This window comes from Bubalus bubalis, chromosome X (genome assembly GCF_019923935.1).
Source record: "Bubalus bubalis isolate 160015118507 breed Murrah chromosome X, NDDB_SH_1, whole genome shotgun sequence".
NCBI classification, from domain to species: Eukaryota; Metazoa; Chordata; class Mammalia; order Artiodactyla; family Bovidae; genus Bubalus; species Bubalus bubalis.
Window position 1 is genome coordinate 6406090 of NC_059181.1, and position 524145 is coordinate 6930234.

Sequence of the window (524145 nt, forward strand, 5' to 3'; positions counted from 1 at the left end):
CCCAACTTCTGGTATCTGTGAAAGTGATCTTATTTGGAAATAGGCAGGGTCTTTGTGGGCTTCTCTCAGTGGCTCAGCAGTAAAGAATCCATCTGCAATGCAAGGGCCACAGGAGACTCGGGTTTGATCCCTGGGTCAGGAAGATCCCCTGGAGAAGGAAATGGCAACTCACTCCAATATTCTTGCCTGGAGAATCCCACGGACAGAGGAGCCTGGAGGGCTACGGTCCATGGGGCCGTAAAGAGTCGGACACGACTAAGCAACTTTCAGTTTCATACTGAATTAGGGTAGTCCTAAATCCAGTGACTGGTGTTCTTCAAAGAAAAAGGGAAGGAGGTTTATTTATTTATTTTTAATATTTTTGGCTGTGCCACACGGCATGGGGGATCTTAGTTCCCCAATCAGGGATTGAACCCACAACCCCACCCTGCACTGGAACCATGGAGTCTTCATCACCAGGAAAGCCCCTGAGAGGGAGGTTTAGACACACACAGCCACATGAAGATGCGGTCAGGGATTGGACATGATACAGCTCCAAACCAAGGGAACAGTAAGGATTCCAAAAGCTGGAACAGACTGAAAAAGAAGCATTTCTTTTTCCCCCCTAGAGCCTTCCATGGCAACCTGTTCCCCCCAGTACCTCGAGTTTGCACTTCTGGCCTCCAGGAAAAAAAAAAAACCACATAAACTTGTATGGTTTTAAGTCCCTGTGGTATAGGGTTTGTTACAGCTGCTGCTGCCTAGGAAATAGACACAGTGTCTGATTGAATCACCGCCAACCGTGTGAAGATGTGTGAGGTTAATACATCAAAAGACCATGACACCTGCCTCCCCTTCTTATCTGTCTATCCTAACCTTCTGCTCCTCCATGGAGCTCTTATCCTAGTTGGGGAAAACCCAACAAAAACATAAACATTGACATGTTGGCTCATGAGAGAGAGAGACAGAGAGATTGATGGGGGGAGGGGGGAGGGTTCCCTCATCCCAGCAGAGAGCCTAAAGTACGCTGAGGGTCCCTGGTTGCCAAGGAAACATATGGGATTTGGGGGTGGGGCTTGGGGGGAGAGGGGGGAGGGGGAAGGGGCAAGCTGAGAGCATTTAGGAACCAGTTCGGGCTGGGGTGGGGGTGGGGAGGAGGCTTGAACCAAGTAGGTGTGGGGAAAGTGAAAAAAAAAAAAAAAACAGAGCATCCAGCCTCTTACTAATTTTCATTTGTCTTTTTTTTTTAATTTTATTTTATTTTTAAACTTTACATAATTGTATTAGTTTTGCCAAATATCAAAATGAATCCGCCACAGGTGTACATGTGTTCCCCATCCTGAACCCTCCTCCCTCCTCCCTCCCCATTCCATCCCTCTGGGTCGTCCCAGTGCACCAGCCCCAAGCATCCAGTATCGTGCATTGAACCTGGACTGGCAACTCGTTTCATACATGATATTTTACATGTTTCAATGCCATTCTCCCAAATCTTCCCACCCTCTCCCTCTCCCACAGAGTCCATAAGACTGTTCTATACATCAGTGTCTCTTTTGCTGTCTCGTACACAGGGTTATTGTTACCATCTTTCTAAATTCCATATATATGCGTTAGTATACTGTATTGGTGTTTTTCTTTCTGGCTTACTTCACTCTGTATAATAGGCTCCAGTTTCATCCACCTCATTAGAACTGATTCAAATGTATTCTTTTTAATGGCTGAGTAATACTCCATTGTGTATATGTACCACGGCTTTCTTATCCATTCATCTGCTGATGGACATCTAGGTTGGTTCCATGTCCTGGCTATTATAAACATTTGTCTTTAAAGACACAAGAACTGGGCCTTCTGGCAGCTCAGACAGTAAAGCATCTGCCTGCGATGCAGAAGACAGTGGGTTCAGTCACTGGGTGGGGAAGATCCCCTGGAGGAGAACTCGGCAACCCGTTCCAATATGCTTGCCTGGAGAATCCCCAGCGACGGAGGAGCCTGGTGGGCTACAGTCCCTGGGGTAACACACACCACAGCTACAGGCCTATGGGTCCCCTCTTGTCCGTATGTCTTGATACTTTTATATAAAATGTATTTTCTTGTCTCCTCTCCAGGGGCCTGTTTCACTTTCTTCAAAATGGGATTGTGTCTGTGTGTACAAGCTCAAGTGCTTTATATTTTCAAAATAGTTGTCTCCACTGAAACAGACCGTTCTGAGTTGCTTAAGCAAGCTTCTGACATTTTAGAATAGTCACAGAGGCACACACAGTTAGGGCTGAGACTCTCATCTGCCCCTCACCTGGATCCCCTCTACGTATGGATGGGCTTTGTCACAGCGAACAAATTGACCTGGGTCCATGACGATGACTGGACTCCAGACCGTTTGTGGATTTCCCCAGTTCTTCCGCTGAGATTCTTTCTGCCCTGGAATAGAGTTCAGGCATCTGCTTGGGTGCCTCAGGGCTGGGCGAGGGTCTCCATCCTTCCTTGATTTTGATGACCTTGTCAGTTTTGAGCAATGTTAGGCGGGTATTTTATAGAATGTCCTTCAGTTTGAGTTTGTGTCCCCTTTTTCTCATGATTTGACTGGGATTGTGGGATTTGGGAGATGCCCAAGGTTTTCCTGGCACTTCTTTGCTTATAATGTTTGAACAGACATGGCATGCCTGTGTGCTAGACCCGTTTGACTCTTTGCAACCCCGTGGACTGATGCCCGCCGGGCTCCTTGGTCCATGGGATTTCTAGGCAAGAAAACTGCAGTGGGTTGCCATTTTCTTCTCCAGCGGAATCTTCCCGACCCAGGGATCAAACCTAGGTCTCCTGCATCTCCTGAATTGGCAGGTAGATTCTTTACCGCTGAGCTACCTGGGAAGCCTCCGCAGACATCAGTATATCCTAAACAAGAATCATACTTAAACTAGGAATCATGTGTTTAGCAGCTGTGATCATTTATTTACAATCATTTACTTAGTAGCTGTAATCTTTGTCCTCTTTCCTTAAGAATACAGAAAGCTATGGGAGATGCAGCCACCATTTGGTATTCTTAGCTCCTTATGTGAAACCTTTCCATCTTCAAATTCTGCCGTTCTGGGAAGAACTGTAACATTTAAAACTTCAAACCTCTTTGGAATTATCTAGTCATTTGAAAAAGTTATTTTTGTCATGCAAGGGGGATCTATGCAAAGGCAAACTACCCCCCTTTTGGATCTTATTTCTAGTTTCCCTGCCCCAGAAATCATCTCAGATCATTCCCGTGCTTTTAGCCACTGTTCAGGCTGTGCCTTGGAAACCCGCTGACTGCTCCACATTCGAGTGACAGGACGGCAGTGTGTGGCCATGGGTTTCCATGGCTGCGGAGAGTCACCAGAAGCAGTCATTTCCAGAAATGTGACCTATTCTAAAAAATACATTAAAACGTTCTTTCCCTTCCTCCCTCCCTTAGGGACATTTTAAGAACTGTAGATAACATATATCTCACCTCAGTAAATGGCTTCAGTCAAGTGACCATAGCAACAAACGGGAAGAGTTTCTCACACACGTACTAGGGAGAAGCCCTGTGTTCCAATTCCTTTGAGTTTTATGGTGCTTTCCTGAATCTGCTGAGTTTTCTGTTTTTTTGAAGTCAAGTTTCAGTTCAGTTCAGTTGCTCAGTTGTGTCAGACTCTTTGTGACCCCATGGACTGTAGCACACCAGGCCTCCCTGTCCATCACAAACTCCTGGAGCTGGCTCAAACTCATGTCCATCAAGTTGGTGATGCCATCCAACCATCTCATCCTCTGTTGTCCCCTTCTCCTCCTGCCTTCAATCTTTCCCAGCGTCAGGGTCTTTTCCAGTGAGTCAGTTCTTCCCAACAGGTGGCCAGAGTATTGGAGTTTCAGCTTCAGCATCAGTCCTTCCAATGAATATTCAGGACTGAGTTCCTTTAGGATGGACTGGTTGGATCTCCTTGCAGTCCAACAGACTCTCAAGAGTCTTCTCCAACACCACAATTCAAAAGCATCAATTCTCTGGCGCTCAGCCTTCTTTATGGTCCAACTTTCACATCCATACATGACTACTGGAAAAACCATAGCTTTGACTAGATGGACCTTTGTTGGCAAAGTAATGTCTCTGCTTTTTAATATGCTGTCTAGGTTGGTCCTAACTTTTCTTCCAAGGAGCAAGTGTCTTTTAATTTCATGGCTGCAGTCACCATCTGCAGTGATTTTGGAGCCCAAGAAAAGAAAATCTGTAACTGTTTCTGTTGTTTACTGAGATGTAATTTACAAGCTTTCCTGGTGCCTCAGATGGTAAAGAATCTGCCTGTAATGCGGGAGACCTGGGTTTGATCCCTGGGTTGGGAAGATTCCCTGGAGGAGGGCATGGCAACCCGTTCCAGTATTCTTTCCTGGAAAGTCCCATGGATAGAGGAGCCTGGAAGGCTATAGTCCATGGGGCTGCAGAGTTGGACATGAGTGAGCAGTTAAGCAGACTTCCTAAAAAAAGAGCTATAGTGGGCTTCTCTGGTGGCTCAGTGATAAAGACTCTGTCTGTAGTGCAAGATTGGAAGTAGACCCAGGTTCGATCCCTGGGTTAGGAAGATCCCCTGGAGAAGGGAATGGCAACCCACTTCAGTATTCTTGTCTGGAGAATCCCATGGACAGAGGAGCCTGGTGGGCTAGAGTCCAGAGGGTTGCAAAGAGTCAGACACGACTGAAGCTCCTTAGCACACACGCACGTAGAGTGACAACATGCGTGTACTGCAGTGAGTTTGTCCCTTCCCTTGCTGAAGGACATCTGGGTTGTTTCCAGGATTGGACATCTATGAGCCAATCTACAAGTGTGCAGCCTTTTGTGTGAACCTACATTTTCACTCTCTTAGGTGACTTAAGTAGGAGGCAACGGCTGGGTTGTGTGTGCCCATCTGATCTTATCAGGTGGCTGTTCATTTCATAAAAACATCAGAAAGGCCTTCTGATAAAGGCAGCGGAGGGAAAAAAAATGCAAATATTCCACCTCCATGTACTTTCACCTGTGCTTTTTTTTTTCTTGCAGCTGCTGAATGTTCTTTGTCAATGTAGTGTTGAGCTTGACTATGTGGGAGATGATTTTTGTGCAGCGACTATTTATAAAATCTTCTCGTCTCCCAGGCTCCTTCTCCACGGTGACTTTTAAACACTAAATGCAGAAGTGGAAACAAACGGAGGGGGAAAAAAATAAAAAACACATAATGTCTTATAATGAAATATGGTTACCAAAATAGAGAGGGAGGAGGAACAGCCTTTTGACAATTACAGTCTCCTGTTATTTTGTAACTGTAACAGCCATGTACTTTGAGTAAACCCAGGCAGCTCCTTGGTTGCCTTTCTGCTTGTTGCTGGGTGGGTGGGCTTGGAAATTGTTCGCTGATCCAGCAGCAATGTGGTTTGTGCTTAGGAGGGCTGTAGGATTTGGAACTCCAGTAGATGGGCCACTTTGGAAAGTAGAATATGAATATTGGGGCTTCCCTGGTGGTTCAGATGGTAAAGAATCTGCCTGCAATGCGGAAGACCCCGGTTCCATCCCTGGATCGGGAAGATGCCCTGGAGGAGGGTGTGGCAACCCACTCCAGCAATCTTGCCTGGAGCATCCCATGGACAGAGGAGCCTGGCAGGGCTACAGTCCATGGGGGTCGCAAAGACTTGCACATGACTGAGCCACTGATACCCAAGAAAACAGGTCTATACTTGAATGTCCTGAAACCTGTATGTCGAGGCCACCTTCTCTGGCAAAAGGGGACTTTGCAGACGTGGCTCAATTTAGAGCTTTGCGATGGAAAATTTATCGTGGGTTATACAGTTTGGGCTAATCGAATCACCAGGATCAGGCAGGATGGGGTTGTGCACTGGGAGAAGGACACGACCAAAGGGAGGTCACATGTCCAGGCCTTTGGGATCGAGACACTGGAAAAGGCAAAAGGAGCCAGATTCTCGCCTGGAATCTCTGAAAGAACCAGCCTGCCAACAACTCAATGTTAATTAGCCCAGTGAGACCCGCAGGGACCTTTGGCCTCCAGAATGGTCAGATAACAAGTTTGGCTTATTATTATCATTAATTTATTTGTGGCCGCACTGGGGCTTCATTGCTGCGTGGGCTTCTCTCTAGTTGTGGTGAGCAGGGAGTTACTCTCTAGATGCGATATGCAGACTTCTCACTGTGGGGGCTTCTCTGGTTGTGGAACTTGGGCTCCATAGTTGTGGCCCATGGGCTTAGCTGCCCTCGTGGCACGTGGAATCTTCCCAGATCAGGGATCGAATCCACGTTCCCCTCTGAACTGGCAGGGGGATTCCTAACCCCTGATCACCAGGGAAGTCCAGATAATAAGTTTTATTTATGTATTTTTTATTTTAATTTAAGCCATTAAGTGTGCAGTAATTCATTGCAGCAACAAAAGGAAACTGATAGAGCCCTTAACCTCTGTGAGACTGAACTTTCCTCCCCTGTGAAAAGAATATAGGATCCCTACTGTATCTCCCCAGCCACGTCATAGGTTGCTATGGCAACGGATGAAGTCGTCTTTGAAAACTGTTTAGGAAACCATCGGGAACCGAGGCTAGGAGAAGCCTCGGTTCTGCCTTTGCCCACCTGAGTCTGCTCCTGTCAAGAAAGGTTTAATTTCCCCGAGTCCGCCAAATGGCCTCCACCCTCTCTGAGTGGGTGGCTGTCCCCAGGCATTTCTGCACCTTTTTAGGACCCATCCCCACAAACAGAACACTATTGTGTTCCTTCTGCCTTTTCTTCAATATTAAAAAAAAGGGGTTCCTTCATACAACGTTTTATGAAAAGCGTTTTCTTTGTAGTTATTTTCGCTGTGTTGAGTCTTGGTTGCAGCATGTGAGCTCGCCAGTTGTGGAGTGCGGAGACCTCACTCTAGATTCAATGTGCGGGCTTATCATTGAGGTCACTTCTCTCATTGTGGGTCGCAGGCTTACTTTCCCTGTGCCACGTGGGATCTTAGTCTCCTCACTGAGGATCGAACCCAAGAAGACAGATTCTTAATCACTGAACTGCCAGGAAAGTCCCTCTGAACACTTTTTGAAAACACACTATAAAAAGAGAAAAGAATTTCCTAGGAAGAGGTCGGCAAGTTACACGAAGAACCTTGAGTCCTTCAGTTCAGTTCAGTTCAGTTGCTCAGTTGTGTTGGACTCTTTGCGACCCCATGGACTGCAGCATGCCAGGCTTCCCTGTCCATCACCAACTCCCGGAGCTCACTCAAACTCATGTCCATTGAGTTGGTGATGCCATCCAAACATCTCATCTTCTCTCCTCCCCTTCTCCTCCCACCTACGATCTTTTCCAACATCCGGGTCTTTTCCAATGAGTCAGTTCTTCGCATCAGGTGGCCAAAGAATTAGAGCTTCAGCTTCAGGATCAGTCCTTCCAGTGAATATTCAGGACTGATTTCCTTTAGGATAGACTGGTCCTTTAGGATGGACTGAGTCCTTCAATCGCCTAGAAACTTGGGTTTCTAGGCCAAGTAGTCAGTATTATTCACGTTTCACTGGGTCACTGACCTCTGCTTTTATAGTGCTGTGAGCTGAAAAGGAATGGACACGCGTGTGTTGCAATAAAGATTTATTGATGGACACTGAAATCCAAGTGTGACCTAACTTCCAGGTCACAAAGTATCACTGTTTTTTGGATTTTTTTCCCCCCAATCTTTTAAAAATTATTTATTTTTGGCTGTGCTGGGTCTTCATTGCTTCATGGCTTTTCTCTAGTTGTGGTGAGTGGGAGGCTAGTTTCTGGGTGTGGTGTGCCGGCTTCTCATCGCCTGTGGCTTCTGTTGTTGCAGAGCATGGGCTCTAGTGGGCTTCAGTAGTTGCTGCAGGTGGGCTCCTGGGCTCCAGAGCACAGGCTCAGCAGTTGTGATGCACGGGTTTAGTTGCTCTGCAGCAGGTGGGCTCTTCCCACACCGGGGATTGAACCCGCGTCTCCTGCGTTGCAGGTGGATTCCCCAGGGAAGCCCAGTGTTTCCCTGAGTCTTTAAACAATGTATCCTTCGCTTGCAGGTTGTGCAAAAAACCAGGTGTTAGAGCCGTCCACTGCCAGCGCCTGTCCTAGCACAGAAGCTCCATCAGGGCAAGGAATTTTGCCTGACTTGTTCATTACAGGTTCCCCCCGAACCTGTGTTTTATAACACCTTTTGATATTTTTTTTTTTTATCATGGAGGCATCTTTTCGGTGTTAATTCAGTGTTTAAAAATATGGATTAGGTTGATGAGTTAAGTTCTTGGCTCCCCCTTAAAGTCATCTCGACCTAGGGTCCTGGCTCATGAACCATGGGAGGGTATTCCATGCTGGTGACATGGATTAGTCCTGCTAAGGCCGCAGGGCCGTGGACAACCATCATACTTTCTCCCTCGGTAGACAGATTAAAGGGAGTCCATGAACTTGGGTGGGAAGAACCCCTGCAGTGAACCCAAACGTAGCATTTCCGAAAACTGTGACTATAGACGAGATGAAAGTTAATAGTACCTTTCATTTGCCACCAAGCTGTCACCAACAGAAGTCTGATGTATTTTCAGAGCAGGTTACAGTTGAATCATATTTTGTTTACATGCACCGCTGCTTTGAAATGATGGAAGTTATTAGTCCCACCTCTAGAGCTTATGATTGGAAGGACTGAGAAAGAAGGGTATGTATCATGACATTGGAAGGCCTGAATAAAAGTTTAACTGCATCTTAACAGACTTGCGTTTCTTTGTCATCTTATGTGTATTATGTATGTATGCATTTGGAATCAATATAATCACTAAATTGCCAGAGAAGGTCTGGGGCATGGAAATGGTTACAGAGCCTTTTCCTCAATCCTTTAACTTCTTGAAAGTGTTGCGACCCCACAGACTGTAACCTGCCAGGCTCTTCTGTCTATGGAATTCTCCAGGCCAGAATACTGGAGTGGGTAGCCTATCCCTTCTCCGGGGGATCTTTCTGACCCAGGAATCGAACTGGGGTCTCTTACGTTGCAGGCGGATTCTTTACCAGCTGAGTGACTTGTGGGTCCAGTCTTTCCCTCTGAACCCTGGAGATAAAAAATCCCTGCCCTCCAGTATTACGGGGAGGATCATATTGGATATTGTTGTACCAGCTCCCCCACACCAAGTGCAAGGTGTTTTCAGTATTCAAAGGATGCAAACTGAAGGTGACATTTGAAATAGAAGGAAACAGCCATGACTCACATGAATTACTCTGCACGTGCCGCCATAACAAAGCACCGCAGATTGGGTGGTTTAAGGAAGAGAAATTGATGGGGGCTTCCTGGGTGGTCCAGCCTTAAGACTCTGCACTACCAATGCAGGGGGTGAGGGTAAACTGGTTCTATCTATCCCTGACGAGGGAACTAAGATCCCACCCGCAGTGCGGGGAAAGTTTATAAAAAAAAAAATGTATTTTCTCACCATCTTGGAGGCTGGAAGTCCGGGTCAGGATGTTGGCTGGGTGGAGTTCTCCAAAGATCTCCCTTCTTGCTGTGTCCTTACACGGTCATCCCTTGGGGCGTGTTTGTGTCCCCATAGTCTATTCTTAGAAGGACACCAGTCAGATTGGATAAGGAATGGTCGCCGTAATGACTGCCTCTGATTTATTTATTACTTTATAAGCCCGCTTTCCAAAAGCAGTTGCTTTCTGTGTGCTGCCGTCCATGGGGTCGCTAAGAGTCAGACACCACTGACTAACCGAACTGAGCGGAAGGTATTAGGGCTTAGGACTTGAACACAGGGGTTTGAGAGGAGGGACACAATTCACCCCACCTTGAACGAGAAATGAGGGACTTTCTCGGTGGTCCAGTGGTTAAGAAGGTGCAAGGGCACGTGGGTTAGATTCCTGGTCAGGAACTAAGATTCCGCATACCTCAGAGCAATAAAGCCCACTTTACTGTTGGGTTGTCTTTATCTACAGTTAAACACGACAGTGAAAATCCTGTGTGTTGCAACCATGACCCGATGCAGGCAAAAATAAATAAATAAAAATATGCTGTTGGCCCAGCTGGGAAAGAATCCACCTACAACGTGGGAGACCTGGGTTGGATCCCTGGGTTGGGAAGATCCCCTGGAGAAGGGAACGGTTACCCACTCCAGTGTTCTGGCCTGGAGAATTCCATGGACAGAGGAGCCTGGTGGGCTACAGTCCATGGGCTTTGCAGAGAGTCGGATATGACTGAGCGACTTTCACTTTTCTAAAAAATAAAAGAGAGAGATTTGATGTCTCCCCAGCTCAAGAGAAGAAGAAAGGGTACCACCTACCTCATCTTGCCTCTGTGTCAGATGATGGATCTCTCTCTCTGTCCTCACCCCTGTTTACTTCTCCAGGGATGTTCGCACTTGTAAAACCAGCCCGTTTTATAGTTTCCATTCCCGTCTCCCTAAGGAAAATTAAAAGCAAGCACCCAAAGCAAATGGGCTTCCCTGATGGCTCAGCTGTAAAGAATCTGCCTGCAATGTGGGAGACCGGGGTTCGATTCCTGGGCTGGGAATATCCCCTGGAGAAGAGGTAGGCTACCTACTCTAGTATTCCTGGGCTTCCCTGGTGGCTCAGCTGGTAAAGAATCCACTTGCAATGCGGGAGACCTGGGTTCTATCCCTGCGTTGGAAAGAGCCCCTGGAGGAGGGCATGGCAACCCAATGCAGTATTCTTGCCTGGAGAATCCCCCTGGACAGAGGAGCCTGGAGGACTACATGGTCAAAGGGATCGCAAGAGTCAGATACGATTTAGTGAGTAAACAACAGCAACCCTAAAGCAAACATTGGCCAGAGGTTTGTAAGTGAGGTTGGTGAGCACTCACCCATTATTCATTTCATAAGGGAAGCTTGTGGTAGGTAGATGCTTCCTCAAAAGTGAGACATCCTCTGTGACCATCACCGAGGCATGGAGCACAGCAATCCTGGAACCTTGGTCCTTTCTGAGATTTGCAAACAAATATTGGCCTATGTGGGCTTCCCAGGTGGCTCAGATGGTAAAGTGCCTGCCTGCAATTCGGGAGACCTGGGTTCCATCCCTGGGTCGGGAAGATCCCCTGCAGAAGGAAATGGCAAAGCCATTCCAGGACCCTTGCCTGGAAAATTTCAGGGACGGAGGAGCCTGGCGGGCTACAGTGCATGGGGTCGCTAGGAGTCGGACACAACTGAGCTGGGCCTCGGTGAAATTAGATATTGGATTCAGTGAAAACTAGGCAGTAATTCTCGAGAGAAGCTTAATGCCTCTTCCTACTGTCTCTCTTTTTTAAAAAAAATAATATTAATAGACTGTTTTTTAAAGAACAGTTTTAGATGTACAGAACAATTTAGCATACAGTACAGAGAGTTCCATTTTCTCACCTCCTACACGGCATTTCCAGTGTGAGCATTTTTTGTGTGAGAGTGGTACATTTATTACCACTCTTTATTGAATCAATATCGATAAAATTCACAGTTGATATTCGAGGTCTTTGGACAAATACAGAATGTCATGCACCCACCACTCCAGTTTCATACAAAATGGGTTCACTGCCCTGAAAAGTCCCTTGGGAGGCCCATGTTCAGCCCTTCTTTCTCATCCTCAGAGCCCCCAGGCAACCACTGACCTTTCCAGTTTGGTGTTTTCTAGAACGTCATAGATGCTTACTCCTTGGAAGAAAAGTTATGACCAACCTAGGCAGCATATTAAAAAGCAGAGATGTTACTTTGCCAACAAAGGTCCGTCTAGTCAAGGCTGTGGTTTTTCTAGTAGTTGTGTATGGATGTGAGAGTTGGACCATGAAGAAAGCTGAGTGCTGAAGAATGGATGCTTTTGAACTGTGGTGTTGGAGAAGACTCTTGAGAGTCCCTTGGACTGCAAGGAGATCCAACCAGTCCATCCTAAAGGAACTCAGTCCTGAATATTCATTGGGAGGACTGATGTTGAAGCTGAAACTCCAATCCTTTGGCCACCCGATGTGAAGAACTGACTCATTGGAAAAGACCCTGATGCTGGGAAAGACTGAGGGCTGGAGAAGAAGGGGACGACAGAGGATGAGATAGCTGGATGGCATCACCGACTTGATGGACGTGAATTTGACCAAGCTCCAGGAGTTGGTGATGGACAGGGAGGCCTGGTGTGCTGCAGTCCATGGTGTCACAAAGAGTCGGACACGACTGAGCGACTGAACTGAGCTGAACTGAGAATGTCATAGAGTAGGACTCATACAGGATGTAGCCTTTTCAGATTGGCTTCTTTCACTTGCTGACATACATTTAAAGTTCCTCCATGTCTTTCCGTGGTTGGATATCTCATTTATTTTCATTGCAGAATAATATTCTACCATATGGATGTGTCCCAGCTTGCTTATCTGTCCACCTACCAACTAACATTGTTGCTGCCTTCAGCGTTGGCTGAGTAAAGCTGCTAGACATCACTGTGCGGGTTTTTCTGCAGACAAGTTTTCAACTTAGCTGGGTTAAAAACCCAGGAACATAGTTGTATGTTTCTGCTTTATAAGAAGGCTTCCCTGGTGGCTCAGAGGATAAAGCGTCTGCCTGCAATGCAGGAGACCCGGGTTCAATCCCTGGGTTGGGAAGATCCCCTGGAGAAGGAAATGGTGACCCACTCCAGTATTCTTGCTGGGAGAATCCCATGGACAGAGGAGCTTTAACTGACCAACTGCCTTCCGAAGCGGTCTTAAGTTTCACATTCCCATCAGCACAGGCATTCAGGGTTCCTGTTTGTCTGCATCCTGTTAGCATTTGATTTTTTTATTTTTCTTTTTTTTTGCCCTGCTTACATTCTCTTGGTCCCCAGACCTGGAACAGAACCCGGGGGCCTCTGAAGTCAAAGTACCCGGTCCCTAACCACTGGCCTGCCAGGGAGTTCTCTGTACTTTGTCTCAATGTGATATTTCCCTGTGATATATAATATTCCACAACTTTTCATGTGCTTGCTTGACGTCTGTCTATCTCTTTGGGGAGATTTTGTTTCCAGACCTTTTGCCCATTTTTATTTTGGATTTTTGTCTTAGTGTCCAGTTTTGAGAATTTTTTTGGCCTATTTTGGGTTCAGTCCTTTATCAGATATGGAGTTTTTGCAAATATGATCTCCCAGTCTGTAGCCTGTATTTTCATTCTCTTAACAGTCTCCTTCCTAGAACGTTAAGTTTTAAATTTTAATAAGTCCAACTCATCAATTTTTTTTAAACAGGGATCATGTTATTGATATTTTATGTGAAAACTCATTGCTAAGCCCAAAGCCATCTAGATTTTTCTCTTATGTTTTCTTCTAGGAGTTTTGTGTTTTTTTGCCTTTTGCGTTTAGGCCAATGATCCATTTTAAGTTAGTTTCTGTGAAAAGCCTAAGGTTTGGGCTAGATCAATGGTTTTCTTTGTTTTGTAAACGGATGTCCCTTGTTTCAGCACCATTTGTTGAAAAGGATATTCTTTCTCCACTGAAATACCTTTGGTCTTTCGTCAAAAATTGACTGTATTTGTGTGGGTTCCGGCTGCCCTTTTATTACAAATTTGGCTGCTGTTTAGGGGGAATATTGATAGCAATATTTGTTGCAAGCAGATTCTTGTATTCCAGCTCTTTCCATCAACAACCAAAAATAATTGTTTGGAGTACAGATATTGTGCAGTGGATAACTGGAAATCATTGCTGCTGAAGCCTCCATAGTAGCCTTTATATCCTTGTCAGATGCACTAGCTCCTTTCCTGCTCGACTTTAATATGATTTTTTTCTTCCACCATTTGAAAAATCTGAAAGCCAGATTAAATATAATAGTCTAATTTCACACCTACCTACCACCCATCTAGCATTCAGAAAGTGGGATTTCAGTGTTATTATGGAAAATGTATGGGTAACCTTTCCTATCTGAGGTCTTACAAAGTCCCTGGGTGCTCCTAGGACTCTCTGACTAAGGTACTCCAGTCTTGTAAGAAAACCCCTGGGATTGTTGGGAGCCGATCAAACAGGAAAGATGGATCACAAGCTCCCTTGCATTGTTACAAGGATGTGAAAATCGCTCAGTCCTGTCCGACTCTTTGCGACCCCATGGACTACAGTCCATGGATTTCTCCAGGCCAGAAGACTGGAGTGGGTAGCCTTTCCCTTTCTCCAGGCGACCTTCCCAACCCAGGGATCGAACCCAGGTCTCCCGCATTGCAGGCGGATTCTTTACCAGCTGAGCCAGACCAGCTGCAAAAACCCGCCACGCTGGGGCGTAGGAGGGAGCGAGGATTTCCACCACTTTTCCATACTTTAAAAATGACTGGCATCTGCCAAGCCATCAAAACATACAAAAGAAGCCTTTTTCCTCGTCCCGTTCGGTTCGGAATTTCCAAGCAGCTCCCGACGAGCAGCTAGCGATGGCAAGCCAGAGAGGGCCAGGTTTGGCTGCGCGGCTACTCGAGAGTGTGCGGTAGCCGAGGGCCGACGTCCCCGCAAAGCCGAGCGCGGTAATGATGTCAACTTGTTATTTACTTTCCAAATCTGAATGACTGAGCAAGGCGAAAGGAGAAATCAATCAACCGCAATGTGACCCTACAGGCGGAAAAAACGCAGCGCTCCCACCAGCGGGCGGTGGGGGGAGGGGAAGCACGTGTAACCGGGGCAGAGTTGCATCAGGCGCGCTTGCCTGCCCGGGTTTTCTGTTGCATAGCTTTTTTTTTTTTTTTTCCCGATTGCATGAAAAGACCTCAGCCTCAGTCCTCACAAGCCCTAGGAGCCCGGGAGCCAGGCCGGGCAGGCTGGAGGCAAGGCCCCGCCACGTCCTTGTGTGTGTGTGTGTGTGTGTGTGTCTGTGTGTGTGGTGGGACGTGGGGAGAGGCTTGAATGGTAACCGGTAGAAAAGGGCAAAATCTATTCTGCTGATTCACAATTATGGAGACCGTGTAAGTGTCTTTTTTTTTTTTTATTGCTGTGCTCGAATAATGGTGCAGTCACCGTCGTTTTAAATCATTGACGTTTTACAGCAATATTCGGCAACGTCATTTTGAGGCCGCCTTTTGGAATGGAGGATCAGCCCCTTAAAAAAAAAAAGAAGTCACCTCGCCTCCCCTCCCCACACGGTCAGGAACAACAAACGGCTCAGTGTCCCAGAAAGGAGCAAGCGAGGTTACAGTGCAAAATGCTGAGTGTCCTGGGCTCTTTAGGGCAAAAAACCAAACCAAAAAACCCTCGTTAGGCACTAAAGGGAGGGGCCGGCTTCCTTGAAAATATTCGCCAAAGCAGACATCCAAGGTGCTGGGGTGCGTGTGCAGCGCGCGCGTGTTTGTTTCAGCGAATTCAGGTCACGGGTGGTGGGCAGTTGTCACCAACCCGGAGGGGCGAAAGCAACCTGGGGCCTTGGGTTCACCAGGTCTGGGCCGAGTCAGCAAACAGCTTTGCATATGTCCTAGGTTCTGCAGCCTGCGGCTGGAGGTGGGGGTAGGGACGGGCGAGAAGGCCCCAGGGCCCCGGTTCCACCACCACGCTCCCCGCTAAACCCCGGCCTGGAGCCCCCCCACCCTAGCTCCTGGCGTCCACCCCAGTACGTCTTGAGTTTCTTTTTCCCCAAGCGCCTTCCCTGCTAGGGGTTTTTGCAAAGGTGGAGGCTTCACTGGAGCCCCCACTTTTGGGGGGAAGGGGAAGAGACCGCGCGGGGGGGGGGGCGGAATGGCCTCTCGGCCGGCGACTTGGAGGGGGCTGGCACCCTCAGGCAGGTTCGGGGAGGGGGGTTCATCTTTGAGCTGGGGGAGGGTAACACAGCACTGGTCCTGTCTCCCTGCCCGGAGACCACGGGGGTGGCGACCCGGTTCCTTTCCCCTCCTGGATAATGGGTTTGGGACTGGGTGGGGGGGTACGTCCGAATTTTCTGATGCGCAGCCCACCCCCACCCCCCGATGGAGGCTTCGGGGTTGGGACAAGGTTCGCAGAGAGGAGGGAAGAGGCCCGGGTTCCCCTCACCCACCCCAGGCGTGGCGGGGAGGCGGGAGCTGGGGGAGGGGGGGTGAGGGACAGGGTAGGGTCGGAGGGTCCCCCTCCGCGGGGGAGGGGCTGGATTGGGAAGCAGGTCTCCCGCCCCCCCAGAGGCCATGGGGGAGGGGCCCGGGCTCTTACCGCCTGCACCGTGGGGGAAGGGCAGGCCGGGATGTGTGGGGGAGGGGGCAGGCTGGAGGCCGTGGGGGAGGGGTGCTGGCCTGGGACGCGGCCCCTTTGGGCGTGGGGGAGGGTTTGGGGGTGGGGAGGGGGGGACGCGGGTTGGGGGAGGTTGCAGGGGACCCGGGCTCCCCTCCCCCGGCGGTGGGGGAGGGGGCGGGCTGGGGGGTCCTGGGGGAGGGGCTGGCCTGGGACGAGGCCTCTTTGGGGGTGGGTGAGGGCGGTGGGAAGGACCAGGGTGGGGGAGGGTGCAGGGGCGCCGGGGTCCCCTTTCCCTGCGGCGGGGTCGGGCGCAGGCTGGGGGCCGTGGGGGTGGGCGATGGGGAGGCCCCGGGTCGGGGAACGCGCAGGGGCCCCGGGCGGTGGGGGAGGGCGCAGGCTGGGGGCTGTGGAGGGTGATGGGAGGAGGGCGATGGGGGGGGTCCCGGGTCGGGGAGCGCGCTGGGGTCCCGGGCTCCCCTCCCCCGGCGGCGGCGGCGGCGGCGGCGGGGGCGGGCGCAGGCTGGGGGCGGCGCCCAGGGCCGTCCTCCCGGCCGGGGTCGGCGTTCCGGCGGCCGCTCCCCAGCGGAGGTCACTGGCCGCGCCGGTCCCTCCCGCGTCCCGCCCTCTCCCGCCGCCGCCGTTTTCGCCCCCTCCCCGCCCTCCCCGTCCTCCGCACTCGGGAGCGAGGAGCCGCCCGCGCCCCCGCCCCGCCGCCGCCGCCGCCGCAGCGCCCTCGCCGCCATTCGGCACCCGAAACTTTCCAGCGCCCGCGCGTCTAGGGGACTCGGCGGCGGCGGGGGACGCGGGCGCGGGGCGGGGGTGGCCCGGGGGGGGCGGCGCGCGGCGGCTCCGGGCGCCGGGCCCTCGGCTGCCGCGGCGCGGCCCGGGCTCGGCGGCGGCGGCGGCCGGCGGGGCGCAGGCTTGGAGCGGCGGCGCCGGACACAAGTTGCGCGGCTCAGGGCGAGGTAAGTGTGCGCGCGGGGCTCGGCCCGGGCCGGGCGCGCTGCGGAAACTTCTCTCGCTCAGGGTAGGGGTGAGGCCCGGGCCCGGCTCATTCCCGCCCTCCGAGGGGATCAGGCCGGCCGTCTGGCCGCCCGCCCGGGGACCCCCGTCTCTGGTAGGGGGACGGGGGTGCGGTGGAGGGGGGAGGCCCAGCTTCCCCAAGTGTCCCCCGGGGCTCGGGCTGGGGTGTTGCGCGCGCTCCCTGCAGGCTGAACAATACCCCGATGGGGCCGCTCCCCCAAAGTGGTGCCGGCGCGTCGGGGGTTGGAGCGGCGGGTGGAGACTGGAGCGGGGGGTTAAGGGGAGGCTTCTTTGTTTTGGGGAGGGGGAGGTGATCGGTAAGTTTTGGCGAGGAGGGTGGGGGTAGGGAGCGCTCCGTTGGTCCCTCCCGGTGCCGCTTTTGTCTTCCGGGCCCGGGGCTGGCCGGGCGAACCTGCGCGGCCGCGGGGACCCCCTCTCATGGGGGAGGGGGGTCCCATTCATCGCCTCCCCCGGGGGGGCGCGGGCCGGGACCCCGGGGGGCCCGCCGCGGCGGCGCGCGCAGGGCGCAGAGTGGCGGGCGAGGCGGCGCGGGCCCGCGGCGGTTCAGTTTCTGCGGCGCGGAAACTGTCAGGAAGTGGGGAGCTACCCCCAACTTGCGCCCCCACCCTCCCAGCCCGGCCCGTAGCGAGGAAAACAGGGTGGGGACCACTTGGGTGGGTGGGTGGGTGGGGGTGGGCGTCCCTGGGCGATCTACAGAGCGCGCCCTGGGGGGGGGGGCGGCTGTAGACCTGTTGCGCCCGGTCTAGGGGGAGGGGTGCCCCGAGATCCGCGTGCCAGGCGGTGCTTCCTTCTCCCCACCCCCTACCCCGCCACCCTCCCGAGGGGACCTCGCCTACTGCGGTGGGGGTGGCCAGTGCTCGGAATGGAGTGGGGCGCGCCATCGTTTGGTCGGGGGCCACCGGAGGTCGCCGGGGATTGTGACACTTGGGGGTCGCTAGAGGGCCTCCCCCCCCCCCCCCCCCCCCCCCCGGGCGCTGGGACTTCACGTGCGTTGACCGTGCGCGGCAAGGCCCGCGACCGGGATGGTTTTAAGGCACGGCTTGGCCTTCCTCCAAGTCCACTGCAAATTCCACGAAGTTAAAAAGTCCGAGGTGTGTTGTTGTTGATTTTTTCCCCCTCCTGTCGCCGATGTTGTAGCGTGGAACCGCCAAGGAAATAGAAATCCGTCTCCTCTATTCCTTTTGCCGCGGTTTGGGTTCTTGCTTGGCTTTATCACATACGGCTTGAGCCGACTTCTTGAACGTTTTTCTATCCAGACGCGCCGCCTGAGCCCCTGGGTTAACCTGGAAGGCGAGGGGCGGGACTCCAGCCTGGGTGGGGGAGCGAGGGGGTGGTGATGGCGGGGGACGCTCTGGTTAAGTCCAGCCTAATCGGTGGCCTCGGGGGTAGCAGATGGTGGAAGGTCTTCTGGGAAGTTTAGTCATTCCTAGAAAAGACGCGATCGGGTGGGGTGGGGGAGATGGTGAGTATGGAAACCATTTATACTTGAAGACGCTTTTCACGTGAAAGGGATGTTCAGATATCTCAGATGTACTGCAGATTGCTTGGAAAACCACCCAGCTGGATAACGAATCCGGAAATGAAAGCTGGAAGTCCCATCCCTTGACCCAGGTCTTAAAATGGCCCCTGAAGGATCATTCCGTGTGAAGTTCCTTAAGTGAACACACACCTGTGGAACAGCCCGTGAAGACTCCAAGGTGTTTTTTATTTGGTGCTGTGCAAAGCAAGGGGGTTGGCTCTGCTTTTATTCCAGGGCTTAGTCACTCCAGGTATTATCAGCACCACCCCCCCATCATTGAAATTTCACTCCTGGAGCCTGAGTCTCGCCCTTCCTGCAAGTTGGGGTGTTTTAGTTAAAGTGCCTGCAGTCAACCCCCTTTGAACCAGAGGAGCCTCAGTGTTCTCACTGGTGACGACTTCCTGAATGTACCTGGGTGGGAGCTTTGTAGGTTTCAGTGCTAGGCGGCCAAAGACGGGTATAGAGCTCGAGTGCAGCTGCGTGGGGACATGTAAAACTGCTTTTGCTGGAAGAGCAACCTTTGTCCCCGTCTGGCCTGAACTAGTCAAACAGCCCACCCTGACGTCCTGCTCCGCCATTGACCTTGAAGTCCTGGCAGCTTTCCGAGCGTCATTTGCTATATGTGCAAAAATAAAAACGGGAACCGAGATCACGGTAGTCATTGGATGGTGCAGGGGCACAGAGAAGGAACCGTTATGTGTAAGTTTTTTTGAAAACGTCGAGTTCGCCTGTAAATTTTCACTGTTGCTCCGGCGCAGATAGATTCATCGTCCTTTGGTTACTCAAATGCTACGCGCTGAGGATTTTACAGGCACTTAACGCCCTGTGTGCAGCAATTATTATTTCCATTCAGCTGCAGAAGACACTGACTTTGCTCATCCATGGTGGAGGGAAGATTGATTCTGGAAACGCAGATCTGAAGCTTGGTGTTATTTTGTCTTCCTTTGTTGACATGGGGTGAATGTTCCCATTTGGAGACAAACTTGTTCAATTACAGAGACACACCCTTTTTGTCCCCCACACAGAATCTTACATTGAACTCTCTCTCTATATATAAACCCTAGATTTCTCAACAGAAATCATGAAAGGTCAATCACAGTGGCAGCATTGTTTTGCTCATAGCTGAATTATCTGGGGTGGTAACCACTGCCCACCTGGGCATATTTAGATTCCAGTTGATTAAAATTCATTTAATAGTGGTGTTGTTACTAAAATGCCCAGTACTGTTGTTTCAGGGTTCTGTCCATAATTCAGATACTCAATAGATGTGTTTAACTGGGGGTCACCATATTGCAACAATACAGAACTTGAAGAAAGTCCAGTTTGGGAGCGGTGCTCTGTAGTTGGGCTTCCTTGGTGGCTCAGTGGTAAAGAATCCGCGTGGAATGCAGGAGACTGGAGTTCCATCCCTGAGTTGGGAATATCCCCTGGGGGAGGAAATGGCAACCCACTCCAGTATTCTTGCCTGGAGAATCGCGTGGTCAGAGGAGCCTGGCAGGCTACAGTCCACGGGGTCGCAAGGAGTTGGACATGACTGAAGTGATTTAACACACACACACTCTATATTTACTACAGGTAAGGATCTGTAAAGAAAACAGTAAAGAGTTAGCCTGCTCCTTGTGGAAGGAGGGGAGAGGCTGTAAGAGTTTTAGACAGTTTACTGGTTAGTCAGTTCAGTTGCTCAGTCGTGTCCGACTCTTTGCGACCCCATAAACCGTAGCACGCCAGGCCTCTCTGTCCATCACCAACTCCCGAAGTTCACCCAAACCCATGTACATCGAGTCGGTGATGCCATCCAACCATCTCAACTTCTGTAGTCCCCTTCTCCTGGCCTCAATCTTTCCCAGCATCAGGGTCTTTTCCAATGAGTCAGTTCTCCGCATCAGGTGGCCAAAGTAGACCTTAAAAAACATTGCAGCTAGCGCGTCACCTGGAAAAGTGATTTCAGTGAGATCGACAGCTGCGGTTTTAAGGTTGAGGTGGCGTGGATCATTTCTGAATTAGAAAACCGGGACTCCAAGCTGGAGTTTTCGTGAGGATTCAACTTTGGAAAAAGGATGTGCATCTGTTTCCCTTTCTAGAAAAAAGCCAGTCCCCACGTTGCTGGCCCGAGTCTGTTGTGGCCAACATCCCTTGGGGTCTCAAGGTGGTAACAGTGTGGCCCCATGTAGCTGATTGAGAGAACAAATCTGATACGCCCCCTCTTCTCCTCCACCTCAAGCCAAGTTTATGTTCTAAGTTTTAATGGCCTGAGGGCAAAATCTTCTGTATCAAGAAGGCCGACAAGGAATCCTCCCTACAGATGGGACTTCACAACGGTCAGCATGTTTTTAACAAGTGGCTGAATGGTGCCCGTTTCCTGTACACCGGTCTCTGCACAGGATGTTAAATTCCTTAGTTGATGTGTTCTTTGCATAATCTTTTGCCTTTTTTTTTTTTTAATAGCCACGGATTAGAAATTGCATTTGTAAATCAGGAGGGGGGCGGGGAAACCCAGTTTTGCTTCTGGGAGAGGGTGACTTCCCAGATGGCCCCTTTGTGCCGTTTGTCTTTAGTCTTGCTTTCATCTCAAGAGCTGTCAGCCTTTGAGACACGTCAAATCTTTGGTGACTTTGGGATAGTCAGGATTATTTCGCTTGCAGAGTGGCGAAATGGGTTTCAGCAGGGGGAAGCCAGACCCAGAGAAGGCATCTCCCCTAGGTCCTGAGCATCAGGAATTCACAGCCTCCCTCAGTGACATATTGGGAAGGAGGGCTCCTCATGCCAACTCTGGGGATGCCCCCTCGCCTAGCTCTTGTCCAGGAGCATTGCCAGGTCTGACCGGCGCCAGGGACCAGCCCGATTGCACTGCCCTGTGAAATGAGGCCCCCCAGGTGTGGTCTCTCCACACCTCCCCGTTGCCTCCTGTTTCTCCTTTAGAAAAGTACGTGACCTGCAGTAATAAGCTGTTCCTCTTTCAGCACCTGAGACACTTAAAAAATAGTGTTCAATCGGGAGGCAAGACTCAAGTCTTTTTGTAAACATGCTTAAGTTGAAAAGATGATAAACCTTTTTTTTTTCCCATAACTATTTTTAGCATGAAGGAAGTAACTGGACACCAGTTGTCCCCTCGGGGCTGGTCTTCTGTGGCCCTCTCCCCCCATCCATCCTTCCCATGGAGCTGGACCAAACGGATGGGCCTGGCCACACCACCAGTCAAACCAAAAGAAAAGCTGGATGTGTGAGGGGAGAGACGGACAGAGTCCACTTGTTTTTTTAAAGGGAAAGGGAGAAAGCAAGTTTAAAACCTTGGGGCGGGGGGTGGCGGGAAATGCAGGTGGTCACGAATGTGCTCCCCAAAAACTTGATCCAGGGTGGTTGTAAGCTCGCAGAAGGGATGGCCTCCTGCAAGCCCTCTTGTGTGTGATCGTCGCCATCAAATATTTCTGGGGAATCTTCTGCCAGACGGAAGGATGCAGGTGTGAAGTGGAAGCCATTGAAAACAATTTACTTGGAGCAAACATACACTTGGAAACAGAGGGGAGATTATTTCTGTCTTAACATCGAAAGTTGGGTACCACTTCCATGGGTCTGGTTAGCTCTTGGTGGGCGGAAAGGAGCCATGAAGCATTGGCTCGCAGGTTGAAGACAAAGAGAAACAGAGGGAAGACTATTTCCATCTTCCGCAGGAAGTTGGGTACCACTTCCATGGGTCTGGTTTGCTCTTGGTGGGCGGAAAGGAGCCATGAAGCATTGGCTCACAGGTTGAAGACAAAGAGAAGCAGAGGGAAGACTATTTCTATCTTCCGCAGGAAGTTGGGTACCACTTCCGTGGGTCTGGTTAGCTCTTGGTGGGTGGAAAGGAGCCAGGAAGCTTTGGCTCGCAGGTTGAAGAGAAACAGAAGTTTTAGCAGGTGAAGGGAGAGGAGATGGTTGCATATGGAAACAGTGTCTTCAGCATTTGAACGCAGGAAGCTCATCTTCCACTCGTAGTCCTCAGTTCAGGCACTTTCGTCCCTTACAGTGTTTGGCAGCGTATGGAGACATCTGTGGTGGTCATGTGTCGGGGGGTGAGGGGACAGTGGTCTCCCTGGTGGGCCCACGGATGTTGAGTCCCCTCTCATGGTGTTCCATGGTACAGAGCCACCCCCAAAGAAGGACCCAGCGCTGTGAGTCCTGAGTCCTGTTTTGGTCCGGGGGCCAATGGGCTGGCGGGACAAGGTAGGCATCAGGTGCTGTGGTCCTCACAGGCCGTTTTAGGATGCTTTAGAAGGAAGGGAAGACAAGGGAACAGGAGGAGGTGGCCAGCTGGATGGCCTTTGGGGACCACAGAAACTGGAGGGGCTCAGGGGGCTAGGATGTGTTTACCCCCAGTTCAGCCCCGGCTCTGTCTTCAACCCCAGGCTTTTCAGAGCCCTCGAGGCTTTGCACCCCTGCGCTGGGCTCCTTCCTGTGGGTTTTGCTGATGTCACTGCAGATTTGCCCAGGTCTCACTCTCAGTCAGCTTCTGGGCACTTCGGGCATTTATTGGGGCCGGGGGGAACCTAACACCTGTCTGCTGATTTCAGACCCTCACAGGGCCCAGGGCCGTGTGGGTTAACCTGGACTGCGGGGGGAGGCTGACCTCCACCGCTGGGGGTGCTCCGGAGGGCAGGGGGATGGGGTCCCCTACTTGCGGGATTCAGGCTGGGTCCCCACCTGTGACTAGTGGATTAGTGGACAAGGGCTGGGGAGCTGCAGGGCTGTGGACCTGCAGTGGGTGGGTGGGGGTCACCCCTGGCACCCAGAGTCTGGTCCCTGTGTGCACTGGGGTCCCCCGGAGCCAGCCTGAAGCATCTTCCTCTGGGAGCCCCAGGGGAGCGCCAGGTACACCCAGGTTGGGGGCCTTGTGAGGTCCTGGGGGTCCTGGGGGTCTTGGGGGTCTTGGGGCAGGGCTCTGAAGAAAATCGGGTTTGAGGCCAGCTCACCATGCACTGATGTCGCCTTTGGGCATATCAGTGACCTCCCCTGGCCTTAGTTTTCTCATGGCGAGAGAGAGAGAGACAGAGAGAAAATCAGATTTATTTCTCAGGCTTGTTGTGTTAAAGGACAGGGTTATCATCGTGCTTGGAGCCTGGTGTGCTTATGTCTTATTCTCTGAAGTTGGGAGTGCTTGGGGATGCATCCAATAATAACAAGAGTACTATGTCTTTCTTGGTTCCGGTGGTCTCCAGCAATTGCCTGCTTGCTTTCCTTGTCTTTTTCTCTCCTCTTGAGTTAAATTTCAGGGCTGGCATATGCTCGTGCACACACACACACAGATACATGCTATATATAGACACATATATACTCTGTGTGTGTTTCCCAGATTTACTATATGATGGAGTTTGAATTTCTGCCTGCTGAAATGTCTGTAACCAGCACCAGAATCAGGGTGAAAAGTGAAAGGGAAGTTGCTCAGTTGTGTCGGACTCTCTGCGACCCCATGGACTGCAGCACACCAGGCCTCCCTGTCCAACATCAACTCCCGGAGATTACTCAGACTCGTGTCCATCGAGTTGGTGATGCCATCCAACCATCTCATCTTCTGTCGTCCCCTTTTCCTCCCGCCTTCAATCATTCTTTCCCAACATCAGGGTCTTTTCACATGAGTCAGTTCTTCGCACAAGGTGGTCAAAGTATTGGAATTTCAGCTTCAACATCAGTCCTTCCAATGAACACTCAGGACTGATCTCCTTTAGGATGGACTGGTTGGATCTCCTTGCAGTCCAAGGGACTCGCAAGAGTCTTCTCCTACATCACAGTTCAAAAGTATCAATTCTTCGGCGCTCAGCCTTCTTCACAGTCCAACTCTCACATCCATACATGACCACAGGAAAAACCATAACCTTGACTAGACGGACCTTTGTGGGCAAAGTAATGTCTCTGCTCTTGAATATGCTATCTAGGTTGGTCATAACTTTCCTTCCAAGGAGTACATCATGCTAAATTCTGGGCTGGATAAAACACAAAGTGAAATAAAGATTGCCAGAGAAATATCAATAACCTCACGTGACACCACCTTTATGGCAGAAAGCAAAGAGGAAGTGAAGACCCTCTTGATGAAAGTGAAAGAGGATATTGAAAAAGCTGGTTTAAAACTCAGCCTTCAGAAAACTAGGATCATGGCATCACTTCATGGCAAATAGATTGGGAAACAGTAGAAACAGTGGCAGACTTTATTTTTTGGGCTCCAAAATCATTGCAGATGGTGACTGCACCATGATATTAGAAGATGCTTGTTCCTTGGAAGAAAAGCTCTGACCAACCTAGACAGAGTATTAAAAAGCAGAGACATTACTTTGTTGACAAACGTTCATCTAGTCAAAGCTGTGGTTTTCCCAGTAATCATGTATGGATGTGAGAGTTGGACCATAAAGAGAGCTGAGTGCCTAAGAATTGATGCCTTTGAACTGTGGTGTTGGAGAAGACTCTTGAGAGTCCCTTGGACTGCAAGGAGATCCAACCAGTCCATCCTAAAGGAGATCAGTCCTGAATATTCATCAGAAGGACTGATGCTGAAGCTGAAACTGCAATACCTTGGCTACCTCATGTGAAGAGCTGACTCCTTGGAAAACATCCTGATGCTGGGAAGGATTGAAGGTGGGAGGAGAAGGGGATGACAGAGGATGAGATGGTTGGATGGCCTCACTGACTCGATGGACACGAGTTTGAGCAAGCTCCAGGAGTTGGTGATGGACAGGGAGGCGTGGCGTGCTGCAGTCGATGGGATCGCAAAGAGTCAGATGGATGTGACTGAGCTAGTTAACTGAACACTTGGGCCTGCGTGTTTTCTGAGAATCATTCTGCACCGTGCATATCATCAAAAGCAAGGGAAAACCACACTTAGAGCTTCTTAATACTTGGACGAGATCATAGTGAAAAAACGTTAGGTGTCTTGTGGTCTTCGTTGACTAAGATTTAGTCTCTTCCTATGCCGGGCAGTCCTTGCTGCGAGGTCAGTTGAGGTGGGACATTTTTTGGGGGGCCGCGTTCAGACTTTCTCCAGCAGTCCCGAGGAGAGACATTGAATAGGTCCTGTATATTCGTAGCTCATGTCTTGAGTTTCAAAAACTGGACTTGCCTTTTCGAGGCAGTGGTTTTTCCCAGTGGGTTAATACCGGGGCCATAAGGCAGGCTAAAAATACCCACTTGTGCTGGCATCCGCTTGTCGTAGCAATAAAATCCCTACAGCTGTGTTTCTCTGTGGTTGCTGACCTACATTCTACTTTGGGTCTTCATTTCACTGTCTGTGATCAAGTGAGACATGGCGTGTTCTCTTAGGACAAGCCTTCGCCTGACGTTTTGGCCAGGTGAGTCCTGCCTTGGGCTCGTGTTGAAGTCATTGACCCTGTGTGTGTCCTCACGTGTAGCGTTGAAGGCGTTAAGGAGCTAGCCGTGAAGCCTCTCCCACGTCTCGTGTGTGCAGATGCTAATATGGAAAAGGAAGCCTGCTTCACTGTTGACGATAGCTTTTTTTTTTTTTTTAATTGATTGCAGTTTTTTTGGCTGTGATGGGTCTTTGTTGCTTCGTGCGGGCTTTCTCTTGTTCCGGCGAGCAGGGTCTAATCTTCACGGCAGTGCTTAAGTTTCTTGTTGCGGTGGCGTCTCTTGTGGCAGAGTATGGGCTCTATGGTGCTTGGGTGTCAGCAGTTGCAGGTCAGGGGCTCAGCACTTGTAGCTCAGGGGCTCAGCACTTTGTAATCCTCAGGCTTAGTTGCACTGTGGCCTGGGGGATCTTCCCTGGCCAGAGATCGAACCCGTTTCCCTTCCATCGCAAGGCAGATTCTTAACCATTGGTCCACCAGGGAAGCTCCTGTCTTTTTTTTTTTTTTTTTTAAACACTGTAGGTTAAGGTTTCAGTTCAGTTCAGTTCCTCAGTCGTGTCCGACTCTTTGCGACCCCATGGACTGCAGCACGCCAGGCCTCACTGTCCATCACCTACTCCCGGAGTGCACCCAAACCCATGTCTGTTGAGTCGGTGATGCCATCCAACCATCTCACCCTCTGTCGTCCCCTTCTCCTGCCCTCAATCTTTTCCAGCATCAGGGTCTTTTCCAATGAGTCAGTTCTTCCCATCAGGTGGCCGGAGTATTGGAGCTTAATCGTCAGTCCTTCCAATGAATATTCAGGACTGATTTCCTTTAGGATGGACTGGTTGGATCTCCTTGCAGTCCAAGGGACTCTCAAGAGTCTTCTCCAACACCACAGTTCAAAAGCATCAATTCTTCGGCACTCAGCTTTCTTTATGGTTCAACCCTCACATCCATACATGACTGCTGGAAAAATCATAGCTTTGACTAGATGGACCTTTGTTGGCAAAGTGATGTCTCTGCTTTTTAACATGCTGTCTAGGTTGGTCATAGGAGCAAGTGTCTTTTAATTTCATGGCTGCAGTCACCATCTGCAGTGATGTTGGAGCCTGCGAAAACAAAGTCTGTCACTGCTTCCATTGTTTCCCCATCTATTTGCCATGAAGTGATGGGACTGGATGCCATGATCTTTGTGTTTTGAACGTTGAGTTTACGGTGGTTTAAATCAACTAGCAGTTTGGGAGAACTGTGTGTCATGCTTTGTCATGTTTTGCATGATTGAAATAGGCAGTCCTCAACATTGCTAAGTCAGTTGCTTACTTAGAAAAAAAAAAAAAAAGCCCTGTAGCATTTCAGAGGACACGTTGGGCTGTGAGTTGCCTCCAAATAATTCTTAGGCGTGTTGTTGTCTTCTAATCTGGCGAGACCCTGTGAAAGACGCAGAAATGATGCTCAGGACGAAATTCACAGTGTTTATTCTTGTGAAGAGTGTCTCTTGCCTGGAATTCCTGTCATTTATTCCTGTCGTGGTGTGTGTAGCTGGAATGCTAAAAAGGAAGCATGAGAGATCTCTTTATTTACTTCTCTTGAGCCCAAAGATGACCCCGAATAGCCATCCCCTGCTGCTGCTGCTGCTAAGTCGCTTCAGTCGTGTCCGACTCTGTGCGACCCCATAGACGGCAGCCCACCAGGCTTCCCGTCCCTGGGATTCTCCAGGCAAGAACACTGGAGTGGGTTGCCATTTCCTTCTCCAATGCATGAAAGTGAAAAGTGAAAGTGAAGTCGCTCAGTTGTATCCGACTCTTCGCAACCCCATGGACTGCAGCCTACCAGGCTCCTCCGCCCATGGGATTTTCCAGGCAAGAGTACTGGAGTGGGGTGCCATTGTCTTCTCCAAGCTATCCCCTAGCACTTTGCTTTCTGGAACAATTGCCACCAACCTGCCCCATCCATCCCGCCCCCCACCCTCGGTTCCCCGCCGCCCCGCACCTCGTCCACCAACGTGATCAGCCTCCCTGTTTTTCTCCAAGACGTTGAAGACTTTTGTGACCCAGAGAGTCTGCCTCGTCCATGTTGGAGCAATCCATGTACAGAGACGGCCGTTCTTATCTTGGAGAGCTGGACTCGTAACTGTTACAGACTTGCCCCTTGTCATCCGGCTCTAAGGTGTCTGTGAACATCCATTATCCACTTTGCAATCATTTCTGTTAGTTTAAACTTTCTGGGAGATGGAAATGTGGGCAAAAGAAGTTTGTGTGATGCCATATTGTTTCTTAAATCAGGAATAGCAAATACTTTGATATGGGAAAGACCTGGTAAGTTATGATGGAGAACTGGAGAAAATCCTGTGTCACTGAGCAGAGATTTTTGTTTCTGGTGTGTCATGAGTGATTCTTCAGTTCAGTGGCTCAGTTGTGTCTGACTCTTTGCAACCCCATGGGCTGCAGCATGCCAGGGTTCCCTGTCCATCACCAACTCCTGGAGCTTGCTCAAACTCATGTCCATCAAGTCAGTGATGGCCATCCAACCATCTCATCTTCTGTTGTTCCCTTCTGCCCTCAATCTTTCCCAGCATTAGGGTCTTTTCCAATGAGTCAGCCCTTCACATCAGGTGGCCAAAGTATTGGACTTAGCCAGGTCAACTCTGCCTTTCCAGGTTCCCTTGTTATTTTAACATGCGTCTGAAGATGAGAACCGGGAAAGTAGCGTCTGCTTCATGTCTGTAGTGCTGGTTATGCAAACGTAATTCTCAGCATCTATAAAGTTAGCCAGGTGGTTGCCGAGTTTTATGTTGAATTTCAGAAAAGCAAGTGAGCAGAGAATTGATTCACTTAGGAGACAGGTTCAAGTTGGGTCCTTGCCGAGGTGGTTTTTCCAAACAGAATCTTATTGGGCATTTTAATCCCTTGAAACTTAACTGCCAACTCAGTGTTGGTTAAAGACTCAGGTATTCACGGTTATCAACGTCAGAACCACGGTTGCTCGTTTCTGACAGTTGCAGGTCATTCTTGGGAGACATGCTTTGGTTTAGCTCCTAATGTGATCATGGAAAAAGTAATTGTTAGGTTTGTGTTCCTAAGACGCACGATAATTCTGTGCCAATTTCAACAGTTTCCAGGGATCTGAAGTGTAATTCTTCAAAAAGCTTTGCCAGGAGAGAGAGTGGTGGAGGGGCACCCGGCCCAGAAGTTGGTGACAATGAGAATTAATGATGTCGCATGTCCAGGGCGTGACAAGAGATGGTTGTAGACCGGCTGAGAACAAGTGGAGGAGTTTATGGAAATGGAACTCGCCTGTTAAATTTCATGGGCCTCTGACTAGGTTTCCTTGAAACCCAGAGTCTCCACATTTAGTTGGGGCCGAGGGGGACACAGATGCCTTGTTTCCGCTTTTAATTCCCTAAGTGGACTCCTGAGAAGTGAATTTCATCTCTGGTAGGTGCTCCGTGAGATTTACTGGAGTGCAGGAAGAAACTTAAGTTGTCTGTTTTTTTTTTTTCTTTTTTTAATAGTTACAAAATGTCTGTGGTCTGTGAAAAATGCGTACAATGTTAGTTGAGTCTTATCTCTAGTTAATACTTAACAGGAGTTGGGGTTAATGCTTCAGTGGTTTTCACTGAGCGGTATATGGTGAAAAAGTGTCTTAGAGATCCCTGGTGAGGTCCTTAGAGGTGATGAAGGAAAGAAACTGAAGTCCCTGAGTAAAGGGGGGCACAGATGTATTCTGTGTGTGTGCGTGCGTGTGTACACACAAGCGTTGCAGTTGCATGGGGAAACGTTGCAATCGTGCTATGCTTTTTAAAGCATTTCTTAATGCCGTGGTGTTTTCATAATCACTTAATTCTGTCTGTAAATCGGCTGCTCTCATTGACGGATGCCCTCGGGGCTCCCAAGAACCAGCCCTTTTTTTTTTTTTTTTTTTTTTGTGGAAGACGTGATTTCAACTGCACAAGATGTGAGATAGCGCTGGAACAGGCTTGTGATACAAGCCTTTGTGTGCCTTCAGTCTGGCTGTTTATATTGTATTTTTTTTTTTTTCCCAAAAGACATATTTCATCCATCGTGGTTGTTTTTATATATATATATATATATTTTTTTTTTTTTTTGCATATCACTTGAGAGGTTTTTTAATAGAGAAAAGTGTCATTATGGTTGATGCTTGTTGGGAGCGTTGCAGAGAGTAAATAAATAACAGAAGTTATATTCACAACCCAGACCACGCTGTGGGCTGCCGAGGTGAGACCTGGGACTCACCTTCACACTTCAGGTCTTTGCCTGAGCTTCAGGTCGTTTGCGGAGAACGGCTGAAGCTTCGGTTTGCAGGCACGGAATGCCGACCGCAAGTAGTTCCTGGGTTTCCACAGCAGCCGTTGTGTTTGTTTAGCTTGAAGTGACTGAGGTGTCAGCTTCGGGTTTTGTGTGTGAGTTGTGGTGTTTGAGTCTTGTGTCTCTTTTTGTGACTCCTGAGTTTGCAGTGTAGCTTTTGTGAGTCCAGGAAATCAGAGAACCAGCCCTGTGCACACAAGACGCCTGCAGCTGACGACGCTCTTGTTCTATACGATTCAGGCTCATCAGGATCCACTCAAGACATTCATTTGTGCTTGGGTAAACCGATCAAACCAGTCCATACTAAAGGAAATCAACGGAATATTCAATGGATATTCAATGGAAGGACTGACGCTGAAGCTCCAATACTTTGGCTACCAAAGAGCTGACTCATTGGGAAAGACCCTGGTGCTGGGAAAGGTTGAAGGCGAGAGGAGAAGGGGACGACAGAGGACGAGATGGCTGGATGGCATCACCGACTCCATGGACATAAGTTTGAGTAAACTCCAGGAGTTGGTGATGGACAGGGAGGCCTGTCGTGCTGCGGTCCATGGGGTCACAAAGAGTCGGACACGACTGAGCAACTGCACAACAACAAAACTGATCCATTTAATCTGCTAATAAAGAAAACAGAAGATAGTTTCTTTTATGGTAATATTCAGAAGACACCGACTATAAAGACAGAGAAGAAACAGGAAGTAGATTTTTTTTGTCCTTTTTTTTTGTTTTAATTGAACCTTGTATCTTGCAGGATCTTAACCCCCCTAACCAGGAATAGAATGCAGGCCCTTGGCACTGAAAGCTTGGAATCTCAGCCAGTAGATCTCCGGGGAAATCCCGGGAAGTAGAATTTTTGATATCTATATTATGCCCCTTTGTCTCTGCTCTCCAGAGATCAGTGCTTGAAGCTCCTGTAACAAATGTGATTTGATGAAAGTCTTTGGGAATGTACTCTTGTCTGCCCCGTCCCTGATCATCTAAGAGGCGAGAGATACTTACACAAAGTATTTTGCTTTTAACTGGATGCCTTAAGCCTTGCCTGCGTCCTGACCCTCCCCCAGGAGGGGTCTTAGTTTCAGCAGGAGGGGTCTTTGTTGTAATCCCCAGACACTCGAGCTGTGGCACACGGGTTTTGTTGCTCCACAGGGTGTGGGAGCTTACTTCCCTGACCAGGGATTGAACCCCTTGTCCCCTGCATTGGAAGGTGGATTCTCAACCACTGGACAGTCAGGGAAGTCCTGGCGACGCAACGGCTTGTTGCAGACCGGTCAGCTCAGCACCGATAAATCGCTTTGGCTTTGGACAGGAATTGATTTTCTGTTTTTGTTGTTGATAACTCTCTAATAATTATTTGTTTGGTTATTTGTGAGCCAAATCACGCTAAATAATATTCAGAGATGTATCGGAGAATAACCATATCCTGAGATTGCTCGAAGAAACGGGTACAAAAGTTGTTTTTATTTCCTAAATGTGTGCCGCAGGTATCCAAGAAGTGCAGAGATCTGTGCACATGTGCTCGTCTCTAAGCCGTGTCCGACTCTTTGCGATCCCATGGACCATAGCCTGCCATGCTCCTCTGTCCATGCAATTTTCCAGGCAAGAATACTGGAGTGGGTTGCCATGCTCTCCTCCAGGGCATCTTCCCCACCCAGGAATTGAACCTGAGTTTCCTGCATTGGCAGACAGAGTGTTTATAACACTGCGCCACCAGGGAAGCCCAGGATCGATCTATGTATACTCCCGGGGCATTACAGTCACCGGTGTGGGAAGCAGGAATATAGAGAAATAGAAGGGACAAATGGTAAGAGCCAGCAGTATGTGGAATATCTAGATAATGCTAACCTTTGAGGGAAGATGTAAACACATCTGTAGTGTTGTGAATTACCATCCACGAAATTTCTATCAAGGAAGGCTGTTACTTCTAGGGACTCTTGGGTTATGAAAATGAACTATTTTCATTTTCCCACAGAAACAAAAATCCATTGCAGTTCAAATAATTGTATGTGAAGCTTTATGATTGGAAATCTGAATTTAGCAACATTATATAACCCCGGTTAATTACATTAGTATATTCAAACTAAATATTTATAGAATAAGATTAGCTCATGGAAGTGTTTCTTTTTTTCTCCGTACAGCTCGTATCCACCCAATCGTTAATAGGTTCTAATTGCCTTGTGTTTTTTTTCTTTTTGATCATCCTGTATGTGTTTTCAGAGAAGTTAGTTGAATAAAACCAGAGACGGTCTGTTTTCACGACTTCCCAGTTCATATTTAAACCTGAAATGGTCCACAGAAGCAGCTGTCCCTCGTGAAGTTTAATTTCGTCAGTTCCTGGCCCAAGAGAAGAGGTCAGCTTGGGTCCCTTTTGTCTGGGTGGCGTTTGCTTTAAGGGAAGTTTTGGGTTTGATTCATTGTTTGCTGTCTACAAGTAAATGTTCAACCTCCTTGAATTTCCTGTGGTGTTTGCTTTTCCATTGAATGTTCTATATTTGGACCGCAAATGTGTGTTTTCTGTATGGGTCTCTGATGGCCCAGATGTTCGTCAGAGTGAAATTTCTCTCTGTACACACTGCTGGCGTCGGGCACTTCACTTGTTGGGTCGTCCCTAGAACTGAGTTGGGCACATTGTAGATTCAGGTTGGGCTTGTCATTGCCTCTGCGGGCTTTGTTCACGCTTGCCATCGGTGTTTGCTTTGCCTCTGGGTGACTGTCGATGGCTGCTTGCGCTGATTCAGTTAACGCAGAGCTCTAAATCCCATTTAAGACCACATTGGTTTTCTGCAGCAGTGTTGTTGAGGGGACTCATAACTTTGCTGTTCGGTCACTCAGTCGTGTCTACCTCTTTGCGACCCCGTGGACTTCAGCACGCCAGGCTGAGTTCACTCAAACTCAGGTCCATCGAGTCGGTGATGCCATCCAACCATCTCGTCCTCTGTCACCTCTTTCTCCTCTTGCCTTCTGTCTTTCCCATCAATCGGGGTCTTTTCCAGTGAGTCATTGGACTGAGAACTGTTGCTTTTTTGCACAGTCATCTCCCTGCGTTTGGTCAGAACCCCAAGTCTTCCCACCTGGCGCCCTAGTCCTTTCCATAAACCACCTCGGGTCACAGTTACTGACCTCTGCTCGTGCGTTTCAGAATCTTGACGGTGGATTCAGTCAGTGCGCAGGATTCCAGGCTTGTTAAGTCAACTCACCTCCTTAGGATGGTTCATTTTTTTTTTTTAAGTTTGCAATGTCTCGTAATCATTGGCTAATATCCTCTGGGTTGTTTCTTCTTCCTTCTCCTTCTCTGTCTTTTTTATTATTTTTAAAAAATATGACAGCTCTATTGAGCTAGAACTCACCTACCATGCGAGTGTCTCATTCATTCAAAGTGTATAACTCACTGCTTTCCTGGTATTTTTATGAAGTTATGCAGCCATCACCGCTGTTTGAGTTCAAGAGCATTTTTGTCACTCCAGAGAAAACCCCACGTGCGTGAAACGTCTGTCCGTCCCCCCCTCTCCACCCAGTCCCTGGCAGCCACCAGGTGTGGTCTCTGTCTCTGTGCATCGGCCTGTTCTGGAAACTTCCTATCAGGGGGATCATGCAGTACGCAGCCTTTGCTACCTAGCCTTTTTCACTTGGCGTCATGTATCAGCGTCTTGTCCCAGCTTCTTGGTGAGCCTTTCGTGGCGTCTCTGGGTGATGGAGCGGGGCTTGGGGGTGGCGGCGGGGAATTCGGGTGGACACAGCATTGTAGGGCTGGGTCAGCGGCTCCTCCGGCCCTTCTCGGATGATGCTGAGATGCAAACTGCTTCAGCAGTGACAAATGTTTACAAAACCCTTTCCAGGTCAGCTTCCACTCCGGCGGAAACCATAACCTGCTTTCTCTTTCTCTTTGTTTATTCCATTTCTTCCCCTAAAGATGGGTGGAGGAAAACAGTTGTGTTCAATTCAAGCTGCACCTGCTGACTGTCTTTTTTCAGTTTCAATGGTTTGGGAGAGATTTTGTATGTGTGTGTGTGTGTGTGTGTGTGTCATTTTTTTTTTTAATTGGAGGACACTTGCTCTTCGATATTGTGTGGTACGTCAACGTGAATCAGACACAAGTTTTCACGTATCCCCGACCTCTGGGACCTCCTTCCCTGTCCTGCATCCCAGGCCTCTAGGTCATCCCACAGCACTGAGCTGAGCTCCTTGTGCTGTATAGTAGCTTCCCATTAGCTATTTACACCTGGTCGTGCTTTTGTCTCAGTGTGTGTCTCTCTCAATTCGCCCCGCCCTCTCTTTCCCCTGCTGTGTCCCCCAAGTCTGTCCTCTGTTTTTGCCCCTCCGTTTTTGCCCTGCATTAAATAGGATCATCAGTAGCATCCTTCTAGATTGCACACACACATGCATTCATATACCCTTCTTCTGTGCTGCGTTTTTGGGTGGAGTTTTACAGCGTCCCTGCCAAGACATTGGAAGCCTGTATTTACCACGAGGCTGGTGTGAACCTGCTCTGGGGTCACGGGGTTCCAACCAGCTAGGTGGTTTCTGAGGGCTCCCCGAAGCCACAGTGTCGGCTTAGACTGAAAGAGAGTAGCAGAGTTGTTGCTTTAAAGAATTTATAAACTTTCTGTGAGGGGCCAGAATTTCCACTCTGGGGTCAGGTGGGAGAATCTGGAGGCTGATTTTTTCTCAAATTATCCATGGGCGCAACTTTCTAGGGTGTCTGTATCTCTAACGAAGGGCTTACTCTTAGGAACTAAAGTGAAGTGAAAGTCGCCCAGTCGTGTCCGACTCTCTGCAACCCCGTGGACTATACAGTCCATGGAATTCTCCAGGTCAGAATACTGGAGTGGGTAGCCTTTCTCTTCTCCAGGAGATCTTCCTAACCCAGGAATCGAACTCATGTCTCCCACATTGCAGGCGGATTCTTTACCAGCTCAGCCACCAGGGAAGCCCAAGAATGCTGGAGTGGGTAGCCTATCCCTTCTCCAGGGGATCTTCCCGACCCAGGAAATCGAACCAGGGTCTCCGCATCGCAGGCGGATTCTATACCAACTGAGCTACCAGGACCTGAAGGTCGTGTATTTTCTCAGTTGATCTTGTAATTGACTGTGCTAATCTCCTGTCACTCTTGGGACAAATGACCCTAGACTTCCTGGCTTGAACAACTCAACTTTATCATCTTATGCTTCCAGAGGTCACAAGTTCAAGATTAGTCTCAAGTGTGTCAAGGAGGGCCATGTGCTTTTCCAGAGGCTTTCGGGAAGAATGCACTCCTTGCCTTCTCCAGCTTCTAGAGGCCCCCTGCATTCCTTGGCTCAGGGCCCCTTCCTTGTATTCAAAGCCCACAGCGCACCACCTTTCTGATCACTCTTGCGTGGTCACATGTCTTCAACTGCAGCCTGGAGAGATTGCTCACTTCGTGCGGGGCTCACGTGCCCCCGCCGCCCAAGATCTTTAACTTCGGTGCTTCTCCAAAGTCCTTTTTGCCATACACAGTCGTGTTGTCACAGGGCCCAGGTATTACGGCATGGGACTCTCAGAGAGACTGTTATTCTTATTCCATTGACAGTCTTTCCATTCAGTTCAGTCGCTTAGTCGTGTCTGACTCTTTGCCACCCCATGGACCGCAGCAGGCCAGGCCTCCCTGTCCATCACCTACTCCCGGAGTTTACTCAGACTCATGTCCATTGAGTCAGTGATGCCATCCAGCCATCTCATCCTCTGTCACCCCCTTCTCCCACCTTGAATTTTTCCCAGCATCAGGGTCTTTTCCAGTTAGTCAGTTCTTCGCATTAGGTGGCCAAAGTATTGGAGTTTCAGCTTCAACATCAGTTCTTCCAGTGAATATTCAGGACTGGTTTCCTTTTGGATGGACTGGTTGGATCTCCTTGCAGTCCAAGGGACCCTCAAGAGTCTTCTCCAACACCACATTTCAAAAGCATCCATTCTTTGGCGCTCACCTTTCTTTATAGTCCAGCTCTCACATCCATACATGACTACTGGAAAAACCGTAGCTTTGAGTAGACGGACTTTTGTTGGCAAAGTAATGTCTCTGCTTTTTAGTGTGCTGTCTAGGTTGGTCATCGATTTTCTTCCAAGGAGTAAGCGTCTTTTAATTTCATGGCTGCAGCCACCATCTGCAGTGATTTTTGGAGCCCCCAAAAATAAAGTCTCTCAGTTGTTTCCACTGTTTCCCCATCTATTTGCCATGAAGTGATGGGACCGAATGCCAGGATCTTAGTTCTCTGAACGTTGACTGGGGATGGGGTGGTTGGCGGTGGGGTGATGGGGTAGAGGTGAGCAGTCATGTCTCCACCACCCACTTCTACCAGGGACATTCAGCAAGGTTTGGAGACTTCAGGGGATCTCATGGGCAGACGCCACGGATAGTGCTCAGCCCCTAAGAATGCATGAGTTAACCCCCCACAAGGAGTTACCTGGCCTGGGGTCTACACATGCCCAGCCTGAAGAACCCTGCTGCTGCTAAGTCGCTTCAGTTGTGCCCGACTCTGTGTGACCCATAGACGGCAGCCCACCAGTCTCCTCTGTCCCTGGGATTCTCCAGGCAAGAACACTGGAGTGGGTTGCCATTTCCTTCTCCAATGCATGAAAGTGAAAAGTGAAAGGGAAGTCGCTCAGTCGTGTCTGACTCTTTGCGACCCCACGTACTGCAGCCCCCCAGGCTCCTCCGCCCTGCACAAATGTAATTTCCAGGTGACTCTCATGCACTTTGCATTTGAAGCACCCTGCCTTGCAGTATTAAGTCAGCACTGGGAACCGCGGTTGGCAGTCCTTTCCACATAAAGACATACAGCCCTCCCCAGGCAAAGGGGGTCGTTTAATAGTCTCAGAGAAGGCTGTATGCAGGCAAGTGGAAACCTGAAGATCTTGACTGGGTCTCTGTGATTTCTGGGACTTATTATTCTCACTGCCTTCGTACTGCATTCATCCTTTCAGTCTTATTACATTTCTTTCTTTTTCTGCTGCCCAATCTATCTAATACATGGACCATTTATTTGGTGTTGAAAAATCTGTTTTTTATTAGGAGATTTCTATTATGAACTTAGTTTTTTTTTTCCCCTCCAAGTGGCCTTTTGCCAACTGTTTCTCTTACGCGTGTGTTCTCTTTATCCTTGGCAGTGTGATTGCAAGTCCTTGACAGCAAAGATCATGCCTTTTGGGATTGCTTTCTGGTGTGCAGCACGTCAAGCATATGGTTGGTAATGTCAGTTACTAGCCATGTCCGTTGAAATGCGCATTGTGTCTTGTGGTTAAGGCTCATGTACCAGACCAGCCTTTTATATCTTGCTGTCGATTCCGGTTCGAGTCTTTGGGGGTTGAGGGGTTTGCCTGTTGATGTTCAGGTGCTAAGTGGCAAAAAGAAGCCTTGGACCCCATTTGAGGAAGGGAAAGGCTGACAGCCTCATTGCTTCTCCTACGCAGGTGTTGTTTTATTTGGGTGATTGAAGCGTTGGAGGTGTGAAAAAAAATGAAATGAAATCGGCTTATGTGGCTTGCTGGCAGGACAAGCAGAGGACAGAGAGTGAGTTGATGTCTCCCTGGACCGCATGTGCCTTGCACACCGGGCCGATGGAAGAGTTCTTCTAAGAAGCCAGCTGGGGAAGCATTTGCCTCCGAAGGTGCTGAGTCACCTCGAATTTGCAATCCTCACGGTGATCCTGAGTCAAGCATCACTGTTTGGGGCTACCAGCAAGTTTTAGGAAAAGAACTTTGTTGTGGAAAACTTTCTTTTTTTTTTTTTTCTCGGTCGAGTGATGTTTCATTGCACTGGTTCTTGTTGAATGTGTCTTTGGGACAGTAGTTTTAAGAGGAAGGCTGTGTGTTCTTCCTGATTCCCCGTGTGAGGCACGACATTTCCTGACTTGGGCGATGGGGAGAGGGTCAGAACCCACAGAGACAGTTCCAGCCTTCAGCTGTCCTTGTTTTTTTTTTTTATTTTTTGACTGTGCTGGGTGTTCATTGTGTACCACATGGGCTGTTCATTGCTCCACACCGGATTTCTTTAACTGTAGCGCAGGCTCTGTGGTTGTGACTCATCTCACGGGGGCTCTTGGCAGACCAGGGAGCCAGACCCGTGTCCCCTGCATTGGCAGGCGGATTCTTAACCACCGGACCACCGGGGGTGTCCCCAGCTGTCCTTTTTTAATTTTCATTTTGTAAAAAGTGAGGTGTAATTTGATATGTAATCTTGTATCTGGGCTTCCCTGGTGGCTCAGCTGGTAAAGAATCCACCTGCAATGTGGGAGACCTGGGTTTGATCCCTGGCTTGGGAAGATCCCCTGGAGAAGGAAATGGCAACCCACTTCAGTCTTGTCTGGAGAGTCCCCGTGGACAGAGGAGCCTGGTGGGCTACAGTCCACGAAAGAGTCAGACACGACTCAGTGACTAAACGCACATTGTATGAGCTTAAGGTGTGCGACGTAACGATTTGATGTATGTAAACGTGCAAAGATCGCAGTGGGTTCAGTAAACCATCACCACACTTATTTACTTTTTTCCTCATAGTGAGAACTTTTAAGATTTATTCTCTTAGTAGTGTTTACATACAGACTCCAGTGTTTACTACAGTCATGTATTTGTTTTTTTCTCACGATGAGAACTTTTAAGATCTATTCTCTTAGCAGTGTTCAGACACAGACTCCAGCATTATTAACTGGAATCAAGTATTGCATCAAATCCCCAGGATTTATTATTCACTTGGCTGTGCTTGGTCTTAGTATTAGCATTTGGTATTCCACGCTTCTTGATGGCCTTAGGGGGGTCTTAGTCCCCTGCCCAGCAATTGAACCCGGGGCCCCCAGCAGCAGAAGTGCAGAGTCGCAGCCACTGGCCCACCAGGGCAGCCCCAGGACTGACTTTACGTCTGGAAGTGTGCACCTTTGATGCGTGTGTGACCAACGTCCCCTCTCCTCACCTCCTCTGCTCTGTTCTCTGTGACTTTGAGGAGTCTCTGCTTCTTAGGAAACCAACCACCCTGTCTGACCTGACTTCCCCCTAAGAGGCACCCGGGATGTCTCTTGTCCTGGACACGTTGCGCTTAGGAGGGAATAGACCTTCCCTTTCTGTTTGCCATGCCTGCATCAAGGCGATCTGAGCCCCCGCGTCCTGTCCCGAGAGCAGAAGACAGTTCGTGTGATTGTCTCTAGAATGTGCAGTGGAAGTGTTAGTCCCTCAGTCCTTTCCAACTCTGCGATCCCAGGTACTGTAGCCCCACCAGGCTCCTCTGTCTGTGGGATTCTCCAGGCCAGAATACTGGAGTGGGGTTGCCACTTCCCTTCTCCAGGGCGTCTTCCCGGCCCAGGGGATCAAACCCGGGTCTCCCACAGTGGCAGGTAGGTTCTTTGCCATCTGACCCATGGAGAAGAGAAAGTTGTTGAGATTAGGGATGGGTGTGGCTGTAGGTGCATGTTTGTGTGTGAGAGAGTGTGTAAAGAGGTGAGAGGGACAGTCTGATGAAACCGCCTGGAATGCAGGGAACATGTGAGGAGATGTGCTTTCGAGGACAGCCGGCAAACCTTTGCCAGCGGGCTGGGTGTGTGACCTGTGACTCAGAGTGATGAGGGAGATCCCAGGGGTCATTTCCTCCCAGCCTTCTTGTCGAAGGCACGGGGCAGTGTCTCCGTTCACATCTCCAGAACACTCTCTAGGAACTCTTGATGGTCGATGGAGGCGATGTTCCTCCGCTTGCCTCACGGTGTTCTACAGGGCTGGCATCATCAGATGAGCAGTCCCCGTGTTCCTTTGATGACTGGGTCATTTGTCAGAGGTGGGTTGCACCCTGATCTTCCTGGAAGCTTTGACTTCTCACGGGGTAAATTCTTCCCTTCCTGTCCACATGCAGAAGCAGGCACATAGGAAGCAAATACTTTCAGAAATAAGGTGGATTCTCCCGTTGGGAAACTGGGGTTATTTGAGCCAAGGCAAGTTTCTGACCTTATCCAAGATTTGCTGGATGAAATCAAAGGAGAGCCATGTAACTGGAGATTATAATTTTTTTTTCATTTTTGCGATAACCAAGACTTTTGAGAGTCCCTTGTTCTGCAAGGAGGTCAAACCACAGTCTGTCCTAAAGGAAATCAACCCTGCATGTTTCTTTGGAAGTGCTGATGCTGAAAGCTGAAACTCCAGTAATTTGGCCATCTGATCGGAAGAGCTGACTCATTGGAAAAGACCCTGATGCTGGGAAAGATTGAAGGCAAGAGAAGAAGGGGACAACAGAGCATGAGATGGGTGGATGGCATCATTGACTCGATGGACAGGAGTTTGAGTAAACTCCGGGAGCTGGTGATGGACAAGGAGGCCTGGCTTGCTGCGGTCCATGGGGACTCAAGGAGTCGGACAATGGCTGAGCGACTGGACAATATCACGACTGATATTCACCTGGAAGGAACCCTTAAATGGGAGCCGCTTATTGAGTTTTAGGCCTAATGCTCTCAGTAACCGCCCATGTGACCACTCACTGGCCCCAGGGGAATAAACAAATCATCCTGTTTCTTTGGTTTGCTGGGCCCTTGCGCTCCATGCTCACCGAAGGTCCCAGCTCACAGTACAGTTGCTCCATCTTCAAGACTGTTCACATTGACCTGCCCGGGCGGTCCTGTGGTTAAGCATGCGCCTTGCAATGCAAGGGACGTGGCTTCAGCCCTTGAAAGGCTTCGTTTCAGACCAAAACGAAGGTCCCGAGTGCCACACCAAGACCCAGTACAGCCAAATAATTTTTTTTTTTAGAAGGGGAACTCTTGACAGCCTGTAGTTAGAGTTACTGGAATTATGGCGGGGGGCTAGCTTTGTCACTCGCAGAGGTAAATGTTACGTGTGGTGAAACCTGGTGGCCAGCACTCTGTCTTTGGAATATTCTCTTGTTACCCTTTAGGGAATGCTCTATGCTCATTCTGTTCCCTGGAAGTTATTAATGACACCACTGCCTTGAACAGGAACCGGGAAAAGGACCCACCTTCCAGCAGTTTGCATCCTGGAGGGCTTGTCTTAGAGTGAGACCTGAGAGCCTTTCTTATCTAGCCAGCTGGACGTGGTATAATTAAAGGCCTGTTTGGACCACCCTCCCATCTTGGCAACCGCAGGCCTGTTTTCTGCGGTCTTGAGTCTGTTTTGTAGATAAAGTTTGTTTGTGTCATATTTTAGAGTCCGCCTCTAAGTGATATCATGTGAGGTTTGCCTGTCTCTTTCTTAGTGTGATTGTCTCTACGTCCATCCACGTAGCTGCAGACGGCATCACTCCATCCTTTTTCACGGCTGAGTAATATTCCACCGCATATACTACGTACCTCGTCTTCCTTATCCATTCCTCCATCAATGGGCATTAATGTTGGCTCCCTGTCTTGGCTATCGTGGCTCGTGCTGCTGTGAACATAGGGATGCGTGTATCTTTTCAAAATCTTAGTTTTCTTTGGGTATATACCCAGGAGTGGGATTGCAGGGTCCATATTGGCAACTCTTGTTTTTAGGTTTTTTTTTTTTAATGAAGCCCCAATTTATATTCCCACTGATGGTATGCGAGAGTTCCCTTTTCTCCACACCCTTTGCGGCTTGTATTATTTGTAGACTTCCTGATGATGGCCATTCTGACCAGTATGAGGTGGTCCCTCGTTGTGGTTTGGACGCGGCATTTCTCTGATGTTAGCGATTAGCCGCGTTGAGCATCTGTTCTCGTGCCCGTTGGCCATCTCTGTGCCGAGACTCATTCTTTACAAGGAATTTGCCCTTCATGTGCATTCCTAGGTACAGAGTCCTTCAGTCGGTCGTGTACAGGGACTGCACCAAGCCATCGTTAAGACCTGTTTGTTGACTTGTTGGCGTCGAGGGAACCCTGGGACATCTCAGTCACGGAGTGCTAGAAAGACTGTCAACGATTTAGGTTTCCATGTTTTCAGGACGCGGCTCCCTCTCTGAGGTTAGCGTTCTCCGAATTGTTTATGTTGCAACTCGAGAACAGCAGAGCCTGGCTGTGAATGCCGGGCTGCCTTTTTGGTTAATACATATTTGATTGCGAGACTAGACGGGTGATTAATTGGCTGGGTCTCTGCTGCTTGTTGATCGCTCATGCACTCAAACAACTGGACGCGGTCCTGGCCTCACCGGCGAAGCTTTCGATGCTGATGGAAGGCCTCTGTTAACTCCTGCGGATCCTGACCGTGAGCACGACCCAGGACTGTGGAAAGCCAGTCTCAGTGGAGGTGGAGGTGTAAAGATGACACTTTTTTGTGCTTTCTGTTTGGGAGTTTTGGCTGTAGTCTTTTTGATGCTTTTGTGAATGATGTCTTCTTAATTTCATTTTCAGATTGTTGATTAGTACTTGCAGGATATTACATTTTCATGCAATAGGAGAACTTTTTTTTCTTCCTAGTTACAGGAAGAGATCTTTTTTTTTTTTCTCCTGGTTCACTGCCTGTGTTTGTGGCAGTGAGTTTGTATTGACTTGAAAGACCTTCTGAGGGCTTGTTTGCACCCTTTGGTTAGCCTCCAGTTTTTAGTTCCTCAGAGCATCAGTAAAAGAGGCTACTAGATTAAAAAAAAAATTATTTAGAGAATTTTCATTGAAGATGATTTACTTTGGTTGGTTATAAACCACAGCAAGTTCCAGAAATAGTGCCGAGAGGTCCTGTGTACCGCCTCCTCCAACGGTGCCGTTGTTACATAACTTGAGATCAACAGCCAAAGCAGGAAATCGGCATGGCATAACATAGTCACTTTGTCCATGGCTCCTGCTGGGAGTGCACCAGTTTCTGCTTGCACTCATTGGTGAGTTACACGTTTTTAAAGATAAGCATACGTAATATCTCGTCTCGCAGACCTTGAGTGGAGGATAAATGGAACAAAAGGGGATGGAATGAGTTAGGGCTTTTAAACAGGCACCCGTTAAAAGATTCCCTTGACTTTCCTTGGCAGCCGAAGTGGATGGGACAGGTGGCAGCCCACCCCGGAAGGCACGGGTCGCTTTGGGTGGTTAAAAACCCAGACGTGTGCAGTGCCCGAGCTCCCATCGCGGGTGTGCTCCTTTGGTTTTCAACGCTCAGATAATACAAGCAAGTTTCCAGGTCCGGCAGGGGCATGGGTGAACGCAGTGTGGAAGAGAAATCGCGCCCCCCCCCCCCCAACTTGTCTATTGCAACCCGAAATCACCGAGTCTGGCTTCATGTCCTTAATGAGTTGCCACGGCCCTTCTTCAGTAAATGGATGCAACAGCCTCTTCTGTTCCCGTTTGGTGATGGTTTGCGATTATTCCACGCCATCGAGATCCCTCTTTGGAATTTCTTCCCTCTCTTCCTTTTGGATGATGGTGTACCACGCGTCTGGCTGGGACAGTGGAGATGCTATTAATAAACTGATACGTAAAATGGACATGACTGTCCCACCCCATGGAATGTGGTAGAATGGTTTTCTCCCCCTCCGCCCCCCACTCCTCTTGGCTTGGTCAGTGATAGTCACAAGACAGCCCGGAGATGCGTGGCTCTCTGTGGGGTCGCAGGAGTGGGACAGCATCTCTTATCTCGAGAGCCACCCCGTGTGCACAACGCCCGGGGGAGCATCCCAGACGAGCCACTCAGGAGCTCACTCAGGACCGTAGGTGTCACTCTGGCATTGAGAAGCGCCCCAGCCCCCAGTGTGTGTGAGGTGTCCGATGCAGTTGCAGGAGCTGCTGCTGTGGCTTGAGCCCCTGAGACGTGATGATAAAACTGGGAAGTTGGTCGGGAAGGTCACTGACACAGGGGAGGCTGTCAGATTCTTACAGAGGCTTGCGGGCTGAACCAGGAAGGGCCTGGTGGGCAGAAAGGAGATGATGAGATGACTGTTGCCTGGGACTGGGGAGCTGGGTGTCGCAGCTCGTGAGTGCCGAGGGAGGGGGTTCAGGACTGCTACTAGGGTTCCTGGAAATGCTCTCTTGAATGAGCTGATGACCATTGCACGAGTCTGAATCTACTGAAAGCTCTTCACTTGCACACCTTCCACTGGGTGAATTGTCTTGGTACGTGCTTTCTAGCTCAGTAACGCTATTTTGGAAAAGACCCTGATGCTGGGAAAGATTGAAGGCAAAGGGAGAAGGGAGTGGCAGAGGATAAGATGGTCAGAGGGCATCACCGACTCATGGATGTGAGTCTGAGCAAGCCCCGGGAGTTGGTGATGGACAGCGAAGCCTGGCATGCTGCAGTCCATGGGGTCGCAAAGATGTGGACGTGACTGAGCGGCTGAACGACAACCACATTATGTAGGGGGATCGTTCATCGTGCATTTGGCAGAAAGTACTTAGCTCTCCTTTGTGACACTGGAGAGTCACGGGAGCCAGAGTCAGACACGACTTAGCGACTCAACAACAGGAGCTGTTTTAAAACAGATTCGGAACCGCTTTCATACTTTGTGCCCTGAACATCCGTCCCGTGATCACGTGTGATGGTCAGAGGCGCTCCCCGCTCCCCCATCTGTGAGGACAGGGTGTGACTTCGCGTTTGGGGAGAGCAGATTCAGAGATTTCGGCTCCGGAAAACATATCCCGGTCTGTTATCTCCGCTCCAGCCCCAGTTAGGAACCGGGCGTCCACAGTGAGTGGGCAGACAGTGGCTGTTATCAGAGGAAGTGGGGCGGTGTCCTCTCTATGTGTACATTTTCCCTTTGCTCAGCCCCCTTTGACTCCTCTCTTCCAGCAAACAGACAGCCAAGAGAAAGCGTGAGATTAGGGAGGGGGGCGGGGGCGTGGCATGCTGCTTTCATTTAGAACAAAATACACATCTGGGAGGGAAGACAAAGCTTCCCACCCTTCCAACACAGAGATGAAGATGGAGACATCAAAGGGGGAGACTTGGAAAGCGTCCTTCTGAATATTGAGGGGTAGGAAAAATTTTGAACACGGGTACCTCAAGTCACCCTCATCACCTTTCGTGAAATTGACATCAGTTCAGTTCCGTGTAGTTGTGTCCGACTCTTTGTGACCCCATGGACCGCAGCATGCCAGGCTTCCCTGTCCTTCACCAACTCCCGGAGCTTAATCAAACTCATGTCTATTGAGTCAGTGATGCCATCCAACCATCTCATCCTCTGTCGCCCCCTTCTCCTCCCGTCTTCCATCTTTCGCAACATCAGCGTCTTTTCTAGTGAGTTGGTTCTTCGAATCAGGTGGCCAAAGTATTGGAGTTTCAGCTTCAGCATCAGTCCTTCCGATGAAGATTCAGGGTTGTTCCTTTCCCCGCCGTGGAGGGGAAGTGCTTGACGCACGTGTGTGTTCGTGTGCGTGACCCCCAGTTCTATGGTTTGCTCTCCAGTGAATCTCGCTTGGAAATGATTACAAGTTTATCCTTCGAAGTCATGTGAACTATTTCTCCATTCATAAGCAGAGCTCTGTTTTAAAAAAAAAGCACATCCAGGTGGTCATTTCATTTTCCTAACACTCAGCGATTTTTGCCGTGAGCTTTGTACAGTTGGCCTCGTGCTTAAGCTAATCAGGGAATGACTGAAATTAACCGTCGGGGGCGACGGAGCCGAGATGAGAGTGAGGGAAGACATGGAGTTTGTGTCTCTCTAGGAACTTAGCAGGCATTAGTGGGGGGCCTTGCGATTCATGGGGTCACAAAGAGTCGGATACTGAACTGAACTTGGGTGGAAGGCAGACAAGACAGCTCCAGGGGTTGTTATTTTTTATTCTTTGTTCTGGTTATTTTTATTTGTTTTTCATCTCTCTTTTTTTTAATCTTTTTTTTTTTTTTTTCTCTTTGTATTCCCTCCGAAATCCCACTGCTTGTGGGATCATGGTTCATGGGCCAGGGATCAGTCCTGAGCCCCTGAGTCTGGAAATGCTGAAATAACAGAGACTCCCCAGGCCCCAAGGAATAGTAATCAGAGTGAGGTCTCCATCTCAACACCAAGACCCAGCTCCAGTCAACTGCCCACAAACTCCGCCACTGGCAACCTCAGGCCAAACAACTAGTGAGATGGGCACAGTTTCCAACCCATCAAAAAAAAAAAATTCCCCGTCAGGTTTAAAAAAACATCAGCACTTAGTCTCCTAAGAAATGTTGTCTGCTGCTGCTGCTAAGTTGCTTCAGTCGTGTCCGACTCTGTGCCACCCCATAGACGGCAGCCCACCAGGCTCCCCCGTCCCTGGGATTCTCCAGGCAAGAACACTGGTGTGGGTTGCCATTTCCTTCTCCAATGCATGAAAGTGAAAAGTGAAAGTGAAGTCGCTCAGTCGTGTCTGACTCCTAGCGACCCCATGGACTGCATGCAGCCTACCAGGCTCCTCCGTCCATGGGATTTTCCAGGCAAGAGTACTACCACTGTCTAAACAGCTGTCTGGTTTTTTTTTTCCTGATTGGGGTGTTGGTTGGAGCTCTCGTTGGGGGATTGGTAGAGCTTGCGGGATCTTGTTTCCTGAGCAGGGATCAAACCCAGGCCCCCTGCGTGGAGTTTGCAGTCTGCACTGCTGGGGAGCCAGGGAGGTCCCTGAAGAGTTACCCGTTGCTACTTTGTTGCAGCACATGAGTCACATGTCTTCCTTGTAAGCAGGTGTGGACTCAACATAGCAGTGTGGACCGGCAGAAGAGGCAGGCTGGGGATTGAAATTGCTGAGTGAGGAAGTGTCTCAAGGCCGAGGGGAGGAGGGACCACCCCACCTTGCCCCAGTGGGACCAGTGCTCCTTTGCGAGTTTCATCTGCAGGCAGAGGATTTCTTGGTGTGACTTCCTGCGTGTTGCAACCCGAGCAGCCTGTCCCGCCTCTGACCTCTGCTGTGTGGACTCCAGCCTTATTCCCGGGTACCCGGTGCGTTCTCAGTGGCCAGGGTCACGTCCCCAGCTTGGCACCTGAACCTGGACTTTGGGGCTGGAGTTAGCCGTGTGGCCGAGGTGGGGAGGGAAGGATAAACGTCATCGGTGATGGACATGTGGTTTTTTTGGGTGCCCGCTATCCGCAGGCGGGAACGTCTGTCCTCCCTGAGCCTGCACGAGGCATCCGCATCTGTGGAAAGGCTCTTCCTTGTTTGGCAAGCGGGGCAACCAAACTGAGGGTAGTGACGTGCCAGGCCGCCAAGACAGAACGTGGACTTCAGGGTCCATGCTCTCTGCAGGGCAGCGCTCTGGTTCTCAACCGCCGGAGGTTTATTCACCCCGAGTTCATGGCACTGATTGCTCTCAGGATTCCACAGGGACCTCGGGACTCGGGGTGGGGTCATGGGCCGGGAAGCTGGAGGCCTGGGCTGGGTGCATGGGAGCCCTGGAAAAATTGGACGGTGTCCGGTTCCAAAAACCATCTCTTGGCGTGAGACAGGCTTCCTTGAAGGCAGAGGCCAGACTTGGCCTGCCACCTGTTTTGGTACAGCCTGCGAGCTCAGAATGGTTTTGTATTTTTAAACGGCTGGAAAAAGCCTCCTATTCCGTGACACGTGAAAATGCTATGAAATTCCCAGTTTTGCTGGAACCCAGCCATACCTGCTCGTTCAGATAGCGTCTGGGGTTGGTTGCCTTCTCCCTCCAAAGGGAGAGTTTCCCTCGGGCCCCTGGAATCTTCCTGTGTTGACTCTCTGGCCCTTTCAGAACCAGCCTGAAAGGGGATCTGAAACGGTGGGATCCCTGCCTGTCCGACTCTTTGCCACCCGGTGGACTTGTAGCCTGCCAGGCTTCTCTGTCCATGGGGATTCTCCAGGCAAGAATGCTGGAGTGGGTTACCATGACCTCTTCCAGGGGATCTTCCCGACCCAGGGGTCAAATCCACGTCTCATGCATTGCAGGCAGATTCTTTACCAGGTGAGAAACTTGGGAACCTGGTATTCCACAATTAGAGAGTCACGTGTTTGACATGAAACTGTGTCCCAGTTAAGATGTGATGGTCCCAGGAAAGGTAGAGTGCATTAAACCGGGTGTATGTGCACATGTGTGTGTAAAGTCGCTCACTCCTGTCCGACTCTTTGTGATCCCGTGGACTGGAGCCTCTCCAGGCTCCTCTGGCCGTGGAATTTTCCAGGCAAGAATACTGCAGTGGGTTGCCATGCCTTCCTCCAGGGGATCTTCCCGGCCCAGGGATGGAACCCGGGTCTCATATTGCAGGCAGATTCCTCGCTTTGTGAGCCATCGGGGAAGCCCACATTCAGCTGTGTCAGCCATGTATATGGCAGGGTTGCAGTGGATGGGTTGCTGGCTTCATCAGAGCAGATCAGGGCCGGTGCATAAAAAGAGGGGTACAGGGTGCCCCTGTGCTCGGTGGTGAAAGATTGTCGCTAGGAGCCGTGAAAGATGCCACGATTCTTGGGCCTCCGAAGGACAGGAATTCGTTCTGGGGCCTGTGATGAAGCTTCATGGCTCAGAGCTTGTGTGTAATAAAGTTTTAGTAAAGTATAAAAGAGATGGAGAAAGCTTCTGACATAGACACCAGAAGTGGGCAGAAAGAGTGCCCCCCCACCCTGCTGATTTTTAGCAAGAAGTTATTTTACCTATTAGCAAGCTGCTAAATTAGAGGAAGGAAATGTCTCAAAATTCAGAGACTGGCACCAGGCCCCTCACCCACAACATGCATTCTGAGATAACATTGGCACCAGGCGAGTCATCCAGGGCCATAAAACGACTGAAGAAAGGCAGGTTTCCGAGCAAATGCATGGTTTCATTAATATCGCTTTAGAGGACATTAGGAGAGAGAGAAAAAAATGACACTTTGCAGCCTGTTTCCTCCACTTGGGGACCCGTGGCCTTCCAGCCCGTTACCCTCTCAGTGGGAGAAGAGAGGAAGTTGGGTCATCAAGAAGAGACCTTTATCAGAAATTCTCTGGTGTCCAGTGGCTAAGACTGCCCTCCCAATGCAGGGCGGGCCCAGGTTCGATTCCCGCCCAGGGAGCTAGATTATGCATGTTGTGGCTAAAGACCCTGCATGCTTAACAGCTAAGGCCAGGCACCGCCAAACAAATAGAAACTCCCCCTAAAGAGACCTTTGTTTGTCTCTCTTTGGGAGAGAAAGAGAAACTCCTATTTTTTCTTCATACCCGTCTCAGAGTTGCTGGTGGATAAAGGCCACTGCTTAGCTCCCATCTCCAGAGGATGAGATGGTTGGGTGGCATCACCGACGCGATGGACATGAGTTTGAGCAAGCTCCGGGAGTTGGTGATGGATGGGGAGGCCTGGCGTGCTGCAGTCCACGGGGTCGCAGAGTCAGACACGAACGACTGAGCGACTGAACTGAACTGAAGCTCCTCTCCTTGGAGGAAGATGTTCTGCTCGCTGTAGGTCTTGGGGGACAGCCCAGTGCCATTGGTACTCAACACAATTGAAAGGCAGGGCCCACCGCTGGGAGGTGGTACAGCTAGGATTTGGCGTGCAGTCTTCTTCCTGGGTGCTGACTACATTCTAGCACCTTCTGTGGAAGGCTTGGCTTAACGTACTGATGGTGGTGATCCATTTCTTGCTTTTCTACCCATTTTTTTTTTTTTTTTTTTTGATATGGACAAATTTTTTAAAGTCTTCATTGACTTCGATACAATATTGCTTCTGTTTTCTGTTTTGGGATTTTTGGCCTTCAGGCAGTGTGAGATTTTAGCTCCCCGATCAGGGGGTGGACCCTGTACCTTTTGCATTGGAAGGCGGAATTCTTAGCCACTAGACCACCCGGGAAGTCCTTTACCCACTGTTATTTTTCTGGGTTGCTTCTCCTGAAGGCTGGAGTTTTCCAGGTGGAGCTAGTGGTAAAGAACCCACCTGGACAAGCAAGGAGATCTGAGAGACCCGGGTTCTAGCCCTGGGTCGGGAAGATCCCCGGAGGAGGAAATGGCAACCCACTCCAGTGTTCTTGCCTGGAAAATCCCACGGACAGAGGAGCCTGGCACGCTATCATACACAGGGTCACAGAGTCAGACACTCCTGAACAATTGACAGACACACACACACACACAGCCCAGATCTTTTTCACTATTAACCTACATTGAAAGCTGTTAGAAGAATCGTAGTCTGGAAACTTCTCTGCTTTCTCCTGTGCTCCTCTGACAAGATCTACAAATAACTTCAGGGAGAGCTGGGCACATGGCTCTTTGGTCTCCTTGGCCTGGGAGGTATCAGGGTAGGAACTGAGGCTCCCAAGGGCCTTGGTGTTCTTTGGGAGATGGTGGGTGGAGCCAGCTATTCTGTTCTTCCTGGACCCACCTCTGCCTGCAACTTCTTGTCCCTTTAAATATGCTCTGTCCACACCTTCCCTTCCTGTCCCAGGAGCTGGAACACGTGTGCAGGAGCGCAGAACAGGACGGATCACGGTGCTCTCAGGAGCTGGTCGGACTGGGATGCTCAGCTGTTTTAAGTATGAAGTAGAAGAGCCTTTGGAGAAGGCAATGGCACCCCACTCCAGCATTCTTGCCTGGAAAATCCCATGGATGGAGGAGCCTGGTGGGCCGCAGTCCATGGGGTCTCTAAGAGTCGGACAAGACTCAGCGACTTCACTTTCAGTTTTCACTTTCATGCATTGGAGAAGGAAATGGCAACCCACTCCAGTGTTATTGCCTGGAGAATCCCAGGGACAGGGGGGCCTCGTGGGCTGCCGTCTCTGGGGTCACACAGACTGAAGTGACTTAGCAGCAGCAGCAGAAGAGCCTTTAAGAAGGGCCTCCTGTTCTAGATGAACAAGTGTATGACTCTAAGGCCCTGTGCTTTAGTTGGACAGTGAGGTGGTGGAGGGGTTGGGTTGCATCTGTAGCAGAGGGTGTCACGGGTGCCCTGAAGCTTCGATGTGGCGATTGCCTCAGCGGAGAGTGGGTGAAGTGCCCTGGAGCTCTGGGATGGGGGAGCATGCAGCAATGAAGCGGGGCAGGTCTAGAGAGGAGAGCCATGAAGGAGCATGTCCACAGGAACGCAGGGAGCTGGGGGAGGTGGGAGGGAGCAGCCAGAGAAGCAGGGGCTCTCGGGCCTGCAGAGGTGGTTCAACACCTAGAGGTTGGGAACCTCCTGTGAGAAGCTAAGGGTGGTTTTCGGTGTTGGGGAGCAGCTGCTGGAGACGGGGTGACGGGCGAGAGGCTGGAGGTGGCTGGGCGCGTGCATCTTCTGGGAGGTCCAGCCCTGAAGGTCAGCAGAGAAGTACAACAGCCTTTGGGCTTCCCTGATGGCTCAGTAGGTCAAGAGTCTGCCTGCACCGCTGGAGACCTGGGTTCGATCCCTGGGTGGGGAAAGATTTCCCTGCAGAAGGGAACAACAACCCACTCCAGTATTGCCTGTAGAATCCCCATGGACAGAGAGTAGACTGGCGGGCTACAGTCCATGGGGTTGCAAAGAGCGGGACACGACTGAGCACGACGAAGCACACACCAAAGCCTTTGGGAAGGAAGCTAATGTGCAGAGAGCGGTTTTAGTGTGGGGGAAGACCACGTGATTGGGTGGACGCTAATAGGAGGTGAGGCTTCCCTGGCTGCTCAGACCAGAAAGAATCCACGTGCAATGCAGGAGATGTGGATTCCATCCCTTGGTTGTGAAGATTCCCCTGGAGAAGGGCATGGCAACCCACTCCAGTATCCTTGACTGGAGAATCCCATTGACAGAGGAGCCTGGCGGGCTACAGTCCGTGGAGTCCCAAAAGAGTCGGACATGACTGAGCGATTAGTACTTTTTTTTTTTTTAACAGGAGGTGAGAGGTAGGAGTTGACATACAGGATGCGGGCTGTATTTCCCTCCCTTGGAAAAGGAGAGGTGGGTACATTTCTTCTGAGACGCGTGGGAAGGTGGTGAGGGTGTAGACTTTCAGAGGGACGGATTCGAAAACGATTTCTCTTTAAAAACTTTACCAAAAGATGACCAAATATGAACGTCTCGGTTTTGTAAGAGAGCCAAGGGTCCTAACTCAAGGAAAGCCAGACGTTTTGGGACCAGCTGGTGCAGGAGACGAATTAGGCTTTCAGACTGTGCTTCGGAACAGAGGCTGTAAGCTTGGTGTAGAGAGCTTGGCGATGTCTCTCCTTCCTTCCTGCCCTTGTCTGCGATCACTGGCCGTACTTGGAATCAGAAGAGTCCTGTTCTATCTACCCTAGATAAGACTTTCTGTTTAACAGGCTGTTTGAGCTCACTGCTTGGGTTTTTAAAAATCAATGGATTGGGACTTCTCTGGTGGTCCCATGGTGAAAGATTCCACACTCCAGTGCAGGGGACCTGAATTGTACAGTCAGGTCCCACATGCTGCAACTAAGACCCAGGTGGTGGTTTAGTCGCTAAGGCGTGTTTGACTCTGTGTGAGTCCCCATGGACTGTAAGCCCACCAGGCTCCTCTGTCCATGGGATTCTCCAGGCCATTCCCTTCTCCAGGGGATCTTTCCAACCCCAGGGATGGAACCTGGATCTCCTGCATTGCAGGCAGATTCTTTACCAACTGAGCCACTGGACGGGGTGTGTGTGTGTGTGTGTGTGTGTGCGTGCGCGTGTGCGCGCTTTCCTGGTGCCTCAGTTGGTAAAGACCCGCTGCATCCACGTAAATAATTTTAATTTTTTTTAAAGCCACCCACTGTTGGTGGTGTGTGTATGGGCTTCCCTGGTGGCTCAGTTGGTAAAGACCCAGTGCATCAAGTAAATAGTTAAAGAGGAAAAAAAAAAAAAAAAAGGCTTGAAGCATAAACCAGGGCAGACTGAAAAGGATTGAGCGAAGATGGTCTCATTGAGCAAATATTCTCCAGCAGGGCTTTTTCCGCCATGATGACGCGTATCTGTATCCTTGCTGTCTGGTGTGGGAGCCGCTGGCCACTTGGTGGGTGTGAATTTACGGGGCGTCTCGTGAGCCAGCAGGATAAGGCCTTCTGTAATGTCCTATCAGCAGAGCCTCGAGGGGCCAGGGCTTGGGGAAGCTGAAAGTAGCTGGGAGGAAAATGGCCTGGGTGGGGTGAACGCAGAGGATTGGGAGGGGAGAAAGTCTGCGTGCTCGTGGCCCCTGCGAACCAAAGCTGGGCTAGCTATATTTTCCTCTCTTCTTGCTTCTGTTTGTTTCTTTATATTTATTTTTTATCTTTGGCTGTGCCGGATCTCTGTTGCTATGTGCAGGCTCTCTCTGGCTACGTGCAGGCTTTCTCTAGTTGTAGTGACTGGGGGGGCCACTGTTCTTTGCTCGGGTTTCTTCTGTTGCAGACCTCAGGCTCTGCATCAGGCATCCACAGTGTCGGCACTTGGGTTCAGTACTTGCGGCTCCCAGGCCCTGCAGAGTACAGGCTTAGTAATTAGGGCACTTCGGCTTAGATGCTCCGACTTTGAGGATCAGGGATCCCACCTTCCCTAAATCAGCAGGCAGATTCTCACCCATGGCGCCCCCAGGGAAGTCCCAGCTTCTGTTTCTTCTTACTCATTGCTTTTGTCGTTCACTCGCTCAGTCTTGTCCTACTCTCTGCGACCCCATGGACTGCAGCACACCAGGCCTCCCTGTCCTTCACCAACTCCTGGAGTTTGCGTAAACTCCTGTCCGTCGAGTCGGTGGTGCCATCCAGCCATCTCATCCTCTGTCGCCCCTCTCTCTTCCTGTCTTCAATCTTTCTCAATATCAGGGTCTTTTCCAGTGAGTCAGTTCTTTGCATCAGGTGGCCAGAGGATTGGAGTTTCAGCTTCAGCATCAGTTCTTCCAGTGAACACCCAGGACTGATCTCCTTTAGGATGGACTGGTTGGATCTCCTTGCAGTCCAAGGCACTCTCAAGAATCTTCTGCAACACCACAGTTCAAAAGCATCCATTCTTTGGCACTCAGCCTTCTTTATCATCCAACTCTCTCACATCTGTACATAATTACTGAGAAAACCATAGCTTTGATTGTATGGACATTTGATGGCAAAATGATGTCTCTGCGTAGGTTTGTGATAGCTTTCCGTCCAAGGAGGAAGCGTCTTTTAATTTTCTACTTATTTTCTTACAATTTAAGAGGAGAAGGGGATGACAGAGGATGGGATGGTTGGATGGCATCACCGACTCGATGGACATGGGTTTGGGTGGACTCCGGGAGTTGGTAATGGACAGGGAGGCCTGGCGTGCTGCAGTCCATGAGGTTGCAACGAGTCGGACACGACTGAGTGCTTGAACTGAACTGAAACTATAGGAAGCTTGGAATTACCAGGTTTCTCTGCTCAGCTTAGGGAACTGATCAGTACCCAGGGCCCTTTGCTAATTCGTTGTTAATGGATCATTGCCGGCCGTCTCTGATGACGGCAGGGAGGAGGAGGTGAACGTACTCTTCTTGGGTTCGGGGAGGGTGGGAGAACGCCACAGCACGCACATCTCCATTTCCTGCCCCTGCTCAGCAGCCCCCATCTTTAAATATCAACTCTTGTCAAGCCGTCCACCCTCTCTGTGGACATTGCAGCCTTGAGAAAGGAAAAGATCATCTGGAACTTTCCATCTGCGCGCCAAGGGGTCGGAGCCCATTGAAAGCGTGGGCTCAGTTGTGTGAGCGCCATCAAGCAGTCACGTGATTTGGGGAATCTTGTTAAAAACCCGTCGGTTTTGTTGGGAGAGAAAAACAATCTTGCAGCTGCGTCTTCTGCAGCCTCCTCAAGGCCTTTTAGTCTAGCGCTTCAAGTGCAAGCCGGGCGTCATAAAAAAGGAAAAAATTAGCAGAACCCGTTGCTTAGCCGGGAGCTCCTTGCTCTATTTGTGTCTTTCCCCACTCATCGCCCTTCTGCAGAGAACACTTCCCCAGTCCCCTGCCTTCCCCTCTCCGCAAAGCAGCCCTGCACCACGTGCCGTCTGCCGTCTGCCCCCCTCCCCCGCTTGGCAGAAGCGCCATCCGAGTTGCTGTGAATGCCACATTGTGGGGGGACCCCCCTCGCCTCACCCCAGCTGCTCTAGCGCCCTCTGCTTCTACCAGGCCTGCTTGTCCTGGGACTCGGGTTTGTCCTCTGCCCGAGGGGCTCCCCAGAAACCCCCATGCAGGCAGCAGCAGCATCTCGGGGTGGGGGGCATTGCAGCATGTCCCCGCTTGGTTATCCAGACTTCAGAGTCCAGTGCCCACGGCTCTGAACAGCTTGCTCATTTGACCCTTTCGCTTCCCTCGTGGCTCGGATGCTAAAGAATCTGCCTGCGGTGCAGGAGACCCAGGTTGGATCCCTTGGGTCGGAAAGATCCCCTGGAGAAGGCAGTGGCAACCTGCTCCAGTATTCTTGCCTGGAGAATCCCCATGGACACAGGAGCCTGGTGGGCTAAAGTCCATGGGGTCGCAAAGAGTCAGACACGACTGAGCACACACACACACACACACACACACACACACACACACACACACACACGTCACTATCCATCCACACCACGTATTCATCTTCCCAGACTGAAAGTCTGTCCCCATTAAATACCAACTCCCCGTCCCCCCACCGTCAGCTCCTGGCCCCCAATACTTTGTCTTTATGCATCTGAGTATATTGTGGGTGCTTACAAATGCTGGAATCACACAGCATTTGTCCTGTGCCAGTTTCTTTTTCTTGATATCATGTCCTCAAGGTTCACCCCTGTTGTAGCAGGTATCAGAATTTGCTGCCCTTTTTTTTTTTTTTTTTTTAACTGCTGAATCCTATGTCATTGTATGGAGAGACCTCATTGTATTTATCCACTCATCTGTGGATGGGTATTGTGGTCCCTTCTGCTGGAAGAGGGATGTTCCCCAATCTCTGGGCTGCAGACCAGTACCTCTGTCTGATCAGCGGTGGCATTAGATTAGAAATAAAGTGAGTAATAAACGTCATGCATGTGAATCTTCCCCAAACTACCCCCCACACCCCTATCCTACCCCCTTCCCGGTCTCTGGAACAACTGTCTTCCGTGAAACCGGTCCCTGGTGCCAAAAAGGTGGGGGATCACGGCTTTATATACTTCTTTTATGCTGTTGGGACTGCTCTCCATCTGAGTGTACAAACATCTCTTTGAGATCCACTTTCGGTTCTGAACACGATCAGTTGAGTCGCTTCGTCATGTCCAACTCTTTACGACCCCGTGGACCACAGCACACCAGGCCTCCCTGTCCATCACCAACTCCCGGAGTTTACTCAAACTCAGGTTCATTGAGTCGGTGATGCCATCCAACCATCGCATCCCCTGTCGTCCCCTTCTCCCGCCTTCAATCTTTCCCAGCATCAGGGTCTTTTCCAACGATTCAGTTGTTCGCATCAGGTGGCCAAAGTATTGGAGTTTCAGCTTCAACATCAGTCCTTCCAGTGAATATTCAGAGCACGACCTAGCAATGGCTATAACGACCGCCATCATTTCAAAGTAGCCGTGGGTGCCAGTGGTATTTTTTAAAGTATCTGAGACATCTGAAAGCTGATCCGAAAACGCCTACAGGGTCCTACCGGTTAGAATCTCAGGCTGTGCAGTTTTCACAAGGGCCCGTTGCCCACGTTTCTAATGCAGTTACCAATAGAGTTATGCAAAAGGTGAAAGAAAATAAAGTTCTTGCTTCTCCCCAGCCCCCATCCAAGTTCATGGACGCCCTTGACCTGTGGCCTGCGGGTCCATTCCAGTGTGGTCTGCAGACCAGGTTTCCCAGGACGCACGAGGGACCTGCCTCCTCTGTTCACTGCGGGGACTGGTACCTCTGCCCTGGTAGCTCCAGCTGGTATCCCAGCTACGGAAAATGCTTGCTCAGCTGTGGGGCAAGCTTCCCTCTCCCCAGCTTATGAGTTCATTCATCCCACAAATAGCTGGGCCTGTGCTGTGTGCTTCCCTGGGTGCTTGGGGTGCCTGGTGGTGACCCGACAGGGGAGGGATGAGCAAGCGTCCCTCCTGAGATTGACTGGATCTCAACAGTGATGAGAGTCACAGGGAAACGCAGGCGGCCGTGAAGAAAGTCTCTCTCCTCCTTAGTCACGCTGAGAGGGAGCATCTTAAGGTAGGACCGGAAGAAGGACTGGGGTGAGAACACATGCCTGGCCAAGGAGCAGCTTGTGCAAAGGCCCTGAGGTTGCCTGGAGCAGAGGCGGCCAGGGAGAGAGGGGAGGGACTGGCCCCTTTGCCGGGTGTCTGGAGACCTGACTTAGAAGTTAGTTCTATCCTGGGAGTATTGAGCAGTAGCTCGGAGGGGAATGCCAGGCTGATGTCTGCTGCTTCTCAGTGGAGAGAGACCTGGAGGAAGTCAGGAAGGGAAGTACGTTGAGCAACACTGCCTGCTAGAATATTTCGCAGGAGTGGTTCCTTGGCCAGGGGCAGGTGGCCAGGACACAGGGAAGGGAGGGGGTCGGTTAGAGACAAGACTTTGGAAGTTTGTTAGATGTCTTAGGTAGGCTCAGTTGGTTAAAGAAGCCCCCTGCCAAGCAGGAGACTCAAGTTCGATCCCTGGACCGGGAAGATCCCTTGGAGGAGGGCATGGCAGCCCGCTCCAGTGTTCTCACCTGGAGAATCCCATGGACAGAGGAGCCTGGTGGGCTACAGTCCATGAGGTCGCAAAGAGTCAGAGACGACTGAGGATAGCATTTTGATTTCTGCTGCCTTTCTCCTCCCTTTCGTTTTCCTGCCATGGAAACCCATGACGACACAATCCTTCTTAATGCGTTTATATTCCTGTCTTACGGTGTATTCCTTTTAAATCTCTTTGAGACTTGAGGGCAGAGCCTTAGCTTTCCTGGCTTTGAGTGTTTAAGATCCAACCCATATTTTACTGAACGTAATGGAACGTTCTTTTCTTTTTCTGGGTCCTGCATTCCTTGGTGTTTGCACACGTTTCCTGATGAGAACAGTGCAAGCATCAGTCTAACTTGTAAGAGAGGACGTTGTGGGGACCCTCTGAGCTGGAGCATCTGTTCCTGGGCTTTCCCTGGAGTCTCTAGACTCATGGGAGGGGGGTAATCATTGCTATATAAGAAAGCGTTCTCACTATTTGCATTTATAGAGTTTGCTTTTTTAAAAAGAAACTCTCTGGATTTTCGTGGAAAACTATCTTGATTTTCTTGGAAAAATTATATAGTCTCCCTAGTGGTGGTTTGCCTTTGCTTCTGTTCAAAGAGCTGGTTGTGAACAGGAGGAAATAACCTATCTTGTCTGTAATGTAAATGTGTTGGTCTTTATAGCATATATGGCACGGAAAACGGTACCAACCGGGTCGCCGTGTCAGTGGTTATGTACATCCGCTGTTTTGGAAATCAAATGTTTTGGTGTTCATGCACTCTGTATTTTTCCTTATTTGTTGAGGGGGTGCTATCACTGGTATATAAGGAGACCTTCTCACTATTTGCTTTTAAAGAGCTTGCTTTTTAAAAAAGAAATTATCTGGAGTTTTCGTGGAAAAATTACATAGTCTCCCGAGTGGTGTTTTGCCTTTGGTTCTGTTCTAGGAGCTGGTTGTCAACAGGAGGACACAACCCATCTCGTCTGTAACGTAAGTGTGTTGGTCTTCATGGTATATATGACAGATGAAGCAGTACCAACCGGGCCGCTGTGCCAGTCTTGGAAATCAAATATTTTTGGTGTGCATGCACTTTCTGTATTTTTCCTTAATTTGTTTGCACGGGGAAAATTATTTTTTTTTCCCCTAGAGAGATTTTGAGTGTAAACAAGTCCCGATCCTGTTTGAAGTGCAGGCTGTCTTGGCTTTTTTTCCCCCCTCTTTTTTCTGCCCGAGAGCGTTGAAGACTTAAGCACGGGGCGATGTGAGTGCACAAGGCAACGGTCCTGCCTTATTTTTCCTTCTAGTCCTGTTTCCTGTGGAAGAAGTAAGAGGAATGAGTGCAGCTGCGGAAAATGAAGGGGTGTGAGAGAGAGTGTGTGTGTGTGTGTGTGTGTGTGTGTGTGTGTGTGTGAGAGAGAGAGAGAGAGACACTCAGAGAGAGAGGAAAGATACAGTCTCTCTTTGTATAGCCCAGCCAGCTCTGTGCAGAGGTCTGGCTCAGGGAACTTTCCTGAACTTCTCTGGCCATGCATTTTGGGGTAAGAGGTTAGAGGTGAGTTCAAAGTAAGCAAACAGAGATGGCAGAAGAGACCATGTGCTGTTAGAGATGACACCTGTGTCTTCCCGCATTCCGTGTCTGGGTGCTCTGTGACTGGTAGGTTTCAGAATCGGTCAGGGTATTTATTAACTGGGAGAGAAACATGGGTGACTGTCTGGTCCGGTCTATTCTGGGCTCAGATGTGGAGCTTGGGGAGGGTGAGGCTGCCTCCTGGGTCCCTCACAGGCAGCACTGGGGCCCTGTGTGGCCCCGGGATCCTGTCTTTGGGGGTGGTTGACTTCTGTCTGTGGAGGGCCAGGTTGTACCTGTTTCGGCCGTGGAAGTCCCCATGGTCTGTGTTGCCTTCTGTCTGGAGTGGGGACACAGCCCTAGACCCATGTGATGAACTGAATGTGGCTGTACCTAGTCAAATTCCATTGACCTCCAACTTACTGCAAATGGCAAGGTTCCATGCTTTTTTACGGCTGTATAATATTCCACTGGGCATACATGACATCTCCTTTATCCATTCATCTGTTGATGGACATTCAGCTTGTTCCCCAGTCTTGGGTTTTGTGAGTAGTGTTGCTCTGAACACTGGGGTGCGTGTATCTTTTCAAATTACAGTTTTTGAGTTTTTTGGAGATACACCAGGAGTGGAATTGCTGGGTGTCGTATGTGAGTTGCAGAGGTTGGGCTTTTGAAGAATGAGTGTAGCTGAGAAACACACCAGCCATCACCTCTGAAGAGGTTGTGTGTTCTTCTTTCTCAGATACCGTGGTCTATGTTTAATGTCAGAGAGGAAAGAAGGACTGGAGACACGTTCGTTGTACGAGGCCCTTTGAGAAAAACAGCTGTTCACATCTTGTGTGTGCATGGCTAAGTCGCTTCACACGTGTCCGACTGTGTGACGCTATGGACTGAAGCCCACCAAGCTCCTCTGTGCGTGGGGTTCTCCAGGCAAGAATACTGCAGTGGGTTGCCATTCTCTTCTCCAAGGGATCTTCCCAACCCAGGGATCGAACCTGTGTCTCTTACGTCTCATGCATTGGCAGCTGTGTTCTTGACCACTAGCTCCACCTGGGAAGCCCAGTTCACATCTCATCGCTGCTTTATTAACTGCAGTGTGACTTAAATAAGTCACCATACTCCATTTAGCCTGTATTAGTCGCTAACCCTACACTTGCAGTAAAGCAGTTTTGGGTGGAAGTATTTCGGTTCATTTTTGTCATCAGCAAAATTTTCTGTAACAGGCTGGATGGTAGATATTTGGGGATTTTTAGATGGTATGGTATCTGGATGTCGTGTGGCAAAAAGTGGCCATTGGTTGTATAGACAGATGATGGGCAGCCAGTCACTTTCCCCTCCCAGGAGTAAGCTCTGTGCCCAGTAAGCAGCAGCTTCCCCCTCCCCTCCAACCAGCCCCCCAAAACCTCTGTCCTGCTGACTGCATATGTGACTTGGACCACGCCAGAACGTCACTGTGTCTGTCCATTCGCGACGGCCTTTTTTTTTTCAGCAAACATCACGTCCTCAAGGTTCAGCTGTTATGTAGCATCTGAAACTCTTTCCTTCTTTATGGCTGAGTAATACTCCACCGTACTGTGTACCAGTAAGTGCGTTACTGGAAGTAGATTTTCTCTGGTTACTTAGAGTCACTTTAGCTCAGCACAGTTCCCTAGGAATCATCCTAATGGAAGGAAGGCTTAGGAACACAGTCTTTCCCATTTGAAGGTCAAGGAGGTCTAGAGAGGCCCTGGAACTCACCTGCCTATGAGAGTACATGTTGCATGGTGTTGGGAGTCCTGAATCGGGGAAAATGTCTGTGAAATAGAAGATAGGAGGGGTCATCAAGAATGCATTTCAGTCACTCAGTCATGTCCAACTCTTTGCAACCCCATGGACTACAGCAGGCTAGACTTCCCTATCCTTCACTATGTCCCTGGGTTTACTCAAACTCATGTGCATCGAGTCAGTGATGCCATCCAACCATCTCATCCTCTGTCGTCTCCTTTTCCTCCTGCCTTCAGTCTTTCCCAGCATCAGAGTCTTTTCCAATGAGTCAGTTCTTTGCATCAGGTGGCCAAAGTATTGGAGCTTCAGCTTCAGCATCAGTCCTTCCAATGAATATTCAGGACTGATTTCCTTTAGGATGGACTGGTTGGATCTCCTTGCAGTCCAAGGGACTCTCGAGTCTTCTCCAACACCACAGTTCAAAGCATCAGTTCTTTGGTGCTCTGCCTTCTTTATGGTCCAGTTTTCACATCCGTCCATGACCACTGGAAAAACCATAGCTTTGACTCTATGGTCCTTTGTCGGCAAAGGGATGTCTCTACTTTTTAATGCATTGTCTAGCTTTGTCATAGCTTTTCTTCCAAGAATGATAACCTGTATTGACCAGGCTCTCCTCATTTGCTCACTGGGGAATTTTATGACCCCCTGAGAAGGTGACCCCACTTCTGCAGATTGGGTCTCCTGGGAAGCCGACTCTGGGTGGGGCGTTGGGTATGAGAAGTTCCGGCTGGGGGTGGGACCCTCTTCGGGATCGGCAGCTGTGGGTGGGAGAAGAGGAGGAGGACGAGGCCAGTTTCAGAGGAAGGGGTAGCTGGGCATGATGAAGCCACATGGCCTCAGGTGACCCCGGGTGCCAGCACCACCCACTCCTGTCAAGAGGCCTTGGCAGCTGTTGCCTGCCCACCGACCGTTATTCACTGGGGGCATGCCTTGAGGTCAGGGCCACTCCTGACCTCAAGGCAGTTGGGGGATTCTTGGCAGCAGTGATTGCCTCTGTTATACCAATTAAGTATGTTGTTGGCCTTTGCCTAGAAGCCGTCATCAAAAAATACCGAATCCAGAAGTTCTTGGATGGTTTTGCTTTTTGTTTCTCCTGTGTGTGTGCACGTGTGTGCTAAGTCGCTTCAGTCGTGTCCGACGCTTTGCAACCCCATGGACTGTAGCCCGCCAGGCTCCTCTGTCCATGGGATTGTCCAGGCAAGGATACTGGCGTGGACTGTCCTGCCCTCCCGGACCCAGAGATCAAAACCTGCATCTTCTGTGTCTCCTCCATCGGCAGGCAGGTTCTTTACCACGGGCACCACCTGGGAAGCCCACATATGACTTGCTGAAATTCAGTCATGAAGGAAGTGCCGGGAGCTAGATTCTGGTCAGGCTGTGTGTCAGGGGAAGGTCCTTCCAGTGGCCCATTTTGAAAACCAATTTTTATTGGGACACTTGGCCGCATCCATTGTTTATCCTGAGACTTTCTTCCCTGGGGGCAGAGCCGCGCAGCAGCAACAGAGACTGTCCGGACCATGATGTTGAGAATATTTATCATCTGTTAGGAGACACAGGCCACCACTGCTGTGAGCAGCGTGTACAGCTTTCTGGGACGCAGAAGGCAAAGGCGGTCTTTATGTTGTTCTTGTGAGAGGTCATTGACATACGGCACTGTATAAGTTTAAGGCGTGTAGTTTAACGGTTTGATTTCTATACATCATTTAATCATGACCACAAGAAGTTCAGTGAAGCTCCATCATCTATAATTGATACAAAGGTTTCCCTGATGGTTCAGTGGGTAAAGAATCCGTCTGCAATGTGGGAGAGCTGGCTTCGATCCCTGGTTTGGGAAGATCCCCTGGAGAACGGCATGGCAACCCACTCCAGTATTCTTGCCTGGAGAATTCTGTGGACAGAGGAGCCTGGCGGGCTACAGTCCAGGGGCTCGCAAAGAGTGAGACTGAGCTGCTAAACATGCAATAGATACCCACCCCCCCCCAAAAGAAAAGAAAAATATTTTTTCCTTGTGATGAGAACTCTGATTTGCTCTCTTAACTTTCATGTGTAACATATAAGCAGTGTTAATTACAGTCACCATGGTGTAGGTCACATTCCTAGCACTTATGTATAAAAACTGGGAGTTCGCACTTGATGACCGCCTTCATTCACTTCCCTCTGCCCACCCAGCACTCGTCTCTGGTAACCAGAAATTTGATCTCTTTTCTTGTGACTTTGATCGTCTGTCTGATTGCTTTTGAAGTTGTAACTGACCTGTAGTGCCAGGTCTTTCCCAGGCACAGAACATAGGGATTCAGTATTTCTGTACATTTGAAAACGATCCCTGGGGTCAGTCTGTAGTTACCGGCTGTCTCCATACAAAGACGTGACCTTGTTACTGACTGTAATCCCCGTGCTGTACGTTGTTCATGCCCGTGACCCACTTACTTTGTGACGAAGATGTATACCTCTTCAAGACCATCCCGAAGAAAAAGAGATGCAGAAAAGGCAAAATGGTTTTCTGAGAGGGCCTTACAAATAGCTGAGAAAAGAAGAGAAGCTAAAAGCAAAGGAGAAAAGGAAAGATATACTCATTTGAATGCAGAGTTCCAAAGAATAACAAGGAGGGATAAGAAAGGCTTCCTCAGTAACCAATGCAAAGACATAGAGGAAAACAATAGAATGGGAGAGACTAGGGATCTCTTCAAGAAAATTAAAAGATACCAAGGGAACATTTCATGCAAAGATGGGCTCAAGAAAGGACAGACATGGTATGGACCTAACAGAAGCAGAAGATACTAAGAAGAGGTGGCAAGAATACACAGAAGAACTATTCAAAAAAGATCTTTATGACCCAGATAATCACGATGGTGTGAACACTCACCTAGAGCCAGACATCCTGGAATGTGAAGTCAAGTGGGCCTTAGGAAGCATCACTACGAATAAAGCTAGTGCAGGTGATGGAATTCCATTTCAAATCCTAAAAGATGATGCTGTGAAAGTGCTGCACTCAATATGCCAGCAAATCTGGAAATCTCAGCAGTGGCCACAGGACTGGAAAAGGTGTTTTCATTCTAATCCCAAAGAAAGACAATGCCAAAGAATGCTCAAACTACCACACATTTGCACTCATCTCACACACTAGTAAAGTAATGCTCAAAATTCTCCAAGCCAGACTTAAACAGTACTTGCTAACATCTGTTGGATCATCACAAAAGCAAGAGAGTTCCAGAAAAACATCTATTTTTGCTTTATTGACTACCCCAAAGCCTTTGACTGTGGGGATCACCACAAACTGGAGTATTCTTCAAGAGATGGAAATACCAGACCACCTGATCTGCTTCTTGAGAAATCTGTATGCAGGTCGGGAAGCAACAGTTAGAACTGGACATGGAACAGCAGACTAGTTCCAAATAGGAAAAGGAGGACGTCAAGGTTGTATATTGTTACTGTGCTTATTTAACTTATATGCAGAGTACATCATGAGAAACGCTGGGCTGGATGAAGCACAAGCTGGAATCAAGATTGCCAGGAGAAATATCAGTAACCTCAGATATGCAGATGACATCACCCTTATGGCAGAAAGCAAAGGACTAAAGAGCCTCTTGAGGAAGGTGAAAGAGGGGAGTGAAAAAGTTGGCTTAAAGCTCAACATTCAGAAAACTAAGATGATGGCATTCCGTCCCATCACTTCATGGCGAATAGATGGGGAAACAGTGGCTGACTTTATTTTTCTGGGCTCCAAAATCACTGAAGATGGTGACTGCAGCCATGAAATTAAAAGACACTTGCTCCTTGGAAGAAAAGCTTTGACCAACCTCAGTTCAGTTCAGTCGCTTAGTCGTGTCCAACTCTTTGTGACCCCATGAATGGCAGCACACCAGACCTCCCTGTCCATCATCCTAGACAGCATATTAAAAGGCCAAGACGTTACTTTGCCAACAAAGGTCCATCTAGTCAAAGCTGTGGTTTTTTCCACTAGTCATGTATGGATGTGAGCGTTGGACTGTGAAGAAAGCTGAGTGCTGAAGAATTGATGCTTTTGAACTGTGGTGTTGGAGAAGACTCTTGAGAGTCCCTTGGACAGCAAGGAGGTCCAGCCATTTGCAAGGCTGAATTTCTAACTGGTTGAAGGAAGGTCCCCCTGAAGGTGTGATACTTCCAGATTCCTGTAGGAGCGGGTACTGGGAGTCTGCTGTTGTGTTCCACACTCTGCCCAAGACAGTCAGAGCCACACTGGTTCCAGGGCTCAGACACCCCGCCCTTGGGGCGGGATACGCACTGCGTATCCTCAGCCGAACCAGACGGTAGCATGAAGGGCTTGGGAGACTCTGGGTGGTAACCTGTAGGAAACCTCGATTCCAGAAGCTTTTCCTGTTCCACGCGTGGGTGGAGAGGTTAATGTCTAGCAAAACAGAGGATTAAAAACACGACCCAGGACAGAATAGGAAAAGCTCATCAATGTGGGGAAAGCATTTATGAATTCCTCCCCTCTTAGGAGACTTAAAAAGCCTTAAAAGGGTGATTCTGAGAAAACCAGCACCAGAAGGATCCCGTTTATAGTTGTCTGTGCAATGAATGTGTGTTTATAAGCCAGATGTTTTTCTTAATGGAATGAGGTGGTCTTTCCTCCCCTCCTCCTCCGTTTCTTTTGTTACATAAATAGCTTCTGGGTCTGCTTGACACTGTGGGTTCACCAAGTCAAGCAAGATTTGTTTTATTACCTAATGATTTTTATTGTGTGTTCCAGCTTGCCTGCTTCTAATAAATTGGCAGAAATTAAGAGTTTCCTTAAATTTTGCCAGCAGGATTTAAAAGCAATTAAAGCAAATTCAGTTATTACATTCAAAATTATCGTCTGGGTAAATTATAGTTTAAAATTCAATTTATACTAAATCCTACACTTTAATGAACAGACCACATCACACATTTTTTATGTTCTTACATTATCCATGGCTTTAAAGCAGTAGAACAGTACTCTTTTTTTTTTTTTTTTTTAAAGTGCTATGTTTTTCCTTCCCGTATCCTTTCAAAAGTATTTACGCTTTTCTTTCAATATAGAGTGAGAAAATCCTACTGGCTTCTCAGTTTTAAGGAACAATAGTTTGCCTTTCCGTCACAAATATGCGTGTTTCTGGCTTGACTTTGGCTCATGAAATCTTAACATGAAACTGGAGGAGAACGTCTCTGGAAGTGTTCCCAAATGTGTCTATTTTGGAATGGTACATTTTTGTCTTTCAAGCTCATTCGTACCTTCTCGTCACATTTTTAGATGTATTCAATTATAGAAATAGCTCCCCTTCTCGAAGGGCCTCCCAGTGGTTCAGTGGTAAAGAATCTGCCTACCAATGCAGGAGACACGGGTTCCATCCCTGGATTGGGAAGATCCCCTGGAGAAGGACATGGCAACCCACTGCAGTACTCTTTCCTGGAGAATCCCATGGACAGAGGACCCTGGCAGGCTACAGTCCATGAGGTCACAGAGAGTCGGACACGACTGAATACCTAACAGCAGAGGCAGGTTGAACTGGCCCAGATGCAGCCCAGTTTTAAGAATGATAGTGTGTGTTGAAAATGAAATTAAAAGACGCTTGCTCCTTGGAAGAGAAGCTGTGACCAACCTAGACAGCGTATTAAGAAGCAGAGACCTTACTTTGCCAGCAAAGATCTGTATGGTCAAGGCTATGGTTTTTTCCAGCAGGCATGCATGGGTGTGAGAGTTGGATCATAAAGAAGGCTGAGCCCCAAAGAACTGATGCTTCTGAACTGTGGTGCTTGAGAAGACTCTTGAGAGTCACTTGGACTGCAAGGAGATCCAACCAGTCCATCCTAAAGGAAATCAGTCCTGAATATTCATTGGAAGGACTGACGCTGAAGCTAAAACTCTGATACTTTCGCCACCTGATGAGAAGAACCGAGTCATTGGAAAAGACCCTGATGGTGGGAAAGACTGAAGGCGGGAGGAGAAGGGGATGACAGAGGATGAGATGGTTGGATGGCATCCCCGACTTGGTGGCCGTGAGTTTGAGCAAACCTCGGGGACTTGGTGATGGACAGGGAGGCCTGGCATGCTGCAGTCCCCGGGGTCACAAAGATTCGGACAGAAAGGAGTGACTGAACAATCAAACTGTGTATTGAGCACTTGGGAGGTCTGAGAAGTTTGGTGGCTACTGCGTATTCCTTCTCTCGGGGGATCCTAATAACAACCTTCCTGTTACGATCCCATTATACACGTGAGAAAAGAGAGGCTTAGAGGAGCGGTCTTCCACCCAAACACATCCGTTGTTCTTATTTATAAGGGACAGGCGGCCTGGGCCCAGACGGGTCCTGAATTTCCTTCCCTACTGCTTTTTTTTTTTGTCCACGTGTTGGAGCGGTGCAGAGCCTGGTAGAGCGGGTGTTAGTCGGCTCTGCCCTAACTAAGGGCTGCACGCTGGGCTTCTTGAAGACATTGAGTACTCGGTGTCCTGCAGGCTGGAGTCAAGAGATCCAGGTGTCCTCGGGGCTGGTTTCCCTCCAGGCTCCTCCCCTTGGCGTGTGGATCCTGTGTCCTCCCTGTGTGCTCACGTGGTATTTATTTCCTCTGTGTGTGCATATCTGCGTCCTGATCAGTTTTCACTCTTAACAAGGACACCACTCATACGGGAGCCGTGCCCACCCTGATGATGTCGTTTAACTGAATCACCTCCTTTTTTTTTTTTAAACACCCGTCTTCACCTCCAGCCACATTCTCAGGTCCTGGGAGGTAGGGGTGTCATCATCTGAGTTTTGGGGGAAGACACCATTCAGTCCCACCGGGGTCAACAGTTGACCCAGGTGTCTTGGCTGGGTGAGTACCTGTTTCCTTTCTGTGTTCTTCGGGATAGTTCTCTCTCTTCCTTATTTCATATCCATGCGTTCTTCTCCCACTGCCCTTTGGGTTTTTTTTTCCCTTAAAGTTTTTCTTTAGTTGGAGGATATTGCTTTACAATGTTGTGTTGGTTTCTTCCGTAAAACAGTGTGACTCAGTCATAACTCTGTATATACCCCTCCCTCTTGAGCCTCCGTCCCTACACAGCGTTTCTTAAGTAGCAGTTTTATAGACAAAACGTCTTTTCCATTTTTTAAATGAAGATATAATTGACATATGACTAGGCACATTTTCTGATTATTATTTAATAACTTTAAAAATAAATTAGTAAAAGGTGAAGAAAAAAATTTACCTAAGAATTAAGAAAGATGTACGTAGACAATCTTGGGCTTAAGGAGACAAATCCAAAGGGAAATTTTTATTGCTTTAAAGCAATAAAGAGGAAATCAGATCAGATCAGATCAGTCTCTCAGTCGTGTCCGACTCTTTGCGACCCCATGAATCACAGCACGCCAGGCCTCCCTGTCCATCACCGACTCCCAGAGTTCACTCAGACTCATGTCCATCGAGTCAGTGATGCCATCCAGCCATCTCATCCTCTGTCGTCCCCTTCTCCTCCTGCCCCCAATCCCTCCCAGCATCAGAGTCTTTTCCAATGAGTCAACTCTTTGCATGAGGTGGCCAAAGTACTGGAGTTTCAGCTTTAGCATCATTCCCTCCAAAGAAATCCCAGGGCTGATCTCCTTCAGAATGGACTGGTTGGATCTCCTTGCAGTCCAAGGGACTCTCAAGAGTCTTCTCCAACACCACAGTTCAAAAGCATCAATTCTTTGGCACTCAGGCTTCTTCACAGTCCAACTCTCACATCCATACATGACCACTGGAAGAACCATAGCCTTGACTAGCCGGACCTTTGTTGACCTATTACAATTCTCTTTTAATTGGAGAAATAAGGCTAAAAATAAGTGAACAAAGGATTTATCTTAAAGAACTAGTGAAATGACAGTAAAACCAACCAACCAAACAAAAAACCCCTGTAGTGTGTGTGTGTTACTAGCTCGGTCGTATCTGACTCTCTGTGACCCCATGGGTTGTAGCTGCCAGACTCTTCTAACCAAGGGATTTTGCAGGCACGGATACTGGAGTGGGTTGTTCTTTCCTTCGCCAAATGGAATCTCCCTAGCCCAGGGATCGAACCTGCCTCTCCTGCACTGGCAGGCAGGTTCTTTGACCAGTCTTGCCCCGACTGGTGTTTACACGAAATTTCAGAAAAGTGTTCTGATGTTAGGGAGCTAGATTAGGAAAACAGTTGTGCAAACACTTTGCTTTCCTTCTGAGTGAAAATCTTCAATGAGAAGACGTGCTTCCCCTTTTCAGGTGTTGAGAACATGCAGTTTTCAGGTTCTGACCCCCAGAGAAGAGCGTCCACGTGCTCTGAATTCCTCCCTGGACATTCCAGATGCTCGTTCAGTGACCCTCAGGTCAGGACAATTTCCAAGGCATAAATGGACTCCCTTGCACACAGTTAGACCAAGAGTAAGGACGTGGTGACGGTTTGGTATTTATGCGGTATTTTGAGAACATGAAGGTTGGGGGGGGTGTTGAATTAGCAGCCCAGAAGGATCGGGTTGCCAGGAATTCAGACAGCGTCTCTGCCCCTGGCTGTCATACTTGGGGGGCTACGGTTGAGTTCAGCTGACAGTGCCTCATGTGTTAACTTGTTTAGAAATCAGTTGTTGTTTAGCCTCTTTGTCATGTGCAACTCTTTTGCAACCCCGTGGACGGCAGCCCACGAGTCTCCCCAGTCCATGGGATTCCCCAGGCAAGAGTGCTGGTGTGGGTTGCCATTCCCTTCTCCAGGGAATCTTCCCCACCCAGCGATCGAACCTGCGTCTCTAGCATTGGTGGGTGCCATGAGCAACCAGGGAAGCCCCTTAGAAATCAGTAGACCACTGTTAATGCCTAATGCTTAGTACTAATGAAAACATGCTTTATGTTCTTCCTGTTTGGATATAAATAAGTTGTTGTTGTTGCTCAGTTGCTCAGTCATGTCCGATTCTTTGCGATCCCATGGAGTACACCACGCCAGGTTTCTCTGTCCTTCACCATCTCCCAGAGTTGGCTCAAACTCATATCCATTGAGTCGGTGATGCCATCTAACTATCTCATCCTCTGTCGTCCCCTTCTCCTCTTGCCTTCAGTTTTCCCCAATCTATATAAATGTGCCTGTGTAGTCAGTTGCTAAATTGTGGACTCATTGTGACCCTATGGACTATCACCCGCCGGGTCCCTCTGTCCATGGGATTTCCCAAACAAGAATACTGGAGAGGGTTGCTGTTTCCTCCTCCAGGGAATCTTCCCGACCCAGGGATCAAACTCGGGTTTTCTGCATTGGCAGGCCGGATTCTTGACCACTGAGCCATCTGGGAAGCTCGGTCTATATAAATAAGTACATCTGTATGAATAAGTCTCTGTATAAACTCTATATCTAGGTGCACCTATACATTACTACTGTGAAAAGAGTATTTACAGGGAGCTGCTGCTGCTGCTTCAGTCTATTTTATTGTAATTATGGGCATGGGAGGTTTTAAAGTGATGTAAATTTAACAGGCCAGCAATAGCATGTTGATGAGAAAGACGGGTAACATTGGGATCTGGAGGCATGAATCTTCAAGGTCCTATGGTTTATTCCCCAAGAGTTTTTGAATGATTCATTTTTTACACGGGTTGCCATTTTCTGCTCCAGGGGATCTTCCCGACCCAGAGATCGAACCTGGGTCTCGCACATTGTAGGCAGACGCTTTACCGTCTGAGCCACCAGGGAAGTCACTCTTTAACACTAGAATGACTTGAAATTGATTGGCCTGGATTAGCCAGTACATACCTCAGGACTCGTGTATACCAGTGAGATACCCGATTGTGGCATGATTGTTAAGGGACTCTTGACAACCTGAAGTGCTCAGTAATAGGTGTTCTTATCCCGTGAGATGGTTGGATGGCATCACTGACTCGAGCGACATGAGTTTGAGCAAGCTCTGGGACTTGGCGATGGACAGGGAGGCCTGGCGTGCTGCAGTCCACGGGGATTGCAAAGAGTTGGACACGACTGAGCAATTGCACCAAACTGAACTGATCCTGTGATGGGTCCAGGAGTGTCCTCTCTGTTTGAAGAGTACCATCTGCGTGAGGTATTACAATGGTTATTGTGTGGCCATGACATAACACTTGTCACATTCTAAGTGTATCGGGCAGCCCTTGTCTGGCCAAGCGTGGGAATCGAGCACTCTTGATCTCGCGGTGTTGGTGTCCTGTTGCCAATAACCACAGCAAGTTAAGTAAGCCCCGTTCAGCACACACAGGTAACAATTATGAAATAATTTGCAAGGAACCCGAGCATACACATTGACCCAGCAGCGTGGTTCACGTCGCCATGAAAGCGAAGGGCAGCTTGCCCACCATCGTAGTTCATTTAACCTCGCCGAGAAGCAAGCATAGCTGCATGCTGAAACGACGTGCAGGTCACAGGCTGCTCGTTGAAATTCACCATAAAGACCCTTTCCGGCTATCACACGGAGGCAATGACTTTAATTTCTCTTCTGCTTGAAGGATGAAAGCCATCTCCCTTGGAACAGAAAACTCAAGTGCAAAAAAAAACCTGTTCGCAGATGTCTTTCTCTTAGGTTGATTCTTCCTGGAGTGGTTTTGAGCTTCTCCTCTGCCGCTCTTTCCTTTTCAGTCTTGACGTAATTAATTGCTCAAAGGTCAGTCCGCTGATGCCTTCCAGAGTTACCAAAGGCCTTTGAGGCGATCCTTGGGAACTCGTTTCAGTATGGGGGTTCAAAGCGCTGACTCTGAGCAGAGGTCAGTGTGGGGGCCTGGCGAGGGTGGGGGGAGTCTCAGGGATCTTGGACCTTCCATCGGTTGAGACACGTACCATCTTGCCTGATCTGTGTGTGCTGGGGCCAGAAATGCCCTGCTGTCTCTGTTGCGGGCTGTGGAAGATGTTGCTGTCGGGGGTAATTTTGCTTTCGATTGTACCTCACTTTCCAGCAGTGTGTCGTGGCGGTGGTTGGTGGTGGTTTAGTCGCTAAGTCGTGTCCAACTCTTGGGACCCCATGGACTGCAGCCCACCAGGCTCCTCGTCCATGGGATTCTCCAGGCAAGAATACTGGAGTGGGTTTCCATTTTCTTCTCCATGGGACCTTCCCGACCCAGGGTCTCCTGCACTGCAGGCAGATGGCTTTACCGACTGAGCTATGAGGGAAGGCATACAGTAGGTACTTACTAAGTCCCTGGGGAGTGACTGGAAGGATGACCTTGACTGGCCTGCATTGGGCACTGTGTTGTGAGAGGATTCAGCTGTGTTGAGGACCATTAACCCTAGATCTTTGTTAATTTAATTTTTTGTTTTCAATTTAAGAAAATATTTTAATTTTGACTGCACCATGTGGTATGGCGGGGTGACGGGTGTCTTAGTTCCCCGACCAGGGGTTGACGCCTCCGCAGCCCTTGCATAGAAGCATGGAATCCTAATCGCTGGACCGCCAACCCGGGAAGTCCTTGACCGTTGTTAGTTGATGCTGCTCCTGAGCTTGAGGGCTGACTACCCGGAAACCTGAGACCTTTGAATCTGTTCAGGGTGCTTTGCCTTAGTCCCTTTGTCCTGCTGTGATGGAGTCTTAATACCATAAGCTTATTGCTGTTGTTGGGTCCCCGCAGAGCACTCAGGAGAGTTCTCTGTGCTGTGTACAAGGTTCTCATTAGCTGTCTATTTTATACACGGAATCAGTAGCGTGCAGCTGTCAATTTCAGTGTCCCAGTTCCTCCCACTCCCATTCTTGGAGTTTTGGTTTCCTTTGCCTGTCTTTTCCTTTGTTGTTGTTGAGTTACTAAAGTGTATCTGACTCTTTGCCACCCCATGGAGTGCAGCACACCAGGCTTCCCTGTCCCTCACGATCCTGTCCTCCACAATCTCTCAAAGTTTGCTCACACTCATGTCCATCGAGTCGGTGATGCCATCCAAACCATCTCATCCTCTGTCGCCCCCTTCTCCTCCCGCCTTCAGTCTTTCCCAGCATCAGGGTCTTTTCCAATGAGTCGGATCTTTGCATCAGGTGGCCAAAGTATTGGAGCTTCAGCTTCAGCATCAGTCCTTCCAGTGAATATTCAGGACTGATCTCCTTTAGAATGGACTGGTGTTACCTCCTTGCAGTCCAAGGGACTCTCAAGAGTCTTCTCCAACACCACAGTTCAAAAGCATCAGTTCTTCGGCACTCAGCCTTCTTTATGGTCCAGCTCTCACATCCACACATGCCTGCTGGAAACAACATGTGTGCTAAGTTGTCTCAGTCGTGTCCGACTCTTTGCGACCCCATGGACTGTAGCCCACCAGGCTCCTCTGTCCATGGGATTCTCCAGGCAAGAATACCGGAGTGGGTTCACATGCCCCTCATCCGGGGCGGGGGCGGGGGGGGGGGGGGGGTGGGTCTTCGTGACCCAGGGATCGAACCTGTGTCTCTTATGTCTACCTGTGTTGCCAGGTAGACATAAGAGACATAGTGGGTTCTTTACCACTAGTTCCAACTTCTTCGTGGAGAAAGACATGGCAACCCACTCCAGTATTTTTTTGCCTGGAGAATTCCATGGACAGAGGAGCCTGGTGGGCTACAGTCAGTCCCTGGGATCACAAAGAGTCGGACGCAACTGAGTGACTAACACACAGCAACCTTCTTTGACTATGCAGCCTGTTGGGCTGCAGTCCATGGGGTTGCAAAACAGTTGGACACTGAGCGGCGAAATACCATAAACCGGCTGCCTTATAAGACAACAGAAACATCTTTTTCATGGTCGTGTTGCAGGAGCATTTGTTGCCTGGTGAGAGCCTACTTGCTGGTTCGTAACACGATCGTTTCCTTGCTCTGTTGTCAGTGCTGGAAGGGCCGATGGAGCTCAGTGGGATCTTACTCATAAGGGCACTCCTGCCCTTCTTGAGGACCCCGATTTCAAGTCCTATCACCTCCCACAGGCCCCACCTCCCAAGTTGAATCATCACCTTGGTGGGGTGGGTTTCCACGCACGGGTTTTGGGGGAAACACAAGCGTTCAGTCGTGGCAGGGATCAAATAGGCAAGAGACGTCTTTGATGATGGCTGTCTCATGAGGGACACGCCCAGTCGACAGATGAATGGAACCTGTTAATTATGCAGCAGAACCGGTTCCCCGATTCACAGGTCGGGCGAGGAGTTGTGCAACCTTGCCGTGCTGGTGCTGCATGGTGATCAGGGTGAGAACAGCTCTTGAATTCAACTTTGGATAGCCTCGTAGAAACGAGAGTTCTCATTCTTTATTTTTTTTGGAAGCAGGGTGGGGGGGTGTTGCATTTTATTAAATTTTTTTTTTAAAATTGAGGTAGTGTTGATGGACAGTACTATGTAAGCTGAGAGTTCTTCTTTTAAAAAAGACAAGGGTATCGGGAACAGCTCCTTCTTGCTGTCTTGGGGAGATCACCCAGCAGATGAGGGACGTGTGCCTTGGTGATAGTGCTGGAAGGTCGCTGGAACTGGAGACGGTGATGTGTGTGAGTGTGGTGGTGTTTGCTCAGCGCTCCGCACGTGTGAGACATTTCAGTGAGGACCACCGGTCGGGGTGGACGCAGGTCCAAGGCAGGATGGAGCAGGCAGGACAAAGTGGGGCCATTTGGGTGGTGCTCGGAGGTGTTTAAAGGGGAGCGGGGAGCTTGGACTTTGAGGGGTGACTTTCATGGGGTCTTCAAGACCCATGCTTGGAGAATGGAACGTACTGTATAGAAAGAGGGGAGACCACCAAATGTTGTTGTTGTTGTTTTCCATAGAGAAACGGGCACAGCAAAAGCTGTACCTAAAATACATACAGTGGAATATCACTCAGCATAAAAAAGAGTGAAGTAAAGCCATTTGCAGCAACATGAACCGACCTAGGGACTGTCATACAGTGAAGTAAGTCATTCAGAGAGGGAGAAATCCGACATGACATCCTTTATATGAGGAATCTAAAAAGAAATGATACAAATGAACTTATTTACAGAACAGAAAGAGACTCTCAGATTTAGAGAATGAACTTATGGTTACCAGGGGGAAGGATGGGGAAAGGGATAGTTAGGGAGTTTGGGATGGACATGGACACACTGCTGTATTTAACATGGAGAACCAACAAGGACCTGCTGTCCAGCACAGGGAACTCTGCTCAGTACTCTGTAATAACCTTATGGCTCCCAGGGGGAAGGATGGGGAAGGGATAGTTAGGGAGTCTGGGATGGACATGGACACACTGCTATATGTAACATGGAGAACCAGCAAGGACCTGCTGTCCAGCACAGGGGACTCTGCTCAATGTCATGTGGCAGCCTGGATGGGAGGGGAGTTTGGGGGAGAAGGGATACATGTATATCCATGTATCCATGGATGAGTCCCTTCGCTGTCCACCTGAAACCATCACATCATTGTTAATTGGCTATACTGCCATATAAAATAAAAAGTTAAAAAAAGATAACTGTTCATGAGGAAAAAATGATCTGAGAGTAACGTGTACATCGAGTTGGTGCCTGTGTTTTCATGGGCTGAGTCCATGTACCCCTATCGTTCCCTAAGCTAAGCATGATTTTACATGTTGAACAGCCGTGGAAGAGGAGCAAACAGCCACACGTAACACAGTCCGTGTGTGATCCCTAAAGCCTGCGGTACTTGTTATGCACGCTCGGGGCCTTCACTCAAGTAGTTGCCAAGCCCTGCTGGGTTGGAGGAGAAGGCAATGGCACCCCACTCCAGTACTCTTGCCTGGAGAATCCCATGGGTGGAGGAGCCTGGTAGGCTGCAGTCCATGGGGTCGCCAAGAGTCAGACACGACTGAAGCGACTTAGCAGCAGCAGCAGCAGTTGGGTTGGAAAGGACAGGACAACCTGTTTTTTCCTATAATAAGAGGAGGTTGAGCTCGTGTGTAGTTAGCTAAGGGCAGGGGTCCTTTGGAACTAGAGAAATGAGGCTGGAGACTGGCCCAGGACAGGCAGGGGAGGGTGCAATCAAGAAGCTATTTTGCAGGGAGCCACTCTGGGAAAGTGTTAGTCTCTCAGTCGTGTATGACTCCCTGCAGTTCCATGGACTGTAGCCCGCCAGACTCCTCTGTCCATGGGATTCTTCAGGCAAGAATACCTGAGTGGGTTGGTGTTCCGTTCTCCAGGGGATCTTCCTGACCTAGGGATCGAACCCGAGTCTCCTGCATTGCAGGAGGCAAATTGTTCACCGTCAGAGCCATCAGGGAAGGCTGATTCTTTGTCTCAAAGTGAGTGGGAAGACTCCCTGTAGAAGGTGAGCTTTGGGGTGTAGAAGATGGCAGTGGAGACTCTGTGCATCACACCAAGGGCGCAGGGTGAAGGGACCTGGCCTTGTAGCAGCATGGAGCTTTCTGCAACCTGTGCTGTGAAGAGCAAAGTCCCGAGGCAAGTGGCATCTGTGTATGTGGGTGAAATGTCATAGGTTTTTCACTTGGTGACTTCTCTGTAAAACCGCGTGTTCCTTTGTCATCCTGGGAGATATTCAGCAGTCCAGGACGTCTTGATGATTTTTGTTTATGAGCGTTTGGAGCAAGTACCTGGCATCAGGTGAACGGGTGCTGCGTAACGCTTGTTGAAGGAACGAATGAATGGGTCCCAGATGGCACAGCGGGCCAGTTAAATATGGGGAGCATCCCTTTTCAGTCGCGGCGGTTCCTCAGGTCAGGGCAGTTCCTCAGTCAAGTAGCCACTAACCAGAGTCAGCCAAGAACTTTGTGCAGGGGGTGGAAGCCTTCAGTCATCTGTGCCCAGCCAAGCCGTTCCGGCCAGGCCAGTGAACTCCTGAGATGGGCCTTGCCGGACGGAAGGACTGAATTGTAAATTTTGTTTATGCCTTTTTCTGGGTAACAAAGATAGCAAACATCAGTATTTGAAGCATTGTAAGATGTTGAGTTCTGTGGCTTTCAGTTCAGTTCCCAGCCTTTACCATCATTTGTTTCCAGAAGCTTTGCAACTGCCCACACCAAAACTGTGTCCCCATGAAGCACTAGCTGCCCAGCCTCCCTGTCTCCCAGAGCCTGATCATGCCTGTTCTACTTTCTGTCTCTCTGGATTTGACTGTTCTGTGATGAGTGGAATCAGACAGGATGTATCCTTTAGTGATAAGCTTACGTTCACTTGAGGCTCATTTCATGTTGGAGCAGACTTCCTTCCTCTTGAGGCTGAAATCACATTCCATTGTCTTTCCAACACTTTCCAACTGTGGTGTTGGAGAAGACTCTTGAGAGCTCCTTGGACTGCAGTGAGATCCAACCAGTCCATCAATAAAGGAAACCAGTCCTGAATATTCACTGGAAGGACTGATGCTGAAGCTCCAATACTTTGGCCACCTGATAGGAAGACCCAACTTGCTGGAAAAAGAGCCTGATGCTGGGAAAGATTGAAGGCAGGAGGAGAAGCGGGTGACAGAGGATGAGGTGGTTGGATGGCATCATTGACTCAATGGATATGAGTTTGAGCAAGCTCCGGGAGTTGGTGATGGACAAGGAGGCCTGGTGTGCTGCAGTCCATGGGGTTGCAAAGAGTCGGAGACGACTGAGCGACTGAACAACAGCACCAGTATTCCATCATGGGTATATGTCACATTTTTTCTACCTACTCACCCATCGATAGATGCGTGGCTCGTCTCTGCCTTTTGGCTATTATGAATAATGCTGCTATGAACGTTAAGTGAGTTTATGCTTTAGCTTACAGAGGCACTGGGGTGTGTGGGGGGCTGCTCACGGGAGTGGTGGGTGGCATGGTGGAACCTGGAAGATTGAAGGCTTTGGAAGGGGTGTGTGTCTTTGTGATCACGAGCAGCCCCAAGCTAGGAGTGTTTGAGATGCTGGGAGTGCGTCTGTGATCAGGTCATGAGCGTTGAGGGCCATGGAGGGGTTGAGACTCAGACTCGGGAGCCCAAGTGTTAACCAAATGGGTGTCTGTGCCGTGTGTCTGAGGATTCAGTTCATTGTTGAAACGTTAATGATTTATGGAGACCGGAGATTAGGTTTACTTTGTCTGGCTTGTGTTCTGTTTTTTTTTTTTTTTTTCTTATTCCCTCAAAGGTGAGACAGTCTTGCTGCTCTTCCTGTTTTGATGGTTTCCATCTGGTTTATGGAACTTTTCTTGCAGTAAAGAGATGGGTTTTGAAAAGAATTATTAAAACAATTTTTTAAAAATTTAGGGCTTCCCTGCTGGCTCAGGTGGTAAAGAATCGTCCTGCAATGTGGGAGACCTGGGTTCGATCCCTGGGTCGAGGAGATCCCCCTGGAGAAGGGAATGGTGACCCACTCCAGTATCCTTGCCTGGAAAATTCCATGGGCAGAGGAGCCTGGCATGTGACCGTCCATGGGATCCATGGCCTTTGTGGCAGTCACACTGCTGTTCTAGTTTTGATCATTTCTGTCTGGTTTATGGGACTTTTCTTGGCCGTAAAGAGATGGATTTTGAAAATAATTTTTAAAATTTCTGTTTGGCCAGTGCTGGGTCTTCACGGCTGTTTGTGGCTTTTGATCTAATGGCGATGGCGGGGACTCTTCATTGATGATGAAGTCATTCAGAATGACTGCTCTTCATGGTGGTGGGCGGTAGCTTCTCTTGTTCTTGGAACACAGACCCTAGAGCTCAGGCTCAATAGTTAGGGTGCACGGGCTTACTTACCCTGAGGCGTGTGGAATCTTGCCGGACCTGGGATTGAACCCGTGTTCCATGCATTGGCAGAACATTCCTAACCACTTGGACCCCTGGGGAAGGGTCCCCATTGAAAAGGGTGGATGGGAGGTTTCTGTCTCTTGTCCTGTAGCAGTTTCTTCAGTGGCATTTGCTCTTTTTTATTGTTTGTTGTTCGGGAAGGGGTGTCAAGCGTCCAGACCCTGGAGCGTGTTCGGTTGTCTGTGGATGGCCATTTGGGAGGAACAGGTGGCCGGGGGAAGGTTGAATGCTTGAGTGCTGCGGTGTGTGTGCCTCTGGGAGAAGCAGACCTGGGGCTGTACCAGCCAGACCATCTGTAGCAGGGTGGAGGGAGGCGGGTGCATGGAGTGTGTGTAGTCCAGAAACTGCAGGGCACGTGGTGCTCAAAAAGGAGGGCTGTGGAGGGGTCAGGTTAGGGTTAAAAGTAGGGGAGACGCTGATAAGAAGGAATTAGAACGTTGATGTCCATGAGAGCTCAGCTGGTAGAGAATCTGCCTGCAATGCAGGAGACCCTGGTTCGATTCCTGGGTCGGGAAGATCCCCTGGAGGAGGGACGGGCTACCCACTCCAGTCTTCTTGGGCTTACCTCGTGGCTCAGCTGGTAAAGAATCTGCCTGTAATGCAGGAGACCTGGGTTCAATCCCTGGGTTGGGAAGATCTCCTGGAGAAGGGAAAACCTCCCCAACTCCAGGATTCTGGTCTGGAGAATTCCACGGACTGTATAGTCCATGGGGTCGCAAAGAGTCGTACATGACTGACCAACTTTCACTTTTTCCTTACCCTTCCGAAGATTTTATTAGAGTGGCCGCAAAGAGGAAAAGGATAGATGCTGGGTTGGGGGCGGCGGGGACGGTGAAAAGGAATGTCTGGACACATGTGTACTCGCTCCAATGCACAGAGCCCTTCTTGTGACCTTCATCACAGCACTGAGACACGGAGGTCCCACGGAGGTCGTGGGTGTCCTAGAAATGGCATGGTCTTGCCTGGAAGGTGACTTGGGCCTGGGTGGATCGAAGCTCCTCCGTTGCATAGCTTTGGTGCCCGGTCAGGGTCACCCCTTCCTGCCTTGGCTTTTAAATCAGGAGAAGGGAGTTGGCAATGTTTATTTCCTAAGGTGGTTGTGTGAGTTGAGTGAGGTGCCCCAGGTGCCCATCTGGGTGCGTGGACACTTGGGAAAGGTTGGTTTCTGTTAGACACAAGGGTCATCTTCTTGTGGTCCCTACACCCTGTTTCTTTGTCGTGACTGATTTAGGTTATTCTGGAGAACTGGGCTCTGGTGTCACCTTCTCCCCGGGGCGTCTCTCTCTCTCTGCCACCCAGATTGCACTTTCTGCCCTTTGTTTTGTAATTCGCCGCGGGCAGTCTGTTATGGCACTCCTGTGTTGTCTTTTGATGATCTGTAGGTATATCCCTCACTCTTTTCCCACGACACTGCCCTCTGTGTTACAGCCAGGGCTCTAGCACATAGATCGTGCAGTCCCACCCCTCGAACAGAGCCTGGCACGCCGCGTGTACCCAGCCAAGCAGGTGAAGGCCACGTGGTGGAATCGTCTCCTCCCAACCCTTGATATCAAATCAAACGGAAGGGCATGTCGCAGCGATCGCAGGTGATCCTCGCAGGCTGTAGGCGGAGAGTTAGAGCTAGCCTGACCCGGTGGGCTCCCGAAGGGTGCCCAGGGCGGGATAGATTTGGTTCTGGGCAGAATCCTAGAAGACCTCCATCACTGGCAGCGGAACAGGGTTTGTGCATGTCGGATGGCTGGTCCTGGTAGCTCAGGGAGGAAGCAAGAATCGAAGCCGTGGGCCCTGTGGACTGAGATCGCACGGTCTATTATCAGCATCATCGTGATCCCAGTGTCAGGAGCTCACACGTGCCTAGTGCTCACTTAAGGGCCAGGCAGGGGGTTGGTGATGGACAGGGAGGCCTGGCGTGCTGCGGTCCGTGGGGTCACAAAGAGTCGGACACGACGGAGCGACTGAACTGAAAACTCAGGGTTTGGGTTCCAAAGGGTTAAGTGTCCTAGATGGGTTATCAGGACAAAGAATAAGGCCCAGAGCACAAGTTACAAAGAAACGACTCTTGGGCAGCTCCTGAGTCATGGGACCCAGACCTGCTGAAGCCTGATGAGCACGTTTCAGAGAACGTGGTCACAGCCAGGCGGGCAGCCCGGACTTCCCAGTGCCCTAATTAAGGGCTGTTGAAACTTGTTCTGTTTACAGGAGAGACCAGGTCATCGGACCCGTGGAATCAGAGCGAATCTGTGAACCGGAAAGGCCCGTTTCTGGCAGTGTGACTCCTTCATTGAAGATGAAATCTTCTGGCTGTGTGTTTTTTTCCTCCTTAGAAAGTTCATGAGGGTTAAATTAAATCCTTTGAGGGAAGTGAGGCCCAAAGTAATTCCCTGTATGTTGCGGATTTAGCAGAGAAAAACAAAAGCAAAAAAAAGTTTTATGGTAACAGGTGAGAAAGGACAGTTAATTACAGACACATCGAAATTCAGTGGGTTGGGCAGCATTTCTTTTCCCCATAATTTTTATTAAGGATGAAACCGAGAAAGAGGCTGCTTCTGCATTCACGACTGCTTGCCGTATTGTTTAGAAAACCCTCCAGTTTCAGAGACAAGTCCCAGGGACTGTTACTTTTAGTTGGGCCTAACGCATCGTTCACGTATCCCTCTCTCATTGTTTTTCTAAAGGATGTTAAAAAAGGCTTTTTCTATCAATCTAATCAAGTATGAATGCAGCATTGGTTTTCTCCTACTTTCTAACTTTGCTTCTCCTGTGGACATAAAGGCAGAATGTCCTTTCTGTATAAGGTGTAAGCATAATAGCAAATGGAGAGAGAATGTCACTCGCCAGGATAAAGAAGGACCTGGGGAATCAAGCAATATAAGAACCAAGCCAAACCAAAAAAAAAGAAGGAAGGACGTGTTTGGTGGAATTGAACTATAATTAGCTGTGCTAATTCTGTTCTGTAGACGCGGATGATTGTAAGGCCATTATGATGCAACTCAAGTCATTCTTGAATTTTTTTAATGTATTAAACATGCAGCACCTAATGTGGAAATCTTGATAGAGTGGGCCTGAGCTCCTAAGGCTAGATTTGGCAATTCAGTTCTCTCTCAGAGAAAAGAGGTTTCTCTCTTGCTTCTTGGAACACCGCATGGCCAGATTTAATTTGGCCCAGAGACGGGGATGAGCCTCAGGGTAGATATTGTCAGAGAGAGCTGCCTTAGAAAGAAGTGGGGAGAAAGATTGCAAAGGAGATTTAGCAATTCTCGTGGGTGAGAGTTTATTCTCTGGGTTTAGCCCTCCTTTTTGCTTCGTATGTATGGGTTATAGTAATGCTGTTTGGGAAGAGTGTGTGTGCGCTCAGTCATGTCCGACTCTTTTGAGACCGCATGGACTGTAAGCCCACTAGGCTCCTCTGTCCATGGGATTTCCCAGGCTGCAATACTGGAGTGGGTTGCCATTTCCTCCTCCAGGGGATCTTGTCAACCCAGGGATCGAACCTGGGTCTCCTGCATTGCAGGCAGATTTTTTACCACTGAGCCACCCAGGGAAGCCAAAAGACCCTCCTTTTAGTTTTGAATGTATTGGTTATAGTCATGCTGTTTAGTTAACTTAAAAATTTTAAATTTCACAGTCCTGAGGGTGCGTGTGTTAGACACAAAAGCAGTCTCTCCGTCATAATCTCACTTTCCAGAGTAACCATCGTCGATAGTTTTCTTGAGTATCTTTCCCGATGTTTTGCAAGCGGTTATAAGCGTGTATGTTGTGTGTACTTTATGTACAGCTTGGTTTTGAACAAAAACAAACCTGTCAATAAAATACGCACACATACTCATACATATGGACTTCCCTGATGGCTCAATGGGTAAAGAAAGTGAAAGTGAAAGTTGCTCAGTCGTGTCCGACTCTTTGCGACCCCCATGGACTATACAGTCCGTGGGATTCTCCAGGCCAGAATCCTGGAATGGGTAGCCTTTCCCTTCTCCAGGGGAACTTCCCCATACAGGGATCAAACCCCGGTTTCCCGCGGGTAAACAATCCACCTGAATTCAGGAGACACAGGAGTCGGGGGCTCGATCCCCGGGTCGGGAAGATCCCCCGGAAGAGGAGATGGCAACCCACTGCAGTATTCTTGCCTGGAGAATCCCATGGACAGAGGAGCCTGGTGGGCTACAGTCCATGGGGTCGGCAAAGAGTCAGACGTGACTGAAGTGACTAACACATGCACACGTGTGTTGGACGTGTTGGTATACCAGTGACATACATCCCTTTGTAGATCAAGCAAGTGTCCGGCAGCGTTCCTAATTTTAAACAACTGAATCAGTTCCTGCCTAAGGTAAGCCTGACTCATAGGAACTGAAGAAGGTCAATGAAACCACTCTCAGGAGCAGCAGGAATGAAGGACTCTCTGCAGAATCGACAGTTTTCACCCCGGCAGGAACTCTGTGGCCTGAATATCATCACGCCAGTGTAACCAAGAGGAAAAGGAAGTCCAGATATGTCTCTGTTCTTGAGTCGGCCCCTCAGGATTCAGTGGATGTGTGTTTATGCATGTGGGTGAGTGCCTTTATGCACGTCTGACTCTTTGCTGACCCCATGGACTGTAGCCCACCAGGCTCCTCTGTCCATGGGGTTCTCCAGGCAAGAATACTGCAGTGTATTTCACTGGCTGAACCAGAGTCATGTGCCATCCCTAGGCTAGACCACGGCCCTCGGTCGAGCCAGCCAGTGGCACGTAACTATTTTTGGCTTCTGAAGTTTGGAAAAGTCTCTAATAATTTGGTGTGATAAATGGTAAACATTTGACAAACGATTTTGTACGTGAGAAAAATTCTGTGAAAGAACTTTCCGTGGGCTAGTAGCTTGTGGCTTTGATAGGTTCCATCTTTGTTTCTCCTCTGCCTTCATGGTATTTTCAGTTCAGTCACTCAGTCATGTCTGGGTCTTTGCGACCTCATGGACTGCAGCACGCCAGGCTTCCCTGTCCATCACCATCACCCAGAGCTTGCTGAAACTTATGTCTGTCGAGTCGCTGATGCTGTCCAACCATCTTGTCTTCTGGAGTTTCAGCTTTAGCATCAGTCCTTTCAGTGAATATCCAGGGTTGATTTGCTTTAGGATTGACTGGTTTGATCTCTGCTTTCCAAGGGGTTCTCAAGAATTTTCTCTAGCCCCACAGTTTGAAAGCATCAATAGCCTTCTTTATGGTCCAACTCCCATATCCATGCATGACTACTGGAAAAAACCATAGCTTTGACTATATGGATGGACCTTTGTCAGCAAAGAGGTGTCTCTGCTTTTTAATATATTGTCTAGGTTTGTCATAGCTTTTCTTCCAAGGAGCAAGCGTCTTTTAATTTCATGGCTGCAGTCACCATCTGCAGTGATTTTGGAGCCGAAGAAAATAACATCTATCACTGTTTCCACTGTTTCCCCATCTATTTGCTATGAAGTGATGGAATCGGATGCCATGATCGTAGTTTTTTCTGAATGTTGAGTTTTAAGCCAGCTTTTTCACTTTTCCTCTTTTACCTTCATCAAGAGGGTCTTTAGTTCCTCTTCTTTTTATGCAATGAGAATGGTATCACCTGCATATCTGAGGTCATTGATATTTCTCCTGGCAGTCTTGATTCCAGCTTGTGTTCCATCCAGCCCAGCTTTTCTCATGATGTACTCTGTATATAAGTTAAATAAGCAGGACAATAATATAGCCTTCACGTACTCCTTTCCCAATTTTGAAGCGGTCCGTTATTCCTTGTCCGTGACATTTTGAATTTTGTCAGTGACAGTTTGGGAGAAATCTGTTTTCTCTCTTGTTATATATAATCTCTCTGTCCCATTCTCTGTTTCACCCATTGGCTCACCAATCCTGTCTGGCCCTTTCGAGAAAGATGCACTGGCCCCAGATGTACAGAATCAGGTGTTGGGCACTGTACAGACCTGTCTGTTATAAAAGCCACACACGTTCTTATGCTTTATGACTAGAAGTCAGAGGAGTGGTCCACTTCCTTCTGCAACAGACAGATGGCTCGCGGACAGGAGTTCTGTTGTTCCCTACACTTTGTGATGCTTTCGGCTACCTGTGGTTTCTGAGCATGGACTCTGTATGTGTGTGTGTGTGTGTGTGTGTGTGTGTGTGTGTGTAGGGGGGTGGTCCATCGTGACTTGCACACCTCAGGGTCTGGACCTACTTTTGTGCAGCCATTCTTTCCCTCTGGAACTTTGGAGAAGAAGATGATGAGTTTGACCCCTCTCTGCTCGGGTCCTGAAATCAGCACTTTTTCCAGCTTCCAACATGGAGTGGGAAGCCTGGAGGGGTGGTTGGAACAGATCGAACAGCGCTCTGAGGATTCGGGGCAGGGTGGTGGGCAGACAAGGCCCGTTCCCCACCTCTGTTCGAAGCTGGAGAGGTCTGTCTTAGAAATCGCGAGAACCCTTTCTCTTCTGACCACGGTAGTTTTCAAGAGGAACCGTGGGGGCCTGAGATCTCAGAAATGCTCCTTTCTGACCGTGCCCAAGACTCCATGCCATTAGTGAGGGACAGGGGCGGGGTGGGGGGGGGCGGAGGAAGAAGTAGATGGAAGCATGCAAATTCGTATGGGTGTTCCAGATAAAGAGAAAGGACTGGTTTTTATGTAGACTCTGTTCCCCAGCAGTCCATTTCATTCTGTCTCCGCCAGTTGGAGGAAGATAAAACAGTCGTTCCAAGGTAATATTTTTGCAGCCTACAAAAATCTCGGTCAGGTGAGGGAAAGACGGAATCTGGGTTAATATGACCGTCTCCCGAGTTCTCTCCCTGATTGCAGGCTTTGGTGTGAAACTAATGAAAGAAGACGATTTTGATTTGTGTTAGACTCTTCAAAGTCATCTCAGTAAAATAGTCTTTTTTATTTTTGCATGACAAAATGACTTCTAAAGCTTTCCTTTGTAAGAACTTATATCCTCGTCTTTTTAACTGAATGTCACTCAACACAATGTTGGGCAGAATTTATTGCACTTTTAAGACTCTCCCAAAGGAAAATAATCTTAAAGGAAATCAATCCTGAATATTTATCGGAAGGACTGATGCTGAAGCTGCAATACTTTGGCCACCTGATGCAAAAAGCTGACTCATTGGAAAAAACCCTGATGCTGGGAAAGGTTGAAGGCAGGAGGAGAAGGGGGACAGAGGATGAGATGGTTGGATGGCATCACCGACTCAGTGGACATGAGTTTGAGTAAACTCCGGGAGTTGATGACGGACAGGGAGGCCTGGTGTGCTGTAGTCCATGGGGTTGCACAGAGTCAGACAGTACTGAGAGACGGAAGAACAAAAGGAAGATAATTCTGATGGTAATCCATAACAATCTGGGAAAGTAGATTGCTTTGGGTTCGAGGACCGTGAATGCTCTAAGTACAGGCCACACCCATCCTGGGGACCTTTCTGTAGCTGAGAGCTGTGGTTCTTAGCCTGTGGCAACTTGCGTTCCCCAGGGCTCATCTGGCCGTGTCTGAAGACTTCGTCCCAGCTGGGGTTTAGGAGCAGTGTTCTTGAGTTCTGGTGGGTGCAGGCCAGGATGCTGCTTGACAAAGCCTCAGTGCCGACAAGAGCTCTCACTACCGAGACTCTGTGTGTGTGTGTGTGTGTGTGTGTGTGTCTGCACACATGTGCGTGTGCTCAGTCATTCAGTCATGTCCGACTCTGCAACTTCATGGACTGTAGCCCACCAAGCTCCTCTGTCCGTGGGATTCTCCAGGCAAGAACACTGGAGTGGGTTGCCATGCCCTCCTCCAGAGGATCTTCCTGACTCAGGGACTGAACCCATGTCTCCCACATTGGCAGGTGGATTCTTGACCACGGAAGCCACCTGGAAAGCACCTCGAATGTTAATAGTGCTCATCTTGAGAAACTGGCACGCAGAGTATTTCGGAGCCTCACTTCATGGCTTTTGAAGCATGACTTTTTAAACGTTAAAGTTTCATGCATGCATGGACACATATGTGCTTACTCAGGTGTGTGCAGTCACGCCTCCGCGTGGGCACACATAAAGGAGCCCGTCACCATGCCCAGGGCGTGTGTCGTGGGACTGGACCCCGACACCTGGTTTTAATGCCCAGCATCTTCCCCAGGTGACTGTAACTTCCTGTGCCTGCCGCCCGCATCTGGTTGATGATGTGTGTGTCAGTGATATGAAGACCGGTCACAGGACCTCGTGTCGTCTTCTGCTCAGGAGTCCAAAGTAGAGTTGCTCTCATGTTTTGAAAGTGTAGTTGGTGCAAGATTTAATTTTTACTGAGGCAGGTTTCAACATGGTTTTCTTTTGCACGCGTGAGTGGGTTATGTTGTATGGTCTCCTGTACACCTTCCTGCTTCAGAAGCGGAGATGGTTAGCCAGAGGGGGTCGAATGGAAACATACAACCCCCTACAAATACGGAGACAGAACGCTCCTGGTGCGTGAAATAGATAGTCTTTCGAAATGCTTGTGTTCCAACATGTATGTGGAGAGAACGTGGGCTATTTCCCCACGCTTAACTTTGACCATGGAGGTTAAGAGTGTGGGTTTGGGTGAACAGCAGAGGGACTCATTCACACATATACGTGTCTATCCGCTCTCTCCCAAACTCCTCTTCCGTGCATACTGCCACATACCACTGAGCAGAGTTCTCTGTGCTGTTGTTTTTGGCTGTACCCCCCAATACAAAATGGTTTTGGTGTTTAAAAAAAAAAACAAAAAAGGGGAATTAAAAAGAAGTATGGATTTGGGACTTCCCTGCCACTCCAGTGGCCAAGACTCTGTGATCTTGAAGCAGAGGGCCCAGGTTTGATTCCTGGTCAGGGAACTAGAGCCTTCTAGAGCTGCAACTGAGACCCAGGGCAACCAAATAAATAAATAGTTTTTTTTTTTTTTTTTTTTTAAGGAAAGAAAAAGAATGTGGATTCAAGGTGCTAGCATTTCATAGCACATGCTGTGGCTGCTGCTCAGTGGCTGGGAAGAAGCCTTTAGCTCAGCTGGCAAACTTTTAACTGTTTGGAGAGACAGGCAAGGTGCCAGCCACCCCCATTGCAGGGGGCAGGGCTGGGATGAAAGTGTGGGTGTTGCCCGTTGACCTGAAAAGGACCCACGGGACTCCTTGGGCCCTGAGCGGGTAGGGCCGCCTCCAGAGCTGGGCTCAGCTTGCCCAGGGCGGCCTTGACTGGGCTTCCTGTTTGGGTCTGGGAACGTCGTGGTTCCATTTCTTTTGACCTTTGAGGTCACATGCTTCCGGTTTGGGTGTTTTAGGGGGAAAAGATGGTGCAGGCATTGTGGGGGTGAGGACTGGGCTGACCCCCTAGCCTCAGAGGAAGGCGGACGCCGTGGCCTTTCTGGGATTGCTGAGGGAGTGGAGGGGTCGGACTCTGAGATGACATGTGTCCTGAGAGGCAGAGGTTGGGAGTGAAGGGGGGCCTGTGGGCCAAAGAAGACGGGTGGCTTCCAAAAGCTGCATGAAATTGGGACCCCGTATTCTTCCCCTGGAGCCTGTAGACAGAGCACAGCCCTGTGACCCCTGTAGACCCTCAGCCCGAGACGAAACAGATCAGTCCGTGTTGCTTAAGAGAGCTGAGTGTGTGTTAAGCGGCTGTGGGAGACTTAAGATGGGTGCACACCTGTCCAGGTGTTACGGTCAGGAGTGTTACATGCTGGGATGACGGCCTTCAGTTACCAATGGGTGTGAGGTCATGCTCCAGGACTTTGCAGCGAGCAGTACAGCCTGGCTATGTTCGATTGTGTCCCTTTTTGCTAATCCTTATTCTGCCCGGTGCTTGACAAGTGCTGCTAAGATGGGCCAGGTTTGACAGCGTTCTTTGGCATGACCTGGCGAAATGACAGTCCTACAGAAATCCAATTCTGTAATGAGGATGCTTACTCCTTGGAAGGAAAGTTAAAACCAACCTAGACCGCATATTCAAAAGCAGAGACGTTACTTTGCCAACAAAGGTCCGTCTAGTCAAAGCTACAGTTTTTCCAGTGGTCATGTATGGATGTGAGAGTTGGACTATCAAGAAAGCTGAGCGCCGAAGAATTGATGCTTTTGAACTGTGGTGTTGGAGAAGACTCTTGAGAGTCTCTTGGACTGCAAGGAGATCCAACCAGTCTATCTTAAAGGAAATTAATCCTGAATGTTCATTGGAAGGACTGATGCTGACGCTGAAACTCCAATACTTTGGCCACCTGATGCAAAGAGCTGACTCCTTGAAAAAGACCCTGATGCTGGGAAAGATTGAAGGCAGGAGGAGAAGGGGACGACAGAAGATGAGATGGTTGGATCGCATTGCCAACTCAATGGACATGAGTTTGAGTAAACTCTGGGAGGTGGTGATGGACAGGGAGGCCTGGCATGCTGCAGTCCCTGGGGTCGCAAAGAGTTGGACACGACTGAGCGATTGAGCTGATCTGAACTGAATGAGGATGCAGTCCAAAATAGAAGGGCCCTTCCACAGAAGTGAGCTAACACTACAGTGCGTGAGCTCCATACATCTTTTCAGCAGTGCCGAACTTGACGCCGTGCGTGAAGAGTCCCTGCAACAGGTCGATTAGCTGCTGGGCAGTTTTAAAAGATGTATTTCCCTGTCATTCCTGAAGATTTTGTCATGTGTCACAAGAGAAAATTGAATTTCTTAATCCACTTATATCAAATTTGAAATTCACTTTAACTGGGGCTTCAGGTGTTGGGATTCCGGCGTCCTCATAAGCAGATTTTCTGGTGAGTTTCCGCTTCTGGATTCTGTTGTGACTACGCCAAGAAATGGTTCCCCCGTTCAGTTTTCATGTCAGATGGGCTGAAAGTCATGTTATGTGTAAATATGATTCGACTCAAGAGCGTTTACTGTTCAGGTGTAATATGAATCAGAAAGCCTATCTATAGGCCTCTTCCCAACTAAAATTGTGCAGTTATGCATTTCACATTAGAGGCAGCGCACTTGTTTAACTCCTTTGTACCAGAGCAAATGAGTTTCATTTTTTTAAAAAAAGGTGGAACTTGTCTTTGGATTTTTCATTGTGTGATGACCACGTAACTATGGTTTGTTGAACATTCATGCACATATACACAGATGATCTTTGCTTTAAGAGTCAGAGGTGTTTTTTAAAAAAGCCAAAAAAAAAAAGCAAAGCAAATTTCTGAGACATACTTGACCTATCAGAATTCATCTATTGTCAGTGTTCAATTCAATGATTTTTAGCAAATTTACAGAGCTGTGTGGAGTAGGAGCCCCTGGTGGCTCACTTGGTAAAGAATCTGCCTGCAATGCGGGAGACCTGGGTTCAGTTCCTGGGTCGGGAAGATCTCCTGGAGGAGGGCACGGCAACCCACTCCAGTGTTCTTGCCTGGAGAATCCCATGGACAGAGGAGCATGGCGGGCTGCAGTCCGTGGGGTCGCAAAGAGTGGGACAGGACTGAGAATGTGCACACGTCACACACACAGAGTTGTGCACTGAATGCAACAGTATCGTTTTTAAAATACTCCCATTTTTGTTTTTAAATTTACTTTTATTTTTTGGCTGCCGCTTGCAGCGTGTGGGATCTTACCTCCAAGGCCAGGGCTTGAACCTGTGCCCCCTGCATTGGAAGTGCAGCATCTTCACCACTGGACCACCAGGGAAGTCCCCACATACAGTTTTTAGAACACTTACCACCTAAAACGAATCCCTGTGCCAGTTGGTACTACTACGCCTCCCGCCATGAAGCCTCTGGGAACCACTCCTCTGTTATGTGTCTCTCTGAATTTGCCTGTTCTTGGCATTTCAAACAGGTGGAATCGTACAGTATGTGTCTTTCGGGTCTGGCCTTCCGGTATAATGTTTACAGAGGTCATCCGTGTTGCAGCATGAATCAGTATTTCACTCCTTTTTTTAAATTGCTGACTGCTGTTCTGTTGAGAAACCTACATGCAGGTCAGGAAGCAACAGTTAGATCTGGACATGGAAAAACAGACGGGTTCCAAATAGGAAAAGGAGGACGTCAAGGCTGTATATTGTCACCCTACTTATTTAACTTTTATGCAGAGTACATCACGAGAAACGCTGGGCTGGAAGAAGCACAAGCTGGAATCAAGACTGCCGGGAGAAATATCAATAACCTCAGATATGCAGATGACACCACCCTTATGGCAGAAAGTGAAGAGGAACTAAAAAGCCTCTTGATGAAGGTGAAAGAGGAGAGTGAAAAAGTTGGCTTAAAGCTCAACATTCAGAAAACAAAGATCATGGCATCTGGTTCCATCACTTCATGGGAAATAGATGGGGAAACAGTGGAAACAGCATCAGAGTTTATTCTTTTGGGTTCCAAAATCACTGCAGATGGTGACTCCAGCCATAAAATTAAAAGACGCTTACTCCTTAGAAGGAAAGTTGTGACCAACCTAGATAGCATATTGAAAAGCAGAGACATTACTTTGCCAACAAAGGTCCGTCTAGTCAAGGCTATGGTTTTTCCAGTGGTCATGTATGGATGTGAGAGTTGGACTGTGAAGGAAGCTGAGTGCCGAAGAATTGATGCTTTTGAACTGTGATTGGTGTTGGAGAAGACTCTTGAGAATCCCTTGGACTGCAAGGAGATCCAAGCAGTCCATTCTAAAGGAGATCAGCCCTGGGTGTTCATTGGAAGGACTGACGCTAAAGCTGAAACTCCAGTACTTTGGCCACCTCATGCCGAGAGTTGACTCCTTGGAAAAGACTGATGCTGGGAGGGATTGGGGGCAGGAGGAGAAGGGGACGACAGAGGATGAGATGGCTGGATGGCATCACTGACTCGATGGACGTGAGTCTGAGTGAATTCTGGGAGTTGGTGATGGACAGGGAGGCCTGGCGTGCTGCGATTCATGGGGTCGCAAAGAGTCGGACACGACTGAGCGACTGAACTGAACTGATTCTGTTGTGAGTGACTCTAGCACATTGTGCTTACCCGTTCCTCAGTTGCTGGACATGTGGGCTTTTCACACTATTTGGCTGTTATGAACAAGCTGCTATGGGATTTCCCTAGTGGCTCAGATGATAAAAGAATCTGCCTGGCGATGCAGGAGACCTGGGTTTGGGAAGATCCTTTGGGGAAGGGCATGGCAACCCACTCCAGTACTTTTGCCTGGGAAATCCCATGGACAGAGGAGCCTGGTGGGCTACAGTCCTTGGGGTTGCACAGAGTCGGATGCGACTGAGCGACTTTCACTTTCACATAAGCCGCTCTGAATATAGTGTGCAGGCTTCAGTGTAGACAAGCCTTTTTGTTTCTGTTGGGTTTACTCCTCAGGGTGGAACTGCGAGACTGTCTGTGTGTGTGTGTAACTTTCTAAGAAACCGCCAGAGTGTTCTCCAGAGTGGCTGTGTGGTTTTGTGTTCCTATCCAGGACCCGTGAGCGTTTCAGTCTCTCCACATCCTCCCCAGCATTCCTCATCTTCTCTCTAAGAACGTCTTAATCTCTGTTTATAAGGCCCAGAGTGTCGCTTGTCGAGTAGGGATTTAGGGGATGTTCATCACCTACTTGATGAAAGACCGTGCGTTCCTTGAAGCAATAAACCGAGCAAATCATCTCGGTCTGTCTTTTTGAGTTTTTGCAGTGTGATGAGCGTGGTCTGAGTGGATGGGAGAATTGGTGAAGGATTCTGAATAGAGGAAGGCAGGGTGGGCAATCCCGGCCCTCAAGGGCCCGCAGAGACTCAGGGCTCGGGCACAGACTGTGAGTCAGGACTCCGGGCTTGTTCTGTGCAGTTTTTCCCGAGACCCTAAATTTCCAGATGGAGCACCACTCTTTATGAGTCTCTGCTCTTCTCTGTGCATTCCAAAAGCCCCTGCGAGAAGATGGCCCTGGACTTTTAACTCCCCTCTCATTTATGAGAGTCGACTCATTGGAAAAGATCCTGATGCTGGGAAAGATTGAAGGCGGGAGGAGAAGGGGACGACAGAGGATGACATGGTTGGATGGCCATGAGTTTGAGCAAGCTCCGGGAGTTGGTGATGGACAGGGAGGCCTGGTGTGCTGCAGTCCGTGGGGTGGCAAAGAGTTGGGATGCTGCAGTCCATGGAGTTGGACACGACTTAATGACTGAACGACAAACTCTTCTTTATGCAGAAACCCACGTCTGAGACCCTGACATCCTTACTTCGTTGTCCCAGAACCTAGTACATCTTGGTTGTTGACTTGTCTCTCATATCTCAGTGGCCATATGATTTGTCTCTCCAAATTGGGACTGTTCTGAGAGAGAAAAGGCCTTTCCTGATAGCTCAGCTAGTAAAGAATCTGCATGCAACGTGGGAGACCCCGGATCGATTCCTGGGTCCGGAAGATCCCATGGAGAAGGGCTAGGCTACCCACTCCAGTCTTCTTGGTCTGCCCTGGTGGCTCAGCTGGTATCCAGCCCTTGTAATCATTACCTTGAGGCAGTAAGGATCAACTCGGATCATCTCAAGCAAAAAGCAAAAAGGATTTGTTGCTCTCCTGAAATAAAGGTTGTAAATAGCTCTGGATGTTTTTCCTGAAATTCTCAACTCAAATTTGCAGAAGGTCTTTTTTTTTTTTAATTTTTTTAATCATTCATTTATTTATCTAGCTGTATTGGGTCTTAGTTGCATCACTTGTGATCTTTGTCACATCATATGCCATCTTTCATTGTAGTGCAGAGACTCTCTAGTTGAGATACGTGGGATCTCTGGTTGTAGCCCTCGGGCTTAGTAGAGCCACGGCACGTGGGAATCCCGGTTCCCAACCTGTGTCCCCTGGCCTGCAAGGCAGATTCTTAACCACCCGACCACCAGAGAAGTCCCTGGAAAACTTTCAGCGCCAAGTGTTATGTAATTGTTTCTCAGGAAACCAGGAAATTTGTTCAGACACACACCCACACACACACACCCATACACCACCCCCACCCCACCCCACCCCCGGTGTGGTTCCCATGTCGTGCTGCTATTCTATTTCACCGGCAGACCCCATGTATTGTGATGAATACAAACAGAAATAATTACAAAGGCTTCCTGAAATTTACGGCCATGGGTAATCTTGCCTTTAGGACTTTTTCCCTTGAACAGTAGGTAATAAAAATGTAGCTTTCTTTTTCTAGGGTAGGTGGTTTTGCAAGGTTTTTGACACTTAAGAAAGATCGTTCTGTTCGTGTTACTGGGGCATCGCTTACGATCGCAAGGAATTGTTCGCAGCAGTGGAACTCCCAGTGTGATCTCACCCATACCGTGGGTTACTAGGCAACCGTTAGAAGCAATACTGGCGAAGCGGTGTATTTATTGGCTCTGAAATGTGTTTACGATAAACAGTGATGTGTTTCTGTGACCTCCCCCCGCCTCACAAGAGACCTGCAGCCCAGTTGGGACTTTGAGCACTTGTGAGACGTACCCCTGGAGTAAACGAGGCCATGGGGCGGTGTGCAGGCTGCTGCCATATTCAACTTAATTTACTTAGCTGTGCTTTGGTGCTGGACGGTTATCTGACACCAAGGGTTATTTTAAGAAGTGGCCCAGTCATCTGCTGGACCACACTTAGGAGGTTCTAGGCGTCCGTAGTCTCCCCTCTAGGACCCAGGGGAGAAGTTTTGCATGTGTGTCAAACTCTAGAAAGCTCTGTGTTTTGGATCCTTGTATGTTCTTCATCTTGTGCATACTGTGAATCAGGCATCTATCTAATCATATTGGTTTCTTTGAAGAGACATCTAGGAAACTGAGAATCTTCCAGTTGATGTAAAGTTGTGTCTGATGGCTGACTTAAGCTACTGTGCTGACCTTTTAGCTTTATCTCATTTTTCGTGACACTATCTTCTGTTGGGCCTGATTTTTCCCCAGTTAGGGCTTCCCTGGTGGCTCAGTGGGTAAAGAAATCTATCTGCCTGCCGTGCAGGGTTTGATCCCTGGGTTGGGAAGATCCCCTGGAGGAGGAAATGATAACCCACTCCAGTAGTCTTGACTGGAGAATCCCCATGGACAGAGGAGCCTGGTGGGCTACAGTCTATGGGGTTGCAAAGAGTCAGACTTGACTAAGCACACACTCAGGGAATTATTTTACTCTTGCTATGTGTGTGTGTGTGTGTGTGTGTGTGGGACCTACCTGAAATCTTTTTCTCCTTCTCTTTTCCCAGGTGGAAAATTCTTAGGTATTTTCGTGAATGAGAGAGCGCGGTGGCTTCTTGGAAGTTCTGTTGACTTACGGTGGCTTTTGAATTCTGATGCGCTGGTGGCATCTTATTTTAATCTGGAAGCTTCCTGATGAAGTCCGTCAGGGCAAAGTGTGTGTCTGAATTTAGGATGATGAGGGCAGTGTCAAAAGCAGCTTGTGAGCAGACCCTGGTTAAACTTTCTAGGGCCTTGTAAGCCTGAAAATTAAAGTTCTTTGAAAGCAGTCTATGAAAGGAAGATTTGTAACAATTAACAAAGGTCCTGAATCGTTTAAATTTACTGGGCCGGGGCAGAGGGCGGGAAGAAACCCATTAAGAAATGAATTCTTGGGCTTAAAGGTACATTGAATGAAGCGGAAATTCTTTTTCTGTCTCCATCAGTGTGGCTGGGCAGTAGCCTCTAAACTCCACTGAATACTGGGCTTCAGAGCCTTGAATATGCATCATCCCTTGAGTTGAAAAGCAGGAAATGAAATCAAGATTATGGAAGTAGAAGAGTTCACACTGATCTCGCCGTAAGCAAGTGTAAAGGAGTTGGTGCAGGAAGCATAGCTGTTTCTCCACTTAGGAGGAGGAAAGATTTGGAATGACTTTCTGGATTACTTCAGGGCCTCAGCGTCTCCCTGTCGATAAGAGCCTCTGATTTAATAAGTTTGATGGGCCAGGAGCTGTTCTGTGTATTTTTACTTCCTGGGTCTCTGTTTTTCCCCACCGCCGCGTAACGGGCTTTGTCCCATTTTTACAGGGAGAGGGAACTGAGGTTCACAGATGTCTTGTCTGCGGTCAGAAGTATCCTTGGTGAGCAGGCTGTGAGCTGATTCCAGAATGAATGGACGGCATTGATGAAACTGATTTTATCCAATGACTTGTGTGGCGTTTCGGGCTTCCTGGGTGGGCACTCGTGGTAAACAACAAAGAGACGCGGGTTCCATCCCTGGGTTGGGAAGATCCCCCGGAGGAAAGCATGGCAAGCCACTCCGGTATCCTTGCCTGGAGACTCGCACGGACAGAGAAGACTGGCGGGCTGCAGTCCGTGAGGTTGCACAGAGTTGGACACACACGCCACGTGGTCCATAGGCAGGGTTGTGCATACAGTGAGTTCTCCCAGTTCGTTTCCCCAAGGTCAGTTAGATTTCTGTCACTTGGTCACCTGTCCCCCTTTGGACAGGGCTCCCTTGGTGGGCTTACTGGTAAAGAAAGAATCAATGTGCCTGCCGGTGCTGGAGATGTGGGTTCAATCCCCAAGTCAGGAAGATGGCGACCCGCTCCAGTGTTCTTGCCTGGAAAATCGCATGGATGGAGGAGCCTGGCGGGCTGCAGTCCGTGGGGTCACCAAAGAGTCAGGCACAACTTAGAGACTCAGTAGCAACAACCCTTTTCATGAAGAGATGAGGGGTTGGAGGCATGAGGAATCCTGGCCCTGGGGTGTGTATGACCGGCAAGGGGTGGATTGTCCCAGAGCTTCTGGCCCGAGCATGCACACTCCTGGTCACCAGGTCAAATGCATCCCGGATAGAATAACGGGGGATGTCCACGTCTCATGCCAGCTGTCTCGTCTTCTCACTTTCATTATGAGACCTCAGGAGTGTGCCTGGAGGAACTGCCCCTGGTGGCAAAAATGTGGCTTCAGCGGGGAGCTTGCAGACAGGGTGAGACGTGGCAGGAGGCTTGAAGACGCTCCTGGGTTGGACTCATGGGTTCTCTCAAGGGTGTGAGGCTGGGGGATGCGAAACCAGCAAGGGGAGCTTGTGGGGAAGGAGATGGGCTTGGGATGTGGCTGGGCCGGACAGAGTGTGGGCTGTGTGCGTGAGCCAGGTGTGGACAGATGGCAGGTGTGTGTGCTCCGTGACCTGTCAGCGCTTGCTGGTGGTGAGAAGCCCTCGGTTTCAGCCCCACTTGTGGCAACCTGGAATGTCTCCAGTCTAGAGCAGCATGTTAAAAAGCAGAGACATCACTGCTGACAAAGGTCCATCTAGTCAAGGCTGTGGTTTTTCCAGTGGTCATGTATGGATGTGAGAGTTGGGCCATGAAGAAAGCTGAGTGCTGAAGAATTGATGCTTTTGAACTGTGGTGTTGGAGAAGACTCTTGAGAGTCCCTGGGATTGCAAGGAGATCCAACCAGTCCATCCTAAATGAAATCAGTCTTGAAAATTCATTGGAAGGACTGATGCTGAAGCTGAAACTCCGATCCTTTGGCCACCTGATGCAAAGAACTGACTCATTGGAAAAGACCCTGATGCTGGGAAAGATTGAAGGCAGGAGGAGAAGGGGACAACAGAGGAGATGGTTGGATGGCTCCATGGACATGAGTCTGAGTGAACTCTGGAAGTTGGTGGTGGACAGGGAGGCCTGGCGTGCTGCGATTCATGGGGTGGCAAAGAGTCAGATACGACTGAGCAACTAAACTGAACTGATACATATATCCCTTCCCTCTGGAACCTGCTTCCACTCTCCTATCCTAACTCTCCAGGTCATCGCAGAGTCCTTGGTGGACTCCCCCGTGTTATACAGCAGTTCCTCATCAGCGATCCATTCTACACATGGTAGCATATATGCTACTTTATCCATGCATTACTTGGGATAACTTTCTGATGTCCTAAATATGGAGGCGACATTTGCAGAAGAACTTCGATCTGTGAATCGGAAGGTGTGTGTGCGTGCCTGCGTTTTCAGATTCTGTTCTTGAATGAGCTGATCGTTGCCATTGGTGTCCTGGATTCTGAGGTGTTTATGTAAGCACAGAGTCGAATTAAATCGTCTTCCCAAAGGGATGATATTAGAGGTGTGTCGTTAAACGGAATTGAGGACCATACCGTTTAGCTTTCCAGGTGAGGCGGGGAGGGAGTAGGAAGTGTTTGCAGATGACAGAAACGTCAACGCCGATGCCATATGCTGCTCAGAAACGTGTATGACGATTTCAGCCAGTAGGTAACATGTCTTGTGCTTGACAATTACATTTAAGAGGACTGCTTAGACACGAAACCTGAAGCAAGAAGCAATGTGGTAACAAATTCAATCAAGGCTTAAAAATGGTCCACATCAAAAAAAAAAAAGAAAGTTCTCTTAATGGCTCATTGCAAAATGTGGAGAGGGTGCTTTGGGAGATGAGGAGAAGATTAACTAGGATTGTTTTGTACCGTGTGGTGCACTCACAGTGTCATCTGTAAACCAGAAACCGATGTCTCACCTGAAGGTTATTTTTACCGTTTCGTGCGGTCTCTGTGTAGAGATCGTAGTGGCTGTTGATGGACAGTTTGCTGAACACAAAAAAGGTCGTGTTATCCTGATGCTTTAATATATCCTCTTTAAGTGCTGTGATTCGTTTTCTCTTGTTAAATAAAATTTCACGCCACCAAATAAAATTGCCTGCCAACATATTCTGTGCGACTGGTAGATAGCTTATTAAAGTTTGTCATGGGCCTGTTTTTTTTTTTTTCTGTTGATAGTAGCTCTGGATGGTTACAGAATTAGAAGGCTAGTTGGGTCATGTTCTGTTACCTATCTCGTACCATATTTTCAGGTGACAAGTCCTGTCTTAGTCTCTCCGTGTGAAATTTATGTGGCCTATCGTGTGAGTTGGGAAAGCACTTTTCATTTGTCACGTGTGATGTGTGTATGGTTCAGCCTGCTGTCGTGGTCAGGTGGTGGTTTAGTCTCCAAGTCGTGTCCAACTCTTTGGACCCCTTGGACTGCAGCACGCCAGGCTTCCCTGTCCTTCACTATCTCTTGGACTTTGCTTAACCTCATGTCCATCGAATCGGTCATGCTATCCAACCATCTCATCCTCTGTCGTCCCCTTCTCCTCCTGCCTTCAGTCTTTCCCAGCATCAGGGTCTTTTCCAGTGAGTCAGCTCTTCGCATCAAGTGGCCAAAGTATTGGGGCTTCGGCTTCAGCGTCAGTCCTTCCAGTGAGGTAAATGATGCATGTGTCTATATATCAATATATGTGTGCTCATACACGCCAGTACAGGCTCGCAGGCATTGATTTTGCCAGTTCTACAAAGCATGAAATACTTGTTATTAGTGTCATAATGCGCTGAGCAAGAAATCATGTTTATATAAATGTCTTGGTTAGTGTCTGTATTTGAATAACTCATACTTTTAACGCTGAGCTTGTAAAAAAATCTACAAGCATAATAAAATGTCACTTTGCAGGACGGAGTGCATATTAAATGACTTACCAGAAGAGTAGAAGAAGAAAATATGTTTCCCTGTTGATCCTTAAATTTAAAATGAGCCGTGTTTCCTGAATTTTTATTTCCCTATACCTGGGGTGCCAGTGCTCACTAGTGTTAAAGCTACAAGGGCTTCCCTTGTAGCTCAGTCAGTAAAGAGTCTGCCTGCAATGCAGGAGACTTGGGTTCAATCCCTGGGTCTGGAAGATTCCCCTGGAGAAGGAAATGACAACCCACCCCAGTATTCTTGCCTGGAGAATCCCATGGACAGAGGAGCTTGGCGGGTACAGTCCATGGGATCGCAAAGAGTCAGACGCGACTGAGTGACTTTGACTTCACTTCGCTGGAATGCTAGTATGGTTGGGTTTCTTCAGAGTTGAAATAAGAGGAGTGACTTTTTTTGCATGGCGATCCTACTCTTTGTTGTAAATGCACAGCTGTGGCGTGTGCCGGCTGTGTTCTGTTCTGCACTTTCGTAAAAGGTTCCCAGTGGTTCTGATCAAACAAGACTCTGGGCAGCTTGGTGGCGGGCTGTCCGGTTTGATTTTCCTCTGTTTTCTGATCATAGATGGATGCCAGTTTGTGACGATTGTTGAATGAGTGAATGAACGAACGCACAGAGAAGGCCTTTGCCAGCTGCTGTAGTTTCTGTCCCCTGGAGCACCCATCACGAAGCAGCAGTGTTTTTTGCTAGAACACGTGTAGAGAACCGTGTTCTCTTGCCAAGTGTGCTGAGATCAGGGCTTCATGACAGCCGTCAAGGGTGGCGTTTGAAGAAGTTGCCATCTGCAGCTTACCTGTTATCTCTCCCTTGTGTTTTATTATTTTTAACGTTTCGCTTCTACTTTATGTTGTGATGCTGTGAGTACGATACGGATTTCTCTTTTCTGAGAAATACGGAGGTGACCTGGGCTTTCCTCGTGGCTCAGACGGTAAAGAATCTGCCTACAATGTGGGAAACCTGGGTTCGATCCCTGGTCTGGGAAGATCTCCTGGAGAAAGGAAAGGCTACCCACTGCAGTCTTCTTGCCTGGAGGATCCCATGGACAGAGGAGCCTGGCGGGGCTACAGTCCATGGGGTCACAAAGAGTTGGACATGACTGAGTGACTTTCATTTCCTGTCTCCCCCCTCAGGAGAGAGAGGACCCTTGGCTGCCCTGTTTACACACCAAGTATAATAAAACATCATCTTAGGAGCAGACAGTTGCTTCTGCTTGTCTGACGTCATGCCAAAAGGTCCTCCAACTCTTCCGAGGAAGGAGACCCCTAAGGAATTACATCCTGGGACCTCATGCTGAAAATAGTAAACAAGGGGATTTAGAAATTGCTCGCACTCTTTTCTTCCGTGTTTAATATCATCTAGGGTCAATGCTAAAGGCATTGACCTTCCTTGGTTGCCTTCTTTTCCTCTTGGTCGTCATCTTTAGGTTTGTGTCACACATGGTAGCCCCCGGCCATGTATGACTCTTTAAACTTAAATTAATGAAAAGCAAACTCCATTTAAAGTCAACGCCTCAGTTGTACTGTCCACTTCTCCACTGCTCAGTAGTCACACGTGGCTAAATGAATCCCCGTACTTGTGTTCATGCTCTGCTGTGTCTGACTCTTTGCGAGCCTGTGGACTGTAGCCCGCCAGCCTCCTCTGCCCATGGAATTTTCCAGGCAAGAATATGGGAATGGGTTGGCATTTCCTATGTCAGAGGATCTTCCCGAACCTAGGTCTCTTTCATCTGCTGCACTGATAGGCAGGTTCTGTACTACCTGGGAAGCCCTTACTTCCCAGTGGAAGTCACTCAGTTGTGTCCGACTCTTTGTGACCCCATGGACTATACAGTCCATGGAATTCTCCAGGCTAGAATACTGGAGTGGGATTCCCAACCCAGGGATCGAACCCAGGTCATTACGCATTGCAGATGGATTCTTTACCAGCTGAGCCACCAGGGAAGCCCAAGAATACTGGAGTGGGTAGCCTATCCCTTCTCCAGGGGAACCTCCCGACCCAGGAGTAGAACCGGGGTCTCCTGCATTGCAGGTGGATTCTTTACCAGCTGAGCTAGTGGGGAAGCCCTTCACTTTTCAGATAGGACGTAAATGAATACCTTACTGGGCAAAAGAGATACAGTGCAGGAAATATTGTCAGACAGATGAGAGATGGTTATTCAGATTTTGCCTAATAAGTATTCCAGGAAAACAGAGGGGAGGGGGGCAGAGGGAAGGAGGGGAATCTCCAATCTGAAGAAGACAGAAATTTCAAACCAAATAGAAGAGAGAATAGAAATTGAGCATATCAAAAATTACTACTTGAAATCTCATCAGCATTTCATTGTAGAAAATCAAGGATAAAGGCAGCGTCTAAGCACTTTTTTTTGTTTGTTTTTTTGGATGGAAAAGAGTCATAGGAAGGGCCTGGAATCAGAATGACATCATATTTCTTAAGTCAGAAAACAGACTGAGCTTAGAATTCTATGACAATTTATTTTCACTCAGATTTTTGCGTTCATTCCCTCATGGGTTGTTACTTCAGAGTAGCATAAAGAGATTTGTCCATACTCAGGATTATCAGCAGGCTTTTAGGTTTCATACTTCACTTTTCTCAGGAAGCTGCTGGAGAATGTGTTCCATCAAAAGGAGACAATAAACCAAGAAAGGGGGGAGAGTTGGGGTCTCTGAAACAGAAAGAGGCGGAAGGAATTGTTACGATGCTGGTGGTGTGATCTTGGGCCATCTGGTCTCAGCAGATCTCACTCTGACAAGTAGAGACTGGAGCAGAGTCCAGAAATTTCAGGAGGAAGGTCTGGTGTGTGTATATATTTGGGGGATCAGGAGAGCAGTGGTTGGGGTGAACTTAGAATTGCCAGGTTATCTGAGTGAAAAATTGAAAGACGGTGGAGGGTTGTTGGAGGAATTATCAAAGAAAAACAAAGGCAACCAAATCATCCCAGGAAAATTAAAGAGTTAGACCGAAGAAAGGCATCATAACCCTACCGCTTGCTTGCCTGAAAGTGCCTGTTCCATTGTCAAAATAGCGCATGTAGAGTTTATATGTAACCAAAACATGTTACACTGTTGGAAAAATGTGGAAGGGTAAGCCAGGATGGGTGGTGGGAAGTTCAGTTGCTTAGTCGTGTCCAACTCTTTGTGACCCCATGGACTGCAGCACACCAGGCCTCCCTGTCCATCACCCACTCCCGGAGCTTACTCAAACTCATGTCCATCCAGTCGGTGATGCCATCCAGCCATCTCATCCTCTGTCATCCCCTTCTCCTCCTGCCTTCAATCATTCCCAGCATCAGGGTCTCTTCAAATGAGTCAGCTCTTTGCATCAGGTGGCCAAAGGATTGGAGTTTCAGCTTCAGCATCAGTCCTTCCAATGAATATTCAGGACTGATTTCCTTTAGGATGGACTGGTTGGATCTCCATGCAGTCCAAGGGACTCTCAAGAGTCTTCTCCAACACCACAGTTCCAAAGCATCAATTCTTATGTGCTCAGCTTTCTTTATAGTCCAACTCTCACATCCATGCACGACTACTGGAAAAACCATAGTCTTGGCTAGATGGACCTTTGTCGGCAAAGTAATGTCTCTGCTTTTCAATATGCTGTCTAGGTTCGTCATAACTTTTCTTCCAGGGAGTAAGCGGAATTTACAAAACAAAATCTTCATCTGTATGTGAGAAAACCAAGTAAGTGATCTCTAAAGTTGATAGGGTATATTGTACAGCAGCTTATTTAGAATCATGTGAGTCCATGCCAGGGAATATTGCCAACCGTAGAAACAGTTCTATGATTCGAATGTGGTTGCTTTGGAGAGCAGAATTGGGGAAAGATGATGCTGGAAAGGTTGCAGCTGAGATGAGAAGTCTTGCTTCATCTGTAGTGTACGTATTCTGTTACTTTGAAAAGAATAAACATGATACACAGTATATACCTTCTGCAGAACTATAGCGATGTTAGTATGGGGACTTCCTCAGTGGTCCAGTGGCTAAGACTCCTCCTTCCTAGTGCAGGGAGCCCTGGGTTAAATCTCCCTTCAGGAACTAGATCCCACATGCCTGCATGCCACGACTAAGACCCGGCACCACTAAATAAATAATTTTTTTTTTTTTTTAATTTTTAGTATGGTTCAAATGAGGATTTCTCAGCCGTGGCGATACTGACATTTGAGACAGATATTACTAGCTGTTTATGAAGGGAGATGTTCTATGTGCTGTAGGAGGTTTAGCAGCCTCTCTGGCCTCACTCGATGCCAGTAACATTCTTCCCGGAGTCCCGAGGACCGAAAATGTTTCCAGACATGGCCCCGTGTCCAGTCACGGCGGCTGGGGGAGGGGAGGGCAGGGGACACAATTAGCCCCATTGGAGAAAGCACAAATTTAAAGGATTAACCGTCTAGTAGGTTCTAGTGACTCGATGGACGTGAGTTTGAGTGAGCCCCAGGACTTGGTGATGGACAGGGAAGCCTGGTGTGCTGCGGTCCACGGGGTCACCAAGAGTCAGACACGCCCGAGCGACTGAACTGAGCTCATGTTTCTAGTGAGGTGGCTGAACCTAGAGTGTGTTATTCAGAGGAAAGTCAGTCAGAAAGAGAAAACCGAATGTCATGTATTAAGGCGTGTGTATGGAACCGAGGGCTTCCCTGGTGGCTCAGATGGTAAAGAAAGCATCTGCCTGCAATGCGGGAGACCCAGGTTCCATCCCTGGCTCGGGAAGATCCCCTGGGGAAGGAAATGGCAACCCACTCCAGTACTCTTGCCTGGGAAATCCCATGGATGGAGGAGCCTGGTAGGAATCTAGGAAAGTGGTACCGATGAACCTATTTCCAAGGCAGGAATAGAGACAGACTTGTGGACACAGCGGGTGAAGGAGAGGGTGGGGTGACCTGAGACAGTGGCACTGATATATACACAATTACCACCATGTGTCACCCGGGTAGCTCAGCTGGTAAGGAACCTGCCTGCGATGTGGGAGAGCCCGGTTTGATTCCTGGATCAGGAAGATCCCCTGGAGAAGGGAAAGGCTACCCACTCCAGTATTCTGGCCTGGAGAAGTCCACTGGACTCTACAAGTCCATGGGGTCGCAAAGAGTCAGACACGGCTGAGCGAGTTTCCCTTTTCACTTTCACGGGTGAAATAACTAGCCTTCTGGGAAGCTGCCTGTATAGCACAGGAGACCCAGCTCTCTGTTCTGTGATAACCTAGAGGGTTGGGGTGGGGTACGGGGATGAGAAGAAGGTTTAAGAGGGAAGGGACATACATATACTAGGGTTGACTCTTGTTGTTGTACAGCAGAAACTAACACAGCGTTGTAAAGCAATTATCCTCCAATTAAATTAAAAAAAAATCTAATATGGACTGAATCATCCAAATATATAAAAAGCACTGGGTGAAATTGATAGTGCAGGAAACAACAGTTTCATCATACAGAACCTGAACTCTGCAAGTATGTAGCAAATGAAGCGGTTAGAATTCTCTGGCGTTGAGACCCCTCCCACCAGAATGTATCTGAGCTGCTGGGGCTCAGCCAGGTTAAATCGAGCTCTCTTAAAAAAAAAAAAGAAGAAGAGGACTTGGAAGGAAACTGCAGCTCCTGTGTCATGTTTCGTGGTTTCGGAAAACATATTTTACATTTTTCGCATTTTTTTTTCATGATGGTACAACTCGAGTTTCTCCAGGGTGAACATGTTCATCATTATGGCAACTTCAGAAGAGGGGAAAAAAAATTGCTTTGGATGTATTTCTGTGTTCAGGTGGCTATGGAACACAGATGAATTACTCTTCACACCCGTCTGCCGCCCACCCCCCTCTCTCTACCAAGTCCTCCCAAAGCAATCCCTTTGCAAATTCTTGGTTCAGTTCCCTGCAAGGTATTTTCTCTTAGAATTTACCAAGGAAGTCAACAGGAAAATGGTTCCTCCGATTTTCCTTTTTGATGTGGGTGAAACCTTATAAATAATTTAATACCCTCATTTCACAGCTGAGGAGTCTCTGGTCCGGAGAGAGTTTCTTATAATTAATTAGGAGCAAAGTGAGGCTTGTAACTCTGTTTCTCTCTCTCTCTCTTTTTTTTAAAAAAACTTTTTCTTTTTTTAAAACTGAATATATGTTCATAGCAGTTTGGTGGAAGGAAGATAGAATGGAGCAGTGGAGTTGACTGTGCATGGGGCACCTTTTGTCAGCCTTTTGATAGAGTTATCCCTTGGACTGCAAGGAGATCCAACCAGTCTATCCTAAAGGAGATCAATCCTGGGTGTTCACTGTAAGGACTGATGTTGAAGCTGAAACTCCAGTATTTTGGCCACTTGATGTGAAGAGCTGACTCATTGGAAAAGACCATGGTGTTGGGAATGGTTGAGGGCAGGAAGAGAAGGGGACTCCCGACAGAGGATGAGATGGTTGGACAGCATCACTGACTCAATGGACATGAGTTTGGGTGGACTCCGGGAGTTGGTGATGGACAGGGAGGCCTGGCGTGCTGCAGTCCATGGGGTCACAAAGAGTTGGACACGATTGAGCGACCTACCTGAAACTGATAAGAGTTAAAGGGTTCTGAGCACTGTCTGCCAAGAGGGTGGGCCCTTCCTTGTAAGCTTAGACAACACTTGGTGGGGGGGTGGTAAAAAAGAGAGCAAGACTGGAAGTTCATGAGGTGCCCTTTAACCCCAATTCCTGGTGGTCTAGATGTGTTCCTTCGAGGGGTAGGGGGATTCGGGATGGTTTGGGAGCAAGTCAGAAAACAGCTTGGCTCTGGTCCTCTGCTGAAGCTCCAGTACTTTGGCCACCCGATGTGAAGAACTGACTCATTGGAAAAGCCCCTGATGCTGGGAAAGATGGAAGGCTGGAGGAGAAGGGATGACAGAGGATGAGATACTTGGATGGCCTCACCAGCTGGGTGGACAGGAGCTTGAGCAAGCTCCAGGAGTTGGGGATGGACAGGGAAGCCTGGCGTGTTGCAGTCCACAGGGTCGGCAAAGAGGCGGGCACAACTGAGCAACTGAACTGAACTGGTCCCCTGCTCTCCCGGCTGTGGTCGTGGGGCGGCCCTGGAGCCAGCTGTTCTTAACGCTGGGTGGCCCCAAGACTGAGGTTGGTCTACGCTGATCGGGCGGTGGGGGAGAGGGGGTCTGTTTCCTGTGCTGTGTGGGGCAGCCCTTTCTCCCCCACCAACCAGCCCTCCCGTACTCTGGTGTCGGCATCCTCTTTTCCGAGCACCCGCCCTCTGACATTTTGGGAAACTTCCATGCCCTCTGCTTGCGCCCACCCGTTGACCTCCAGTACCGCTCACGTGGCAGCCGCTTTACCTTCCTCTTCCCCTGACTTCTTGTGGCAAGGGATGCTGCCACCTCCATGAAGTCTTCCTAGGTTTCTTCCGTGCAGGGAGCAGATGCAGAGAAGACAGTATGTGTTTGTCCTTATCATCCTATCAGCCACGGGTTCCCCACTCCAGTCCTCCGTCTCAGCAGCGGTCACTTGCTAGTCTTCCCCCAGTAATCTGAGTGGCGGCTGTCACTAGAAGCCAGGAACACCGAACTGTCTGCGGTTTTCATCCCGCATTGCTGCGCTCTTGTTTCTCTGTCTCACTGGCCAGATCTTCCTCCTCTGGGTTCGGTGGTGGCCTTTACATTTGTAGGAATACCGTCGAATCTATTCTTTATCAGATTCTTTCTCATGATAGGTTATGAGAAAGATACTGTAATTCCCCGTGCTGTGCAATTAATTTAGTTATGTATCCACTTTATATATATTCATAGTAGTGTGTATATCTTAATCCCAAATTCCTCATTTATCCCAACCCTTCTTCCCCCTTTAGTAAGCATCTGTTTGTTTTCTGTGTCTGTGAGTCTGTTTCTGTTCTGTAAAGAAGTTCATTTGTATCATTTATTTGTCCTTTTTTTTTTTTATTGTTTATTAATTTTCTGTGCTGCACAGCTTGTGAGATCTTAGTTTCCCCCCTGACCAGGGATTGATCTGGGCCCTGGGTAGTGAGAGGTCAGAGTCCTAACCAGTAACCGCTAGACTGCCAGGGTATTACATTTTTTTTTTTTTTTTTAGATTCCACGTAAAAGTGATGTCATATGATATCACTTAACTTCAGTCGTGTCTGACTCTCTGCAACCCCATGGACTGTAGCCCCCCCGGCTCATCTGTCCATGGGATTCTCCAGGCAGGAATACTGGCATGGGTGACCATGCCCTCTTCCAGGGGATTTTCCTGACCCAGGGACGAAACCCAGGTCTCGTGCATCTCCTGCAGGCAGATTCTTTACCACTGGCGCCACTTGGGAAGCCTTAGTGTGGTAATCTTGAGATAATCTCAGTGGGGTGACCGTGCTGTCCAGGGGACACTGGGCAGCGAGGGTCAGTTTGGTTGTCACACCCTGGGTGGATGGCAGGATTCCTATGGTGTCGAGTGGATAGGGCCTGAAATACTGTTCAGAGTCCTCTCACAAGGAGCACAGCCCCCCATCCCCACCCCAGAGAATGCGTGCGTGCCTGCTGAGTTGCTTCATTGTGTCCGACTCATTGCAACCCCATAGACTGTAGCCCACTGGGCTCCTCTGTCCATGGGATTTCTCCAGGCAAGAATACTGGAGTGGGTTACCATGCCCTCCCCCAGGGCATGTTCCCGACCCAGGAATCGAAACTGCATCTCTTAATGTCCAGTGTGTTGGCTGGTGGCTTTACCACGAGCGCCACCTGGGAAGCCCACTGCGTAGAGTGATCTGGTCCCAATGCCAGTACTGCTGAGGAGGAGAAATCCCACCCCAGGTGCGTCCCAGCCAGGCCCACAGCTCCAGGGGTCACGGTTGAAGTGAAGTGAAACGAAGTCACTCACTCATATCTGAGTCTTAGCGACCCCACAGACTGTAGCCCACCAGGCTCCTCTGTGCATGGGATTTTCCTGGCAAGGATACTGGAGTGGATTGCCATTTCCTTCTCCGGGGGAATCTTCCTGACCCAGGGGTCGAACCCAGGTCTCCCAAATTGTAGGCAAATGCTTTACCGTCTGAGCCACCAGGGAAATCCATTGGTTACACAGACTTAACTCTGGGACTGTGACCTCTGCCTCCCGCTCAGACATGTGAGATCACCTACTTAAGAATCCGCTCAGAGAGTGGGAGAGCCAACAGGGGTTTCAGGAAAAGTTCACACCTTCAAAAGCTTTTGCTCTGTCCTCCACTCCGACTTCCCAAACATCCCACCTTTTGCTCAAGCTGTGAACCTGGAAGGCATCCTTACTGCTTCTGCCCCCGACCCCAGCACACATGCGCTGACCCGTGCATCCCCCGCGTCTCATCTCCAGGACACCGCGGACTCCGTGCGTCTTCTCTCCACCTCCGTGTTCCCCTCCGGTCCTTTGCGAGTTCACCTGTGTTCCTCTGCTGGGCGAGAGCTTCTCTAAGCCTTTTGTCCTGAGAATGATGGGAGCCCTGAAGGGTTTTATTTTAAGTGGGGGGATGGTCAGATTTTCTTTTCTCGTTCAGCCTGGTGCCGGGTGAAGAGAGACCGAGGAGGAGGAGTCAGGCTCCTTTCTGAGGCTGGCAGAGTCCTCCGTGGCCCGGGATCCACTGTCGCTCGCTTCTGCAGCACCGTCACCCGGCCCCTCCTCCCTGTGTCCCCGTTACCCAGGTCGCTATCGCCACTGGACGTGTGCGCTCGTGGGCTGGTTGCATGTGCATTCAAGGGCTCCCTTCTCACGGTGCCCTGTCTCGGCCCCCAGTGTGAGCTCAGTTCTGTGGCCAACGGTGACTTCTCCCCCACTACCAGTTCGAGCGTCGTCACTTCTCTTACATGGTCTTGGGCGTTTTCTTACTGGTTTGTTGCCAATGTTGTGTTCTTGCTGAGATCCCCCCTTCTCACCGTCCAGATACTTAAGTGTCCCACGACCGCAGACATCAAGTGTTCCCTGATGCCCAACAGCAGCATCGCTGAGCGGCGTCTGCTCTTCCCACACGTCTGGATGCCGGATTCTCAGTGAGAATGTGCCAAGTTGCATCGAATCGAGCGAGAAATAACCTGTGTTTTTCATTTAGTGTATTTTAGGGTGCTTAGAGAACAGTGAGAGCTGGCTAGATGCTCTAGCTGGCTACATGACCGCTCTTTGAATCTCTTACTTCTGGAGCCCTGTGGAGTGTGCAGAGATAAGTGAGATGTGTCTCGTGTTTAGGGGTGACTGGAATATCTAGTGAGGTGATCATAACTAGTTTGAGATTGAGAGTTTTGAACAGATTTCACGTGAACAGGCTCACTGTATGCGTAGAGACAAAAGACTAAATTTCACTGATGGTGGTTGCCCACCATCTGACACTGTTAATGTTTCAGCTTCCTAAGACCCCCCCTGCTTCAGAAATCTGCGTTAAGTCTTTGAACGGTCGAGAATGTAGTTGAGATGTTTTTGTTGACTTTTTTTGTTTTTGAACGGCCACAAGGGAGATCTGGCAATTTTTATTGAATTCACCAGGATCTATTTTCCAGATTGTATTGTAATATTTACTGCATTAAAAAAAAAGATGTTAAAAAATACTCGGTGTGATAAAGGGCAATTTGTTGTTGTTGAGTCACTAAGTCATGTCCAACTCTTTTGAGACCCCAGGGGCTGTAACCCACCAGGCTCCTCTGTCCATGGGGTTTCCCAAGCGAGAATACTGGAGTGGGTTTCGTTGACTTCTTTTTTTGCCTGATTTTGGATGTATTTTTGTTGACAGGTAACCGAAGACAGAAAACAGGCCTAAAAATAAATCCCAGAAGGAAGACGAGATTTGCCTACATTTGTCTCTGAGTAAGTAAAATTGTAAAATGGATTTCTTTCTTATTCTATAATGAAGTATCCTGTCAACTGGTCCATGTATTTAAAAAAATTTACTATTACTTATTGGCTGTATGTACCAGAAACAGTAATTTCTCAAGATGTTTTGTAATAGTTGATTTGGTAACCAAAACATGCTGTGTATCTGTCTGTGTTGGCATTTCGTGATAAACTCCTGTTTCATGGAGCTTTTGGAAAGTCAGAAATTTTAGGAAAGAGAGATGGAGATGGTTATTGTTTGCTTTTGCAAGAAACATCATTTCTTTCATGGTCTCTCATTCCTGAGAACATTGCAGGTACTTATTTTCCCTCGGATGGCTGATTTATGAGAAACAGAGGTGTGTTTTTTTTGTTTTTTTTTGATGCTTGTCTTGTATGTGTTTGGAAACGACAGACATCCACGGCCTAGTCTGTGGTCCAGACAGAACTTTCCATAAACACCTTGTTGGACAGCATCGTGAGGCCACGTGGCCTGTGCTGGGGGCACCTGGGGAGGCGTTTTCCTTCCGTCCGAGCCCCATGTGCACTGTCGTGAGAACACAGAGAACCCAGGCAGGGTTCTTAGGACGGGGATCTCTGGGGTCTGGAGCCATCATCTTGGCTGCTGTATTTCACCCAGCTTGCAGCAAGGCCCGGGTCTCACCCAGATCAAGAACTTCCTTTTCAAGACCCCCCTTTTATGAAAGTCTTCTGTTTCTGGGGTGACTGTTCTCTGAATCTCTTACTTCTGGAGCATTGTGGAGTGTGTGGAGATTAAGTGAGATGTGTCTCGTGTTTTTGGGGAAGGCGTGACAGGTCTTAGAAAGCCGTGGCATGGATGGGTGTCCCATGGACGGTGCAGACGTCTCCTGCTGTGGGAATTCCCAGGAAGGATCTACTAACCTGCCTTGCAGCCGCTGAGGAAGGCTGGACCTTCGTCTTGAAGGGGAGACTTGGACTGGTTTTGGTGGCGTTTGGGATCTCAATGCATAGTGAAGATATGCATTCTAGATGGGGGGTTCTATGGGCAAAGGCGAGAAATGAGCAATAAGATTTTCTTTTTCCTCTTTAAAGGGAAAAGTTGATAAGCCAGCCTGGTGGAATGCAGGGAAGTGATGGGGGTAATTGTTGTTTAGTTGCTCAGTCGTGTCTGACCCTTTGCAATCCCGTGGGCTGTAGCACGCCAGGCTTCCCTAAGGAAAAGGCAAGGGCCCTGATGTTAACCCTGCCTGCACAGTGCCCAAAGGAGTCTGATTCTGATTCTCTTAGCATCAGAGCTGCTATCTCCCTTTATCTAGACACGCCTGGGGTCACATACCCGTCAATAACAGATGGGCTGCATGTAATTTGAAACAATATCATAGGTGACCTTTTGAACCAACCACCCCCAGCCCCCTGGGGTGAAGAAAGAACAGTAAATCATGGCAAGATACTTACATAACTCGTCTGCCAGCCACGGCCATATGGTATTAACAACTTGATCACTGTTGTTATTCACATAGCCGACAATTCGCCCATTCAGAGTATATATACACTTCGGTGGTTTTTAGAATATTCACAGAGTTCTGCACCCATCGCCACAACTGATTCTAAACCATTTCCTCGCTCCCCAAAGAACCCCATGGACCCATGAGAGCTCACTCCTTGTTCGGGCCTCCCCCAGTCCCCAGCCACCGCCCGTTGATGGTCAGCATCTCTGGATTTGTTCATTCTGGATGTTTCGTGTAAATGGCAATCACGCAGAGTGTGTGCGCTTCCTGGACGGTTGGTTTTTCACTCGGTGGAACGTTTCCAAGGTTCAATGGTGTTGTTGCATTCCATTTGATTACCAGACCCCATTCCACTGGGTGAATAGCCCACGTTTGGTGTATCCATTCGTGAGTGAGACACTGTTACTTTTGACGATTTCTATTTTGAAATAATACCAGGCTCACAAGACCTGGCAAAAATATGTGTGTGCATGGTCTGGTGCTCCAGTTGTGTCCCACTCTTTGCGACGCCATGAGATGTATAGCCCGCCAGGCTTCTCTGTCCATGGGATTCTCACTGAAGGGAATTGCCCACGCCCTCCTCCAGGGGATCTTCCCAACCCAGGGACTGAAACCACAGTCTCTTACATCTCCTGTACTAGCGCCATCCGGGAAGCAAAAAAAAAAAATAGCAAATTGAGGTCTAGGGTACCTTCCCCCGCCTTCCCTGGTCTTTCGTGAAGATACTATGTCATCAAAAGTAGGAAACTGACATCTGCAGTTGTGCACTGATGCAGCCCTGGTCTACATTTTAGCAGTTTTGGGGTGTGTGCCTGCCTGCGTATGGACAGTGTGTGAGCTATAATCATGTGGAGCTTTAAGTAATCCCCACCATAATCCAACACAGAAACCGTTCCATTGGCACAGGAAAACCCCTGCGTGTCCCCACTGCATGGTCACCCTCTGTGGCTCCTGGCAGCCACTGACTTCTCCGGCTCTGTAATTTTGTCCTTTCAAGAATGATCTTTCTGCCATTAGGGTGGTATCATCTGCATGTCTGAGGTTGTTGATATTTCTCCCGGCAATCTTGATTCCAGCTTGTGGATATTTCTGCCTGCAATCTTTATTCCAGCTTGTGCTTCATCCAGCGTGGCATTTCGCGTGATGATGATGATGTTCAGTTGCTTGGTCATGTCCAACTCTTTGAGACCCCATGGACTCCAGGCTTCCCTATCCTTCACCATCTCCCAGAACTTGCTCAAACTCATGTCCATCAAGTCGGTGATGCCATCCAACCATCTCGTCTTCTGTCGTCACCTTCTCTTTTCAATCTTTCCCAGCATCAGGGTCTTTTCTAAGGAGTCAGTTCTTTGCATCAGGTGGCCAGTGTTGGAGCTTCAGCTTCAGCATCAGTCTTTCCAATGGATATTCAGGACTGATTTCCTTTAGGATGAACTGATTTCCTTTAGGATGAACTCCTTGCAGTGCAGTCCAAGGGACTCTCAAGAGCCTTCTCCAACACCGCAGTTCAAAAGCATTAGTTCTTCAGTGCTCAACTTGCTTTGTAGTTCAATTTTCACATCCATATATGATTACTGGAAAAACCATAGCCTTGACTAGACAGACCTTTGTTGGCAAAGTAATGTCTCTGCTTTTTAATATGCTGTTTAGGTTGATCACAACTTTGGCTGTACTCTGCATATAAGTTAAATAAGCAGGATGACAATTAACAGCCTTGATGTAATCCTTTCCCAGTTTTGAAACTGGTCCTTTGGGGTGAGGTGTGGCCTAGTATAAGGGGATGGGTGGCCCGTTCTCACCAACTCTTTTCTGTTCATAAAGTCCTAAAAGGGCTCAAAGGACTGCATTTAGAATTAGCCGTGATGCTGAGACAGGTGATTACCTGGAGCCTGGAGACATTCCCGGTAGAATTGTTGATGGTTAGAACCAGACACTGTAGCAGGGGCAACACAGCGTGTTCTGTGAATCTCATCTGGACCGTCCGCTGTGTTACAGACCAACCTGGTTGCGGGGCTTTTTCATACTAAGGTATGGTACAGGCAGTGGCATGGGTTGGAACATGGGTATTGTTCGGCAGGCGTGGGGTGCCGTGGGCTAGACGTAGGGTGTTGCTCATTTGTCTTATCAGAAACCATAAAGCATCCAGGTGCCCTGGCAACCATAACTAGTTGATTGGAAGACATGAATTGCACATGGATAATGATGTAGTGCAGTTTCATTTTCTGAGGTCTCCCGCTGATGATCTCCTGCGTGATGAGATGCTGTTCTGACAGCGTGATTCAGCCCTTGCTTCCGATCTTCGCTTGAGGTTTATTCAGTGTTCTTTTCGTCCAAACAACCTTTGCCTTCTTGAATCCCCAGGACACAGAGGTAGAGCCCACAGACATGCCCTCTCTCCAGGTTTTCAGGAAAAAACCCACTGTCTCTTGAGAAACCACTTCTTTCCTCTCGAACCCACAAAAACTCATGCTGTTGGCAGGGGCATTCCCTCAACTGATGGATCGGGAGTCTAGTAAGTCTCTTCTTCGTGAACTTGATGCAAATGGACATTGTGCTGTGCTAAGTCGCTTCAGTCGTGTCCAGCTCTGTGTGACCCCGTGGACTGTAGCCCACCAGGCTCCTCTGTCCATGGGGATTCTCCAGGCAAGTATACTGGAGTGGGTCTATTCTCATTCCCTCCCTTCTCCAGGGGATCTTACCAACCCAGGGATCAAACCCTTGTTTCTTATGTCTTCTGCATTGGCAGGCTTGTTCTTTACTGCTTAGCACCACCTGGGAAGGTATAAATGGACATTGAATTCCGATTAATTAAAATTCAAGAATAAGCTCTTGCTTGAAATTGGCTGTAGCTTCTGGTTGTAAAATGACCTGAAGGTGATGGCAGGTTTCTTTTCATTTCTGACATCTGTTACTACTTCTGACTCTTAGAGCAAATCAGAGAGTGTAATTTTTCTTAGTGTTACCTTTTGGTTTTCTTTGTAAATATGGGCGGTTCCTGAAGATCTCTTTCTTGAGGACAGGGGTTCTCCACTGGGGGCAGTCTTTTAACCACCGCCCCCGCCCCGCCACCCTGCCTCACCCCGGGACACTTGGCAAAGTCTCGATACGTGTTTGGTTGTCATATATGATTGATTTGATGGGAAGGAGTGATCCTGGCATCTGAGAATGCTGCCAAACACCCCACCATGGACAGGACAGCCTCTCCCACCTTCTCACACACCAAAGAATTATCTGACCCCAAATGGGCTTCCCTGATAGCTCAGTTGGTAAAGAATCCACCTGCAATGCAGGAGACCCCGGTTCGATTCCTGGGTCAGGAACATCTGCTGGAGAAGGGATAGGCTATCCACTCCAGTATTCTTGGGTCCCTGGTGGCTCAGCTGGTAAAGAATCTGCCTGCAATGCCAGAGATGTGGGTTCCATCCCTGGGTTGGGAAGATCCCCCAGAGAAGGGAAAGGCTACCCACTCCAGTATTCTGGCCTGGAGAATCGCATGGACTGTACAGTCCATGGGGTTGCAAAGAGTCGGACGCGACTAAATGGCTTTCACTTTCACTTTCAAATGTCAGTAGTATGAGCTTGGCTGGTTTAGGATTTGCCCCCAAACTTGGCATATATTGAATATTGCCCTTCATCATGTTTCACAGTAGGTTAGTGACTATTGGCATTGGCTCTGAAGCTCTGTGGTAAGGAGTAATACCCTTTGAGTCTTCCTATGATGACTCTGGGGCTTCCCAGGTGGCTCAGTGATAACGAATCTGCCAAGTGGGAGACGTGGGATTAATCCATAAGTCAGGAAGATCCCCTAGAGAAGGACATGGCAACCCACTCCAGTATTCTTGCCTGGAGAATCCCATGGACAGCGAGGAGGCTGGTGGGCTGCAGTCCATGGGGTCGCAGAGTTGGACTCGACTGAGCACTTATGCAAACACACTCACATGATGACCCCAATACTCAACATGACTAGACTTTTACAAAGGAATATACTTGGGTTTCTGTTCCTAAATGTTGTTTTTCGTCACAGGAAGAACGACATTTTTGACAATGTGATCATATGGATAAATTCATAAGCCTCAGTTGGATTCATTGTGATTTATAGTCTGTTAAAAAGTTTGTGTAATTTTCTTAATGGTCAGTATTTCTAAATCTTATTGCTTTGAATACGTGTGGGAAGTTCCCCAGTGGTCCAGGTGGTTAGGACTTGGTCTTTTCACTTCCAGGGACGCAGGTTTGACCCCTGCTTGGGAAGTAGATTCCACAATGTGTGCCGTGAGTCCACCAGGGGAAAAAAAAATTGTGAAATCCTCCACGTTTGTACTTTTATGAGACACCCCTATGCACAATTAGCAAATTTTTAACGGAATCCTAAGATGAATCTACAGTCCAGAAAGCTCTGTCTGAAAGGTCATGCCTTCACTTAATGCCTATTTAAGTCAGATTTACAAAGTATTGTGTTTTACAGTGATAAAATATGCATAACATATGATATACCATGCTAACCATTTTTCCCCAGTGGGTTACAGCTTTATTTCCTGTCTTAACCATTTTCAGATGCATAGTTCACTATCATTGGGCTTCCCTTGTGGCTCAGACGGTAAAGAATCCGCCTGCAATGAGGGACACCTAGGTTCGATCCCTGGGTTGGGAACATCCCCTGGAGAAGGGAATGGCAACCCACTCCAGTATTCTTGCCTGGAGAATCCCCACGGACAGAGGCGCCAACGGAGTCACAGAGAGTCAGACACGACTGAGCGGCTTTCACTTTCACTAAAGTCATTAAGTCCGTTTGCCTTGTTATACACCCTTCACCACCATCCACGTGTAGAACTTTTTCCATCTTTCCAAGCTAACATTACACACACATTTCAACAACTCTCTATTCCCCTCCCCCAGCGCCTGGCTCCCACGGTTCCGCTTTATATTAGTATCTCTGCAGTTGAGACTTCTAAGCACCGCACGTAAATGGGATCACATGAGATTCGTCCTTTTGAGCCTGTTTAAGTTGAAATGTCTTTGCGGTTTAATGATGGGGTAGCTTGTGTTTTCCCTCTTGTGGCTAGATAATGTTCCATCGTGTGTGTGTGTGTGTGTGTGTGTGTGTGTGTGTGTGTATGGTGGTTTGTTTACCCCACGGATGGATAGTTGAGTGATCTGTGAAGAAATCTTTTAAAGCTGGGTCCCGTAACTTCTCTGCTGGTCCTGTGGCTAAGACTCCACGGTCCCAAGGCAGGGAGGGGTACAATCCCCAGTCGGGGAGCTATATCGCATGCCGCAAGGAAGGCCCAACACAGCCCATGCAATAATACATCAATTTTGAAAAAAGAAATAAAGAAGGGGGGGTCCTTTTATATCTGGCCTGTGGCCACTCTTTCGACCTAGAAAGCAATTCCAGGAGGCGTGTGGGGTCCATGGTATGGTACTCACACGGAAAAACTCCAGAATCTTCTTTTATTCTTCCTCAAGTGCCTTAACGCACTCTTCTGCTGATTTAGGAACTGTCTTCTGAGATGAGTTTCTATTCATTCATCCCACCTGCCTCGTTCCAATCGGCCTCCACAGGAAAGAGCCGTAGAAGAAACATTTGGATGCGTAGCAGGCGTGTTCAGAACCGGGCCCTCTGCCGGCCGACGTCTCCCGTGCTGTTTTCCAGTGAGATGGCTTCCTCCTGAGCTGTCTTTAAAAATATACATAATTTTACTTATTCATTTATTGTTTAACTCTGCTGGGTCTTCCATTGGGCTTCCGTGGTGGCTCAGCTGGTAAAGAATCCTCTTACACACTGTTTACAATAGCCAGGACATGGAAGCAACCTAGATGTCCATGGGCAGATGAATGGATAAGAAAGCCGTGGTACATATACACAAGGGAACGTTACTCAGCCGTTAAAAAGAATACATTTGAATCAGTTCTAAGGAGGTGGATGAAACTGGAGCCTATTATACAGAGCAAAGTAAGTCAGAAAGAAAAACACCAATACAGTATACTAACACATATATATGGAAATTAGAAAGATGGTAACGATGACCCTGTATGTGAGACAGCAGAAGAGACACAGATGTAAAGAACAGACTGTTGGGAGTCTGTGGGAGAAGGCGAGGGTGGGATGATCTGAGAGAACAGAATGGAAACATGTGTATTATCATATGTGAAACAGGATGCCAGTCCAGGTTGGTTGCATGAGACAGGGTGCTCAGGGCTGGTGCAGTGGGATGACCCTGAGGGATGGGATGGGGAAGGGGTGGGGGGAGGGTCAGGATGGGGAACGCATGTACACCCGTGGCTGATTCATGTCAATGAATGGCAAACCCACTACAGTATTGTAAAGTAAGTAGCCTCCAATTAAAGAAAAAAGAAAAAAGAAATACAAAAATGTGATAATACCAAAAAACAAAAAAGGAATCTGTCTGCAGTGTGGGGGACCTGGGTTCGATCCCCGAGTTGGGAAGATTCCCCGTGGAGAAGGGAAGGCCGACTCACTCCAGTACCGTTGCTGTTTGGGCTTGCTTTCCAGCTGCGGAGGTCGGGGCCTCCTCTCTGTAAAGCTGCAGTGCACGGGCTTGTCACTGCGGTGGCTTCTGTTGTTGCAGAGCTCAGGCTCTAGAGTGTTGGGTCTTCAGTAGTTTTGGAGCACTGGCTGTCAGGGGCATGGGCTTCAGAAGTTGGGGTGCAGAGTCTTAGTTGGTCCATGGCATGTGGGATCTTCCAGGGCCAGGGATCAAACCCATGTCTCCTGCATTGGTAGGCGGATTCTTCACCACTGAGCCACCAGGGAAACCACCTCCTTAGGAGTTGACCACAGCCCCAGAGAGGGATGGGTGGATGTCCCCTACTGCCCCCTGACTCTGCCTTCCTGTTACCACCTCCTTTGCCTTCTCTGCGAAACTGTCAACTCCGGCGCTGTGTGTATACACTTTAGAGACACTTTGCAATCAACGTGATGAAGTGTTTATGTGAGAGGGTTCTTGATGATTCCGAAACGGGTCTATAACTCAAGCATCATCTACAAAAAAATAAAAATCAGTGCTCTATATTGGGATCTGATTTTGTCCTGACATGGTTATTGCAATACTAAAATCCTCAAGCAGTTGCTGTTTGCTGACGGGTACACAGCAATGCCTTTCAGCTCGGATGAGCTTAGCACTTCACACAGAGCAGTTGAAATGAATTTCTTTTGACACTTGGTTGCCGAGGAGGAACCCAGAATGGATGTTGAGGTTATCTGTTCGGCTGTCGCAGGTAAGGAGGGCATTCGAGTGCTGCATGCTAGGATTGGAGCAGGATACTGGTTTGCCAGGGGTGCCACACAGATATTTGATCTGAGTTTTGGTTTAGGGTGGAAATTGTAGGGTGCAGACTTGGAGTCTTGACAGAAGTCATTGGAATAGTTGAAAATCTGTTAAATAATTTATATTCTGTCTGGCAAGTTACCTTGTTCAACGAAGTCCTGTGGTAGCATCTTTGGGTCTTTTAAAACACACAGCTATCTTTTATTAATTTTTTTTTTTTTCAAACTAAATAAGGCACTGCGGTCGGCTTTTTATTTTGTAAACCTGAAGTAAAGCTTCGTCGGTAAGGCAGATCCTCACTGCTGCGGGATTTTCTGATTTATGTGGCTGATTAATTTGAAGCATGATTCACAGTTTAACATGGTTTCTGTGTTAAATTAATGACATTACTGGGTTCGCATTTTGTCTTTATTTTAGTGTTGCTGATTAATTTTAAGTGTGATTCACATTTTAGCCTACAGTTTCTTTGTTAAATTAATTACGTTATTGGGTACTTTATTCTTTGGTTTACAGACCTTCTAATTGGAGGCATTGCATTTCAAAGTGATAAAGGGCTGGGTATTTCCTGACCTTAAAAATTTTTTCTGTTCACTTTAAAGACATTTTTCTGTGTGGCCACGTAGTTTGGTTTACAAAATATCAGTTCAGTTCAGTCGCTCAGTGGTGTCCGGCTCTTTGCGACCCCATGGACCGCAGAACACCAGGCCTCCCTGTCCATCACCAACTCCCAGAGCTTGCTCAAACTCGCGTCCATCAAGTTGGTGATGCCATCCAACCATCTCATCCCCTGTCGTACCCTTCTCCTCCTGCCTTCAATCTTTCCCAGCATCAGGGTCTTTTCCATTGAGTCAGTTCTTCACATCAGGTGGCCAAGTATTGGAGTTTCAGCTTCAGCATCAGTCCTTCCAATGAATATTCAGGACTGATTTCCTTTAAGATTGACTGGTTGGATCTCCTTGCAGTCCAAGGGACTCTCAAGAGTCTTCTCCAACACCACAGTTCAAAAGCATCAGTTCTTTGGTGCTCAGCTTTACGGTCCAACTCTCACATCCATACATGACTGCTGGAAAAACCATAGTTTTGACTAGACGGACCTTTGTCAGCAAGGTAATATCTCTGCTTTTCAATACGCTGTCTAGGATGGTCATAGCTTTTCTTTCAAGGAGCAAGCGTCTTTTCAATTTCATGGCTGCAGTCACCATCTGCAGCGATTTTGGAGCCCAGGAAAATAAAGTCAGCCACTGTTTCCATTGCTTCCCCATCTATTTGCCATGAAGTGGTGGGACTGGACGCCATGATCTTCGTTTTTTGAATGTTGAGTTTTAAGCCAAAATATACATTCCTCTAAAACACAGAAGTTAAGCTGCAGATACGTTTTCAACCGAGTCTTTTCTCAGTGTTTACTTACATAGAATACTGTCACTTTGCGTTCTGGAGCTGTTTGTCTTTGCCTAGCGTGGGATGTAGGTAGAATATTAATTTCGTGTGAAACTCAAGATAAGCCGGGAGCAGATGGATTTACGGCTCTCGAAACCTGTGAAATCTGCCACGACGGAGAGTTCTTGAATACGAATCAAGAAATTCTGGACTGTGGCTAGCCAGGGCTGGCGTGACCTGATTTGCCACAAAATGCATCATCCTGCCGGGGATCCATTTCCTGCGACGTGCTTCCTCGGCTTTGGTCCTGACTCTCTGACGCTGCTGCATTTGGACTCCCTTTGAGAGGATGAGACGGCTCCTTCATGTAGGAGCCTGGGGCGTGGGGGTCAGGCTTGCTCCATAACCCCTGGGGGGAATTCCAGGTCCCAGGAGCTGCAGCAAGTTCTCAGGTGTGTTCAGTCACTGGAGGTTGAGGAGCATCTGCACCCCTGACTCTTTGTAGCCATGTAGGGTGCAGAAGGCACTTCCCAGGTGGCTCAGTGGTAAAGAACCCGCCTGCCCATACAGGAGACGGGGGTTCGATCCCTAGGTCGGGAACATTCCCCTGGAGGAGGAAATGGCAACCCACTCCAGGATTCTTGCCTGGAGAATCCCACAGACGGAGGAGCCTGGCAGGGCTACAGTCCAGGGGATCACAAAAGAGTTGGACACGACTGAGCAGCAAGAACAGGTACGCACATAGCTGTACGGTCATCGCCACAATTTATTTTTAGTGTATTTTCAGTACCCCCCGCAAAGAAACCTCATCCCCCAGAGCCGTCACTCCCTACATTTTTCTTGCTCTCCTCAGCGCCACCCCCGCCACCCCACCCCCGCAGCTGAAGACCTGTTGTGTATCTCTGTGGATTTGCCTGTATTGGGCGTTTCCCGTAAATCATATGTTATACGGCCTTTCGTGACTTGGTTTCTCTCACTTTTCACATAGGACATAGGCTGTGTCCATGGCTTCCTTCCTTTTTATAGCCAAATAGTACTATTTCCTGGTTCAGTTCAGTCGCTCAGTTGTGTCTGACTCTTTGCGGACCCCATGGACTGCAGCACGCCAGGCTCCTCTGTCCAGGGGATTCTCCAGGCAAGAATCCTGGAGTGGGTTGCCATGCCCTCCTCCAGGGGAATCGTCCCGACCCAGGGATCGAACCCACGTCTTCTGCATTGGCAGGCTGTTTCTTTGCCGCCGAACCGCCTGGGAAGAAGCCCCGGGGTATTGGCAGTATCGGGGCCCCAGATCCTCTGGGTAAAACTGCAGAGGAAGGTCCACTGCTCGCTAAGGCTGTGATGAGATGCTCAAGACTCTTGGCTGAGTACAGTAAACCTTCCCCACCCGCCTGCCACCCACATACCCCAAGTGGAGGTGGTAACCCGCCCCTCTGGCTTCCCTGCATCCTCGCCTCTAAAGTAAAATGCTTCAGTGGGAGGTGGCCCTGGAGCTGACAACGATGGGGTGTCACTAGGAACGCGCCACACCTGTGAGCGTCGAAGCCCAGCGGTATGTCACGCCCAGCTGGAGGATGGAACAGAAGGGAGCCCTGGAAATGCGGGGCTGAAAAGGACTCTCTTGGCGGTGTCACAAGCGATGTCCTGTGTCCTCCGTGGTCCCCCAGCGGCAGGATGCGCGGGCGTGTTTGGCACTGAGACCAAGCTGGCAAGCAAGGCGGCCTTGGTTGGGGGGTGGCGGGAAACTGAATCGGCCGTTTCTTTTAAGGATACTGCAAATTGTTGCAGCCTCGGGCGTCCCAAGGAAGCTTGGGAAAGCTTGCCAGACAGATAGCATGGATAATAAATAACAGAAAGAAAAAGAAAAGAAATGAAACCATGATGCTTTCTTTTCCGTGAAAGTCATTTTTATCCTGTTTGCAAAAAACCATCGATTGTACCAAAGACGGTTATCCTAGGAGTTAGATTGAAATCATTCACAGAAGTAAGCTCTCTGGCAAACTGAAAACCCCAGGGGAGGGGATTTTGCATCTTTATTTAATGTAAAAATTCCTCGAAGCAAAGACAGGCAGGCATTATGTTGTGGTTCCAAGTAGTTTATTGGTTTTTTAAATTTAATTTTCCCTTAAATATTTGCGAATGTGTGAATTACTCTGTGTGCCAACTGTGGAAAATAAAGCCACAGAGAGACGGGAGGAGGGAGGTGTCAGATAAATTCCTCTTCAGCAGAGAATTGAAGCGTACTGTTATAACAGAATCCGTCTCCACAACAACGGGATGCAAGAAAGCTGTAACAGATTTGAAACTTGCAACTGTGTGTCCACCACCGGGGCCTTGGGAAGCCCTCCCAGGCACCGTTGCAAGCTCCCGTCTGAAATTTTCGCTGTCATGGGGCTTTGGGACCCCTGCCTTTGGGGTGGCGAAGAAGGCATAACTTTATTTTTTAGCCTCTTGTAGGGAATGCCCTTGACCTGTCTTGTGTCAATGCTTACTGATAGAATTGGAAATTGGAGCCAGAATAATTAGATTGACTTGCCAGATTTCACGTGTGAGCTGAGAAAGGAGTCGAACGCACACCCTGTTTGCTCTTGCAGGGACTGAGGGAGGAAATGATTGGGAGATGATTGAGCTGGTTGTTGCTTTCCTTTACTTGCATGGAGTTGCAGTTGGGGATTCCAGATCCCCATACAGCCACGCCCGGGGGGAAAGTTCTTTGTTTTCCTGAGCCCCATGGGAGACAGAGGCACATAGTGACATGAAGAGAAACCAGAAGCGAGCATCGTGGGGCTGCGAGCTGGTTTAAACCCCTGCCCCGTCTCTGCACGTCAGCTCAGTGATTCTTCTTTCCCTGGAAGCCAGCAAGAGATGGAGTACACAGCCACTTTGCATGGTGGGTGTGAGCTCTCTTCAGCCACTGGGAGTGGCAAAAAGTCGAACAAGGGAACAGGGGAAGGTGGAGATGACCAGGAGAACCTTTTTCATGGGTTCATGAAAGTAAAGGGAGCCACACTGGTACCAGCTTTTTTTTTTTTTCTTTTTGTGACTGCACCACCAGGGAATTCCTTGGTACCAGTGTTGATACAGGATGAGATGGTTGGATGGCATCACCGACTCGATGGACAGGAATTTGAACAAGCCGTGAGAGTTGGATGGACAGGGAAGCCTGGCGTGCTGCAGTCAATGGGGTTACAAAGAGGCAGACACGACTGAGCGACTGAATTCACAACAGGCTGAGCAGTGCTTTGCTGATGTTCCCATGGCAACCTGATTCCCAAGCTGGTAGTCTTAGCAAGGGTCATGTGTCTGACATGTTGATTCCTTTACTTAGTTCTGTTCGAGCGCTATGAGCCTAGCGCCTGGGAACAAGAATTCCTTGTGTTGGTGTGTGTGTGTGCGCACACGTGCGTGTGAGTGCGCGTCCTTAGCCGCTCAGTCATGTTTGACTCTGCAACCTCCTGGACTGTAGCTGTCCAGTTTCCTCTGTCCCTGGGATTCTCCAGGCAAGAATCCAAATAAATAAATAAATATCAAGTGTATATTTACTTACAAACATATAGTAGATGTTAAATGTATTTATGTGGTTGTTCAGCTGCTAAGTTGTGTCCAACTCTTTGCAACCCCATGGACTGCAGCCGGCCAGGCCTCCCTCCCTGTCCATCACCACATCCTTCCTAGAGTTTGTTTGCTCAGACTTGAACTCATATCTGGGATAGGTGTGAAGGGGAGGGAAACAATCCTAAGGAATTCGCTTGTTATCAAGTGGTCGGTCTAATACCAAGAACTATATATTTATATTTATGAATGCATTTATTTATAATCATAATGTAAATATAATTATACATTATATTTATGTTATACTATATATTAATATTTACTATAATATAATATATGCTATTAATATATATTAATACATACTATGATGTAATCTATATTATACAACTTTAATTAATATAGTATAATATAAATACAATTAATATAAATATGTATATTATATAAATATATATAACATATTAATGTATAAATATATTCATATAACATATTAATGTATAATATAATGTACAACTTATATGTTATATTATAATTGTGTGCTATATATTAACATGTATTATAATATATATACTAATAATATATTAATATATATTAATAATATATAATATAATATATATTATAAATATAATTGATATATTAACATAATATAAATACAGTGTAAATGTTTCTTTATTTGGCTGCACCACATCTCAACCGCAACACCCAGAATCTTTAGTTACGGCACATGGGACCTCTTAGCTGTAGCACGTGGGATCCATCTCCCCAACCGAGGATCGAACCCACCTGCCTCCCTACCTGTCCACTGGGACCACAGAGCCCCGGCCACAGGACCCCCCCCCCTCCCAGGGAAGTCCCAAGAATTCTTAATTTTTATCCAGTGCACCTAAATCCTTTGTTCTTGTGATACTAAGTATGTGAATTAAGCATTACAGGGAGATGAGGTTTATGAATCGAAGGTTTATTTCCAAGAAATTCAGGTGGAATACGGCTCCCCTTTAATCGTCCCTGCATGATGGCCGTTCTAATGAATGGGATTCCCATGGCTTTGCTGCTGTTTCTGTTTGAAAGAGGGTAGTGAGTAAGATTGGATATTGAAGTGGATAGCATCGGTTAAGAGGAGGGCATGGCAACCCACTACAGTATTCTTGCCTGGAGAATCCCCATGGACAGAGGAGCCTTGGCGGGATACGGTCCATGGGGGGTCGCAAAGAGTCAGACACAAGTGAGCAGCTGATCATGCAGCACAGCATCGGTTATGGGTTGTGGGACAGACGTTCTAACTATAGTTTAGACGCTATATGTCTGCTGGCATCTGATGTGTATACTCTTAGCTTGTTAACATAAACTCAGAGAGTTGCGGGGGTGAACCCCCCAACCCAAGTCATGATGGGGTTTGGGGAGCTTATGGGGGGAAAGAATCATGGAAAAGGGTGGTTGAGCACAGAAACCGCCTGGCAGGGAAGACCCAGTACGGATCCCAGAGATGGAGCTATCATTTCTTGGGTTCTGCCATCCCAGCTAGCGAGGGCTCCTGTTTACTCCCTGTGCCCTTCAGCAAAAGCTCTGAGGTTTAAGCCTCACTTTTGGTGCCCTGCAGAAGAACGATACCTTTGCCTTCGTGTGTGCATTAAACACAGCTGTCCACGGAAAACACTTAGCACAATGTCGGGCCCTTCAGCAGCCACTCGGGCAGTGCAATGCGTTTCGTCAGCATTTTGCAGCAGAAGAGATGCCGGGGTTGTACATCCTCCTGTCTGTCTTCTCTCAGATGCCACGTTTCATATCCCAGGTCACTGCTCTCCCATGTCCCAGCTGATTTAAGTTCTTTTTTCTCTTTTATTGCTTCCCGGGTGGCTCAGCTGCTAAAGAATCCACCTGCAATGCGGGCGACCTGGGTTCAAGCCCTGGGTTGGGAAGATGCCCCCTGGAGAAGAGAAAAAGGCTACCCACTGCAGTATTCTGACCCGGAGATTTCCATGGACCGTGCAGTCCATGGGGTCGCAAAGAGTAGGACACGACTGAGTGACTTTCACCCTCACCCTTGTTCAGTCGCGTGGTAAGGGGGGTAGTTTGCAGTTTCACGATGTCCTTGGCTCAGCTCTGTCCTCTTCCCTCTGTCTTTATCTTGCCTTCTCAAGAAGTTGTTAAGACTTTTTCATTGCAGATAAGAGAGGTTGAATAATCTGTTTCTGTGTATCCCATCTCGTACCTTTTACAACCGTTGTTTGCTGTTTTCTCTTCTGCATGAAAACAGCCATGAAAAAAAAAATCGCTTTCAGTGTGATTCATCACCACCATTTGTAACTGATTTCCAAACAGGGTTTTTTTTGTTTTTTTTTTAATGGTTCTTGGATCATTGCAATTCAATCTACATAAGTACTCTCTACTTGAAGGGGAAAATCAATGAGTGAGTCTGGGGTGAGAGTGGAAGGGCATCTTTGGGAGGTGCTTCTGAGTGTCTGGAGCTTTCACAGATCCTGGTGTTTACATACCACTGGAAACTTAGGATGTGAAAGCGGTGAAGAGTCGCACTGCGGTTCTCCTGTGTTCCGTATGGTAGAGAACTCTGGCCGATTTTCACGCCTGATAACGGTGACTGAACAGGAGACGTGATGGCCAGTGAAGGCTCGGCCACCACCCTCCCGAGAACAAAATGTTCTTCCTGTCCACATGCCTCCCTGGGTCCTGCTTAGCTACCGGAAACCCAGCCTGCTCTGGGGAGCCCGTGGGTGTCTCCTGGGGGTGGACAGCTTAGCCTGGCTCCCTGCCCACCCTACAGCCCAGTGTGTGGAGGCCCCCCATCAAACCCCACGTCTGCTCACTCAGATCCTGCCTGCCTGTCCAGGGTCTGGGGTGCTGGAGGGCTGACGAGTGACAATGCTCACCTGTTTGGAGTGTCATCCAGGTTGGAGAATCCCCGGGGAAGGTCATTTAGAATCTGGGGGCCTCCTCCAGCCCCCAGTGTCCGCCACTTGCAGGCACTGCCCAAATCTAGCGTGGGGAGGTAATGCGGACTGGTGGAGGGGTGGGGTTGATCTGAGGGTGTGGCTTTGCTCTTCCCCCAGCTAGAGGGCTCCCTGACCTTCTCCCCTCACCCTCCCCAGGGCCCTTTGGCTGGAATACCTGCCAGCATTCACTCCCCAGCCCACACCCAGCTCGGCCCCACCCCTCCCCAACCCAGCACCCCCCACCCTTTCCTCCCACCATCGACCCTAAGCCAGCCCTCACCTCCCCGCCCCACCCCACCATCACCTCCCCTCTCTCCCTGACTTAACACACCCCCACCTGATACTCCCCGAGCTCCCCGCCACGGACTAAACCACCCACCTGAGACCCCAGAGAACTGCCAACAGGAATTGCTTAGGAAAAGTGAAGTCACTCAGTTGTGTCCGACTCTCTGCGACCCCATGGACTGTAGCCCGCCAGGCTCCTCCGTCCATGGGATTCTCCAGGCCAGAATACTGGGGTGGGTTGCCCCTCCCTTCTCCAGGGGATCTTCCCAACCCAGGGATCAAACCTGGGTCTCCTGAATTGTAGACAGATGCTTTACCGTCTGAGCCACCAGGGAAGATTTTCTTGGGAAGGAGCAGCATTTATAGAGCAGGGTGAACTTGTTTGAGATTCCTGAGAAAGCACCTCCAAGAATTTTTTATATCCGTGCATATGTTACTGTAATAACCTCCCCGCTTTTATGTATCTGTGTTCTAAAAGGGGGCTTCTCTGGTAGCTCAGCTGGTAAAGAATCCTCCTGCAATGTGTGGGGGAGACCTGGGTTCGATCCCTGGGTTGGAAAGATTCCCCTGGAGAAGGAAAAGGCTACCCACTCCAGTATTCTGGCCTGGAGAATCCTGTGGACGGAGGAGCCTCTTGGGCTACAGTCCATGGAATTACAGAGTCAGACACAACTGAGCGACTGAACCTGCATTTTTGCGGTGCCTTGCCTAGAGAGGGGAGAATTATCTCGGAGCTTAACTTCTCAAGAAGCCACAGGAAATACATTTTTAGCCTTGAGGGATCCTTGTATTGTCCTTGGAGATTAGAGACATGTTCAAACAAAACTTTTTTTTTTTTTAAGAGCCGTGGATTAGAATCACCATGTTGTACCTCGGTGGGTTTATTTTGTTTTCTTGTCTCCAGTTTATTAGCATATACCTGTATTCTTGCGGGCTTCCCCAACTCTGCCTACAGCACAGCTTGCATTTCCTCTGTCCGAGGCACACTGCTTTAAGAGCATCTTGAAATTTCAGAACTTGCATTTCTTTGTCACCTTGGTGTCAGCTAACCGAGTGGAGATGTCATACTATCAGAGGTTTCCAGAGCAGTGTGTGCGTGTGTACTCAGTCACTTCAGTCGTGTCCGACTCTCTGCAACCCCATGGACTGCAGCGCACCAGGCTCCTCTGTCCAGGGGATTCTCCAGGCAAGAACGCTGGAGTGGGTTGCCGTTTCCTCCTCCAGGGGATCGTCCCAGCCCAGGGATCGAACCCATGTCTCTTCTGATTCCTGCACTGGCAGGCAGCTTCTTGACCACGGAGCCACCTGGGAAGCCCCGCTCCAGAGCAGAGTTTCGGTTGAACCAAGTATAAGTTCCATGATATTAAGATGTAGACACATCCAAACAGACTGGGACAGACCTGGCCAGGTGCCTGCCCTGCCTTTGCAAAAGCCTCTCACCTCCGTGGTGTTTTCCTTTCTCACCTGTGTGTTTGCACAGCTGTGCTTTTCTTCTAGTGAGGTTATAGAAATTAGACTTTGCAGGGAGTGGAGCTTTGGCATCCTGGTGAATGGGGAGGGGACTTCAGAATGTCCAAGTGAGGGGGGCAAACCCATGTCCTGAGCCTGTGCGTGGTCTGGCCCCTCTGCCTTGTAATATACACGGTGGTTCTTAGACCCCCGTCTGACACTCAGACTCGCTCAGGGGGCTCGCTCAGCGGGAAGGAATCCGCCTGGCTCATGCAGGAGACTCAGATTTGATCTCTGAGTCAGGAAGATCCCCTGGAGAAGGAAATGGCAACCCACTCCAGTACTCTTGTGTGGAGAATCCCACGGACAGAGGAGTCTGGAGGGCTAGAGTCCATGGGGTCGCAGAGTCAGACACGACTGAGCACCCAAGGCCCCGGTCAGCTAGATAATGGTCCAACACATGAGAATCCTGAAGGTTTTGTTGCCAATAATAAGACTAGATGGGCGTATCACGTTCTATTTCCCTTTGCTGGCAGCAAAGGGGCTTAACAGCTTTGTTGATAAGAGGGTGCTCAATATTCCGTGTTTGAAATGTAAATACCTTTTTGCCCAAATGTTAACCTGGCTTCAGGGTTTCGATGTAGAGCGTTCATATAATAAATAATTCCCTTGATTGAATTGCTGGCTGCATGGCTCCTAGGTGCCGCCACCTTTCAGACGCCCTCCTTGCCCACGTCTTGCTGGCTTTTAGGGAGAGGTCGGCAAACGTGAAAAGGAATCCGGAACCGTGGTTTGAATCCCTGGGACATTGGAAGAGTTGAACGCTAGCAGGGGAACCAAGCAGAGCTTATAAATTGAGGTGCTGTTTTCTTTTTCATGTGTCTGCACCCCGGGTGGGTTTGGTCACCAGCCTGAGTTGAACACAGTGCCAGATTCAGCTAACATCTGGTAACAGTATCCCTCCAGTCCGCTACACATGGAGCAGTTTGCCATGAAATCAACAAACTGTTGGGAACAGAACTTCCTGAAGGTTTAGGCAATTCTGTTTCAATGTCATCATTTACATACAGTCCGTTCTCCCAGACTTCAGGAGGGCTGAACATCAAGTACACAGGAAGCCAGTCGACTATCCGTGGGTTATTTGTTTATTTTTGCAGTCTGCACTTGGAGACCTCTCAGGTTCACCTGCACTCTGCACAGTTGATTTTGTAAATAAAATCACAGGGAGACTGTTTAGGGAGGGAGCAGACGGCCGCACTCACGACTGGGAGGACGTTGGAGGCGGACGCGTGGCTTCATTAGTGAAGAGTGGATGTGAAGTGTTTCGCAAGTACTTTGAAGATGCTGAGCCAGGATAGTTAGATGTGGCGCTCGTCAAGCTGCTTACGGCTCCTAGGGAAGATGAGAAGTGCTTATTATTATTTCTCACGCCAGCCAGCCCTCTAAAGTCTTGACTGTCTGTCGTAAGCACGGGTCAGCAAAGTCGGCCTTCACCAGGGCAGTTTTGCCTCCAATCAGGGCCATCAGGCAGGGTCTGGAGATACTCGGGGGTTATTAACAACTCGGGTAAGAGTGCTCCGGGTTTTTCTCGTGGTTGGAGGCGGGTGGGCAGGCCAGCGCCCCCCGCCACGAGGAGTCAACATCATCCCCCAGCATCCGTGTCTACCCGGGACAGCCCACAACATCTGCGGACAGGGTCCCATCTCCTGGGTGGGCATCACCGCCCTTGTTGGGACCTCCCACGCTGCCATCTCTGAGGTTCTGAAGCCACGCATTAAATGCCCTTCCCTCTCCGTGTGGTCTCTTCTGTTCAGGGGGAGTTAAGTGGCGCCCTGGATCTGGCTCAGTATCTTGTAGGGGCAGAAGGGGAACCCCAGGTCCTCACTCCCCACTGTCTAGAGTGCCGCCCACTGACACGGCCCCCCTCTTCCGTTGTAGTCTCTGGAAACACACATGTCAGCATCTCGCGTCACCCTCTCTGGGATGCATGAGTTTCATCTTGTTTTAGATTTCGCTTTAAATCCATTCAACCAGGCTTCTTCCCTGGTGGCTCAGACGGTAAAGAATCTGCCTGCCAATGCAGGAGACCCTGGGCTCGATCCCCCGGGTCGGGACAGTCCCCTGGAGGAGGGAATGGAAACCCACTGCAGTACTCTTGCCTGGAGATTTCCACAGACAGAGGAGCCTGATGGGCTGCTGTCCATGGGGTCGCAAAGAGCTGGACAGGACTGAGTAGCTAACGCTTTCGCTTTTCCCTTTCAATTTGTTCATGGAGGCTGGTGAGTGTGTGTGGGGGTCTTTGCTGGACACGTGCGAGAGGATGGGAGGTCATCACAGGGCTTTCAGCCGTGAATCCGAGAGTGGACGACGTTTGTCGCCAGGGTATACACAGGAGTCCTTAATGTGCCCAGGATCATCCTGTAGCGGTCTTTTTTGTCGCATAAAGGCAGACAATTCACTTGACTGACTCAATGAAAGGGTGCAGGGCAGTTGGGCTTCCTAGGTGGCTCAGTGGTAGAGAATCCACGAGCCGATGCTCCAGGAGACCTGGGTTCAATTCCCTGGGTGGGGAAGATGCCCTGGAGGAGGGCGTGGCAACCCACTCCAGTATTCTGGCCTGGAGAATCCCAGGACAGAGAAGCCTGATGGGCTACAGTCCATGGGGTCGCAGAGAGCTGGACACGACTGAGCGGCTAAACATCAACAACACAGAGGCGCAGGAGGTGGTGTCCAGCCCGAGCGGGAAGAGCCGTGTCCTGGTGGAGGGGGCTTGCAGTGTTGCCCAGCCTTCTTGGGGAACCCCAAGGAGTAAGCTGGTGGGGGATCCTGGACGCCCACATCACGGCTTAACTTAACATCCATCACACCTGGAGCCTCTCGTTATGCATAATCAGGTGGCGGCTTTATATAATTGACACTGAGGCTCAAACATTCATGAAGAAAAACCTCATAAATGAGACTAATCATTAAGGGAGAGACTTAAGTCCTTGGTGGATACAAGGATCCAGGGTAAAGCAAATTAGAAATAATAGATTCAACGCTGATAGAAACGGAGATGGGTGTTTAAAATCTTCAGGCTTGAAGCTGAGCCAAAGAATTGATGCTTTTGAACTGTGGTGTTGGAGAAGATTCTTGAGAGTCCCTTGGACTGCAAGGAGATCCAACCAGTCCATCCTAAAGGAGATCAACCCTGAATATTGATTGGAAGGACTGATGCTGAAGCTGAAACTCCAATACTTTGGCTACCTGATGCGAAGAACTGACTTATTGGAAAAGATCCTGATGCTGGGAAAGACTGAAGGCAGAAGGAGAACGACAGAGGATGGGATGGTTGGATGGTGTCACAGACTTTATGGACGTGAGTTTGAGCAAACTTCAGGAGATCATGAAGGACAGGGAAGCCTGGTGTGCTGCAGTCCGTGGGGTCACAAAGAGTCAGACATGACTGAGCGACTGAACAGCAAGGAAGACTTGGAGCATATCTGCTGCTTTACTTTAGAATGTGAGCTTTGTTGTCACGCCAGAGGACTCAACTGCCCCGACAGTGGACCCTATAGAATTCTTCGCCTTTTCATTTATTTCATGAAATTCTGGGGGCATTTTTCCTCCCAGAGATATTAATTGGGAACAACAGTGAATGCCCACTCTGTCACGGTTTTCTAACCCACACACATACTCAGCCACCCACTGGTCAGAATATATTCTAAATGCCGAAAGTCACTGGGCGTGATAGACACTGATAGAATGCTGTTTTTTTTTTAAAAGAAAGAAATGCATGATATGCCCAAAATTTATGGGAAATGTTTAGGTCAAGCAGCCCTCGAGTCCAGAGTGTGTGTCCTTTGGAAGTTGCACCGTGGGACGGCCCTTGGCCTGGTCCAGCCCCCGCTGCTGAACGCTCAGATGTTTTATTGAAGCAAAAACCTGAGCAAGGAATTCTGAGCCCACCCTGGTCTTGTCTTTAGTCAGTGTTCTCCTTCAGGGGGCTCTAGTGATGACGAACCTGACTTGAGACTTGGGTTTGATCCCTGGGTCGGGAAGATCCCCTGGAGAAGGGAATGGCAACCCACTCCAGTATTCTTGCCTGGAGAATCCCATGGACAGAGGAGCCTGGCGGGCTACAGTCCATGGGGTTGCAAAGAATCCGACACAAATGAAGTGACTTCACACACACATACACACATCTTGATCTCAGAGTCAACTACATCGCATATTAGAACTCAAGGAGAAAGGGGGTTTCCTTGTTGCTGTTATCTCGATCTTTATCGTGATATCTGAATGTGGCAGTAACACCGATCCATAGTGAATGGCCAAGCTTAAAATCTTGCGTAAATAAGTTGGCGCGGGATACGAGCGGATTCTGGATGGGAGGCATAATAAACATCTGTGTCCTGAGATGGGTGATATCTGAGCACTCACAGACGTTAAGAGGTGGGAGAGAAGCAGAGACGCTGACAAGTACCCAGGGTCCTGTTGGGCCAGGGCTGGCCGTGAGCTTCCAAGAGATCTGTGGGTTCTGCCAGGCAGGCTGCCCCTGGGAAACTCTTCCCTGCACTTGGACGTGAGACCCACCCCCAGCTGGGGCTCCCTGGTGGAGACAGAAAAGAGTCAAAGCTCTCCTGGGTTCACAGGAGAGCTGTAGCGGTGATGAGAAATGTACATGTGTTTCTCCAGCCAGGCTCCGGTTGTTGGGAGTCGACTCGGTCTTGGTGAGGATGAGGAATTAGATGGTAGAGCCCAGGTTTTTTTGAGGGTTTTTTTTTTTTTTGCAGCATCTTGAAGCACAATACAGGATGGGCCCGTGCCACTTTGCAAGTTTTCAAGTAGCTACAGGCGCCGTGGTTCCTTTAATGAAAGATCATGAACGTGGTGTGTGGGTGAGAGAAGGGTTTGGGGGAGGGTGGACACATGGATAGTGTACCTGAGTCCCTTTGCTGTCCTCCTGAAACTCACAGCATTGCTAACTGGCTATTCCCCAATACAAAGTAAAAAGTTAAAAAAAAATAGAATGTAGCAAAGTTTGAACAAAGTTGGCATTTAAAAAAAATTTTTTTTAGCTATTTTACTTAAATGCCCTGAACCTAAAAGTATCTAATGTATGACTCTTTGAGACCCCATGGACTATAGCCTGCCAGGCTCCTCTGTCCATGGGATTCTCCAGGCAAGAAACTTGGAGTGCATTGCCATTTCCTCCTCCAGGGCATCTTCCCGACCCAGGGATCGAACCCACATCTCCTGCACTGGCAGGCTGATTCTTTCCCCCTGGGAAGCCTCGGAAGCCCTATAGGTGCATGCCAAATATTTGGTCAATAAATGAATGGATTAGTAAATGGCTTTAAATGCTATCTCTATTTTTTTTTAAAAAAGATCATGAACATTGGGCTTCTCTAGAGTATTCCTGACACTTCCCGTTTGGGGAGATCTTTATAAAATGGGAAGGTGCTCTGCCTTCGGAATGTCAGTCATTTCTGAACCCCACAAAAGCCTGGGAGAGACTGGGAGACCCAATGAGAACACCTGTCCGGTCTGCGGTTGTCTGCTATCATACGGATGTAGTCAACCTGCATCCTTGATGGGAAATCACTCTTTGGCACTGCTGTGTGTCTCAACTGGATCGATAAAGCTCCCTAGGTCTTTATTTGCTCTTAACTGCCTGTGATGGAAACCCAGCAGATCCTCACAGCTTGGAGAAAACCCTAGAGAGCAACATTCCTTCATAAGAGAGAAGACTCCTGACCCCTCCACTTAGGTAATATTGCTAAGCATCGCTGACCCCCGTTGGAAATGCTTGTTGGCAGGAGCTTGAGTCATAAAAGCTTACCTGTGCTCTCCTGTGATCTGCACAAAGCCATGCTTCATCATATAGTGTTTTCATAATATTATATCTGAATTTAATTCAGGGCAGCCAACCCTTGCTGAGTGGTTTTGTGTGAATCGAGCATTATGCTGGATACAGGAGGTACAGCGATAAATAAAACTTCTTTTTTTTATCATCAGATTGGACTGGGACATGGCCAGACCCCTCAGTCACAGGGGAGCAGAGCAACGAGTCTTCTTTCTTGGTAGAGGGAAGAAAGACCAGTCAGGATGTGTGGACTGAGCTACAGGCACTTAGGGGACCACTCCGCAGTTGGTTGAATGGAGAATGAAGTAATAAGTCTGTGTTCTAGGGCATTAACCTTTTTTTTTTTTTTGCGAAGAGATAGTTAATGACCAACGGTGGTATTCTGTGCCATGTGCCATCTTGCAGAACCATCTGTAACATCTCATGGCGCTGTGGAAGCTCAGTGCGGGGAGCGCAAGCAGTCAGTGATCATTAAGGACACAATTGTCTTCAAGTTCCTCTCCTTCCCTTGAAGACTGGGAGTGTTGGATTTCAGCTTTCCTCGCCACCAATTTTCATCAAGAGGCTCTTTAGTTCTTCTTCACTTTCTGCCACAAGGGTGGTGTCATCTGCATATCTGAGGTTATTGATAGTTGTCCCGGCAATCTCGATTCCAGCTTGTGCATCTTCCAGCCCAGCGTTTCTCATGATGTACTCTGCATATAAGTTAAATAAGCAGGGCGACAATATACAGCCTTGACGTACTCCTTTTCCTATTTCGAACCAGTCTGTTGCTCCACGTCCAGTTCTAACTGTTGCTTCCTGACCTGCATACAGGTTTCTCAAGAGGCAGGTCAGGTGGTCTGGTATTCCCATCTCTTTCAGAATTTTTCACAGTTTATTGTGATCCACACAGTCAAAGGCCTTGGCATAGTCCATAAAGCAGAAATAGATGTTTTTCTGGAACTCTCTTGCTTTTTCAGTAATCCCAACGGATGTTGGCAATTTGATCTCTGGTTTCTCTGCCTTTTCTAAAGGCATGTTTCTTTGCAACCCCATGGTCTATATACTCCATGGAATTCTCCAGGCCAGATTGCTGGAGTCAGTAGCCTTTCCCTTCTCCAGGAGATCTTCCCAACCCAGGAATTGAAGCAGGGTCTCCTGCCTTGCAGGCAGATTCTTTACTGAGCTATCAGGGAAGCCCCCTCTTATAAGATAGACGCTATTTACTAAATGGTGATAGACTGTGTCTTTTTGCTTTTACAAATATCAGGAAAGCCTCAAGCTGGTGTCCTTTGTTCTTTCTAATAATTGGTCTTGGTTGACTGCTCATGGAATAACAGAATCCACGAGTTCAAAAGGTAGATTTTTTTTTAATTGGATTATAATTGATTTGCAATGTTGTGTTAGTTTCAGGTGTAAAGCAAAGTGAGTCAGTTATACATACACATATATCCACTCTTTTTCAGATTCTTTTCCCATGTAAGCCATTGCAGAGTATTGGGTAGAGTTCTCTGTGCTATACAGTAGGTCCTTGTTAGTTACCTATTTAATATCTAGTGGTGGAGAAGGCAATGGCACCCCACTCCAGTACTCTTGCCTGGAAAATCCCATGGACGCAGGAGCCTGGTGGGCTGCAGTCCTGGGGGTTGCGAAGAGTCGGACACAACTGTGCGACTTCCCTTTCACTTTTCCCTTTCATGCATTGGAGAAGGAAGTGGCAACCCACTCCAGTGTTCTTGCCTGGAGAATCCCAGGGACGGGGGAGCCTGGTGGGCTGCCGTCTATGGGGTTGCACAGAGTTGGACACGACTGAAGCGACTTAGCAGCAGCAGCAGTGTGTATGTTAATTTCAGTCTCCCAGTTTTTCTCCCCACCCCAGCTCCTGGTAACCATAAGTTCGTTTTGTACATCTGTGACTCTCTTTTATTTTGTAAATACATTCATTTGTACCGGTTTTTTTTTATTTTTAAAGCTTCTGCATATAAATGATATCATATGGTATTTGTCTTTCTTTGTCTGAGACACTTCACTCAGTACGACCTTCTTTGGGTCCATAGTGTTGTAAATGGCTTTATTTTGTTCTTTTTTATGGCTGACTAAGCAGACTTAGCCCCTAATCACATGTGGAACTTAATCTGCATGAAGTCGGCATTCTTGTCAGTCCTATTTAAACGAGAAGTGTGATGCGTTGCCTGATAACACTGGAGAACTCCTGGAGTACATGAAGATCCCTTGACTTTGCAGACATCCTAAAACGTGAGTGGTAAAGGTGGGTGACTAAGCACACCCACCGATATGAGCTAGTTTCTTCTGCCCCCCTCAAGAAGCCCGCCTTTCTGCTTTCAGAGAAGCCATGTCAGAATTTTTAATTAATTCTTCAAAAGGGCTCATTACCGGGAGGAATAGAGAGATTCTCATTATGGTGATGGTGTCTCATCCATGCTGAGATTTAATGTATGGACCCTGGGGGCCTGGCTGAACTGGAGTTCGGGGGCCTCTCCTGTTGGTCTCAAACCCACACGCCACCTTGGTTTTTAGAATAATTATCTTGATGTTAAACACAGTAGAAATTATTAAAGATTTTTAAATGCATGCGTGGACACGCATGTAGATACCAGTCATGTAAACAAACTATGCTTTTGATCTGTGCATTTGTGGGCAGCATTTTTCAGCCCTGAAAATGTCAACGCGGTAATGTGGAATCTTGTACCTCGTCCCACTCTATCCCCACCTGAACCCCAGTTTCCTCCCAGGATGTTGAGGGGACACGGTGGAGGCCTGGGTGATTGAGGTTGAATGTTGGGTGGCCACCTGGGTGAAGGTCTGAAGTTCCAAACTAGCACCAAAGCCGACCAGAGGGACCTTTTCCTTACGTGCAGATTCCCTGACAGTCTGTGAGGAAATTCCTTTTATTTGATTTTATTTTTTTCTCTTTTAATGAAATGAATGTCTTCTCTTATGAAAAGTGCTGTTACATTATATTCGGAAATAGCATTTTAATAAACACTTGTCTTGATTATAAAGCAGGTTAAAAGCTATGCTTCTTAGTGGTCATAGCAGGTTCCTAGGGCAGCCCTAACAAAATTCCACAAGCCACGTGACTTACAACACCAGGAGTCCATTCTCTCAAATTCCTGGAGGCCAGAAGTCTCAGATCGAGATGTCACCAGGCTGGCCCTCTGCTGAAGGCTCTGGGTGGGCTCCTTTCTTGCCCATCTCCTAGCTTCTGTGGTTTCCAGCAACCCTGGATGTTCCCTAGACTTACAGATACGTCATCCTAGTCTTTGCCTTGTCTGTGTATCTATGTTAACATGGCCATTTTCCTACGTGGAGACCATCATAGTGGGTTGAGAGCCCGCCCTGCTCCAGTGTGACCTCATTTGATGAATTCTGTATGTGTGATTGGATGTATTTTTTTTTTCTTTTTTATTGACATATGATTGACCTACAGTGAGCCCTGAAAAGAGTGAAAATATTAGTCATTCAGTCGTGTTTGACCCTGCGACTTCATGGACTGTAGCCCGCCAGGCTCCTCTGTCCATGGGATTCTCCAGGCAAGAACACTGGAGTGGGTTACCTGTCCTTCTCCAGTGGATCTTCCCAACCCAGGGATTGAACCCAGGTTGATTCTTTTACCACCTGAGCCACCAGGAAAGCGCAAATTGACCCTCAGCACTATGTTGATTCTGGGTGCATGACTGATGACTCGATCTTTGTATACGTTACAGAATGATCCCCACGACAAGTCTAGTTAACATCTGTCGCCATACAAGCATATGACACTATTATTGACTGTATTCCCCAGGCTCTCTGTTTTATCCCCTTGGCTCATTTTGTAGCTGGAAGTTTCTCCCTCTTGCTGCTGCTGCTAAGTCGCTTCAGTCGTGTCCAACTCTGTGCGACCCCATAAACGGCAGCCCACCAGGCTCCCCTGTCCCTGGGATTCTCAAGGCAGGAACACTGGAGTGGGTTGCCATTTCCTTCTCCAATGCATGAAAGTGAAAAGTGAAAGTGAAGTTGTGTCTGACTCTTAGCGACCCCACAGACTGCAGCCCACCAGGCTCCTGCGTCCATGGGATTTTCCAGGCAAGAGTACTGGAGTGGGGTGCCATTGCCTTCTCCCTTTTAGGCTCCCTTATATATTTCACTCACCTTCACCTCCTGCCCCCTGCCTACTACCTCTTTCTCTGAGTCTGTTTCTGTTTTGTTGTGTTTCTTCATTTGTTTCAATTTTTAGATTCTATGTCTAAGTGCAATCATGCAGTATTTCTCTTTGATTTGTTGAGTTTCATGTAATACCCTCACTGACTCAATGGACACGAGTTTGGGGTAAACTCCAGGAGTTGGTGATGGCCAGGGAAGCCTGGCGTGCTGCGGTCCATGGGGTCACAGAGAGTCGGACACGACTGAGTGACTGAACTGAATAGCCTGTGGGTCCATCCCTGTGGTCACAGATGGCAAGGTTTCGTTCTGTTTTTATGGCTGAGCCATTTTCCTCTGTGTGTGTGTGTGTGTGTGTGTGTGTGTGTGTGACGTCTTCTTTATCCGTTCATCTCTCGATGGACGCTGAGGTTGCTTCCAGATCGTGGCTATTCTAAATAATTCTGCAGTGAACATAGGGGCATGTATATCTCTTCAACTTCGTGCTTTCGTCTTCTTCAGGAAAATGCCTAGAAGTGGCGTCGGCTAGGTCGTGCGGTCGTTCTGTTTGTAATGTTCTGGAGAAGCCCCATTCTATTTTCCGTAGTAGCTGCACCAGTCGACATTCTTACCGTCACTGCATCGTACGGGTTCCCTTTTCTTTCCATCCTTGGAGACACTTGTTATTTGTTGTCTGTCTGGCTGAGCCCACGCTCAACAATCTGACAGGTGTCAGGTGGGTATCTCATTGTTTTTTCAGTTGGCGTTTCATCTTGATGAATTCTATCTGTGACCAACCTATTTCCAAACGAGGTCGCACTCTAAGGTGTCCAGGGTATTGGGACCACAAGATATCATTTTTAGAGGGGGGCCCAGTTCAACCCATAGTAGTGGCGATGTCCCTTTACCCTTGGCCATTTACAGGGCGGGTGAAGAAGTCCAAACTGGTATAAATTCTTTGTCTTTAATCAAATGAACGAGCTGGCAGAACAGAGCTGCAGGTGTGGCCACCTGCCACCCACCAGGCCTGCTGTTTCGGGGCCTGGGTGACCATCATACCCACAAGCCCCAGGGGACTGTGTCTTTCCTGACATTTCTGGGAGGTCTGGGAGCTCTCGTGGCCTGTCCGTCAGGAGGGGGTTTTTTCCTGAGCCACAGTTCATGGAGGTGTGGGTGGCTTTGCTGGTTTGTGGAGCCCGTTCTCGGTCACAGGCGAGTAGGAGGTGGTGGGCTTTGCCTTGAGACCGGCCTGGGGGGCTGCTGCTTATGAGGATGGCGTTCAGGGGGTAAAGTGGACAAAGTGGAAACTGTGAGCCCACTTAACCTGATCCCTGGAATATTCCGTCATGCAACCATGTGATGTTGACCGTGTGGAGCCCCCAGCCGCCAGGGGAGGCTCTAGAATCCACGATCTGTAGTGCAGCCCCCTTCCATTTCCCAGCAGAGGTGATAGAGGGTAGAACCAGTTGTGCCTGTGAGTGGTTTTGATGCCTGGAATCCCCAGGCCCTTCCATGGAGTTTCTTGTCCAGGTTCTTGTGAAAGAAATTGCACCGTGGAAGACTCGTTGGTGCCAAAGTGAAAGGGACTCAGTTGTGTCCGACCCTTTGCAGCCCCATGGAGGCTATACAGTCTCCAGGAATTCTCCAGGCCAGAACACCGGACTGGGTAGCTGTTTCCGTCTCCAGGGGACCTTCCCAACCCAGGGGTTGAACCCAGATCTTCAGCATTGCAGGCGGATTCTTTCCCAGCTGAGCCACCAGGGGAGCCCAAGACTGTTGGAATGGGTCTGGCACATATTTCAAGGCTTCCTGGCGCTTTTCAGGGAAACGTGTTAAACAGACATGTCAGAAACACTCCGAACTTGAAAGTCTCAGAGTGCAGTAGGTGAAACCTTGACCTTGGGTTCGCCTCTCTTGGCGATGGTGGCTTCATGTGGTAAGCAGCAGGTCACCTGGGTGCCCCATCACCGTGTTCAGCCCTCGGGGAGGGCCCTTGGGGCCTTGGACGATCAGCTTCCAGGAGCAGTTTGGACAACGGGGAATACGATTTCCCATCATAATTACAACCCCTGAGCCTGATCCAGCTCCAAAATTAGGGCCCCAGTTAGAATATGTGCACATCCACTGTTTCTGAGCGCTGCTGTGAGAAAGCCTGCTAAACAGAAACGGGAATTCTGCATATGAGAAAAATAATCCAGAATAGCTGAAAGCCATAAGTGGGGACTCTTTTCTTTCAGGTCAGTCGACACTTTAACGACCTAGACAGCATATTAAAAAGCAGAGCCATTGATGTACCAACAGAGGTCTGTCTCGTCAAGGCTACGGTTTAACCAGTAGTCATGTATGGATGTGAGAGTCGGACTATAAAGAAAGCTGAGCACCGAAGAATGGATGCTTTTGAACTGTGGTGTTGGAGAAGAATCTTGAGAGTCCCTTGGACTGCAAAGAGATGCAACCAGTCCATCTTAAAGGAGTTCTGTCCTGAGCGTTCATTGGAAGGACTGATGTTGAAGCTGAAATGCCAGTACTTTGGCCACCTGATGTAAAGAACTGACTCATTGGAACAGACCCTGATGCTGGGAAGGATTGAGGGTGGGAGGAGAAGGGGACGACAGAGGATGAGATGGTTGAATGGCATCACTGGCTGAATGGACATGAGTTTGGGTAAACTCCAGGAGTTGGTGATGGACAGGGAAGCCTGGTGTGCTGCAGTCCATGGGGTCGCAAAGAGTCAGACACGACTGAGCCACTGGACTGAACTCTTTAACAATGATGGAACATACAGCACAGCATCTCAAGACCTTATGTGAAGAATTTGCTAAAATAAGGCAGACACGTTTAGGATTCATCTCATTCTGAATCAAGAACTTTACACTTGACTGGAAAGAACTTTTCTTCTAATCTAATGGAAAATGGTGGGTCATGGCTAAAGAACCCACAGGCCAATGCAAGAGACACGAGTTCCATCTCTGGGTCTGGAAGATCCCCTGGAGAAGGGAATGGCAACCCACTCCAGTATTCTTGCCTGGAGAGTCCCATGGACAGAGGAGCCTGGCAGGCTACAGTCCATGAGGTTTCAAAAGAGCTGGACACGACTGAGCGACTAAACAACAAACAACAACAATGGAAAGATGCCACTTTTGTACCATTCGGACATGGAAGTGCCTAGCTGAGGGGAGCAAGTGATTGCTGGGGATTTAGGGGTGAAAATGTCAGTGTGGTTTCTAAGTGTGCGTGGTTTACCTGGTAGACCTGGTTTTACTGAAAGAGAGCTATGTGATGGGGTCAAGATAGATGTGTGTAGTTTTCTGGGTCTTACGTTTGCAGCTGTTTGTGTGTTTGCATGCTTGGTTGAAGGCAAACAAATGGAATTAGATACTAATTGGCTTGGAGGGGTTGGCGAGTTGTGGGGAGTGAATGAATGGGGTTAGTTTCTGTGCCAGTGTTCTCTGACGTCCACCAGTGTGTTCCCAGTTCCAGCCCCTGTGTTGTTTATCCACTGGGGTGTGAGAGATCACCCCAGCACTCCCAACTGAACACTGCAGACACATCACCTCCCGTGCGTTCTGAGACTCAGAAATCCAAGCATGGATGAGCCGGAGTATTCCCGCTCGAGGTCTCCCGTGAGTTGCAGTCAGCGCGTTGGCCCCAAGACCGCAGTCTCTTGAGCCTAGTGCCGGGCTGGAGGCTCAGCCCCAAGCCCGTTCACGAATGTGGCAGTTGGCGGGAGGCTTCTGTCCCCCCCCGTCTCTGCAGGGCTGCCTGTGACCTGGCTACTCCAGAGTGCCTGATTGAGAGAGAGAGATAGCAGAGGAGGGGAAACAGAGTCCAGGAGAAAGAGAGAGAGAAGGACGGTGCTGGGAACTTCCCTGGTGGAGCAGTGATTAAGAGTCTAATCTCCCAGTGCAAGGAGATCTGCCAGCCTTGGATGGGGAACTAAAGCTCTCATATGCCTCATGGCACAGCCAAAAATAAATAAATTAACAATAGAATAACTTAAAAAAAAATTAAAAAGAAAGTGCTGGAAGCCACATGTTTTCACAACCTGATCTAGAGGGGACATGCTATTCCATCTGCCGTGTTCTGTCGGTCGCATAGACCAATCCTGGTCAGTGTGGGTTGAGGTGGTTCCTGGGTGCAGATACCAGTGGGGTGGGGCTCCTTGGATTTCATCTCAGAGGCTGCCTGGGGCCTTCTCTGGCATCTAGTGGTTAGGACTCCATCCTTAAGCTGCACGGGTTCGAGCCCTGGTCGGGGAGCTGAGATTCCACATGCTACATGGTGGGGCCACATAAATGAGATAACAAATAACAAATAAAAAATGCATGTGAGGAGGCTGCGTACCACAGCCTTTTATTTTCTGTACCCGTAAGTTTTGCCATCTTGGTTAGAGAATTACTCACTTGAGTACATAGTCAACTGTCAGAAAGTGGGGGGAAATTTCTGTAGCTGTGTCTGTGCCCTGACTTTTGGATAGAATAGAATCTGCATGTAACGACTGTCACTTTACTGTGTGTGTGTGTGTGTGTGTGTGTGTGTGTGCGTGCTTAGTTGTGTCTAACTCTTCTTGACCCCATGGACTGTGTAGCCCACCAGGCTCCTCTGTCCATGAGATTCTCCAGGGCAAGAATACTGGAGTGGGTTGCTGTTTTCCTTCTCCAGGGGAATCTTCCCAATCCAGGGATCGAGCCCGAGTCTCTTGCATCTCCTGCACTGGTGGGCAGATTCTTTCCCACGAGCAGCATCTCAGAAGCCCGCCGCTTTACTACCTAGCTAAATAAAATATGATGCACTAGTTTTGTGCTCTCCACGATATTCTTGGACAGAAAATCAGTTTCCCTCCCGGGAAAGGAAACATCCATTGAGCCCTCCACTGGTGGATGTGGCCAGTCAGCTCTCCTCCCATTTCCTCCTTAAACTCAGGTAAATAAATCTTCAGTGACTGCCTGAGTTATTGCTGCCCCTGCATGTGTACCTTCTGCCCCAAGGCATTTAGGAAAGGTTGCCCTTGCCTTTTCTAAATAATGAATTGCCTTTTTTTTTTTTTTTTTTTTTTTTGTCTTCTAGGCAAAGTTAATGCGGAAAAAAAAATGAATGAGAATTTTTTTCCCCGCCCCCCGAGCTCTTTCTAACAGTTTCGAAGATGATAACATCTTTATTGCATTTCAGTGTCTGCGCTAACATCATTCATTCATTCCGCAGATAACCTCCGTGTGCCGGTGAGGCTGTAAAAGTACAGAAGTCGAGTGTAAGCTCAAATGACCTCTTCACAGTAATTTAAAGGCACATCAGGAGAAGGCCACGGCAACCCACTCCAGTACTCTTGCCTGGAAAATCCCATGGACGGAGGAGCCTGGTAGGCTGTAGTCCATGAGGTCGCGAAGAGTCGGACACGACTGAGCGACTTCCGTTTCACTTTCACGCATTGGAGAAGGAAATGGCAACCCACTCCAGTGTTCTTGCCTGGAGAATCCCAGGGACGGGGGAGCCTGGTGGGCTGCCGTCTATGGGGTCGCACAGAGTCGGACACGACTGAAGCGACTTAGCAGCAGCAGCAGAAGATAGAAGAAAGGGCTTCCCTGGTAGCTGAGACTGTAAAGAACCTGCCTGTCAGTGCGGAAGATCCAGGTTCCATCCCTGGGTCAGGAAGATTCCCCTTGGAGGAGGGCATGGCAACCCACTGCAGTATCCTTGCCTGGAGAATCCCAGGGACAGAGGAGCCCGGTGGGGGCTACATGGTCCACAGGGTGGGTCACAGAGAGTCAGACAGGACTGAGCACAGACAGAAGAAATGAACCCCTGTGGGTAGGGAACTGAATTTTGTGAATTCTCCACCCGCAGGTTGACTTAATGAACATTTCGGAGGATCCTCAGAGTCAGGATTCTCTTATCGTTTGCGTTTTCTAGAAAGGCAACTGCTGTGCAGAGAGAGGAGTGGGTTTCCGGGATAGGGAACCGGACCTGGCCCAAGGTGGACCCCAAAGGGTCTGATCCCCAGACCGGCTGCGTCAGCAACCTTCATGTACAGAAGAAGCCTTTGCATGTGGAAAGGCTGCACGGGGAGTCCTTGACTTGCCCTAAATGCCACTGGTCTGTTTGGCACAAGGTTGGAGATACTGCCACCTTCACAGCTAGTGGCCATCACGCCGCTGTCCAGGGATTTGCCAGTATCCTTCCCCCCAACCCCAACTTTAATTTTTGTCCCATGGACACTCATCTTCCCTGCCTTTTCAAGTTCAGCTAAGGCAGATAGCCAAAATTCCTAAGGGAGGAAAAGCAGAAAGTCAAAGAGAAATGAAAGAAAATGGCATTTTGAAGGACAGAAATGCAACTTGATAGGATCGTGTGTGTGTGTGTGTGCGCGTGCACGTATGTTTCCTCCAGGGTTGCCAAGAGCGAGGACTGCTAATGCGTCCAAAGATTTGGAGTGAGGCTCGCTCATAACCGTGAGGGAATTATTGGTGGTTTGGCACAGTAACAGCTGTTGACCCAGAGCGGGGTGGGATTGGGAACCTGTGTGTGTGTGCGGATTTGCTACCCAGAGACATGGACCTTGATGTAGGTGGCAGGTACAGACACTCCTGCACAGATTTCTTAACCATGATGGTTGAGCCGTGTTCGCAGGAAGAATGAGGCCCCTCTCTGGGCATTTCATCAGAAAGCAGCCATTAAAAAGAATGCATTTGAATCACTTCTAATGAGGTGGGTGAAACTGGAGCCTATTATACAGAGTGAAGTAAGCCAGAAAGAAAAACACCAATGCAGTATACTAACACATATATATGGAATTTAGAAAGATGGTAACAATGACCCTATATGTGAGACAGCAAAAGAGACACAGATGTACAGAACAGTCTTTTGAACTCTGTGGGAGAAGGCGAAGGTGGGATGATCTGAGAGAATAGCATTGAAACATGTGTATTATCATATGTGAAACAGATCACCAGTCCAGGTTCGATGCATGAGACAGGGTGCTTGGGGCTGGTGCACTGGGATGACCCAGAGGGATGGGATGGGGAGGGAGGTGGGAGGGGGATTCAGGATGGGGAACAGATGTACACCCATGGCAGATTCATGTCAAGTATGGCAAAAACCACTACAGCATTGTAAAGTAATTAGCCTCCAATTAAAATAAATCAATTAGAAAAAAAGAAATGAAACACCTATACATGATTTTAAAAAATTTTGTCCACTGTATATCTCATTATTTTTCACGTTTAACCTTTTCTCGATACATGTCCTTTTTTTCTCTCAGAATTCCCATCCCCATCACACTGAACTCAGTTGTCCTGTCTCCATCTTTCCTTTGGGCCAGGGCAGCGTCTCGGACTTTGTTTGGTTTGGGTGGCTCTGTTTTGAGGGATACCGGCCGTGACTTTCGTAGAACGTCTCCCACTTTGGGCTTGGCAGGTGTGTGCCCCATGCTGAGGCTGGGCTTATGAGTTTGGGGGACACAGACCGCAGAGACAGGCCCTGCGATCACGTTGACTCCAGGGCGGGGACTCTCAACGTGACTTAACGCTGATGAGCTTGCAGAGCTTGCCCTCTGCTCAGGGTTTGCGTTTGCAGAGTCTCTTCACTGTCGAGTTACCGCTTTCCCCTCTTTTGTCTGTCCACACTTCTTTCAAAGCCCAGGCTCACTGGTGTAGGGGGAGCAAGGTAAGCTTCACCTCCTGGAGACTTAAGGTTAAGCTGTTTGAATGCTAGGCTTCCCTAGTGGCTCAGCGATAAAGAAACAGCGTGCCAAGGCAAGAGATGCTGGTTCGATCCCTGGGTCGGGAAGATCCCCTGGAGAAGGAAATGGCAACCCACTCCAGTATTTTTTTTTTTTTTTAACTTTTGGGGGCTGCACTATGAGGCTCGTGGGATCTTATTTCCCCCACCAAGGATCGAACCCATGCCCCCTGCATGGGAAGCATGGATTCTGCACCACTGGATCGCCAGGGCAGTCCCCCGATGCTGTAATCTTGCCTGCAAAATCCCATGAACAGAGGGAGCCTGGCGGGCTTTATAGTCCACAGGGTTGCGAAAGAGTGGCATACGACAGTGTCTAAACAGCAGCAAATTTAAATGCAGGTTTCTTCACTCATTGCTTGATGGAAGGTAATTCAGCCTTGTCTTGGAATATGGGTCCAGTAATTCTAGTTTGGGGTCGTGTCTCCGTAATAAACTGTACCCGTGATGCACCCTCTGCCGTTTCCAGGGTTGAGTCCTGTGAAGCGCAGTGGTTCCCGAAAGAAACCATCTCCACACAGAATCCATCTGCATGTTCAGTGCCTTCTCTGAGATCTCTTCACTCTTGTCCACGCTGCCAGCGTTTTCATGATAACTTTTTTTTTTTTTTTTTTAATTTTGGGCTGCACTCTGTACCATGCACACAGCATGTGTGATCTGAGTTTCCCCGACAGGAGGTCAAACCCACACCCCTGCGGTGGACACTCACTCGAGTCTTAACCACCGGACCTTCCAGAAGCCCCTCATGGTACATTTTTGTCTGATGACGTGTCTGTTAGTCTGTAACAAAGCATCGAAAGTAGTTTTGGTAGGGGGAAGAAAAGACTGTCTTCCTAGCTGATAAGCTTATGTAATATTTCGTTACATTTCATCGATGGAGTAAGATGCCCCATCGCATAAGCAGGTTTGGGGCCCCATCGACACTGGGGTATGAAGGCCCAGGGTACCTGGCTCAGGTGAAAAGGGCCCCCGGGGCTGGGGGGGGTCCACTGGATTAAGAAGGAGACATTGGCCTACGGATTTCCAGGGCCTGTGGGTGGCTGTCAGCGCGTTTACAGAATCAGCAGCCTTGGTGATTTCAGCGAGAAGGTCAACGGGAGGCCTTGTTAAGAGACCTTCTCCTCCACGTTATTTTTAGAAGCAGCAAATATCAACCGTAAATATTTAATGTTGTGTTTATAGACTCTGGCATCATAAAACTTCACAAGGTGACTCAGAGGAGGCTGATCACTGTGAACCCCCGAGGAGAAGGAATCTCCGCCCCGCCCCCCCGCGCCGGCACACCGCACCGTGTGAGGAAAACCATCGTTGACGTTCTTGGGAAAGAGGTGAACAGGTACATCGCTGTCTTAATTGATCTTCTTCATCCTTGGCAGATGAGGAATTTAGTCATTACTCTTTGCTGGCCAGGATTTTCGGTCCCTCTTTTCTGATTTTTAAAAGCAACGTGCTGCATAGAATGAGAAATTTGGGGAAAAAAACAAAGAATGGAATCTGGAAACAAAATAAACACCTCTGAGCCCACCCACGCCAGTTCCCCCATCAGACTGTTGGTACATCTCCTCCCAGCTGCCTGTATTCCTGTGCATGAAACGTCAGGAAGGTTCAGCTTTGTGACCCGGATCTCCCAACTTAACCTTACAGAGTGAGCCTTGTGATCATCGCCGACGTTCATTGAAAACATTTTTCAGGCATCCGTCCCGTCGAGTTTGTGTGCCATAATTGATTTAACACTTGTTGCCGGAGCTTCAGATTGCTTCCAGTTTTTTTTTTTTTTTTTGCTTTAGGAGAGAGAGCTGGGAATGGAGCTGTAGGGCTCTTGAGACCGATTACCAAATTGCTTTCCTTGAAAGTTTGTGCCGGTTGTTCCCTGTTGCCAGGGAGCCCAGGGTGGGGTGGGCTGGGGTGGGGGGTGGGGCCCCGCCTCTCAGACAGCTCAGGACATTGTGGTCAACTGAGACGGGAACGCGGGCACTTTTTTGTTTTGTTTTTGCATTTCTTTGATTTAAAAAAAAAATTGAGGTGGACTATTTCATCCTGTTCGCCAGTCTTTTGCATTGTTTTTTTTTTTTTTTTCTGTGGCTTGGACGTAAGTTGCTTTGCAAGCAATGGCTCGGGTTCTGTTTGGGGTTACGCTCTCTGGGTTCCACGTGAATGCCAGCTGTTTTAATAAAGACTGCACTGTCAGAGTTTCAGCTACACGGGCCGTTTCTGGCGTTTGCCGGGAAGTTGAGTCTCCCGACTGGAGCCAGACTGAGAGTCTGTATATTGGGGCTGCGTCTTAAACAGGAGTTGAGTCCAGAAAGCAGGAAGGCGGGTCAGCATATGAGCTTATTACTGAGATTATACCAAAATACGTTCTTTGCTCATTAACTCTTTGACCCCTCTCCTTAAAGCCGTTGGCGGGGAGGAGGGGGGATGTGCGCTGTGACTGCTCGTGGGTGAGAATTGATGCCTTTGAATATCACTGCTCTACGTGGATTCAGCTCATCTCACGATTCCTACTGTGTTTATCAGAAGACGATGTTTTTACAGAATGACATCTGTAGGAAAAGCGCAGATTCTTGGGTTAGCCTGCAAAGGATCTTAAAATATTTATAATTATCAATAGGCCAGCTTGCACTTCGTGTCTACTTGTCATTAGCCCAAGTTTGTTTCCCAAGGCTGTGTGTCTAGGTGTGGATGAATGTGTACGGGTAACATATGTTTTGCTGTGCAAATGAACTGATCGAATGTCTCTGCTGTGTCTTTGAAGCACGGTGCTGTTTCACGGCACACCAGGGAGAGGGAGGGGATTGTTTGTTTTCTGTGTTGCTCTGAAGTCATCAGTGAGACGTCTCTGCGTTTGCTGTTACTTCTCTCTCCTTTCGCTGTTGTGTAACATCACACATTTGGAAAGCTTTGCAAAGATCTATTTCAGTTCCTCCTTTTAGAGTGTTTAAGTATTTCTTTTTTTTTTTTTTTCCATTTCCAAACCGGGAAAGGAAATGAATGAAAGGCGAGGAAAAAGATGATACAGCAATGATCGGTAGAAGGACTCCCCTGACGATCAGGTGGTTAAGATTCGGCACTTCCACGGCAGGGGTTGCTGGTTTGATTCCTGGTTAGGGTACTATAAAATCCTGCATGCCTCTTGATGTGCCCGCAAAAAAAAAAAAAGAAAAAATTCATCGATAGATTATTAAAAACAAATGTTGTAATAATGATTTTGGGATATGATTCTTGTCGCCTTGTAGCCTAACGGCTTTCGCTTCTCAATGATGTGTGAATGTTTTTGCTCTAGATTATGTTCAATAGGTGAGAGTCTAGCCATGAATCATTTCCTGCCAAGTTTCAATCGATGAGGTAATACGTGGAAAAATGGCCTTATTTCTATAGTAACATGCACCTTCTCAGGTCTCAGGGTTCTTTTTCCTCTCAGTATGTTACTGCTACACACTAGGAGTTTCCTTGTTTCTACACTCTGCGATTACACACAGAAATGAGGAATGGGGAGAGGACTCACTCCCAGGTTCCTTTCCCCACGGTGACTCAAGGTGAGAGATGCTCAGTTTGAACTCCGTTTCCCAGGGCGTGTGGGTAACACAGATAGGTGCAGGGTACCAGTTCCAACTGTGGGCAAACGGAAGCCATATTCCCTCTGCCCAAGTAGTAAAAGTAGAAAGCTCTCCTATACTATCGTACCATTGTTGCAAAATAAACTCCTTCTCCTTAACCCCAACCTGGGCTTGCCTGGTGGCTCAGCAGTAAAGGATCGGCCTGCCAATGCAGGAGATTCGGCTGCCAATGCAGGAGACTCGGCTTTGATCTCTGGGTCAGGAAGATACCCCTGGAGAAAGAAATGGAAACTCCCTCTAGTGTTCTTGCCTGGAGAATCCCGTGGACAGAGGAGTCTGGTGGGCTACAGTCTTTTGAGGTTGCAAAAGAGTGGAACACGACTCAGGAGACTCAGTGGCTAGAAAACAACTCAGTGGCTAGGCAACTCAACCAATCCATCTCTGAATGGTGTATTTTTTTTTTTTTTATTGTTAGTTCAAAGTAGACCTCAAAGTGACAATAAAGGGCCTCTTGCAAAAGGAGGCCTTCGAATGTTCAGTTTGTCCTCATTGATGAGATGCACACAGCTCCCTGTGCTGGGAACCTAAGCATCTCTAGCTGTGGGTTCTCCAGTGCTTTGAGTAGGCGAGGCTTAATTAAACTTTAAAAATGATAGCCGACAGTGTAAGGGGCAGGAAACCTTGTCTAACAGGAGGTTTAATATAACAATAACGGCAAGAAAAACTGTCTGTAGTCCTGGCTAAAATATCTGTTCAGCAGCACCCTATCTTAAACAGAATGTGTGCCAGCTCAGTCATGTCTGACTCTTTGCAACCCTTTGGATTGTAGCCCGCCAGGCTCCTCTGCCCATGGGATTCTCCAGGCAAGAATACTGGAGTGGGTTGCCATCTCCTGGTCCCGATCCAGGGAATTGAACCCGCATCTCCTGTGTCTCCTGCGTTTGCAGGCGGATTCTTTACCCGCTGAGCCATCAGGGAAGCCCATCTTAAACACGGTCGCACTGAAATTTGAGCTGTACTGTTGACTGTGGTATAGAGTCCATTGTAGCATCATCACCCTTGGCTCCCATGGCAACCTGCTAGGAAGAGGGGTGCGGCTCTGGTGACGTCACCCCCCAGGTTATAGACGGGACAGGCTCAGCCAGACGCGGTCCACACCCAGTGCTCTGCAGTGAGCCCTGGAGTTCACAGCGCACCTTGCTGTCTGCTGGGCCAAGTGGCTCTGAAACTGGAAGGTGTAACAATACACACCCAGGTGAGAGGTCAGTGTTTGCCCACAAAGCGAGCAACCTGCCAATGACCGTGGCTTTTTTGAGACCCACAACCCTTTCAGGCGTCTTAACAGAACTTGTGATAAGTCCCTATATTAAAAAATCCTCAAACTGAAAATTGTTTTTTTTTTTTTTTACTAGAGAAAGGTGGTCTGCATTTAGAACAATATGTGATTATTAATCTGTCTTGAATTGGTCACGGAATAAAAAAATGATGCAATGGGCATCTAATTAAAATTTTGCAGTGGACACAAAAGAAGCCTTGGAAAAATGCTATGGTTTCATCTAGCTGACTATTAGCAACACATTTTAGAGCCTGCAGGCACCATAGAAACTGTCTGGGTTTTTGCACTTTCCAAATAGAAGTAGAATGCAAACCATAAATTTAAATACAAGGTTTTCTAGTAGCCACAGTAGAGAAGTAAAAAATCATTAATTATTTTTGCAATATATATCTAAATATATGCTGCTGCTGCTAAGTCACTTCAGTCATGTCTGACTCTGTGCGACCCCCTAGACGGCAGTCCACCAGGCTTCTCTGTCCCTGGGATTCTCCAGGCAAGAATACTGGAGTGGGTTGCTATTTCCTTCTCCAAAATATATGCTCGATTAATATTATTTGCAACATTGAAAAAAAAAAATCAGTCAGTCATGTCCCAACTCTTTGGGACACTGTGGACTGTAGCCTGCCAGACTTCTCTGTCCATGGGATTGTCCAGGCAAGAATACTGGAGTGGGTTGCCATTCCATTCTCCAGGGGATCTTTCCAGACCAGGGATCAAACCCAGGTCTCTTGCATTGCAGGCAAATCTAACCGGTTGAGCCATCAGGGAAGCCCATTATTTGCAACATATGTATTAATGTAATCAACTCACTATCCAAAATAGTATCATGTCGACAAGTTACCCATATTTAAAAAATCATCCAAGATATATCTTATGTTCTTTCCATTTCTGTACTAAGTCTGCAAAATCCAGCGTGGAATTTAAACCTACAGCACTTCTTTCTTTGGACTCGTTGCCTTGGTCAGTCCAGTCTGAGCCCCCAAATTCCAGTGTCTATGTAAAAATATGAAAATAAATGTGCATTATGAAAACTAATTTTCTAGCAGGAAGTTACACTATTTTGAGAAAGTTTAAAAGTTGGGTGGCTTGTTCGGTTTTCTTTTTAATCTATTTGAAATTTGTCGAGGGGAAAAAAAAATGCTATGGGTGCATAATTTAAGAATTTGCATGTGGACCAATTACAGAGGAATCGTATGGCCTGGAATGTCCCCAGGTCCTTCTGTCCTGCAGACCACAATCATCGAATTTTCGCTGCTGCAGGCTTCTTAGCAGCCATGCTGACCTGCACCAGCCCATATAGGGGCCACAAGCCTTGTAGACCCAAGGAGCACCCTCAAATATAGCTAGGGTTACTGAGGATCAGATTTAGACATTTTATTTCTTTATTGATTTAAATTTCGATCCTTGGTTCAGCTGCTCCATAAGTTTTATGTTGCGAGTCACATGGGTATGTGTATCTGTGTTTTCAGTGTACGGAATACACCTTCTGAACTCTAATAGCAGTGGTCTATTTCCTTTGAAAATTCCGTTTCCTAATTAAGATGTGGCGCAAGTGGAAAATACATAGACTTGGGGAATTTTAGAGATTTTGTAGGTAAAAGGAATGTCGAAGATCTTAATAATTTTTTAAAAAACCAGTGTGAACTACAGTTGAAATGATGCTATTCGGGATATGCTGGGTTAAGTTTAAATATGTTGTGAAAATTAGTTTGTGTTTAAACATTCTTTAATTAGATGTAAGCTCACCTCGCGTTTCCGTTGGACCATCCACATCGCATTTCTGTTGGACCATCCACATCGCATTTTTGTTGGACTATCCACATCGCATTTCTGTTGGACCATCCACATTAAACATTCTTTAATTAGACGTAAGCTCACCTCGCATTTCCGTTGGACCATCCACATTGCATTTCCATTGGACCATCCACATCGCATTTCCGTTGGACCATCCACATTGCATTTCTGTTGGACCATCCGCATCACATTTCTGTTGGCCCATCCACGTCGCATTTCCGTTGGCCCATCCACGTCGCATTTCTGTTGGACCATCCACGTCGCATTTCTGTTGGACCATTCACATCTCCCATCAGAGCTCTCACACCACAAAGGAAAGAAGCAGTGCCTGAGATCACAGGTGGTGGGTTGGTTGTGACATCCGCGTCTTAACACGGGCCCTGCTTTCACTGTCGGCCTTACTAAAGCGTTCTGTATACCCAGGTGAGTCAGCATGAGGATTTGTTTGCCTCGCTGTGAGCCGTGTTCATGCGTGGCCACCTCCCCTTACCTCTGCCGGATGTATGGGTTCTTGGCCACAAAAGGCGGTGCTGACGTGGAAGGGAATGAGGTCCTCAGTCTACACTGTTTTTCTGACCCCTTGGCATCCCCCGTGAGATAAAGGTGGTTGGTTCTTCCCGCTGTGCACTTAAAAAAAGGTCTCAGAGGTTGAATTGGGCTTCCCAGGTGATGCTAGTGATAAAGAACCCACCTGCCGTTGCAGGAAATGCCAGTTCGATCCCTGGCTCGGGAAGATCCTTGGAAAAGGATCTGGCAAGCTGCTCCAGTATTCTTGCATTCTTGGAGAATCCCACAGACAGAAGAGCCTGGCAGCCTATAAGTTCAGGGGTCCCCATGTGCACACGCTTTGAAACTCATACAGGTTCAGAGCCAGAAAGTCATGAGCTCAGGGCTGCCTCTAACTGATGCCTCCTCTGATGAAAGGGATTTTCTTCAGGCTTTGTTTATGTGGTAAAACACCCTAGGGTGCCCATGAATTAACACTGGTTCCAAAACACACCGTGAAGTCTTAGGTTTCTGACCGGGAAATCATTAGTAGCTGTAGTTTTTAATTTCTTCACTTCCTCTTCCCTGTTGATGAATGTCTCTGTTGTTATAAGAGGCCAGGAAGCAGCTTCTAACCTTTCTGCAAGGTAATTTGGCAGTGACGGGGTGAGTCATTTACGTCAGCTGAGATGTAACTTTCTGTAGCTTTGGAAGTGGGGTGGTGGACCTCTCGTTCCATAAAGCACTGCCTCACAGTGGGAGCCCCAAAGTTCTGTCCTCCTCTGTGTCTGAAATGGCTGCCCCAGCTCCTGCCCTCACAATCACGTCCCTGAGTAGGAGTGAGGAGGGGGATTTCATTGCCTTTAAGAGCACAGACTAGAGATTTCATATTTGACTTCTGCTCGTAGCCGTTGGCCAGAACTGGGTTACGGGGAAAGCTTGTCCTTTTGAGAGGGGTGTGACCATGTGCCCACACAGAATCCAGGTCTCCTGTTCTCAAAGGGTGAGGGATGGAAGTGGATAATGGTAGTCTAGCAGAGTCTACCTTCGACCTTGTCCTCACTCTAGTGGGAACAAGGTGTTGCTAAAACAACCACGCGTTCAATGCAGAATTCTAGACTGTGGGACGAGGATGGGGGTGTATGGTGCAGCAACGGTTCCTGCAGAGAGCTTCTGGGTTCCGTCTTCTGCTCAGCTGTGTTTCCTTTCTTGCCCACCACTTACTCTGAGTTTCAGCCAGGTGACCAGGAACCTCTTTCTTTGTGCACCAAGGGGGAATATGATCTCAGGGGAGTTAATAGTGGTTGCATGAAGTAATAAAGATGAAAGGGCATGCCTTTGTTGCCTTCCTCCTTCCTCGGTCAGAGTTAGTCTAATGTGCTGTTTGTTGGGAGTTATCTTTTTACGCAAAGCCTGTGTGGTTTGTAGCACAGGCTTCTTGTACAGGAAGGGGCTTAGGCGTCTGTCTCCACGGTCCTTCCGCACCACGCAGCACTTTGCAGAATATTTGCACATGAAGTTCTTGACGAACTTGTATGCTCTTGGGTCATTTGCGTTCATTCCATCTCTCAGATTGAACACGTTCACCTCACCAGTAAATAAATGTTTCTACAGCACCTGCCACCTGTCTCAGGAATTCTTCTAGATGCAGAGAATCTAACAGTGAACAAATTAGACAGAACACGTACATTCTGGTGAATAAAAGTATGTGTTGGGTATGACACATTGGGTGTTGTTATTTAGTCGTGTCTGACTCTTTTTTGCGACCCCATGGATTGTAGCCCACCAGGCTCCTCTGTCTGCTATTTCCCAGGCAAGAATACTGCTGCTGCTGCTGCTGCTGAGTCACTTCAGTCGTGTCTGACTCTATGTGACCCCATAGACGGCAGCCCACCAGGCTCCCCCATCCCTGGGATTCTCCAGGCAAGAACACTGCAGTGGGTTGCCATTTCCTTCTCCAATGCACGAAAAGTGAAAAGTGAAAGTGAAGTCGCTCAGTCGTGTCCGACTCTATGCGACCCCATGGACTGCAGCCTACCAGGCTCCTCCGTCCATGGAATTTTCCAGGCAAGAGTACTGGAGTGGGTTGCTTACTAGAGAGCAGATTCTAACAATCATGCACACATCCCCACCCACTGAAAAGAAATAAAGTAGAAATGTTGACTGTTCATTGAATATTTTTAAATATTTTAAAATATGGTGTGTTTGGATTATTTGTTCATAATTTTTCAGCCATGTAAATAGAAAAGGAAAGTTCATTTAACTTCTTTCTGTGTTTTCAACAAATATGTAAACTATTATGTCCCTTTATATTAATATAATAGTACTTGGGGGAAAAAAAATCAGAAAACCACTGCACTCTTGAGTGGACCTTTGCCAGTTAGAAAGTTTGTAAGGAAAAATTGATTCCTCCTGGGTTTTTTTTTGTTTTTGTTTTTGTTTGGTAGACATTAGCACACACAATGATTTTCCCTGAGCACGGTCTCTTTTAAGCTAATGAGAAATTTTTGGTGGTGCAGGCTGAAGGGAGTGGATGGTGGTTCAGAGGAAAATTGAACTGATTAATAAGAAGCCCCTGATGTTGTTTTAATCACAGACACTGAGGTAGTGAGGAAAATTCACACTGTATTTTCTTACAGTGGTCGTGTTATTACAATGTATGCAGATGGAACACATTTATGTATTACTGGGCCTATCATGCTGTTTTGCTTTCCAGGGCGCTTGGTAGATCATTATAATTATTTTTATCCAGCATATCGGTTCTCAACGCTCCTCTTGACCTGACACCGTGAATTTTCCGTTCCGTGAAAATCGTATTGTTGAATGGAGGCTTGTGCCGTATAGAAATTAAGAAGAGATAAATGCAGAGAGACCTAGTTGTGTGAGGCCCCCCGTGTGTGATGATGGACTTCCTTGCATTTAGGGCGGACTTTGACCTCCCTTGTGTGGACGGAGGAGCAGACCCATTTATCACGAGTGCTTAAATGTGGACTTCATCTGTGTGACCCCATTTTGACTCATTGAGCTTTAAAATCCGGTAGGAATAATGCGATGGAGGTGAAGACAGCACAGACAGCTACAAGACACCGTATTTTTTTTATTATTATTATTTGACCGACCTGGGACTGAATAGGCTGGATTTGTGATATCTGAGAGGTACAGCTTTTCGTGGTAGACACTGATCAAACAGTGTTCATGACGGCTGGTCTGCGGCATTTGAAATAGATGCCTTGTGAATTCTTAGCCTGTTGATGTCCGAATGGTCACCGTGGTCTTCCGTTTCTCGCCTGCCCCCTCCATCCTTTCCACAAAGCCTTGCCCTGATCATAGGCCTGGGTTCTCTGGTCAAAACAGGACCACGTACAGAATGTCTTCTCCCTGGAGCAGAAGGTTAGCTTCGTTGCCTTCTAGAAGCTTCAGAGCATCCTTCACTTTTGGCCTGCTGTTTTGTTTTGTTTTTTCCCCATTTCGATGAAGCTGATGCTCTAAATGTTTGGAGTAAAAGATGGTGTGTTGATGGTGGGATTATCTGACCTAGAATTCGTCAAGTTGAGTGGCGTTATCTCCAGTGTTTTTAAGTCTGTTAAGTTTGGGGAGAAGGTAGAAGTTTCCCATTGAAAATTAATCTGTGGAGACTGAAGGAGAGTTATCTTTGTGAGGTAGTAGCTTCCAAAGAGAGGTATGTTGATATCCCTGGTGGTCCAGTGGCTGAGAGTCACTGCTCCCAATGCAGGGGGACCCGGGTTCGATCCCTGGTGAGGGAGCTAGGTACCACATGCCACCACTGAATTCAGATGCCACAGTGAAAGTTCTCATGAGCTGCAACAAAAGACCCCATGTACCCTGAGACTTGGTGCAAGCAAATAAGCAAGAATAAAAATAAATATTTAAAAAAAAAAAAAAAAGGTGTCAAAGGTGTCTGGATTGCCAGTTCATGACAACTTATTCCCAGCAGCTGTCCATTACAACGTGAAGAGTCTTTGAATGCTGGAAAGACAGAAGCAAGACTGGGTTCTTACAAAAATGAAAGTGTCTCATGGACAATTTAGGAACAACGGGGTGGGGGAAAAAAGGTACAACTGGTATAGACTGTGAAAACTGGCTCCAGGAAAAAGAGAGAAATTCCCCGTGTATATAAGGGGATAGAATGGGTTTCCGAACCTTGGCGCTTTTGACATTTGGAGTTGGAGAAGACTATTCAGAGTCCCTTGGACTGCAAGGAGATCCAACACAGTCCATCCTAAAGGAGATCAGTCCTGGGTGTTCGTTGAAAGGACTGATGCTGAAGCTGAAACTCCAATCCTCTGGCCACCTCATGCGAAGAACTGACTCACTGGAAAAGACGCTGATGCTGGGAACGATTGAAGGTGGGAGGAGAGGGGACGACAGAGGATGAGATGGTTGGATGGCATCACTGATTCTATGAACATGAGTTTGAGTAAACTCCGGGAGTTGTTAATGGACAAGGAATCCTGGCGTGCTGTGGTCCATGGAGTTGCAGAGTCGGACACGGCTGAGCAACTGAACTGAGCTGGGTTTTGGGGGCAGACTCTCAGGAGTCTTCTCCAGCACCACAGTTCTCAGGCATCAGTTCTTTGGTGCTCTGCCTTGTTTACGGTCCGGCTCTTGGACATGACTGGGCAACCGAACAGTGACACCAATTTTTGATGGTAGGAGCTGTTCTCTGCATTGCGGGGTGTGGAACAGCATCCTGGGTCTCTATGCAGTAGTGTACAGGAACTCTCTCCTAACAGTTGAAGCAGCCAAACATGTCTCCACATATTGGCGGATGTCCCCCACCCTGAGTGCTTGGCAATATCGCCCCCAGTGAGAACTACCACAATTGGTAGGTCAGTGCAGACAGATGGGAGGATCTTAGCTCTTGCATTTTGGAGGGGCTTCCAAAATGAAAGAAACCATCAGAGGGTACTAATGTAAGTTCTTTTTTTTAAATGTTTTCAGGTTAATCCCTTGCAGCTTTTTTTTATTGTAAATATATTTTACAAGGAGGCTATGTTAGATCGGCTAGTACTTTAATTTGAATAGTAGTTGCAAAGTCATTCTATATATATTGAGTGAATTAGAGCTGGATTAGTTACATCATAGGGACTTAAATCTTGAGGATAAATTCAAATCCCTATGGCAAACACAACTGATCATTTAAAATGAAAAACCTTTTATAAATATATTTGAACAGACATAATCTTATAATAAATCATACACTTTCAAGGTGGCAAGTCAAAATGCAGGGTGAAGTAAGTCAGAAGGAGGAAAACAAATATTGTATATTAATGGCTTCCCTGGTGGTTCAGTTGGTAAAGAATCCGCCTGCAATGCGGGAGACCCCGGTTCAATTCCTGGGTCTGGAAGACCTCCTGGAGAAGGGATAGGCTACCCTCTCCAGGATTCTTGGGCTTCCCTTGTAGCTCAGCTGGTAAAAAATCTGCCTACAATGTGGGAGACCCCAGTTCAATTCCTGGGTCTGGAAGACCTCCTGGAGAAGGGATAGGCTACCCACTCCAGGATTCTTGGGGCTTCCCTGGTGGCTCAGCTGGTAAAGAATCTGCCTGCAATGTGGGAGACTCCGGTTCAGTTCCTGGGACTGGAAGACCTCCTGGAGAAGGGATAGGCTACCCACTCCAGGATTCTTGGGGCTTCCCTGGTGGCTTAGCTGGTAAAGAATCCGCCTGCAATGTGGGAGACCTGGGTTCAATCCCTGGGTTGGGAAGATCCCCTGGAGGAGGGAAAGGCTATCTGCCGGGGACCAGCCCCGGCTGATCCAGGGTATTCGAAGGAGAGACGGCTAGGCGAGGGTCAGGGAACAACTGCTTAATTACACTTTAATTAAGGATACAAAGAGTTAATAGAATAAGGATAGCTCAGTGAGGAAATTCAGTGGAGAAAAGCGGCTGAAATAAGGATAGCTCAGTAGGAAAATTTAGTGGAGAAAAGAAGCTGAGTGGCTTGGTTTACGCGGAAAATCAATATAACCCGTGACACCAGGTTAGCTCTGACCATGGAGGCCGCAGGCGCCCTCTCGAATAGCGGAAGGTGCCCCACCTTAGACACCTTCTCGAGTGGGTCTTAGAAGCCCAGGCAAATAAATGGTCGCAGAGGACATCCGCGCTCCAGATGGACACTCAGCTGGAATTTGGGAGAGAGAGTGACATGGGGAGACCAAGTTTCAGTGAACAAGGCCCGCACTTTATTTTCCAAAGTAGTTTTTATACCTAAAGTTGTGCATAGAGGATAATGGGGGAAGGGGTGGAGTCATGCAAGGACAGCAGTTCCTGGTCCTAATCGAAGCCAGGCTTTCAAACTTATCATATGCAAAAGTTCAGGTGATTGACATCATCTTCTTGCCTGGAGGCCTGTTAACATTTTAAGAAACTTATTTTTCTCTAAAGGTGATTATTCCAAAGTCAGGCACCAGCCTTCCAAAAAGCATTAGACAAAGCTGCATTTTACATTTCTATACACCCATTATATCAATCAGTACACTGCCAAGGACACAGTAGGTAAGGAGTATGGAGACTTAGCAGCAAACATTGGCCCAACAAGTGAAAAACCCTTCACCAATACAATTTCTAATCAATCTTTTAACTATTCAAAGGAATCTGTGTTTAGGCAGTTTAGAACATCTCCTGCCTCTCACAGTTGGGAGGCTCTGAACAATCACATGTGGCCGGAAAAACCCATTCAGGCAGGCTAGAGGATTTCCAAAGGAGTTTGTAGGTTAAACACTGTCACACCCAGGAATTATTAACTGGAGCTGTAAGCTAACTCTTTTTTTCAGAGAGAGGTAGTGGGGGACAGCCCCCTGTAAAGTCAGAGGTGTAGGTGAAAGCACAAAGCAGAAAGTAGGCAGACTCTGGTTTTGGGGGTAGATGCTCGAGAATTTCCAGGGGGACTCCTGAGGCTCGATCCCGCCTTTGCGTATGCCGAGCCTCCTTCCTCATGACCTTTGTCATGGGCGGAGTGCCTCACGCTGGCTCCCGGCAGTGATAGAATTCCAGTTGAGCTATTACAGATCCTCACTCAATATGCAATATGCCGGCTCCCGGCAGCTATCCACTCCAGTATTCTGACCTGGAGAATTCCACGGACTGTCTAATCCATGGGGTCTCAAAGTGACTGAGTGACTAAGCACACACATCACATATATATATATGGAATCTACAAAGATAGTACTGATGAAATGATTTGCAGCAATGGCAACACAGACGTAGAGTAACATGATGAAGTAGGTTCTTCCATGGCAATGCCCACAAGCGTACCCTGGAGCCCAAGCAAGCAACCAACAAACCATTCCTTTTGAGGCCCAGAAGGCTTTGACTTAACCATCTCCTGGGGAGATAAATTTAAGCCAATGAAGGCAGAAGTGGAGATACGGTGAGGGATTAGATTAAAAGGATCAGCAGGATGTATCCTTTTTTAAAAATTTTATCGTATTTCGTGGTTATATATCTCACTTCACAGATAGCTGCTTTAAAAAAAAAAACTGTCATAAATGATTTTGTATGAGCTAATGCATTCAACAAAGTGCAGAATGTACTCATTTCAATATGAATTTAGTTCCAATTCCATTGTGTATCCTTCTAATGTTAAGAAACCAGTTGTGAAAAAGTGAAAGGGTTAGTTGCTCCGTACCGCGTGGACTGTACCCCACCAGGCTCCTCTGTCCATGGAATTCTCCAGGCAAGAATACTGGAGTGGGTTGCCATTCCCTTTTCTCGGGGATCTTACTGACCTAGGAATCGAACCCGGGTCTCTCACACTGCAGGCAGATTCTTTACCATCTGAGCCACCAGGGGAGCCCAGGAAGCTAGTTGTACATATTCTTAATTTTTCTGTGTTATAGAGTCAGCATTCAGATACTACCTCTTACGAAGGGGCTTTAGAATACTAGCGGTCTCTGGAATATTGTGGTGATTTTGCTACATTAATTTCATATTGTAAAGTTATAGCCATTTAACTCTGGGCTTTCTCAGGACTCCAGAAAGTGTGTGTAATCACTGTTAGATGTCATAAACTCCTGGCATTTGGAAGCACAAATGAGTTCTTTGATTTGTGCACATTCAGTTCAGTTCAGTTCGGTTGCTAAGTCACGTCTGACTCTTTGTGACCCCATGGACTGCAGCACGCCAGGCCTCCCTGTCCATCACCAACTCCTGGAGCTCACTCAAACTCATGTCCATCAAGTTGGTGATGCCATCCAACCATCTCATCCTCTGTCGTCCCCTTCTCCTGCCGCCTTCAATCTTTCCCAGCATCAGGGTCTTTTCAAATGAGTTGGCTCTTCTCATCAGGTGGCCAAAATATTGGAGCTCGATTCATTCCAAGGAATATTCAGGGTTGATTTCCCTTAGGATTGACTGCTTTTATCTTGCTGTCCAAGGGACTGTCAAAACCCTTTTCCTGGACCACAATTTGAAGGCATCAATTCTTAGTGGCTAAATTGTTAATAGTTTATAGTTAGTCTCCTTTGACTGTTTTCCTATGTTTCTGCATTTTCTCACTCCTCTCATTAAACTTATTCTTTGGCTAACATTTTTCCACAGACAAAAAAGGAGGTGGGGGACGTGAGGGGCAAGGACCATAAGGTCTTCCTGCGTTTCAGTCTTGGTTGTCTTGAAAGTGAAAGCTGCTCAGTTGTGTCTGACTCTTTGCAGCCCCATGGCCTATACAGTCCATGGAATTCTCCAGGCCAGAGTACTGGAGTGGGTAGCCTTTCCCTTCTCCAGGGGATCTTCCCAACCTGGGGATCAAACCCAGGTCTCCCATTGTGGGCAGATTCTTTACCAGCTGAGCCCTCAGGGAAGCCCAGGAATACTTGAGTGCATAGCTTTTCCCTTCTCCAGGGGATCTTCCCAACCCAGGGATTGAACCGGGGTCTCCTGCCTTGCAGGCAGATTCTTTACCAGCTGGGCCCTCAGGGAAGCCCCTTGTGGTTGTCTTTCCCACATGAGATTCCACGGCCTCTGTTAAAATGATTGCCATTTACCCTGTCTGCAGAGCATCAACTCTGCTTTAGCAAAACTCCGGTCAGCGGCTGCTGTGTGCACTCATATTTTCTCAAGTGAAATATCTCAGGAGTGTGTGTCATTACAAGCAGCAGGTGCAGCTGAGCAAAGCTGGACTGGCTTTGGGAGCGGGCATATCCAAAGGTACTGGGAGGAAAGACCCGGATGGTTGTGAACACTACCTTGCCAGCTGTGTTCATCCATCCCTGTGCATCGGGCATGCCGCTTTAAGGTTCTTCTGTAGAGGAGGTGCAGAGCACGGGTAAGGACCTGTCAACAGCCTGGACCGGCTGGCGTCCCTTTCCTGAGCTGTGCTCGTGGAAATCTGTACCCGGCTGGTGGCAGCAGGCTCAGCCCCTGGGAGTGGCTGAATCCTTTACAAGATCCTTTTGCCGTTCATCTTTTTATCTGTTAGCCCTGCCAGTGAAGAGCTGCTGCTGCTGCTAAGTCGCTTCAGTTGTGTCTGACTCTGTACGACCCCATAGACGGTAGCCCACCAGGCTCCCCCGTCCCTGGGATTCTCCAGGCAAGAACACTGGAGTGGGTTGCCGTTTCCTTCTCCAGTGCATGAAAGTGAAAAGTGAAAGTGAAGTTGCTCAGTCCTGTCCGACCCTCAGCGACCCCATGGACTGCAGCCTTCCAGGCTCCTCCACCCATGGGATTTTCCAGGCAAGAGTACTGGAGTGGGGTGCCATTGCCTTCTCCAGCCAGCAAAGAGCAGACGCTGGTAATTACATATGTGTGTGTGTGTGTGTTGGGGGCACGACTTGCCCAATTGTCTGTCTCACGTAATGCCGAGGATATACCCTTGTATGTAGGTGATGTGGACGTGTCACGCCATCTGCTCATTCAACTATGCATTTAGAAGGATATGATTCCAGGCAACTCCACACACGCTTTCTGCTTGTCGTTACCACTTAGTATAAAAGCCCAGTGAGACCTGAAAGCTACCCCTGAGTCATGAAGGAGGAAAGTGCCATCTTCACTGGAGTTTGGGTCTTAAGTAATCGTATTTGGTTTTTCTTTGTTTTTTTTAACATGGGCCTTTTTTTTTCCCTCTCTCTCTCTTTTTTAAAAAATTATTTTTAATTGGAGGATAATCACTTTGCAATATTGTGTTGGTTTTTTGCAAGACACCAGCATGAATGAGCCACAGGTATGTGTGTGAGCCCTTCCGTGTTGAACCTACCTCTCACCTCACACCCTGTCTAGGTGGATTTGACCTCCCTGCGTCATACAGCAAATTCCCACTGCCGCTTTTAATTCTACATGCGGTACTGTATATGTTTCAATGCTACTCTCTCCAATTTTCGGTCCTTCCCCTTCCCTGGTGCCGACAAGTCTGTTCTCTGCATCTGCGTCTCCGTTGCTGCCCTTCAAATAGGTTCATCAGCCCTATCTTTCTGGATTCCGTATATATGCGTTAATACATAGTGTTTGTCTCTTTCTCACTTCACTCTGTATAATAGGCTCCAGGTTCATCCACCTCGTTAGAACTGACTCGAATGCGTTCTTTTTCATAGCTGAGTAATATTGCGTTGTGTATATGTACCACAGCTTCTTTATGCATTCATCTGCTGATGGGCATCCAGGTTGCGTCCACGTCCTGGCTTTTGTGAACAGTGCTGCAGTGGACACTGGGGTGCGTGTGTCTCTTTCAGTTCCCGTTTTCTCAGGGTATAGGTTCCCGTTTTCTCAGGGTAAACTACTCAGATGGTAGTTTTATTTCTCTGTTTTTAAGGATTCTCCACACCGTTCTCCATAGTGACTGTATCAGTTTGCATTTCCACCAACAGTGCAGGAGGGTCCCCTTTTCTCCACGCTGCCTCCAGCATTTATCATTTGTAGGTTTTTTGACGGTGGCCATTCTGACCAGTGTCCGGTCGCATCTCATTGTAGCTTTGACTTGCATTTCTCTAATGATTTGTGTTGTGCATCTTTTCATGTGTTTATGAGCCACCTGTATTTCTTTTTTGGAGATAGGTGGGTCTTCTGCCCACTTTTTGATCGGTTTGTTTTTCTGGTATTGAGCCGCATGAGCTGCTTGTATATTTTGAATATTAATCCTTTGTCAGTTGTTTCATTTGCTATCATTTTCTCCCATTCTGAGGGCTCACTTTTCACCTTGTTGATTGTTTACTTTGCTGTACAAAAGCTTTTAAGTTTGATCAGGTCCCATTTGTCTATTTTTGCTTTTATTTCCATTACTCTAGAGGGTGCGTCATAGAGGACCTTGCTATGATTTATGTCATCGAGTGTTCTGCCTATGTTTTCCTCTAAGGGTTTTTCAGTTTCTGGTCTTACATTTAGGTCTTTAATCCATTTTGAGTTTTCTTGTGTGTTTGGTGTTAGGAAGTGTTCTAGTTGCATTCTTTCCCAGGTAGCTGTCCAGTTTTCCCAGCACCAACTTTTGAAGAGGCTGTGTTTTCTCCCTTCTGTATTCTTGCCTCCTTTTTCAAATATAGGGTGCCCATAGGTGCTTTGGTTTATCTCTGGGCGTTCTGTCTTATTCCATTGGTCTACATTTTTGTTTTTCTGCCAGTACCATACTATCTTGATGACTGTAGCTATCTATTTTCAGACTGTAAAGTCTAAAGTTAGGAAGGTTGATTTCCCTAGCTCCCTTTTCCTTTCTCAAGATTATTCTGGTTATTCAGGGTCTTTTGAGTTCCATACACACTGTGAAATTTTTTGTTCTCCTTCGGTGGAAAATACCATTGGTTATTGATAGGGATAGCATTGGATCTGGTAGCTTACTTTGGGGGCGCATAGTTACTTTCACAGTAGTGATTCTTCCAATCCAAGAACATGGTATATCGCTCCATATTTGTGTCATCTTTTATTTCTTTTATCAGGGTCTTATAGTGTTATGCATGCAAGTCTTTTGTCTCTTTGGGTAGCTTTATTCCAAGGTATCTTATTCTTTGTGTTGCAGTGATAAAGGGGATTGTGTCCTTAACTTCTCTTTTTGATTTTTCATATGTGGACCATTTCTTAAAGTCCTTACTGAATTTGTTCCAGTCCTGTTTCTGCTTCATGTTCTTGTTTTTTGCCCCTCCCCGGCAAAGGCTTATGGGATCTTAACTCCCTGACCAGAGATCGAACCCATTACCCCCTGCTTTGGAAGTTGAAGTCTTAACCACTGGACCGCCCGGGATGTCCCTTTTGTGTTGTATTCTGAATTTTAAGTTCATGCCTGTTTTTAAGTTCATGCTCGTATGTCGTAGGCTGTTTATCACGTGTGTTTGTTGCGTCTGGCACGAAACTCAGTTTTGTGGCTGGAGGGAGAACTCTGAGCTCAGCGATATGGTGGTCCAGAGGCCATGTCCTGCCAGAGCCTGCCTGCTACCTGGAAGACAGGCAGTACCCAGATGGCATAAGATGCTTTGATGGTGACGCACGTGGTCAAGAAGGAGTGGGACCGTGTAGCTGAAGGCCTCGGACCAGAAGGGCTTCTACATTGGAGCTTTTAGAAGGGGAGACTGGTGAGCCGCCGTCTGAAGGATATCTCTGGAAAGAGCAGGGAAAAGATAGTTCCAGAGAAAGGGGACAGCACCTACAAAGCGGCAGCCTGCGGCGCTGAGCTCTGGAAACCCCAGGGACAAAAAGGAGGCCAGGCCAGCATGGTGGGGGCCTGAGACCAACCAGGAGATGAGGTTGAGAGCTGTGTGCAGGGCCCACCCGACGGCTCCTTGCAGGATACAATGGTCGCGGTGGTGCGTTTGAAGTTGAGAGCCTGCAGACTTTTCCCACCGCAGTGACTGGTGGCTGGCTGCTGCTGGGGGTCAGAACTGGAGTGGTCCTAGTGGGTCCCAGGATGAAGGCAGTCTTATTTCCCACTAGCACAGCCCAGCGGATCTGAGAAGGAAAAGCGCAGACTCGGACAGTCTTGGGCAATGAGCCCCAGCGGATGTGTGGATATCCTGGTTGGAGGAGCTACGGGTCTGGCCCGTGTCCACCTGGGTGGGAGGCAGGTGTCATTTTTAGCTCTGAAGGCGGGCTGGAGTCGGGGGGGAGGTGTGCAGGGTGGATGCACGTGGACACACCGTGTTCAAGATGCCGTGGGGTCCGCTACGTGCACGCGTCATGGGGGCCAGTCCTGGGCTGAGTGTGCAGCGGCAAGGCCTGTGACCTGAGATGTGGATCTGGGATTTGAAGCGGGCAGGGGTGTTGCATGAGTTCACAGGGTGGCTGGACGCAGCATGCTGCTGCTGCTGCTAAGTCGCTTCAGTCGTGTCCGACTCTGTGCGACCCCATAGATGGCAGCCCTCCAGGCTCCCCTGTTCCTGGGATTCTCCAGGCAAGAACACTGGAGTGGGTTGCCATTTCCTTCTCCAATGCATGAAAGTGAAAACTGAAAGTGAAGTCGCTGAGTCTAGTTTGACTCTTAGTGAACCCATGGACTGCGGCCCACCAGGCTCCTCCGTCCATGGGATTCTCTAGGCAAGAGTACTGGAGTGGGGTGCCATTGCCTTCTCCGGGACGCAGCATGGTCCTGTCCTAAAAGGTGGTCGATTTGCAGTCGAGTGAGGGAGAAAGCCAGGCTTCCCAGGTGGCGCCAGTGGTAAAAGAACCTGCCTGGCAATGCAGGAGATGGAAGAGACATGGGTTCAATCCTTGGGTCAGGAAGATCCCCTGGAGGAGGGCACGGCAACCCAAGTCCAGTATTCTTACCTGGAGAATCCCAGGGACGGAGGAGCCTGGTGGGCTTACAGTCCATGGGGTCGCACAGAGTCAGACACGACTGAAGCGCCTTAGCATGCACTCAAGGGGAGAAAACCAAATGACAGAAAGAGGCCTTTTGGGATTCTCTGGCAGTCCAGTGGTTGGGAATAGGCGTGCTCACTTCCTGGGCCCTGAGTTCCATACCTGCTCGGGGAGCTAAGATCCTGCCAGCCAAGAGGCGAGGCCAATTTAAAAAACAAAAATTCCTTTTGGAAACTTAAGGTGCCTGAAAGTTTTCCAAAGTCATTTGATAACCCCTTGTGTATTTTCATTCAGCGAAAAAGTGAAAGTCGCCGAGTCATGTCCGACTCTTTGCAACCCAGAAGCTGGCTTAAGAATGTCTAGGTTTGACCAACGTTCAGAAATTCCAGAAATTACCCAGATTTTGAGACTGTTTTCTAGGGAATGCCTCCGCTGCAGTGCCAAGTATCTTAAAATGTCATCTGTGACTTTGAAGATAACCGAGGACAGCTTCTTTTCACAGTGAAGGATTTGGCTCTGGCTTATGGAAAAAGCAGATACTCTTGACTTTTCTTCAGAGTAGACTGGCGAATGCACATTTTAGCTGTCACAAACATTTTGATCTAAGTTTGTAACTAGCCGCTGGGTCTTTGGAAGAAGTACATTTTCACTGAAGGTTCATTTCCTTTGAGATCTCTTTTGTTATGGAAAAGTATATACTTTACATAAAAGTTACCCTTTTCAACCACTTTTAAGTACACAGTATTACTGTGCTGTGTAGCATTAAGTACATTCACCATCCACCTGCAGAACTTTTCCACCTTTCCAGATTTAAACTCTTAAACTTAACTCTCCTCTCCATTCGCCCCTCTCCTGGCAAGACCATTCTGCTTTCTGTCTCTATTTTTAACTACTCTAGATACTTCCCATAAGTGGGATCATACATTATTTCTCCTTTTGTGTTTCACGTATTTCAGTTAGCATAGTGTCTAAAGATGGACAAGGTAATGACAACCCACTCCCAGTACTCTTGACTGGAAAATTCTGTGGACATTGGAGCCTGGTGGGCTACAGTCCATTACTTCAGTTCAGTCGCTCAGCCGTGTCCAGCTCTCTGCGACCCCATGGACTGCAGCACACCAGGCCTCCCTGTCCATCACCAACTCCGGGAGTTTGTGATGCCATCCAACCATCTCATCCTCTGTTGTCCCCTTCTCCTCCTGCCTTCAGTCTTTGCCAACATCAGGGTCTTTTCCATTAAGTCAGTTCTTCGCGTCAGGTGGCCAAAGTATTGGAGTTTCAGCTTCAGCATCAGTCCTTCCAATGTGTATTCCAGACTGATTTTCTTTACGATACAGTCCATGGCGTCTCGCAAAGAGTCAGGCACAACTTAGTGACTAAATGACATCTTCGAGGTTCACCATGTTGTAGGATGTCTCAGAATTTCATTCTGTTTTTAAGCTGAATAGCGTTGCACTGTATGAATAAACAACAGTTTTTTAATCCATTCATCCATCAGTGGACATGTAGGTTGTTTCTGTTATTTGGTGATTGTGAATATTGTCACTTAGAACATTGGGGTGCAAATATCTGTTCAGGTTCCTGCTTTCCATTCTTTTGGTTTTATACCTAAAAGTGGAATTGCTGGATCATATGTTAACTGTGTGTTGAATGTTTTGACAAATTGTCATAATGCTTTCCGAGGTTCATTTTTCAGTAATCTTTGCAAGCTGTGATAGCAATGGAATCTAACCATGCCTCATCTTATCTAAGACAGCTTTAGCAGAGTAGCCTGCAGGCGAAATTTAACCTTTTGTCTACTTTTGTACATTAAATACACTAAGGATGGTTTCTACATTTTCTTTTTTTTTTGCCAACCCAATACTTACTTACCTAGACAGCATATTAAAAAGCAGAGACATTACTTTGCCAGCAAAGGTCCATCTAGTCAAGGCTATGCTTTTTCCAGTAGTCATGTATGGATGTGAGAGTTGGACTATAAAGAAAGCTGAGCACCGAAGAACTGATGCTTTTGAACTATGGTGTTGGAGAAGACTCTTGAGGGTCTCTTGGACAGCAAGGAGATCCAACCAGTCCTTCCTAAAGGAAATCAGTACTGAGTGTTCATTGAAAGGACTGACGCTGAAGTTGAAACTCCAATACATTGGCCACCTGATGCGAAGAACTGACTCTTTTGAAAAGACCCTGATGCTGGGAAAGATTGAGGGTGGGAGGAGGAGGAGACGACAGAGGATGAGATGGTTGGATGGCATCACCGACTCAATGGACATGGGTTTGGGTGAACTCTGGGAGTGGGTGATGGACAGGGAGGCCTGACGTGCTGTGGTTCATGGGGTCGCAAAGAGTCGGACACAACTGAGCGACTGCACTGAACTTAAACTTACTTATTTATTCATTCATTCATTTAGCTGCTCCGGGTCTCAGTTTCAGCAGAGGGAATCATTACTTGAGGTATATAAGATCTAGTTTACTTGACCAGGGATTGAACCTAGGACCCCTGCCTTGGGAGCATGGAGTCTTAACCACTGAACCACCATTTTTTGATTTTTTTTTTTGGGGGGGGTGGGGGGACCACTTAAAAATGTAAAAACCAGGGACTTCCCTGGTGGTCCAGCGGCTAAGACTCCTGTCTCCCAATGCAGGGGCCCTCGGTTCAGTCCTGCTGAGGGGACTAGATCCCACATGCTGCTAAGAGTTCTCATACCACAACTAGTCACAGCCAAATAAATAATTTAAAAATAAATAAAGCAAGTGTTTTTTAAAAAATGAAGCCAAGAGGAATGACAAGTTATAACGCATGAAAATTCTCTCAGTTTCATTATACATAATTAAGTTTCCTTGGAACACAGCTAAACCCACTGATGCCTGTATTGCACGGTTGTAGCTCTCTGTGGCTCATGGAATGAAGAGTATTTAGTCTCTGGCCCTTTAAGAACGTATCTACCAAGCGCTAATCGAATCGAACAGGTTAAGACCCCAGAAGTCAGCTGAGTGTGTTCACACTTGTCGAGTGCTTGGCCTGTGTCAGGGGCTTTTCCGGGGTGTCAGTGGGTGCATCAAGTGTCTCCTTAATTAATCACGCTGTTCTGAACCCTTTTGCTGTCACGGTTTCACATTTAAGTCTCAAAAAAAAAGCCCCCGGGAACCCTAAAATAACCCATGATTCTGTGACGACAAATAACCTGTGACTTGCGTCAGAGTCAGTCATAATTCTCACTGGGCAACTGTAACAACCTTGTGAATTGTGTCTTTACAAGCCCCTGGTTCTTTCTTTTCCCCAAACGCGTCCTTTGGTTTTACCTGTATCTGTGTGTCCTGGACTGCAGTTCTTAAGATCCCAAATAGAGATTTTTATTCTTTATGGGGGGGGAGGGGGAAGCCCCCAGGAGACTTCCTTCAGTAGGAGATTTGTTGTTCAGATCAGTCATATCCGACTCTTTGTGACCCCATGGACTGCAGCACGCCAGGCCTCCCTGTCCATCACCAACTCCCAGAGCTTGCTCAAACTCATGTCCATTGAGTCGGTGACGCCATCCAACCATCTCATCCTCTGTCGTCCCCTCCTCCCGCCTTCCATCTTTCCCAGCACCAGGGTCTTTTCCAGTGAGTTAGTTCTTCACATCAGGTGGCCAAAGGATTGGAGTTGCAGCTTCTGCATCAGTCCTTCCAATGAATATGCAGGGTTTAGCATTGACTGGTTTGATCTCCTTTAAGTCCAAGTGAGTCTCAGGAGTCTTCTCCAACACCGCAGTTCAAAAGCATCAATTCTTAGACACTCAGTGTTCTTTATGGTCCGACTCTCACATCTGTACGTAACTACTGAAGAGCCATAGCTTTGACTGTACTGACCTTTGCCAGCAGGAGAGCACAGTATAAAGTCCCCAGTCAAGTTGGAGAGTCACCCGTTTAAGACACATTAACTTTTCTACTCCCACTTCCAGACTCTGCATCCTTTTCTTTGTAAGGGGCCGTCTCTTCTCTACTTATTTGAATAAGTAAATCTCTGTATAATGGAGGAACCAAATTTAGAAAGATATCTCAAAGTTCACTTTAGTTTTCTCATATACTCTTTGGAGGAACAAGGTTTCTCTCCTACCAAAAGACACTGTCTTTTATTTTTAATCTGTGGTATTTCTATAAAACCATGTAAATGTCATACTTGAAACTGCAGAGCATTTCAGCATTTTTTTTGGCAGAGACGTTTTCTGTGTGTTTAGGGCTGCGTGTGACTTGTGAATAGTTCTATTTGCACAACCTGATAATCTGACACAGCACCAGTTCCCTGTTACCAATGGCATCTTCCCAGTACCATTTCGGGGTCACGCTTTGTTCTGTTTACTGTGTTGTCAGAAATCGCATCCCCAGAACATCTTGATATACCTTCCAAACTATAGCACAGACATGCTAAGTCACTTCAGTCGTGTCCGACTCTTTGCGACCCCACGGACTGTTGCCCACCAGGCTCCTCCGTCCATGGGATTTCCCAGGCAAGAATACTGGAGGGGGTTGTCGCTTCCTCCTCCAAGGGATCTTCTGCCTCTTACGTCTCCTTCATCAGCAGGTGGGTTCTTTACCGCTAGTGCCACCTGGGAAGCCCTATACTACACACTCCAGTATACTTACTTAGGCATTTAACACATGCATAATTCATGAGGGTGATCTTAGGACCCCAGAGAAATTTGGACAGGATCGAAGGAAATCAGATTAAGCTTAAACTAGGATAGTCACTTAAATCCTAGTTTTCCTTTACACTTGATTTTTATAGGACATAGAGCATTTGCATTTTACTGTGTTTGCAATCATTAGACTGCCCTGGTGGCTCAGACGGTGGAGAATCGGCCTGCAATACAGGAGACCCAGGTTCCATCCCTGGGTCTGGAAGATCCCCTGGAGAAGGGAATGGCCACACACTCCAGTATCCTTGCCTGGAGAATCCCATGGACAGAGGAGCCTGGCGGGCTCCAGTCCATGGTGTCGCAAAGAGCTGGACACGACTGAGCAGCTAACACGCTAACACTACACTTGAAATCATGTTTGCACGAAGCCTGTTGCTTACTAGACTGGTAAAAGGGGATCAGTAAAAGAGTGCTAGGCGGATAAAATCATTTGATGGGTGTAGCATGAAGATACTGCTCGAGTCAAGAATTGTAGCATCTACGCTCTGTCTAACCTGATTGGTTTCTTTCCTTCTTCTGATCCTGTTCTTTTCCTTTCTCAGACACATTTGCCCACTTAAAAGTGCAGTTGTTTGAAAACCAAGCAGTTAGTTTCCGTTTAAGAAAAAACCAGAGATAACTGTGATTGTGTTCCAGTGGAAACAAAAACATCCTTCTCTTATGCTTTCACTTACGTGACTCTTTTAATCCCGTTAAAGAAGCTTCTGACATTTATTCCTTTGTGGGAGTCACTGGTGAAAATGTAGATTTATCTTGGCTTTTAGGTTTATATATATATATGTGTGTGTGTGTGTATAATAAAACCCAAGATGATTAAATATATTAATATATTTAATTATATATTAATATATTAATACATTTAATAATATTTAAGTATATGTTAAATATATATGATTATATATTAATATTATTTGTATTATAATTATTTATATAGATTTATGTATTATATCATTTATTATTCATTGTTATTTATAATATAATTTTTATATATTAATATATTTAATCATCTTGGTTTTCATTTTTTCTTAAAAAATGGAAACAAATGATGAACAGAACAGAAGGAACACAGCGTCATTCCAGTAACGAGTCCACAGCCATTAGCGTGCTGTGGTTAACTGTCGTTCTGTACAGGCCTACGCATCCGGCTTTATGTGTCTGAATCTGTGAATTTCGGCAGCATAACTGCTAAACACGCCATGCTCCTTTACTGGCCCAGAGAGGTGAAGTTCTCACCAGGGGACACACACCCCCGAGCGAAGGAGCCTGGAGTTTAGCTGAGGTCACGCCAGGACCACAGTGCTTCTCCGAGAGTGTGCCAGCTTGGGTCGGAAGGGAACCACTACCCTTTCCAAGCACTGAGTGTAATTTCTGGCAAATAACGGCATGCTGGAGTCTGGAGAAAAGGAAGCCAGCTTAGATTGGGTGTAAAGAACGGCATGATTGGGACTAGCCACCCAAGACAGAGGCAAGAGTTTGGCCTTCAAGGCAAATATACAGGGCTAGAAGAACCAGCGTGTGCCAGTGTGTTTATTTTATTGTTTTAGTACCTGAAAAGTGCGTCTAAAGATAGGCCAGTGGTGCAGTGGAAGGGAGATGAGATATATAACGCAGACCACCTGGGATGACGTCCAGGTTCTGACTGCCCAGTGATGGGCTCTCCCAAGTCTGTGAGATGGCAGAGGGCGATGAGGAAATCACTGCGGGGACTGCATCTGTGCAGATGTCAGCCTGACGCACACGTCCTGTAGCTCTATCCTACATGTGCACCTTTGATCCTGGATCACGTGGGGTGACATTCTATTTTATGTGACTTCCACATCCCAAGCCCACCCTGGAAAGCCAGCGGGGACCATCACACCCTGGGATGAATCTGGGAATTCTGAGTGCCCGCCAAGCAGGGCTTGTTGACCCATGGATATTCATTAAATTGTGCGTTATTTTTTTCTGGCGTTAAATTGTGTATCATCTTTTTCTGTCTCAAGAGTCAGTCACCCTCTGAAACTACAGGAAACCACAAGTCTTTTTTGACATTTGTAATGCCAGGCCCTGCAGTGCCTCCTCCTTCCATGAGGTGTGTTATCTTTTGGTACCGCACACACAGAGGTGATTCCTGCCTCGCAGAATTTATGTCAGATTGCTTTAAAAGGGAAGGCTTTACTTAACTGACAGATTTCTTGGTCTTGCTTCAAACGAATTGTCTCAGGTATTTGTTTCTCCAAATAATCGCATACTTGCTGTCGTTGGTTGAGTTGCTCGGTTGTGTCCGACTCTTTGCGTCCCCATGGTCTGCAGCACATAAGGCCTCCCTGTCTATCACCAATTCCCGGAATTTACTCAAACTCATATCTGTTGAGTCGGTGATGCCATCCATCCATCTCATCCTCTGTCGTCCCCTTCTCCTCCCACCTTCAATCTTTCCCAGCATCAGGGTGTTCTCCAGTGAGTTGGCTCTTCATATCAGGTGGACAGAGTATCCGAGCTTCAGCATCAGTTTTTCTTATGAATATTCAGGACCGATTTCCTTTAGGATGGACGGGTTAGATCTCCTTGCAGTCCAAGGGACTCTCAAGAGTCTTCTTCAACACCACAGTTCAAAAGCATCCATTCTTTGGTGCTCAGCCTTCTTTGTGGTCCAACTCTCACATCCGTACATGACCACTGGAAAAACCATAGCTTTGACTAGACGGACCTTTGTCAACAAAGTGATGTCTCTGCTTTTGAATCCACTGTCGGGGTTGGTCGTAGCTTGTCTCCCAAGGAGCAAGTGTCTTTTAATTTCATGACTGCAGTCGCCATCCCCAGTGATATTGGAGCCCGTACTAGAAACTGCCTCTTGCAGCCCCTGCACCTGAAGACAAGCTTGTGTCTTGAAAGCTAGGAAGAAACAGACTCTCAAACTGTTTTAGTCATCTTATCCGAGACAGACCAACCCACATGTCCTGTTCGTCCCTGGCTTTGGAGGACTGACTGAGTGGCACCCACACGTGAGTCTGTTCTGGTTAGCAGCTGTCAGGTAGGAGGAAAGGGCAGTGAGGAATCAGAATTCTAAAAAAGGTGGGCCGGGACTTCCCTGGAGATCCAGTGATTGAGACTTTGACTTCCAATATAGAAGGTATGGATTCGATCCCTGGTCGGGGAAGCTTAAGACCCCACAGGCCTAAAAACCCAAAACATAAAGCAGAAGCCATACTGTAACAAAATCAAAAAAGACTTTAAAAAAATGGTGGGTGACATTTTTTTTTCTTTTTGTTTCACTGCACCACAAGGGCTTATGGGATCTTAATTACGTGACCAGGAATCAAACCCAGACCCTTGACATTGAAAGCACAGAGACCAGGGAATTCCCAGCTCTCATTTTCTAGTTTGGAAGATTCATATTCAATAGCTGTAGTTGAATGAAATGAGGCCTGGTGTTAGCTATGATTTTACAGTCATCAGTGTGTGCGTACATGTATATATATATGTATGTATAAGAATACGTGTGTACATATGTATATATATGTCTGTGTATTCTGGCTTCACCTCGAGGCATTCAGTATCTTAGTCCCCCAGTTAGGGCTCAGACTCTTGCCCCTTGCAGAGAAAGTGCCATGTCTTAACCACTAAACTCCCAGACAAGTCCCGAGTCATGACACTAATCATAAGAGCTGCTTGTGATTTCACTAGTCTCCCGTACCAGTGATGGAACAAGAGAAGCGTTAACATCTCGAAGGCAGACGCACTCAGAAACAAAGAATTGTAATGACAAATAGGGTGTGTTTTATCTCCCAACAACTGCATTCCACGAATCAGGAAGGAACTGCCTTTTCCCGCTCTTGCGTTTCCTCGTCCAGCTGCACACGCTGCTGCTTTCTTGGTAGGGGTAAGGGTGCCCTTGGTCATCCTGCTCATCTATAAATAAACCATCGCTATAAATAAGACATTCGCTGTTGATCCGAGTTTGACGCCATGGGAGAGATGCGCACGTGAATGGAATGCAAAGCCCCAGGATGACTCACTCCCGTTCTGGCTTTCATCTTCTAGATGTCAAGGCTAACTGCGAAAACCTGGAAGGCGGTCCGGTGAAGGAAAAAAAAAAAAAAAAAAAAAATCACAGCAAATCCAAAACTGAATAGAGTGTAGTTGCTTGTAGATAAAATGCAAACGAGGGCTTCCCTGGTGACTCAGGCGGTGAAGAATCTGCCTGCGGTACAGGAGACCCCGGTTCGATCCCTGAGTCGTCTAGATTCCCTGGAGAAGGGAATGGCTACCCACTCCAGTATTCTTGCCTGGAGAATCCCATGGCTAGAGGAGCCTGGTGAGCTACAGTCCATGGGGTCGCAAAGAATCGGAAACAACTAAGCGACTAACACACATACACACAGTGCAAATGACTGGATACATTTCAGATCAGCTCAGGAGTGTGAGATCAAATTGCCAATATCTGTTGGATAATAGAAAAAGCAAGATAATTCCAGGAAAACATCTACTTTTGTTTCATTGACCACACTGAAGCCTTTGACTGTGTGGATCACAGCAAACTATGGAAAATTCTTAAAGTGATCGGAATACCAGATCACCTTACTTGCCTCCTGAGAAATCTGTATGCAGGTCAAGAACCGGACAAGTTGAACAGGACTTGAAACAACGGACTGGTTCCAAATTGGGAGAGGAACACATCAAGGCTGTAAATTGTCACCCTGCATAATTAACTTACGTGCAGAGTACATCATGAGAAACGCTGGGCTGGGTGAAGCACAAGCTGGAATCAAGATTGCCGGGAGAAATATCAGTAACCTCAGATATGCAGATGACACCACCCTTATGGCAGCAAATGAAGAGGAACTAAAGAGCCCCTTGATGAAAGTGAAAGAGGAGAGTGGAAAAGCTGGCTTAAAAATCAACATTCAAAAAACTAAGGTCATGGCTTCCGGTCCCGTCACTGCATGGCAAATAGATGGAGAAACAATGGAAACAGTGACAGACTTTATTTTCTTGGGCTCCAAAATCACTGCAGATGGTGACTGCAGCCATGAAATGAAAAGACGCTTGCTCGTTGGAAGAAAAGCTATGACCAACCTAGACAGAACATTAAAAAGCAAAAACATCACTTTGCCAACAAAGGTCCATCTAGTCAAAGCTACGGTTTTTTCCAGTAGTCATGTATGGATGTGAGATTTAGACCATAAAGCTGAGCACCAAAGAATGGATGCTTTTGAACTGCAGTGTTGGAGAAGACTCTTTATTTATTTTTTTTTTAATTTTATTTTATTTTTAAACTTTACATAATTGTATTAGTTTTGCCAAATATCAAAATGAATCCGCCACAGGTATACATGTGTTCCCCATCCTGAACCCTCCTCCCTCCTCCCTCCCCATTCCATCCCTCTGAGTCGTCCCAGTGCACCAGCCCCAAGCATCCAGTATCGTGCATCGAACCTTGGGAGAATGGCATTGAAACATGTAAAATATCATGTATGAAACAAGTTGGAGAAGACTCTTGAGAGTCCCTTGGACTGCAAGGAGATCCAACCAGTCCATCCTAAAGGAAATCATCTCTGAGTATTCATTGAAATTACTGATGCTGAAGCTCCAGTAATTTGGCCACCTGATGTGAAGAGCCAACTCATTTGAAAACATCCTGATGCTGGGAAAGATTGAGGGCAAGAGAGGATGAGATGGTTGGAAGGCATCACCAACTCAATGGACATGAGTTTGAGTAAACTCCGGGAATTGATGATGGACAGGGAGGCCTGGAGTGCTGCAGCCCACGGGGTTGCAAAGAATCGGACACAATTGAGCAACTGAGCAACAACAAACAAATTTGACCATTTCCTAGCTGTGAAACCAGTCTGGACCATTCCGTTCACTTAAACTCTCTAGAACTTGGCCTTTTTCAGCTAGACAGTGGGAATAGCGAAAGGATTGTTGTGATGGTTAAGTTATATCATGGACCTAGAGGGACTTGATAAAATGTACACTTTCTACATTTATTTACAGGTGGACGACGAGTTATTTTATGTAGGCAGGTACTGAGCAGCCTTGCTGTTGAAAGGTTTTCGTGATGAAAACCAGTGACACCCCACCTCTCATGACTCAAATTCAGGGATGATAGTTAGCAGATCACATTTGTGTTAAAAGGAAGAGTGCCACACGGTGGGCACTTGCAGGACTGTAGGGGAAGCCGGGAAATAGGGGCAGTCTCTGCGAGGTGAGACGGAGTGGACCTAGGGAGAGTTAGCACTTTGTCCTCATACCAGGGTTTCTCAGGGCTTCCCTGGTGGCGCTAGTGGTGAAGAACCCGCCTGGCAATGCAGGAGACGTAAGAGACATGGGTTCGATCCCCAAGTCGGGAAGATCCCCTGGAGAAAGGCATGGCAACCCACTCCAGTATTCTTGCCTGGAGAATCCCACGGACAGAGGAGCCTGGCAGGCTGCAGTCCACAGGGTCGCGAAGAGTCTGACACGACTGAGTGGCTGAACAGCAGCAGCAGGGTTTTTCAACCTCAGCACTAGTTACATTGGGGGCCCAAGAATCCTTTCTCATGTGGGAATGTCTTGTCCGACCTCTACCCCTTGCATCCAGAGACCCTCCCTGGAGTTGTGATACTGAGGAATATCTCCAGACATTGACTGATGACCCTACGGGGACACAGTTGCCCACAATTGAGAACCTCTTAAAAGCTTTCCCATGAACATCTGTTAATTAGATAATTCTTTAAAAAATATGTTGATTTATTTGGCTGCTCAGGTCTTAGTGCAAAACTGTGTGGGTCTTTAGGCTTCATTGCATCATCCAGAATCTTTAGTTGCATATGTTGAATCTAATTCCTTGACCAGGGATTGAGTGCAGGCCCCCTGCAATGTGAGCGTGGAGACTTAGCCACTGGACCACCAGGCAAGTCCTTACTTAAATCATTTTAATGGCATTTTTTTTTAAATGTACCCAAAGGAAAAAACCTGCACGTGTATGTTTATAGAGTTTTGATTCATCATTGCCAAAACCTGGGAGAAACCATGATGTCCTTTTATACGTGAGTGGATAAATATTTGAATGTTGCATCTGGACAGTGGAATATTAGTTCAGTTCAATCACTCAGTTGTGTCTGACTCTTTGCAGCACCATCTTCAGTGCTGAGATGAGCCCCTGGAGCACAGAGAACTTATAGGGCAGTGGAAGTATTCTTGATGGTGGTGTAGTGGTGGACACGTGTCTTTATGCATGCGTGCGTACTAAGTCCCTTCAGTCATGTCGGACTTCTTGCGACCCTGTCAGTCAGCTAAGCCTCGGTTTTCTTGAGTGAGTGAGTGAAAGTCGTTCAGTCCTGCCCGACTCCTTGCGACCCTGTGGACTGTAGCCCAACAGGCTCCTCTGTCCATGGGCTTCTCCAGGCAAGAATACTGGAGTGGGTCGCCATGCCCTTCTCCGGGGGTCTTCCCGGCCCAGGGATCGAACCTGCGTATCTTACGTCTCCTGCATTGAAGGGCGAAGGTTCTTTACAACTAGTGCCACCTGGGGGGCTCAGGTGTGTCTATGTCTTTTGTCAAAACCCATAGAAGGTGCCACAGCCTGATATAAACTATGGGCTTCAGGTGATAAAGTCAGTGTGGGTTCATCAGTTGTAACAGATGGACCCTCTGGTGGGGGACCTAGATAATGAGGGAAATTGAGCCTGTGTAGGGGCAAATGGCATACAGGAAATCTGTGTACCTTCCTGTCACTTTGGCTGGAAATCTAAAACTAGTCTAAAAATGAAACCTGTTAAAAATCGTGTTTAACTAGGGAGGGGAAAAAAGAGATGTCATCTCCACACTGATGAGATTTATTCTGTTCAGTTTCACGCTTATGCGATCCATGAAAGAACTGGGAAGTTTCATGAGACTTTGCACTTGGGTTCTGAGAGCATCATCTTAACCTAGAATGGCATTTGGGCTAGTGTCATGAAGGCTCCCCATGGCAGGTGTGTGTGTGTGTGTGTGTGTGTGTCCATTCCAGAGACCAAGAACCTGGGCTGAAATCCACCCCTCACTCCAACTGCACCCCCTCCACTGTGGTCATTCCCAGAAACAGGTCATTCCCAGAAACAAGGCAGAGACTTGTTTTACTTCTTGAATAGACCACTTCTGTCATATGTTAATGTCTAAAGTCACCCTGAGGATATTAGAAGGTTGTCTATTTTAATGTAATATGGGTCGTCTTGCCAGGGGGCATAAAGAACCCATCTGCCAGTGCAGGAGACATAAGAGACGTGGGTTCGATCCCCGGGTTGGGAAGATCCCCTGGAAGAAGGCATGGCAACCCACTCCAGTGTTCTTGCATGGAGAATCCCATGGATGGAGGAGCCTGGCGGGCTACAGTCCACGGGGTCGCAAAGAGTCAGACCCAACTGAAGTGCCTCTGCGCACATGCACACAAGAAGTTTGGAGTACATACACTAATAATGAGAAAACAGAAAGAGAAATTAAGGAAACAATTCCATTCACCATTGCAACGGAAGAATAAAATACTTAGGAATATATCTACCTAAAGAAACTAAAGACCTATATATAGAAAACTATAAAACACTGGTGAAAGAAATCAAAGAGGACACTAACATATGGAGAAACATACCATGTTCATGGATTGGAAGAATCAATATAGCAAAAATGAGTATACTACCCAAAGCAATTTATAGATTCAATGCAATCCCTATCAAGCTACCAACAGTATTCTTCACAGAGCTAGAACAAATAATTTCACAATTTGTATGGAAATACAAAAAACCTAGAATAGCCAAAGCGATCTTGAGAAAGAAGAATGGAACTGGAGGAATCAACCTACCTGACTTCAGGCTCTACTACAAAGCCACAGTCATCAAGACAGTATGGTACTGGCACAAAGACAGAAATATAGATCAATGGAACAAAATAGAAAGCCCAGAGATAAATCCACGCACATATGGACACCTTATCTTTGACAAAGGAGGCAAGAATATACAATGGATTAAAGGCAATCTCTTTAACAAGTGATGCTGGGAAATCTGGTCAACCACTTGTAAAAGAATGAAACTAGAACACTTTCTAACACCATACACAAAAATAAACTCAAAATGGATTAAAGATCTAAATGTAAGACCAGAACTATAAAACTCCTAGAGGAGAACATAGGCAAAACACTCTCCGACATAACATCACAGCAGGATCCTCTATGACCCACCTCCCAGAATATTGGAAATAAAAGCAAAAATAAACAAATGGGACCTAATTAACCTTAAAAGCTTCTGCACATCAAAGGAAACTATTAGCAAGGTGAAAAGACAGCCTTCAGAATGGGAGAAAATAATAGCAAATGAAGCAACTGACAAACAACTAATCTCAAAAATATACAAGCAACTCTTACAGCTCAACTCCAGAAAAATAAATTACCCAATCAAAAAATGGGCCAAAGAACTAAATAGACATTTCTCCAAAGACGACATACAGATGGCTAACAAACACATGAAAAGATGCTCAACATCACTCATTATCAGAGAAATGCAAATCAAAACCACTATGAGGTACCATTTCACACCAATCAGAATGGCTGCGATCCAAAAGTCTACAAATAATAAATGCTGGAGAGGGTGTGGAGAAAAGGGAACCCTCTTACACTGTTGGTGGGAATGCAAACTAGTACAGCCACTATGGAGAACAGTGTGGAGATTCCTTAAAAAACTGCAAATAGAACTATCTTATGATCCAGCAATCCCACTGCTGGGCATACACACTGAGGAAACCAGAAGGGAAAGAGACACATGTACCCCAATGTTCATCGCAGCACTGTTTATAATAGCCAGGACATGGAAGCAACCTAGATGTCCATCAGCAGATGAATGGATAAGAAAGCAGTGGTACATATACACAATGGAGTATTACTCAGCCATTAAAAAGAATACATTTGAGTCAGCTCTAATGAGGTGGATGAAACTGGAGCCTATTATACAGAGTGAAGTAAGCCAGAAGGAAAAACACCAATACAGTATACTAACGCATATATATGGAGTTTAGAAAGATGGTAACAATAACCCAGTGTACGAGACAGCAAAAGAGACACTGATGTATAGAACAGTCTTATGGACTCTGTGGGAGAAGGAGAGGGTGGGAAGATTTGGGAGAATGGCATTGAAACATGTAAAATATCATGTATGAAATGAGTTGCCAGTCCAGGTTCGATGCACGATACTGGCTGCTTGGGGCTAGTGCACTGGGACGACCCAGAGGGATGGTATGGGGAGGGAGGAGGGAGGAGGGTTCAGGATGGGGAACACATGTATACCTGTGGCGGATTCATTTTGATATTTGGCAAAACTAATACAATTTTGTAAAGTTTAAAAATAAAATAAAATTAAATAATTAAAAAAAAAAAAAGAAGTTTGGAGTACACACCTTAATAAAATGAGCATGATATTGCCTTGGGCTTCCCTGACAGCTCAGTGGGTGAAGAATCTGCCTGCAATTCAGGAGACCCTGGTAAGATTCCTGGGTCGGGAAGATCCGCTGGAGAAGGGAAAGTCTACCCACTCCAGTATTCTGGCCTGGAGAATCTCATGGACTGTGTAGTCCATGGGGTCGCAAAGAGTCAGAGACGACTGAAAGACTTTCACTGATACTGCCCTCAGGCAGGGATCGGCAGACTCCTACCTATAGGCCAACCCCACCTGCAATCTATTTTTTTTAAAGTTGTGTTGAAGCACACCCAACACCCATTTATGTACCGTCTGCATCTGTTTTAGAGCTAAAGCAGACGTGAGCAGTTGTAGCAGACTCAGTTTGGGTGTCAAGGATCCAAGATTCCTGCAGAGAAAGGGTGCTCACCCCTGCTTTACCAGTCTAGAACTTTTCCCTCTTTGGTCGTCATATCCTGACTATCTCCCGATTTTTAAACTCGGTTTCAGAAAAGGGGAGGATTGTCAGCAGAGTAGCCTAGTTAGAGAAATAATAGAGACATACAGGTGCATCCCTGTGAAGGACCCTGCAGCGTTGCTCCTGCTGTCTCTGCGTGTGAGATGCACTCCGTGTGTACTAGGGGGCTTTGTTGAAATGCCTGGGCCTTTTAATCGAGGATGCAAAACACCAAGCTTCCCCCTTCCTCCCTTCCTTCCCCTTCCTTCATCCCCTTTCCTTCCCCTTCCTTCCTTCCAATTCCTTCCTGTTCCTTCCTCCTGCTTCCATGCCCTTCCTTCCTCCCCCTTCCTCTCCCTTCCTTCCCCTTCCTTCCTCTTCCTTCCCCTTCCTCCCCCTTCCTTCCCCTTCCTTCCTCTCCCTTCCTTCCCCTTCCTTCCCTCGAATTCCTTCCCTTTCTTTCCTTCCCCTTCCTTCCTTCCAATTCCTTCCCCTTCCTCCCCCTTCCTTCCTTCCCCTTCCTTCCTTCAAATTCCTTCTCCTTCCTTCGTCTTCCTTCCTTCCCCTTCCTTCCTCTCCCTTCCTTCCCCTTCCTTCCAATTCCTTCCCCTTCCTCCCCCTTCCTTCCTCTTCCTTCCTTCCCCTTCCTCTCCCTTCCTTCCCCTTCCTTCCTTCCAATTCCTTCCCTTTCCTCCCCCTTTCTTCCCCTTCCTTCCTCTCCCTTCCTTCCCCTTCCTTCCAATTCCTTCCCCTTCCTTCCCTCTTCCTTCCTGCCCCTTCCTTCTTCCTTCTTTCCCCTTCCTTCGAATTCCTTCTCTTTCCTTCCTTTTCCTTCCTTCCCCTTCCTTCCCTCTTCCTTCCTTCCCCTTCCTTCCTTTCAATTCCTTCCCTTTCCTCCCCCTTCCTTCCTTCCCCTTCCTTCCTTCCCCTTCCTTCCCCTTCCTCCCCCTTCCTCCCCCTTCCTTCCTTCCCCTTCCTTCCTTCCCCTTCCTTCCCCTTCCTCCCCCTTCCTCCCCCTTCCTCCCCCTTCCTTCCTTTGAATTCCTTCCTCTTCCTTCCTTCCCCTTCCTTCCTTCCAATTCCTTCCCCTTCCTTCCTTCCCCTTCCTTCCTCTCCCTTCCTTCCCCCTCCTTCCTTCCAATTCCTTCCCCTTCCTTCCTCTTCCTTCCTTCCCCTTCCTTCCTTCAAATTCCTTCCCCTTCCTTCCCTCTTCCTTCCTTCCCCTTCCTTCCTTCGAATTCCTTCCCCTTCCTCTGCCTTCCTTCCCCTTCCTCCCCCTTCCTTCCTTTGAATTCCTTCCTCTTTGTTCCTTCCCCTTCCTTCCTCTTCCTTCCCCTTCCTTCCTTCCAATTCCTTCCCCTTCCTCTCTCTCCCTTCCTTCCCCTTCATTCCTCTCCCTTCCTTCCCCTTCATTCCTCTCCCTTCCTTCCCCTTCCTTCCTTCAAATTCCTTCCCCTTCTTCCTTCGAATTCCTTCCCTTTCCTTCCTTCCTCTTCCTTCCTTCCCCTTCCCGTGTTCCAATTCCTTCCCCTTCCTCCCCCCAAATTCCTTCCCCTTCCTTCCTTCCAATTCCTTCCCCTTCATTCCTCTCCCTTCCTTCCCCTTCCTTCCTTCAAATTCCTTCCTCTTCTTCCTTCGAATTCCTTCCCTTTCCTTCCTTCCTCTTCCTTCCTTCCCCTTCCCGTGTTCCAATTCCTTCCCCTTCCTCCCCCCAAATTCCTTCTCCTTCCTTCCTCTTCCTTCCTTCCCCTTTCTTCCTCTCCCTTCCTTCCCCTTCCTTCCTCTTCCTCCCTTCACCTTCCTTCCCCTTCCTTACTTCCAATTCCTTCCCCTTCCTCCACCTTCCTTCCTTCCTTCCCCTTCCTCTTCCTTCCTTCCCCTTCCTTCCTTCCCCTTCCTCTCCCTTCCTTCCCCTTCCTTCCTCTCCCTTCCTTCCCCTTCCTTCCCCTTCCTCCCCCTTCCTTCCCCTTCCTTCCTTGCCCTTCCTTCCTCTTCCTTCCCCTTCCTTCCTTGCCCTTCCTTCCTCTTCCTTCCCCTTCCTTCCTCTCCTTTCCTTCCCCTTCCTTCCTCTTCCTTCCCCTTCCTTCCAATTCCTTCCTCTTCCTCCCCCTTCCTTCCTCTTCCTTCCTTCCCCTTCCTTCCTCTTCCTTCCTTCCAATTCCTTCCCCTTCCTTCCTCTCCCTTCCTTCCCCTTCCTTCCTTCCAATTCCTTCCCCTTCCTCCCCCTTCTTTCCTCCTCCTTCCTCTTCCTTCCTTCCCCTTCCTCTCCCTTCCTTCCTTCCAATTCCTTCCCCTTCCTCTCCCTTCCTTCCCCTTCCTTCCAATTCCTTCCCCTTCATTCCTCTCCCTTCCTTCCCCCTCCTTCCTTCAAATTCCTTCCCCTTCCTTCCTTCAAATTCCTTCTCCTTCCTTCCTCTTCCTTCCTTCCCCTTTCTTCCTCTCTCTTCCTTCCTCTTCCTCCCTTCCCCTTCCTTCCTCTCCCTTCCTTACTTCCAATTCCTTCCCCTTCCTCTGCCTTCCTTCCTTCCTCTTCCTTCCTTCCCCTTCCTTCCTCTTCCTTCCTTACTTCCAATTCCTTCCCCTTCCTTCCTTCCCCTTCCTCTTCCTTCCTTCCCCTTCCTTCCTTTGAATTCCTTCCCCTTCCTTCCTTCCCCTTCCTCTCCCTTCCTTCCCCTTCCTTCCTTCCAGTTCCTTCCCCTTCCTCCCCTTCCTTCCTCCCCATCCTTCCTTTGAATTCCTTCCTCTTCCTTCCTCTCCCTTCCTTCCTCTTCCTTCCTTCCCCTTCCTTCCCCTTCCTCCCCCTTCCTTCTTTCCCCTTCCTTCCCTCTTCCTTCCTTCCCCTTCCTTCCTTCACATTCCTTCCCTTTCCTTCCTCCCCCTTCCTTCCTTCCCCTTCCTTCCTTTGAATTCCTTCCTCTTCTTCCTCTCCCTTCCTTCCTCTTCCTTCCTTCCCCTTCCTCCCCTTCCTTCTTTCCCCTTCCTTCCCTCTTCCTTCCTTCCCCTTCCTTCAAATTCCTTCCCTTTCCTTCCTTCCCCTTCCTTCCTTCTTCCTTCCTTCCAGTTCCTTCCCCTTCCTCCCTCTTCCTTCCTTCCCCTTCCTCCCCCTTCCTTCCCCTTCCTTCCTTCGAATTCCTTCCTCTTCCTTCCTCTCCCTTCCTTCCCCTTCCTTCCTTCGAATTCCTTCCTCTTCCTTCCTCTCCCTTCCTCCCCCTTCCTTCCCAATCCTTCCTTCCCTTTCCCCTTCCTTCCTCTTCCTTCCTTCCCTTTTCTTCCCCTTGAAATTCATGTACGTAATTAGTGTTTATCATGAACAAAACAGCCCAGAATCTTTGTGTGTGTGTGTCATAAATAGAACTCTCAACAGAGAACGGATCCCTTTACTCTTGTCTGCCAGTTTACCTATAAAGTGCATTGGGTACCCTTTTAGTATAGTGACAAAAAATAATTAATCCATCTAAATAAAGAGTATCCCATAAATGAATGGTTTTCAAAGAGGAATGTAATGATAGGAGATGAGGAACCGATTAATGCACTGTGACCTCTCACCTCACGATACCCGTGTTCCTAGTTCGATGAGTGAAAAGAGACGTGAGGATCATGGCCTGATTTTAATTCCCAGTGGGTAAAGGTGCATGTAGAACTGCCCTACTTCTTGACACTATTATGATATTAAAAGTCGAGTTTACTTTTGTAAGTCATTACCACCTTGGCATACTTGCATTCATTTTCGTCAAGCGCTGTCATGTTTAGCTAGCAGCCTTCCAGAGTCTAGAGAAATGCACGTTGGTTTCATATTTCTTTGGGGGAATCTATAGTCTTCAGCAGGAGAACCTCTGTTTATTAGAATGTCTAGCAACTGGTGTATTCAAAATCTGTCAGGAAGTCGTCAGGAACATCTCAGCATGTGTCTGAAAAGTTAAAGTTTGGGAAAGTTACATCCTGAGCACGGAGTGTCATTTTCTAGGTGAATACCTAGGTACACAGACAAGCTAGAGAAGGAAAGTGAAAGTGAAAGTCACTCAGTTGTGTCCGACTCTTTGCGACCCCATGGACTATACAGTCTGTGGGATTCTCCAGGGCAGAATACTGGAGTGGGTAGCCGTTCCCTTCTCCAGGGTGTCTTCCCAACCCAGGAATGGAACCCAGGTCTCCTGCATCGCAGTTGGATTTTTTACCAGCTGATCCACCAGGGAAGCCCCTAGAGAAGGACAGCAATTCACAAAATTTCTGCTGCCTGCAGCTTGGAGCCAGGAAGGCATCATGACAAGAAAGTGATGACTTGCTGTGTGTGAACCCCTGGTCTGACACTGCTCGTGGGGTACCTGGGTTCCTCGATGGAAGCATATTGTGACATTAGGTAGGAAGGATTCTGTCATTATTTATTAGCAGGATTACATAACTTCAAAGCACTTAGAACAGATCCACAGTAGATGCAGCTATGTATAAACCGTTTTGATGGTTAGTTTTCTTTTTCATTATAGCTTATTATATGATATTAACTGTAGTTCCCGTAGTTCACGGAAAGACCTTGTTTTTTATCTGATTTATGTATAGTGGCATGTGTCTGCTAGTCCTAAAGTCCTAGCTTATCCCGTCCCCAATCTCCCTTGGTAACCATAAATCTGTTTTCTATGTCTATGAGTCTCTTTCTGGTTTGTAACTAAGCTTGTTTGTGTCGTATTTTAGGTTCCACATGTAAGTGATGAGTTTGCCTTTGTCTGACTTCATACAATAACCTCTAGGTCCATTCATGTTGTTGAAAATAGTATTATTTCATCCTTTTTTATGTCTGAGTAATATTCCATTATATGTATGTATATGTGTATATATATGTATAGATGGATATGGATATATTGGAGAAGGGCATGGCAACCCACTATCGTATTCTTGCCTGGAGAATCCCATGGACAGAGGAGCCTGGCAGGCTCCCCCAGTGTATGGGGTTACAAAGAGTTAGATAAACCTGAGTCACACACACACACACACACATATATATACACACACCACACCTTTGGGGCTTCCCAGGTGGCTCATTGGTAAAGAATCCACGTGCAAATGCTGGTGACATGGATTGGATCCCCGGGTCAGAACGATCCCTTGCAGGAGGAAATGGCAACGCACTCAAGTGTTCTTGCTTGGAGAATCCCATGGACAAAGGAGCCTGGTGGCTACAGTCCATAGGGTCACAGAAGAGTCGGATACAATTTATCGACTAAACACAACATCCCACACCTTTACCATTTCATCTGTCATTGAACATGTAGGCTGCTTCCACGTCCTAGCTATTGTGCAAAGTGCTTCTGTGAATATTTGGGTGCATGTATCTCTTAGAATTAGGGTTTTCTCTAGATACATACCCAGGCTACCATCTGTGGGGTCGCACAGAGTTGGACACGCCTGAAGCGACTTAGCAGCAGCAGCAGCAGCATAACCAGGAGTGGGATTGCTGAATCCTATGGTAATTCTACTTTGAGTTTTTTTAAGGGGCCTCCTTACCATTCTTCTTAGGGGCCATACCAAATGCATTTCTGCCAACAGCGTACGAGAGTTGCCTTTTCTGCACACCCTCTCCAGCGTCTATTTCTGTAGACTTTTTGGTGATGGCCATGCGGACCTGTGTGAGGTGATGCATCGTTGTAGTTTTGATTTGAATTTGTCCAGTGATGAGCAACATCGAGCGTCTTCTCAGGTGCTCATTGGCTATCTGTATGTCTTCTTTGGAGGAGTATCTACTTTGGTCTTCTGGCAGTTTTTTTGGTGGAGTTGTTTGGTTTTCTGTTACTGAGTTGTATGAGCTATTCGTGTGTTTTGGAAACCGAGTCCTGTTGAATTGCAACCCAACCTGTAGGTTTTCTTTTTGTTTCGTTTACGGTTTCCTTTACTTGTGCAAAAAATCTTGTGAGTTCACTTCCTCTTTCCTCTCGGTTTTCCAATGCAGCAGTCATCAAGTCACGTGTTAGTCTTTTCTCAAAGCTCCAGTTCCCTGGCCCTTTCCTCTGGGAGGCTCTTTTCTACTTTCTCGTTAATCATGGACGTTTAAGTGACTATTGGAGGGAACTCAGACATAAACTGCTTGAAATCAGGGTGTTAGACCCCTGACAGTGTTGCAAAGGTTGCTTCCTTCTCTCTTTACTCTGCTGGTTTGTGATTGCAAAAAACAAGCCAAACTTGGAATCTCTTCACCTGTGCTTTGGAAAAGACTTAACATGTGACTTGATCACCTGGCCAGGTAATTTTTGATATCTTGGTGAGTTAAGAGTTAAGCATAAGCAGATAAATTGAAACTTGATACCGTGGAATCTCAGAGCTAGAAGGCACTTAACTGTATCTGCTGCTGCTGCTGCTAAGTCGCTTCAGTCGTGTCCGACTCTGTGCGACCCCATAGACGGCAAGCCCACCAGGCTCCCCCGTCCCTGGGATTGTCCAGGCAAGAACACTGGAGTGGGCTGCCATTTTCTTCTCCAGTGCATGAAAGTGAAAAGTGAAAGTGAAGTCGCTTAGTCGTGTCCAACTCTTAGCGACCCCCATGGACTGCAGCCCACCAGGCTCCTCCATCCATGGCATTTTCCATAGCTCCCCCCAAAAAAGACATTTTGTTTTTAACATTTCAACTGACCCTGATGAGCTGTTTATCCCTGAATGTAGAGTAGTACACTAGCCACAGTGAAGTATAAAGAGATGGTAGAAGGCATTGTTCTTGCTTTCAAAGTAGCTTACAGCCTCATAAGTAACAAGGGCAAATCAATAAGTTCACAGATCTTTTAATGTGAATTTTTTTTTAAAAACCATTTTACTCTGGCAGATTTCAAACATACTAAGAAATGAAGAGAATAATGGACTTCCAAGTATTCATTACAAAGCATCAGAAATTTTCAACATTTTGCTAAACTTTTTTCAGGACTCTTTTTATTATAGAAAACGTTTACATGTTACATGTATTTACATAAAAGAATAAGCCTATAAATTTCCTCTCATAATCTTTTATACTTGATTTTCAAGCCCTTCCACTCAAATTTCAATTTTATTTTGTTAAAGCCATTTCTCTTTTTTTGCAAACATGGATAGTCTTCTTTCAAATGAATGATGCAGTTTCTTCTTGCTTTCATTTGTACCTCATTAAGTGATGGGATTATCTGCTGAACCTTGAATGTTTTGGTATTCCTATTTTTTCCAGAGACTTTCTCTCTGTAATAGTTATTATTTTGCTTCATTGCTCTTAAATATTTTTTATCAGAATTTTTTTTTTTTTTTGGCTATGCTTCGAAGCATATGGGATCCTAGTCCCCTTACCAGGAAATGTGCCCCCTGCAATGGAAGCCCCCACTTATCAGAATTCATTGTTATTCCCATGCTCTTAATTCACTGAATGCCTTGAATTATTTTCAGTTGGATATCTGATGTTTTTGTGTCTCTTAGTGAACCATTTTCTCTATACAGAATCCGTAATTGACCTCGGTAACCCGTTTTAGATTGTGACAGTCTATGCTAAAGTGTCCCCTAGGTATTCCTTTCTGCATCTAAGGCCCGTGTGAAAGCGTTACTTCTAATATGGCACAGTAAGAATAAGGCAGAAGTCACAAAGAAAAGTGTCTACTTAGTCTACTGTCAAGTAGGTTTTTTCCCCTCCATTCTTGCCTCTTCGTAGGAAAGAATTAAAATGACAGACCAACACAGCTCAAGCAGGCAGGATTTATTAAGCAAGCCACACACAGGACAGTCTTCAGACAGGAGAGTGAACCCACACCTGTTGGAGTGGTCTAGTCTCATTTTTAGGTTTCCCTTTGTATACGTTTTTCTCTTCCCCTTGGCAGTTCCTTGGGCTCCTTTGGCTATTTCCCCTTGCAAAATAGGGCTTGTATCTGCAACCAATCAGGGAAGGGAATGCAATTAGGGTGTATGGTCAAGCCAATCAGGGAAAGGGGCGTGTTAGGCTTCTTCCCCCTCCAGAGCTTCTTATTCCAGGCCTCAAGTTTTCTTTTTCATAGGCTTTTTCCTTTCCTTTGTCTGCCCTGCACGTGGTTCTTCTAGTTGTCCCTTCCTCTGACTAGCATCTTGGACTCTGTTTCCCTAGTCTAACCTACGTAACACTAAAGTCTGTCCCATTAAAATGTAGTTTCTGGGTATTCGTAGCATTTGGGGGCCTGATCTGTCCACTGTGTGGAAGACTGTTCTGTGAGTTGTAGATGCTTAATGCTATGCCAGTTGTGTCCCTCCTCCGGTTGTGACAGTGAAAAATGTTTGCAGACATTGCCTAATATCCTGGAGTCCCCTGGGGCAGAGGACACAGCCACCCCTGGTTGAAAGCACCTGTGTTACCACCGTGGACGTGCCACGATGCTTCCATGTTTTTATTACGGGTTACTTGGCTCAGTCGGTAAAGAATCTGTCTACTATGCAGGAGACCTGGGTTCATTCCCTGGGTTGGGAAGATCCCCTGGAGAAGGGAATGGCAACCCATTGCAGGATTCTTACCTGGAGAATTCCACGGACAGAGGAGCTTGGCGGGCTGCAGTCTGTGGGGTCACAAAGAATCGGACATGCCTGAGGGACTCACGTTGTCACTTTCGTTGAATGTTTACCTTTGAGAATTAAGGAATATATTGCATTTGTTAAAGTCATTTGCATATCCCACAAATATTTTTCAGTCCCATGAATTCTTGCCAGCACGGCTTATGGATAGTGGTTCTCTTTGGTTGTTCATAATGGGAAAATCAGGAATGACAAGGTATTGGAAGGTCAGATTTCTCACTTTAACTTCTTATTTTTAGCAGTGAACTAATTAATTTGTCATGTTGCATAACCAGAATGTCATTAACCAAAGTCATATTTCACATGTTTTGTGTGTTTATAACACACAGATGATGTTAATTACTCTTATTGAATTTAACAACTTATATCAAAGATAACCTTCAATTTGTGAGTTACCATCTGTTTTGGACCAAAGAATAGGTCCAAATACTAAATACTGAAGCTTTTTTCTTTTCCTGAACAGCTTGTAATAAGAGCTGTTTATATATTAATTGCCTAATTGAATTATTGTGGATTTTAATGTTTTAATTTTCAAGCAATTGGGGGCTTATTGTGGTGACATCTGCTCATATTTTGATACTTTACGGTATTTAGCAGTCTCATCAGAAGGCTATTTTGGGTTTACAACACAGTTCTGGAAATAGTCAATTGCTTTCTGCGTCAGGTTACTCTCAGGAGTATTGTCCTATTTCATCTCTACTACAGAATTTATTTCATAATGAAATGCATTTTTATTTTATAAGAAAAGTCCATATTCCCTTGTCCCTGCTTCAGTCTAATGCCGTTAAATGTCTATTCAAACAACTGCAGAGATTTGTTTAAATCTTATTTTCCTTCAGCGGTAGATTTTTTTTTTTTTTTTTTTTTCAGTTTTTCTGGTTATTACTTTCATCTTACAGATCCTTATGATGTTTTAAAAATATACTGTAATGAAACTTAACGGCCTATGAACCTGCTTATAGAATCTTTTTAATCTCCTTTCTTTGAACAGTGTAAGTATAAACATAGCTCAGTGGGAATAATTTCCTTGAATTTCCTTAAAAACGTTTCAAGAGGTTCTGATTAATTCACTAATAAGAAACAGCTTCATTCATAGCCCTGCTTCTGAATTTGAATTACATTAAACCTGGCACCTTTTTATATCACTTAAGACTATGGAACAAGAATTTACAGAAAGTGGTAGTCATTTAATTTCCTCAGTTTTTGAGCGTGTGGATAATTTAAACCCTGTAGGAGCCTGGATTCACTCACAACCAAAGACATTTTGTAAGGAAGGAGGTACATATCCCTAAATAGATGCTGGTTGACTGCTTTGTATTTATGTTGACTGAAAAAAGCAAGTTTGTGATATGAAGGGTTATCTTGTGAGATATACCCCTGGCTTCTTTAGAAATCTGTGCAAATACAGAACTGCTCTGAAATGGAAATGTAGGAGAATAACAGCGGAAAACTTGAGACCTAGTAGTCAGGGCTTCCTTTTGCTTTATATTAGGAAGCCGAAGGGGGGAGGGGGGGAATGATTCTAATGTTTCCCTGTTTGCATGAGCACATAGCTGAGTGCATATCTACACACATGCATGCATGGCGTCATTATTGTAACATTGGCCCAAGCACTGTTTATCAACTTTCTGTGAAGCATCTTTCTTCTCTTTAGGGCGTGTACAGTTTAATTTATTGATTTTATATGATACATTCCCTAAAACAAAGATGTTTCACGTGGGCGTTCATTATCATTGAATGATAGCAGAACCCTTGTCTGCATTCAAACCAATGTTATTTACTTTGAGACGTTTTCCTTGTAAATCTCTGCATGTACCATAATGCTGATGGCTGGTTTTAATTACCTCCCTTTTTACCTTGCAAATAAAACTGCACAGTTTGGGTAAAAGTTGAAGATAGAGGGTATGAAACAGTAAAACGTGTTTGAGATTGACAAAGGAAAAGAAGAACAGGAGAGATCAAAGCTGAACAATTCCCAAAGAATTTTCAGGTTTATTTTGGTGGTTGTTGTTGTTGTTCTTTTTTTCAATCTCCTTGTTTCTCACCAGGCAGGTCCCAACACACACTTGGCAGTTCCTATGATCGGGTGCTGGGAGCCCACTGGTTCAGAGGTCTACACATGAAGTCACCCTAAAGGTACACCCCTGCGTTTGATCTTTGTTCTCTACCTGAAATTCGTTTCAAACAGAACTGCATTTTGCCAAAACTGAACACCTTCTGTTTTAAAATGATATATGTCTGAGGTCTTTCTTCTTGCTGAAGTTCAAGGTAATTGTTGTTTAATCGCTAAGTCATGTCTGACTCTTTGCGACCCAGTGGACTGTAGCCCACCAGGCTCCTCTGTCCATGGGATTCTCCAGGCACGAATACTGGAGTAGGTTGCCATTTCCTTCTCTATGAAGGTAATAGACAAAGCATTATTAAATAATGATGTGCTACTTACTTGATTCTTTAAGATGAATTGGGCTTTTTTACCTTCTAAGTATTTTGGGAAATTCTTACAGAGATGGGAATACCAGACCACCATACCTGGCTCCTGAGAAATCTGTATGCAGGTCAAGAAGCAGACAGTTAAAACCAGACATGGAACAGTGGACTGGTTCCAATCTGGGAAAGGAGTACTTCAAGGCTGTATATTGTCACCCTGATTATTTAGCTTATATGCAGAGTACATCATGCGAAATGCCAGGCTGGATGAAGCACAAGCTGGAATCAAGATTGCCGGGAGAAATATCAATAACCTTAGATACGCAGATGACATCATGCTTATGGCAGAAAGTGAAGAACTAAAGAGCCTCTTGATGAAAGTGAAAGAGGAGAGTGAAAAAGTTGGCTTAAAACTCAACATTCAGAAAATGAAGGTCACAGCATCTGGTCCCATCATTTCATGGCAGATAGGTGGGGAAACAGTGGAAACAGTGAGAGACTTTATTTTCTTGGGCTCCAAAATCACTGTAGATGGTGACTGCAACCATGAAATTAAAAGAGGCTTGCTCCTTGGGAGAAAAGCTATGGCCAACCTAGACAGTATATTAAAAAGCAGGGACATTGCCAACAAAGGTTCGTCTAGTCAAAGCTATGGTGTGTTCAGTAGTCATGTATGGATGGGAGAATTGAACCATAAAGAAAGCTGAGCACCAAAGAATGGATGCTTTGGAACTGTGGTGTTGGAGAAGACTTTTGAGAGTCCCTTGGACTGCAAGGAAATCAAACCAGTCCATTCTAAAGGAAATCAGTCCTGAATATTCATTGCAAGGACTGATGCTGAAGCTGAAAGTCCAATACTTTGGCCACCTGATTCCAAGAACTGACTCATTGGGAAAGTCCCTGATGCTGGGAAAGATGGAAGGCAGGAGGAGAAGGGGACAACAGAGGATGAGATGGTTGGATGGCCTCACCGACTCGATGGACATGAGTTTGAGCAAACTCTGGGTGTTGGTGATAGACAGGGAGGCCTGGAGTGCTGCAGTCCATGGGGTCGCAAAGAGTTGGATACTACTGTACTGAACTGAACATGAAGCTGAATATGGAACCAGCTATTTTAAACTTTTTGGAGCAGATGACAGCTTCTAAAATCAATCCCTCTCATCACCATTATGAATTAAAATTAAGCAGCAAAATTGATTATAATTGAGGGCATGAGGCTGTATCTTATTTGGCTTCTGTATCTTAATTCTTTGCTTTGTTAGTTTCTTAATATAATTTGTCTATCTGCAAATTGATTTCCTACTTAACCTTGAAAGTTATTAGAAAAACATGTAGCTTACTATCGATAGATCTAGTGCGATGATAAGGTATACCCAGAGGAAGAAACCAAACAATCATAGATGCACAGACATCAAGAATGGAAACCCAGGGAGTTCCTTGTGGTTCCAGCGGTTAGGACTCTGCACTTTCCATTACAGGAGGCGTGGGTTCCATCCCTGGTCAGGGAACTATGATCCCAAAAGCCTTATGACCCCCCCCAAAAAATGAAAAACCAGAGTTGAAGCCCACATCTCAACCTAAAGCTGATGGTTCCCCTCTCCACCCTCTATCAAGAAGAAGGACAGTTAATATTTTGGAAGATGGACTTTTAGGGTTTGATTTTATCCTTTATTTTTTTGTGTTTTCTGGTTCTTTGTTTTAATGAAAAAAAAAAAAAAAAAACACTGATAGAAGTTTTGTTATTTTTAAAAACATAAAAGATGGAAATTTGCAGAAGATTTTTTGCTGTACTGCTTTAAAGAGAAGCAATCAGAAGTAAGATGATAGGCCCAAATTTAACCACAGGAACTATCGTATGTGGTATTTTTGTTTAAGACCAAACATGTACGTGTAGCAAGGTAAATATGTACCGTTGGCCCATGGGTTTGAACTGCACCGGTCCACTTATACGTGGATTTTTTTTTTTTTCCCCAGTAAATACCTAACTGCTGGTGCACAGTTTGTGAGTGAATCCACAGATGAGGAACCATGGATATGGAGGGCCCCCTGTAGTTATAAGGGGATTTTCACCCCAAACTCCATTTTGTTCAAGGGCCAGCTGTATTAGAATTTCAATATTTTACTTAATTATCTGGAAGGGGTAGTTTGGTTTTTTTAAAAATGAAAAACGAGAAAAGGTTGAGTCTGTGGCATCAGATGTTCAGGTTGTAGCATGAGTCTTTTAATGGCCAAAGAATATTCCGTTTGTATGGATGGACCACTGTATGCTGTTTATCCATGCAGCAGCTGATGGACATTGGAGTTGTGTTGACTTTTATTGAGTTGTTCAGAAGAGCGCTGCCGTGACCATTCGTGTATAAATTTTATCTGGATGTGTACCTTCATTTTCTCTTGGGTATGTACCTGAGAGGAGAATCGCTCGGTCCTATGGTAACTCTGTTTAACGTTTGGAAGAATCATCCCAGCTTTTCCAAAGTGGCTGCACCATCAGTCGGTATTTTTAAAACGCAATTGAGTCATAGTTTAAATGTCAGAGGGAAGAGGCGGGCGAGAAGGTCTGTTGCTCATCCGTGTCTTGATTGAGTCTGCACTCAGTATTCAGGGAACACATGAGCTTTGAGTGAATTGAATTGAGCGCACACATTGACTTCCTGCTGTGAGTTGGGCATTGGTGTTCAGCTTCACAGGTGACTCTGGAAATTTGTGCAGCCGTTGATGATTCCCTGTGCGATTTCGACATGCGGATGCTCGTTTGGCATTATGCTGGGGAAAGGCATTGCTGCTCACATACCACAGTGCCCGTGGTGCCTCTGTGACCGTGAGCTTCAGAGTCATCTGCAAATCACAGCCCTTTCTCTCTGCGCTGAGTGCTGGGCGTCAGAAAGTGAGGGCTCGTGTCTGTTCCTGTTGTTGTTCATTCGCCAAGTTCTATGTGACTCTCTGCAACCCCATGGACTGCAGCACGCCAGGCTTCCCTGTTCTTCATCATCTCCCAGAGTTTACTCAAATGTTCATTGAGTCGGTGATGCCATCCAACCATCTCATCCTCTGTCGTCCCCTTCTCCTCCTGCCTTCAATCTTTCCCAGCATCAGGGTCTTTTCCAATGAGTCAGCTCTTCGCATCAGGTGGCCAAAGGATTGAAGTTTCAGCTTCACCATCAGTCCTTCCAATGAACACCCAGGACTGATCTCCCTTAGGATGGACCGGTTGGATCTCCTTGCAATCCAAGGGACTCTCAAGAGTCTTCTCCAGCCCCCCAGTTTTAAAGCATCGATACTTCGGTACTCAGCCTTCTTGATGGTCCGACTCTCCCATTCATACAGGACTACTGGAAAAACCATAGCTTTGACCAGACGGACCTTGGTCTGTTCCCGTTTGACTTAGCCTAGTTTCAGCAGGTCCCGCCTCGGAAAGTGACGGACACGCAGCAGATGATGGCTTTGGTGTCTTCTTGGCTCTTCATTTCAGAACCACCAGTGGGTTATGCCCGAGGAGCATCCACATTCTTAGGGCATCACCCTCAGGTTCCCAGGCAGGAAGATTTCCGGCTGGAAAACGACAAGACGGGCGTGTTCTAATGTAGAGAGGGGAGAATCTTCGGGGGAGTGAGGTTGGCAGACGTTTTCCATCAAGGGCCAGAGAGTAGATGTTGATAGCTGATGCTTTGTGGGCCCCGGGGTCTCCGTTGCTTTCCTCTGCCTTTGCCCTGTGAGAACCGCTACTGATCATACACAGATGAACGAGTGTGGCTGAGTGACATCAGTAATACTTAGCCGACGGGCACTGGAATTCCAATGTCATTGCAATTTCAGGGGTGGCAAAATAGGATTGTTTTGATTTTCCTTGCAACCATTTAGAAACAGAGACACCGTGGATAGCTCCTAAGCCTTACGGAAGGTGGGCGACGTGTGAATCTGCCTGTGGGCCGCAGTGCGCCAGCCTTGACCTCAAGAAAGACACCCATTTTATTTCTCTGTCTTCTGACTGTGACCTTTGAGTTGAAGGGCCTCTGACATGCAGCTCTGCGAGGTCCATGGTGAGCTTAAGACAGCATCCACATTGTGGTTTCTCTGGTGGCTCAGGTGATAAAGAATCCGACTGCAGGGCAGGAGACACGGGTACGATCCCGGGGTTGGGAAGATCCCCCTGGAGGAGGGCATGGCAACCCCCCTCCATGAACATGATTCTCCTTGCCTGGAGAATCCACACGGACAGAGGAACCTGGCGGGCTATAGTCCATGGGGTCGTAAAGAGTCAGGCACAGTCGAAGTGACTAACACTTTATTACTAAGTTGTGGTTGCTTGGCCAGCACCCTGCAGTTGCTCATGGACTTTAGGAATTATAGGGCCTTCCATGGGCAGTGTGGCTCTGGATGTCTGTTACGAGCCTTCCCCAGGGGACATTTGATCATGTCTGGAGACCTTTGAGGAAGATGTTTGCTGCTGACACCCAGTGGGTGGAGACCAGGGATGTTGTTTATCATCCTCCAGGGCGTTGGGGAACCCATCACAGAGATCCATGTGGTCCTGAGTGTCCACAGTACCGAGACTGACGACCCCTCCCTGGTCCCATCAGTATTTCTTTCTGTGTTTTGATCTGCTCACTCCTCTGGCTGTGGGAATTTCACCTGCCGAGCGTTGGATGACAAAACTGAATGCCTTCCGCTTGCTGATTTAAGTGTCAAAGGACACTCTTGGGATACTCGGCTTCACGATGCATTTAGTATTTTTCTTTTACGTGGTGTGTTGTTGTTGTGTGTGTATGCGTGTTCACTCATGTCCAACTCTTGGAGACCACATGGACTGTAGCCCACCAGGCTCCTCTGTCTGAGGGATTTCCCAGGCAAGAATAGTGGAGTGGGTCACCATGCTCATTTAAAGCTGAAGCATCACAATGTACTTTTGTTGTCGTTGTTCGGTCGCTCAGTCGTGTCCGACTCTTTGCAGACCCCATGGACTGCAGCACGCCAAGCCTCCCTGTCTATTGCTGACTCCCGGAGTTTACTCAGGCTCCTGTCCATTGAGTCGGTGATGCCATCCAGCCATCTCATCCTCTGTCGCCCCCTTCTCCTCCTGCCCTCAATATCTCCCTATTTTAGCACCAAGGTTTTTGAGACACAGGCTAACTCAGAGGGCAAAGCATCGCCTGCCTTTATATTCACAGACAAAGCCACAGGGTTTTTTGTTTGTTTGTTTGTTTCAAAACTCTAGAGACCACATTACAGGAGTCGATGACCTCACTTAGGACTCCACCTACCACAGAAAAGAGAACCATCCAGGCCAAGATAAATCTTGCGTATGTGGCTTAAAATCACTGTGTCTGAGAGCTTTCGTAACCAGCCTGTGTATATTCCTGTGATTTGTCAGAGGGCCTAGTGCAGAGACTGTCATTCCAGCCCCTTGGTCTCAGATAATTAAAGTCTGTAAATTAATTTACGGACTAATCGGAAGCCTTAGCTGGCAGACCCACGTCCTCCAGCAAAGAAGGGAAAGGGCATTTTTACACTGAAGCTGTCCATATCTCCCGAGGCACTTAGCTGCAAAAGCTTGGGCACCTGAGCTTGCATTTCACCTCGTGGATGGAAGGCTGTAAAATGAAACGGTGCTGTCGGACTTATGTGTGTGTCTGTCTCTCTGCCATGCAGACCTTACTTAGCAGTGGCTTGCTATCATCGGGGTGAACTTTTTTAGGAAGGTTTCCCTCTGGACCTGCCTCCCGATGAGGCAGAGAAGTGTGGGGTGGGCAGGGTGTGCGGCTCAGAGGGTTCGAGACGGGGACCCATGGCTGCTCGGGAGGGGGACACGTGGTCTTGGCCGCACGTCTGGGCCAGGACGTCCCGTCCTCTCGCGTCTCCATGCTTCGTGCCTGTGTGCAGAGAGTCGGAACAAAGCTAACCAACCAGCCACTAATGAATCCGGGCCGGCACATAGGCTCAGAAAGGCCCCTTTCTGAAGGCCTCACCCTGGGGGTGTTTTTTGATTTCTGTGAAGCGCGTCATTATTTTTCTAACCCGAGGAGGCTCCCTTCTCCTTGCTGTCTCAACCCTGCCAATTTCTCTCCTCCTTAGCTGGGTTGTTCTCATACTGATTTCTGAAGACGCTGCCAGATTTTAATTACATCCTAATGAATGTGACTGCAGTTCACGTTTGTAGGAGGAAATTAGGGGAATACTGAAAAGGCACGCCACACGTACACGGATTTAAGTCCAGCATCATCCCAGCCCTGGAGAGACTGGTGTATTTTATTTTACTGTTTACATTTTAGAGGGTACCTATTATTTGTACGTGTGTGTTTGTGTGTGTGTGTGGTTTGTGTGGTTTAGTTGCTAAGTCGTGTCTGACTATTTGCAACCCCATGGACTGTAGTCTGCCAGGCTCCTCTGTCCATGGAATTCTCTAGGCAAGAATACTGGAGTGGATTGCTATTTCTTTCTCCACGGGATCTTCCCCACCCAGGGATCGAACCTGGGTCTCCTGCGTGGCAGGCAGATTGCTTACCCACTGAGCCACCAGGGGAGGCCTTGTGTGTGTGTACAAAATGAAACTTAGGCACACGTGCATTCCATTTGAAGCCTCCTTTTTTTTTTTTCATGTAGCACTGTATCATGGACATCATCGCCGGTCATGAAAATCCTTTTGAGGACTGCAGTCTTACTAGGTTACTTCATTCTCTTATTCAAATGGTGGCGCTGGTGGTTAAGAACCTGCCTGCCAATGCAGGAGACGTCAGAGACGTGGTTTAAGTCCCTGGGTTGGGAAGATCCCCTGGAGGAGAACAGGGCCACCCAGTCTAGCATTCTTGCCTGGAGAATCCCATGGACAGAGGAGCCTGGCGGGCTGAGGTAATAGGGTTGCAAAGAATCAGACATGCTGAAGCAAGCTAGCACGCATGCATGCCACTGCTGGGCATGTGAACTCTGGTGAGGAAAGAATACTTCTTTGATTATGTTTATAATTTTGGACCATTGGGCTCCCAAGTAAATAAATATAACTATAAAATTAGTGAAAAATCTTACCTTTGGGGAGACTCTTTTTCTCACTGTAGAATAATAAGCATGCAAATACTCTTTAGTAAAATGAAGATAAGTCTGTGGGGGAAGAAAAGAAGGTGAAACCACTGTTGACATTTTCTTGTTTTCTGTCCAATCTATTCTGTGTGTATATTCTGCAATAACTGAAGTCCAACTGTAAAAGCCATCATTTATTGAATAGTACTGTCTTTGGACAACAACAAAAGTTTGCAGTCGTTTTCCACCAGTTACGTGGCGGCTTTGTTTCAGTTAATGCAAGAAGAGCAGCTGTGCAACCTGATGAAACAGGCTTGCTTCCTCCCCACCTTAGTCTCCAGCAGTGTGTACAAGAGCATTTATATGTAAATGTTGACGCACACATTAAACTTCTAGTCTCATAACTGGCCACTGGAAAACACAGTTTCCGTTTGAAAAGAGAGCAATGTTATGGACTTCCCTGGTGGCTCAGTCGGTAAAGAATCCACTTGCAGCACAGGAGACCCAGGTTCAATCTCTGAGTTGGGAAGATCCCCTGGAGGACGAAATGGCAACCCACTCCAATATTCTTGCCTGGAGAATCCCATGGTCAGAGGAGCTTGGTGGGCTACATTCCATGGGGTCACATAGAGTTGGACACAACTGATCGGCTAAACTACCCCCACTATTATGGAGAAGGGAAGCCAGGAGGTGAGCCCTACTACATTGCAGTCGGCAGAGAATTTGTGAAAGCGCCTTGCTGCAATGAGGTCATTTATAGCAGATTTTCCAGCAGCTCTGGCTTTGCACCCTTACTTCGTGTGGAATCAAGTCCCAGAGCCCTGAGCCTCGTCCAGAAGATCACCTTACGCGATGCATTCTTCCGGTGTCCAGGCCAGCAGACTCAGAGCAGAGACAAGACCTCAGACCGACTTTTTCTTCCATCCCTGGAGAACGACAGAAGGGGCTGCATGAGAGGATGTTATAAGACCGCGTCCTAACGGCACCGATTTGCTAAGAGAGAAACTTCTGCCATGGATGATATCACTCTGAACACCATGCTCCCCACCCTGGAGTGACTGTGAGCTTGTTCCATCACTGTTTCTGAACCAGGCTCCCCGCCCGTGGGCAGGGAAACTCACTCGCCCTGTCTGTCTTCATCTCCCAGAGCCGACGCTCAAGTGGCTCTGTGGTCATTACATCCTTTAAGATCATCACAGAGCAGGTCAGATTGTGTTGTTTGGGGAGCGGTCCTGTCCCTTCCTAGAGTATGAGAGCATATTAAATACTGTACACACAGTACAGCCAAACCCTTACACCATTTCCCGCTCCCTTTAAAAAAAAAAAAAAAAAAAAAAAAAAAAACTATTTTTTTTAAACTTTGTACTTGGTATTGGGGTGCAGCCGATTAACAACATTGCCGTAGTTTCTGGTGGAAGGCAAAAGGACTCAGCTGTACATTAAATGTATCCCTTATCCCCCAAACTCCCCTCCCATCCAGGCTGCCACATGACATTGAGCAGAGTTCCCTGTGCTGTCCAGCAGGTCCTTGTTGGTTCTCCATGTTAAACACAGCAGTGTGTCCATGTCCATCCCAGACTCCCTGACTATCCCTTCCCCCATCCTTCCCCCTGGTGACCATAAGGTTATTACAGAGCACTGAGCAGAGTTCCCGGTGCTGGACAGCAGGTCCTTGCTGGTTCTCCGTGTTAAATACAGCCGTGTGTCCATGTCCATCCCAAACTCCCTAACTGTCCCTTCCCCCATCTTTCCCCCGGTGACCATAAGGTTATTACAGAGGATTGAGCAGAGTTCCCTGTGCTGTCCAGCAGGTCCTGTTGGTTCTCCATTTTAAGTATAACATCATAGACATGACTTCTCTTGCAACTGAATTTTGAACTGTTTTATGATTATGGTTATAAGAGTTTTTTGCCACGTGGAAAGTAAGTTATTAAAAAAAGAAAAATACCGTAAATAATCTTCCCTTCAGCTTCCTGATGGATTTCAGCCCCCCAGTGGTTATTTATGTTGGAACACTCATGTTAAGCAGGAAGTCTCCAGACGTGTCATCAGCTCACACTGATTTTTTATTCTTCTGAAACCAGAACAGTGAGGGAATGTGTGGTTTTTACCACACAATGAAGACGGTCATTTCCTTTCTGCCCAGTCACAACCACAAAGATCTCAGATCTACCTTATGGGAGGTGCCTCCGATGAGAACTCTGGAGAAGGGAATGGCAACCTGCTCCAGTATTCTTGCCTGGGAAATCCCATGGACAGAGGAGCCTGGCGGGCCACGGTCCCTGGGGGTTGCAAAGAGCCAGGCACGACTGAGCATACACATGCATGAATCAAAACTGGGTCAGGCAAGAAAACAAACACCATGTCACTAATCAAGATCCCATTTTTCTTGTTGTTTTTGGAGGCGTGTTCCTGGGGGAAGGGGGTGGTCTCTCTGGTTTGAGGATGCTTGCAGGGGGGGCGGAGTAGGATTAAGAGCCCTCCTGCGTCTCTGCGGTGCTCGGGGCCCTGGTCTGGAAGTGGGTGTAGAAGCATGTCATCCTCACCACCTTTCCGTAGGAGAGGGAGGGCAGCAGTTCTTAGCATCCGCAGCTGGCATAGGTGGAAAACTGAGGCCTGCGGTCCACAGCTGCATAGGGATGAAGGTGCAATCAGCATTCGTCCTCCTGCCGCAGCCTCAAGCCCCCCCACACCCTGAGTGCCATGTTCTCTGTTCTCCTTGGTGCCCTCAGGACATGATTCCCTTACCTCCAGCCCATCAGTCCTTGGAGGTCCGAACCATTGCCCTGGGGTTCCCCTAACTTCATTGCAGCCAGCACAAGCGTTTCCCTGGAGGAGGGCATGGCAACCCACTCCAGTATCCTTGCCTGGAGAATATCCCAGGGACGGAGGAGCCTGGCCGGGGCTACACATAGTCCATGGGGGTCGCAGAGGGTCGGACACGACTGAAGCGACTTAGCACGCACAAGCATTCTGAGCTCTGTAAGAATCCTGCTTGGCCGATGACACAGGCCATCTCAGAGTCCACGGTCCGGGCACACAGGCTGGTCTGCCTGCCCCTGGGTCCTGCTGAGCACTCGGTTCATCCTTGAAGATGCCATGGTCTTGGCCAGTCTGCCGCAGAAGCAAACGCTGTCGGTTCGCTCTGTGTCCATGGGGCGGCTTGCTGACTCCCCGCCTCCTAATAGAAGTCATGTCTCCTTGTCGATGACTCAGCTCCTCGCTGTGTGTCTCGGGGCCATGTGCACCCTGTCGGTTCGGTGGACGTCAGGTTCAGCGTGGAACTTCGATGCGTGGGAGGTTGCTGGCAGTCAGTGGTGCTGCAGACCCACAGGTGTGACCAGGGCCACGTGGTCACCCCACCTGGGGGTGTTGGCAGGACTGTAATCTTCCTCGTCTGTCCAGGGAAGGGCCAGCCGGTGCAACCAGCCACCTTCTGTCCCGGGGTTCCACTGAAGCTCGGTACCAACCGCTGCCGGATCTTCATTGTATCAAGTCGCGGTGTTTGTCCTCATTTTCTGGTGCCCCTGATTTTGCCTCCGTTAATGTGGTTTATAGATGAGTCCGTGCCAGCATTATAAAACGTATCAGCTCATGTTTTGGGGGATACTTTTCACCTGTACGTTTATATGTTTAGGTAATTATAAAAGCTTTATGTCACCAGGAAATACAGGGGAAGATTTTCACCCGTATGTGTATGTGTTTAGATAATTATAAAGTCTTTATGTTACCAGAACGTACGGCAGGAATCCGGCATTAGTTACCTCCTGAGTATTACATGTGTCAGTTGTTTTCCTAAAGAAACGCGGTCGAGGAGGAACACGCAGGCAGTGTCTGAAACGTCTCTCCGCTTTCTCCTCTCGCCTTTTCTGACAGAGGGTGGTGGCTGCTGCTTCATAAAGACCTCATCCCCACGAGGTGAGGCTAAGATGAGCATTACCAGTGACGAGGTGAACTTCCTGGTGTACCGATATCTCCAGGAGTCAGGTAAGAAGCCGGCTTCCTGCCCGGAGCGGCAAAAAAACACCTTCCAACACGCCACCTGCAGGGCCAGCAACCACGGATGGAAAACGCGGTCTATAGGGAAGAGAGAGCTCTGGATGCTCTCATTCAGAGGACTGAAGGGAGGCGGAGAAGGGGCTGGGCTGTCCTGCTCTTGGGGCGGGATGAGGGAATGTGTTCTTGTTTGTGCTGATATTTCTGTTCACCTGAAGCCAGCCTGGAATGAAGATCAAGTGAAGGGAAAGTGAAAGTCACTCAGTCCTGTCCAACTCTTTGCGATGCATGGACTATCCAGTCCATGGGATTCTCCAGGCCAGAATACTGGAATGGGTGGCCTTTCCCTTCTCCAGGGCATCTTCCCGAACCGAGGAATTGAACCCAGGTCTCTTTAAATTGCAGGCAGATTCTTTACTGTCTCAAGCCACCAAGGAAGTACCTCTAATAAAGTGAAGTCTAGTGTTAGTCACTTAGTCTTGTCTGAGTCTTTGTAACCTGAACACCTATCGCGGACCAGGCTCCTCTTTCCATGGGATTTTCCAGGCCAGAATACTGGAGTGGGTGGCCTTTCCCTTCTCCAGGGGGATCTTCCCCACCCAGGGATACAACCCAGGTCTCCCACACTGCAGGCAGATTCTTTACCAGCTGAGCCACAAGGGAAGCCCATTACGATCAACAGCAGTTGTCTTAGATATGGTGAGGGGCGGGGAGTATTTGGTGTTCTGGGTCCCCATCCTCAGGAGGGCATTTGTGGTCTGGTGTATACATATGGTGCATCTATATGGGGGTGGGGCGGTTGGTGTTCTTGGCTCCGACCATAGGGGAGGGTATTTATGGGCTGGTGTATGCATATGGTGTATATACGTGGGGAGGTGGAGTGATTGGGTATTCTCAGCCCCCACCATAGGGAAGGCATTTGTGGGCTGATATATAAATATGGTGTGTGTTTGTGTGTGAATGGGGTGATAGGTGTTCTTGGCACCCACCATAGGGAGGGTATTTATGGGCTGATGTATACATTTGGGCTTCCCTGGTGGCTCAGCTGGTAAAGAATCCGCCTACAATGCAGGAGACTTGGGTTGGGAAGATCCCCTGGAGAAGGGAAAGGCCACACACTCCAGTGTTCTGGCCTGGAGAATTCCATGGACTGTATAGTCCATGGGGTCGCAAAGAGTCGGACACGATAGAGCGACTTTCACTTCACATACATATGGTGTATATATATATGGAGGTGGGGTGATCTGAGTGTTCTCAGCCCCCACCATAGGGAGGGCATCTGTGGGCTGGTGTATACATATGGTGTATATACATGGGGAGTGCGGTGATTGGATGGTCTCAGCCCCCACCATAGGGACGGCATTTGTGGGCTGGTTTTTTGTGGACAGCATTTATATGCTGGACGACATACAGTGTATGCATATATATGGGGGTGGGATGTTTGGTATTCTTGGTCCCGGCCACAGAGAGATCATTTGTGGGCTGGTTACAGATCCGTGTACAGAATTGGTGTGGGCTAACTCAGTGGTTTGGCTTGAACAGAAATGCACCATCCCAGCGCCGTGGAGGACAGCAGTCCGAAACAGGGTGCCAGCTGGCTTGCTTTCTTCCCGTGACTGTCTGCCTCACGGGGGTCTGCTCTGGCCTGTCTGCCAGCTTCAGCTGGACCGTGTTTGGCACTCCTTGCTTCGTAGGCACTTCGTCCCCCGAGACCTGCCTTCCCCTTCACGCAGCGTTCTCCCTGTGTGCGTGTCCCTCTCTGTCCACGTTTGTCGGATTTCTCCTTTCTGTAAAGACACAGTCGTACTGGATTAGGGGGCTCACGGTATTCCAGGACAAACTCGTCTTAACAGATGACATCTGCAGGGACCCTCTTCCAAGCACCGTCACATTCTGAGCCGTACCGTGGGCTAGGACTACCAGCCTATGCAGTTGCAGCGGACACAGTTCGAGCTGTAACAGTCGGTTCTGTGCATATTGAAGCTTGATTCACTTTGTGTCACATTTTCTGTAGTCTGCAAATTGATTATTTGAGAAAGAAGCCAGTTCTCACATCCCACTTCCGCACATGCTATCACTGAGGGTGATCCAAGTGTGAGTCCCTGGGTCCAGACTCTTTCAGAATCAGCCCAGAAGGGTGAGATGGGCCAGTCTTGCAGGCGACCCAAATGGCTCGATTCTGATCCTCGAACAAAAAGGATAAAATACGTGGGGCGTGCCACATGTTATAAATAAACCTCTCACCACGCAAGCCTGAGATCTCTGTTTCTGCTGTCCACCCTAGCTAGCATTATTCATGAAGAGTACACCTTCTTTCTACATGTACATTTGACCATTTGGATTAGCTCTTGCTAGATATTTCCTATGAAAAAAATGATGAGCAGAACAAAATATGTACCACCTCATCCCTCGTCAATCAGGGAAGTCACACCCATGGCTCTGATAACTTAACCTCGGAAATTAACCAGGAAATCTCTCACCTGGAGTCCAAGTGTCCTCCCAGCACTGATCTCATAGATTCCCAGAGATGTCTGCAGATGAAAATTCCACGTACCAAACCCTGCCTCCCTGAAGACTTCCAGCTTGGAACTCAGGATTCTTTCCCTTTAGAAACACCTGCACAAAAATAGGCTGAAAAAGTGCGGTCCAAATGTGTAAACAATCTTAAGGTGAAATTGCCATCCCTCTGTGAACATCAGGGTAAATAGAGACTTGGGAAAGAAAACTTTTGTGTAACCTAGAGAAAGGTTTCTCCCGGTGGGCAGTCCCTGGGGCCCCCCAGGGGCAAGAGCGTTGCTGGCCTCTTTGAATAAACACAGAAATGTCTATCCCTCCCCCCAGAAAAGCGAGCCTTCCTTTTTTAGGATTTGTTTACATTTGTCTCACATTTGTTGAGAAACTTTCTGTAACCAGGCGACTGAGAAAGGAGCCTTGGGAGACGCAATGTATTCCATCAATGCCGATTGTGTGTAGCATCTGCTGAGCGGCTGTTGTAATTTGTCAGAGCCTCGAGTAGAATCCCATAGATCGAGTAGGGAGTTAAGAGATGACTGTGTGTTCCTCTGACAACTGTGTGCCCCCGGGAACTGCCTCTGGTACCCCCCACGAGGGCATACTCCAAAGAAGTAACGCCTAATGTTAAGCGTTCATTGTGGGATTGTTTAACATTTATCTCAAATCCTCACGCTTTGGTTAGGTGGTGGTTTAATTGCTCAGTCGTGTCTGACGTTTTGCAACCACATGGGCTGTAGCCCACTAGGCTCCTCTGGCCATGCGGATTCTCCAGGCAAGAATACTGGAGTGGGTAGCCTTTCCCTTCTCCAGGGGATCTTCCTGACCCAGGGATCGAACCCAGGCCTCCTGCACTGCAGGCAGATTCTTTACTGACTGAGCCACCAGGGAATTTACTGAGCAACCATCAAGTGGACAGAGCATGTTCTTGGCTTCATAACGTCTCCTTTCTAGCTGAAAGGAAGGAAGGGAAGGGAAGGAAGAGGGCGGAAGGGGAAGGAAGAAGAGGGAATGAAGGAAGGAAGAGGAAGGAAGGGACAGGGAAGAAGGGGAAGGAAGGGGGAGGAAGGGGAAGGAAAAGAAGGCAGGAAGGAGAAGGAAGGACTCTCCTGATCAAGTATCTGTGCTGTGTCTCCTTTACCAGCATCAAACCCATCATCCATAAATTCTCTGTCACGCTAGGTGACTCACTCAGCTCTTCCCAGTGTGGCTTCTACACTAGGGGTTTGAAAGTTCCATTTCTAAGTCTTTAGTCGTGTCACCCCCCCAGGCTATGTGTGTAGAAGGTGTGTGTGCAGGAGGTTGGGAGACGGTGGGGAGGACCCTGCAGGGAGGCAGACCTCTGGATCTCTGAGGGGGCTCTGCTGTTAGCTGTACAACCAGGCAGTGGGTAGACCCAGAATATTCCAGCCCGCCTTGAGGCACAAGTTCTCTGCCACCGCAGGGGCTGGGCTGGTGCAGTCGGGCAGCACATGTGCCGGTCAGGATGTTCGGGGCTGCAGGGAAAACGGTGCCCATCAGAACATTGATTCCTCATGCACCCCACCCCACCAGACAGCTGGGAGGTGCGGTACGGAAGCAGCACTTGCCTGAAAGTATTACGACAAAATGCACATCACATCTCTGCAAACTCAGGAAAAGTATCTTGAGAAGGGGCTTCCTTTTCTGCCCTCAAGAGGCAGAATTCACATCATCTAGGGTTCCTGTGTGGCCTCCCTCCGCCCTGCGGTGGATTCCACAGCCTCTAAGGCAGAGGGGATTTCATGGCATCACTGTTGTCTAAAGCAAGGGCCGTGCCTGTGCAAGGTGGTGTCTGGATGCTATTGTTTATGGTTGCTCCTCCTGGCATCCAGATGAAGAAGATCGGTTAGTGAGCAAGGCTTTTTTTTTTTTTTTTTTTTTTTTTTTTTTCAGTTCAACTGGAGATTTTGAGCAGCCCCAGCAGCAAAGTGGCTTGGTTGCGCTTTTATTTTTTGCATGAGTTGCGGCAGTCTGCTTTGGAGGGCTAAGAGTCCATCGGCCTCTGCCTCTTGGGGGTTCATCATGTGGTCACTTTTGCCATCCTGATGATTTTTAAGAAGCCGATTGAGGCAGAGCGTCTCTGCCACCCAGCCCGTCAGTTCCCTTCATGGTCAGTGTCCAGCTTCTCCATCCTTCCGCACCTTCATCTCTACCATGTTTTGTTTTTTTTTTTTACATAGAGTATAATTTTCACGCCAGAAAATTGACCCTTTTTAGAATACAGATGTTCAGAGTGATAGAAACACCTGCACAGACAAGATATGGAATGCTTCCACCACCCCAAAAACTCCCCCTTTGTAGTCTACCCCTCACCCCACCGCAGCTGCTGGTACCACTGGTCTGCTTCCTGGCACTGGAGTGTTGCCTCTGCGATTGTGACTGAGAAGCGAATCTCTGCAGCGTGTACCCTTGAGAGTCTGGCTTTTCTGACTCAGTGCATCTGAGATTGGGTAACGCTGGTGCATACTTGAGTAGTACTTCCTTTATATGCTACATGGTCTTCCATTTCCTACGGGCTTCCACAGTGGTAAAGCACTCGCCTGCCAATCAGGAGATGCAGGTTCAATCCCTGGGTCAGGAAGATCCCCTGGAGGAGGGCATGGCAACCCACTCCAGTATTCTTGCCTGGAGCATCCTATGGACAGAGGAGCCTGGCAGGCTACGGTCGCCAAGAGTTGGACATGACTTAAGAGACTGAGCCTGGCCCAGTCTTCTGTTTTATGGATGCAGGGCGGTTAGTCGTTTGTCCCGTGGAAGAGCATTTAGGTGCTTTCCAAGCTATGACTAAGGCGCCTAGGGGCATTTGCACATAGGCTTTTGTGGTCTGGGGTTTTCCTTTTTCTTGGGCGGCTGTCTGGGAGGCACACTGCTGGACCAGGTGACAAAAGTGGGTTCAGTTTATCAGAATCTACCGCGTCCGCTTCGGTCTCACTCGACAGCAAGGCAATTCACAACCGCTGGTGGTTTCATATCTTATAGATTTCATTCCCGCCACAGAGCTATTGATAATCAGTGCCTGGGGCGCAGGGAATATTGGAAAATACGTAAAAAGACATTGGTCCCCTGCAGATATATCTGCACGATACTGATGAAATGCTAACGCTTCCTCTCAGGGTTTGAAATTAGCCTCTGCGAACCTGTTACCGGGGTCGTGGTTCCCATGGATCCGCTGAGTGGGACAGGGTCCACACGTGCCCGCCTGCTTCTCCTGATCCAGTGCACCCTTCTGCAGAAAACTGGGTGGGAGACGCTGGGTGGAATGCTAGGTAGACAGCAGGTAGATGCTGCAGCCGTGAAATTAAAGGGCACTTGCTTCTTGGAAGAAAAGCTGTGACCAACCTAGACAGCGTATTAAAAAGCAGAGACATTACTTTGCCAACAAAGGTACATCTAGTCAAAGCTATGGTGTTTCCAGTAGTCATGGATGGATGCGAGACTTGGACATCCAACTTTATAAACAAACTGGAGTTTCTTTATAAAGAAGGCTGAGTGCCGAAGAATTGGTGCCTTGGAACTGTGGTGTTGGAGAAGACTCTTGAGAGTCCCTTGGACTGCAAGGAGATCCAACCAGTCCATCCTAAAGGAAATCAGTCCTGAGTATTCACTGGAAGGACTGATATTGAAGCTGAAACTCCAATCCTTTGGCCACGTGTTGCGAAGAGCTGACTCACTGGGAAAGACCCTGATGCTGGGAAAGATTGAAGGTGGGAGGAGAAGGGGATGCAGAGAATGAGATGGTTGGATGGCATCACCGACCTGATAGACATGAGTTTGAGTAACTCCGGGAGTTGGTGATGGACAGGGAAGCCTGGTATGCTGCAGTCCATGGGGTCGCAAAGAGTCGGATGTGACTGAGTGATTGAACTGAATTTGATACGCTTAGCCCCTAAGTCATGTCTGACTCTTTGCAACCCCATTGACTGTAGCCCACCGGGCTACTCTGTCCATGGGACTTCCCAGGCAAGAATACTGGAGTGTTTTGCCATGCCCTCCTCCAGGGGATCTTCACCACCCAGGGATCGAAGCCATGTCCTCTGAGTCTCCTGCATGGGCATTAGTCATTACCATTGCCCCACCTGGGAAGACAGAAGCTAAAACTCCACGTGCATTGACTTGCATGGGTATGCGTGCAAATTCACCCAAGGTGTTCATGGCTTGGGGGAAGTATTTCCCCTACCTCTAGCATTGGGACCGACGTCTGCACACTGTGAAAAGCAGACAGGGCCCTTAATCAAAACCATTTGACTGCTGCGGTGATAACTCTGTCAGCGAACCAGAAACACGAGTGAGAAACTGAGTTTCCCTAATGTTTGTCAGGCGCTACCAGGCTGGGTGTCCCCAGTGGCAGTCATTTGAAACACTTTAGACGATAAAAGCAGCCTTTGGTTACGGCGCAGATGGCAGAAATTCATTTCGCGTATATCAGAAATCAACACGATGGTGCATTTCTCTGCTTATTGTGGGGATTTTGCAACATTCGCGCCTGGCGTGCTGCGGTCCATGGGCGTCTCAGAAGAGTCTCGGGTGCGACTTAGCGACTGAACAACATCAACAAAAAGACCTTCGAGGGACTTCCCTGGTGGTCCAATGGTTAAGACTTCACCTTCCAATGTAGGGGTTGTGGGTGCGATGCCTGGTTGGGGAGCTTAGATGCCATGTGCCTCGAGGCCAAAAAACCCAGAACATAGAACAGAAGCAACATGGTGAGACATTGAGTAAAGACTAAAAAATTAAATAAACACCTTTGAATAAGATTGGAAACTCCTTATACAGTGAAGTATACTTCCTGCTTTGTCACGGTTCGTGGTCAAGAGGCTGATCTATTAAGCGTATCTGTTGCCTACGTTAGCACAGCCATACCTGCTGTCTTCTGCGAGGAGCACTGGTGGTTTTCAAACAGAAGCACCTACACATGGGAAAGGTGCTGTTTTCTGTTGTGGTTCAGTCGCTCAGTCGTGTCCAACTCTTTGCAACCCCATGGACTGCAGCACGCCAGGCCTCCCTGTCCATCACCGACTCCCGGAGCTTACTCAAACTCATGTCCATTGAGTCGATGATGCCATCCAACCATCTCATCCTCTGTCGTCCCCTTCTCCTCCCGCCTTCCATCTTTCCCAGCATCAGCGTCTTTTCCGTTGAGTCAGCTCTTCACATCAAGTGGTCAGAGTATTGGCGCTTCAGCTTCAGTATCAGTCCTTCCAGTGAGTAGTCAGGGTTGATTTCCTTTAGGATGGACTGGTTTTAAGCCCATAGCTGCACTCATGTGACTGGCCAGGTAGAATCAGGCATGTTTCCTTTGGTTTACATAATACACACATGGCTCTGTGTTCTGTATTACCCTTGTGAATACATGTTACATAACCAGATTCTTGAGGTTTTAAATGGAAGGTAGATGGCATTTTTTCTTGCATTTCGTGGAGCTTCTGTTAGGAGAATGGTTAGAAAGATTTCCTGACCAGGTAGCACACACATATGCCCTGTCTTGCCCCCCCTCACGTCAGATTTAGACTAAGATTTAGGTGGCATTTTCTCTCCACAGGCAGGTCCAGGCACAGAGCCAAAGGATGGTTCTGTTCTGAACACACAGAGGTATGACTGCAGAAATGTTCCTGAGCAGTGTAAAAATTATGCATATTGGTAGTCCAGGGATTAAAAATCCACTTGCCAATGCAGGTGGCACAGGTTTGTTCCCTGGCCCAGGAAGATCTCACATGGTGTAATTCACTGAATAAGTGCTTCCCAGATGGCTCAGTGGTTTAAAAAAAAAATCTGCCTGCCAATGCAGGAGACCTGGGTTCCATCCCTGGGTGGGGAAGATCCCCTGGAGAAAGAAAGGCAACCCACTGCAGTCTTCTTGCCTGGAGAATCCCATGGACAGAGGAGCCTGGTGGGCTACAGTCCACGGGGTCACAAAGAGTCAGACACGACGGAGTGGCTTTCACATAGACGCTGTGTGCCTAGGTGATGCTCACACACCAATCAGAAAGGAGGGAAGCTGAAGGTTTGTAGTCAGGTGGCCCGTCAGGTGAATGTCACTCCCTGGTCTTGACACTATCCTATGGCGAGAGAAGATGTCACCGTTGAAGGTGGCTGGGTGAAATGACTGCACTGTTTTCACAGCTTATGATCATCTTGAAATTACTAAAATAAAAAAAGACCAGAGAAATCATGACTTTGCGCTTCCATGGTCTGCAGAGCTTTGCCTATGACTGAGACGGAGAAGGTGGTCAGTAATAGAAATGCAGCTGAGGCATTTTAATTAAGATTTTGCAGGTCGTTAGCCAAGGCTTCAGGCCTCGGTTCTGACGGAGTGTCTTTTGTATAATGGGTTCTAGTGTTACCGTGTTAGCTTAGAAGCGGATAGCCACACAGCCATTCTGGGGCTTTTGGCAACAGAAGAATAATAGAGTCATCTGAAGGTGAACAGTGGTGGTTGTGTATCCAGAACCAGATTTTTGCTTCCTTGGTAATTCAGCAGACTCAGGTGTGCATCATAGGCCAGGCTCACCTGGCCCGCTCCTCCTGGAACATTGTCGTGAGAAGCTGTTCTGCATTTGATGGGCACCGTAGGCGCTGGACAGGCTGTATCATTAGTAGAAGGATAAAAGTCCATATTCAGGGACTTGCCCTGGTGTCGTCATGGATAGGAATCCGCCCCACAGTTCAGGGGACCCTGGTTTGATCCCTGGTCTGGAAAGATGCCACATGCTGGAGAGCCACTAAGCCCATGAGCTGAAACAACTTGAGCCCACGTGCCCCTCGAACCCATGCTCTTGCAACAAAAGAAACCACTGCAATGAGAAGCTCAGGCACTGCAACTTGAGAGTAGCCACTGCTGGCCACAACCAAAGAAAAGACCGCCCACAGCACCGAAGACCCATCACAGCCGAAAATCAATCAATATTTTAATAGTGTTCTTCGGTGTTCTTCCGCGCTCCTGGTCCCATGTCTTGCCACGTTTTCAGTATCCCCTTCGTGGTCTTCACTTGTAGATTTCTCCTAGGTGGGCAGAGTTTGAGGGTCTTAATCTCTTGCATTGATGCTTTTGAGCTGTGGTGTTGGAGAGGACTCTTGAGAGTCCCTTGGACTGCAAGGAGATCCAACCAGTCCATCCTAAAGGAAATCAGTCCTGAATATTCATCGGAAGGACTGATGCTGAAGCTGAAACTCCAATCCTTTGGCCACCTGATGTGAAGAACTGGCTCATTTGAAAAGACCCTGATGCTGGGAAAGATTGAGGGCAGGAGGAGAAGGGGACGACAGAGGATGAGATGGTTGGATGGCATCACTACTTAATGGACATGAGTTTGAGTAAACTCTGGGAGTTGGTGATGGACAGGGAAGCCTGGCATGCTGCAGTCCATAGGGTCGCAAAGAGTCGTACACGACTGAGCAACTGAACTGAACTGAATCTCTTGGAGGGACTCTGAATGGTCAGAACAGCATGCATTATCTGAAGACGCTCAACCTTTCCTAGAGGCCAGGCTTCCTGAACCTCAGCACTGTTGACGTATGGGCTGGGCGGCTATGCTGTATTGTAGGTTCTAAATACCGCATCCCTGGACTCCACCCACTGCATGACAGGAACGCCCTGCCCCCCTCGCCCTCCATGGTGACAACCAAAGATGTCTCTGACCTTTACCAAATGTCCCTCTGAGGGCAGAACCACCCCTAGTTGAGAACCACTGATAACACATCCTTCAGTTGTGGGATGTGTTTCTTCAGTTACTTTTTATTGCAAAGTGGAGTTGTAACGAGCTTCTCATTTCTCCCTTCTGTTTCATCATCTTGGGCTGCATTTTGATTCTTTCTGCAGAAAGCAAATGAAACTCTTAACAGTGGTCCTAGCGGTCCCTGTTGTTATTAAATTTTTCCAGAGTATTTTTCCCCTTGAAGAAGAGGGGAACTTCTGCCAGTACTGTTCTCCAGCAGATAATAAAATAATTGGGAGTAGCTGTCTTCAATCTGGGTTTTGTTTTTCTTTGGGTTTTGGTTTTTTCTGGACTCCCGGTGAGGAGATTAGATAACCAGGAAAAGGGTGTTACTCTTAACATTCGTGAATAATTGCGTCTCCAGAAATGATTCAGCAGCATTGCCCTCTAATTCTAGCAGCTGACAGATCACCCTGTAGGTGCCACTGTGTTTCCTGGGAGCTTGGACTGCCTTCTTATGCTAGACACGTTTCCCCCCCGGATTCGGGAAGGCATTTTAATGGTTCAGCTAGCTTCATTTAAACCCAGGTTCAGGGCTCATTGTTCAGCCGAGTCGCTAAAAATACTTCTCTGACTGCGGTGGCGTTTTTACATTGCTAATGTTGTCCCCGTTTAAAAAGAGGATCCTTACGAAACGGTAAAGGCAAGCACTTCTGTGAGGCAGTGGTAGCCTCTGCTTTAGAAAGCATACAGGAAAATATTCGTTTCATCAGATAATAAGTAAGGAATACCTGAATGGTTTGTCCACATGAGCACAGGATAAACGTAATTTAAAAGCAGGTGAAGGAAATCCCTGGTGGTCCAGTGGCTAGGACTTGGTGTTTTCACTGCTGGGAATGGGGTTCGATCCCCAGTTGGGGATCTACAATCCTGCAGGCTGTGAGGACGGAAAGGGAGGGAGGGAGTAAGGAATTAAGTCAGGTGAAACAGAAATGTCTCATTTCTTTGTTTCCAGTTCTTTGGTGATGTATCCCTGTCTCCTAGACTACCCCTAGGCTCTATGATTTGCTAGAAGGAGTCACAGAATTTGGGCTTCCCTGCTGGCTCAGTTGCTAAAGAATCTGCCTGCAATGCAGGAGACCCTGGTTCGATTCCTGGGCAGGGAAGATCCGTTGGAGGAGGGATAGGCTACCCACTCCAGTATGCTTGGGCTTCCGTTATGGCTCAGCTGGTAAAGAATCCGCCTGCAATGCAGAAGACCTGGGTTCAATCCCTGGGTTGGTAAGATCCCCTGGATGAGGGATAGGCTACCCACTCCAGGATTCCTGCCTGGAGAATTACATGGTATATAGTCCATGGGGTCGCCAAGTGTTGGATAGGACTGAGCGACTTTCACAGAATTTAGGAACTGTTACACTCACAGTGGATTACAACAAAAAGATACGGATTATAACAACAAAAAGATAGGGATTATAACTTACTTCATAGTGGTATATTGGGTACTTGACGGCTGCTAAGATCGTGGAAATGTTCTCAGTGAAGTAAATAAAGGTTAATCATGTGAGGTGCTGCATATGTGAGCTGAGCCTATTGTGTAGTTCTTCCACAACGTATATCCATGTATCAGATCATCACAGTGTATACCCCAAACTTACACTTTGTTACGTGGCACTTACAGTCTCAAGAAAAGTCAGTCGAAAAGATCAAGACATTAATCAAAGTCGATGCTCCGTCTCCATTTTTGTTACATTCCTCTTAATCGTATACAGTTGGGTGTTTATTTTGTTTGTTCAGCTGTCTCGTTTACACAGTATCCAATAGAACCCTTTGTTTGAATTGATAGCTTCAGTTTTTCTCCGTTGAGATGTAATCCGTAGGTGGGTGCCAAGTCACTTCAAGTGACTCTTGGCGTCTCTGGCGACCCTAGGGACTGGGGGAATTCTCCAGGCAAGAATTCTCCAGGAGTGGGCTGCCTTGCGTTCCTCCAGGGGATCTTCCCCACCCAGGGATCTAACCTGCATCCCTTAAGTGTCTTGCATTAGCAAGAGGGTTCTTTACCCCTAGCAGCACCTGGGAACAACCCCCACCCCCCTCCCAAGTGAAAAAGAGATAGGTTACAGTCAGCCAAGGGCAAAGGTGCATGGGGTCCAGTCCAGGAGAACCAGGCACAGACTTGGGGGTGTCCCCTCCTGGCTGAGCAGTGTGATGACACCTGGTTCTCCCAGCAGCATGTCCGATGGCAAAGGGGCTGAGTTGTTAGCCACCCAAGCTTTGCCATCCAGGCTTTTATGTGGACCTGCAGCTCTTGCTGAAGGGGCAGGAGCACCTGGGCAGACCCAGGCTGTCCGCCCAGCCCCAGTCCCCTCCAGGTGGACACCGTGGTGTGTGGTTGTGTAACGGTAACGTGTGCACTTGTGTGTTTTTACCTCACGTTTGAAAACTCACTGTAAAAAGTGTAAGGGCGGGTAAGTAACTGGAGAATGTGATACCCACGCCTCTCACATAGAAAGCACCCCCCCAGGAGAGCTTTGTAGGGGCAGGGCTGCACACGCCTCCCGCAGCAAAGCCTGCCCACGCTTCCTTTGCAGGACAGAGCTCAGTCTGCGGGGGGCTGATCTCCCCTTAGGCCCCTTAGGGCTTTCGAAAGACCCTGCACTGTGTTGGGGTCATCTCATCCCAAACCCTCTTCGAGTGGTGCCCGTTGCCAACGAGCTCCTCTTGATTCAAAATAAAAAGTGTCTTCCTGAACTGCTGTTTGGGTGTGATGATACCCCACTGAAGCGTAGCAAAACGGAACCGTGGTGCGGTTGCTCTCGACACATCCCCGAGGTTCACAGCCCTCCCGGTTTCCCATGCAGTTGCGGTTCTGCCATCTTCTCTGAGTTTGCTGCCCTCCGTCGTCTGTGCGTTCAAAGCTCAGATTCAAGCTTAGCCATTCCTGTGCTTGTTGACTTGTCAAGAGAATCGGGAGAAAGCAATGTGCTAGAAAAGCATTTGCAAATCGGCCGAGTGTTTGTAAGTTGTTTAGTCGCCCAGCCACGTCTGATTCTTTTGTGATCCCATGGACTGTAGCTCCCCCCAGGTTCCTCTGTCCATGGGATTTTTTGAGCGAGAATACTGGAGTGGGTTGCCACTTCCTTTTGCAGGGAATCTTCCCGACTCAGGGAGTGAACCTGCATCTCCTGGGTGGACTCTTCCCGACCCAGGGATTGAACCTGCGTCTCCTGGGTCTCCTGCCTTGGCAGGTGGATTCTTTACCGCTGAGCCACCTGGAAAGCCTACATGTAGGTTACACTTGTTTCAACATGTGTCTTGCTCAATATAGCCAAATCGTTTCCATGGGTATGGCCATCAGAGAAAGGTCAGGGGCTGTTGAAAAAGTCCTTAAGACTTCTAGGCCATTGCTTCCTCCTTTAAAGGGTGGGGATGATATGAAAAAGCCTCAGATGTTTCCCATTTCCTTTTTTAGCTGAGATGAATTAACCGTGCTTACCACGGTGCCTGTTTCCAAAGTTCATACACCATCACATTTAAGATCTGCCTGCTCTGAAATTCTAATGTGACCTTCAAAATGTCCAGCTTTGATGTACTTCATTCTGCCAATCACAGCTCCCTTTCTTCCTTCCAGACTCAGCGAGCCGGTCATCTGGACTGTCAGACACAACACTGTCCTTTTTTCTCCTGAGTTTCTGTCTGTAGCCCTAGTGATGTCTCCTCCGTCCACGTCTAAAATGCCACTGTTCCAAAGGTGACATCCTTTTTTCTTTCCCTCCCGCATCCAGGTCTGCGGGCAGTGGGATGCTCTTTCTGCACGTCTAGGTTTCTGTCCTTTACTCGCATCTCATCCCCTAGTCTGGGGGTGGGAGTGGGTGGTCTCTCCCAGCCTCTCCTCAGATCCCCCAGTCTGGGGGGGCCACCTCCAGCTTCTCCGTTGCCTTCGGTACTGCTGTGTTAGTTGTATATTTCCCAAGCATCCTTCAGCGTGATCCCACACTGAGAGTATTGCCATTTCCTGACCACTGTTCCTCCCCTGCAAAGAAGAACTTCCTCTGACCCCCGTAACCTCATCCAGATTTCACGTGAAAATGTCAGAATCGCTGTCATCTATTTCTCGTTCACGGTATCTTTCCGACTGCCCCCATGCCCAGTCCTCTCATCCTCGCATCTCTGTCTGCCAGGCACTCCCTGTGTCTTATCGGGGTTTCCATCTGTTACACTGCTTTGTCTGAGTGACTGTAGCTCCCATTTATTGAGCATGAGCTGTGTGCCAGGCATGATTCTCAGTTCTTGATGAGTCAAACTGTTTCCCCCTAAGATGGAGATGGTGCTTCCGTGGTGGCTCAGACGATAAAAAAGAGTCTGCCTGCAGTGCAGGAGACCCAGGTTCGATCCCTGGGTCAGGAAGATCCCCTGGAGGCGGGCATGGCAACCCACTCCAGTATTCTTGCCTGGAGAATCTCACAGACAGAGGAACCTGGCAGGCTACAGCCCGTGGGGTTGCAAAGAGTTGGACACGACTGGGCAACTAACGCTTTCATTTTATTTTCAAGAAGTAAATATGGCTGCCTCCCATCGTTGACAGGTGAGCGACCCAAAGCGTTGAGAAGATAGCAGGCTTGCCCAGGTCATGCTCTTAGGAAGTCACAGAGCTAGAATTCAGAACACACCCTCTGGCTCCAGAATCTTCCACTTAAATGATTTTTCTTCACTCTTAACGTGCTGGGATGGTGGATTTCTTTCACAGCATTAAGTCTGCATTCCTGAAATAAATCCCATGTGGCCTGGACATTTTGTCCTCTTCACTGAATTCCGTTTTGTTAATTCTCCGTCTGGTATGTTCATGTCTGTTTTACTGAGGGAAGCTAGGCAGTGATGTTCCGTTTCCAATATTCTCATTAGGTTTGCATCTTAGGGTTATACAAGCCGACGGATCAAAAACTGCTTTCCTGAGGACCTGTAGTCCCATAATTTAGGTCTCTCCCCGGGATTAGTTGGCAGAATCTTACTTTAAAAGGTATTGTTTTGGTCTCTGTCGCAACCAGTCATTTCTGTCTTTGTGGTCCAAAAGCAGCCATCTAAAGTGCATAGACCATTGAGAGCAGCTGTGTTTCAATAAAACTTTATTTATAATAACAAGCCAGGGGCCAGATTTGGCCCAGAGGATACAGCTTGCAGACTCTTGTCTGAGACTGCCCATAGAATCTCAGACTGTCCAGGGAACCTGGACGCAGTGTTTGTATCCTGAGTATTTATTACTTCCTTGTCCTTTGAACATGTCTGTAGTCCTCCCTTGTCTATACATGTATTTCCCATCCTTGGTTCTCTTGTACCAGAGACATCATTTTGTCATATTTGCATACACCTAAAAGTATTTTGTTAATGATTACTAACATTTTTCCTTAAATTGAAGCAGTTAACTTTTCACTAAATTTTCAAGTACATCTACTATTGTGTTTGCATAATGCACAATTTAAAAAAAATAATTGTTAGATTTTAAAATATCTACACCCCCCCCGTGCTTTGTAAAATTGTTTTGGGTACCATCAGAGGTACGGGCACTCTCTAGGAATCTGAGGTGCCCGGATTAAGCAGTTGTCAGGATTTTCAGCTCTACGAAATGTCTCTCGCTGGCCCTGTTGAGTCGTGGCACTGCCCTAGTGCTAGGGTTGGAAGGAGACACACGAGAGGAGGAACTCTTTTTTCTCCCCACCTAGGGAATTAAACAGGTGTCTTGACACAGGGGCTGCTAAACGTGAGGTTGCTGGTGTTCACAGGGGAGCAGGGGAGGGGTGCAGACAGAAGGAGGCATTTGAACTAGAACTCTTCAGGGGAAAAAGGAAGCAGAGCATTTCAAGCAAAAGCATCAAGGGCCTCCGTTAATGTCACAAGGCTCAGCAAAAGCCGACACCGTTGAGGGGTGAAGATGCATCTTGGCAAGAAGTGCAAAGGATACAGGATGGGAGGAAGGGGAAGGAAGGAAGTACAGGGACTCTGGGTCACGGGCAGCAGGTGAAGGCCAGGGTGTCCGACGGGAAGCCCGTTGGCTAGGTTTTGAAAATGAAATCTGAAGGCTATGCACATCAGGGGTGACTCTCTGTGAAAACTGAGACTCCACCAGAATGGTGTGAATGCTAAGTCGCTTCAGTGGACCCTTTGGACTGACTCTTTGTGACCCCATGGACTGTAAGCCCACCAGGCTTCCTTTTCCATAGGAGTCTCCAGGCAGGATTACTGGAGAGTGCTGCCGTGTCCACCTCTAGGATCTTCCCGACCCAGGGATCCAACCCGCGTGTCCTGCCTTGGGGGCAAACTCTTTACCATCTCAGGCAGAATGGTGGCCGGGACTAATGAGTCACTGGGAGAAGTGCTGATACTATGTTAGGTAAGAAAGAACAGGGGTGTAAAATTCTAGGACCACAAGAATTAAACGTGTAAAAAATCAATTTACAGAGGTAAGAGGGACTGGAGGAAATTACCCCCGGGTAAGAACAGCACTTGCGTCAAGCATCTAGTGATATGACTGTTCCCTCTCTCTTCCAAACTGCTTTCTCTGTTTCTCCTACCCCTAAGTTGTGTGTGTGTGTATGTTTTTATTATTGTAATTTTTATGGTGTCATCCATCGTAAATCTCCGTGTTGGCAGTCATGGTTGAATTTCCCAATTAACAAAATAGCGAGTCCAAACTTTATGAGGGTTCAAGGGCTGTTGGGGTGATGGGGCCAAAAGGGGCTGGCTCCAAACCTTGCTTCTCTGCGTGGCGGCTGGAAGCCAGGGCTGGGGTCTGGGGGAGCGCGCCCTGACGCCCCTCGTGGGCGAGCTGCCTCCCCTCACAGCTTGGCAGCCCCGGGAGGAAATAGCACCCTGCATTTATAACCTGACTAATGCCTTCTCCTCCTGGAGCCCTCCCAGGTTTGGGGGATATTAAACATCTTGGCAGGCCCGCACTCAGCCGCCACCCCTGGGGTCCAGGCCAGATGTTAGAAGCAAAACCCTATTTTTAACGAGGTCCTCCTGCTATTTCTTTTGGTCGCCTTCCAAGCAGTTCCATTTTATACCAAATTCCACGTTACGGCAGGTCAGTGGGAGTAGGTCTGCAGCCCTGAGAACAGCCTGCCTATGCTCAAGTTTTTCCCCAGCAAGATAGTAGAGAATTAGGACAGAAAGTGGGGGCTGGGTCTCGGGGTGGGGGAGTTGGTTTAGATTCAATGTAAAGTCGACGTGCATGTGTGCAGTGATTGCAGAGTCAAAAACAACTCTCAGCGAATATTTGTGCTGTTGACCATGAATGAAACTAGGGTTAGCGGTTTTGTGTGGCTTCCCGGGCAGAAAGGTAATCCTCTGGCGAGACAAATGCATCACGTCCGAAAAGAAGAAGTGAACTGATGATAAATTAGCCCCCAAAGATGAGGGGATGGTATCTTCTTCTCCTGCCTTGCCTGTTTACAGCATGTGTGTGTGTGTGTGTGTGTGTGTGTGTGTGTGTGTGTGTGTTTTCCTCTCGTTGATTTACTGGACCCAGCTGCCACTTAACTGGGTTTCCCCTGGTGGCTCAGACGGTAAAGCGTCTGCCTGTAATGTGGGAGACCTGGGTTCGATCCCTGGGTTGGAAAGATTCCCTGGAGAAGGAAATGTCAACCCACTCCAGTACGCTTGCCTGGAAAATTCCATGGATGGAGGAGCCTGGTAGGCTACAGTCCATGGGGTCACAAAGAGCTGGGACACGACTGAGCAACTTCAGTGGTTCAGCACTTAACTGGGCTCAGTGGTCAAGAATCCACCTGCCACCATAGGAGTCTTGGATTCGATCCCTGGGTTGGGAAGATCCCCTGGAGAAAAAAATGGCAACCCACTCCAGTATCTCTGTCTGGGAGATCCCATGGACAGAGGAGCCTGGTGGGTAACAGTCCACCGGGTCACAGGGAGCCAGACACAGCTTAGTGACCAAAGAACAGCAGCACCCACTTCACTGCTCTCAGCCTCTCTTCCTTGTTTATTTGTTACCTGTACTCTCGCCAACGCCCCCACACCTGAATCTCCTGGTCCCCCACACCAAGAGGGAGGCGGGCCGTGTTGCAGGCCGCTGCGGTTCTGTGGCAGAAAACTGACCCAGGAAGAACAGACGGAGGAGAATGGACAGAGAGTGCTGACTGCTCTGTGCCCAGGGATGCTCCAGAAACGAGGAAGCACCGCATCTACCCTAACAGCCCACACTTTTGTTTCCAAAGATGATCCCATTGTTAGGTGCCATTCCCGATTGTTTGTTGTTCATTCGCTCAGTCGTGTCCGACTCTCTGCGACCCCATGGACTGCAGCACGCCAGGCTTCCCTGTCCTTCACCAACTCCCGGAGCTTGCTCAAACTCATGTCCATTGAGGCAGTGATGCCATCCAACCATCTCATCCTCTGTCTTCCCCTTCTCCTCCCACCTTCAATCTTCCCCAGCATCAGGGTCGTTTCCAGTGAGTTTGCTCTTTGCATCAGGTGGCCAAAGGATTGGCGCTTCAGCTTCAGCATCAGTGCTTCCAGTGAATATTCAGAACTGATCTCCTTTAGGATGGACTGGTTGGATCTCCTTGCAGTCCAAGGGACTCTCAAGAGTCTTCTCCAGCGACACAGTTCGAAAGCATCAGTTGTTTGGTGCTCAGTCTTTTTTTATTTCCAGCTCTCACATCCATACACGACTGTTGGAAAAATCACAGCTTTTGACTATTGAGACCTCTGTCGGCCAAGTACCATCTCTGGTTTTTCATACGCTGTCTAGTTTTGTCATGGCTTTTCTTCCAAGGAGCAAGCATCTTTTCATTTCATGGCTGCAGTCACCATCTGCAGTGATTTTTGAACTGGGCTTCCATCCGCATAGCCAGTTGGCATGGATGAGCGTGCCGACCAGTGGCTGCTTGGCCTTCATTGATTGTAGGATTGGACTGATGGCCAGAGCCGGTGGGCTCGCTCACTCTCTCTCAGAGGTGGCTCTCGTGAAAATCATGATACAGACCTCCCAAGCACACAGACTCTAACTCTGTCGTCTGTCCAGTGGGCAACGTTCCCACCGAGCTGCTCGCTCACCCTCGTTTCCATAAAGCTGCAGTCTCAGTTCCTGTCTGTTTCTCAGCGATGTGGCCCCTGATGCAATAAGCTTTCTTGTAGCCCTGGCAGCGTGGCGTGGCCCCTTCCCACGGGAATTGCAAGTCACGGGTTCTTGGTGGCCTTAATCTCCGTGTGTTGTCACTCACTCCCCTCCATAAATCAAGATCTCGCGGGTTCAATTGGGACGATGAGGTCGTTCCTTCCTCTGTATAGAATTTTAGAATTGAAAGGGACCTTGGCGATCACCTAATTCCACCTGTTTGTTGGTCAGAGAAGGAAGCCAACAAGGGCAGGCCCAGGCTGGTGAAGTGTGTTCTCTCTGCAAAGAGAAAGTTGTCATTGTTCAGTCGCTCAGTCGTGTCCGAATCTCTGCGACCCCACAGACCGCAGCACGCCAGGCCTCCCTGTCCATCACCATCTCCCGGAGTTTGCTCAGAGTCCATTGAGTCGATGATGCCATCCAGCCACCTCATCCTCCGTCGCCCCCCTTCGTAATAAAAAAACTGTAGCAGACGCGTGGAATGTTGTTCAAAGACTTAGCCACTGCACAGCAACACACCCTCTGGTGAGAAGCAAAAGTATTTCCAGATGTTGCCCACGTCTTCCTCTGGCCGACAGAAGTGCCCACACTTCACAACCACGAACCACCGTTGTAGACCAAGGGAGCAGAATCTTAAGCAGAGGTGTCCTGTGGGAAAGTGGTATATATGCTTCTCGCAAAGGCAGCTTGGTGAGGTATAGTGAGAGATGGCCAAGCTTCTTATCGCAGGAAGTGAGAGGCTTCCAAGGCCACGCTTGGGTCTGCAGACTCTTCTACTGCTTTTGAGAAGGAGAGTGAGTGCTCGGTTCCTCGTGTCAGATCAGCCAGGTTACCGTGGGTAACCTGTCTGTGGGTACACATGTGGGTCTTGGGTCCCGTCGACTAGCACCTAGAAAGCTCTAAGGCTGCCGGCTGACACGTAGGGACGTGCTCGGTGAACAGCAGCTACGGGTACAATCACCTTGTCAATCACACAGAGCAGGAGGCGCGTCTTGGAGCCTTTCCGGCTGCTGGGACAAAAGGCTGCAGACTGAGTGGCTAGTAAACACCAACACTTTGTTTCTCACCATTACGGAGGTTAGGAATTCCCAGGTGCCGGCGGAGTCACTGCGGGCTGCTGACAGGCCAGGAAGGTGTTGTGGGAAGAAAGTCGTATGTCGTCCTGCAGATAACGGTTGTGAACTGAGTGTTCGTCCGTGTCGATGTTTGGACACGAAGTCCATTTGTGAGGACCCTACCCTCGGGTCCTTATCATCTCCCTGACACCACCACCTTCAGTTCAGTTCAGTCACAGTCGTGTCCTACTCTTTGCAACCCCATGAACCACAGCATGCCAGGCCTCCCTGTCCATCACCAACTCCCAGAGTCTACCCAAACCCATGTCCATTGAGTCAGTGATGCCATCCAGCCATCTCATCCTCTGTCCCCCCTTCTCCTCCTGCCCCCAATCTTTCCCAGCATCAGGGGCTTTTCAAGTGAGTCAGCTCTTCGCATCAGGTGGCCAAAGGATTAGAGCTCCAGCTTCAGCATCAGTCCTTCCAATGAATATTCAGGACTGATCTCCTTTAGGAGGGACTGGTTGGATCTCCTTGCAGTCCAAGGGACTCTCAAGAGTCTTCTCCAGCACCACAGTTCAAAAGCAGACATCACCACCTTAAGGAATGCATTTTCAGTGTATGAATGTTGGGAGACAGGCATTTAGTCCATAGCAGTAAGGGAAGAACAGATACAGGGTAGACCATGACACTTGCTTTCATGTGGTCTGTGTCTGTGGTCCATATATATATATTTGCACATATGTCTGTGGGTACACGTATATATACATGCATATATTTGTACACATGTGTATATATGGGCTTCCCAGGTGGCACAGTTGGTAAAGAATCCACCTGCCAGTGTAGGAGATGTCAGAGATGCGGGTCGATCCTTGGGTCAGGATGATACCTTGGAGAAGGAAATGGGAACCCACTGCAGTATTCTTGCATGGAGAATCCCATAGACAGAGGAGCCTGCCAGGCTGCTGTCTGTGGGGTTGCAAAGAGGGACACAGTTAAGCTACTGAACACATAGACACATAAGTGTGCATATACAATATACATGTAATAGTCAAGTTGGCGCACATTTCCTATAAAGGAGCATATCCTAGATATTTTTGGCTTTGTGGCCCATCTGGAGGAGGGCATGGCAACCCCACTCCAGTATTCCTGCCTGGAGAATCCCCATGGGTAGAGGAGCCTGCCGGCCTACAGTCCGTGAAGTCGCAAAGAGTCAGACACGACTGAGCAACGCACGCTTATACTTTCACTCGCAGCCCATACTGAGTCTCTTGCGACGACCCAGCTCTGCCGTTGCACTGTGAAAGCAGCCACAGACAGCATATCCACTCATGGGCAGTGACTACTCCCATAAAACTTGATTTATAAACACAGGCAGCGTGGGCCCTGCGCTGCATATCCCTGGTCTGGACAAGTTTCATATCGTGCCCACTGGCTTTGGATAGCTGTCAGTATTCCCAGTATTAAGTCTATGAAGTCCTTAATAAAGGCTCTGCATTTAGTGCCTCAAACAAGTGCCTTTGATGCTGCCTTTAATGTTAAGAGTCGGACACGCTCGGTCATGTGCAACTCTTTGTGCCCCATGGACTATACAGTCGACGGGATTCTCCAGGCCCGGATACTGGAGTGGGTAGCCTTTCCCCTCTCCAGGGGATCTTCCCAGCCCAGGTGCCTTTGTTTCAGCTAAAGGTGGACCACTGGCCTCACAGCTGCCTGAATATTACGTGTCTGCCTTTCTCCGCTGAATAGGCAGTGTTTCCAAGGGCCAGTGAGTGATTCTTTAGCAGGTTCTGCTGATGAATCAGGCCGACATTAGCTGGGAAGGATGGTTCGCTGCACAGCTCGAATGGTCTGGGAGGCCGTTTGTGAAAGATGTCTGGCTTAGTGGTTTAGCAGCAAACAAAGCATGTGCTTGGTTTTCCATCTGTTTGGGTTGCCTGGTGGGTGAGGACATCCATGCACATGCTGCTTTCCTAGCACCCGTCACCCCAGATGGGAAGAGCAGTGCTCTTCAAGATCTTATTTTTTTTTCAATGTATTGTTTTTAGTGAAGTATAGTAGATGTGCAATATGTGTTAGTTCCAGCTGTTTAGCAAGTGCAAGGGCAAGTCGCTCACTTTCCCAACTCTTTTCGACTCCATGGACTATGAGATTCTCCAGGCCAGTATATTGGAGTGGGCGACCTTTCCCTTCTCCAGGGGATCTTCCCAACCCAGGGATCAAACCCAGGTCCTCCGGCATTGCGGGCAGCTTCTCTACCAGCTGAGCCACCAGGGAAGCCCCACAGATGTATATATTGATATTCTTGTAATTTTTTTTATTTAATTTTTTTTGATATTCTTTTTAAACTTCTGTTACTTTATAGGTTATTGCACGGTATTAACTATAGTTGTCTGTGCCATGCCGTAGGTCCTTGGTGGTTATCTGTTCTGTGTATGGTGGTGTGTCTCTGTTAATCCCAGACTGCTAATTATCCCTTCCCTCCCTTCCCCTTTAGTAACCACAAGTTTGTCTTCTAAATCTGGGTGTCTGTTTCTGTTTTGTAAATAAGTACATTAGTGCTTTTTTTTTAAAAAAAGAGACTCCATATATAAGTGATATCATTTGATTTTTGTCTTTCTCTGACTCACTTCACTTAGTATGATAATGTCTAGTTCCATCCACGTTGCTGCACATGGCATTGTTTCATTCTTTTTCTTGGCTCAGTAATATTCCATTTTATGTGTGTACCGTGTTGTCTTTATCTGTTCACCTGTTGATGGATATCTAGGTTGTTTGCATGTCTTGACTACTGTGAATGATGCTGCAGTGAACAGATGGGGTGCATATTTAACTCTTGATGGTCTTGTTGTGCCTTATAAAAAATGTAGTATAAATCTTCCCCTTGGTGGATTAGACAGTAAAGAATCTGCCTGTAATGCAAGAGACCTGGGTTTGATCCCTGGGCTGGGAAGATCCCCCAAAGGAGGGCATGGCAACCCACTCCAGTATACTTTCCTGGAGAATCCCATGGACAGAGGGATTGCCATGGACTGGTGGGCTACAGTCCATGGAGGTCACAAAAAGGCAGACACGACTGAGTGACTGCTTCTGCTACTGCTAAGTCACTTCAGTCGTGTCCGACTCTCTGCGACCCCATAGATGGCAGCCCACCAGGCTCCCCCGTCCTTGGGATTCTCCAGGCAAGAACACTGGAGTGGGTCACCATTTCCTTCTCTGATGCATGAACGTGAAAAGTGGACTGCAGCCCACCAGGCTCCCCCGTCCTTGGGATTCTCCAGGCAATAACACTGGAGTGGGCTGCCATTTCCTTCTCCAGTGCAGGAAAGGGAAGTCGCTCAGTCGTGTCCGACTCTCTGCGACCCCATAGACGGCAGCCCACCAGGCTCCCCCGTCCTTGGGATTCTCCAGGCAGTAACACTGGAGTGGGCTGCCATTTCCTTCTCCAGTGCAGGAAAGGGAAGTCGCTCAGTCGTGTCCGACTCTTAGCGACCCCATGGACTGCAGCCCACCAGGCTCCTCCGTCCACGGGATTTTCCAGGCGAGAGTACTGGAGTGGGGTGCCTTCTCCTGACTGAGTGACTGAAGCACATGCAAACCTTTCCCATCTTATCATGATTATACCCTTTTTTCTCTTCAGAAATACTCTTACTTCACCTGGTTATCTGCCTGCCCTACCCCCCCCCCATTACTATGTGTTACCTGAATTCTCTGACTTGCTTTTCAGTGACAGCAATCCACCCATGGTGTTTATAAATGAAGCAGACGTGTGCGTGGTGTAGACCTGAGGACTGTGTCATTAAGGGGGGTGTGGTTCCTGTGGGTCTTTGGTTCTCTGCCGTGGTGGGGTTAGTTAGACGTTTTCGGTTGTCATGACTACGGAAGGCTTGCTACTAACATCTAGTGTGTAATGAGACGTCCCTATTGGTGCCGTGGTTAGAACTCCGCACATTCACTGCCACGGCCATGGATTCGGTCCCTGGTTCGGGAACTAAGATCATGCAGGGCAGGGCACCACATGCCATGCGGGGCAGCCAAAAAAAAAAAAAAACAAAAAAACAAAAAAAAAAAACCCCAAAACAAAAAACAAGCATCTAGTGTGTAGAGATCATAGATGCTGCTAAATCTTGTAATGCCTAGGACATAGCACTCCTCACAACAAAGAACAGTTTGGTCCAAATGTGACGGTTGAGAAACCTTCCTGAGGAGTGCTTCATCGGGGACGCCTCTTACTAAGTATTGGGCAGGTCTGCGAGCTTCAGCGACTGCCCCAGTGCACACCAGCGGCACTCACACTGAGCCGTCACCTGGATCGGTCATCCAGGTGCCACCAAGCTCTCTCTCCTGCCCCTTTTCACCACCTTCCACGCCTGCCACTGAGCCAGTCCCAAGCATTTCCCTCTACCCGCTGATAGTCCGTTCTTTGTTCCTCCACGTCTTGTTGGGTGGAAGAAGGGGTGCGCTGAAAGCTGAACAGGCTTAAGGCACAGAAGCTATAGGACCGGCAAACTGCAAGTGAATATGCTCAGTAGCCCTGGGGTCCGATTGGGTGGGGTGGGCGCTGATGGTGGTGGAGGCTGGGCCACCCCAAGGGTAGCATCCTTCCCAGAGATGGCAGATTTCCAAGGTGACTGTAGACTGATTTTTGCAAGCCTCCCCCCAATACATATGTTTAAACGTAACCCGGGTCCATAGAGTCAAAGCCACGGTTTTTCCTGTAGTCATGTATGGATATGAGAGTTGAACCATAAAGAAGGCTGAGCGCCGAAGAATTGATGCTTTTGAACTGTGGTGTTGGAGAAGACTCTTGAGAGTCCCTTGGACGGCAAGGAGATCCATCCAGTCCATCCTGAAGAAAGTCAACCCTGAGTATTCGCTGGAAGGACTGATGCTGAAACTCCAGCATTTTGGCCACTTGATGTGAAGAACTGACTCATTGGAAAAGACCTTGTTGCTGGGAAAGATTGAAGGCAGGAGGAGAAGCGGGCAACAGTGGATGAGATGGTGGATGGCATCACCAACTCAGTGGACATGAGTTAAGCAAACTCTGGGAGATGGTGAAGGACAGAGGAGCCTGGTGTGCAGCGGTCCGTGGGTTCGCAGAGTCAGACACAACCGAGCGACTGAACAGCTATCCCCAGTTAATATTTGGAAGTTCAGTCTTTAGGAGTTGATCAGGTCCTGAGGATGGGCCTTCTTGTATGCAGTTAGTGCCCTTCTAAGAGGCCCCACATAGCTTTCTTGCTCCTGAGGTTACGGGGAAAGCGTAGTCATGTGTCTGGTCCATAAAGTGGTTCTCAGCAGACACTGAACGTGCCAGTGCCTTGATTTTGGACTTTAGCCTCCAGAACTGTGAGAAATAAATGTCTGTGGCTGACACCACGCAGGCTGTGGGATTTTCTTACAGCAGCTGGAACGGACAAAGACATACACCGGAAGTGTGACCTCTCTCTGACCGCTGCTCCGTCACTTGCTGAGATGTTATTTGTCGGGGGCCCTGGCCATAGCCCACGCTGTGCCCTGGGGGAATGCTCTGCAGAAGATTCCAGGTGGAATTTTGTGGTGGACTGAGAGACGGGTGTCCAGCCACAAGCTGGGAGCTAGTGCGTGGCCTGTGTCAGACCCCAAGGGTGATCTCGGGACCTGATTCATAAAAAGAAGAGAAGGGTACAAGGGAGAAACTGAAGATGGTCCTGTGCATACTTAGTCATTTAGTCATGTCCGACTCTTTTCGACCCCGATGGCTCCTATGTCCATGGGATTCTCCAGGCAAGAATACTAGAGTGGGTTGCCATTCCCTTGTCCAGGGAATGTTCCCAACCCTGGGATCTAACCCAGGTCCTCCAGCATTGCAGGCAGGTTCTTTAACCGTCTGAGCCAGCAGGGAGGGAAGGTGGTCGTGGGGAGGCTTACATGAATTAGGAACTGTTCTTCAGTTAGAAGCAAGACCTGGTCAGTTGTGGGAACCGTGTCGGGGCTGGCGGGTGGTGTCTTGTTATTACCCCCAGTGGGCGTGGTCCTGCTCTGGACCTTGTGACGATACCAGGAGGGAAGCAGATGACTCTCAGTCCAGCGTCCTGTCCGATCTGCTGGTGGAGACACAGATAAGGAGATGGAAAAAGTCAGTGGGTCAGATGCTCACCCGGGAAGAATTCTACAAGACAGAAGCCACGGTGGACCAGAGTATGTAGGAAGGGAGGTTGAATGGAGGTTGGGGCGTCTCTCAGCCAGTGATACCCACTTGGTCCTCCTCTGTCTGCTGACCTTGGGTTTTTCTCGTGCACCCTTGCTGGAAACTGGATAAGAGAGCTTGGAGATTTAGACTCTGTGTGTGGTGGCAGAGATGCAGAGAATAAGGTCTTTGGTGAAGACGGGGGTGGATGTTTCTGTTGTGGTGGGAGTGGTTAGGGCAAAGGAGGGCCAGAGAGAGAACAAGTCAGAAGGAAAAACAGAAGGCTGATTTGCAAAGGGCCTTCTTTGCTCATGCCCTTCCAACAACAGGAGCGCAGGGACCCTGTGTTGGAGAGAAGGCCTCCAAGGTGCTCTCCTGCACAGTCTCATGTAGGTGGTTCCGGCTTGTAAAGAAATAACATGGGAAGTTAATAGCAGGCTCTACAGTATTACTCTGGAAATAAATATGAATCAAGTGCCTATTGCATATATTCTTAATAATCAGGCCATGAGGAGGAGGGGTGGGGGAACAGAAAGGGACGTTTGCAGACGGGGCTCTCCTTTCATGGAGTAACATTGCCATCTTGCTGGCCGTTCCATGTATTGCAGAGGCTGGCTGTATTTGTTGACCCGGATGGAGGCTGGGGGACCTGGGGGCGGGCAGCCCATCATCCGGCTGATGAAGGGGGTGTCCTAGGAAAGTGAGGTGGGGAGGCAGTGTGCAGATTCCCCCATGAGACTCCCCCTCCCCAACCCTCCTACCCACCCCAGCACATAGGATGAGCCAGTCTTGATGGCAAGATGTTCATAAGTGATGGAGGTGGGGTCCCCGGGACCCCCCAACAGGTGATGATGGAGCAGAGGGGAAACTTATGCCTCAGACCATTCCCTCCCCAACCCGAAAGCCCCCGAAACCTCCTTCCTGGCCCTGCAGCCTCCTTCATTGACACAGCCTCGTTTGTTACGGCAGTCTCCTTTGAAACACGCCTCGTTTGTTCCGTGTAGTCAGCGGCCCAGTCTTTCTCCCTGCGTGTTTTCATCCAGGCAGCTCTGCGCACGCCTTATCTGTGAGCACCTCGCACCTGCCCAGTGTTGCCAGTGGGTTCGTGCAGAGGCATTTGACGAGGGTGCTGCAGGGGCTTTGCAGGGTGTGGGGGGACCCTTCAGCCCTTAGCCAAGGGTCGGGTGGGGACATGCCCACTTCCGTAAAGCGACTCAAGGTTACCCTGCGATGGGTGCAGAACCGCCTCGTGTTTCTTCCCACGGTTGGTGGTGAGCTTCATTTGCCCCGAACGCTGGGAGGGGGCTCCTGCCAGCAGACATCAGCGCGAGCTTCTGGAAGGAGCCGTGCAGAACCCAGGCACACAGAGCCTGGGATCCGACTTCTGTAACGTCTACCCTGGGGCAGACTGTCACCTCTGTTTTGCTTTTATAACTCTGAAAAGGGTTGGGTATGGGGGGAGGGGGAAACTGCCCTGGCAGTCCAGTGGTTAAGACTCCTCAGCTCCCAGTGCGGGGGTGCGGTGGGGTCACGGGTTCGATCCCTGGTCCGGGAACTAAGATCCCACTTGCGGCACTTGGTAGTCAAAAAAAATTTTTTTTAAATAGGTTGTTTCTTTGTTTAAATAATAATAATGGTGCTGGAAAGGCGCTTTCTTTTTTTTTTTCTTTTTTTTTTTTTTAAGCCTCTGCTTTTTTACCAGCTGTTTCACGCAGTCACACCTTGGTCTGCTATCTGTCTCTGGGACACTGCCCACAGCAGAGGCTGGGTATCCTATGACCATAACCCCACCCCCCTGCCCCGTAACTCGTTGGGTGCGTCTGACCCCCCAGGGGTGCCTGCTACAAGTCCAGGCCTCATGGAACCCCACCCTCCCTCCCCACCTCCCCTACACCCACCCCTCCCCGCCCCACCTCCGCTCCTACTCCACCTCCCATGTGCTTCTGCAGGTTTTTCCCACTCGGCGTTCACATTCGGTATCGAGAGCCATATCAGCCAGTCCAACATCAATGGGACGCTAGTGCCGCCCGCCGCCCTCATCTCCATCCTGCAGAAGGGCCTGCAGTATGTGGAGGCCGAAATCAGCATCAACGAGGTAACGTGGGCCCTCCTTCCGGGGGTTGGGGAGGCGGTGGGGAGCAGGACGTGGGCCCTGCAGCACGCCCCTACCCTGGTGAGCCTGGGCACTCTGAGAAGACCTTAGCAAGGGAGTTTGCCACGGCCTCTCCCAGTGCATTAGGGTCCCCTCTCCCTTTGTGCTAAATCCTTTTCTCCAGCAGGGGATCCCAGTGCTGTGATACCCAAGGAGCCAGCTCCCAAGGCCCCATAGATGGTTGTGGACTGGTTAGCCACAGTGGTATCACTGAGAGAGGCAATGCCTAGGCAGGTTGGTAAGAAGTCCGGAGTCCCCAAGGAGGAGGAGAAGGAGAAAGGGGTCTGGGGTTCTCAAGGTGAAGATAGGGGCCTAGAATTCTCAAGGAGGAGGAAAGGACAAACATCTTTTTTTTTTTTTTTTCCCTTGACATTCCTTAAGTCTTAGGCACATAAAACAGTTTTTTTTTTTTTTTTTTTTAAGCCTGAACCCATGAGTACATAAACAGCTCACTTTAAACTCTGTCCTAAGGATTATATAACAACAATGTATCTCCTGCTTGAGAACAGTTTCTCCTTCCTGAAAACCTTCTGGCTAATCCTGTTATCTTACAATGTAAATTATGTGAGTGGGTCTGGTAAAGTTTTCACAGACTTGAGACATTCTTTTGATTTATTGTAATAATTAATGAGAAAGGATATAGCTCCCTTGCTTTAGTCAAGGCTATAGTTTTCCCAGTGGTCATGTATGGATGTGAGAGTTGGACTATAAAGAAACCTGAGCGCCGAAGAATGGATGCTTTTGAACTGTGGTGTTGGAGAAGACTCTTGAGAGTCCCTTGGACTACAAGGAAATCCAACCAGTCCATCCTAAAGGAGATCAGTCCTGGGTGTTCATTGGGAGGAATGATGCTAAAGCTGAAACTCCAATACTTTGGCCACCTGATGCGAAGAGCTGACTCATTGGAAAAGACTCTGATGCTGGGAAAGATTGAGGATAGAAGGAGAAGGGGACGACAGAGGATGAGATGGTTGGATGGCATCACCGACTCAATGGACACGAGTTTGAGTAAACTCCAGGAGTTGCTGATGGACAGGGAGACCTGGTGTGCTGCAGTCCATGGGGTTGCAAAGAGTCGTACACAACGGAGCAACTGAACTGAACGCTAGTGAGGGGCGCACTCTTCGTCCCCCTTCTGATATCTGTGTCAGAAGCTTTCTCTGTCCCATTTTATACTTTAATAAAACTTCTGCTACACAAAAGCTCTTGAGTGATCAAGCCTGGTCCCTGGTCCCGAAGCTAAATCTTCTTTGGAGATCAAGAATCTGACACCGTTAACCGTAAAGCGGTCATCATGATGCATGGAAAAGGATGCTGATTTATACAGTCGTCTCTCGGAATCCACAGGGGGTGCTCAGGTCACACAGTCAGCCCTTCTGTATCCGCAGATTCCGCCCGCCCTGGAGGGCAAACAGTGGTAAACGTGCTGAAACACGTCCATCCGCGTGTAGTGGACCCTGGCAGGTCAGACCCGCCTCGTTCAGGGCTCAGCCATGCCTCATGACGGGCATGGGCCAGCCTCGGGCACAGAAATCACCCTTCCTCCTGGATGTCTCTCAGCAGTTCGATGGAAGAGGGACCCTGTGAGTCATCTCACCTAGAGTCTGTGTTTTATGTGAACCTGAGCGAGGGCACTCCCAGAAGATCAAAGCGGAGAGATCTGAGTACTGTTGAGTTCAAGAGGGTTATTTCAAGCGATGGCTTTGTTAGAGCTCTCACTGCACAGCTGCTTCCGGGAGGTTGGGACCAGTCCTGGGTGTTTATTGGAATGACTGATGCTGAAGTTGGATCTCCAGTACTTTTACCACCTGATGCGAAGAGCTTACTCATTTATAAAGACACTGATGCTGGGAAAGATGGAAGGCAGGAGGAGAAGGGGACAACAGAGGATGAGATGGCTAGATGGCATCACTGACTCAGTGGACATGAGTTTGAGTGAACTCCGGGAGTTGGTGATGGACAGGGAAAGCCTAGCGTGCTGCATTCTAGGGGGTCGCAAAGAGCTAGATACGACTGAGCAACTGAACTGAACTGAAGCCTTTTAAAGATAAAGGGTGAAGGGTCAAGACAGCTCCCCTTCCCACCTGCTTTGCTTCCATCTGGGGACTGTCCTGAGGATCCCGGGGCCTCCTGTGGCGTCCGGGTCTTCCCGGAGTCTCGGTCTGAGTCCCTCTGATTGTAACTGCACTTACCACCCTTTCTCTTCCGTCCTGCCTCCGTTTACCCACACCCCACCTCCATCCAGCACACCGCTGTGCCCCAAGTCCCCGTTTTCTGTTCCAACGCGTCCAGCACAGCTGACCCCGTTCAGTGGCCACGCGCCCCCTCCCCTTTACCACCAGAAGTCCGCTCCCACGATCACCCCACCCTCGAGCCCATCTCCCTGCACCCTTCCACACTTTCCTCCGCCTGCTCTTCCCCTTTCTCATCCTTGCAGGCCTGTCTTTTCTTCGTAGCATTTACCTCCACTTTGCCTTCAGCTTTTGCAATCACAGAAGTAGCGTATCTCAGATGGGTTCCTCTGCCGTTTTCCAAAACCCCGCATCTCAGAGAACACCCGGCTGTCTGCGGATACTGTAGGCTTTCCTGCCTGACAGCAGGCAATCTCCTCTTTCCTTTTCTTACATCGGGGTGCCTGGGAACTTCTGCTGGCAATGTGACCCCATCTAAGTCTCTCTCTCTCTTTTTTTTTTCCCACAAAACATGCATGGGGATAGGAGTACAGGACCCCAGCTCTCAGATTGTGCGATGCCGTGATCAGATTTCCCTGCACACACACAGATACACACAGACGCACACACGCATAATAGATATGTATACGGACACACATACCCACACAGGCACACATACAGACACATACCCACATACACACATACACACACATGTGGGCTTCCCTTGTAAAGGCAAAGAATTTTCAGCTGGTAAAGAATCTGCCTGCAATGCAGGAGACCCAGGTTTGATTCCTGGGTCAGGAAGATCCACTGGAGAAGGGATAGGTTACCCACTCCAGTGTTCTTGGGCTTCCCTGGTGGCTCAGATAGTAAAGCATCCACCTGCAATGCAGGAGACCTAGGTTTGATCGTGGGCTTGGGAAGATCCCCTCGAGAAGGGAACAGCTATCCACTCCAGCATTTTGGCCTGGAGAAGGGGTTGCAAAAGTCAGACACGACTGAGTGACTTTCACTTTCACACACACACACATATCCACACACACACACACCCAGTTTCCACGTCTTTCATTTCCATACCTTCTCTCCCTTGTCAATTCAGAGTCCAACATTGCCTAGAGGAGACTGCAAGGTCGTCTCATTGATCACTTAGCTTTCCGGTTGTTACAAGTGAGACGGTGCGCGCTTAGAGTTTAGGCAAGGAAGCGTTTTATTACTCTGCGCAGTTGCTACCTTTTGCAAAATATTCATCCGTCTGCGGCATGAATATGCAAAGAAGGAAGGTGTTGTAGAAGCCGGCTGGCCAGCCGGTCAACACTGGCCACTCCATGGGCAGAATCAGGGGCTGAGGGTGGCTTCTTTTTGCCACGTTCTGCATTGTTTTCTGTTGTTTCCTAATTTTCAAATATTGTGTAGTATCTGGTAGTCAGCTGGGGTACTGTTTCATTCGAGTACTGTCTAGGTGATACATACGTCCTTCACTTCTTCCTGATTTATGAGGGAACAACTGTCTAAAACCTGTCTGAACATCTAGCAGGCACAGTGAGAGGCCTGGAGTTTCTTGTGACTCTAATAATCAGAGCACCTTCTCAGGAAAGGACTCTCTCACTCCCTCCTGTGTTTTCTAAGAGGGTAGGAGATTTTTTTTTTCCTCATCCCCGATGGAAACTCGGAAAGTCAGAGGAAGCTGAGGAAATAGGCGTGGTAACTCAGCCGTGCCGTTGTTAGCAATATCGTGGCTGCATTTTTCTGCATCCTGAGTCCCCGGAAGTCACTTCACATGGCAGTACATGCGTTTGATAATGTCAGATGGAAAGATACGCTATGAGTCAGAGCCTGATTGTGGGGTAGGGGGCAGGACTTTCCAGCTTGAGCCAGAGACATGTCAGAGCATCCGGCAAGGGCGGGGTCTCTCACGCCACTCTCCACTCTTGAGGACCACTCTGTTCCTCTCTAGGAGTAGAGTGGAGGGGGCATCCTGTGCACTTCAGGATGTTGGGTGGCATCTCTGGTCCCTCCCCACTACATGCCAGCTGCACCCCCCCGCAGTCATGACCACCAGACACGCCTCCAGATTTTCCCAGATGCCCCCCTGCCCTGAGGAGCAGGATCGCCCCCTTCCTTTGAGACCACTGCAGCCCTCCGGTCGTGACGGGAAACAGGAGGCTCGGGGTGGCCCCCTCACATCTGGGTTCATGTTGTTATTGACTGAGTGCTGGGTGTCTATGGGCCACCCCTTCCCAGTCCCAGCCCGGGCCAGCCCCCAACGCCTCCCCGGGGCCTCAGGCACCTGCGTTTCCAACCCAGGAGACGCCCAGCTGGAGCTGATCCACCCCCCTCCCCGGGGCTCTGTCCGCAGGACGGCACGGTGTTCGACGGCCGCCCCATCGAGTCCCTGTCCCTGATTGACGCGGTGATGCCGGACGTGGTGCAGACGCGGCAGCAGGCCTTCCGGGAGAAGCTGGCCCAGCAGCAGGCGGCCGCGGCCGCAGCAGCTGCAGCGGCGGCGGCAGCCGCAGCAGCAGCGGCCACGACGGCGGCCCCCGCGGCCGCTTCCCAGCAGAACCCACCAAAGAACGGCGAGGCCACGGTCAACGGGGAGGAGAACGGAGCACACGCCATCAGTGAGTGTGGGATGCCCGGTCCCGGCGGGCTTCTCTAGTGTCCTCCGACTCTGGCTGGGTCTGCTGGACGGTGCCCTGCAGGCCTTGGCTAGCGTTTGCTTACTCTGCACCCAGGAGGCCTTCTTGCTCCAATTTTCCCATCAAAATCCTTAGACGTGGTTTGTTTGTTTAATTGGAGAATAATTAACGTGCAGTATCGTGTTGGTTTCCACCATCCATCAACACCAGCGTCTGCGTAGGTATACATAGGTCCCCTGCCATCCGTCAACACGAATCAGCCATAGGTATACACATGATACATATGTCCCCTCCCTCTTGAAGCTCCCTCCCAGCCCATCTCCTCCCTCTAGGTTGTTTACAGAGCTCCCTGCATCACAACAGCATATTCCCGAGCATGTGTGTGCACGAAGTCGCTTCCGTCACATCCGTCTCTTTTGCAACTCCTGTGGGCTGTTGCCCGCCAGGCTCCTCTGTCCACGGGCTTCTCCAGTTAACAGTAGTGGAGCGGGTCTCCGTTTCCTCCGCCCAGGGGCTCTTCCCAAGCCAGGGATCGAGCCCCCGTCTCTTGCATGGGCAGGCGGGTTCTTTACCATGAGCGCCACGTGGGAAGCCCCAGCACATTCCCGCTGGCTGTCTAATTGTATACGTGGTTCCGATGACGTGACTTTCTAATACCTGCACATCCTCAGCTGTAGGAGTTCCGCTCCTCTGACAGCTCACTTGGTGTAAAGGGAGTCGTGTTGCCCTTTGAATACCGCCCAGCTCAGGAGGGTCTCATCTCTGGAGGTGCCCTGCACTGTCCTGCCCTGCGGACAGATTCTGACATGGCACTCAGAGCCCGTGGTCACTGAGAGGTTACCAGGCCCACATAGCAAATGCTGGCTTATGTGGTTGGTTGCAGTAGGGTCCCTGTTAGCTAATGCCCAAAAGGTTGTGCAAAATGAGGCAGAGAGCCTCAAGTTAGAGAGTGCTTAATTGCTCAGTCATATCCAGCTCTTTGCAACCTCATGAACTGTAGCCCGCCAGGCTCCTCTGTCCATTGAATGCCCCAGGCAAGAGCACTGGAGCGTGGGTAGCCACTCCCTTCTCCAGGGGATCTTCCCGACCCAGGGATCGGACCTGCATCTCCTGCATTGGTAGGCGGATTCTTTACCATCCGAGCCGCCAGGGAAGGCCAGAGAACCTCCTGCTTACAAATTCAGAGACAGCTTCAAGGAAGTTCTACATTCAGAGTGTGCGTGTGTGTGCGTGCATGTAAGTCTCTGCCAGTGAGTGTGTCTTCTTCCCTATTTTGAACGCCCCTTCCCTCCGAGGTGCTGTGCACGCCCGAGGGGGAAGATTGTCATCTCCGGGCCGAGGCCTCTCCCCACTGGAGTCGGGACACGGCTCTACCGCTGGGCAGAGAGAAGGGCCAGGCTGCCATGCAGGACGGCTTCAAGACTGTCTGTGCAATGTCGAATCAAATGACCTCCCATCAGCAGGCCCCATAATCAATGTTCACAAGGTTCTCCAGGACAGGGGCCCAGGAAAGGAGAAGAAAAGATAACGTGGCTTGTGCCCGCATGTCATTCGTGGGCTTGCCCAGTCCCGTGGGGTCTCTCCGTCAAGGTGCTAAAAGTGAAACAGGAAGAAGGTGAACGTCCTCGTTTGCTTCAGCTACAGCCCAGAAGGTGAACGTCCCTGTTTTCTTCACCTTCCACCCCAGAAAGGAAGCGTAATTGGTGAGGCTTGAGAAATCTGCTTTCGCACTGCTGTGACAGAAACCTTGCAAACTCCACCGTGTCTTTCAATCTAAAATGCCAAGGGGGCGTAGCCACATGGAGACAGGTGTGCTGGAAGCTCCCAGCTCCTCCTCCGTTTGAGGGGGCCTCTGCAGTGGGGTTACTTTCCACCTGAGGGCCGGCCACCAACTTCCCCCCACCGACACACACACACACATGCATGCATTGTCCACTGTTTTCCAACTTCTGCTCTGTCCCACCTGCTCTTGTTAAAAGGCAGCTTCAGCCAGACGTACGGCGTCTGAAGTTAGACTTCATTCTGACCTTCAAGAACCTTCTTTCTTGTGCAGCATAGAAGGAGAAAAAGTGGATCTACTTTTCAGGACTTTGCTGGGGGCTCACATGGTGAAGAATCTGCCCGCGGGGCAGGAGACCCAGGTTCAGTCCCTGGGTCGGGAAGATCCCCTGGAGGAGGAAATGGCAACCCACTCCAGTATTCCTGCCTGGGGAAATCCCATGGACAGAGGAGCCTGGCGGGCTACAGTCTGTGGGGTCACAAAGAGTCTGGCATGACTGAGCGACTTAACGCTAAAGCATGATCCAGGATGAGTCTCTTCTGTGCGGCATCTACCACGACTTGTTGCCACCAGCCTTTCACAACCTGGAGTCCCCGTTGGGTCGTCTGGGGTGTGTCTGCATGGCTTCAAAAGCCTGGAACACACTTGGCTCCAGTAAGAAAATAGCATTTGAGTCCCAAGACCATGAGGTTGTTAGCAGGCCGAGGGGTTGTGGGTGGTCAGCCTTCTGCAAGAAGGATGGCGTGTCCGTGTGGGAGCTTCGTAGGTAAGGAGGTGCCCCCTCAGGAAGATGTCTTATAAAATCACTTGTCCCATCTACAGAAGGAACTTGTGCTGAGAAAACTTTATATGTATCCTAATTATTCCCACTGACATTTGAATTATAACTTGCATTCTAGCAGCAGTGTTTGCAACTGACTTGTTTAGTTGCTAAGTTGTTCACCAGTAAAGATCTCATCTGCCAATGCAGAAGACATTAAGAGATGCGGGTTCAATCCCTGGGTCGGGAAGATCCCCTAGAGGAGGAAACAGCAACCCACTCCAGTATTCTTGCCTAGAGAATCCCTGTGGACAGAGAAGCCGGGTCACAAAGAGGCGGACGTGACGTGGCGACTTAAACAGCAACAACACAACTTAAGTTCTAGGCATATAACAAAGAATGAGATGGCCTTTGGTATTCAGAAACTCCTAATTTCACTTGTGTTGCTCTTGTTCATTCAGTGGTGTCTGACTCTTGGAGACCCCATGGGCTGTAGTATGCCAGTCTTCCCTGTCCATCACCATCTCCTGGAGTTGGCTCAGGCTCATGTCCATTGAGTCAGTGATGCCATCCAACCGTCTCATCCTCTGCATCCCCTTCTCCTCATTGACTTCTTAGGAAAATGTAACAAAATATGCTTCTTTTTACTGTGGAAATAGAAGGAACCTTCAAATTCTGCTCAAGAGACAGCTGTCTGTCTGTGTCCAGTCTCATTCCCATTGTTACTACCTATGAGCCTGGCCCTAGTTACAAAGAATAAACACCAGTTTTTAATTCCCTATCAAATCTGGAGACTGTGAAGACTTCACAGAAGCCATCCCCTGGTTACAATCGTCACAAGTGACCTGGCAGTGCAGCGGAGGAAGTTATCTGTCCAGCTTACATGCTCTGAGGATGGATGGGTTTCTTCCATGTCAGTGAGACACGTTTCCTGTCCTGTTCCCCACGACAGATAATCACTCGAAACCAATGGAAATAGACGGAGACGTGGAGATCCCGCCCAGCAAAGCCACCGTCCTTCGGGGCCACGAGTCCGAGGTGTTCATTTGTGCCTGGAACCCTGTCAGTGACCTCTTGGCTTCGGGGTAAGGGGTCAGGCCGGGGGTGCCCGGGGTCCAGATATCCGAGTCCTCCAGGCTCAGGTTGGGGGGTGCCCAGGGTCCAGGTGTCCGAGTCCTCCAGGATCAGGTTGGGGGGTTCCCAGGGTCCGGGTCCTCCAGGGTCAGGTTTGGGGGTGCCCAGGGTCCAGGTTTCTGAGTCCTCCAGGGTCAGGTTGGGGGTTGCCCAGGGTCCAGGTATCCGAGTCCTCCAGGGTCAGGTTGAAGGGTGGCCCAGGGTCCAGGTATCCGAGTCCTCCAGGGTCAGGTTGGGGGGTGCCTGGGGTCTGGGTGTCTGAGTCCTCCAGGATCAGATTGGGGGGTGCCTGGGGTCCAGGTGTCCAAGTCTTCCAGGGTCAGGTTGGAGGGTGCTGGGGTCCAGGTGTCTGAGTCCTCCAGGATCAGGTTGGAGGTTGCTGGGGTCCAGGTGTCCGAGTCCTTCCTCCTGGGATAGACACTCCCTTTCTACGTCATGTGTGAAATCTTCTCAGAGTGTACAGAGCAGGGCTTTGAGCGGGGGGGAACCCTTGGGGTGTCTAAGCCTGTGCAAAAGTCCGTATTCAGCTGTTTTCTCAGCTGTGTGGAAAGCTATGCGCAGACATTTAAAATGATTAGGGCACCTAAGAGTGGAGAGAGAAAACCACGGTGATTTTTTTTTTTTTGGAGCGACATTAAAAAGATAGAGACCCAGCCAGGCGACAAGCAGCGGTGGGTGTTGCTTGCTCTGGGCCCGGGAGCTTGAGGGCCAGCTGTGTTTCTTGCGCAGGTCCGGAGACTCGACCGCCAGGATATGGAACCTGAATGAAAACAGCAATGGGGGGTCCACACAGCTGGTGCTGAGGCACTGTATCCGGGAGGGGGGCCACGACGTCCCCAGTAACAAAGACGTCACCTCGCTGGACTGGAACGTAAGCTGCCTCCCTCCCGGACGCCGTCGGGGACACCTGTGCGGTCCCCGCGGCCTTGGCGACGGCTTGTGGTGTTGGACGGAGCTGGGGCGGACCCCAGAAAGGGGACGGGATCGTGGGTCAGCCCACCCGGGGGTCCGGGCCGACCGCCAGCCGGATGGTGTTCAGTAAGCTGCACGTCGGCAGCAGGAGGAGTCTGGCGGCTTTATCAGGGAGCCTGTTATGTGGGGGTACCCTGAGGTGTGCCCAGGGAGATGCGAACTTCCCACCCGACCCTCCGCATCTGTGCCCGGACACACACACAGCTCTCCAGCATCTTTTCACTTTCTCTTTATCACGTTCTTTTTTTCTTCTTTTTTTGGACTATACAGTTTATTTTTTTCTGTTTTTGATTTTACTTTATTAATTTATTTTAATTGGGGGCTAATTACTTTACAATGCTGTAGTGGTTTTTGCCATACTTGACATGAATCCGCCACGGGTGTACATGTGTTCCCCATCCTGAAACCCCCTCCCACCTCCCTCCCCATCCCATCCGTCTGGGTCATCCCAGTGCACCAGCCCCGAGCACCCTGCCTCATGCATTGAACCTGGACTGGCGATCTGTTTCACATATAATAATATACATGTTTCAATGCTATTCTCTCAAATCATCCCACCCTCGCCTTCTCCCACAGAGTCCAAGAGACTGTTCTGTACATCTATGTCTCTTTTGCTATCTCGCATACATGGTTATCGTTACCATCTTTCTAAATTCCATATATATGCATTAGTATACTGTATTGGTGTTTTTCTTTCTTTTTTTTTTTGGTGTTTTTCTTTCTGACTTGCTTCACTCTGTATAATAGGCCCCAGTTTCATCCACCTCATTAGAACTGATTCAAATGCATTCTTTTTAATGGCTGGGTAATATTCCAGTGTGTATATGTTCCACTGCTTTCTTACCCATTCATCTGCTGATGGACATCTAGGTTGCTTCCATGTCCTGGCTATTTATTATAAACAGTGCTGCGATGAGCACTGGGGTACACGTGTCTCTTTCAGTTCTTGTTTCCTCGGTGTGTATGCCCAGCAGTGGGATTGCTGGGTCGTATGGCAGTTCTAGTTCCAGTTTTTTAAGGAATCTCCACACTGTGCTCCATAGTGGGTGTGCTAGTTTGCATTCCCCCCAACAGTTTATCACGTTCCTGGATGTCCTGTCATTTCATCACAAACTCTTCTCTCGTCATAGTATCTGCAGCTATTTTTCAAAGCTTGCCAAGGTCTCCCAAAGTCACTCAGTAACTTTTCGTACGGTGTCTTTTATTGATGTCGTCATTGGTGACGGGGTGCGGTGTGTTTTCCTCGCCCCCCTGGCCTTGTGATGATTTTTGGGGAAGGAAGCCTGGGACTTGCCCTGGTGGCCCAGAGGTCAGGAGTCTGCAGCTCTGTTGCAGGGGCCGTGAGTCTGACCGACCCCTGCTCGGGGAATGAAGGCCCCACGTGCAGGCTCGAATAAATAGCTTGTGTTGGTGTGTTTCTGGCCCACAGAGTGACGGGACACTACTGGCTACGGGTTCCTATGATGGTTTTGCAAGAATATGGACAGAGGATGGTAAGTCCTCCCGGCCCCGCCTCCCTCGCGTCAGCGTTGGAAGAGGGGGTACTTTGAGTTGCCATCATCCGGGGTACAGACCGAGCGTGTCTCAGAAGTCACCCTGATTTCTCTCTTTGTTTTTAACCTACCAGGTAACCTGGCCAGCACCTTAGGCCAACATAAAGGCCCCATCTTCGCCTTGAAGTGGAACAAGAAGGGCAATTACATTTTGAGTGCTGGAGTAGACAAAGTGAGTGTTTGCGTGAGATACCTTGCTTTTTTTCATCTATGTTGAATCTCTCGGGAAACATCACGGTTTCTTTGAATTCTGGAAATTCTACCTCCCCCTTAAGAAATCAAAGGGGCCTTGTTGGGAGGTTTTGTGAGCTTCTGTGGTTTTGATCTTCTGGAATTCTAGAAGCCTCTGAGTGAGAGACTGTCTACCGTGATGAATCAACTGTGGCAGGAATAATAACAGTGTTCTTGAAAATGATATCTTCTCAGGGAAGAAATTTAAGTTAGGGATACTGGCTTTGGCCCTCGGTGCGTGCTTAACCCAGAGTGGATAACCTGTATTTCTGATCCATAAAAGCTTTTGGATAAGTCATGTTTCCTTTTTCCCAGTGTGTGTTTAAGGTAACACAGAGTAAGTTGTGAGGTTGTTGGGATCGCAAATGAGTCAGGCACGACTGAGCGACTGAACTGAACTGATAGTAAGTTGTTACAACAACTGATGTGGTATGTGAAGTTGTGTCAGAATTGTGAAAGTGTTTATATATTCTCTGCCGTGCCAGACTTGTGACTGGCTCAGTTAAGAAAAAAGAGTTCAGTTCAGTTGCTCAGTCGTGTCCGACTCTTTGTGACCCCATGGACTACAGCACGCCAGGCCTCCCAGCCCATCACCAGCTCCCGGAGTTTACTCAAACTCATGTCCATCGAGTCGGTGATGCCATCCAACCATCTCATCCTGGGTCGTCCCCTTCTCCTCCCGCCTTCAATCTTTCCCAGCATTAGGGTCTTTTCAAATGAGTCAGCTCTTCGCATCAGGGGGCCAAAGGATTGGAGTCTCAGCCTCAACATCAGTCCTTCCAATGAACACTCAGGACCGATCTCCATCAAACAAAAAATCGCTGGGACTTCCCTGGCAGTCCAGTGGTTAGGACTTGGCACTTTCACTGCTAGGGGCCCAGCTTCAGTACCAGGTCAGGGAACTAAAATCCTATAAACCACACACTGGAGCGGGGGATAAAAATGTTAATTGGTCTAGAGCTTCCCAGGTGGCACTAGCGATAAGAAACCCGCCTGCCGATGCAGGAGACTTATAAGAGACGCGGCTTCGACCCCTGGATTGGGAAGATCCCCCGGAGGAAGGCATGGCAACCCACTCCAGTGTTCTTGCCTGGAGAATCCCACGGACAGAGGAGCCTGATGGACTTACAGTCCCTGGGGTCACAGAGAGTCAGACACAACTGAAGCGACTCAGCGCTGGAGCTGGCCTGAAGGTTTTCAAACACACTCAGTGCTGACAGTATCTCGCCAGGAACTTTAATGCTGTTGATACAAAGTAGAGCCAGTTTTTCCTAAAGGAAGATCTTTGTTAAAATGTCAATGACAGGGAGGCGTCAAGTTTCCAATGTAGCTGAAAATTCCAGTTGAGAATTAATTCCAAATGTTTTGCATCGAGCTGCCTCCGGCTTTTTCCCCAAGTGTCTCCCCAACACTAGAATGTGTTCAGAAGCATTCATGACTTCCTTTGTCTTCTGGGGTGGAGATCTTTTTTTTTTTTTTTCTCCTTAATATGTAGAGCAATACATCAGTGCCAGACCCCAGTGGAACCCAGTTTCTCTAGCCTATGTGGTGTCCCCACTTCACAGAGTGACGGTCAGGGGGATTTTCAGAAATAACCATTTCTGCAGCTTTTCAGTTGGAAAATTGCTCCAAAACGGAGTTTTAGATATGCATTGTTTCTTTGTTTATTTTTTAATAATTTTTCAAGTTTGGGACTTCCCCGCTGGGTCCAGTGGTTCAGACTCTACGGTTTCTAGTGCAGAGTGACGTACGTTCGATGCATGCCTGGGATCTCACGTCCTGTGCAACCCAAAATCTCTTCATTTAAAAAGAAAAGTTTTTTTTTAATGATAGGTATTCAAGTTTGAGGATAAAGATGGGACTCCCACCAAAATTGGTAGCTTCCTGCATATCCGTTAACGGCTGCCGTTGTCCGGAGGAGTATAATAACCAGATGGGCGTGGCTGAGTTCCTAAGTGTGATGTCTGGGTGATTTAAGTGTGTAAGACACACCCTGGATTCCAAAGAGTGGGCGAAAAAGACACAGGCCACACGATGCGAATATATTGATTCACGTTGAAGTGACAGTTTCACCGTACTGGAGTGAAATAAACTGTATATTGTGAAAAAAAGTTTTACTGTTTTTTTTTTTTGTTTTTTTTTTTAATTTTTACTGTGCTTACTAGAAACTTTTAAGTTGAGCAGTGCTAGTTTAGAAAAAAAGAAGGGCTTGCTGTGTTCTCATGTGTGACAAATTTTTCTGGAGATAACTTTGCGGGAGGAATCAGTAACTAAATTTTTTTTTTTTTTTTTTTTTTTGCGGAGCACAGACAACAATAATCTGGGATGCTCACACAGGAGAAGCCAAACAACAGTTTCCGTTTCATTCCGGTGAGTACTTTTTCAATACTTTTTTTTTTTTTTTTAACTTTTCTTGTTTTTAATTCAAAAATAAGAATTCGGAGTCCTGAGAACGGTCTCTTAAAGTAACGGTGAATGCTCGGAAGAAGGCATGCCTCATGAGCAGTGCTGAGCATGCGGGGTGGACGTTTGCTGATGCATCGTGGCCCTGAGGTGATGTGTTGGCAGCCATCCGAGGGTCTCTCCTGCTGGGCAGATCCGGGTTCCTGGTGATGCTCAGAACCACAGGGCTGGCTCCCAGGACTCCCCAAGCCAGCGCGACCCACCTCGGTGCCTGGGGAGGGCTCCAAGCAGAAGGGGAGGGGTGTGGTCCTGCAGAAGCAGACTGGGAGGAGAGATACCCTGCAGGGTCCTCGGCATGACTGGCAAAGGCATGCGGTCCTTTGTTCCCTCCTGGTACGGCCGGCAGACCCCGGGGGGTGCCCTGTGCATACCTCGCCCTGCTGGAGAGGCGGTCAGCCCGTGTCTTCTGTGGCTGTGCTCGGGGACTCCACATTGCACACATCTCTGGGGGTGCTGGGCGGGGGGTGTTTGGTACCGCTTTACTCTTAACAGCAGGGATGAAGGTGGGAGTGCTGAGCCTTTGTAGAATTGTGTTTCCCCTTCCCCAGGAAGTGGGCCGGGCTTCAAGAGCAGGGAGCTTGGGCGCCCAACCTGTGAGCGTGTGTATGTGGGTCTGTTTGTGTGTTTCTGTGTATGTCTCTCTGTGTGGCGATGTGTATGTGTTGCAGGGGGAGTCTGTGTATGTGTCTCTCTGTAGGGGAGTCTCTGTGTGTGAAGGAGGCATCTCTGTGTGGGTGTGTGTCTCTCTTTGTGGAAGGGGTGTGTGTGTGTGGGCGTGTGTCTGTCTGTTGAAGGGGTGTCTGTTTGTGTGTGTCTGTGTGTGCATGTATGTGTCTGTGTGTGCATGTGTGTCTCTCTTTGTGGAAGCTGTCTATGTGTGTGTGTGTTTCTGTGTGTGGTAAGGGATGTATCTTTGGGGGGGTCTGTGGGTGTGGGTATCTCTCCAGAGGTGTGTGTCTGTGTGGGTTTGTGTCTGTGTGTGGGTGTGTGTCTCTGTGGAAAGGGTCTCTGTGTGGATGTGTGTCTGTGTGTGGGTGTGTGTCTGTGTATGGGTGTGTGTCTCTGTGGAAGGGGTCTGTGTGTGGGTGTGTGTCTGGGTGTAGGTGTGTGTCTCTGTGGAAAGGGTCTCTGTGTGGATGTGTGTCTGTGTATGGGTGTGTGTCTCTGTGGAAAGGGTCTCTGTGTGGATGTGTGTCTGTGTGGGGGTGTGTCTCTCTTTGTGGAAAGGGTAGGTGTGTCCGTGGGTCTTTGTGTGTGGGTGTGTGTCTCTTTGTGGAAGGGGTCTGTGTGTGGGTGTGTGTCTTTCTCTGTGGAAGAGGGTCTGTGTGGGTGTGTCTGTCTCTTTGTGGAAAGGGTAGGTATGTGGGTGTGTGGGTGTGTGTTTCTTTGTGGAAGGGGTCTGTGTGTGTGGGTGTGTGTCTCTCTTTGTGGAAGTGGTCTATGTGTGGATGTGTTTCTGTGTGTGGGAAGGGATGTATCTTTGGGGGGGTCTGTGGGTGTGGGTATCTCTCTGGAGGGGCGTGTCTGTGTGGGTGGGTGTGTGTTTCTATTTGTGGGGTCTGTGTCTCTTGGGGGGGGGGGTCCGTGTGTCTCTGTGCGTGCCTCTGTGTGTAGGTCTGCGTGTCTGTGTCCATGTGTGTGTTTCCAGTGGGCAGAATGTACAGAGCATTCACCATTCTGTAGCTCCAGAACATTCCTGTCACCCCAGAAGGATACTCCTCACCCATTAAGAATGCGCTCTCTAGTGCCCCTCTCCCCAGCCCCTGACAACCCAGTCTTCATGATTTGATCCATGCGCGTCACCTCCTCCGAGCCAGCCGTCTCTGCCATGGACAGAGAAGACCGTGGCAGGTGAGCCTGGTGGATGTCTGTCAGGTTTGGCGTGAGCCCCCTTCGGGGATCGCAGCCTCATGACAGAGGCTAAGACCGTCTCGAGCTTTGTTGTAGGGAAGGGACTCAGCGACGGGGCAGAACCCTTCCAGGGTTCTGATTCGTGGTGCTGAGCACTAGTTTGCTGACGTGATGGGGGGATGTCTGTAACGCAGACAGCTCTGGCTTCTGATTTTTTCAGAGGGGAACATGCCCGTAAGTTTCCCGTACCAGTTTTCATCTTGAGGACTCTTGTATTGAGTCTTTCAGCAGGATGTAAATTTTCCCCAGAGCATTCCCAAGGTCCCAGGCTTTCTATCCCATGGACCACGTGTCTCTTCTGCCGTCAGGGAGCTTCTCACCTGGGGTGTTGCTGCCCACGGGGTCGACCCGTATCCCGTTGCTGGGTTGGCTCTGGGTGCTATTTGCTGTTTCTCTATAGCATGAAGCGGTGTGGTAGACACTGTCCAAGATGGAAGACAAGGGAGCGTGCTTTGCTTTAAGCTGTAGGGACAACCATCCCTCAGTGTGTGATGCGTTGATAATCAGCAGTTGCCTTGCCTCTCCAGAGGTGTTCCCCGTGAAGGCTTGGTGGGGGTGCCCTCGGTCAGCAAGAAACCTTAGGCCTCAGAGCTTAACAGTGTTCCACCGCTCAGCACTGAGAAAGAACAGGTTAAAAACAAGTGCAGGACCTTCCCTGGTGGCTCAGACAGTAAATAATCCGTTTCTGATACAGGAGACCCAGGTTCAATCCCTGGGTGGGGAAGATCCCCTGGAGGAGGGCATAGCAACCCACTCATTTTTTTTGATAGACTGTTGATAATACTGCCGGAGCCACGAGGGTCAAATCGTGGCTCAGACAGGACCTAACTAGTGACTCAGATGGTAAAGAATCTGCGTGCAATGTAAGAGACCCAGGTTTGATCCCTGGGTCGGGAAGATTCCCCTGGAGAAGGAAATGGCAACCCGCTCCAGTGTTGCTGCCTGGAGAATCCCATGGACAAGGGAGCCTGGTGGGCTATTAAAGTCCATGGGGTCGCAAAGAGTCAGATTCAACTGAGTGACTCATAAGGTGGGTAATACCCAAAGCCTTGGATAGATCTCAAGGGGCTTCTGCAGTTTGGAAAAAAAATAAAGTCAGACTCCAAGGATCACATCCTGGGTGAGATACCATTTATATCTCAGTCCAGGGAGAGGATGGTGGGCCAACTCACATGGCCCAGGGGAGGTCCTGGTGATGTTGAAACACGCTTGTGGCTCTTGACCACCGTGGTGGTTACACGGCTCGGCCCTTGAGATCAAGCCCTATGACACTGAACATACAGCTGCGTCTGGACCCATTCACCTTCCAAGTCCAGCCAGTACTGCAGGGCCACGACATGCAACCAGTGGGTGACGGATTCAAGGTAGAGCCTTCCTGTAACATCTCTGCACTTCCCGGGATTCTATTTGTCGTTACCGTTCAGTTGCTCACTTGTGTTCAACTCTTTGCCACCTCATGGACTGCAGGACACCAGGCTTCCCTGTCCTTCACCATCTCCTGGAGTTTGCTCAAACCCATGTCCATCGAGTCGGTGATGCCATCCAACCATCTGTCATCCCCTTCTCCTCCTGCCTTCAATCTTTCCCAGCATCAGAGTCTTTTCCAATGAGTCAGTCCTTCCCATCAGGTGACCAGAAGTATTGCAGCTTCAGCATCAGTCCTTCCAGTAAATACTCCGGGTTGATTTCCTTTAGGATGGACTGGTTGGATCTCCTGGCTGTCCAGAGGACTCTCAAGAGTCTTCTCCAGCACCACAGTTCCAAAGCATCAATTCTATAGCCTTTTCTCAAGTAAAAGGTACAAGGAAAAAAGCAACGTGAAGCATGACTGTGCCTGGAGCGGTGCTGATGCTCAAACGTCATTGGCCAAGTGTGAGCAGGTCACCCAGACCCCCTAGAACCGCTGAGCCCACGTGACTGGTCGGGGGAGGGCAGGGTCCCAGCCACACAGTGGACGCAGACCGACGACCCCAGTCAGCGGAGTACACAGCGTCCTCTGTTTAGATGGCCGGGGCTCAGCACACATTCGTTTTTATGGCCAGGTGCCACTAACCATCCCCGGAACTGCGTGCCAGATTGTCACCCTTCCAGGCGTATTAATTGCTTGCCTGAAGGCAGAGGCCGGCCCGGGAAATCTGTGACTTGGCTCATGCATGCGGTGTTATAAACAAGAGCAGCTGCAGGCTTTGCTTCCACACTCCCAGGATCGTCCTGCTGACCAAGTGGATCCGGCTCCTTCATTCCACTGGGCGTGTGTGGCAAATTCATCAGGAGCCGTGGACCTGTGCTGAACCCCCCTTTTTGGGTTCTTGAGAAAGCCAGCGTGGCCTCTCCGTGAAACCCTCCCCCTGCAGGCTCTGTGAGGGGTGGTGCTAAGATGTAGAAGCTGATGGGATCTGTCCTGCAGTTCTGGAAGGCAGGAGGGTGGACGGGGTGCACCTCTGGTTTGAAGGTTAAGAACAGGGGCTTCCCTGGTGGTCCAGTGGTTAACAGTCTACCTTTGCAAGGCAGGGGACTCAGGTTCGATCCCCGACCCAGGAAGATAGTGTGTGCCGCGGAGCAAGTAAACACGTGCCCTACGACTCCTGACTTTGTGCTCCCCGATAAGAGAAGCTGCCTCAGTGAGAAGCCCGCACACCTCAGCTAGAGAGTCACCCGCATCGCAGCCAAGACCCAGCACAGCCAGAAATTGTTCAGTGGCTCAGTCGTGTCCGACTCTTTGTGACCCCATGGACTGCAGCACGCCAGGCCTCCCTGTCCATCACCAACTCCCAGAGTTTGCTCAAACTTGTGTGCATTGAGTCGGTGATGCCATCCAGCCATGTCATCCTCTGTCGTCCCCTTCTCCTCCTGCCTTCAATCTTTCCCAACATCAGGGTCTTTTCCAATGAGTCGGCTCTTTGCATCAGCTGGCCAAAGTATACATTTTAAAAAATTAATAAATATATGTTGAAGGCTATGGATGGGAGGGGGTCGTCCGATTTATCATATCCTGGGTGATCTGGATTCTTGTCCCACTTCAGTGCTGACTTACGTGTAAGAAACACGTGAGACAAGGTTAGGTTAGTTGATCAGTTGACAAAGATCTGTGCAGAGGCTTGCAGGACTTAACCCCTCCTTTTCCGTAGAAGCAGGGACGTGTCCGGAGAGAATGAGGGTGCTGATTCGTCTCCTGGGGACGATGGCAGAAGGGAAGCAAGCCGTCATGTCCCCCAAACCCTCACGGAGGTCTTCAAGCCAGCAGCCTCTGAGAAAGGCCCAGGACCTAGAGATGGTGTCCATCATAAGGCCACATGTCTCCCCTCAGATGTTCTCGTCAACTCAGCATCTTCACATTGTAGAACGCAGTAACGGGTCATGGGGCATTTCTTTCAACCCTGATACCTTGAACATGGGGCTTCGCTGGTGACTCAGGTGGTAGAGAATCTGCCTGCAGTGCGGAAGACCTGGGTTCCATCCCTGGATCAGGGAAGATTCCCTGGAGAGGGGCATAGCAACCCACTCCAGTATTCGTGCCTGGAGAATCCCATGGACAGAGAAGCCTGGCAGGCTACAGTCCATGGGGTCACAAAGAGTCTTATATAACTGAGCGAGAGACACACACACACGTTGAACATAGGCTGTGAAGTCTTTTTCCTCCACTCTCTCCCTTCCCCACCAAAAGAAAATCCATCACCCAGCCCGGTGACGTTCCTGGGAGCAGCAGGGTGCTTCTTCCCTACCGTCTCACCTGCACCAGGGGAGCGAGTTGCTGTGTGCTCGGGGCACCCAAAGCATCACTTTGGGTGACGCTTTGGTGGGGGTCGGCTCTCTTTCTGGAGCCGTCTGGTCATCCTTGCAAATATAAACGGCAGACCTCAGGGTCTATGATGGACCGAGGCTGTGTGGGCACTGCGAACGTTGCTTTAATCACATTGTCGGGTTTCTCAACTCTGCTGCCGCCGCCTCTGAGTCAGCTGAGCTCCGTGCACACGTGCTCAATGCCCGTGTCGTCCCCTCTCCCCCACCCCTCCGCCCTTGGCTTCTCCGCAGCCCCTGCGCTCGACGTGGACTGGCAGAACAACACGACCTTCGCCTCCTGCAGCACGGACATGTGTATTCACGTCTGCAGACTCGGCTGTGACCGCCCCGTGAAAACATTCCAGGGACACACGGTGAGTGGGAGTCCTGACTGTGGGGCCTCGGGTTCACGAAAGGTGTGTGGGGAGCTGGGAAACCGGCTGGTCTCTGCCTAGGATTAAAAGCCTACTTACTGTGACTGCCAACTCATTCTCCTCCAGCCTCCTTGGGACTATTAAAGCTCCTCCAGTGGTCAGTCATCCACCTGGGTTGGCAATGGTGTTTTTGTTTTGTTTTGTTTTTCTTTTTGATTAGCTGGCATGAGCCAGGTGTTGGATTTTGCAGGAAAGACACTAAATTAGGCATTATAAAAATGTCTGAAGACATAAAAGGAAAAAAAAAGTGAGTACGAAAATTACTTTTTTAAAGTCAGCTTTGGAATAACTAACTGGTTTTACACTGGTTCCTAGATAAAATCATTTGGCTTCCTTCTTAGATGTGATTTTTTTCCCCCCCCTTGGAGAAATATAGCTGAAGGGTAGCTGGCTGTGTAGGGCGTATGATTGTGCACTTTGGATCAAGGAGGAAGGAGAAAGAGAAACATGCCTGAAACCTGGGGTGCTGCTTGGTTATCCAGGGTGAATGCAAGCAGGCTTCTTGCAGAGACGACAGAGCGCTCCTGCCCCCTGCTGGAAGCTTGCGTTAGTTCAGTTCAGTTCAGTTCAGTTGGTCAGTTGTGTCCAACTCTTTGCAACCCCATGGACTGCAGCACGCTAGGCCTCCCTGTCCATCACCAACTCCTGGAGCTTGCTCAAACTCATATCCATTGACCCAGTGATGCCATCCAACCATCGCATCCTCTGTCGTCCCCTTCTCCTGCCTTCAATCTTTCCCAGCATCAGGGTCTTCTCCAGTGAGTCAGTTCTTTGCATCAGGTGGCCAAAGTTTTGGAGTTTCAGCTTCAGCATCAGTCGTTCCAATGAATATTCAGGACTGATCTCCCTTAGGATGTACTGGTTGGATCTCCTTGCAGTCCAAGGGACTCTCAAGAGTCTTCTCCAACACCACAGTTCAAAAGCATCAGTTCTTTGGTGCTCAGCTTTCTTTATAGTCCAGCTCTCACATCCATATATGATTACTGGAAGAACCATAGCTTTGACTAGACAGACCTTTGTCGGCAAGGGCATGTCTGCTTTTTAATATGCTGTCTAGTTTGGTCATAACTTTCCTTCCAAGGAGTAAGCGTCTTTTAATTCCATGGCTGCAGTCACCATCTGCAGTGATTTTGAAGCCCAAAAAAATAGAGCCTGCCACTGTTTCCCTCCCCATCTATTTGCCATGAAGTGATGGGACCGAATGCCATGATCTTAGTTTTCTGAATGTTGAAGCCAACTTTTTCACTCTCCACTTTCACTTTCATCAAGAGGCTCTTTAGTTCTTCTTCGCTTTCTGCCATAACGATGGTTTCATCTGCATATCTGAGGTTATTGATATTTCTCCTGGCCATCTTGATTCCAGCTTGTGCTTCTTCCAGCCCAGAGTTCCTCATGATGTAGTCTGCATAGAAGTTAAATAAGCAGGGTGACAATATCAGCCTTGACGTACTCCTTTCCCTGTGTATTACAAATCTGTTATTCCATGTCCAGTTCTGACTGTTGCTTCCTGACCTGCATACAGATTTCTCCAGAGGTAGGTCAGGTGGTCTGGTATTCCCATCTCTAAGAATTTTCCAGAGTTTGTTGTGGTCCACACAGTCAAAGGCTTTGGCATAGTCAATAAAGTAAGAAGTAGATATTTTTCTGGAGCTCTCTTGATTTTTTGATGATCCAACAGATGTTGGCAATTTGATCTCTGGTTCCTCTGCCTTTTCTAAATCCAGCTTAAACACCTGGAATTTCACGGTTCACGTACTGTTGAAGCCTGGCTTGGAGAATTTGAGCATTACTTTATTAGCGTATGAGATGAGTGCAAATGTGCAGTAGTTTGAACATTCTTTGGCACTACCTTTCTTTAGGATTGGAATGAAAACTGACCTTTTCCAGTCGTGTGGCCACTGCTGAGATTTCCAGATTTACTGTCAAATTTAGTGCAGCACTTTCACAGCATCATCTTTTAGATTCTGAAATAGCTCAGCTGGAATTCCATCACCTCCGCTAGCTTTGTTCATAGTGATGCTTCCTAAAGCATTCCAGAATGTCTGGCTCTAGGTTGGTGATCACACCATCATGATTATCTGGGTGATGAAGATCTTTCTTATATAGTTCTTCTGTGTATTCTTACTACCTCTTCTTAATATCTTCTGCTCCTGTTAGGACCATACCATTTCTGTCCTTTATCATACCCATCTTTGCATGAAATGTTCCCTTGGTATCTCTAATTTTCTTGAAGAGATCTCTAGTCTTTCCCTTTCTATTGTTTTCCTCTATTTCTTTGCATTGATTGCTGAGCAAGGCTTTCTTCTCTCTCCTTGCTATTCTTTGGAATTCTGCATTCAGTTTGTGTTACAGGTTCCTGGCTTTTTGCAGTGAGGACAGAGCGCTCCTGCCCCCTGCTGGAAGCTTGTGCTTACTACTCCCAGGCTTTTTTTCAGCGAGGACAGAGCGCTCCTGCCCCCTGCTGGACGCTTGTGTTTACTACTCCCAGGCTTTTTGCAGAGAAGACAGAGCGCTCCTGCCCTCTGCTGGACTCTTGTGTTTACTACACCCAGGCCTTCATTTCTTTCTTTCTTTTTTTTTTAATCTTTTGCTCTCTTGCAGAATGAGGTCAACGCTATCAAATGGGATCCGTCTGGCATGTTGCTAGCCTCCTGCTCTGATGACATGACATTGAAGGTAAGGCTGCAAGGCTGGGCCGTGTGACCCTTGGTGACCCCCAGGGCCTCGTGCTGTGTCTTCGGTCCCAGCGCTCCTCCTGCAGCTGGCCGTTGTGTTGTGAGTGCTCTTGCTGCCTCTGTCGTTTTTTCTCTTTGCAAACGACGTGGCGCTTGCCCGGGCAGTGAAGCCCTGTTTATCGGTCGAGGTCCCGTGGAGCCTCCTTCCGTTCCTGAGGCCTTTCTCCCAGCCAAGTACTAACTAGACCAGACCCGACCCGACCCGACCCTGTCTAGCTTCCGAGATCAGACCAGGGTGCTATGGAACTCCCTGGCCTTTCTCACGGGCGCCACCTGGTGGTCAGCGGACGTCTCTGCCTGTGAAGCACCTGCCCCTTGTCAGCCGCCCACCCTGCTGGACGTCAGCTTCCCAGGGACAGAGAAACCTCTGCAGTGCTCCAGGCAGGAACGGTGCTGAACCTCCCCGCAGTGGGAGAATCAGCCTTTGCTCACCGTGTTCCCGTTGCGTCCCGTAGATCTGGAGTATGAAGCAGGACACGTGTGTCCACGACCTTCAGGCGCACAGCAAAGAGATATACACCATCAAGTGGAGTCCCACCGGGCCGGCCACCAGCAACCCCAACTCCAGCATCATGCTGGCGAGGTAAAGGACAGACAGCCCGCACCCCAGTCTCGGTTCCCAAAAGCAGCCTTGGTGGCTGAGGCTGTGCCAGCCATGCACCCAGTAAAAGTCATTCGTGTCCCCGAGAGACCAGGAGATGCTGTCAGTGTGTCTTGAAAACGTGTTTATGCCCTCAGATACTAAAGAGTCTGCCTGTAATACAGGGGACGCGGGTTGGGAAGTTCCCCTGGAGATGGGACAAAGCTACCTGGAGAATCCCATGGACAGATGAGCCTGGCGGGCTACAGTCTGTGGGGTCGCAAAGAGTTGGACACGAGTGAGTGACTCACATTCAAAGTTACTTAGAAACTTAACTCAAAGTGAGAGGGCCAGGAGATAGAGGGTATCACATGCTGGCTAAGTTGAGATAAGGATGCTTTTAACCTTGAGGCTGGAGGGAGGAATTGTTTACATCCACTCTCCCAGCACTTTGCTTTGGTGAAGGTTTTTACTACAACTGAAGAAAGGAAGCAATTTAGCTTGAACCCCAGGCTTGGTTGGGCTTCCCTGGTAGCTCAGTTGGTAAAGAATCTACCTGCAATGCAGGAGACCTGGTTCGATCCCTGGGTCAGGAAGATCCTCTGGAGAAGGGAGAGGCTATCTACTCCAGTATTCTTGGGCTTCCCTGGTGGCTCAGGTGGTAAAGAATCCGCCTGCAGTGTGGGAGACCTGGTTTCGACCCCTGGGTTGGGAAGATCCCCTGGAAAAGGGAAAGGCTACCCACTCCAGTATTCTGGCCTGGGGAATTCCATGGACTGTATAGTCCATGGGGTTGCAAAGAGTTGGACACGACTGAGTGACTTTCAGTTCATTTCACTTCACTTCGGGCTTGGTTTACTTGGCCCAACTCGGAGCTGCAGGTGGTGAGAATGTTGAATGGTGATAAAGGCTCCCCGGCCAATACCAGATCCAGCCTAACCATTCATCCTGGCTGGCCTCGGCTTTTTTGGCACCAGGGACCAGTTTTATGGAAAATCGCTTTTCCAAGGTTTACAGGATGATTCGAGTGCGCTACATTTATTGTGCCATTTATTTCTGTTATGATCGCATCTGCTTCACCTCAGATCATCAGGCATCAGATCCCGGAGGATGGGGACCCCTGGTTTATGCAGTAAAGCCCCTAAGACACCAGCATCGGATGCAGAGGACTAGTCAGTGACACGCCAGAAGGGAGCAGAGCGGTTAGAAGTCCACAAAAGCTCATCACTGAGGCGGCATTCTGCAGACTTGTCTGTTCCCAGTCCTGGTCAGACCTCACTCAGGATACAATGTTGCACTCCCAGTAGGATATTTTAATAAGAACCTTGAGGCACACAAGCTAAAGAGATTCCAGGAGTGAACTGGGACACCCTGAGGGTTCTGGAGACCATGATCCCACAAAGCGTGGGTGTGTGGTCTGGCCTGGGAAAGACAGGACTTGGGAGGAAGCGGCAGTGGGTTTTTTTCTGCGCATGGGGTAGTGGGGAGAATGGCCAGTGGCCCAGCCCTGCTGTAAATGAGGGGGAGACCCCCTCCCCTTGTCTTTGTCACATAGCAGTGGGATGAAGAATCTGTTACTGAAAGTGCCTGACCCAAGGCTGTCTCTCAGAAAACACAGAAAGGAATTCCTGCATCAGCTAAAAGCTGATCCAGAAAAACATGAGAGCTGTTAGGCTCCTATTGCAAGCCACTGTCCTGAAATGCACTTTAAAGATCTAGGAACAGAACATTCTCTTTTTTTGTTTTGTTTGATGACTTGTAAGGTGCTTTTGAATCACATGGTACCCATGACGGCCGTAAGTGAGCCTTCTAGGCGCCAAGCGTAAAGGGATGGATCTAAGTCCCAGAAGAGGAAAGAAACGCCTGGTGAAACAGCTCTGTGGTGGGTGGGCTTCCCAGGTGGCCCTAGTGGTAAAGAAGCCGCCTGCCAGTGCTGAAGATGTAAGAGACATGGCTTTGATCCCTGGGTCGGGAAGATTCCCTGGAGGACAGCATGGCAACCCACTGCAGTATTCTTGCCTGGAGAATCCCATGGACAGAGGAGCCTGGCGGGGCTGCAGTCCATGGGGTCGCAAAGAGTCAGGCATGAATGGGACAGCTTGGCATGCATGCACGCACGCTCTTCTTTAAGATTTAGACAAAACTAAAATTTGCAGCTCCCCGGAGTGTGATTATATATTTGGATGCGATTATATTTTAATTCCTGTGGGATTAAAATTTGTGTTCGCTCACTTAACCATTTCCCCGAATACGGCTCTCGGCTTTTTATTTTTGGCTTTGTTTTTCATTTGGCAGCGATACATGTGTTGTCAGTGGTGGGACCGTTTTAGAAAATTTAGCGAATACGTATCATTTGTGTCTCAGAGAAATGCAGAAATAAATGAGTGTGGCTGTCAATTTGTTCCCTTGATAACAGCACCCAAAAAGAGAAAGACATTTATTGCGTGACTGTTTTTAAAATTTATTTATCTTAATTGGAAGAGAAAAACTTTACGATGTTGTAATGGCTTTTAGCATACCTTAGTATGAATTGGCCACAGGCATACATGTCCCCTCCCTGGACCGTGGCTCTGTGTTTGGTGCGTGTTGAGTCACATTCTAGAAGAGGAAGAAATACCCACTTACGGTCTCTGAAATGTAAGGAAAGTCACTCCCACTGTGAGAGTGGCGTCCTCGGGAGACCGGCGGGAACCTGCCGACAATGTGGTGACCTTTTTTGAACCCACGGGCGTCCGCCGTGACCTTCTCTGTGTCTTTGCAGCGCCTCGTTCGATTCTACCGTCCGACTTTGGGACGTGGAGCGGGGCGTGTGCGTCCACACGCTCACCAAGCACCAGGAACCCGTGTACAGCGTGGCCTTCAGCCCCGACGGGAAGTACTTGGCCAGCGGCTCCTTCGACAAGTGTGTGCACATCTGGAACACTCAGGTAAACCCCCTGCATTCCCACCGCCCGGGTCCCCCCCAGCCCCACACCCAATACAGTCAAGTTTTCACCTACCCTGGGCTTCCCTGGTGGCTCAGATGGTAAAGAATCCACCTGCATTGTGGGAGACCCGGGTTTGATCCCTGGGCTGGGAAGATTCTCCTGGAGAAGGGAATGGCAGCCCACTCCAGTGTTCTAGCCTGGAGAATCCCAGGGACATAGGAGCCTGGCGGGCTACAGTCCGTGGGGTCGCCAAGAGTCGGACACAACTGGGCGACTGACACTTTGATTTCACTTTCTTGGTGACCCCAGAACCTGAGTTTGCACTCAGGAATGCCTTGCCTCGGACACGGACATAGACACATCCCCAGTTCCCCGGAGGGTCGGAAGCCCACCCAGCGCCATCTGCCCCGGGCTCTTTGTGGATGCTGGGTCGCCCCTGCCAGGGACTCGGGGTATTTTTTTTCCGAGCCCTTGGCAGGAAACCTTGCACCCCCTGCCTTCCATTGAAAGCAGCAGGCATCACGTGTGGTCCCAGGATGGAGGAAGCGGGCACCCCCGCCCATGTGTGTGCTCGGTCGCTCAGGCGTGTCCGACTCTTGCAACCTCATGGACTTATATTACGTAGCCCGCCAGGCTCCTCTGTGCATGGGATTCTCCAGGCAAGAATGGTGGAGTTAGGGTAGCCATTCCCTTCTCCAGGGGCATCCTCCTGACCCAGGGATTGAACTCACATCACAGTAGGATGCTTGACTTTCAAAAAAACTGCCATCAATAGCCGGGTTCTGTCTGCCATCAGCAGCTCAGCAAATCATTTTACCCACCCTTTTTTTGTTTGTTTTTAAATCGGAGGATAATTGCTTTTTTTTTACAGCTGATTTCTGCTATGCAGCAAGGGAATCAGCCATATGTATACATATGTCCCCTCCCTCTTGAACCTCCCTCTCCCCACCCATCTTCAAGCCTCCACATAATGGCAGAGCACCGAGCTGAGGTCCCTGTGCTGTATATATACATCAGCTTCCCACATTTTGCATCCTTTTTTCCCCCCACTAAATCATAAAACTCTCTTGAGTCATTCTGAGGCTCCCTTGAACACTCAGTGAGATGGAAGCCTGGTTGAAATATAAGCACATATCTGATCTTGCTGACTTTCTCCTTCCCCCAGGAGGCGTGAGCCTGGCGGAAACCGTAGAGGCTGTCTCTCTTGGTGGGCAGCCGAGGGTCATTTAGGCACCCCCCACCCTCCAACCCTGTGGCCATAGGTCTGAGTCACATGTTCCCGCGAGGCCAGAGCCCCTTTAACTGAAAGTTCTATTAGCATCTGTAGCTTTGGAAGCTTCTGGGCTGACATCCCCAGGTGGGGTCGGGGGGCAGGTGGCCTCGCCAGCGTTCCGCCTCTCGAGTGACGGCGCCCTTGCTTTGCAGAGCGGAAGTCTCGTCCACAGCTACCGAGGCACTGGGGGCATCTTCGAGGTGTGCTGGAATGCCCGGGGCGACAAAGTGGGCGCCAGTGCGTCAGATGGCTCCGTAAGCAGCACCCTGGGGTTTCCCCAGGCAGGAGAGGGGGCGGTGCAGGGAGGAGGGTGGGTTCAGGGAGGGTGGGGTCAAGAACGGTCCAGACCCCTGAGACCCACGTGGGAGTACACCCAGGGCCATGACGGGCCTCGGAGACGTGTGTTGGTGAAGGAAGCATCTAGGCTGGGCAGTGCTCTGGGAGCAGATGTCTCTTCTCGCTTCCTGAATGATGTGTGTTTTTTTCCTGGCGGAATTGGTGGTTCTCAGCTGCATCGGTTGCACCCTTGGAGACATTGGAGGTGTCTGGAGGCGTTTGGGTTGTTAGTGCTTTTGGCAGGGTGGGTGAGGGGTTGCTGGCACCTGGTGTGGAAACCGCGGCTGCTGCTGGAAGTCTTAGGATGCTTGGGACCTCCCCCCCCACAGCAGAGAAGTGACCCCCACATGACAGGTGATGAGGCTGAGCAACTTGGTCCACCCTTGGCTTCAACCTTTGTGCCCCCACCCGGACCCTCTGGTGATGAAGGCCCAACCTTCCATTCAACAGGTCTCCTGGGTCCCAGTAACCCTCTGCTGGTCCCCTGAGGTGTCTAGCTTTCTGCACTTGGAATTGCCCTGAGATGTAGGACAGGGCATTGGCTGGCTGGCTGTCAGCCTGCCCCCCAACCCTTCCCGCCAGCTGTGTGCTCAGGCTTCAGTTGCCATCTGCTCCACCATGTAGGGGTCTGGTCTGTGACACCCATTGACGGCCGTGGCCTGGGGTTGGGTGCTAATGATGTTTAGACACTCACCTGTCCGCTAGAGCTGGTCTGATTGAACCCTCTGGACTGTGTGAGTAAAACTTTATTTATAAACAAGTGGACAGTGGCCCGGATTTGGTCCACAGGCCACGTGCCATCCTGTGCTCTTAAGGGCGTGTTATGTTGCCTCTCAAGATAACAGGCGCTTTTCTCTCTCCTTCCAGGTGTGCGTGTTAGATCTGCGAAAGTAAACACACACAGAAAAAATATTATAGACACGAGAAGAGAATTCTGACAGACCAGCAGTGGATGTGTGGGGTTGTACACTATTCAGACACAATTCCGTCAGCTCCGAAACAGCGCCAACCTGATCTTAGGGAGTGTCCTTTGAGACCAAGTCATCCCTGGCCACAGGAGTCTCTATTTTTTCTTTTTTTTTTTTTTTTTCATAACCTCCACCGAGAAGTTTAAAACAGAAAACACACACGCAAGTCCTGTCAAAGGCGGGGAAAAGGAATGGTTTCCACCTGAAACGTCCAGCCCCAGAGGAGCGAGAAGCCACCAGCTTGACTCAGTGCATGGATCAATTTCCACCCAGAACAGGCTCCGATGGTTGAGAGGAACGAAAAAACAGGAAAGGCTATGCCAAAACGAAAAGAGAAAAAAAAAAATGCTGTGATAAACCAAAAGGGGAGGAAAAACTCCTCCCGTCAATGGGTTGTTTTTGTTTTTGTTTTTCCCCCTAAACATTTGGACACTACAGTTAAACTCTCACCAGAATGTTCGAAAGACCAGTTTGTATGGATGAAATGGGTACCTTTGTAATCCCAACAGTTTCTATTTTCTAGAACCTTTGTCCCCGTGGTTTTTCTATGGGCTGGAATCCTGTCGTCTTGGTTGATGGGGTGGAAGGGTGGGGGAGGCGGGGCGGGCCTTGGGTCCAAGGTGGAGACTGTTACTGGGTGTCTTGCTTCTTTGCTGTTGTTTCACCCACTGGAGAGAGCCCCCCTCTGTCAGATGCGGTGCTTTCTGGCCTGCATCTTCCCCTTCCCCCTCCCCCATCCCCCTCCCCCTCCTCCTCCCTCATAGTCGCCTCCCATCTTCCAGTCTCAAGGGCACTTTTGGCGCATAATAAGTGCTTTATGTAAGAAGGCAGGGCAAGGGGGACTTTTTACAAGGAGGGGGAAGAAGAAAAAAAAAAAGTGACTTATAAGAGAAAGAGCCCGGAGTATTTTTGGAGAAGAAAAAGATATTTTTTATGTTAAAACAATTTTAAAATCGTAAAATGGCCATTCAGACACGAGCGCTTTGTGTGAGTCATATTTAACAACAACAACAAAAGAAACCTTTAGGAAGAGACAGGTAGAGGGGTCCCTTCACTTTGAACTTGGTGGAAGGCAGTGAGGGGGCTCTGGGTGGGCAGCTCTGGGGTCGGCTTTGGGGCTGGTCTGTGCGGCCAGAGAGGAAGACCCCAGCCCCTTTTCTGCTCCAGGAAGACCTGGACGTTTCTTTTTTCCTGGTGCATTGGACCAGAACAGCGGACAAGGGGGTGCCCTCGAACCCAAGAAGCGTTCGCAGAACCAGCATCGCTGAAAGGGGGCCGTCGGAACCATCCCGCTGCACAACACCAATGCCACTTTGTTCAAGACTCGGGGCCATGGGCGGGGGGACCCCCCTCTAAACCAGGAGCGGCTCGGCCAACTCCCTGCAGGGCTGACCAACTGGAGGGGCCTCCGGGACCTCACTGGGTCTCACAGCAACAGAAGTGATTGGAGAGAGGTTTTCAGTCCTGAGGGTGAATTAACAGAGGTAGGGTGTCTCAGTTCACAGGCCATCTTCACAATTTGCTTCCTCTGGCAGCAGGTCAGGAGAAATTGCCCTTTTTTTTTTAAACAACGAATCTTTTTACTGTTTTTAAAAAAAAAAAAAAAAAAATTAAAACATGGCTTTGTGTGTCCCTAGGGGAGTTTTTCCTTTCCCTTGGATCAGGTAACCTTTGTACTTTTACCGCTGTCCTGACCCCATGCTGACCCAGCTTGTAAATTAGCAGCAGGGCCTCTGGGCTTATCCGTCTTCCCCCGGGGATGGGGCTGGCGGTGGGTAGGTTGCAGCCCTTGTGTGTTCCAGCAACCAGCCTGGATGGTTTTGGAGGGTGGTGGTATCTGTCCATGGACCCAAAAGCCAATGGTAAGGCATGGCTTAGGCCTTTATGCAGAAGTTGGATTGTCCTGGGAGCAGCCCCAAAGCCAGAGTGCATTCCTCTCTCTCAGCTCATTATCTCCATGGATCTGAGAGCTTTTCAAACCCCCCTGACGGCAGAAGACCAACAGGCACTCTTCACAGGTCGGGCGTGTTCTCAGGCTCTGCTATATCTAAACACTTAAACTTTCAGAAGGTCATTGTTTTATTGGCGTTTCCACTCCCACCTTTGAAGATAGCAGACGCCCTCAGGCGTCCACGGATAATCACTGAACCCCCCCACCCCCCCAAAATGATTAACTTTGAGATGCAGTTTGCAGAGGTCTAGTTGAACACCGTCTGGACCCTTCCCCGAATGAAAACGTGTCACTGTCCACACAGCATCAGCTGCCCGGGGTCCAGACAAGGTTTGCGTTTGATGAGCCAAATGCTGCTGGAGGGTGGTGAAGGTGGGATTCTATATAAAAGGCTCACGAGAGGATCGTCACGGGGAGGTTGGTACGCAGGGTCTCCCAAGTGTTGACGGGGGCCTCCTGGTAAACCTGTACCAGGCTGGAAGTTGCCGGGTTGGAGCCAGGGGGGCTGTAAGGCTAAGGACACTGACTGGATACCGGGCGTGGCGATGAACTGAAGCTGCTGAGGAAGGCAGAACTGCCCATGAACCATCAGGAAGAGGCCCCGGGATGGGGACCACGAGGAGGAGGCAGCCGGCGCCTCTGAAATCATGCCTGCCCTGAGTCACACCCGCTGCACCCTCTGCCAGCGCTCAGTGGGCACATCGCTTCGTCCATGCAAGCGGCTTCTAGACTTCGTGTAGAGCGCTTCGTAGTCCTCAGTGCGCAGATGGGACCTTGGTGCTGAAAGCAGAGTAACGCACAGATCCATGCCTGGAATCGTCCACCTTGCCGGGGAGTTCGTCCTGCTCGCGCGCGCCCGGGGAAGCACGTCCGATCCCACTCCACGGCTACAGAACCGCCATGTTCACTTTGTCTTTCGGAAGAGAGATCTCGGAGCCGAGTGAAGTGCACTTTGTCGGGAGTAAGGGTCTACTTTTTGTTTTGTTTTGTTTTAACTTTTCAGCCTACTTTTTTTTTCTGATCGTGTTTCCCATCCAATGCAGAGTGTTTTCCTCCCGCCGCTCCCTGAGGTTTGTGAATGTCTGGCTTCTGCGGTTTTTATTGTCTGTGTCAGACGTACAGCCAGATGTCCTGTCCGCATCTTCCAGCTTCTGTTCCATCCACACGGCCCCCCCACCACCCCGTTCCGTTCTCTCCATCAATGCCCCACCGCAACCCCCACCTTCACATGCTCCCGGAAAGAGAATCACCGTATATGTGTGTGTGTGTGTGCGCGTGTGTGTGTGTGAATCACCATTTGTGTGTGTGAGAGAGAGAGAGATGGCTCATTTGTTCCAAGAGAGAATCAACAGACCATATTCGGTTATCTTAAATAAATTGCTCTATTTTGATAGAGAACTTTCTGTGTGTGCTTTCTTGTTCGTCTGGGGGGCCCACGCTAACTCCGCTGCCTCAAGTCCCCAAGTTCTTGTTTGTTTGGGGTTTTTTCCTCTGGGAGAAATGGGCAGGGGCCGGGGCTGCTTTTACAACCAGTTTGTTGTAAACCAGATGAAAAGACCAGAGGCTGCAGATGCGTTATGATGTGAAAGGCGAGTGTGTTTTTTTTGTAACTAGTTTCATTCTCGTTACTTTGTTTCAGGCTGGCAGTTTTAGAAAACTCAAAAAGCAGATGGATGTTCTCCTGCCTGCAGGCTTGTGTCGCTGGCAGTTTTGAGGTGCAGGATGAATAATAAGAGTTAAAAGAACCTAAAGTTGTAGGGATGCTGGTGACCGGGCACAGCACACGGTTCAAGCAGACACATGCAGATGGTGACCAATTCCCTTTATGCCGCTGTAATCAGTAAACAGAAGTGACATGGTCACTTTGAAGCGATGTCCCCCTGCTGATAGGCAGCGGGGAGCTGACACAGAGGCAGCCAGACGGGCTGCATTTGGCCATGCATGTGAGTCACCCCAAAGAGCCCTGTGTCCTCCGGCCACAAGCTGACCCTTTGTGGCAGTCACGCCAGACCTGGGCTGTTGCTTCTGCCCCAGTGTTGCCCGGGGTGCAGACCTGCCTGGTTTTGTTTCTCTTTTTTTTTTTTTGTAAGCCTTGCCGAGCTGACCGAGGGTGCTTTCACGCAGCGGATCTGGGGTGAGCACTCCGGAGCCCTGCTGCTGAAGGGTCTGGGGTGAGCCATGTCCCGAACCCACTGGGGTGCACGTTGCATGGTGGGACTTAACCACTGGTAAACGAGTGTGTTGGAACTCGGGCTTCCGTAGCTGAAGCAACACACTGGTAGCTCGGGCTCAGCTCCAAGGAGGTCTCTGTGCTATGACGGAAACTGGGTTGAGACCAGATTGCCCGAGCTTTTATCTAACTTTCATCTGTATGGAACCCTCTGCTGCAGTGATTCTAAACATATTTGTCCATTGAGAACCACTCCCCCCTTCCCCAGTTTGTTTTGGGAATCTGAGTTTCCACTCATGGAGCAGAGAACTTGCTTGGTTTCTTTTTTTAGGAGCCCACATCTGGGTGATGTTTCTAAAAGGTCTTTGAGGTGTTCATACTCATGGCGAGGGTTCTGTGCACCTGTGGGCGCTGGTGTTCGTCACTGTCAGTCTTGGGAGCCTGCAAATCACTAGTTTACATGCATGGGAAGGCGTGGGCAGCAGATACGGACCTTTACGAAAGACTCAGAATTGGGTGGAATTTTTGTTGTTTTTTCCCCAGCCTGGCTCCCTTTTTCTGCAAAGTGTCTTCATCCACGTGCAAGGTAAGCAAAGTTAACATTACAGGTCCACCCGCAGAGCGGCAAGGGAAGTCGAGGGGAGGGACACTCCACAGGGGTGGGGTCAGGCAGGGACTGTTAAAAGTGTTACCTTCCCCTGAGCCTTGAAGTTAATAATAGTCTGGAGCATGGGAGCTCCTATAAAGGGAAACATTTATGCTTGAGCGGAGTTGCTGAGAGAAACTCCACCAAAACCATGATTGTGAATGAGGAGGTGGGGAATCTTTCCAATAAGGCAATGAGTAGGCTCATTTAAACACTTTACAAGGCTGTGGTTTTCCCAGTGGTCATGTATTGATGTGAGAGTTGGACTATAAAGAAAGCTGAGCACCGAAGAATTGATGCTTTTGAACTGTGGTGTTGGAGAAGACTCTTGAGAGTCCCTTGGACTGCAAGGAAATCCAACCAGTCCATCCTAAAGGAGATCAGTCTTGGGTATTCATTGAAAGGACTGATGTTGAAGCTGAAACTCCAATACTTTGGCCACCTGATGCGAAGAGCTGACTCATTGGAAAAGACCCTGGTGCTGGGAAAGATTGAGGGCAGGAGGAGAAGGGGACGACAGAGGATGAGATGGCTGGATGGCATCACCGACTCGTGTACATGGGTTTGGGTGGACCCTGGGAGTTGGTGATGGACAGGGAGGCCTGGTGTGCTGCAGTCCATGGGGTTGCAAAGAGACATGACTGAGCAACTGAACTGAACTGAAAGTGAAACTTAGTTGCTTAAGTCGTGTCTGACTCTTTGCTACCCCGTGGACTGTGTGTAGCCTGCCAGGCTCCTCTGTCCCTGGAGTTCTCCAGGCAAGAATACTGGAGTGGGTTGCCATTTCCTTCTCCAGAGGATCTTCCCGACCCAGGGATCGAACCCAGGTCTTCTGCATTGCAGGCAGATTCTTTACCAGCTGAGCCACTGGACTCTGGCTAACGTAAGCCAGAAAGAATGGCTGAGGAATATATTGAGCAGCTCTGGGGTATCCCAGGTGTGGGGGGCAGTGCAAATAGAACTGGCTAGAGCCAGGCACAGAATCAGGGCCACGCAGGTAATACACACAGCACTGGGGTGCTGCCCACAGCTCGATGCCAGACACTGGGCTGACCCCTCGGGGCTCACCCAGGCTGCCTTCCAAAGCAGACATGCAGCTGCCAACCCCTCCCCGGAATTGCTTCTGCACAGCCCATTGCCTTGCGCATCAGTTTCCAACATTGACTTGGGGCACGAGTCTCATCGGCCGCGCCAGACACACTCTAGCTGCAAGGGAGCCTGGGGAAGCCAGCGGCTAGCACCTTTGCTCTAGAGTGGGGTTGGGGCTATGTCTTGCTCGGCAGGGGGAACCCTCAGAGGAGAGGTCTCGAGGCTTCTCTGATGACTGGGGCAGACAGGATATCGATATAGAGGTTAAGAACCGAGAAAGGCTCAAAAGTCCTTTTTACCGCTGCTGGACACTTTGGATCAAGGTGGTTGTGATGTAATAAGTGCAGCTTTAGGAGCGTGCGGCTCTGGGGTACCACGGCCACGGTTGTGGGATGCCCTGAATCCCGTCTGTGGCCCTAGGACTCCAAAAGCACAAATCCAGAAGCAGCTTGGGCAGCTTTTCCAGAGTGAGACAAGAGTCCTAATCTTGATGTGAATGAGCGTCACACAGCAGAATTGAGGAAACGTGTGCTTGTGCCATAGACTTACCTAGGTGGCTTGTGTCTGCTGTGTGTAGTGTGTACAATATTTTTGTCTCCAAATATGTATATACACATGTATGTTTATAATACATAAAGTCTGTAAACAGACAGTCATCCACACTGCCCCGCAAAAGCAGACTATGCAGATGTGGACGGCGTCAGTGGATTTTGGTATCCGTGGGGGTCCCAGAACAAACCTCTCATGGATACCAAAGGACAGCTTTATATTATTATATATGTAAAATTATGGAAAGAGGGAAATGTAGGCAATGATCTAAGCAAAGTCAGGTCCTAAGCCCGTATAATCAAAGCTATGGTTTTTCCCATAGTCATGCGTGGATGTGAGAGTTGGACCATAAAGAAGGCTGAGTGCTGAAGAATTGATGCTTTTGAACTGTGGTGTTGGAGAAGACTCTTGAGAGTCCCTTGGACTGCAAGAAGATCCAACCAGTCCATCATAAAGCAAATCAGTCCTGGGTGTGCATTGGAAGGACTGATACTGAAGCTCCAATACTTTGGCCACGGGATGCGAAGAACTGACTCCTTGGAAAAGACCCTGATGCTGGCAAAGATTGAGGGCAGGTGGAGAAGGGGACGACAGAGGATGAGATGGTTGGATGGCATCACCGGCTGGATGGACATGCCTTTGAGCAAGCTCCGGGAGCTGGTGATGGACAGGGAGGCCTGGCGTCCTGCAGTCCATGGGGTCGCCAAGAATCCGACCCGGCTGAGCCACTGAACTGAACTGAATGGAAGCCTCCCTTAGACTGAATCACTACCGCTCAACACAGCTGAGGACCGAGCGAAGGCTAACCTGGTGGTCCAAGCCTGCCCTCCTCTGCCCCCTAGTGGTGGATGGCGAACTTGCTCCCAGGTGCATCAGCGGTCCCTGCATCATCACGTATCTTAAACAAGAGCATTCGCTTAGAGGTGTTATTCAGACAGACCCCAAGTAAGGCTGGGAGCTCGGACACAACTACTTCTTTTTTTTAATTATTGTTATTTATTAACTCTTCCAAGGACCTGGATCTGGCCAGATCAGAAAAACGAACGTCCACGGAGACTCCGGACAAGCTGCTGGTCTCCAAGGGAATCTGCCTTTCCTTCCCAAGCACAGGCTCACGGTGGGCCTCTGCGTCACACAGAGGCTGCCAGAGAACATACTGTTAACTGTGACGGCAGGAAGATTCAGTGAGGGGGACGCTACACCCCGCAGTGTGCTGACTGCGGGGCAAGAGTACCGTCATAAGGGATGAGAACCCTCGCATCTGAAAATACACACAGGGTCCAGACCCCCCTGTCTCATCCTCTCTACGGGTCTCCTTGGACTTTCGGAAGAGAGTCCGCCACCTTTCCGCCGCGGGACCCGCTTGCGATGTGGATCTCAATGGTGCTGCCTTCGGAACCTGCGGAGGAGGAAAGAGTGTCACGGGTCGGTGTCAATGTCCGGGAATGCCTTTCACAACTTGCACAGCCGTATTAAAAAGCGAAAAAAGAAAAATACATAATACGTCCACCTACGCGGGATTAAAGCATCCCAAAGGACAGAGCAAACCCTACAGAATCATCTCGGGCAACTTGACTGATGTCATGACTGTATCCACCCCACTACCCTTGCCCTGAGACACCCTCAGCCAAACCCTGTGGATGCTGCAGAGCAAATGGAAACCGGGCCTGTTGACACCGCGCAGCTTCGGGGCCCTGGGACTTGCGCTAAATCAGGGGTCCCAATATCTCAGTGCTCTGTGGTCCTGGGGTGGGGGGTCACTTGAGCAGGGGGCTCCATGGTCACCTGGCCACCACTTGCACAATTCCAGGAAGTGCCCGGAGGCCTTCTGTTGGTAAAAGTGAGAGTGGCCTTTTCACGGATGATGCCATGTGGCTGGAGGAGGGGGAAGGGTGTGGGGAGCAATCAGTGGAATCAAAGCCAGGCATCACTTGCCAAAACTGTACCCCTAGAGGCCCGTTTAATCCATCCCGATGACACACCTGCCTCTGGACCCTGTGGGAACAGATGTGAAGATTATTCTCTCAGGGCAGAAATACCCAGGCTTGCCTGCTGTTGTGCCAGGTTCTAGGGGGTGTGTGTGTGTGTGTATGAGGAATGAGCCATGGAAGACATAGGAAAGGGTGGCCTTTTCAACTGTGCATGAGGCAGGTGACTCCCGTTGCTGAAAACCTCCAAATCCCAAATTCTCTCAACCTATACACCCTATGGACAGCTGCAGCCTGTTCCCGTCATGACCCTCTGCTCGCTCACAAACTTCAGGCACAGGCTTCTTTATACCCAAGCTCAGTCCTGCCACACAGCCTTTGCACGTCCCCTTTTCTACCTATGAAGCTCTCCTGATGTTCTTGTGGCTCACTCCCACACTGCACTCAGGTCTCAACTCAAATGTCACTTCATTCTCAAGGAGGTGTCCTGGACACCTCGCTAAAACTAGTCTCCTGCCCTCTACGGATATGCCATTGTTCACAGCACTTCCTTTTTCCTTTATTTTTTTAACTTTTTTAATTTCGATGACGTCCAACTTTTTTTTTTTTTTTTTGAGTCGCTTATGCTTTAAGTGCATTATTTTAAATTATTTCTTTGTAGCTGTGCTGGGCCTGTTGTTGCTATACGTGGGCTTTCTCTAGTTGCCGTAAGTGGGTTTGTTTTCTGTTGTGCAGAGCACGGGTTTCAGTATTTGTGGCTCATAGGCTGAATAGTTGGTGGCACACGGGCTTTGTTGCCCCATGGCATGTGGGATCTTCTTGGACCAGGGGTCAGACTGGTGTTCCTTGCATCGTAAAGCAAATTCTTAACCACCAGACCAACAAGAGTGCTTGTAGCAGCCCCACGACCACCACACGAAACCCCACGGTGGGCTGCGTGGGGAGAGGCGCTGGGAGGGTCCTCCCAGGGCAGGATGAAGATACGTCCGGGGGGCTGTAGGTCAGAGTAGGTCACACCAACAGAGATGAGCCCACAGAGAGCAGAGGAATTTAGAAGACGGGAGAGGGGGGGAAAGGCTCACGTGAACGGGCATGGACCCTGCAGCCCCATCTCAGGAGAGTCCAGGTTGCCCGTTGAGATGGTGGGAGCAGCTGTTTGGCTGGAGCGGAGAACACACTCCTCCTGGAGGCCAGGCAGTCAGTTCAGTTCAGTTGCTCAGTCGTGTCCGACTCTGCGACCCCATGGACTGCAGTCCCAATCTGCAGTTATTTTGGAGCCAAAAAAATAAATAAATAAAGTTTCTCAGTTTCCATTGTTTCCCCATCTATTTGCCATGAAGTGATAGGACCAGATGCCATGATCTTAGTTTTCTGAATGTTGAGCGTTAAGCCAACTTTTTCACTCTCCTCTTTCACTTTCATTAACAGGTCTTTAGTTCATTTTCACTTTCTACCATATGGGTGGTGTCATCTGTGTATCTGAGGTTATTGATATTTCTCCTGGCAATCTTGATTCCAGCTTGTGCTTCATCCAGCCCAGCGTTTCTCATGATGTACTCTGCATATAAGTTAAATAAGCAGGGTGATAATATACAGCCTTGATGTACTTCTTTTCCTATTTGGAACCAGTCTGTTGTGCCATGTCCAGTTCTAACTGTTGCTTCCTGACCTGCATACAGATTTCTCAGGAGGCAAGTCGGGTGGTCTGGTATTCCCATCTCTTTAAAAATTTTCCACAGTTTGTTATGATTCACACGCTTAAAGGCTTTGGCATAGTCAATAAAGCAAAAGTAGATTTTTTTCTGGAACTCTCTTGCTTTTTTGATGATCCAGCAGATGTTGGCAATTTGATCTTTGGTTCCTCTACCTTTTCTAAAACCAGATTGAACATCTGGAAGTTCACAGTTCACGTATTCCTGAAGCCTGGCTTGGAGAATTTTAAGCATCACTTTACTAGCGTGTGAGATGAGTGCAATTGAGCTGTAGTTTGAGCATTCTTTGGCATTGCCTTTCTTTGGGATTGGAATGAAAACTGACCTTTTCCAGTCCTTTGGCCACTGCTGAGTTTTCCAAATTTGCTGGCATATTGAGTGCAGCACTTTCACAGCGTCATCTTTTAGGATTTGAAACAGCTCAACTGGAGACCAGGCACCAGCTGGGAAGATGACTTCCAGTTCCAAAACCGCATTCCTGCTGGAGGCGCTTCACAAAGGCTTTGATTTCTCACAGGGTCACCCCACACTGTTTACCCTCACATCCTGAGCTCGTGGGAACTTGTGTGCAGTCTCTGTAGTTCTTGCAGAAAGACCATGGCCTGGAGGGTCACACAGCGGCTCATGATCGAGGTCTCAGCTCAGCGCCCACCCTCGTGACCTGACACTTTGGGGCATGCTCCACATCCTGTGGTTTTTTGTTTCTCCTAAGTTCTTGCCTCCTTTGCTGTCCCCTAGGGCTCCACAAAGGAGACCCCTTCTTGCCACAACCACTCTGTGAGTCTCAGATGCCAACACCGTTGCAGATGACCCCTGACCCCCCAAGCCTAGTCCCGCCTGGGCTGAGCTGGCCTGCTGTCTGCACCGAGTGCTTTCCAGCATGTCTGCCTTTCCACGGGTTTCTCGTCTGGTCTTAGCAAATCCAACAAGGCTGTGGTGGGTGTGTACTCATTCTGCATCGGTGGCGTGTGAATACCTGAGTGTCCTTGCAGGAAGCGCAGCTGCTGGTGACCTCACAGTGCCCAAGGGCCAGGCCTCCTTCCTAGCAACTCCCGGCAGTGAGCCTTGCAAGTCCAGGCAGGCTCTTGGGAGCTTCCTGGCTCCGTGTAGACCTAGCATTCGGGGAGGCATGTCGTCTCTTGGGCCCTGGGCCATTGTCCTTGGATTCCTTGACATCTCAAAGCCCTAAATTGGCAACCCCAGCCAGGAGGTACGGAGCATAAGCTATAGAGAATGTGTGACACCTAGCCCTGCATCCCCTTCAAGCTGTGGAACTGCCTTCAAGGTTTAGCCAGCCTGACAGACTGGAGGCCCTGGGGTGTGTTCACTCCCATACTCCCTGGGCGTTGGGAACCCATGGAACCACCAGGAGTTATGTAGACCGCACGTGGGTGGCAGGAAAGAATCTGAGACAACAAGACGCATGAGACAGGATAGAAATGTGGAAGGTAACGGGGAAACATGGGAGAGAACAGGGAACTCTGAAGATCAAGGGAAGATTGTGCAAAATAGAACCATGTGGGGGGGGGGAGGGGCAGAAAGAGGAAACGGAGTGGAGGCAAAGACAAGGTATTGTGAGAGTAACAGAATCGCAGAAGAGAAAACTGCAAGAGGGAGATGAGGGATGATGAAGGGAAAAGAGACTCGTGAGAAAGCGTGGCATCCCGGAGAGAAAAAGGAACTTTTGGGGCCACGGAATTGTGTCAGAGGATACAGAGAGATGGGCGAGACAGAATCGTGAGAAAGGGTGCTGTGGGAAAGGACACAGGAACTTGAGGGAGAGATACAGGATTGTCAGAACAGAAAATTACAGTGACCAAAAGGTATGCATGAAAGGGTCTGGCTGCTCGCCGCTCAAAAGCCAATAAGCGGGCCAGGCTGGTGGAAAGGAAAAATTTGCTTTATTTCAGATGCCGGCAACTACAGGGCGGGTGGCAGACATCTGTCTAAAGGCCAACCCCCCGACAGGCAGAGGGTGAGAGCTTTTAGAGACAAAGTTGCGGTGGGGCGGGGGAGGCGCGTTACACGCAGAAGCAGTGCAGTTACCTTTGATAATCACCTTCACTAACTAGCAACACCATGGCTGTTTTAGGTGCAGATAATCTTTACTTCCCGGTGCACGTGTTCCCATGTCTTTGCGGTCAGTTCTCGGAATTGTTGCGGAGAAGGCAATGGCACCCCACTCCAGTACTCTTGCCCGGAAAATCCCATGGACGGAGGAGCCTGGTGGGCTGCAGTCCATGGGGTCGCTATGAGTCAGACACGACTGAGCGACTTCACATTCACTTTTCACTTGCATGCATTGGAGAAGGAAATGGCAACCCACTCCAGTGTTCTTGCCTGGAGAATCCCAGGGACGGGGGAGCCTGGTGGGCTGCCGTCTATGGGGTCGCACAGAGTCGGAGAAGACTGAAGCGACTTAGCAGCAGCAGCAGCAGCAAGTCCTGGGTACAGTCGGGTCATCATGTCGTTAACGTTTCCACCTGGTGTGTTTTGGTATCTATAAGACAGCTCACAGGAGGTGGCTCAGAATATTATCTATAACCCCTTCAGAAAGAACTAAAGGTCCTGGTGTCTATGTGTTAGTCACTCAGTCATGTCTCTTTGTGACCCCATGGACTGTAGCCCACCAGGCTCCTCTGTCCTGGAATTCTCCAGGCAATAATACTGGAGTGGGTTGCCATTCTCTTCTCCAGGGGATCTTCCCGACCCAGGGATCAAACCCAGGTCTCCTGCCTCACAGGCAGATTCTTTGCTGTTTGAGCTACAGTGGAAATCTCACTACACTTAATGAGTACATTATTATTATTTGGTCTCCTTTGACTATTTTCCTTTGTTTTAGCATTTCTCACCTCTGTGATTAAACTGATTCTTTGACTAAACTTCTCCACCCGCAGCAGGCAGGCAAAGAACATGATGGAATAGCGGGCGGCAGTGGGCAAGGATCATACAGTCTTGCTTTGTTTCGTTACAGGGAAAGCGTGTTGTGGGAGAGACTGGTCGTCCTGAAAAGAGGGTTAGGGGAGCCCTGGGAGATTTTTGCATAAGAATGAATAATTTGGGGATGAATAGGCAGTTGTGGAAAAGAAAAAAAACAAAAATGAGAACAGAAAATCATAGAAGAATAAAATGGCAGAAGAACTGAAATGTGGTCGGGAACAGAACCCTAGGAGATAGAATGGTGATATGAGACTGACCACAGACAGCAAAGAGCTGTGGGAAAGTAAAATTATTCGGAAGAGGGATTCTGGAATGAAACAGAAAGCTGTGGGACAATGGAGAGTTGTGGGCAGGGCAAGGATTATGGGGAAGAAAGGAAATTGTGGGAGAAGTGTAGAGTTGGAAAAGACACGGGGTTGGAGGGAGAAGTAGGGAATTACAGGGAAACAGAGCTTTGTGGGAAACACGGGATTGCATGGAGAAGGAGGAAGAATGGAAAAGCAAGGGATTATTGGAAAGATGGGAGGGCTTGGGGGAAATCGTGATTCTTTACAAAGATGCTCCTCGTATTTTGAACTCAAGTTGTCATCAGGAATTATACAGAGATCCTCTCACTGTGAATCGTCGCCACAATCATGAAAGTGAAGTCGCTCAGTCGTGTCCGACTCTTTGCGAACCCATGGACTGTAGCCCAACTAGGCTCCTCCATCCATGGAATTGTCCAGTCACTAGGTTACTCCTATGAGCAAATGTACGTGTTCTGTCTCCGCTCAGAAACCTTAACTGACCTTTTGCTGGCCCCAAGATAAAAATGCAGAATCTGTAAACACCCCTGGATGGATCTCTTCCCTACCTGCCTCTCTCCAGCTTCCCACCACCAAACTAAATGCAAATCCAGCCTTTATTTATTTATAAGTCTTTATTTCTAAGTTGCCACATGATGCTTCTCAGAGATGCTCACACCCCAGCCCCCACCTCAGCTAAAATAGTGTTGATTGGGTTGCAGGCGCTCAAGGAATATTTGTTCAAATTCAGTTGCCTTTTCTGTTAAGTGGCGAGTAAGTGCCAGACACCATGTTAGATGCTTAATGACGAAGGCTCGGTGGAAGCATGTCAGCCTGGAAGTCAATCCTAAAGTAGCAGATAGAGGCTTAAGGATATGATAAACAGGTCAAGCTTCATCCTAACAGTGCAGACAGACGGGGAGAGGCCTAACCGTACTTACCACTTCGAGTTTCTATCTCTGGGTTTTTCTCTGACATGTAACAGTATTTTCTGTCTTATGAAAGCAAAGTGGCTGGAAAGGAGAAAGGAAACACGCCCGAGATTAAGGCAGCCTTATCTCATTTCCGAGATTACCACTTTATTCGAAAAGGCCCCCGGTTCCTGAGGGTTCTGGCCTCACCGTACAGCCTGTGGTATAGACATAGGGGTCTTGTATATGGGAGTCATTCTCTTTGCTGATTTTTACCCACATCTTTAACTGTGGTGTTAGAGAAGACCCTTGAGAGTCCCTTGGACTGCAAGGAGATCCAACCAGTCCATCCTAAAGGAAATCAGTCTTGACTTCACTTTCACTTTCAAGCTTTAAAGAAACATTATTTGGGCCTTAAACTAATACTTTCATCCTCCACATCAGTTGGGTTAATGGACATAACCCCAAATTAGACGAAAAGTGAAACTGAAGTCTCTCAGTTGTGTCCGACTCTGCGACCCCACGGACTGTAGCTCACCAGACTCCTCCGTCCATGAGATTCTCCAGGCAGAAGATTGGAATGGGTTGCCATTTCCTTCTCCAGGGGAATCTTCCCGACTCAGGGATCGAACCCACGTCTCCAGCATTGTAGGCAGACACTTTATCATCTGAGCCACCAGGGGAGTCCAAATTAGATGAACAGGAGTTTAAAAAGAGGACCAATTTGAGGACCACGGTGCGAGAGTCTTGAAGAGGACAGAGTGGAAAAGCCAGCGACAGGTGACCTGCATTTCTTCTTAAATGCCCCCGGATGAAGTGGACAAACCAAAACTGCACATAAAAATCTCCAGAGGTCAGGTCGCCTACTGTTCATTGTCTTACAGCACACGTCAGCACCGGATGAGAAGTGACCGTTTATCTCAGACTCAGAATGTCATGCACCCCAAGGCAGAGCTAGTGATCATTAACACAAGGCTACGGTGCTCAGTCCCTAGGTGGGGAAGATCCCCTTGAGGAGGGCATGGCAACCCGCTCCAGTATTCTCACCTGGAGAATCCCCAGGGACAGAGCAGCCTAGCGGGGGTGACAGTCCCTGGGGACGCAGAGAGTTCAACAGGACTGAAGCCACGTGGCACGCAGGCAGAGGAAAGGCACCACACTCACATTACAAGGAGAGGTGAGTGACGAGCTGCAAGATTAAGGTGGTCCCTTTCCACTCATGCCCTGAAGCTGGTTCCAGAAATCAGGGTAGAGAGCCTCCTGGTCATTGACAAAGGAGTTCCTGGGGAGCCTGGGGCCCCCAACCTAGGCCTGCCTCTACCCAGAGGCTCTTACCTTCAGAAAGCAAGCTCAAGGCCTCATCGGAAGTGTGCGTGCCACCTGGAAGCTCCTTCTTGGGAGCGGGGCCTTCCCCGGGCTCGTGGGGGCCCCCGGGGGAGGGGGGAGCCCCCTCGGTGGCCGAGGTGGTCATCGAGTCCCACTGGATCTCCTTGCTGGGACCTGGAAGCGTCAGGCGGCAGCCCGTCCAGCCATAGAAGGCCAGGGACAAGAGGAAACCTTGGGCTGGATTCAGGATCCCCTGGAAGGGAGGAGAAAGAGACGGCATATAAGTCAGGGCGCTGACGGGCATCGGGGCTCACGGGGGTCACTTCGGTCCACAGGGCTGGCCTCAACTGGGGCGCACCCTGTTGGCTGGTTTGGGGCAAGAGAGAGACTGGCTTGGAGGTGCTGAGCCTTCAGAGATGCGTGGGAAACATAGGAGACAAGAGGGGTGGAGAGGAAGGTCCCGGGCATCACCCCAGCGATGTGGGTTCTCTAGAATGCTTTATATTTATGGACAGTGTTCCAAGGGATACCTCCAGCTCTGTGGCTTTTTCAGTCTGCAACACTTCTTCCAGAGAAATTCCCAGATATTCTTAGTCTGCCTAAAAAGTTTGAGACCCTTGCCAAACTGACTTACCAGAGTCATATGCGTTTAATAATGATGGTAACACTGAATGCACACGCATTTCATTGAGGACACGGTGCGCCTCTCCGCTTGTCTACTTGCTAAGTAGTGGGTTGCCAGGCCCTTCTCCAGGGGATCTTCCTGACCCAGGGATCGAACTGGGGTCTCCTTCATTGGCAGGCGGATTCTTTACCGCTGAGCCACCAGGGAAACCCAGGCACTTCTCCACTAACATAGAGGCACTTGTTATGGAGTTTTTGCAGTGGAGACTCAACATCCTGGAAACATTGAGGACGATGTATCCGTGAGCTTTCCACCTGATTATGGTGGTGTGTTTCTAGGCAATATTGTTGCCTACATGTGTGATTAGGGAGTTGAAATGAGTATAATCTCTACATCCTGCATTCTTCACTTATTACGAGATTTCATAATTGTCATACTTTACATTGTCATTTTCAACATCTGCATACCATTCCATCAAGATCAAAGACAGTGATTTACTTAACCATTCCCTTTTATTAAAAAAAAAAAACAAAAAACAAAAAACGTGGGTTGTCTAGAATGCTTTATATTTATGGATAGTGTTCCAAGGAATACCTCCAACTCTGTGGCTTTTTCAGTCTGAAACATTTCTTCCAGATAAATTCCCAGATATGTTTAGTCAGCCTGAAAGGTTTGAGACACTTGCCAAACTGACTTACCAGAGTCAGATCCATTTAATAATGATGCCAAGAGTAAATGCACAAGCCAGCTCATGGACCACAGCCAGATAAGGGGGCTCCGCAACCTCTTCAACTCACCGCATATTTAAATAACACATAGATCATACTTCTCAGTGGTTTTTATCTTGTCTGGGTTTTTTTCTTCTTCTTTAGGAAGTACATTTAAAATCAAGATTGACCTACCATCATGAACCACGTGGTCTTGGCCGCGTTTCTGACCTGTTTCAAAGAGCTGCTGTTGATATCTGGTTGCATTTCAAGATAGAACAGAAGGCTTTCGTTGATGACATTTGAGAACCAGCTGTGAGAAAGAAAATGGGCCACAGGTAAAGAGAACATGTGATATCATTCTTTTTTTTTTTTGCTTATTTTTAATGGGAGGATAATTGCTTCCCAGTATCTTTTTTTTTCAATGCCAGAGGTCAGGGGACATGTCTGCATGCATGACTGCTGAGTCACTCCATCATGTCTAACTCTTTGTGACCCCAGGGGACTGTAGCCCTCCAGGCTCCTCTGTCCATGGGATTTCCCAGGCAAGAATACTGGAGTGGGTTGCCATTTCCTCCTCCAGGGGATCTTCCCAACTTAGGGATTGAACCCACATCTCCGGCATTGCAGGCAGATTTTTTTTTATCTACTGAGCCACCTGAGAAGCCCCAGGGAACATGTCTCCCAAGACCTAGAAGTCCGGGAGGGGTGACCAAGTAGCTGCAGAATTAGACGAGAATTAGACGTCAGAGATGGCATCCCCCTCAGCCGAAAGCAGAGACCAAGAGACCCTCCCGATGGTCACAGTCAACACCACATCGGGTGGAAGGTTCTAGCACACGTCAAAGAGCCCAGAAGTTGTTCCTCCTTTGACGAGCAAGCTGACGTCTTGATGGAGACCAACACAAACCTTGATGTTTTATGTCGGAAATTTCTGACGTTAGTGTTGGCAGGTCGGCGAAGTTGGAAATGGTGGGCTCGGGGTATTTTTAAAGGGAGGTGACTCACGGCTCTCCCAGGAGAATGTCCAAACCAGCCTCTTCCCATCAGATAAATTATTAACCACCACCGTGTGCCCTGTCTGGCAAAGCACTCTGTCGCTGCAGCAAAGGGCTTTCTGATTTGGTACTTGTCACAGGTCTATTTGCACAGAGCAAACCCACCTGAAATGCTGGGGCAGACTGCCTGTGGGGGACAGGAGGAGATGAAGACTGCTCTCTACCTTTCTTGTTTTTTTTTTTATTTTTTAGTTGTTTTTTTGGCCGTGCCACACAGCTTTCGGGATCTTAGTTTCCCGAACCAGAGATGGAACTCTTGCCCCATGCAGTGGGAGCTTAGAGCCCTAACCACTGGACTGCCTGGGGAGTCATGGTTTCTGTCCTTGTTGCCCTGAGCTGTGACTCATCACACAGACACGGGGTGTCGCCCCTGTGTCTCATCAGATACAGGAATCCTGCTGTCAGGACAAATGCAGGGACTTCCCTGGCCGTCCAGTGGTCAGGACTCGGTACTTCCAGTGCAAGGGAGGAGGGTTCAATCCCTGGCCGGGGAAGTAAGATCCCACATGCCTCACACTGCAACAACAACAAGAAAAAATTAATTAATTAAAAAATAAAACAAAGATGGGTGCAAAAATAAAAGATGGATTTAGAAGGCACGATGAAGCATTTGATTTGAACGTTAACCCCCAGCGATGGGACAACGCTCCGGAGGCAAGTGGTTGGTATGTGACCACGTTAAAGTGAGGATTTTCTGTTCTTAGGGATTCTCTATAATTTGAGAGGATGTGAATTTATTTCCAGAAGGTCACGGGTGCAGACTGGCCTTCGTGTCTGGACAGCATTGCCTCCAGGGCCATCTGGACAAGCCTCTAAAGGTTTCCTCTCCCAAGACTCTGCCTCTGGAACTCAGGTCACACTTGGGAAGGCAACTTACAAGCGGTTTGCACTTCATGTCCCAGTGAGAGTTTAAAGAAACAGAAACACGTTACCAAACGATGAAAACCAGCATTATTTTGAAGAATCGGGTCTTGATCATGGCTCCCATGCGTCTCTCGTTCTCCGTGTAAATGCCTTGTCTTCCCTTCAGTAAGGAGGCCACTGTGGAGAGCAGAGAGGAACGGTGTGTGATGTTCATGATTGACAAAGGCCAGCAAACCGGATGGGAGCCCGCAAGTCATCCTGGAGAGCAGGAGGCAAGATACCAGCCATGCCTCTCTCACCACTGCATCGGGAGGGGCGGGGGTGCTTCTCAGACACTCGGGGGGAATACACAGCTTTTAAAGGTTTCCTTTGAAGTCTTTGTGGTTTCCCTGATAGCTCAGCTGGTAAAGAATCCGCCTGCAATGCAGGAGACCTCAGTTGGATTCCTGGGTCGGGAAGAGCCCCTGGAGAAGGGAGAGGCTACCCACTCCAGGATTCTGGGGCTTCTCTGGTGGCTCAGCTGGTAAAGAATTTGCCTGCAATGCAGGAGACATGGGTTCGATCCCTGGGCTTGGGAAGATCCCCCTGGAGAAGGGAAAGGCTACCCACTCCAGTATTCCGGCCTGGAGAATTCCTCGGACTTTATAGTCCATGGGTTCACAAAGAGCTGGACATGACTGAGCCACTTTAAGTTTTGAAATTGTTTAGATTTATATAAGATATACAGAGATAGTAGAGTCCCCATAGAGCTGCACCCAGCTGCCTCCAGTGTTAACATCTTCTGCAACCACATTCACAATGATACGTTGGTCAGCATGAAGAAAACAACGCTGATACAGTGCTGTTAACTACACCCCCAGTTTTATCTGCATTTTATTCGTTCAGGAGCTGTATTTTTGACAGTTTATACTTTTTATCTTTATAATAAAATTATGTTTATAAATATAAAATATAAATATCAAAAATTATTTTTATTATAAGAATAATTCACTAGGGGACTTCTCTGGTGGGTCAGTAGTTATAAGATTCCATGCATCCAACACAGGGGGCAAAGATTTGATCTCTGATCAGGGAACTATAATGCCCCATGCTGAAAGGTGCAGCCAAAAAATTTAAAAATAGTAATAATTTATCCTTGATTTCTTTCTTTCTTTGGCCAAGACTCTCTGCACGTGGGATCTTAGTTCCCCAACTAGGGATTAAACCCAGGCCCCCCTGCAGTGAAAGCGTGTAGTCTTAACCCCTGGACCTCCAGGGGAGTCCCATACTTGCTATTTTAAAATGTTGAAAGATTTGGCATTCCTCCTTTAGACAAGTTGAAAAATATAAAAAAAAGTTTAGAAAAAAAATGAATAACCATCATCCCCCAAAGACAACTACTGTTAGAATCTTAGTGTATTTCTTTCCAGTGTTTTTTTCTACACTTCGTTTTCCTTTATTTGATGTAATTGAATCACTGTTTTTTAATCACTGTGTTTTAATGCAATGTTTTTAAAAAAGCTGTATTTGGCTCAGATGGTAAAAGCGTCTGCCTAAAATGTGGGAGATCAGGGTTCAATCCCTGGGTTGGGAAGATCCCCTGGAGAAGGAAATAGCAACCCACTACAGTACTCTTGCCTGGAAAATTCCATGGATGGAGAAGCCTGGTAGGCTACAACCCATGAGGTCACAAAGAGTCAGACACGACTTACTGACTTCCCTTTCTTTCTTTCTAATACGCTATGGGGGTTGTGTGTTTTTAAATTTTTATTGCAGTAGAGTCAATTTCCAATGTTGTGTTAGTGACATGTGTACACACACTGGTTTTCAACGCAGATACGAAGAGAGAGACCCAAAGAGCCTTGGTGATGTTGTTTCCCTAAGTAGCAGAGCATGTCGCTTAAAGTTCTGCAATCCACAGTCAATCCTCCAGTGACCTTTCTGTGGACGTGTGTTTCTTTATTCCGATTCTGCCCGTGAGGGACCCACAGGGCACAAGGGGGCTAGAGACTTGCCCCAGGGTTCGTCTCCTCAACGATGGGGTAGGGGGCTGGAATGCAGGCCCCCTCCTGTGGGTCTGCTGACTCACCTTCTCGCCCAGATATTTCTGGTGCCTCTGACTCATGTCCTGTGGGCCCCTTCCTGCTTCCTGCCCAGCTGGGAGAAGACATGGGCCCAGACAACACAGGGGGAGCCAGCCCCCCCACCACCAGCGACAGCCCTGTCCATCTCCACCCTTTGCCCACGGCTGACCTTTCCTTTCCTCTCCTGTTCCCGTCTCCCCCTCTGCCAGTTTACAAGGACACTGGGTCTTTGAGGGCACGCCAAGGATAGACCCAGGATGAGTCCAGGTAGAAGGGAAAAAGTCCACAGGTCCCTGGGCTGTGTGCTAACGGATGCTGGCAAAGACTTCATCTAGCCGTGACTGAGTAGGCTTTCTTCCTGTCACTGATGTAAACCCACTCACTCTCCCCAACTTCATTCTGCTCGTCTCTGCAGGATGACAGATGAGGTCAGGGATCCTAAATAATGACTGGGGCCCAAGTCCTGGGGCTCATCCCCGTGGCCTCATCCCCAGGGAAGCTTCCCTGCCCTTTACCTGCGGTCACTGTCTTTCGGAATAAGATGGGGTTGCCCACGAGGACCAGTAGCAGCGGCAAGTACGTGGTGATGTAGTGGGGGATGGCATGCTCCAGGCCCCTCTCGCACCTGGTGGGGAGGAAGGGAGAGAAAAACCGAGGCATTCTCCAACAATGAGGCTTTACCTGAAATAACCCGCTGCCTTATCTGAAAGCTGAGATAAGAGGACCCAGAGCACAAAGGGAAATGCACAGATCACTTCTGGCTGCCGGAAGGAAATCTGACTCACATCTCATCATGTCTGTGGACAAGCAAGTAAGTCACAGAAGGAGAAGCAGGATCAATCACAGTTCTGTCTTGTCTCAGAAAGTGGGCCACTTTTCAAGTTCCCCCTTGGAAAAAAGTAAAGACAGGAAAAGACTCTGGGATGGTGGACGCCCACCCCCACCACAACCCCGCTGTGAGACCCCTTCAAAGAAAACACACACAGTTCAAGCAAGACAAAGACACTCAATAGGCTAGTAAGGTCCTCAGCGCTTTACTACGTGCTAGGCCTGGCTGACATCACCAATAAGATCCAAGCTCTGCCCTCGAACAACTGAAAACACCCGAGTTTCCTATTTCTCAGGACACTTGTCCCCAAGGTGACCCATAACCATTTCGGTGGTTCTTTTCAGAAAGAAAGACAGGAATGTCTACTGATGGGTTGGGGGACTCGTCCGTCAGCAACAGGACATGGTGGTATGCTACACACAGCTATGTTACCAAGGCCGGGAGTGTCACTGAACAAATGCATAATGTAGAGAAAGTGGCAAAGGGGGAGAGGGTATCCAAAGGTGAAGTTGCTCAGGTCCAACCCCAGATGAGGTGGAAAGCCAGAGGAGGGCGCAGCCCTGGAGGCCCGGGAAGGGGGCATGATAAAGATGCCGGTGCTTTCATCAATATGGAGTGCGCACACCAGAGATGAAAGTGGCAGAATGCACAAAACCAGGCATGAACAATGCAGTGCCCGCCTTTTGTTGCCCTAAGGATGGCAATACCATGTGAAGATGGGGCATTCTTTTTTAAATGAAGCTTTCTTCTTCAGCTGTGAAAGCTAAACCATGGTCTACAAGGGCTTGGGGGAGAAAGGGAAACAGGAGGAGCAAAAGATGAGATTTGAATGATGAGGGACAGATGAGTGAGGGTGGGAGCCTGCACAGTGCTCTGAGAATGCAAATGATGAAGGGTGGAGATGATGGAGGGTGGAGAGGTGATGATGGGATGATGATGGAGGGTGGAGATGATGGAGGGTGAAGATGATGGAGGGTAATGACATTGGAGGATGAGATGATGCAGGGTGGGCATGATGGGATGTTGTAAGGTGGAGATGATGGAATGTGGTAATAATGGAGGAGGAGATGATGGAGGAGGAGGAGATGGAGGTAGACATGATGGGATGGTGGAGGGCAGACTGATGGAGGGTGGAGATGGGGGAGGGTGGACATGAGGCAGATGAGATGATGGTGGCTGGAGATTATGGAGGATGGTTCTGATGGATGGTGGAGATGATGGAGGGTGGGATGATGGGATGATGGATGGTGGAGATGATGGAGAGTAGAGATGATGGAAGATGAGATGATGAGATGATAGAGGATGAGATGATGGAGGTTAGAGAAGATAGGATGATGGAAGTTGCAGATGATGATGGTTGCAGGTGATGTATGTTGCAGATGTTGGAGGGTGGGGATGATTGAGGGTGGAGATGTTGGAGGGTAGGGATGATATAGGGTGCAGATGTTGGAGGATGAGATGATGGAAGATGGGCATGGTGGGATGATGGTGGGTGGAGATGATGGAGGTTGGAGGTGATTCATGAGGGTGGGGATGATTGAGGGTAGAGATGTTGGAGGATGAGATGATGGAGAATTAAAATGCTTCTGGGGGAGGCCTTGTGTTAATCTCGGAGCACATGGGCTCAAATGAAACAGCCCCAGGATCTCACGGGTGGAGGTGAGTGATAAAAATTCTCTTTCCGATTAAGTGCATCCCTCTGTAACAGCTGCTTACTCTGTCTTCGTCCTTTTAAGGCTCCTGGGGAGAGCAGATTATTTTGAGGGGTCTACACAGAGGCCTGGAAGTAGTCACAGTTGACAAGGCAATAGGACTGTGGAGACATTTGAGTGAGCAGCTGCAAGAAATTAAGAAAGATGGGGAGAAACAGTCTACACCACAGGTCAGCAAACTTTTTCTCTAAAGGAACAGTTAGGAAATATTTTAGGCTTCAGAACCCTCACGGCCTCTGTCAAATCTACTCAACTCTAATGGATAAAGCAGCCATAGACAATACATACACAAATGGGTATGGCTGTGTGCCAATAAAACTTTATTTACAAAAGCAGGCAAAGGGCCTGATCTGTACTAAGGGCCATGCTGTACTGATCCTTGGGTCTGTGCTGTGCTGTGCTTAGTTGCTCAGTTGTGTCCAACTCTGCAACCCCATGGACTGTGGCCCCCCAGGCTCCTCTGTCCATGGGATTCTCCAGGCAAGAATACTGGAGTGGGTTGCCATGCCCTCCTCCAGGGGATCTTCCAAACCCAGGAATTGAACCCAGGTCTCCTACATTGCAGGCGGATTCTTTACTGTCTGAACCACCAGGGAAGTCCAAGAATACTGGAGTGGGTAGCCTATCCCTTCTCTGGGGGAACTTCCCAACGCAGGAATTGAACTGGAGTCTCCTGCATTGCAGGCAGACTCTTTACCAGCTGAGCTACCCAGGAAGCCCCTCCCTGGGTCTACAACACCCTAAAATCACCAAGAGACGGTGTCCAATATCTGATTTTCAGTTTTCCATTAAAATGTAGAATATATCTCCTTAGAGAGACCTTGAGGTTTTACAAATGGTAAAGGGCAGGGGTTCAGACTCAAAGAAATGTCTGAGACAGTTTCATAGGCCACATCTCCCAGCGTGTGTTCAGAAGAGCACAGGCTGGAGACATGAAAAAAAAGTGCAGACAGCAGAGGCTGAAAATGAGCTATTCTAAAAGCAACCCTTTGAGTCTCCCAGACATCTGGAACTCAGCCCTGGGATGTTCAACTCACCTGCGTGCCCAGAGGAAGCTGGTTTGAAGGATAAAAAAAAAATCAAGAGCCGGTAGGAGGGAGCCATCACAGGTGTGTAGGGAGGAGAGATGCACCCCAAGCTCCGATTGTGCCTCTGAGGTTGTTTTTTTTGTTTGTTTGTTTAAACACAGCCCTCAGTACAGATCCAGCCCTCCGCCTGCTTTTGTCAATAAAGTTTTATTGGCACACAGCCATGCCCACTTGTGTATGTATTGTCTATGGCTGCTTTATCCATTAGTGCTGAGTAGGGAAAGTCACATAACATCAAAGTCACCATTGTAAAGTGAACAACTCAGCAGCATTTAGGACACCCATGGTGCCATGCAAGCTCTGTATCCACACTGTGCACATCACCGACCCAACACACACGTGACGGGCAGGAGCAGGGAACCCTGGCTGGCTCAAGGAGCCAGGCATGTGCTCGCAGCTGCACAGATCCTGGACGAAGACCTGCCCACCCACATGGAGTCAGCACCCAGGCATGTCTGCAGGAGGATTCCCCATGGGGGTCCAGCATTGGGGGAGCCCCGGCTTACCTGGACATGGAAGGATAGTACAGCATGAGGGCACCCTCTACGCTCAGCAGGGCGGCCAGGCCCCAGGTCATCAGGTGGTACAGCAGGATGGTGCTGGGGGAGAGAGAATACAGGTCCAGAACCTCAGGTCCAGCACCTGCCCGGCCCCGCACTCTGCAAGCAGCAGTAAAACACATGCAGAGCAGACTCTCAGCAAGTAGCCCCCTGATTGTGCTTCTGAGGTTGTTTTGTTTGTTTATTTGTTTAAACACAGCCCTCCGTACAGATCCGGCCCTCTGCCTGCTTTTGTAAATAAAGTTTTATTGGCACACAGCTGTGCCCACTTGTGTATGTATTGTCACCCCTTAGCGCTGAGTAGTGAAAGTCACGTAACATCAAAGTCACCATTCTAAAGTGAACAACTCAGGGCATTTAGGATATCCACAGTGCCATGCAAGCCCCACCTCAGGCCCGTTTCAAAACATGTTCATCCCCCTAAAAGGACACCCACACCCATTCAGGGGTCTCTCCCCATCACGCCTGCACCCCCAGCCCCTGGCAACCACTCAACTACCATCTCTCTCTATGGATTTGCCTATTCTGGACATCTCATCCAAGTGGAAGCGTAAAAAATGTGGCCTTCTGTGTCTGGTTTGTTTCCCTTAACTTAAGGCTTTCAAGGTCCATCTAGGCAAAGCTATGGTGTTTCCAGTAGTTATGTATGGATGTGTGAGTCGGACCATAAAGAAAGCTGAGCGCTGAAGAGTTGATGCTTTGGAACTGTGGTGTTGGAGAAGACTCTTGAGAGTCCCTTGAACTGCAAAGAGAACCAACCAGTCCATCCTAAAAGAAATCAGTCCTGAATATCCTTTAGAAGGACTGATGCTGAAGCTGAAACTCCAATCCTTTGGCCACCTGATGCGAAGAGCTGACTCATTGGAAAAGACCCTGATGCTGGGAAAGATTGAAGGCAGGAGGAGAAGGGGACGACAGAGGATGAGATGGCTGGACGGCATCACCAACTCAATGGACATGAGTTTGAGTCAACTCCAGGAGTTGGCGATGGACAGGGAGGCCTGGCGTGCTGCAGTCCGTGGGGTCACAAAGAGTTGGACACAACTGAGCAACTAAACTGAACTGAAGGCTCTCAAGATTGACAGAAGGGATGGACATTTCAGGTGCCCAGCAAGAATACCTTGTTGTTTTGATTGTGCCTTCTTCCTTTTATAAAAATGAGCTGGCATAATTCCTCCTAGGGACCTAGCTCCCCCAGTAGCAAGAGGTTCCCAGCCTCTGTCCTTCCTGAAGTCATCTCGGTACCCAGCACGCAAGGGTCTTAATGCTCAGTCCAAACCACCAAGAAGGTCTCTGAGAAATGGGTGGCCATCTGACATTCCAGGAGAGCTGGGAGACTTCCTATCTCTCTCCACTGCCACCCTTGATCATTCCTTGCAGAGTTTACACTCTTACCACCTCCATCCTTACATCCTTAACCATCCCCATCCTTCATCTCTGTACACCCACACACGCCACCCTATCCCCCCAAAGGAGCAGAGTCAGTAAGCCTTGCAGGTAATCCAGAGAGGTTCAGAAACTTGCCAACAGTCACTCAGTGACTGAGGTGAGTGAGTGAGGGTCAGGAACTTGAACCCACTGGGGCCAAGGCACTAACCACTGTGTAATTCCTCCTAGACAGCCCCCTCTCCAGCACCAGAAATCTTGGGCTCTGTACTTAGCATAACACATCCATACACACTTCTTAGAACTTCTTCCTATACCTTTAAATACCATCAGAATTATCATGCCAATAATAATAAAAATAATCATGCCAATCCTTTTTTAGCATCTGCCCAGTTCCAAATATGAAATTTACTGAATTACTTATTTCCATGGTTTTAAAATCCTCAATTTTGGGGGGGGGCACCTGGAGAATATTTTGCTATTTTTTCTTAATATATATATATATTATATATATATATAGTTGACTTACAATGTTTCAGGTGCCCAGCAAGAATACCTTGCTGTTTTGATTGTGCCTTCTGCCTTTTATATAAAAATGAGCTGGCATTAGACATTTCTTGGTGAAGTGCCCACTGGGAGGTTCTGATAGACTGTGTCTTAGTTCAGTTCAGTCACTCAGTCGTGTCCAACTCTGAGATCCCATGGACTGCAGCATGCCAGGCCTCCCTGTCCATCACCAACTCCCGGAGTTGACTCAAACTCATGTCCATTGAGTCGGTGATGCCGTCCAACCATCTCATCCTCTGTCGTCCCTTTCTCCTCCTGCCTTCAATCTTTCCCAGCATCAGGGTCTTTTCCAATGAGTCAGCTCTTTGCATCAGGTGCCCAAAGGATTGGCGTTTCAGCTTCAACATCAGTTCTTCCAATGAATATTCAGGACTGATCTCCTTTAGGATGGACTGGTTGGATCTCCCTGATGTCCAAGGGACTCTCAGGAGTCTTCTCCAACACCACAGTTCAAAAGCATCAATTCCTTGGCACTCAGCTTTCTTTATAGTCCAACTCTCACATCCATACATGACTACTAGGAAAACCATAGCCTTCACTAGACAGACCTTTGTTGGCAAAGTAAGGTCTCTGCTTTTTAATATGCTCTCTAGGTTGGTCATAACTTTTCTCCCGAGAAGTAAGCGTCTTTTAATTTCATGGCTGCAGTCACTATCTGCAGTGATTTTGGAGCCCCCCAAAAAAGAAAGTCTGTCACTGTTTCCCCATCTATTTGCCATGAAGTGATGGGACCGGATGCCATGATCTCAGTTTTCTGAATGTTGAGCTTCAAGCCAACTTTTTCGCTCTCCTCTTTCACTTTCCGTGTCTACCCTACAGAAATAAATGCTCCTGGCCTCTCCAACCTTCCCCTCCGGCAATGAGCTAGAGCAGAAGAACCCGGCTGCTCGCACTGAATACCTCTGTCCAGCCGACCTCTGGATCACCAGGTAGGCATCCACTGCGTAGCAGAACAACCACCAGAAGCAGGCGCTGTACAGCAGCTGGATCCAGAGCTATAATCAGAAGAATGGCATCCTAGCCCCTGGGTGCAGGCTCGAGGTGGCCCCGCCCCACCCCTGATGTCATCCCAGCCCCTGGGGGCGGGCTCCGGGTGGCCCCGCCCCTCCCTGACGTCATCCCGTGTCCCTGAAAGCCCTCGGCAGACACGTGGCCACCCTTGGAAGCCTAGGCTGGGATGTGGCCTGGGGGCAGGCGGGTGCCTTGGTTCCCCGTCTGCTCAGCCAGACTGGTCCAGCAAGCCCCTCCTGATGCTCACATGTGTAGGCAGAGAGATGACGGGCTCAGAGATGAAAGGCCTGGCCAGGCACTTTGAACCAGATGCGCTTCTGCTGAGGACGAAAGAGGATGCGCAGGAAGGACCTTCCCAGGGGGAGCAAGGCAGGGATGTGCTGCAATGCTAAGCGCCTTCAATGGTGTTCGACTCTTTGCGACCCTGTGGACTGTAGCCCCCCAGGGTCCTCTGTCCATGGAATCCTCCAGGCAAAAAATACTGGAGTGGGTTGCCATTTCCTCCTCCAGGAGATCTTCCCTACCCAGGGATCGAACCAGCATCTCCTGCATTAGCAGGCGGGTTCTTCACCCATAAGACACCTGGGAAGCTCCAGAGACCCCTGGAGGGTTTGTTAAATCACAAACAGGCCCTCCTCCCACAGGGCCCCTGGTCAGTGGGCTAAGGGTGGGGGTCTCTGAGCTTTTCTAAAAACTGCACTGGGTTGGTGGGAGGGTCAGGACCATACTTTGAGGACTCAGTGTAACAGAGGGGAGTGAAGGGGTGGGGAGGGGGACGAGGGAAGCCACACTTACTGCACTCCCCACGCAGAAGACGGCTGGCCACACATCTGTCCTGTTCACGGTGGAGATGTCGTCCACGAAACTCGGAAACCCTAACCACATCGCAGATCGGACCGCGATACCTAAGGGACAACCAGGTGATAACGCTTTCTTTGTGTCTGCTCCTGACTCAGACCTAAACGGGGCCTGCTGACTGTAAAAATGATGGATGGACAAATGGGCACATGGACAGATGAAAGGATGGATGGATAGAAGATAGGAAGGGAGAGAGAAAGATGTGAGGGAGGCAGAGATGAAAGATACACATGTTGGTGGGTGCAGGAGAGACAGAGGAGAAAAAAAAAAAAGACTCAGAAGATAAGGATTATGGTTGCAGAGCAATCCCAGGCGCTTTGATTTCCACTTCCACTAACGTCAGCTATAGTCATGTTCCTTATTTTGCTTGTTCGTTTATTTGCCTATAAGAAGCAACTGTGTGAATAACAGTGTGTGTTTCTTGGCTGTATTTTTAGTGTCCGGCTTAACTAGTCCTCATGTTAAAAAAAAAAAAAAGAACGACTGAAAAAAAGCACATTCTTTCTTTTTTCATTTTTTTAAAAAACGATGTATTGATTTATTTTATTGATTGGTCTTTGTTGCTGCTAACAGGACTTTGTCTAGGTACAGCGAGCAGGGGCCGCTACTCTTGGGCTTCTCATCTCTGTGGCTTCCCTTGCTGCGGAGAACCAGCTCCAGGGCAGCTGGGCTCCAGTAGTTTCATCACCTGGGCTCAGTAGTCATGGCTCGTGGGCTCAGTACTTGTGGTGCATGGGCTTAGTCGCTCCATGCCATGTGGGATCTTCCCCGACCAGGGATGGAACTCATGTGCCCTGCATTGCAAGGTGGGTTCTCAACCACCGGAACACCAGGGAAGTCCCGAAAAAGCTTAATTCTGAAGTTGTGAAAGAGAGTTCTTCTGTTCTTTTTAATAAAATTAAAAATTGAAGATTTTCACAAGTTAGCTCTTGTAATCTACTTTTGACATTTATTATTTGTGAGTGTTCCTTGCTCTTAGATCCAGATATCTAATTCGCCTATAATCAGTATCCACACTCAACGTATATAATAGGGTTGTGAGGTTTGTGATAACATCTGTTTGAGTGTACAGTGTATAACACAAAATGCTCAAGGGGAAATGAATGGTACAGACTTGTATACTAGTATAATGTGTGTAGTTGGCATACAAAACATATACTTCAAAATAGGCAACCAGGTATACACTATGTCCTACACCACCAAGGGGCATTATGGACACTAAAATGCTAAAGCTGTCGCTTCTCATTCTTAAGTGCAAATAACAGCAATAATGTTTTCTTCCAGATGGTGCTTTGTTGTTTTCACTATGGAGATCTGCTTTGAGCTCAGTAAACACCATATGTATATATATTTGCATGTATATGAGGTGATGGGTGTTTAGGAAACATTTTGTGGTAAATGTGAGTCATTGTGCTGGATATCTAAACATTTCCCGGTGCTGTATGTCAGTGAAGTCTCAGTAAAACTGGGGCGGGACTTCCCTGGTGGTCTAGTGGTTAGGATTCTGTGGTTTCACTCCCATGGCCCAGGTTCAATCCCTGGTCAGGGAATTGGGATCCCACAAGCTGTGCAGTTTGTCCAGGAAAAAAAAAAAAAGATTTTAAAACATCCTACGGGGGGGAGGGGGGCGGCGGGGAATCACATTCCATGTGAGAGGCATCTGTATTTGTTTCTGTCTTTATTTTGGCTGTACTTGGTCTTCACAGGCTTTCTCTAGTTTCAGAGAGTGGGGGCTACTCTTCATTGTGGTACGTGGACTTCTCATTGCCGTGGCATCTCTTGTGGAGCGCAGGCTCTAGGTGGGTCGTGGGCTTCGGAAGTTGTGGACCCCAGTCTCTGCAGCATAGGCTCAGCAGTTGTGACTCACAGACTCTGGAGTATGCGGGAGCCTCCTGGACCGGGGCTCGAACCCGCATCCCCTGCATTGGCAGGCGGGTCCTTTACCACTGGCCCACCAGGGACACCGTGGCATCATCTGTGCTTGTTATTTTTCAGCGAGGAGGTCCGGACACCCCCTGCCTTGCCCTGACTTCTGCTTCTGCTCATTTGCCCACAGTGCCATGTACCTTCCTTCAAAAGGCGAAAGGATGTACCAATCTTATTTCCTGACCCACCCCCCAAAAGATGTTTGGCTGCAACTCTATCTCCAGATATTCAAGTTACTGAAACTATTAAGATGCTTCCCCCAAATGCTACAGCAGAATCAGGGAGGAAACCAATTTTTTAAAATTTAATTATCCTGCACCACATTCACTTTGTCGCTAACAGAAAGGGAAGTATTCCTTCCTGTCTTACTCCAGTCTGAAAAAGTGACTACAAGTTCCATAGCTTGTGTCTGGAGTCAAGATTCTTGAGCGTCTCCAAGCACAAAACAGCAAGAGGAACAGGGGAGCCAACCCCTGGAACACATGCACCAGGTATCTGGTCAAGGTGGGCTAGAAGCTGCTGGGATACCCTCAGGACACGGAGGTGGAAGCCATTCAAATACCATCAGAGCCTCTCCTTCAAGAGCAGATGATTCCAACATGGCCAGCACCCGTCAGCACTCACAGAACACGGACGCTCTTTGGATCCTGATTTGAACTAACGAACGGAAAACTGGCATGTATGGCATGCCTGAACATGTAGCGGTGACATGAAGGAATCGGTTTTCCTTATTTTTTAGGTGGTAATGATATCAGTGAGATATATATATATATAATTACATATTATAATATGATACTATATTAAATATACACTTAATATAACATATTGGGCTTCCCTGATGGCTCAGAGGGTAAAGTGTCTGCCTGTGATGCAGGAGACCCGGGTTCGATCCCTGGGTCGGGAAGATCCCCTGGAGAAGGAAATGGAAACCCACTCCAGTACACTTGCCTGGAAAATTCCGTGGACGGAGGAGCCTGGTAGGCTACAGTCCATGGGGTCGCAAAGAGTTGGACATGACTGAGCGATTTCACCTCACTAATATAACATATTAAATATATTATATATTGTAATATATAATAATATTGTAACATATAGTATATGGCTTCCCTGGTGGCTCAGATAGTAAAGAATCCTCTTGCAATGTGGGAGACCCAGGTTTGATCCCTGGGTTGGGAAGATCCCCTGGAGAAGGGATTGGCAACCCACTCCAGTATTATTGCCTGGAGAATCCCATGGACAGAGGAGCCTGGTGGGCTACAGTCCATGGGGCTGCAAAGAGTCAGACATGAGTGAGTGACTAACACACACACACATGTAGTATACAGTATGTCACAATAGACATGTTATATATTATAATTATGTATATAATTATATATATATGTTGAATTCTTCTACAGTTACATACTGAGATTTGTGTGGATGTAATGATATAAATTCTGGGATCTGCTTCAAATTAATTCAGTGGGGAGTGGGGTACAGGGATGAAGTATAGAGGAGGCTAGGTGATGAGAACAGGGGGCTTCTTATACAGTCTCTCTACATTTGCATATATTTAATAAAGTCCAAAATAAAAAAGTTTAAAAGGTCAGCAGTATCAAGCTTAGAGTTTGTAAAACGTGCTGTGCTAGGGTTGAAAGCAGGGGTCAGCAAAGTTTCTGTAATGGATCAGAGAGAAAATATTTTAGGGTCTGCGGCCCACACTTTCTCTATGTTTCTCTATGCAACACTCACTTCTGCCCTCGTGGGGAAACAGGGTGGGCGGAAGATGTTGCCCCAACAGTGCCCAAGTGCAGGGCACAGCTGTATCCCCATCAGAGTCCACTTACGGACGCTGACATTCACATTTCACAGAATGCTTACGTGTCTGAAATACTGTTGTTCTGTAGATTTTCTTTAAAATATTTATTTACTTGGCTGGGCCAGGTCTCAGTTGCTGCAATGTGAGATCCTGTTCCCTGACTAGGGATCGAATCCAGGTCTCCTGCATTGGGAGCAAGTCCCTGTTCTGTAGATTTCTAAGCTTCGAGTGTTAAGCTAGCTTTTTCACTCTCCTCTTAGAGAGGGAGAAAGTGAAGTTGCTTAGTCATGTCTGACTCTTTGGGACCCCATAGACTGTAGCCCACAGGGCTCCTCCATCCATGGAATTTTCTAGGCAAGAGTACTGGAGTGGGTTGCCATTTCCTTCTCCAGGGGATCTTCCCGACCCAGGGATCAAACCCGGGTCTCCCACCTTGCAGGCAGATACTTTACCGTCTGAGCCACCAGGGAAGCCCCCGTAGATTTTTAAAACACACTTTAACATGTAAAAACATTCTTAACTCATGGGCTGTACATAGAAAAGCAGGCTGGATTTAGCCTAGAGACTACAAGTTTGCACATCTGTGATAGAAAACCCAAACTTAGATACATAGATAAAAAAGGAAATAAAAATTTTATCGTATATATATGGAGTTTTCTTCCTGATCCTGCTAAATCGGTTTGGAAACAACTGCATGTGTGTGAGCACAGGCTTGATAATATTAACTATTAGTCTCTCATTGGTGGAAAGATCATGGAACCGTTGTATTTTCTGGGTTTTCCTTCACAGGACTGCCTAAAGTTTCCCTAGTAAGAGCAGTAACAAATACATCAAAGTGTTAAAAAAAAAAAAAAGAAAAGAAAAGAAAAGAAAAGAAAAAAAGAAGTCTCCGGAAGCAACTTTTACCCATCTTGTATTGCAGAATCTACTCGTCCTCCGTAGTGTCCCTGGGTAGCCGTCTCTGGATCAGTCCTCCCACCCGCGGGCCAGGCGCTCTCAACCACGCACAAGCGGTACCTGCTCCCTGGGGCGGGCATCCTCATTTGCACACGTAGGGGTCCCCACTCACGGGCCACGGGCCCTAAAACGCGCACCACCTGACTGCTGGGCACCCCCACTCATACCCAGGGCTTCCCACTTGCGGGCCGCATGCCTTCAACCACGCACAAATGGGTCCCCACCTGTGGGCTGGGTGCCCTCATCCTTGCACGGAGGGGACCCCACCCGCCTGCCGGGCGCCCTCAACCACTCACAAACGGGTCGCGGGCCTGGCGTCCTCACCCGCATATAGAGGGTCCCCCAGTCCCGGAGACCAGGTGCGCTCAACCATGCAAGGAGTGGTCCCCATCCGTGGTACGTACACCCTGAACCATGCACACGACTCCAGGGATGGGTGTCCTTCCCTGCACACGAAGGCTTCCCCAATCGAGGGCCGTGTTCCCTCAGCTCCCAAGAAGGGGGTCCCCACTCTCGGGCCCCGCGGCCTCCACTGGGCATGGAGGGGTTCCCATCGCGGGCCGTGTGCCCTCAACCGCATAAGGAGAGGTCCCCATTCGCTGGCTGCGCACCCTGAACAGCACACAGAGGAGCCCTGACCCGAGGTGCGCATGCCCTGAAAAACGCACAGACAGCTCCCTGTTCGCAGGCCAGGTGTCCTCAACCGCGCACGCAGTGGTCCCCACCACTGGGCTGTGCGCCCTTAACCGCGGAGAGAGGCGTCCTCATTCGCGGGCAGTGTGCCCTCAAACACACAAAGGTATCCCCACTCGAGGGCCGCGGGCCTCAACTGGGCATGGAGGGGTCTCGACACGCACTACGTGTGCCCTGGAAAACGCACAGACGGGTCCCAACTCGCGGCTCGACATCCTCACCTGCACACGGAGGGCTTCCCACCCACGGGCCGTGTGCTTTCAACCGCGCGTGCAGTGGTCCCCACCACAAGCCAGTGCGGCTTCAACCGCCCACGCAGTGGTTCCCACTCGCGGGCAGTGCGCCCTCAAGCACACAGAGAGGGTTCCCACTCACGGGCCACGCACCATCAACCGCACGTGGATGGGTCCTCAGGGCTGTAGGCGTGCCCTCAACTGCACACCAGGAGTTCCCCACCTGTGGGCTGTGCACCCTCAACCGTGCACGGAGTGGTCCTCACCACAAGGCTATGCGCTCTCAACTCCCACGAAGGGTCCACTCATGGGCCACGAGCTCTCAACTGGGCACAGAGAGGTCCCCACTCGCAGACCCCTGGGTCGTGTGTCTTCAACTGCTCACGCAGTGGTTCCCACCCGCGGTCCATGCGCCCTCAACTGCTCAGGGAGCAGTCCCCACTAGCGTGCAGCGCGCCCTCAGCACAAACGGAAGGGGCCTCATGGGCTGCGCGTCCTCACCCGCACATGGAGGGGACCCCACCTGCAGGCCGTGCGCCCTCAACTGCGCACAGAGGGGTCCCCACTCCTGGGCCCTCAACTGGGCATGGAGGGGTCCCCACCGCAGTACCCATGCCCTCAACTGAGCACCAAGGGCTCCCCACCCGTGGGCCGTGCACCCTGAACCACGCACGGAGTGGTAGTCCTCACCACAAGGCTGTGCGCCCTCAACTCCTATGAAGGGCGTCCCCACTCGTGGGCCGCACGCTCTCAACTGGGCACAGAGAGGTCCCCGCTAGCTGGCCATAGGCCCTCGGCTGGGCACAGAGGGGTTTCCATCCGCGGACTGCGCAAGCAGTGGTCCCCACCTGCCGGCCGTGCGCCCTCAATTGCACACGCAGGGGACTCCACTCTCTGGCTATTGGCCTTCAACTGGGCACGGAGGGGTCCCGACCTATGGTACTCGACCCCTGGAAAATGCACAGATGGGTCCCTACTCGTGGGCCTGGTGTCCTCACCCACACACGGAGGGGACCCCCACCCGGGGGCCGTGCACACTCAACTGCGCACACAATGGTCCCCACCCGCATCCACGGGCCCTCAACTGCGCACGCAGTGGTCCCCACCAATGGGCTGTGCGCCCTCAATTCCCACGAAGGGCGTCCCCACTCGCGGGCCTCGCGCTCTAAATTGGGCACAGAGAGGTCCCCACTCGTGGGCCATGGGCCTTCAAATGGGCATGGAGGGGTTCCCACCCCGGGCCGTGCGCCTTCAACTGCGCACACAGTGGTCCCCACCTGTGGGCCGTGCACCCTCAACCGCGCACGAAGGGGTCCCCACTCGCGGGCAACGCGCCTTCAAGCACACACGGAAAGATCCCCACTCGCGGGCCGCGGGCCCTCAACTGGGCACGGAGGGGTCCGCACCCGCGGTGCGTGTGCCCTAGGAAACGCACAGACGGGTCCCTACTCGCGGGCCAGGCGTCCTCACCCTCACACGGAGGGGTCCCCACCGTAGAGCTGCGCGTCCTCAATCGCGCAAGCAGTGGTCCCCACCTACGACGGGTCGTGCGCCCCCAACTCCCATGAAGGAGTCCCCAATGGCTGGCCGCACCTCGTTAATCTCGCTTGGAGGCCCACCTGTGGGGCCGCGGGGCTCTCAACCGCGCACCTAGGCACGCCCTGAAAAAACGCACAGACGCGCCCCTACTTAGGGGCCCAACGTCTTCACCCACAGAGGGAGCCCTACTCGCGGGCCGCGCGCGCTCAGCTGCGCACGGAGGGGTCCCCACCTTTGAGCTGCGCGCCCTCAACCGCGCACTCAGTGGTCTCCACCTACGACGGGCCGTGCGCCCACAACTCCCACGAAGGGGTCCCCACTGGCGGGCCTCACCCCGTCAACCTCCCACGGAGGACCACCCGTGGGCCGCGGGTTCTCAACCGCGCACCTAGGCACGCCCTGAAAAAACGCACAGACGCGCCCCTACTTAGGGGCCCAACGTCTTCACCCACAGAGGGAGCCCTACTCGCGGGCCGCGCGCACTCAACTGCGCGCGGAGGGGTCTCCATCCGTGCAGTACGCACGGGCCCTGAACCACGCACGGAGGGGTCCCCGGCCGTGCGCCCTCACCTCCCAAGAAGGGGTCCCCACCCGCGGACCGGGCGCCCTCACTCGCACACCGACGGGTTCCCCACCCACCCTCGCCCGCGCGGGTCGCGCGCTCACCCAGGCAGCCAAGCAGGTCGCAAGCGGTGGCGGCGCGCACGATGCGCACGGAGGCGGGGACGCGGGCCGAGGTCGCCGGCGAGGCTGAGGCGATCCCGGGGCCCGCGGGCCGGCGCCCGGGCCGCAGCTGCAGGAGGCCGAGCGCCAGGCGGAGCGCGCCGCTACCCAGACACAGCGCGTGGAAAGCCCGCGGCTGGAAGCCCAGCGCGAGCCGCGTGGCGGCGTCCCGCGTGGGGCAGCAGAAGGTGGCTAGTCGCGGAGAGGCCATGGGTCGTGCTGGGGACGCGCGCGGCTCGGGTCTGCCTGCCGGCCTGAGTCATGTGCTGGGCGCGGGGCCGCGGGGAGGGGGCGTCATGTGCCCTGGCCCTCCCCGCTGCCCCCGCCTGATCCCCGCCCCGCGCTAGCAGAAAAGGCGCCAGGCTCGGCGAGGGCAGCGCGGAACGCCACGAGGCCTCACGAGGGTGATGCTTGGTAGCGAGGAGGAGGGGTGGGGGCAGAGAGCTCAGGGTCGGGAAGTCCGCGCTCTCGCCCGTCAGCAGGCCTTCCCGGGGGGCTGCTGCTGCTGCTGCTGCTAAGTCACTTCAGTTGTGTCCGACTCTGTGCGACCCCATAGACGGCAGCCCAGCAGGCATCCCCGTCCCTGGGATTCTCCAGGCAAGAACACTGGAGTGGGTTGCCATTTCCTTCTCCAATGCATGTAAGTTAAAAGTGAAAGTGAAGTCGCTCAGTCGTGTCTGACTCTTAGGGACCCCATGGACTGCAGCCTACTAGGCTCCTCCATCCATGGGATTTTCCAGGCAAGAATACTGGAGTGGGGTGCCATTGCCTTCTCCTCCCGGGGGGTGGGGGTGGTTAATTCTCCAGAACCCGGAGCCCTCAACAGTGCTGTCTCATCTTAACCTATCTCCCCCAGAAACCACTTGCTCTTGCCAGGTCTGAGCAGTCTGAGTCGCTGACATCCTTCATTTTGATCCGTTGCCAGTTCATAAACAGTGACCTTGCAGTGATTAGCATGAAAATACTGCTTTTCTGTGGCCCCCCTCCGCCAGGGAAATCACCCCACAGAGCTAGGACTTTTGCTTGGAATCAACAAACCTTTGAAGAAAGGGGAAACTCTTTTGCCAAACTGGACACACACACACATACACACACACACACGTTTTATACCTTCTGCTGCTGCTGCTGCTAAGTCACTTCAGTCGTGTCCGACTCTGTGCGACCCCATAGACGGCAGCCCACCAGGCTCCCCGGTCCTCGGGATTCTCCAGGCAAGAACACTGGAGTGGGCTGCCATTTCCTTCTCCAATGCACAAAAGTGAAAGTGAAGTCGCTCAGTTGTGTCCGAGTCTTAGCGACCCCATGGACTGTAGCCTACCAGGCTCCTCCATCCATGGGATTTCCCAGGCAAGAGTACTGGAGTGGGGTGCCATTGCCTTCTCCTTTATACCTTCAGGTCTGCTCAATTTTTACTCATCTCAACAATGTAGGGTTAGATTTTTCACATTGTATGTTAGCTTTCAAGAGTAACTCTCTTTAGGAAAAAAAAAAAAAGTTCAAGTTTATTCAGATTTTCTTAAAGTGTGTTAGTTGCTCATTCGTGTTCGAGTCTTTGCAATCCCGTGGACTGTAGCCCGCCAGGCTCCTCTGTCCATGGGATTCTCCAGGCAAAAATACTGGAGTGGGTTGCCATGTCCTCCTCCAGGGGATCTTCCGGACGCAGGGATTGAACCCAGGTCTCCTTCATTGCACGTGGATTCTTTACCAAGTTAGCCACCAGGGAAGCCAAACTGCTTTAATTTTTAGAGGAACTGCATTAAACATTGAAAATCATGCTGAATTCTATACGCATAAAAGTTTCAAAATGATATTAGTACTATTGGTAATATATTGAGTGGACTTGAAAAAAAAAACTCTTCAAGTTGAAAATATAAGAGCCTCATCTAAGTTATGGCTTTACTAAAAGTGAAAGTGAAAGCCCCTCAGTCGTGTCAGACTCTTTGCGACCCCATGGACTATACCATCCATAGAATTCTCTAGGGCAGAATACTGGAGTGGGTAGCCTTTCTCTTCTCCAGGGGATCTTTCCAACCCAGGGATCGGACCCAGGTCTCCCACATTGCAGGCAGATTCTTCACTAATCAAAATTTGAAAAAAAAAGAAAGAAAGAAAAACACCAGCTCCATCATACTTATCATCAGGAAATTTAACAGGTCCATTTGCAGCCGGGAGCAGACAATCTTTGACCTCCTCCCAGCAGTAAACATGAGGTCTCAGAATTTTTCCAACCAGACGTAAGGCATCTCTATGCTTTTCCTCCACCGTCTCCCACGCCAGCGGCTCATCTCCATTTCTACCACCAGCTTTGCAGTTTTACGTAAGAGTTTGGCCTCAGCTCCTCAGCCTTCATCCTGGAAAACCACAGGACTGGGCTTCTGTTGGGGCGGAAGGCAGAGGGGAGGTCACTGCCAGATGGAAGCAGGGCCTCTAACCTGGAGCTGCAAACGCTACCACTTCAGAAAGATCCAGGCTGGCTTGTCTGGAAGCAGGGGCAGCTGCTCTGATAGAAGTCAGAACACACACTGATGGTGTTGAAACCTTAACCCCCCTTGGAGAGTATGCACTTGCTTGTAAACACAGGACAAACCGTCGTATGACTACTCCCAAGACCCTGATTCCTTCAGAGAGTGGAGATCTCAGTACCTGTTTGGAGCAGTTGATCTTCTATTTCCTTGGCTCCTGGAAAGCAGAACATTCTTTTGGAAGATCGTGTGTGGAACGTGCCTTAAAAGATGAAAATGCCGCGTTTGTCCATTTGCCCTGATGCCAAAGATTTGGGGGGTGGATCTGTGCAACAGCGTCACTGCATTTCGGCCTCTGTTTCTGCCCAGTGTCTCCAGAACGGACAAAACTGCTCAAGGTTGCCTACAGAGCTTTAAGCGGATGAAAAAGTGTTGCCGTGGGTTACAGCTTGGCATGCAACTCCTTTTCTGCCCCCCAACCCCCACCCCGGGGGAATTCAGTAGCTCTGTAAATATTGCACATAGTGGGTGGGTTTTGAACCTGGGCTTAGTGGCTCAGAAGATCAAGAATCTGCCTGCAATGCGGGCGACCAGGGTTCCATCCGAGATCAGGATGATCCCCTGGAGAAGGGAACAGCAGCTAGCCACTCCAGGATTCTTGCCTGGAGAATTGCGTGGACAGAGGAGCTGGCGGGCTACAGGCCATGGGGTCACAAAGAGTCAGACTATGAGTGAGCTACTGAGAGTTAGAAGCCAGAGTCTGACTTGTGGTTTTTGTGGGGAATTAACCTCACCTGACTTGGCTTCCTGAAGGAAACCCAGTCTTTGTTCTGAAGAGATAGCAGAAATGGATGGCTTGAGAAATAGTGCCTAAGAGAGCAGTCAGCAGAACATTCAATGCTGGAGCCATCTGACTAAGTCTTGAGCTCCATCTCTCAGCCTGCAAAGAGACGAGCCCAGGCTGGAAAGGACAGGGTGGGGTTTGTGTCCAGAGACAAAGAAGGAACCCAAGCTAACGCGAGTATCCTTATCCGACTGCCTTCCAGTTCAGTGTTGGCTGCACCGGACAACTTCAAGTCTGGCTTAACTGGCACCCCCCATCCTGGTGGCTCACCTTTCTGTCTCTAGTTTCTGTCCAAGGCAGCAGAAGACATGTGACGTGTCCAAGCTCACAGAGGTTATAGAGCTGAGACTTCAATCCAGGCAGGTCACTCCCTAAGCTCCAGCAGGGAATACGAGGTTCACTGCCCCGTCAATGTGAGTGTCCGCAAAGGGGTCAGAAGGACCGAAGCACTCTCTGCAACTCAGCATCTCGAAGCAAGAAGAAGTCCACTTTTGAGAGGCTGGAGGCAGGTCGCAGGTGGTCTCAGATGTGATGGCATCTGAATGTCACTGCACTTTGAAGGAAGTGTGTTTTGGGGGAGTGCTGTGGTCCATGCACCGGTTGGAAAAGTTTCCAGAGATGAGGCAGAATGAGAGGAGAAGAGAGTTTATGAGAGTGCAGTATGGGATATGCTGTTAGAACAGAGGGCTGGCTCAAGGGAGAGCTGATCCCTTTGATGGGCTAGCAGCCCATTTTTATAGCCTCAAGACAGAAAATTCCTACTAGAAGGATGGCATTAGGTGATTAGTTAGGATGCTATGTGTGGTAAGTTGCTTCACTTGTGTCCAACTCTTTCTGTGATCCTATGGGCTGTAGCCCACCAGGCTCCTGTGTCCCTGGGATTCTCCAGGCAAGAATACTGGAGTATTCTTGCCATGACCTCCTCCAGGGGATCTTCCCAAACCAGGGACTGAACCCGAGTCTCTTATGTCTCATGCATTGGCAAGCAGTTTGTTTACCTCAAGTACCACTTGAGAACCCCCTAGGATGCTATTGGGTGGATAACAGAGTGGGTATTTTAGCTCATATGGGGTCAGGAAACTGGCAAGTTTAGATCTGGAGGCTCAGGGCAACAGTTGCTATAGGACTTAATCAGTTCCAGAGATTTTTATCCTGTGACCTTGGTCCAAGGGCTCCATGCCTGTGACCTTGGTATAGGGCTCCACAGGGAGGTCTATAGGATGGACACATATATCAGTTCAGTTCAGTCGCTCAGTCGTGTCCAACTCTTTGCTACCCCATGGACTGCAGCACTCCAGGCCTCCCTATCCATCACCAACTGCTGGAGTTTACTCAAACTCATGTGTCCATTGACACATATACACACTTACGTATTTCAACCTTCATTTAAATGTTATGTTTCTTTCAGTGGCACATTATGCTAATGCTAAGTTGATTCAGTCGTGTCTGACTCTGTGTGACCTCATAGATGGCAGCCCACCAGGGTCCTCCATCCACAGGACTCTCCAGGCAAGAACACTGGAGTGGGTTGCCATTTCCTTTTCCTTGCCGCACAGTATAGTAACATAGTAAAGTGAGATGACTGTTTCTGGGCAGCCACGTGCTCTGAAGTCAGAGCTCAGATATCTAACAAAAAGGCAGTCTGCTCACTAACCACAGACTCTAACTTCGAAATGACTGCTATATTGCTTATGGAAGCAGCCAAGAGCAGGCACTAGGAAATCCACATGAACTTCAAGGGCTTGGCTTGTGGCGAGAACTCATGTTTGCAGATGACACAGATTTATATGCCGCTGGTTGCACACACGGTGGAAACGTGTGTCTGATACACAGACCAGAGCAACAGCTCCATCTCAGAGGGACCAAAATGCACTCACAGAGAAAGTGTGGGTCAGTCCGCCCCTTGAGTTGAACGTGGTGGCGCTTCCTTTCCGGTCTTTGGGTCCCATTGTGATGCCCTTGGTTGAACATCCACAGTGAACCATGTACGTAACCCCGGTCTCTCAAACCAGTGACAACACTTGAGTCTATTAAGGGGTCAGAGAACTTTATTCTGAAGAGAAAAATGAAAGTGAAAGTTGCTCAAAAATGCAAGTGAAAGTCACTCAGTCATGTCTGACTCTTTGCAACCCCGTGGACTATACAGTCCTTGGAATTCTCCAGGCCACAATACTGGAGTGGGTAGCCTTTCCCTTCTCCAGGGGATCTTCCCAACCCAGGGATCAAACCCAGGTCTCCCGCTTTGCGGGTGGATTCTTTACCAGCTGAGCCACCAAGGAAGCCCAGGAATACTGGAGTGGATAGCGTTTCCCTTCTCCAGGGGATCTTCCTAACTCAGGGATTGAACCCATGTCTCCTGCACTGCAGGCAGATTCTTTACCAGCTGAGCCACCAGGGAAGCCCTGTTCTGAGGAGGCCAGACAGTACATATTTTAGCCTTTGCAAGCTGCATGGTCTCTGTGGCAGTTACCCACCACTGCCCTGGGAGCCCCAGAGTAGCCACTGGCAGAAGGTAAGTGAATGGATGGGGCATGGTACCAATAAAGCTTTATTTAGAAAAGGAGACAGCCACACACCACAGGACAGTAGGAGCTTAGTTTCCTGGAGATCTTACATTCTCTGCCAGGGAATCCATGCCCCCTGCAGTGGACGTACAGAGTCTGAACCACTGGACCATCAGGTGAGTCCCAATCTAAAATTATTCTGAAATGTAAGCAACTGTATTGTTTTAAAAGCCAATCACACAATAGTTCCTGCAGGCTTTCTACAAGTCTAATTGTGCAGAGGTAAGGAATGACAACCTATCCAACTTTTAGAAACATGCTATGTGTGCCCAGAAGAAGTCTTTCCGTTGCAGTAAAAACTCCACCACCTTTCAGACAGCAGTCCTGCGTCACTCCTTGTTATTTCTACTGCTAGTGAAATACTTCTACGTTCCTTGAAGGGGTCATATAGACTCAGTTGAAAGAAATGTTTTGGCCAGCAGCCAGTGAAGGAATTTCCAGCACCCAAAGCAGTAGCCCTCGAACACCAAAGAAGCAGAGGCTTCTTTTTCAGCGTCCTGCGTCCTGTGAAGCCCTTGAATTATCAGCTTTAAGGATACACAGATGACCAGTCTCTTTTGCCGTGTGTGTGTGTGTGTGTGTGTGTGCGTGTGTGTGGCTGTGACTGTACTGGGAGTGAGAAGGAGGAAATGGGAGAGACTTTGTGTGTCTGTGCTAAGTCGGGATTCTTTGTGACCCCATGGACCGTAGCCCGCCAGGCTCCTCTGTCCATGGGATTCTCCAGGCAGGAATACTGGAGTGGGTTGTCATGCCCTTGAGTTCCCCTGAGCAGTGATCAAAGCTGTGCCCCCTGCATTGGCAGCATGGAGTCTTAACCACTGGACCACCAGGGAAGTCCCATCTAAGAATCTCCTACAAGTATCTCTATTGGATTTTTTGGCTTCCCAGGTGGCCCAGGGGTAAAGAATCTGTCTGCAGGAGAAGCAGTTTCAATCCCTGGGTCGGTAAGATTGCTTAGACAAGAAAATGGCAACCCACTCCAGTATTCTTGCCTGGAGAATCTCATGGACAGAGGAGCCTGGTGGGCTACAGTCCATAAGGTTGCAGAGTGGGACACAACTTATTGAATGAACGTGCACTCACTGTTTTTGTTTTTCCCCTTAAAATGTGCCATATGAAGCTAGAAAGGCATTTATTGCATAATCACCCAAGTGATATCATAGCGAAGGAGGAGAAATTTCATTCTGCTTTTGGGCAAAGCAGTACATTTGAGGTTATCTTGCTGAAATCTCACATGTGGAATCTTTTTTTGCAGCTTCGAAATCGCTTGCCTTGGTTTCCACTAGACCCGCCTTGATGACCCCGGTGTTGCATTTTCATTCTGCAATTTCACAGGCAGAACTATCCCCAAGTTACAGGCAGGTTGGGTCCCAGAAGGCGTTCAAGATTTGAAAAAGACGTTCCCAAATATAATACTAGGGATGAAGGTAAGTAAGGGTGCCAGGTGGGTGTCAGAGCTCCTGTGCTCTCAGGAGCCTCAAGCCTGCCCCTTGGCCAGTGTTGTGATCTCCAGACCCTGACCTCAGCTGAGGGTCACTCATGGGGTGGTGACCGTGGCCCAGGCTGGGGGCTACTTCACACATCTTCTTTATCCATTCATCTGCTGATGGACATCTAGGTTGCTTCCATGTCCTGGCTATTCTAAATAGTGCTGCTATGAACTTTGGTCCATTATCTTTTTGAATCATGTTCTTCTCTGAATATATGCCCAGGAATGGGATTGCTGGATCATATGGTAACTCTGTATTCAGTTTTTAAAGGAACCTCCATACTGTTCTCCATAGTAACTGCATCAACTTACATTCCCACCAACAGTGTAGGAGGTTCCGTTTTTCCCCACCCCTCCTCTGGCATTTATTATCTGCAGACTTTTTAATACCATTCTGACTGGTGTGATGCAATATCCCATGGTGGTTTTGATTTGCATTTCCTTTTATTGGTGATGTTGAGCGTTTTTCCATGTGGCCTGTTGGCCATCTGTATGTCTTCTTTGGAGAAATATCTATCTAGGTCTTCTGCTGGTAGGTATCCCAGATCTTGGAGAAGGAAACGGCAAGCCACTCCAGTGTTCTTGCCTGGAGAATTCCCTGGACAGAGGAGCCTGGTGGGCCACAGCCCATGGGGTGGCAAAGAGTCGCACACGACTGAGTGACTGAGACATGCCAAATCTTTATGTGAGGGCTTCCCTGGGGGGTAGTCCTCCCTTGGCAGAAGGTTGGGGACTAGGCTTCTGCAAGCACCACCTGAGGTCAGTGGATTGTTAGCCTGACTCCTCCTCACGAAGGGGAGCTGTGGAAATCAGCTGTGGGGCTTTAGTCAGGCTTCTTCCAAACTAACTGGCAAAGTCCCCTTCATTCTCCAGGACACCTATGAGTGGTTTCCATTTCTCCAGTAAGCTGACTAAATGTTCCCCAAAGATGACAGGTCCGGATCCTGGAAAACCCGTCAACGTTATCTTATTTGGAAAAAAAGAAAAAGTTCTTTGCAGATGTGATTAAAATAAGAATTTTGAGATGCAGAAGCGAGAGTTGATTCTTTAGGTGGGACTTTAGGGCAAACACAAGAAGCACCTATAGCCATACGAAGGTGGAAGGGGGGAGGAGCAGAGTCTCCGCTAGCGCCTCCAGACATGTTATAGCCCCACTATAACCTTTTTTAAAAATGTACGTGTGTGTGCTCACTAAGTCGTGTCCAACTCTGCCACGCTGTGGACTGCAGCCCGCCAGGCTCCTCTGTCCATGGGATTTCCCAGGCAAGAATCCCGGAGTGGGTTATTCTTCATTGGGCTGCGCCAGCTCTTAGTTGTGGCTTGTGGGATCTTGGTTCCCCGACCAGGGATCGAACCTGGGCCCCCTGCACTGGGGGTGCAGAGTGTTAGCCGCTGGACCGCCAGGGAAGTCCCTTCTGCTGACACCCTGATTCCAGACTTCAGACCTCCCGAAGGGAAAGAATAGCTCTTCACTAGCGATGTTACGTTATTACTACAGCCCTTGGAAAGGTAAGACAGTATTGGGAAAGCATCTCAGATTCCACCCACCCAAATAAAACTCATAATTGCCTCCCTTCAAGCGTGCGTCTGCCTGAAATTCCCTTCAGGAGCCCCTCAACTCAGCTAACTTCAGCCAAAAACCCAGGAAGTTGTTTTTGATGGCCTCCAACCCCCGAGATATACCCAGCCCTAGGGGAGGTGGGGTATGGAGACTCGGGACAGATTCAAAATGAACTCTGAGTTCATGTGCTAGGCTGCCACCAAGTCCTGATGCTCGCAACTTCGCCACAGAGAACAATCCTTTCTTTGCCCCTGGGGTCCCCACCTGAACCATCACCCCACCTCCTCTCAGCCAGCAGCATACTAGCTCAGTCATTCCTTCCAGGAGGTGTTTTCAAACCCTTCAGAGGAAAAAAAAAAGTGGATGAGAAGGAAACACAAGAGGTCTATTTATTTCTTTTTTCTTTTCTTCTCTACTTGGATTTCTCTGATGCGGATGAACCTTTTGCAGGGAAAAGCCATTTTGCACGTTAATTGTGCCCTCATTGTTTCATGGAAGCTAATGACATTTTCTTTATGGCCAGAGTGAATGTTTCATATTTCGTGCATCCTTTACATTCCTTCGCAAGTCCTCCCTGGTGCTGGACAAGTCAAAAGCCCTCAAGAAATGCATGCTCATTGGCTACCTAATTAAAAGAAAAAAAAAAACATTGAAAAATAACCAATAGCTTTCTAAAAATGTACTTTAAAATACAAAAATGCTTGGAACTTCCCTGGCAGTCCATTGGCTACGACTTGGCGCCAGGTCAGGGAACTACGATCCCAGGAGCCACACCGCCTAGTCAAAAACAGAAATCAATGAAAACTTTTGCAATAGTAATTTCATCTAAGTACTCTTGTCTTTTTTAAGGACTATTGATCTGCATAGTTAGGTATTGCTTTATATACCTGTGTGTGTATATTTTTTTAACCATCATGTATTCACTGTGTGTGCTGAGTCTCTGAGTGCTGTCTGACTCTTTGCGACCCCCATGGACTGTAACCTGCCAGGCTCCTCTGTCCACCGGGATTCTCCAGGGCAGAATACTGTAGTGGGTTGCCATGCCCTCCTCCAGGGGATCTTCCCGACCCAGAGATGGAACCCTCATCTCTTACATCTCCTGCATTGGCAGGCGGGTTCTTTACCACTGGCACCACCTGGGAAACTCACGGAGCTCTCTGGGGTCTCCTTTATAAAGCCCTAATCCCATTCTACAAGACCTTTTAGAACTAACACCCAAAAAAGATGTCCTTTTCATTATAGGGGACTGGAATGCAAAAGTAGGAAGTCAAGAAACACCTGGAGTAACAGGCAAATTTGGCCTTGGAATACGGAATGAAGCAGGGCAAAGGTAATAGAGTTTTGCCAAGAGAACGCACTGGTCATAGCAAACACCCTCTTCCAATAACACCAGAGAAGACTCTACACATGGACATCACCAGATGGTCAACACCGAAATCAGATTGGTTATATTCTTTGCAGCCAAAGATGGAGAAGCTCTATACAGTCAGCAAAAACAAGACTGGGAGCTGACTGTGGCTCAGATCATGAACTCCTTGTTGCCAAATTCAGACTTAAATTGAAGAAAGTAGGGAAAACTACTAGACCATTTAGGTATGACCTAAATCAAATTCCTTATGATTATACAGTGGAAGTGAGAAATAGATTTAAGGGATTAGATCTGATAGATAGAGTGCCTGATGAACTATGGACGGAGGTTCGTGACATTGTACAGGAGACAGGGATCAAGACCATCCCCATGGAAAAGAAATGTAAAAAAGCAAAATGGCTGTCTGGGGAGGCCTTACAAATAGCTGTGAAAAGAAGAGAAGCGAAAAGCAAAGGAGAAAAGGAAAGATATAAGCATGTGAATGCAGAGTTCCAAAGGATAGCAAGTAGAGATAAGAAAGCCTTCCTCAGAGATCAATGAAAAGAAATAGAGGAAAATAACAGAATGGGAAAGACTAGAGATCTCTTCAAGAAAATTAGAGATACCAAGGGAACATTTCATGCAAAGATGGGCTCGATAAAGGACAGAAATTGTATGGACCTAACAGAAGCAGAAGATATTAAGAAGAGATGGCAAGAATACACAGAAGAACTGTACAAAAAGATCTTCACGACCCAGATGATCATGATGGTATGATCACTCACCTAGAGCCAGACATCTTGGAATGTGAAGTCAAGTGGGCCTTAGGAAGCATCACTACGAACAAAGCTAGTGGAGGTGATGGAATTCCAGTTGAGCTCTTTCAAATCCTGAAAGATGATGCTGTGAAAGTGCTGCACCCAATATGCCAGCAAATTTGGAAAACTCAGCAGTGGCCACAGGACTGGAAAAGGTCAGTTTTCATTCCAATCCCAAAGAAAGGCAATGCCAAAGAATGCTCAAACTACCGCACAATTGCACTCATCTCACATGCTAGTAAAGTAATGCTCAAAATTCTCCAAGCCAGGCTTCAGCAATATGTGAATCGTGAACTTCCTGATGTTCAAGCTGGTTGTAGAAAAGGGAGAGGAGCCAGAGATCAAATTGCCAACATCCGCTGGATCATCGAAAAAGCAAGAGAGTTCCAGAAAAACATCTATTTCTGCTTTATTGACTATGCCAAAGCTTTTGACTGTGTGGATCACAATAAACTGTGGAAAATTCTGAAAGAGATGGGAATACCAGACCATCTGACCTGCCTCTTGAGAAACCTATATGCAGGTCAGGAAGCAACAGTTAGAACTGGACATGGCACAACAGACTGGTTCCAAATAGGAAAAGGAGTACATCAAGGCTGTATATTGTCACCTTGCTTATTTAACTTATATGCAGAGAACATCATGAGAAACGCTGGGCTGGAAGAAGCACAAGCTGGAATCAAGATTGCCCGGAGAAATATCAATAACCTCAGATATGCAGATGACACCACCCTTATGGCAGAAAGTGAAGAGGAACTAAAACGCTTCTTGATGAAAGTGAAAGAGGAGAGTGAAAAAGTTGGCTTAAAGCTCAACACTCAGAAAACTAAGATCATGGCATCCGGCCCCATCACTTCATACCAAATAGATGGGAAAACAGTGGAAACAGTGGCTGACTTTATTCTTTTGGGCTCCAAAATCACTGCAGATAGTGACTGCAGCCATGAAATTAAAAGATGCTTGCTCCCTGGAAGGAAAGTTATGACCAACCTAGACAGCATATTAAAAAGCAGAGACATTACTTTACCAACAAAAGTCTGTCTCATCAAGGGTATGGTTTTTCCAGTGGTTATGCATGGATGTGAGAGTTGGACTATAAAGAAAGCTGAGTGCCAAAGAACTGATGCTTTTGAGCTGCAGTGTTGGAGAAGACTCTTGAGAGTCCCTTGGACTGCAAGGAAATCCAACCAGTCCATCCTAAAGGAGATCAGTCCTGAATGTTGATTGGAAGGCCTGATGATGAAGCTGAACCGCCAATAGTGGCCACCTGATGGGAAGAGCTGACTTATTTGAAAAGACCCTGATGCTGGGAAATATTGAGGGCAGGAGGAGAAGGGGACGACAGAATGAGATGGTTGGATGGCGTCACCGACTCAATGGACATGAGTTTGGGTAAACTCTGGGAGTTGGCGATGGACAGGGAGGCCTGGCGTGCTGTTGTCCATGGGGTCACACATAGTCAGACACAACTGAGTGACTGGACTGAACTGAACTGATCTGAACTGAAGCGCAGACTTGGAGCTGTGGCTCAAGAAGAAATTGTCGTCAACGGATCTGACCACCTCTGTGAGCCTTTCCAAAGAAGGTTTACAGCCAAGACTCTCAACACAGAAGCGTCTCTCTGAAGTCACCCATTCTGAGTTTGACAGCCCCAAAGAAATGTTTTCTTCCAACAGCCAGAGAGCTCAGAGAAGAATTCACTTCTGTAGATGAGGACTCAGCCTCTGGCTCTTCCTCCAGTAGATTTTAGAGCAAGGCAAGGGCTCCCAAGAGCCAGGACAGATGGGTGTTAACAAATGAGATGTACTCTCCAGGGCTGCTGTTAATTGCTCAGTCGTGTCCCACTCTATGTGACCCATGGACTGTAGCCCACCAGCCTCCTCGTGCATGGGGCTTCTCCAGGCCAGAATACTGGAGCGCATCGCCATGCCCTCCACCAGGAGATCCTCCTGGTGAAGGGATGGAACCCCGCTCTTCCGCATGGCAGGCGGATTCTTTACTGAGCCACCAGGGAAGCCCAATTAGGTATATAGTCTCTTCTAGTTGCCAGCACGAAACTTGGCCCTTCTCAGATATATTTTTAAAATTTATTGATTTATATTTTTTGGCTGCGCTGGTGTCTCCGTTACTGCTCTCAGGCTTTCTCTAGTTGCAGCAAATGGGGACCAGCCAGGAGAGGTGTGGGGTGCCATGTTTTTGGTGCAGGAGCTCTACGGCCCTCAGGCTCAGCAGTTACGACCCACGACCCACGGGCTTAGTCACCCTCTGGCACGTGGCCTCCTGCTGGCCCTGTGAAAAAGGTGTCTCAGTATGCTTGAGCTTACAAACTGAAAGGTACTTGACCCTATAATTTGAAACATACAAGGAAAATTCTGGAACTCCATCCTTCATTACATTTTATAGTTATACATCTGTTAGAATAAAAAATTAAACAATCTGTGCTCTATTTCATGAAGAGGATTAGCTACTGATTGAATCTCTTCCCTGGTGGCTCAGACAGTAAAGAATATGCCTGCAGTGTGGGAGATCCAGGTTCAATCCCTGGGTTGGGAAGATCCCCTGGAGAAGGGAATGGCAATCCACTCCAGTATTCTTGCCTGGGGAATTCCATGGCAGAGGAGCCTGGCGGGCTATAGTCCATGGGGTGTCAAAGAAGCAGACACAACTGGAGGACGAACACATACAGACATAAATCTCTAAAAGTTGATCCAATTCGCCTTGTTGACCGATGCTCTGCTTGTTGATAAGTGAAAGCAGGACCACTTTCATTTCGCTTATCTCTGCTCTATCAAAGGAAATAAACCTTAGACTTGACAAGGTGGAACACACATTCCTGAGACTATCAAATGTCTAGGTTTGGATGCTCAGAGGGTCCAAAAGGATAGACGCTCAGTCTCAAGTCCTAAGCAATGAAGATGAATGTCCAAAAATTGAGAAAATCCACAGAATAAATGTGCTCTGTCTTTTGTTCTTTGTAGAACAAAACCGACATTCCTGTTGTTCAGTCACTAAGTCATGTCCGACTCTTTGTGACCCCAGGGATTGCAGCACACCAGGCTTCCCTGTCCTTCACTATCTCCTGGAGCTTGCTCAAACTCATGTCCAGCCAGTCAGTGATGCCATCCAACCATCTCATCCTCTGTCGTCCCCTTCTCCTCCTGCCTTCAGTCTTTTCCAGCATCAGGGTCTTTTCCAATGAGTCAGCTTTTCACATCAGGTGATGCTTTCGAACTGTGGTGTTGGACAAGACTCTTGAGAGTCCCCTGGACTGCAAGGAGATCCAACCAGTCCATCCTAAAGGAAATCAGTCCTGAATATTCAGGACTTATGCTTAAGGACTGATGCTTAAGCTGAAGCTCCAGTACTTTGGCCCCCTGTTGTGAAAAGCTAGATGCTGACAAACACACTGTACTCTGGGAAATTCTGCCTGAGTTGTTAGTTATTAGAAAAGAAAGCTGTCACCAGCAGAAGTCCACATGGGCTCAATGTCATACTGAATGCTTCCCAAAGGGGTGCAAGTTGGTACATTTTGGCTATGCCTTTCATTCACAAAGCAGAGGTAATGTCACACCACGGATGATTGACAGTCTTGTCATGACATGTGAAACGTGATACAGAAGCCTCAGTGTGACGGGACCACAGACAGACGGGCTCAACTGTGTAATCCCAGGAATGTTGAAAGATTTATGAGGGGCTAAGAGAAGGGCACCTATCTGACAGCAGGCTTGGTGTTGTCTCTTGCAGCATGTTTATTAATGTCAATATAGACTGTGGCTTTATAAATATTCAACTGATGCTAAGCAGAAAGCAAAGAGGAACTAAAGCACCTCTTGATGAAAGTGAAACAGTAGAGTGAAAAAACTGACTTAAAACTGAACATTTGAAAAATGAAGATCATGGCAACTGGTCCCATCACTTCGTGGCAAATAGATGGGGAAACAATGGAAACAGTGACAGACTTTATTTTCTTGGGCTCCAAAATCACTGCAGATGGTGACTGCAGCCATGAAATTAAAGCTCCTCGGAAGAAAAGCTATGACCAACCTAGCCAGCATATTAAAAAGCAGAGAGATTACTTTGCAGACAAAGGTCTATCTAGTCAAAGCTATGGTTTTCCCAATAGTCATGAATGGATGAGAGAGTTGGACCATGAAAAAAGTTGAGTGCAGAAGAATTGATGCTTTTCAACTGTGGTGTTGCAGAAGACTCTTGAGAGTCCCTTGGACTGCAAGGAGATCAAACCAGTCCATCCTAAAGTAAATCAGTCCTGAATGTCCACTGGAAGGACCGATGCTGAAGCTGAAGCTCCAATACTTTGGCCACCTGATGCGAAGAACTTACCCATTTGAAAAGACCCTGATGCTGGGAAAGATTGAGGGCGGGAGGAGAAGGGGATGACAGAGGATGAGATGGTTGAGTGGCATCACTGACTCAATAGACATGAGTTTGAGCAAGCTCCAGGAGTTGGTGATGGACAGGGAGGCCTGGAGTGCTGCAGTCCACAGGGTTGTAAAGAGTCAGACATGACTGAATGACTGAACTGACTGAGTGAAGCTGGAAGGGATGCCTTATGTGAAGATTAAAAAAAAAAAAGCTCAGCAGCATGATGTTTAGTGAGGATGTAGGTAAAATTACACCTGAATTCAAGGAATGACAGTATAACCCCTCTGACTGGCAGATGGGTGATCAGACAACGATTACACAGTGAATGAAGTGAATGAAAATGTGATAGACCACTGCTGCTGTGATTTATGGAGACAAGGATTTCATGCTTTAGTGGACCGAGTGGTCTGAATTTCAGCCCTAGCTAAGATCTAAGGTTTAAATTGAGATTTTTTTTAGTCAACACCAGCTTTCGGGCTGGGAGTGACCAGTGGGAGGGTGAGGGGAGCAGCACTGTGTTGTGAAAGTGAAAGTTGGACTCTTTGTGACCCCATGGACTGTAGAGTCCATTGGATTCTCCAGGCCAGAATACTGGAGTAGGTAGCCTTTCCCTTCTCCAGGGCATCTTCCCAACCCACGGATGGAACCCAGGTCTCCCCCATTGCACAGTTCTTTACCAGCTGAGCCACAAGGGAGGCCTGGTGTTGGGACAGGGCACATCCAAAAACTGTAGGTGCATTTATATGGTCTTTCATCTTTTGGTTGATTGTGTGCTCAATCGCACAGGGTGTCCAGCTCTTTGTGACCCCATGGACTGTAGCCCACCAGGCTCCTCTGTCCAAGGGATTCTCCAGGCAAGAATACTGGACCGGGTTGCCATGCCCTCCTCCAGGGGATCTTTCCCACCTAGGGATGAAACCTAGTGTCCGCGGCCTCTCCTGCCTGTTGTCCGGGCGCGGGAAAAGGCTGGGTTTCAAGCCGCTGCCCCAGCCAGACCTCTGGCCCCACGGGGAGCGCCACTCACCCCCGCGCCCACCCCCTCCAGGTCACAGCCCCGAGCTGCAGCCGTAGTCCGCAGCCTCCTACTCCCCGCGGGCGGGCGGAAGTCCCAAGCGCGCCTCCACCCAAGGCCCCCTCACCTCGGTGCACCCGCCTCTAGGCTCCTTACACTCTCTGGGCATCTCGCGGCAGCCCAAGCGCGTCCTGCCCCTTGATCTGCAGCGGCGCGAGCCCCCAACCAACGCGCGGGATCAGCTCTTCCCCCATCGCGCGCAGTGCGCGACCCCCTTTCCTGTGGGCGTGCCTCGAGCCACGAGTCCCCCGTTTCCAGCGCGCGCAGGCGCCCCCCACCCCCGGCACGCGCGGCCCCAGCCCCCACTTCCTGCGTGCGCGGGGCCAGCCCTTCCCCCGGCGCGAGCCCTACCTTTCCGACGCACATGGCGACCTTTCCTACGCACATGCCGCGAGCCTCCTTTTCCTGTGTGCACTGGGTCCCCCGGCATGCGTGGCACGAGCCCTCACTTTTTGTGCGCTCGGCACCCCTGGCACGAGTCCCGCTTCTTGGATGCGTGGCGGGAGCCGCCCCTTCTTGCGCGCGAGGGGCTCCCCGGCACGCGCCGCGCGAGCCCCCACTTCCTGTGCGTGCGCCACAGCGCGAGCCCCCCGGTTCCTGCACGCGCGGGGTCAGCCCTCCTCCAGGCACGCACGCACGGCGCGACCCCCCCCCCCTTCCTGCCCACGTGGCGCGGCGCAAGCCCCCCTTTTTGCGCGCGCGGATACCCGCCACCCGTGGCGCGAGTCCCCCTTCCTTTGCACTCGGGGACCTCCGGCACGCGTAGCGCGAGCCCCTGCTTCCTGGGTACGTGGAGAGAGCCCCCACTTATTGCGGGCGCGGGGCCCCCTTGGGACGCGCGGAGCGAGTTCTCACTTTCTGCACTCGCGGGGTCAGCCCTCACCCGTGTGCGCGCGGCGTGAGCCCCCGACCCCAGCGCATGCGGCATGGTGCGAGCCCCCCTTCCTGCGCTCGTGAGGCCCCCGGCACGCGTGGAATGAGCCCCCACTTCTTGCGTGCGCGGCAGAAGAACCCCACTTCCGGCGCACAAGGCGCGGCGCGAGAGGCCCCGGGTTCCTGCGCCCGCGGGGTCAGCCCTCCCCCTGGCACGCGCGGCGCAAGCCCCCACCTCCTGGGAGCGTGGCGCGAGCCCCCACCTTGCGCGGGCGGGCCCCCCCAGCCCCGGGACGGGTGTCCTTCCCAGCACACGGAGAGTTCGCCAGTTGAGGGCCGTGTTTCCTCAACTCCCAAGAAGGGGGTCCCCACTCGCGGGACCCACGCCCTCAACGGCATGGAGGGGTTCCCATCCGCGGGCCGTGTGCCCTCAACCGTGTAAGGAGAGGTCCCCACTCGCCGGCCGCGGGCCTCAACTGGGCATACAGGGGTCCCGACCCGTACTGCGCATGCCCAGGAAAACAGTCGGGTCCCAACTCGCGGGCCTGGCATCCTCACTGGCACACACAGGGGTCCCCACCCCCGTGTCGTGTGCCCTTAACTGCGCACGCAGTGGTCCGCAGCACTGGGCTGTGCGCCCTCAACCGCACACTGAGGGGTCTGCACCTGCGTGCCGTGCGCCCTTAACCGCGCACAGAGGCGTCCCCACGCTCGTGCAGTGGCCCTTAAGCACACACGGAGGGCTTCTCACCCGTGGGCGTGTGCCTTCCACCGCGCATGCAGTGGTCCCCACCACAAGGCTGTGCACCCTCAACCGCTCACGCAGTGGTTCTCACTGGCAGGCCGCGTGCCCTCAAGCACACACACAGGGATCCCAATTTGCGGGCCACGCACCATCAACCGCCCACGAATGGGTCCTCAAGGCTGTACGTGCACCCTCAACTGCACACCAAGGATTCCTCACCCCTGGGCTCTGCGCCCTCAACCGCGCATGAAGTTGTCCTCACCACAAGGCTGTGCGCCCTCCACGCCCATGAAGGGCGTCCCCACTCGTCGGCCATGGCCCTCAACCACGCACGGAGGGGTTCCCACTCACGGGCAGCACGCCCTCAACTGGGCACGGAGGGGTCCCGACCCGCCGTATCCGATCCCTGAAAAATGCACAGATGGGTCCCTACTGGTGGGTCTGGCGTCCTAATCCACACATGGAGAGGACCCTACCGTGGGTCGTGCACCCTCAATCGCGCACTGAGGGGTTCCCACCCGCGGGCCGTGCGTCCACCGCGTACTGAGGGGTCTGCACTCGCGGGCCGTGCGCCCTTAAACGCTCACGGAGGGGTCCCCACTCGAGGGCAGCGAGCCCTCAACTGGGCACAGAGGGGTCTCGACCCGCGGGTCGCACAGGGAGGGGTCCCCACGGCGTTACCTGCGTCCTGAAAATGCATAGATGGGTCCCCACTCGCGGGCAGCGAGCCCTCAATTGGGCACGGAGTGGTCCGCACTCGTGGTGCGCAAGCCCTAGAAAACGCACAGACGGGTCCTACTCGCAGGCCGGGCGGCCTCACCGCACAAGGAAGTGTCCCCACACGTGGGCCGCGCGCCCTCAACTCCCACTAAAGGGTTTCCTACTCACGAGCCGCGCCACCTCAACCCTGTAAGGAGGAATCCGCAAACGCGGGCCTTGAGCCCTCAACCGCCCACGGCACGGTCCCCACCGAGGTATGGGCGCCCTGCAAAACTCACAGACAGGTCCCTACTCGCGGGCCAGGCATCCTCACCCTCACACGGAGGGGTCCCCACCGTTGAGTCGCGCGTCCTCAACCGCGCACGCAGTAGTCCCCACCTACGACGGGCCGTGCGCCCACAACTACCATGAAGGGGACTCGCGGGGCACTGGCCCTCAACCACTAATAGTCGGGTCCCCACTTGCCGGCCCCGCGCCCTGAACCACGCACGCTCGAGTCCACCACCCGCGGGTCGGGCGTCCTCACTCGCACACCGACGGGTCGCCACCCGCCCGCGCGGGTCGCGCGCTCACCCAGGCAGCCGAGCACGTCGCAAGTGGCGGCGGCGCGCACTATGCCCACGGAGGCGGGGCCGCGGGCCGAGGTTGGCGGCGAGGCCAAGGCGACCTCGGGACCCGCAGGCCGGCGCCCAGGCCGCAGCTGCAGGAGGCTGAGTGCGAGGCGGAGCGCGCCGCTGCCCAGGCATAGCGCGTGGAAAGCCCGCGGCTGGAAGCCCAGCGCGAGCTGCGTGGCAGAGTCCCGCGTGGGGCAGCAGAAGGTGCCGAGGCGCGGGGAGGCCATGGGTCGTGCTGGGGACGCGCGCCGATCAGCCTGAGTCATGTGCTGGACGCGGAGACCGCGGGCAGGGGGCGTCATGTGCCCTGGGCCTCCCCGCGGCCCCCGCCCGACCCCCCGCGCTGGCAGAAAAGGCGCCAGGCTCGGCGAGGGCAGCGCGGAACGCCACGAGGCCTCACGAGGGTGATGCTTGGCAGCGAGGAGGAGGGGTGAGGGGCGGAGAGCTCAGGGTCGGGAAGTCCGCTCTCCCGCCCGTCAGCAGGCCTTCCCGGGGGGCGAGGGAGGTTAATTCTCCAGAACCGGGAGCCCTCAACAGTGCTGTCTCATCTTAACCCATCTCCCCCAGAAACCACGCGCTCTTGCCAGGTCTGACCAGTCTGGGTTTGTGACATCCATTTTGATCCATTGCCAGTTCATAAACAGTGACTGAGCCGTGATTTGTATTAAAATACTGCCTTTCTATGGCCCCTCTCCGCCAGGGAAATCACTCCCACAGAGCTAGGACTTTCGCTTGAAATCAAACCAGACTGGACACACACACACTCTTTCCTGCGCGCGCGGGCCAGCCCTTCCTTACTCCGGCGCGCGCGGTGCGAGCCCCCCCGTTCCTGCCCACGCCTCGCGGCGCGAGCCCCCACTCTTGTGCGCGCGGGGCCCCTCGCCACCTGCGGCGCTAGTCCCTCTTCCTGCGTGCGTGGAGCCACCCCCGGCCCGCACGGCGCGAGACCCCGCTTCCTGGGCGCGCGCCGCGGCGCGTGCCCCCAGGTTCCTGCGCGGGCGGGGTCAGCCCTCCCCACCGGCGCACGCGGCGCTAGCTCCGCCCCTTCCTGCGCACGCGGCGCGACGCGAGCCCCTACTTCTTGCTCGCGCGGAGCCTCCCGTCACGCGCGGCGCAAGCCCCCCGTTCCTGAGCGCGCGGGGCCAGCCCTCCCCGCGGCGCGCGAGGCGCGAGTACGTCCCCTGTTTCTGCGCGCGCGGGGCCAGCCCTCGCCCGGGAGCGCGCGGCGCGAGTCCCCCCCTTTCCTGCGGCGCGGCGCGAGACCGCAGTTTCTGCGCGCGCGTGGGGCCAGCCCTTGACCCGTACGCGCACGGCGCGAGGCCGCTCCCTTGTGCGCACGCGGCGCGAGTATCCCCCTTTTCTGCGCGCGCGGCGCCACTCGAGTACCCTGGTTCTTGCGCGCGCGGGCCAGTCCTTTGCCCGGCACGCGCGGCGCGAGCCACTCCTTGCGCGCGCGGGTTCAGCCCTCCCCCGGGCGCGCGCGGCGCTAGCCCCGCCCCTTCCTGCGCTCGCGGCGCGACGCGAGCCCCCACATCTTGCACGCGTGGAGCCTTCCATCACGCGCGGCGCAAGCCCCCTCGTTCCTGAGCGCGCGGAGCCGGCTTTCCCCCCGGCGCGCGCGGCGCGCGAACCAGCCCCGCTTCCTACGCGCGCGGTGGGGCGCGAGCCCTCAGTTTCTGGGCACGCGCCCTCAGTTTCTGGGCGCGCGCCGCGGCGTGAGTTCCCCCCGCTTCCCGTTTCTGAGCGCGCCGGGTCAGCCCTCCCACAGGCACGCGCGGTGCCAGACACCGGTTTCTGCGTCCGCGGGGCTAGCGCTCCCCCCGGCGCGCGCAGCACGACGAGAGTCCCCCTTCCCGCGCGCGCGGCGCGAGCCCCCTGTTCTTTCGCGCGCGGCGCGAGCCAAACCCCGTCTCATACGCCCCGCCCCCTGCCCCGGAGCGCGCGCCGGGTCCCGCGGCTCCCCGCCCGCTCCCCTCGGGCCCGCCCCCTCCCCGCGGTTCCCCGCCCCCTCCCCGCCAGCCCGCCCCCTCCCCACGTTTCCCCGCCCCCTGCCCGCGGCTCCGCCCCCTCCTCGCATCTCCCCGCCCTCTCCTCGCGGCTCCGCCCCCTCCCTGCCGGCCCGCCCCCTCCCCGCGGCTCCCTGACCCCTCCCTGCGGGCCCGCCCCCTCCGGGACCCGCCTTCCCCCGTGCGCAGCGCCGCGAGTCCTCCGTACTCCCTCGCGCCCCTGGCCGGTACTTTCCTTGCAAGTTGCAGCGCAAGTTTGCCCGCGGTCGGCGACAGGGGCGCCGAGAGCCTCCCTCGCCCTCGGCCGGCTGGGCTTCTCCAGAGCATATGGGCGCGGGTCAGGCGGCCCCGGGGGCCTGAGCGGCCGTGCCGCCTTTGCGCCCCGCGCCATGGAGGGCGCCGAGCCCCGCGCGCGGCCGGAGCGACTGGCGGAGGCCGAGGCACGGACGGCCGATGGCGGGCGCCTGGTGGAGGTGCAGCTGAGCGGTGGCGCCCCTTGGGGCTTCACCTTGAAGGGCGGCCGCGAGCACGGCGAGCCGCTGGTCATCACCAAGGTGAGGCGGGGCACGGGACTTGCACGGTGACAGCCGGGAGGTGGCCTCGGGGGGCGGGGGATTCGTCGAGGTCAGGAGCGCCGGGCGAGGGGTGGGGGTGGTTTCGGGTGGCGCCCGGGGCCCGGGACTCGCGTTTGCCTGGGTCCGCTGAGAGAACGTGGGGCGCTGGGACCCGCCTTAGGTGTGTGGTCCGGGCGCCACCTGGGCCGCCCTGCCTTCTTTCCCAGCTCTTTTTGGCTCCCGGCGCCGCCGATAGTTTCAATGGCTCCTGTTTCGGATCTCTCCCCTCCCCCTCTTGGAAGGGGCCCGGCCCTCCGCTGTCACTCCCGGCCTTGGTAGTGGCGGCCTGTACCTGTGGGCCAGCCCAGTGGTCTGGGGGGAACGTTCCCACGTGCGCCGGGTGGACAGAGCCTGCCCCTCCTGTGTTAGCCTGTCTGGATGCTTGTTTCTGCACCCCGCCTTGGACCCGCACCCCTTATCTCTAGGATGTGTGGGCGAGCAGCTGCCGGCAGGCCAGCTTCTCCATTCCCAAAAGCCCATCAATATTTACTGACGTTTGGCTTCCAGCCCTAGATCCGCGGCGCCCTGGATACTTGCAAAAAAAAAAAAAACCCTGAAAGTTTTCAGAGTCCTTTATAAAAATGGGATTTGATAATAAGTTGCTAGTGTGTGTGTCCATGGGGTCGCAAAGAGTCGGACACGACTGAGCGATTGAACTGTGTGTGTGTATGTGTGTGTGTGTGTGTGTGTAGGGTTTACTTTAGAACTTTGACTTTTTTTGCCTCGAAATAGAAAACCCATATTGAGACTTAGCAGCCGAGCCTGTATAAACCCGTAAAAACACAAAACCAGTCGTTTGGTTTTCCCCTGGTTAAAACTGTCTGTTGGTCAGTTTCTCTTGGAAGGTCTGGGCCACGCCATTCCTGGGGACAAAGTTCTCTTTAAAATGCAAAAAAAAATTCTTGGCTCGCAGAAGGGTTTGAAGGTGACTTACTGTTTTTTCTCTGCTTTCTTGCTTCACCGCGGCTGGAAGCACTGAACTGACTTCTAACCTGCCCCACCGGATTGCATTTAGGAGGTGGTGTGGCTTTGTTACCTAGATAACAAATGAGAGACCGAACTAATCTTTTTATTTTCTCTCATTTTTTTATGGTTATAAACTAGAGACTCTGAGGGGAAACGTGCACTGAATTTTTGTTGAACTGGGGGTTGAGGCTGTCTTTGTTGTTGTAAATTTCACACAGGTGCAACCTATTAATGCATTGAATTCTTTGAAAAGTAGGAGGCAGCTTAGTGGGCAGACCTTGTGCAGATCTGGTGCTCCCTGCATACCTTACAGCATAGTAGCTTGAGCTTTTTAAATAATGAGTTTTACCAGACATTTCGGATGGTGAAGGTTAAAGATTCACCGGTATCTTACCAGGTGAATCCCCCAAACCTTTAGAACTTCAGGTGTTTCTTTTAAAAAAGAGCACACGCAGATCCAATTCAAGCTGTCTTCCTCGGATCTGTCGTTAGAGCAGATCGAATAAGTGGTACAACATTGTTTAAGATAGTGTCTTGCTTTGGGGGCTTCCACTGGGTAAGAAAACTGCCTAAAAATTCAATTGTTTTACCGGAAGCTGGGGAAAAGGATTTCGGAGTACCTCCCCCTTTTTGTGTACCCCAAGTCGTAACACCCCCACCCCCGAGTTCTTAGTGGCGTTACATCTTCCTGTGCAAGAGGGCCCCCCTCTACAAACCGAAAGAGCGGGGCGGTAGAGCCTGTGGACACAAACCAGGGCCTGTGCAGACCACTGGGGGCTGTTGGCTCCGGATTTAGCCCCTGATGGGCTCTCCCGGTAGTTGCTACGGTTTGGGTGTGTGTTGCTGTGTGTGTCTTAGGTGTATGTGTGTGTGTCTGTGTCGTGTGTGTGTGTGGCTAGACTGGTAGCGGTGTACACACTGTGTGTGTGTGTGTGTGTGTGTGTGTGTCTTTGTTGCTAGACTGGTAGCATTGTACACACTGCGTGGGTATGTGTGTGTCTCGGTGTCGCTAGACTGGTAGCAGTGTACACACTGTGTGTGTGTGTGTGTATCTGTGTGTGGCTAGACTGGTAGCAGTGTCACACTCTGCATGTGTATGTGTTTCTGTGTGTGTGTCTTTGTGTGACTAGACTGGTGGCAGTGTACGCACTCTGCCTTTCCAGATCGTGCTTCAGGGTTTTGCAGAAATAAAGCTGCTTGTGATTTTAACCTGACATGCTCCTATGTCCCTCCCTTAAACTGCTGCTTGGTTTTTATAGGTGTTATACTGTGACTGGAGATAATGTGATTTCTTTGCTTAGGATGGAGAGGATTCAGGACAGTTTGGGATGCCCGTGCTAAATTTCCACGCGCACTTGTGTATATACATGCACACGAGCATGCTGTCACATGCGCATGTGTATTTCTTAACCACATGTTGTAGTGTGTGGTATTGGCAGTGTTTCACCCGCTTGCATTTTCTCCTGGATTAAGTCATCAGTGATGTTTGCTCATGATCCAACAGCTGGTTGTTAACAACTAAAGTAATTAACTGTCACTTTATTAAAAGACGCTTACTCCTTGGAAGGAAAGTTATGACCAACCTAGATAGCATATTGAAAAGCAGAGACATTACTTTGCCAACAAAGGTCCGTCTAGTCAAGACTATGGTTTTTCCAGTGGTCATGTACGGATGTGAGAGTTGGACTGTGAAGAAAGCTGAGCGCCGAAGAATTGATGCTTTTGAACTGTGGTGTTGGAGAAGACTCTTGAGAGTCCCTTGGACTGCAAGGAGATCCAACCAGTTCGTTCTAAAGGAGATCAGTCCTGCGTGTTCATTGGAAGGACTCACGCTAAAGCTGAAACTCCAGTACTTTGGCCACCTCATGCGAAGAGTTGACTCATTGGAAAAGACTCTGATGCTGGGAGGGATTGGGGCAGGAGGAGAAGGGGACGGCAGAGGATGAGATGGCTGGATGGCATCACCGACTCGATGGACGTGAGTCTGAGAGAACTCCGGGAGTTGGTGATGGACAGGAAGGCCTGGCGTGCTGCGATTCATGGGGTCGCAAAGAGTCGGACACGACTGAGCGACTGAACTGAACTTATTAGGAAAGGATGGAGAAAAGTGTGCCCATTATAATGTCTTAAAAAATGAAAGTAGATTGTTGTGATGGAGACTGGAGAAACGTGTTTCACCACCAGAATTTGGATTAATCCAAGCTTTGAATCTTTTCTTTCCCAGTAGCTACTGAAACATTTCTGCTGCTGCTGCTAAGTCACTTCAGTCGTGTCCGACTCTGTGTGACCCCATAGATGGCAGCCCACCAGGCTCCCCCGTCCCTGGGATTCTCCAGGCAAGAACACTGGAGTGGGTTGCCATTTCCTCCTCCAATGTATGAAAGTGAAAAGTGAAAGTGAAGTTGCTCAGTCGTGTTCGACTCTTAGCGACCCCATGGATTGCAGCCCACCAGGTTCCTCCGTCCATGAGATTTTCCAGGCAAGAGTACTGGAGTGGGGTGCCATTGCTTTCTCCACTGAAACATCTCTGCTACTGCTGCTAAGTCACTTCAGTCGTGTCCGACTCTGTGTGACCCCATAGATGGCAGCCCACCAGGCTCCGCCGTCCCTGGGATTCTCCAGGCAAGAACACTGGAGTGGGTTGCCATTTTCTTCTCCAATGCATGAAAGTGAAAAGTGAAAGTAAAGTCGCTCAGTCATGTCTGACTCTTAGCGACCCCATGGACTGCAGCCCACCAGGCTCCTCCATCCATGGGATTTTCCAGGCAAGAGTGCTGGAGTGGGGTGCCATTGCCTTCTCCGGAAACATTTCTAGGTCTCATGAAATAATGGGTCTTCTAATAGGTTTTTTTTTTTTTTTTTTTTTGCATTTAAGAAATGCTGAAATTACATGGTTACATATTTAGAGCGCTGGGGTATTTTACAGCTCATTTCTAACAGAATCTGACTTGGAAGAAGCCTGATCCCGTGTAAGATGTATGATGAAGAGTGTCTTGGTTGAAAGCCTCCTGGGAGTGTACAACTTCGAGCTGGAGGTGATACCAAGAACAAGGTCAGCTCAGTCCCTGATTTCCTGATGGAGTTTTATTAGCCCATTTTATAGATGGAACAGCCCTGAGGTCCCATCTTGAGAAGGGCCCTGAGGGTCAGATCTTGACCCTGCATATCTCTGCTTCTTCTCCAGTTGGAGACATGGGTTCGATCCCTGGGTGGGGAAGATCTCCCTGGAGAAGGAAATGGCAACCCACTCCAGGATTCTTGCCGGGAGAATTCCACGGACAGAGGAGCCTAGCGGGGCTACAGTCCACGGGGTCGCAAAGAGTCAGACATGACTGAGAAATGAAATTAACATCACCACCAACACCACGAGGGCTTTTCAGCCTTGGCACTTCTGATGTTCTGGGCTGGATCCTTTTTTGCTGAGTGGGGTGTGGGGGGCGTCCTTTCCTGTGTATTGTAGGGTGTCTAGCAGTAACTCTAGCCTGTACCCACTGGCAATGTAACCCCCTCTCCCATGTGTGACAACCGAAAGTGTCTTGTACTGTCACGTGCCCCCTGGCACAAAATCGCCCTCTCTAGAGCATTGCAGACAGAAATGGCAACCGACTCCAGCGTTCTTGCCTGGAGAGTTCCAGGGACGGGGGAGCCTGGTTGGCTTCTGTCTATGGGGTTGCACAGAGCCCACGACTCTATGGGGTTCTGTCTATGGGGTTGCACAGAGACACGACTGAAGCAACTTAGCAGCAGCAGCAGCAGATGAACTGTACGCCACTTTTGCTTTGAAAGGATTTTAGCTTGGAAAGCTGTGCTTTATTCTTCTTTTTGAAGGTGCTTGGGAGGCCCCTGGCCTGGCCAACCTGGGTGGGGAAGGCTGTTTTTTTCCTCGGTGCTGGCCCTGAAAATAGGCTTTATTTACATAGTAAAACTCAAACAAATACTTGCTTCATCTGCATTTTTTGTAGCTGGAAAAAAGGAAATGGGAGCAGGAACTCCCGAGAGCTGAGTTTTATGGGCACTTGGTGGGGGCTGCTCCCTGAGGAACAGCCTTTTCTCTGGGTTGGAGTCAAGGTTAAAGGGACCCTGACTCCCCCGGAGTGGCATTGTTGGAATCTCAAGTGCATACGTGGTGAGTTAAGTGAAAGTTGCTCGGTCGTGTCTGACTCTTTGTGACTGGACTAAACAGTCCACGGGATTCTCCAGGCCAGAATACTGGGGTGGGTTAGCCGTTCCCTTCTCCAGGGGATCCTCCCAACCCAGGGATCGAAGCCAGGTCTCCCGCATTGCAGGCGGATTCTTTACCAGCTGAGCCACATAGAGTCAGTCCCCTAGAAAAGCAACCAGCGCGATTTGTAACCGTTCAGCACCTTGACACTGACTTGTAAGCTTGAGGTTTACCAGGGCTGGAAAAAAAAAAACCACAAAAGGCCGTTTTTTGTGTGTGTGTGCAGCAGAAATAACATTCCTGCCCTAAGGAACTCCAGAGACCTTGACGTGTCTGCATCTCTGAGGCTCTGCTCTGATGCGGGCCCTCTCAGGAGCGTTGTCAGTAGGTTGAGCGCTGCAGTTGGTGGGAGTTCCTCTCTCCATTAGCTCAGCAAGTGGAAGACTTGGGTGCGGCGGGGCGGTGGAGGGAGGTTGGGGGAGGGCCTGACTTCTGAAATGTGTGCGGAGGGGCTCGGATTCCAGAAGGGCCACCCGGGGGATTCACTGGGAAGCCCGAAGCTCGCCAGCTGGGTGTCAGCGGGCCCCCTGCGGCCTCAGGAATGTTTGTTAACCTCGGGAAGGAATGAAGCCTTGCTTCTCCTTTTCATCACGTCTTAGATTCCCCTCCTTCCCCTTTTCCCTCCAACCGAGAACACCGGAGCCTTTCCGTGAGCGCCCCCAGAAGAAAGATAGTCATCCGGGCCTTCCCCGGTCCCAGGGGCGGCTCCTTGGGGACCTTGATGAGTTTCAGCTTTCCTCTTGGGGACCAGGACCTCCTGGGGAGGTGCGGGGGCAGGGAGTTGGCCAGTGTGCCCCCTCTCCCGGGTCTCCAGACCCTTAAACCCCTCGCTGGGCGCAAGGCTATGTCTTTAAATGTCCTTCCTGGTTTGCAAGCCGAAGGCAGGCTGGTGGGGGGAGAATCAGGACACACACTGGGGGGTCGGAGGGGGTGCGATTGGCCCACACACCCAGGTGAGTGATGTCCCAATTCAGAGGTCCTCCTGATACTGAAGGTTCAGAGCCATTGGCGGGTCGCCTTGTAGTCTGAAAGGGGCTGCGTGTTTTATGGGTTGTGCTGAGTCATGCTGATCAGTGACCGGGTAACCCCTGGTCGGGACAAGCTGTTGTCACTGATGTCCCCATATTTGCCCCCCCAAGAGCCAAGCTCTTTGTCAATGACCGTTGAAGGTTTTGAAAACAGGGCATCTGTAGACGTGAACTGTGAATTTTTTTTTTCATTAAAAAAAATTTATTTAATTGGAGGCTAATTACTATATTGTGGTGGTTTTTGAAACATGTATATTAGCATATGTGAAACAGATGACCAGTCCAAGTTCGATGCATGAAACAGGGCACGCAAAGCTGGTGCGCTGGGACAACCCAGAGGGATGGGATGGGGAGGGAGGTGGAAGGGGGGACTCGGGATGGGGGACACATGTACACCCATGGCTGATTCATTCATGTCAGTGAGCTGTGAATTTTGGTTTAGTCACAAGTCCTATCTGACTGTTTTTGACCCCATGTACCACCAGGCTCCTCTGTCCGTGGGATTCTGCAGGCAAGAATCCTGGAGTGGGTTTCCATTTCCTCCTCCAGGGGATCTTCCTGACCCTTGGGATCGAACTTGCAGCTTCTGCATTGGCAGGTGAGAAATTCTTTACCGCTGAGCCCACCTAGGAAGCCCCGAGCTATGGATTGGGAGCTGATTTATCTCAGCCTCTCTGCGTTTTGCTTGATGTCTGTGTTGAAGCAGAACCCCACAGCCCATATCCCAGGGCTCCATAGACAGAAAAGGTGGGTGGATGAGGAATGGACACCCCCACCTTAGCTAGCTCGGGCACTGTGGTAGCCAGGGCAGCTCCTGGGCACGGTGAGGTCCTGGCCGCTTTGAGGCCAGCTGCAGTTTGCGTCTTTTCAGAGAAGAGTGGAGTTCCAAAGACACATTTGTATTAAAAATTCACAGTGCGGTTTAAAAAAAAAAGGGGGGGTGAGGTCTCCCCCCACCCCCGTGCTGAAATACCTTTGCAGTTGGTAGACCTGCCTGCCAACTGGCCTTCAGGTGTGTCTTTCTCCCCCTTTGCCAGCCTCTGCCTCTCTGCGTCCTGCAAGTTCTCACCTCTGGTCCTCAGGACGTGTTTTCCATGTGGGGATGGGAAGTTGGGCAAAAAACCGGAGCTTTGAGGTGCAGAGGGTGGAGGAGGAGGGTGTGTATGTTCTTCCACTCCTAGAAATTAACTCAGCTTGTTATGTGTTAGTCACTCAGTATGTCTGACTCTTTACGGCCCCATGGACTGTAGCCCGCCAGGCTCCTCTGTCTGTGGGATTCTCCAGGCAAGAATACTGGGGTGGGTTGCCCATTTGCGTTGCCAGGGGATCTTCCTGACCCAAGGATCGAACCTGCATCTCTTAAGTCTCCTGCATTGGTGGTCGGGTCCTTTAACATACTAGCACCACCTCGGAATTCCCAACTCATCTTGACTCACTCATAAACCCAGAGGCTTCTAAGCATGAAAAGCTGTAAACTTGAGGTTTGCATCATGCTTCCCCACCGGGAAGGATTTTGCCCTTCCTGGTCCAGTTATGAGTAGTTTGGAACATGTCCTAACGTTCACCCTTCAAAAAAAGAAAAACGACTTTGCCCGAGAGCTAAATGTAGAAAGGAGAAGGAGAATGAAAGACTCATAAAAAAAATTAGTGGTTCTCACCTTGTCCTAACGAGCTGGGATTTCTTCACTCACCTTTCTATTTCGCGGCCGAAGAAACCGGGCTCCCAGCTTGGAGACGGCTGGTTTTTCTATTTGGTGAAAGTGTTTTGGAGCGGTCCTCTTGCCAAAGCTGTTTTGTGTCAGCGTGCAAATAAACCCGGGTCTGTGGATTTCTTTGGGGCCCTGGGGAGCTTTGCTCCTTGTACACTGGGCACAGTGTAAACAGCCAGCGAGATTATTTCAGGATTTGAAGGCTGAACAGACTTTTTATTCAGTCCCATTACCTCTTTTACTTTTCACACACCGCAGTCAGGCCATCCTTTGAGGAGACATTTCTGCAAGCTGAGCTCTCCCAGGCTGAACCTTCCACCCACATGAAGGACTTTGAAAGCGCTCAGGGTTGCATGGTTCTTTTTTGGTTTTTTTAAAAAAAAACTTGCCAGTGTCCCAGAGAGGGAGGGTGTAACTTGTGGAACAATTGTTTTCCTGTTACCTGGGTGGATCAGATATCTGCATGGCTCTGTGATACACAGAGCCTCTTGCATCGACCAGTAGGGATGTTAATTAAGGCCCCTCTTTGGGGGAACTTGTCTAAGTACAAGCACAGTAGGTTATCACTGAAAAAATAATTGGACTCATTTGATGAGGGTGAAAGAGGAGAGTGAGAAAGCTGGCTTAACACTCAACATTTAAAAAAACTAAGATCATGGCAACCGGTCCAATCAGTTTATGGCAAATAGATGTGGGAAAAAGTGGAAACGGTGGCAGATTTTATTTTCTTGGGCTCCCAAATGACTGTGGACAGTGACTGCAGCCATGAAGTTAATAGACGCTTACTCCTTGGAAGGAAAGCTATGACAAACCTAGACAGTATATTAAAAAGCAAAGGCACTTCCCTGGTGGCCCACTGGCTAAGACTCTGCAGTCCCAATGCAGGGGGCCTGGGTTTAATCCCTGGTCAGGGAACTGGCTCCTACATGCCATGACTAAGACCTGGCACAGCCAAATAAATAAATAAATCTCATTAAAAAAAAAAAGCAGGGATATCACTTTGCCGTCAAAGGTCCGTATAGTCAAAGCTATGGTTTTTCCAGTAGTCATGTATGGACATAAGAGTTGGACCATAAAGAAGGCTTGATCGCTGAAGAATTGATGCTTTAAAACTGTGGTGCTGGAGAAGACTCTTGAAAGTCCCTGGGACAGCAAGGAGATCAAACCAGTTCATCCTAAAGGAAATCAGCCCTGAATATTCATTGGAAGGATTGATGTTGAAGCTGAAGCTCCAATCCTTTGGCCACCTGATGCGAAGAGCTGAGTCAGTGGAAAAGACCCTGATGCTGGGAAAGGAGGAGAAGGTGGCGATTGAGGATGAGACAGATAACATCATCGACACAATGGACATGAGTTTGAGCAAGCTCTGGGAGCTGATGAAGGACAGGGTAGCCTGGCGTGCTACAGTCCAAGGGGTCACAAAGAGTTGGACGCGACTTACTGAACAACAAACAACTTTATTTCAGGTTTGAATAAATCAGACTGTTGTGAAAAACCACGATGTTCTGAATTGCATAGTCACAGTTTAAAAAAAATCTGAGCTTTTTTTTTTTTTTTTTTTTTTTTTTAATCTCCTGGCTATAAAGTTGGAGGCAGTATCTACTGCCTTGGTTGGATGAATTGGAAAGAGTTGGGGTAGCTTCCAAAGTGACCAAGACTTTCAGATCAAAGGCGAATTGTGAAGGTCAAAGAGAACCCAGGCAGGGTAGATTACAGCTCTAAAGGCAACATTTTTACTTCTTCAGGAAGGAAAGGGACGCAGTTGTTAGTGTATCTTTTTGAGTTTTGTTTTTATTTTTTATCAAAACGGCTCTCGCACAGTTTAAATAATCAAATAGTTCTTCGGGGCTTGTTATTAAACCCAGCAGCTCCCCACTTGCCATTTCCTCTTCCTCCAGAGAAGCTGTTGAAACTTTTCAGCTGATTTCTTTGGGCATTTGCTTACATTCTGTTTTGCTGCTGCTTTTGTTTGTTCCGTTTCTGAGTGACTGTCGACTTCCCACTTGGGATGTGGTCTCTATTCCATGCACCTCCTTCCCACCAACTACGCAGACACATATCTTGGGGCCCTCAACCTCCCAGTATAACTATGATCATAATTTTGGACAGAAGAGGGATTTTTTTTCAGCCTTAGCACTGTTGACATCTGGGGCCACATAATTCTTTGTGGTGGGCACTGTCCTGTGCAGTGTGGGCTGGTGAATAATACCTCTGACATCACCCACGAGATGCCCACACAGACATCTCCATCTCCTGTAGTCAAGATGATCAAAAAAGCCTCGCCAGGTGTCCCCTGCCAGGGGGAGAAAAAGCTCCCACTTTGAGAAGCACCGGGTTAGCAGTTTTCACTGGGTATGGTTTTTTGAATGCCAGTGCCAACACTGCTGAACCTGGTGGTGGAAACTCTGAATATATTTTTGTTTTTTTGCCCCGCACAAAGTTTTCATTATCGCCAAGGTTAACGATAGGTTTTGTTTCTTTGCCTATTTCCTGAGTGTTTTATCATTAATTTATCCTCCGCATCTTCCCGAATTGTGAAAAATCGTTTTCTATATTCAGACACACAGGGGTGGGGGAGCGTTTTTTGAGACCTTCTTTGTTTGAAAATGTCATTAACGTACCGTGACAGTAACGGGATTGTTGGGTGTAGAGGCCTGAGCTGGAGACAGTTTTCTCTCTGCACTTTCTTTGCAGCTGGTGTTCTCATCTCTGCTGGTGTGCAGTAATATTGGGAAGACAACAAGCCCTTCTGTCTCTTCATCCTTTGGGCTGGCTCTGATTTTTTTTTTGTCTTATTTTTCTCTTCTCTCTACTTTGGTTCATCTGGGGAGATGGCATGCAACCATGTTTTCCAAACCACTGAGTTTTTTAAAGTACTTTTTTCTTTCTTTTTCAAACATTTCATTTATTTTTGGCTGTGCTGGGTCTTAGATGCAGTGCGGGCTTTTCTCTAGCTGTGATGCGTGGGCTTCTCATTGCGGTGGTTTCTTTTGTTGCTGAGCACAGGCTCAGTAGTTGTGGCTCACGGGCTTAGTTGCTCAGCCGCGTGTGGGATCTTCTCGGATCAGGGGTTGAACCTGTGACTCCCGCATCACAAGGCAGATTCTTTACCACTGAGCCACCAGGGAAGCCCCTCGATTAAGTTTTAAATGTGTGCTTTCAGTTTTTTTCTTCAAATTCCAAAGTGGTTTCCCCCCCCCCCCCTCTTTTACTCTTCTTTTTAAGGGACTTCCCTATAGCTCTCACATGGTAAAGAATCTGCCTGCAGTGCAGGAGACCTGGGTTCGATCCCTGGGTCAGGAAGATCCCTTGGAGAAGGAAATGGTAACCCACTCCAGTGTTCTTGCCTGGAGAATCCCATGGGCAGAGGAGCCTGGTGGGATACAGTCCATGCAGTCACAAAGAGTCAGACATGACTGAGCAGCTAAAAAAAATAGTTTATTTTTGGTTCTTCCAGTCTTCATTGCTCTGCAGGCTTTTCTTTAGCTGCGATGAGCAGGGGTTACTCTCTAGTTACGGTGCATGGGCTTCTCTTGTTGTGGAGCACAGGGCTCTAGGATGTGTGGACTTAGTCATTCCAGCCCCCAGGCTCAAGAGCACACGCTTAGTAGTTGTGGTGCCTGGGCTTAGTTGCTTCACTGCCTGTGGGTTCTGACCAGCCCAGGGATTGCACCGTGTCTCCTACATTTGCAGGTGGAGTCTTTAACTGAGCCACCAGGGGAAGCCCTGTGTTACTGCTCTTGAATGTTCCTTTTTGATACCATACTGATCCTGTTTCATGGTTCTTCTTTCACATCTGTGAGTATATTAAACTGGCTTTTAAAAATGTCTTCTGTGTAGATTCCATTTCTGAGCTCTGCTATTGTGTGTGCGTGGCTTCTGTCTGCCCTGTTGGAGGCTCAGTCTGAATGTCTAGTGGAGGGACCTTGCTGTCTGCCCGCGTGTAAGAGAGGGTGACCACCTGGTTCAGGGTGAGTCACCCACACCCAGGTGAGTGATCTAGCCAGGCTGCTTCCCCGGGCTCTCTTTTAAGGCCACTGCTTTGATTGTTTCTTTGGGGCCAGGCACATCCCTGTCAGATACTATTTTCCTCCAGTGAGAACAGCTTTCTGGTGTAGGGCAGGTTTGAAAGTCGACCTGAGGTTTGCCAGTTTAGAGGAACCCTACCTTGCTTGGTGAGGTCAGAGTGGTCATCGCTGGCCTGGCCACGGTGGTTCCAGTTGGGAGGAATGTCTCACAGGCATAGCTAGAGCTTACTGTCCATCCTGAACCTTTGCTGATCCTTAATTGTTCTGGCCATCAAACTAGAATCACTCCCACTTAAGTATATTATTAACATGGGGATGAAATGAGGCAGTAAGGAAAGCTAGTTGTGGTAGATTTAAATTCCATCTCTCTTCCCTCTTCTTCCCTCCTCCTTACCTCTTTCTGCTTTATTAAGAATTTGGAAAACTGTGGGACGTACATGGAAACACTGCTGTATTTAACATGGATAACCAAGAAGGACCTGCTGTCCAGCACAGGGAACTCTGCTCAATACTCTGTAATAACCTATGGTTACCGGGGGGGGGGGAGGGATGGGGGAAGGAATAGTCAGGGAGTTTGGGATGAACATGGACACACTGCTGTATTTAACATGGAGAACCAGCAAGGACCTGCTGTCCAGCACAGGGAACTCTGCTCAATACTCTGTAATAACCTTATGTTTACCAGTTGGGAAGGATAGGGGAAGGGATAGTTAGGGAGTTTGGGATGGACATGGACACACCGCTGTATTTAACATGAAGAACCAACAAGGACCTGCTGGACAGCACAGGGAGCTCTGCTTAGTGTTATGTGAAAACCTGAATAGGAGGGGTGTTGGGGGGACAATGGATTCGTGTCTTTGTATGGCTGAGTCCCTTTGCTGTTCACCTGAAACCATCATAGCATTGTTTGTTAATTAGCTATACTCCAATACAAAATAAAACATTTTTTTTTAAAAAGAATCTGGAAAGCTATGAAAAGTAGTGTTAATGTATTGAACTGGTAATTTACCATGGAAAGACTTTAACCTGGATTTTGTGTGGCAGCACTTTAATAGGTCTCCTAGAGATTTTGTTACTGATTTTGATCATTTAGTATTGGATTTGTAGAAAAGCATTTAATTCAGAAACTCATCTAATGCCCAACACCAGTACATTAGTTGTGCTATTTACAGCTCGCTGCAAGTGATTATTCCCTCTTCTCCACAAAAACTTGTTCTGAAAAATAAAGATTTTTTTTTCTTTCTGTAATATTCTTGAAAGGTAGCTCTTTCAGACCAATGTGATATTCAATACCAATGGGATTTTTATTTATTTATTTTTTAAATTTATTTTAATTGGAGGCTAACTACTTTGCAGTATTGTGGTGGTTTTTGTGATACATTCACATGAATCAACCATGGGTGTACATGTGTTCCCCATCCTGAACCTCCCTCCCACAGCAATGGGAATTTTAAAAAGTGGTTTGGGAAGTGAAAATAGTAGGAAAGATGAAGGTTAACTGTCCCCAGGACAGAAAACTCCATTTCTTCACTTGCTTGGCTTTCTGGTAGTAGTAGATCTTTGAGGGCATGGAGTTGGACCTACGGGTTTGGTAGAGATGCTATCTGCTCATTGGAGACAGAGTCTCCTCTTTCTTGTGGATACACTGCTGGACTACACTTCCCAGCATCCCTTGGGGCTATGAACTCTAGACAGAGTCTCCTCTTCCTTGGGGATGCACTGCTGGACTACACTTCCCGGAGTCCCTTGGGGGCTATTGGACTACACTTCCCAGCATACCTTGGGGGCTATGAACTGGAGACAGAGTCTCTTCTTCCCCCTGGATGTGCTGCTGGACTACACTTCCCAGCATCCTTTGGGGGATATGAGACCATGTGACAATTCTACCCAATCAGAAGCAAGTAGAAGTGATGCAGGCAGGCCTGTTTCCAACCTGTACTGTTTTCCCCTTTCCTGGTTGTCTGGGATGCACATGATTCTGGAGCAGAGCCTCATGCACACAGGTCCCTGAACGCCTGGGGAGGAAGCTGGCTGTCCACAGCGCCCCTTGCCCTCCCAGTAGTACTATGACGTGAGTGAGAAATAAGCCTCTGTTGTGTTTGGACCGTTGCATGTTTCTTCAGTTATTTACTATAAGAATTAGACTGTTCCAACAAAGGAAATCTGGAGAGAAATTAGAAGTTTTCCTTTTGTTTTGACTTTTTACTGGCGTGCAGTTGGTTTACAATATTGTGTTGGTTTCAGGTGTACAGCAGAGTGAATCAGTTATGCGGATACATATATCCACTCTTTTTGAGATTCATTTCCAAATAGACCATCACCGAGTATTGAGTAGAGTTACCTGTGCTATATAGGAGGTCCTTATTAGTTATCTGGTTTATATGTATTAATAAGTGTGTATGTGTCAATCCCAATCTCCTAATTTATCCTGCCCCTGTCCCGCCCTTACCCCCTGGTAACCATAAGTTTGTTTCCAAAAGTTTTCCTTTTTTGTTTTTAATTTTTTTTTTTATTTGGCTGTTAGTTGGGTCTTAGTTGCAGTGTGTGGAATCTAGTTACCTGACGAGGGATGGAACCTGGGTCCCCTGCACTGGGAGCTCGGAGTCGTCACCACTGGACCATCAGGGAAGTCCCTAGGTGTATTCTTTTTAACGAATACACCTAGCCTTAAGAAACTGAATAAATAATGCCTAATTTGGTGGTGGTGGTTTAGTTGCTAAGTCGTGTCCTACTCTTGCTACCCCATGAACTGTAGCCTGCTAGGCTCCTCCAAGGATACTGGAGTGGGTTGCCATTTCCTTCTCCAAATGCCTAATTTACACCCTTGGCAAAAGGGAATGACTACTTACCTTGTCCTGGTTGGTCACTACGTTAGCACGTAGCTTATTCCCTGCACATTTATGAATGTAAAAATGAGATGTGCACGCTCTAAGATTCAGCTTCTTTCCACCTTAGCTTTTCCCTCCACCAATAATTTAATTTTCAGCGGGTTGCTTTGCCTTCCCCTTCTTGCACACGGTTGCTTGGGAACTGTTTGGGGGGATGGTGGTGAGTCAGAGCAGAGAGAATCCCTGGTCCAGCTACTTAGCTCTCAGGGAGGGCTGGCCTGCCATGATGTCAGGGAGCGCACCTTCTCCCTGGCTGAGGCTGAGTTGTCCTTTACTAAACTGCTTTGGTTCAAGTGCACGTGGCACGTGTGGCCATTGCAAGAGAGATTAGAGATGCGGGTTTGATCCCTGAATCAGGAAGATCCCCTGGAGGAGGGCATGGCAACCCACTCCAGTATCCTTGCCTGGAGAATTCCCAGGCAAGGACAGAGGAGCCCAGTGGGCTACAGTCCGTGGGGTTGCAAAGAGTCAGATATGACTGAGTGACTACACAGACACACACACACCAATCCCCTGGACAGAGGAGCCTGGCAGGTTACAGTCCATGGGTTTGCAAAGATTCAGATAGGACTGAGTGACTAACACAGACACACACACCAATCCCATGGACAGGGGAGCCTGGCAGGCTACAATCCATGGGTTTGCAAAGATTCAGATACGACTGCACACACACACACACACACACACACACACTCACACTCTCTCTCTCTCTCTCAACTGCTTTGGTTCAAGTGCAGGTGGCACGTGTGCCCATTGCAGGAGATATTAGAGATGCGGGTTCGATCCCTGAATCAGGAAGATCCCCTGCAGAAGGGCATGGCAACCCACTCCAGTATCCTTGCCTGGAGAATCTCCACGGACAAAGGAGCCTGGTAGGCTACAGTCCATATGATCACAAAGAGTTGGACATGACCAAAGTGACTTAGCAGGCATGTAGGTTCCAGGGCAGATGGTGTTGCCTGGGGAGGACTGCACACTTCAGTCCTCATTAACCGGGCTGCCTCTATCAGATTAATGCTGATCTCGGCAGGCAGCTTGTTCTTTTCTCCAGGGAATGGAATGTAGATGCCAGGTAGACCGTCAAGGAAAGGGAGATAACGACTAGTGCAGAGTAAAGCGGGTGCCCAGAGGAATGTGGCATTGGGGTGGGCATCTGAGGGTTAGGGGAAGGGGGTGATGAGGGGAGTGGGCAAGGGAGAGCCTCTTCTGTTAACATGCTTCAGGGAAGCCTGGGAAGGTCAGGGGGAAGCTGAAGGAAGGTGGACACGTGAATATGTCACTGAACCCCTGAAGGTTAGAAGGATGGGTGGAAGAGGGGACTCACATAAAAAAAGGGCCAAGGAGAAGATGGTAGATGTGTTAAAAAGTCATAACCCCGAGAGAGGATCTAGGCTGACCAGAACCTTAGGGTCCAGTTTGAAAACTCAAGGATGATGGACTTGGGATGAGTTAGTAAACCAGCACCAAGGCGTTTGGGGGTGTGGTCAGTGTATCATTGCTAATGAAGGAGATCACAGCTCAGGGGCCTCGAGGTCCTAGACTTTGAGAGGAGGTGAAGAGGTTCTTTGCCTGTGGCTTGTAAATGCCGAGGCTGACGAGACAGTGCTGCTGGGGCGACTCTGCTTCTGTCTCTGTGAACTGTGCCACATTTGTAAACGTGTACACACAGTGGATGGCATCACCCACTCGATGGACATGAGTTTGAGCAAGCTCCGGGAGTTGGTGATGGACAGGGAGGCCTGGCACGCTGCTGTCCATGGGATTGCAAAGAGTCGGACACAACCTAGCAATTGAACTGAACTGAAACACAATGATATTTATGTGTGCTAATTGTCCGTGTGCTTGTCAATTACTAGCATAGCAAAACTTTTTTTTCTTGTTGTAAAAACAGTCAAACCATCTTGAAAAAAACTGAAAGTAAAGGAAAAGATTGTCAGCAGCCCAAAGCATATAGTAATGTTGTTTTTGGTTGGAGAGCTGTATTGAATCCCCCCTCCCCCCCCCCCCCCCCCCCCAGTCTGGAATTCTTTGCTTTGTATCGCTGTAGAGCTAATTACATTGTTTGAAGGTAATTCTCTTAAGAGTTACATTGTCTTACTCAGTGCTCTCTAGAGACCTAAATGGGAAGGAAACCTGAAAAAGAGTGAATATACGTATATGTATAACTATGTATATGTATAACTGATTTCCTTTGCTGTACAGCAGAAAGTAACACAGTATTATAAAGCAACTATGAAGTGAGATGAAAGTTGCTCAGTTGTGTCCGACTCTTTGTGACCCCCGTGGACTGTAGCCCGCCAGGCTCCTCTGTCCATGGGATTCTCCAGGCAAGAATACTGGAGTGGGTTGCCATTTCCTTCTCCAGGGGATCTTCCCAAGCCAGGGATCAATCCCTAATCTCCTGGATTTCAGGCAGATTCTTCACCGGCTGAGCCACCAGGGACAATTTTAAAAAAAAAAGAGAGAGAAAGCTCCCTGGTGGTCCAGTGGCTAAGACTCCTTCCTCCCAATACAGGGGGCCCAGGTTCGATCTTGATCAGGAAACTGGATCACATGTGATGAAGTTAAAAGATCCTGCATGCTGAAAGGAAGACCTGGTGTAGCCAAAGTAAATATTTAAAAAAAGAGTTACATTGTCAACAGTCTTTGGACTCAGATACAAGCTTAAGAGGAAGCTTAGCTTTGTGTACGCCACTTGGAATTTTAAAAAGGATATGTTTTGTTAATTGTGGCATTTACTGAGTTTTATCATTTAGCTTTTTTTTTTTTTTTTTTAGACAGGCATATAACAAAGAGGGCTTTCCTGGTGGCTCAGAGGTTAAAGCGTCTGCCTGCAATGCAGGAGACCTGGGTTCGATACTTGGGTCGGGAAGATCCCTTGGAGAAGGAAATGGCAACCCACTCCAGTGTTTTTGCCTGGAGAATCCCATGGACGGGGGAGCCTGGTGGGCTACAGTCCACGGGGTTGCAGAGTCGGACATGACTGAGCGACTTCACTTCACTTCACTTCATAACAAAGAAGAAAACCTTAACTTCTGCAGAACTGCAAAGTGAGTGCAAGTCTCTCAGTGGTGTCTTTGCGACTGCATGGACTATACAGTCCTTGAAATTCTCCAGGCCAGAACACTGGAGTGGGTTGCCCTTCCCCTCTCCAGGGGGTCTTCCCAATCCAGGGATCGAACCCAGGTCTCCTGCAATTGCAGGGGGGTTCTTTACTAGCTGGGCTATCAGGGAAGCCCTGGAGAATGAATAATTAATTTTTAATAATTAACTCGTATTAATCAAATAGGTCGGTCTTTAAAACAGCTGTGTGGGTTTTTTTGGTACGTGCAGCTTTCCTCTTGATTGTCATTCATGTTTAGATGCCCCGAGTCTCGAATGAAAGTTTGGAAAGGAAACATCTGGACTTGAAAAGACAGGCCTGTTGCTGCTTGACTTGTATTTATTCCGTGGTGATTTCAGCATGGGGATCACACAGAGCCCAGGCCGCTGCAACTTTGTGAGCTGAGGTGGGGGCAGTCTTCCCCCTCTCCCTCCCCATTTTTAGGGGCCTGGGGTTTTGTTTTGTTTTGTTCATTTACTTTTGCTTGTACTGTGTCTTTGTTGCTGCATGGACTTTTCTCTAGTTGCAGTGAGTGACTTAGCAACAACAACAACAGGCTAGTCTCTATTTGGGGTGTGTGGTCTTCTCATTGCGCTGGCTTCTCTTGCTGCCGAGCCATCCATCCTAAAGGAAGTCAGTCCTGAGTATTCATTGGAAGGACTGATGCTGAAGCTCAAACTCCAATCCTTTGGCCACCTGAGGTGAAGAACCGATTTAGTGGAAAAGACCCTGATGCTGGGAAAGATTGAAGGCGGGAGAAGGGGACGACAGAGGATGAGATGGTTGGATGGCGTCACCGACTCCATGGACATGAGTTTGAGTAAAGTCTGGGAGTTGGTGATGGACAGGGAGGCCTGGCGTGCTGCAGTCCATGGGGTCGCAGAGAGTCAGATGCAAACTGAGCGACTGAACTGAACAGGCTCTAGGGCGCATAGGCTGAGTAGTTGCTTCTTGGGCTGTAGGGGTCGAGAGAGTTCAGTAGTTGTTGACGCATAGGCTTAGTTGGCTCCTTGGCATATGGGACTCTCAAGAGTCTTCTCCAGCACCATAGTTCAAAAGCATCAATTCTTCGGCACTTGGCTTTCTTTATATGCGATCTTCCCTGACCAGGAATCGAACCCGTGTCTCTTGCGTTGCAAGGCTGATTCTTAACCACTGGACTACTAGGGAGGTCCACTAGGGAGGCTGGTGTTTTGCAGAAAAGTAATTAGAACCTCATACCACTCCTTATAGTTGTGAAACTTTTACTCCCAAAGGTGAAATTTACATCCTCTGATGGTCAGTAAGGACACTTGGTGTGCTCCTGGCAGGGACTTGATTTGCTTTTACAGAGTGTAGTTCATATATTTTTCTTTTTTAAAATATTTGGCCGAGCTTGCTGACCTGCAGACGTTAGTTCCCCCTGACCAGGGATCGAACCCGTGTCCCCTGCGGTTGGAAGCCCTGAGTCCTGACCACTGGACCCCAGGGAACTAACTCCCAGAATATAATTCTTCAGTTACCTGTGCGGCGATGGGCCATCTACACAAACGTCCCTCTCACACAGCAATGCTTTCTCTTTCTTGGCGACCCTCAGGGAAGTGTCCAGTCCTGGCCCTTTCTCCTGGCCCTCACCTGCAGTGTTGGTTTCTGCCGAAGACTCCTCCTCTCTCCTCTAGGTGGTCTCCAGTGCTTGCTTGACGCCCTCAGGTTTCCACTGCTGTCCCAGTTTCCAGACCAGCCCAGTGGGTGCTTCCCCGAGCCCCTTCCAACTCAGCCTGATACAGATGGATTCTTGCATAAACTTCCCTAATTCTCCTGCACTTCCGGGGCTGGCCCAACTGGTTTCTCCCCAAATCCAGGATGCCTGCCTGCCTCTCTTTGACCTTGTATGGCCAACCGATCACCTAGTCCCTGGAGCCTACACGTCCCATGTCTGTAGCTTCCCTCTCACCCCCCCTGGTGTCACACAGCCTCCTCGTGGCCTCAGACCATTATTTAAGGAACCCAGGCTGCAGGTGAAGCCCTCAGTGAACTGCACTTTTCCTGGGGCTGGGGGTACCTTGATGTATCTGCATGCCACGTGGTGGAGTTTATCACGGTTTCTGTTGAGTCTTTTCTCTTCCTCCTTATTGTGTAACAAGTCTGCTGGGAGGCTTGACTAGGGGCATTTGCATTTATAGCTGGGGCCTTTGAGGACAGACGTGCATGAAAGCCTGCCCGGGACAGTCACAGGACCCGTCTTTTCCTTGCACGACCTCTGGACTCACCACATACCAGCCTCTGCAGCACCCCGAGCCGGGTGAACCTCTTGTCTTGGAAGGAAGACCTCATCCTTCCTTTGTGGCACCCTGCTGACTCGGTTCTTCTGTCGAGGCTGCCCTGTGCCTGTCTGCGGTGGGGGGTGGTGGGGACGCTGGGGTGCAGACACTGAGCCAGGGTCTCTCTGTAGCCAACCTTCCCCTCGACCAGCCCTTTGAGAAATGAGCTTCTCTGTTTTCCCTTTTCTCCTTTATTTGCGGGCAGCCCAGCTTCGAAAGAAAAAACCGAAAACCTCCAGGTCTCAAACCATGATCGTGATCATTTGAATTTTTAAACTCTTTTTTAGTTAATTTTTGGCCGCAATGAGTCTTCTTGCTGCCCAGGAGGTTTCTTTGGTTGGTGAGAGCGGGTTCTCCTCTCTAGTTGCGGTGCGGAGGCTTCTGATTGTGGGCGACTTCCCCTGTTGTGGCTCCGGGGCTCCAGCGCATGTGGGTTTGGGTCATAGGCTTAGTTGCTTGGTGTGGGCACGTGGGCTCCTCCTGGACCAGGGACCGAACCCGTGTCCCCGGCTTTGGCAGGCAGATTCTTAACCCCTGGACTGCCAGGAAAGCCCCTCAAAAACCATTATTGAAGGAACCCAGAATGCAGGAGAATCCGCCAATGAACTTAACTCTGCCGGGGCTGGGAGTGCCTTGATGTATCTGCATGCCTCATGGTGGAGTTTATCAAGTTTTCTGTTGAGTCTTTTCTCTTCCTCCTTGTTGTATAACAAGCTTGCTGGGAGGCTTGACCAGGGTCATTTGCGTTTATAGCCGGGGCCTTTGAGGACAGACGTGCATTAAAGCTCCTTTAAAAAAAAAAAAAAAAAAAAAAAACAACTTGGGAAACTTTTGTTGAAGGGTAGTTGATGGACAATTTTGTGTTAGTTTCAGTGGTACAGGAAACTGAATCTACAGAAAAGTGAGTCAGTTATACAGATATCTACTACTTTTTGGATTTTCTGAATTCTTTTCCCATGTAGACCATTACAGAGTTTTGAGTCGAGTTCCCTGTGCTGCACAGTAGGTCCTTGTTAGTTATCTAATTTATATATGCATTTACCCTTTAGGGGGTGAATTTTACAGTATGTGGTCTGACTCTGTGTGGCCCCATGGACTGTAGCCTGCCAGGCTCCTCTGTCCATGGGATTTTCCAGGTCAGAATCCTGGAGTGGGTTGCCATGCCATTCTGCAGGGGATCGTCCCGACCCAGGGATTGAACCCAGGTCTCCTGCATTGCAAATGGACTCTTGTGTCTGAGCCACCAGAGAACCCCTGACTACCAGTCTTTAGAGAGGGTGAATTTTTATGGTATGTGACTCATAGCTCAATAAAGTCGTAATTTAACATAAGGAAATGGATCGAGGTGTTCCGCCTTATCCTGGAGTCGCCCAGACGCGGCTGGGAGGAGGCTGATGACAAGGCCCTCCTAGGTTCGTCCTCCGGGTGGGTCTTCCACGCCTTGCACGTCACAGGGCTTTCTCTGGTGCAGTCGGCTGGGCCCACAAGCAGAAGTCAGCCTGCGGAAGAGAGTCAGTGTTCCCTGTCCAGGGAGAGTCTGGAGTGGGTGTACCCAGCTACCCCAGGAGGGGGCCACAGTGGGTGCAGTGGTCCCCTGTGAGCGAAGGGAGAGTTTTGAAGTAGGAGTTGGTGGCGGATGTCTCTCTGCAGTGAAGGCACATGGTTGTAGGAGTTTCCGGAGCCATCTGGAAGCTCCCGGGGCCGATGCCAACAGAGAAAAGGCAAGGGGTCTGGGTGGTACCCCAAGTCATGGCAGGGTCCTCTCTCCCCCCATCCTGGCGCTTGGCTGGAGGATGCAGGAGATGTGGCTTCAGGTACTGGCTGCCTCTTCCCCTCCCATGTGGCGGGGGCCCAGGGCTGGGCAGGGATGGGAGACCCAGCTCCCACGTGTGTGTGGCCCCTTCCAGAAAGCCCCAGGGGTGGGAGCGGCTGCTTCCAGGGCAGACCCGGCCGCTCCTCCTCGCCCAGGTGTGGTTGGGGGTAATGGGCAGGTGTTCCATTCATCCCCGGGGGCCACGTGGAGCAGGTGTGCTCAGGGCACGGCCCTCCCGAGTGTCTGTCTCTTCTAGAGGGCTCCCTGCAGACACTTGACTTGCTTTTTGCTGCTTTGTTTTTCTTGCTCGGTCCTAGCTGTGTGTAAAGGAATCAGTTGGGGTGGCGGGGGGAACCTCCCTTGAGTGATAAGACGTCCCTGGTGGCTCAGATGGTAAAGCATCTACCTGCAATGTGGGAGACCCGGGTTCAATCCCTGGGTCGGGAAGATCCCCTGGAGAACGGTATGGCAACCCATTCCAGTACTCTTGCCTGGAGAATCCCATGAATGGAGGAACCTGGTGGGCTACAGTCCATGGGGTCGCAGAGTCGGACATGACTGAGTGACCTCACTTTCTTTTCTTTCTTGAGTGATGACTGTTGAAAAGTAGTTGTCTAGTTCAACCACATGAGTCACTTTGAGTCAACTTTTCTCCTTCTTTTGAAATATTGCTCAAAGTAATGATGTCACAACAGAGGCTCCTTATTGGTTGGGCTTCTTGGGAAGGGAAGACTAGACATTTTCCTTTTTTTTTTTCTTGATGTGGACTATTTTTGAATTTTTTTTGAAGATTTTTTTCTTTTTGCTGTGGACTATTTCTTTAATTATTGACTTTGTTCCGGTATTACTTATGTTTTATATTTTGGTTTTTTGACACGTGCAATCTTAGCTGCCTGATGAGGGATTGAACCCACACCCTCTGCATTGGAAGGCAAAGTCTTAACCAGTGGACGGCCAGGGAAGTCTCCCATTTTAAAAGTCTTTATTGAATTTGTTATATTACTGCTGCTGTTTTACGTTCTGTTTTCCCTTTGGCCTCAAAGCCTGTGTGATCTTAGCTCCCTGACCAGGGATGGAACCCACACTTCCTGCATTCAGAAGTGAAGTCTTAGCCACTGGACTGCCAGGGAAGTCCTTTCCTTTTATTTTTTTAAATGACAAGCAGCCAGTGATTCCTTGTTGTTGTTCAGTCGATCAGTCGTGTCCAATTCTTTGCAATCCCATGAACTGCATCACGCCAGGCTTCCCTGTCCATCACCAACTCCCGGAGCTTGCTCAGACTCAACGTCCATTGAGTCAGTGATGCCATCCAACTGTTGTCCCCTTCTTCTCTTGCTCTCAATCTTTCTCAGCATCAGGATCTTTTCCAGTGAGTCAGCTCTTCGAATCAGGTGGCCAGAGTATTGGAGCTTCAGCTTCAGCATTGATCCTTCCAATGAATATTCAGGGTTGATTTCCTTTAGGATGGACTGGTTTGATCTCCTTGCTGTCCAAGGGACTCTCAAGAGTCTTCTCCAACACCATAGTTTGAAAATATCAGTGATTCCTAGTGAAGATTAAATATCACAATGATGATTTCAGTAGCTCTAGAAGTGACTAACCTAGACAGCATATTAAAAAGCAGAGACATTATGTTGCCAACAAAGGTCTGTCTAGTCAAAGCTATGGTTTTTCCAGTGGTCATGTATGGATGTGGGATTTGGGCCATAAAGAAAGCTGAGCACCGAAGAATTGATGCTTTTGAACTGTGATGTTGGAAAAGACTCTTGAGAGTCCCTTGGACTGCAAGGAGATCCAATCAGTCCATCCTAAAGGAGATCAGTCCTGAGTGTTCATTGGAAGGTCTGATGTTAAAGCTGAAACTCCAATACTCTGGCCACCTGATGTGAAGAACTGACTCATTGGAGAAGACCCTGATGCTGGAAAAGTTTGAAGGCGGGAGGAAAAGGGGATGACAGAGGATGAGATGGTTGGATGGCATCACCGACTCGTTGGACATGAGTTTGAGTAAACTTGGGAGTTGGTGATGGACAGGGAACCTGGCGTGCTGCAGTCCATGGGGTCGAGAAGAGTGGACACAACTGAGCGACTGAACTGAACTGAGAAGTGACAGGTAGCTGAAGGGTGAGATATCCCTGTCATTAAAGAGCTAGGACGAGTGTCTCTACGTGGATGTGTGTTCTGCATTGAAGGGCTTACAGACCATGTGTAGAAATCACCTCTGTGTGGAAGAGAAAAGAATGTAACTTAAAAGTTCAGTAAATATCAAACAGCACTGGACTGAGTGGCCTGTACTTTGGGGACCCAGTTCCAGTAGCAGCGTTGAAGACCACACCTCCCTGGTAATTGAGCCCCAAGCTGCAGCCCAGTATAAATAATATTAATCACCACAGAACTGTCACTCATCAAGTCGATTGCCTAATTATGCACAGATTATCAGCCACTCTGGTTATGTAATTCCTGGGCTTCTCTGATGGCTCAGACTGTAAAGGATCCGCCTGCAATGCGGGAGACCTGGGTTTGATCCCTGGGTTGGGAATATCCCCTTAGAGAAGGGAATGACAACCCACTCCAGTATTCTTGCCTGGAGAATCCCATGGACAGAGGAGCCTGTTGGGCTACCATCCATGGGGTCCCACAGTCAGACACAACTGAGCGGATAAGCACAGCACATGTGACTACTGCCAAACTGATTGCACTCTAGGATAAAAATCAACGCTATGTCAAATAAATCTTTCCCACGCTTTGTTCTTTTACCTTTCTTGTTGTTCTTTGTTTCTTCTTTAAAAAAAAAATGTTTATTTAATTTATTTATTTGATTGCACTGATTCTTAGCTGTGGCATGTGGAATCTAGTTCCTTGACCAGGGATCAAACCCAGGCCCCCTGCATTGGGAGTGCGGAGTCTTAGCCACTGGACCACCAGGGAAGTCCTTCTTGTTATTTATCAGTTGTAGATTGTGATTGAATGGTCACTGTTATAATTTTGTAGTTATGCCTTCCGTTCATGTAAAATTAGGTGACGTGGCGTGAAAACGTAATCAGGTGTTACTTTTCTAAGAAAAGGAAAGGATCTGTACAAAGTCATTTTTGGGTTTTTTGCTTTGCCTTCTTCTTGGTAGTAATGGCCCTTCCCTGGTGGCTCAGACAGTAAGGAATCTGCCTGCAGCGCAGAAGACGGGGCTTCGATTCCCTCGGTTGGGAAGATCCCCTGGAGGAGGGCATGACAGCCCACTCCAGTATTCTTGCCTGGAGAATCCCCATGGACAGAGGAGCCTGGTGGGCCACAGTCCACGGGGTCTCAAGGAGTCAGACACGACTGAGTGACTAACACTTGATAGGAATCAGGAAATCACGTTTCAGCTGAAAAGGAAGAGACAACATTTAGGTTTTATGTGAACACGGTGAGTGCATTCTGGATTCTTCCTCGACTCTTTCCAGTTTAATTGTTTAAGCAGTAAAAAAAAAAAAAAAAAGGCAAAAAACATTGATTTCTACAGAGAGGAGGAAAAAACATGGTAAGTTCAGACACAGAAAACCTAGAAGGCTTCCTCTGATTCTCCATCCATCCCAGGAATGACAAGTGTGGGCAGAGGTAATGGCCGGAAACCCTTGTTAGTCCCAGGAGTCGGAGCCCCTGAGTCCAGGGAACAATGCTGGGAAGCCGGAGTTGCATTCTGCGGACAGGAATGTGGGCCAGCGGATCAATAGCCCTGCTGTGCTTCTGTGATCCCAGCACACAAGAATTCTGCCCTTTTGAACCCAGCAGGGTCTGGCTGGGGCCCGCCCGGCCAGTTCATGTGGGCTGTTTTTTACCCCTCATCCCTGGACACTGCACCGGCTTCAGAACCCGGGCAGGGTCGGCGGGGTGGGAAAGATGCTCCAAGCCAAACTTTCCCAGACATCCTGGGTGGGGTGCAGGGGGAAGGTGGGGTGCAAAGGAGTGGCACCTCCCCGCCCCGGGATGGCCAGCATCTCCGCTGCTGGAGACAGTGCCCTGAAAGCAATGAGGCAGTTTATCACTTCTGGCTCGTTTTCAGATGTGATGGACTTAAAAGCAGGAGAGATTTCTCCTGAAGGAAAGGTTGCCGTTCTTAACACCTGGAGCTTTCGAAAAATCACCCCTCATTATCAAAATACAGAGTTTATGGAAAACTGTGTGCTTGGAATCGCTTTAAAGGGCTCGATCTAGGAACTTCCAAGTTTTTAAAAATTTCTCTTCGCAGCTCTGTATTAAAGAAAAAAAGAAAAGGCAGACTGCTCTTGAACAGAATAAAAGGAATTTTCAAGGAATGTGAAGTTTTTAAAATTTTCTCTCTGCAGCTCTGTATTAAAGAAGGAAAAAAAAAAAGCAGACTGCTCTTGAACAGAATAAAAGGAATTTTCCAGGAATGTCTTTAAAGCATGCCTCATTCAATGGGGGTAATTACCCCATGACTCTTTCTCCTGAGTAGCGAGCTCGTGCATTGTGTATTAGGTTTTGCTTTAAGAAAACCATCTGTACAAATACAATCCTGGTAGGATGACATTTTAGTTTTTATAGCTTTTGGGGGTTCTCAGTAAGGGATGAGAATTTGGTATTTTCTTCCCATAGTTCACTTGGCAGTGCTGAGAAAACTCATGGGCTGGCACTTTGGGAAGACTTAGAATGGGCTTCCCCAACGACTCAGCAGGTGAAGAATCTGCCTGCAATGCAGGAGACATGGGTTCAGAAATAGTCCTGTTGTTGCAGGAGATACAGGAGACTCAAGTTTGATCCCAAGGTGGGGAAGATCTCCCGGAATGGGGGATGGCAACCCATTCCAGTATTCTTGCCTGGAGGATCCCAGGGACAGAGGAGCCTGGCGGGGCTACAGTCTGTGGGGGTCGGACATGACTAAGCGACTCAGCACGCGATATCTCACGGTTTCTTGTCTTCCTGTGATTATATCCGCCCGGATAATGATGCACCCCGGCTCATTGTTTGGGCGTCGCGTGCTGGGGACCGTCTGCACAGCCCTGGAGAAGCAGACGTTCCCTAGCTGCTTTTGTTGCACCCCTGGATGCTCAGGCTGTGTTCAGTGGATCAAGTAAGGCTCTGTTCCCACTGGGAGGAACCCGAGGGTGTGTTTGAAGCTCTCCAGGTGCGTCCTCCTTGGCCTGTGGCCTCTTGCAGCTCTCAGCCCTCGCATCTCCAGGGCCTGGCTTGGGGGCAGCATTCCCCTGGGTCAGCATCTCCGCCTTATCCACCGTCCCGCGCCTGAGGATGCTTTAGTGACTCGGGGAGTATGGAACGCATTGACCTTTGTCCAGGTCGGGAGCACAGTCTCTCTGTGCCTTTCTCCTTGCACGTTGGGTGTGGCAAGTGGGTTTTATTTTTTAAATAAAAAATAAAAATCTGTGTCTTTTTTAAAAAATAATTTTATTTACTTATGACTGTGTTGGGTCTTCGTTGCTGCGTGTGCTTTTCTCTAGTTGTGGCGAGTGGGGGCTACTTTTCTTGTTGTGGTGGGCGGGCATCTCGTGGCTGCTTCTCTTGTGGAATACGGGCTCTAGAGTGTTCGGGCTTCAGTAGTTGTGGCCCGTGGGCTCTGTAATTGCAGAGCAAGGGCTCCAGTGCACAGGCTCAGTAGTTGTGGCGCATGGGCTTAGTTGCCCTGTGGGATCTTCCTGGACCATGAATCGAACCCACGTTGCCCTGCATTGGCAGACGGGTTCTTATCCATTGTACCAGCAGGGGAGCCCTTGGCAAGCAGCTCTGTGGTCATCCACACCGAGCTTTTTGTGGCTAACCTAACCGTGTGCTTCCTTGGTAGTTCAGTTGGTAAACAATCCCCTTGCAATGCAGGAGACCCTGGTTCTATTCCTGGGTTGGGAATATCCACTGGAGAAGGGATAGGCTACCCACTCCAGGATTCTGGCCTGGAGAATTCCATGGACTGTATAGTCCATGGTGTCGCCAAGAGTCGGACTCTGACTGAGCGACTTTCACGCATCACCGCTGGGCTCAGGTGACAGAAGAGACTGAATGGCTTTGTGAACAATATAAACTAATCAGTTGTAACATCTAACGTTTATTCCAAATGACTTTTCTTTCTTTGATGGCTATCAGTTTCCTTGCTTCAGATCTTTATTTCTAAGAATAACTGTATTTCCAGCTCTTATTGAATCATTTAAACACCATAACAATAACAAAATCACTGCATAGATTCCCATTTTTCACAAGATGAGCAAGTTTTCGGTAATCTCAAGCAAAGGCACCAATGCATTTGACAGACAGACAGGGAGGGAAATCCAAGAAAGGGAGGTTATATGTGTATGGAGAGCCGATTCAGGACTCCCCTGGTGTCTCAGTGGAAAAGAATTCACCTCTAATGCAACAGACACGGTTCGATCCCTGGGTCGGGAAGATTCCCCTGGAGGAGGGCATGGCAATCCACTCCAGTATTCTCGCCTGGAGAATCCCACGGGCAGAGGAGCCTGGCGGGCTGCACAGTCCATGGGGCCGCAAAGATTCAGACATGACTGAGTGACTCAGCACAGCACCGAGAGCTCTCTGCAAAACTCAGAAAGAAAATTCAGTCCATCAGGCGAGAGGGTCCCTGGGTACCTTGATAGGTGTGATTTTCAGAGCCCAAAAGGAGGCATGTTTTCAGCCAGGGCAGGGAGATGGGGTCCAGGTTTGGCTGGGCTCTGGAGGCCACAGGGGTCCTGGGAAGGGAGGTGGCAGCCTCTGTGCTGAGGCCACAGTTGAGGGAACTTCAGACAGAGAGGTGGGGCGGTGAGCTGTGTTTTGGGGTACTGACTTAGCAGTTGCAGACCTGGGAGGTGCTGGGGCGAATGCTTTCCAGGGGGCCGTTCTCCAGGTGTGGGGGGAGGGATCTCTGAACCAGCAGTGATTTCCTCTCCAGGATGCTTGTCAGAAATGCAGAGTATGAGGCTTGCTCATCCCCCTGCTGCCGCAGACAGTTGGGAGGCCCTGGGGGGAGCTCCGTGAGGTGCCCTTAAGTCCCCTCCAGAGGCTCATGTTGGTGGTTCAAGTTTGGGAACCTCAGCCATATATTCTGTATCTGATTGTTCCTCACGCCTGCTCTGTAGAAGCCCTTTTTACTTTTCAACCTGTTAGAGCTGAGGCAGTCTTGCTTCTCTGGGTCCCCACTGATGAAAATGGAGGCTTGGGCGTCTGTCGGTCAGGGTAGCCGTGTTGGTGGATGGTGGAGCAGGAGCCGGCCCGGTGCTCCGAGGCTCAGCATTCAAGCTCCAGGACTTGGGGAGCCCTATTGCGAAGTTGGTGAACCCCAAGTCTCTCATCACCTCTGCCACCTCTCCTTCCGGGGCTTACAGGATGAAACGAAAGGTGAGGTATGAAAGCGTGCAGTTGGTGTTCATAGGTGTCAGTTCAGTTCAGCCGCTCAGTCGTGTCCGACCCTTTGCGACCCCCGTGGACCCCAGCACACCAGGCCTCCCTGTCCATTACCAACTCCCAGAGCTTGCTCAAACTCATGTCCATTGAGTCGGTGATGCCATCCAACCATCTCATCCTCTGTCATCCCCTTCTCCTCCCACCTTCAGTCTTTCCCAGCATTAGGGTCTTTTCTAATAAGTCAGCTCTTTGCGTCAGGTGGCCAAAGTAGGTGTCAGCGCTTAACTAACACTTACCTGAGCGGTGGTGGGTAGGACTTACTTTCTACTTTATGCTGGACTGTAGCACTTGGGGCTTTTTAAACAAAACTGTGGCCTGTGTATACACATACACAAGTCTGTGTGCAGAGGGTAAAGCAATTGGTTATTTCCATTTCAACAGGCAAATAGGAGACCTCAGCAGGGGTAGGATAAAGAAGGTAGAAGTCTGTCTGAGTTAGGAAGTGGACCCCAACCCCTCCTTGTGCATTGGGCTGGGTTGTTCAGTCGCTTAATTGTGTCCAACTCTCTGTGACCCCATGGACTGTACAACCCACCAGGCTCCTCTGTCCATGGGATCCTCTAGGCAAGAATACTGGAGTGGGTTACTGTTTCCTCCTCCAAGGGATCTTCCCCACCCAGGGATTGAACCCAGGTCTCCTGTATTGCAGGCAGATTCTTTACCATTTGAACCGCCAGGGGAGCCTGAGTTTGTTATAATGCTGCTTCTCTTTTATGTTTTGGTTTTTTGGCCAGAAGGCCACTTGGGATCTTAGCTTGCTCAGGGAGCATGTTATCAGCATTCCCTGCATTGGAAGGTGAAGTTCTTCACCACTGGACCATCAGGGAAGTCTCCAGATTTCTTTTTTTTTTAATATGAAAACTGAACCAGAGAACTTCAGGGTTGAGAAGCTGCTTTTGTCTGAAGATGAATCACAAATGAGGGTCTTTTCTGAAATTAACAGCTAAGTCAGGAAATCTGAGTCCAGTTGGAAAAAATCTGGAAGTTGTGGGTGCATGCCGAGTTCTCCAGGCAGGGTGAGATCGCTCAGCATTTACTGCTGGGCTCAGGGCTTAGGCGTTTGAGGACATATTTGAGGGATCAGGCAAGGGTGATAGTTCTTTTTAAAAAAATGTCAATTCTATTTGGCTGTGCTGAGTCATTGCTGTGTGTGAGCTTTTCTCTAGTCACGGTGCACAGAGGCTACTCTCTAGTTGTATGCAGGTTTCTCATTGCGGTGGATTCTCTTGTTGCAGGTCACGGTCTCTAGGCTCGAGAACATCCGTAGTTGCATCTCACAGACTCCAGAAGGCAGGCTCAGTGGTTGTGGCACACGGGCTTAGTTTCTTCTTGGCATGTGGCATCTTCCTGGGGCAGGGATCAAACCCGAGGCCCCTGCATTGCCAGGCGGATTCTTCACCACTGGACCACCAGGGAAGCCCTGATTGATGAGTTCCGAAAAGTCAGCTGATAGTGCTCATCAGTACCCTCCCCGGTCTCCTTTCTCCACCTTGGTTTTGTTTGTATTGACTTGTCACTTCCTTTGTCAGCCATTTTCTACACCCACTTTTTTCCCCCTGCCCGGTAGGTATCATTTCTTAGTTAACCCTCTCCCTTTCTTCACGTATCATCTGCAGACCCTGATGATATCTTCAAAGCAAGAAGGGACTTGGGGATACCCACTCTGCTGGGACGGAAGAAACACCCAAGTCCAGAGAAGTAAAGACCGCCCCCCAAGGTCCCACCATTGGTTTGGGGCAGGATAATGTCTTAAGTGAACAGAAGGAGGCTGAAAAGGTTTGGTTGGGGGCTGTTTCTTTAAAAAAATATATAATATGAATGACACAGAGTTATATAGTTACTTCTAAAGAGTTATAAAAACATTGGTGGTGGATATTGATTAAATATTCAGCCTGAGATTTCAGGGAGTTATGCAAAATAGATGCACACTTACCTCCTCTGAGTCTCTCTATTATGTAGCATCTTTTTTTCCAGTTAAAATTTTGTGGGATGTTAGTTCCCCGACTAGGACTTGAATCTCGGCCCTTGCGAGTGAAACTGCCAAGTGCTAACCACTGGACACCAGGGAATTCCTGGGTGTTTTTTAAGACTTTTGTTATCGTTCTTCAGTTGCTCAGTCATGTCCAACTCTCTGCGACCCCATGGACTGCAGCACACCAGGCCTCCCTGTCCATCACCAACTCCAGGAGTTTACTCAAACTTATGTCCATCAAGTTGGTGATGCCATCCAATCATCTCATCCTCTGTCGTTCCCTTTTCCTCCTGCCCCCAATCCCTCCCAGCATCAGTCTTTTCCTATGAATCAACTCTTCGCATGAGGTGGCCAAAGTACTGGAGTTTCAGCTTTAGCATCATTCCTTCCAAAGAACACCCAGGGTCGATCTCCTTTAGAATGGACTGGTTGGATCTCCTTGCAGTCCAAGGGACTCTCAAGAGTCTTCTCCAACATCACAGTTAAAAAACATCCATTCTTCAGCACTCAGCTTTCTTTATAGTTCAACTCTCACATCATACATGACCACTGGAAAAACCATAGCTTTGACTAGACTGACCTTTGTCGGTGAAATAATGTCTCTGCATTTCAATACGTTGTGTAGGTTTGTCATAGCTTTTCTTCTAAGGAATAAGTGTCTTTTAATTTCATGTTTGCAGCCACCATCTGCAGTGATTTTGGAGCCCAATAAAATAAAGTCTGTCACTCTTTCCATTGTTTCCGCATCTATTATTTTTTCCCTTCTTGTGGAGAGCTTGTTGTTACGGAAAGCTGGTTGGATCCCTTCAGCCCTGGAAATAGCTCACTGATGGAAACAGAACAGTCCCAATATTTACCTTAAATATGGTGACCTGTCGTGCTTTCTACTAGGCCCAAACTGGGGAGTTGGAGAGCTTCAAGTGCGGCTCCTTTTTTAATCCCCCGACAGGTGACCTCAGGTAAAACATCTCACGTGCACTTTGTGGTTGACTGGAGGGCCCGGAGCCCGTAGGAAGGAGGGGTGGATCGTACTGCCCCATGTAGTTGTGCAGGTGGCAGATGACTGGGCATCAGTCTGTCTGTCTCCCCACTTCCAGCCCTCCCCTCTTCCTGGGTTCCAGTGCATTCATCCCACCCCTCCTTTTTTTATCTTGACAGGCGAACTCAGGTAAAATAGCTCACCACTTGCCTGGGTTTATGTGTGCATGCTGTGTCATGTCTGACTCTTTGCAGCCCATGGGACTGTAGCCTGCCCGGGCTCCTCTGTCCATGGGATGTCCCCAGACAAGAATCCTGGAGTGGGTTGCCATTTCCTATCCCAGGAGCTCTTCCTGACCCCGGGATTGAACTTGCGTCTCCTGCGTTGACAGCCGGATTCTTGACCACTGAGCCACCTTGGAGAGTCCTCAGTTTGCTCATCTGTAAAATGGGTGGAAAACCCTCCCTTGGCCTTGTTTCCAGGACCCACAGGGCCGCCTGATGTGTTTGCTTTACACACAGGCAGTGCTCAGGGGATCGGAGCCTGAAACCATGAGGCATGGGGGCCATCTCTGATCCTCATTTGTGTGTCTGTCTTCCCTTGGTGCTGGCTCTTTCCTTGCTTGCCTCTGTTTTCCTTTCCCTCCTCCTCTTCCTCACTGTTTCTCCTCCTCCCAACTTTCTTCTGCAGGTTTCAGTAGGTGTATGTCATCTCCACGCTAGATAACGGCCTGTTTCAAGTGTCTGGTGCGGTGACTTTTGGTAAAGTCAGAGTTGTGCGTCCATTCCAACCATCCAGTGATTCAGAACACTCACCTGAAAAAGATCCTTTGTGCCCATTCAGGTGGTGCTAGTGGTAAAGAACCCGCCTGCCAGTGCAGGAGATGCAAGAGACGTGGATTCGAACCCTGGGTTGAGAAGATTCCCCTGGAGAAGAGATAGGCTACCCACTCCAGTATTCTTGGGCTTCCCTTCTGGCTCAGATGGTTAAGAATCCACCTGCAATGCCGGAGACCTTGGTTCGATCCCTGGGTCGGGAAGATTCCCCTGGAGAAGGAAATGTCAACCCACTCCAGTATTCCTGCCTGGAGAATCCCATGGGCAGAGGAGCCTGGCGGGCTGCAGTCCACGGAGTCACAAAGAGTTGGATGCAACTGAAGCTACGGAGCACACATGTGAGCATGCACACCCATGCATTTATTCATTCACACATCCATTCATTCCACGGTCCCACCCCAGCCGCAGGCAACCAGGGCTCTCCACTCCGTCTCTCTGGATTCGCCCATTCTGGACACTTGATATAAACGGGTTCTGTGGGAATCATATAAAAGGTACAATCTGTGGCCTTTTGCGTCAGGCTCCATTCCTTCCAGCTGATGTTGTGAAGATTTAACCGGTGTCGTAGCCTGTGTCAGTCATTCATTGCCTTTTCTTGTTGAACAGGAGCCCGTGGTGTGGACAGACTGCATTTGTTCATTCACTGATTCATCAGCTGGTGGACTTTCTCTCGGTTCCCTGTGTGTGCCCCACCATCTCTCCGTGTGGGCGTGTCCCCACTTCCTGCGGAAACCGGGGGGCGTGGTCAGGCTCTGTGGGTGGGGCGGGGTTGGATTGGGGGGCAGGCAGCTCGGTCCTTTCCTCCGACTGCCTGTCAGTTCCGTTACTTGCGAGCAGGCCTTCTAGAAAATGTCACAAACACGTTGGGAAAAATTTAATAGACCAAATATTTGAAAAATGCGTTCCATGTTGTGTCTGCCTGACCCTCAGGAAGCACCTTTGAATTCCTGTAACATGGAGGAAAAATCCCTGGCTCCGTCAAGCTGACAGCTCAGTGGAGACGGGCTTTGGGAGGCATCGTTGGTGGATCGTTCTTAGGATAAAGCGCGCAGGGCACGTGTCTGGTCCTGCCTGTGCGAGTGTGGAATGTGTGCGGCTTGTGGAGGCGGGTCTCGGGGTGTCTGGGGGGTTGGGGGGGGTGCCTGCAGACTGAATGTCTCCTGCTCCCCTGCTGTGCCTTCTCTGCCGCGAGGAGCGGGGCCCGTAGTGGTGACGAACACTGTGTCCCCAGTCCTGGTCCTCCGCAATAAGGGGCCTCGAGCAAGTCCCTAGCCCAGGTCAGTGGGTGACACTCGTCTTGGGGCTGTGAATTAGGCCACCGGGAGATGGTGGGCACGATTCGTTAGTAGATGCATGGGATCTGCGTAGTCCCGGACGCTTGCTAGGGGACCAGGGGTGCAGAAGTGGGGTTGTAGTGAAGTGGCGGGCTGCCTGGAAACTGCTTTTATTCTGATCGGTTGTGACTCGAGGGCTTCCCAGGTAGCACCAGTGGTAAAGAACCCGCTTGCCAATGCAGGAGATGTAAGAGAGGTGGGTTAGATCCCTGGGTCAGGAGGATTCCCTTGAAGAAGGGCATGGCCCACCCACTCCAGTATTCTTGCCTGGAGAGTTCCTTGGACAGAGGAGCCTGGTGGGCTACAGTCGCAGAGTCGGACACGACTAGGTCGACTTAGGCTGCACGCGTGCCTTGAGGGGGGCTGGGGGTGTTCAAAGCCCGCAGTGTGAATCTGGTCTTGACCACTGGGGAAGGGCATAGAGTCATTGGCGTGTTTGCAAGTTTCCACACGAGCGGGCAGCTCATCCTGGAATATCCTCTGTTACTTCTGAAAACTTCTTTTAAAAAAGTGTATTTAATTAGTCTATTTGACTGCACTGGGTCTTAGTTGCAGCATGTGGCATCTAGTTCCCTGACCAGGGATTGAACCCCGGGGATCCCGCACTGGGAGTGCGAAGTCTTAGCCACTGGACCCCCACGGGAGCCCCTCTTCGGAAAACTGTCACGTCAAGTCCAGTGCAAACCTAAACCTGCGAGAGTGAAAACAAGCAAGCCAAACAAACAAAAAGAAAAAAAAAAAAAAAAAACAAGCAAGCCGAAAGGAAGCAAAACCTTAGAGAATGTTAAAATGTCTTTCCCGTCCTGCCTTAGTGTAGTTTGGAGAACGTCCATTGGGGATGGTCAGAGAGGGCTCTCTCTGCTTTGTCCCGGAGCTGTCTGGGCCCTGGGACTTCGGGGGAGCAGTCAGCCCCTGAGATGCAACACGACTCTTCTGTGGAGGGGAAACGGGAGACGGAACCGAGGGCTGGATGCGTGGAACGAGCAGCCTTTTTGAGACTGAAATTTCACCAGGTGGCTCCCGGTGTTGAGATCGCCGGACAGAGAGCGCGGTGTCAGGTTCCACCCAAAGAGTGATGCTTTCTTGTCATTTCCCTAGGTGTGCCCAAAGCTGGCAGCCTTTGCCCACCTGCTGGGCCCATGGATGCTGGGTTTCCATAGCAACGATCGGGCTGGGGGTGGGGGAGGGTTTTCTGCGGGTCACCTGCTGCGGATTGGGTTGCAGTGTTCAAGCAATGAGTTTCCTGGCTGCAGTCTGGAATCTGGCCAGAAAGGAAACCTTGTGTGTTCATCTGAGGTTTGAGAGCTTCCCCCACTCAACCCCCGCAGAAAACACATGACTGAGGGTCAGTCTTTGAAAACCACAGCTGGCATTCCTAGGGCCTTCTGTGCTTCCTAATGGCTTTGCAACCCAACCACCAGGCCTTGCAGACGCCCTTGGAGAGGAATTCTCTCCCCACCCTTAGCCAGGTCCCGCATACCCACCCCGCCTTGCTGCAAGTTCTTGACCAGGGATCGGACCTGTACTCCCTTCATTAGAAGTGCAGGGGTCTTAACCACTGGACCACCAGGGAAGTCCCAAGTGGAATTCTTCTGAAAGGCTTTAATGGACCTTGTTATGACTCAAGATCCTACCGTACAGCACAGGGAAGCGGATTCCGTATCCTGTGAAAACCATAATGGAAAAGAATATAGGAAAAAAAAAAACCCAAAACACCTATATATGTATAACTGAGTCACTTTGGTCTACACAGAGATTAGCACAACATTGCAAATCACCTATACGTCCATAAAATAAAAAAAAAATTTCTTTCATGACTTTATGGGGAAATCCCCAGTGATGTAGTGGTTAGGACTCTGAACGGTCACGGCCCTGGTGTGGGTTCAGTCCCTGGTTCAGGAACTGAGATTCTGTAAGGTAAGTGGTACAGCCAAACAATAGGATGAAAGGCTTGAAGGAATAGAATTCAGTTGAATGAGTCAATGGAGGTTTCATTTTTTTGTTTGTTTGTTTTGGTATCATGTGGGAAAGATTGGGGGCAGGAGGAGAAGGGGACGACAGAGGATAAGATGGCTGGATGGCATCGCCGACTCAATGGACATGGGTTTGGGTCGAGTCCGGGAGTTGGTGATGGACAGGGATGCTTGCGGTTCATGCTGTGGACAGTGCTGTGGTTCATGGGGTCGTAAAGAGTCGGACACAACTGAGCGACTGAACTGAACTGATATCTATCTATCTATCTATCTATCTATCTATAGAAGTGTTAGGCTCCTCTTTCCATGGGATTCTCTAGGCAAGAATGCTAGAGTGGGTTGTTATTTCCTCCTCCAGGGGATCTTCCCGACCCAGGGATTGAACCCAGGTCTCCTGCATTGCAGGGGGATTCTTTACCATCTGAGCCACCAGGGAAGCCCAAGAATACTGGAGTGGGTTGCCATTCCCTTCTCCAGGGGAGTCTTCCCGACCCAGGGATTGAACCTGCCTCTCCTGCATTGGCAGGTAGATTCTTGGCCATCTGAGCCAGCAGGGAATTGCTTTTATATATATATATATATATATCCATGCATGTATTTCAATACATGAATGTATGTAAATAGAATGCCCACATAAATGTTTCTGAAGCCATTAGCATCAGAAGGCTGAGTAGCAGCCACCTCCCAAAAGTGCCGTCTCACTGTTATCTTCCCAGTTTCCTCCTCCGGCCTCGTCCCCCATCCCCGAAGCCAGCCCGCTTTCTGCCCCTTTGGGTCAGTGTGTGTCTTCCGGAAAGTGAAAGTGAAGTCGCTCAGTCGTGTCCGACTCTTTGTGACCCTGTGGACTGTAGCCCACCAGGCTCCTCCAGGCAAGAATACTGGAGTGGGGTGCCATTTCCTTCTCCAGGGGAATCTTCCCAACCCAGGGATTGATCCCAGGTCTCCCGCATTGCAGGCAGACGCTTTAACCTCTGAGCCACCAGGGCCGTGTCTTCCAGAATTTCATATAAATGGACTTTCCGGTTGGTACTTAACCCTGCCTGGCTGCTCTCACTGAATAATTATTTGAGATTTCTTTTCTCCCATGTTGATGATTATACCGGTAGTTCATTTGTCTTTTTGGCTGAGTGGTTCCTGCACTGCAGGTTGTAGGTTACATGGCGGTGGAAATGTATATATATTTTAATATTAGAGGATGATCTTTAGAAATGGTTGAAAGATCCATTTCTGAGAACAGAGCCTACTTCATGTGTGTGTGAAGGCTTGCCGCTCTTGATGGAGGGTGAGAAGGGTACCTCTGCCTCATCCAATTCCCTGGTTTATTTACAATGCCAAGAGCTCAAACCTCAAGGTTGACTTAACCTTCCCAGTTTAGACAAGACCTGTTTTTCTACCACGTTGGAGGTCATTGGAGACCTTCATTTTATCCCCAGCAGGAGAACAGAGGAAGGGTTTTTTAAATTAATTATTATTTGTTTGTTGATTTTTTAATTGATTTTTTTATTGAAGGATAATTGCTTTACTCAAAATTTACTCAGGTCCATTGAGTCAGTGATGCTATCCAACCATGTCATCCTTTGTTGTCCCCTTCTCCTCCTGCCCTCAATCTTTCCCAGCATCAGGGTCTTTTCCAGTGAGTCGGCTCTTCTCATCAGGTGGCGGAAGTATTGGAGCTTCAGCCTCGGGATCAAAGTCCGCCACTCCATATTGGGAGTTTGTAGCCACTGGACCACCAGGAAGTCCCCGGTGGAAGGTTCGTAGGTGACCCTTAAGGGGCGTGATGCCGGTTTGAGAGGAGAACACAGTTCTTCACAGAGCCTTGCACACCCACTGCAGGTGCCATTCCCAAGCCCTCCTGCTATGCTAGTATCTGTTTTAAAAAATTAAAAAGAATGTCTGTAGATCCACTTAAAGGCAGTCTTTCATGTAGAAAATACTCTCACAATTGAACTCCTGGGAATAGTTGATTCCTATCTTAAATTCTTGTGACTATGTGTTAGAAAACAAAAATTTGGAAACCTTGGGGTTAAAATCTGCTTTTCGCACGGTTGCTGAGTGAAAACACACTCAGAAATCTTTGCAGATATTCAGCCCGTGGAGTAGTCTGCAGCAGTTCAAGGCTATGAGGAGTTTATAGGAGGGCAGGTGGTTATGCTGCTGCTGCTGCTGCTAAGTCGCTTCAGTCGTGTCCAACTCTGTGCGACCCCATAGACGGCAGCCCACCAGGCTCCCCCGTCCCTGGGATTCTCCAGGCAAGAACACTGGAGTGGGTTGCCATTTCCTTCTCCAGTGCATGAAAGTGAAAAGTGAAAGTGAAGTTGCTCAGTCGTGTCCGACTCTTTGTGACCCCATGGACTGCAGCCCACCAAGCTCCTCCATCCGTGGGATTTTTCAGGCAAGAGTACTGGAGTAGGGTGCCATTGCCTTCTCTGGCAGGTGGTTATAACTTAGTGTAAAATTGCGTGTGCAACGTAGACCCTGATGCTGGGGAAGATTGAGGAGGAGAAGGGGGCAACAGAGGGTGAGATGGCTGGATGGCATCACTGACTCAATGCACATGAGTCTGAACAAACTCCAGGAGATGGTGAAGGACAGGGAAGCCTGGTGTGCTGCAGTCCACAGGGTCGCAAAGAGTCAGACGCAACTCAGCGACTGCACAACAATGTAGGAAGAAAAAGTACAGCAAGATGTTACGTGTTTGTCTTTTTTTTTATTATTTTTATTTTTAATTTTATTTTATTTTTAAATTTTACATAATTGTATTAGTTTTGCCAAATATCAAAATGAATCCACCACAGGTATACATGTGTTCCCCATCCTGAACCCTCCTCCCTCCTCCCTCCACATACCATCCCTCTGGACGTGTTTGTCTTTTGATTGCATAATATCGGTGAATTCTCTGCTCTCCCTATTTCTTTATATATTTATATTTAAATACATATATTCATGTATTTAAAACTTTTCTGTAGTGAATAATAATTTTTTTTAAAAAAACTTATTTTGCTGGGTCTTAACTACAGCATCTGGAATCTAGTTCCCTGAGCAGGGACTGAACCTTTACCGTCTGCATTGGGAGCTCAGAGTCTTAGCTACTGGACCACCAAGGAAGTCCCCTGGATACTAATTTTTAAGAAAGCAAAGATGTATTGTACACAGCCCGCTTGGCACAACTGGGCCTTCCTAACTAAGAGTTCCTTGCAGATGGACAGATTCTCTCTTTAAAAGTGAATATGGTTAAAATGTGTATGCAAGGATTTTTTTTTTATGATGCAGGAAATAACTGTAGTATAAATTATCGTACACGCCTTTGATGTGTTTGCTGCCTTCTCCCTTTGGCTGATGTCATAAATAACGAAAACCCTGTGGCGTTCCCAGCTGCGGCCAGGGTGAATTCCTAGGGAGGGAAACGGGAGTCGACAGGAGACGAGAAGCAGGGAGAGAGGGTGGAATGATGGCGTCTTCCTCTTTCTCTGGTCTTCTGTGTACCAGATGCAGGAGGCTCTCTGCACCATCCTGCGACCCCCAAGGTCAATACTCCCCTTTGACCCGAGGTCACCCAGCTGGGCAGGGCGCTGGCAGTAGAGTCCGAGTTGCCCCAGTGTTTGCTGGAGACATTGCTGGGCACGACTCAGTAATCAAGCCCCGTGAGTTATGTGCACAAAACACCAGAGCCTTTTCAATAACAGACTGCAGTCATTAAATCCGATATCTGGATGCTTTGTGTGTGTGTGTGTGTATTTTTGCATGGGATTGAAACTTGGCTTTTTTTTTTTTTTTTTTCCTGGACTATATCCAGTGGTGTGTGGGATCTTAGTTCCCCGACCAGGGATTGAACTCCATGTCCCAAGCAAAGAGCCCCACCGGACCGCCAGTGAAGTCCTGGCAACTTCTTTTGTAAACATTCTGTGCTGTAAAATGCCCGTTATTTATGACTTCCTGAGATTCTTTCTACTGTTCTTAAAGCAACGTACATTTAGGGAGTTTGGACCTGTCTTCGTCTTGACCTAGTGTTCTGCTTGATGACTGATAACGTGTTTAAAGGAATTCCCGAAGGGTCCCTGTGGAATTCTGAGCGGTTTGTGAAAATCTCCTCATACTTGTCCTTGGAATGTGGGCAGCCAGACGCCTGTCCTGGGGTCCTCTGTAGAGAATTGTTGCTGCCAGGGGGTGACTTTTAGTCCTGAACTCTTAAGCATGGTGGGCCCTTAATGGGGCATGGAGGTCCCTTCCTGGCTGAGTCTGAAGGCGGCGTGTCATCTGATGGCACTCTTGGTTCATTCCAAGCTTTCAAGGGCTCCCATCACAAGGAAGACTATGGAAGCTGGCAGGATTCTCTCTGGCCCTGAGGTTTCTGGTCCTTCAGTTCAATTCAGTTCAGTTGCTCAGTGGTATCCGCCTCTTTGCGACCCCATGGACTGTAGCATGCCAGGCCTCCCTGTCCATCACCAACTCCCGGAGTTTACCCAAGTTCATGTACATCGAGTTGGTGATGCCATCCAGCCATCTCATCCTCTGTCATCCCCTTCTTCTCCTGCCTTCAGTCTTTCCCAGCATCAGGGTCTTTTCCAGTGAGTCGACTCTTGGCATCAGGTGGCCAAAGGATTGGAGCTTTAGCCTCAGCATCACCGTCTGTTTTTTTAACGTATGTAGTTTTGGTAATGTTACTTGTATTCAGAAAAGTGCCCCCGAAATGATAAACCGCTGGGTGGATTTTCATGGGATCAGCCCCCGTGTGACCTACTGTCTAGATCAAGAAGTGGAACATTCCTATCTCTGTTCTAGAAATGTCCTAGTCTTCCAGAAGTCCTCCTGCGTCTCCCATCGAAGGTACCACTGTCTTGACCGTTTCATTCCCCATATCAGCCGCTCTTAGACCTTTATGTAAATGGAATAATAGGACACTCATTTGCGTCTGGCGTCTTTTACTCTCAGTCTTTGGTGAGATCCGCTCCTGATCTTGCTGGTGGCAGTCCTGGCCCGTTGTCCTCTGTTGAACTTTAGTGTTTGTCTTTCTAAGGGTGCTGGTGGAAATTCTTAGTGGCTTCGACCTTGTTGTGGTCCTTTATATCCTTCCCCGGAGACGAGCCGTCTTGCACAGACTGGTCATCTGTGTCCCCTTAGACCCTGTGCCTGGCTGCTCTTGCGGTTGGTGTCTGCCTTCCAGAAGATTCATTGTTGTCCACAGCCGCGCAGTGACAGTCCCACTAGAGCCTTTGGAGTTAATGCGAGCTGCTGCTGTGTGAAGGTTTGGAGGTCGTGGGCCCTCAGAAATGAAGACTGCTCTCCAGGGCACATTAGCTTCCCACTCCAGCCATCAGAAGATGGCCTTGGACCTGTGGGATGTCCTCACTTGGATTTCTGAAGGCTGTTTACCGTGTTTATGGTTTTTCCAGTGGTCATCTATGGATGTGAGAGTTGTACCATAGAGAAGTCGGAGCATGGAATAATTGATGCTTTTGAACTGTGGTGTTGGAGCAGACTCTTGAGAGTCCCTTGGACTGCATGGAGATCCAACCAGTCCATCCTAAAGGAAATCAACTGGGAATATTCTTTGGAAGGACTGATGCTGAAGCTGAAGTTCCAGTACTTTGCCCACGTGATGCGAAGAGCTAACTCATTGGGAAAGATTGAAGGTGGGAAGAGAAGGGGATGACAGAGGATGAGATGGTTGGATGGCATCACTGACTTGAGTTCGAGCAAGTTCCAGGAGTTGGTGATGGACAGGGAGGCCTGGCGTGCTGCGGTCCATGGGGTCTCAGAGAGTCAGGGAAGATTTAGTGACTGAACAACAACTGTGTTTATGGTTCTGTGCTTGTGTCGACTTCAGCTCAGTGTTGTTGAACCAGACAATCTCGTAGAGTAAGCCCAGCATGCCAGAATGATAGCATTGCAAGCCAAGGGCAAGGAAGGGGACCTTGAAATTGTACATGCATCTCTGGGCCCGTCACTGGTCAGGACTTTGGTTTGATCACGAGATAGTGCTTGGGGTGTGATGGTCATGTTGGGGGGCTTTGGGGCTGCCTCCTGGTCTGCTGGGTGAGAAGTCTTATTTCCTAAGCCGTGGTGCGGTGAGAAGCAGCATGCACCAAAGGACTGTAGGAATTTTAGGAAGAGGAAGTCACAGTAACCGTGTGAACCCAGACGTGGCGGGAACATAGCAGCGTACTGCCAAGGGGCTCAGCACAGATGGACGTGAGAGACGCAGTGTCCTGGGGGCGTCTGCATACCGAGGAGTTGGTGAAAGCGATATGAGCGGGCTGCAGGAAGCATCTGGTAAAAGATTTACCTGGAGAACAGCTTCCCTGCTGGTCCAGTGGCTAAGACTCCGTGCTGTCAATACAAGGGGACACAGGTTCAATTCCGGGTCAGGGAACTTAGATCCCACATGTCACAGCTAAGACCCAGTGCAGCCAAATAAATAAGTAAATATTTCTTTTTAAAAAACCAAACAAGTTTTGTTGGGAGAAAAACTGATCCAGTATCCAGTTGTATAAAATACACTGTTCCTAAGAAGTCCCTGGGGCAAGGCGTGGCCAGTCCCAAAATGAGTGTTCTCTGGGGGTTGTTCTCATCGGTGTTCTTGTCCTCAGAAAGTGATTAGGGGACCTGCTTGTGTTAACTTCGGTGTACAAACTGCTGAAGCAAAGTCCACGTTTCCATTTTCAGTGTTGCCTTGTTTGGGTTTTTTTTTTTTTTTCCCCCTCTTGCAGACAGCACAAGAGTTGCCCCCCCCCCTTTTTTTTAATCCATTCTGACAAACTCTGCTTTTTATTTTTATTTACTTTTGGCCACTGTGAGCCCCCATGCAAGATCTTAGTTCCACGACAGGGATGGAACCCACGTTCCTGCCTTGGGAGCACAGAGTCTTTATTTTTATTTATTTATTTTTGGGCTGTTTTCGGTCTTGGTTCCTGCTCAGGCTTTTTTTTTTTTTGGCCTGTAACTGGGGCAAGTGGTGACTACCCTCTAGTTGCGGAACACGGGCTTCCCATTGCAGTGGCTTGTCCTGTTGCAGAGCCTGGACTCGGGGGCACACGGGCTTCAGTAGTTTCAGCTCCCAGGCTTTGTTGCTCCAAGGGATGTGGGATCTTCCCGGACCAAGGGATCAAATCCCTGTCCTGTGCTTCGGCAGGCAGATTCTTTACCACTGAGCCACCAGGGAAGCCTGGGAGCAAAGTAGTCTTAAGCCACCGGATCACCATGGAAGTTCCCACCTTGTTCTTTCTAAAGATTTCTTCCATTCGACTGAACAGAGTCCCTGTGACTCGATCAGTTTAAAAACACTGCTCCTCTTTAATCTCTGGCATCTGTAGCCTGCATTTCTTCTGAGTGCAGGGAAGGACTGGAAGCAGGAGTATATTGTGGTGTTGAAGGACTTCTGTTCTAAGGAGGTTAACCCCACTCAGGCCTTTGCAGCACATGTCTTCAGGGTTCCAGATGAGTCCACGTTTGGTGAACTGAATTCAAGATAGCTTTGCGTGACCTTGCCTTTGTCTTCAACCCTGACTGCGGAAATGTGGTTGTTCTGGTTCTCGAACTTGACCTTTACACTGAACCTTTTCAAGAGGCTTGTTGTCAAAATGCTCCACACAAAGACTTGCTTGTGGGTTCTGAGTATGGTGGGGATGACCACTCAGTCATACACCGCTTGAGGTCTTTGTTCAGAAAATAGGTGAGCCCTTTCCATAAGCTGGGCTACCCAGGTGGCGCTAGTGGTAAAGAACCTGCCCACCAACGCAGGAGACATGAGAGACACGGGTTCAGTCCCTGGGTTGGGAAGATCTCCTGGAGAAGGGAATGGCAACCCACTCCAGTATTCTTGCCTGGAAAATTCCATAGACAGAGGAGCCTGGTGGGCTACAGTCCATGGGGTCGAAAAGAGTCAGACACAGCGGAGTAACTAACACTTTCCTATAGCCCAGGTGCAGTGCTGGAAGGTTTGAGGAGACTTCTAGAAGAGGGCTTGGTTCTGATGTGAGTTTAAGTTGCTCAGTCATATCCAACTCTTTGCGACCCCATGGGCTATACAGTCCATGGAATTCTCCAGGCCAGAATACTGGAGTGGGTAGCCGTTCCCTTCTCCAGGGGATCTTCCCAACCCAGGGATGGAACCCAGGTCTCCCGCATTGCAGGCAGATTCTTTACCCACTGAGCCACAAGGGAAGCCCTCTCATGTGGGTATATCATCACAAACGAAATTTGTGTCCTGATGGTCGGCTGTTATTTCAGAGCTGACCATCAGGATGTTTGTTTTAGTAGTCAACCCAAAGGAAGCCAGGACAAACCTGATTTTCTTCCATGGTCCTCAAGGGGCTGTTCATTTAAAAACTGCCCGTTAAATTATGTGCTCAAATGAGTGTATAGTTGCCAGTCTCATACCATACAGATACCGTATGATTCTGTTAAGTGCAGAAGGCCATTGCATCTCATTCCCAGGGTTTTAAGTGAATTAGATGAATTCACATCAGTGAAGCGTAAGTGACGTCAGTGTCTAGCCATCTATCGAGATGGAAGATACACTTGCTTGTAATAGATGCTGAGTGCCTTTAATGATACAGATTTAAAACCAAGTTCTCTGTCTGCCTAGGATGGCTGTAGACAGGAAGGCACTGTGTTCCACATGCTTACAGTTCCCCTCTGTTTTCATTTTTCTTCTTTTATAAAGACTTTTTTTTTAATGTGGACCGTTTTTAATATTCTTTATTGAATTTGTTGCAGTATTGCTTCTGTTTTATGTTTTGTTTTTTTCTTCTGGCCATGAGGCATATGGGATCCTAGCTCCCTGACCAGGGATTGAACCCACAACCCCTGTGTTAGAAGCTGAAGTCTTAACCACTGTACCACTCTGTTGCTTTTGATCTCTGTAAGTGCTGGTTCTCTTCCTTGGGCTGAGTTGCTGACCGTCTGCTACTGAGTGGAAGCACTGAGCAGGCTGCAGCAATAGAACTTGGGGTAGTGGTTTTTCTCAGACTCGTTAAAGTGGCTTCAGATCATAAAGTGAGTGGCCTGCTGATGGCTACGGGGTGAGAGTTCATGTCCCTAGATGAGTAGACACTGGTTGGCATTTTGAGTTCCAGACTCCCATTGCCCTTCCTTGGAGCACCTCGATTTGTTTATCAAAATCGCTTCCCCGTTGTTAAGTCTTGGCTTGGGGGGCCCTACCAGTCCCCATAGCCTTCAAGGGTCAGCCAGCCAGATTCCTTCACTTGGGCCCCTGGAGCAACGTGGGTGGCCGTGTGAGCCCAGTCTCTGCCAGTGTTTTTTTGTTTTATTTTAGCTGAACTTGTATTTTGAGACCAGGCTTCCCAGGTGGCACTAGTGGTAAAGAACCTGCCTGCCAATGCAAGAGACTTAAGAGGCACACGTTCGATCCCTGGGTCGGGAAGATCCCCTAGAGGAGGGCATGACAACCCACCCCAGTATTCTTGCCTGGAGAAGCCCATGGACAGAGGAGCCTGGCGGGCTACACTCCATGGGGTTGTAAAGAGTCAGACATGACTGATCTCTCAGGCATGTGTGTAGTTGGATTTATTGCCAAGTCGTATTCCATGCTGTTCACTCCCCGAGTGACCTTGGGCCAGTCTGTCATCTCTCAGATCCTAGGACTTTTTTGTCCTTTCACGAGGAAGTAAGGGGAGGGGTTGGGACGCAGGCCAGCTCCTTGGCTGGTTTCTGCCCCCGGGCTGTTGCTGGCTTTCCTTGTCCTTGCCGGCTCTGGAACCTGCTGGGGCAGTTCTCGGTCCTGTGGTTTCCACCTCCCTGTCATAAATTCCATTTCCTGTTAGAGAACCAGGAGTCTCTCCATCGGTGCCTGCAAGGATCCGGAACCCAGTGATTATGTGATCATACATGCCCCACCTTGAGCCAGGTGACCGTTCGGTAGGCTGGACCTCAGAGAAAACTCTGCAGGCTGCCTGCCAAGTCAGATCTTTGTCGTTCCTCCCCGGCTCCTGCAGTCTTTCTGTCTGGAGTCTCTGTGTGCAGACAGCGCTGCCGTCTCCGGCGTGGGAAACAGAAAAGTACCAAGGTACAGACTTGTTTTTTCCTTCTGCTCTGTCAGTACACTGCCTCCTGCCCTTTCTTCTGACCCTGTGCTCCTTCAGCGTCTGCTCTGATGAAGATGAAAAGCCACCTCGATAATGCTTTTTATAAGGACCAAGAAGCTCAGATGGAGAAGGCAATGGCACCCCACTCCAGTACTGTTGCCTGGAAACTCTCATGGACGGAGGAGCCTGGTGGGCTGCAGTCCATGGGGTCGCTAGAGTCGGACACGACTGAGCGACTTCACTTTCACTTTTCACTTTCATGCATTGGAGAAGGAAATGGCAACCCACTCCAGTGTTCTTGCCTGGAGAATCCCAGGGACGGGGAAGCCTGGTGGGCTGCCGTCTATGGGGTCGCACAGAGTCGGACATGACTGAAGTGACTTAGCAGCAGCAGCAGCAGAAGCAAGAAGCTCAGAACCTTATCCTGCAGTAAAACTCTTGGCCATCATTGATTGACCGTCTCACCTGGCATTTAGTATAGAGCCTGGGATGTTCCCCAGGTGATGAGCATCTTGTTTTTGACCCTTCGGTTTCTGGTTTGTTTTATTTAAAAAAAAAAAAAAAAAAAAGATCGATTTTTATTTTTGGCTCTGGTGGGTTGCTGTGTGGTCTTTTGTCTAGTTGTGGCAAGCTGGGGCTCCTGTCTAGTTGGTGGCACAAGGGCATCTCACTGCGGTGACTTGTCTTTTCTCGGACCATGGGCTCTAGGGTGTGCGGGCTTCAGTTAGTCGAGGCTCGTGGGCTCTAGTTCTGAGCTCAGTAGTTCTGGTGCCCTGTCTTTAGTTGCTCCAGGGCATGTGCAATCCTCCCAGACTAGTAGAGATGGAACCTGTGTCCCCTGCATTAGCAGGTGGATTCTTCCCCACTGGACCCACCAGGGAAGCCCTCGTTTTCTTATATATATATGTATTTATTTTAATTTTTTTTGGCTTTACCGGGTACTCAGTTGTGGCACTCGGGATCTGCGATCTTCATTGTAGCATGCAGGATCTTTTTAGTTTCCAGCTCCCTGACCAGGGATCGAACCACGGGCCCCCTGCATTGGGAGTGCTGGAGTCTTAGCCAAACTGGGCCACCAGGCAAGTCCCTGAAGCTTCATTCTTAATGCCCTGCCTTCTTGAATTGGTAGCTGAACTGGGTCCGGCAAAGGCTTTCTTATCTGTTAGGCCCAGTCTCCCCTGGGACACACGTCATACCTTACTAAGTACACAGATCTCCGTGAATTGCAGTTTTCAGGAGTGTTGAATTAGACCCACAATATAAATGATTGTAGAACTGCAGTTGCAAAAAAATTTAAATATGCGAATAATCGAGGCTAAAATTACTTGTAGGTACGCATTTCCTGCATCATTTCCTAATAATCCCCTGTGGCATTTCCTAATAACTTTAGTTGGGAAATGGAAAATTCTCTTCTCTTTGCAAGAAGTTGCATAAGAACTGCATGCTGCTGCTGCTAAGTCGCTTCAGTCGTGTCCGACTCTGTGTGACCCCATAGACAGACGGCAGCTCACCAGGCTCCCCCGTCCCTGGGATTCTCCAGGCAAGAGCACTGGAGTGGGCGCCATAAGACGTTCTTAGGCAGTTGTCATAAGAAGTGTCTTGGGGGCAAATGGTATTTTCTGCTGCTGTGTATGTGTATATATAGAATATAAGTGTCATCTTTTTATTTTTATTGGAATGGTAGTTACACATATACATGTATTCTTTCTTTTTCAGATTCTTTTTGCATATAGGTTACTACAGAATATTGACTAGACTTCCCTGTGCTGTTCAGCAGGTCCTTGTTGGTTCTCTACGTTAAACACAGCCATGTGTCCACGTCCATCCCAAAGTCCCTAACTATCCCTTCCCCCATCCTTCCCCCCCCCCCCTCCCCCGGTAACCATAAGGTTATTACGGAGTATTGAGCAGAGTTCCCTGTACTGGACAGCAGATCCTTGTTGCTTCTTCATTTTTAATATGTATTTATTTCTTTGGCTGTGCTAGGTCTCCCTTGTAGCATGTAGGATCAAGTTCCCTGACCAGGGATTGAACCTGCACCCCCTGCCTTGGGGTCTTAGCCACTGGACCACCAGGGAAGTCCCCATTTTCTATATAACAGCTTGCATCTGCTAACTTCAAACTCCCAATCCTTCTCTCCCCCACCCCAGTCCCCACCCTGGGCAACCACAAGTCTGTCTATGTCTGTGAGTCTGTTTCATCGATAAGTTCATTTGTGTCATGTTTTGGATTCCACATATCAGTGATACCATATCGTATTCTGGATAGAAGTATGTCTTGATAGCCTGCCATGGGAGATAACTGTCTCCTTCCTTTTTTGAGCACATTGATAAAAATTCCCAGTGATTGCACATCATTCCTAGCAGATACATGTATGAAAGTGAAAGTTGCTCAGTCGTGTCCAACTCTTTGCGACCCCAGGGACTGTAGCCCACCAGGCTCCTCTGTCTGATGAATTCTCCAGGCAGGAATACTGGAGTGGGTTGCCATGCCCTTCTGTAGGAGATCTTCCCGACCCAGGGATTGAACCCCTGTCTCCTGCATTGGCAGGCAGATTCTTTACCACTGGGCCAACCAGGGAACCCCCCCTCCCCCGCCCCGAAAAGCTCTTGATGTATTCTGTCTTGGCTGAGACACTGCTGGGTCATAAGAGTTAAGTCATTTTAATGTGAATCTTTTTTTTTTTTTCTTTTTTTTAAGTTAAGCATGTTCCCCATGTATATTACCATATGTGAAATAGATGGCCAGTCCAGGTTTGATGCATGAGACAGGGTGCTCAGGACTTGTGCACTGGGATGACGCTGAATGATGAGATGGGGAGGGAGGTGGGAAGGGGCTTCAGGATGGGGAACACATGTACACCCATGGCTGATTCATGTGAATGTATGGCAAAAACCACTACAATATTGTAAAGTAATTAGCCTCCAACTAAAATTAATTAATTTTTAAAAATAAATAAATATGCATAAAAAAAGGAATGTTCCCATTCCTCCCACCCCCAAAGCTTTGAATGAACCTCGGAGAAATAAGTGTAATGTTAAAGAATGAGAGTTTCGCCTGTGAAAGTTGGCTGCTGAAAAGGCAGCAAAAAGTTGCTCGTTTTTTTGGGGGGGGTGCTGTTTCATCATAATTGGAATAGCTTAAATTTTTTTTTTTTTTACTGAGGTATAGTTGATTTACAGTGGTGGGTTCACTTCTGCTGTACAGAAAAGTGAATCAGTTGTACATATGTATATACATTGTTTTTTATATTCTTTTCCATTACGCTTTATCAGAGGATATTGAATATAGTTCCCCATGCTGTACAGCAGGGCCTTGTTGTTTATCATCCTATATTTAATAATTTACGTCTGCTAACCCCAGACTTCCAGTGCACCCCTCCCCACCCCTTCTCCCCCTTGACAGCCAGTCGGTTCTCTGTACCTGTGAGTTGGCTTCTGTTTTGTAGATGAGTTCATTCGTGCCGTATTTTAGATCGAGCATGCTAAGTGATATCATATGATGTTTGACTTAATGCGATAGTCTCTAGATCGTTTATGTTGCTGTAAATGGCATCATTTCATTCTTTTTTATGGCTGAGTAGTATTCCACCGTATGTGTACCACATCTTCTTTATCCACCCCTCTGTTGATAGACATTTAGGCTGTTTCCATGTCTTGGCTAATTGTGTACAGTGTTGCTTTGAATATTGGGGTGCGTGGAGTAGTTAAAATGTTTCTTGTTTCTATTTTCAGATGGCAGAGGAAAGTTGCAAGTTAGATGCATAATAATTTAACAATTTTGCTTTGATTCTAAACTTTAATTCAGTGTGGAGAAATAGTATTACTGTGGAGGTGTGGAGTATGTTTGGTGAAAAATCTCCGTTTATGTGGTCTCATTGATTTAGACTATCTAGATTTTATAAGTATCAGTCCTCACTCCCCTGTGTGCCTGCTAAGTTGTTTCAGTCGTGTCCGACTCTGTGTGACCCCATGGACTGTAGCACCCCCAGGCTCTTCTGTCCATAGGGATTCTCCAGGCAAGAATCCTGGAGTGGGTTGCCATTCTCTTCTCCAGGGGATCTTCCCGACCCAGGGATCAAACCTGGGTCTGTTAGGTCTCCTGCATTGGCAGTAGGGTTCTTTACCACTAGTGCCACCTGGGAAGGCCTTACTCTCCTCCTCCAAGACATATATGTGTGTGTGTGTGTGTGTGTGTGTATTTTAGAAAATTTATTTATTAATTTGGCTGTGCTGAGTCTTAGTTGTGGTGTGCAGAATCTTTGATCTGAGTTGCAGCATGCAGGATCTAATTCCCTAACTGGAAATTCCCTGACTGTGCCCCCTGCATTAGGAGCATAGAGTCTTAGCCACTGGACCTCCACGGATGTCCCCCTCCCTCCCATGATATATTTTTCAAATGTATTATACTCCTCTGTCAGCAGTATGGGGATTAGATGAGGAAAAATGTAATGACTTGGAGCTGGTAGATTTCTAGGGTACATGCAGTATGTCTTGAAAGAAGTGAAAGTGTTAGTCGCTCAGTCCTGTCGGTTGCGACCCCATGGACTGTAGCCCTCCAGGCTCCTCTGTTCATGGGATTCCCCAGGCAAGAACACTGGAGTGGGTTGTTTCTCCAGGGGATCTTCCTGACCTAGGGACCCAACACAGGTCTCCTGTGTTGCAGGCCGATCCTTTACCATCTGAGCCACCAGAGAAGCCACAGTATGTCTTAGTTGTAAATAAAAGCATGAGCGTAGCAAGACATTATAGGTTTTTGTAGCCTGTTTCTCAGACATGAAAATAAATGGTAACCCATTAATACTTTTTGAATAAGAAAGCTCAACCAAGTTTTATTGTTTTAAACTATTTTTCCATGTTGGGATGTTCAAAAAAATTTTTTTTTACATTATAAACATTAAAAGGAGAAATGATTTGGGTTTATAAAGAGTTCAGGCTCGTTCTGAAGTACGCTGTCTTCTGAATGAATGGGTCCGGTTTTCTAAGGGCCCCGCGACCCTCAGGGTCTCTGCAGCCCCACGGCTGCACGCCAGCTGCCGCATCCACAGCACGCTTCTTTGTTCAGGGCCACAAGAAAGGGTGGGACCAGATGTTTCTGCCCCTTTGATGCAGAGACAAAGGCTTTCCCCAGAGGCGTCCAACTGACGTCCGCTTCCGCCAGCTCCCGTCTCCGGTTAGGACCGGTCTGGCCCCCACCCACTCGCCCGTCAGAGACCGTGTTGCGCCCCCGTGTCCGCATGGGTGGTGGCTGGGGCACAGCAGGGCTATTAGCCATCGCAGACGGCCTGATCCTGGCAGTGACAGAGGGTGCCCCCCCCCCAAAAAAAAACCATACAATCCCAAGGAATCTGGGCAGAAGCAGGTCCCTGAAGGTCACTCAGGCCGAGTGTGGGGAGAGACAGAGAGGAACTGGAGGCTGGGTGCTGAGGGGGTCGCCTTGGTGTGCAGGAAACTTCACTGACCGGGGGTTCTACCTGCAGAGAGGAGGCGGGTATGATGGGAACGACCCAAGCCACAGGCTGCCCACTGAGGGCTACACGGATGTGACTTTTCCCTGCAACTGTTTTCTGAGGGGTGGGGGAAGAGTCTCACCGAGTTTTGTTGTGTTTTTTTGTAACATTTATATATTTATTTGGCTGCATCAAGGCTTCCCTGGTGGCTCTGATGGTAAAGAACCTGCCTGCAATGCGGGAGACCTGGGTTCAATCCCTGGGTCAGGAAGATTCCCTTGGAGAAGGGATGGCAACCCGCTCCAGTATTGTTGCCTGGAGAATCCCTGTGGACCCTGGCAGGCTACAGTCCATGGGGTTGCAGAGTTGGACACAAGTGAGTGACTGACACAACGCACACACACATACACACACTTACTTGGCTGCACTGGGTCTTAGTTGTGGCACGCGGGATCTTTCGTAGCGTTGCCTGGATTCTCTGGTTGTGTCCCATGGGCTCAGTAGTTGCGGTGTGCCTGCTTACTTGCTCTGTGGCGTGTGGAGTCTTACTTCCCAGTCCAGGGATCAAACCCGCATCCCCTGCCTTGCAAGGTGGATGCTTAACGACTGGACCTCTAGGGAAGTCCCTCACCAAGTATTGAAATATAAAGCGTGCCAACAATTTGAGGACACAGAGATACTCCCCATAAAAATCCAGATGTCCAGCCTCTTCAAGAACAGTAACAACAACTAGAGGATCCACCCACCCTGGGCCTGTGTAGATAAACCTAAGGTTTTTCCAGTAGTCACGTGTGGATGTGAGAGTCACACCATAAAGAAAGCTGAGTGCCGAAGAACTGATGCTTTTGAACTGCGGTGTTGGAGAAAACTCGTGAGAGTCCCTTGGACAGCAAGGAGATCCAACCAGTCCATCCTAAAGGATATCAGTCCTGAATATGCATTAGAAGGACTGATGCTAAAGCTCTAGTACTTTGGCCACCTGATTCGAAGAACTGACTTATTGGAAAAGACCCTGATGCTGGGAAAGATTGAAGGCAGGAGGAGAAGGGAACAACAGAGGATGAGATGGTGGGATGGCATCACCGACTCAGTGGACGTGAGTTTGAGCAAGCTCCAGGAGTTGGTGATGGACAGGGAGGCCTGTCGTGCTGAGGTTCATGGTCTCAAAGATCCGGACACGACTGAGCGACTGAACTGACCTGAACCAGAGGCCAGGCCCGGATAGCACTGTGCTTTCAGTGAGGAGCACCCTGCCCCATCCCCAGGGCCCGTCTGGAAAGCTGGTGTCTTTGTACCCTGGACCCTTCCCTACGCTCTGAGCACTAGCATGTAGAAATCATGAAATTTCTATGTTCCCCGCAGTGCTTAGCTAGGCTCTCTGAGCTGCACCTTTGACCTCTGTTTTTGTCCAATTTGTTGTTGTTGTTCAGCTGCTCAGTTGTGTCCGACTCTTTGCTACCCCATGGACTGCAGCATGCCGGGCTCCCCTGTCCATCACCATCTCCCGGAGTTTGCTCAAACTCATGTCAGTTGAGTTGGTGATAACATTTAGGCTGTGATTGAAAAAAAAAAAACACCTATAAACAACAAACATTTTAATTTTCACGGTCTGGAGTCTGGAAGTCCATGTGGTTGCTGGCAGATTCAGTGTGTGGTGAGGACCTGGTTCATAGGTGGTATCTGCTGGTGGCCTTACGTGGTGGAAGGCGTCAGGAAGGTCTTGGGATGTTTGGTGCAATATAACAGCCCTGATGTCTCTGAAGGTTCCACCCTCATGGGCTTCCCTTGTGACTCAGTTGGTAAAGAATCCGCCTGCAGAGCCGGAGACCCAGGTTTGATTTCCTGGGTTGGGAAGATCCACTGTAGAAAGCAACGGAAGTAATGTTCGATTACTTAAAGCAGTCAAACAGCCCTATTTTTGGGCTTCCCTGATAGCTCAGTTGGTCAAGAATTCACCTGCAATGCAGGAGACCTGGGTTTGATCCCTGGGTTGGGAAGATCCCCTGGAGAAGGGAAAGGATACCCACTCCAGTATTCTGGCCTGGAGAATTCCATGGACTGTATAGCCCATGGGGTCGCAAAGAGTCAGGCACGACTGAGCGACTTTCACTTTCTACCCTTATGGCCCAGTCTCCTCCCAATGACCTCCAGCCCCTTAGACCATCACACTGGAGGGGTTGGGTTTCTTTTTCTTTTTTCCTTTTTGGCCTCATCATATGGGATCTTAGTTCCCCGACCAGGGATGAAACCCATGCACCCCTCTGCACTGCATGCACGGGAGTCTTAACCCATGGACCACCAGGGAACTGCCCCGGGGCAGCACGGTTGGGGTTCAGGAGGACACCCCGAGCATTTTGCCTGGGGCAATATCCATGAAGAGACTTGTTCCAGAAGCACAGCCCTCGTGATGGGTGAGATCACCCATGTGTTTAACCTGATAAAGAGATGAAGGCTTGCAGGAAGCTCTGACTTCACCCCAAGGGAAGGCGAGGTAGCCTCCTCTGCTGGATCCCGCCCCTGACCAGTCTCCTCTGTCGTGCCGCCGAACGGCAGCCTTATCTGAACAAGTGCCCCTGCTTCTTTGAAGCGGCCCCGAGGCTGGGGCCAGTCTGTCCATCCGTTGCAGACAAAACAGCCGCTTGTCTCCCAAGCCGGGGGCACTTTTGTTCTTGTGTCCAGCAGTTCCTCTTCCTGCCTCTCGATGGCCTATCAGCTCCTGTAGGCTGCATTTCCGCTTTGAAAACTGAATGATTAAGTGGTTCCAGTCGTTCCGGTGCTTGAACATCCCCACTGCTTGTTTGCTTCAGGTGTCTGAGAACAGGGTTGGAATCGGGGACAGGACTGTGTTCCCAGACGGCTGGAGAGCCTGCTTGAGTTCGCCCCAACTTGATAAGGCGTGAAACCAACCCCGAAAGGGGGCGCGGGCTGTGCTGTGTTCCTCCCGTGGTATGGGATGAAAGCAGGCTTTGGACAAGGGAGCCTGCTGTCCCCCGCTGACGTCTTTTCCTCCCCTCCTCCTCTCAGTTCGCCCTTGTCAGAAGCCTTTCCTGTCGTGTTGTGAGACAGACTTTGGTATCGGAGGGGAAGTTACAGAGATAACCATTGGGCTTTGGCCTTCAGGAGACTAGAGTCTTGGACTGGGGCTGGTAGCTTAAGCAGAGAGCCGTCAGCAGGGTTCAGGGGACTTGCCATGGCAGTCTCCTGGTTCGGACTCCGAGCTTCCGCTGCAGGAAGCATGAGTTTGAAGCCTGGTCAGGGAACTAAGGTCCTGCATGCCACTCCGAGCTTCTGCTGCAGAAAGCATGAGTTTGAAGCCTGGTCAGGGAACTAAGGTCCTGCATGCCACCTGGGTGTGGGGAGCAGAGAGTTTGGAGCCCAGAGTGGTAATGCAGCAGGGTATTCGGGAGGCTGGGAGGCGGCTGTTGGTTCTCGAGTGGATGTGGTGTTGGGGGCCCAGGAGGGTTAGTGGAAGTGAGCCAGACATGGGGTGCAGGTGTGAGTAGAGGGGACCCCAGGCCAACACAGCCGGGAGGCAAGAAAGAACCATTTCTCTGGGGAGAAATGACAGACGCTTCTTTGTCTCCGGCCTGTGATGTTCGGGCAAAAGCTCATCATGTGCAGAGGCTTGCCAGGTGGCTCAGTGGTAAAGAATTCACCTGCCAGTGCAGGAAATGGGGGTTCGATCCCTGGGTCGGGAAGACCCCGCTCTGGAGAAGGAAATGGCAACCCACTCCAGTGTTCGTGCCTGGAGAATCCCAGGGACTGGGGAGCCTGGTGGGCTGCCGTCTGTGGGGTCACACAGAGTCGGACATGACTGAAGCGACTTAGCAGCAGTGAGTCAGCACGCATGCACGGTGTCCAGAGCAAGGCGACAGTGGTTAGTTTTGCCTGGTCAACGGTGGGACTGGACTGAACACAGGGCCTCCACTCGGCCTGATCAGCCAGCCTCTCTCCCATTGCTGGTGGGAGATCTTTGCCACGTTGCATGGCAGTGGCATGACTTGTGGGGTCCGATTCCCTGACCAGGGGTCGAACCCGTGCCTTTTGCATTGGAAGCACGGGGTCTTCACCGCTGGACCACCAGGGGAGTTCTCACAAGACATTCTGTGGGAGGCAGGAGGCTGCCGGCGTCCTGCCGTGGTGGATGCGTCTTCACAGGCCAGGAGGTCGGAAGGGCGTTTCAGAGCTGTCCCGTCTCCTGTTTGTATGTTCCGCCGAGGGCTGTCATGAGTGTAGCAGGCACTTTATCCTTTCTCAAGCGGAGGTTCCCAGTTGGGAATGATAGCTTTTGTCCCTCAGGGTATATACTGCACAGTATCTGGGGACATTCCAGATGTTATTGGGGCGGTGGTGGGGGTGGGGGATGCCGCTGACATCCAGTGGGCAGAGACTAGGAATGGCGATCATAGACATCCTCCAGGTAAGGGACAGCCCCGTCACAGAGGAATATCCAGCCCTGAACATCACTGGTACCTGGGGGAGAAACGTGCTGAGGTATCCCAGTGTTCAGCTAGCCCATCCATATTTTATTTTATTTTTTTAATTATTTTTTTTTTAATGTTTATTTGGCTGCACCTGGGTCTTAGTTGCAGGGCACACAGGATCTTTGATCTTAGTTGTGAGATGTGGGACCTTGTTCCCTGACCAGGGATCAAACCCAGAGACCCCTGCATTGAGAGCTTGTAGTCTTCGCCAGTAGGCCACCAGGGAAGTCTGTATCCCATGGTTTTTTTTTGGCTGGACATTTGGCTTCTTTCTGTGTTTTAGCTGGTATGGGTGGTGCTGGGGTGGTCATTCTTACACAGGTCTTTTGGTGAACACTAGGAGACTTGAAGGTTTTTCCACCTGTTTTCCCAACTGGTCATAGCAATTTTTGCATCCGCCCCATGGACAGAGGAGCCTGGCTGGCTACAGTCCATGGGGGTGGCAAAAAGTCAGACATGACTGAGCGACTAACAGAACAACAATAAACTGTGTATGAGAGTTGCTGGTGTTTCAAGCAGCCCAGGTTTCCATCGGCAGGTGAAAGGATAAAGGGAAAGCGGCATATACATATGATAGAATATTAGTGTTAGATAACGGATGCTCCACATGGCCTGCGATCATGTGCGTGAACCTCAAGTGCTATAACCAGACCCAGAGGACAGTCTGGTGGGACTTCACTTACACACGGCATCTGCAGGAGTCGGGTTCTGGAAACAGAAAGGCAGAACGGCTGTTGCCAAGGACTGGGAGAAACGCTTGATGGATCCGGTGTCGGTTTCGGTTTTGCAAGGTGAATTCCTAGGGCTCACGTACACATCATGTAATTACAAAGAACGCTGCTGAACGGTACACTTAAAAATGGGTGACGCATCTTATTAAATAACAGCGTCAGCAATTCCGTCTGTGACTGTGGCATGCCCTGTCAGCTATTTAGATAACTTCTTCCAAAGCAGTGTTTTGTAGTTTTCGGGGTTCAAGTTTTGCCCTCCTCTTTTTAATCAAATTTGGGCTTCCCTTGTGGCTCAGCTGGTAAAGAATCCGCCAGTAAGGTGGGAGACCTGGGTTCGATCCCTGGGTTGGGAAGATTCCCCTGGAGAGGGGAAAGGCTACCCACTCCAGTATTCTGGCCTGGAGAATGTCCCACAGAGTGTATAGTCCATGGGGTCACAAAAAGTCGGACACGACCAAGCAACTTTCACTCTTATCAAATTTATCACTAGAATTTCTTTGCCTCTTCAGACTATTGGAAGTGAAATTGTTTTCTTCATTTTATTTTGGGGTTGTTTGTTCATAGCGTATAGAAAGTAAGTTTGTTTCTGTATATTGAAAAAAAGGGTGACAATAAATTTTGTGTAGGATGGGTTAAAGCACAATTTTAAAAAACTTGTTGTTCACTCGCTAAGTTGTGTCCAACTCTTTGCGACCCCATAGACAAGGACAGAAGGTGAAAGTGATGCACAAGTGCCCAGTGGCCTCCAGTTTCTCTTCACCCCCCATCACTGCTTATCTTCCTACCAGGAGAGGCCCAGCTTCCCTGTCCTTCACCATCTCCCGGAGCTTGCTCAAACTCAAGTCCATGGAGTCAGTGATGCCATCCAATCATCTCATCCTCTGTCATCCCCTTCCCCTCCCGCCTTCCATCTTTACCAGCATCAGGATCTTTTCCAATGAGTCAGCTCTTCACATCGGGTGATGCTTTCGAACTGTGGTGTTGGAGAAGACTCTTGAGAGTCCCTTGGACTGCAAGGAGATCCATCCAGTCCATCCTAAAGGAAATTAGCTTGCTCAAACTCATGTCCCTTGAATCAGTGATGCCATCCAACCATTTCATCCTCTGTCATCCCCTTCTCCTCCTGCCTTCAACCTTTCCCAGCATCAGGGTCTTTTCCAATGAGTTGGCTCTTTGCATCAGATGGCCAAAGGATTGGAGTTTCAGCTTTAGCATCAGTCCTTCCAGTGCATATTCAGGACTGATCTCCTTTAGGATGGACTGGTTGGATCTCCTTGCAGTCCAAGGGACTCTCAAGGGTCTGCTCCAACACCACAGTTCAAAAGCATCAATTCTTTGGCGCTCAACCTTTACGGTTCAACTCTCACATCCATGCATGACTGCTGGGAAAACCGTAGCTTCCGCCTTCTATCCTTGGACAAAGTTTCCTTTGGACCCAATCTAATGAAATATATGGAAATAGAGTTTCTAGAAAACATAGTCCCCATTCTAACCAAGAGGACCCAGAGCTATGCCCAAGTTAGGAACACCTGACCTGTGCATATAGCACATATATCAGAGAGCCAACTGTGGAGAAGGCATATTTGCTTTTTTTCCCCTTTGCTCGACTGCAAAAACCACAGACTGTAAACCATAACATCTTTTTCCTTTAATTAGTGGATAACTGCACCACAATGTTGTGTTAGTTTCTGCCGTACAACAGCTTGAGTCAGCCGTGCGTACGTGTGTGCTAAAGTCACTTCAGTCGTGTGTGACTGTCTGACCCCATGGACTGTAGCCCGCCAGGCTCCTCTGTCCATGGGATTCTCCAGGCAGGAATACTGGAGTGGGTTGCCCTGCCCTTCTCCAGGGGATCTTCTCCACCCAGGGATTGAACCCGTCTCTTATGTTTCCTACGTTCTTTACCACTAGTAAAGAACTAGGCAGGTTCTTTACCACTACTGCCACCTGGGAAGCCCGAATCAGCCATGAGCATACACATATAAACGATGACATTTTTTAGAGAGGTATTTGTGTCTTAGCTTGAGAACTTAAATTGCATTTGTGTGTGTGTGTGTTTCAAATGGGGGACGTGTGGTTTAGTTTCCACATAACCCATTTAAGTGAAACTTTTGTAAGACACCCCCCCCCCCAATTTGTGAATGGTGACGTGTTGTATTTTAAAAGTTTTCTGTAAAGCTGTATGGTAGGTCATCACGGGTAAAAGAAACTGTAGGTTGAGAATAAACAGTAAGAGCTTCTAGGATAACTGAACTTTGGGGTTTGCTTTCCCCCCAAACAGTGTGGTATGCAAGGACTTAGAAACCAGTATATCCAAATAGCTTTGGGGTGTATGTAAACGGAGCAATCTCCCTTTGCCACTTAAGCATCTCCTTTCCTCGTGTTATTAATTAGGAGTGGGGACCATTTGTCACTGAACTTGAAAGTCCAGGATCCTCCCCTGGGTTGCAGTCCTGATTGGAATGCCAGCAAATTCTAAATAACGTGTTTTGTAAATAATACTTGCATAAGACTCTGAATTTGCAACATATTTTTGTAATTTGTCTCCCTTTTATTCTTCGCATGGTCTTGGGTTGTCAGGCCCCGCCCCACCCCCAGCCCAACTGTTGTCCGAATTGTTTTGAGTGGAAAACAGACCCAGAACACTAAAGTGGGCTTCATTCTCCAGTTCTCTCCAGTCGGGCTTCCCTACTGGGCCCAGATGGTGAAGAATCTGCCTGTGATACTGGAGACCTGGGTTCAGTCCCTGGGTTGGGAAGATCCCCTGGGGGAGGAGGGCATGGCAACCCACTCCAGTATTCTTGCCTGGAGAAGCCTCATGGACAGAGGAGCCTGGCGGGCTATGGTCCATGCAGTTGCAAAGAGTCGGACGTGACTGAGCCACGAACGCTTTCAGTTCTCCCAACTGTGCAGTGAAGTGGAAGGGCTCAGTCTGAAGTCCTAGCGCCTTCGCCCTCATCTCTGTGAAAGCATCCCTGATCATCAGCCCCTCCTCGAATCCTCTGGTCTGACTGCTCCCCGCTCTGTAATGCTGGGGCCCATGTATGCCTCCATTGCCGTCCTTGTCACATGGAATTGTCTATCCCTCAGGGTCTCCAGTGTTCTTGCCTGGAGAATCCCAGGGATGGGGAAGCCTGGTGGGCTGCCGTCTATGGGGTCGCACAGAGTAGGACGCGACTGAAGTGACTTAGCAGCTGCAGGAGCAGCAGGGTCTCTTTGGGAAGCAGAAAGCGCGCAGTAATTGGAACGGGGGCTGCTTAATAGAAGGCAGGCTTCCGGGCACTGCCCGCATTCCAACACGCCCCTTCCGGCTCCTCTGTCAGGCGGGGTTGTGCCATTGCCATGGAGACCGGAAGACCGCGCCCCGCCCCGCCCCGCCCCCCCCCCCCCCAAATACTTACCATATGGCTGTCTTGGTGCAGAAGTTTGCCACCCCGGGTATAAAGAATTACTGTCAGCAGACGATTCCTTATTATTAACTTAGTGAAGAATGATTAACTAGGTGTTCCTTGGGGTAAAGAGAGCTCTGAAGAGTACGGCAGCTGGAAGGAACAGTGACACCACTTCCGGACTTGAGGCCGGTGACTTCTCTGATGCTGGGAAAGATTGAAGGCGGGATGGGGAAGGGGACGACAGAGGATGAAGATGGTTGGATGGCATCACCGACACGGCGGACGCCGAGTTTGAGCAAGCTCTGGGAGCTGGCGGTGGATAGGGAGGCCTGGCGCACTGCAGTCCATTGGTTTGAAAAGAGGCAAGACACGACTGAGCCACAGAACTGCAAGGAGATCCAGCCAGTCCATCCTAAATGACGTGAATCCTGAATATTCTTTGGAAAGACTGATGCTGAAGCTGAAACTCCAATACCCTGGCCACCTGATGCGAGGAACTGACTCCTTGGAAAAGACCCAGATACTGGGAAAGATTGAAGGTGGGAGGAGAAGGGGACAAAAGAGGATAAGATGGTTGGATGGCATCACCGAGTCAATGGACATGAGTTTGAGCAAGCTCTGGGAGATGGTGAAGGACAGGGAAGCCTGGCGTGTTGCAGTCCATTGGTTTGAAAAGAGTGAAGACACTGCCTTGTCTCGGGAGCAGGGCTGACTTCAGAGGGAAGCCCTGTCCCCCAATGTCCCTCTGGTGCCCTCTGCTGACGACACTTCCTGAGGCACAGCCTGTCCCCCCCACCCCCACCCCAGCCAAAGGTCCCCATGTCCAGCCCCAGTATCACCACTCAGCTGGTGACTGGTGATTTGCACTTAAGACGCACTACATTGCTAACTGGCATGGCACTGAAATGGGTGTCCTCTGCGTACCTTTTTCCTGGATTGTGACTTCCCCTCGCCAGGCAGGGGTGTTCCGAAAATGCCCCCTGAGTGTTGCCCTGCAGACAGTGTCCCCTCCACGGGTTGGCCTGTGTTCTCCGAAGTGCTGTGCTGTCCCTGAGGGTCAGGACTCCGCAGAGCCCTGAGGCCCTGGACGTTCACCCCTCCTGGAGAGGAGGCATGTACCTTGGGCTTTGTCTTCCCCTGAGGAGGCTGTGGGCTCTGGGCTCAGAGTTGAACAGTCCTATTGGGGTTCCCTGTCAAGTCTGGCTTGGGTTCTGAATTGCTACCACTGACCCCCGATGCAAATTTCCTTCCCTTTGCGTTTCTTTTTTAAAAATTGCACTGTTTTATTTATGTATTTGATGCTTTTGAACTGTGCTATTGAAGAAGACTCTTAAGAGTCCCTTGGACTGCAAGGAGCTCCAACAAGTCCATCCTAAAGGAGATCAGTCCTGAATATTCATTGGAAGGACTGATGCTGAAGCTGAAGCTCTCTTAATACTTTGGCCACCTGACGGGAAGAGCTGACTCATTAGAAAAGACCCTGATGCTGGGAAAGATTGAGGGCAGGAGGAGAAGGGGACGACAGAGGATGAGATGGTTGGATGGCATCACCGACTTAATGGATATGAGTTTGAGCAAACACCGGGAGATGGTGAAGGACAGGGAAGCCTGGCGTGCTGCAGTCCATGAGGTCGCAAAGAGTTGGACAGGAGTGAGCGACTGAACAACAATTAATGTATTTGTTTTTGGCTGTGCTGGGTCTTCCTTGTTGCACAAGGGCTTTCTCTAGTTGTGGCAGGTAAGGGCTACCCAGTAGTTGAGGTGGGCTTCCCTGGTGGCTCAAATGGTAAAGAATCTGCCTGCAATTACGGATACCCAAGTTCCATCCCTGGGTGGGGAAGATCCCCTGGAGGAGGGCATGGCATCCCACTCCAGTATTCTTGCCTGGATAATCCCATGGACAGAAGAGCCTGGCGGGCTAGAATCCACAGGATCACAAAGAGTCGGAGACGACTGAGCAGCTAACATTGTCGCTTTCCATTTGTCGTGCACGGGCTTCTCACTGTGGTGGCTTCTCGTGTTCCAGAGCATGGGCTCTAGGGCGCTGGGGCTTCCATACTTGCAGCACGTGGGCTCAGTGGATGTGGCTCCCAGGCTCTAGACCACAGGCTCAATAGTTGTGGCCCATGGGACTAGTTACTCTACAACGTGTGGGATTTTCCCAGACCAGGGATTGAACCTATCTCCCCTCCACTGGCAAGCAATTCCTATCTATTAGACCACCAGGGAAGACCCCCCCACCCAAAAAAAAAAATTATGTTTCTTAAAAGGTCTTCTTGAGCAGTCAGCGTCTTTCCTGTTTCTCTGTGGACTTCTGGTTGCTAACTGCAGCCTCTGATGCCTCCAGGTCTTTCAGACTTCTTCTTGGCCTTCTCTGTCCATCAGCCTGGGTCTGTCTGCTTCTCTGGGCCATGTCTACCTTTCTTGGTCTTGGGGCCCCGTGTGATGCAGCTCTCACCTTGGCAATGAGTGCAGGGAGTGTGTTAGAATCTTCAGGGTGCAGTCTTATGTTCGGGACTAAATACAGACTTGTTCATCTGAATCTGAAATGTATGAGGTGGGTTTTGGGGTTTCTTCTTAGGCTTTTTTCTTTGCATGTGGAGTTGGTTACCACTTTTCTTGTTTTTCGAGATAACATTTTGTCAAGCACGAGGAAAGTAATTTTCCTCTCTAATTAAAGTTTTATTGGTTGTTTTGAGAATTTGTACACAGTTCAGTGTGTACACCCTTCTTTTTTTTTAAAATTAATTTATTTTAATTGGAGCCTAATTACTTTACAATATTGTAGTGGTTTTTGCCATACATTGACATGAATCAGCCGTGGGTGTACATGTGTCCCCCGTCCTAACCCCCCTCCCGCCTCCCTCCCTATCCCATCCTTCTGGGTCATCCCAGTGCACCAGCCCTGAGCACCCTGTCTCATGCATCAAACATGGACTGGCGATCTGTTTCACATATGGTAATATACATGTTTCAATGTTATTCTCTCAAATCATCCCACCCTCACCTTCTCCCACAGAGTCCAAAGGTCTGTTCCTTACATCTGTGTCTCTTTTGCTGTCTCGCAAATAGGGTCATCGTTACCATCTTTCTAAATTCCATGTATATGCATTAGTATACTGAATTGGTGGTTTTCTTTCTGACTTTATTTCAATCTGTAGAATAGGCTCCAGTTTCATCCACCTCATTAGAACTGATTTAAATGCATTCTTTTTAATAGCTGAGTAATACTCCATTGTGTATATGTGCCACAGATTTCTTATCCATTCGTCTGCTGATGGACATCTAGGTTGCTTCCATGTCCTGGCTTTTGTAAACAGTGTACACCCTTCTTAATGTATGTACTGAACATCTAAAAAACTACATAGTTTCTTTTCTAAACTTCCCTGGTGTTTCCCTGGTGGCTCAGATGGTAAAGCGTCTGCCTGCAATGCGGGAGACCCGGGTTCAATCCCTGGTTTGGGAAGATCCCCTGGAGAAGGAAATGGAGACCCACTCCAGTACTCTTGCCTGGAAAATTCCATGGACTGAGGAGCCTGATGGGCTACAGCCCATGGGGTCGCCAAGAGTTGGAAACAACTGAGCGACTTCACTTTCCTTTCTAAACAGATATTCCAGTGACTTTCTAGCCTAAAATGCAGAAGCTACTTTTCCTTAAGAGGATGCCAAATACTGATAGGCTGTGCCATCATATAGGTCCCATTAACTCATCATTTAATATCGTAAGCACTGCATGCTCGATTTGCACTATTTTGTGGCATGTTCATGGCACATTATGGGAGATTGGAGTGTCATGATGTGGAACAAGAAAGAGCCAAGATCAAGGAGTGCTTTTCTTTGGGAAGTGATTCTACTAAAACATCTGGGAGTCGAGGTCATTTTAAATGTTCAAGACATATTTTGTGCACAGTTGTGACACCAGATTGCCATCAAGTACGTTTTGTGTTAAATAATTACCCCCCATGAAATAGTCAGCTGACGCTCAGGACATGTGTGCTGTGCTAAGTCGCTTCAGTTGTGTCCAACTCTGTGCGACCCTGTGGACCGTAGCCCGCTAGGCTCTTCTGTCCATGGGATTCTTCACTCAACTACTTTGCCAACAAAGTCAATTACTTTGCCAACAAAGGCCTGTCTAGTCAAAGTTATGGTTTTTCCAGTAGTCCTGTATGGATGTGAGAGTTCGACTATAAAGAAAGCTGAGCGTCGAAGAATTGATGCTTTTGAACTGTGGTGTTGGAGAAGACTCTTGAGAGTCCCTTGGACTGCAAGGAGATCCAACCAGTCCATTCTGAAGGAGATCAGCCCTGGGATTTCTTTGGAAGGAATGATGCTCAAGCTGAAACTCCAGTCCTTTGGCCACCTCATGCGAAGAGTTGACTCATTGGAAAAGACTCTGATGCTGGGAGGGATTGGGGGCAAGAGGAGAAGGGGACGACAGAGGATGAGATGGCTGGATGGCATCACCCACTCAGTGGACATGAGTTTGAGCAAGCTCCAGGAGCTGGTGATGGACAGGGAAGCCTGGCATGCTGCAGTCCATGGGAGTGCAAAGAATGGGAACTGAACTGAGAGTTCCTGGGAAGCTTGAATTCCACAGATTGCTGATAAGATACTCCCCGAGATTGTCCAAGGAGACAGAGACCAGTGATGAGTGTATGTGCAAGTCTGGATACATTTCAGTGGAGGTTTTTGATCCCCCCCCCCCCCCGCCCCCCCCCACCACGGGCTTCTCTGTTACCAAAGATGAGCTCTCTGATTGCTTCGCAATTGGATCCTCTTCCTGGATGACTCAGCTCTGTCTTTGGAGACAAGGGAGCTTGGGAGGGTGACCGGGGAGGTGACAGCAGTGACTGTCCTGGCTCGTAGAAGCCAATGCTGTCTTATGCTCTCCCCTGGATGGCTTTCGAGTCATAGCTGATAAGTCACGGCTGTGATTCATGGCCTTTGAAATCCGATCTCAGACCTAAACGTTCCTCCCCCTTCCATTCTGATCTCCGGTGGTTGCGATTTTCCCAGGCCATCAAAGCTCCATATCTGAGCTCTACTGCACACCCCTTTCCTGCAGCGGCCCTTGATGTCCATCAATGAATATGTCCCTTGACCTGCCTTCCCAGCTGCCAGAGTCCTTGCTTACGTTCGTGTTCCCTGCCCTGTCTTGGTTTGAGCATGTGTGGCTGCTGATCTGTGATGTGTTCTGGGCAGGAGAGATGCTTTTTCCTCTCTACCTAGAGGATGAAGCTGCTAGACGCATTTGCTCGCATGATACAGGGTCACTCCCCTGCTTCCCTTGCCGGGCCTTCTGGGACCCCCTCCCCCACCCCGCCCCACCACTGCCTCCAGGGTATCCTTCCGGCTTCTGAAACTCAAGGTCAAATTCCTCATCTTCCTCTTTCTGGCCTTATCTTCAGAGGCTCCCCTTGCCAGGGTGCCATGCCTTCCAGGCTGACATTCTTCAGATGGGCCCGGGTCCTGAGCCCTTCCCGTGAAATGTCCACCCCCATCTCTGCTGGCCCTTTCAAGTTGCTGTCTGGGGGTGAAGGTCTTTCATCTCCAGCCTCGAGCCCCTCCCTTCTCACCCCCACTGCCCTGACTCGGTCCCTTCCTGAGTGAGTCCTGGCTCCCATGAGAATTGGGGTCCCCCCCTCCCCCCCGCCCTTGGTGGGTGTATCTTCGATCATCTGTAACAACATCCGTTGGATGAAATACGAAAGCTTGCTTTCAAAAAGACTTCCATGGACTGTTTTTTTTTTTTTTTTTCCCCTTTCCCTCCCTCTTGCTGTTGCCAGAGTAAATGTTTCCATCAGGATAGCAAGGCAGTCTGCTCATTTTTGGACACTTCGAAGCCCTAAAAACTCAACAGGAGTTTGGCAAACAGAATTCCAGTGAACAATCCAAACCGGAATATTCAGCCTGGCGAGTGAGCTTGGGGCTTTCCTTCTGACCGGGGTACATGGACAGGCATCATGGGTGGGTGTGGATTCCTTGGTCCTTGCCTGCCTGCCTTTTTGTAAAGGGATTTTTTTTTTTTTTTTTTCCCCCTGAGCAAAGGACACCGAGAACTTTGCCCGGTGGTTGTAGAATAGGACTGCCCCATTTGTGGCTCCTGCAGACGGTGCCCTCTGCTACTGGCAATGCCCAGCACTATCTTGACTGTTAAACAGAGGATGGCAATAAAAGGAGCCTGCGTGTGTGCAATGCACGATGCGTTTGAGGCGTGACTCATCATGTGTAATGCACTGTAGACTATACACAGCTGATGGGCAGAGCCGTATTTCTGGGACCCTAGGGCCAGCTTCAAGTCTGGGCTTCACCAGGTTCAAGCCTAATGAAGTCTTCCTCATGGGAGAAGCTTGATGGTGTCAAGGGTACAGACCCGAGGTCTTCAAAGCTGCCTCGTTTGCAACTCTCTTCGCCATGAGCGTGAAAAATGTTGGACAAATGCTTTGTCTTGGCGAGGAAGCCGAGGCAGGCAGAGATCCCCGGCTACTCTGTCTCCCAAACCTGGAGCCATTTTTTTTTTGCTGGGAGTGTAGGTGGAGTGTGGTTTGGATGAGGCAGACAGGCTGCCTTGGAATGCGGTCTTTGCGGCTGGAGCAGGAGCTGGGAAGTCTTTGCAGATGAAGGGAAGCAACACGATGTGATTTGGGCTTCGGGGTGAAGCCAGACTTTTGTTCAAAAAATTTTTAATTTATTTGACCAAGCCAGATCTTCATTGAAGATCTTCCGTCTTCATTGCAGTGGTCAGAATCTTTAGTAGTGGCACATGGAATCTAGTTCCCTGACCAGGGATCGAACCCTGGGCACCCTGCATTTGGGAGCTCAGAGTCTTAGCCACTGGACCTCCAGGCGAGTCCCTTAGCCAGACGTTAATGACAGCGCTTTGAGAGAGTCTCACGTGCAAGGGTTTGTGGGGATGAGGCGGAAAAGCTCACCAGGTCGTGGCCGAGTTGTTACAGGTGATGAGTTCTCTGTAGGAAGGGCTACCTTCAGAACCTGTTCTGAGACCCTGCAGGTTCCTTCAGTATCATGGTTTCACCTAAAGGCTTTCTTGTGATGCTCAGATTCACCAGCTCTGCGCGTGTCTGGTTGTTGTCTCCTTGGGGACACCCATCCCTTCTTTCTCCTCCGTCTCCTGCTCCTTCATCCTTCTCTGCCAGGCAGCCCAAGGATTCTGTCCTCCGCTGTTCATGGATCTGTTTTCTGTGTGGGCAGCCTCCATCCCCGCCTCTCCAGTCTTTTAAGTTCCTTCCTCTGCTGTTGACTCCATCTTTTCCTCCGGGAACTCCCACCTCCCGCCCACCCCAGCTAACTGCCCACCAACCCTCCGATTGGACATAGCCCTTGGGCACCCCCAGCTGGGGCATGTCGAAACCTAAACTCTCCACCACATATCCTTCACCTTGGCTGTTTCTGACTGAGTGTGTAATCTTGGCCGAGTGGAAGCTTATTAACGATGGGATCTGTCATTACGTTGGGATTAAAAATCGTCTAGACTTGGAAACCAGTTGTTAGCCAAACGAATTGCTTCATAGTTCTGTTTGGAGTGGTCATTTTGTTCATTATGTTCTGTTTATGGTCAACTTGCAATAAATAATTACTCTGTTACCCTAAGGAGGGGTTGAGTTGTCCTCGGGTGCAGGCGGAGAGACGGGTCCAAGTACCGTGTGGTTTCATCCTTGAGCCTGTCAGTGGCTTCATTTCCAGCTCTGCAACCCCCAGAGGAGGAACGTTTCCTTGCTTTAGTGCCTGGTGAGGTTTGGAACTGATTTTCAGGTCAGCCCTGGCATATAGTGGGAGCACAGTGAACTTCCAAAATTGTACCCTGGTATGCACATAAACAGTCATCTTTTTCACTAGTTTTCCTAGCAGTTTGTAAAAAGAATGGCTTTTTGGTGTAGAACAGGGGTTGGCAGCTTTTTTTTTTTTTTTTAAGTAACAAGCCAAGTAGTAAATATTTTTGGCTTTATGGGCCCCAAACTATTCCATTCTCTCCTGTAGCAGTGTATAAACAAATGGGTGTGGTTGTATTCCAGTAAAATTTTATTTACCCCAAACAAAAAAAAGACAGCTGGCTGGATTTTTTGCAGGGAGGGTGAGGGGAGGGCACGCCACCTAGCATGTGGGATCTTCCCTGGCCAGGGATGGGACCCGGGCCTCCTGCATTGGGAGCACGGAGTCTTAACCACTGGACCACCAGGGAAGTCCTAGCTGACTGGGTTTGATTCATGGGTCATAGGGCTTCCCTGGTAGCTCAGCTGGTAAAGAATCTGCCTGTACTGCAGGAGACCCCGGTTCGATTCCTGGGTCGGGAAGATCCGCTGGAGAAGGGACAGGCTACCCACTCCAGTATTCTTGGGCTTCCCTAGTGGCTCAGACTGTAAAGAATCTGCCTGCAGTGCAGGAGACCTGGGTTCGATCCCTGGGTTGGGAAGATCCCCTGGAGGAGGGCATGGCAGCCCACTCCAGTATTCTGGCCTGGAGAATCCCATGGACAGGGTAGCCTGGCTGGTTGCAGTCCATGGAGTAGCAAAGAGCTGGAGACGACAGAGAGAATAAGCACGGCACACAGTTTGCAGGGCACTGGTACAGAAAGTAGGTTGGTTAATTGATGGCTTACTCGATGCTTAGTTGGATTATTACTATATAAGAAAAGCTGGGTTAAGGATTTACAGATTGAAAATTCTCAGGATAAAAGTTGTAAAATCCTTTTAAGGAGTAGGTCAGTCCACTTGTGTACATACTGTGTGTAACTCTGAGTAGGGAGTGTTTTACATACACGGGTTTGATCCCATGGTCAGGAACAGCTAAGACCCCATGCCACAATGAAGACGGAAGATGGCATGTGTTGCAACTAAGACTCAGCACAGCGAAATAGATAAATAAATTAAAAAAAAAAAAAAGTAGTCTAGCAGGTCCTCATAATGTTTATGCTAGTTACCATATGACCCCGACATTCTACTCCTAGTTGTACACCCAAGGGAAGTGAGGATGCATATTCACACACAAACATATGTATACAAGTGTTAAGGGGGGCTGACAGCCAAATGTATGGATGTGACAGTTGGACTCTAAAAAAAGCTGAGTGCCGAAGAATTGATGCTTTTGACCTGTGGTGTTGGAGGAGACTCTTGAGAGTCTCTTGGACTGCAAGGAGATCCAACCAGTCCATTCTAAAGGAGATCAGTCCTGGGTGTTCTTTGGAAGGAATGATGCTAAAGCTGAAACTCCAGTACTTTGGCCACCTCATGTGAAGAGCTGAGTCATTGGAAAAGACCCTGATGTTGGGCAAGATTGAAGGCAGGAGGAGAAGGGGATGACAGAGGGTGAGATGGTTGGATGGCATCACCAACTCAATGGACATGAGTTTGAGTTAACTCCGGGAGTGGGTGATGGACAGGGAGGCCTGACGTTCTGTAGTCTGTGGGGTGGCAAAGAGTTGGACACAACTGAGCTACTGAGCTGAACTGACTGAATAGCCCAGTAAGTAGAAACAAAGTAAATATATCCAGCTCTGATGAACAGATAAATTGAATGTGGTTGATTGGTACGATGGAGTATCACTCAGCCCTAAAAAGGAACAGAGTTCCAACAGAGGTCAACACGGCCGCAGCTGGAAAACACATCATGAGTGAAAGAAGCCAGACACAAAAGCCCACCTGTTGTATGACTGTGTATATCAAGTGTCCACAATACGCACGTGTACACGTACACGTACACGGTTTCCGGGGAGGGCTGGAGAGTGACTGCTGACAGGCACGAGGTTTCTTCTGGCTTAGGAAGCCTGTTCTCAGCTGGGTGGGTGGTGATGGTTGGATGAGTCTGAATACAACTAACAGTCCATTCATTTGTGTGTACATGGGTGGATTGGCGTGTATTTGACTTATAGCTAAATAGAGCTGTTACAGAAATAAAAAAAAAAACAAAACAGTGAAAGAAACCTGTTACAGAAAAAGTCCTAGGTGCAGGACTTTAAAAAAAAACTATTTTTTTTGGCTCTGGTGGGTCTTTTGTTGGTGCACGTGGGCTTTCTCCAGTTGTGGCGAGCAGGCGCCCCTGTCCACTTGCAGCCGGTGGACGTCTCATTGTGATGGCTTCTCTTGTTGCAGAACACGGGCTCTTGGGCGCACGGGCTTCAGTAGTTGTAGCCCCCTGGGCTCTGGAGCCCAGGCTCAGCGGTTGTCGTGCACAAGCTTTCTGCCGCTGTGGGACATGGACTCTTCCCTGACCAGGGCTCTAACCTGTGTCTCCTGCTTTGGCAGGCAGATTCTTTAACCACGGGACCCCCAGGGAAGCTCTACGTGCAGGATTGATGGGTGAGACATAACTTGTCAATAATTTTAAAACACCCATCTTTTTTTTTTTTTTTTTTTTTGGAGGAAGGAGATCCGGAGAGCAAAGGGGTCCGTCTGGATCCCCTGTTTCTGGTGTGTTTTTGAGTGTGTGTGTACTCTGCTGCCCCTTCCGTAAAAGGTAGGCCTTGCAGATGTAGACTGGATGAGGGGTACAGACCAGGAGAAGGGTGCATCCCTGGTCTCCCACAGGGAATCGGGGCCCAAGCTGGATCCCTTTACTCCTGGGTCGTTCTGAAGCCAGTCTGAGAACAGGTAGGTGTCACAGAGCTGTCACCGACACGTCCTCCTGTCTGCGTCCTGGGGACTGGTTTGCTCATTCGGTGGGGGGAGCTCATGGACCCTCTTTCTGCATTGCAGGTTGAAGAAGGCAGCAAAGCTGCGGCCGTGGACAAACTGCTGGCCGGAGACGAGATCGTGGGCATCAATGATGTCGGTCTGTCCGGGTTTAGACAGGAGGCCATCTGCTTGGTGAAGGGGTCGCATAAGACCCTGAAGCTGGTGGTGAAAAGGTAAGACCTGGGTGTCAAGCCTTGTTTACGGACAGAGATGAGCAGGCCAGCAAAGCGTGGAGTCTGTTGGCTGCCCTGTGTCAACTGTGACAGTCCTGATGTGGACGTGTGTGTGTGTGTGTGTGTGTGTGTGTGTAAACATGTGTGAGCGTGTACACTTAGGAAGTACATGAGTGATTCCGCTCTTGGCCAAGGATGAATCCAACTTCACAAATTTGAAAGATTTCCTTTTCTTCTTCTTTTTTTTAAATTTAGTTTTATGTTGGAGTATAGTTAACTTAGCTAAAGCTCCGATACTTTGGCCACCTGATGCAAATGGACGACTCTTTGGAAAAGACAGCAAGTTGAATCAGTTATACATACATATACATATACACAAACACACACACTCTTTTTTAGATTCTTTTCCTGTGCTTGTCACAGAGTATTGAGTAGAGTTCCTGGTAACGGTCAGTTCTTACAAGATTCCTTTTTTAATTACTTCTGAGTGTTAATTTTTGACTTATGAAGTGATTTTGATTCCTTAAATCTTATCCCTGGCAATAGCTGATTCTCTAAATGAAGCAAAGTGTCATGGCCCAGTTTTAACACAAGGTGGCAGGCTACCGGATTTTCGGGTCTCATGCTAACGTGGAGTGATGTACACGGACATCCAGGTGTTTCTAGCACTGTGCTGAGCTCTGGGGCGGGCAAGCGTACTTGCTTAGAAAGCAAATTGTGAATAGGAGTTGGGATAATTTGAGGGGGTTAGAGAGTGAAACTGGGGACCTGATGCTTTTACACGCAGGAACTAGAACAGTACAGCTGGGCAGCTCAGAGGTATTGATGATTGTTTTGGGCCACACTGGCTCCAAAGCTTGCTGGCTTCCCTGGTGGCTTAGCTGGTAAAGAATCTGCCTGAAGTGCAGCAGACCACGGTTCGATTCCTGGGTTGGAAAGATCCCCTGGAGAAGGGATAGGCTACCTACTCCAGTATTCTTGGACTTCCCTGGTGGCTCAGCTGGGAAAGAATCCGCCTGCAATGTGGGAGACCTGGGTTTGATCCCTGGGTTGGGAAGAGCCCCTGGAGAATGGAACGGCTACCCACTCCAGTATTCTTGCCTAGAGCATTCCATGGAATTCTTGCAAGATCTTAGTTCCCTGACCAGAGATCAGACTCAGGGCCCCAAAGTGATGGCACCAGGGTCTTAACCACTGCACAGCCAAGAAATTCCCGTGACTGCTTTTATATAGAGAAATAATCCTCCACTTGGTATTTCACAGTTGGCTCATTCACAGTACAGTGTTGACCTGCCTTTTTTAAACAGAATTAGTCCAGTCTTTTCCAAGATTGGCTGTAAATTTTAAAAAGTAAATTGACCTCCCCTCGCACTTCAGTTTTTAGTACAGACTTGAAGACATATCCCAAAGGATTTTTTTGGGGGAACCAAAATAGCATCCACGGAGGAGGTTCAGAAAGTGAAGAAGGAGAAAGTTTTCTTTGCCGCATTAACGGAGCAGCCTCATTGCTCCATGGAATAGGCGATTGTCCTGGTAAATCAGAAAACGAGTGTCCCGGTGTGGCTGTCTCTGAGCCCTTCGGGGTGGAGGGGACGAGAGAGATGCTGCCGTGGTGTAGCGTTTCTTTGGGGTCACCTCATCGACCTCTGCACTTATAAAGAGAAGCTTTTGGGGTTCGGTGTGGTGTGTTCCCGGGGTCAGCAGCACATTTGGTCCCCCGGGAGCGGTCAGCTGCGGTGACCCCAAAGGGTTCTACGCAGTGCCCTCAAAGGGTTTGCTCACTGCGCAGTGGTCAAAACAAGCACTCTTTAGGGGTGGCTGCTGGAATACCAGCTACAGTTTTCTCCAAGTGTGATTTTTTTATTCTGCATTTATCAGTCCTGAGAGTGACACATGGATGTGGGAAACCATTTCACTTTTCATGTTGTCGTTAAGTATTTACTTTTATTTATTTGGGTGTGCCGGGTCTTAGTTGTGGCACCTGGGATCTAGTTCCCTGACCCGGGCTGGAACCCCTGGCGCCCTGCATTCAGAGCGCAGTTTCTTAGCCACTGGACCACCAGGCAAGTCCCAATATTCACTTTCAAAAGGGAATTGCATGGAATCCATCAACCTTTTTCCCACCCCAACTCCATCCCCTCGTTTTGCCTCTCTGAAGAGCGGCCGTGTCAGTACTACTCTCTTAGGTTTCCTTTTAGAAACAGGTGCTTGTGTAAACGTTTACACATGAAAGTGGAGTTTGTTGAGCGCCCTGAAGTCTGACTCATGACTTGTCCTAACGACCCCACGATGCTCCGAGGTCTGGATGGTCCACTGTGTGGGTAACAGATCCTTTCCGCGTGGACGTTTATGGTGCTTCCGGAGTATTCATGCAGCAGACACTGCTGTGCTGTGACGCCTTTGCACCCAAGTCCGCTTGTGTGTAAGTCATCGTGGTCCATTCCTCATGTGAGAGTTTCAGTTTTAGCATCGGTCCTTCCAATGAACACCTAGGACTGATCTCCTTTAGGATGGACTGATTAAACCTCCTTGCAGTCCAAGGGACTCTCAAGAGTCTTCTCCGACACCACAGTTCAAAAGCATCAATTCTTCGACGCTCAGCTTTCTTCACAGTCCAATTCTCACATCCGTACATGACCACTGGAAAAACCATAGCCTTGACTAGACGGAACTTTGTTGGCAAAGTAATGTCTCTGCTTTTCAATATGCTATCTAGGTTGGTCATAACTTTCCTTCCAAGGAGTAAGCGTCTTTTAATTTAATGGCTGCAGTCACCATCTGCAGTGATTTTGGAGCCCAAAAAAATACCTGAGTTTTCCAATAGGCAAAAGAATACCTCCCTGTGTGCATGCTTTATCACTCCGTCGTGTCCGACTCTTTGCGACCCCGTGGACTGTAGCCCACCAGGCTCGTCTGTCCATGGGATTCTCCAGGCAAGAATACTGGAGTGGGTTGCCATTTCCTCCTCCAGGGGATCTTTCCAACCCAGGGACTGAACCTGTATTTCCACTGTTTCCCCATCTATTTCCCATGAAGTGATGGGACCAGATACCATGATCTTAGTTTTCTGAATGTTGAGCTTTAAGCCAACTTTTCACTCTCCTCTTTCACTTTCATCAAGAGGCTCTTTAGTTCCATATTTTGCCATAAGGGGTGGTGTCATCTGCAATCTGAGGTTATTGATATTTCTCCCGGCAATCTTGATTCCAGCTTGTGCTTCTTCCAGCCCAGCGTTTCTCATGATGTAGTCTGCATATAAGTTAAATAAGCAGGGCGACAATATACAGCCTGGACGTACTCCTTTTCCTATTTGGAACCAGTCTGTTGTTCCATGTCCAGTTCTAACTGTTGCTTCCTGACTTGCATATAGGTTTTTCAAGAGGCAGGTCAGGTGGTCTGGTATTGCCATCTCTTTCAGAATTGTCCACAGTTTATTGTGATCCACACAGTCAAAGGCTTTGGCATAATCAATAAAGCAGAAATAGATGTTTTTCTGGAACTCTCTTGCTTTTTCGATGATCCAGTGGATGTTGGCAATTTGATCTCTGGTTCCTCTGCTTTTTCCAAAACCAGCTTGAACATCTGAAAGTACATGCTTCACATATAGCTGAAGCCTGGCTTGGAGAATTTTGAGCATTACTTTACTAGCGTGTGAGATGATGCACATAGTAAGGACTTTTAAAACTCTATACTAAGTTATATTTTTTAATTAAATTATTATTTGTTTGTTTGGCTGTGCCAGGTTAGTCTCAGCATGTGGGATCTAGGACCACGAATTGAACCTGGGCCCCCTGCATTGGGAGCATGGAGTCTTAGCCACTAGGTATACCCAGGAAGTCCTGTGAGTGCTTTTAAAATTGAGTTCTTAAATCAATAACATATATCCTTCTCTGCTTGGCCACTCAGTCATGTCTGACTCTTTGCACCCCGTGGACTGCAGCCCGCCAGGCTCCTCTGTCCATGGGGGTCCGTAGGCGAGAATACCGCAGTGGGTTGCTCTTCCTTTCTCCAGGGGATCTTCCCGACCCAGAGACTGAACCCGAGTGTCCTGTCTCCTGCATTGACAGGTAGATTCTTTACCACTGCACCGCCTGGGAAGCCCGTATCCTTCTCTGTCTAATCTCCCCATTCTCATCTGTCTCCATCCCTAGGCAATCACTATTCTGACTTGTATGTCTGAGAAGAGCAGTTTTCTAGTGTTTTATGCCTGGGGCTTCCCTGGTGCCTAAGTCAGGTAAAGAGACCGCCTGCAATGCAGGAGACCCAGATTCCATGTAGAACTCCACAAAAGATCACATACTGGTTTTTTAAGTGATTATAAAGGCACTCTACAGTGAATTCATTGACTGAGCCAGCAACACACAAGTAATCCAATGTTGGAGGTTGACCAGATGGCAGAGGCGCTTCCTTAACCCTTAAGTACCTAACCACTCCAGGCACCTTAAGAAAAAGGTGGCTTTTCTGATAAAGACTGAAGACAGCTTAGGGTCCTGATGGTGCGAGTGGCCAGTGCAGCTTGGGTTGTTCTGGGAGGATCTGCGGAAAGGCATGTATGCACCTCAAGGTGAAACAGGCTTTGTGAACAATGTGGGCAGTTTTTTTCTGGTTGGTTGGTTTGGTCTTTTTGTTTTTTTGTTTTCTTTTCAGGGGAGGGGTCTATGCTAGGTCTTCGTTGTTGCACAGGCTTGTCTCTAGTTGTGGGGAGCTGGGGGGGGGCGGTGGTCTACTCTATTTGCGGTGTGTGGGCTTTCTCATTGCAGTGGCTTCTGTTGTTTCGGAGCATGGGCTCAGTAGTGGTCACACGTGGGCTTGGTTGCTCCTAGGCCTGGGGGATCTTCCCAGACCAGGGATCGAACGCGTGTCCCCTGCATTGGCAGGCGGGTGATCCTTCACCACTGGACCACCAGGGCAGTCCCAAAGTGGGAATTGTGGTTGACATACTTCCCTCCCGCTGGTGACGTCTGCTGGCTGTGTTTGTCTTTCTCGTCCTTGCCGAGAGTCACAAAGTGGAGACATCTGGTTTCTCGGGCCCCACATATCTTGTCATCATTTAGAAGCCGGAGCCCAGAGGGCAGTGCCTTGGGGGACAGGAACCCCGATCACTGTCTGTGTGCAGCCAAGCTTCTTTCCCGGACAGATGAGAGCCGGCACTGCCTCCCTCCCAGGGTCGTGTTGTCAGGGAACAAAGAAGGGTCACAGGAGCCCCATGGGTGCACATACATCCTCCTCTGACACACCCAGGCTCATCCTGGCATCTGCCTGGAGTCAGAGGACTCGGGGAGCAGGGGGAGCCGCTGGCCTACCTCCTGGGCGCTTTGTTGTTCCCTCTTTCTTAGCCAAGGAACTGCTGCACACAGGGAAGTTCAGGATGTGGGAACATACACCTGTCTTCCCCGCCCCGGAGATCCTGATGGGCAGGTGTGGGAGGGATATGGGCAGTGGTATTTCCTTGAGGGCTGCCTGTATTTCCCTGAGGGCCGCCAGTTGTTTTGCTGGGCAGCTACCACGGTCACGCCACTGGCTTAAGCAAATGCGCTTGGAAAAGGTTAAGACCCAAAACTGGGTCACTTGTGGTGTTTTCCAGATTAACGGGGGTGTCCGGAAGCCCCTCGCTGTTGGGGACGCTGTTGGAGACACGCTGAGGAACGGGGAGTTCTTACCAGTGCTGGGTTCAGGCTGTGTCTGCTGGGTGCTGTCAAACCTGCATTAAAAACCTCTGCGTGCATAGTGCCCGAACCTCATCCACAGTCCTCCGCTCCGGGCAAATGACCATACGTTCAGCTCCCTTTTAGGAGTGCATGGAATTTCAATCACCGTATGGAAAATTTCTTCTAAGTATCATGCTATAAGCTATACCGTGACACTTGGAATGGCTCTTTTGGTCCTTCTGCCACATTTATCTGGTGAATATGAATCTTGTTTACAGTGAGCCTCGCCTGCTGCTTCATCGTTCATCTCACTCTCGAGTGGTCCGCCCGCTGCCGTGAGCCGTTTTGCCAGGACCACACTGTCCATAAGGCAGATTCTTTGTTCCTTTCTGCCTCTTTGCCGGACGCCTTAAAGCCTTCTGTGACTCTGATTCCAGGCTAAGCTCACATTCAGGAGGAGATTACCACCCAGGGATGCAGGCTTTTGCTGCAGGAGGTGGTGAGGGTTAGCCAGACGCTGTGGCATAGTGACACATTTCAAGAAGGCAGGTGTCCGCTCCAGTGACAGCACGCACGCCTGCTCGGAGCAGGTTTCCTGCCACATGTGTGGGTTTCTCCACAGCTCTGAGGTGCAGTGAGCTCTGCACTGAGCCAGCGTCGAGTCTGGCCTGCCATCTGCCTCTGGCTCCTCCCAGCTGTCCTGAGCAGGCTGCTCTGTGCGTGGCCCCAGCAGTGATGAGCGGAGATGCTCCTGAAGCTGCAAGAGGAGAGGGGTGGCTAGGACTGGGCAGGTTGTGTCTCCCCCTCCCCATCCCTCACCCCCCCACCTCCCTTCTCCCCCACCCGCTTCCCCTCTCTCCCTTCTCCTCCCCTTTCTCCCCTCCCCCTTCTCCCCCTCCCCCCTTCTTCCCAGCCCCCCTCCCCTCCTCCAGAGCTCTTCCTGGAACAGAAACTCTGTGTTCAGGGGGATGTGTATCTTACTGGAGGTGCTTCCCTCCCTCTCCCGCTTCTCCCCCTTCCCCATCTCCCCCCTTCTCTCTTCTCCCCCCTTCTCCCCCTCCCCCTCCCCCATCTCCCCCCTTCTTCCCTCCCCTCCCTTCTCCTCTCCCGTATTCTCCCTCTCCTCTTGCTTCTCCCCCTCTCCCTCTACTCCCTCTCCCCTCCCCCCTCCCTTCTCCCCTTCCCATCTCCCCTCTCCCCTTCTCATCTCCCCTCTCCCCTCCCCTCTCCCTCTCCCTTCTCCCTCTCCCTCTCCCCTCCCCTCCCCTCCCCTCCCCCTTCTCCCCTCCCTTCTCCCCCTTCCCCCATCTCCCCTTCCCCTCCTGGAGAGCTCTTCCTGGGGCAGAAACTCGGTGTGTTCGGGGTGTCTGTCTTACCCAGGATGCTTCTGCAGAGTGGTCTGAGAGACATCATTCACATTTTAGGGGAGAAGTTTCTGTTGTGAGCGTTTGGGGGCTTATGGGCATTAGCCACTATGTTTGCTTGCTTGTTAAACTAGAGTAGACCCACGGGTTTATATTGGGCAGATGTTGTCTTGCTTGGGAGGGTAAAAAAAAAACACCACAAAGATCAGACTTGTTTTTATTAAATAAAATGGGGGGGGGACTCACACGGAACAGAACTGCTTTATTTGGGGAAAGGTTGCTCCTTTTCAGATGTAGATTTAGTGTATGGCTTAAGCAAGTGAATCAGGTGAATTATGTGAGATGTTTCCTACTCTGAGCCAAGAAGAGAGTGGTAACATGCAAGTGATGTTGATGAAATGTGGTGTGGAAAAGGTGATGGTTTCTAATATATTAAGGCATGCAGAGAATGTTGCACATATTTTTGTTTGTACACTCTTAAAACTCACCAACTCTGTTGCTTATATTTAGTTATGTTAATTTATATTTATAGTTAGTTATGTTAATGGTTGCACCTTTTTTTACTTATATTTAGTTATGTTAATGGTTGCACCTTTGAGTGTCTGTGGTATCTTGACCAAAATATCCATTGTAGGGTTGAAATGTAGCCAAGAAAGTTGTGTTGGTACCTTTATAAAAAACATCGAGTTGAATGAAACCGTGTGTTCAACAACTGGGGATATGCGCTATGATTTGTGGTTTGGACAAAGCATTTTTAGTGTTGCTGGTGCTGGGTTGGGCTTCACTGGTGGCTCAGTGGGTAAAGAATCCGCCTGCCAATCCAGGGGTCCATCCCTATGGATTGGGAAGATCCCCTGGAGTTGGAAATGCAGTCCACTCCAGTATTCTTGCGTGGAGAATTCCCATGGACAGAGGAGCCTGGCGGGCTACAGCCCCTGGGGTGGCAAAAGAGCGGGACACAACTAATCCAGTAAACAACAGCAACAACAACGGTGCTGGGTGAGACAGTCGCCCCCCACCCCCCTTTTCAGAAGTTAACAGAAAGACAGCCCGGTCATTTGGGTCTGTCCCCCTTCTGCCTGTGTTCATTGTGTGCCGTGTCTGTGCGGTCTTCCCTGTGAATACATCTGGGGAACACGAGTGGCCGAGACAAGTATGCGCGTGTCCTGGCTAGGGGACAGGTAAGGGGTGCCCCAGTCTAGTGCAGCCCTGAAGCTTTTATCCCATGCGGATGCTCCTCGGCCATGGCATTTGCCTAAAATGCTGCTGTGATGTCGGGCGTCACTTTCAGCCATTGAGGTCGCTTGGGAATTTTTATCTTCACTTCTTTTCTCTTTCTGTATAAGGGCAGGAAGTACTGGCCTCTTAATCGCCTTTCATCAAGAATGATGTCACCATCCACAGCTCCGTGTTGTCAGGTCACTGCTTGCGGAGGGGTGGTGGGTGGGGGGAACAGTCCGCCATTCAACAGACGCTCTGACGCGTGTTTTTTATTCATTCACGTATGTCGGAAGTGCTCCAGCCAGGCTGCCAACGTCATCCCCTTGGTTCCTGCCCTCGGGGGTGCTGGCAGCTGAGTGGGTGATGGGCAGGGACCCAGAAAGCTCTTGACGGAAGGAAGGAGGGTGGGCTGAAAGCCGACCTCCATGTCGAGCTGTCCTGTGAAGGCTGAGCCAGGTTGGAGACAGACGTGGCCCATGTCAGCAATGCCAGGGCCTCCTAAAGAGGCTGGCAAAGGGGATGCTCCAGGGGTATGTGGTTAGCCTGGGGCTAGAGCTGTGCATCTCAGACCCCAGCTCGCCTCTGAATGGCCAGAAGGCCTTGTGCCAGTGCAGTGTGCCCACCCGGGGAGCACATGACAACTCTGCAGGGGCCTGGGTGTCGCTCCCTGGCCGCTGGGAGCCGCTGAGGGTTGCGGAGCGAGGGCCCGATCTGCAGAGCTGAGTTGCGGGGACCTTGGAGAGGTGGGAGGCAGAGACAGCTCTGGAGACGGAGAGGCTTGAGAAGCCTGACCGGGGCAGGAAGGCAGCCGCAGCTCAGGGCGGGCTTCATTGAGTGTCTGTTGTTGTTGTTGTTCAGTCGCTCAGTCCTGTCCGACTCTTGGGGCCCCCATGGACTGCAGCACGCCAGGCTTCCCTGTCCATCACCAACTCCCGGAGTTTGCTCAAACTCACGTCCAACGAGTCGCTGATGCCACCCAACCATCTCTTCCTCTGTCGCCCCCTTCTCCTCCTGCCTTCTATCTTTTCCAGCATTACGGTCTTTTCCAATGAGTCAGCTCTTCGCATGAGGTGGCCAAAGTATGGGGTTTCAGCTTCAGCATCAGTTCTTCCAATGAATATTCAGGACTGATTTCCCTTAGGATGGACTGGTTGGATCTCCCTGCAGTCCCAGGGACTCTCAAGAGTCTTCTCCTAGTGTCTGTAGGCTGGTGCTTTGAGATGTGTTGGTTTCAAAACACTTAATAAAAAGGGTGTTTGCGGTTTTGGCTTTCCTCCAGCCCGGAAGCACCATCAGCATCATGCAGACCTCTGTCCCCCTGCGTCCGGAAGCTCCGGGGGCTGCCTGCCTGGAGCTTATCTTAGCCACCCCAGTACTCAGTGGGAAGCACCTGCAGGACTTTCCAGGCTCTCCTTTATCTTCAAGGCCCTCCCCACTGCCGTCTACTCCGACTCTTGCTTTTAAGATGGCCCCAAGTGTCACTTGGGGTTTTATTCCCCAAGAAGTCTCCCCATGGCCAGTGTCACCTGCAGCCCGCACACCCTGTGGTTCCCCTGTCACAGTGTCCAGCCAAGGCCCTGCCTTCCCTGCTGGCCTCCCAGCCTGCAGACCCTGTATTCTCAGGCCCACCGTGCTTGCGGGGACCACATGCAGGCTGTGTTTATTTTCTGAGGCAGCCGCTGATTGCTGCATTTGGAAAGGTTAGGAAAATAACCCGGCATTCACGTGATTTTTGTTTATTGCTTTTTTTTTGAGAGAAGAATTCTCTGAGATTGTGAACATTTCACTCAAGGGCTTATTTTAATAATTGCTTTTTTAAAAACTCATTTTCAAGATCTAGATCCATTCTTAATATTTAGTGGTATCCTTATCATGTTTAATATTTGTGATCTAAACGTCTTCCTTTAAAAAAAGAAAAAGACTACCTGCCATATAAAATTATTTTTAATATTGAAGTAAACTGGGATTCCCTTGTGGCTCAGAGGGCAAAGAGTCTGCCCACAGTGTGGGAGACCTGATTTCGATCCCTGGGGTTGGGAAGATCCCCTGGAGAAGGAAATGGCAACCCACTCCAGTATTCTTGCCTGGAAAATCCCATGGATAGAGGAGCCTGGCAGGCTATAGTTTCTTTTGCAAACTGAGATCAATTTTGGTGTGTACCTGGTGGAAAAGGTTTCAGGGAACCCTCCTTAGGACGGATAATTTGATTTGGAAACTAGACAAGCCAGTGTTCTGCTAGTCAACACCATAGCTTTTTCAGCATTTACATGGAAGGAATATTAGGCCGAATTAAAAATGACACTTTCGGGACTTCCCTGGCGGTCCAGTGGTTAAGACTCCGTGCTTCCGATGACAGAGGGCCCAGGTTTGATCCCAGGTCAAGGAACAGGATCCTGTATGCCACATGGCCCCCTCCAAAAAGACATTTTAGAAGAGTGACAGGGGCATGCAGAAATGCTCACCCAACCCAGCAGGCTGCAGAGGGAGAGGCCCCACCGGGTCTGCAGGACTCTTTGAACTATCTACAACAGGGGAAGAAATGCAGAGAGATGTTACTCACGGTCATCTTTAGGTTACGGGTTTTTCTACTAGTCCATGGAATTCTCTAGGCCAGAATACTGGAGTGGGTAGCCTTTCCCTTCTCCAGGAAATCTTCCCAACCCAGGGATCGAACCCAGGTCTCCTGCATGGCAGGCGGATTCTTTACCAGCTGAGCCACCAGGGAAGCTGTTTGTTGTCTTACTGGCCTTCTAATTTTTAAATGTGCCACGTTTTCTACAATACTCGTATTTATGTTTTTTCTTTTAAGATTGTCCGAGCCGCAGTAGCCATTGGAGCAGAAAGGATGTCTCTCCTATTTGCTGGGGTGACCAGTCACACTGTTAGTCTCCGGGTGGGCATGGCTTGGACTCAGCCCCCTTGCGTTTCTGGAACTGCTGGAGTTCAGAGCTCCCCGCTCAGTGGGGGGCATCAGCACCCCCTGCCCTGGCCGGATTTGGGCTCTTTTCTCCTGAGCATCCCTGCCTGCACAGCTTTGGGCATCTCTGGGCTGAGCTATGCCAGCCTCCTCCCTCCCGGAAAGGGGCGTCCTTGCTGGTTTCCCACAGCCAAGCTGGCTTGTGTCCGACTGGGGCCCGTGGTGGGGGAAGTGGGGGCAGTGAGAGGGGGGGGGTGTTCCTTCCATAGCACTCAGGTCCACTCCTGTTTGATGTCTTCTGGGGGCTCCCCGTCCCCAAGGGCTCAAGGGCACTTTAGCTGCAGTGTGGGTCTTCCCTACCCATACACATGGGGCAGTTAACCCCGAGCAGGTATCCCTTGCTCCCTCACATTGGGGCATCTTGTTTTGACTCATCCTATGGCCCGTGCCTGGTGGCTCAGATGGCAAAAGCGTCTGCCTGCAATGCAGGGAGACCTGGGTTCCATCCCCAGGATTGGGAAGATTCCCCCGGAGAAGGAAAATGGCAACCCACTCCATGGAGAAAATCCCATGGACAGAGGAGCGTGGTAGGCTTACAGTCCCGGGATCGCAAAGAGCCGGATGTGACTGAGCGACCCCACTGGCTCACTGGTGGCCTGTGCACCCCTCATGGCCCCATGCTGGCGGGCTCCCGGTGGTTGAAAGCCACACAGCGTTTATCTTGTGTAGGAAGAAACACAAGTCTCCTGAGATGAGCATCTTATATCTGCCCCTCCTGTGTCTGTTCCACCTGGGGACTCTAGGTGGCGCCAGAGCAGCATTTGGTCCCCTGTGCCTTGCTGCCCAGTCTGGTCCCAATGACTGATGCCAGAGATCAGCTCTCAGCCAATCGCCCTCGTCTCTCTCATCCAGACAACCCTAGGGGCCACCTTCCCGGTGGTCCAGTGGTTAAAGATCTGCCTTGCAACGCAGGAGACGCCGATTCGAGCCCTGGTTGGGGAACCAGGATCCCACATGCTGTGCAGTGCCCAAGAAAGCCCTCATGCCATAACTAGACGGCCCGTGTGCCCCACGGGATGCAATGAAGATGCTGGTGTGCTACATCCAAGACCCGATAAATAAATATACAAAATAAATAAATTCTTAAGAAAAAAGAAAAATTTTAAAAACCCTGCCGTTTTAGCCGCCAGAGGGGCTTACAAACCACCTGAAAAGAGAAAGTTGTTCGGTCATGTCCGACTCTTTGCAACTCCATGGACTGTCGAGTCCATGGAAAATTCTCCAGGCCAGAATACTTGAGTGGGTAGCCTTTCGCTGCTCCAGGGTATCTTCCCAACCCAGGGATGGAACCCAGGTCTCCTGCATTGCAGGCAGGTTCTTTACCAGCTGAGCCACCAGGGAAGCCCAAGAATACTGGAGTGGGTGAGTAGCCTTTCCCTTCTCCAGGGCATCTTCCCAACCCAGGAATCGAACCCAGGTCTCCTTCATTGCAGACAGATTCTTTACCAGTTGAGCCACCAGGGAAGCCCAAGAATACTGGAGTGGGTGGGTAGCTAATCCCTTCTCCAGGGGATCTTCCTGAACCAGGGTCTCCTGCATTGCAGGTGGATTCTTTACCAGCTGGGCTATCAGGGAGCCTCCCTTGATTCCCAAATATGTTTACTATGCTCTAGGAAAGTCTGCAGATCTGATAAGAGCACACACATTTTAGGAAAATTTCACTGTCCCCAGTAGCCCAGTTCCTTACTTAGAGCTTGTGGGTACCACCCTTTCCACTGTGCTTTCATTTGTTTTTAAAAAGCCATAATTAGTACTGTGACCCTTGGCTGTGTCTTCTCAAAGTAGAAACATGTATCTGTGTACAGACATTGTTTAGTCACTCAGTCTTGTTTAACTCTTTGTGATCCCATTGACTGTAGCCCACCATGCTCCTCTGTTCATGGGATTCTCCAGGCAAGAATCCTGGAGTGGGTTGCCATCTCCTCCTCCAGGGGATCTTCCCAACCCAGGGATCGAACCTGCGTCTCCTTGCATTGGCAGGTTGCCTCTTTACCACTGAGCCACCTGGGAAACCCGTGTGTAGACATACTTGGCTGTATTGTGCTTCACAGATCCTGGCGTTTTGTTTTTTTGTTTTTTACAAATTAAAAATTGTGGCAGCCCTCTCAAGCCATTAGTGCCATTAGTTAGCCTGTTGGTGACATTTTTCCAACAGTACTTGTTCACTTTGTCTCTTTGTGTCTCACATTGTGGTAATTCTCACAGTGTTTCGAACTTTTCTGCCATCACATTTGTTACGGTCTCTGTGGTCAGTGATCTTTGAATTTACTTGCATTACTACTAGGGCTCTGGAGGCTCAGAGGATGGTTAGCATTTTTTAATTGAAAATAAGGTCTGTACATTGTTTTCGTAAACATGCTGTTGCACACTTGGTAGACTCGAGTGTAGTGTAAACACAATGTTTATAGGCACGGGGAAACCAAAGCACGCACGTGGCTAGCTTTATTACCGTATTTGCTTTGTTGTGAGGGTCTGGAGCCCAACTTAGAATCTCTCTGAGGTCTGCCTATATTATCTTCTAAAATAGGATGAGAAACATTTACTCCTCTCAGGGTGCAGGACTGCCCCAGTAAACCATCTCTTTCCCACTCTTTCCTGTTACAGAGTTGCAATAATTTGCCACACGGTGTGAGGCCTTTCCTTTTCCCAGCCTCTCTTTCCTTTGCCTGCAGTCTGTCTAGTTTTCTCCCTTCGTTAATTACCTGTGAAGGAAGATGAAAGACGTTCTGGATATCATAGCACAGAAAAAGCCATCTGAAAATGAAATTCACGTGGCCAGAAGCTTCCTTACGAGGATCTTGAGAAACTCTATGAGGTACAGTCTTGGTTTTTACAATCGCCTTACTCCCGAGGTGGGATGGATTCATCCGTTTTATGCTTCAGTTTGTAGGCAGTTGTCATCAAGTCAACACCTTCCGCATTTTTGCCACCCATGGGTTTTTTTTTTTTCCTCGTTAATTATCTGAGTCATCAGAAGGTTTGTGTTGTAAATAACTTTCGGGGTTTTCATTACTATTCGTTATTGCATAAGAGTGTTTAATGTTCTTGCCTGTTGGAAAGAATCTTTGACATCCATCAGGTACTTAGAGGCTCAGTTGTGCCCTTCAGCTCCCATCTGGAGTTGCCCGTGGCGAGACTGGTCTGTCCTGAATTGCAGGAGCAGGAGAGGCAAGTGTGCACCGTCTCCTCACGCAGCAGCTCGCCCTGGAGGCTCTGTGACGTTCATACGGCAGCTGCACAGATTTCCGACACCTGGGCAGGTGTGGTCAAACCCTAATAAGCCGTCATGGATGATGGTGCCTGTGGCAGGGGCAGGGAAGGCGCCTGTGACATTCAGAAGCCCTGGCAGGAATGGACTGGAGCCCGCTGGTCTAGGGCATGGTGATGCCCACCATGGGGGACCCTTAGATGACTTCAGACACTCTGACAGGCTCAGGGCAATACATGTCCACTGATCCCCTTTAGGGCTTCCCTGGTGACTCAGATGGCAAAGAATCTGCCTGCAATGCCAGGGACCCAGGTTTGATCCCTGGGTCGGGAAGATTCCCTGGAGAAGGGAATGGCAACTCACTCCAGTATTCTTGCCAGGAGAATCCCATGGACGGAGAGGAAGCTGGTGGGCTATGTCCATGGGTTTGCAAAAAGTTGGATATGACTGAGTGACTAACACAGACACACAGCCATAAACACACACACACACACACCAGTCCCATGGACAGAGGAGCCTAGTACGCTATAGTCCATGGGTTTGCAAAGATTCAGGTACGACTGAGTGACTGACCCACACATACACACACACAGTCCCCATTGAACTCCTACAGGCTCAGAGCAATACGTGTCCACTGGTCTCTGTTAGGGCTTCCCTGGTGGCTCAGGTGGTAAAGAATCTGCCTACAATGCAAGATACCTGGGTTCGATCCCTGGGTTGGGAAGATCCCCTGGAGAAGGAAATGGCAACCCACTCCAGTATTCTTGCCAGGAGAATCCCATGGACAGAGGAGCCTGGCGGGCTACAGTCCATGGGGTTGCAAAGAGTTGGATACCACTGAATGACTAACACAGACACACACACACACACACAGACACACCCACCCACCCACCCCCCCAATCCCATGGACAGGGGAATCTGGCAAGCTACAGTCCATGGGCTTGCAAAGAATCAGATACGACTGAGTGACTAACACAGACACACGCATGTACGCACACAGACACACACACACTCCCCACTGACTACAGGACAGCCATGTTTGCCTAAGTGAGTGGATAAATAAATGCACCCAATCCTGTAACACCCAGCCCACACCTTCTCCTCAAGGAGGCCAGGGGTGTCTGCAAAGTTGCACTGACATGGGCAAGACAAAAGATGCTGCTGTGGTTTTTGGTGGGGAGACGGGAAAGGGAAGGCAAGATGTATCTTATCTTCTTACCTCGAAGAAATTTGGAGGACTTCCCTGGCAGTCTAGTGCTTAACGACCCAGCTTCCAGAGCAAGGGCTATGGGTTTGATCCCCAGTCAGGAAACCAGGATTCTACTATGCCAAAAAAAAAAAAAAAAAAAAAATTGAAAACATGTTTAAAAAGAAACAGAATCATTTTGGCAGCCCAAGGGCCAGTTTGCACCTGGAAACCAGTGATTGTCACTCTGTGCTCAGACCAGTTCTCCAGTAACGAACCTGTATCAGGAGTGTTGGTGGCCAGATGTTAAAGGGGAAGTGACCGCGCCCGACCACGATGCAGCCTCTCAGTCCTTTCTAGGCATGAAGCGGTCCTCGGTGTGATGTCCCTGACTCGTCTGCATCCCTTTTTTTTTTTCCTACCCCCAGGAGGAATGAGCTGAGCTGGAGGCCACACTCCTGGCATGCCACCAAGTTCTCCGACAGCCAGTCCGAGCCAGCTGCACCTCTGTTTCCCTGCCCCTCTCGGCCGAGCCGGTACCACGCCAGGTAGGCGCACCTTCTGCCTTCTCCCCCGCCTCCCCGGGGGCTGGGGAGCTGCTTTCACTTTCTGCCACACCGCTGACAGCCCTGCCCTGTTGTCACCACGTGTTTCTTTCTTTTCCTTCCTGTTGCAGTGTAGTTCATTTATGGTAGTCTTCATTTCAGCTCTGCAGCATCAGATCCGATCTGATCAGTCGCTCAGTCGTGTCCGACTCTTTGCGACCCCATGAATCGCAGCACGCCAGGCCTCCCTGTCCATCACCAACTCCCGGAGTTCACTGAGACTCACGTCCATCGAGTCAGTGATGCCATCCAGCCATCTCATCCTCTGTCGTCCCCTTCTCCTCCTGCCCCCAACCCCTCCCAGCATCAGAGTCTTTTCCAATGAGTTAACTCTTCGTATGAGGTGGCCAAAGCACTGGAGTTTCAGCTTTAGCATCATTCCTTCCAAAGAAATCCCAGGGCTGATCTCCTTCAGAATGGACTGGTTGGATCTCCTTGCAGTCCAACGGACTCTCAAGAATCTTCTCCAACACCACAGTTCAAAAGCATCAATTCTTCAGAGCTCAGCCTTCTTCACAGTCCAACTCTCACATCCATACATGACCACAGGAAAAACCACAGCCTTGACTAGACGAACCTTTGTTGGCAAAGTAATGTCTCTGCTTTTCAATGTGCTATCTAGGTTGGTCATAATTTTCCTTCCAAGGAGTAAGCGTGTTTTAATTTCCCAATTTTTCAAGCTGCTACTCCCATCTAATGGGCTTCCCAGGTAGCTCAGCTGGGGAAAGGATCCGCCTTGCAATGCAGGAGACCCTGGTTCAATTCCTGCATCCATAAGATCCCCTGGGGAAGGGATAGGCTACCCACTCCAGTGTTCTTGGAATGCAGGAGACCCTGGTTCGATTTCCTGGGTTGGGAAGATCCCCTGGGGAAGGGATAGGCTACCCACTCCAGTATTCTTGGAATGCAGGAGACCCCGGTTCAATTCCTGGGTCGGGAAGTTCCCCTGGAGAAGGGCTAGGCTACCCACTCCAGTGTTCTTGGAATGCAGGAGACCCCGGTTCAATTCCTGGGTTGGGAAGTTCCCCGAGAGAAGGAATAGGCTACCCACTCCAGTGTTTTTGGGCTTCCGTGGTAGCTCAGCTGGTAAAGAATCCACCTGCAAGGTGGGTGACATGGGTTCGATCCCTGGCTTGGGAAGATCCCCTGGAGGAGGGCATGGCAACCCACTCCAGTATTCTGGCCTGGAGAATCCCCATGGACAGAGGACCCTGGCGGGCTACCATCCATGGGGTTGCAGAGAGTTGGACACGACTGAGCGACTAAGCACAGCACACACATACTTCATTGAAAGTTATTGTAAAATATTGGCTGTGTTCCCTGTGCCATACAATATATCATTGTAGCGTATTTATTTTATCGTTTGTACTTTACTGCCCTACCTCTGTCCTGCCCCTCCCCCTTCCCTCCCCCCACTGGTAATCACTAGTTCGTTCTGTATGTCTGTAAGTCTGCTTCTGTTCTCTTTGTTGTTGATTCCACATGTAAGTGACATTATGCAGTATTTGTTTTTCTCCACCTTAGTTCATCAAACACAATGCCTTCCAGGCCTGTCCTTGTTGATACGAATGGCAAAATTTCATTCTTTTTTATGGCTGGGTAGTATCCCATTGTATGTGTTTGTGTGTATGATATATACCACAACTTCTTTAATCTATTCATCTGTCGATGGACTTTAAGGTCACTTCCGTATCTTGAGCACTGTAAATAATGCTGCTATGAACAATGGGGTGCATGTTATCTTTTTGAATTAGTGTTCTCATTTGGGGTGGGGACAGTTTATATATCAAGGAGTGAAACTGCTGTATGCTATGGTAGTTCTCTTTTTAGCTTTCTAGGAACTTGCTTGCTGTTTTCCAATAGTGAGCAAGGGTTCCCTTTTCTCCGTATCCTCACCAGCTTTTGTTATTTGTTGTCTTGTTGATGACAGACCTTCTGCCAGGTGAGGGTGATACTTCATTGTGGCTTTGGCTTGCCTTTCTCTGATTACCGATGCTGAGCAGCTTTTCGTGTGCCATCTGTATGTCTCCTTTGGGAAAATGTCTATTCAGGTCTTCTAACCATTATTTATTAATGTATTTTTGGGCCATGTGCGTCATGTGGGATCCTCAACTGGGGATAGAACTCTCCACCCCTGCAGGGGAAGGGCAGAGTCTTAACTGGCCTGCCAGGGAAGTCCCTTCTGCCTATTTTTTAATCAGGTATTTATTTTTCAGATAGATTTGGATCCGTTTATTTTTTACACATTAACCCCTCATTGGTCGTGTCATTGGCAAGTATTTTCTCCCATTCAGTAGGTTGTCTTCATTTTGTTGATGGTTTCCTTTCCTCTGAAAAAAACCTTTCATTTTAATTAGGTCCCGTTTGTGTATTTTTGCATTTCTTTACTTTGCCATAGGAGGCAGATCCCCAAAAATACTGCTACAATTTATGTCAAAGGGTATTCTGCCTGTATTTTGCTCTGGGAGTTTCATGGTTTCTGGTCTTAAATTTAAATCCTTAATCCATTTTGAGATTTTTTTTTTTTAATACCACGTTAGAGAATGTTCTAGTTTCATTCTTTTGCATGTAGCTATCCAGTTTTCCCAGCATGACTTATTGAAGGGGCTGTCTTTTCTCTTATATCCTTGCCTCCTTTGTCATAGACTAGTTGATGATAAGTGCGTGGGTTTATTTCAGGGCTCTCTATTCTGTTTCCTGACCTATGTGTCTGTTTTTGTGCCACTGCCATACTATTTTGATGACCATAGCTTTGTAGTGTAGTCTGATACCTCCATCTCTCTTCTTTCTCAAGATTGTTTTGGCTCTTCAGGGTCTTTGATGCTACTATGCAAATTTTAAAATTGATTTGTTCTAGTTTTGTGAAAAATGCTGTTGGTATTTTGATAGGGATAGCTTTGAATCTGTAGATTGCTTTGAGCAGTATGGTCATTTTAACAATATTCTTCCAGTCCATGGTATATATTTCCATTCTGTGTATGGCATTTTCAGTTTCTTTCATCAGTGTCTTATAGTTTTCTGACTATAGGTCTTTTACCTCCTTGGTTAGATTTTTCCTAGGTATGTATATATGTGTGTATTTTTCCTAGGTATGTATATATGTGTGTATTATTATTGTTATTTTTGTCCACACTGAGGGACACATGGGCTCTTGGTTTCCCAACCAGGGATCAAACCCACAGCCCCCACAGTGAAAGCTAGGACTCTTAAGCTCTGGACCACCAGGGACGTCTCAGTACTTAATTCTTTTTAATGCAGTTGTAAATGGTTTGTTTCCTCAGTTCCTCTGTCTGATGGTTCACTGTTAGTATGCAACCCATTTCTTTATGTTAATTTCATATCCTGCAACTTGACCAAATTCATTGATGTGTTGTAGGAGTTTTTTGGTGACATCTTAGGATTTTCTATGTATAATATCACATCATCTGCAAACAGAGGCAGTTTTACTTCTTCCTTTCCAGCTGGAATTCCTTTGATTTCTTTTTCTCTGATTGCTGTGGCTAGGAGTTCCAAAACTTTGTTGAGTGAAAGTGATGAGAATGGGCATCCTTGCCTTGTTCCTGAAATGCTTTCAGCTTTTCACTGTTGAGTATAATCTTTGCTGTGAATTTTGCATATATGGCCTTCATTATGTTGAGGTACGTCCCCTCTATGCCCACGTGGTTGAGTTTTTATCAAAATGGATGCTGAATTTTATCAAAAGCTTTCTCTGCCTCTCTCGAGATGATCATATGGTTTTTACTCTTCAGTTTGTTAATGTTGTGTATCCCATTGGTTAATTTGCAGATATGGAAGCATCCTTGGTATATCCTGGGATAAATTCCACTTGATCATAGTGTATGATCCTTTTAATGTATTTTTTTGATTCAGTTTGCTGATATTTTATTGAGGATTTTTCATCTATGTCCATCAGTGACAATAGCCTGTAATTTTATTTTTTGTGTGTGATGTCTCTGGTTTGGTGTCACAGTGATGTTGGCCACGTAGAATGAGTTCGGAAGCATTCCTTCCTTTGCAATTTTTTCAGTAGTTTGAGATGGAAAGGTGTTAACTCTTCTCTGAAAGTTTGGTAGAGTTCACCTGTGAAGCCATCTGGTCTTGGACTTTTGTTTGATGGGAGTTTTTTTTTTTTTTTTTTTTTTTAATTAGGTTGAGCTTGTTGCTGCTAATTAGTTTGTTAATATTTTCTACTTTCTGGTTTGATCTTGGGAAATGGTATGTTTCTTGAACATTTTCCATTTCTCTAGATTGTCCATTTTATTGGCATGTAGTTCATATAATTATCTCGTAAGATCCTTTGTGTTTCCGTGGTATCAGTTATAATTTCTTTCATTTCTGACTTTACTGATTTTTTGGGTCCTTTTGTTTCTTGAATCTGACTAAAGGTTTATCAATTTGGTTCATCTTTTCAAAAATCAGGTTTTAGTTTGATCTTTCTTAGTGTTTTTTAGTCTATATTTCATTTATTTCTGCTCTAATGTTCATCATTTCTTTCCTTCTACTAACTTTGGAGTTTGTGTGTTCCTTTTTCTAGTCGCTTTACATATAGGGTTAGAGTATTTGAGGTTGTTTCCTAAGATAAACTTGCATTGCTGTAAATTTCTCTCTTAGAACTGCTTTTTCTGCATCCCGTAGGTTGTGGATTGTTTTATTTTGTATGGTGCCTTTCTTGACTTCAGAATGATGTTCCTTTTCTGATGAGAAAAGTCTATGGATGCATCATTACTGGAACGATTCTAACTTTTTTTCACTAAGTAGCAGATGTATAATACTTGAAAACAAAACAAAACAAAATACCAAGAGAAAGGATGGGCAAGTGTGCTTTCTCATTTATGTCGTCTAATTGATAAATCGGTTTTGGCCGAATCCCTTTGAGCCAGCTGAGTGGGATGGCTGTGCACATCACCACCCTTCTTTAGAGATGTTTACGTGCAGATTAGAAGGCAGGAGTCACTTACGTGTTGAGCAGGACATTTTGCCAAAGCTCCCCAGGGGATTCTGTGCTACACCAGCACCCTCTCTCCCAGGTTGCTTTGTGGAGGTACGGGGGAAACCAGGGGCCTTCACAGCCCATGTGCCAGGCTTGGGACCAGCCTTGGCCTGGTGGTTTCTTGGTGACTTTGAGACAGAGGGCCTGAGAATTGTGAGTTGGTAGAAGGGGGAAGGCTGGTCCACATGGCTTACCTGGAGCCCACATTTCAGGGTCAGAAGGGCAAATGCCACCCCCAGACAGCACCATGGGGTTGTTGGCTTGGAGAAGCTTCTGCTAGCCACAGGGAGCTGACCAGGCACCTTGGTTAGTGGCCAGTGTCCTCGCTAGTCTGTTAGAAGGATAATGGTAACAGCCAGTAGTGTGCCTCTTTGGGGTGTGTGCACAAGTGCCTGTGTGAGTGTGTACGTGTATTTGTATATGTATGTGAATGTGTGTGTGCATGTGTGTGCATATGTGTGATATGCATGACTGTGTGTGTCTGTGTGTGTATTCAGAGCTAACATAAATATCTCAAAGTCAGTTTTTGACTATTACTAAATGTCTGCTGTAAAGGAAAATGTGTCTTAAATTGAATATTCCTGGGACTTCCCTGGTGGTCCAGTGGCTAGGATTCCGAGCTCCAAGGTCCCCAGTTTCAATTCCTGGTCAGGGAACTAGATCCCACATGCCACAACTAAGTCTTGGCATGGCGCAGCTAAGGAGCCCATGGGCTGCCACTAAGACATGGCCCAGCTACATAGATAAGTACAATATTACCTATTTACAGCCATAAGAGATGGTAGTATTTGGAGTCCACGGTACTTTGGAAAAACCCAGATTATCATCCCAGCGGTAACACTTAAGTGAAAAAGTGGGCCTCAGAGTGCATTATGACAGTGACTTCATGTAATAGGATCTCCATGAAGCCCATTTGGCTGTTTTTGAATTAAGACACCCATGTGCCCTGTGGAAACTGCGCTGAGCTTTATTTCTGTCTGCTTGGACTTAGAATCTCCCGGAAAAATCCACTCAGGAATGCGGGAGACAGGATGGAGAGAAATGTACTCCATTTCTGGGAGGGGACCTGGTCTGTCCTCCGAGGACACGGTGTGGAGCCCAGTGTTCATGTGACTTAGCCAGCTCACACTCTTGTGTCTTTTCCCAGGTCACACATTTTTCTTTCTTATCTTGCTTCCTCTCAAACCTCAAGTAGATGCAGTTTTTTTAACCCCCTTGAAGCATGAATGTTCCAGCTTTGTTGAGCTTTAATGAAAGCACTTTACATGCCTGGATAAATAGTTTAACCATTGAGAGCTTAAGTGTGCAATATCGTCCTATCAAAAAAAAAAAGAAGTGCATACCTAAGTCTTAAAATACTAAAAAAAATGCTAATCATCGTTTGAGCTTTCAATGAGTGGCAGTCCTTTTGCGATAGTAACATGAAAGATCACAAATCACCATGAGAAATAATAATGAAAAAATTCTGAAATACTGCAATAATTTCAAAAATGTGGCAGAGTGAACGGTGTTGGGGAAAATGGCACCTATAGGCTTGCTTGATGCAGAATTGCTACAAACCTTCAGTTTGGGGGGCAGGGAGGAAGCAGTATCAGCAAAGTGCAGTAAAATGAGGAATGCCTGTAATTTAATATTTGGGTTTTGCAAATATAATCTTATCTCTGAACTTGCCTTTTTAAGTTGAAGATCCTTCTCTTTTGATGGCCTTCCTCGTGCTAGCAGTGCATAGCATTAATTATTTCATGCACTAAACTAGAGGCTCACGAACTCGTTCCGCAAGGGGCCAGATACACTTTCTAGCTGGTGGGCAGGTGTCTTTGGCAGCTGCTCAGCTCTGAGTTTGGAGCCCTGCACACAGCCATGACCGTGTTCCCCTCAGTCTATATTTATGAGCACTGAAATTTGAATTTCAGATTGTTTTTATGGATCACGTGGTACTGTTTGAATTCTGCCCTCTCCCCCCCACTAGAAAACCTAAAAGCCATCCTTAGCTTTGTGGGCTGCGGTTTGCTATCCAGGATACTTCTGCATGCTGCGGACTTCCCCCCAGCCTGTGGGTGTTGTCTTCAGAAGTGTACTGCAGCATTGAAGGTTTTCTGTTTGGGAAAAGCCATCCAGTGGGTAGGACTCTGACCCTTTCAGCCTGCCTCGGAAAAGCTGCTCTTTGAAATGTGAAAAGTTAGATGCGGTGCGCTCACCTTCTCTGGGCTTCACCCTGGTGACTCAGGTGGTAAAGAATCCACCTGCGAATGCAAGAGATGCAGGTTCGATCCCTGGGTCCAGAAGATCCCCCAGAGAAGGAAATGGCAACCCATTCTGGTGTTCTTGCCTGGAGAATCCCATGTGCCTGGAGAATCCCATGAACAGAGGAGCCTGGCGGGCTACAGTCCATGGGGGTTGCAAAGACTGGGACACGGTTGCGTATACTCATATTCACTTTCCTGTCCAGGGATCTCCATGGGGGAAGAGTGGTTAGTGATGTCTGCATGAGGGCAGCTGCGCCCACGTGCACCGTCTCCTCTTGCCCTTCCCTACAACCTGGCCCTAAAGCACCCCTCTGTTGCCTGTGGTTTCTTCTCCTTTCCTAGCTCCTCCTCCCAGGACCTGTCGGGCGGTGCCTGGGAGCCAGCGAACCTGCAGCGCACCTCGGACCACTTCAGCTCGCTGGGGAGCGTCGACAGCCTGGACCCATCCTCCCAGCCCGACCCGTCGGGGCGCCTCTCGGCGGCCAAGTCCAGCAGCAGCATCGACCGCCTGGGTGGTGCCAGCAAGCGGGACTCAGCTTACGGTTCATTCTCCACCCGCTCCAGCACCCCGGACCACACCCTGCCCAAGGCGGACGCGTCCTCAGCCGAGAATATCCTCTACAAAGTGGGCCTGTGGGAGGCCTCCGCTGCAGCGGACAGACGGCCGGGCCTAGCGGCCGGCGACCCTCAGGGCACCGAGGAGCCCCTGGGGTGCTTACCGCCCCGGGTCCCCGAGGACGGCCCCGAGCCCAAGCTAGCTGCTTGCGGGCGGTCCAGCTCCGGGCCCGTCTGGTATGTTCCGGATAAGAGACGAGCCCCTCCGTCCCCTCCCCCGCCGCCTCCCCCGCTCCGCCGTGACAGCTTCGCTGCCACCAGGAGCCACGAGCAGACCCAGGGCCCCACGTTCTCAGCAGACGCGGCCCCAGCGCAGCCCTTGCCGGGCCTGAGCCGCGTACAGCCCCACGGTGGCGACTGGAAGAGACCCGAACCCGCTGATCAGCTGTTGAGGCCGGTGCGCGGGGCTGACGGGGGGAGAGCTGCGAGCTCGGGGTGCGCTCCAGGGGCACATGTGGACTGTGGGTGGCCGGCCTGCGACAGCGGGTCCCGGGCCCTTTTGGGGGCCCCCAGCCGGCTGCAAGCTTCTCTCTCGAGCACTGACGTGCGCCGCCCGCAGCCCTCGCCCGTGTGCCAACACCCGCGCCACTCGAGCGACGAGGGCCCCTTCTTCCGCGAGGGCCCCAGGGCCACCACGTGGCTAGGGGAGCCCCTCCCCGCTGACTGCCTCGGGAACAACACCCCTGCTGCCATTGTCGTCGGAGGGCCGCGCGCAGCAGACCAGAGGGGCGACTGCAGTGCGCAGAGCCGCTACTACTGCGTGATGTCCAGACCCGGTCCCCAGTGGGGCGCCCCGGCCCCTCAGCCCCGCTGCTACCCGTCCCGGCTGGAGGGCACCCCGGGCGCACGGCAGAGAAGCAGGGCAGACCCGGTGGACAGGGCACCCGAGGACCCACCGGGGGCTGGTCTCCTGGACAGAGGCGGCAGGAAGAGGGTGGTGGGCAGCTTGGACGACGGGGGCGGCGAGATCTGCCCCCTGCAGACGCCCATGCTGCACTCGCTGAGCCGGGAAAGGGCGTGCCCACCCGAGACCGGCCACAAGGACATGGCGGCGGCGCCGTCTGAGGCCCTGGCAGGCAAGCCCCTCCGGAGGAGCGACCGCTTCGCCACCACCCTGAGGAATGAGATCCAGCAGCGGCGAGCCAGGCTGCAGAAGAGCCGGAGCACGGCCACCTTGGCCAGCTCCGCGGAGGAGGAGGGGGAGGCGGAAGACGACGTGGAGACTGAGGCACACGGCTCCTGGGCGCAGCCAGTGGGCGCCCCGGAGACCACCTTCCCCAGCGGCACCTATAAGGATCACCTGAAGGAGGCGCAGGCCCGCGTCCTGAGGGCCACGTCGTTCCGGCGCCGCGACCTGGATCTCAGCCTGGCGGACCCGGAGCCAGCCCCCCGCGTCTGGGAGGGGGCCCCTGGTGCCAGGCCACCCTTGTGCGCTGCCGGCAGTGGCAGCGGCAGCGCGCGCATCGGGAGCCGGAGGCGCTTCACTGCTGAGCAGAAACTGAAGTCCTACTCGGAGCCCGAGAAGATGAACGCAGTGGGGCTGACGGACCAGCGCCCTGCACCCCGCGATGAGACGCTGCGCACCTTTGCTGACAGGTGGAAGTTTTTTGAGGAAACCAGCAAGCCCGTGGGCCCCCAGCCCGGGCCGAGGCCGGCGCCCTGTGGCTTCCCCAGGGAGAAGCCGGAGATGCTGTGGATAGTGGGCCCTGGAAAAGACGGAAAGGCGGGGAGACCCATCCCGCCAGAGCGGCTCGGCACCTTCGCAGAGTATCAAGCCTCCTGGAGGGAACAGAGGAAAGTCCCGGAAGCCAGGGGTGGCGGGAGGTACCACTCCGCCGACAACATCCTCGACGTGGGTGTGGACCAGGAAGAGAGGCCGCAGTACGTCCACGAAAGGTCCCGGTCATCGCCTTCCACAGACCTCTACAAGCAGGTAAGCATCCTGCAGGGGACCAGATGCAACTCCCGCTGACCCCAAGGCACAAATGGGATACCCACGGAATAGCATGGCCCAGTGTCGTGGTGACTTGTGTCCTGATGTCCAAGCGTTTCTGTGCACCAGGCTCAGCCAGTATATCAACTCCTGCGAGTGGTACCTGGGGACCAGGTCCACACATTCATGACAATTGCAGGTGCCCTGGTTTCCCCCACATCTCGAGTTCCCAGCCTCATCTTAGCTGAAGCTGTCTTCCCCCCAGCCTCATCTCTAGCTGAAGCTGTCTTCCCCCTCGATTAGCTTGCTGTTAATACAAAGGGAAGAAATTGGGGGAACAATAGAAAATGGTTAAGTTGTCCTCTGAAATGAAAAGGGGTGCTTTATGTCCACCCTTAACACAACACATGTTAGACACTTTTCAAATACTGATGTCGCTTCATACTTTGACTGTTCTCATTTGGTTTTTATTTTATGGGATCAGATATTTTTAAAGATTGCTCTGGGGCAAGTGTAACTGAAAGTGCAATGCTTTATTGCACTTTCTTTAGGCGTGTTGATGATGAAAGCTGACGTTTAGCTTTCTAAAAAAAACCTCCGTGCTTGTATTCATACTTCACGGTTCATAGTCAGTGTTCCTCTCTCTGCCTTTTCTGCTCCTTCCATCTGCAGGGGTGTATTTTCAAAGGAAAGATTTCCTGCGGCATCCGACGGAGGCTTTTGTAAACAATAGAACCAGCGATCGCTTTGTTACATACTTATGAACGTGTGTGTGTGCGTGCGTGTGTGAAGAGAGTTGCTGGTTTCTGTGTGGCCCCCAGTACAGAAAGGCCTGTGGACACCTAGGGCATGTGTGTCCCCCGAGATGGTGCCCTGTGCCACGTGACCTTTGAGAATTCATGTTCTCGAGGTCAAGAGACCAGGCTGCCAGACTCCAGGTCCCAGGGCTTGAGCTTTGACTGCGGTGAGCCGTGTGACCAGCAGCGTTTTGATTTGACTGGGTGGAGTTGGGGGCCACCATGTCACACAGCTTTCCAGCCCTCACGTCGGAGTCCTGCTTCCTGCCGGGGAGCCCAAGGGGACCGCGGTCTCCTTGAGTCATTTTGACGAGGGCTGGGCTGACCGCAGGCCACGTCACCCAGTTCGTGGGTGCTGGCTCACAGGGTGCACCCACAATGAAGGGGTTCGTGATCGCAGAGGTTCTCGGGGAGGGGGAGGCCGCTTGATGACTGGGTGTCCTGTTGTGCCGCCCTTGGCAGGACGCATCCATGGAACCTCGATGGGAAGCAGGGGACCCGGAGGAGCACACGGAGCTTTCTTCGGCGGCACCGGCCGAGGACAGAAGCCCCACCCCAAGGTAGGAGAATCTTGCACTTGGGGTCGCTGAGGAGGCATCTTGTGGGGGGCGGGTGGGCTGCTTTACGGGAGTTGAGGGCTCGGATAATGTGGTTGGGCATGTGGTTTCGGCCAGACTTGAAGTGGCTGGTCACCAGTTGGAGTTGCCTGAGGCCCCTCACCACTGCCTGCGGGACCAGCAAACCCAGGGCAGGGACACTGTGAACACCCTCCTTATGGCATTTTTTTTTGGTTCATCAGACAGTTGCTGTGTTTTGCATACAGTCGAGTTCTTTCTGATGACAGAGAAACCCAGTGTGATGGGCTTGAATGGAATGCTTTATGCAGAACAGCAAAGTGAAGGGACCCTTTAACGACTAGGGCGCAGCTGGGTTGCTGGCCGGGGAATCCAAGTTGCCTGGAAGGATTGTTAATGAAAGGATGGGGGTTAGGCCTTCTTTAATGAGTTCATTTTGAGCTTTAAAAATAGAAATCGACTCGGTCAGCTCCCCCAGAGCAGGTCAGAGCATGAAAAAATGGGCTGGCTGCAGTGTTAACATGATTATATGCCCACATTCTAAAATGTGTCTGGAGTAGCAGTCTTCCTGCAGTGAGGGTGAAATTTAGGTGAAATACACACCACTGTGTGGACCCTTATCCTTGAGGATCGCAGGAGAGGACATTGCAGGTCACTGCAGGAGCTGGGCTTTAACCTTATTTGCAAAACGGCTGATAAAAGGGTCTTCCCTAGTGGCCTAGTGGGTAGGGCACGGAGCTCGCAGTGTGGGGGACCTGGGCTCCCTCCCCCGTCAGAGAACTACATCCCGTGTGCCTCAGTTGAAGACGTGGCACAGCCAAGTAAATACATATTTTTAAAAAAAAAAAAAAACAGCAAAACACTGATGGAGAAATGGAAGCCGATTCATGCGCGGTAGGGTCACTGAGTGCAGATCTTTCTGGGCCTTGAGGGTCTCTGGGGGTTGATAGCTGCTTGGATTAAAACATTAACCTCAAAATTGAAGGTTGTGTCTCAGAAACGACCGAGTTGAATGTTGGCTCTTGCCAGCCTTGTGCGCCGGGGTCTTATTTCATTTGGCTCTAAAACTGGCTGCTGGCAGCATCGCACAGGGGTACGGTGGCTCGGAGGGGGCAGGCATGGTGGTCTGCGTGTGCTGGTGTGGGACGCGGCTGCCGTGAGGCACACACCTGCAGAAGTGAGCTGCACGGTTGGGGCTTTGTGACCCTGTGTTCCGAGTGGAGCATAGGGACATGCTACGGAGCGCCAGCTGTCATCTTGATCAGAGTGGCTCTTCGCCCCACTGCAGTACAGAGCGTGCCACATTGTGGGGAGGCGGGGGGCTGCTCTGGGCAACCCTGAACACGTGGGAGGGCTTTGTTCCCTGCATGGCAGCACATGTGGGTGGGCTTCCCTCCTGCCCAGCGTTGGCCTCGGGCATTTTAAACTGCAGAGCTCTCGCTGCTGCACTGGTTGGACTTCAGCTCCTCTGCTGGTTCAGTCGTAATAAATGGCTTCACTGTTACATACTGTGTGTGTGTGTGTGTGTGTTACAATGGCACGGTCAGTAGCGAAGGGGTGAAGAGGATGGGGGTGGGTGGCAGGAGATGGCAGTGAGAGGGAGAGAGGGAATCATGTGCTGTGTGCATCACAGCCTTGGCTTCTGGCAGGCTGTGTGGGTAACCACTCTGAGGGAGTGACTTCCAGAAGCTTTCCCGCTTTTGCGCGACCAACCTAGCAATTTTCAGAATCATCCTGTGGGTTTTTAAAGAGCGGAGAGACTCAAGTGAAATTCTAGAACGGGAATGTCGAAAAGTTGTGGTCAGCTGCTTTTGGAGAATGTTTTATTTTCTGAAGTAACTGGCCAAAGAGAGTGCCCTCGAAACATTTAAATTTGAGAATAAAATAAATGAAAATGCAGACAAGGGACTGTCCTTTGAGATCTATAATGCAAAGATTTAAAGATGCCCAGTGTTTTGCATAAATTAATGTAAAACAGTCTGTATAAGGGCTTCTCTGGTGGCTCAGACGGTAAAGAATCTGCCTGCAGTGCGGGAGACCCAGGTTCAAGCCCTGGATCGTGAAGATCCCCTTGCAAAAGACGTGGCTACCCGCTCCAGTATTCTTACCTGGACAGTCCCATGGACAGAGGAGCCTGGCGGACTATATGGTTGCAGAGAGTCGGACAGGACTGAGCAACTAACGCCCTCTAACTGCTGATCTGTTAACCAGAACATGATAATGAAAACTGGTTTTTGTTGTATTTATTAGGGTGCCAGAAGAGTATCAAGATAATTATTCATGTAAATCAAATTGAGAACTTTTAAAAAAAACTTTATTTTATATTGGAGTATAGCCAATTGGGCTTCCCTGGTGGCTCAGATGGTAAAGCGCCTGTCTGCAATGCAGGAGACCCGGATTCAGTCCCTGGGTCGGGAAGATCCCCTGGAGAAAGAAATGGCAACACACTCCAGTATTCCGGCCTGGAAAATCCCATGGATGGAAGAGCCTGGTGGGCTACAGTCCCGGGGGTTGCAAAGAGTCAGACACAACTGAGCGACTTCACTTTCACTATAGCCAATTAACAATGTGATAGTTTCAGGTGAACAGCGAAGGGACGCAGCCCTACATATGCATGTATCCATTCTCCCCCCCCCAACTCTCCAAATTGAGAACATTTTTCTGAGGTTCAGAATTCTGGTTCTGCATCAAGTAGGACAGGCGTTCCACCCCTACAGGGACTTCTAGCGTAGGAGGGAAGAAAAGACACCCATGCTTACAACTAGGGGGATGACACATAATTGTCAATTTTTTAAATGTTATGTGGTCGGACAGGACTGAGCAACTAACACCCTCTAACTGCTGATCTGTTAACCAGAACATGAGTGGAGAGACTCAGCTCCTTTTGGATGATTGTCCGTTGGCAGAACCCTGCTGCTGAACTTGTATTGACGAATGTAGTTGACCTGGCAGTACGTGAAGCAGCAGGCTCTCCTTGCTTTTTAGAGTGAAGGCATCAGCATGTCAAATTTGGTACCACGAACTTGTTGGCCGCTAAAGAAAGAAAGACAGTGAAGTCGCTCAGTCATGTCCGACTCTTTGCAACCCCATGGACCTGTAGCCTGCCAGGCTCCTCCATCCAGGGGATTCTCCAGGCAAGAATGCTGGAGTGGGTTGCCATTCCCTTCTCCAGGGGATCTTCCTGACCCAGAGATCGCACCCTGGTCTCCCGCACTGCAGGCAGATTCTTTACCATCTGAGCCACCAGGGAAGCCCAATGTATCCGACTCTTAGTGACCCCATTGACTGTAGCCCACCAGGCTCCTCTGTCCATTGGATTCTCCAGGCAAGAATACTGGAGTGGGTAGCCTGTCCCTACTCCAGGGGATTTTCCCAACCCAGGAATCGAACCCAGGTCTCCCGCCTTGCAGGCGAATTCTTTACCAGCTGAGCCACCAGGGAAGCCCAAGAATACTGGAGTGGATAGACTATCCCTTCTCCAGTGGATTTTCCCCACCCAGGAATCAAACCGGGGTCTCCTGCATTGCAGGCGGATTCTTTACCAGCTGAGCCGCCCGGGAAGCCCAGTTATGGACTAGACTGGACATAAGCAGTGCCCTTCAGGTGTCTGTATCTCCCATCACTCCCCCAGATGAGACTATCTAGTTGCCGAGAGACAAGCTCACGGCTCCCACTGATTGTACATTAGGGTGAGTGGTACAGATATTTCCTTGTTTATCACAAGGAAATTTTATGGTACAAGTATTTCCTTTATTTATCACATGGGATACTTACAGAAAGAAAGTGCACCATACATGCCATCTGCTTGAATCATCCAGAAACCATCCCCAGCCCCCCACCCCCGACCCCCACCCCCACCTCTTGCTATGTGGAAAAATTGTAGAGGATTCTGTTCTGGGAGGTTCTGCAGAGTATTCCTGTGGGGTGGAGCCCGGCGCTGTGGCCTCTGGCAGGTTCCTGCCTCCATCCTCCTCCTGGCTACCTCCGCCCCCTCCAGGAGGAGTTGCTGCCAGCCGACCAGCTCTGACCTGCAGGCTTGTGTTTTGTTGGGACATGTGGGAGAAGGGGGGGTCGCGGTGGAGACTTAAGAATGGATCCTTAAGCCCAGTAACAGCCAGAAGGTGGAATGTGTTTTACATTGGTGGAGCATGATTTATGCTCTTTAGGGAAAAGCATGTTTTCATAGTAAATCCATCAACACACTTAAATCCAGCTGAGGGTCACCTCCCTGTCCGACTTCCCCTGAGAGGTGGCTTGGTGTCCAGAGCCCGATGCCAAGTCTGACTTCTTTTTTTATTAATTAGTTTTTATTGGAGTATAGTTGCTTAACAGTGTTGTGTTAGTTTCTGCTGTACAGCAAAATGAATCAGCTGTGTGTATAGATGCGGATAGATATATATGCTGTCTTTGAAAAAGTTCTTCCCATTTAGATCCCCACAGAGCAGGCAGTTCCCTGTGCTATAGAATAGGTTCTTACTAGTTATATATTTTATACATAGTATCAATAGAGTATGGCTTCCCTGGTGGCTCAGATGGTAAAGAATCCGCCTGCAATGTGGGAGACCTGGGTTCAATCTCTGGATTGGGAAGATCCCCTGGAGAAGGGAAAGGCTACCCACTTCAGTGTTCTGGCCTAGAGAATTCCATGGACTGTCCATGGGGTCTCAAAGAGTCAGACACAACTGAGCAACTTTCACTTTTCCATCAATAGTGTATGGGCTTCCCTGGTGGCTCAGATAGTAAACAATCTGCCTGCAACTTGGGGGACACGAGTTCAATCCCTGGGTCAGGAAGATCCCCTGGAGAAGGGAATGGCAACCCACTCCAGTATTCTTGCCTGGAGAATCCCATGGACAGAGGGGCCTGGCGGGCTACAGTCCATGGGGTTGCAATCAGATGCAACTGAACAGCTAACGCTTTCACTATTTTTTTCCCACTTTCTTCATCAATGGTGTGTATGTGTCAATCTCCTGGTTCCCCGCAGCCACCCTTTTCCCCTTGGTGTTCATACGTTCGTTCCACACACAGGACTGACCTTGTGTGCACTCACAGGCTGACATATGGGAAGGACGTTCCAATTCTTAAAAAAGATGCACACTCCATTTACTGAAAGACACCATTTATTGTATTAAGGTCAAGCAGGATGATCTGTTGAGAGGTAAGTGTTAAGTGTTGAGCATGAAACCAGTACACATCTCAGAAGGTTTCATAATTGGAGAGTGTTCCACCCTCATGTGCTGCTTGCTTTTCTGGCCTGAATTCAGTGAGCTAAGGCGGCAGTGAAGTTTTCCCTTCTGAACTGCCATGCTGGGTAATTAGAAAGTCACGCTGGGACGATCACAAGGTGAAGGCCAAGCTTGAACTTTCCAGGGCGGAGTCCAGCTTCCTTCTGGTGGTGCAGCATCTCCTATGCAGGGAGCCTTGCTGACCGACCTCCGTGCTCCCAGAGATTAGGAGCAGTGGCTATGGGAAAGTCCTGGGCTCAGCGTCTGGTGCTGGTTTTAATGTCTTCATTTGTCACTACATTCTCTCCTTGTGTTTATAGCCAGGCGACTTCCAGAAATGCAGAGCCGGGCTGAGGGACGGGCAGGTTTGCTTACTGCCTGGTTTTGTCTTGTGACTCCCTGTTAATCAGAAGGGAGCATTGTAAGGGCAGTGGTCAGAGGGCTCCAGGGCTTAGTTCATCATCCATCACCACACTGCCCTTCGAGAATGTTCTCATGACCCCAAAGGGATTAGTTCATCCATCACCACCATCCACTTCCAGAACATTCTTACTACCCCAAAAGGTCTACTTCATCTGTCACCACCATCCACTTCTAGAACATTCTCACCACCCCAAAGGGATTAGTTCATCCATCACCACCATCCACTTCTAGAACATTCTCATCACTCAGTAGGAATTAGTTCATCCATTACCACCATCCACTTCCAGAACATTCTCACCACCCCAAAGGGATTAGTTCATCCATCACCACCATCTACTTCTAGAACATTCTTATCACCCTGATGGGATTAGTTCATCCATCACCACCATCCACTTCCAGAACATTCTCATCACTCAGTAGGAATTAGTTCATCCATTACCACCATCCACTTCCAGAACATTCTCATCACCCTGAAGGGATTAGTTCATCCATCACCACCATCCACTTCCAGAACATTCTCATCACCCCAAAGGGAAGGCTTGTACCCACTGAGGAATCTTAGAATTATTACCAGGATGTTCTGGACAGTGTGCACGGTCACGCCTTGTGTGTGTTTGGGTCACATTGTTGGAGGTGATGAGCTGGACGTCCCCAGCAGGGACAAAAAGTTGAGTCCAGGCTCACGCAAGAACCCAGCTGTCTCCACACACAAGGGGTGAGCCCTCAGGGCGCCCTGGCAGCAGAGCTGTAGCTCCTGTCCTTGCAGAGGGGAGCAGTGAGTCCTTACGTGGCATGTGGGAAGCCACGGTAACTGCACCTACAGGAAGTGGGGTGTCTGGGGCCACGAGAGAAACAGTTCATTTCCAGCAAAGCTGTGACATAAACGTTGGCTTAATGCTCTGCTCTCATGTCACTTGCATATCTGTTTTATGTTTTATGGCTTCTCTGGTGGCTCAGATAGTATAGATTCTGCCGGCATGCAGGAGACCGAGGTTTGATCCTGGATCGGGAAGATACCCTGCAGAAGGGAATGGCTACCCACTCCAGTATCCTTGCCTGGACAGTCCCATGGACAGAGGATCCTGGCGGTCAGCAGTGCGTGGGGTCACAGAGAGTCAGACACGACTGAATAATTAACACTTTGTGTTTCACGTCTAAGAGCTGTAAAAACGAGGAAACTAGACGTATGTAACAATATCATAAAAAGCCTCTCCTTGCATGATTCTGCGTGTAGATGCTGCCCAGAAAAGGCAGATCCGTGGAGACACAGGGGAGGTGGGTGAAGGTTCGGAGGATGGCAGTCTGTCCCAGTGGTGTGGAGCTCCTGTGTGGGTGATGGAAACATTGTGGAATGAGATAGTGGTCATGCTGCCCAACTCTGTGAATTTACTAAAAGCTGCTAAACCTCCTGCTAAGCTGGACACTGCCAGAGGGTGAATTTTTGGGTATATGAGCTTCGTCTCAGTTTTTCAAATCACATCAATGCTGGAAATCCACAAAAAATGTTTTTTTTTTTTTTTTTTTAATTAATGATGCTATTTGGGAACAGATTTGTGGTTACAGAGGAGGTCGGTGTGGGGAAGGAAGGATTAGGAGTTTGGGGTTAGAAGATGCAAACTATTCTATACAGGATGGATAAACAGGGTCCTATTGTAGAGCACATAAAGAAAGCTGAGCACCGAAGAATTGATTCTTTTGAGCTGTGGTGCTGGAGAAGACGACTCTTTGAGAGAGTCCCTTGGACTGCAAGGGGATCCAACCAGTCCATCCTAAAGGAGATCAGTCCTGAATGTTCATTGGAAGGACTGAGGCTGATGCTGAAGCTCCAATCCTTTGGCCACCTGATGCGAAGAACTGACTGACTGGAAAAGATTCTGATGTTGGGAAAGATTGAAGGCAGGTGGAGAAAGGGATGACAGAGGATGAGATGGTTGGATGACATCACTGACTCGATGGACATGAGTGTGAGCAAGCTCTGGGAGTTGGTGATGGACAGGGAGGCCTGGCGTGCTGCAGTCCATGGGGTTGCAAAGAGTCAGACACGACTGAGCGACTGAACTGAACTGACTGTAGAGCACAGGGAACTATATTCAATATCCTGTGGTAAACCATCATGGCAAAGAATATGAAAGAATGTATCTATATGTATAGCTGAATCACTTTGTTGTACAGCAGAAATTAACACAGCATGGTAAATCAGCTGCCCTTGAATACAGTTTTAAAAGAAAGACTGCAATAAAAATGCTACTTTTCACTCATTAAATTGTCACACATCTAACCCAGCTGAGACCATGTGTTCTGTGTAGATCAATAGAATTTCTACATATTGACCGTGAGCATGTAAATTAATTACACCCACTTTGGTATAAAATTTTTGTTGGGAGGTTGGAAACAAAAAAAAGAAACAAGGTCCTGTGTGACTCTAGTCTGAGAGTCTTGGCTCTAGCTCAGAGGTCAACAAGCTTTGCAAAGGATCAGACCGGTAAACACTTTGGCCCTCAGGGAACTCAGTGTTCCCAGCCTGCAGACAGCTCTGCCATTGTGACCTGGGAGCAGGCGTGGACGGTCCCCGAAGGGCTGGGTGTGGCTCAGTTCAGTTCATTTCAGTGGCTCAGTCGTGTCTGACTCTTTGCGACCCCATGGACTGCAGCACGCCAGGCTTCCCTGTCTATCACCATCTCCCGGAGCTTGTTCAGACTCATGTCCATTAAGTCGGTGATGCCATCCAACCGTCTCATCCTCTGTCACCCCCTTATCCTGCCCTCAGTCTTTGCCAGCATCAGGGTCTTTTCCAATGAGTCAGTTCTTTGCATCAGGTGGCCAACGTATTGGGGCTTCAGCTTCAGCATCAGTCCTTCCAGTGAATACTCAGGGTTGATTTCCTTAAGGATTGACTGGTTTGATCTTGCTCTCCAAGGGACTCTCAAGTCTTCTCCAACACAACAGTTCGAAAGCATCAGTTCTTCGGTGCTCAGCCTTCTTTATGGTCCAACTCTCACATCCGATGGTGACTACTGGAAAAACCGTAGCTTTTACTAGACGGATCCTTGTCGGCAAAGTGATGTCTCTACTTTTCCATTAAAAGATCCAGGGCTCCTTGGAGAAACGGGCAAGTCTAGGGTTGGGGCTGGCAGTATACAAAACGAAGTCTGCAGTGTGATGAGCTGGTTGGATGGCATCACTGACTCAGTGGACTCAGTTTGAGTAAACGCCAGGAGATAGTAGAGTACAGGGAAGCCTGGCTTGCTGCAGTCCCAGGGGTCTCAAAGAGTCGGATACGACTTAGCAACTTAGTCAAACGTCCTAATGGCAATTATGGCAATTGTACTAATGTGTTGACAGCAGGGAAAACGGGTGTAGGGAACGTTCTCCTCTTGTAATTTTTCTGTAAATCTAAAAGCATTCTGAAAGGAAGTGTTGGAGTAGCTTTCCTCATGGCATTTCGAGTTAGCTTGTAAATGTCAGGTGCGAACCTCATTTATTTGGCTGTACCAGCTCTTAACTGTGGCATGTAGCATCTTTAGTGGGGGGCATGCAAACTCTTAGGGATGGCATGTGGGATCTTAGTTCCCTGACCCGGGATTGAAACTAGGTCCCTTTCTTGGGAGCATGGAGTCTTAGCCCCTGGACCACCCAGAGAAGCCCCCAGGAAAGCCACGAGGCTCTTCGTGGACGCCTGTTAATATGGACGGCTTTGGGTTCTGCTCTGAGATATGCGGCAGGCCTTGGGTGGATGGTGCCCTCGGTAGTGGTGGGTCCTGGGCTTGGTAAAATAATACACGGAGATGAAAGCCAGTGTGCAGGGGCCTCCCTGGAGGCTCAGTGGTAAAGAATCCACCTGTCAATGCAGGAGACACAGGTTCGATCCCTAGCCAGGCAGATCTCACATGCCGCGGAGCAGCTAAGCCACAACTACTGAGCCCAGGAGCTGCAAGTGCTGAAATTCGTGTGCCATAGAACCCATGCTCTGCAACGAGAAGTCACCGCAACGGGAAGGCCACACCCCACAACTGGGGAGTAGCCCCAGATCACTGCAGCTGGAGAAAGTCTGCAGCAATGAAAACACAGCACCACCAAAAACAAATAAATAAAATTACTTAAAAAACAAACAAGTGTGAAGAATGTGGGCTTTGGGGGGAGAAAACAGGTTCAAATCCATTCTCTTCTTTTCTGTGTGGTTGCATCAAGCCAGCTAAGCTTGCTAATAACATCCCAATAACTAGTCTTCCCTGAAACATGGTTTCCCTCGTGACCTAGTCTGTAAAGATCCGCCTGCCAATGCAGGAGGCCCAGGTTCGATCCCTGGGTCAGGAAGATTCCCCTGGAGGAGAATCCACTCCAGTGTTCTTGCCTGGAAAATCCCATGGACAGAAGAGCCTGGTGGACTACAGTCCAAGGGGTCACAAGAGTCAGACATGACTTAGCGACTAAACAGCAACGTGAAAACCCCAGAGTTCCCAGATATTAACTTATATTCAGCATCTGCATAGACTTACTTAACGTACTTGGTTGCCTTGTCACCATCAGAATTCTTTCATGCCCATCTGTCTTTAGTTTGCTTCCTGATGTTTGTGGCTTGCCTCAGCAATTCCCAACTTACTGTGACATTACGACATTATTTCAGTGGGTTAATTCTATTTTATTAAAATTTAGTGGGGGTGAATAGCATACTTAATTAATACATTATTTGGCTTACCTTGTGCCTCAGCTGGTAAAGAATCCACCTGCAATGCAGGAGACACTGGTTCGATCCCTGGGTTGGGAGGATCCTCTGGAGAAGGGAAAGGCTACTCACTCCAGTATTCTGGCCTGGAGAATCCCATGAACTTTATAGTCCATGGGATCACAAAGAGTTGGACACGACTGAGTGACTTTGACTCACTAGTATGCTGGCCTGGAGATAAACATAGCAGCGACCTTCCTTGCAGATTCGTGTGAAAGTTTAATGTGTGTAACAGTAATGGAGCAGGACAGTGTCTAAGATCAAGCAGGTGCAAAAAGAAAGTCACCTTTAGTTAAAATAGCCACATGTGTGTGTTAGTCTCTCAGTGGTGTCTGACTTGTTACAACTGTACAGACTCTAGCCCACCAGGCTCCTCTGTCCATGGAATTTCCCTAGGCAAGAGTACTGGAATGGGTTGCCATTCTCTTCTCTGGGGTTGGGGGGATCTTCCTAACCCAGGGATTGAACTCGGATCCCCTGCACTGCAGGCGATTCTTTACTGTCTGAGCCACCAGGGGAGCCAAAAATAGCCACAATTCAGGGGATATTGAAAGTGGTGTGGGTTGTTTGTTTCATTGAGCAAGAATGGAAAGTTAATTGGGGTGCATTTTGAAGAGGTTGAAGCCGGTGGTGAACCTTGGACCTGAAGGGTAAGTGCTGGGCTGGAGAGGGTCAAGGCAGTCTGTGTGGGAAGGGGCTGTTAGGGACCCTGGTTGGGGGCACTTCCTGAGTGTTTGGGAGGTGGTGAGCACCCAAGGCCTCAGGCTGTCTGGGGAGGGTGGTGCAGGGACTTTAAACATAGATCACTGTGAAGGGACGGGTTGGGTCAGGGTCAGCCTGCGACCCCTTGGTGGTCTGCACACAATGCCTTCTAGGCAGTAAAACTTCAGAGACACTGTTAGTTGTTCCAATCGCATTCCTACCGAGTGTGTAATAAACCCCCAAAACACAGATAGACTCGAAATGGGCTATTGAATGTTGGTTTTGTTTTGTTTTTTTTTCCCAACTTCATTGTTCCGTCTAACCTTAAGGTTGTGAGATTGAACGGGCACAAGTTAAAGGATAAAACGCGGCGCAATCGAGTGGACAGAGCTTTTTTTTTTTTCCCCCCCTATCACTTTTAAGTGATAAAAAGGAAGACAGGCTCCGGGAGGACCAGGCTTTGGGGGTTTGGCCTCAGGATTTGCCAGCGAAGTCACCGGGGAGCCTGGAGGCCCCTGGGGTTGCAGTCGGAGGGAGCCTGCGTGGACTTGTCCATCGCTAGGCGGCAGCGGACGCAGTCAGGCCGCCAGGCACCCCTGCCACCCCCATCTCCGGGCGTCTGCAGGGCAAGGCTGCTTTCCGGGCTTGCAAGCTGCTCGCGCCCCGTTTGTTCTCCTGCTTTGAAGAGCAAGTTGCCAGCTCCGGGGCTCGGGGCCGGAGGTAGGGGAGCGGGTTGTGGGTGGGGGGTGGATCTGGGGGAGACCAGCAGATGGGCTCCCTGTGTATTGTTCTGCCTGATGGTTAAATCGTGCAGATAGGGGATGCAGAGTCCGCTGGAGCTCAGTCTGCATGCAGGCACGCGAGCCTGTAGAGTGTGTGTGTGTGTGTGTGTGTGTGTGTGTGTGTGTGCGCGCGCGCGCGCGCGCTGGTAGACATGTGCGTTCTTGGGACTGTGCTGCTGACGGTGAGCCGGGGTGACTGGGAGCCCTTGGCATAGGGGGGGCGAGCGCCTCAGTGGGATCTGCAGACCTGCTTCCCTTGCCCAAGGGTCCCCAGGGGTCCCCCAGGAAGCAAGCCTTGGAGGGCGCCAGCCCTGCATGAAGACATTTGCTTGCTGTGCCCTTTTTTCTTTTTCCATAACAGTAAGAAATAAGCATTTTCACAACAGGAGGCTTTGAATATGGATGGAGAAAGGAAATGGTGAGTCAGCCACAGCAGAATGGGGGGAAAAAAAAGGCAGGGAAATCACATGTGCATGTTGAGTCATGAAAAAAAATGCTTGGTGGGTGAATTCACTCCTAGCCTGCTGATTGCAGTGAAAAAAATAAAATGTAAATAGAGAAAAGTGCTTGAGGTTGGTTGTGAGCATTTTGCAATGATTGGATTTGTGCTCTTTTTCGATTGTGCCCATCGAGAGACATGCAGTCTTTATGGGTTTTTGCTGCATATATACTGTGGGATTGGTTTTTTTGGGTTTTTTTTTTTTTTGCCTTTTTTTTTAATTGTGATAAATGAAAGGTGTTACTCATTTTGGCCATATTTCTAAGTAATTGAAACGGTTTTGCTTTGCTCAAGCACACTTTGGTGTGTGTGGCGGAAAGATGCCGTTTTCACAGAGAAACTGCCGCAGTCTGAGTCTGCAGGAACTGACTCCCCTGGGTGGGAGTCTTCTTGAAAGTGGATCATGCCTGAAGTGGTAGTCATGCCTAGGTGAACCGTCGAGGGGAAAAGGGGTTTGGAGGAAGGTTTTCAGAAAGCTACCTGGCAGCATTAATAACAACCTGCTGCTGTATACATTGTCTGAAGACCTACACAATGAATGAAGGGAAAATGATATGTTACTATGTCATAAAATAAATAAAAGATTGGGTCGAGTTGTGATGAATGGTATAGACATAGTTTCTTTTCCCTTGGAAACCAGAATCTTGGAGGGTGTATATTAGAAATATATATATTTTATCATTACTTTGCAGAAGCATATTTTCTGGATGGTAGAAACTTGGACGTCTCTGTGCTTCTTTCTGTCAAGCATAGTGGAGAGACATTTCGTCCTTTCCGTCTTTCTCACGTACACACACACGTGCACACACATGAACCCAACAAACATATACCACTTATGGGAAAATATTTGCAGGAATATTGTCATTCGTGAATGCATGAACGAAACACAGAAAAGCCATTTATTAAAGGAGTATTCGCATATATACCATATCATGGGTAAAATAGCTACCGTATAACACAAGGAGCTCTGCTCGGTGTGTTCTGTGATGACTTACAGGGGTGGGATGGGGGAAGTGAGGGAGGTTCAAGAGGGAGGGGTTATATGTATACACATGGCTGATTCGCATTGTTGTCCAGCAGAAGCTAATACAATGTTGTAAAGCAATTATCCTCCAATTAAAAATAATATTTTTAAAAGGAGTATTAGAAATGACCATCCATATGGGTGTTGACCATACAGGTTGGATAAGGCTTGTCCTGCCCAGCTGGGGTGACATGTGACCCTGTCATGTATGCCGACGGGTGGGTGTTTGGCATAAACTGACTGTTCTTCGAGCCGCATTGGGGTTTTGCAGGTTGGAGAAGCTACTCCTCTGTGTGGCCCTCAGCATGCATTTGCTTTACTCCTCACTGCCTTGAATTCTCCTCCTCTTGTACGGATGAAAATTTAGCAAGGTGTAGGTGGGGAAGCACTAGCAACAAAGAGCTGGCGTTTTGTGTCCACCAGGGTGAGCCTGCCTCTCCCCGGTCCGTGCCCAGTTGTGTTTTCTGACTTTCCTTCCAGAGGTTCAATTCCTTAGAGGTTCACAAAGGCTTCTCACCTATATATCTTGGACCTCACAAGATTGCCATATGACCCTGAGCAGAGTTCCCTGTGCTGTGCAGCAGGTCCTTGTTGGTCATCCATTGCAAATACAGCAGTGTGGATTCACACAGCTTCCTAATGGGGAGTTCTCACGTGCCGTGTGGCTGGACATTCGTCTCGGTGGGGATTCCTGCTGGCTCCTAGCACGCCTGGTGATGAAAGGTCCTGCAGACCAGCACAGCCTGTGTGTCGACCTGTTTCGGATGCCAGACCTGCTTCTCTCACTCGCTGTCACGTCCCAGGGCCAGCGCACCAGCAGCGCAGTGTGGAGGAATTGTCACGTGGGTTTCCGGGGCGCCGAGACAGATACGGACCCCTCTTAGGCAGGCTATGAGACTGCGGACACAGGTCCCAAGCCCCCCGTGGATGTGACCTTCTGTTTCTTCATCCGTGAAGTAGGGAGTTGGGGTTAAATGATTTCTAAGGATCCATTCAGCCGTGATCATTTTCGATTCTCAGGGAGAGAAGCCAGGAGCTTAAATTCCCCATCCAGATTCCTGGGTTGTCTTGTTGCGGTCAGTTGCTACCGATATTCATGTGAGTGAAGACTTATATGTCTCTCTCACACACACACACACACACTTGTGTGTGTTATCTTTGAGATCCAATTATTGATAAAATGGGCTCTTGTCAGCAGACTTGGCTTTTCTGTTTGCAAGAGGTGCTTGAGGAGAAGGCAATGGCACCCCACTCCAGTACTCTTGCCTGGAAAATCCCATGGACGGAGGAGCCTGGTGGGCTGCAGTCCATGAGGTCGCTAAGAGTCGGACACGACTGAGTGACTTCCCTTTCACTTTCCACTTTCATGCATTGGAGAAGGAAATGGCAACCTACTCCAGTGTTCTTGCCTGGAGAATCCCAGGGACGGGGGAGCCTGGTGGTCTGCCATCTATGGAGTCGCACAGAGTCGGACATGACTGAAGCGACTTAGCAGCAGCAGCAGCAGCAGCAGCAGAGGTGCTTGATGCATTGCAAGCATGCTTGCCAGATACACCTACTTAGCTGTTCTGTGATCAAGTTAGCTGCTAGCAAATGAAGTTCTCTTGGGTGCAGCTTTACATGCCCCGTGTTATTTAAGGACTGTTAACAAAGTCCAGCCAGTGGGCTCTTAAACATATTTGGAGGCCATTCAAAATAAAATAACAATGGGACTTCCCTGGTGGTCCAGTGGTTAGGACTTTGCCTTCCAAGGCAGGGGGTGTGGGTTCCGTCCCTGGTTCAGGCAACTGAGGTTTCACATGCCTTGTGACTCAGCCAGAATAATAATAATGATAAAGTGTACAATTTTTTTAAGTAGAATAACTGGAAATTCAAGGAAAGTATTTAACACGTATATATACAGACACACCTGCATCTATATGTATACACGCATGCATGTTATATATGTATTCACACAAGTGTGTAAGTATATGTACTTATGCACACATAAGTGCATATGACTGATAGACATATAGGAATAAAGTAAAATTTTCATGTACAATAAATATCTGAACCCTATTGAGTAAATAACCTGTTTCTAAATATGGTTCGGCTGAGTAACAATCAGACAATATTCTGAGATACGGTATTTTCAAAAATTTGGGGTCACCTGCATTGTGCTAAAAGGGAGACGCTTAAAGCAGATGGTTTTCTCTTAGTTTACAGAGATGCTAACGCTCTTCTGAAAGTGTTAGTCGCTCAGTGCTTTCTGACCCATGGACTGGAGCCCCCCCACCAGGCTAGTGAATTCTCCAGGCCAGAATACTGGAGTGGGTTGCCAATCCCTTCTCCAGGGAGGGGATCTTCCCAACCCAGGGATCGAACCCAGGTCTCCCACATTGCAGATGGATTCTTTACTGTCTGAGCCACCAGGGAAGCCCTATCTGTATTTTAATATGTTTTCCCACACAGTTTCCCAGAGTTCAAAAGTGGCCCCTTATTTCATAAGCTTGAGGTTTGTTTTTGAGAGCCAGGATTTATATTTATCTCGGGGTACGGTTCCCTAGGCTGTTCTGTAGTCTTTAGTAACATTTCGTTCTTTAAAAAAAGAAAAAAAAAATCTGTGTTACTAATATTAGAACATTTTTATTAAAAACAGAGGGACTTCCCTGGCAGCCCAGTGGTTAAGACTCTCACCTTCAACTGCAGGCGGGAATAGGTTCGATCCCTGGTTGAAGAGTTAAGATCCCACATGCCAAGCTATATGGCCCCCCAAAATTTGAATATATAAAATATAAAAACATATGGAAGGCCTGGAAGGCAGAAGGAAGACAGTGAAAATGGTCCTCAGGATCACATCCAGAGAGAGCAGTGTGTCTCCTTTGGGACATGTGATCACACTTTATATACTTGATGTAAACAGCGTTGTTTTCCTTGTACACCTGTGATGCCTGGCACTCTTAAGATCCGGCCACCCAGTGGGAACACCGTGGACTTGTAGGGATGTGTTCCCAGTCTTTCCCAATGGAAAGTAATACCTCAGCAGGCATACGTGGTGAAATACTCCTGCTCTCATTCATTTCCTTAGGAGGACAGTCTGGACGTGGAATTGCCAAGCAGTCTTTTGGAAAAGATTTGGGAGTCCCCTGGTGGTCCAGGGGTTAAGAAACTGCCTTGCAATGCCGGGGGATGCGGGTTCGATCCCTGGTCGGGGGACTGAGTGCCACCTGCCTCAGAGCAACTAAACCTGTGCACCGCAATTGGAGGGCCCATGCACAGCGCTCGAAGATCCTGCATGCCACCACAAAGACTCCAGGCAGCCAAATAAATAAATTAAAAAAAAAAAATTCTTTTTTAAATCTGTGACTTGACAGGCAAATCTGTTTCATTGTTGACCTGCATTTCCTTGGTGACTAGCAGAGTTCTTTGTGTGTTATTATCTGCATGTTTGTATTTTTTCTTGTGTGCATTACAGTTTGTCTTCCTGCTGACAGTGGGGCCTTTTTTTTTTAAAAAATTTTATATTGGAGCATAGTTGATGATTCATAATGTGTTAGTTTCATGCATACAGCAGAGTGATTCGGTATACACGTTCGTGTGTCTGTTGTTTTTTCAAATTCTTTTTTCCCATTTAGGTTGCTGTAGAATACTGAACAGTTCCCCGGGCCTTACAGCAGGTCTCTGTCGGTTATCCGTTTAAATGTAGCTGTGTGTACATGTCCATCCCTACCTCCCAGTCGGTCTGTCCCCCTCCCACCCTTTCCCCCTGGTAAACCGAAGTTCGTTCTCTTAAGTCTGTGAGTCTGTTCTGTTTCGTAAATCAGTTTATTTGTACCGTTTTTATTTTAGATTCCATGTGTAAGCAGGATCATTTGTGAGATTTTTCTTTCTCTGTCTGACTGCAAATGGCGTCGTTTCATTAAACCAGATAATCTTCCGTTGTATATGTGTATCACATATATCCGTCAGTGGACATTCAGGGTGCTTCCATGTCTTGCCTGTTGTCAGTAGTGGGGCAATGAATATTGGGGTGTGTGTATCCTTTCAAATCATGTTTTTCTCTGGGTATATGCCCAGGAGTGGGATGACACGGTCATACACTAGCTTTTTTAGTTTTTGGAGGAACCTAAACACTGGTGGCTGGTTGTATGCGTGCATGCTCGGTTGTGTCCAAGTCTTTGCCACCCCATGGACTGTAGCCCACCAGCCTCCTCTGCCCATGGACTTTTCCAGGCAAGAATACTGGAGTGGGTTACCCTTTCCTACCCCAGGGGATGGTTGGTTAGGGTTAGATTTTTTTATTAAATTAAAGTAGAGTTGCTTTACAGTGTTTCAGGTGTACAGCAGAGGGATTCAGTTATACATAGAGAGTATTATAAGATACTGAATACAGTTTCCCTGTGCTATGCAGTAGGTCCTTGTTGTTTATGCTGGTGTGTATCTGTTAATCCCAAACTTCAAATTTATCCCCGCTGTGGCCTGTTGTAATCTTAGTTTTGTTTTGTATGTCTGTGAGTCTGTTTCTGTTTTATAAGTAAGTCTGTTTGTATCATTTTTTTAAGATTCTGCATATAAGTGATATCATATGGTATTTGTCTTTCTCTGGCATACTTATTTCATTTAGTACGTTAATCTCCAGATCCATCCATGTTGCTGCAAATGGCATCATTTCATTCTTTTATTCATGGCTAATATTCATGTGTGTGTGTGTGTGTGTGCGCCGTTCCCTCCTCCAAGGGAATCTTCCCGACCGAGGGATCGAACCTGTGTCTGTTGGCTTTTCCCTGGCTGGCCAGAGGTGATAGTGGGTGACAGGATATCTGAGCCAAGAGTCACCCTCCTCTGATTGTTGTCTAAAGGCCGTTCCGTCTTTTGTACGCAGACACCTGCTGGACTGTGTATTGTCCTCTGAACCATCCATTGCATCGTTCAAGCTGTTTGGATAACTTTTTTTAAAAAATCAGTGACTTTATTTTTGGCTACACTGGCTCTCTGTTGTTGCATGGGCTTTCTCTAGTTGCAGCGACGTGGGGGGCTACTCTCTAAGTGTGACACTTGGCTTCTCTTGTCGAGGAACCCCTGGGCTGAGTAGTTGTGGCCCCCCGAGACTCGTTGCCCCACGATGGCAAGTGAAATCTTCCGGGCCCCCCAGGGATTGAACCCGTGTCCCGGGCATAGGCGGGCGGATTCTTAACCCCCGGACCCAGCAGGAAAGACTTCACCTTACAACTGCCGCCTGCCCTTTACTTTTAGTATTTAATGCCGATATACAAGGGTACCTTTCTTAGGCTGTTTGAGTTGGCAGAACATTCAAGTTAACTCTCATTTCAGCAGACTGACTTCGCCAGACTGCTCAATATGTGAACGTTTCTTTTCTCAACATAATGCCTATTTTGGTTGGTTTTTCTGGCCTCCCCGTGTGGCTTGTGGCTTCTTGGTTCCCCGAGCAGGAATGAACCCAGGCCCTCTGCAGTCAAAGCACCGAGTCTGAACCACTGGACCACCAGGGAATTACCTGGCTTTTTTTTTTTTTACTTGTTTGTTTTAAACTAAATTCCCTAAGCTGGGTTAATATTTTATTAATCAGGAAGTGAGTGAAGTCGCTCAGTCATATCCGACTCTTTGCGACCCTGTGGACTGTAGCCCACCAAGGTCCTCTGTCCATGGGATTTTCTCCAGGCAAGTGTACTAGAGTGGGTTGCCATTGCCTTCTCCAGGGGATCTTCCCAACCCAGGGATTGAAGCCAGGTCTCCCGCATTGTAGGCAGATTCTTTACCCATCTGAGCCACCAGGGAAGTCAATTAAGCTGGAAGTGGAGAACAAACCTGCCCACTTGCGGGGTCCCGGGGGGTGACTGGTGATCTGATGTCTTCGTCCAGTTACCGAACCCTTTGAGCTGCTGTCTCTGGGCTCACGAGCAGGACAGTTGCAGAGTCCGGCCCCCGCTAGACGACAGGGGACGCTGGGGAACTTGGGGGAGGAAGTCGGTGGTCTCCTGTAGACCGGCCATGGAACCCAGAAGGGACCTTTCTCCTGAGGACACAGCAAGAGAAACACGCCTAGGGAACTCAGCTCTCAGCGCAGCCGCCTGGATGGGGTGGGGCCGGCTGCAATGGCAAGGTCTAGAGCAGACGCACCTCCTGCGCGCTGAGCGCGTGCTGGGTGTGTGTGCAGAACCATCCCGTCCCGCACGTCAGGCAGTAGGTGACAGCCCCTCTTGCACTTACGCTCTGCCTGCTGGCTGGCCACTGCCATCTCGTGGGGTCTCCTCTAACAGCCCTCAGGTCGTCTCAACACAAGACAGCTCTTCCCGTGGACGGAAGGCTATGCATTGTGTATGCATGTCCGAGGCTCATTTGATGGCTCAGGTCAGAAGAACGTTTCAGGACAAAGCAGCAGACACATGGCTGGCTCATTTATTGGGAATTTGGTTATTGTAACACCCATGAGCTTTAATTATGGCCTAGATATATATATGCATGTACAATATACATCATAAAGCTTCAGCTTCCCTGGTGGCTCAGATGGTCAAGCATCTGCCTGCAATGTGGGAGACCCTATCCCTGGGTTGGGAAGATCCCCTGGAGAAGAGAACGGCTACCAAAGCATTGATGCTTTGGAACTGTGGTGTTGGAGAAGACTCTTGAGAAGTCCCTTGGACTGCAGGGAGATCCAACCAGTCCATCCTGAAGGAAATCAGTCCTGAATATTCATTGGAAGGACTGATGCTGAAGCTTCAATACTTTGGCCATCTGATGCAAAGAGCTGATTCATTAGAAAAGACCCTGATGCTGGGAAAGATTGAAGGCAGGAGGAGAAGGGGACAACAGAGGATGAGTTGGTTGGATGGTATTCCTGACTCAATGGACATGACTTTGAGCAAGCTCCAGGAGTTGGTGATGGACAGGGAGGCCTGGCCTGCTATAGTCCATGGGGGTCACAACGAGTCAGACACGACTGAGCGACTTCACTTTCATTTTCATATGCATGTACAGAATGCCTGCGTGTGTTTTCCCAGGGTGTGTGTGTGTATGTGTGTGTGTATGCATGTTAAGTATGTGTTAGAGAAAGCTAGAACTGGATATGGAAATGGATGAAAAGTGAAAGTGTTTGTCACTCAGTTGTGTCCGACTCTTTGCAACCCCATGGACTATAGCATACCAGGCTCCTCCTTCCATGGGATTTTCCAGGCAAGGGTACTGGAGTGAGTTGCCATTTCCTTCTCCCTCCCCAGAAAAGGTTTTATCCCTTTGTATATGGCAATTTCCTGAAATAAGTCCCATAAAAATACTGTTTCAATGTGAAATGAGTATTTCTCCATATCACCGTGAGTATTTTCACACCCATGTTTTGTTTAATGTTTGTGTGAATTGTATTTTGCCCCCACATGGCAGCGTGTGTGCCCGTGTGTGTGTGTGCCGTGTGTGTGCCTCCTCTTCTCTGGTATGACATGCCAGAGTACCGCCTCGTGTGTTTGCACCTCATGTCTGCCAGTTTGCAATTGCAGCGGGGACTGGCGTGGGCAGACATGGGTGGATTTAATTCCTTAAAGTCATTGAAGGGAAGTTACCCATGCCCTTGATGGCAGGGCGCAGTCGGTTTGGGGAGGAGAGAGTTCCCTGGAACCCTTGGCTCATTCTTCTTCCTTGCTTCCCCTAGACAAGCAGATGGTCAGCGTTCGGAGAACCACCCAGGAGCACCGCGGGACCCCCGGCAAACCTCTGAACCCCCTGGCGGCAGGGAAGGGCCTGAGGTGTCCCTGGAGGCCCGTGGCCGGGCGGGCACTCTCCCTCGCGATTACCGGTACCCAGAGCCGCGCACACCCCTGGAGCCACCCGCCCGGGGGCAGGAGCCCCGGCCCCTGAGCGCCGCTGCGCCGGCCCGGAGACCCACCCTACAGAGGCCACAGCCGCCCAAGCGTGAGCTCCGGCCGCCGCCAGGGGACACGCCCGGCCGGCCTCACACCTCCGTGGCCTCCTCGGAGGCAGTGGACACGCGGAGCACGCGGTGTGTGGAGGAGCCCACGGCCCGGCCCCGGCGGGAGGTGCTGCTCCCTGCCCCGTTCCGGCCCCTGCAGACCTTTGCCATGGACACCTCGCGCTCGCCGTCCCCGCAGTTCGCCCCGCAGAAGCTGACGGACAAGCCCCCTCTGCTCATCCAGGATGAGAATGCTGCCAGGTAATATCTCTCCCTACCTTCTTGCCCTGTTTAGGGCTCCCTGCAACTGCGGGAGGGTCCCGTGCATCCTCCCTGGGTGTGAACATGCGTCCCCGCTTCGCCCCGCTCCCTGGCGGCCTTGACCTCGCTCCCCAGGCTGGGACCTGGGACTAACACGGAGAGGACCCCCACAACCTCCCACCCCCTCCAGTGGTCACTTGGATTTTTAACTTGCTGTCGACTTTCCGGCCCCCCAAGGGCCAGAGGGTCAGCATGAGGGTCACAGTTCACTTGCTCAGTCGTGTCTGACTCTTTGAGACCTCATGGACTGTAGCACGCCAGGCCTCCCTGTCCATCACCAACTCCTGGAGTTTACTCAAACTCATACCCACTGAGTCAGTGATGCCATCCAACCATCTCATCCTCTGTCATCCCCTTCTCCTCCTGTCTTCAATCTTTCCCAGCGTCAGGGTCTTTTCCAATGAGTCAGCTCTTTGCATCAGGTGGCCAGAAAGTATTGGAGTTGCAGCTTCATCATCAGTCCTTCCAATGCATTTTCAGGACGGATCTCCTTTAGGATGGACTGGTTGGATCTCCTTGCAGTCTAAGGGACTCTCAAGAGTCTTCTCCAACACCACAGGTCAAAAGTTAATGACAATGCAATAAAACCTGTTGCTCAGTTGCACCCTGTGGGGCTAGCCGCTAGTACCCTGGACAGCACAGAGTATGGCTGTTTCCATTGTCCCAGGAAAGTTCTGTTGCATCTCCCCGCTGTACAGTCTTGACTCTACCCGTTTGAGATGCTTGCCTTTTTGGTGGTGTTGGGTCTTCCCTGTGGTCACGCTTGCTTTCTCTAGCAGCAGCGAGCAGGGGCTTCTCTTGTCATGGAATTCGAGCTCGGTAGTTGCCGCGTCCCGGCTTTGTTTCTCAAAGGATGTGTGATCTCCGTGGACCAGGATTCGAACTTGTGTCTCCTGCATCGGCAGGTGGATTCTTTTACCACTGAGCCACTGGGGAGGTCCATGAACTTTATTTTATCCCCAAAGACAGTGCCACATGGACATTAACTGATAGCATCCTGAGTTTCCCCATGGGTGGAACGACAAGTGCAGCTTCATCTGGGGGTCAGCATCGCCCTCAGTCATTCTGAATGCAGCTGGCACTTAGAGATCCTTTTTACTGGGCATATTGAGGAGCTCGGAAAGGGAGGAGAAACGATGCTGTGGTTTGGGTGGAGGGTGGAGTGTGTGGGAATGTTGTCGATGAGCTGACATGGGCCTCTTGGTCCTCGGGCCCTGGTCTGGGACTTGGGCTCCTCCGAGGAACGTGAGTGAGTGTGTGTTCGGTACTCCTGACCTCTGTTGACTTTAGGAAGTGGGGAGGGGGCGTTTCATTTTTTTCTTGCCCCGAGAGAGTGTGGATTTTCTCACTCTTGTCTTTTCCAAGAGTCTGAGAGGAGTTTCCACAAGCAGTGGCAATACTTCCTGACAGTACTGAGTGGGGGCGTCTTGATGCATCCACTGGGCTCCCGTCGTGTATGTCATTTTTGGGGACCACAGAGGTTTTCTTGAACCAGCGTCCTTTCCTGCACTGGCCATTGTAGAAGGCCGGGTTCTGGTCAAAGGAGCACAGTGGTGGGGCAGATGGTAACCATGCCACTCAGGAGTTTCCTACCAAGAAAGGTGGCTTACCCTGTACCGAGTTCAGTGTCCCCGTCCCCAGGGCCGATGTTACAGGTTGGTGGCAGCCTGAGAGAGTAGAATGCCTTTGAGATCCACCATGAACTCTGAGCCAGGGTTCATGAATGGAGACCTGCTCCATGCCTGTCATCAACTACCAACCAGACGGGGAGTAAAACACATCGGACAGGGCCTGCAAGCTGCCTGGTGTTTGTGCAGAGCTCAGAGACGCTTGGGGTTCCCCTGGTGGCTCAGACAGTAAAGAGTCCGCCTGCAGTGTGGGAGATGTGGGTTCGATCCCTGGATCGGGAAGATTCCCCCCAGAAAAGGAAATGTAACCCACTCCAGTATTCTTGCCTGGAGAATCCCATGGATAGAGGAACCTGGCGGGCTACAGTCCATGGGGTCGCAGAGAGTCGGACTGAGCGACTAACATAGACAGACACAGACACTCTTCTTTTGTCTGTGTACCTGCTGACTGACTTCTTGAGTGCTGCCTCATCTCCCTCCATATCCCATATCTCTCCCCTTGCAGTTACCTCTACTTGGGGAGCCAGCCAGGGCACAGAGCAGCTCCTTTGTCCTGAGACATGCCTTCTCGAATTCAGCAAGCGGGCCGTGCAGTCTTGTTGTGTGCCAGTCCAAGGCAGGGATGCAGAGAGCAGGAAAGTGCAGCCTTCCCACCCTGGGGGGATTTTAGAGAGTAGTCACTCACTCGGAATAAAAAAATGCATCCACTCTGGTTCCGAAAGCGGGAAGCTTCCTTTGAAATCTTGGACATTCTGAGGTTGGTTTCTGTGTTTGCTACAAGGTGGGGACCCTGCCCAGCAGCAGGTGCGAGCCTGAGATTTGACGGCTCACAAAAGCATTGGCAGGAGTTTTCTTGGAGCCTGTTTGTGGGTTTGGAGTGTGTGTGTCTGTGAGGAGGGACCCAGGAGGACCTCTTCAGGGTCATTGAGTCACCTCGGGCATCTCAGGCTATGAGAATCTGCCCGTGGGTAGTGTGGTTTATCAGACTTAGGGTGGCATGCCAGGGGCTTCCCTCATAGTCAGTAAAGAATCTGCCTGCAATGCAGGAGACCTGGGTTCCATCCCTGGGCCAAGAAGATCCCCTGGAGGAGGGCATGGCAACCCATTCCACTATTCTTGCCTGGAGGAATCCCAGGGACAGAGGAGCCTGGAGGGCTACAGTCCACGGGGTCGCAGAGAGTCGGACATGACTGAGTGACTAGAGAGAGTGAGACAGTGGCATGCCGGCTGAGGATTCTCTCGGGACTGGGTGCTGCTGGGGACCGGGCCCTCTGGGCAGAACCGTCCAGACTCACTTGGATGGAGCCTGGACAGTGGCCAGGGCCCAGCCCACATTGCGTCCTCCGCGCCCCCGGGTCCTGCTTCTCGGCAGGAATGGATGCGACCGGGTGGCTGTAAGGTCTGGTCTGCTGTGTGGTTTGTCTTTATGTAGAGGGAGCAGCAGAGAAGGCAATGGCACCCCACTCCAGTACTCTTGCCTGGAAAATCCCATGGACGGAGGACCCTGGTGGGCCGCAGTCCATGGGGTCGCTAAGAGTCAAACACGACTGAGCGACTTCACTTTCACTTTTCACTTTTATGCACTGGAGAAGGAAATGGCAACCCACTCCAGTGTTCTTGCCTGGAGAATCCCAGGGACGGGGGAGCATGGTGGGCTGCCATCTATGTGGTCGCACAGAGTCAGACACGACTGAAGCGATTTAGCAGCAGCAGCAGCAGCAGCAGAGGGAGCAGCTCATCAAACTTCCTGAACGTGGAAGTCTGCACGGGTTTCAAGAGGAGAGGTAGTTGTGGTCAGGAATGACCTGGAAGACCTGCTTTGTCAGAAAGGGTATCACAGGCTGCAGAGGATTTGTTTCTATTGCTTTGTTTTTTTTTTTTCCCCCAATCAAGTTTCCCCACAAAACAAGGGCTGGTGTGGAGATGTAAATACATGCTGAGTAGGGCTTCCCTGGTGGCTCAGCTGGTAAAGAATCCTTCTACAACGTGGGAGACCTGGGTTCGATCCCTGGGTTGGGAAGGTCCCCTGGAGAGGGGAAAGGCTACCCACTGCAGTGTTCTGGCCTGGAGAATCCCAGGGACTGTGTAGGCCAAAGGATCTCAAAGAGTTGGACTTGCACTTTCACTTTCACTCACTCCAGTATTCTTGGGCTTCCCTTGTGGCTCAGATGGTAAAGAATTCGCCTGCAATGTGGGAGACCCGGGTTCGATCCCTGGGTTGGGAAGATCCCCTGGAGAAGGAAAAGTCTATCCACTCCGATATTCTGGCCTGGAGAATTCCATGGACTGTATAGACATGGGGTCGCAAAGAGTCGGACACGACTGAGCGACTTTCACTTCACTTCACTAAGTCACTAGTAGGTGGGGAGGGTTTCTACGCGTGGAGGGAAGAGCATGCAATGAAGAGGGGTCTTGCGTATGTTTTCCTGCTTGGGTGCGATGCTGGAATTTTCCTTCTCAAGTTGAACACCTTGAGGCAGAGGAGGGTCAAGAGACCCAAGTTGAGGGGCCAGGGGCAGGAACTCCTAGATCTTGTCTCCCCAGTCCTGGAACCTGTGACGTGCATAGGCCCATCTTTTGAGCTGGGCTTCTCTGTCTGGAAGGCCCCCCCTCCCCCCACCATGGGACCAGCCGATTTGCTCATCTGAGTTCTGATCATTGAGCCGTGCCTGGGGCCACGACGTGTCTCCAGTGGATGACCCTTGTCTTGGCAGAATCGAGCGGGTGATGGACAACAACACCACAGTGAAGATGGTGCCCATCAAGATAGTGCATTCGGAGAGCCAGCCGGAGAAGGAGAGCCGCCAGGCACTGGCCTGCGTCCCCGAGCCACCTCCGCTGCCCCGGGGCCTCGAGCGGGACCAGATCAAGACACTCAGCACGTCCGAGCAGTCCTACTCACGCTTCTGCCCCTACAGCCGCCAGGGTGCCGAGCCCCAGCCTGCCACCGGCGCCCCGGGCCCCCCCGCCAAGGAAGGCCGGGCCTCCCCTCCCGCGCTGAGCTACGTGAAGGCCAAAGACAGGACCGCCGACGACCTCAAGTCAGAGGAGCTGGCCCGCGAGATCGCGGGCAGGGATAAGTCGCTGGCGGACATCCTGGACCCCGGCGTGAGGATGAGAACCACCATGGACCTCATGGAGGGCATCTTCCCCAAAGACGAGCACCTCCTGGAAGGCGCACAGCAACGGAGGAAGCTGCTGCTCAAGGGGCCCTCGCCCAGGACGGCGGAGGAGAGGTGAGTACACCACCCCACCCACCTCCGCCCCGTCCTTCCCTGTGTGCGGTTCTAACCATTCTGGGGACCGTGACGTCAGTTGGGCAAAGAGGGAAAAGGCATGTTTCTAGCAATGCCCGTGGGGCTTTTTCTCTGCTGTCTGCCCTTGGGACACTTGGCAATGTTGGAGACGCTTCTAGTTGTTGCCCCTGGGTGAGTGGAGGTCAGGGATGGTGCTCATCGACCTACGAGGCACAGGACGACCCCCCCCCCCCCCCAACAAACAGCGGTCCAACGCCAAAGGTCACTAGTGCTGAGGTGCAGAGGCTTCTTACAGAGAAGTGAGAGCTGAGGCTACAGAGGATACGTGTTTACACAAGAGGCCTTCTGTTATGTATTTAGCTGAGGGGGTGAATTTGCTGTAATTCGGTCGCACAGAGTCGGATACAACTGAAGTGACTTAGCAGCAGCAGCAGCAGCATTCTGTATAGAGGGCTGGGGAGGAGCTTCCCTGGTGGCTTAGACGGTAAAGAATCCACTTGCAATGGGGGAGACCTGGGTTTGATCCCTGGGTTGGGAAGATCCCCTGGAGAAGGGAATGGCCACCCACTCCAGTATTCTTGCCTGGAGAATCCCATGGACAGAGGAGCCTGGCAGGCTACAGTCCATGGGGTCGCAAACAGTGGGACATGACTGAGCTGCTTTCACTTAACATTCACATTTGGAGGCTGGAAGTCACAGATGGCAGTGACATTTCTTGCTTGTTGTTACGACCGGAGATATTATCATTTCAGAGTACTCCAGGGGATCTTTGGTTGGGAAGATCCCCTGGAGAAGGGAATGGCCACCCACTCCAGTATTCTGACCTGGAGCATCACACAGAGGAGCCTGGTGGGCTACACTCCCCGGGGGTCGCCAAGAGTAGGATGCGACTGAGTGACTAAGAGTTTCATGTGTTTCGTTCTGTAAAGGACCCTCTCTAGCATCTTGTATTCAGTCACCTGCCCACAGAAGTACACCTGCTTACATCTGTCCTGTTGGTGCACGTGGTCTCGGTGAGCATCGCTCATTGATAGTAGGCAGGAGCACGAACGTCGTGTAGCAGACAGGGGCTCAGAGGCCACAAATGTGGCTGCTGGTGGAAGGATGCCCAGTCAACTTGGGGCCTGTGGCCACACTTAGAGTGGCAACAGACAGCTCCCCATAGACCTCAGGCTCCCTGAGAAAATGATCTGTGCCCTCCTCCCCTGCAGGTGGGGCTTTGGGTACCATTGGCAGGGGGTTCTAGTTCTCGGTGGCTTCCCTGGTAGCTCAGACTGTAAAGCATCTGCCTGCAATGTGTGAGACCCAGGTTCGATCCCTGGGTTGGGAAGATCCCCTGGAGAAGGAAATGGCATCCCACTCCAGTATTCTGGCCTGGAAAATCCCATGGACAGAGGAGCCTGGGGGGCTACAGTCCGTGGGGTTGCTAAGAGTCTGACACAACTGAGCAACTTTGTAGTTCTGGCCTCAGCACCTGCCCTTTCCACACTTTCGTTTGCTTGGTTGATTGATTTTTTTTGGCATACCCCATAGCATGTGGGGTCTTTACTTCCCGACTAAGGGATCAAACTCTTGTCCCCTGCGTTGGAAGGCAGAGTCTTAGCCACCAGCGAAGCCCACTCTGTCCCTGCTTCCGCTGTCTCCTCTCTTCTGGCTCGTGTCCTTTCATCAGCCCCATGGTTCGCAGGTTCCAGCCCAGGTTTCAGGTGCGTCTGTGGGCACATGATTGGAGCTAATGTGGACGTTCTGCCGTTTTGTTCCCTAGGAGGGAGGAGAGCAGCGTGCTGGCAGCCGCACCCTTGGCCACCAACTCCGCCTACTACAGCACGTCAGCCCCCAAGGCGGAGCTGCTGATAAAGATGAAGGACCTGCAGGAGCAGCAGGAGCCAGAGGAGGACTCGGGCAGTGACTTGGACCACGACCTGTCAGTCAAAAAGGTAGGGAGGCCGAAATCCGGATGAGAAGGTGCTGGTGGGAGGCAGGTGGTGGCCCTGGGGCCCACCCCCAGCCTGGCCCTGCACCATGCACCATTGGTGCTGGGCGCGATGCTGACATCTGGCCCTGCGTGTGAAGCCTTTTGTGGAAGAGGCTTCTGTCCTATCTACCTCCATGCTGTCGCTCTGTCATAAGATCCAGTGTCAAGAGAATTGGTGGCCACCAGTCTCTTTCATTTTAAGCTCAACTGATAATATTGTCTCTTCTATCCCAGTTGAAACCCAAGGGGCTTAACTATATCACCTTCAGCAGGGTCCATACCGTCTCTGAGTACCAATTTCAAATTCCTGTGATCAGGTGATAAATTCAACAGCAGGTCGTAAAGGGCTGTGTTAACCAAAAAGCAGCCCTTGTTCAACTCCAGAAACTAACCAGGCCCTTGGGGATACAGCAGCAACACGCAAATAGTCATTCCTTCCCTGAAGGCACTGTGTTTTCGCAGCACAAAAACAAACACACGATACAGGGCCCATGGGCCACACCCAGCCCCCCAACCTGCTGTTGTCAATAAAGTTTTATTTAAAGACAGTCAATTCATTCATTTACATACGGCCTCTACATATTGTATTATATATGGCCTTTACATATTGCATTACGTTTACGATACTGGAAGCGATGTTCAGTAGTGGCTGTGTGGCCTCTGAAGTCTAAAATATTCACTGTGGCTCTTTACAGAATACGTTTGCACACATATAATCGGTCAGAAAAGGAAAACAGTGAAGGCGTACAGAGATAAAAGGAGTGTGATTGTAGAGAAGGCTCTGATGAGGTCATGATGCAGAAAAATCTGGAGGGACACGAGGGAGTGTCCGGTTCTGTCAGGGACTGGGTTGGGGGCGGGGGGTGGGGCCACCACGTACAAAGGCCCTGGGGTAGGAGATATGTGACATGTTGGGAAGGCAGCAGAGACCACTGGCTGGAACACTGTGGAAAGAAGGAGGGGCGGTTGTAGATGCAGGTCAGGGAGCCAGAGGGTGGACCAGGAGGAAGGGGGATGGGAGGTGAGGTCAGGGAGCAGTGGCTGAAGCTGTGTGCACAAGAAGGAGGGAGGATGGAACAGGAGGTCAGGGCCTTGTGGCGGGAGCTCCATGGAGATTTGAGGGGCGAATTGGAGATAACAGTCTGGGACCTGTGGCTGCAGCTGTGTGGACAGGGAGGAAGATGATGATTGGAGAGGACGTCAGGAACTAGTGACTGGAGACGTGTGGATAAAGAACAAGACTGGAGAGATGGTCAGGCTGCTTGAGCCTCAGCTGTGTAGATGAGGAGGGACGATTGGCCATAACGTCGTAAGACAAGTGGCTGGGCCCATGTGAACAGGGATGCAGAGGTTTGGAGAGGAAGTCAGAGACCAGTTGGCTGGAGCCGTGTGGACACGGAGCTGGAGGATTGGAAAGGAAGTTGAGGACTGGTGGCTGGAGCTCTCTGTACGAGGAGGAAGAGGATTGTAGACAACTGTCAGGGACAGGGTGCCAGAGCCCTGTGATCAAGAATGAGGAGGATTGCAGTTCAGGTCGGTGACCACTAGATGGAGCTGTGTAGACAAAGGGGAATGAGACATAAAGTGAGTTGCTGGAGCTGTGTGAACAAGGATGATTGGAGATGTGGCCAGACCAGTGGCTGGGGCCTTGTGGACAAGGAGGAGGAGGACCGCAGAGGAGGTCAGGGACTTGTGTCTGGAGATGTTTCGACAAGCAGGTGGAAGGATTTGCAATCAATAGTCAAGGGGGACCAGTGGCTGCTGCTGTGTGAAGAAGGGTGAGGCGGGTTGGAGATAAAGTTGGGACAAAGTGGCTGGACCTGGGTGTGCAAGGAGTAGAAAGACTGGAGATGAAGTCAGCAAAAACGAGGCCAGTTCAGTTCAGTCGCTCAGTCGTGTCCAACTCTTTGCAACCCCATGAATTGCAGCACGCCAGGCCTCCCTGTCCATCACCAACTCCCAGAGTTCACCCAAACCCATGTCCATCGAGTTGGTGATGCCATCCAGTCATCTCATCCTCTGTCGTCCCCTTCTCCTGCCCCCAATCCCTCCCAGCATCAGAGTCTTTTCCAATGAGTCAACTCTTCGCATGAGGTGGCCAAAGTACTGGAGTTTCAGCTTTAGCATCATTCCTTCCAAAGAAATCCCAAGGTTGATCTCCTTCAGAATGGACTGGTTGGGCCTCCTTGCAGTACAAGGGACACTTAAGAGTCTTCTCCAACACCACAGTTCAAAAGCATCCATTCTTTGGCAGTTCAGGTCAGTGACCACTAGATGAAGCTGTGTAGACAGAGAGAAAGGGGAATGAGGGACCAGTGGCTGGAGCTGCGGACAAGGAAGAGAGGGATTGGAGAGGAGATCATTGACTTGTGGCCGAAGTGTGGACAAGAAGGAGGAGAGCTAGAGAGGAGGTCAGGCACCAGTGGCTTGGCCTGTGTTGAGAAGGCATAGGAAAGATTGAAGGACTTGTCTGGGGAGGTATGTGGAGAAGAGGACGGAGACTGGAGAGAAGGTCAGGGACTCGTGGCTGTATCTTTGTGGACACGGAGAAAGAGGCTTGCAGATGAGGTCAGGGACCGGTCACTGGAGTGGCGTGGACTTGGGGCAGCATTGTAGAGGAAGTCAAGGACAGGTGGCCAGAGATGTCTGTACAGGTAGGAGGACCTCTGGTGACAAAGTCAGGGACTGGTGGCTGGAGCTGTGTGGACGAGGATGAGCAGAACTGCAGTTAGATCAGCGACCACTACAAGGACCTGTGTGGAAGAGACAACGTGTTGTGGGAGACAAGGTCAGAGACAACGCATGGAGTTAAGTGCACAGGGCAGTGGGTCTGTGAGGTCGCCAGGGACCTCTGGGTGCCGCTTTTGTGAATACCAGAAGGTCAGGAACCATTGGCTGGAGCTGTATGGACAGGGTTTGATAAAATGGGAAGGAGGGCCAGGACCAGTGGCTTTGAGTTATTAGAGATGGAGTAAGAATAGATTATGGGCTTCTCATGTAGCTCAGTTGGTAAAGAATCCGCCTACAATGCAGGAGACCCGGGTTCGATTCCTGGGTTGGGAAGATCCCCCGGAGAAGGAAATGGCAACCCACTCCCGTATTCTTGCCTGGAGAATCCCCATGGACTGTAGCCTGCCAGGCTCCTCTGTCCATGGAATTGCAAGAGTCGGACATGACTTAGCGACTAAACCACCACCACCAAGAATAGATTGGAGAGGTCAGAGGTATGTAGACTAGGGTGATGGAAAATTTGAGACAAGGTCAGCGACTTGTGCCTGGCTCTCTTTGCAGAGGAGGAAGAGGATGGTAGATGAGGTCAGGAACCAGTGAGTTGGAGCTGTGTGGATTCGGCACAGGAGGCTCGCAGAGGAGGCCATGAAACATGGTTGGGGCTCAGTGTTCGGGGAGGAAATGATTCGTAGTCAAGGCAAGGACTGGTGGCTGGACCGCTGTGGGCAAAGATGAGGACAGCTGCACTTCGTGCCTTTGACCACTAGATGGCGATGTGGGGGAAAAGGGATGCCCATGAGAGATAAGGTGAGGGACCCTTGATGGGAGCTTTGTGTTCAAGGAGGAGGTTGATTGACAGGTGGCCAGGGACCTATAGATGCAGCTGTGCAAACACAAGGAGTAGTCACAGAGCGCAGTTAGGGGATCAGTGGCTGGAGCTGTGTGGACAAGCAGGAGGAAGATTGGAGAGTAGGTCAGGCACTGGCCACGGAAGCTGTGTGAAGAGGGGGAAGAAAAAGGGGGGGAAGTTAGTCACACAGTCATGTCTGACTCTTTGTGACCCCAAGGACTGTAGCCAGCCTGGCTCCTCTGTCCATGGGATTCTCCAGGGCAAGAAAACTGGAGTGGGTTGCCACGTCCTTCCCCAGTAGATTTTCCTGACCCAGGGATTGAACCTGGGTCTCCAGCATTGCAGGCAGATTTTTTACCCACTGAGCCAGCAGGGAAGCCCAGCACAAGAGGGAAGGACTGGGTATAAAGTCTGGGAAATAAGGCCAGAGCTGTGTGAACAAGAATGTGGCATTTTGGAGATGAGGTCAGGTACCAGTGGCTGGGATTGTGAGGACAAAGATGAAGAGGACTGCAGTTCAGGTCAGTTGAATCAGTTCACTTACACAGCCACATAGACAAAAAGGAATGGCAATGCTAGACAGTGCTGTGTAGACGAAAGGAATGGCACTGTGTAGAAAAAAGGAGTTGTGTATGGATTTGAGAGCTGGACTGTGAAGAAAGCTGAGCACCAAAGAATGGATGCTTTTGAACTGTGGTGTTGGAGAAGACTCTTGAGGGTCCCTTGGACTGCAAGGGGATCCAACCAGTCCATCCTAAAGGAGATCAGTCCTGACTATTCATTGGAAGGACTGATGCTGAAGCTGAAACTCCAATACTTTGGCCACATGATGCTAAGAACTGACTCATTACAAAATACCCTGATGTTGGGAAAGATTGAGGGCAGGAGGAGAAGGGGACGACAGAGGATGAGATGGTTGGATGGCATCACCAACTCAATGGACATGAGTTTGCACAAGCTCCGGGAGTTGGTGATGGACAGGGAGGCCTGGCGTGCTGCAGCCCATGGGGTCCCGAAGAGGCGGACATGACTGAGCAACTGAGCTGAAGGGTGAGGATGTTTGCAGTTTAGGTCAGTGACTTCAAGATGGAACTGTGTGGAAAAGAGGAAGACTGATGAGAGAGGAGGTCAGGGACCCGTTCCTGGCCTTGTGTGTGGACAAGGAGGAGGGGGGATTTGTGAGTGGCCAGGGACGTGTGGGTGCAGCTGTGTGAAAACGAGCAGGAATGGATGGGGGTTCGGGGACCAGTTCCTCGAGCTGTGCTGACTCGGAAGGAGAGGACTGGAGATGAGTTCGGTGACCTGATGCTGGAGCTGTGTGGACAAGGAGGAGGACATCTGGAGAAGAGATCGGGGACCAGCGGCTGGAGCTTTGGGAACACGAGGTGGAAGGATCAGAAAGCAAAGTCAAAGACCAAGTGGCTAGGGCTCTCTGTACCAGGAGGAAGACGATTGTATGGGAGGACAGGGACCCATGGCTAGAACTCTCTGTACAAGGAGGAGCGCAGATAAAGTCAGGTTCCGGTGGCTGGAGCAGTGTGTTCAAGTGGAAGGAAGGCTGCAGATAAAGTCAGGGAAAGGCGGCCGGATCTGCGTGAAGGAGGATGGGGAGGTTTGTAGATGAAGTCGGTAGGGGGCTGTGTGGACAAGGATCAGGAGGATAGCAGATAAGGTCAAGGATTCATGGTTGGAGCTGTGCAGACCAGGGGCAGAGGACTGGAAGAGAACTCGCCGACCCTTGGTGAAAACTCTCTGTCCGAGGAAGAGGAGGCTCGAAGATAAAGTCAGCCACCGGTGGCTGCAACAGGGCGTTACAAGTAGGAGGAGGTTTTGAGATAAAGTCGGGGACAGGCAGCCCGACCTATGTGAGCAGTATGGGAAGGCTTGTTGTACATTAAGGCAGGCCCCAGTGCCTGGGACTGTGTGGACAAGGAGGAGGAGGATAGTAGTTGAGGTCAGAGACCGCTAGTTTAGCTGTGTAGACAAAGACCTAGTGGGGCGGGGTGGGGGCGTAGGGGGTGGGGTTCCCAGGCTGCTCAGTGGTAAAGAATCCGCCTACCAGTACAGGAGGCGCAGGTTCGATTCCCGGGTCTAGAAGATCCCCTTGAGTAGGAAGTGGTGACCCGCTCCAGTATTCTGGCTGGGGAAACCCTGTGGACGGAGGAGCCTGGCGGGCTACAGCCCATTATTCGACGGCAATGCATTGGACGTGACTGAGCATGCACACAGGCTTACAGGCAGTGAGGGATGAGGCTGGAGCTGCGTGAACACAGAAAAGGATTATCGGGGTGGACTATTCAGGGATCAGTGGTTGGATCTGTGTGGACACGAATGGGACAGGGTTGCAGAGGAGGGCAGGGACTTGTGGCTGAACGTCAGTGGAAAGGGAGGAATGACTGGAGATGAAATCGGGGGGCGTGGGTTGTGTCTGGAGCTGTGTTGACAAGGAGGAAGAGGACTGCACATCAAGGCGGTGGACCAGTGCTGGAAGCTGTGTGAACAGGGAGGAGGAGGCTTGCATGTAAGGTCATCGACTACCAGATGCAGCTGCGTAAACAAAGGGGAAGGGGGCTGGGAGATGTGCTCAGGGACTTGAAGTCAGGGAGCAGTGCAGACAGGACGAGGAGAGATGCTGGGAGAGGAGGAGGTCAGGGACCAGTGGCTGGGATGTGTGGACAAGGAGGGTTGGAGGCCCATCAGGGACCCATGATGGGCATTTGTGGGGGGAAAAAAGGAGTAGGATGGCAGTGTTGAACTCCCTGTGTCATCCCGCAGATTCCTTCTGGCTTTTTCCATATTGTAATGTGTGTGTTTCCACACTACTTTCTCCATTAGTCCCACCATCCTTCCCCTTGCCTATCTGTTCTCTGTGTGTCTGCATCTCTACTGCTGCCCAGCAAATAGGTTCATCAGTATCATCTTTCTAGATTCCATATATATGTGTTAATATATGATATTTGTTTTTTCTGATTTATGTCACTTAGTATAATAGGCTCCAGGTTCATCCACCTCATTAGAACTGACTCAGCGGTGTTCGTTTTCGTGGCTGAGTGATATTCCACTGTGCATATGTACCACGGCTTCTTTATCCATCCATCTGCTGATGGACGTCTAGGTTGCTTCCTTGTGCTGCTGGTGCTAAGTCGCTTCAGTCGTGTCCAACGCTGTGCGACCCCATAGCCGGCAGCCCACCAGGCTCCTCTTTCTCTGGGATTCTCCAGGCAAGAACACTGGAGTGGGTTGCTATTTCCTTTTCCAATGCATGTGTGCGTGCCAAGTCGCTTTAGTCATGTCCGACTCTGTGCGACCCCGTAGACGGCAGCCTACCAGGCTTCTCTGTCCACAGGATTCTCCAGGCAAGACCACTGCAGTGGGTTGCCATTTCCTTCTCCACCCATGTGCTGCTGCTGCTGCTAAGTCGATTCAGTCGTGTCAGACTCTGTGCGACCCCATAGACAGCAGCCCATTAGGCTCCTCTGTCCCTGGGATTCTCCAGGAAAGAATACTGGAGTGGGTTGCCATTTCCTTCTCCAATGCAGGAAAGTGAAAAGTGAAAGTGAAGTCGCTCAGTCGTGTCCGACTCTTAGCGACCCCGTGGACTGCAGCCCACCAGGCTCCTCCGTCCATGGATTTTCCAGGCAAGAGTACTGGAGTGGGCTGCCATCGCCTTCTGTGACCCATGTGGCAGCTGTTGTAAATAGTGCTGCAGTGAACAGTGTGGAACGTGTGTCTTTTTCAGTCACGCTTTCGTCCAGGGTAAATGTCCAGTACTGGGATTTGCTAGATCCTATGGTTGTTTTAGTCTTAGTTTTTTTTTTTTTTTTTTTTTTTTTAAGAAATCTCCATATTGTTGTCCATAATTGCTGTACCAATTTACAGTCCCACTAACAGTGCAAGGGAGCTTCCCTCGTGGCTCAGCTGATAAAAAATCCGCCCACGAGGCAGGAGACCTGAATTTGATCCCTGGGTTGGGAAGATCCCCTGGAGCAGGGAAAGGCTACCCACTCCAGTGTTCTGGCCTGGAGAATCCCATCGACTGCATAGGCCGTGGGGTCCCAAAGAGTCAGACACAGCTGAGCAACTTTCAGTTTCAAACAATGCAAGAGGGTTTCGCTTTTCTCCACAGCCTCTCCAGCATTTATTGCTTGCAGATTTTTTCGATGCTGGCTTGACATTTGTTCATGCGCAACAAGCTGCTGACGGGCCCGCAGGCCAGGAGGTGCGGGCGGGTGCAGGGGGGCGCCCAGGTCAGCAGGGCCGTGACTGAGTCCCGCACGCTGTACCCACAGCAGGAGCTCATTGAGAGCCTTGGCCGCAAGCTGCAGGTACTGCGGGAGGCGCGGGAGAGCCTGCTGGAGGACGTGCAGGCCAACAGCGCGCTGGGCGACGAGGTGGAGGCCCTGGTCAAGGCCGTGTGCAAGCCCAACGAGTTTGACAAGTTCCGCATGTTCATCGGGGACCTCGACAAGGTGGTGAACCTCCTGCTGTCGCTGTCCGGCCGCCTGGCCCGAGTGGAGAACGCCCTCAACAACCTGGACGACAGCACGCCTCCGGGCGATCGGGTACTCCCCCCGAGGCGGGATGGATGGATGGGGGGTAGGGCCCGCAGGGTGCGGAGTGAACGCCTGGAAGCCTCGCTGGGCCAGCTGTCCAGCTGGTCGCAGAAGGTCTTCTTCTCTCTGGCTCTCTTCCTTCTCGTAGTGGGGGGTCGCCCCGAGATTCCCCGCGTTGTTCAGTTACCTGGTGGGTCTGACTCTTTGGGATCCCATGGACCGCAGCACGCCAGGCCTCCCTGTCCATCACCGTCTCCCTGAGTTTTACTCAAACTCACGTCCATCGAGTCAGTGATGCCATCCAACCATCTCATCCTCTGTTGTCCCCTTCTCCTCCGGCCTTCAATCTTGCCCAGCATCAGGGTCTTTTCCAGTGAGTCAGTTCTTTGCATCAGGTGGCCAGAACATGCTAGCATTATTTTATACATTCAGACTCATGTCCATGAGTCGGTGATGCCATCGACAGGCTTATTAGTTAGCATTGGGGACACTGAAGGAGTCCCCCACCGGGGACTGTGCCTGTGGACTTCCTGGGCCCTGAACCTTCACTGTATCCCTCGGGGTCTGCACATTAGGTCCACGCTGAGCATGCTTGATGAGCTTCACCTTCGTAGAACCGGAGGCAGCGGTGGTCCACAGCCGCCTCCAAGTTCATTGTAGGGGCCCGGCCTCCACTGTGAACAGCCTTGGGGGAAACTGTCGATGACAGGCGCTAAGGAGGGCAAAGAGGCAGCGTCCGGCTGTGGGAGGCTCCCCCTGTCTTTCCAGATAGAAAGCGGGACACGTGGGCCAGACGTGGACACAGGATGTCCTCCCTCCAATCAGGAGCTTTTAGTCTCCAGGGATGCCAACTGATCTCTGTAGCCCTGTTTGGAGAATCAACTGAGGTCTCTTTGTCTTTTGGTTGGAATTAATGAATTGCAGTTAATCCTACTGTCACTCATACTGGCAGGTCAGGGTGTCCTTTAGCAGGGGGCAGGTGGCCCTGAAAGGTGGTGCAGGCCACGGATACTTCCCAGGCTCCGGACCAGGGAAGCAGTTTCTGTTTTTACTGGGCCCCCACACCCACACCACCACGCCCACCAAGCAGCAGCCCTGTGCCTCTGGCCTCTCCTTGGGACCCCTCCACCCCCGTGATGCTCCGACAGGGCTGGGGGAGGCCATTCGGGTCACCAGGTGGCGGAGGAACGGGAGACTCGGCTGGCGTCGGAAACTGGGACGGAGGACGGGGCGTTCCCTGAAGTGCATCAGCCGCCACGTGGAGACGGTTTAATACCATTCCTCACTCCCTGCCTTGTTTTCACAGCAGGTTACGTACGCGAGCCCAGGGACTGTAGGTGTGCACCCCGATCTAGGAGTGGGGGCGTCTGTGTACCCCAGAGTAAGGAGCCAGGGCAGCTACACGGCCCACCCACCCCAGCCTCTGCCTCTGTGTCTCGTTTTCCAGCCCCTTGTCCTCCTCACCGTCCGCCTCTCCTGGTGCCATAAAGGTTTAGCAATCCTGCCCTGGGAGATCTCTTTAAATGCACTGCTTTGACCCACTTTGCTCCCATCTGCTGTGTTGTCAGGGAAACGCCTTGGGCGCACGCAGGTCCCCCCCACCCTGCGAGTCCTTCGCTGCCTGCGCACATCTCCCAGTTTTGGACTTTTCCGGGCGCGAATGGCTCTCATGTTCCTCCGGGTATATCTAGGAACCTCGTGGCGAGGGGGCGGGGGATGTATCTGGGTGCCTCCTGCAGGGGTATATCTGGGTGCCTCCTGCGAGAGTGTATCCCGGTGCCTCGTGTGGGGGTGTATCTGGGCGCCTCGTGCTGGGGTATATCCGGGTGCCTCATGCAGGGGTGTATCCCGGCACCTCGTGGGGCGGTGTATCTGGGCGCCTTGTGGGGCCGGGGGTGTATCCGGGCGCCTCGCTGCGCAGGCGGTGGGAGGCTCTGGCCAGCCTCCCCGCCCCGCTGGATCCCCAGCAGGCTTGTGTGTCTTGTGTCTGTCCAGCAATCCCTGCTCGAGAAGCAGCGTGTCCTGATCCAGCAGCACGAGGACGCCAGGGAGCTGAAGGAGAACCTGGACCGCCGGGAAGGCATCGTCTTCGACATCCTGGCCAGCTACCTGGGCCCCGAGAGCCTGGCGGACTACGAGCACTTCGTCAAGATGAAGTCGGCGCTCATCATCGAACAGCGCGAGCTGGAAGACAAAATACACCTGGGTGAGGAGCAGCTGAAGTGCCTGTTGGACAGCCTGCAGCCGGAAAGAGGCAAATGAGGGTGCACCCACCCCCCACCCCACCCGGCCCTCCCTGGAGGAGGAGGAGGAGGAGGAGGAGGAGGAGGAGGATGCAGATGGGGTTGGCGGAGTCATCAGCTCTGGTCCTGCGAATGCAGCTGAAAACCGCAGCCTGTATTTACGTCCTGTCGATGGGGGTCGGGGGGTGGGGGGGTGTCCTCTCACAGCCAGGTGGCGGTCAGCAAAGCAATAACTTCCATGTGTGTGTTTGGGATGAGTTCTTTAATTCTTAGGTTCCCTTTTGGAATGCTGAGCAGAGCGGCTCCCCCCGCCCCTTCTCCATGGTGGCCCGGAAGCGTCCCCACGTGGCGCGGGGGCTCGGGTGCGCCATGCGCGCCTGCGCAACAGGGTCACCACGTGGCCTATACCGGCAGTGCGTGCGGGCACTGAACCGCGTCCTCCGTGCGGGAATAAACGAGTGCGTCTCTAAGAAGGTGCATGTGGGTTGAGGGTGGGGGCGGTTCGCCTGGTGCACGAGCTGTCCTGTGGATCACGGGAAGCGCTGGAAGTGTTGCGCCGTTGGTTGTGTCTGTCCTGTAAGGATGACCCCTGACCCAGCAAAATAATGAGGATGAGCATTATTTATTAATGTGTTAGAAAGGAGGATAGTTGTCCATGTGGTTTAAAGACCAGCTGTGAAATGAGGAGCTTTCAGCACGCTAGGCTCACTCATGGTGAAATCGCCACTTGCACAGTGTGCATGCTTTAAGAAAGGCGCACGCAGAAGGCACATACCGGCTTTGGTTTTTCTGGGATGACACCCGCGTGCAAATGGTATTTCTGCAAAGTGAGATTACCTGGCTGAAAGTGTGTCCGGAGGGTATGTGCTTGCAAGGTTTTTTTTTTTTTCTTAAGGCCCCTGAGATATTTTCCTCATTTACTTTCCCCTCCGCCCCTCCCCCCCTGCCCCGCCCCCAGAACATTTCTTTGTGCCCTGATTGTATTTCTGTGTGTATATGATTGTGGATTATAATTGGCAGCTCCTGTCTTGTTGCTTCTCTGGATTAGTTATGGCAGTGTCAAGGCCACATTTCCTCTAAGAACCCATGGTTCTGGCTTTCCAGAAGCCCTAGTGGACCACAAAACTCCCAGACCTGGTCTTTATCTGCCACAGAGTTGACCACTGTCTGTTCCCCGTTTTATCATTTGATATTGCAAGGTGGTCCAGAGTCTGTTCACTAAAGAAAACACTGTCGAGCTGTTGTTTTCCAGTGCCCGAGTCATGACTAGGAGAAGATAACTTGCAGATCCCATGTGCTGCATTTGCATCCAGAACATATAAACAACTTTCCAAGTTAACAGTATGAAAACAGACACCCCAGTTAAAACATGAGCCAGAGACTTAAATAGACACTTCACCAAAGAGGCTATATGCATGTCAGTAGGCACGATAGGGTGTTCAGCCCCTCGTGGCTTGGTTCTCACGGTCTGATTTTTAACCTGATCATCTGTGTTCCGTCCCAGTTGGGTGAGATCCTGCATAATGGCGGGAGAAGCCCCAAGATAACTTCATGTTGGGGTGATAGAGATCAGATCACGTTACTCCTTGTTTCCTCTTATGCCTGTGAAAGGAGTTTTCCGACAGGTAGGGAGATAGCCCTTTGTCACCAGTGGCCGGCACCTTCCCAAAGACAGAAGGACACAATGTCTTATTAAAGGACACTACTCCACACGGAGCCAGAAGGACAAGCTGGACTGGCCACGGTGATACCTCTGCAGCCCTGGGGAGAACCGACCTGGCAGGCTTCAGTGATGCTGGCAGTAAACATTCCTTGGCAGCCCACCCACACCAAAGAAAAAGGCCTTTTTCTGCACTTTTTATTCTTCTTAAATTAAGCTGTTCCTGATTTGAAAAGCCCCTCTTCTGCCAGTGAAGTGTCATCGTCCTCCTCACACGCTATGGTCACTTGCTGTGAAAATGGGTCATGACAGAAACAAAGCTGGCCGTCCATGGACCCCCTCCCCCACCCCCGCCACTGCCACCTTCCTCCCTTGGGGAGATAACCACAGTGATGTCAGTGTGTTTTGATTTTCACAAAGCTTTCATCTGTGATTCTTGCCCTTGTCATACAGTATTGTGATCATTTTGATGATACGTCTGTAAAATGTGAAAATAGAGTTTTTGCCTGTAGCCAGGTTTTCAGTGTCTTTTGAGAACGTTGTCTTCTACATAGCAATACACAGGGCACTGGTGTCCTTTAAACGAAGCCCATAGAATCACAACGGTCCTGTCTGTTTCCCTATCTGCCTCATAAATGTCTGGTGGTGGGGACATAGAGATTGCAGTGAGTCAGTGTGCACAACTTTGTGTATAGCTATATTACAGCATATGCAAACAATCTGGTGCTAACGTTTCTCCCGTGGCATTCCTGGGTGGTGGCTGATGGCTCACCCCGGGTCATTGCTCAGCTGAGAAGTGCTCTCTGTATCTCGAGGTTGCAGTCAGGGACCTTGCCGGAGACTTTGATCATGCCGCCCACCATGGAAGATGTGTACCAATTTCATGCTCAACACTTAACACTTACCTCTCAACAGATCATCCTGCTTGACCTTAATACAATAAATGGTGTCTTTCAGTGAATGGAGTGTGTCTTTGTCTTGCATCTTTTTAAAAATTGGAACGTCCTTCCCGTATGTCAGATCCTTCAGCCACTGATAAATCGTGGGGTTGAATCTGTGTATGCAGGTGTTTGACTGTTTCTGCCTGTTGAGTTCAGGCCAGTCGGTCTGCAGCCGGGGAAAAACATCAGGGACACTGGTTGTATCAGTCAGCTGTTGCCACAGCCATGCTGTGTAACAACCGCTATAAAATCGCAGCAGGGTGCAGGGAGAAGTAACTCCTTTAGAGGAGGAATTGGTAGATCATTCTGCTCCGCGCGCCTGTCATCTGCCTCCCAGGACCAGGCCTTTGGCCCGGGCACGTCCATGGCACATGACCGGAGAACAAGCCCAGTCACATCGGTGCTTGCCCCGGGTGTGGTTATGGCACACCTGCTAGCCTTCCATTGCTGCCGCAAATCCCACAGCCCAACCCGGAATCCAGAAGGTGTGGCGTGTGCTCCACCCGGTGACTGCAGGGAGCTGTGAAGCACTGGGGCCATTGATGGAGCCCCGTCATCTCCCACGCTGGGTGCTGATACAGAGTAGCACCCTGTGGTCCAGGACCTGAAGCCAAGTTCCTGGAGCCAAGCCACCTCTGTCACTTGAAGATCGTATGGCTGTGAGCAGTCGCTGGCCTCTGCACCCCTCAGCTTCCTCCTTCCCAGCCCTTGGGAGAGCAAGTGAGCTGATAATGTCAATGTGCTTGGAACCTGCGCTGGGTCAGAGGAGTGCCACATGGAGGGAGGTGTTCACACCTCTGGTGCCGTCACTGCAGCCTGGGTCTGGAGGAAAAGCGTTCTCTGCACCCGGACGCCCCTGTTGGAACCACCAGAGGACAGATGGCAGCTGCTCCCTGTCGGCAGCGGCCAAATGCTTCTGTTTTTGAAGCAGGTTGGTGGGACCCGGAGGTCAATCAGTTGAGAGAGAGGCAGTCTTCCTTTTTTTTTGAATAATTTTGCTTGTTGAATTTTGGCTGCTCTGGGTCTTGCTCGCTGCTCGGGGTTTTGTCTGGATGTGGTGTGCAGGCTTCTTGCATGTGGGCCTCAGTAGTTGTGGCACGTGGGCTTAGTTGCTCTGCGGCAGGTGGCATCTTCCCAGATCAGGAATCAAACTCTTTCCTGTATCGGTGGATTCTTTACCACTGAGCCACCAGGGAAGCCTGAGAGAGTGTTCTTAGTAAGAACTACTCAAACATAGGAGGTGAATTTTTATTTGGGATAAGGGAAAAAAAACATTGTCACAAACTTAGGGACTTTAATAAGTACACAAGTGCTACATACATTATTATTATTATTATTGGCTTCTACAGGGCCACTTCCGCTTGTCTCGTGAGTTGTGAAAGGATGGAGGGATTTGTCCATGAGGGCGGTGGAGGTGCAGTTGTAGGCTGGGGTGGTGGGGGTGTGGCTGTGGGAGCCAGTAGTCCTCATGCTCCACGACCCGTGGACTGAGATGCTCAGACTTCTGTTTCTTCAGGGCGAGCCACCTTGGGCACGCTGAATCAGTCTCAGGCACGGGGGCATGGGGGATGCTGTCTGCATCCTCACACCTGTTGGCTTGACCACCGCAGGGCCACCAACAGCCTGCAAGCCCAGGCATTCCGGAGGCGGGGGAGAGGGGAATGTTTTCTGCATTTCCCATCAAAAGAGGAGAACCTCGCACGTTGCGTGTACACATATAGGCTGTGCACTGAGTCACACTGAGCCAGGTAACACATCCCACGACACCCCAACCCGTGTCATTCGCCTCCTCCACCAGATCCCCAAAATGCCTGTGACGACTCCGGTGCCCTCCCCCTCCGTGAAACCTAGGAAGTGAGGTGCAGAGGAAGGCAAAGTGTCACGAACTTAGGGACTTCAAGAAGTACACAAATGCTACATAAATTCTTTACTTTTTTTTTTGGCTGGCAATGAACCCTCCTTTCTCATCTCAGCAAAGCCTAGGGCAGAGGAACATCACTGGAGGCCCCGTGTCTTACCCCCCATCTTGGAAGGGTCATGCAGGGGGAGGCCTGCCCCTTTCAGCTCAAGGTCAGCCTGTTTCTAGTTTATACCCGCTTAAGAAACTCAAGCGTGAGGCCTACCTGACGGCATCATGCAAGCAGGCCCGGACCCCGTGGGCAGGGGCCCTCCACGCACAACAGTCCACGGCCCTGGGAACAAGGCCGGACACTGTCCACAGGACGTGCTGACGGGGGACACTGTCTCTCTTCGGAGGTGTCCTCTCCAAAATGCATCAGACAAACCCAAAGTGGGGGAGAGGCTTTTTATTAAAAAAAAATAAAGCTGACCAGTTCCCTTAAAAGGTGCTGAGGCGATGAAAGCCCACCGGAGGGGCAGCTCAAAACTGGAGGGAATGAAGACGCCTGACCACAGCGACAATGCAGAACCTGCACCACAACCCCAGGCCGAGGCGGGAAGAGAACCCAGCCTGGGGGTGGGAGAAGTCTGAATAAGGTGTGTAGATCACCGTGTGGTCAACGCGAAGTTCTTTTTATTTTTACTGAAATACACTTGATTTACAATGTTGTGTTAATTTCTTCTGTACAACAAAATGACTCATATATATAAACGCATACTTTTTTTTTTCATATTCTTTTCCATTATGGTTTATTACAAGATACTGAGTATAGCTCCCTGTGCTACATAGTAGGGCCATCTTGTTTATCCATCCTACGTATATATATGTTTGTGAGTTCAGTTTAGTTCAGTCCCTCAAGTCATGTCCGACTCTAAATAAATGGTTGCTAATTCCAAACTCCCAATCTTTCCCTCCCCTCCCCCTTGGGAACCACAAGTCTGATCTCTGAGTCTGTTTTCTTTCATACGTATGTTGATTTCTGTTGTATTTTTGATTCCACATCTAAGTGATATCATATGGTATTTGTCTTTCTGCTGCTGCCTTGCTTTTTGCTGACTTAGTATGATCAGACCCATCCATACAGATGGCATTTTTTGGGTTTTTTTTTTACTTATGGTTGAGTAATAATTTCTCTGTATATATGTACCACATCTTCTTTATCCATTCATCTGCTGCTGGACATTTTGTTTGATTCCATGGCTTGGCTATTGTGAATAGTGCTATGAACATGGGAATGTATGTATCTTTTTGAATTAGTGTTGTCTGGATATACGTCCAAGGATGGGATTGCTGGATCATATGGTAGCTGTACTTTCAGTTTTTTAAGGAACCTTCATACTCTTCTTCATAATGGGTGCACCAATTTACATTCCTACTAACCATGTAGGAGGGTTCCCTTTTCTCCACACCTTCTCCAGCATTGTTTGTACATTTTTAAGGATGGCCACTCTAACCAGTATGGGCGATACCTCACTACACTGTTGATTTGCATTTCTTTAATAATTAGTGGTGGTCAAGGTGAATTTCTTGATTCCCAGCGTCATGCTATGGTGACTGGTGTCATTTCCACTTGGTTAATCTTGGGTGAAGAATGTGCTCTTCTTGTTGAATTTAGTCGCTCAGTTGTGTCGGACTCTTTTCCACCCCGTGGACTGTAGACCACCAGGCTCCTCTGTCCATGGGGTTTCCCAGGCAAGAATACTAGAATGGGTTGCCATGCCCTCCTCCAGGAGATTTTCCCAACCCAGGGAATCGAACCCAGGTCTCCCACATTGCTGGTGGATTCTTTACCATCTGAGCCACCAGGGAAGCCCCGCGACCACTGGAGTGGGTAGCCTATCCCTTCTCCAGGGGAACTTCCCAACCCAGGAATCGAACTGAGGTCCCCTGCAAGAATGTGTGGAGATGTGCTATTTGCTACTCTCTCTTTTTTTCCCAGAAGCTAACAGTTTTTTCCGATGGAAAAGGTGCTCAACTGGTTGCTTTCCACAATTTCAAAGGAGGATTTCCTTCTGTGCCTTCTCACTTGAGCACTTTGTTCCCGTGTGTGAGGGGAGCTTTAAAGCTGAGTTTGGAATAGTTCTGCTTAACAGGAAGGCCAGCGCGGAGCTGGGGCCCTTGGACCTCTTGGGTTTTCAGAAGACTCTTGATTTAAACCGTCAGTAAGTGCTGGGGAGGGTGCTTATCTGTGCTTGTCCAGGTGGGTAGCGGATGTTGACAGGAGGAGTGAGCGTGGGCAGCGAGCCCATGGGGGCCGGGGGAGGGGTGTGCACAGCCAGGTTTGGAGAGGCAGGGCGTGTGCACTAGGCCGCCAATGCCATGCCCTGGGTGCTCAGAAGGCAGACTTCAGTGCTGGGGAAAAGGAACACAGGATTGCTGGCCCCTCGGCGGCAGAGGTGCAGTTCCTTCACCATCCCAGTTCTGTGCTGGGGGACGGGGGGAGGGGGGGGAAGTGTCGCAGGGGATGTGCATGTCCAGGTTTGCCCTCAGGCACACCTGGGGGTACTACCCTCGGCCTTGAGGCAAGAAAGAGGTAGAGCTCTGACTCCGGGGGTGGGGGGTGGCAGGGGTGGCAGCCTGGGAAGGGAGGCCGGCATTTCACCGTTTCAAAAACCCCCGCATGTCGGGCAGCATGTGGGGAGCATGGTTCCGCGTGGAAGGCAGTGATGCGCTCGAGCTGGCGTGCAAACGCCCTGCGCTCTGAGCGCGGTTTGCTTCCCAGCAAGCCTGCACCGAGGCACCAGATTTTAACCTTATGCTCTGGGTTTTCCCGAACACATGTGCCCTTGGACTGCCACAGCACCGCCCCGCCCCCGTGATTAAACACTGAATGCCGATCAGAACGCCCGCATGTCTCGAGAGGCACCGTTCCAGGGAAATTGCAACTCCGGGTGGCCATTGCGGGACTCTTTGGAGTGTTGGATACAAGGGCCTCCAGGCCCCTGGGGGTGTGAAGGGTGGTCCTGTGACGTCTCCGTATGAGACCCTGATCTGGACATGTGATTTGTGTGTACATTCGGATCCAGGTTTTTTTTTTTTCTTCCGGCATGATAGAAGATACGGGAAACACACACGTGTACAGAGAGTGATGAGTGTGTGTGGATGGCATTAGCTGACAGCTTTACAGCAATACTGGAGCTCCGCGTGCATGCATACTCGCCCGCCTTCTCATCTGGATGAAGAACCATCTGCCAGGACTGACAGGCCAGCCACAGACCACGGTTTCTCCGGGGGACCACCCCGTATCCCTTAAGGCCTCTCCTCAGAGCTCTCTCCCTGTGGTTTGCCAGCTGCCCTGGGAGCAGCACCAGGATCTACTCAAGTGAGCTGAGGTTCCTTTTTGCCCTTCACAGGTACTCCCTTCTCCTGTTTCTTTGCCCAAGTCCTTCCTTCCCTGTACAGGACAGGATGCCAAGGCTCTCGGCATGTACCATGCCAGGTCAGGGAAGGTGCTGGCGTATCCCATCCCTCCCCTCACATCTCTCCATTTTGTGTTTTGTGTGTTTTTTTTTTTTTTTTTAAGAAACAAGATTCTTAACTACATATTTTTGTCTTTTTTTTTTTAAGTTGAAGTTTTAGTTGCTTTAAAATGTGGTGCCCTTCTCTGCTGTACAGAAAACTGACTCAGTGATTCACACAAAGACATTCTTGTTTTATAGCCTTTTACACTTTGTCACAGGATACTGAATATAGCTCCATGCATTCTGCAGTAGGACCTTGTTGTTTATTCTAAATGTAGTAGTTTGTATCTACCACACCACTACACACAGTCCATCCTTCCACTCTCCCCCTTGGCAAACACAAGTCTGTTCTGTGAGGCTTTTCTTTGTTTTACAGGTATGATCATTTGTGCCATATTCTGGCTTCTACCCCAGATATGCAGATGACACCACCCTTACTGGAGAAAGCAAAGAGGAACTAAGCGTCTTGATGGAAGTGAAAGAGGAGAGGGAAAAAGCTGGCTTAAAATTCAACATTCAAAAAACTAAGATCATGGCATCCGGTCCCATCACTTCATAGCAAATAGTTGGGGAAACAATGGAAACAGTGAGAAACTTTATTTTCTTGGGCTCCAAAATCACTGCAGATGGTGACTGCAGCCATGAAATTAAAAGACGCTTGTTCCTTGGAAGAAAAGCTATCATCAACCTAGACAGCATATTAAACAGTAGAGACGTTATGTTGCCGACACAGGTCCATCTAGTCAAAGCTGTAGTTTTTCCAGTAGTCCTGTATGAATGTGAGAGTTGGACTGTAAAGAAAGCTGAGCACCAAAGAATTGATGCTTTTGAAGTATGGTGTTGGAGAAGACTCTTGAGAGTCCCTTGGATTGGAAGGAGATCAAGGCAGGAGGAGAAGGGCATGACAGAGGATGAGATGGTTGGATGGCATCACCGACTCAATGAACATTAGTTTGATCAAACTCTGGGAGTTGGTGATGGACAGGGAAGCCTAGCATGCTGCGGTCCATCGGGTCGCAAAGAGTCAGACACAACTAGCGACTGAACTGACCTGGCTTCCACATATAAGTGATAGCGTATGGTATTTGTCTTTTTCTGTCTGACTTATTCCACTTAGTATGATAGTCTCTTTGTTGTTGCGTAGTCACTGAGTCATGTCCGACTCTTTTGCAGTCCCATGCCCTGTAGCCCACTGGGCTTCTCTGTCCATGGGCTTTCCCAGGCAAGAATCCTGGAGTAAGTAGCCAGTCCTTTCTCCAGGGGATCTTCTCAACCCAGGGATCAAACCTGGGTCTCCTGCATTGCAGGCAGGATTCTTTACCACTGAGCCACCTGGGAAGCCCATGATAATCTCTAGGTCCATCCACACTGGTGCATTGTTTCATTCTTTTCTTTGTGGCTGGGTGGTATTCCATTAAATAGGCATTATGTCATCTTTGTCCATTCACCTCTCGCTGGACTTTAGGTTGTTTCCATGTCTTGGCTCTTGTGTGTAGTGCTGCTGGGAACATAGGGGTGTATGTACGTTTTTGAATTACAGTTTTGTCTGGGTATGTTCCCAGGAGTGAGATGCTAGATCATATAGTAATTCTGTATTTAGTTTTTTGAGAAACCTCTTTACTGTTCTCCATAGTGGCTGCACAAATTTACATTTCCACCAACAGGGTTGGAGGATACCCTTTTCTCCACATCCTCTCCAGCATTTTTTTTTTTTTTTACTTTACAATATTGTATTGGTTTTGCCATACATCAACATGCATCCACCACGGGTGTACATGTGTTCCCAATCCTGAACCCCCCTCCCACCTCCCTCCTCATACCATCCCTCTGGGTCATCCCAGTGCACCAGCCCCAAGCTTCCTGTATCCTGCATCGAACCTGGACTGGCGATTCGTTTCTTATATGATATTATACATGTTTTAATGCCATTCTCCCAAATCAATCAGCTTTTTATTTAGCAGTACTAGGAGGATTTTTCTTCTTTATTCTTCATAATGTGGAATTGTGTTATATCCCATTGTAAGTTTATAAAATGGTTTACTGTACATATTCTCTGCCTGGGTTTTCTTCTCCCTATTTGTCCCGATTGTAAGTTCAGTCATAAAGCTCATTGGGTATGTGTGTTTCACTGACATGTTTGAAATTTCCTTGCGATAAATTTGTTACAGAAAAGTTGTACACAGAGGATTCCAGTGGCATTTAGACTTGTATGTGAAATGCAGTCCTCACTACAATGAGTCATGGCTCATTGACATGATGTCTCATTTCTTACAGAAGTCTCATCTGAAGCTCTCCCCTATCTTAGCAGCTACCTTATCTAGTCTGTACCGCATACTCCCATGGACCATCTGTGATCCAAGTCTCAACAGGAAGGGGGTGTTTCCCATGAACTAAAAGTATGTTTCCTAATGTGTTTCTTGTCGTTGGTCTGTCTCAACTCAGTCTCCCCGATGTGGGCACCACTGCTGCTAACACCTCCATGTATAGGTTGCCATCGCTTTAAGAAAAAATGCCATTAACTCCAAGTGAGATGGGTTAGGTACCATGTCTGGGGGACAAGAGAAAGGGATGAGGGGACATACCTGAAGCAGTCACACAGATCTTAAAATTGAACTGTTAGGGTCTTTGGAGGAAATGTACTCCCCTCTGGCATAGGGCTGGGAGACAAAGAGGAGACCAGGTGAAGAGGGAATGCCACCATCAGCAACAGAAATGCCGCCATGGTGTCTGTGACCTAGCAACTGAGAATGCTGGAGGTGTGTACAGTGGAAACAGAATGCGGTGACTGCACAAGTCCAAGGAGAGAGCCTTGGCCTTACAGGCCAGACTAACTCACAGTGGGGCCAAAAGCTGTTCTGTGCTCAGAGTGAGGAGCCCAGGAGCAGAGAGCAGAGTGTGTAAGTGGGGGACATCTGCCCATAGGGAGGAGCTGCCCTTTGAACTAGCCACCCTCCTCAGTTCAGTCGCTCAGTTGTGACCGACTCTTTGCAACCCCATGGACCGCAGCACGCCAGGCCTCCCTGTCCATCACCAACTCCCAGAGTCTACCCAAACCCGTGTCCATTGAGTCGGTGATGCCATCCAACCACCTCATCCTCTGTCGTCCCCTTCTCCTCCTGCTTTCAATCTTTCCCAGCATCAGGGTCTTTTCCAGTGAGTCAGCTCTTCGCATCAGGTGGCCAAGGGATTGGAGTTTCAGCTTCAAAATCAGTCAGGGATATTTGTTTGCAGTGTTCCTCCCTCCCCACAACACAGCTGAACAAGTGAGCCTAAATAAGTGACCACCTTTGCCCCCGTATGTCAGAGTTGAAATTAGACACTGAAGAGACTTGCAAACAGAGGAAGTCAAAATAAAGAAGAGGGAACCACTCTAGAGGTGAGAGGTGCAACAGATTAAAACCCTGTAGTTAACATTGACTAAGTTTTGGAAGGGGCTGATAGATCTTGAGAAGAAGTACCAGCTGGAACAAGGAATTATATGAAACTGAACTGATCCCACACTGCCCACAACAGCTCCAGAAAAATTCCTAGATATAGTTTTACTATTATCAACTTTTTAATTTTTTAAGTTATTACTTTATTTAATTTTCATTTTTATAACGTTCTATTACATTGCAGAAAAAGGCTCTACTTTTTAAAGCAAATTTCATATATATATATATTTAACTTTTGTGACTGATTTTGTTTTGTATTTTTAATATTGTGTTTTGGAGAGTCTAACCTCTACTCTATAGTTTTTTTTTTTTTCAATTTTTTATTTAATTGGAGGTTAATTACTTTACAATATTTTAGTGGTTGTTGCCATACATTGACATGAATCAGCCATGGGTGTACACGTGTTCCCCATCCTGAACCCCCCTCCCACCTCCCTCCTCATCCCATTCCTCAGGGTCATCCCAGTGCACCGGCCCTGAGCACCCTGTCTCATGCATCAAACCTGGACTGGTGATCTATTTCACATATGGTAATATAACTGTTTCAGTGCTATTCTCTCTAATCATCCCACGCCCAGCTTCTCCCACACACTCCAAAAATCTGTTACTTATATCTATGTCTCTTTTACTGTCTCACATATAGGGTCATCATTACCATCTTTCTAAATTCCATATATATGCATTAATATACTGTATGGGCGTTTTTCTTTCTGCTTTATTTCACTCTGTATAATAGGCTCCAGTTTCATCCACCTCATTAGAACTGATTCAAGTGTATTCTCTTTCATGGCTGATTAATATTCCATTGTGTATATGTCCCACTGCTTTCTTGTCCATTTGTCTGCTGATGGACATCTAGGTTGCGTCCATGTCCTGGCTATTGTAAACAGTGCTGTGACGATCATTCGGGTCCACATGTCTCTTTCAATTCTGGTTTATTCGGTGTGTATGCCCAGCAGTGGGCTTGCTGGCTCATATGGCAGTTCTAGTGCCAGTTTTTTAAGGAATCTCCACACTGTGCTCCATAGTGGCTGTACTAGTTTGCATTCCCACCAACAGTGTAAGAGGGTGCCCTTTTCTCCACACCCTCTCCAGCATTTATTGCTTGTAGATGTTTGGATAGCAGCCATCCTGACCGGCGTGAGATGGTACCTCATTGTGGTTTTGATTTGCATTTCTCTGATAATGTGTGATGTTCAGCATCTTTTCATGTGTTTGTTAGCCATCTGTATGTCTTCTTCGGGGCAAAGGAATTTAGAATGCGGCAGTGGGCTCCCACAGGTGGGGCAGGGGGAGTAGCCCACATCCCGTGCAGGCAATACTGGGGAGCATTGCCCACGAAGACTTTTATTACAAGAATAAAACCAAGTAAACACTGCTTCTGTTTTGATTACCATCTCCATACTCCAGTATTCTAAAATAATGTCAGTAATTAAATACTTTTCCTCTGCAAAACCAAATTCTGTTGGTTTAAGTTTGAAAAGCTTGTTGTCATATATGTCAGGTTTTAATATTTTACATATTATTCACAAGGTACAAAGTTTCAGTGTACATATATACAAATGCACACACGCATGTGTGTGTGTGTGTGTATATATCCAAACACATACACATATGTGTGTATATGTATACATATATAAATATATATATAAATTCATACGGCCACAGTCTTAGTACTTCTCTTTAAAAATTCATTGTCTTCTATGAGGGAGTTCATTAAGAGAAGACCCTGTTCAACAATTGTCACCAACACAGGCTGCCATGGTTACCACTGCTCCCTTCCACAGAGCATCCTTCATGGTTTGCAAGGCCTCGAGATCACTTCCTGCACAGCCTGCAGTCCCCGAGGGAAGGTACTAATACACACCCCACATTCAAACAGTTGATTCTAAATACACAGTGATACCACAGAAATTGTCAAGGTAAAGACACACGATGTGCTTTTATTTACGTCTCAATCAGTGAAACAAAGTATTCACTGCAAGGTGCAAACTTTTTTTAGCTTGAAAAGAACAAAATCGTCTTATATTTGAACACAAAGGATCTTGCTGAATTTGAAAAACAGGTTTTATTTGAAATTCATTCTTAATTGTCAGTTATTTTGAGACTATGGAACAAAGAAAATAAACTTAGGTTACCTGGGGCTGCTTAAGCTGTATCTTTTGCAGATTTTTTTTTTAATTCCCTCAGACTTTTACAGTCATAAATAGATATAATAGACAAGGTTTGGAGGAGACACACTCTCCCTGCCATGTGACCCATCGGAGTTGACTTAGAGAGATGAGGATGGCAGGGAGTTTGGAGGCCTCTTTAGGGGAATTACAAATGCCTCATTTCTCCCACCAAAACATCTGAATTGCTCCCCATCCTCCGCTAGAGGTGTCAGGATGGGGCTTTGTGATGTCAAGGCTCACCCAGGGCCACCATTGGCTGGGGAAGAGACTTGCTGACCTCATAAAGCATGAGGGTGTGTCTCCCTAGGGAGGGGTATATATAGGGGTGCTCAGGGGCTCTGGAGCAGACCACTGGGAGGCCTCAAAATGACTAAGCTGACTGGGAAGCCCCAAGGCTCCAGAGTAGTTAGGAAACACCTGCCTCGTGTTACCCGGGACAAAGGGATGAAGACCTCCTCTCAATTGAGGCCCAAAACAAATGTCAAGGTGAGCTGAGCCCACCCAAACTCCTCTTGCCCATTGACCCCACCCCATAAGACCCCCTCCCCTGTCCTTGCCTGGCACATAACCCTTCTCTGCCCACACCCCTTCTCCTGATTCTGTCGTTCCCGGCCACCTTCACCCTCTTCCCCAAACCAATGCCATTCTCTACCCCTCTCTTGTTTTCTCCAGGTGGCCAGGGCCAGTGTGGGAGTGAATAATCACCTTCAGGCAAAGCTGACCAAGAAAACGTCTCAGAAACCGCCCACCACAAGGAACCTTAGAAAAATCAGAGGCTCAAAGCTCTGTAGCCAGTGTTCCAAGGTGAATGAAGAGCTGAATCAGAACGGACCAGAGGAGGTCCCAGAGAGTGTGGAGACCCCTGTCATTCCAGTGGGACCGGTGGGCAGCCAGTGACTTCAAGGCATGGCTAGAGACCTCAGAAATCTTCGGGGGTCTTGCTGCTGAGTACTGGCCAACAGTACAGACGTTGACTATTATACCAACTGCATACATTAAGAATGAACATAAAATCAACCTGATGTGAAATTATGTTTGTCTCCGAGTTCTCTGAGAGTGGGGGCAGAGAGGGCAGGGCAAGGATAAATGTGTGAAGAGGGAGGGAGATGGGTCCTGTGGGGTTGGAGATGGGACCAGAAGGTCCAGTTTGCCAGAAAGTAGGGGGGGAAGAACTGGTTCCAGACTCAGCTTCAAAGATACACTTCCCATGGGAGAAGAGGAAGAGGACTTGGTGTTTCTCTGCGTGCGTGCAGAGATGGAAACTGAGCCGGGGAGCCGTGTCGTGTGCGGTGGCAGTGCCATTTGCTAAAAAGGCATAGAGGGAAGTTGTCCCATAAAAGGAATAGAATATTGACATTTGCAGCAACATGGAAGGTACACTATTAAGTAAAATAACTCAGACAGAGATAGACAAATACTGTGTGATATCACTTATAGAATCTAAAAACACCACAAAATAGAGAATGTAACAAAAATGGAGGCTCACAGATACAGAGATCAATCTGCTGGTTACCAGCGGGGAGGGGAAGAGGGAGGGGCAATACAGAGGTGGGGGAGTGGGAGGCACACCGTGTTAGGTGTAAGATGAGCTCAAGGATGTATTGTACAACATGGTGAATAGAGCCAGTACTCTGTAATAACTATAAATGGAAAGCAAACTTTCACAATTGTATAATAAGAAAGAAAAGGAAAGAAAGAGGGGGGAGGAAGGAGGGAAGAAAGAAGGAAAATAATGGTGTTTTTGGAGGTCACAAAGCCAACATTGATCAGGCCCTTTTTAGCAAAGGAATTTAGTTTATTTTTTAAAATTTATTTATTTGAATCGGAGGCTAATTATAATGCTGTAGTGGTTTTTGCCATACTTGACATGAATCTGCCACAGGTGTACACGTGTGCCCCATCCTGAACCCCCCTTCCACCTCCCTCCCCATCCCATCCCTCTGGGTCTTCCCAGTGCACCAGCCCTGAGCACCCTGTCTCATGCATTGAACCTGAACTGGCGATCTGTTTCACATATGATAATATACATGTTTCAATGCTATTCTCTCAGATCATCACACCCTGGCCTTCTCCCACAGAGTCCAAAAGACTCTTCTGTACATCTGTGTCTCTTTTGCTGTCTCGCATACATTGTTATCGTTGCCATCTTTATAAATTCCATATATATGTGTTACTATACTGTATTGGTGTTTTTCTTTCTATTTCACTCTGTATAATAGGCTCCAGTTTCATCTACCTCATTAGAACGGATTCAAGTGTATTCTTTTTCATGGCTGAGTACTATTCCACTGTGTATATGTACCACTGCTTTCTTATCCATTCGTCTGCTAATGGACATCTAGGTTGCTTCCATGTCCTGGCTATTGTAAACAGTGCTGTGATCATCATTCGGGTACAGGTCTCTTTCAGTTCTGGTTTCCTCAGTGTGTATGCCCAGCAGTGGGATTGCTGGGTCATATGGCAGTTCTAGTTCCAGTTTTTTAAGGAATCGCCACACTGTTCTCCATAATGGCTGTACTATTTTGCATTCCCACCAACAGTGTAGGAGGGTGCCCTTTTCTCCACACCCTCTCCAGCATTTATTGCTTGTAGACTTTGATTGGACAAGGCAATGGCACTGCACTCCAGTACTCTTGCCTGGAAAATCCCATGGACAGAGGAGCCTGGCAGGCTGCAGTCCATGGGGTCGTGAAGAGTCGGACACGACTGAGCGACTTCACTTTCACTTTTCACTTTGATGCATTGGAGAAGGAAATGGCAAGCCACTCCAGTGTTCTTGCCTGGAGAATCCCAGGGATGGGGGAGCCTGGTGCGCTGCCGTCTATGGGGTCGCACAGAGTCAGACACTGACTGAAGCGACTTAGCAGCAGTAGCAGCAGACTTTTTGATAGCAGCCATTCTGATGGTCGTGAGATGGTACCTCATTGTGGTTTTGATTTGCATTTCTTTGATAATGAGTGACATTGAGCATCTTTTGATTGGGTAGTTTACCTTTATAGTGTTGAGCTGCTTGTATATTTTTGAGATTCACTCTTTGTCAGTTCTTTTGCTTTTATTTTCTCCAATTCTGATGGCTGTCTTTCACCTTCCTTATTGTTTCCCTTGTTGTGCAGAAGCTTTTAAGTTTAATTCGGTCCCATTGGTTTATTTTTGTTTTTATTTCCATGACTCTGGGAGGTGGGTCATAGAGGGTCCTGTTGTGATTTATGTAAGAGAATGTTCTGCCTGTATTTTCCTCTAGAAGTTTTATAGTTTCTGGTCCTTCATTTAGAGCTTTAATCCATCTTGGAGATGGGACCAGAAGGTCCAGTTAGCCAGAAAGTTGGGGGAAGAACTGGGTCCAGACTGAGCCCCAAAGATAATACTTCCCACGGGAGAAGAGGAAAAGGACTTTGTGTTTCTGCGTGTGAGTGCAGAGGTGGGAATGTAGCTAGGGAGCCGTGTCATGTGTGGGGTGTTAGTGCCATTTGCTAAAAAGGCATACAAGCTAGTTGCCCGTAGGGCACCTACTTCATAGTAGTGTTTATTACACCTCAAGATATGCTGTCAACAACTAAAAACCTCAGAGCTCAATCTTGCTTTCTAGACGGTAGTCCTTAGGAGTAAAATAGTGGTGGTTTTCAGTATGAAAATTTCTCAGAAAACTAAAAATGTAGCAACACATGACCTAATAATGTCATTCTTGGATATGTATTTTAAAAAGATTCATAATGTTAGTTAAAAACACACATATACCCCAATGTTCCTTGAGGTACACCATTCACCAAGACATGGAAGCAATGTAAATGTCCATTAGATGATAGATGAATGCATAAAGATGTGGTATACATGTACTGTGGGACACTTGTTGTTCAGTCACTAAGTCGTGTCCCAGTCTTTGGAACCCATGGACTCTACCCCTCCAGACTCCTCTGCCCATGGAATTTTCCAGGCAAGAATACTGCAGTGGGTTGCCATTTCCTTTTCCAAGGTATCTTCCTTACCTAGGGATTGAACCCACATCTCCTGATTGCCAGGCAGATTCTTTGCCACTGAGCCACCCAGAAGACCTGTGGAATACTACTCAGCCATAAAAAAAGAACTAACCCTAACCCTAACCCTTGCAACAAAGAGGAAGGTATAGTACTAAGTAAAATAACTCAGACAGAGAGACAAATACTGTATGATATCACTTATAGAATCTAAAAACACCACAAAGTAGACAATGTAACAAAAATGGAGGCTCACAGATACAGAGATCAATCTGCTGGTTACCAGCGGGGAGGGGAAGAGAGAGGGGCAATACAGAGGTGGGGGAGTGGGAGGCACACCGTGTTAGGTGTAAGAGGAGCTCAAGGATGTATTGTACAACATGGGGAATAGAGCCAGTACTCTGTAATAACTATCAATGGAAAGCAAACTGTCACAATTGTATAATAAGAAAGAAAAGGAAAGAAAGAGGGGGGAGGAAGGAGGGAAGAAAGGAAGGAAAATAATGGTGTTTTTGCAGGTCACAAAGCCAACATTGATTAGGCCCTTGTTAACGAAGGAATTTAGAATGGAGCAGTGGCCCCCCACAGGTGGGGCAGGAGTGGCCCACATCCCGTGCAGGCAATACTGGGGGCCATTGCCCACAAAGAGTTTCATTACAAGAATAAAACCAAGTAAAAGTAGGTTCTCCTTTTATTACCATCTCCATACTCCAGTATTCTAAAATAAAGTCCCTAATTAAGCACTTTTCCTCTCCAAAACCAAATTTTGTTGGTTTAATTTTTAAAAGTTTCTTGCCATTAATGTCAGGTTTTAATATTTTATATATAATTTACAAGGTACAGAGTTTTAAAATATATATATACATACACACATATGTGTATATATGTGTATACATATATACATACAGTTTCATAGGGCCACAGTTTTAGTACTTATCTTTAAAAATTCATGATCTTCTATGAGGGAGTTAATTAAGATAAGCCCCTATTAAACAGTTGGCACCAACACAGCCTGCCATGGTTACCACTGTTCCATTAAACAGAGCATACTTCATGGTTTGGAAGGCCTTGGTACCTCTTCCTGCACAGCCTGCAGTCCCTGAGGGAACGTACTAATACACACCCCACATTCAAACAGTTGATTCTAAATACACAGTGGTACCACAAAGATTGTTAAGGTAAAGACACACAATGTGGTTAAATGTCTAAATCAGTCAAACAAAGTATTCATGCAAGGTACAGTCTTTTTTAGCTTGAAAAGTACAAAATCTTCTTGTCTTGCAACATAAAATATCTTGCTGAATTTGAAAAATGTTTTAAAGTGAAATTCTTTCTTAATTGTCAGTTATTTTTAAAGTATGGACCAAAGAAAATTGCCTTAATTGAGGCAGCTTAAACTGTATCTTTTGCAGATGTTTTTTCTTAAAAATTCCCTTACACTTTTACAGTCATAATTAGATATAAATGAACAATAGATTTTATACTATGTTTATTTTCTTCACATTATTGTTTCCTTTAATTTATGAATGTAACTAGAAATTTGTTCTGGTGAGTGAGTATTAAAAATTACTCCTCTCTGCTGTGTTGAACACACTGTTTACATTAGTGTTGAGAGACTCTTATTGCCTAAAACCTTTTATAATTCAGCTCTACGGTCTAGGTTTTTTACAATTCAGCTCTACTGTCTAGGCTTTTTGTTTCGCTTTGCTTAGGCTCAGGATTTTCTCATCTATTTGTAGTATCTTCAGAGTTTCTGTTTGGAATGTTTGTCTGTTGTTGTTTAGTTGCTCAGTCGTGTCCAACTCGTTGCCACCCCATGGACTGTAAGCCCACCAGGCTCCTCTGTCTATGGGGATTCTCCAGGCAAGAATACTGGAGTGGGTTGCCAAGTTCTCCTCCAGGGGATCTTCCTGACCCACAGATGGAACTCGCATCTGTTACGGCTCCTGCATTGCAGGCAGATACTTTACCGCTGAAACCAAAATATATCTTATGTACAATAAACCCACTTTAATTATGAAGGTTCATAATCAGTGAAAAGTAAAGATGGAGAAGCACAAACAGCATTTATCTTTTACCAATTAATAATGAGAAAAAACCTTCATTTTATTTGGCCTTCATTTATTTATGACACTCTTTCTTAACTCATAATTTGTCTTTAATATCATCTTATTTTGTGTAAATAACTACTTTTAACATTTCTTACAGACCAGATATCTGCTGAGAATGAATTTCCCAATGTTTTGTTCATATGGGAATATCTACTGCTCCTTTATACTTGAAGGATGATTTTCCTGGACATAGAAGTTAAGTTTAGTAGTTTTTTCAAGAAACTTTAAATTTACTGACATGTTGTTCATGTACCATGACTTTACCGTGCATAACCATAACCACAGCCTCATTCTAGAATATTTTCATCACTCCAGTGGGAAACACTCTCCAGTTGGCAGACATTTTCCATTTCCCCCCTCATCTGGGCCCTGGTATCCATTACTCTATTAGAGAATTACCTAATCTGGGACATATTCATTTACTTGAATGGAATAATGCAATATACAGCCCTTTGTGCCTGGTTTCTTTTAATTAACATAATCATTTCAGAGCTATAGCATGTTATAGCTTATATTAGAATTCCATTCATTTGCTGGCTAAATAATATTGCATGTTTTATTTATTCTATCACCAGTTGATGGGCATTTGAGTCATTTCAACTTTTTTATTTTTTAAATTTATTTCTTTTTAATCTTTTTTAAATTTAATAATTTTAAATTTGTTAATTTAATGGCTTTTAAATAAAACATGAATAAATTTTTAATGTAATGGCTGTACAGAATTTTGTTGTTTTCTCTCAAACTTCAGCATGAATCAGCCGTAGGTATACATATACGTCTTCCCTCTTGAACCTCCCTCCCATCTCCCTGCCCATCCCACCCCCTTAGGTTGGTACAGAGCCCCTGTTGAGTTTCCTGAGACATACCGCAAATTCCTGTTGGTTTTCTATTTTACATATGGTAATGTAAGTTTCCATGTTACTCTCTCCATACATCTCACCCTCTTCCTCCCCTCTCCCCATGTCCATTATTCTGTTCTCTATGTCTGTTTCTCACTTGCAGCCCTGCAAATAAATGCTTCAGTACCATCTTTCTAGATTCCTTATAAATGCATTAGTATACAATATATATCTTTTGCTTTCTGACTAACTTTACTTTGTAATAGGCTCTAGATTCATCCACCTCATTAGAACTGACTCAAATGTGTTCCTTTTTATGACTGAGTAATACTCTATTGAAAACTGACCTTTTCCTGTCCTGTGGTCAGTTTTTGTTCCAATCCCAAAGAAGGGCAATGCCAAAGAATGTTCAATCTTCTACACAACTGCACTCATCTCACACGCCAGCAGAGTAATGTTCAAAATTCTCCAAGCAAGGCTTCAACAGTATGTGAACCTGGAACTTCCAGATGTTCAAGCTGGATTTATAAAAGCTAGAAGAACCAGAGATCAAATTGCCAACATCCATTGGATCATAGAAAAAGCAAGGGAATTCCAGAAAAACATTTACTTCTGCTTTGTTGATTAGGCCAATGGCTTTGACTGTGTTCAGTTCAATCGCTCAGTCACGTCCAACTCTTTTTCATCCCCTGGACTGCAACACACCAGGATCAGTGCAAACTGTGGAAAATTCTTCAAGAGATCTAATGCCTGATGATCTGAGGTGGAGCTGATGTCATAATAATAGAAATAATACTGCACAGTAAATGTAATGCATTTGAATCATCGCCCCCATGAAACCATGCCTGGCGCCACAAAGGTTGGTGACTACTGCTGTAAACATTTTCTTGGGGTGGAATGTTTTTTCCCTGTTTTTAAGTACTCTTACACCTTCACAGCTGTGGAGACTTATGGTGAATGAATCGCTTTACTGCCCACTGGGTATGAGTGTATTTTTTCTGCCGGAATTAATCCTCCGTTGTTTCACATATGTTAATGAAGCCTTTTTTTCTTTCAACAAATCAGGCTCATCTCTGTTGAACAGCCAGACATCATTTAAAGAAACAAAGGTTAAAGAAACACAGTGAGTGAAGGAAGCCTATCACACAGGAATGCCTACTGCATGATTTCTCTCTTGAAAATCAGGCAGAATGTTTAGGGAGGATGCATTCTGAGATGAGCAAATATAAAGATAGATAGGGAAGTGGAGATAATGTATGTAGTTCTTCACTGAGTGTGGGTATGGGCCTCTTGATAATTCCTTGAGCTCTCCAGTTGGATTATTACCTGCTCTTTACTATTAATGTGTATCTGATTCTTCGCAATACAGATAGCTTTCAAAACTCCTTAGCCCCTCTAACCCAGTTCAGAATGTCTCTTACTCTCTGAGCATCTAGACTTCCAGTTTTAGTCACATCCCTGATTACATTACACATACTGTTTCCTAATATGCTCTTAGTGTTTGATACATTGTGAGTATCTTCCTCTGGTTGGTCACATTTTCTTTCAATGGCAACTAGAATGGCCATAATCAAAAGACTAAACGGACCAAAGTGTTGGAGAAGATAGAAAGTGGAGCCTTCATACATGGCTGGTGAGGATGTAAAATGATACAGCCCTTTGGGGAAACAGTTTAGGACTTTCTACGAAGTGAAACATACATTTGCTGTATGACCCACTAAAGCCCAGTCCTGAAAAAAATACGAGCTAAAAAAAGATGTGGAGGAGATAGGCTAAAATATTGTGTGCTCAGTCCCTCAGTCGTTTCTGATTCTTTTGCAACCCCATAGACTGTAGTCCACCAGGCTCCTCTCTCCATGGGATGCTCCAGGCAAGAATCCTGGAGTGGGTTACCATTTCTTTTGATCTTCCTGACCCAGTGATCTAACTCCTGACTCCTGCATTGGCAGGCGGGTTCTTTATCACTGAGCCACCGAGGAAGCCACAAAATATGAACTGTAGTGAAATTAAACATGGATTTTAGTTACTTTTTCACACTGCGTGCACTGACCAAGTTCTTTTCCCAATATCCACAGACTACATTTTCCATAATAAAAGTAGCATCACCTTCCCTCTGGCCCAAGGGAGACAGGCTTACTGGGCAGCATCATTGCCCTGCTTGTGCTTCCCTCCTCGTGACCTTGGCTTTGACCACGTGCTGGGGCTCCCTGAGTCCTCTAATCACAGCTCGAGAGACCTGTCCCTGTTGATTTCACAGGGCTGACCAAGCCTATGGCTGACTCATGTTTGGAGTGCCAGGTCCAGCCCCACCCGTCCTGGCTTCATCTTGGCCCATCATGGCACTACCCACCTTCACTTACTCTTTTTTTTTCTCTCTCTCTCTATATATATATATTTCAGTGTAAAGTAAATAGTTTATTGAAAAGTACATGTGGAAAGGCACACAGGTGAACTCAGAGTTACACCCCTTCCCTGCAATCTTTCAACCTACACCCTCTAGTTCCCTGGAGTTTTCCCTGTTATTTAAATTTCTTAATTTAAGTGATCTTTGTCCAATAGGTTAAAAAGGGGAAATTTACACTTTGTAGAAAAATTCCTGTGGGTAAATAAATAATAAACAAGGAATTACAAAATGACAACTGAGAAATATTTGGAAGATAGCTGACAAAGGATGCATTTACCTAATTTATACAGAGCTCAAAAGTTAAGAAAAGATGAAAAACCCAAGAGAAGACAAACATGATGTAAACAAAGGGAACAAAGAAATGCAAATTACTCAGAAGAAAAATACAAAAAATTACCCCAAAAAACAGGAGGAAATGTTAAAACTAATTGATGATAAAAGAAATGCAAACCAAAACAATAATGGAATACAATTTCTCACCATGGAAATTGCCAAAAGTTCAATGAAAGCATTGAAGGATACCAAATATTTCCTCCAAATTGAGGATGAAAGGTTGAAAAATGAGTGTTCAAGCATTGTTGTGAAAGCATAGAGTGATGCGGCTTTCTGAAGGGCAAATTTGACAGTATCTAGTAAATTTATAAACGCATGGAGCCAATTAGCAAGACCTTGTTTGGAAGTTACATTGCAGAAGTATTTATGTAATTTCACGAAGATTATATATATGAAATTCACTGCAATATTTTTTTCCCATCATCCTAGAAAATCACTTCCCCGCACTGCGCTTCCCCAATGCAACCCCTGTTCTCAGTTCTATCAGTAAACATGAGCTTTGCCTCATCTAGAACTTTCTATAAATGGAGCCTACAGTATGTACACATGTAGTTGCTTTACAGTGTTGTGTTACTTACTGCTGTACAGCAAAGTAAACCAGTTGCATGTATGCGTGTATTTGTATATATATGTATGCATCGTCCCTTTTCAGTTTCCTTCCCATTTAGGTCACCACATAGCACTGAGGACAGTTACCTGTGCTATACAGAGAGTTCTCATTAGTTATCATGGCATTACTCTCCAAAATATACAAACAGCACATGTAGCCCAGGATTAGAAAAAAAACAAACACTCAATAAATGGGCAGATCTAAATAGACATTTTTCCAAAGAAGACATACAGATGGTCAACAAACACTTGAAAAGATGCTCAACATCACTAGTTACCAGAGAAATGCAAATCAAAACTACAATGAGGTATTACTTCACACCAGTCCAAATAGCCCTCATCAAAAACTCTACAAACAATAATTTGGAGAGGGCGTTGAGAACAGGGAACCCTCTTGCATTGTCAGAGGGCATCTAAATTGGTACCACCGATATGGTGAACTCTATGGCAGCTCCTTAGAAAACAAAAAATACGATCACCATATGGCCTACTCTGGGGCATTTTCCTGGAGAAAACCTTAATTCAAAAAGATACATGCACCCCAATGTTCACTGCATCACTATTTACCATAGCCATGACATGCAACATTTTTTTAATTATAGCAAAAATGGGAAAAACAAAACAACCTTGAAGCAGTCTCTAAACAGGGAGTCAAATTACTAGGTCTTTGTAAAAGCAGAGACTTAAAGATAATAAACAAAGCAAGAATCACGTATCAAAACCAAGTTCTATGTTAACAATTTAATAGCAGAAAAGATGATTTTATAATAAAAGAACTAGCACACCCTCATCTTTTTATCTTCCTGTCCCAGGAACTCAGAATTCTGAGCCAATGTTAAATGAGATCATGGGTGATTTTGTTCTTTCTTTGTACTTTTCTACCAACTTTATATTTTCTGTTATGAGCATATATTAATTTTTAACAAAGTTATACAGTATCATTTTCAACATGTAAAGATACATTTGGATTTTATAAATACATTTACAAGCATTCTTCTATCTCTCCGCGAGATGGCAGCATAAGCACAATAAATATTTATTCATACACACACAGAGAAGGCAACGGCAGCCCATTCCAGGACTCTTGCCTGGAAAATCCCATGGACTGCGGAGCCTGGTAGGCTCCGCAGTCCATGGGGTCGCAAAGAGTCAGACACGGCTGAGCGACTTTACTTTCACTTTTCACTTTCATGCATTGGAGAAGGAAATGGCAACCACTCCAGTGTTCTTGCCTGGAGAATCCCGGGGACGGGGGAGCCTGGTGGGCTGCCGTCTATGGAGTCGCACAGAGTCGGACACGACTGAAGCGACACAGCAGCAGCAGCAGCAGCATACACACATACACATATGAGTGAATACATTTGGATTTTATAAATTACATTCATTAGCATATTTCTGTTTCTCCTCAAGAGGTCGTCATATGCACAGTAAATATTTATACCCACATATATATATGAGCTATTTCAAATCCTGAAAGATGATGTCGTGAAAGTGCTGCACTCAATATGCCAGCAAATTTGGAAAACTCGGCAGTGGCCACAGGACTGGAAAACGTCAGTTTTCATTCCAATCCCAAAGAAAGGCAATACCAAAGAATGCTCAAACTACCTCACAATTGCACTCATCTCACATGCTAGTAAAGTAATGCTCAAAATTCTCCAAGCCAGACTTCAGCAATATGTGAACCGTGAACTTCCTGATGTTCAAGCCGGTTTTAGAAAAGGCAGAGGAACCAGAGATCAAATTGCCAACATCCGCTGGATCATGGAAAAAGCAAGAGAGTTCCAGAAAAACATCTATTTCTGCTTTATTGACTATGACAAAGCCTTTGACTGTGTGGATTACAAGAAACTGTGGAAAATTCTGAAAGAGATGGGAATACCAGACCACCTGACCTGCCTCTTGAGAAACCTATATGCAGGTCAGGAAGCAACAGTTAGACCTGGACATAGAACAACAGACTGGTTCCAAATAGGAAAAGGAGTTCGTCAAGGCTGTATATTGTCACCCTGCTTATTTAACTTATATGTAGAGTACATCATGAGAAATGCTGGGCTGGAAGAAGCACAAGCTGGAATCAAGATTGCCGGGAGAAATATCAATAACCTCAGATATGCAGATGACACCACCCTTATGGCAGAAAGTGAAGAGGAACTCAAAAGCCTCTTGATGAAAGTGAAAGTGGAGAGTGAAAAAGTTGGCTTAAAGCTCAACATTCAGAAAATGAAGATCATGGCATCTGGGCCCATCACTTCATGGGAAATAGATGGAGAAACAGTGGAAACAGTGTCAGACTTTATTTTTGGGGGTTCCAAAATCACTGCAGATGGTGACTGTAGCCATGAAATTAAAAGATGCTTACTCCTTGGAAGGAAAGTTATGACCAACCTAGATAGCATATTTAAAAGCAGAGACATTACTTTGCCAACTAAGGTCTGTCTAGTCAAGGCTATGGTTTTTCCTGTGGTCATGTATGGATGTGAGAGTTGGACTGTGAAGAAGGCTGAGCGCCAAAGAATTGATGCTTTTGAACTGTGGTGTTGGAGAAGACTCTTGAGAGTCCCTTGGACTGCAAGGAGATCCAACCAGTCCATCCTGAAGGAGATCAGCCCTGGGATTTCTTTGGAAGGAATGATGCTAAAGCTGAAACTCCAGTACTTTGGCCACCTCATGCGAAGAGTTGACTCATTGGAAAAGACTCTGATGCTGGGAGGGATTGGGGGCAAGAGGAGAAGGGGACAACAGAGGATGAGATGGCTGGATGGCATCACTGACGTGAGTGGATGGACGTGAGTCTGAGAGAACTCTGGGAGTTGGTGATGGACAGGGAGGCCTGGCATGCTGCAGTCTATGGGGTCGCAAAGAGTCGGACACGACTGAACAACTGAACTGAACTGATACATACGAGAGAATACATTCAGATTTTTTTAAATTTTTATTTTATTTTTTAACTTTACAATATTGTATTAGTTTTGCCATATATCAAAATGAATCCGCCACAGGTATACATGTGTTCCCCATCCTGAACCCTCCTCCCTCCTCCCTCCCCATACCATCCCTGTGGGTCATCCCAGTGCACCAGCCCCAAGCATCCAGTATCGTGCATTGAACCTGGACTAGCGACTCGTTTCATATATGATATTATACATGTTTCAATGCCATTCTTCCAAATCATCCCATCCTCTCCCTCTCCCACAGAGTCCAAAAGACTGTTCTATACATTCAGATTTTATGAAGTAAATTCATAAGCATCCTTCTATTTTTCATTGAGAGGGCAGCTAAAGTACAGTAAATATTTATTCATACCCACACACTTTCGCCACCTGATGTGAAGAACTGACTCATTGGAAAAGTCCCTGATGCTGGAAAAGATTGAACACCAGAGGAGAAGGGGATGACAGATGATGAGGTGGTTGGATGCCATCATGGACTCGATGGACATGAGTTTGAGTAAGCTCCGGGAGTTGGTGATGGACAGGGAAGCCTGGTGTGCTGCAGTCCATGGGGTCACAAAGAGACAGACATGACTGAGCAACTAACATATACATATGAACTGACATATACATATGAGAGAACACATCTGGATTTTATAAATTACACCAGCCAACCACAGCTTAACTCTTGTCACTTAGGAACACATAGATTGGCCCCACCCCAAATCCATCCATGCCAGGTCAGGAAACAGACCACCCCACCTCCATCCATGCCAGGTCAGCACATAGACCACCCCACCTCCATCCATGCTAGGTCACCTCACAGACCACCCCACCTCCATCCACGCCAGGTCACCACTCAGACCATCCCAGCTCCATCCATGCCAGGTCGGTGCACAGACCACCCCAGCTCCATCCATGCCAGGTCAGCACACAGACCATCCATTATCACAGAATCAGTGTACTGTAGAGGAAGTACATGCCTTTTCCCCTGGTGGGCCACCTGCTGCCTCCAACATCATCTAGGCCATTGCTAGGCCACATGGAGAGTGACACCAGGACAAGGCAGAAACACCCCAGGCCACCCTGGTGCTTCTTTGGTTTGATCCTGAGTATTCAGGTTGTAGGGACCCAGAGACCTTCTGCCCTTTGCAGCCGTCTGGGATGTTGCAGGCAGCAGTTGGCCCGCAAGGCAAGGAGGCTGCCCTCTTCAATGGGGAGGTGGTGGAGGAAGGCACGTCCGTGGAGGAGGTAGAGGTGTCAAGGATCGGCAAGTGTTCCAGCTACTTAGCTGAGGTCTGCGAATGAGAAAGACCACAGGGCCTAACTTTGGCTCAGGCAGAAGGACCATCAGAGGAGAAAGGGTCCCTTGGCCCAGAGAAGCATCATCATCCAGGGCATCCCTGGCTTCTGGGCCAAAGCCGTATTCTTACTGACACCCTTGGAGGTTGGCTGCTCAGGAGGTGGAGAAGGAACAGGAGCAGAAGGAGGGGTGTGGGTGAGGGCACCAGCCAGGCGAGGGGGTCCAAGGGAATTGGGGGTTAAGGAATTTGGGGCAGGGAGAGTTACAGGCTCCAACGGTACAGTGACAGCCGAGCCTGGGCATGGCTACACCTGTATGTGTGTCAGCAAATGGCTTGGTGAGACTCCTTTTGGCTCACATCTGAACAGAAGCTGTACCCTGGAGCAGAAAATGTATGTAACCAGTTACTAGAGGCCATTTGCCACAGTAACGTTCCCCGAGAGTTGTTATTGAAATTGTGGATTATCCGGGAATGTAGCAGAGACTTTGGGAGTCCTACAACCCATCCCAGTGAGTTTGAGCCCCTCCAGTTGTTTGCTCTAGTAAAGTGAAAAAGCAGGAAGTTGTTGACACGCCAGATGGAGGTGGAAGGGGCGACGTCCTCCTACAAAGTCAGTGCTCGATGATTCCAGCACATCCATGCCACCCCTTGTGAAGACAGGGAGCAGTTCAGAGACTCAGGGCTCTCTTGCTAAATGCACAGACACACGCACTTGCCCACGGAGAACGCATGCTACAGGGACTACAAATCCCATCATGCTGGCAGGTCTCAGGGCCCCTGCACCCTGAATACTCGGGCTCACACCAAAGAAGATCCAGGGTGGTCCTGGGGCACTCCTGCCTTCCTCTCATCTCACTCTCCATGTGGCCCTTGCCATGGCCCAGACCTGCGAAGGACCTGAACACCTAAGCACATTAGTTGACCGGCAAAATCGTTTCAAAGGCACAAGCAGTCCCCCAAGATTGGTTGCTGGCCCAAAGCCTATTAACAGGGAAGCTGAGACACACGTGCACTGGGAGCCTTGTGATGTCACACCAGCGTAGTATGCTGGCAGGTGGGGGCCTACTTCTACAGCCTGACCTCAAATCCCCAGCAGGAACCAATCAAATGGAAGCTAAAGGCCTTTCCTTAGAGGGACACACCACTTGGAATTCTGGGCGCTGTGGCATCCGTGATCCAGTTGCCAGTCTTAGCTCAAGACTAAGTGGTGGGCAGTTCCACCAAATCTGTTTGCTTGAGCCACAGGGTGAATGTGCCAGACAAGCAAGTGGGACACCCCGGCCAGTTGGGAGGTAAAGGCAAGGAACCTGACCCTGATGCTGCAATCCTCCTCAAGCTTGAAACTGCCTCTGAGTCAGCGGGTGACTATGTGTGAGAAGGAAATGGCAACCCACTCCAGTGTTCTTGCCTGGAGAAACCCAGGGACAGGGGAGCCTGGTGGGCTGCCATCTGTGGGGTCGCACAGAGTTGAACACGACTGAAGCGACTTAGCAGCAGCAGTAGCTATATAAACTCCGGCTAAAGCCTAGCAAAGGCTCACTCTTTCTGGCCCCTTCTGATGTGTATTTTGATGAAGCATCCTCGCTGGCCACTGATTGAATGCCTTTCTTTTTTAGGCCAGGAATCCCAGAGCCTTTCACAGCTCATAAGCAACTTTTCAAATCCCGGGTACCACTGAATTGGAGTGGAATGAGTTGCTCGGTATCCTGCAGGAAAAGGAGTGTCAGAGATGGACCTAAATCACCTGCCATGTTCAACTCAACCTTTCTCCACCTACATACCGGGCTCCGGCCCCGGTTGGATCCAGGGATATCCTCAGGAGGATGGCATTGGCGATTGAAAGGATAGATAAAAGGAGAAAGAGACAGAGGCTTGATCTGACTGGTTTACATGGGAAACTAATAAAGTTCGTGACAACGAACTTGCTCTGACCACGGAGGCTGCAGGTGCCCTCTTGAATAGCTGAAGGTGCCCCACCTTAGGTACCTTCTCGAGTGGGTCTTAGAAGCCCAGGCAGATAAGTGGTCTCAGAGAGCCCTTATGCTCCATTCAGTCATCCTGAAGGAAGAACAGAGAAGAAAAGGAGAGAAAAGGAAGCAAGAACAACACGGGGAGACCAAGCCTGATGAGCAAGGCCTGTGGCTTTATTTCCAAAGGTAGCTTATATACCTTAAGTTGTGCATAGAGGATAATAGGGGGTGTAAAGTCATGCAAAGTCAGCAGTCTTTGATCCTTATCGAGACCAGGCTTTCTTTTCTACAGACTTATCGTATACAAATGCTTTAGGTGATTTACATCATCTTCTGGCCAGAAGGCCTATTAACATTTTATGACTCTCTATTCCGATAAAGGTTAGTTAACCAGAAAACTTGTTTTTTCTAAGAGTAATTTTTCTAAAGTTTGGTGCCACTCTCCGAAAGCACTAGATAAAGTTGCATTCCTATAGGTCAAAGGTGCAGTGGGCTGTAGCAAGGAAAGAATTTATTACCTCAAGGGTCTAAAGTTGTTAACACCAAGGCCACTACTTATTTTTTCTATATACCAACTATATTAATTAATATACTCCAAAGGACACAATACAGGGGATGTGGAAACTTGGCAGCAAGCATTAGCTCAAAAATGAAATCTTCTACTAGTTCTATTCTAATAATTTCTAACTCCCCGAGAGGCTCTATACTATTTGAATATCTTAAGCTTCCCATGCCTCTCACAGTTGGGAGGCTGTAAACAACCATATGCGTAGCTGTAGGAGTCCGGATAAACCTGTCAGGCAAGTTAGAGAGCCATCTGAGGGGTTTGGATTGAAACACTCCTATTATGCCCAGGAGGCTAATTAAGTAGAGCTCTAAGTTGATTTTCTTCAAAGAAAGGTGGTCGGGGATAGCCCCCCCGTTAATGTCAGAGGAGTTGGTGAAAGTTGTAGAGTAGTAAAACAGATTCTGGTTTTGGGGTAGATGCTCAGGCAGGTCCAGGGGGCCCCTCGAGTCCTGACTTGCCTTTGCATATCAGGCCTCTCTGCATGACCTTTGTCATGGGTGGGAACTCCCATGCTGGCTCCCGGCACCTACCCCTGAAATCCAGGGAGCTTCCTCTTACCAGTGATGCTAATGATATACTCCTTAACAGTCACTTCATTCTGGAATTGCTGGTTGTTCCAAAAGAACAATATGATCTTGCAGCACTCAGTGGATACCTGAGTTCCTCCACTTGCCAGGACAAAGTGGAGGGGTGGTGAGCTGTGAAATCTCTTAACAGGAGAGCTGTCCTTTCCTCTTTGCAGGGATAAATCATGTTCCCTCCCCTTCACAGTCACCTCCCTTTCACATTGTGGTGTCCACAGCCTGACCTTCAAGTGTTTCCTGTAGCTAAGCATGTCTTCTTGGTCACTCATCCTGACTGTCACCTGGGGGTGGTTCACAAACTGCTTTAGGTCAAGGAGCCTCTAGATGCCAGAGGTGACAGGCCTGCATGACAAAAGCTAGCCTAAGGAGTAGTCCGGCATTGTCTGACTTCAATTTTCTACTAGCACTAGTCAGTTCCGCCAATCTAGACTGTATGAAGGCCCAACAAGCCCCAAGGTTGTGCATATCTAGGCACTATCACAAGGAGGTGCTGTTTCTAACAGGAAGGCCCTAAGCAGCATCTCAACCTTCTAAAAATTAGCTTATTTCTGGAAACAAACACTCCTAGCTACAAGTAACATAGCACTTAGGTATCCCAACCTCATCCCCAAATTCATTCAGCTTTTTGGAGAAGATCTGTGTAGCAGACAACCCTTTTCTCTGAAGAGTCCATCCCTGGTGCTAATGACAATTCTGATTAGGGACTGCTGCAAGGAACGATGAAGTATCAATTTGTGCTAACCAGAACAGCAAGGGCATCACCCATAAGATCAGGAACTGCATGACAGTAGTCAGTTCCCATAATCAATCAGACATGCTAAAAGTTCTAGGTCCCCTGTGGCACTCTGTGTCCCCTCTCTGCATCCACCAAGGGAGGGTTTGTTTCTGACTGCTCCTGACCTATGCCTGGCCTGTGTGTCCCGGGTAGTGGCATTTCAATTGTTTAAAATGTCAGGATCTGCAGTCTCAGTAGCACACCTTTTCCAAGGGAAAGTGTGTGTGTGTGTGTGTGTGTGCACACGCGCGCACGCGTGTGTATTTAACAAGAGAGCCCTGGGTCTCTGACCTGCTTCCTGTCTCCACAAGGGGGCATGGGTGTGTCTGGAGCTGTCTGGCACTAATTTCCTATGAGGACAGGAGCCGTTTCCAGCTCCACCTTGCATGTGGACAACCTCCGGGTTTAACACTGCATGAGTCGGCACAACCACAAGGGCTCAGATTGACCGGGATTGGTTGTAGGATGGCCAGTCTCTCTGCTACTTTACCAGATAACCCACAATTCCAATAATAAGTCTCTGGAAATGCTACTCTGGCACACTGTCTCTAGTCACTGATGACATACATTCCCTGCCAAAGTGTTTGGCTTCTATTCAGATGTGAGCCAAAAGGAGCCTCCCATAGTCAATTGCTCAGACACAGGTATAGCGATTCCCAGGGTCTGCTGGCACTGTGTCTTTGGAGATTGCAACACCCGCAGCCCCCAACTCCCTGGCCCCCCCTTTGCCTGGCCAGTGCCCCCACCCCGACCCTTCCTCCTGCTCCTGTTTCTTCTCCTCCTCCTAAGCAGCTGACCCCTAAGAAGTGGCAGTAAGGATACAGCTTTGGGCCCGAAGCCAGGGATGCCCTGGATGATGGCACTTCTCTAATTCAAGGGACACTTTTCTCCCCTGATGGTCCTTCCTCTGGAGCCGAAGATAGGCTTTGGGGTCTTTCTCATTCACGGAGCTCAGCTCCATCTGCAGGGCTGCCAATGCCTCCATTGCCTCCAGTGGGGCCTGGCCACTTGAGGCTTCTGTCCTTGGATGTTCCTGGCCCTTCTCCTCTGACTTTTCCTCCCACTCCTGCGAGGACACCTTCTCCTGCCCCTCCTCCACCACCACTTCTGTTGGGAAGCGCAGTACAAAATAGCCGGTTGGAGGAAGTCCTTGGGAAAATGGCGAAAGGCCAGAAGTATCCCGGCTTTGTGTGCTGTGGGCAGAAAAACATCTCCTGCCTTTGCTTATGCCTGGCGCTAAGATTTAATAATAAATATTAAGGATGTTGCTTGAGAAAACGGGTTATGGGATAAGCACATGGGTCACTTAGAGCGTGCTGTCCTTGAAATATTTTTACTGATTAGGTGTTAACCCTGTACGCACTCTGCTCTTTGTTCCTGCTTCTATAAAAAGGCTTGACTGCAGAAATAAACTTGTCAGTCCTTGCAAGAAACTGTCCGAGTGTCCTTCTTTCAGGTTCGTCGCTTCCAAGTCCTGGGGAGAAAAAAAATCCCCAGCAGGTGGCACCCGAACAGGGACTTGAAAGGAAGGCTGAGCAAAGTGACGAGCCCCTGCAGAAAGATGGGACAACGTAGCAGTAAAATTCCTTTCATTTCTATAATGCATCATTTTTTGAAACAAAACGGTGTTAATGTTTCAGGAGATCAATTGAATGATTGCTATCATATACTATTGGAACATAATCCATGGTTCCCGGAGGAAGGGACGCTTGATCTTGATGTATGGAAAAGGGTTAAGAATAATGTTTTGCAAGCATATCGGCAGGGAGTTCACATTCCTCCTCAATGGTGGGTTACCTAGCCACTCATACAGGCTGTCATAGAACAAATTGAAGGACATAATGTTGATTTGGAGGTACAGACTATTCGGTCTTTGCATGAATAAGAGCTTGATGAACAAGACATGCAAGGCACTTTGAAATGCAAGAATGTCATGCTCAATCAAACACAAACCCTGGAAAGACAACTTGACGATGTATCTATTAAGGATGTGCCAAAACCGAAACTGCTTAAGGCGGAAGTCATTTCGTTCAGTGGACAGCCCAAATCTGAGGCTTTTCCTTCTGCTCCGTCTGTAACTGCAGTTGCTAACCTTGCTCGTACTAACCGCTTCACTCCTCCTTGGGAGATGCCTGCTTGTGCTTTCACTTTCCCAATACAATTTGATCAACCCATCCAGGGTCAAAATTCTTGGGCTGGTGTAGATTTTGGCACGTTGTCTAACTTTAAGAAAGCATGTACTCTGTATGGACCTACTTCTCCTTACTGTATAGAATTTTTCAGAGGATGGGCTAACCATTGGACGCCATATGATTTTTTTCAAGTAGCAAAGATGGTTTTAAATCCTCAACAATTACTGCAGTGGCAAATGTGGGTTAATGATGAGGCCCGACAGCTGATGATTGACCAGCAATCTCATGGTAACCCTGCCAATTTAACTTATGATATACTGACTGGAACAGGGACTATGGCCGATGTAATGGTGCAATTAGCTAATATTACCCCTGAGATGTTACATTTCATTAAAGAAACTGCCTGCAGGGCATGGGCAAAGGTTGATAGCACTAACTCTGATGGTTCATTTGTTAAGATTATTCAAGGACATGAGGAGGAATATTCTCAATTTATAGGAAAATTAAAGGATGCAGTTGAGAAATCTATTAAGGATGTGACTTTACAAAATGTTATTTTAAAACAACTTGCTTTTGAAAATGCTAATAAGGAATGTCAATCCATGCTCAGACCAATTCAAGAGACTGGCTCTTTTTTTTTTTAATTTTATTTTTAAACTTTACAATATTGTATTAGTTTTGCCAAATATCGAAATGAATCCACCACAGGTATACATGTGTTCCCCATCCTGAACCCTCCTCCCTCCTCCCTCCCCATACCATCCCTCTGGGTCGTCCCAGTGCACCAGCCCCAAGCATCCAGTATCATGCATCGAACCTGGACTGGCAACTCGTTTCATACATGATATTATACATGTTTCAATGCCATTCTCCCAAATCTTCCCACCCTCTCCCTCTCCAACAGAGTCCATAAGACTGTTCTATACATCAGTGTCTCTTTCGCTGTCTCGTACACAAGGTTATTGTTACCATCTTTCTAAATTCCATATATATGTGTTAGTATACTGTATTGGTGTTTTTCTTTCTGGCTTACTTCACTCTGTATAATAGGCTCCAGTTTCATCCACCTCATTAGAACTGATTCAAATGTATTCTTTTTAATGGCTGAGTAATACTCCATTGTGTATATGTACCATAGCTTTCTTATCCATTCATCTGCTGATGGACATCTAGGTTGCTTCCATGTCCTGGCTATTATAAACAGTGCTGCGATGAACACTGGGGTACATGTGTCTCTTTCCCTTCTGGTTTCCTCAGTGTGTATGCCCAGCAGTGGGATTGCTGGATCATAAGGCAGTTCTATTTCCAGTTTTTTAAGGAATCTCCACACTGTTATCCATAGTGGCTTAACTAGTTTGCATTCCCACCAACAGTGTAAGAGAGCTGACTGGCTCTCTTATGGAATATTTGAAAGCATGTAGGGATATCGGATCTATGTCCCATAGAACAAAATTGGCAACATTGGAAACCTTTAATGTACAGAAAGCTGCTAATACCAAATGTTTTAACTGTGGGAAGCCCAGCCATATGAAAAAACAATGTCGCATGCCAACACAGGCCAGAAAAAATAATACTACTTCTAATAAGAAGAGACCCCGAGGAGTATGTCCAAGATGTAAAAAGGGGTTCCATTGGCTGAATGAATGTCATTCTAAATTTGTTAAGGATGGAAACACCTCGAACCCCGATGCACAACAAAAACAACAGGGAAACTGATAAAGGGGCCGTCCCCTAGCCCTGCTACAAAAGGACCACCTAACATTATGATGCTACAAGCAGCTACAGTGCTTGCATTGATATACCTAGTCCTTATGATATGGAACTAATAGAATTATACAACCCCCACAAAATTCCCACTGGATATTATGGCCCGATTGCACCCGGGACAATGGGACTGATTTGGGGATGTAATAGCTGCACAATGAGAGGTTTAGTGGTATTGACCAATGTTATGGATGAAGATTATGAAGGGGAAATACATGTTATGGTAAATGTTGTGAAAATGGGAAATGTATACTTACAAAAAGGGGAACATTTTGCACGATTATTACTTTTGCCATATGTCAAACCAATGAAGGCATCTGATAAAGTTCGGCAGGGAGGCTTTGGCAGTACCAACCTTACTGCTGCACTATCCACCTTATTAAAGGAACATCAGAAACCCATGCTTACTTTACACATACGGGGAAAAAATTTCACAGGCATGTTAAATACCGGAACTAACATTTCAATCATTAGAGCTGCAGAATAGCCCCTTGATTGGGGTAAGGTTATGGCTCCTTCTAGACTATTAGGAGTGGATAAAACTGATGCCACACAAACTTTTGTCAATGCATCCTATTTACAAATGTATGGCCCTGATCAAATTGTAACTTATCTTAAACCATATATTACTAATATCCCTATCAATTTATGGGGACGGGATTTTCTTGAACAAACGAAAGCCACAATTTCTTTAAATGAACCTTTTTAATGGGGGCCATTGAGTTAACACCACTGCCTCTCGATTGGGAATCTGATACCCCAATATGGACACCTCAATGGCCCCTAACTAAAGAAAAATTGGCAGCTCTTATGCAATTAATAAATGAACAATTACAAAAAGCTCATATAGAACCTTCATTTTCCCCATGGAATTCCCCTGTTTTTGTAATAAAAAAGAAATCAAGAAAATGGTGAATGTTGATAGATTTAAGAAATGTTAATAATACCATGTTACCTATGGGGCCCTTACAACCCGGATTGCCCTCCCCTTCTATGGTACCAAAACGATGGTCTGTAGTTATTATTGACTTACAAGACTGCTTTTTTACTATACCTCTGCACCGTTAAGATAGAAAACGTTTTGCCTTTTCAGTTCCTTCTATAAATCACATGGCTCCTGTTAAAAGATTTCAATGGAAGGTGCTACCTCAGGGAATGATGAACTCTTCTACCATTTGCCAATATCTCATATGTGTTTTATTACAACCCATTAGAGATAAATATCCTACTGCATTTATAATTCATTACATGGATGATATACTTCTTTCTATGGAATCTGAACTCTGTTTGCAACAGTTATACAATGAAGTTACTACTACTCTTCAAAATCATGGCCTGCTTGTTGTGCCAGATAAAATTCAATGGAAAGCACCCTTTAATTATTTAGGACATGTTATGGAAGAATCTAAAATCAAACCTCAAAAAACTCAAATTTCTATGCAGTCTCTATGCACGCTGAGTGATTTTCAAAAATTGCTAGGAGATATTAATTGGCTGCGGCCATCTGTCAGCATCCCCACCTATGCCTTACAAAATCTATTTAAAATTTTAGAGGGATCCCCTGACCCTAATAGCCCTAGGCAGCTAACAAAAGAGGCCAAAAAAGAACTGGCCTTAATGGAGAAACGCATTCAACAATCTTTTTCAACTCAGCTAGATTATGATCAACCAATTTCTTTATATATATTCCCCACTGAACATTCGCCCACTGCAATTATAACTCAGCATAGCCCAATAGAATGGGTATATTTACACACTAAACAGTCTAAAAAATTATATATCAAGAAAATAGGGCACTTAATTGTGTCAGGAAGAAGCCATATACAAACTTTGACTGGATTTGATCCATATGCAATACACGTTCCCTTGACAAAAAAGGAATTGCAAATTGCCTTACAATATAACTTGACCATGCAAATGGCATTAAGTGATTTTCAGAATGTTATCTCATTTCATCTGCCGAAAGGAAAATTGTGAGACTTTCTACAATGTACTAAATTCATTGTAACTAACATCATTGCATCCCAGCCTATTTCCAATGCACCCACCTATTTCATTGATGGCAACAAGAAAGGCATAGCAGGAATTGTCGGCCCTGATATCAAAGAGAAATTACCCACTACCTATTCTTCAATACAAAGAGTTGAACTGTATGCTTTATATGCTCTTTTGTCGCTTCAACCATTATCCTGCAACATATATACTGATTCCAAATACCTTGCTTCCCTTTTTCCTGATTTTGTTACCACCTTTTTATACAACCTAGATGAAGAATTATATATTCTCTTTTCACAGACTCAAACTTTAATTTGCTCATGTATGGAACCTTTCTTTATTGCACATATACGTGCTCATTCAGGTTTACCTGGCCCTCTGGTTGCAAGAAACGATGCTGTTGACAGGCTCATAGCTCCCATTTTTACGTCTGCCAATGACGAACATGCTAATCTTCATACCAATGCTAACAGATTGCACTCTAACTACCATATTCCTCTCACTGAAGTGCAGCATCTTATTAAAACCTATGATGTCTGCACCCCTCTGTACTTACGAACTACGATTTCAGGAATTAATCCCCAGGGGCAACAGCCTAACTCCCTTTGGCAATCTGATTTCACTAACTGCTCCTTAGGAAAGTTTTCTTTGCTTTTTGTCTCAATTGATACATTTTCAGGCTTTATCTGGGCAATACCTATCTCTTCAGAATCCAATAAACATGCCATTTCCACACTCCTACTCACCTTCCCCATTATGGGGATTCCTTCTGTCTTGAAAACAGACAATAGACCTGCATTCACCTCACATTCATTTCATTCATTTTTATCAGAATGGAACATAACACACATTACAGGAATACCCTATAATCCTCAGGGTCAAGCCATTATTGAAAAAGCCCACCACACCCTAAAAACTCATTTATTAAAACAGAAAGGGGGACTATGGAAGAGGAGATACACTTCTTATCCTATGAACCCTCAATTATTATTATCTTTAACTCTTTATTCCCTAAATTTTTAAAACTTAACAAAAAATAATTCTGATACTCGTGCAGATAGACATTTTGCAGAAGACAAAAAGAGCAAATTAGAAATCAATACACCAATATGGTATAAGCAATTTAATCAGTGGCTACCAGGAATCTTACAACTCCTAGGCAAGGGTTATGGTCTTGTCATTGCAGATGGAGAGGAAATCTGGGTTCCCCTTCACCATGTCCATTACTGAGAGGAACCCCGAGACCAGACTCCCTCGGGAAGTGATGTAGTTGACGCGAAGGGTCTCATCAATGACCCTGGAGGAGCCAATGAGTAAACGCCATTGTCTGAATCCTTACCCGACATGGGATCAAGTGAAAAACATGACTCGTCAGGCTGAGCAGACACTGAAGAGTACTGGAACTCCTATGACTCCAGATAAGCTGTTTCTGGCAATGTTAGCTGTTCTTTCCTGTTCCTCTGGGGTAAGTGCAGAATATATTTATTGGGAATACATACCCAACCCACCACTTCTCTCCATAGTGGATTGGGTAGATAAAGCCCCTATGATCTTACTAATGATAGCATGCATTTTCCAAGTCCCTGGTCCATAAAGCGACCAATTCATGAAGAAGATGAGGGAAAACCAATCAACATTTCCGTGGGATTCAAAACCTTGCCTATCTGTTTCGGATCTCATCCCCTTTGCATGACTATCTTCCCACAGTGGTGGGCATACTCTGCCAATAATGGGACTGCTTTGCATCTGGGAATGTTTGCTACGACATCTTTCTTACTTAATGGCTCTGAGCGACATTATCCAGGCCAGACAGCCAACTATTCGAACTCGCTTTTTCAACCAGAGGAACCTTCATGTCATACTGTATCTTGGAGAAGAAAACAGGAGATACAACCGTTACATTGGTCTGATTGTCGAGGCCAATTTGGGAAAGTTTCTATAATTCAGCAAGATCATACTAATCATACATTTAAATTTGTCAACTGGGGACCTCATGGGTTGTTTGTAAACTGTTCTGAAGAGCAGGAGGAATATCATAATTGCTCCTGGTTTAATAGATAAAGCATTGGAGGCTTTCCTAAGTCTAAGACAAGTTTCTGGACTGATAAGGACATATTGCTGAATTAGTATAACGGGGGCTTATCACCCCCACGACCCAGGATTGTCGTCCCCATTGTGGGGCCAGAGCAGTGGCACATTTGGAAAATTCCAGCAGCCTTAGAGCACTTCACTAGTGTTTATGGGACTGTGGGTATGTTTCGTCCTTCTAATTATACCTTCCTATACAATAGTACTGGTTATATTCAATCATGTGTTCACCTTCCGTACTTGTTTATTGTAGGGCATTTTGATATTGACTTATCAGCCAAGATTGTCAATTGTACTGCATGTGCATTGTATACCTGCCTTAATCACACCATTTCATATCACAATGCTAGCATTGCGCTAGTTAAACAAAGATCTGAGTTATGGCTTCCTGTAAACTTAACTGAGCCTTGGACTGATTCTGTATTTCTTTCTGTATTGTTGAAAACTGGACTTAGGTGATCTAAGCGCATCATTGGGTGGATTATTGCAGGCATCTTAAGCCTTATCTCCATTGTGACTGTAGGAACTTTGTCTGGTATGGCTTTACATAATTCTATACAAAATCATGATTTTATCACTGCTTGGCTCAAAGACTCTCATGATCTTTGGACTCGACAAGCTCAAATAGATCAGCAATTACAAACACGAATTAATGAGTTACAAACTGTGGTTATCCACTTAGGAGATCAAGTGCAGCAACTGACTTTCCAAACACGTATATGTTGTCACTGGAATTTTACTTCTTTTTGTCTGACTAACATGCCCTATAATAGCACTGAATATCCTTGGGATAAAGTTAAAGTGCATTTTCAAGATCTCACAGATAACTCAAGTTTAGACATCAATTTGTTGAAACAACAAGTTGCTAATTTTCAAGTTAAAGTACCTAAGGAATTGTACAGCACTCAATTTTATGATACTTTAACCAAAACCCTATCGTCTCTAGACCCTCAAACTTGGTTTTCAGGAAGCAACATTTTTATATATGTATTAATCACCCTGATTTTTCTGTCATTGCGTATAGGATACAGATGTCTCTACTCAAGACTCCGTGCCTCCTACAATAGAGTCCAACTAGCAGCTGCCATGCTTAAATTAAAAACAAAAGGAGGATATGTTGGGAAGCACAGTACAAAATAGCCGGTTGGAGGAAGTCCTTGGGAAAATGGCGAAAGGCCAGAAGTACCCCGGCTTTGTGTGCTGCAGACAGAAAAACATCTCCTGCCTTTGGTTGTGCCCGGCGCCAAGATTTCATAATAAATATTAAGGATGTTGCTTGAGAAAACGGGTTATGGGATAAGCACATGGGTCACTTAGAGCACGCTGTCCTTGAAATATTTTTACTGATTAGGTGTTAACCATGTATGCGCTCTGCTGGCTATATACTCTAAGCTCTTTGTTCCTGCTTCTATAAAAAGGCTTGACTGCAGAAATAAACTTGTCAGTCCTTGCAAGAGACTGTCCGAATGTCATTCTTTCAGGTTCGTCACTTCCAAGTCCTGGGGAGAAAATCCCCAGCAACTTCAACCTCCTCAATGATGTCTTCCACCAGCAACTGGAACTCTTGCCCAATTCCCGACACCTCTCCCTCCTCCAGGGCCTCACCTTCCTCCACCACCTCCCTGCCTCCTGATAAGGGCGGCCTCCTCGCCTGGTGTGCCACCTGGTCCGTGAACATCCCCAGATGGCTGCATCATGCCAGCGGGTCCAGAGCCCCTGAGCCTTGAAGACCTGGGCTCACAACTAAGCAGATTCAGGTTGGTCCTGGGGTGCTCCTGCCTTCCTCTGGTCTCACTCTTCATGTGGCCCTGGCATTGGCCCAGAGCTGCAAAGGAGCTAGACACCAAAGCACAGCAGGTTCCCACATCCTCAGTCAGTTCAGTTCAGTTGCTCAGTAGTGGCTGACTCTTTGTGACTCCATGAACCACAGCACGCCAGGCCTCCCTGTCCATCAACAACTCCCGTAGTCCACCCAAACCCATGTCCATTGAGTCGGTGGTGCCATCCAACCATCTCATCCTGTTTTCCCCTTCTCCTCTTGCCCTCAATCTTTCCCAGCATCAGGGTCTTTTCAAATGAGTCAGCTCTTCGCATCAGGTGGCCAAAGTATTGGAGTTGCAGCTTCAACATCAATCCTACCAATGAACATCCAGGACTTATCTCCTTTAGGATGGACTGGTTGGATCTCCTTGCAGTCCAATGGACTCTCAAGAGTCTTCTCCAACACCACAGCTCAAAAGCATCAACTTTTTGGTGCTCAGCTTTCTTTATAGTCCAACTCCCACATCCATACACATCCAGCCTCAGTCACTCCCCTCCAATTGGTTTCTTGCCTACAGCCTATGAGCAGGGAATGTAAGACACGCTTGTTCCCACAGCCTTGTGACATCATACACGTGTAATATGTTGGAGAGAGGGGACTGACTTCTATACCCTGACCTCCAGACCCTATCGGGTACCAATGAAATGAATCCTAAAGGCCTTTCCTCACAGGACCACACCCCTTGGAATAATGGGCACTCTGGCAGCGGTGACCCAGCTGACAAACTCGGCTCAAGACAAAGCTATGGCTGAGTCCTCGGAATCCATTTGCATGAACAACAGTGTAGAAGATCCTGACGAGCGAGTGAGACAGCAGGGCCAGTAACAGCCAAATCAAGGAACCTGAACCTGATGCTTCAACCCTCCTCAAGCCTGAAATTGCCTCTGGGGCAGCAGGCAACTACTTGTGCTCTGGAGTCCACACAGGTGAGACAGGGTTCCTGGGTACCTCAGGGACAGAGGTGCTCACCTTGGATCCAAACTGCAAGCCCTGGGCAGGACGTGGGGGTGGGGAGGTCAGGTGCTGCAGAGTCCATCCCAAAACTTGTGCATTAGGCTAGAGCAGTGTCGGGAATGCAGCCAATCTCTGAGGAAGGAGTACACCACTTCCCTTGGCTCCCTGCCTGGCCCTCACATGGCACCCCCTAACCAAACCTTCCTGGAACACCTGGCCCAACATCTGTCAGCTCCAGGCATAGGGACACAAATGGAAACAGGGAACACAGGTGTTTAAGTAGCTGAAGTACCAGTGGCTCACATAAATACAGAGATTTCCTTATTTCTTAGGAAAATAGGAAAATCTCCATTCTGATCTTCAGATGTGAAATATAGAGAATTCCAACTTCCATGAAGGAAGATTAGTGCCTAGATTTTGATACAGGACATACAGAGAATTTCATAGGGGAAAATCGTTGTCTAGATATAGATGAGAATACAAAGAATTCCATATTTCATGGGGGAAAATCATTGTCTTGATATAAATGAGAAATAGAAAGAATTCCACATTTCATGAAGAAACAGTGGTGGCCAGAATTTCATTTTTGAAATAGAGCTAATTCCAAATTCATATTGCTTCCCCATATCTTAATTGCATTCTTCATGTCAGTAAAACTTAACTGATATGTTCATATAGGATGTATACAATTTCACAATTCAGCCAGGAACATGTAGGCTCAGCTTTAATATGTGAAATATCTAGAATTCCATATTCAGGAAGGAAAAACTGTGTGTATATATATCCATATGTGAAACATACAAGATTCAGTATATGATGAATGAAATATACAAGTAGATTTTTAAACATGAAACAGATTTCTTATTTCATATTTTCTAAAGTGAAATATAGAATATTACATATTTCATGCAGGAAAATCATCATTCAGGTTTTCATAAGCATGAAGCAGGGCATCCAAAGCGAGTGCCCTGGAACAACCTAGAAGAATAGGGTAGGGAAGGATGTGGGAGGGGCTTGACGATGGATGGGACACATTGATACCTATGACTCATTAATGTTGATATATGGCAGAAATAATCACAATATTGTATAGCATTTATCCTCAGATTAAAATGAAAAATAAATACATTTTGAAAGAAAACATAAAACAAGGGACTCTACTCAGTGATCTATGGTGACCTAAATGGGAGAGAAATCCAAAAATGAAGTGATATATGTACAGATGAAATTGGTTCAGCTTGACTGACTTACAACAATAACATGTTTAAAAATATGACAAATCAACTGTACTTCCAACAGTGAATAAATACATGGTTCCCCTGCTGGCAATATATATGTCCTTGAGGACATTATGCTAGGTAAAATACTAGGTTAGCAGAAGACAAAAATTTTATAATCACATGACATTGTTAAAATACCTGAGTTATAGAAACAGAGTGGAACGTGGTTTCTGAGCTAGTGGAAATGGACCATGATGATCCAGGTTACCAACTTTTGGTCATAGGTTAAATAATCTCTTCAAGGAAGACTGTAATAGAAGCAGGATGGACATGGAATGGCAGCCCTTAGGACAAGAACACAAGTGAAGTTTGAAGTCCAACTCCACCAACAGTCAGCCTCTCAGCAGAGTGTAGTGAAAGTCTCTGGCCTTGGGCTGGGTAGTGAGCAGCAGAGTTTCTGAACCGGCTGGGTCTTGCGGAGGCTTAGAGTCCTTGCGTGAGCCACTCACTGACATGACATGTTTCAAAGCACTAGCCAATGTGTCCCATCCCCACATTCATGACCTAATGGTTGTGGCAATTTGCATGGGTCACTGTTTGTGGGACCCAGTGCCCTATTTGGCTAAACTGAGGAGACTGAAGCCCAGCTGCATACCAGGCACCTGTACCCTCATTGAAGATGGCGGGGTTTGGTATGGGGATCTTGGTAAGTGGAGGGCACAGAACTGAGAGTTGCCTCCTCAGCTGGGACTGGGCACTGGTGGGAGGACCAAGAATGGGTGCTAGATGAATGCACCCAGACAGGGTAGCCAGCCTGCACAGGGACACCATCCTCCTAAGCAGGACCTTGCAAGGTGAAAGTCAAACTTGGGTCCTTTCCTTTCAGGATAGGGAATAATATTTGTTTCTATGGAGGTTTACAGGAGCACCATTACCTGACCCTGACTTTACCTCAAGAACAAAGGATCTACAGGAAGAAGTTTGAAACAGCTAATCACACTCTTCCCTCACCTTTCCTATAAGTGGGCTTTGCTGAAAGCTTTTGGGAAGTTAGCCTTTTTTAAAGGTGTAAGCCACCCGATTCCTTTCATGCCCTGCAATAAAAAATCCCTCAGTTTTAAACGCCGATGTTCTGACATTGCTTAGCTTAACTATGTTGGGCACATGGGTATTTGGTAACAGTAGCACCTTATCTCAAGTCTTTGGAGGGTAGCAGACTATCTGAGAGAATGCCTCATTCCAAAACCAGATTCTCTCATCAAAGTATGAGAATGTGTTTTATCCTTCTTCTGTATAAAGCAAACTAGGAAAGGCTGATGGTCACCTCAATTACCAAGTGACTTTAGGACAAACTGAAACAAACTGAAAAATGTTGTCATCAGGTCTTATTTAAAGACTACTTATTATTTTGAAAATTCTGTAATGAACTGAGATGCTAGGATACACATATACAGTATACCTTTTGTCTTTACGATTTTTAGTAGTTTCCATATCATGAGCATCACATTATGGTTTAATATTCATTCAAAAACAAAAATGTTTTCCTTCCCTTATGTCTTTGTGGTGAGGATTTCTGGGTTGGTAAGAAATTTTGAATTTTTGTTTCACCTATATTACCCCTGGACAACCCATTTTTCTTAACCAGCTGCTTTCTGGGTTGGGGATACCTGGTTACTGGGGTGAACCTGGGAAACAGATGCATATATAGCAGTACCAAGTGGAAAGAAGAAAATCAATAGAATGCAATAAATTGTGTTCTCTCCAAATTTGTATGTTGAAGCTCTAACTCTCTGTACTTTAGTCAAACTGTGAGTAAATTATAATTTCTTTCTGACCCTATTTGGAAATAGGACCTTTAGATAGGTAGTTGGGTTAATACGATTGGCACTTTGTAAGAAAAGGAGATCGGTCAGAGACAACACAGAAACATGACTACGTGGAGACGAAGCCAGAAAATGGCCACTAAAAATCCAAAAGAGGTCTCAGATGAAAACAAATCAGCTGACTCTTTAGTTACTGGCTTGATCCTCAGAAGTTTGGAAAACATTTATTGAAGCTCCCTGGTATGGGACACTTTGTTATGGCAGCTTTAGCAAAACAATTTATGCATCTCTCTTGAAAAGAATCTGTCAATTCCAAAAGTATCCACCTTTTCTTACATAGATTTTCAGGGAATGGAAACTGGAAAAGAATTCTCCTACCCATCAACTGATAATCCTCACAAAGTCCTAGTGCTCCCTAAGAGTTTTCATTCTTTGTTTAGAGATTCAGCTGGGTTAGAACTTATTCCTACTTCATGGGTAAAGGTGACATAGGAAACATTAAAATGAGCATAATTTACAGGAAATGGTAGAAGAAAATAAGCACAAAGGAAAGCAGCCTGACCTTGTGGAAAAGATACAGGCCTCTCCGTTTATCCTTCCCACACATCTTTTTTAAATCCTGGGGAGAAAAAGGGTAGTGACCAAGGCATTGCTGCCTACTGCTTTGGGGAAGTCACAAAAGTGTGAAGTTGTGGTAACCATGCCAACCTACACCTTCCCTAACCCAGACACTAAGCTGCAGTAGCCATGGGGCAGCCTAGAGGATAACAAACCCTCCAAAACCGTTGCAGCCACCTGGGCCTCTCCACAAGACAGTTGACCAGGCGTGTTTGTGTCACCATTTCCATGGCAGAATTTGTAGTGTATGGCCGCCACTCTTATCACCAACCCTCTCGATTCCTGAGAACCCCAGGAGACCACCATTCTAGCTTGCAATCTACATATCCTAAAACTATAGGGATACAACCCCAATCCAAACTGAAGGTCTCCAACCCATGGAGATGCACGTGGTCCTCAACCACACCAAGGGCTGTTGTGAGCAGCAAAACCACAACTCCAGGCAAGCTCACCGTTAACACCTGCAGCCATGCCAGACACATATCCCCAGGATTGATAGAGAGGGTAGATGTTAAGTCCTCTACCAACTAGAGAAACAAAACCTCTTGACCTTCTGTCTTAGCCAAGAATAAAAGACAGAGTCTGTTCTCCATCACATCATACCCAAGACATGCATAACTGAGAATATTTGGAGGCAACAGTACCAGGTACAGGACACCTTGGAGAAGAGGTACAACCAAAGTGAAGTAATATAAAAGCCTTTAGTGCCAGTTTCAGAGAGAAAATGTTCATCTCCTGGCTGACACATTCGATGTGATTCAAATCACTAACATTCAACTTAGCCAGAAGGTAGTGCAGGTTCCCTCTATGGAACTTAATCAAGAAGTTTCCGTTCAGGCCACTCTGCAGGCTCACATTTCCATTCCTCAAATGTTTTCATTCAATCAGCAGTCAGTTCAAAATATGGACAATGTACATGCATTCTTGGAAGATGACGAAGACTGCAAGAACAAAGAACCTTTCCAGGGCAAGTGACAGAGAGTGCTACAGGTTGGTGATTAGAAGGAGGAAGATGGAGAGGAGAATCAAACAGAGATTTCAGGGCTAGGACCTGGCTTTCTGAGCTGGTGGGAGCAGCTCCAGACCTTCCTGCAGACCACAGGGACACTTTTCAATATTTAATAAGCTAATGTGATTCTGGCCTCAATGAGCTTTTGCAATCTTAACCCTGGGAATACTATACTAGACCAAGTGCAGTGCCACCACTTAGAAATTCAGGAGATATTATTTGGGGGAGGGTGGGTCTTGTGGGAGACTTCTCTATCTGATTTGTTCCAACAAATCTTACTTAATAGCATACTTAATCAAGCTGGAGCCAGAATTCACATATATATCCCATTCTCCTAGAAATATTTCAATTCAGTTCTCTTCAGTCAGTCAATCATGTCAAATCTTTGTGACCCCATGGCCTGCAACATACCAGGCTTCCCTATTCATCACCAACCCCTGGAGTTGCTCAAACTCATGTCTATTGAGCCAGTACTGCCATCCAACCAACTCATTCTCTGCCATCCCCTTCTCCTCCTGCCTTGAATCTATACCAGGCATCAGGGTCTTTTCCAATGAATCTGATCTTTGCATCAGGTGGCTAAAATTTGGAGCTTCAGCTTCAGTCCATCCAATGAATATTCAGGGCTGACCTCCTTTAGGATTGACTGGTTTGATCTTCTTGCAATCCAGTTCACTTTAGTCACTCAGTCGAGTCTGACGCTTTGTGACCCCATGGAGGGAGCACACAGGCCTCCCTGTCCACCACCAAATCCCAGAGTCCATCTAAACTAATGTCCATTGAGTCGGTGATGTCACCCAACTATCTCATCCACTTTCCTCCTACAAAGTGAAAGACAGAAAGTGAAGTCACTAAGTAATGTTTGACTCTTTGCGAACACATGGACTGTAGCCCACCAGGCTCCTCCATACACGGACTTTTCCAGGCAAGAGTACTGGAGTGGATTGCCATTTCCTTCTGCAGGGGATCTTCCTGAACCAGGGATTGAACCCAGGTCTCCTGCATTGCAGGGAGACGGTTTACCTTCTGAGCCACCAGGGAACTCCACAAGGTGGACTTAAAGCTCCTTGAAGACCATTCAATCCTGGGGCACATACCAGAAAACTTCCATCCGACCTCATTTTCTCAGTGTTCACTTAGCTCACCTCAGTTTTGTAGTTTCCAGTCTGAAACCCCTGTCTTCAGGCTGTGAGAACGCACTGAATACGTTTGCCCTTGCTCCACTTGGGGTTGTCTTTTGTCATTTTGAAGACTCGCAGTGGTATGCTCCAGGGCCCCTGAGCACTCCTATATATATTCCTCTTGAGGGGGCCACACCCTTATGATTTATGAGCTCAGCAAATAACTTCCCCAGCCAATGGTGGCCCTGGGTGAGCCTTGGCATCACAAAGCCCGATCCTGACAATTCTAGGGGAGGACAGGGAGAAATTCAGAGGGTTTGGTGGGATAAAAGAGGCATTTTAAATGCCCCTGAGGAGACCTCGAAACTCATCTGCCATCTTCATCTCTAACTCCCCACTGATGTGTCACATGGCAGGGGTAGTGTGTCTCCTCCAAACCTGGCTTCACAGCCACCGTATTCAGGCTTTCATTCTGTTATCTCTCACCTTTCACCATTATCTAGTTTCGAATATCTTGCCCAAAATCCCTCCTTGATAATTAGTCTGTATTTAAGTGTCTGTGGAAATGAGGATCATTCCACTTTCCTCCTACAACATGAAAGAAAGAAAGTCAAGTCACTCAGTCGTGTCAGACTCTTTGTGACCCCATGGACTGTAGCCACCAGGCTCCTTTGTCCATAGAATGTTCCAGGCAAGAGTAGTGGAATGGATTGCCGTTTCCTACTCCAGGAGATTTTCCTGACCCAGGGATCTAGCCCGGGTCTCCTGCATTGTAGGCAGATGCTTTACCTTCTGAGCCACCAGGGAATCCCACAAGGTGGTCTTAGAGCACCTGGAAAACCACTTAATGCTGGGTCACCTACCAGAAAACTTCCATCCCACCTCCTTTTCTCAGTGTTCAGGTAGCATGCCTCAGTTTTCTAGTTTCCAGTCTGAAACCCCCATCTTCAGGCTGTGAGAATGCTCTGAATACCCTTGCCCTTGCTCCACTTGCAGTTGTCTTTTGCCATTTTGAAGACCTGTAGTGGTCTGCTCCATATCCCCTGAGCATACCTATATAGACCTCCTCCGCAGGCGGCCCCACCCTTATGCTTTATGAAATCAGCAAGTCACTTCCCCAGTTCACTGTGGCCCTGGCTGAGCCTTGTCATCACACAGCCCCATCCTGACACCTCAATGTGGGGGCAATGCAGAGAAATTCAGATGGTTTGGGGGGATAAAAGAGGCATTTTACATGCCCCTTATAAGCACTCGAAACTCACCTGCCATCCTCATCTCTCTAACTCTACACCGATGTGTCACATGGCAAAGGTAGTGTGTCTCCTCAAACCTGGCTTCAGTTCAGTTCAGTCGCTCAGTCATGTCCGACTCTTTGCGACCCCATGAATCACAGCACGCCAGGCCTCCCTGTCCATCACCAACTCCCAGAGTTCACCCAGACTCACGTCCATCGAGTCAATGATGCCATCCAGCCATCTCATCATCTGTCATCCCCCTTCTCCTCCTGCCCCCAATCCCTCCCAGCATCAGAGTCTTTTCCAATGAGTCAACTTTTCGCATGAGGTGGCCAAAGTACTGGAGTTTCAGCTTTAGCATCATTCCTTCCAAAGAAATCCCAGGGCTGATCTCCTTCAGAATGGACTGGTTGGATCTCCTTGCAGTCCAAGGGACTCTCAAGAGTCTTCTCCAACACCACAGATCAAAAGCATCAATTCTTCGGTGCTCCGCCTTCTTCACAGTCCAACTCTCACATCCATGCGTGACCACAGGAAAAACCATAGCCTTGACTAGACGAACCTTTGTCAGCAAAGTAATGTCTCTGCTTTTGAATATGGTATCTAGGTTGGTCATAACTTTCCTTCCAAGGAGTAAGCGTCTTTTAATTTCATGGCTGCAGTCACCATCTGCAGTGATTTTGGAGCCCAAAAAAATAAACACTGTTTCTCCATCTATTTGACATGAAGTGATGGGACAGGATGCCATGATCTTCGTTTTCTGAATGTTGAGCTTTAAGCCAGCTTTTTTACTCTCCACTTTCACTTTCATCAAGAGGCTTTTGAGTTCCTCTTCACTTTCTGCCATAAGGGTGGTGTCATCTGCATATTTGAGGTTATTGATATTTCTCCCTGGCAATCTTGATTCCAGCTTGTGTTTCTTCCAGTCCAGCGTTTCTCATGATGTACTCTGCATATAAGTTAAATAAGCAGGGTGACAATATCCAGCCTTGATGTACTCCTTTTCCTATTTGGAACCAGTCTGTTGTGCCATGTCCAGTTCTAACTGTTGCTTCCTGAGCTGCATATAGGTTTCTCAAGAGGCAGGTCAGGTGGTCTGGGATTCCCATCTCTTTCAGAATTTTCCAGAGTTTATTGTGATCCACACAGTCAAAGGCTTTGGCATAGTCAATTAAGCAGAAATAGATGTTTTTCTGGAACTCTCTTGCTTTTTCCATGATCCAGCGGATGTTGGCAATTTGATCCCTGGTTCCTCTGCCTTTTCTAAAACCAGCTTGAACATCTGGAAGTTCAAGGTTCATGTATTGCTGAAGCCTGGCTTGGAGAATTTTGAGCATTACTTTACTAGCATGTGAGATGAGTGCAATTGTGCAGTAGTTTGAGCACTCTTTGGCATTACCTTTCTTTGGGATTGGAATGAAAACTGACCTTTTCCAGTCCTGTGGCCACTGATGAGATTTCCAAATTTGCTGACATATTGAGTGCAGCACATTTACAGCATCATCTTTTAGAATTTGAAATAGCTCAACTGGAATTCCATCGCCTCCACTAGCTTTGTTCATAGTGATGCTTCCTAAGGCCCACCTGACTTCACATTCCAGGATGTCTGGCTCTAGGTGAGTGGGAGTGATTACACCTTCATGATTATCTGGGTCGTGAAGATCTTTTTTGTACAGATTTTCTGTGTATTCTTGCCACCTCTTCTTAACATCCTCTGCTTCTGTTAGGCCAGGGAATGGCAAACCACTTCAGTATTCTTGCCTCGAGAACCCCATGAACAGTATGAAAAGGCAAAAAGATACAACATTGAGAGATGAATTCCCCAGGTCAGTAGGTACCCAATATGCTACTGGAGATCAGTGGAGAAATAATTCCAGAAAGAATGAAGGGATGGCCACAATATTCATGGAGGGAATTTTCCAGATTTTCCAGGGTCAGTGTTAATTTAAAAGTGTTTTACTCGGTTCTTCTCATGGAAATTTTATCATTTGATAACTGGCATCAATTCATCATAGTCTTCCACACATACGGGTGGAATGAAAAACTCGCTCATCAGATGACATACGCTGGGCAAAAAGCTGGTTCTAGTATGATTAAGGAACTCGCTAGGTGATTCAGTGACCAAAAGGATAAATAGCATCCTCAAAGGATGTTTACAGAAATGCATTATGAAAGCAGAGATACAGCACACATGCCTGCATTTACAGTAGTTAGCACAAACTGAGTCAGTCTCGTGTCAATGCCTCTCTGGTCCATCTTCATCTCTCCCATAAAATACCACACTGCCCTTCACACTGGAGTTTCCCTGTGCCCAAGCTGGTGCCTTTTGTTCCTTTCTCTGATCATCACCAAGGTGATCTTTCTAAAGCAAGAATCTGAGAATGTCACTACCCAGCCTAAAATTTACGTCTCAGGATAGTCTAAAACCTTTAGCCAGGTAAGCATTCATTCATTACCAGGCTCTTTCTTCTCTCTGTAGCCTCATCAAGATACTTCTATCTATATCATATGTCTTGTAGTCAACTGAAGGCACTAGATTATCCCGTGCCTGTACCAAACTGCCACATCTACCTGGAATGCCCCTCCTCTTTTAATTTTTCCCTGCATGACCAACACCCTCATTTATTAAGACTGGGCTCAAATACCTCATCTACTATGAGGCCTTTCCTGGGTGGTCCCATCAACTAACTGTTAACCATTTTTAACTCACTGCTACCACATTACAAGTCGTCGATCATATCAATTCTGAATCCTTCACTACTATATTAGTTCACCGTCTCCATCTGTGAAGAGTTCCCCCTGATGGTAGGCAGAAACAACCAGCATCCTGAGGTGGCTGCAATTAGACAGGGATCTTCCTTTGGGTACCATAACTTGAAAAGCTTTTGGCACCAGCTGAGTGGAGAGGGCATGACTTTCCATTGTAAATCCCTTTACTACCCAGGCAAGAGAAAGTATTCATAAAATGGCAATTAGAAGATAAATCTGCTTATAAGTTTAAAAGGTACTTAATAAATGAGAGAAGGGATCGTAGGATGAATAAAGAATGGAGGAGGAGAGGGGGACCCACATCACTGAAGATTTATGGTTGAACAACGAAAAATTCAGAACCCTGAAGTCAGCCAGGCACAGGATAACATTTCAGCAGGGAGGTGATTTTTGGATTTTTCGCCTTTCTTTTTTTTTCTAAATGTTAAATACACTTTGGTATTTGCTGTACATTATTCTAAGATTGCTTATTTATTCTTCTGTCTTCCCCAAGACATCCACCCCCTGTGAATTTAGAGCCCACAAGCCTCCCAGGAAGGAGTGTGTACTCTTTCTTGTGCTTTATTCATGGAGAAGCCTGCAAGGGCTGCAGAAACACACAGCAGCTGAGCGTCCGCCAGAGTGCTCCTCGGCAACAGAGGCATCATCATTTATGACTGGATGGCGAACGTGGTCTTTTGGCCAATTTTCAATCTTACTAAATTATTACCATAGCCAATTTGAAATAATTTCCAAGCACAAACAGAGAATGAGTTTTCAGCTTGCCAGTCAAGCCAATAATCACGAGTACCCAAGATGGGCTTTTGCAGTCAAATTTCTCAGTTGACGGAGGCCGTGGGAAGCAAGATTTGGGGAGCAGGCCTATTCACGAATCCTGACTTGGTCACATCTAGCTCATGAGCCACAGTCTCATGAGCCACAGTCTCATGAGCAGTCATTTAACATCCTTGAGCTTTAATTTTCTTATCTCTTAAAATGATGATACAAGTATTTATTTCACAGAGGTGGCAGGACAATTCACAGAGTAACATTACAATAAATACCACCTTCCCCTTCTTATGGTATCTTATTTGAGGGCTGGAGTTGAAGAGGAAAATGGTTAATCTACATCCGTTGTTAGCCTAGTTGACTATGAAAGACTTTCAGAAGAAAACATTAGTCCCTCTTATTGTTACAGGGTGATGTTGACAGACAATCTAAGGGCCAATTCTCAGGCTGCTTCTTCTACAGGTCACAATACTCAGAGTGGATGCCATACCCACAATCCCTCCTTGAGGAAGCAGCCAAAGGGGCCTGTTAAACATAGGCTGTCTGCTTGGCAACAAAACTCTTCTGAATGTGACTACAGCTATATTCCTAGCACTGAGAACAATTTCTGATACACAGGAGGCACTTATGGTGTTTTTTCAGTCTTGGATAACAAATAACCCAAATTTAGAAGCTTAAAACATTGATTATCTCACAGTTCCTATGATTCATGAATCTGGTATGGTTTAGCTAGATGCCTCTCTGGATTAAGATCTTTTACGAGGCTAGAAATGAACCACTGGTCAGTTCTGCAGTTTCATCAGGTCGCTTGGTTGGGTGGCAGGAGATGCATAACCACAGTTACTCCATGGTGACTGGCATCCTTGGTCTCGCCATCTGGGGCTCTTCACAACAAGGTGCGTCGATTCCCCAAGAGTGCATGACCCAAGGAGGGGAGACGGCACCCAAGAAAGAAGCCACGGTCTTGTCAGAACTTTCAGAACTTACTTTGTAAAGGGCATCCCGTCACTTTTGCTGTACATATTCTGCTTGTTAAAAGTGAATTAAGTCAGTCTAGTCCACACTCAAAGGGAGGAGATCACACAGAGGATTAAACACTGGAAGGTCAAGATCATTAAGGGTCATCGCACAGGCTGTCTTTCCCAGCCTATTCATTGACTCAAAAAACATCTGGTCAATGAATGAACAAAGTAGCCAATGATGCCTACTGGAAGAGATCCTGTGCCAAATAGGAAACGACTTCTAGGGAAATTTGTGGATTTTTCACTTTTCATAAATGGAAAAAGGGCAAGTGGGCAAATAATCAACTTTGGAAACATAAAGACGACATAAGACTTTTAACAGGCCAGCCTTACTTTTCCTTAGAGTCTTCTAACAGGTCATTTTTCATAGGACTGTCTATGTTTTATTTACGAATAAATTATATTACATCATATTATGCTTCAAAAACTATTTTCTATCCTTTGCGTATTCTACCTGCTCCCTTTATTCTGTGCCTTTGACAATCACATGGGAAAGACAATTCTTTTTTAGATTTGCTCCTTTTTGCTTATCTCCTAAGCTCCTGGCTTTCTGCATTTTTGACAAGATAGGATATGCTTATCAAACAAAACTCTCACCCTGGAAAATAGAAGAAAATGGTGCCTTAAATGAAAATGCATTTAAGAACAGGAATGGAAGGATAATGTTTACAACTGTAATAATACATACAATCTAGCTGAAGGTCAGATGAGAGCAATATATATTGCACATTTAAAAACCCTGAAATAATCACTACTACGTAGCATTAGTAACAAATATATGCCTGGAATATAGAAGGCATTCAATAAACATTTACTGATTATCTCTTCCTTTGAACACATGGCATTTATTAATATCCTTAATGATACTTCTTATATTCAATTATAAATTCATTTGATATGTATTCATACATTTATCCCAATCAACTGTGAGCTTCAAAAGGGCAAGGAGCTTGGCAGTCTTTATTTAAACCTGTTTACAGCACCTAGAACAATGGCACTGAAAATGTGCTCACATAAACAGTTCCTGAATGTATCTGGAATGGATAAAGTCACTCAGTTTGGAATCAAATGAGTCAAATGTTGACTACATCAAAACCAAAGATAAATAGGCAAAATACTGATAAGATTATAGGAGAAAAAGTTATGAGTTAATATTCAGTCACCCTGTAAAACTGAGTAAATGTAATGCTTTACAGTCAAGTTTGCAAAGTCACTTCACTCGTGTCCGACTCTTTGTGACCCCACAGACTGTGGCCCACAAGGCTTCTCAATCCATCGGATTCTCCAGACAGGAATACTGGAGTGGGTTGCCATTTCCTTCTCCAATAGTCAAATTCAGTATGATTACAAAATAGCAACAACAAACACCATTAAAATTTAGGGGGGAAATGGACAGCATATGCGTATGCCTGATACGTACAGCTGACTGATCTTCGACAAAGAAACAAAGGCAATACAATGGAGCAAAGACAGTTTTTTCAACAAATGGTGCTGGAACAACTGGACATCCACATGCCAAAAAAAGGAAGGAAAAAAAAAATCAATCTAAACCCAGACCTACATCTTTCACAAAAATTAACTACAAATGGACCTTATACTTAAGCGTAAAACACAAAACTAAAAACTTTTAAGAGATCACATAGGAGAAAATCTAGATGACCTGAGTAGGGATATGAGTTTTCAGATATAATACCAAAGACATAATTCATAAAAGAAATAGTTGATAACTAGACTTTACTAAAGTTAAAAACTTTTGCTCTGAGAAATACAATGTTGAGAAAGTGAGAGACACGCTACAGACGGGAAGAAAATATTTGCAAAAGACACATCTGATAAACTACAGTTATATTAAATATACAAAGAACTCTTAAAACAACAATAAGAAAACAAGCCAGTTAAAAAATTAGCCAAGGACTTTAACACACATCTCACCAAAGAACATATACAGATGGCAAATAAACATGTAAGAAGATACTGGATATCATATATCCTCAGGGAAATGAAAATTAAAACACCAGTGAGATACCACTACACACAGATCAGAATGGCCAAAATCTAGAACTCTGACACCATCAAATGCTGGCTAGGATGTGGAGAAACAAGAACTCTCATTCATTGCTGGTGGGAATGCAAAATGGTACAGTCACTTTGGAAGACAGTTTGGAAGTTTCTTACAAAATTAAACACACTCTTACCATATAATTGTACTCCTTGGTATTTATCCAAAGGAGCAGAAAACTTACATCCACATAAAAACCTACACATTAATGTTTACAACAGCTCTAATCATAATTGCCAAAACTTAGAAATGACCACATGTCCTGTGGTAGGTGATTGGATAAATAAACCAATATATCCACACAATGGGATATTATTCAGCATTAAAAAGAAATAAACTATCATGCCATGAAAAGACACAGAGAATCTCAAACGCGCATTACTAAGTGAAAGAAGCCATTCTGAAAAGGCTATGGAGCATATGACTATATGCAGCTATAGTCTATATAAAGCATATGACTATATGTAGCTATAGTCTATATAAAAGCATAAACTATACAACATTCTAAAAGAGGCAAAAATATGGACACAGTAAAAAGATCAATGGTTGCCAGGGGTTTGGGGGGGGGTCATGAATAGGGAGAACACAGAGGATTTTTAGGGCAATGAAAATACTCTGATATTCAATGTGGTTAGATAATGTCACTATGCATCTGTCCACACCTACAGGAAGAACAACACTAAGGTGAACAGTAAGGTAAACTATGGGCTTTGGGTGACGATGATGTGTCAAGTGTAGGTTTATCAATTAAAAAAACAAAGTATCTCCTAATGAGGGATCTTGAAAGTGGGGGAGATTATACATGTATAGGGGCAGGAACAACTAGGAAACCTCTGTACCTTCCTCTTAATTTTGTTGTGAACCAAAACTGCTCTAAAAAATAGTCCTAAAAAATACATGAGAAAGGAACTTTTCATTCAGAAAAGGATCTTCAGAAATAGTGTCTTCTGAGACAAACATGCATTTGGCATGCATCCTTTCAATTTAAAGAAATTATGAAGATCAAAAGATCTTCATTCACTGTTGTAATGTATACACAAAGATCAATGTGGATATACACACACACACACACACCAGTAATTAGAAAGACATGCATGTAGTTTCTTGGGCTTTAAAGTTAGTATGTTTGATCTTAAATAAACTAAGATCCACTGACTTACATATAAGAAAGTATGTATGCATTATGGAACTACATCAGCTTTAAGGGTTTGGTTTTTTTTTTTCAATACTTTTTACCATTTTTCCATTTTGGTATTAAAAAAAAAAAAAAAGCTGATGTAGTGCCATAATACATACATACTTTCTTATATGTAAGTCAGTAGATCTTAGTTGATTTAAGATCAAACATACTAACTTTAAAGTCAAAGAAACTAAATGGTATGGACCTAACAGAAGCAGAAGATATTAAGAAGAGGTGGCAAGAATACACAGAAAATCTGTACAAAAGAGATCTTCATGACCCAGATAATCACGATGGTGTCATCACTCACCTAGAGCCAGACATCCTGGAATGTGATGTCAAGCGGGCCTTAGGAAGCATCTCTACTAACAAAACTTAGTGGAGGCGATGGAATTTCAGTTGAGCTATTTCAAATCCTGAAGGATGATGCTGTGAATGTGCTGCACTCAATATGTCAGCAAATTTGGAAAATTCAGCAGTGCCCACAGGACTGGAAAAGGTCAGTTTTCATTCCAATCCCAAAGAAAAGTAATGCCAAAGAATGCTCAAACTACTGCACAATTGCACTCATCTCACATGCTAGTAATGCTCAAAATTTTCCAAGCCAGGCTTCAGCAATATGTGAACCGTGAACTTCCTGATGTTCAACCTGGTTTTAGAAAAGGCAGAGGAACCAGGGATCAAATTGCCAACATCCGCTGGATCATGGAAAAAGCAAGAGAGTTCCAGAAAAATATCTATTTCTGCTTTATTGACTATGCCAAAGCCTTTGACTGTGTGGATCACAATAAACTGTGGAAAATTCTGAAAGTGATGGGAATCCCAGACCACCTGACCTGCCTCTTGAGAAACCTGTATGTAGGTCAGGAAGCAACAGTTAGAACTGGACATGGAACGACGGACTGATTCCAAATAGGAAAAGGAGTACATCAAGGCTGGATATTGTCACCCTGCTTATTTAACTTATATGCAGAGTACATCATGAGAAACGCTGGGCTGGAGGAAGCACAAGCTGGAATCAAGATTGCCAGGAGAAATATCAATAACCTTAGATATGCAAAAGTGAAGAAGAACTAAAGAGCTTCTTGATAAAAGTGAAAGAAGAGAGTGAAAAAGTTGGCTTAAAGCTCAACATTCAGAAAACTAAGATCATGGCATCTGGTCCCATCACCTCATGGCAAATAGATGGGGAAACACTGGAAACAGTGTCAGACTTTATTTTGGGGGCTCCAAAATCACTGCAGATGGTGACTGCAGCCATGAAATTAAAAGACGCTTACTCCTTGGAAGGAAAGTTATGACCAACCTAGACAGCATATTAAAAAGCAGAGAGATTACTTTACCAACAAAGGTCGTCTAGTCAAAGCTATGGTTTTTCCAGTAGTCATGTATGGATGTGAGAGTTGGACCACAAAGAAAGCTGAGCACCAAAGAATTGATGCTTTTGAACTGTGGTGTTGGAGAAGACTCTTCAGAGTCCCTTGGACTGTAATGAAATTTAACCAGTCCATCCTAAAGGAGATCAGTCCTGAGTTTTCATTGGAGGGAGTGATGTTGAAGCTGATACTTCAATACTTTGTCCACCTGGTGCGAAGAGCTGACTCATTGGAAAAGACCCTGATGCTGGGAAAGATTGAAGGCGGGAGGAGAAGGGGACGACAGAGGATGAGATGGTTGGATGGCATCACCGACTCAATGGACATGAGTTTGAGTAAACTCCAGGAGTTGGTGATAGACAGGGAGGACTGGCGTGCTGCAGTCCAGGGGGTCACAAAGAATAGGACACAAATGCATGACTGAACTGAAGTGTCTAAAACCTTATTACATATAAAAGTAAAGGGTGGCAGAATCACAGTCCCCAAAGAGGTATATCCTAATCCTTGGATCTGCGAACATGCTATGGTAACGGCAAAGGGACTTTGCTGATGTGATTAATGGTCCAGTCCCTGCAATGGGGAGATTATCCAGGGCTTTCCACGCAGGCTCCCATCTTTTCACGTGAGTCCTTGAAAGTGAGACCCTTTCCTGGCTTTGGTTGGAGAGAAGCATGTGAAGACAGAGAATCAGAGAGAGGCAGTGTTGTCGGCTTTGAAGATGGAGGAGAGGGGCCACGAGCCAAAGAAGGGAGTTTCACTTCCTTCACTCACCACTGGATTCTCCCCTGGAACCTCCAACAACAAAGCAGCCCTTCCTAAACCTGCATTTCAGCCCAGAGAGACCCCTGCCCAACCTCTCACCTACAAAATTAAAGACAATTAATGATATTATTTAAGCATTGAGGGGTGTGGTAATCAGTTACAATAGCACTAGGAAAAGTAATACATGGAGGCAATTTTTTTTTTTTTTTTTTACTTTTTCGTTTCTTTTTTTTTTTTTTTTAAAAGAAGAAGCACACACATAAATTGTGTCAAGGAAAAAGTGATTATAAATGAAACACATGAAATCCAGGCTATCTGAGGAATAAAGAAGAAACGGGGCATGAAAGTCTTGGGGGATATATGGTATTTTTATTCCATTTCTCAAAGAGCAAGGAAGGAAGTGGTTCTATTTCTTTTTACAAAAAAGAGACCAGATAAGGGGCAGATGTGGACTCCATATAAGAAATAACATCAATGGATCCAATCTGCTTCAGAAAATAGTGGGTGCCTCCCTGAGGAAAAAAGATTATCATTTCCTGAAGACCTCTAACACTAAACAGATAAGAATAGGATTGGAATTCTGACTCAGCTACTAAGTTGCTTCTGACCTTGAACAAATTACTTAACCTCTAACCTTCAATGTGCTCATTTCAAACTGAGATGTAATATCAACCTTGCAGGGTCACTGTGATGATAACTAGAGAGAAGGTCAAGTGGAGAGCCAGCTTCTGGTACATAATAAGTGAACAATAAATGGGAGCTATTACCACTGTTATTACACAGCACGTGCAGTGATCTCTGTAGATGACAGATAACGCCTGAGGTCTTATAATTTATTGTTAGCTTGACCTTCATTTAGTATGTGTGGCAGGAACCATTTTCCTGTCCTTTGCACAGTTACTACCCAGGCCTGCAGAGGAGGACGTTCCCCGATTGGTCCTGAGAAGGAAAGTACCGCTCCTCTCTTCACCTTTCACTTTCGGGGGAGGAGGAGGGACAGCTGATGACACAAGGGGGAAGACACTGACGCTGGGTGGCTAGTCCTTTCCCTTTCTTTCTGAGATGTGCCTGTGACTTTTCTCCTGCTCTTGTCCTCCCGGTGGCCGACATTTGTGGGATAAGTGTGGACTTTGGTTCAAGTGAGGCATTATGTGTCCAATACATTCATGTGACTACTGAACATTTGAAATGCGACTCGTCTTTATTAACAAGTCCGCAACAGATGGTAAAGAGCATGCAAAAATAAAAACAAAACAGCAAAAACAAAAATGTGGAAATATCTCGCTCATATTTTTATGGGCTTCCCTGGTAGCTCGGATGGTAAAGAATCTGATTGCAATGCAGGAGACCTGGGTTGAAATGGTAACATTTAGGACAATTTCACCTATTTTGTGTCACCTTTTTTAAATGTGACTACTAGAACGTCTCAAATTCCACAGGTGGTTCACATCACCGTTCTACTGGGCAGCACTAACCCAGAGGCCACCACTCGGGGTCCCATGGATGGGAATCAAGGTGGGAGGCAGCACTCTTGAGGACGCACTCATGCTCTCCAAATAAAATATCCTCGTGTTTGGCAGGGATGTCTAAAGATCTGGGCAGGGAGCAAGTACGAGGAAGGCTGAATGTATAAAATCAACCATGCTTGCTACACCAACCCTCCCAACAATAAAGTAACTGATCTTCATCTGGCTGATCCCTCTGACTCTTAACTGACTGTAACTTTGGAAGACGAGACACTATTTACTGCTTTTTCCCCATCAAGCCCCAAATATATGATGGAAATACTTCAATTCAGACAAGCACAAAGCAAAGGTAACAGTCTTCTCATGGTCCTTAGGGGCACAGAATTCAAAACCATTTATGTTGATTTCAGTTGAGAGATCTATTGAGGGTGATTTTCAGCAGAAACAAACACCGGCATGAGTGGCAAAGCTCCCTAGAGAAAGGTCTCTGAGACAAGTGGGATTTCATAGAATAAAAGACAGCAACAGTAGCCACTGGGACACAACTGAGAGGAACGCAGAGCTTAAATGGGGAAATGGAAATTAGGTAGGCAGAGTGACTGCAGACGGGGACATGTGAAATACATCAGCCTCAGAGAGGAGACAAGGTGGATGCTTTTTCTTTTCTCCATGGGGAACACACATCACAGTTAACCTCTTGATGGGAGACCTACCCAACCAATCTCTGGATAAGCGGTTTGACCTGATACGCTGGCAAAGTTAAACCCAGTGGGGGTTTTTTCTGTCAACTCCCCTTTGCTCTCACCCCACCAGGCCTCTTCCATGCTCTCCAGCCTTCTAGGAATGTGTGTCTGGATTGAACTCGGAAGAGGATTTTGCTTGGCTCTTTCAGAGCTGGTGATCTGCCTGAGTTTTCTAAATTACAAGGTCATAGAGTTGAGGTTGATACTGTTTTAATTTTTTTCTCTTTTTCTTTTAGAGTTTTTAAAATGCAATGCATGGAAAACTTGGGGCAGGATTAATTTAACTTCAAATTTGCTGAAGAAGCTACTCCTAGAGTGAAAGAAGGTGTATTCTGCTGAAAGAACCTGATTAATCACCCAGACACCTGACGTAGCCCTCTCTGTAAGACTGAGCAGAAACCAGGAAAACCATCTCTGAACTTTACTTTTGTTGAGTTTACGAATTTTGGATTTCGATGGAATTGAACTTTAACTAAAAGGGCAGGTGGATTTGATTTTAAGGATGTCAATTTCTCCCTGGGAATTTAATCACAGGAATTTAAATTTGGGTCATTTTAAAGTTGCTGACCTGTAACACTTGGCCTATTTCTACTCTCATTTAAGCTCGTGGCTTAACTTAAAACTTGTGATGAGTTTTAATCTTCAGTTCAGTTAGGCAAAAATCTGAGATGGGAAACAGAACAGAGAGTGAATTTTTAGCCTCGTCCACAGGAAGGCGGAGGAGGTTCTCTTCTGACCTAGGCTGGAGTCTTCTACAACAGGTTGCACTGCCACGACTGGTCCCAGGAGGATGCACCACACGACTCACAGGGACGAGAGGAGTGGCCTCAGGGAGTGGGCGTGGCAGGGCGGGTAATATCACCAGGTCCCCACAGACTCTGGACTCCTTTCTCCCCTCACTGGCAAGAGGTTTCATTATCAAGCCGAATTAATTAAGCAAGCCAAAAGTCCCCTGTCCTCTCCTCATCTTTCCATTATGAGGAGAAAATTTCCACTCCAACCAAAACTATAGCAAGCGCACTGCGGGCATCCCTCTCCCCGTCTCCTGACTCCTCCCCACTGGATGAGAGCAGACTTCAGAGCCACAGGTTAATGTCCCAACCCCAGTCTGCCCTGCCTGTCAGGGCACACCCATCCTTAGCTTCCTTCTAGAATGACTTTCTGCAGCCGTTCTTAACAAGCCAAGTTTCAAACAAGTGTGAACTTTCATGAAAGACAGACTACTGGGCTGCAGATCCAGGCCATGTTCCCCAATTCCAGCTCTTCCGACAGTATTTATTTATTGTTGATAGTCATTTTCATCCTCCTGAATTCTAAATGGGGGTATGAGTAAAGAAAGAGTGGAGCCATGATTAATCATGACCCTCAAACTACTGCATTCAAGTCCTGGAAAAATCAATCACCTCTTCTCTAAAGCGAAATCCTGGCCTGGCAATGAAACTGAGGAAGAGGAGAATGTACGCCTCTCCCAGAGAACTCTCTGCTAAGCTTGATTAATATTAAAAAATGTATATGTTTGCAAAAAAATTATAAAAGCTAAACTTTGTAGAAGGAAAAGATATATTGCAAGCTCAAAAATTCATAGAGTGTTATCATGACATTACCATGCACACATTCCATTTACATTTTCAAGTTCTTTCTGACACCTCTACATTTGGAAAGCTGATTAGGAATTACACTATTTTGAGGAACTGAACTATAAGACAATCCTTTAGGCACTGACCAGACATATCTTCATTATTTTTTGTATTACACATATTTAGGAAGTTGAAATGCTCTTTCATATGGGCACCAGGATGGCTGTGGTTTTGAAAAGAATAACTTATAACTGGTTCTCAAAGCGTAGGCCACAAACCACAAAGGTCTATGACTCTTCAAGAGTGACCTTGTGAACAAGGTCAAAATTATTTTGATAATGACATGAAAACATTATTTACCTTTTTCGCCATGTTGACACTTAGATGATGGTAAAAAAGCAATGGTGGATAAAACTGTGGGGACTTAGCACAATCAAGGGAGTGGCACCAAGCTGTCCTAAGAGTCACTGGGCTCTCCACTGGTATTTTCATTTGAGAATGTTCTTGATGAAGGAGTAAAAATAATTCATTAAATCTCAACCACTGAATGCATTATCTTTGAAGGACTGATAGATACACATAAAATGCCTCACTGTGTACTGAAATATAATAAAGAAAAAGTGTTTGAATGACTCTCTCAGTCATGAAGAGGTGAAGTAGCTGCTTTGGCATACATTACCATTTATGCTTGAAAGAATGACTTAATAGACAAATTATGGCTATTCAGACTTGAATATTTGGCAAACATTTTCTCCAACGTGAACAAAGTGAGCCTGTCACTTCAAGAAAAATAACTCACAGTATTTGTTGCCAATGACAAAACTTAAGCTTTCAAGCAAAAATTGGAATTTTGGAAAACATGTACCCACAACTGTGAGCGTGACAGCTTCCCAATGCTTAAAGACTCGCTGGATGAGATGAGTGTTCAGAATAATCCATGTGATTTTGTTGATGATATATAAGGCTCTGTATCAACATTTGGATGATTTGTATAACTCAGTGAGCCAATTTTCCAAATGCTTAATGCATTATATTCCAAATCATACACGGGTAAAAGAGCCATTCAAAGTGCAATCTAGAACAACAGTTTTAGTATAACGGAGCATAGAGATATAAAGGATAGGATTTCTGATTCTACACTACAACTAGCCTGTAAGAATCTATCATTTGTTGAGAGTTTAGTGTGGCAAGAACACTCAAAATTACACCACAGGCCATTAAAGCACACCTCCCTTTTCTAACCTTGTATCTGTGTAAGGCTGAAAACTTCATCTTCTTCAACCCACACAACAAAAACTGAACACAGAAACAAACATGAGAGCCTAGCTGTGTTCTGTTAACATTAAGCCAGACATGTAACTGTAAAATGATGTCACACTTTCATTTTGTGTGTGTGTGTGAAATAACTCTCTTTCTATTTTCCATTAAGAGATGCTATTACCAGCAACCTATAAATGGATCTATTATTGGTAGTCTTAAGTGAATTAAACATATATTTTTAAAATATGTTGGTTTTAATTTCTAATATGATAAATATCAACAGATATTACATAAACAAAGGCTGTTTAGGATCTTCAATAACTGTTAAGAATAATAAGGCATTCACAAATTAAAAGATGTAAAAACTGTCCATCTATGATAATAACTATTTTAACAACCACTTTAAGGAGTATCTGTTTTTATACTGTGCTAGATACCTGGAGCTTTGGAGATAAAAGGCAACATCGTTGCCGTCAAAGAATTTCTAATTTCATAGGGAGACTAATTCTCAATTACTATAGTTTTACTGTAAAGAAAAAAACCCTTAATTTTAAGTTTCTTATAGGCATGTCTTTTATGTTTTGATGTCTCCAATGGCAACTAATAGAGTATACAGCACACAATAATGCCTAAATACTTAATACATCTGTATAGCATGCATTTGATTGATGCATCAGAAAGTCATATATTATGCCATGCAATCAGGAAATAGGCATTACCTAAACATTTTTACATAGATTTCTGACAGCAATTTTCATTATGGTGAAAAATGCACTCCCATTCTTAGTTAACAGACGGCATTAGCACTGGAAAGATCCTGAAGTTATAGCTAAAATGCAGCCTTTTGCTTGTGACTTAAACTTCTGAAGTAAAATTTATTTTTAGATCATATCATGGTTTTTAAGATAAATCTATTTTCCTAGATTTTTACAGCAATTAGTCTAGACAATGGGAGGAAATAGTAGCTTAGTTCAAGAATCTAAACACTCTTATGAACAAGAGATGGCCTCATGCCGTTTCCACAGCTTCAGAAGGCAGAACCAGAAAGTCGGCAACGTAAGAGAAAGAAAGATTCCTTATGTGCATGTGTGTATATGTGTGTGTGTGTGTGTGTGTCTGTGTGTCTGTGTGTGTGTGTGTAAATAAATATAGAAGCAGAGGTAGTAGCTTAATTAACAATAGAAATGATGCTCAAGGTAAGAGCTCAGACTAAAGAGGTTCTCAAGAATTTTTCTGCTCTAACCCAAAGGAGATACATTTCCCAAATGAACAAACTGGTAGAAGCTGAAACCTCGGGTGCACACGGGTGGGGAGCGGGTGGTAAACGCCTACCCAATCCAGTTTGAGAAGCAGTGCGCAGGACACTGGAAGGCACTTTTAATTCTGCGATTACCGAGCTTTAAAAGAAAGATTCGGGCAAACTCCAGAGGAGCACTTCCTAAATAGGAGGAGTATTTTCCACATCCTTATTTTTGGATGTAGCTCTACCAGCAAACGAGAGTGAGCACTGAGCACAGAACACAAAGGCTGGGATTA

At 48.6% G+C, this 524145-nt stretch overlaps 4 protein-coding genes and 1 non-coding gene across 20 annotated transcripts; 2 read left to right on the forward strand and 3 right to left on the reverse strand.

The window, feature by feature from the left end:
- Nucleotides 1–14194: 14194 nt before the first annotated feature.
- Nucleotides 14195–17539, reverse strand: LOC123465417 (basic proline-rich protein-like). Its single transcript, XM_045164474.1, has 2 exons — nt 16261–17539; nt 14195–14433 (listed from the first exon to the last, which is right to left on the reverse strand). Exons 1-2 carry the CDS (start codon nt 17537–17539, stop codon nt 14195–14197), a joined length of 1518 nt encoding a protein of 505 aa, XP_045020409.1.
- TBL1X (transducin beta like 1 X-linked) lies at nt 16945–264696 on the forward strand. Of its 7 annotated transcripts, none has more exons than XM_025275792.3 (18): nt 16945–17019; nt 109471–109544; nt 146815–146968; nt 192628–192715; nt 203891–204001; nt 232498–232643; nt 237228–237492; nt 241003–241135; nt 241914–242055; nt 243586–243649; nt 243784–243881; nt 246250–246310; nt 252347–252468; nt 255130–255204; nt 255719–255846; nt 258605–258770; nt 260196–260297; nt 261247–264696. In XM_025275792.3, exons 5-18 carry the CDS (start codon nt 203944–203946, stop codon nt 261271–261273), a joined length of 1587 nt encoding a protein of 528 aa, XP_025131577.2. In that variant the 5' UTR covers nt 16945–17019; nt 109471–109544; nt 146815–146968; nt 192628–192715; nt 203891–203943; the 3' UTR covers nt 261274–264696. The 7 variants fall into 7 exon arrangements, with proteins under 7 accessions (XP_025131577.2, XP_044792916.1, XP_044792919.1 ...); XM_044936981.2 differs by having other exon boundaries at nt 192632–192715; XM_044936984.2 differs by lacking the exon at nt 203891–204001.
- On the reverse strand, nt 90016–90088 carry TRNAG-UCC. Its single transcript has one exon. It is a non-coding gene; the product is annotated as a tRNA-Gly (tRNA).
- A 4246-nt stretch (nt 264697–268942) lies between the features above and the next one.
- GPR143 (G protein-coupled receptor 143) lies at nt 268943–315212 on the reverse strand. 4 transcript variants are annotated; one of them, XR_003106690.3, is made up of 10 exons: nt 297994–298517; nt 290119–290228; nt 289213–289307; nt 286306–286398; nt 282686–282795; nt 280176–280284; nt 278381–278498; nt 276863–277106; nt 275558–275629; nt 275236–275463 (listed from the first exon to the last, which is right to left on the reverse strand). XR_003106690.3 is itself a non-coding variant. In XM_044936987.2 (9 exons), exons 1-9 carry the CDS (start codon nt 315019–315021, stop codon nt 269057–269059), a joined length of 1053 nt encoding a protein of 350 aa, XP_044792922.2. In that variant the 5' UTR covers nt 315022–315212; the 3' UTR covers nt 268943–269056. The 4 variants fall into 4 exon arrangements, 3 of the variants coding, with proteins under 3 accessions (XP_044792922.2, XP_025132075.3, XP_025132074.3); XM_044936987.2 differs by lacking the exons at nt 275236–275463; nt 275558–275629; nt 297994–298517 and adding exons at nt 268943–269151; nt 314943–315212; XM_025276290.3 differs by lacking the exons at nt 275236–275463; nt 275558–275629 and adding an exon at nt 268943–269151 and having other exon boundaries at nt 278417–278498; nt 297994–298519.
- Nucleotides 315213–319680: 4468 nt separating this feature from the next.
- On the forward strand, nt 319681–472477 carry SHROOM2 (shroom family member 2). 7 transcript variants are annotated; one of them, XM_044937497.2, is made up of 10 exons: nt 319682–320103; nt 391527–391678; nt 407711–407830; nt 415466–417671; nt 418931–419028; nt 440061–440579; nt 444982–445503; nt 447290–447461; nt 455369–455641; nt 457201–457612. In XM_044937497.2, exons 1-10 carry the CDS (start codon nt 319939–319941, stop codon nt 457321–457323), a joined length of 4350 nt encoding a protein of 1449 aa, XP_044793432.2. In that variant the 5' UTR covers nt 319682–319938; the 3' UTR covers nt 457324–457612. The 7 variants fall into 7 exon arrangements, with proteins under 7 accessions (XP_044793433.2, XP_044793432.2, XP_025133062.2 ...); XM_025277277.3 differs by lacking the exon at nt 457201–457612 and adding an exon at nt 457628–460496 and having other exon boundaries at nt 319683–320103; nt 455372–455641; XM_025277276.3 differs by lacking the exon at nt 457201–457612 and adding an exon at nt 457628–460496 and having other exon boundaries at nt 319684–320103.
- Nucleotides 472478–524145: the final 51668 nt, after the last annotated feature.

Excerpts from the sequence above, each read along its gene's own strand:
- LOC123465417 (XM_045164474.1), bottom strand. The coding sequence starts at position 17,539 with ATGAATGGGACCCCCCTCCCCCATGAGAGGGGGTCCCCGCGGCCGCGC. Across the intron at positions 14,434-16,260 it reads CCAAAGAGGCCTCGTCCCAG|TCATTCAGATTTGGAAAGTA; the intron begins GCCAGCCCCTCC and ends CGCCTTGCTCAG.
- TBL1X (XM_025275792.3), top strand. The coding sequence starts at position 203,944 with ATGAGCATTACCAGTGACGAGGTGAACTTCCTGGTGTACCGATATCTC. Across the intron at positions 243,882-246,249 it reads TGAGTGCTGGAGTAGACAAA|ACAACAATAATCTGGGATGC; the intron begins GTGAGTGTTTGC and ends TGCGGAGCACAG. Across the intron at positions 255,205-255,718 it reads CTGATGACATGACATTGAAG|ATCTGGAGTATGAAGCAGGA; the intron begins GTAAGGCTGCAA and ends TGCGTCCCGTAG.
- GPR143 (XM_025276289.3), bottom strand. The coding sequence starts at position 298,261 with ATGGCCTCTCCGCGACTAGCCACCTTCTGCTGCCCCACGCGGGACGCC. Across the intron at positions 278,499-280,175 it reads ATGCTGGTTTTCATCGTTTG|CTGGTTCTCAAATGTCATCA; the intron begins GTAACGTGTTTC and ends TCTTTCTCACAG. Across the intron at positions 277,107-278,380 it reads AGACCACGTGGTTCATGATG|GGGATCCTGAATCCAGCCCA; the intron begins GTAGGTCAATCT and ends CCTCCCTTCCAG.
- SHROOM2 (XM_025277276.3), top strand. The coding sequence starts at position 319,939 with ATGGAGGGCGCCGAGCCCCGCGCGCGGCCGGAGCGACTGGCGGAGGCC. Across the intron at positions 440,580-444,981 it reads CAGGATGAGAATGCTGCCAG|AATCGAGCGGGTGATGGACA; the intron begins GTAATATCTCTC and ends TTGTCTTGGCAG. Across the intron at positions 445,504-447,289 it reads CCCAGGACGGCGGAGGAGAG|GAGGGAGGAGAGCAGCGTGC; the intron begins GTGAGTACACCA and ends TTTGTTCCCTAG.